The 576,716-nt window shown below is 40.6% G+C and overlaps 5 protein-coding genes across 15 annotated transcripts; 1 reads left to right on the forward strand and 4 right to left on the reverse strand.

Annotated features, from left to right (window-relative positions):
• Positions 1-190,615: 190,615 nt before the first annotated feature.
• LOC127440127 (ectoderm-neural cortex protein 1) lies at positions 190,616-204,879 on the reverse strand. Of its 2 annotated transcripts, XR_007897074.1 has the most exons (5): positions 204,564-204,879; positions 202,649-202,948; positions 200,903-202,427; positions 195,272-195,304; positions 190,616-195,034 (listed from the first exon to the last, which is right to left on the reverse strand). XR_007897074.1 is itself a non-coding variant. In XM_051696543.1 (4 exons), the coding sequence occupies exons 2-3, from the start codon at positions 202,940-202,942 to the stop codon at positions 200,946-200,948; spliced, it is 1,776 nt and encodes a 591-aa protein (XP_051552503.1). In that variant the 5' UTR covers positions 202,943-202,948; positions 204,564-204,879; the 3' UTR covers positions 190,616-195,034; positions 200,903-200,945. The 2 variants fall into 2 exon arrangements, 1 of the variants encoding a protein (XP_051552503.1); XM_051696543.1 differs by lacking the exon at positions 195,272-195,304.
• Positions 204,880-213,947: 9,068 nt separating this feature from the next.
• LOC127440128 (beta-hexosaminidase subunit beta-like) lies at positions 213,948-231,222 on the forward strand. Of its 4 annotated transcripts, none has more exons than XR_007897075.1 (14): positions 213,948-214,267; positions 214,422-214,570; positions 214,913-214,978; positions 218,094-218,140; positions 218,242-218,352; positions 219,616-219,717; positions 220,277-220,409; positions 220,638-220,818; positions 221,386-221,472; positions 222,261-222,333; positions 228,973-229,150; positions 230,252-230,342; positions 230,530-230,639; positions 230,918-231,222. XR_007897075.1 is itself a non-coding variant. In XM_051696544.1 (14 exons), the coding sequence occupies exons 1-14, from the start codon at positions 214,026-214,028 to the stop codon at positions 230,976-230,978; spliced, it is 1,626 nt and encodes a 541-aa protein (XP_051552504.1). In that variant the 5' UTR covers positions 213,952-214,025; the 3' UTR covers positions 230,979-231,222. The 4 variants fall into 4 exon arrangements, 2 of the variants coding, with proteins under 2 accessions (XP_051552504.1, XP_051552505.1); XR_007897076.1 differs by lacking the exon at positions 228,973-229,150 and adding an exon at positions 225,945-226,119 and having other exon boundaries at positions 213,950-214,267; XM_051696544.1 differs by having other exon boundaries at positions 213,952-214,267; positions 230,535-230,639.
• On the reverse strand, positions 230,752-247,189 carry gfm2 (GTP dependent ribosome recycling factor mitochondrial 2). Of its 2 annotated transcripts, none has more exons than XM_051696539.1 (19): positions 243,062-247,189; positions 242,856-242,937; positions 242,701-242,746; positions 242,503-242,600; positions 242,263-242,388; positions 239,547-239,635; positions 238,980-239,068; positions 238,794-238,854; positions 238,528-238,713; positions 238,264-238,344; positions 237,995-238,143; positions 237,375-237,515; positions 235,557-235,656; positions 235,064-235,330; positions 234,670-234,838; positions 233,628-233,807; positions 233,422-233,537; positions 233,153-233,335; positions 230,752-231,701 (listed from the first exon to the last, which is right to left on the reverse strand). In XM_051696539.1, exons 1-19 carry the CDS (start codon positions 243,095-243,097, stop codon positions 231,573-231,575), a joined length of 2,328 nt encoding a protein of 775 aa, XP_051552499.1. In that variant the 5' UTR covers positions 243,098-247,189; the 3' UTR covers positions 230,752-231,572. The 2 variants fall into 2 exon arrangements, with proteins under 2 accessions (XP_051552499.1, XP_051552500.1); XM_051696540.1 differs by having other exon boundaries at positions 234,700-234,838; positions 243,062-247,184.
• Positions 247,190-256,143: 8,954 nt separating this feature from the next.
• Positions 256,144-297,714, reverse strand: aif1l (allograft inflammatory factor 1-like). 6 transcript variants are annotated; one of them, XR_007897077.1, is made up of 8 exons: positions 297,576-297,714; positions 297,322-297,383; positions 287,021-287,087; positions 265,358-265,406; positions 265,201-265,242; positions 263,608-263,770; positions 256,933-258,211; positions 256,144-256,848 (listed from the first exon to the last, which is right to left on the reverse strand). XR_007897077.1 is itself a non-coding variant. In XM_051696558.1 (8 exons), the coding sequence occupies exons 1-8, from the start codon at positions 297,588-297,590 to the stop codon at positions 258,197-258,199; spliced, it is 453 nt and encodes a 150-aa protein (XP_051552518.1). In that variant the 5' UTR covers positions 297,591-297,714; the 3' UTR covers positions 256,144-258,196. The 6 variants fall into 6 exon arrangements, 5 of the variants coding, with proteins under 5 accessions (XP_051552518.1, XP_051552517.1, XP_051552519.1 ...); XM_051696558.1 differs by adding an exon at positions 264,115-264,154 and having other exon boundaries at positions 256,144-258,211; XM_051696557.1 differs by having other exon boundaries at positions 256,144-258,211.
• Positions 297,715-300,621: 2,907 nt separating this feature from the next.
• On the reverse strand, positions 300,622-466,881 carry LOC127440120 (laminin subunit gamma-3-like). Its single transcript, XM_051696522.1, has 28 exons — positions 466,097-466,881; positions 455,602-455,906; positions 404,714-404,844; positions 403,748-403,914; positions 394,895-395,083; positions 394,110-394,227; positions 375,990-376,088; positions 375,142-375,278; positions 374,779-374,895; positions 357,235-357,433; positions 353,653-353,756; positions 338,190-338,432; positions 320,001-320,189; positions 319,643-319,894; positions 318,333-318,423; positions 318,085-318,226; positions 317,644-317,784; positions 312,900-313,107; positions 312,114-312,355; positions 311,935-312,011; positions 310,421-310,555; positions 310,032-310,284; positions 309,519-309,662; positions 309,024-309,126; positions 304,728-304,930; positions 302,488-302,631; positions 302,131-302,230; positions 300,622-301,712 (listed from the first exon to the last, which is right to left on the reverse strand). The coding sequence occupies exons 1-28, from the start codon at positions 466,473-466,475 to the stop codon at positions 301,465-301,467; spliced, it is 4,860 nt and encodes a 1,619-aa protein (XP_051552482.1). The 5' UTR covers positions 466,476-466,881; the 3' UTR covers positions 300,622-301,464.
• Between the last annotated feature and the right edge of the window lie 109,835 nt (positions 466,882-576,716).

The following is a 576,716-nucleotide window of genomic DNA, read 5'->3' on the forward strand; positions in this document are numbered from 1 at the left end:
TCTTAGAGACTAGCTGACTGATTTAGTTTAGAAAGAATATTATTAAACTTTTTTAAATTAGAGTTTTAGGAGAGAACTTTAATTTTTCAACGCACTGTTATAAAACTATAAAATACTGAAAAAGCTTTGCTGCAGTTACCACTCAGGTTAATTGTCATGGAAAATGATAGGAATATTCCAGGTTCAGTTCAAGTTAAGCTCAATTGACAGCATATGTGACAATGTTGATTACAACAAAAATGTATTTAGACTCTACCCTCCTTTTCTTAAAAAAAAAGCAAAAATCTGGGTTACAGTGAGGCACTTTCAATGGAAGTGAATGGGGGCCATTTTTGGGGGTTGAAGGCAGAAATAAGCTTATAATTTTATAGAAGCAATTACATTAATTCTTCTGTTAAAACTCATGTATTATTTGGGCTGTAAAATTGTTAAAACATTTTAAGGTTCTAGGGTTTGTTGACATTACACTGTCAAGGCAACAAAGTTGTAAAATTGGCTAAAACTTTACACAGAAAAGGTAAGTATATGATTTTATCACTCTAAAATCATGTTTACATGCATATTATGTCTTGTGGCTATACTTCTGAAAAAGTGAGTATTTTAACGTTTAAAAATTGGCCCCATTCACTTCCATTGTAAATGCCTCACTGGAACCCAGATTTGTACTTTTTTTAAAGAAAAGGAGGGGCAAGTCAAAATTAATTTTTGTGGTAATTAATATTATGCCAGAAATGCTGTCGATTAAACTTAACTTGTATTGAACCCAGAATATTCCTTTAAGTTTGATTTTAAACCAAAGTGTCAAAAATGTTACATATTCATAGTGACTATAGTGAAACCAATTTCTTTCTCTCTCACTTGGTCATACAGCTTAGGGACTTCTAAAGGTTTTGTACTAACACAACTAATGACTAATCTGTGGGTGGGGACAGTAGCCGACCATACATAACACCTCCCAGTGGCAACATAATGACTTTAGAGGAGTTCAAGTGTAAACCTGTCATCCTGGCAAATAAATTACAGCTATTAACTAGACTACTGCTACACAAGATACAAATGTGATTATTAAAAATAGCTTCTTGGTAACCCATTGTCTTCAAAAGTTTTTTTTTTTTTTTTTTTTTAAGGTTTTCGTACAGAATCGGAAGGAAATGTTCTGAAACAGGTCAATTTCTGAAGTGAACATTACTATTATTATTATTATTATTATTAAACTTGTTGTTATTTTACTTTTGTTATAGTATACTATATATTGATATATCATCACGATCCTCCACCTGGACGTCTAATGGTTAGACGGAGACCTGGAGAGGCCTTCAAGCCACAGTGTCTCGCACCCACTGTGAAATTTGGTAGAGGATCGGTAATGATCTGGGGGTGCTTCAGCAAGGCTGGAATTGGGCAGATTTGTCAAATATTGATTTCTGAACTCTTCCTAATTTAAAACATTAGTATTGTGTGGTTTAAAAATTAATATGAACTTGTTTTCTTTGCATTATTCGAGGTCTGAAAATGCTGCATCTTTTCTGTTATTTCAACGAGTTGTCATTTTCTGCAAATAAATGCTCTAAATACAGAATAAAACAAAAATGTTAATTTTAATCAAACACATACCTATAAATAGTAAATCCAGAGAAACAGATCCTTTTGCAGTGGCCTCAATTTTTTCCAGAGCTGTGTATATATATATATATTATAAAAATTATTTTAATCCTTTAATTGGCATGGGAAACATGATCATCTTGAGAACTAATTATCAAAATTATTTAACCTCCTTTCCATTTATTTTCACTTTGTTTCCTGAGCGTCTATCTACCACTGGATTTGGTGATGGAAGGAATTTTTTTTGACTTTTTCCACACCCAAATGGAATGGTCCACTCACACAAACAAAGTCTGTAAGGTGCCTGCACTGGAGGTTAACCTTGTTGAGATATATAATGTGGCAGAAGAACAACACTGGCACAAGGGATCAGAGACACTCCTTGAGATTATTTTTAATACTTGTAAATCTTTTGCGTTTTACTAAAGATTTGCACAGATGTGAACATTTGCATATTTTACTCCTCTGGATTACACTCCAAGCCTGGTTAGGGTTAGTTAAGGTTAACCCTTTCCCACTCTACATATCGTTGTTGGATCTAACCCTAACCTTCAAGTTCAGAAAGAAGGGTTTGGAGAAATATTCAATATTGTCTTGTCAACCAATAACCGAAGCTCCTACCCCCTTACTTGATAACCTGCATAGACAACAGTGAATAAGAGACACTGAGTCATTTTAGACATCCTTCTTCTTTTTAGGTCTCGTCTCACACACATGCACACACCCCTATCTTTTGTTACAAAGGAAAGACACATCCCTGTTTACTAAACACATAATAATTACATGCACACATTACTGAGCTTTGATGCAGGGCAGAGCCCTTCATTTCTTACTAATCCCTACATTCCTCATTTCTGTCTTCCTCAGGGAAGGCCATCACTTCCTTTCATCATCTGACATAATAAAGCAAGTACATCCCAATTTGCCCTCCTATAAGCCCTCACACACAGAAGCAAGCAAATATGTGATGCCTTATGTCTCATGTTACGGTAATTAAAGGATTTAGATTTAACTGAAGGGCAGTAACTATGTATGTGACTGAAAGCAATGGAACCGTGAAGAGTCTCAATACTTCTGCTGCTGGGGTCAAAAACTGTGATGTGAGATGTTCATCATCTCTTTGTAGTGGCTTCTGAGCTGTGCTATATATAGTAATTCAGTGAAACTGTGAAAAGAGCTTATGGAGCGGGTTGTAACATGGGTCAGCGAAGCACTTATGCTGGCACATACACAGATCTTTATTTGGAGGGTATGCTGAAGTAGGTATCTTAAAGATAGTCACTTGCATTAAATCCTCCAATCCCTAAAGCCCCACAGTCAACAAGACAGTCATTCACTGTATCAATCTAAAGGCCTGTATCCATCCTGTAAATGTGTTACAGTGACAGTCCACAAAAATACACACCTTTCAGTCAGAATGAAGCCTCTATTCTTGAGCTGTCAGCACAAATACACACACACTTACTGAGTTGCATGTTCTTTTCATCAAAATACATTCCATGTATTTATATAATTCTGAGGGAATGCCTGTCAAGAAAATATCACGTCAGTAAGAGAATAGAAATAAAGTGAAAGAGAGAGAAAGAGGGCTGTGTATCTGACAGATTAAAGCTTTTAAATGAGTCTTTAGTATTGAAGGGTGTGTGCAGCATACTTTGAAGTGTCAGCTTAGAATAGGGATTCTCACAAATTGTTACCTTAATAGATCAATAGAAAATGTACCACAAAAATTAAAACAGGCAAAGAAAAAAACCCATAATAAATTAAAATGTAATTTAAAACCTTGATCTGACTTGGTTTATTTGACTCATACAACCATTACAGTTGGAATAGATTACAGTGTGTCAGTGCATATGTGTAATAGACAGACAGATAAATAAATAGATGTCTTTCATTCAGAATAAGTCAGTTTCATTGAGCCAATGTAATTTAGTTGGATTAGGTCAAATTAATGTACTCTCATTTTTAACTTCATTAGGTCCGTCAAACTCAATTTACTAAGGTTTATTTAACTATTTTTCTTATGTTGGTTCAACTTATTTAATCATAAGTATCACTTGAAAGTAAAAGTCCATCCTCAACCTAAGCATAAGCACCATTCTTCACAACAATATTAACACCAAAACAACAGAACATGAAACAATAAAAGATCTCCTATTCTCATCTTGCTCAAAATCTCCCCATCCAGTCCCATGCAAAGCATGCTGGAAAATGGAAATCCCCTTCCCAGATTCATCAGTGCCACATTAAAACCACAGAAAGTATTCATCTCGTCCCAACTTTATTTATTCCCAAATGAAATAAATAAACTTCCATTTTACAAATGTAAATGGATAGAACAAAATGAAATGAAGTTGTGGCAAAATGTTCTAGAATTGCTTTCGTTATTCTCACACACACACATACAAACACACACACACACACTAATTGATACTGTTTGGCCTTTGCGGCTTGAGTGGGTGAATACATTCACACATACTCAACTTTTCAAACATGTTACCAGCTCACCACCATGGACAATAACAAACACACACACTCGCACACCTGTCCTCACTTTGTGTGTATCACACTGATGGCGCTTTCTCAGTGGCTAACTGCAGCCAGACTCAGCTGTTCATGAGAGAGAGAGAGCGCGAGAGATAAAGACAGAGAAGTATTACTCAGAGCTCTTTGTATGTGTGTGTGGGTGGGTGGAGGGTCATTCAAAAAGCGAGTCTGTTTCAGAGGTAAATAGTCTGTGTTTATGTGTGTGTGTAAGAGAGCACCTTGTTGAAGGGTTTTAATAAAATGTGTGTGCATAGTTGGTGGCAAAAGTGTGTGTTGGGTGGCTTATAAGATGGATTTGTGTGTGTGTGTGTGCTCATTTACCAGCAGACCAGCATTATGAAGTCTTTGTGACAGAAGATGAAGGTTCATTCTGCAGTTCAGCTGACTACAGTTATTACAATATGAGTCAACCCACCTGCTTTCTCAGCGGTGAGCTCGTGGAGGTTGCTTTGCTCCCAAAAATTGTGTGTGTGTGCGTGTTTGCATGTTGATATCCAGCCTGCATTACGCCTTTTGTGAACAAGCGTCTCGGTAACGATTCATGCGTGTGAGTTATTCTTTGCATGTCTCACCTCACACTCACATAATGACAGGCTCTTTTTTTATTCAGGCAGTCACAAGGGCAGCAGATAATGGCTGTTCTGATTGGCCTGTCATCAGGACCCATCCCAGCTTATTAGACATCACACACCTCCATCTGTCTTCATTAAGACCAGCACCCCTCTTGGCCCTGTGTCCTCATAAAAATGTCTTCATACATCCTAAAATGGTAACGATACCACATTTGATAGTTTACCACCTTGTCTTTGCAGTGCAATGTATACATGTTCTTGTGGCTCAATCTTAAACTCGTATATCAGAAACTAAATATACATATGTTAGCGAAAAAATAAACAAATTAACTAGCCATATTTAGCTTAAAATTTCAGTCACCCGATATTAAAGCACGTGCTTTGATCAAATTAAAGCACGGCCTGTGGCCTCATCACAGCACACAAGTGTGATGTTGCCTAATTTTATCAAAAGATACTTTTATGTTTACTCTTTTTTGGTAAGCACATGCTCTGTAGCCTAATAATAAATCACATTCGTTTATCCATAGATAAATTAATTTTTAAAGATAACTTATAAACCTACAAAGAAAGACCTATGTGAGCTCCGAAGTTTTAATCAATGGTAGATATTATAATGTGTGTGTATCTGTGATTGTGGAACTGAAAAAAATTATATATATATGTGTGTGTGTGTGTGTGTGTGTGTGTGTGTGTGTGTGTGTGTGTGTGTGTGTGCAGTATATACATGTATATACACACCTCTTGAAAGCATTAAATGTTTTCATACCTTGTAAATCTGTATTGTGGTGGAGTCAGTAATAAAGACATCCGCAGCATCCCAGCAGCTAGTCTTGAACCTTTAGCTCCACATGACTGACCAGAGATGGACCACAGCTGGATAACATGAACAAAAACACCCACAGACCCTTGCCTGCTGGAGAGAGAGAGAGAGAGAGAGAGAGAGAGCGAGAGAGAGAGAGAGAGAGAGAGAGAGCGAGAGAGAGAGAGAGAGAGAGAGAGAGAGAGAGAATTTTAACACTCCTTTATTAAAACATTTTTTAAAAATTAAAACAATCACATTGTGACAACAGAAACAAAAAAACCTAAGCCCCCCCCAAAAAACACATATAATTACAGAATTAAAACTAAATTGTTCTCTTCATCAACTGTACATAAAAAACCACCAATACCCCAAAAATCATTAAAAGCAAACAGATTATTTGTCATTTTGTAAAAAGCAAACTCTGCTTTAATTCTAGCAGCTATAAGGGCTTTAAAAGTCAAATCAGGGTCTACTGAATTTCCCCCCCTTAATTTCCGTTTTCTTGTCAACCATATTGCCAACTTTGCTTCACCCACTATAAAGTTTATCAGAGAAATTTTCTTTCTCTCTGAAGCAACATACTTGGGTCCAAATATAAAATGTATTGGGCTAAAAACTTCCCCAAATTTCCTAAACCATTCCCCCAAAGTCTGAAACAACCCTTTCAGTCTAAAACAGTTTAAAAAAACATGATCTACAGACTCTTCCAATGTACAAAATGGACACCCCTTTTCCACAGTGGAATTGATATGTGCCACATGTCTGTTTGTGACTACCGCCCAGTGAATAACCCTCCATTGGAGATCCGCAGTGCATTTCTCTATGGGAGGCTTATATAGGGACCTCCAGCAGCCCCTAGGGGACGAGTCTGGCCCAAATAGATCTAGCCAGTTTGATTCCTTCAGCTTCTTTAGGAAGGCTTGATGAGACACTTTCACACATGTTACATACATTGCTTTCTTAGAGGTTTCCTCAAACTTTGTTAGTTCTGGAGTTCTGAAATTGAGAATCGAGTCCTCCTTTGGTTGTTCCTCAATAGCAGCAAAAACCTTTATCTCAAGAAAAAAAAGATAGCCTTCCTCCTCCAGCGGAGATATCTTGTTGGCCTCAGAAACTTGTCTAAGGACCGAAGGTAAAAAAGAATAAATTTCATTAAGTACCATCTTCATGAACCTGACAGACTTAATGCCCGTCATGCAACACATCTCCTCAGGACTTTTCCAGGTTTCACCAGCTCTCAGATCTGATATTTTGGTACAACCAGCTTTTGCCATTATAGTCCTTAAACTCTTAAGGTTTAACACCTTAGCTTCTATCAGGGGATTACTGAAAAGTGGTTCAGATTTTATCCAGTCTCCAAGATTTGAAAAATCTCTCTCCAATTTAAAAGTGGATCTCCATGCTTTTAAAACTGATTGACGAAGTGCCACTCAAATCCAAGTCTGTCAGCCTTAATTAAAAACAACTGCTTGTCATATTTAAAAATGTCCTCTTTTTGCAGCAAAGCGCAGGCTGTTTCAATCCAATTTGATCCTCTAGAATATAGCAGTCTCTGTGCAGCTTGAAGTCTGAAGGTCATGAGTCGGCTTTGTACATCTATTAATCCGTGTCCACCTTCATGAACGGGCAAAAAAAGCACAGCCGCCTTCATCCAATGACATCCAGACCAAAAAAATCAATTAGTCTCTTTTGTATCTTGTGAACAATATCCTCTGGTGGATTAAGCACAGTCATTTTATGCCAGAGCATGGAAGCAACTAGATTATTGGCAACCAGAACTCTTCCCCTATATGATAGCTGAGGTAGCACCCAGTTCCATCTAGACAGCTTGGCACATACCTTTTCCACCATACCCTCCCAGTTCTTTCCCTGATACCCCTCCTTTCCTAAATGGACACCAAGAATTTTTAGCCCTTCACTACCCCATTCAACTCCACCTGGAAGTACAGGGAGATTTCTCTTTTGCCAGCTCCTTATAATAAAACCTTCACTTTTTTCCCAGTTGACTTTTGCAGATGAGGCCTTTTCATAGATTTTTAAACTTTCTTTTAACACTCATACATCATTATCATTTTTTATAAAAACAGTTATATCATCAGCATATACAGATACATTAACAGGTCTGTTTTCAAACCCTTTAATTAAAAAACCTTGCAATTTCTTCCTTAACTGACAAAGCAAGGGTTCAATTGCCAGAGAATATAGTTGCCCTGATAAAGGACAACCTTGTATATGTATTAAAACTGGCCGACTAAGCCCACCTCCTACCTTTAACATGGCCGATGCCCCAGCATATAAAAGTTTTATCCCTGATATTAATTTTTTTCCAATTCCAAAAGCTTTAAGAGTACTGAACAAATAAAAATGATCAACTCTATCAAAAGTCTTTTCTTGGTCAATAGAAAGTATACCCAAATCTTGATCATCCATATATGCTAAATCAATTACATCTCTTAATAAAAAAAGATTGTCCATTATAGTTCTGTTAGGTACACAGTAGGTCTGGCTTTTATGTACCACATACCCAAGGTATTGCTTTAGTCTATTTGAAAAACACTTTGCAAGAATCTTATAGTCTGTGCATAATAAAGCAACAGGTCTCCTGTTTTTTAAAAGACCAAGGTCACCCTTCTTGGGCAGTAAAGACAATATAGCTATTTTACAACTTGTTGGTAATTCCTTCTTTTTAAAAGAAACTTTAAAAACCTCTAACATGTCTTCTTTAAATAAGTCCCAGAAATGTTTATAAAATTCTGCAGGAAGTCCATCAATACCAGGGGCCCGACCAACAGAAAGTTGTTGAACTGCTTTTGACAATTCCTGTATTTGTATTTCAGAGTCTAATTTCTTTTGCTGCTCAGCACTCAATTTAGGCAGATCCTTAAGTAAAAAGTCCATACTAGGGCCATCACACTCTTGTGCTCCAAACAGTTCATTATAAAAGTCCATTGCAAGTGTCTGCATCTCTTTTGGATCACACGTCAAAGTTGCATTAGTTCATTTCAGATGTAGCATCTGTTTTCTCTCCGATTCTTTTCTTTCTAGACTAAAAAAGAAAGAACTAGGAGCGTCCATGTCCTGCAACGAGGAAAACTGGGCTCTGATTAAAGCTCCTTTTGCATGTTCATGAAGAAGAGAACCTAAAGCATTCTTTTTTTTCTTCAACATTCCCACATCTGCTAAATTATTGTTACTTACACTCATTGCAAGTTGCTCAATATCTCTTTCAAGTTCTCTAATAGTTTTTTTAAACAAACTATTATTGTGAGCAGTATAATTTTGACAGAACATTCTTATTTGGGTTTTCCCCGCCTCCCACCATTGTACAATATCATCATATTCACTTTTCTTTTCTTTCCATTCATGCCACAATATTTGCCACATTCATAAAACAAACTTTTCACAAAAAACTACATCATGCAATAATTTAACATTAAAATGCCAATAAAAATAAATAAATTCAAATAAACACAAATGATGATCAGAAAAACCATTCGGAGAAATAATAGATTTTAAAACTCTATTATTCCTGTTTCTACTAATATAAAACCTATCTAACCTAGCTGAACTAATATGTGCATTGGACGCTTTAACCCAGGTGTACTGTCTTGCCTTTGGATGCTGTTCTCTCCATACATCAAATAAATCATAATCTCTAATAATATTACTTAAAACATTTACTGAGGGAGGGCAGGGTTCCTCACCATTTCTATCTAAAGTAAAATCTAGGGTACAATTCCAGTCACCACCTAAAATTAAAAAAGCATTCTTATCAAATTGCCTTAAACCATCTTGTACTTTATTAAAAAACCTAGTTCTCTCTGCTCCATTATTTGGAGCATAGATATTAACAAGTACAAACAGTTGGCCCATTATATAAACTTGAACAGCTAAACACCATCCTCTTTCTATCTCACAAGAAACAACAGTCATATTTACATTTTTCCCAAATGAAATAGCAACACCCCACTTACATTAGAGCCATGATTAAAAAAGATATTTCCTTCCCACAACATTTTCCAGTCTATTTCATTTGTCATGTCACTATGAGTTTCTTGTAAAAAAAATAATATTAATGTTCTTAGTCGGAATATATTCTGATAAAACTGCCCTTTTATTTCTATCCCTCCCTCCATTAATATTAATTGTTCCTAATTTTAAGCTCTCCATGAAAAGAGGGAAAAGAAAAAGAACAAGAAGAGAGAAGGAAAACAATCTAAAACAAGACAGAAGATTTACCCCTTGTGACATTAACATGGTTTGGTTAGTCTTTAGGTTGTGGCTTTCCCTCTCCGTACATTTGTGACAATTTTCTTCAATCTAAACTGTTTCCTTCTACTAAGCTCATCAAAACCCACAGACTTCTGTATTTTTCCCACTGAAATCAAAAACTTATTGATGTCTGGGAAAAACTTTCGCACTTTAACTGTTCTGCCAAATGTTTCATCTAAGAAATCATTAATTTATTTTACAGTGTAGAGCAGTTCATCTCCACACTGAGAAGGGATGTCCGACATTTCAGAAATGTTATCATCATCACCTATCTCTTCCATACCATCATTAGTTCCTGTCTCCTCTATCTGTGAAAGAGAAGACTGTTCTGCACTTGGGGTAACAGTTTCTAAAATACACATGACTTCAGAGGCTTCAAATTCAACACAAGCAGCCTTTACCACTTCACTATTATCCTCCACCACTACACCTGCTAAACTATCCTCCACCACTACACCTGCTGAACTATCCTCCATCACTACACCTGCTAAACTATCCTCCACCACTACACCTGCTGAACTATCCTCCACCACTACACCTGCTGAACTTTCCTCCACCACTACACCTGCTGAACTATCCTCCACCACTATACCTGCTGAACTATCCTCCATCACTACACCTGCTAAACTATCCTCCACCACTACACCTGCTGAACTATCCTCCACCACTACACCTGCTAAACTATCCTCCATCACTACACCTGCCGAACTATCCTCCACCACTACACCTGCTGAACTTTCCTTCACCACTACACCTGCTGAACTTTCCTTCACCACTACACCTGTTGAACTTTCCTCCATCACTACACCTAATGAACTATCCTCCACCACTACACCTAATGAACTATCCTCTACCACTACACCTGTTGAACTATCCTCCACCACTACACCTGCTAAACTATCCTCCACCACTACACCTGCTGAACTATCCTCCACCACTACACCTAATGAACTATCCTCCACCACTACACCTGCTGAACTTTCCTCCACCACTACACCTGCTGAACTATCCTCCACCACTACACCTGCTAAACTATCCTCCACCACTACACCTGCTGAACTATCCTCCACCACTACACCTGCTGAACTATCCTCCACCACTACACCTGCTGAACTATCCTCCACCACTATACCTGCTAAACTATCCTCCATCACTACACCTGTTGAACTATCCTCCACCACTACACCTAATGAACTATCCTCTACCACTACACCTGTTGAACTATCCTCCACCACTACACCTGCTGAACTTTCCTCCACCACTACACCTGCTAAACTATCCTCCACCACTACACCTGCTGAACTATCCTCCACCACTATACCTGCTAAACTATCCTCCATCACTACACCTGTTGAACTATCCTCCACCACTACACCTAATGAACTATCCTCTACCACTACACCTGTTGAACTATCCTCCACCACTACACCTGCTGAACTTTCCTCCACCACTACACCTGCTGAACTTTCCTTCACCACTACACCTGTTGAACTTTCCTCCATCACTACACCTGTTGAACTATCCTCCACCACTACACCTAATGAACTATCCTCTACCACTACACCTGTTGAACTATCCTCCACCACTACACCTGCTGAACTTTCCTCCACCACTACACCTGCTGAACTATCCTCCACCACTACACCTGCTAAACTATCCTCCACCACTACACCTGCTGAACTATCCTCCACCACTACACCTGCTGAACTATCCTCCACCACTACACCTGCTAAACTATCCTCCACCACTACACCTGCTGAACTATCCTCCACCACTACACCTGCTGAACTATCCTCCACCACTATACCTGCTAAACTATCCTCCATCACTACACCTGTTGAACTATCCTCCACCACTACACCTAATGAACTATCCTCTACCACTACACCTGTTGAACTATCCTCCACCACTACACCTGCTGAACTTTCCTCCACCACTACACCTGCTGAACTTTCCTTCACCACTACACCTGTTGAACTTTCCTCCATCACTACACCTGTTGAACTATCCTCCACCACTACACCTAATGGACTATCCTCTACCACTACACCTGTTGAATTATCCTCCACCACTACACCTGCTGAACTATCCTCCACCACTACACCTGCTGAACTATCCTCCGTCACTACACTTGCTGAACTATCCTCCGTCACTACACCTGCTGAACTATCCTCCGTCACTACACCTGCTGAACTTTCCTTCACCACTACCCCTGTTGAACTTTCCTGCATCACTACACCTGTTGAACTATCCTCCACCTCTACACCTAATAAACTATCCTCTACCACTACACCCGTTGAACTATCCTCCACCACTACACCTGCTGAACTTTCCACACTTTCCTGCACAACCACACCTTGTACATTCTCATTTTTGGTTACATTTTGATCTTTCCCTGCTTCAACCCTTTGTTCCTCTGCTATTGGCACTACAGTTTTCGTTCCATTTGTATTCACATTATTCTCAGTTTGCGTTTTGTGTGGACAAGCAAATTTCTTGTGTCCAATATCTCCACACTCGAAACATTTCAGACTATCAGTACTTGCATAAATCATGTAGGATTTCCCTTCATGCTGAACGCGGAAAGAGATATCTAGAGATTGTGATTCCAAGAACATAAACACCTGGCGTCTAAATGAAAACACGTGCTTTAACGCTTGATTTTTACAACCGAGTGGAATCATTTTTATTCCACTAGCAAGTTTTCCAAATCTCAGCAATTCACGCTCAATATCACTGTTAGATATGAACGGCGGGATATTGGAAATAGTAACCCTCGTTGAGAGTGAGACAAGCGGTGAAATAACAGAAAAAGCGCCACTTACCCACACGCCGCTTTCAATCAGCCGACTAACCTCCTTCAAAAAGATCACAACGGCCTTGTTCATTCTTGAGGTCGAGATGATATTCTCAAAGCCAATCTGTTCACCCACAGCCACGAGCACATCTTCCACAGACACACCGGCATCAGGCACACACCTGACTCCATGATGGAGTGAAAGAGAAGAATTCCACTCACTCGGGTGAGCTTCCATCGCCACACCCCGCCACGAGGTCAGAAAACAAACAAACAAACAAGCAAGCAAGCAAGAAAACAAACACACACACAAAATAAATAAATAATAAAATAAAAAAATAACAAACCAACCCAAAAAAGAAATAGGAGAAAGAAAGATGCAAAAAAAAGGTCGCTCTTCTCACCCGTAAAACGCTTACACGCTCACACACCCAACAATCCCAACATGCAAAGCAAGAGAGAGAGAGAGAGAGAGAGAGAGAGAGAGAGAGACTTTTTTTGGACTTTTTTTAATAATTCAATAAAAACGTAAAAGATAATTATTAAAATAAATAAAAATAACAACAATTCAAACATACATATATTTACATTTTTCACATACATACATAAATAAAAAAAAAATACCATACACTTAACACTTAAATATAAAATAGCAAGCAAACATCAACATCACAAATACAGCGGTTTACAGCCCATTTACCTTTAAACATCTCCATATCATTGACCAGTTTGTAATACGTAAACTCAATTTTAATGTGAGATTTTAATAACCCTTTTAAAATAGACACAACATCAGTTGACCCAGCATCATTCAAAAAATGTTTTCTTGATAGCCATATAGCCAATTTTGCCTGACCAAAAAGAAAGTTAATCAGAACATGTACTTCCCTCCTTCTTCTACTATACTTTGGTCCATAGATGAAAAGTGCTGGAGTAAAAACTTCCCCTAAAGTATGAACCCACTCTTCTAATATACAAAACAAAGGTTGAAGCCTTTCACACTTTAAAAACAAATGAAAAACAGTTTCCTGCTCTCTACAAAAAGGACAACCTACCCCTACCTCTGGATCAAGGTGTGCTCTGTGTCTGTTTGTAGCTATAATCCCATGTATTATTCTCCACTGAAGGTCTCCAGACCTTTTCTCAATGGGTGGTTTGTACGGGACCTCCAGCAGCCTTTAGGGGAGTCACCTGGCCCCAGAACCTCCAACCATTTTGACTCGCTGACACACTTCAGTGTGTTAAGATGCCACACATAATGTAGATGGCTTTCTTATCAGCATCAGCTTAGGTGTCTTAAATGACAATAAGCAGCCCTCTTTTTTTGCCATGTGCCAGTCAGTGCTGAGAAAAACAACTCTGGAAAATCACAATTGTCTGCCTCTTCATCAAAAGTTTCCATTGCCAGTCTATAGTCCTGAGGCAGAGACTCTAGAATCCGAGTCAACATGTTTTGTGACTGATTTTATTCCCAGTTTTGAAGCTAGATTTTCAGGGCTAATCCAACTTTTTTTGTCTTTTAAGTGTCCAATCTTTGTCATATTTGCAGCCCACATGGCTTTTCTGAAAGTGTCCGATTTAAAAACATTTGAATCCAATGCCGAATTGAAAAACAGTGGTTCCTCCTTCAGCCATAATTTCTGTGTGCTACCTGCACTCCGTGACAAAGTAAAAAGTGACCATGACTTTAAAATTGATCTATAAAAAAGGCTCAAGCCACTTAAATCCAGTCTGTTAATGTCCATCAAGAACAAGTGGTGATCCAGACCCATGTTTCCAGCTCTTCTTAGGAGGGCACAGGCTACTTCAGCCCAGCTCACATCCTCTCCGTAGAGCAGTCTTTGCACCGTCTGCATTCTGAATGTCCTGAGTCTCGCTCTGATGTCAATCAACCCCTGGCCTCAATCTTGTCTAGATAGATACAGCACCGCAGCCTTCAACCAGTGCTGTCCCAACCAGAAAAAGTCCACTAGTCGTTGTTGTATTCCTCGCACTAAATCCTCAGGAGGCTCAAGTATTGTCATTCTGTGCCAAAGTGAAGAAGCATCCAAGTTGTTACATACCAGAACCCTCCCCCTATAGGACAACTGGGGGAGCAACCAATTCCAGTGAGACAACCTAGCACACACTTTCTCCAAGAGGCCTTCCCAGTTTTTCTTCTTAAACTCTTCTGTCCCTAAAAACACTCCTAAATATTTAAAACCTGCTCTTCCCCACTGCAGCCCACCAGGAAGCATTGGACCTTTAAGAACTCTGCCACACCATAAAGCTTCACTTTTTCCCCAGTTAATTACTGCTGATGAGGCGTTTCCATAAAACTCTAAAGCCTGTTTAAGCAGCTGAATGTCACTTTGGTCTCTGATTATAACTGTAATATCATCAGCATAGGCAGAGAGTTTAATAGAACAGTTTATGGTGTTGACCTGTAGGCCCATTAACTCTCTTCTCAGTTTACACAACAAGGGTTCAATTACAATGCTGTACAGTTGACCTGAAAGTGGACAACCTTGTCTGATTCCTCTTTTAACATTAATAGGGATACTTAACCCACTACCCATTTTGATCATGCATGTCACTTCAGTATATAAAAGTTTAATCCTTGAGATTAATTTTTCCCCAAAACCAAAAGCATCGAGGGTGTCAAACAGAAAACTATGATCAACTCTGACAAAAGCCTTTTCCTGATCCAGGGACAACAGGCCCATATTGGCATCTTTACAATAAGCATAATCAAAAACATCCCTGATTAAATGAAGATTATCCATGATTGACCTATTTTTAACACAATATGAATGATCTTTGTGTACAATTTCATGCAGCACATTATTTAATCTATTTGCTAGAACCTTGGACAAAATTTTATATTCTGTGCACAAGATTGCCACAGGTCTCCAGTTCTTTAAAAGAGTTAAATCTCCCTTTTTTAGGAGCAATGACAAAACAGCATGTTGACAGCTAGTTGGAAGAAAACCTTCACTACAGCATTTCTGAAGTACCTTAAAATAGTCCTCTCCTATTATTGTCCAAAAAGATTTGTAAAACTCGGCCGGTAATCCATCCAAGCCAGGCCTCTTGCCTGAAGAGAGACCCTTGACAGCCAGACAGACTTCCTCAAAAGAGATATCAGTCTCTAAAAGCTTTTTATGATCTTCAGATAAAACAGGTAAGTCTTTTAACAGCTCTCTTCTACAATGTTCATCAGAGATTTCAGCAGCGTACAAATTAGAATAGAAATCAACAGCAAGCTTTCTCATCTCCTGTGGGTCTGAGGTAACATGTCCATTGTTGTCCTTCAACAAAATCATAAATTTCTGCTGACCCACTTTACGCTCTAGATTAAAAAAAAAGTAGTAGGAGCATCCATATCCTTCAGAGTTAAATAACGGCTTCTTGTGAGAGCTCCTTTAACCTTTTCATTCAGAATTAAGCTTAAATGTTTTTTTTTTTCAGTCCAAACTTTCTTTTAAATTAGCAGCATCATTTACAGTCATATTCATTTCAATATTAACAATCTCTGTTTCCAGCCACTTTAATGTATTTTTTAAACGTACAGAGGAATAAGCAGAATATTTCTGAGAGAAAACTCTTATGTGCACTTTACCAACTTCCCACCACTGTATAATACTTTCAAAAAGACTCTTTTCTGTTTGCCATGCCTCCCAAAATAACTTAAAAGCTTCACAAAAATCTTTATCGTCTAAAAGTTTGGTATTAAAATGCCAGTAGCAGCTCTTATGTGTACTTTTAGACAGGGTAAAACCAACCCTAATGAGTTTGTGATCAGAAAGTATATTAGGAATAATTTCTGTACTAACAACTCTATTTTTCAGGTTACAAGATATATAAAAACGGTCCAAACGAGCAGCATAAATCCTATCATTACAGACCTTCACCCATGTATATTGTTTTATAGAAGGGTTGTGTTCTCTCCATACATCTGAGAGATTCAGCTTTTTAATAACACCAGCTAAAGAGGAGGCTGACTGTGCATGAGGTTCTTCCCCATTCCTATCAAGATTAAAATCAAGAGTGCAGTTTCAGTCGCCCCCCTACAACAATAAACACTTCTTCATTTTCTTCTTTAACTATATTTTCAAACTTCTTGAAAAGTAAACTCCTTTCTGCTCCAACATTAGGAGCATAAATATTTACAAACAGGAATTTAAAATTACTAATTTCAGCCTTAACAATTAAAAACCTTCCTGGCTCTACTTAATTTTTTGATAAAACTTTAACATTTACAGTAGGAGAAAAAAGAACAGCCACACCAGCACTTAAATTAGTCCCATGACTGAGAACATACTCTCCTTTCCACCACAAACCCCAGTTAACTTCATTACTACAAGTACTATGAGTTTCTTTCAAAAATGTAACACTCAGATCTTTCAAACCAATGATTTCTGATAAAACCTCATTCTTTCTCCCATCCCTCATCCCATTGATATTAAGAGAACCCACCCTTAAGATCTCCATACAGAAGAGAGAGAAAAAGAGAAAACAGATCAGATGGAAAGAGAAATTTTCAGCCATTATTTAGATTTTCCCCTCGCTTTTCCCATCGTTCTTCCTGATCTAGCAACAGTTAAGTGCTTTTTAAGACGGAATCTTTTCTGTTGTGAAAGCACATCATAGCTACTTACTTTCATAAACCACATTACTGAAGCAATAAACTTTTCAACATCAGGGAAGTAATCTCTTATTTCAACACCTGCTTTTCCTTTTGTCTTATCAAGAAAATAATTGATCTGCTCAAGGGGATATAGATCTTTCACAACCTCCTTAGACACATCAGACCACTGCTCATCATCTCTCATTCTATCATTGGTATACTGTGATAAACTCTCAGTCTCATCAGCCATATTTTCCTCAGAGCCAAATTTCGGTACAGTATCATCATCAGCATCACTCTGATCATTTTCATCACCAACACTCACAGCTTTATCAGGTAAATGACAACATCCAAATTGCTCCACACAGCCAGCATTAACAATAGAGTCGCTCACCTTCTGCTGCCCGTTTACCTCCTCTGTAGCTCCTTTATCCTGCTCCTCAGCTCTCTCAGATTCTGTGTTATTTACTTGAGGCTTGGCATCGTTTCCATCACCACGAGATGTAGAAGTGCGCTTTTCATCTCTATGCGGACACATAAAGCGCTTATGGCCCAAGTCGCCACACTCAAAACACTTCAAACTCTCAGTGCTCGCATACACCATGAAAGAATTCTCTCCGTGAGCAACACGGAAAGAAACTTCCAAGGTCCGCTCCGGCAAGTTAAGAAACATATAGACATGTCGTCTAAAAGAAAGAACGTGTTTTAGTGCAGCGTCTTTACATCCGAGGGGGACTGCTTTTATGGGACTTTCTTACCATATCTCACTAACTCTTTCACGATAGCTTCATTAGATATGAAAGGGGGAACATTGGAAACGATTACTTTGGTTGCTGAAGCAGATAGCGGGGTTACCGGAACAAAAGTTTCCTTCACCCATATTCCGCTCACAGTCAACTCATTGACGAGTAATTCAGATTTTAAAAACACAACTACTGATTTGTTCATCCGTGAAGCTGAGACAAGGTTTTCAAAACCAAGTTTCTGACCGATAATCAAGAGCAACTCCTCCACTGTCACCCCGGACTCAGGTACAAACCTGCAGCCGTTTCGTAGTGACAGGGTTAGCGTTCCTTGCACGTGAGCAGTTGCCATCCCGGCGACTACAAACCCCACACACACACACACACACACACACCTTTTCTTCCTACACTGAAAAAGATATATATATATATAAAGAAAAGACACCGAAGATTGTTCACAATCACTCTTAGCAACGCTCTCAACACGCACTCAGCTCCTCCACAGTCTCAAAGAGAGAGGAAGAAAGAGAGGGAAAAAAACCCTATTACTACCTATATTAGTCTCAAGAACAAAATGGGATCCAAGAAAAAGGCATGTTTGGAAGCAGTCAATATACAGTTGTGCTCAAAAGTTTGCATACCCTTAATAATTTTCTTTATTTTTCACACATTATACATTTGCACATATACAGTGAAATTTTTCTTTTTCACATATCCCAGCTAGGCTGGGGTCAAAGTGCAGGGTCAGCCATGATACAGCACCCCTGGAGCAGATAGGGTCAAGGGCCCAACAGTGGCATCTTGGTGGTGCTGGGGCTTGAACCCCTGACCTTCTGATCAGTAACCCTGAGCCTTAACCGCTGAGCTACCACTGCCCCTAAATGAGCTGGTAAAAAGCTACCAATTACCCTGGCAGAAATTGTGAAAATATGACTGTCTTTTATTTAAGGAAGTGATCATAAGTGATCATATGAAGCCATTTATTATCACATAGTTGTTTGGTTCCTTTTTAAATCATAATGATAACAGAAATCACCTAAATGGCCCTGATCAAAAGTTTACATACCCTTGAATGTTTGGCCTTGTTACAAACACACAAGGTGACACACACAGGTTTAAATGGCAATTAAAGGTTAATTTCCCACACCTGTGGCTTTTTAAATTGCAATTAGTGTCTGTGTATAAATAGTCAATGAGTTTGTTAGCTCTCACGTGGATGCACTGAGCAGGCTAGATACTGAGCCATGGGGAGCAGAAAAGAACTGTCAAAAGACCTGCATTACAAGGTAATGAACAAGGAAGATGGAAAAGGATATAAAAAGATATCCAAAGCCTTGAAAATGCCAGTCAGTTCTGTTCAATCACTTATTAAGAAGTGGAAAATTCAGGGATCTCTTGATACCAAGCCAAGGTCAGGTAGACCAAAAAAGATTTCAGCCACAACTACCAGAAGAATTGTTCGGGATACAAAGTAAAACCCACAGGTAACCTCCGGAGAAAAACAGGCTGCTCTGGAAAAAGACGGTGTGGTTGTTTCAAGGAGCACAATACAACGATACTTGAACAAAAATGAGCTGCATGGTCGAGTTGCCAGAAAGAAGCCTTTACTGCGCCAGTGCCACAACAAAAGACCAGTTACAATATGCCTGACAACACATTGACATGCCTCACAGCTTCTGGCACACTGTAATTTGGAGTGACAAGACCAAAATAGAGCTTTATGGTCACAACCATAAGCGCTATGTTTGGAGAGGGGTCAACAAAGGCCTAAAGTGAAAAGAATACCATCCCCACTGTGAAGCATGATGGTAGCTCACTGATGTTTTGGGGGTGTGTGAGCTCTAAAGGCATGGGGAATCTTGTGAAAATTGATGGCAAGATGAATGCAGCATGTTATCAGAAAATACTGGCAGACGATTTGCATTCTTCTGCACGAAAGCTGCGCATGGGACGCTCTTGGACTTTCCAGCATGACAATGACCCTAAGCACAAGGCCAAGTTGACCCTCCAGTGGTTACAGCAGAAAAAGGTGAAGGTTCTGGAGTGGCCATCACAGTCTCCTGACCTTAATATCATCGAGCCACTCTGGGGAGATCTCAAACATGCGGATCATGCAAGACGACCAAAGACTTTGCATGACCTGGAGGCATTTTGCCAAGACGAATGGGCAACTATACCACCTGCAAGAATTTGGGGCCTCAAAGACAACTATTACAAAAGACTGCACGCTGTCATTGATGCTAAAGGGGGCAATACACAGTATTAGGAACTAAGGGTATGCAGACTTTTGAACAGGGGTCATTTCATTTTTTTTCTTTGTTGCCATGTTTTGTTTTATGATTATGCCATTCTGGTATAACCTACAGTTGAATATGAATCCCATAAGAAATAAAAGAAATGTATTTTGCCTGCTCACTCATGTTTTCTTTAAAAATGGTACATATATTACCAATTCTCCAAGGGTGTGCAAACTTTTGAGCACAACTGTATATCATTATGTACAGATTAGCTAAACCAGCACTTCAATTTAGAACATGCCTATGTGAATACACACTTTCTATCATTATTGTCTTGCTCTGCTAGAAGGACTGGCAGCTTTTAAACTGAGTGTCAGTAATTAACATCCCGCTGTGTGACCTCCAAGCAAATGCTTAATATCTCATGAACCCAGTCATCCACAGAGACTGCAACTGTAATAAAACATTACACCTATACATTATCTCAAACCCCTACCCCCCAACCCCCAATCAGAAGAATGAATCCAGAAACTGGAATGGCTGTTTATCAAGTCTATATGATGATAATTCTATAGGATAAACTGATGATTAAATTAAAGGTGCAGTATGTAAGATTCAGAAACCCTTGTTATTAATGACACCTGTGGCCGTTAAGTGAACTGCAGCAGCTAACTGTTGCTCGTGCTCGTGCACACACTCCATAGGGACGTGAGCGAGCATCGACCAAAACAATGACATAACATACAAAGAGACAATGTGATTCACCGACATCATGCTGACAGATGAGGTAGCATAATAAAAATTACACAGTTATGATTGTTTTACTACAATCTTTGAGACTGCATATTATATTTGACTCTCCAGTGCTGGAACAGGGCTAAAACAAAGTCTGGATATAGGTCTGAATATGCGAGACTGTAGTTTGAAATAATCACTTTTCTTTGCATGATACATTGACTGCATTTATACAAGAGCCTATGTCAGCATTAGCTAGCTAGCCAGCTTTATCAAAAGCTGTTAACAAAATTTGGTGGATGATGACAGTAGCTGTTTATAAAATAGACTGTACATTATAAATATGTTGACACAATTCAGTATTGATGCAATTCCATCACAACTGACATTTTGATATATTGATGCACTATTGTTTTATAATAGTAGATTGTATATATTTTCTGTATAACCAAGTTACGTTACACTAATGAATGGGTCTTTTTGCATTATCTTGAACATTGTTTAGCATTCATTTCATGTGTTATTGTTGTTTAGCTAAAATTACACGGATCAATCCTTATGGCACTATATTTCACGTTTTGCAGTTATGTAAGCTTACCTGTCCAATAAGAAGAATGCCAATTTAGGATCGGTTTTGATCCCCAAAACCGAATGAAGGTCCCTCCAGGAATTAAATGCCCTGCCGATGTTCACTCTAGTTTTCGCTCGACCACGATCACGTTCCCGCTTAGCCAGATGGGATTCAGTAGATAATTTTTTATTTTTTTTTGGATTACTCTGAGTTTGTGTAGAGCCAGACGTTTGCTGGACTCCATCTCTAAGATAACGTTACCTAGTGTTGCAGTTTGTTGTTGCTGTTGAAGAGAAGCACTGAGGCAAGGCTCTCGGGAGCATGCAAAAACGTCACATCCTTTGGATTTTCTCGGCAAAAGCAACCTGCTCCCTTCGCATGAAAATCAATCTTCAGCAGGGGTCGGCAACCTATGGCACGCCGGCTGTAGCGAAGAGCGTGAGATCCGCGAACCACATCTGGGTGGGCCAGTAGGTTGCTACTAGGACGACCTGCTCCTCGTCCTCCCTGACCTTGCACAGGGTCTGTGCGAGTAGGCTCACTGGGGGAAACGCATATTTGCGTAGTGCAGGGGGCCAGCTGTGTGCCAGTGCATCTATACCGAGGGGTGCCTCGGTCAGGGTGTACCGAAGCGGGCAGTGGGAGGATTCCCAGGAAGCAAACAGGTCTACCTGTGCTTGACAGTCTCCACTCTTCCCTGAGGGCAACCTGACGTGACAGCACGTCCGCTGCGGTGTCGAGGTCGCCCGGGATGTGAGTGGCACGTAGTGACTTGAGGCGCTGCTGACTCCAGCGGGCGAGTTGTGACATGCAACGGGAGCATAGACCGCCTTGATGGTTGGTGTACGCTACCATCGCTGTGTTGTCCATCCGGACCAACATGTGCTTGCCCTGGATCAACGGCTGGAACCTCCGCAGGGCGAGCAGTACTGCCAACAACTCTAGGCAGTTGATGTGCCAACGCAGCAGCAGGCCAGTCCAGGAGCCGGCGGCTGTGTGCCCGTTGCATACGGCGCCCCAGCCCATCTTGGAGGTGTCTGTTGTAACCACAATGCGCCTGGAGACCTGCTCTAGGGGAACCCCTGCCCGTAGAAATGCAAGGTCGGTCCAAGGACTGAAGAGGCAGCGACAGATCGGCGTGATGGCCACGCGATGTGTTCCGCGGCACCACGCCCATCTCGGACTCGAGTCTGAAGCCAGTGCTGAAGCAGAACTGGTTGCAACCCACCGCCTTTCCTCGGTACGATGAAGTAAGGATTGTAGAACACTTTCTTCATCACGGCTGGAGGGACAGATTCTATCGCGCCCTTGTGCAGAAGGGTAGCGATCTCCGCATGCAAGGTACCTGGGTGGGTGCCTGGCGAATTGAATCGCGTAGCCGAGTCAGATGGTCCGGGTCAGCCATCGCGACGGGTTGGAAAGCGCCAAGGGAGGACCAAGGGAATGATCACGTTGGACGTACTGGCGGGTGGGGCATTGCAGTGGGGCAGAGCTCGAGGTGCCACATCGAGGGGACTCGAGCCTAGTGGCCATGCTGTGTCCAGGGACATCGAACCACTTACCTGGCTCCTGCCGCCCACCATAAGATTGGCCGAGGAGGGGGAGGAGGAATCTCATCCAATCCCATGTGGGCGTGTTTGTGCCACAGCTGGGTGCACAGGCGTGGGGGGTCTGCCACTGGAGCACCATACCTGCCAAAATGGGATGTGGACGGTGGTCGTGACGACGGCCGTGCACACCAGATATGTGACCCAGGAGACGAGAAAACTATTCTTTTGTCAGGCTTTTGGGTGCCGCAGCCTCCTGGGCATGGGGGGATGGAGTGGTCTGTTGACCAGCTCCAGAGAAGGGGGTCTCCTCGCCCCTGGGTTGCCCGTCTTGGGGGGCTTCGAAGCCTTCCTCGGGTTCTTAGCGGCTGGCCACGAGACGGGTGGCGTCTGCTTCCTGCAGAGGGCACCATGCCGGAGCTGGTGTTGTTGCTGCAGGAGGACGCCCTTGGCGATGAGCAGACAGGGTGCAGGGTCTTAAGCCGGGCAGGATATGTTTTAAGGCCTCAGTCTGCTTCTTCACCACTGAGAAATGCTGGGCAAAGTCCTCGATGGCGTCGCCAAACAGGCCAACCTGGGAAATGGGGGTGTCAAGGAACCGTGCCTTGCCTGCCTCTCCCATCTCGACCAAGTTGAGCCAAAGATGGCGCTCCTGGACCACCAGGGTGGACATCGCCTGCCCAATAGTCCGCGCCATGACTTTCGTCGCCCGGAGAGCGAGGTCAGTTGCCGAGTGCAGTTCCTGCATCAATCCTGGGTCAGAACTACCCTCGTGCAGTTCTTTTAGCGCCTTGACTTGGTGTACTTGCAGGAGAGCCATGGTGTGCAGGGTGGAGGCGGCATGTCCAGCGGCACCGCAGGCCACAGTCATCAGGGACGATGTAAACCTACAGGCCCTGGACGGGAGCTTCAGGTGCCCGCGCCAGGTGGCGGCACTCTGCGGACACAAGTGCACTGCGAGCGCTTTATCCATCTGGAGGATCACCGAATACCCCCTGGCCGTTCCACCATCGAGGTTAGTGAGAGCTGGGGAGCTGAAAGACCAGGACCGGACAGTAAAAGGTGCCTCCCACAATCTTGTCAGCTCCTCATGCACTTCCAGAAAGAAAGGGACTGGGGCGGGGCATGGCCGTGGGTGGCGCCCTGAGCCTAGTAACCAATCATTGAGCCGCGAGGGTTCAGGGGAGAGTGGAGGGTTCCACTCTAGCCCAATGCTCGCGGCTGTCCGGGAAAGCATGTCCGCTTGAATCTTTGTGCCAGGAGTGGCATAAAGTCAGCAATGTGAAAGACTGGTTGAAAGTGTGCAAAGACACATGAAAGCTGGGATTGAAAATCAGGGTTATTCCACTAAATATTGATTTCTGAACTCTTCCTAAGTTAAAACATTAGTATTGTGTTGTTTAAAAATGAATATAAACTTGTTTTCTTTGCATCATTCGAGGTCTGAAAACACTGCATCTTTTTTTTTTTTTTTGACCAGTTGTCATTTTCTGCAAATAAATGCTCTAAATGATAATATTTTTATTTGGAATTTTTGAAAAATGTTGTCAGTAGTTTATAAAATAAAAATAAAAAATGCTCATTTTAATCAAACACATACTTAAAAACAGTAAATCCAAAGAAACTGAATATTTGGAGTGGTCTCTTAATTTTTTTCCAGAGCTGTATATATGGGGCGTTTTCCAAACTGCATTTTTGCGCCCTTGAAGGGCACTTCGGGAAGGGGGCACCATTCGAAGAGTCGTTACAAACAAAAGTACGAAAGTTTATTTTTTCACAAAAGGCCCTTTTACAAAAAAATTTTGTGATGGCTACAATCACATTGTAATGCCATGCTTTCTTTAGAGAGCCCACATCAAGAGCTTTGTCCTTTGTAGTGAGTAGGGCATAGGGACGATCACTAGTGACACTGAATGGGGTGGACGTCGGCACAGCCATTAACTAGGAAAATAAAAAATGGCACTCCATGTCAAAAAGGTTGCCGACCCCTGGTCTACAGGCTTTAATAAGCAACTTAGGAAGTACGGGAAGGGCTAATTTTTTAAGTTGCGTTACAAGCCATTCACACATTGGCCAAAAAAGTGCAAATATTACATGATAATCGCTACATATTGCACCTTTAAAGACAGATATTTTAGATAGATCTTCTATAATACCAACTGATCAAACAATTAAAAAAATAGATGCATTTCAAAATAACTGAATGTTCAAAGCTTTATATAAAGCAGTGCATGAAATGCTGCTTGGACTGTGTCATAGGAAAGCTCTGAACATTCACACGAAGTCTGAGTGAGATCATTCTATTATGTGCACTATATGCTAATGTGCAATATTGTTAGCTACTTTAACTGGAACAGATTGAATTGAGTTATTTTGACATGAACACTTTAATCATGGTTTCTTAATATGATGACTCAATTCTGCCAAACAATGTATTTGATTAAAGTTTACATGTTAATTTAATGATAAGCATACCCATTTCAAACACGTGGAGCTGATTTACACAATTGATTTGAAGTTATTCTGACAAGTTATCACTCTAAGTCTGATTCTGAATTTTTGTCATTCTGCATTCACAGTAAATTTTGTTGCCACCAAAATAATAATAATAATAATTAAAAAAAAGACCAAAAATGATGGATCATGGTAGTATGGTATTTTAGACTTAGTGTGGAGTTCATACAGATTTTTGTTTTAACTTCTTTCATTTAAAATCTTGTCCATTTAAAAAATTACATGTTTGTTTGCTTTTTTGTGCCAAAATTCAGACTTTGTGTCACAAAGCCTTAAAAGAGTATGCCGGGTTCAATACAAGTTAATTTAAATCGACAGCATTTGTGGTATAATGTTGATTACTATACAAAGTTATTTCAACTCATCCCTCCTTTTCATAAAAAATAAAAAATAAAAAATTGAGATTACAGTGAGGCACTTACAATTAAAGTTAATAGGGCAAATTTTGTGAGGGTTTAGAGGCAGAAACGTGAAACTTTTTATAATTCTATAAAAGTAATTCTTCTGTTACAACTTGTGCATTATTTGAGCTGTAAATTTGTTTAAATTGTTGTTTACCAGGATTACAGGGTTTAACACATTATGTCATCATGGCAACAAAGTTGTAAAATTAGTTATAACTTTACACAGAAAAGGTTAGTAAGCAATTTTATCACATTAAAATGATGTTAACATGCATATTATGGTTATACTTTTAAAACTGTGAGCATTTTAGCATTTACTGATCGCCCCATTTACTTCCGTTGTAAATGCCTCACTGTAACCCAGATTTTTGCTTTTTTTAAAGAAAAGGATCAACATGTCAAAATAATTTTTTTTGGATAATCAACATGCCCCAAATGCTGTCAATTGTATTGAACCCATAATGCTTTAACTCCAAATATAGACCATTAAAAAAAAAAAAAATGTATTGTTCTTTGTTCATAGAACATTTCTACTTGTCAAACTTATTCAAAACAACAGTTTGAGGTGCTTCATTCATAGTAATGTTAACTTCATTGTCATAAACTGTTAACATAAAAATATGGACCATGTTGTTTGGTGGCTGGATGCTCACTTGATGCCTGAAACTAACGAAAATTAAAGTATGCAGAATTCTGAAATACAAAACACAAATGGACACCTGGATTGAAGCAGTGAAGCGAGATGGCTGGAAAGGTAACAACTGTAAGAGAACAACAAGTTTGAAAGTTAGAGTCTAGCTGGCTAAGTCAGAGTATTTCTTCATGGGCTCTAAAAGTGACCTTATAGATCGCTCCCATTATAATGAATGAAGCTGCACAAATCATACACTTGAAGTATAAACAGATTTAATGATCATAATGGGAGCATTCAAAATTACCGAACTTCCCGCTATGAAAACAATTGCAAACATCTAAACTTTTAAATGCTTTCATTGCCCTTCTTGTGTCTCAGTGTCAACAAGATAAAGGTACACATCTGGATAAGTCACCTCTGGTAAAAGTTTAAAATATCCTTTGAGAAAATGTCCAGCAATAATACCTTGTTGTTTATTATTATTGTTATTATTTTTAATGATTATTATTTTTTTCCCAGCTAGACTTAAAAAGTATGTTTTCGTAATTTTGTTTTTACAGTTTCAGGTTTTAAAAATTCTGCTTTTTAAGGAAATTTTTCAGGACAAGACATCTGCAATAGCATTGTAATTACACAGTTATTGTTTACATCACTGATAAGGTCTGCATAATGAATAAAAAAATTAGACCCTTGTAGGATTTCAGGGAGCAACATAATCTGTTAATATTGTAATACAAACCAGCAATCTTCCAGTGCTCTGAATTCAAGACCACTGTTGGTCAAGGCTGGTTCAGTCTCGGGCAAACCACTACAATGTGTACTTGAGATAACTAACTCAGCATGATCAGATATGCAGCCCAGGCTTGAATCAAGATCATGTTGAGCACAGCTGGTCTGGAGGCTTCTAAATGGAAAGTGGTAAATGCATTGTAAGACACTGAACACACATACACAAGCACTGTGATCTAAGATTACTTGCATACAAAATAATTTGCATGCTGAAACATCTCAGTGTTGTTAAAGCAGTAACACTCTGCACATATAAATTTCAGTTTCAATAACCCCCTGACAAATGAACACATATAATGTTTGAAAGACATGATCTGTTTTATAAAGATACTAGACTAATACAAATGTAATACATGGAGGGCATTTAACATAATCCACATTAATTCACAACAGAGCTTGACAAATGAACAACCCATGAGGTACCATTAATCAGCTATGCAGATCAATATGATATAATCAATTTCTCTTAGCCTTCTCAGCAATATCTACCGATCTCTCTCTTTCTCTCTTCTATCTTTTACTCCCGCACAGATGGTGGGCGAAGACAGCGGGAGCGAGGGATGTGGAATAGTAATCTCATTGATTTCTTTACAACAACCCAAGGCTCAGTAACATAATTAAAATACCAATGGAAAGCAGTATTTCTACATTATAGCTCAAAAGCAAGCTTTACCCTAGTGCTTTTGCAAACACTGGGTCCAAAAGTTTGAGACGACACTGAAAATATGGGATATTAAAATACATTTTAAACTTTGAAATAAATGGGAAGTTTTAGGAATTTGAAAAATGGAGACAATAAAAATAAAGAAAGATAGAAACATTGTGACATTTAATAAATAAAAATACTTTAGATCTCTGGGTCACAAAGCAAATGACCTTGTTAACTCCTTTATACAAATTTACTTCCATTGAACCCCACAAAATGCTTTTTGGAACATTTTGGAATCATGCTGGGTTAACATGGATCACCAGGTTGTAGACAAACTTGTGGAGTCGATGCTAGCTTGAGTGAACGTTGTCATCAAAGCAAAAAAGAAAGAAAGCAAAAGCAAAATAAATAAAGCAGAATTCATGTACATTTTACAATTCATCTATTTACAAATGTTGTTGAGCTGATAATGTAATTTGTAATTAGACATTTTGCAGTAGATTAGAAAAATGAAAAATAGAAACATTTTCAGTTGTGACTATATTTTGTAAACGTTCTCGCTGTATGATGTTTTTTAAAACAAGACAGACTGAGAGAGAGAGAGAGTGAGGAAAAGAATGGCCTCAGGCTTCCCCACAAGCATTCTGAAGTTGTGCTTGTGGGTAAACTGAGGCAGTGATTAGTGAGTGACTTCAAAATCATCGCTGAGGAATCATAGACAGAGTAATCGCATACGGGCAGAACACAACTTTAGTGGTATAAAATGTAAACAAACGTAGGTGTCTCTGTGTACTTGACTAAAAACCGAATGCATAAATATTTTATGTATATACATATATCTATATATATATATATGAGAGAGAGAGAGAGAGAGAGAGAGAGAGAGAGAGAGAGAGATAAAAACACTTTAATGTCATCCAGCTTACTAAGTGAAGGGTTAAACTGTGTGTAATTTGACTAAAATTCTACAATTAATATCACAACACACTCATAACACTCTCAAATACCTCTGCATAATTTTTTGTCATCGCATCCGAAGAAATTTATTTTACATGTTGTTGTCACATTTTCAACTCAGTCTCAAACGAGGCAAATGTTTATTTCCCTGCCTTGCAATGCAATGCAGTCATCACTTTCACAGAAATCTATACATGTTCCATTGTCTTTGATCGTCACCTCAGGGGAGCATGGAATGGAACTTTTCACACGTGTCGTGGCACTAATTCTGAGACAGGCCTGAAGGTCTGCTGAGGGCAATTTGTAATATGGAAATATTGCAAGGTTTTAAAGAACAAAAAGGAGGGAGGATGGAACAATAGGTTTTGATGTTTTTTTTTTTGATGTGTAGAAAATGGTAAGATTATTAAGTATTAAGTATTAATTAAAGCAAGTGGCCACAAAATAGAAGTCTTTGTCAAGTGCCTGCCATCTGCCATGTATGTGTGTGTGCATTTGAATGCATTTGAGTTTGTGAGTTTTACTGTGCTGAGAGGTGTTAGAAACTCCATAAGGTTTCTTGCACCCAAGAATTTCACACACTATTGCACTTGTGTATATGGTTGTGTGACAATAAAAGTGATTTGATTTGATTTGATTTGATTATGGTTTGCGTCATTTCTTCAAAAACTAAAACAATAGGTACTTTTAAGACGGAAACTTTGAAAAACACACTGGCATTACACTCTTTTATGACTATCTTTGCTCTTGAGGGTTTTCAAACACACACACACTAACGGAGTTTTCCACAAGCATGCTGCTGAATCGTTTGGCAGTGTGTCTAGTGTTACAGATTATTCAAATTCTAGTAGGAAATGCTGACAATGAATTGTGAGTTAATTTTACATTATGATCAATAACTTTGTTTTTGACATGCTGGTCATTGGCATGTTGGACTAAGGGACCAAGCATGAATGCTCTGCTGAAGAGAGAGAGAGAGAGAGAGAGAGAGAGAGAGAGAGAGAGAGAGAGACAGAGAGAGAGAGAGAGAGAGAGATAGAGAATAATAGCTTAGACCAGCATGAATTTCTAATTTTGTTAGTGCTGGTTTGATGCTGGTCTTGCTGGTGGACCAGTATGGCCATGTTGTTCACCAGCAAAAAAAGAGAAAAGAAATGCTGGTCAACCAGCACGGTCTTTCTGGTGAAGCTGTTTTACCTAGGAAGTCTTGCTGGTTAATCTAGTTGGTAACCAGTTAAATTTGTCACATTGTATTGCGAACGCAGCAATGGAGCTGAGGGAGTAATTCAACCAGGCATGTGCACACATAGACATCAAAGGGGGCTTGAGCACCTGCCTTTTTTTTCTCGAGAGAAAGTGCCCTTTTTTCCGGGGTGTTTTTTTATTTTTTATTTTTTAAATGAATATATATATTCCTGTTTGTGCACAGCTTCCCTGTCAAACAAATATATTTATTGAATCAAAAATCTAAATATCAGGTCAGGAGATGAGACTTTATCGAGTTCCGATGCCCGCCCTCCCTCCTTCCCTTTCTCCCTCTCTCCTTTTCTCCCTCTCTCTCTCTCTCTCCCTCTCTCTCTCCGTGTATCTGCGCAGCAGTGCAGCACACATCGGCACATCAGACACACAGACAGGCAGACAGGCAGGCAGCAGCCCCTCCCAGCTCCTATCCCAGTTGTGTTTTTCTTGGCTTGTGTGGAGGTGAGTGGTGATGAATAAAAGACTAAGCTACCAGTGCTTCGACTTTACAGCTAATTAGCCAAAAGCCAAAAGACAGATATAGTTAACTTATGTCTTGCTAACATGCATGACTCATGAGCTACTAGCTAATGTAATAAGGTAACTAAAGTTTAGCTAAGGCGATATATCATGGCCATACAGGATAATGTACTGTACTTAATGGAGACACTACAGGTGAATACAGTAAAATTTGTGTCTAATAACGTCATCACAATCACCACATTGATATGCAAATTAGGCATTAACTCATTAAAATGCGCTAATTTGCATACATTTTACAAGGCATTGCAGGTGAATAGGGTAAACAAAATAACTAAAGCATACACCACAGAACTTCCCCAGTTAATGACTTACATCAAAATTATTTTCCCCTGAAATGTTATGTTTAAATATGCAGATTAGCTTGTTTTGGTTAATTTAGAAGAAATCTACAGATGCAAACAGACGGAGGGTAGTAGGCTTAAAACAAACACCATCTAAATGTGTATTTTGGAAGTTTTCTTTCCATTAGAGTAAAAGAAGACATGGAAGCAAAATAGACCAAAATCTCAAAATTGACCACTACATTAAAAAAGTATCCTGCATTAAACAGTAACTTCATAATTTTGATCGTAGTCTCCTCATCTAATAACTATCCATTCTATTAGTTTGTTGTATGATGATAGATCTTTACATGATACAGTGGTCCAATAACACCAAAAAAAAAAAAAAAAAAAAAAAAAAAAAACATTTAAATGAGATATTGCCTTGTGCAAAATAAACAAATTATTAGTGAAACTATATCCCTGTCCTTGGTGCAGTCATTTATTCTAAATATATACTTGAAACTAGTAGCATAGAAAACATGCACATTGTGGCATAGTTTCCTTTGCTGTTGCCTGCTCTTGTGATAAACCTAGTGAATACTAAAGAAGACCATGGTCTCTGTGTGAACTGATTATTTTGTAGAAATCTGCTGAGTATGAAACAATTGAGAGAGTGTGAGGGTACTAAAATAAATTGGTAAGGAAGTCAGAGTTGTGTTAATATATTTAATGTTTTGTTTAAAATCTTTTATTTTTATTTTTTTTTTAATTTTTTTTACAATAAATAATTATGAGAAGTGCCCTTTTTTTCCATTTGAGCCCCTGCCCCCCAAAATGTCTGTGCATGTCCCTGAATTCAGTGCACTCACCTCCATGAAAAAAATCCACGCTTTTTGGCAGAAACCATGGTGTTGATACAATTAACCATGGATTTACTACAGTAATACATCAGTATCCACATAGGGACCTTGGTTTTGCTAGAGGAACATTGTAGCAACCACGACTGTAGTAACCATGGTAAATTTTCATAATGTCACCCTAAACAATCAGATCATAGTATTTAATTCTGTAATCAGTTCTGATTGCAGAATTCATTAATATCAACTGATTTTTTTCTTTTCTTTTTTTAGTAGCTTGTAGTGTAGCTAACTCCTTTTTTAAAAGAGTAACTTGACTGTAGTTTAACTACTTAAAGTTATGATCGCTTGTAGCTTGGAAAGCAAAAGTTTCAAAGTAGCTTTTCCCAACACTGTTGACGTACTGTGTGATTTACTGGAATGTTTTGGGGTCGGAAGTGCAGAATTTCAACATGAGTATTCCCACCTCCAATATCATTTGCAGCGTGACATAAGCGATGCCAAATGAATTTGTGTTTGTATTTGGGTATTTAGCTTTTAAAAGAGCTACCTAAAGACATGCAGATCTCCACTGAACCATGCAGCACCTCAAAGAGGCATTTGTATAACCTAATTAAACCATCAAAGGTGTAATTCCATGGGCGAGTGTCTGTAAAAACTATTTGACAGAGTAGTGACTACCGAACCCAGCAAAACAGAAGATTATGCAACCTAACTACTCTCTTTTTCTATATCAATTCCTTTGTGATTCATGTGTTTCGACATCATGGTTCATGAGTGAAGAGAGCATGACAGGTTCGCCTGTCTGATCACCGATCCTCCTGTCTTGCTGTAGTAATGTTTCTTTACCCATCAATCACTGCATGGAGCATCACACCCTTTCTTTTTGTCTTCAGTCTATTATAGGCCTTTCATGGGGAGAAAATAGTGTATAGAGAGAGAGAGAAAGAGGGAGAAATGGATGTCTTCTATAATCAGATGGGCCTATTATGGCCTGACAGTCACCTACACCAATACACATATACTACCACCTGTACTAATGAAGAAGTGGTTATGTGTTTTATTACTGAGGTCATTTCGAAATAAGAATTAATTCAGTCTGTGTCATTCGAACAAGGTAAGAATGAGCTATAAAATTCATAAATACAGAGTTGTGTCCTACTGCATATTGATATTTCATGTTCTTCTAATTCTGTTCTACAACTTGTCATTGACTTACCCCGTTTCTCTCTCTCCTCTCCATCTTTCTCCTTAGGTACCGGGGGGCAGAGGGTCCCTTTATGACTTTAAAAATCTCCAGATGCCATGGGCCAGGCAGCCCAGAGCAGTAAATCACCACCAGCCTGTCACACACACTGGGCTTAATGAGTGAATCTCAGCCTGCAGAGAGCACAGGGTGGCAAAGTGCTGTTTAGACAGTGGACTGTCAAATCACACACACACACATACACACAAACAGGAAGGGGACAATTATGAGTCCCAGCACAAAGTGGGAACTCTGAAGGTTGGATTTATAAGGTTTTAGGTGAACACACGCATACTCACACGTACCCTAGTGAGCTGCCTCTGTAGACAGCATTTTAAGGCATCATATATGGGATCAAAATCCCATCAAATGTATTGCAATCACGGATCCAAAAATAATAAGGTGAGAATAATAAGCGTGAATCAAAAAACAATACATGCAGATAAAAAAATAAGCGCAAAAATAAATAAAAAGCCCAGATCCAAATAATTAGCGCAGATCAAAAAATAACATGCATGAATCAAAAATATATAAACATTTAAAATATGCTGCAAAAAAAAAAGAAAAACAAACAAACAAAAAAACATTTAAAATATGCTGCAAAAAAACAAACAAACAAACAAACAAACAAAAAAACAACAGAAAAATTAAAGCAAAGTCATCAGAATTGCAAACAAAATCATGTTTTCCTTAGTTATATTACTGTTTTTTGTGCTCTCCGACAAGTTTGCTCATATTTTAATTTTTTTGTACACTTACGCTGTATATTTCTTTGCTTTTGTTTCCAAGTTCTGTGCTTGGTCTTCCAAAACTTGTGAGTAGAGTTTCATGTAAATCAGGGGGCGTTTCTGTGTCCCCATTGGTCCACTAGTTCCTGATCGACAGCTCCTCCTCTAGCCAATCATTCAAAGAGGGGAGGTGATGTCACTCCAATGCGACTCTGACGGCTGCTTCTCAATATTATATTATTTGTGGTTGATAGATACACTGCTTGTGTCTGTTTTGAGTATTTTCTGCCAGCTCTAGGAAACAATGTGTTGTCCGAGTAGGCCATTATCATAGTCCGTTAACCCATGTATCGAGTCAGCTGAATTTAGTTAGCAGAGTCTTTAGTTTAGGCATTATTTAAGACCTCTGTCCAAGTATGACACAGTTTACCGACAGGGAAACGATTTAGCGGAAGATATCACATGGGGTCACCTACGGGGAACCACCACATGTGGAGCACCTACCTCAGTACAGGGCCTAGTTAGCACACGTACTGGGCTGGCAGCCACAGGGCTAAGGAGGAAAGTCATCCAGGGATCACAACCTGTGAACATGACTGGGAGTCAAAAGCTCATGTTTTCACCTCTTGGGAGGGGAAGGGCACTATGCACAAGAGGTACACCTGGCCAGCTGTCCCGGAACTTACCTGTTCGGACCTGACAACACACGGGACGAAACCGGCTCAACCTGGAGATTATAGAACCTCGCAAAGGTGTTGGGTGTTGCCCAGCCCACTGCTATGCAGATGTCTGCTAAAGAGGCACCACAGGTCATCGACCAGAAGGCCGCTACACTCCTCGTAGAGTGGGCTCATAGTCCCATGGGGGGTGGCACGTCCTGGGTGTGATATGCCATCACAATGGCATCAGCGACCCAGTGGGTGATCCTCTGTTTGGAGACAATGCTTCCTTTCTGCTGTCCACCAAAGTAGACAAAGAGCTGCTCGGAGTTTCTAAAGCTCTGCGTATGATCCAAATAGATGCGTAAAGCACGCACCGGACACAGCAACGCCAAAGCTGGGTCTGCCTCCTCCTGGGGCAGCGCTTGCAGATTCACCACCTGATCCCTAAATGGGGTCATGGGAACCCTGGGCACATAGCCCGGTCGGGGTCTCAGGATCACGTGAGAGTAACCCAGACTGAAATCCAGGCACGATTCGCTGACAGAGAATGCCTGCAGGTCCCCTACCCTCTTGATGGAAGTGAGCGTAGTCAGGAGGGCAGTCTTCAAAGAGAGTGCCTTAAGCTCTACTGACTCCAGGGGCTCAAAGGGAGTACCCCGTATACCCTGAAGGACTACAGAGAGATCCCACGAGGGCATGAGGTGTGGTCTGGAGGGATTCAATCTCCTAGCGCCTCTCAGGAACCTGATGACCAAGTCGTGCTTCTCCAAATACTTACCATCCACTGCCTTGCGATGTGCTGAAATGGCGGCAACATACACCTTCAAGGTGGAGGGAGACAGCCGCCCCTCCAGCCTCTCCTGCAGGAAGGAAAGCACCGATCTGACTGCGCATCTCTGGGGGTCTTCCTGTCAGGAAGAACACCACTTAGCGAACAGACACCACTTCAAGGCATACAGGCGGCTTGTAGAGGGAGCCCTAGCCTGAGTGATCGTGTCTACCACCGCAGGTGGTAGGCCACTTAGGTCTTCCGCGTCCTGTCCAAGGGCAAGACGTGGAAATTCCAGAGGTCTGGCCCTTGTCGTGAGGAGCGTGAGGTCCGCGAACCATGTCTGGGTGGGCCAGTAGGGTGCTACTAGGACGATCTGCACCTCATCCTCCCTGACCTTGGCCAGCTGTGTGCCAGCGCGTCTATACCGAGAGGTGCCTCGGTCAGGGCGTACCAAAGCGGGCAGTGGGAGGATTCCCGGAAAGCAAACAGGTCAACCTGTGCTTGACCGAATCGACTCCAAATTAGCTGGACCACCTGGGGGTGGAGTCTCCACTCTCCCCTGAGCATAACCTGTCATGGTGTTGAGGTCGCCCGGGATGTGCGTGGCTTGTAGCAACTTGAGGTGCTGGTGACTCCAGAGGAGGAGACGGCGTGTGAGTTGTGACATGCAACGGGAGCGTAGACCGCCTTGGCGGTTGATGTATGCTACCGTCACCATGTTATCTGTTCGGACCAACACATGCTTGCCCTGGATCAACGGCCGGAAACCTCTGCAGGGCAAGCAGTACTGCAAAAAACTTGAGGCAGTTGATGTGCCAACACAGCCGCGGGCCAGTCCAGGAGCCGGCGGCTGTGTGCCCATTGCATACAGCACCCCAGCCCATCTTGGAGGTGTCTGTCGTAACCACGATGCACCTGGAGACCTGCTCTAGGGGAATCCCTGCCCGTAGAAATGCAAGGTCAGTCCAAGGGCTGAAGAGGCACCAAAAGATTGGCGTGATGACCATGCGATGTGTCCCACGGCACCATGCCAATCTCGGGACTGAAGCCAGTGCTGAAGTGGTCTCATATGCATCAACCCGAGCGGTGTGGCGACTCTGTGCCTTCATGAAAACATGAGGGGACAAGGACAGGCCGAAGGGGAGGACCTTGTACTGGTATGCCCGGCCCTCGAAAGCAAACTGCAAGAAGGGTCTGTATCGAGGTAAAACTGAGACGTGGAAGTATGCGTCTTTCAGGTCTACCGCCGTGAACCAATCTTGATGCCGGACACTTGTTAGAATGCATTTTTGCATCAGCATCTTGGACGGGAGTCTGCACAAATCCCGGTTCAGTACTCGCAGGTCCAGGATTGGTCGCAACCCACCGCCTTTCTTCGGTACGATGAAGTAAGGGCTGTAGAACCCTTTCTTCATCTCGGCTGGAGGGACAGGCTCTATCGCACCCTTCAGTAGAAGGGTAGCGATCTCCGCACGCAAGGTAGCGGTGTTCTCGCCCTTCACCGAGATGAAGCAGATGCCGCTAAACCTGGGTGGGTGCCTGGTGAACTGAATCACGTAGCCATGTTGGACGGTCTGGGTCAGCCATCGTGATGGTTGGAAAGTGCGAGCCAGGCGTACAAACTCCGGGCGAGGGGGACCAAGGGGATAATCATGTTGGACGTACCGGCGGGTGGGGCCTCGCGGCAGGGCAGAACCTGAGGCGCCACGTTGAGGAGGCTCGAGCCCCGTGGCCGTGCTGAGTCCAGGGACATCGAAGCACTTACCTGGCTCCTTACACCCACCATAAGATTGGCCGGGGAGGGGGGAGGAGGAATATTGTCCCCGCAGTCCATCGGAACCAACCTGGTGTGGGCATGTTTGTGCCACAGCTGGGCGCACAGGGGCGGGGGGTCTGCCACTGGAGCACCAAACCTGCCAAAATGGGATGGTGGACAGGATTGGTCTGTCTACCAGCTCCATGGAAGTGGGTCTCCTCGCCCCTGGGTCGCCTGTCTCAGGGGTGCTTTGAAGCCTTCCTAGGGTTCTTGGTGGCCGGCTGTGAGGGGTGGCGTCTGCTTACTGCGGTGGGCCGGGCCGCGGGGGCAGGCTGCAGCAGAGCCGGTGCTGTTGCTGCAGGAGGACACCCTTGGTGATGAGCAGATGGGGTGTGGGATCTTAAGCCGCACCACGGCAGGATGTGTTGAATGGCCTCCGTCTGCTGCTTCACCGCCGAGAACTGCTGGGCAACTGCTGAGTCGCCAAACAGGCCAACCTGGGAGATGGAGGCGTCAAGGAACCGTGCCTTGTCAGCCTCTCTCATGTCGACCAGGTTGAGCCAAAGGTGGCATTCCTGGACCACCAGGGTGGACATTGCCTGCCCACGAGACCGCGCCATGACCTTCATCGCCCGGAGAGCTCTTTTAGCACCTTGGCTTGGTGTACCTGCAGGAGAGCCATGGCATGCAGGGTGGAGGCGTCTTGTCCAGTAGCACCGTAGGCCTTAGCTGTCAGAGGTGTAAACCTACAGGCCCTGTACGGGAGCTTCGGGAGCCCATGCCAGGTGGTGGCACTCTGTGGGCACAAGTGCACCACGAGCACCTTATCCACCTGGGGGATCACTGAATACCCCTTGGCCGCCCCACCATCGAGGGTAGTGAGAGCGGGGGAGCTGAAAGATCAGGACCAGGTGGTAAAAGGTGCCCCCCACGATCTTGTCAGTTCCTCATGTACTTCCAGAAAGAAAGGAACCGGGGCGGGGCATGGACGTGAGCAGCGCTCTGGGCCCAGGAACCAATCATCAAGCCGCAAGGGTTCAGGGGAGAGTGGAGGGTTCCACTCTAGCCCGATGCTCGTGGCTGCCTGGGAAAGCATGTCCGTCAGATAGTCCCCATGGCCCGGCTCTGGCGTGGAGCCCTCTGCAGGAAGCAGACGCCACCCATCTTGCAGCCGGCCGCTAATAACCTGAGGAAGGCTTCGAAGCGCCCCCGAGATGGGTGACCCAGGGGCGAGGAGACCCACTTCTCTGGGGCTGGTCAACAGACCACTCCATCCCCTGATGGAGGGCCGGGAGGAGAATCTTTTGTTGCCGCATGCCCAGGAGGCTGCGGCACCCAAAAGCCTGACAAAAAAATGGTTCCCTCGTCTCCTGGGTCACATATCCAGTGCGCACGTGCGCATCTCGATGACTGGCTAAACCTAGCTCACTCTCAAGAGTTGCTGTGCGCACACAGAGACCTCATGTTCCGGCACCTCAGCCGACTGGGGCTTCGGGTCAACTAGGAAAAGAGCAAGCTCTCCCCGGTTCAGAGCATCTCTTTTCTCGATTTGGAGTTGGACTCACAAACTCCTGGACTCACTCCTGGAGTTGGACTCACAAAAGAGTGCGCCTCACAAACGAGAGCACGCAGTCGGTGCTGAACTGTCTGAAGGCATTCAGACGGAGGACAGCGTTTCCACTGAAACTTTTTCAGAGGCTTCTGGGGCATATGGCATCCTCAGCGGCGGCCACACTGCTCGGGTTGATGCATATGAGACCACTTCATCACTGGCTTCAGACTTGAGTCCCGAGATGGGCATGGTGCCACGGGACACATAGCGTGACCATCACGCCGATCTGTCACTGCCTCTTCGGCCCTTGGACCAACCCTGCATTTTTACGGGCAGGGGTTCCCCTAGAGCAGGTCTCCAGGTGTGTTTTGGTTACAACAAATGCTTCCAAGACAGGTTGGGGCGCCGGATGCAATAGGAACACAGCCGCTGGCTCCTGGACTGGCCCGTGGCTGCGTTGGCACATCAACTTCCTAGATTTGTTGACTGTACTGCTCGCCCTGCGGAGGTTCCGGCCGTTGATCCAGGGCAAGCACGTGTTGGTCTGGACGGACAACACAGTGACGGTAGCGTACATCAACTGTCAAGGCGGTCTACACTCCCGTTGCATGTCACAACTCGCCCGCTGTCTCCTCCTCTGGAGTCAGCAGCGTGTCAAGTCGCTACGTGCCACTCACATCCCAGGCAACCTCAACACCGCAGCTGACATTCCGTCACATCAGGTTACCCTCAGGGGAGAGTGGAGACTCCACCCCATGTGGTCCAGCTGATTTGGAGTCGATTCGGTCAAGCGCAGATATGCCCTGACCGAGGCCCCCCTCAGTACAGACACGCTGGCACACAGCTGGCCCCCGGGACTACGTAAGTATGCATTTCCCCCAGTGAGCCTACTCGCACAGACCCTGTGCAAGGTCAGGGATGACAGGAGCAGGTCATCCTAGTAGCAACCTACTGGTCCACCCAGACGTGGTTCTCGGTTCGCATGCTCCTCGTGACAGCCCCCCCCCCCCGACAAATTCCCCTGAGGAAGGACCATCTTTCTCAGGGACGGGGCATCATCTGGCATCCATGACCAGACCTCTGGAATCTCCACGTCTGGCCCCTGGACAGGACGTGGAAGACCTAAGTGGCCTACCACCCACGGTGATAGACACGATCACTCTAAGAGGCGCCTGTTTGCCTTGAAGTGCCGTCTGTTCGCTAAGTGGTGTTGTTCCCGATGCAAAGACCCCCAGAGATGTCCAGTCGGATTGGTGCTTTCCTTCCTGCAGGAGAGGCTGGAAGGGCGGCTGTCTCCCTCCACCTTGAAGGTGTATGTTGCCGCCATTTCGGCACATCGCAAGGCAGTGGATGGTAAGTATTTGGAGAAGCACGACTTGGTCATCAGGTTCCTGAGAGGCGCTAGGAGATTGAATCCCTCCAGACCACACCTCATGCCCTCGTGGGATCTCTCTGTAGTCCTTCAGGGTATACGGGGTACTCCCTTTGAGCCCCTGGAGTCAGTAGAGCTTAAGGCACTCTCTTTGAAGACTGCCCTCCTGACTACGCTCACTTCCATCAAGAGGGTAGGGGACCTGCAGGCATTCTCTGTCAGCGAATCGTGCCTGGATTTCAGTCTGGGTTACTCTCACGTGATCCTGAGACCCCGACCGGGCTATATGCCCAAGGTTCCCGTAACCACTTTTAGGGATCAGGTGGTGAACCTGCAAGCGCTGCCCCAGGAGGAGGCAGACCCAGCCTTGGCGTTGCTGTGTCCGGTGCGAGCTTTACACATCTATTTGGATCGCACGAAGAGCCTTAGATGCTCCAAGCAGCTCTTTGTCTTCTTTGGTGGACAGCGGAAAGGAAGCGCTGTCTCCAAACAGAGGATCACCCACTGGGTCATTGACGCCATTGCGATGGTATATCAGGCTCAGGACGTGCTACCCCCTGCGGGGTTATGAGCCCACTCTACCAGGAGTGTGGCGGCCTCCTGGGCCCTGGCCAGTGGCGCCTCTTTGGCAGACATCTGCAGAGCAGCAGGCTGGGCAACAACCAACACCTTTGCAAGGTTCTACAATCTCTGGGTTGAGCTTGTCTCATCCCGTGTATTGGCAGGCATGAGCAGGTAAGTTCCGGGACAGCTGGCCGGGTGTACCACTTGCGCATTGCGCCTTTCCCCTCCCTTGAGGTGAAGACGTGCGCTCTTGACTCCCAGTCGTGTTCACAGACTGTGATCCCTGGATGACTTTCCTCCTTAGCCCTCTGGCAGTTGAGTTTGCAGAGAAACTTGCTGACCGGCCCAGTATGTGCTCAAATGAGCCCCTGTACTGAGGTAGGTGCTCCACATGTGCTGGTTCCCTGAAGGCGACCCCATGTGATATTTTCCGCAAAATCGTTTCCCTGTCGGCAAACTGTGTCTTCCTTGGGCAGAGGCCCCTCTGCCCCCGGTCGCCATGCTCTGTAGAAATTCCTCCTTCGGGTAGGACCTACCATGGGACCTCTCCACATGACATACTTCCGACAAGACTCGGTAAGACCATGTGACATATTCCACTAAAAATACCCCCCCCTCTTTTTGGGTGGGGTGTAGTCTCCGCAGTGTCTTCCCCTTGGGAGGGACACCCCCTGACGCAGACACTTATGGCTCCCTATCAGTTAACAAACTCCACTCTTTTTGGGGAGAAAAGAGAGGGAAAGAGGCCTCGGCTGGGCTAGCCTGTCCCTATAGTTGGGCAGTCGACTTGTTCTTGATGGACCATTCGATGCTCATAAGAGCGTTGGCGGAGGTTATGTGATGGCCTGGTGTGCTGGCTACGAGGCACACAGTGGTCTGCCCATCACACACCACTAGTTCACGTAACACAGTTCAGATAGTTGTGGCGTTTTGTATAGGGACCCCTAGTGTCACTACATCGACACAACATCGAGTGAGTGACAGATAGGGAACATCCTGGTTACTTTCTTAACCTCTGTTCCCAGATGGAGGGAATGAGACGTTGTGTCCCCCTTGCCACAATGCTGAACTACCTGCTAAAATGTCCGGGACCTGGTCTTGGCTCCTCGGCACAAAACCTGAATGAGTGGTTGCATACCAGCTCCTTTTATACCTGTATGTCCGGGGGAGTTGCATGCAAATTCCACTCACCAATTCGAGAACCAGTCTGCAACAGTCAAAATGACTGTATTGCCTTGGGAAGGGGGGAGACCAGTAACAAAATCCATGGCTATGTACGACCAGGATCTCGAAGGGACTGACTTGGTTGGAGGAGCCCAGCCGGGGGGGTTACTGGAGGTCTTATTAGTTGCACAAACAGGACAAGTAGCTATGAACCGGCATATGTCCTGCGCTAGCGATGGCCACCAGAATCACTGTCTAATGAGCGTCTGGGTGCAAGCCACCCCTGGATGACAAGCTACATTGGATGAGTGGCCCCTCTGTAGGATGTGCGTCCGAACTGATCACGGAACAAACAACCAATTCGCTGGACACAAAGCGGGAGACGCAGTGTTTCGTAGTGCAGCATGGACTTTAGCCTCCACATGGGAGGTAGAATGGTATCCAGCGGGATGGCAGAGGTCTCGATTTCAAAACATCGAGACAATGAATCAGGCTTGATGTTCTTAAACCCTGGGTGATACTAAAGGACAAAGTTGAAACGGGTGACAAATAGTGCCCAACGAGCCTGTCTAGAGTTAAGATGTTTAGCACTATGAATGTACTCTAGGTTCTTATAATCAGTCCAGACCATGAAAGGTACACCCAAATCCTCTAACCAGTGATGCCACTCACCCAAAGCCAGTGAGATATTCTCTGTTACCGACATCGTAGTTCCATTCAGCTGGTGTTAAGAGGTGCAAAAAAAGAACATGGATGCATCTTTCTGTCCGAGGAAGAGCGCTGCAACAGGACCGCTCCGACACCAACCTCCGATGCATCCACCTCCACCACAAACTGACATGCAGGGTCAGGAGTTATCAAAATTGGTGCAGTAGAAAACTGCTTCTTTAATTTAGAAAAAGCGCCCTTGGCCCAAGGGGACCAACAAAATCAGTGCGGGTGGAGGTGAGATCCGTCAGAGGTGCAGCAAGTAGGCTGTAATTATGAATAAACCTACGACAGAAATTAGTGAAACCCAGAAACCTCTGCAAAGCCTTGTGAGAATCTGGGGTTGGCCAAATGGAGACAGCTCTGACCTTGGCAGGGTCCATGCACACTCCCTCGGATGAAACGATGAACCCCAGGAATGGAACCAACTGTGCATGAAAAGCGCACTTCTCCACCTTGACAAACAGCCGATTCTCTAGCAGTCACTGAAGCACCTGCCTGACGTGCTGAACATGGTCCTGGATATTCTGGGAGAACATCAGAATATCATCTAAATAGACAAACACATAACGGTCAACCATGTCTCAAAGCACTTCGATCACGAGGCCCTGGAAGATGGCTGGGGCGCTGACCAATCCGAAAGCATAACCAAACATTCTAAGTGCCCCCTATGGGTGTTAAAAGCCGTCTTCTTCTCACCCCCTCCCTAATCTGGACAAGGTGATAAGCATTGCGTAAGTCTAACTTCGTAAAGATGGACACTCCCTGCAAGAGTTCGAAGGCTGAGGACATCAACGGCAAAAGATAACTTCACCGTGATGTCATTCAGCCCCTGATAATCTATGCAAGGTCTAAGTGAGCCGTCCTTCTTCTCCACAAAGAAGAACTCTGCCCCTGCCAGTGAAGAGGGAGGGCGGGTGAGACTGGATGCCAGAGAATCATTGATATACCTGTTCATGGCCTCCCTCTCAGGAGCCAAGAGTGAATACAGACGTCCACGAGGAGGAGAACTGCCAGGGAGCAATTCAATGGCACAGTCGTACGGGAGATGAGGAGGAAGGGTCATGGCATGGGCTGAACACTGCCCTCAAGTCATGGTATGCCAACGGTACTCTGGATAAATCTGCTGGATCATCCTGCAAGGAAACACAAGACTGAACATGGGAGACAGCAGAGATAAGACAGTGCAACAAACAGTAAGAACTCCAAGAAAGAACAGTATTGGTTGACCAGTCTATATGTGGGTTGTGCGTTACCAACCAAGGATGCCCCAATACTATCAGCGCCGATGGATATTGGATCAGGTAAAAGGACAACTGCTCCGTATGATTTCCAGAGACAAAGGAGACTGGCTTGGTGGAATGGGTGATGATGTTCAAGGGCATGCCACTGAGAATGTGGGCTGTGACAGGTTCATCCAACTGGACCATCAGAACTCGCCACATGAAAGCCACATCAAAATCCATAAAGTTCCCTTCAGCTTCGGAATCCACCAATGCGGATACAGTGTGACTGGTTGATCTGTACTGCAGCCAGGCCGGGAGAAGGGTGCGTAATCCAGGGGTTTTGTCCAAGGGTGTTGTGTTCACCAGTAACCCCCTGCCTACTGATGAGTGGTGTGTTTTACTGAACAGGAAACAGAGAAATGACTAGGATGGGCGCAATGAAAACAGAGTCTCAAAATCTGAGCCCTGTTGACCTGTATGGGTTCTGCCTCAGACTGTGATTCCACCTGGCCGAAACTGTGGACTGGGTATGGTGGTCAGCCACCTGGGTGGGTGGAGGCTGGCGGAGTTGTTGAATGATAGAGGTGAGCTAAGCAAGCTGCGATGCCATCATCTCCAAAGCCCGGTTAGAAGTGGAGATCTGATCCTGCTGACATCCCAGTAAGGCTCCCTTAGACAGGGTGGAGCGAAGAGTAGATTCCTCCCCTGGGTCCATTCTGGCTAGACTGTTCTGTCACAAAGGCGAGAAGTAGAGACCCAAGAGCAGAGGAACAGATCAAAGAATTTATTAACAATAAATTACAACTTCAGCAGATCCAGGCCTACAGCAAATTGGAGGGCAACCACACTACCGACACACGGGTAGAGATGGGCAACCAAAACATGAGACAAGACCAACTAGGCAGAGAGAGTGAGGTGAGCCACTCCAACACCAATCTAGCAAAGAACATGACACAATGAAGGGCTTAAATGGGCAGTGAATTAGTGGAGAGACAGGTGCAGCTAGCACGCTAATTAGTGGTGTGATCAGCATTCCCATGGGAACAATCACGCATATCGACAGCACCAGAGACATAGGAGCATCAGAGAAATAACAAAACAAACAGAACAGACCAACAAACTCACTGGAACCATGACAGAAACAGAACAGTAAGTCTGCAGTCATCTTATACTACAAACCAAATTACAGAAATATATGTTCTATTGTCTTTGATGGTGAGCTCTGGGGAGCGAGGAACTGAACTTCTCAAAAGTGTGTCATGTGGTACTGTATCATATCTGCTAATACTAAGACAGGCCTGCAGCTCTGCTGAGGGCCATTTTTAATATGGAAATATATAATTGGGTGAAATAAAATAAAAAACGAGGATGAAATAATGCATTTGGATGTTTTTCATTTATAGAAAAAAAAATTAAACAAAAAACAAAGTTAAAAACAAAATAAAACCTCTTTCAAAAGGACAAAGAAATGTCTAACTTTGTTATTTGATACTTTAGCAATAACCTGATTAACATACTTTTCTTCTTGTCTTCACCTTTGTTATTCCTTTTTTTTCATTCCCACATTTCTCCTCTCCTTTTCTTGTTGCTCATCTAGACTGAACATTAGTTTTTGTGTGGTAGGGCATCTTGTACATACACAGAAATACTTGTTCAGGACTCAAGAGTGTTTGGGCTCGCTCACACACACACACACACACACACACACACACACACACACACACACACACACACACCTTATAGTCTCTTTCTCTCAGGGGAAAAAGCAACCTAGTTTTAAATCTGTACATCTCTTTTCTACATACCTGTATTTTCATAACCATTTCAAATTCACGAGTGTTCATTCTCACAATGTGATTTGTTGTGGCAGGATAATTCCATCAGTCCATACAATATACGCTTTGCCTTTACCTTCATGCTCCAGTGACTGTTCCATTAGTCAGGGAGCGTGTTGTCTCTCTCGGTTCCTCTGAGGGTTTCCTTGCCTCCTTTTGTGTCTGAGCTTATCTGGAACGTCGTTCTCATCCCTTTCATACAAAGCGGCATTTTTGTTTTGTTTCGCCTACAGTAAAATGCGAGGAGAATACAGAAAGCAGTGGGACTGTCCTTTTGTTTTTACCAGTCTGTCAGCAAATCTTGTCTAATTGCTCATATGGTATCATACTGTAATATTCATTAACATACTTTATTGAATACTGTACATGTTTCTGAATTTGATAGTCGGGTTTGGGTCTGACAGGATCGCAGACAGCAGGGAAGCAAATTAATAAAATACATCCAACCATATTAGGCAGATGCCAACATGGACAGGTTGTCCTTAACCTCCAATATCATGAACAATACTATGCAAGGTAAAAGAAAATACAACCCACTACATAAAATTATGGTTTCCGAATAAATCACACTTATGCTATTGCTGAGGCATTCGTAAAATTGTACATTTTCCTATTTAGCATTAATCATTTTGCATATTGTTGGATAAATGCAGTTCATGGTAAGATTAATAAATGTCAATGTTTTTTTTGTTGTTTTTTGCTTTGTTTTTTTGTTTTTTACTTTTGTGCAATAAGCAATTGTGGCGCTGTGTTCAGTTTCCACTTGATGTCCAAAGTAAAATTTGGATTCTAAAGCAAAACCAGTTGAGAATCACAGTTCTATCAGAAAGACTCATATGAATGAAGATATAAAATAATTATATGAATGAAAAGATACTTATTTAATTTGGGGTAAGCCCCGTCCTAATTTTCAGCGCTCCGGTGCTGCGTGAACCATCAGATCCTGCTGGAGGTGATGACGGCAGGGGAGTGGAGCTTACCCCCGCCCAGGACGGGACCTAAACTGGTGGAGATGGGGTGGGATGGGGGGTGAAAACACAGAAGTATGCAAACAATGAGAAGCAGCTGGCAGGCTTATAAAGCGGAGGCTTTATTGTGATTGGATGTAATGCCTAATGAATGAATCCCGAGATCTTCCTGCTAGAACTATGCTCACGCATACATTTCTATCAGAAAGACTCGAGATTATTGGAATAATATGAACGAAAAGATACTTATATCATTTGGAATAATCCCCGTCCTATGGTTCAACGCTCCGATGCTGCTTGAACCATCAGATCATGCCAGAGGCAATGACGGCAGGGGAGCAGAGCTTACCCCAAAAGGAATTAGGACCTAATTTAACCTAAGCCCCCAAAAGAAAACCAAATAACACACAGGATAATAACCAGGTCTTCAGAGGATGAGGGACAAATCTGAAAGAAAAGAAATATAAATGAATGATGCAAACATGCACCAATCAGCCACAACATTAAAACCACCTGCCTAATATTGTGTAGGTCCCCCTCGTGCCGCCAAATCAGCACAAACCTGCATCTCAGAATAGCATTCTAAGATGATATTCTTCTCACCACAATTGTACAGAGCGGTTATCTGAGTTACCATAGACTTTGTCAGTTCAAACCAGTCTGGCTATTCTCTGTTCACCTCTCTCATCAACAAGGCATTTCCGTCCACAGAACTGCCACTCACTGGATGATTTTTTTGTTTTTGGCACCATTCTGAGTAAATTCTAGAGACTGTTGTGCGTGAAAATCCCAGGACATCAGCAGTTACAGAAATACTCAAACCAGCCCATCTGGCACCAAAAATCATGCCACGGTCCAAATCACTGATATCAAATTTTTTCCCCATCCTGATGGTTGATCTGAACATTAACTGAAGCTCCTGACCCGTATCTACATGATTTTATGCATTGCACTGCTGCCACATGATTGGCTGATTAGATAATCGCATTGACGAATGTTGGTGCTAGATGGGCTGGTTTGAGTATATCTGTAACTGCAGATCCGGGTTGGCGCTGTTTTGGCAGCATGAGGGGGACCTACACAATATTAGGCTGGTGGTTTTAATGTTGTGGCTGATTGGTGTAAGCCTGTATAGGCTTTCCGACATGCTACTATTGTGCCATACCCTGCAAAAGGGTAGGCTATCTTATGAGAATTGTAGAGCTCCTGTGAATGGGTGAGCCTTGTTTGTGCAATATCTTTGCAGAAGGGTAAACAAAGCTTGAGAATGAGCCCTTGATTGGACTGGCCCTTGCAAAAAGGTGGGCATGATTGTGCAATGCCCCTGTGAAAGTATGAAACAACGTTTTTCATTTGAGCCCTAAGATGATGGCAATGTCATCTGTGCAATACCCCAGCAAAAGGACAAACAACGTTGTATTTGAGCCCTACGATAAAGGTGATGTCGTTTGTGCAATACCCCTGCAGGAGGATAAAAGACTTTTGCGTTTGAGTCCTAGATAAGGGTGACGATGTTTGTACAATACCTTTGCAAAAGAACAACAACATTTTGTGTTCAACAACTTTTGCGTTTGCAAATGTTTTGCATTTGGGCTGTACGATGAGGGCGAGGATTATTTGTGCAATACCCCTGCAAAGATAAACAATGCTTTGCCATGTGAAGGGAATTTAAATGCTTTTATATAAACCGCATTTGCTGTGTATGGGAAGCTTAAAAGTACACCTGAAGACATGCCACAGTTGTTGCACCTAGATAGCACATTTATGCTGCTTAGAAGACGTACTGAGCCTATAGGAGAAAACACACCACAGTTGCAGTGTTGTGGCACACTTAGTCGCAAGGCAGAAGACAAGCCACATTTTCAGCGCCACCACTGTATTTATCCCAATAAAGCCATTCAAATACCTTACTTCCCTGCTACTACATGTTACTAAGTTCTACACCAGCACTGTAGAGAGCATCCTGACTGGCTGCATCACTGCCTGGTATGGCAACAGCACCGTCCTCAACCGCAAAACCCTGCAAAGGGTGGTGCGAACTGCCAGACACAACATCGGAGGTGAGCTTCCCTCCCTCCAGGACATCTATACCATTTTTAATTGTATACAGTCTTCTTATATTGTGTATACTGTATTGTGTATATTGTATATTGTGTTGTGTAACAAGATGTGTAAACTGTGTAAATCAGATGTTTATTGTAATTGTCATACTGCTATGTTACTTGGAACTGCACCCAAGACTTTCACCCACTTGTGTATATGGTTGAGTGACAATAAAGGGACTTGATTACTGCTATGACCATGAGCACATACAGTATAATAAACAAATATGTTGTTGAACTAACATAGAAAGCATAAATGGGGATCTTATATTTTGACCAGCAGATGCAGAAAATTAACTGTATGCCGAAACTTGAGTAATGAAGCTTAGAATTCAAATGTAGTTAAAAAGCCCCATAGGATAGAAAGGCCCCATTGTTTAGAAAGCTTCATGGTCCTATACTTATAAAGTAATTAATAGTTCCAGTGACCCATAGTGATACAAATCTCTCCACTGTAATGACGAAATTATCATTTTTTAAAATAAAATTTTAATAAAGGGGATTATAAAAATTGCATTTTGTTTTTATTTAGAATTGCCCTGAAGAAGCTATTTGACGTAACAGATCACATTCTGTATATGCCACTACAGCCCTGACCGATATGGAATTTTTGAGACGATACTGATTTTAGAGGGGGAAAATTCACCGATTACCAATATGGTGGCCGATATAGTTCATTTTTGAGCTGAAATGAAAACAGACCATTTCTATGTGGATTGTTCACCGATTTTGCACCGATATAACTATGCAAAGGTACTCAGAAGGCTGCTTTCTTAAACAAATATTTTTATCAAAGAATATTTGACAATATTATTATACATTGTCAACAAATTCTAGAAATGAACACTGAGAAAATAAAGAATAAATAAAAATACAATAAAAAGCTTAAAAAAACATCAGTACTGTATGTTTAGTATCATTCAGTTGCTGACCATTAATATAAAGAATAAATTCAAATAAAATAAATAGCTAAATAAACATCAGTACTGTTTAATATCAGTCAAATGCTGACCATTAAAATAAAGAATAAATAAAAATAAAAATAAATAGCTAAATAAACATCAGTATTACTGTTTAGTATCAGTCAAATGCTGACTATATTAATACTGCCAGTCAATTAGTGGTCAGGTTGTAAAACAAGAAGCATTTACACATGCCGAGACAACAGAAAATCAGCAGCAGCGGTGTTGCACCGTATTCTGCTATACAGGTTCAGGGGAAACTTTCAATGGTGGAAAACGTCATGGTTACTGGTGTAACCTCCGTTCCCTGATGGAGGGAACGAGACGTTGGTGTCGATGTAGTGACACTAGGGGTCACTCTTGGGAGCCCGAGACACCTCTGGTCTTTGATAAAAGGCTAATGAAAATTGGCGAGTGGTATTTGCATGCCACTCCCCCGAACATACGGGTATAAAAAGAGCTGGTATGCAACCACTCATTCAGGCTTTACGCTGAGGAGCCGATATAAGGTCCGGCCATTTCAGCGGGTAGTTCAGCGTTGTGGCAGGAGGGACCAACGTCTCGTTCCCTCCATCAGGGAACGGAGGTTACACCAGTAACCATGACGTTCCCTATCTGTCCCTCACTCGACGTTGGTGACGATGTAGTGACACTAGGGGTCCCTATTCAAAACGCCACAAGGCTGAACTGTGTTACGTGAACTGGCGGTGTGTGGTGGGCAGACTTGCTGTGTGCCTCATAGCCAGCACACCAGGTCGACACGTAACCTCCCCCAACACAGTTATGAGTGTCGAACGGCCCTTTTTGGGGACAAGTCGACTACCCAGAGATAGAGACAGGCTTAACCCAGTCGTGGCCTCTTTCCCCTTCTCTTTTTCCACTCCCTAAAAAAGAAGGGGGATTATCCGACTGGGCCTAGTCAGGTCTAGTCAGGGGGTGTCCCTCCCAAGGGGAGGACACCGCGGAGACCACACCTCGCCCCAAGAGAGAGGAGGGATATTTAAGTGGAAGAATACATCACATGGTCTTTCCAACCATGTGGAGAGCCTTCAAGGTAGATCCTGCCCAATGGGGGAGGAGTTACTACAACATGGAGATTGGGGCAGAGGGGCTCTGCCCAAGAAAGACACAGTTTGCCAGTAGGGAAACGAACTAGTGGAAGATATAGATCACATGGGGTTAGCCTTACAGGGAACCGCCACATGCGGAGCACCTACCCCAGAACCGGGCTCTTAGTTAGCGCGTGTACTGGGCCAGCAGCGAGTCTCTCCGAAAACTCGACTGCCACAGGGCTCGGAGGAAGTCAACCAGGGAACAACTTTTGTGAACACTACTGGGAATTAACAGCGCACATCTTCAGCTAAAAAGGAGGTGGAAGGCGCTATGTGCAAGCGATACACCCGGCCGGCTATCCCGGGCTTATCCGCTTGTGTTGCGTGCCACTACCTGGGACGAAACCGGTTCCACCCGGAGGTTGTAGAACCTTGCAAAGGTGTTGGGTGTTGCCCAGCCCGCTGCTCTGCAAATGTCTGTTAGAGAGGCACCTCTGGCCAGGGCCTAAGAAGCCGCTACACCACGGGTAAAATGGTCCGAACTCCAGGCACGTTTCGCTGACAGAGAGTGCTTGCAGGTCACCTACCCTCTTGATGGAAGTGAGCACAGTCAGGAGGGCAGTTTTCAAGGAGAGTGCCTTAAGCCCAGCTGACTGCAAGCTCAAAGGGGGCTCTCTGTAGACCCTGAAAAACTACAGAGGTCCAATGAGGGAACGAGGCACGGCCTGGAAGGATTCAGCCTCCTGGCACCTCTTTAGGAACCTGATGATCAGATCATGCTTAACTAAGGACTTACCGTCGACTGCGTCGTGGTGTGCTGCTATGGCAGCAATATACACCTTCAAGGTGGAAGGGGACAGCCTCCCTTCCAACCTCTCTTTCAGGAAGGAAAGCACTGATCTGACTGTGTGCCACCTAAAGGCATACAGGCACCTCGTAGAGGGAGCCTTAGCCTGAGTGAACGTGTCTACCACCGCAGGGGGGAGACAGCTTAGGTCTTCCGCGTCCCGTCCAGGGGCCAGACATGGAGATTCCAGAGGTCTGGGCGCGGGTGCCGGATGGTGCCCCTTCCCTGAGAAAGAAGGTCCTTCCTCAGGGGAATTTGCCCGGGGGGAGCTGACATGAGGAGCGTGAGGTCCGAGCACCACGTCTGGGCGGGCCAGTAGGGTGCTTACCAGGACGACCTTCTCCTCGTCCTCCCTGACCTTGCACAGGGTCTGTGCGAGCCGGCTCACTGGGGGAAAACGCATATTTGCGAATGCCAGGGGACCAGCTGTGTGCCAGCGCGTCTATGCCGAGGAAGGCCTCGGTCAGGGCGTACCAGAGCGGGAAGTGGGGAGGATTCTTGGAAGGCGAACAGGTGCACCTGTGCCTGACCGAATCTACTCCAATCAGCTGGACCACCTGAAGGTGGAGTCTCCACTCTCCCTTGAGGGTAACCTGTTGTGACGGCGCATCCGCCGAAGTGTTGAGGTTGCCCGGGATGTGAGTGGCTTGCAGCGACTTGGTGCTGCTGACTCCGTTGGAGGAGACGGCGGGCGAGTTATGACATACAGTGGGAGCGCAGACCACCTTGGCGGTTGACATATGCTACCGCTGCCGTGCTGTCTATCCGAACTAGCACGTGCTTGCCCTGGATCAACGGCCGGAACCTCCGCAGGGCGAGCAGAACTGCCAGTAACTCGAGGCAGTTAATGTGCCAATGCAGCCGCGGACCCGTCCAGAGGCCGGCGGCTGCGTGCCCATTGCCAACAGCGCCCCAGCCCGTTTTGGAGGCATCTGTTGTGGCCATGACGCGCCTGGAGACCAGTTCTAGGGGAACACCTGCTCGTAGAAACGAGAGGTCGGTCCAAGGGCTGAAAAGACGGTGACAGACCAACGTAATGGCCACGCGGTGTGTCCCGTGGTGCCATGCCCGTCTCGGGACTCGAGTCTGGAGCCAGTGCTGAAGCGACCTCATATGCATCAACCCGAGCGGGGTGGCCACCGCCGAGGATGCCATATGCCCCAGGAGCCTCTGAAAAAGTTTCAGTGAAACTGCTGTTTTCTGTTTGAACACCTTCAAACAGGCCAGCACCGACTAGGCGCGCTTGCTCGTAAGGTGCGCCGTCAAGGAGACTGAGTCCAACTCCAAACCGAGAAAAGAGATGCTCTGAACTGGGAGGAGCTTGCTCTTTTCCCAGATGACCCGAAGCCCTAGTCGGCTGAGGTGTGAGAGCACCGGGTCCCCGTGTGCGCATAACACATCTCGAGAGTGAGCCAAGATTAGCCAGTCGTCGAGATAGTTGAGAATGCGAATGCCCACCTCCCTTAACGGGGCAAGGGCAGCCTCTGCGATCTTCGTAAAGATGCGAGGAGACAGGGACAGGCCGAAAGGGAGGACTTTGTACTGATACGCCTGACCCTCGAACGTGAACCGCAGGAAGGGTCAGTGTCGAGGAAGGATCGAGACGTGAAAGTACGTATCCTTCGGGTCTACCGCCGCGAACCAATCTTGATGCCGGACGCTCGCTATAATGCATCTTTGTGTCAGCATCTTGAATGGGAGTCTGTGTAAAGCCAGGTTCAGTACTCGCATGTCCAAGATTGGTCGCAACCCACCGCCTTTTTTCGGTACAATGAAGTAGTGGCTGTAAAACCCTTTCTTCATCTCGGCTGGAGGGACAGGTGCCACACCACATCGTGGCCGTGCTGAGTCCGAGGACATCGAAGCACTTACCTGGCTCCTTGTGACCACCCCCGCAACAGCCTGGGACGGGGGAGGAAGAGGCCTGTCCTCGTGACCCGTGGAGACTGTCACATTGGGGGCGGATTTGTGCCACAGCTGGGCGCTCAGGGCGGGAGACCGCCACTGGAGCACCAACCTGCCAAATGGAGTGGTGGACGGTGGTCGTGATGCCAGCCGTACACACCGGATATGTGACCCAGGGAACAAGGAAACCACTCTTGCTAAGCTCTTGAGTACTGCAGCCACTTATCATTAAATGCAAAAGGTAACAAAAAGATGAAGATCTGCTTACCAGCTCCAGAGCAGCGGGTTTCGTTGTCCCTGGGTCGCCCATCTCAAGGGCGCTTTGAAGCCTTTCACGGGTTCTGGGTGGCCGCGAGACGGGTGGCATCTGCTTCCTGCGGTGGGCTCCACGCTGGGGCCAGGCCGAAGGGGCGGGCTGCGGCGGAGCCGGTGCAGTCACCGCAGGGGGACGCCCTCGGCGATGAGTAGATGGGGTGTGGGATCTTGAGCCGCGCCGGGGCAGGATAAACTGGCTAGCATCCATCTACTGCTCTACCATCGAGAACTGCTGGGCAAAGTCCTCGATGGTGTCGCCGAATAGGCCCGCCTGGGAAATGGGGGCAGCAAGGATTCGTGTCCTGTCGGCCTCACCCATCTCGACCAGGTTGAGCCAAAGGTGGCGCTCCTGGACCACTAGTGTGGCCATTGTCCGCCTGAGAGACCGCGCCATGACCTCCGTCGCTCGGAGAGCGAGGTCGGTCGCCAAGCGCAGTTCCTGCATCAATCCCGGGGCGGAACTACCCTTGTGCAGTTCCTTTAGCGCCCTGGCGGACTTGCAGGAGAGCCATGGCGTGCAGGGCGGAGGCGGCTTGTCCAGCGGCACCGTAGGCCTTGGCCGTCAGAGACGACGTAAACCTACAGGCCTTGGATGGGGGCTTTGGGCACCCGCGCCAGGTGGCGGCGCTCTGCGGGCATAGGTGCACCGCGAGCGCCTTTATCCACCGAGGGATTGCCGAATAACCCTTGGCCGCCCCACCATCGAGGGTAGTGAGAGCGGGTAAGCTGAAAAGATCGGGACCGGGCAGTAAAAAGTGCCTCCCACGACCTCGTCAGCTCTTCATGCACTTCCGGGAAGAAAGGAACGGGGCGGGGCGTGGCTTTGAGCGGCGCCGCGAGCCCAGGAACCGAGGGTTCAGGGAAGAGTGGTGAAATCCACTCTAACCAACGCTCGCGGCTGTCCGGGAAAGCATGTCATCATCTCCGCGTCAGCCTGTGACTGGGCGATCGACCCCGAAGGGAGGAGCCCAGCTGAGGCTTCCGACTGGACGAGCCCGCTCTCCGATGCTGCGCTCGAGAGCTCATCACTTTTGCGGGCTCCGAATAAGAGGTCGAACTCGCCGTGAGACGAGCCGGCGGACTCACCCGGAAGCCCGATCGGGGCAGACGAGCGTGCTGGGGAATGGGAGGTCCGCGGGGGGATAACCGGCGGAGGCGGTCTCATTGGGGTCCCCAAATCGCCCCCAGTGCTAGCCGCGCTGGCCTCAAACCCGTGGGTAAAAGGACCGAGGCGGGAGCCTCTGGGGTGGCTCGCTTTCTTACGAAGGCGAGCCGCGACCACAACGTTGCCATGGACATATTCTCGCAATGAGAACGTGACCATCCACGAACGCTGTCTCCACGTGAGCAGTGCCCAGACACAAAAGACAGTGATCGTGACCGTTAGAAGGCGAGAGATAACGAGCACAACCAGGAATAACACACAATCGGAAAAACATCTTTAAAAAGACGCGTCTTTAAAAAGACGTTCCGTGTGTGCGCTCTTTTAGAGAAATATATACACTTTTAGAGGGGAAAAACGCTCTTTCAGAAAATATACTCTCTAGTTTTTCTGCCAAAGCGCCCAGGGGCATTCTCTGCAGTGCACCAGTGCAGAGGAGGGAGAAGCCGCTGAAATGCGCCATCAGATCCAGCAGGTGAATGAACAGTAGTATTCAGCTCAGCGAGCATGACCGTTCGGCTCCGAAGAGAAAATCTGAATGAGTGGTTGCATACCAGCTCCTTTTATACCCGTATGTTCGGGGGAGTGGCATGGAAATACCACTCGCCAATTTTCATTGGCCTTTTATGAAAGACCAGAGGTGTCTCGGGCTCCCAAGAGTGTCCCCTAGTGTCACTACATCGACACCAACGTCGAGTGAGTGACAGATAGGGAACCAGACTTTAAATATTACATTATATAAATGCAATGACTGGAATTGTTCAGTTGAAGGGGGTACCAAACTGTGAATCCTGAACAAAACAGTTTGTTGAATACATGTTTACACATAGCTTCCACTCAGCTGGCAAGCAATGAAAGTATCTATGTGGTTAGCTAGTTAGCTATAAGCTCGTTGCCACGAAGAGTAAAAGATGGACCAGCATTGCATCTCACCAACTAGGTAACAGCATAATAACAGCGACCGATATATCGGTCGGGCACTATATGCCACAAGACAAAATAGTAAATGAATTTACACAAATTATCCCATTCAAAAGTTTACATTCCCTTGGTTCTTAATATGGTGTGTTGCTTTCTCGATTATTAACGACTGTTTGTGTAATAATTGTTCATGAGTCCCTGCTTTTCCCTGAGAAGTGAAGCTGCCCACTTTTAAGAAAAATCTCCATCCAGCTTCTGATACTTAGGACAATTGATGGACTCATACACAACTGTTACAAAAGGTGCAAACATTCACTGACACTCAAGAAGGCAGCACAAGAACCAAAGAAATGCAAACTTTTGAACAGGATGATTTGTGTAAATAACAGTACATTTTGTGTCATGTAGCTTTTCAAGGGCAGTACTACATAACAAAATGAGCTTTTATATCTCTGATATTTGTATACATTCTAAAAGGGGTGTGGAAACTTATAAAACAAAAAGGGTAGGCTATGCAAACTTCTGCACTTAACTGTATATATAGTTTGTGAAAATTTATATTTTATTTTATATTTAGTTTTTCACGATTTAACCACATTTTCGCTTTTTTTAATGTAGCTTATAAATTCCATGTAGCTTGTTCCATCCATATGATGTCATATTGCATGTGTAATTACGAAATGGCTTTTCATGTCAGGTACACATTTTAACACAAAATTCACAACATTGGAACCTAAAATTCTAAATACAATCCCCTCATCTAAACATTTAAGTGCTTGTATTACGAAAAACGTGCAGTGTAGCTGTCTGAATGTGCCATTGTCTGATTTACCTCCGTGCTTGTGGGGAAAATTAATATTCAAAACACCTCACATTTTCACGTGTTGTGCGAAGAAATGGATTGGCTTCTTTCAGCTCATTGCTGAAAACGCATTTTTATTTGGCCATTTCTATCTTGCGCTGACTGACAGGACGAGAAATAGCCAATTCCACCGAAATTGCGATGGTTCTCGTGCCGAGCCTGTGCTCTGCTGGTTCACGGCCGGGGCAATCTGGAGCCTATCCTAAACCAGATGTGCTTTTCCACTGATCTGAGAGCTGAATGGTGACGTAACGGGTTACTGTCTATGTGGTAGTTTCACGTGACTACCTCAAACATAAACAAACATGGAACATCACAGTGTGTTTGTATACAGATTTTACTCTTGTTTTTGAGGACATATTTAAACATACGGATTAATGCAATCCATTGTTATTACATTGCTCAACAAGATTGTCAGAGACGACATCTACGCTAAAAACGACAGGTAATGTAATTACATTATATTGTATGAACTATGGCTTGACTTGCCCCGGTTAAGCCATATTTCAACTGCCCACTACCTTTTTGAACTGCTGCGTTCTGGCCGATGCTTCAGAGCTCTGACCACCAGAACCGTCAGGCACAGGAACAGTTTTTTCCCCCAGGCTATCCATCTCATGAACAATCAAAACTGCCCCATTGAGCAATAATTAATGTGCAAATCACAGCTTAGTCTTTTTATATTATCCAACACATCCTACCTCTTCTGCCATTACATTCCCTTGCATTGTACATAACCGATTTGTATTTAGATTTGCACTACGTATGTGTATGTGTGTGTGTATGTATGTATGTATGTATATGTATGTATATATATTCATATATGTATGTATATGTGCATGTGTTTGTGTGTGTGTGTGTATGTATGTGTGTGTATGTGTATGTATGTATGTATGTATGTGTGTATGTATGTATGTATATATATATATATATATATATATATATATATATATATATATATATATATATATACACATACACACATACACATACACACACATACATACACACATACACATTCACACATACATACATATGTGTGTGTATATGTATGTGTATGTATGTGTGTATATATATTGTCTATTGTGTATTCTATATATACTTTTTTCTTTTCAATATTTATTTATTTTGTATTCAATTTTAATTATTTTTTAAAAGTCTTGTTGCTGTTTTTGTATTGTTGTGTACTGGAAGCTCCTGTCACCAAGACAAATTCCTTGTATGTGTAAGCATACTTGGCAGTAAAGCTCATCCTGATTCTGATTCTGATTCATTCTGAATAGTGTGTAATATGATGTGTGTTTCACTCACATATACGTGAGTGAAAACATGGAAGTATGCGAACAATGAGAAGCAGCTGGCAGGCTTATAAATTGGAGGCTGTATTGTGATTGGATGTGATGCCTGATGAATGAATCCCGAGATCTTCCTGCTAGAACTATTACATTACTAGCATGATGCACAAAGCATCTATAATTTGTATTAATTCTAACAAAAGCAATGGTTACTGTTTATGTCACTGAAGGATATATTGAGTGTCTCTGTACTGTAGTTTTTCTCTCTCTCCTCTCCTGTCATTGCCAGAATGAGCATTTGAGACCTTTCACAGTTAGATATGGACATATATCAAATCAAATCTAACCAAGACATTGTTAGCCCTGTCTGGTCATAGAGATAAAATCATAAATTCACTTTTTATGAGAGCACATTACCACAGCTGCCAGGTGAGACTACTGCTCTTCACCTCACACTTAAATACAATATATTACTCTAGCTTCTGTAGTCCTTGTGTTACACTTCAGTCTCAATTGCGAGTCCTCTTTTTTAAATATATCTAAATAATATTTCATTTTTAAGTTGAAAAACCACAAGAAGAATACAAAAATGTCAGCAAGATACTTTTCTATTCTGCTTACGTGTACGGTGAGTTTATGATTGTGTGTTTGTATGAGGATAAGAGTGATGCGAGACAGAGAAGCATTTTCTGAGGATGAGTTAGCTTGGATATATGAACATCTGATTTCAAGATAAATCTGTTTTATTTGCTGGGCCTCTGCTTCTCATTGGAACTTTATCGCCCCTTTCCACTCGCTCGCGTTTACACACCTTTCAGAAGAACCATATCAAAAAAGGAGACAAAGCAGCATAAAATCAGATAGCACTCTCTGCTTCTCTGTGCTCAGTCAACCTTGACCTTTAGAAGCTACATGTGTATGTGTGTCTTTATGTGAACCTTATCTCAGTTTTCAGTATTGGCCTATTTTGAGATCTTCATATCCTATCTAGTGAATACTTTTGCCTCTTTGCTTGTATAAATAGATGTGCATATATATGCAAGTGTGTGTGTGTGTGTGTGTGTGTGTGTGTGTGTGTGTGTGTGTGCGTGCAATATGTATGGTCCTGTAGCTTTGTCCAGTCCTTTATCATTAAACTGGTGGTAGTGTAGTGTAACTTTAGCAAAAGGTCAGACGGAAGCAAAGTTTACTTCTTTAATAAACACCTTCTAATAAATGCAGTGAGGGACAAATCTGATAAATGTAGCCCATTTTCCCAGCTTGAAAAACAAAGCAGGGCTTTATGTTTACAGGACAGAAATCACAGGCAGTTCAAACACTTGAAATGCTACTCAATTTCATTTTTTTTTTCACATCAGTAATGACAGCTGTTAAGTTAAGCATGATATATTTGGTATTAAGCTCACAAATTCCCAAATTAATGAATTTTAAGTATTTTACACAATTCTAATCTGTTTATACATTTAAATCTGATACTGTTTAAAGGGATAGTTCACCAAAAAATGAAAATGTTCTCATTATCAGGGGCAGATCTACTGAGGTGGCATGGGGTATCACCACTCCATCTACCACCCCAGCATTTGGAATCCCACTGTATAAAATATAAATGTAAGTATATAGTTGATGTTAACATTATGCATAGGTTTATTTGTGTCGAACTGTCTCACCTCTAACTAAATGTACCACATAAATGACTACAGCCAATCGGTCGCATGATTTATGGCAGTAGTGACCAATCGTGTACTTACTATTGTAGCACGTGCACAGTGTGAATAGGTGAAAATAGGTGTGCCAAGCTTGTAGCATCATACTCAGAAAGACTTGAGTGTCAAATGTGCTTCAACAAAGTATTGAGCAAAGGCTGTGAATACTTATGTACATGTGATTTGTTTTTCTTTTCTTTTCGTTTTTTTTTTTTTTTTTTTATACATTTGCAAAGATTTCAAACAAACTTCTTTCATGTTGTCATTATGGGGTATTGTTTGTAGAATTTTGAGGAAAATACTGAATTTAATCCATTTTGGAATAAGGCTGTAACATAACAATAAGTGAAAAAAGTGAAGCGCTGTGAATACTTTCCAGATGCACTGTATGTGCTCACCACTTTTTGAAATTGCTTTCATCAGGTGTGTGTCTAAACTAGTTTTTTAGAAGTTTCTATTTCATCTGTGTGTGTTTTGAGTGGCAATCTGGCTCTGGAATGTGTTATTTTGAATGTTATGATGAGTTCTCGTCACGGCTATTATTAGTGTCGTTGAGGGACAGCGGGCAGCAATGTTCTTTCGTGCACACAGATGTGTGATCATCTCGCTCCGCTTTTCCGCAGCTAGCGCTCCTTTTCAGTGGAATCGCAAAGCAAAATTCTCCACACTCATGATATACATACACTGACGTACAGATGCAGTCTCTGGTTTATTTAAATAAAAATTTATATTAGGGCGAATTAGAACCCAGAACCTCTAAAAACTAGATGCAAAAAAGTTACCACTAGACCAATCAGTCATGTTCTGAATTAGAGTGGGGATCTATGTATATATTTAATGACTAACAAAATCCCAAGATTAATAGTGGCAGATGTAGTGATTAAGTTACCATATTATGTGAAATATTTATTTGAATGCTTGAATTGATCATCAAGAATGACTATTTATCAGAACAGATAAAGTAAAATAATCTTTTACTGTTCATAACTTATTTAATATTCATGAATTTTGCCATGTCGCACTGCCACCTTACAGTAATATTTTCTGTATGGTTTATTTTCTATTCAGGCCTTAATTTGTGTTAATTTTCACTTTCAAATGGCTTATTGCAGCTGTTACAAAGGTAATATGCCTACAGGACTTTATTATCCCTAGAATAAAATGGTATGTGTCACAGGGGCCATTTACACGACAATATTTTCAACTAAAAACGGAAAACTTTTTATGCGTTTTGGCTGTTCGTTTACACGACAACGGCGTTTTGGGGCATGAAAACACGAACTTTTGAAAACGGGTTTCAAAGTGCAAGTTTTTGAAAACAATGCCGTTATCGTCTCCATGTAAATATTCAAAAATGCAAATTTGAGAAAACGATGACGTCATGTGCACGCGTATTACGTGTTCAGTCTATAGGCATGCGCGCGAGTACTTCAAAACAATGCGCGAGACATTCAAAACTACAATGGCGGACTACAGGACTGAAAATCATTTTTACAATGTTGTCGTCTGTACGCAAAACTTTTCAAAAATGCAAAGGAAAAACTTTTCCGTTTTTAGTACATCGTTGTCGTGTAAACGTACCCACAGTCTGACTGTGACTGTGCCTCCTCCCTCTGTTAGTTTGTCATGTCTGCTTTTTTCCATTTGTTTCTCTTCCTCATGACTGCAGGTGCCACGTGCTGTATGCTAGCCCGTTGCCATGACATTGCAATTACTCCTATCAACTCATCAGCCACATCACCTGTCTTTCGTTACCTCTCCCTATATTAGCTTCCCTTATGTTTTGTCCTGTGCTTGATAGTTTTGTGTGTTAGTCGGTCTAGTCAATCGGTGTTATCGTCCAGTCTTTGGTCAGTTTTATTTTTACCTGTGTTCTAGTTATATTCCTGTTCTGTTTTGGTTTGCCTTTTTCCCTCCACTGTGAGAGGTTTATGTTGCTTTTTGTAGTTTACTTAATAAAGCCTTTTTGTTCCATCTCTGCATTCGGGTCCTTCATATCTGCAACACAACTGTGACCGGTATGTGCATGCATTCTCCATCCATGAATACACTTAAGATAAAACAATTCGGCTTGCATAAGGTAATGTTTAGTCCAATCTGGCCTTCAATTTAAAATGAGTCTCCTACAACCCTGCTTTACATACTATAACCTGTCATTATTAAATGCTGTAGTTTGTTTCTCTTTTCACACCACGATTGTGCCTTTCCCAGTTGCTACCCCAATGACGCCTTAAAAGTGTGATCTATTCATTAACTTTAGATTGCTAGTTCTAAATGTCAAGCTAAGGAACATTTAGAATTTGTTGTGTTTGAAAACAATGTCTTGGTGCTCTGGAGGTTTTTTTTTATTTTTTATTTTTTAATATTCTATTATGTAATGGGGGGAAAAAAAGCCTTTTAATGTAAACAAATGTAATTCCATTAACAAAATGCATTTTTTAATGTTTGCAAATCAGTAGCAAAATGGTTACTAGGGAACTCTCTGTGGAAATGCAGTTGTATCGCAAATCCATGGACAGTTGTAATTTGACAGTGACTTCAATAAATGATCTAGTACTTGTTGCAATAAAGCTTTATCTTATTCCATAAAAACTAGGCATAGGCATTTGCTTTGGTGTTGCCACCCCTCATAGTCTTAATGCCACCCCATAAAAAATATCTACATCCGCCCCTGCTCATCATTTACTCACCCTCATGTCATCCCAGATATGTTTGACTTTCTTTTGCAGAACAGAAATGAAGATTATTAGAAGAATATCCCAGTTTTCTGGTTCAATACCACGAAAGTAAATGGTGGCCAGAACTTTGAAACTCCAAAAATCACATGAAATCAGCATGAAATTATAATAATTTATAATTAATTAATTTAATAATTATATTTATTTATCACACATTATACATTTGCACATATACAGTGAAATTCTTTTTTTCACATATCCCAGCTAAGCTGGGGTCAGAGTGCAGGGTCAGCCATGATACAGCGCCCCTGGAGCAGATAGGGTCAAGGGCCTTGCTCAAGGGCCCAACAGTGGCATCTTGGCGGTGCTGGGGCTTGAACCCCCCAATACTTGAAAGTAATCCAAGACTCCAGTGGTTAAATCCATGTCTTCGGAATTGATACGATATTTGTGGGTGAGAAACAGATCAATATTTAAGTCCTTTTTTTATTTTAAATCGCCACCTTTGTGCAGTCCCAAACAGTAGGTTGCGATATGCACGAAGAATCCAAATCCGATCAGAGGAACGTACATTCTGTCAAGTCTTTCTGCTCTCCTGATCTGGAATTTCTTATGCTTCTGTGTCGACCATTCTGGCTACCGAGGGAATTCACAGCGGTCATTATCACTGCTGTGTACATCCCCCCACAAGCCGACACAGACTGGGCACTCAAGGAACTGTATGGGATTATAAGTGAGCAGGAAACCACGCACCCTGAGACCGCGTTCATTGTGACCGGGGACTTTAATAAAGCCAGTTTAAAATCAGTCGCACCAAAATATCACCAGCACATTAGTTTCAACACACGAGGGGACCGGGTTTTGGACCATTGCTACTCTCCCTTCCGGGATGGCTACAAATCCCTCCCCCGCCCACCATTTGGCAAATCGGACCACTTTTCCATTCTGCTTCTGCCCGCTTACAGGCAGAAACTGAAACAGGAAGCACCCACCCTCAGAATGATCCAGTGCTGGTCGGACCAATCAGACTCTATGCTACAAGACTGTTTTGATCACACGGACTGGGAGATGTTCCGGTCTGCCTCTGATGACGACATCGAGCTTTACGCTGATAGCGTAATGTGTTTCATCAGAACGTGCGTTGAGGACGTCGTTCCGACCAGAACTGTACGAATCTATCCGAATCAGAAACCTTGGATCAATAGCGATGTTCGCACGGCACTTAATGTGCGGACCTCCGCTTTTAATTCCGGGAACGTGGAGGAGCATAAACAAGCCAGTTATGCCCTCCGAAAAACTATCAGAACCGCAAAACGCCAGTACAGGAGTAAGATTGAAGGACAGTTTAACACCACCAACTCTAGAAGCATGTGGCAGGGAATTAACATCATCACGGACTTTAAAGGGAATAAAAACTCCGCCATGAACACCGCTGCCTCTCTACCGGATGAGCTAAATACTTTATATGCTCGTTTCGAGGGAAATAACACCGCCCTCGCGGAGAGAGCTCTCGCGGCTGAAGCTACAGAGGTTAGTTCACTCTCCGTCTCTGTAGCGGATGTAACTCGATCCTTCCGACGGGTGAATATCCGCAAAGCCGCTGGCCCAGACGGCATTCCGGGCCGCGTCATCAGAGCGTGCGCGAACCAGCTGGCTGGTGTTTTTACGGACATTTTCAACCTTTCCCTCTCTTTGTCTGTAGTCCCCACATGCTTTAAAACATCCACCATTGTGCCTGTTCCAAAACAATCAAAAATAACTTGTTTAAATGACTGGCGTCCTGTTGCTCTGACCCCCATCATCAGCAAATGTTTTGAGAGACTAATCAGAGATTACATCTGCTCTGTATTGCCACTCTCTCTTGACCCGCTGCAGTTTGCTTACCACAACAACGGCTCCACTGATGATGCCATTGCATCTACAATACACACTGCTCTCTCCCAAAAAAGGAACACTTATGTGAGAATGCTGTTTGTAGACTACAGCTCAGCATTCAACACCATAGTGCCCTCCAAGCTAGATGAGAAACTCCAGGCTCTGGGCTTAAACAGCTCGCTGTGCAGCTGGATCCTGGACTTCCTGTCAAGCAGACGCCAGGTGGTTAGAATAGGCAGCAACATCTCCTCATCACTGACCCTCAACACTGGAGCCCCACAGGGCTGTGTTCTCAGCCCACTCTTGTATTCTCTGTACACACATTACTGTGTGGCAACACATAGCTCCAGTGCCATCATTAAGTTTGCTGATGACACGACGGTGGAAGGTCTGATCACTGACAATGATGAAACAGCCTACAGAGAGGAGGTGCACACTCTGACACACTGGTGTCAGGAGCACAACCTCTCCCTCAACGTCAGTAAGACAAAGGAGCTTGTGGTGGACTTCATAAGAAAAGACAGAGAACACAGTCTCATTACCATCAATGGAGCACCAGTGGAGAGAGTCAGCAGCTTCAAGTTCCTGGGTGTCCACATCACTGAGGAACTCACATGGTCCATCCACACTGAAGTCGTTGTGAAGAAGGCTCATCAGCGCCTCTTCTTCCTGAGACGGCTGAGGAAGTTTGGAATGAACCGCCACATCCTCACACAGTTCTACACCTGCACTGTAGAGAGCATCCTGACTGGCTGCATCTCCGCCTGGTACGGCAATAGCACCGCCCACAACCGCAAAGCACCGCATAGGGTGGTGCGAACTGCCAGACACATCATCAGAGGTGAGCTTCCCTCCCTCCAGGAAATATATACAAGGCGGTGTGTGAAAAAAGCTTGGAGGATCATCAGAGACTCCAGCCACCCAAGCCATGGGCTGTTTTCACTGCTACCATCAGGTAGGCGGTACCGCAGCATCAGGACCCGCACCAGCCGACTCCATGATAGCTTCTTCCCCCAAGCAATCAGACTTTTGAACTCTTAATCTCCCACGATCAAAATACATCAGCACTGCACTTTATTACCCTTACTCTTATATCTCACACCGGACTGTCATAAATTATATTATTATTATTATATTATGTTCTCTCTTAACAACTGACTATCAACCGACAGCCTGAATGTCAATACAGTACAATACTGTACATTCTATATATATATACTTTTTATATATTTTTATTTTTTATTTTTATTGAATAATGTGTATCTATATAGTGCGTATTGTATACTGTACAGTGTATGTTATTATTTGTATATTGTGTTGTGTGTAATTATGTGTATATTAGACTTTAAATTGTGTTGTGTTAATTTGATGTTTATTGTAAATTGGTATATGTCTCATCACTGTCACGACTGCTATGTTGATCGGAACTGCACCCAAGAATTTCACACACCATTGCACTTGTGTATATGGCTGTGTGACAATAAAGTGATTTGATTTGATTTGTAAAAGAGGGGAAAAAAATAAAATGTGAAAGTGGAGTTTTATAGTAAAAAATAACTAAATTATTTATCTGTTTCTCACCCACACCTATAATATTGTTTCTGATGATATGGATTAACCACTGGAGTGTTATGGATTACTTTTATACTGACTTCATGTGATTTTTGTAGTTTCAAAGTTCTGGTCACCATTCACTTGCATTGTATGGACCTACAGAGCTGCACAGGCCATCCTGTCAGCACACTTTCCAATAATAATAGAACAGTCAGACCCAGCACTACCTTAAACAAATCTGTCAATACTGATATTATTACAGATGTTATAGACACAAATTAAAATGTCTCATGGGACCTCTGTATGTATGTGTGTAGACACCTACAGAACAACAAAAAAAGGGGAATTAATAAATTCAGTTTTTACATAAGAATATTAGTATTTCTGTTTGTTTACAGAAGAAAATGTTATTTAATGACTTACTAATTGAAGTTATTATAAAGTGTTACCATATTGTCTTTTTATTTGCATATTAGGTTTTCATAACAGCTGGATAGATATAAGAAATAAGTGTCAGCTGTAAAGATTTGAGTAGTAATTAAAAGATCAGCCAGCTTAAATCAAGAATAATTAAAGCAATAATATTAATTTTCTTAAATATTGCATATGTTTGTCACCTAAGGGAAAATACTGTTTGATTTGCATACAAAGTTTTGCTAATTTCAAATCGGTTAAGTTAGGTCCTCTCTCTCTCTCTCTCTCTCTCTCTCTCTCTCTCTCTCTCTCTCTCTCTCTCTCTCTCTCTCTCTCTCTCTCGCTCTCTCTCTAGTCTTTTAGTGAGGTAGCTCTAATTCAAACCTTTAGCATGTTTTAATAAAACGCCAAAGAGCAAAACAGAACGAGTGGCATACAGCCATACTGACAACACCACAGTTTACAGAGTAACGTGTTAGTATTTAAGAGAAAGACCTTGGAAACACAAGACCAAGGCTTTAATAAGACCCAGAATTACCCCATAAACACACCCCCCACACACTCACATTCTTATTGCAACAACTTTAATGTCTTGGGCCTTTCTTCTACAGTGCCCTTGGGTTGTACTGAAACAATTCTAGAGTTTCCTAAATGTAACGACCTACTCTGAATCAGGAGGTTTAAACAGATCTTCTGACCAGCTTAGAAGCCAGAGGCGTTAATGTCAGCTGCTACTAGTCACTTCATAGCTCCTAGATTTTTTTATTTTTTTTTTTTTTGCTGTCAGTGAAAATGGAAAGAGACAACAATATAGTTTTGTTTTGTGGAATTGTGGATTAGTTATGTGGCATTACAATGACAGCATTGCAAACTTGTGGAAACCACTCTGCTAATGATCAACATACACCTTATCTTTTCACTAAACTCAAAAGAAAAAAAAAGGTCCCATCATATGTCATTGTATTACCTGCTGGTGCTAGCATGCCTAGGGTTAGCTAATGATTGAAGTATGTGCCCTTTAGGCTATCGGGACCGGAATGCAGCAGAAAGATGTAACTAAATCACTCGAGCCATTCTTGTTTGTGACATGTATGCTATGAAACCGTTAACAGACCCACATTAGATAAAAGGAAACTTGACTTTAAAGAATGATAAGTGCTATGCAGAATTTCAGTTTTGACAGCTCTGACAATGACAATTTATGAAATCATTCACTGACATGACAAGCAGCGAGGTCAACACACTTGAAAGAAAGTGCGCTTATTTTCTTTTTAATCTGAGATAAACACTAACTGACATTAATTGATCTTTGTGGTAATATCTTTCATTTTCATCGTGGGAATAAGCAGCCATGCTGAAATACTGTTGTCAGTTACTCATTCTGTCTAATTGGAAAATTGTATGTTTATCTCTAAGAATTCACTCAGAATTCACTTTCCTCAAGTGAGATTTGACCTTGCAAGCATTCAGCAAAGAAATGCAGGGAACATTAGAAGTCATAACAGAATACAAGACAACAGAGAAATTCTGCAGTTTTGTTAAAAGACATGCACCAACACGAATCGCTGGTTTATACTGTTTGTCCCTAATACCCATGCTGCTGAATGTTAAAAACATAAAAGGTCCTCATTCAATGAGCACAGGCCTTATATCCAAACGCCTGCCCACACACACATTTTGTTTTAAACAAAGTTATAACAATACTGTGCATGTGTGGGAGTTGAGCTCAGGGAAAGGAGAGGCAGAACGTGTGATGCATTATTGTATGAAGCACAAATCCATGGGCCTCCATATGAAATATTAATGAACCCCTGCACAGATTTTTTTTATTTGTACAGGATTTAAATTTTTTTTTTGTTTTATGTAAAAGTTAACAGATCACATGAGTGTATATGCTGATAACAAAGATTTAGAACACTTCTCACATCCGAATACACCTAATTCTCTACTATATAGTATGCCAGAATCAGTATGTCAAACAAGTAGTACTGTATGTCAGAATCCACAGTATTAATTAAAGAGTGGGTGAAAGATACACAGCTGACCTACTATATCTGAGATACTACACACAAAGATTCTGAAATATGCATCAGATTTAAAATTCTGAATTGGAATGGTGTTGAACCGAGAGTCAGGTGGCTCTTTTCAACTGTACATGCTACAAATACGGTACCAAGAAAGTACCTTGTGGTTAAAATATAATTGTTTAACAAAATTAAATTGTTTTTCAGTTGTTGTTTCATCATACATTTAGGTCATGGGACAATTCCCATGTTCCTGGATGAAGTATATTTCCGTAAATGTATTCAGTTCTCACCTGCATTCCTAAAGAACGTACAACATTAACAGCCGAGAAATATATTCTTCATTAGATTCAGTACATACTCTGACAGTACATGAATTCAGACACAGTCACTGTCTCTTTCAGACTAATTATTTGTGTATGATAGGTTATACTTTGTCTTTGAACCAACCCCTGTCTAGTCCATCCTAATGAATGCTCTATTATCCAGTCTGGCAAGTGTGATCTCTGTGTGTGTGTATGTTTTAATACCCTGACTATCATTCTCATATCTGTGCTCAGTTGCTCTCATCTTACATCAAGTGTGTCTTACCTCAGTGTGATTTCTGCCATGTTCTGTCATCTGTTGTTCAATGTCACCTGCTATATGAGCAGAGGCATTTAATGTTGCCAGGTTTCAGGTTGCTATAGCAACGCATGACAGGAATCACAAGATACCTGAAATAGAAATTCTCATCACAAGGATTCAGACATGGAAGGTCTGAAATGACCTGACTGCATGTGTGCATGTGAGTTTATGTATACAGTGGCTATAGTTTGGATAAAAACTGTACCCAAAAAGTAAAATATGTCTGACCAAACCTCCTTTCAGTGACATTTGGGGACATTCATTAATGGAAAATTGATTCATAAAGCAAATAAAGCATTTTTTTTTTTTTTTTTATCCCTAAAGGGTAACCATATTTTACAGTGTCGCTGTTACAGTGTAATTACCTATGTAAGTACAGAGTACTAAATAATTTAGTAACATGAAACAACATGTCCTTAATATGTTATTAAGTTATGGAACAGCATGTACATACACATTGTAATTATGTATGTGTAATAGACAAGAATTATTTCATGAGTGTAACAGGCCAGTCTTGTAACATACCTGATTGTGTAATAGGAAGATATTGTTACATACGTGGAACAGACAAATCTTGTTACAAAACATTGGTGTTTGGGTGGGCTTTGCATGGTTAAATACTAACCAAAAAAAAAAAAAAAGTACAATTATTAACTTTTCTACCAATGATTTCCACATAAATTATTCTAAGCAGCAAGGGTCTATCGTGTGTATGGGCTTAAGTCTGGTTGACAAAATTGGTTTTACTGTTCAACTGTTGCGTTTTGTTCCAAGTAGAAATTGTATCTGAACAGTGCTTGAAGTGGAAGAAAAAAGTTCAGGTACTCTCCTTGTTAGTATTAAACTTGATTTTTTGGGGAAATATACTTTGAGGTGCAGTCGCAGTTTTTGTCTGCAACGTATGTTTATTTAAAAATAACTTGGGGTTTTATAAACTGAACTGGGGCCAAATTACTTTTTCTGTATTTCTTACCTTACACTTTTATTGTAAATAACAAATTAACATGAAAAACAAAACTGTTAATAATATGTTTATTTACATTCAAGTAGTATTTAACTACATTAAAAGAGGTATTTAATAAAAAAAATTAAGTTCTGGACATACTGTATATTCCTGGAATTTATCTGATCTGGCTGAAGAACAAATATGACCTCACACCCTCAACTAACAGATAGGTTAAGATTAATTTTTACTTTGAAAATAAAAACATACAATTTAGGGTTATTGTTTATGAAAACTGAGGAAGAATATTTAGATCTACTTAAGTCTGTAACTTTGACAATATCAGCCCACATATGTGAACAATGGCAATCAAATATTGAACAGTCTTTGTCTGTTTTTACTTTTTTAAATTTTTATTATTCTCCCATTCAATGAGGGCAAAATTAGCCTTTCCTTGTCCTGCACACATGAATTTGCACACAGGAGCTAGTTACTTTTTGCAGATAATAATCATTAGACATGATTATATCAAAGAATATCATATATAGAATTTCAAACTGATATGATGATATTCAGGATTGTGAACGCTGACACTCATCTGTACATCGAACCAAACACTGTCAGGATCTATGCATAGGCAAGTTCAGTGATACTTCACATAATCTCGTTAAGAACACTGCAGAAAAGAATGGAGAATAAAAAGCAAATTTTCCTGTGTATTTTCTTTGAAGGTTCGGTTTTCATCATCGATTTGCCTTTTGTGAAAAAAGGTTGTGCATAAGCTGACATCACTTCTGTTACAGCTTTGACATTTTTTTTAAAGTCTGTAGTTTTGACCGCACCCAGCAGCTAAATTTGCATAATACATTTGAGTGAATAAGATGCGATAAAATGTGCTAACCCAAAAGTTGCTGGAGAAGAGTGTAACTGAACTATGCCCAGACAAGCCCAGTAATGACTCCAGAACTAGACCACGGATAGCTTGACTAGCACTGATGCTGTTGCACGTGTTGAGTGTTGTTAAACTCACCGCTGAGTTTTGCGCAGGGAGAGCTCGGATGTTAACCAGGATTTTATCCAAGTCATTTGGAAGGTCAGATAAAAGTGATTGGCTGGCCTCATCGAATCACTGATTTACATTAAATAAAGACATTACATCATATCAGGAGACTCTGAGAAGTGGTGGTACACAAGAAAAACTGCTGGTACTCTTGATAAATTAGAGAAATGCAGGTACTGCATACTGGTTAGTACCCGCCCCTCTTCAAGCACTGTATCTGAAGAAAAAAATAAAAACTTACTGATAATAGGCAAATAGTCCTGCTCTGAACTTCCACCAGCCTATCAGTCTAGAGACAGAGAATAAAAAACTATAACATGTTATCACACCATTACACAGCATGTGTGCATGTAATGGCCTTATACTCTTTTTAAAAAGTAACAAAGTATTATGCCCCATAAAGTGTGTCAAGGTGCATTTAAGTGTATGTTTTTCAGACTCATCTGGCAGTGTCTGAATACACTGCACAAGTACGCAATAAACATTAAAATATCAATGTAAAGAATTACAAATAATTATACACCAAGTTATGTGATCAAGACTGTACTTAAGTGTGCTTCATGTGTAACTACATACCTTAACAAACTGTGCCTAAGTTTAAATTAACTCACTAGTACAGAGCTGAATACATGTAATAGCTTCATAATTACATTAAAATTTCACAATATTACATAGTATTAATCACTATAAAATAAATTGTATCTAGACTGTACTTTAGTGTACTTCATTTGTTACTACATACATTAACAAGCTGTGCTTAAGTTTAAATCAACTCACTATTACACAGCTCAATAGACGCTAATACAGAACTTAAGTGTACATAATTACAATTACAAAACAAAAGTCAAATAAATTAACTTTTATCCTGCAAACCACACCTCTGATTGATTTCACTAACAGATTCTTTTTTGCAGCCATTTAATAAGCTTAATATTGTCTTTCTTGTGGTGAGGTCTTCCATCTAATATTGTGTCTCATGATTTGTATAATGTCATCTTTAAATTTCCGCTCATGAGATTCTTCCAGTTTTTTACCACTTTATTTTGGTACCGACATCTCATTGAACCGCTTTATCACGTGAACATTATAGTGATGTCGCATGGAATCCTGGACATTACCTGTGAAAAAACGGTATGTGATGGGAGTGTTGCTTGATTTTTGCTGATGAATAAACCTGCAAAGACAGTTGAAATGTGGACAGAAAACAAATAAGGTTTGTTAAATGCAGTGATCTGACTGCAAAAATAGATTGTATTATTGTTTGTGTCTTTCAAACTAACTAAATGCTAGCAGCAGGAGAAGATAACTGAATTCTGTTTTTTAAATCCAGACAAATATGGACAAACTGAGTAAGTTTGATTAAACGTTTTGTAGTAGCACTGTAGTCCTAAATCTAATTTAAGGCAACAAGTGAATCAATTGTCACAAGGTACAATAAAATTCTAGCTTATACAGTATATATAAAAAGTAGTGCATTATTGCCACATGTTTTCTCTATTTCAATACAATATTGTCTACAAAGGAAAGTGTTGTTTAGTTAGCCCTAACTTAAGATCTTCCTTCTTCCTATTACACAAATAGGTATGTAACAAGACTGGCCTGTTACACGCATGTAATAAAACTTGTCTGTTATGCCTAAATAATTACAATGTGTAAGTACATGCTTTTCCATAATTAATTAATTAATTAAGAAGCCTTTATTTTTGTCACACATTATACATTTGCACATACTGTATACAGTGAAATTCTTTTTTTGGGGGGGGGGTCTCAGCTAAGCTGGGGTCAGAGCGCAGGGTCAGCAATGATACGGCAACCCTGGAGCAGATAGGGACAAGGGCCTTGCTCAAGGGCCCAACAGTGGCATCTTGGCAGTGAAACCCTGACCTTCTGGTCAGTAACCTAAAGCCTTAACCGCTGAGCCACCACTGCATATTCAGTACATGTTGTTTCATGTCATTACATTATTTAGTACTCTTTACTTACTAGGGTAGTTACACTGTAACAGGGACACTAAAATAAAGTGTTACCAATACAGACTCACTTTAAACCTTAAAACAGGACGTATATTCGTCCATTGCATGTTCATGAGTGCTATGAGAAGCTTGGTCACAGTGGCTTGTGTGTTCACATGAATTTTTGCATTGACTAGCACTAAAAACTAAAAGTTCTCACATGAACAAATGTGCCACTGTGAACGAGCTTCTCTCATGCACTCATGAACGTGCAATGGTTGTCAAGATTTTGATGTCAGTCAGACAGTGTGTGTGTGTGTGTGTGTGTGTGTGTTTGTGTGTGGGTGGGTTTAGGTGGTTTACAAGGACATTTTTTTAGGTTACAAACTGATAATTACAAGGGTATTATGCTATAAATGTGGTTTATGAGGACACATCTAGTGTCCCCATAATTCAACTTGCTTATTAAACATACTAAATGTTGTTTTTTTGAAAATGTAAAAATGCAGAACGTTTTTTGTGAGGGTTAGGTTTATTGGTAGGGTTAGGGGATAGAATCTATAATTCTTACAGTATAAAAATCATTATGTCTATGGAGAGTCCTCATAATGATAGCTGCACCAATGTGTGTGTGTGTGTGTGTGTGTGTGTGGGCAGGTTTATGTGGTTTACCAGGACATTTTTCTAGGTTACAAACTGGTAATTACAAGGGAGTAGGTATGCTATAAATGTGATTTATGAGGACATTTCTAGTGTCCCCATGATTCAAATCGCTTAAAAAACATACTAAACAATGTTTTATTGAAAATGTAAAAATGCAGAAAGTTTTTTGTGAGGGTTAGGTTTAGGGGTAGGGTTAGGGATAGGGGATAGAATCTATAGTTCATACAGTATAAAAATAATTATGTCTATGGAGAGTCCTCATAATGATAGCTGCACCAACGTGTGTGTGTGTGCGTGTGTGTGTGTGTGTGTGTGAATAAGTGGGTTTACCTTACTATTTAAATTTGTTTTCCCACCAACCGCCATAAAAATAAAAAATTATAATTTGTGACCAGCACAGCACAAGGCATCTAACTGTAATGGGTTTTAGGAAATAGCATTCAATGTAATTTTGTGAATATGTGCCATCAGTGATCAGCCATAATTTTTCATTTTAGTTTCTTATCACTTATTCTAATGCATACTGCAACCCATTTGAGAAAATACAGACAATCTAGCAGCATGCCCATCATTTTGCCCTCTTTATCTTAGTTGCTGTAACATTAACCTCCAGGAGACAGATATAATAATTTGTTGATGGCATTTAGAAATAACATTATGTTTATGCTGAACATGAGCACAGCATAAAGCAGAAGCCACAACAACATTGAGAATAAGATCAATAAATTAATAATAATTTGGTCATAAATAATTCATAAGCCACAGGTAAAGAGGATTCCACTGAGAGCTACACTTTTCTTAGATATACGTAAGCTTTCAGCCATCTTCACTATAAATCTTTTATGTCTCGCTTGCTTTTGAGCATTTTGTTTGGTTCACAGCCAATCAAAGCAAGCTGATGACAGTTTCATCTAATACAAAGCATATTTGCTGAAGTCAGTGTTCTATTATTATAAATATCCTGTCATGGATTTGTTGCAGTCACTGTCAGATTTTTGTTATTGTATAATGTCAGAGAGAGATATACAGAGAGAGATAGAAAGAACTTGAAAGAGAAAGAGAGATAAAACAAAATGCCATGTGTACTCCATATAGACACACACATACACACACATCCATAACAGATTAATTGTCACAATTGCTGTGATGCTGAGCCAAACATGGTCAATAACAATAACTGACCCATGGCTCAACTGATATTTGTTGAACATCAGTACTATGTGACCTGGAAGATGGGCCCCTAAAATTTCCAAGAAATGAATGGAGGAGTTCAAGAAATGTCATTTTGATGCACAGTCTAGCTTCTTCTGAAAACAGTGATTTCAGCCAAGTCACAAAGGTCATCCATGTTTTGGCCTGGTTGCCAAAGAAACATGACATCATGGTCAAGACAGATAGAGTGTCTATTAGTTTGGATTTAGTCAAGGTTTCAACGTGTTTTCTGACTAAATCTTTTAATCCACAATTTTTTTTTTCATTGATAGGTTGATTGATATTGTTTTTAACTTTGAAATGTTTAGTAGGTGTTGCAATTTAGTCTCAACATGTTATGAGACATGATGCAAGGGGCCATACAACATTCTAATTGCTTAAATAAATATTGTGTCAGCATTAATGTTTTAATATTTTATAACACTGTATTTGTTGGTAAATCAATTGTGGCAGTGGCTCCCCATTTTTCTGTTGCTATTCCAAGGTTTCACAGGAGCTTCTCATCATAAAAGCTTTCTTCAATTCTTCTGCTTCTATCAGAATGTCAAAACTGAACTTGTAACAATGGTTGCATGCAGGGTTTGAAATGAACTTTTTGGCTCACATATTACAGATATTAATGATTTAAGTCACCTTTAGGATATCTGAAGGCAAACACAGCAGTTAGAGCAGGAGTAGGATAGTACAGGTCAATAAAAAAACCCTTCATTAAATTTACCATTGTTCACTTGTTTAACAGTGGCATTTGTAATGATAAGGCCATTAACACAGGTAAGACCATGGATGGCTCCACATTACTGTGGTTAGGTTAATGTTAATAGTTTTTCTAAAAAAAGACCATCCATGGTCTTACCTGTGTTAATGGCCTTATCATTACAAATGCCACTGTTAAACAAGTGAACAATGGTAAATTTAATGAAGGGTTTTTTTATTGACCTGTACTATCCTACTCCTGCTCTAACTGCTGTGTTTGCTTTCAGATATCCTAAAGGTGACTTAAATCATTAGGCCTGTGTCCTGCTAAACTAATATCTGTAATATGTGAGCCAAAAAGTTCATTTCAAACCCTGCATGCAACCATTGTTACAAGTTCAGTTATAAAAAATACTAATAGCCTAAACATGTTTAAAAACCTTGAAATACAACTTTCACAGTTGTAATAAAACATAAAGTCTAATAGTTTCACCCTAATAGATTTAATATGAATCTGTATAAGTTACCAGTTAGTGTTACTGCAGTTAAAAAACAAACAAACAAAAAAACAACTTTTTTTGTATTTTAAAAACTGATGATGTGTATTTGCGTCATTATCGTCGGGAGGTTGTTGATCACTTGACCGTCAGGACTCCCTGCTGAGTTAATGGTTTCAGCAATGGGAAAAAAGTATCCAACATGACAGAAGAAATAGTTCTGTCATCGGGACAGGCTCTTGTGTTCTCTTCAAGTGACCAATGAGCTTCTTCTTTTACCGAAGAACTGACAAGATTTTAAGCTGATCTGAAGGGGATAAATACACAATCACACACTTTCACAAGGTTAAGTTACTCCATGAATCACATCCTAAATCACTTTTTTTTCTCCAGATTTTTTATGTTCAAGTGGCACTCCTGTTATTTCGGCGAGCTCCACGTGACAGGGAATCAGAGAGAGAGAGAGAGTTGCGGTGAGTCGTTATGTTTGTCACCCCTCCACCATTCTTAATCAGCAAGTGTGTCATACCTCAGACTGAAGAGAGAGAGATCTTTCCAAAACTAGTCTTCACCCCAATAGCCAAATGGGAAAGTTGTTGTTTTCAAGTGCACACAGCACTCGTTCATTAAAATTCCCCCCAAGATTTCACTCTTTTCCAACCAATCACCTCAAGCAATCACAAACTCCTGCAGATGGCATGTTTATTGAAAATATAATTTCAATTTGGTCCCGTTTTAATCAAGGCCACACAGGGTGAGATAGGGTTACAAGAGCCTTTGTGTGTGTGTGTGTGTGTGTGTGTGTGTGTGTGTGTGCATGTGTGACCATTGCAGCATGAAGGATTACGGCTGGGCGACAGAGCTCAAGGTAATAAGGGAGTGGCTTCTCTCTTTTGCTTCAGTCTTTTTCTCCATGAGAGGCTCTTTGTTTGACTGGAATGGAAATATATATATTTGAAAATATTCAAAAGGTACACCCAAAGACAAACCCATTCTGAATGTGAAAACCTTCCACTCCGAATGGATTAATTTGTCAGTAATAAGGAGGCAAACTAAAATGTACTGTTTTAAAAAGTGCCATTACCATCAAACTGTACTTGATTTTCATGCTCCACAGTCAAATAAAAAAAAAAAAAAAAAAAAAAAAAGAAGCAGTATGTGTGTGCGTGTCTGTGTGCTGCCATAGACCTTATTCACAATAGCGCCATATTATATTTTTGAAAACGAGTCTGTTTGGGATAGACTTACAGTCTCTTCATTGGCATGCACTGTATAAAGGTTTAAGATCACATCTAATTTTCTCCCAGCACATGCTTTTTTTTTTCACAACACATGCTTTTCTTTGCTTTTTTTGTCAACTAAAATGTCTTGGAAAGATATTTTTTCAATGTTTCATCAGAAGAACGATCCAAAACATTTTAAACAACAGTACAACCCACTTAAAGGGGCATTCAGTAGTTCTCTAGCTAGCATTAGCATTGCTCTTCTTCGTGTACTTTAAGTACCGGTGTGACAGTGGTGTTAGATGCTGTACTGCCATCTTTCGACGTTGATAAGCATCTCTCCTGCCTCTGTCAGCTTTGGAATATCATTTGCATCTGGAAAATGTTGGAGTTTAAGTTAGTTTCTAAAGTTGCCTAAAAACAAACATCAGAAATCAAGTGAAGATGCTTCTACAGTTAAGGATAGATTATTATTGTCCCTCATATCAATAATCTTTGGAGACTGTCAACGTTTCACGTTATTTCTAAAGACATTTATTACATTTATTAGAGATCTGCTTAGCGTAAAATAAACCTAAATTATCTAGCGATACAGAATGTTATGGTAAAGGAAAGATTAGAATTGTTTTTGATGATCAAATTTAGTATTTCCATGAATACTGTATTTGAAGAAATCAGTTTACTTCCAAGCAACCAACGTTATGGTTTACAAAAAATCCACAACAATCGCTGTGCCAAGCTACTTTGCACTAAACGAATGAAGACGTAGATGCCTTACCGTTACAGATGTTTTCTCTAGTTTTTTGCCGTTGCCGGTCTTTCTGTCTTCTTGCTTGAAGCAAGTTGCTTCAGACCTTTTTTTTTTTAAAAAAGGTCGCTGCCAAAGCACGATAAATAAGTATGTTCCATTGTGTTCTGTCACCATGACAAATTCCTTGTGTGTTTAAGCATACTTGGCAATAAAGCTCATTCTGATTATTTTCGCTCTTCGCGTCACCAAACAACAATGTTCTAAGCATAACCAAGAGTATCTACACAGGTGGCAGCTAGTGAGTGTGAGGATTCTCTTCTTCAATGTTTAGTTTCAACATGGTGAAACACACTGAAGGGGGTGACCTGCACCATGTACAATAAAACACTTTTTATAGAAAGCTATTATGAGTACAGTCTTCATCTCATGTGAGTGCACACCATTCGGATCAAACTTCACAAAAACACAATTCATTCATTAATGGGTAAAACTTTTTTTTCAAAAATTAAAGATGGTGCTACTGTGTATAAGGTCCATAGGTCTGTGTGTGAAACTCTGGTTTGAAGCTCTTTTTCATCTTGTTAACACACAAGGCAATGCATTTGTGGGTGTGTGGTTCTCACATCAGTCGTGAATGTATGTACTATGTAGTATTAAACATAATAAGCTTCTTTTTTTTATCTGCCTTTTCTCCCAATTTGGAATGCCCAATTCCCACTACTTAGTAAGTCCTCATGGTGGTGCGGTTACTCACCTCAATCTGGGTGGCGGAGGACAAGTCTCAGTTGCCTCCGTTTCTGAGACCGTCAATCCACACATCTTATCACGTGGCTTGTTGTGCATGACACCGCGGACACTCTGCATGTGGAGGCTCATGCTACATTCTGCGATCCACGTACAACTTACCACGCATTGAGAGCAATATGAGTATAGATGTGCAACCAATTTTACACTGTTTAGATTGTTTGAACTTATTAACCCATAAACTCTTATCTTGCAACACTGTAGCTTCAGGGCTTAGATTTTTGGAAGAGGCTCTTTAATATTAAAGGTGCTATATGTAATATTTTCACTGTACTAAATCATAAAATAACCATAATATGTCATTAGAGAATTAGGAGACATGCTAAGTTGAAATACTAGCTTCTCCGATATCAATGCTACAGGCAGTATATTCTACTAGTTTCCATTCCGGGCTGGAATTTCTGTTTATGTTTTAGCCTGTGTGATCCCGCCCACTGCCCACTCACCAATAGTATTTCGACATCGCTGGGTTGCCAGATTTGAACAAGTTTGCAGGCAAACAACACTGCGTGCTGCAGCCATGGAAGCCAGCAAACGAACTGGATCAGAGATAACAGATTCCACCTGACCTTAAAAGCCTCGCCATCCGTCTAAAAACCACCATGACCAGAGGTGTAGTAAAACAACAATAAATACTGGAGATGCCTTTGGAAGATGGAGACAGCTTAAAGCCCAGAAATCCTTTAAAACAGATGCTGAGTTGGTTAATTTGCATGTCAACATTCTGGCAACCCGCATGAGCTTCAAGTCTGGGGCGGGGCAGACAACTCTCCAATATTTTAAATTTGGACTGCAGTACCCATTTCAACCACTTGTTGTCAATTTTACATATAGCACCTTTAACACATAAATGGACACGTACCCACTATATTTTTCAAGCTAAATGTGGCTAGGACAAAATTGAAACTGCACTGAGACTCTGAATTTAACATTTACATTTGAAAGTGTGGCAGGCACTTTATATTTAATAATCAATGTGTTTGTGTGAATGCACTCTTCTACACACATTAAGAATGACATTCACATTTAATTCACCAGATGATAAACTATTTCACTCCATGCACCCTCTGTCATTACACACAAGTCATGCTTGCACACAAACACACATCTTCAAAGAACAGACAGACATATGACATTCACACTTCCCTGTAAAAACTAGAGCGTATCCCTATGACTAAATCTTAACCCTATCATGCTAGTCTGTGGGTCAGTGATGTATTGCTATGGTCAGAGCAGAATGCACAACATTGTTTAATTTGTCACTATGGCTACAGCATGGTTATTTGTGGCAACCCCTCACTTTGAGCATGTGCTGTGTGTTATATTTCCTTCTTTGACCACAGTCGGTGCACAATAACAGGCCAGAACATGGTCACTACCTTTCAAATGACAGCTTTCTTAAAGCTGAGTTGTGCTACCTATCAGCTTTAAGTATATAGTATAGATACTGTACGTTATAACCTCCATAAGGAGATTCTTCAGAAACTCCTCTTCCACTTCATAAAATAGGTTTTGAATACTTAGCAACTGATACACTTATATCAGATGTATCAGATGTTAAAGGAACAGTTCACCCAACAATTTATTTTCTGTCATAATTTACTACCCTCATGTCGTTCTCATCCAAATGAAAATTATTTTGCCTCATCAAGAAAACCCCTGACGCTATAGTGCAGAATGCAAAAATGTTTAAAGCATCTGTGTGTTTGTGTTGCTCGCCATGGAGATTACGTTTTTATGAGCCAATCTACTGCTCGGTAATACGATTCTTCTTTGCCATTTATGGTTTATGGAGGGTAATTTATGGTTTACGGTGCCCTCAGAGGCAAAACATAACATAATAAATAACATTTTGTAGCTTAAATAACATTATGTAGCTTAAAGGCACTTCAGAAAGCTTGTGCAATTAAACAAAAACTTGGCGGATAACACAAAGCTTAAAAGGATCGCTGTGTAGGTGATCTGTTGCCAGTTCAAGCTGCACAAACAGCTAATCTAAACTGTTCTGAAAGTAGTTTTAGCCAAGTCTTTAGCTGAACTGCACGAGCTTTCGGTGCCATATGTCACAATTTATCTAATACATTCTGAAAACTGTTGCAGTAGGAAGTACTGGTAACTGTCTTTATCTTAATAAAAGAAGCATATAATAAAGAGTGCTGGAGCATCAAGCAGGGACCCATTGTTGGAAGAATAGATTTAGATACATAGAGCAGATATGTTGCAACCTTGGTTGCTATAGGCAAACTACTTCATTGAATAAATTGGGTGACAAAACTAATCAAACTGAACCTGTTTACAATAAGTATGGTTTTCACAGGAACAGCCATCATGATCATAGCGCAGACCACAGAGGATCACTAGTGATAAATAAACACTTTGTGAGAAACTAAAATCTTTAAAATACCCATGAATAATTTATCTGCTTTCAAGAAATGCATAAACCCATGTATCGTTCATTCTAACTGCTCCAAAGGAGTTTTTAAGACAGTTCACACAAGCCACTTCAATCACACCAGATATGAAGAGCACACCACAGAACCATCAAGAAGAAGAGCGACCAATCAACCATGTCCAACAACATGGAGACAGCAGCATTTAGTTTACTTGTCCTAAGTAACAAAGAATTTCCATGTGTGTGTGACCTTGTCCTTGTCTTTCACTTTTTGTCTTTCTCATGTTCTCACTCATTGTTATTCCTTGCACTCTTATAGTCATGTCAGCCATCTCATAGCCAGCTTATGGTGGGTGGTCCTGAACATCTGTGTATTGGAACAAAACAAGAGAAAATGTCTGCATGGATGGTTTCCCACAGTTTCTTTTTTTTTTTTTTTTTTTTTGTGAGGTCATCCTGCAGTTCAACCCAATCTCATGAGAAGTTGAAAAAATCGTATGAGATAGCAAAGTTGTAAGAAATCATATGAGTTGGCTTATACAAATCGTACAACTTCTTTTGTGTACCACAGAAGAAAGAAAATCAAGTGGGTGTTTAAAGTAGCATTCTTACGATTTAACCCAAACCCTAAATCTTATTATGATTTTATTGGGAAAATCACTGTTGTGTACCAAGAAAGAAAGAAAACGTGGTGGTTTGGAAGAAGACAAGGTGAGGCATATTAAAGGGTACACACATACATCATTTTTATCAGAGACTATTTAGCAGAGAAAGGCCACTTTTATTAAAATGAATGGGAGAAATTGAAATGCTCAACGGTTAACAGATGTAGAAAAAGAAGTTCTGCCTAACAGGTAAAAGAGCCAATCACCTTTTAGATATAGACATCACTTTTATTTGCCCCTTTAGTTACTAAATCCCCAAATCCCCAATCTTTCATAATGCGGTTCAGCTGGACTAGACACACCCAGGCCTGATTACTGCCAGCCCTGTTCAATCAAATCAAAACCTAAATAGAACTTTTTCAGCATCAGGAAGTTGGCTAAAAGGTCTCATCCAGTAGCACACATGCCAAGGTCGAAAGAAATTCCAGAAATGATGAGGAAAAAGGTGATTGAAATACATAAGTCTGGGAAGGGTTACAAAGCTATTTCAAAGGCTTTGGGACTCCAAAGAACCACAGTGAGAGCCGTTATTTACAAAAATGGAGAAAACTTGGCACAGTAGTGAACCTTCCCAGAAGTGGCCGACATTCCAAAATTCGTCCACGAGCACAGCGATGACTCATCCAGGAAGTCACAAAAAATGACAACATCCAAGGAACTGCAGGCCTCCAAGGAACTGTTAAACCAATGCTAACCCAGAAGAACATTAAGGCTCGTCTGAATTTTGCCAAAACACACCTTGATGATCCTCAAACATTCTGTGGACTAATGAGTCAAAAGTGGAACTGTTTGGAAGACATTGGTGTGTACATCTGGCGTAAATCTAACACAGAATTCCACAAAAAGAACATCATACCTACTGTCAAGCATGGTGGTGGTAGTGTGATGGTGTGGGGGTGCTTTGCTGCTTCAGGGCCAGGGCGACTTGCAATAATTGAGGGAAACATGAATTCTGATCTCAGAAAATCCTAAAGGAGAACATCTGTTCATCAGTCTGTGAGTTGAAGCTCAATCGCTCAATGCAGCAAGACAATGATCCAAAGCATAGGAGTAAGTCCACATCTGAATGGCTCAAATGAATCAAAATTAAAGTTTTGGAGTGGCCTAGTTAAAGTCCTGACTTGAACCCGATTGAGATGCCATGGCAGGAGTTTAAACGGGCAGTTCAGTGATATAGGTGTTGCATAACTTTTTCACTTTATATATATACACACTACCGTTCAAAAGTTTACGGTCACTTACTCATTCATTATTTTTTATTTTTTTCACATTTTAGAATAATAGTAAAGTCATCACAACTATGGAATAATAGAAATGGAAATATGGGAATTATGTTGTGACTAAAAAAATCTAAAATAAATCAAAACTGTGTTATATTTTAGCATCTTCAAAGTGGCCACCCTTTGCCTAGATTTTGCAGAAATGTATCCATGGCATTTTCTCAACCAACTTCTTGAGGTATCACCCTGGGATGCTTTTTAAACAGTATTGAAGGAGTTCCCATCTATATGCTGGGCACTTAGTGGCTGCTTTTCTTAATTATTCGGTCCAAGTCATCCATTTCAAAAACTTTTTTTTTAAATAAAATTTTTGTTTTGTAATTAAATATATTAATATTTTGGCACAATTATATTTTTGTCTACAAAACTAATTTCAAACATTTAAGCATATGCTTTCAGATCAAAAGATTTTTAAGATCATGAGAAACTTTTCAGGCAAGTGACCTCAAACTTTTGAACGGTAGTGTGTATATATATATATATATATATATATATATATATATATATATATATATATATATATATAGAAAGTGTTGGATAGGAGGTTAACAAAAATGTTATGTATTTTATCGATTTGAAATTGTGTTTGTTGATTGATTGGTGTGTATGTGAAGAAATATCCTATGATATCGTACGATTTCATCATGTCACACAAATTATAAAAAATTGTCATAAGACTGTGTTGGATTGTCAGCACCTTTTGATTATCTGGAATAACAAATGCTTAAACATTTGAATGGACATGGTAAGAAAAAATTATAATTTAATGTATAAGACTACTTATTAGATCATTAATTTTGTGACTACAATTAATGGTTCTACAAGGAACACATTAATTACATAAATTATAATGTTAACAATTTTGATTATTGTATTTTGTTTATGTAACATTTAGCAAACCACACATGTGGCAAATGTGCATGCACAGCACAACTATTGTAATACTATCTTATTATTATTGTGTTAGCACATTTTTATTAAGCATGTTGAGTTAGTGAGGAAATTATTGTTGCATGGACACATTTTTATTTCTGTATTTTTAATTATTATTTTCATCATACAATAAAGATACTGTTTATTTTTCTAAAAAAAAAAAAGTATGATCTTGAAAAACCAAAAGACTGACTAAATTTAGAGGGTCTATGTTGTAGCAAACTGATCACAGTTTCTGAAAAAAAAATGCTCTCTAAAAACCAAAAGACTGACATAGATTCAAAATAAGAGGTTCTGTGTTGTAGTAAATTGATCGCAGTTTATATTCAAGAAAAACAGAAATTATTTTGTTTACCAACATTTATTGCCAGAGATTACAGCAGTTATCAGATATGAAACTCAAGGGACATGTGATGTGCATGAATTTATTTAGCAGGGAGAAATGCTAATTCCCTCAAGTGAATGAAACTTCTAACTGCTGATGCAGCAGTGTTTGTGTATGTGACAAAACGTCATGGTTACTTGTGTAACCTCCGTTCCCTGATGGAGGGAACGAGACGTTGTGTCGATGTAGTGACACTAGGGGCTCACTCTTGGGAGCCCGAGACACCTCTGGTCTTTGATAAAAGGTCAATGAAAACTGGCGAGTGGTATTTGCATGCCACTCCCCCGGACATACGGGTATAAAAGGAGCTGGTATGCAACCACTCATTCGGGTTTTATGCTGAGGAGCCGAGACAAGGTCCGGCCATTTCAGCGGGTAGTTCAGTGTTGTGGCAGGAGGGACACAACGTCCCGTTCCCTCCATCAGAGAACGGAGGTTACACAAGTAACCATGACGTTCCCTATCTGTCACTCACTTGACATTGTTTCGATGTAGTGACACTAGGGGTCCCTATACGAAACGCCACAACTGGCTGAACTGTGTTACGTGAACTGGCAGTGTGTGGCGGGCAGACCACTGTGTGCCTCGAAGCCAGCACACCAGGTCGAAACGTAACCTCCCCCGACATATTTATGAGTGTTGAACGGCCCTTTGGGGACAAGTCCACTACCCAAAAATTGAGACAGGCTAACCCAGTCGTGGCCTCTTGTCCCCTTCTTTTTTTCCACTCCCTAAAAAAGAAGGGGAATTATCTGACTGGGCCACCAGGTCTAGTCATGGGGTGTCCCTCCCAAGGGGAAGACACCGCGGAGACCACACCTCACCCAAAGAGAGGAGGGGATGTTTAAGTGGAAAAATATGTCACATGGTCTTTCCGACCATGTGGAGAGTCTTCAAGGTAGATCCTACCCAACAGGGGAGGAGTTACTACAAACATGGAGACTGGGGCAGAGGGGCTCTGCCCAAGGAAGGCGCAGTTTGCCAACAGGGAAACGACTTAGCGGAAGATATACATCGCATAGGGTTAGCCTTACAGGGAACCGCCACATGCAGAGCACCTACCCCAGAACAGGACTCTTAATTAGCATGTGTACTGGGCCAGCAGCGAGTCTCTCCGAAAACTCGACTGCCACAGGGCTCGGAGGAAGTCAACCATGGAACAAAGTTTGTGAACACTACTGGGAATTAATGGCGCACGTCTTCAGCTCAAAAGGAGGTGGAAGGCGCTATGTGCAAGCAATACACCCGGCTGGCTATCCTGGGCTTATCCGCTTGTATTGCGTGCCACTACCTGGGATGAAATCGGTTCCACCCGGAGGTTGTAGAACCTTGCAAAGGTGTTGGGTGTTGCCCAGCCTGCTGCTCGGCAAATGTCTGTTAGAGAGGCACCCGTGGCCAGGGCCCAGGAGGCCACTACACCCCTGGTAGAATGGGCTCGTAACCCTACCGGGGGCGGAATATCCTGGGCATGATATTCCATAGTTATGGCATCAATGAGCCAGTGGGCAATCCTCTGCTTGGAGACAGCGCTTCCTTTCTGCTGTGCACCAAAGCAGACAAAGAGCTGCTCAGAGATCCTAAAGCTCTGCGTGCAATCCAAATAGATGCGTAAAGCACGCACTGGACACAGCAAAGACAGGGCTGGGTCTGCCTCCTCCTGGGGCAGCGCTTGCAGGTTCACCACCTGGTCCCTAAAAGGGGTTGTGGGAACCTTGGGCACATAGCCTGGTCGGGGTCTCAGGATCATGTGAGAGTAGCCTGGACCGAACTCCAGGCACGTTCCGAACTCCAGGCACGTCCCCAAATCGCCCCCAGTGCTAGCCGCGCTGGCCTCATACCCATAGGTAGAAGGACCGAGGCGGGGAGCCGCTGGGGTGGCTTGCTTTCTACCGAAAGCAAGCCGCGACCGCAACGTTGCCATGGTCATGTTCTCGCAGTGAACGCTGCCTCCGTGTGGGTCGCGCTCAGACACGAAAGACAGCGATCATGACCATCTGAAGTTGAGAGATAACGACCGCAACCAGGAATAACACACAATCGGAAAGGCATCTTTAAAAAGGCGCGTCTTTAAAAAGACGTTCCGTGTGTGCCGCTCTTTTAGAGAAATATACTCTTTTAGAGAAGAAAATATACTCTCTTTTTTTAATGCCGAAGCACCCAGGGGCGTTCTCTGCAGTGCACCAGTGCAGAGGAGGGAGAAGCCGCTGAAATGCGCCATCAGATTGAGCAGAGGTGAATGAACAGTAGAAATTCAGCTCAGTGAGCATGACCGTTCGGCTCCGAAGAGAAAATCTGAATGAGTGGTTGCATACCAGCTCCTTTTATACCCGTATGTCCGGGGGAGTGGCATGCAAATACCACTAGTCAATTTTCACTGGCCTTTTATCAAAGATCAGAGGTGTCTCGGGCTCCCAAGAGTGAGCCCCTAGTGTCACTACATCGACACAACGTCGAGTGAGTGACAGATAGGGAACTGAAGATCATATACAGACAAAGACAGGGAGAAACTGGCTCTCTAAATGTCTTTAGAGATATCTAGATATGTATCTAGACATGTCTACTTCAAGACTTTTGAACCCAAACTTATACAAGATCTCTTCTTAATGTCAACATACACAATGAGTTCTCAAGACAAAGGAAAGATGGAAATGAGGCTATGTCTCTTCCATACAGATGCAACCAATATAAAGAAGCCAGTGGAGCCAGAAGAGGTTTCATCAGCAGAGCAGTTAGTTCAGCTTAATGCATGTGTTTGCCTGACAGCCCTTTGAAGTCCTCCCTAATGTGCTTTTGATATGTCAAGCTTTATAGGTAATAACAGTACACTTCCCAGCTCATTGAGAAAGATAATGAGAGAAAAAGAGGGAGGGATGGCAAGAGAGAGAGAGAAAAAAGAGATTTCCCATAGGCATAGTATCCTGCTTTCATCATCTAATTCCTGCAAATTAAAAATCGAAAAGAGCACGCTTTTTTATCTTTTGTTCGAACAAAGAAAACTGAGATAAAGAGAGAGAAAAAGTGAGAGAGAAAGAGAATATTAAAGTTTTATTGAAATGAATAAGGGTTTTAATGCCCCAAAGCTCAAAAGATATTGGAACAGCATTATTATGAATTATTAAACCTGGTATAGCAAGGCAAATGTGGCAAAAGTTTAAGAGTTTAAGACCATTATCTCATGGGCCTCAAAAATTACATTTTTTATTTACAGAAATCTAGTGCACCCATTATATCAGCATTATAAACTATTCAAGATTTGTTTGAAGGGTTACTGAGACTATAGCATAAAACATTTTTCCTCAGACTTCAAAAAACACAATTCAGAATTTTAATCAGAGTGATTTAATTATTTTTAATTATTAACAAAATATAATTATTTAAAAACAATCTGTAACACTTTACAATAAGGTTATATTTGTTAACATTAGTCAACAACATTAGTTAACATGAACTAACAATGAACAATACTTTTACATCACTTATCAATCTTCGTTCATGTTAATTTCCACATATAATAATACATTTTTAAAATCAGAAGTTGTATATTAACCTTAGTTAATGCATGAACTAACATGAACTAACAATTAACAAAACATTAACCAAGAGTAGAAGATGCTGTAATAAAATATTGTTCATTTTAGTTCATGATACCTAATGCATGTTAACAAATAGAAACTTATTGTATAGTGTTAACAAAAATCATATAAAAAATGCTTTGATTGTTTCATTCCATTTACATCCCTGGATGTATTTAAGTGTAGTCTTTTACTTGTTTGTTGTCACTGTTCATTTGTTTGATTACATCTGTGGATGTATGGCCTTGGCCGTATTGTAGTTGGAGATTTTGCCCGCATGTGCTGTGGTTTTCCTGTTTTGCTCTCTCTCTCTCTCTCTCTCTCTACCTCCATCCTCCTTGCAGGCTGATTGGCAGCAGGTGTCTGCAGTGATGAGTGCCAATCACTCATCATTCTGGATTGGTTAGTGAGGAGAGGAAAGCAGGATAAGACTCAAGCAGATCTTCACTGCGAGGCACTGTAAGCTTTTCAAAGCCGGCTGTGTGCACTCATGATTTGCAATGCATGGAGATGAGATCTAAGAGTAAAAATGTGATGGATACGCAATAGAATGCAAGCCACACACACGCAAAAACACAATCATTTCTTCAATTGCATTGTTTTGTTTTCCTTGTAATCATGACCTAGACATGTGCTCATACACTAGTAGATGTCAAACTGCTTCAGTTATAGACAACCACACATTCAAACATTTGAGAAATGCAGTCTGCATAACATCAACAGTCTAGATGTAGATCTCGTCATGTTACTGCCTGCCACAATACAACATCAGGTGCATTCCTCAGTCGTTGCCAGAGTGCATATTTAAACACAATCGAACCACCCAAGATAAGAACACACAAACACAAAAGTGTCCCAACAGGCCAATGATTTAAGTCCCATCCGGATTTTGTGACCCTGCTGACAAACAGGAAGTAAACTGTTCGCAAATAATTCCTCCCCTGCTGGAAAATCCAGCTACGTAGTAGTCAAAGCATGTAATTTTAAGAGATTGATCACCCACACGAGTCATCGTTCTCTCACCCTTGTGTGGGCCAAATCCGTATGACTTTCTTTCTTCCGTGGAACACAAAAGGCAATGTTAGGCATAATGTTAGCCTCAGTCACCATTCACTTTCATTGTATGGATGCCTAAAAGATGTGACAAAATGTGAATGGGTGAGTGACGCAAATAGTCTGCCTAATATCTACTTTTGTATTGCATGGAAGAAAGAAAATCATAAGAGTTTGGAACAACATTAGGTTAAGTGAATGATGACAGAATTTACATGTCTGGGTGATCCCTTAAAATCATTAGCTGGTCCAAGCTGGTTTAGGTGGATAATTAGCTGGACTGCCAGCTCAAGGGGTCTAGGTCAACCTGGCTGGTGGAGGTTCAGCTGAGCTGGATAAAACAATAAATCACCCAAAAATGAAAATTCTTTCATCATTTAGACCTAGTTTACACCTGGTATTAAGATATGTTTTTGGTGATCCGATCACATGTGGTTAGCGCTAAATATAGGTGTAAACGGGGTCTAAAGCGTTTTGTGATCGGATCACAAAAACCACATACGAATGTGGTCAAAAACACATGTGAACGCACCACATTTGAGGTGTAAATGCTAATCCGCCCTGTATGCATCCTGGCAGCAGCAAAGCTTTGTTAGTTACGAGTGATTTAAAAGGAAATAACTGTCCAATCTGAAAAATTATAAAAGCGGCTGTATACTGTACACAAACATGAGAATGTCACAGATCTTCTTTAGTGTGTTTGATACCAACATGCATGGATACTTTTTTGGGGGGGGAGGGATTGGGGGGGATTTATTCCCCTTTTCTCCCCAATTTCGCATACCCAATTCCCAATGCATGCTAAGTCCTCGTGGTGGCATAGTGACTCACCTCAATCCGGGTGGCGGAGGACGAATCTCAGTTGCCTCCGCATCTGAGACGGTCAATCCGCGCATCTTATCACGTGGCTTGTCGAGCGCAGAGACGTAGTGCGTGTGGAGGCTCACGCTATTCTCCGCAGCATCCACACACAACTCACCACGTGCCCCACCTAGAGCAAGAACCACATTATAGTGACCACGAGGAGGTTAACCCAACGTGACCCTACCCACCCTAGCAACCAACCAATTGGTTGCTTAGGAAGCCTGACTGGAATCACTCAGCACGTCCTGGATTTTAACTTGCGACTCCAGGTGTGGTAGTCAGTATCTTTACTTGCTGAGCTACCCAGGCCCCCAACATGCATGGATACTTAAGAGAAGCACGAACATCTGCAGCTCAGGTTAATACAGGTAATCCACAAAAATAACGGACAATTGTGCTCAAAATATTGCTTTTGTACTTATATTAAATTTCAGATGCATCTGGGAGAAATAACTTATTTTGTGTGTGTGTGCTTTCTTTGTCTTTTCTGACTTTGCTGTGACACAGTGATTGATGTATGTCATCATGAAACAGTCCCTCCCCTCCAAATCCGAACACAAGTTTTCACAGGAGATGCATTTAAGCGACCAGGTGTAAACAGTGATGTGTCTCACCTGACCACATGTGATCGGATCACCCGATACGCATTTTAATATCAGGTGTTAACGGGTCTTGCTCATTGCTCATGATGTTCCAAACCTATATGACTTTCTTTTATCCGTGGAGCACAAAATATTATGTTTTTTTCATCTACACAGGGTTTATTTGCCATATTTATTTGCAAGTGAATAGTGACTCTGTCAAGCTTGGAAAAAAAAAAAAACACCATAAAATCACAGTAAAAGTGATTGATATGACTAATGCACTGCATTCCTAATATTAAGTCATCTGAAGTGATATGACAAACAGAATGAAATTTAAGTCATTATTCACTCTAAAAATAAATAAAACAAATAATAAAGATGCAATGGGAACTAATGGATTTAATATTACCGACATCAAAAATTCACCTTTTGTGCTCCATGGACGAAAGTCATACAGGTTTGAAGCGACATTAAGGGTTTCTTTTTGGAGTGAATTATCCCTTTAACCATGTTCTAAAATAAGCTTGAACTGGTTGGCCAACTTGAACACCAAAAGCTGGTATGACCTGGGATGCAAGAATCCCATTTTCCTGAAGACTGTCTCTGTATTAGCATAACATGCTCACCCACACTTAAAAGCAACCACTTATTATAAGTGTTCATACAGTATGTGGCTCACCAAGTACTCAGCTACCTCATCACAGGCACAGCTACACTTTAGCTAAACATGCCACTACTTCAGCTTTTGCCAACAGTTAATTTCCACAGCATGGTTTCACCTCTACTTAAGAAAATGTTAAAACCTTCAAAGCAGCTGACTGAGAAACATTCCATGTGACAGTCATTGCACTGGGAAATATAAAGGCCTCAAGATACAAACACATTAGAAATGGGCAATGGCTCATTCAGTGGATGCAAATGAACATGCAGTCCTCAGCAGACTGATGCATTTCTGCAAGACAGTGTAATTGTTTGTCATAAAAATCCATCACAATCGAATAATGGCAAGACAGCATGCGTTTAGTCGCGTGAAGAGGTGTGTGAGTGCATTTAGACATGATTTATTCTGCACAGTCTATGAAGAAAGAACCTCTGCAGATGTTCATTTAAAGATTGCAAATTAACCGCCTTATCTCTCTGCAGCTTGAGCTGTCTTCAGTGAAACTTTTAACTAGCTTCTATGGCTTGTTACCTTCCCTGAGCTTGCTTGTTAATGTCTGGCAAATGGGTTATACACTGACTCAACCCTGTTATACATCTAATTTGTTCAGAAGCACAGGTCAGAAGCCATATTCACAGACTGACATGTATTTGTCAACATGCATAAAGCCATAATGCAAAAGTAATGTTTTTCTGATTAAAAAGAATCTTTCTGCATCTAAGTGTATGATGGATTGCTTGAACTCTCTGTCTTGGTCAAAGGTGAGGAATGGCCCCGCAGTGCATATTTTCCATTGCATGAGTCATCCAAAGGCTCATAAATATTTAGGTTGCATGGAAAAATTCACTGGGTCACCACAGGAAATAATATATTCAAGGATAAACGCATTCAGGCTCACCTTTGACAAGCACTTGAAATCGCAAAGCTATTGCTATTTACATCTATCAGGACAAAATTTGTTTGTGAACAATATAGGTAACACTACAATAAGTTTCCATTTGATAACATTAGTTAATGCATTAGGTATCATTAACAAACAATGAACAATATACTGTATTTTTACAGCATTTATTAATCTTTGTTAATGTTATTTATTTTTATTTTTATTTTTGTATTGTTTCTCCATATATGCACAAAAAGACACAAACTGACATAACAAGGATTTTCAGATACAAACGAAGGGCAACTGACAGATACAAACTAAAGAAAAGGAAAACAAAGGAATATCTAAAGATGAAAGAAATATATGGAAAGTTATCGAATGAAATTTTGATGTACAAACATGGTTCTATTTCAGGGTTTATGATAGTATTTAGGAATGCAATGGGGAATCAGGTCTGTATATACTGGAAGAAAGGGGACCAAGTTTGATTGAAGGTTTCAGTTTTGGATTTTACAGATGCTATAAGTTTTTCCATATTGCAGTGCATTGTTAGCATATTGAGCCAGAGGATTACTGAAAGTTTTGTTCTGTCTTTCCAGTTGAGTAATTATTTTTTATTTATTTTTTTGCCTATAGTCAGTGCAATGAATAAAAATGGTTCTAGGTGTTTAGATATGACTAGTGTAGATAAGTCTCCAAGCAATGCTACTTCAGGACACACTGGGATGCCGAGGCCAAGGATCTCCGATAGCCTGCTCATGACCTTCGACCAAAAGTGCAGAACTTGTTGGCAGAGCCAAAAAGCATGGAAATAGTCGTCAAGATAGGTTGGACAGTGTGTACATCCCATCTGGTATAGTTTATGAGTTGTGATACTGTATGTGTTCTATGTATAAGTTTATACTGAATCAATTTAATTTTACTATTACAGGACATGGAGTATATATTATTACAGACTGTTTGTCAGTTCATGTTGTGATCTCTGCAAATATTGATGATCCATTTGTTAATGTTAGTTAATAAAAACATTGTTAGTTCATGTTAGTGCATAGTGCATTAACTTATGTTGACATACAACTTTTGATTTAAAAAGTTTTATTAGTATGTTGAAATTAACATTAACTAAGATTAATAAATGCTGCAAAGTATTGTTCATTGTTAGTTCATGTTAACTCATGTTGTTAACTAATGTTAACAAACAGAACCTTATCGTAAAGAGTTACCAGAATATGAGATCAGTATTCGTTTACAGTGATAAAAACAAGTGGGCTTATGGAAGACTAGTTTCAATAACAAGGGCCAAAGTTATATGGATGTGTGCATCTTTGTATGAGTGTTATTTTTTATTCAAAGAGCATCTGTATGTCACTTTGTGATATCTATGTAAGGGACTTGTTGTGTTCACACAGGTGTCTGCATTTGCAGCATGATCACATGCGTGCCCACTTTATTTATGCATGAATATATGTATGTGTGTGTTCATGTATGTGAATCCCATCACTCTTCACTGGGGCCTAAAACACTGCTCTTATGTCTTTGCTCTGAATTGGTCATTTCACCTAGATCCTGACAGCTGCTCTGGAGAGGAGGAGCAGGAACAAAAGGCCCACCCTAAATCACACTGCTTGGGCAGACAGCTGGCCGAGACCCTGGCCCTGGCCTACAACACTAGAGCCTTGTGCGCTGCTGCATTTAACTCTGATTGCAGTCAGTGGCGCTCTCTAATCAGCCTGAGCTAACACTGAGGATTGTTTGAAATGGAATACTAACATACTGCATACTACAAAGCATATATTGTATAAACAGCCAGGGTTTAAAATTTGCTTTTTTACTGACCAGCCATTCAAAACTTTTACTGGCCAAAACAAAAATATCATAAACCAGATTATTAGTTATAGCATAGATCTGCATAGGTCCGCACATATGTTTTTTTTTTTAATCTTTATTTTCCTCCATTTTTCTTTCATCATTCTCTCATAACTCCCTTCTTCTGTTATCTAAAAATGCATTCAAGGAAGACCAGACACTACAGAGAACATCAAACAACCCTTAACCAAATTAATCAGTACCAGTCAGTGCAGGAACTTTTAAGGATACTTAAAACAAGTCAAAATTTCCTTTCCTTCCAATTTTTACAAACTGAATTTACTTATGCAGCACACAAAAAAATTTAAGTGCTGGGTAAGCTACTCAAAAAATAAGCTAGCTAAAGTAACAACTCTAAATAAAAACTAGCTGAAGTTAAGCAGGGAGCTATCCTTGCTAGTTACACAATGAGCTAAATTGCAAAAGTAGCTTACTACAATAAAGCGACTTCATTTTTTGTAAATATAAAATATTTAATAGCTGAAATTGGACTATTTTTCAATAACAGGGTACAACGGGGCCAAAGGCTTCACGAGGTAAAAGGCTCCATTGATTTTATTTTCTCCCAAAACACTAAATAGCAATAAAATCTGCAACCGGACTTTCCTAAACACCTGCTTGTCACTATACACAGGAAAATGTTCCTGTTCCATGAGATCATTGTGTGTGGTGTCTAAAGGTTGATTTTGAGAAAATGTGATCTAATGTTTTTTTTTTTTTTTTTTTTATGTTGCAAATTTATGTAGCTAATAAAAATCCCTGAAAATATCACATTTCTTATAAGATAAAATACTTATTTATAATTTTTAGTTTTGTTTAAGGTCATTAATTCAAACATTTTTCAATAACTGTCCAGTAAGTGAAAGGACAGTGTTTGGGGTAAAAAGCCCCCCTGTTGCAGGGGCTAAATGTCCCTATTAAACAGGGACTAAAACCGGTTAAAGGAAAAAAAACGAACTAAATATTTTGCAGAACATAACTGAAAACTGGAACAAAGTGATTTTCAATTGTTCCGGGGTGAAAACTTTATTTCTAAATGCTGGAAACTGGTTATAACTGGTTAGTTTTGTTCTGATAATTGTTTCATGAAACCAAAGGCCAAAGGGGTTTATCACAGTATATTTTTGGAACTACACCACTTCATATTGCCCAAAAAAATGAAACATGTGCTTTGAACATCAAGGAAACTGCTGAATCACACATTGTATAATTACTACATATACATGCATGGCTAATTCAGATACAATGAAAACATTATGAGATGTAAAAAGTATTTTTCTCAGTTGTTTCCATGTCTTCACTGAATTATTGTTAGATATGATGCATTAAAACAGATTTGATGCTGCCAGGTTTTGACTCAGAAGCAGATCTTTAATTAAAATGTTATTGTTAATTAACTGTATGCTTGTTACAATTTCTATTGTGATAAATTGCAATTTTTTTGTTTATATTGAGGCAAGTGGCTTATTTTGAGCTTGTTTTTCCAGACCAGATTGCTTGCTTTTCTTGTGAGATCTGGCAACGCTGCAATTGGTATTTTACCCACCCCTTAGCGCAGAGTGTGTGTGTGTGTGTGTGTACGTCTGCATATGCATATGTGTGTGTAGCCGGTACACAGGGTGCGTGTGAAGCGTCTAATGCAGTAGTGCATTAGTGTAGCAGTACTGCTTGCCGCATTGTGCTCTATGCTTGCTACTCTCTGCTTACAGCTATTGCCGCTGGCTAGCCTCCTTGATAGAAGGTGAAAAGAGGAGCAGAGTGTGTAAGCCTCTTCCTGCCAGTAGAAAGCCTCTCCACCACCAAGACTCCTGCAGTGCCTCTCCGGGACCACACACAGAAACTGGGTATCTCACGGTCCCAGGCTAAACTACAGGGGATCTCAGAGCAGCAGTGGGCCCCAGAGACGAGGCGTGCAGGCCCACCATTGTGTAGACATGCCCTGGCACCCGTCAATCACTGCCCCAGCTAATGGCAAATAGCCCCACTGCCTTGTGGTAAGTCTATTGAGACTAAGGCTAAGGGAGCACACCCTGACAGAAAAGCAATTCGCTGGCAGTGCACAATAGGTGAGCCTTAACAAACAAAGGACCCGGCAGCCTCCTGCAGCCAAGATGTGGGACCAGTTGTCCCAGGACCCCCCTTGCCACTGGATTTACCCCATCATGGTGAAGATAGTGCTACTGGGGATGGCGCACCCCCTGTGGCACTTCAAAACACTTCCTTACGCAGGTCTACACTTTTGACCATGGTGAACAATATCTGGACCTTACATGGGTTGAAGTCTGACGGCGATGGGGTGTCTGACAATGGGAGCAGGTATGAATGGACTGGGAGCTCCTAGTCAGAGACCTGCATGACAGCGGCACAGGGTATTTTGTCGCTAGCAGCTGGGACTGTGTGGCAGCTGTTTTTGGTAGACCCCTGTGTGACTGAGCAGCCCTATTTAGGGACCACACTGCTCACCCCAATTGGGGAAGGGCCTAGAAAAGGTGGCCTAAAAATTGCCCATTCAATCTCACCTGGATAGGTTACCGTGCCTATCGGGTCATTCCACTACTGCAGTCGACATAAGAAACAATATAACCTAAAACTGGCAACATGGAATGTAAGGACTCTCCTGGACTCGTATAGCATCTCTGACAGGCCTCACCGGAGAACAGCTCTGATCACTACTAAGCTGAGGCACTACAACATTGACATTGCTGCCCTGAGTGAGACCAGGCTCCTGGATGAAGGCTCTCTAACAGAGGAAGGGATGGGTCTTCTGGAAAGGTTTCCCCACAGGTGGACAACATCTCCATGGAGTAAGACTGGCAATCAAGAACACCCTTCTACCAAGTCTCACAGAAACACCTGTTGGCATTAGTGAAAGGCTAATGATCCTCCGTATCCCACTGGCAAAGAAGCGTTATGCCACACTTCTTAGTGCCAACGCACCAACTTTGCCATCTGAGAACGAGGCCAAGGAATGCTTTTATTAGGAACTGGATGAAGCTCTTTGCCGGATCCCTAAGAGTGACATGATCCTCTTGCTTGGGGACTTTAACGCTAGGGTGGGACAGAACAACAGGATATGGGGTGAAGTACTAGGTAGGCATGGTATTGGCAGGGTGAATGCAAATGGCATGAAGCTACTTACTCTTTGATCTGAGCATAACCTTACCATAACCAACACCATCTTCCAGCAGAAGGCCAAGTATAAGACCTCGTGGATGCACCCTCGCTCTAAACATTGGCACATGATTTATTTCATCAATGTGAGGCGTAGTGACATCAAGGATGTTCACATCACCCGTGCCATGAGGGGTGCAGAGTGCTGGACCGACCATCGTATGATTGTGGCCAAGCTCCATATGAAAGTGCGTCCCCCTCTGCGGTTGCAAAAGCCCAACAAAAAGAAGCTAAATTGCAACCGCTTGGGAAGCAAAGAAGCCAGAATTGAGTTCCGACGCCTCTTAGCTGAGAAACTAAGCAAGCTGGAACCTTGTCTGAACCCAGAAAACACCATGGAACAACAGTGGACCTATATCAGCTCTGCGCTCTACGATGCAGCAGCCCAATCCATCGGCCATAAGAGCAGGAACCACCAAGACTTGTTTAATGATAACTCAGACACCATCCATAACTTGCTTAAGGACATGCACAAAGCACATCGGGCAAATTTAGATTACCCTACATCCACCAACACCAGGCAGCATTGGCAGGCAGCTCAGAGAAAAGTGCAAAAAACAACACGGGCCATCCAGAATAAGTGGTGGACTGAAAAGGCACATGAAATCCAGTCCTTTGCTGATAAAAATGACATGCATAATTTTTATAATGCTGTCAAAACCATCTATGGCCCAAGAAATCACTGCGTCACGTCTCTGAAGACAGCAGATGGTCTAAAGCTTCTGAAGGATCAGGATAGTATCCTGTTGAGGTGGGCTGAACACTTTGACACCCTGCTTAATCAGGACTCTGATGCAGACTCCACCATCCTGGATGAACTGCCTGAACATCCTCCCATCCATGACCTCAGTCTAACACCAACCTTCCAGGAGGTTCTGTCAGCTGTCCGTTCCCTTAAGATCCCCTGGTACATGTGTATGCGCACCCTCTACCAGTACATTACCAAGGCCTGGACTGATGAGAACATCCCACAACAATGGAGATATGCAAACATTGTTGTCGTTTATAAGAACAAGGGTGACAAGGCCATCTGTGGCAATAGTAGGGGCATATCACTTCTTTCTGTTGCTGGTAAGGTCCTGGCTAGGGTGTTGCTTCAGAGACTCATCAGTAACATCACTGAGTCAATGTTGCCTGAATTGCAGTGTGGATTTCAGAGGAACAGGAGTACGGTCGATATGAGCTTCAGGAAAAGTGCCGGGAGCAACATCAGGACCTGTTTATGGCCTTTCTCGACCTCTCCAAAGCTTTTGACACTGTGCAAAGAGAGCTCTTATGGGATGTCCTCCTCAGGTTTGGCTGCTCACAATAAATTTGTTAACATCCTCCACCAGTTCCACGATGGGATGACTGCTCGGGTGACCATCAGTGGACAAAACTCGGAGCCCTTCCTTGTACGCACAGGGGTGAGGAAGGGGGGTGTGCTAGCACCAGTGCGCTTTAACATCTTCCTCCTGTGTGTTACCAAGGTTCTCCACAATGAGACTGAGAACAGCAGTGGTGTGGCAGTGGACTTCAGACTAGATGGCTCCACGCAACCACTAAACTTTGTAGAGAGCAAGTCCTGGAGCTGCAGTATGCAGACGACTGTGCTTTTGTGGCCCATACTCCGGAGGATCTCCAGTCCATCCTTGCTGTGGCGGTGAGAGCGTACAGCAGGATGGGGCTGACTGTCAACACCACCAAGACAGAAGTAGTTTGCCAATGGAGTACCAGTGTCCCATCCACTCTACCTCCCTTCAAGGTTGGTGGTGAACAGCTGTCAGTAGTGCCATCCTTCAAATATCTGCAGAGTATTCTCGCAGAGGATAGCGGCATCGACAACGATATCCAGAGCTGGATTAAACAGGCCTCATCTGCCTTTGGGAGACTTCGGCGCAGAGTATTTGAGAACAAGAACCTTCATCTCTCCACAAAGATCGATGTATACCAAGCGGTCTGTGTCACCACCCTCCTCTATAGCTGTGAAGCTTGGGTAACCTACAGCCATCACATTAAGTACTTAAAGCACTTCCACATCAGATGCCTTCAGCGCATTCTGGGAATTACATGGCGTGAGCGTATGCCTCACACAGAAATACTTGTAAAGACCAGCTGCAGAAGTATTGAGGCCATGATCACCCAGCGCCAGCTGCAGTGGTTGGGCCACGTGATAAGGATGCCCCCATGTTGGCTACCCCGCAGAGTGCTATATGGCCAGCTACATCATGGTCGACGCTCAGCTGGAGGACAGAAGAAGCGCTATAAGGATCAAATGAAAATTGCCTTGAGGAAGTGTAAGATCAGACCCGAGGACCTGGAGTACAATATTTTGCTGCTGATCATACCATCTGGCGACAGCTTTGTAGGGATGGGGCTCATATGATGGAGATGGAGAGGACAATCAGAAGACAACAGGAGAGAGCCAGGAGACACACAGCCATGGCTGCCATCACTACCACCACTACTACCACATATATATGCCCCACCTGCAATAGAACATGTGGGTCCAGGATAGGACTGTTCAGCCATCAAAGATCTCACCATTAAATGAGTGGACGTCATCATCAGATTTCGATGGACAACCGAAGAAGAAGAAGAGGAAGAAAGAAGAAGCGCAGAGTATTGTCATTTTAAAAAGAACGTTATTAACCGTTCTTTTATTTTGATCTAACCAGTAACCATTTGGAAAGGAGGCTGCAGAACTTTTGAACTGGAACGGAAAAATACAGTTTCTGCTCAGAACGAACCGAATTGAAAAACATTTCATTTTTAGTCCCTGCTATTAAACACATTGTTTTTCTTAAGTGGGGGGAATAGATTTGTATGAAAAATTTTCAAAGTGGGCTCACATTGACCGATCCAATCACAGTGAAGATTAATTTGTTTATAAAATACTTGAGATGAAATGAAATGACAATTGTGATTGTAATTTACAGGAAACGGTTGACTATTTTGAGTAAGCATCATATTAATTTGTTACTCAAAAAGCATCTTGCTGTCTCAAAATTATTTGCATTAGTTGACAAATTGTGCCCTATAACTACTGCCCCAGTATCAACACTTTAAACCTCCTAGGGGTCTTTTTTTTTACCACAAGTGAGAGAGCCTTTTACCCCAAGTGTGGGGTAAAAGGATCCCTCACCCCCTTTTTTAAAAACTGAATTTTAATTGAAACAACCTTCCGTTATTATTTCTTTTCACACAAATTATGTTGCTCTATCAATATTCTATGAAAAGAAGTATATTTTTTTGACGTTGATTCATTTAGTTACCAGAAAAAAAGCACAATTTCCTTCAGGAGTGCCCCGTTGTACCCTATATGTATTTAGGGCAGCACAGTGGCTCAGTGGGTAGCACTGTCACCTCACTGAAAGAAGGTCCCCGAATCAAATCTGGGCTCACCCAGGGCCTTTGTTCTTGTGAGTTATCATGTTCTCCCCATGTTTGCGTGTGTTTCCTCCAGGTGCTCCAGTTTCCCCCACAGTCCAAAGACTTGCAGGTGAACTGGAGACTCTAAATTGCTCATAGGTATGAGTGAGAGTGTGAATGTGTTTGTTTATTTGCCTTGTGATGCACTGGCCACCTGTGCAGGGTGTTTCCCTGCCATTGGCCCGAGACAGCTGGTATAGGCTCTGGCACTCCAAACAACCCTACATAGGACATAGAATATGGATGGATGAATGGGTATAGAAAAAAAAATGTTATAAAAAAAACGAAACCCAAAAAAGGAATAAAAAAAAAAAAATGTACTGTTCCAAATGCCACTCCAAAATTTTAAAGCATGCCTGAGTGAGTGAGTTGTCCAAATGATTCGGACTGAATCGCAAACCGGTTCAGACAGTTTTGCTAAGCAATTCATTTTTTTAATTGCAAAGTGATTAATTTGTGCATCAAATTAGGTTAGTTCTAATTCTAAACAGCTGGTGGAACAAATAGGCTGCAAGACATACAAGTTGATCTTGAGACAAATGTGAAAATTCTAAATTGATTTTCACCCCCATTTGTAAATGTATAGTGATGTGGTTGTAAACCCTGTATACATTATAACTGGTTACATGAGCGAGAGGCATGCATTTAATATTTTGGAAATAAATATGATAATTTTGCAAGGTTTATTCCAGTTTTGTATAAAAATATATTAACAATTGGCAGTCAAATAATGAGTCACATTGACAAATTTAAAATTGAAATGTATTTTAAATACAAAAAAAGTCAAAAATAGACAAAGGCTGAAGAATGTTAAAAAAATGTATATACTTGAAATAAGAAGGTGTCTATTAAAAACCATTATTGAGCGAAAAAATTAATGACAGGAGACATCAGTTTCATAAAATTAGATTTAATTGCTAATTACCACATAAAAAGGTCAAGTCAAAGAGATAATATTAGTGACAGCAAAACTCATAAATCTGCCTCCTGTTTTAGTCATACACACATTCATTTTTTGCTGTCTGAATAATCTCTGTGCTCTCTTCTGTCATTATTATAAAAGTCTTCTAGAAGGATCGTCTACATTACTGTGCTTAATTACAATAAGTGTGTTTATTGAGAGAGCATCTCAGATCTTAATGAATGCTACTCATTCTGACCTGTTTCAGATACGTAGTAGTATGTGTCAGATCTTAACAGGGTATACTGAAAGCATTAGTATAAAACGCTAAACTGTGCAATTAACATAAGATTCAACATTATCATTATCAACAGTATCAATGTACAATGGGAGATTTTCAGTCATGACCCTTAAATTTCTTTAAAATTGAAGTACAAAGTTTACCAAAAAAAATACAATTAAAATAAATAGTGAACATAATGCTGAAAATATCTACAAAACAAAGTTCGAATTGAGTCTTTATATTAAGTGGGTTGGGCTGAACTGATTGCAGAAGTTTAATACACAGAGTTTATAACAAACCCAAGTTTGAGGAATATCAATGTACTGTATATACAAGAATTTCACAGATCCATTTGAATATTGTTCCAGTTAGAAAAATGTAATTCATTGGGTTGTCCTATGACACTGAAGCAGGTCTGTTGGCACTTATTTTCAGGGATTACAAACAAGTTGACACAGGTGGCACAACTATGCTAGTCATGAGAAGAATGAGGAATTTGCATAAAACAATTCACTGTACTGTGCAATGTCAAACACTTGGCTTTCAATACTGTATTCAAACATAAATCTGAACGTGTTTTCTCACCCCCTAGTGAGCACATTTTATGACAATATGGCTTCATCATAAGAAAGAAGTATGGGATGTTCGGCACAAATATTTTATTTTCCTTCATTTTTTGTGGGGGGGGGGGGTTTGGTTTACGAGGAAATTTTTTAGGTTACAAACTGGTAATTACAAGGTTATTATACGATAAATGTGGTTTATGAGGACATTTCTAGTGTCTCCATAATTCAAATAGCATAAAAAACATACTAAACAATGTTATGTTTTGTTTTTTTAATATAAAATTGCAGAAAGTTTTTTGTGAGGGTTAGTTTTAGGGGTAGGGTTAGGGGATAAAATCTATAGTTCGTTCAGTATAAAAATCATTATGTCTATGGAGAGTCCTCATAAAGATAGCTGCACCAACATATGTGTGTGTGTGTGTGTCTGTGCTAGGAAATACTTTGTATTTCCTGCTCTAGATAACTTAAAAGAACAATATGCCATGCAGATATGCACAAAACACATAATGGATTTAACAAATGACAACTCAGAAATGCATGTTATTGCAGATAACTGCACATACCTCAGCATACTTCTCCAGAAATAGTGCAGAAAACACACACAAACATGACATAAAAACATTCCTCTTCCCTACTCAAACACACAATAAAAAACAATAAAGAAAACTGATGAACCTGCACACATCCAAATATTGCAAAAAACAACACACACACTTTGCGAATCAACCACAAATGCACACACACAAACACACATCTCATATACACACACATTCTTTATTTGCCATCCTGTGTTCCCCATTCCATTCCAGGGTGTACTTCTGCTCCATCCAACAGTGTAGCATGTTTGTGTTACAGCGCATTCATTTCCTTTACAGAGAAAATGCAGATCTATTTTCATTTTCACTTGAAGCGACTGGATGTCACACCTGTTAGTAAGGAATGCAAATTGAAGTTTGTTTGTGTGTGTGTGGGTATATTGGGGCTAAGAGAAAATTTCCCACTCTATCACCCAGCATGCAAATCAAACTACAATAACATGGCCCTAGCTGAGGATTATCTTAATTTATTTGGAAAGGCACATACAGAAACAGAGAGAAAAGAAGAAAGATGAGGGGACATGGGCTTTGCTTGGACTCAAAGAGAATCTTGAAAATGATTTTGAGTTTGAGTCCAAGAAAAAGTACCTGTAAAAGAACTAATAAAAGTTCATTCTATTCTATTCTATTCTATATAGGGTTGAGAAGCAATTCCATTTGTTAAAAAATAGCTGAACCCTATGATTTCCTTGACATTCGATTGTGTTAACATTTCCCGATTGTGTTTCGATGCAGACAGAACACCATAGAGAGTGGATATTCAGGGCTTGGCCCAGACCTTTATGGAGGCCATCCTTTAATGAAATATCAGAATCATTCATTTAGTGAATCTTTAAATATTATTGAAACTAAAAGGTCCCACAAACTTTTGTCTCAGCCTCAAATACACTTAAAGATCAGAAGCTGCGTTCTTTTTACATTATGTACTTGTGATTTTAAACGTATTTAAAAAAAAAAAAAAAACATTAAAAAATTTTTTATATTGCTGTCCTTCCGGCTATTCATAGTTCAACACAAAGTGCAAATACCAATAGATACTATTTTCACCTATAAATAAAATATAACATACAGTATAGGGGCATCAATGCAGTTCCACACCAACCTCTACACCTAAACCTAATCCTAACCTTCCATTACAAAAATTAACCATGGTTTTACTACAGTTACCATAGCATCACCATAGTGTTTTGTAGTTAAATCATAACCACAAAATTAAACTTGGTTACTGTATTAACACCATATTACTGTAGTAACAACATGGTTAATTGTAGGGCTGTGTCGATACAATCAAATATTGATTCATCGCGATACTTTTTCTCTTGATATTGTATCGATACTTAGATCCATGTATTGTGATATATCATGATATTTTCAGTGCAGTCTGAGATGCTTCTATGAGGCATGAAAGAGACTGAAACTGATCCTGCAGGATTCACGGTTTCTCTCACGGACATGTTGGACCTCTCTCACGTGTTTGGATCTAGGGCCAGACAAAAATATTGATTTTCTACACAATCTTCATTTATACGATCCCAGTGTCAATTGTTAAAATGCCAAGATCGCTCATTCTTTCTATCTGCAATCCACAACAATCATATGTGTGTAAATACTTCCCATATGCTAAAAAAAATGTCTGTGATTAGCCACTGACTGGTAATTTTTTAGATTTCACTCACCAGTGTTTGAGTGGTGTAGTGGCATAGAAGTTCAGCACCGAGATCTTTTCACTGCGTGCTGAGAGTAAAAGTTTTGACTCTTTCTGTATAATGTGAGTCCAAAGACTAGATCCAAGCAAACCGTTTGTTGTTTAATAATGTCTCTTTTAATATAGTTTTTGTTCTCTACAGTCAGTAATTTATCAAAAACAACAAAAGAAACATTTAATTCTAATCACACATAGCATAAATGCTGTAAAGAAGTCATTTGACCAAACAAACAATACTGTCAAATTCCCTGCCACAGGTCTTAAAGAGGCAGTACCATTTTAGCACTTGTTCTAAATACACTATATTGCCAAAAGTATTCGCTCACCCATCCAAATAATTGAATTCAGGTGTTCCAATCACTTCCATGGCCACAGGTGTATAAAATGAAGCACCTAGGCATGCAGACTGCTTCTACAAACATTTGTGAAAGAATGGGCCGCTCTCAGGAGCTCAGTGAATTCCAGCGTGGTACTGTGATAGGATGCCACCTGTGCAACAAGTCCAGTCGTGAAATTTCCTCGCTACTAAATATTCCACAGTCAACTGTCAGTGGTATTATAACAAAGTGGAAGCGATTGGGAATGACAGCAACTCAGCCACGAAGTGATAGGCCACGTAAAATGACAGAGCGGGGTCAGCGGATGCTGAGGCGCATAGTGCGCAAATGTCGTCAACTTTCTGCAGAGTCAATCGCTACAGACCTCCAAAGTTCATGTGGCCTTTAGATTAGCTCAAGAACAGTGCGTAGAGAGCTTCATGGAATGGGTTTCCATGGCCGAGCAGCTGCATCCAAGCCATACATCACTAAGTGCAATGCAAAGCATCGGATGCAGTGGTGTAAAGCACGCCACCACTGGACTCTAGAGCAGTGGAGTCGCGTTCTCTGGAGTGATGAATCACACTTCTCCATCTGGCAATCTGATGGACGAGTCTGGGTTTGGCGGTTGCCAGGAGAACGGTACTTGTCTGACTGCATTGTGCCAACTGTAAAGTTTGGTGGAGGGGGGATTATGGTGTGGGGTTGTTTTTCAGGAGCTGGGCTTGGCCCCTTAGTTCCAGTGAAAGGAACTCTGAATGCTTCAGCATACCAAGAGATTTTGGACAATTCCATGCTCCCAACTTTGTGGGAACAGTTTGGGGATGGCCCCTTCCTGTTCCAACATGACTGCGCACCAGTGCACAAAGCAAGGTCCATAAAGACATGGATGAGCGAGTTTGGTGTGGAAGAACTTGACTGGCCTGCACAGAGTCCTGACCTCAACCCGATAGAGCACCTTTGGGATGAATTAGAGCGAAGACTGCGAGCCAGGCCTTCTCGTCCAACATCAGTGTCTGACCTCACAAATGCGCTTCTGGAAGAATGGTGAAAAATTCCCATAAACACACTCCTAAAGAGTTGAAGCTGTTATAGCTGCAAAGGGTGGGCCGACATCATATTAAACCCTATGGATTAAGAATGGGATGTCACTTAAGTGCATACGCGTCTAAAGGCAGATGAGCGAATACTTTTGGCAATATAGTGTATCTAAGTAAATACTTGTAAATAGTACAAATTAGGCATGTAAACAACAAATATGTAACAATATACTGTATATATGCAATATAATATATGCAATTTCAATACTTTTGATTTCAATAATTCATATTTATTGATGTAATACATCGATACCATACCGTCTTTACACACTCATTGCAGCAACACATAGGAGTGCAGTTTGACTTTAATTTCTGTTTCCAACAAAACCATTTGAGTGTAAATAGCCATGTTGTGTGACAAGTGCTATTTACACCTAGTGCAAATAGTCACTCCGAAATAATTTGATATTTGATATGTTTTATCTGCTCTATCAAAATCTGAAATGATCTCATCATTTGCCAACAGACTGCAGAGGGCAGTAATTGCAATTAAAATGTAATTTCTTATTTACAAATAATTCTTCATGAAAAGTACTACAATAATTGTTAATGGAACCATAAAGGAACCAGAATCGTTAAATTCCTTACAATTCCCATCCCTAATTTTTAAATGGACAGGACATGTGGAAAAAGATAGAGGGAATGGGGTTTTGAACCTGCATCCCTGGTGAGTATTACAGCTCTTGTATGTGCACTACCCACTGTGCCATGGCTCCAACCAAGACTATTATTTCTGACACCAATGGGAAGATAAGGAGATACAAGGTTAATATATATTATAAAAACAAAAAAGGGAACATTGCACATACAAATCCACAGAGAAAGGAAGAGCCTCTCTTGCAGGTGAGAAGAGAGGCATCTAGTTTAAACATCAACATTGTGTGCAAATACTCTCATGTGCATGCAAATACAACCTATATGTGTCTGCATGTTTGTTCATTTAAAGCATGTGGATTCAAATGAATTCTTCCAGTTGACCTACTTCCAGGTTTAATCACACAGAAAGAATATTCTAAATTCCATACTGAAACATCTATAAACAAAGACTTCTATGAAATCCTTATTAATACTCAGTCTTTTTTTATTATTATTATTTCCAAAGTAACTGACTAAAACAGGTACATCCTATAACATCCTATATCCTATAATGTATTTAAATAAAACCTATGTATTTCGCCACACAGGCAAAGCACATTGGTTTTATTTTAAAAAATGTTAAAAAAAATTAAAAAAAATTCACGCTTCCTGAAGAATTGCTGGATATATCCTCTTCATTTGTACTTTGTTCTATCCATGCACCTTGTTTGTTGGTGAAGTTGCACCAGACTCATTACCCAAATCTGCATCTTTTAATTCTCCCAGCATCCTGCCAAGGAGCTATCACCTGCAGTGTTTATTCAAGGCTAATAACGATAGAGTACCCCTGTTGCTAAATTAAATATGTTACAGCTGTATTAAAACATTAAATCTGTGAACATGGTGCCTTGTAAAAAGACTGATCCTCACCATACCTGTAGCGGTATGCATTTCACACTGGGCGTTGTAATATGTTGCATGGTGAAATCCTCAAGTTTGAATTTTCCCCTCTTATTGTGAGTCAAGAAAAGAGAGAAGGGGGGGAAAAACAAAACAATAATATGGCATGTCTATTTCCAAAAATGTAGTATCTCTGCACAACACAAATGTTGTGGCTTTGTTTAGCTAGCAAATCTTTCATTTTAAATGACTGATATGCTGCCTGTGTGTGTAATATGATACAGCAATTTAGATGGCTTTAATCTTTTCTAGCCGCTTTATTTGAAGTGCAAAGATAGTTGATTCCACCTTTATCTAATATCAGAGGCCTGACAGGATGCCTTTTTATCCTGTGGGGTACACAGAGAGCACAATAATGAGGGAGAAGAAAAGAGGAGAGAAGGAGGGAGAGATCTGGGGGTGCTGACTGTGTTTTCTCTGTTTCCTGTGGGGCAAAGTGAGGTAATATCACTCACAAGCCCCTTGATACACAACAAGAGGTCTATTGTGTTGAGAGAGAAAGAGAGAGAAGGAGAGAGAGAGAGAAGGAGAGAGAGGGTAAAGGATGGGGTTACTCAGCTGTTAAAGAAGTAAACCCCTCTCTTTAAAACTCAATTATATTAACCTGAGAGTTTTTTTCTCAGTCTCTCGCTCAAGTCACTGATGACAGCACAAATGTACACAAATAAAAACATCATTAAATACCATATAATAACTGTTTGTCAGTGCTGGCAGGCAGGATTTGGCCACTGTCAGAATTAATCTCTGCTATCAAGTGCATTTTAGGTATTCTGTGTCTCCACCAAGGTTAGAAATGAACCAAAATCGGGGCAAAATGCTCCAGATATTAAAAATGTCTGTTTTATTTTTTTTTTAATATGTGATACATGTCCTAAAATTTTATCTAGTTATGTGACCTACAGCCATCACATCTGGACGGTCACACAGGGAAAAAATCTGCCTTAACAAAGGTAAAAAGTGAACATACAGTATAAAGTAAATATTAAAGGAATAGTTTATCCAAAAAGGATCATTCTCTTATTATTTATTCTCCTTAAACTCGTATGACTTTCTGTCTTCTGTGGAACACAAACAAAGATATTTTGATGGAGATATGATGTGAATATATCCATTCAATGCAAGTCAACATCATGTGTACATCAAAATATGGTATCTTTGTTTGTGTTCTGCAGAAGAAACAGGGTTGCTGCAGAGTTTTTTAAAATCAAATTTAAGGCTTTTTAAGACCTTTTTCAAGACCTGAACAAATAAAAGTAATACTGTATCCCCATACCAAAACAAACCCATACAATCTCTAAATAAATCATGTATCACAGACTCTCACATACACAGGCAGGTGCACACATTCAGCATTACCTTAACATTGCTTATCAGTAAAACAGGGTAGGATATATGCAAGTTTAAAATACTTAAGATATGTTTTCCACATATATATCACATTAAAATTGGTTTATGTACCATTATATAAATAAATACAAATTAGAGGTCAACCGATATTGGATTGTGCTGATTCGAGAATGTGTTGAAAGAAAGGCAATTAATCTGCCAATAGTTTTTAAAATTGGAAGCCTTTCAAAATACCAATAACCGAGGGGGAAAAAAGAAAAAAATATTTTATTTATAATGTGGAACTTTTAAGTTTTATAGCTGAAATATGCCAGGGACTACACTACCGGTCAAAAGTTTTGAAATTCTTGACCGAAATGTTTCTCATGATCTTAAAAATCTTTTGATCTGAAGGCATATGCTTAAATGTTTGAAATTAGTTTTGTAGACAAAAATATAATTGTGCCACCATATTAATTTATTTCATTATAAATCTAAAATGTATTTTTAAAAAAAAGTTTTTTAAATTGATGACTTGGACCAAATAATAAAGAAAAGCAGCCAATAAGTGCCCAGCATATAGATGGGAATCCTTCAATACTGTTTAAAAAGCATCCCAGGGTGATACCTCAAGAAGTTGGTTGAGAAAATGTCAAGAGTACATTTCTGAAAATTCTAGGCAAAGGGTGACTACTTTGAAGATAGAAGCTATAACACAGTTTTCATTTATTTTGGATTTTGTTTAGTCACAACATAATTCCCATAGTTACATTTATGTTATTCCATAGTTTTAATGACTTTACTATTATTCTAAAATGTGAAAAAAAAAATTATAATAAAGTGAATATAGTGAAAAAAAATTTAGTTTCTGACATTGTCCTCCAACAAGAGACTCCTGAGACAGTTGAGTTTAGGATTAAATAAAAGAATATATATATATATATATATATATATATATATATATATATATATATATATATATATATATTATTATTATTATTATTATTATTATTATTATTATTCAAAGAACTACGTTTTGTCTGCATTTTTATTTATTTATTTATTTATTTACTTATTTATTTATTGCATGCATGCATGCATGAATTAATGTTTAGGAAATGTTGCTCTGTGCTTGTATCCGAGCCAGCAAAAATTGAGTTGTGTTAAAAGAGATATAGAAAGAGAATATGGGAGTATCTGTATGTATGTGATGGCATGGGCCACAGGGAGGGAGAATCTGACAGGTGGCTGGCTAACTAAAAGCTGTTAACTACTTGTCCAAGATTAATAGTTTTGATAAAGTGGTAAGTATAGCTGAGGAAGAATGAGAAGGGAAAAGAGAGGGATTGGGCAAGAGAGGCAGGGACAAAGTACACAAAAAGGTGAGAGAAGAAGATGGTGAGAGGCAGGTTACTGTACTGATCCACACATGGAGTTTTTAACAGTTTAGAAGAGAAGAGAGAATAAAAAACAAAAGAAGACAGGAAAAATGTGTAAAAAGAAAGAATGCATGAAAGTGAAATGTACTGTACATCTGGGTCAGTCAAAACAAGTTCATTTGGTTAAGCACATAGCATTTTGTTCCAGGGAAAATATTTCCTGCATCCTTATGACTGTGGTCTAATGCAAGGCCAAGGCTGAGTTTTGTAATGAATAAATGTGACTCAAAACAGACACAAACGCTTCGTTTGGTGCTTTAAGTGAATGATTCCAAATGAGACGTGAAACATCCTCCCTAGTAATAAACCTCATGCTGTGATACACACACACACACACGCTCTTTGATCTTCAAAGCTTTGTCTCATCCTGTAGAAAATGAAGACAGGCACATGAGCAGGGTTGCAAGGGTAATTGAATCTATTGCGCTTGAAATACATTGATTCATACAATCCTATTAATGAAATTCACTTCTCTCTTGCTTACTCTATTTTTCCATGCTCAACCATTTCCTGTATGCAACTCTCAGAAGCTTAAAAAAAAAAAAAATTAAGGCCTCTAGTTATGGTAATTTAATATCTATTGGAAAGACTTGAGATTATTGGAATAATATGAACGAAGAGATACTTAAATAATTGGCGTAAGCACCGTGCTACGGTTCAGCACTCCAGTGCTGCTTGAACCATCAGATCCTGCTGGAGGCAATGATGGCAGGGGAGCGGAGCTTACCCCAAAAGGAATTAGGACCTAATTTAACCTAAGCCCCCAAAAGAAAATACAAAACCAAATAATTAGACTCAGGACAACAACCTGGTCTTCAGAAGATGTGGGACAAATCTAAAAGAAAAGAAATATAAATTAATGATGCAAACATAGGTCGAGAAGGCTGTACAACATGCTACTATTGTGCCATATTGTGCTATTGTAGGCCAGTTTATGAGAATTGTAGAGCCCCTGTGAATGGGTGAGCCTTGTTTGTGAAATATTTTTGCAGAAGTGTAAACAATGCTTGTGAATGAGCCCTTGCTTGGATTGGCACATGGTTATGCAATGCCCCTGCAAAAGTATAAAACAACATTTTGCGTTTGAACCCTACGATAAGGGCGACGCCATCTGTGCAATTCCAAAGCAAAAGGACAAACTACGTTTGTGTTTGAGCCCTACCATAAGGGCGACATTGTTTGTGCAGTACCCCTGCTGGAGGATAAAATATGTTTTGCGTTTGAGCCCTAGATAAAGGTGATGTTGTTTGTGCTATACTTTTGCAAAAGAATAGCATCTTTTTGTGTTTGAACACATTTGTGTTTGACGACGTTTTGTGTTTGAGCCCTATGATGAGGGTGAGCATTATTTGTGAAATACCCCTGCAAAGATAAACAATGCTTTGCCATGAGAAATTAATTTAAATGCTTTTATATAAACCACATTTGCGGTTTCATAAGACACTTAAAAGAACACCTAAAACATGCTGCATTTGCGATGCCTAGACAGCACATTTGCGCTGCTTAGATGATGTACTGAACTGACAGCAGAAAACACACCGCAGTTGCAGTGTCGCAGGACGCTTAATCGCACAGCAGAAGACAAGCCGCAGTTGCTGCACCTGGATGGCACATTTGTGCTGCCAGCACTGTTTTTATCCCAATAAAGTCATACAAATACCTTGCTTACCTGCTTCTACATGTTACTGCCCTGACCATGAGAACATGTAGTGAACACATATGCTGATGAACTAATGTAGAGAGCATGAGTAAGGAGTTTATGTTTTGACCAACAGATGCAGAAATGTACTGTACGCAGAAACTTGAGTAATGATACTTGGAATTCAAATGTTAGCGTAAAAATCCCCATAGTGTAGAGAGGTCCCAATGTTTATAAACCTTCAAGGTCCTATACTTATAAAATAATAAATCGTTTCAGTGTCCCATGGTAATACAAATCTCTCCACTGTAATGATGAAAGATGACTCTCATAAAATGAAACATGTGACATAGCTAGATATGGAAATAGTACCTTGATTTGATTTGATAATTTCTGGTATTAGAGCACAATCTCCATTGTGCTTTTAATGAAATACAGAAATGTAATGAGCAATGCCTACCGCTAGGTGTCAGAGGACACGTAGCAATGATGATGCTTTCCCTTTAAGGAAATGCGGATGTGGATATAGGAGAAAAGAAAATGTCTCTGGTTACACATGTAACCTCGGTTCCCTGTGATGAAGGGAACGAGACATTGCTGTAAGCACTATGGGGAGTCCTTTTTAGATGACCTTGTTGAAACCCTTATTCAATCATGCCAATCCTGTGATTGGCAATAGTGTCTGAGCCCCGACCCTTCGGGTGCACAGTTGGCCTATATATGCGGGCGCTCAGTCACCTATTCTTCAGAATTTTCAGACAGGGACAAGAGTGAGTCACTCATATTATGAAACTCTGAAGTAGTAGTGTGGCCAGCTTTCGCAATGTCTCATTCCCTTCATCTCAGGGAACCGAGGTTACATGTGTAACCGGAGATGTTCCGTTTTGATTCAGTTCACTCGACATTGCTGTAAGCACTATGGGGAACGATATTCCATCACGCCACACTACGTGACATTACAGTCCCAGAGTTAACACTAAATAGATATATTCATAAGTAACAGGCCACAGGCCGATGACTTATAAGTCATATTAAATTGTATATGAATAGTCCCACGTGGCGGATGCCAGATGGAAACTAATGTAGTCTGGGATCTATATGAACCATATAGATATATACAGTATGGATTAATAACCCTCTCACAACAAGGTTGGGAAAGTAGGTTTTATTTCTTATGGGAGTACTTATGACTTAAAAAGAAGCAATTCAACAGCATATAATTAGGTATTTGTGTTGATTATAGTCAGTAGCCCACCCGTAATAAGAGCTTGGGCTCACCCGCTTGAAAGAAGAAGAATTCTATACAGAGAGGACTTGTGAGGAGATGGACGCCATGTCCAGGTTATAAAACCGTGTGAACGTTTTTTGTGAGGACCATCCTGCTGCCAAACATATGTCCTGTAAGGACACACCATTTGTTCACACCCATAAAGAGACCATGCCTCTGCTTGAATGTGCTTTGACGCCAATAGGACAATTCACGCACTATGATTCGTAAGCGAGGGCTTTCGCATCAACGATCCAGTGAGAGAGACTTTGTTTGGAGATGGACATTCCTTTTGTGCCTTCTCCATAACAAATAAAGTGCTGATCCGACAGCCTAAACTGACGGGTGCACTCAACATATGTATCAATGCATTGCACTTCATCTGAATTAAATGGTGGGGGAAAGAAGGCTTGTTAACATACCACCTGAGCCCTGAAGGCACATAGCCTTTTCTAGGTTTAATGGTGGCTTTTGACAGATCTGGACCAAACTCCAGGCATGAGCTGTCAGTCGACAGCACCTGCATGTCACCCACCCATATAAATGAGGCCAAAGCCAATCGGAGTGCGGTCTTTAAGGAAAGCACCCACAACTCAACAGATTCCAGTGGCTTGAACAGGGAGTTTGTGAGTGCCTTCAGCACCAGATTCAAGTCGGCACCATAGCAGGGCGAGGGGGTTCAAATGCCTCGCTCCTCTAAGGAACTTTATGACTAGATTATGTTTGCCTATCGAAGAGCCAGCCTCCAGGGCATGGTATGCTGAGATAGCCGCTACATAAACCTTGAGTGTTGAAGGGGTAAGACAAGCGTCCAGCCGTTCTTGAAGGAATATAAAAATCTCAGCTATGGGGAAATGACCGGATCTTTACCACATGAAGAGCACCAATTTGTAAACACGTGCCATTTAAGTGCATAGAGGTGTCTCGTGGACAGTACTCTAGCCTGTCAGTCATCACCGACTGAGCCAATTCTGGCTCATCCGATGTGCTCCGTTCAGGGGCCACACATGTAGGTTCCACAGCTCTGGCTGGGGATGCTAAATTGTGCCTTGTGCTTGAGAGAGAAGGTCTCTCCTCAGTGGTACATCCCATGGAGGGCCATCTAGTATTTCTATCAACTCCGGAAACCAGGACAGATTGGGCCATTTTGGCACAATTAACAGAACTGTTTCCATGTCCTCTCGGACTTTGCTAAAACAGAATGAAGGAGGCACACCGGGGGAAACGCATACTGTCCGAGGATGAAGTTTCCATTCTCCTGGTAATATTCCCTTGTGTGACAACAAATTCGCTCCGAAATTCAGACGGTCCAGGACATGTGTCGCACGCAATGAGAGGAGATGACGCCTGCACCACTGGAGTAGGCATGTGTCATGCTCATTAATTGTGGTGATCGGAGTCCACCCTGGCAATTTATGTATGCCACTACTGTTGTGTTGTCCGAACGAATCATAACGTGGTGATTCACAAAGTCAGAATGAAAAGCTCTCAAAGCTAGAAAGACAGTCAGTAGTTCTAGGCGGTTGATCCCGGTTGATCCAGGCTGTCCAGGTGCCGAAAGTTGTGTGTCTATACCCCAACCTGTGTTGGATGCATCTGTGGTCACCATTTTTCTTCTGAAAATTTGACCTAGCATACCCTGTTGGTAGAAGGCCGGCGCTGTCCATGGTGCAAGAGCAGCCAGACAGTGGTGAGTCACCACGATGCACATGTGCCCGAGGCTCCAGGCATGATATGGCATGTGTCGCTTGAGCCAGTACTGAAGAGGTCTCATGTCTAACAGACCTAACGGTATGATGGCGGATGCTGCCGCCATAAAACCTAGTATTCTCTGAAATGACTTCAGAGGCAATGTTTTCCCCAGTTTGAACTGAGACAGACACCAAAGAATGGTCTGTATGGACTTGTTCGCGAGGTGAGCGTGCATGCTCACGGAGTCAAGATGAACCCCTAAAAAGGAGATTTGCTGGCTGGGGAAAAGTGTGCTTTTCGCCCATTTGACATTCAGACCCAGATTCTTCCGATGGCAAAGCAGCAAGTCTCTGTGTTCGCTCAGTAGTGCTTCTGATTGGGCTAGTAATAACCAATCATCAAGGTAATTCAAAACATGCAATGTTTATTTTCAATGGGGCAAGCGCCACATCAATACATTTTGTGAATGTGCAGGGAGCCAGAGACAGACTGAAAGGAAGGACTTTGAATTGATACACAGTTCCCTCGAACGTGAATATGAAAACTGCCTGTGACACGGTGCAATTGGTACATGAAAGTACACGTTCTTCAGATCTATTGACACAAACCAGTCCAGAGGACGGATGTGTGATAAGATCTGTTTCGGAGTTAAAATTTTGAATGGGTGCTTCGCGAGCACTCACACTCAGGCTTATTGATTTGCTCGCTATATGAGATAAAGCACCGCTCACCATAGGGAAGCAGTTGAGCATAATGTGTGGGGTTTATGATACATGAAGAGGAAATGGCCCTTTTTCTAAGAATGTGTAAGTGTCCCATGTTTGTACAATAGCTGCTTTTTTCTCTTTTGTGAGAACAATCTTTGTTTGAGCAATTCACACAGAAGCAACATTTTGAACAATGTCCCATTCCCGATGAACAGTTTTGGGGAAGAGGGGAGATACACTGTGTGCCTCTAAATGAACCTTCTTCAGCTCTGGGCCATGAATAATGGTGAGCTATGGGCTCCTCTTCACAGGGCTGGGCTTGTCAGGAACGTTTCTGCTGTCCGGCCAGGGTTTTTTCTTCAGCGCGTTTTTCACACTGAGACGGCGGGTGCTTATGCTTGGGCCACGGTTTCCATGGCTTCACTGACGGCTCAGTAATAGCTTTCGGCTGCGCTGGGGCAGTAAGTTATGGATTCTTTGCCAGGCACTGACCGGAATTAGATCTGGGAGCATGCCAGGAAAGGGGAAGTGCTACTTCTCCTTGGCAGAAAGTGTTTCATCACTTGAGACTGGAGGGGTGGGTGGGATTTTCATCTCATGGCAGTATTTTGGCAGAGGTGAGCTGCGAACGCCCGTTCCACAGGAGGAAGCTTTGAGTAGTCTTTTTCATCGGCATGGTCCACTTTAGTGAGGATGGTAGCATCTCCGACCTGAATGCACAAAGAGTAAGGCTGATACCAGGTTTTTGTGAGCGCATGGACCTCAGGGAAGAAATGTGCGCTCCTCCGGACCGCAATTTGTTGACGACGGCCGGTTTGCAAAAACCATTCATGGCTCTTCTCGAGGGGACCACTCAAGCCCGAGCTCTTCAACCGCTCTCGTGAGAATGCGAAGAAGCTCCTTGTCCATGGCGTGTGCACGTTCTTCACCCTCGCTGGGGGAAGAGGTGGCAACATCCTCCGTGAACCACTTGCCTGGAGCTGCGAGTGACACAGCATCATCCCCATCATCAGAGCCGCCAAACGTAATGAGGCTGTGCGCTTCAATAGAGGGCTGGAGCTCATCACGCGCATATAGCACAGGCGAAGACGTTAGATCGGAAGTTCTGGGGACTCGCAGGGCTTGCGCAGGCACAAGATCCTCCTCTAATTCGAAGAAGCGAAGAACCTGTTCACCGAGAGCATCTTCGGCAGTAATGTGGAGAATTCTTCACTGGAACAGACAGGGGAGCGGAAAGCCTCTTGGTGCAGGTGCTGAATACAGGCGATGAGTCAAGATCAGCTCCTGGGTTACATTTTAACATCAGCCATGTAAATTTATAAGACACACAATAATTTAGACACAGTATGGTGAGTAATTTTGTCTTTTATTAATCCATTAACAAAAATAGCTCCAAAAGACATCAAAGAAAAGTCCCCCAATACAGAGACTCACAGCCTGTCTAGAATGCGGCAAACACTGACAAGTGGAGTGATTCAAACAGTGAAGTGTCCCAGTGCTGTTATATTAAGTATCAGCTCTCTTGGAGGGGCATTTGTCCAATCAAATTATAAGACCGGAACTGACTGTGTAAAATATTGTGTGTGTAATGTATTTACAGTTCACATGGTCATTTGCATTTTCAGCATGATTTAGTCTTGAAATCTTGCTTTACAAAAAACAATCATACAAATAGCCTGTCTCGTTGAGAAGGATTAAACTAGCATAAACCTTTTGAGTCAACATCTATGAATTATTGATTCTACACACCTCATCTCTTCTCTGGAAGCAGATACCCATCTCAGTTTCCTTACAGAGCGGAGGGTCAAAGCTCAGTGTCAGACGTAATGCAGTTCATCAAGAGGTTAAACACATTACAGCAAAAGTGGGCTGAGCTGGACGGTATCAGCTGAAATGTGCACCACTGAATATCTAACCACTTATCAGATCAGTACTGGGCAATTTCTCTAACTGCTAGACTAATACTGCATTAGCTTGGAATGAACCTGCCCATCTCTGTAGTACTCTGATCCCATGCTAACGTTTTTTCTTGTCATTACGCTGTCAGGTCATTTGTGCCAATGATGCTAACAAAACCAGGCACTCAGCCATGATCTTATTGTGATCATGATGTACTGTAAAAACACACCATTGGTTTTTGCATGTGGCTGTGGGGTGTGTGCAGATGTGTAGATGCATAGTGTGATTTTGACTGTGGAAGTATTGCAAGTGTTTCATTTGTATTATCCAGTATTGCTGCCGCCCTGTTTGCTCATCCACCTGTTAAAAACTGTTCACACCATGTTGAAATGTTTGGCATGAAATACATGGATGACAAGATTTGAAAATGAAATAACACATCTCAAAGAACTTCTTCCACACAGAGCAAAATGTTGTATTGCGATGATCTGTCATTTTTTATCCAATTTTTGGAGGTTCTTTTATTCTGGTTTCCAAACCTATTTCAGAGAATGATAAATAAATAAATGCATGAATGCTGATGAAAGCAAATAATTGAGATACGAGAGTAATGTATCAGTGCTGATGGAATGTACACTCAGTAGCCACTTTATTAGGAACGCCTGTACACTTGCTTTTTAATCATATAGAATCAGTCAATCATGTGGCAGCAGTATCATGATGGTTAAAGGTATAGTTTACCCAAAAATCACTATTCTCTTATTACTTACCCTCTTGCTGTTCCAAGCCCCTATGACCTTCTTTCTTCTGTGGAACACAAATTAAGAAATTTGTGAGGTGGGAATTAAGAGGTGATTTTCTTTCCTTTGAATGTAAGTCAATGGGGATAAAACTTTCAAGCTTCAAAAAGAGTCCAGAGTCTGAAGTTATATGATAGCTTTGGGTGAGAATCATCAGATCAGAATTTAAGTCCTTATTTACAATAAATCTTGACATCTGGCCCAATTGGAACACAGTGCAGACTTGAAGAAGGTGATGCATGTGGTTCAATCATGGTATCATTGCACATCAGTAATATGTTGCATTTTTATTTTCTATTGTTTACCAACAACCTTTCTGTAACCGCGATGCATTTTAAAAAGCATCCCAAATTCGTGACTCTATTATTTTAACCCCGAACTCTATTTTCAAAATAGTCCAATTGGGCGTGAAAGCTGTGGAAACTGTGTGAACAGCATGAGGGAATATGTGAGCTTCTCTCATGAATGGCTAAGGAGAGTGCGGATGTCAAGATTTCTGTGAGTATGGACATCAATTTTGGTTCTCACCAAAGCTACCATATTGTTTTATAAGACACAGAACATACCACTCAAATCACATGGATTACTTTTATGCTACCTTTATGTGCTATATGGAGCTTGAACATTTTTATTCCCTTGCATTGTAGGGACAAAAACACCTCATACATTCTTCAAAATGTCTTTGTTTGTGTCCCGCAGAAAAAAGAAAGTCATCCAAGTTTGGAAAGTCAGAAGTATGAGTAAATTAGAGAACTATTATTTTGGGGTGAAAAAGTCCTTTTCACTCTTGGGGGCGACGCAATGCAGTAAGACGAATCGCAGACGAATGGTCCATACACATTAAAAGTGAGGCGATACAATAGGTGGTACTGATCAACAGTCAATTTTACTCCAGTTCAGTAAGTGGCGCAACGCACCTTTCAGCAGGTCCATGCAAGCAATGCAGTGATGACGAGTTTGTTGATTTGCTTAACGAGAAAGAAAACTTTCAAGACACTTTTCAAACTATTTCAGTTCACCTGCAGGACAAGTTCACTGACAGTGAGATCATGTATGCACCATAGTCTGAGGGGTGATTAGAAAGAATCGAGTGTTAAAAAAAGAATAGGCTATTAATGGTTAAAACGAATGTTATCAATTGGAACAATACTAATAATATTCCATTGCTATGCACATTTACTTATGTATATGTGATAAAACACTGTGTAATGCACAAAACATAATGACTGTTAAAACAAATGTTGTCAATTGGAAGAATACTGATTACATCTTATTGCCATGTACATCTACTTGTATAATTTGTTTCAAATGACTGCATAATGCACACACATTTTAACTGTTAACATAAATGTTATCACTTGAAACAATACTGATAACGAATGCCATGTACACCTACTTGTGTTAGTTACATTTGTTCAAAACCCTGCATGCTATGAATTAATCTAAATGTTCCAAGAGTCAATTAAACAAATCCCAATGAACAAAAAACATTTTCAGTCTGACCCATTATTTAGGGATTGGACAACATTTTTCTTTTTTTTGAGATTTTAATTTTAATTTTATTTTTTTAGCAAAATGCTAATAATAATTTGTTATTAGAATAAAGTTCCCTAATACACAATTTAAATTCTCAAAGTTTAAATAATAAGAGTAGGGCCCCATGAAATCTGCTTATTTTTTTCCTAAATTCCATATTTTCCATTTGATTTTTTTTCTGAATCCCATATTTTAAAGTTCAATTAAATTTTATCATCAAAAACTTTCTAGTCATATAATTCATAGAACTTAAATCAAATAAAAACAGAACAATTACTTTTTACATACCACTGCATTATTTTTATCAAATAAAGTGCTCGCAGATCCTCACAGCACATTCCAAAACACAACATTAGAGTTACAAGATAGAGTTTGTGCCCTCTGTTATATGGTCTACAACCCCAATTCCAAAAAAGCTGGGACACTGTGTAAAATGTAAATAAAAACAGAATGCAATGATATGCTAATCTCATAAACCCATATTTTATTCACAACAGAACATAGAAAACATATCAAATGTTTAAACTGAGGAAATGTACCATTTTAAGGAAAAAATAAGGTAATTTCGAATTTGATGGCAGCAACACATCTCAAAAAAGTTGGGACAGGGCCATGTTTATGACAGGGCTGTGTAGCATCCCCACTTCTTTTAACAACAGTCCGTATACATATGTCTGGGAACTGAGGAGTTTTGGGAGAGGAATGTTATTCCATTCGTGTCTGATACAGGATTCTAGCTGCTCAACACTCCTGGGTCTTCTTTGTCGTATTTTTCGTTTCATGATGTGCCAAATGTTTTCAACTGGTGAAAGGTCTGGACTGCAGGCAGGCCAGTTCAGCACCTGGACTCTTCTACTACGAAGCCATGCTGTTGTAATAGATGCAGTATGCGGTTTAGCATTGTCTTGCTGAAATATGCAAGGTCAGAAAAAGACGTCATCTGGATGGAAGCATATTTTGCTCTAAAACCTGTATATATACCTTTCAGCATTGATGGTGCCTTTCCAGATGTGCAAGCTGCCCATTCCATAGGCACTAATGCACCCCCATACCATCAGAGATGCAGGCTTTTGAACTGAATGCTGATAACAAGCCGGATGGTCCCTCTCCTCTTTAGTCCGGAGGACGTGGCATCCATGGTTTCCAAAAATAATTTCAAATCTTCGATTCGTCTGACCACAGAACAGTTTTCCATTTTGCCTCAGTCCATTTTAAATTAGCTTTGGCCCAGAGAAGACGGCGGCGTTTCTGGATCATGTTCACATATGGCTTCTTCTTTGCATGATAGAGCGTTAACCTGCATTTGTGGATGGCACAGCGAACTGTGTTCACAGACAATGAGTTCTGGAGGTGTTTCTGAGCCCATGCATTGATTTCCATTACAGAATCATGCCTGTTTTTAATGCAGTGCTGCCTGAGGGCCCGAAGATCACGGGCATCCAATATTGATTTTCGCCCTTGTCCCTTGCGCACAGATATTTATCCAGATTCTTTGAATCTTTTGATGATATTATGTACTGTAGATGATGAGATATTCAAAGTCTTCACAATTTTACGTTGAGGAACATTATTCTGAAATTGTCCCACAATTTGTAGACGCAGTTTTTCGCAGATTGGTGAACCTCTTCCCATCTTTATTTCTGAGAGACTCTGCCTCATGTTACTGACCTGTTGCCAATTAACCTGTTTAGTTGCAAAATGTTCCTCCAGCTGTTTCTTTTTAGTAACACTTACTTTTCCAGCCTTTTGTTGCCCCCGTCCCAACTTGTTTGAGACGTGTTGCGGCCATCAAATTCACAATTACCTTATTTTTTTCTTAAAATGGTACATTTCCTCAGTTTAAACATTTTATATTTTTTCTATGTTCTATTGTGAATAACATATGGGTTTATGAGATTTGCAAATCATTGCATTCTGTTTTTATTTACATTTTACACAGCGTCCCAACTTTTTTGGAATTGGGGTTGTAAATAGTGTAGAATAAAGCAACAGAGAGCTTTTTTTCTCTTCCGTTATTAGATACTTTTAAACTGTCAACGACAGGTGCCAGATGGGTGGTTTGAGTATCTCAGAAACTGCTGATCGCCTAGAATTTTCACTCAGAACAGTCTAGAGTTTACAGAGAATGGTGTGTAAAACAATGAACATACAGTACACTGCAGTTCTGTGGGTGAAAATGGCTTGATAATGAGAAGGGTCAGATGAGAATAATTTGTTCACACAGATAGGAAGGTTATAGTAACAGAAATAACCATGTGATACACCAGTGCTATGCAGAAGGGCATTTCTGAATGCACCACATTATCTTGAAAAAGATGTGCTACAGCGATCAATTAATTGCCAACAAAAGCCTTCATCAGCCAAATAACAAAGGACAATGCATCTATGTGAACTTCTGCAGTTAATCCAGGATGGACAGTAGTCATTAATCTTACAGTTCGTACACAATCTTATTGTTTATATATTGGCCCTTAACACTTACTTAGTTTATTAATTTTAAACCATGACTTGCACAGCACACAAATAACTAATATTAGCATTATATTCATGCAGGTTAGCCAGAGGGGAATTGGCCCCCACAATTAGCCTGGTTTCCCCCAAGGTGATTTTTCTCCATCAACCAACATATTATGGAGTTTTGTGTTCCTTGCCTCATTCGCCTTCGGCTTGCTCACAGGGGTTCTATGGTAAATACAATTATTATTTTCTAAATTGTTTATTATAAGACAATTTACAATCACATTCTTATCAAACTGCACAATGATGACTCTAAGATATTACAGATATTACAGCTTCATTTTCTGTTAAAGCATGATTTTCTGTAAAGCTGCTTTGAAACGATGTGTGTGGTGAAAAGCGCTATACAAATAAAAACGACTTGACAGCAGCACTGGACCACACTAGTTTCCATTTCTGTCAGCTAAGAACCCCTCATAAAAAATCTGGAGTTCTAACACACTTGTTGCAAACCGCAGATTTCTCACTCATCAATTTCACATGCAAATGAGCATGTGATTCGCCGCAAATGTTTGGCAGAAGTTTTCAGCTCTTCACCAGTAATGGTGAACCTGCAGCAAACCTTTGGCAACAATGAAGAGTTTGTCATAAAGCGCATTTTCATGCGAAAATAACGAGTGGTGAATTTGTGGCAAATTTTCCAGAACACTCTATTTCTGTAAGGAAGTACACTGCTCACCCAGGCTCACCTAAACTTCACAGCATAAGATTGAAAATATGTCACCTACTGTGGTCTGACAAACCACAATGTCTGATATGCCATGCAGATGGCAGGAGAATAATTTGGTGATAACAACGTGAATTCACAGATCCATCCGTGTAACTTTCTAGACGAGAACTCTTGTCTGAATGGTGCATGGTAGTGTAATGGTGTGGGAAGTATTTTCTTTCAACAAATAACCCCCACACCCCCTTATACCACTTTTAAATACTACAAGGTTTAAATGCTACAGTCAACCTGATTATGGTTGCTGACCATGTATTTGCCTTAATGGCCACAGTCTACACATCTTCTAATGGCTACTACAACACGGTAATAGGCCCTTTCCCACCAACAGTCTTGTTACTTTTCCCTTAGTAACTTTCTAGATGAGAACTCTTAAGAGGAACGAAACACCCGAGGAGACTTTTCCCCTGTTGCATTAGCACTCACCAAAGTAACCCCCATAGTTACGTCATGTTGTATCGACCATTTTCTTGTGACGTTATTTGCATGTGCGAGTTGATTGCAGCAACAACAACAAAATCAACAACCCTGTTGGAGGACGCTGGGATCGGAGCTACACTTTTGTTAGGGCTGTTTTATAAGAACTTTGGCTGCACCGGAAAATGTAGGCAGCTGCCTAATCAGTTAATTTTTTAAACAACAGCGTTTTTGGATGAATGGAACTCTCTGAACAGTTTTAAAAGCACCTTATTTCATCCTACCTTCATCCATCCTTATACAGCCTCCGAAGGCAGCATTTTCCAGTTTTCGGACATTTGTGACATCAGGTTACAGTTTAAACTGGGCGCGTGAGGCGTGTGTGCGGTGCTCTGTGCTGCAACCGGAGTGAGAGGAGAGACAAGGTGGTGAAAGCACTCTTTAACCACGCAGCACACGCTGAACTCAGCGGACAACATATTGAAAATGCACTATAAACCTAATTATCAACACTATTTTTTATCATAAAGTCTTTTATGATAAATTACTGTACTAAAATACTCACTCATTGACTTAAAAAAGACATCTTGATGTTGCAGCAACAGGTACGCAATACTTCCAACATGTAAACTAGATTTCATGATGTTTAGTGCAGGGGTGTCCAAACTTTTTCTACTGGGGGCCAGATGCAAAAAAAAAAAAAAAAAAATAAGGTGTCACGGGCCACATGGTAAAAAAAAAAAAAAAAAAAATGTCTAGATGCAACTAGATCAGAATCAGAATCATCTTTAATGCCAGGTATGCTTACACATACAAGGAATGTTACCACAAAGATTGCCACTATTGCATCATATTTATATTCTATGCTTAATATTATGCAAGTTTTAATCTCATTTTGTATTAATAAAGGATATTTCTCTCAACAAGAGCACTTGCAATAGAACAGTAATGCAGGGTCAGAAATTAAGTGGGGCTCGGGGCAAAAATACCCCCAAAAGTGACAAAAAATGCCCTAAGTTAAAAAAACAACAACAACAAAAAAAATGCTCTGGGGTGTGCTTTTATTATTATTATTATTATTATTATTATTATTATTATTATTTATACCATCTGATATAGTCCTTAAAATTCTACTTTAAGGGTTGCATTACACATTATGACATAAAAGCTGTTTTTAATAAAAGACACAGTACATTTTTATATGTTTAGAAAAAATGTCCTCATAAACATGCCCTGAAAATTAAATCCAGTGGGCAATTATTGGCCCCTTTATGGAAAAGTTAATTTCTGAAAATGCAGTAAGGTAACATTATTATACTGGGCAAGAGCTTGTTACTTTCAATGCCCTCGGATTATGTGTTTTACATTTTTGAAGTCCATTCAGCGTCACTGCAAAGCACATAGGGCTGCTTCTGAGCAGTTTTGGGCATGACACATCATAATAATCAGAATGTTTTCCTGCTATGATGTGATTCAAGGAATTACTCTTTATATATTAGTAATTCAATCATAGTTTCTGTTCTGTTGTTACTTCTATTACAAATACAATTTGTAATTTTTGATTTTAATTCGATCAAAATGATTGCACTCCCTTCAACTTGGTTGACGTGCAAGAGCAAGCTGAGCGTGTGCAGTACAGGGAGAGATGCTTGAGTTTCTCATGCTCTCTTTGATGTCTAACTCTCAAATGGCGCTGGGAAGTCCGTGAATCATTTTTCATGTTTCAATAAAACATCAGAACAAACCAAATCACTACAATGAATTAAACTTCCCAGCGCTACAGAGGCCATTATAGCAAAGTGTGCTCAGCTTGCGTGTCTATGTGCACACTCATTAAACTCGGTACGGCCGCTCGCACTGCACAACGTCAGCTCTTCTCAGTTGCATAATGCGTGGTGGTATCAGGATATTTTATCGAGAAAGAGTACATGAGCATAGTATCTAAACTGATAGCAATCCTTTTACAAATGCATAATTTATTTTATTTTTTTTCGTGGCGCTTCATCTGTTCATTCCAAACTCCTGAACTCTTCCAATGGATGAAGCTGGTGGCAACTAAAGAGAACGCACTAGTGAAGACGATGCACTGTGAAATGTGGCTGCACTTGATAGCGACACCCAGTGTTCAGAATATTAATTTAATAAAATATCTCAATAGCGGGCCAAAATCTGTTCTATTTCTAAAACCCCTCGCGGGCTGCATCAGAGCAGTCGGTTGGCCGTAGATGTTCCTCGGGCCGTTGTTTGGACACCCCTGGTTTAGTGTTTAATAAAGTTAAATTACCCACTCCAAATAAACATCTGATTATTTATATCCGTCATCTCAGGAAACATTTTATGTAGTATTCCAGAAATCACTTTATTTTTGTATAGTCAGGGGCGGACTGGCGAGTTTTCCAGCCCCCTTCTTCATATTGCGGACCACTTTTTCGCGGCCGGTCCACTGTGAAAAGTTTTAGTTCTCCTGATGGCCAGTCCACCTCTGAATCACACAGTACAAACAGTACTAATGCGATGAAAACTCAAAGCGTGTCTCCCGATGAAGTCACACACACACATGCACACATATGTGGTATGGGTGATCCTCTTTGGATACTTTGTTTTTTATATGTTATTTCTGTTAAGGGAATTGTAAAATTAGCGCAATCATCTGAGTAGCAGGCTAGCAGCTAGTTAGTTCCACAAACATGACAATGAGTTCAGTGTTCTCAAATGTCCTCCACAGTCACCAGGGGCCTCATCATGTATAAAACTTTGTGTAGATTACATCCTAAAAATGTGCATATGCACAAAAGGCAGATTTTGCACATGCACAAAAATATTCAGATTTATAGAACAAAGCCTGAGCAAAGATCACTTTATAAATACCAGTTAGTGGAAGACTTTACATACATACTCACTGTTTCCCCCACCCTGTCTCCCCAAAATAACTCTATTTGGACTTACTACACCTGTTTTTACTATGCATAACCTCATCTGCATGTAATTACCATGTGCATATAGCATCCATGCTGTGTTTAAAGGTATGAGAAACTTAAAAAAAAATAGAAAATAATACAACATGTAAATGTCACATGCACCTAGAAGAGCTGCTGCTAAAATGATTTCTTAAACTTTGTCTTGTTTTAAAGTAAAATATCTACAGTACAGTATATCCTTTAAACAAGATCAATTTACATGAAAAACATTATTTTATAATGTAAAGACGTGTTTTCAGATAATATATCTTGAACATAGGCTAAGTGTTTTATTCTCACCTCTTTGGCAAATTATTTTTGATCGCTATAATCATAAATAGGTAACACTTTACAATAAGGATGCATTTGTTTACTTTAGTTAACAACATGAGTTAACATGAACTAACAATGAACAATACTTTTACAGCATTTATTAATCTTAGTTAATGTTAATTTCAACATTATTGAATATACATTTTTCAAATCAAAAGATGTAATTGTTAACATTAATTTTGCTTCTCAGATCCTTTTTACAATAGTGGATCTATAGATCCCTAAAAGTAAGATATTTTAGCGGAAACAAAACAAAGATAGCCCAATGTTTAAGAAGAATATATTGCAGTACAAAAATACCTCTGACATAAAATGCTTCATTGAGAGAGATTGGACATTCTAGGTTAGACGTTGCTGGAAAAAAAAAACGATCGTAGGAAAAAGTAGTTTGTAACTGGAAATGCTACTCTGCTTTGAAAACAGCTGAACAATTCACGCTTCTGAAAAACATAGTTAATTAAGTTATGTCTCTGCATTTATTTAGTTACTCCTCAATACTGGTGAATGACATGATATTTAAAACTCTGACTTAGCTGCCACACTTTGTAACACAGCATACATTCTTAATTGAGTTGAGAATTTCGTGCTGTGCTTGTGTGTACATACTCACACCTGCTGCAGATGTTGTTCTCTGTAACTTAATTTCAAGACAGTGATTGTTATTTTATCAGATGAGGTAAGCAATCTGACTAACTAATCATTTTGTGTTTGTGTATTTGTACCATGCATTATGTATCTGTGAATGTCTGTCTGTACAGTACACCAGTGCATTCTCTGGCTTTTTTTTTTATTTTTTATTTTTTTTTTTTTTTTTTTTTTGCTTGAACTGCCAACTTGGCCATACAGAGGGCAAGAGAGCTCATTTTCTCTCTCCATTTCTCTTTCCTCATTCTCACTTCTTATCTCTCTGTGTCATAGTGTCATACACCTGTTCTTCTGCTTTAATGAAGGTGTGCTGAGAATCTATTGACATACACTGGCAGTCAGGTGAATCACATATTGTTAGCAGTTGGGCAGGTTTTCCTCATCATGCAAATCACACTCAGGATGTGTTGTGTGAACCACAGAATAGTCATTAAAATGCATTCATTCTTTTGCACTTTCCTCTGAATACATCCTTTTATATTAACAAAAGCAGTATTCCTCAGTATTCCTCTCAGTTCCTCTTAACCACACTCTCACACAGGTGAACAGGTGAGTCATTAACATGCAATCTTTAAAAATATAAAAAGACAATTGTTTTGCTGAAAGTCTCAGGCTATTCTCATACTTTAGCCTAGAGCGAATCTTTTCCTCTGGCTGTTAGAACTGTATGTGAAGGAGAGTCCAGAGAAAAGGTCCGCGTTCCAGACAAAAGTGGTTTTTATTAAGAAGCCATTTGAATGGTAAAGCCTACATACCACACATAGCAGGTTGATGACATGCAGTCACATGCAGGTCAACTCATGTGAACCCTAATAAAAATTAATCCCTTATGAGCAATATCAGCACAAAAGCAGAAATAGCTTTGCTTGAAAGAAATAGGGAAAAGTGACTTATCGCTAAATGAATATGCTACAATAATGCCTCCTTATTTGGCTTTGTTTATACACCTTTTGCTACCTTTCTTTGTAGTTTTATCATTTTTACATTTCATGTGACTCATTTATATTGAATTATACCATGGGTCTGTTGAATGCTTGATTCTGATTGGTTGACGGACGTTCTAAGGTGTGCAATTATTTTTCAAGTAAACACACAGCTATGAAGTAGTTCCAGGTCTTGACCACATAATGGTTCCATATCACTTTGGTAAATTATTTCAGTTATTTCAAAGAGCCCTACAGGCCACCACAACAAAATAACCAATTAAAACGAAGACATTGGTTAAGTGCATCGGATAAGAATGACAATGTCTATAATATCCTAAATTTATTTCAATTTCGATTGAAAAGCGTCCTTGGGCTCCCTGTCTTTCTGTCTCTCTCTCTTTCGCTCTCGTTTCACCCACCCACCCACCCACACACACACACACACACACACACACACACACACACACACACACATACATACACACACACACACTAACACACAAACATACATACGCACACACACACACACACACACACATATTAAGACTCGTATCGCAACAAATAGAGCCGCACCCCCTGCTACTTGTTGTCAATACAACAGTTTCTATTATCCAAAATAACTTCTAATATGTGAAACTTTATGTGTTTCAATGTATTTCACCCTAATCATCCTCACATAGCTATAATGGAAAACACGGTGCGACCCCTCTCTCTCTCTCTCTCTCTCTCTCTCTCTCTCTCGCTCGCTCGCACACACACACACACACACACACACTACCTACTCCAATGGTGAAAAGCAGCGCATCCTCCATTGCTAGTTCTAAAGTGATGTTTTCGAACTAGCAACGAAGGCTTGAGCTGTATCAAAGCTTGATGCACTTGATCAATAAAACTTCTATATTATCTGAAATATCTGTGAGAATCACCCTCAAGCTCCCCCTCTCTTAAGCTCTCACACATGTGGACACACATACATATGTGCATTACGCACGCACTTACTCGCGAGCAAAAAACAGAGCCGTCATGTCAGTCAACTGCATCTCAGTAAGGTTGAAAACAGTTGTTAAGGTTTACAACAGAAATATGGCAACATTTGCTGCTGCTGAGAAGTGCTTAAACTTACATCTTGGCGATTTTGAAGTGATGTCACTTCTGACGAGAGATGCAACAAATAAAGGTAATCCCAGAGGCGATCTCTCTCAGTTTCTGATTTTCTCTCAAAAACATACTCACACACAAACTCTCACACTCACGCAGAAACACACAAACTTGTTACTCCAGTAAGTACTCCAGTAATGCAGCGCAAGCCTCCATTGCTAGTTCTAAAGTGACATTTTCAAACTAGCAACGAAGGCTCGGACTGTATCAGAGCAAGACGCTGAATCCATGGCGGAAGAAAGTAGTTCCATTCACGAGCGTTTTAGGGACAACAACCAGAAAATGTCTTGAGATAAAAACATTGAATGATATATTAAGGTGTAGTAACCGTAATATAAGAGGAATAACTGACTCCGGCCCATTGAATTATTGAAAAATAATGCACACCCGAGGTGTAACGGTCACGACGCGCAGTAGGGCAGGGCCGACCTGTCCTACAGTCAATACAGGCGACCACCCCCACAAACACGTGCAAAGTATATGAACAAAACATAGAATTTCTAACACTGATGACTTTCAGTTTGAAACTCTCTGCAGTCCAATGGTTTCCGGAGCGCTTATATGCTGAATAATGTGCAACACGCATGGACCTGATTATTTAACATACAAATCACGATGATGGTGAAAACTAAAAACATAATATTACATATAAAAATGAGCTCTGAATAATCACAAAAAGACATTAAGTTAAAGTGACAAATAAAACAACAGCAGTGTATCGAAAATCAGCAAGAAGTAAAGCTAAGCAGTACACACTAATCTGCATAATTTATTCAAAAACGCAAATCATTGCTGGGAACTAGAGCACGGCTTCTTTTCACAGTATTATTAGACAGGAAGGAATTCAGACACTGCCGATATAAAGACGCAAAAAACCTCACATAGAGTGAAAATATGAGCAATTAATCAGGAAAATAACCAAACCATACTATTTGCAAAGATGTCAGTTCTCTAAGAGGTATGTGCTTTTTCTTTTGAGGTGTTGTGTTAATAGACCCTATTTAAAATATGTAATTTTATTGATAAATAATTATATATTATACATTGCTGTAGTTACCTTATTTTCCCTGATGTTTTTGTCATGTGCCAGAGTTCCTCGTCATGGCCACCAAGCCAGATATCCCCGTCATGGCCGCCAAGCCAGAGTTCCCCGTCATGGCCGCCAAGCCAGATTTCCCTGTCATGGCCGCCAAGCCAGAGTTCCACGTCATGGCCACCAAGCCAGAGTTTCATGTCATGGCCGACAAGCCAGAGTTCCTCGTATGGTTGCTGAGCTAGCGCCAACTTCCGACCCACGAATTTACCTAGACCCTCCGAGCCCTGGACTCCGCCTTGATTCTCTGAGCCCTCAGTTTCACCTTGGCTCTATGTCCCTTCGGCTCCACTGTGGTCCTTCGGCCAACCGGCTTCACCGGGGTCCCTCATCCCTCTAGCTCTGCCTTGGTCAGTCTGTCACCTGGCTCCGCCTGAGCTCTCCAATTCCACAGCTACGCTTCGTCAATCCGAGCCTGCGGCTCCACCGGGGACCTCCTTCCCTACGGCTCCGCCTTGGTCCTCAGTCCCACCGGCTCCACCTCTGTCCTCCAAACCCCCAGCTCCACCTTGGTCCTCCGAGCCTTGGGCGCTACCTCGGTTCTCCGAACCTCTGGCTCCACCATGGTCCTTCGAGTCATCGGCTACTCTCCGGGCACCAAGTTCCATGGTGTCACCCTTCAAGTCTCTCATGGCTCCGCCTTCAATGGCTCCGCCCCTCAAGTCTCTCAAGGCTCTGCCCCTCGAGTCTCTCATGACTCCACCTTCCACAGACTCTGCCCTGATCCCATGCTCCATGCCATGCCTTGTCTTGCCAAGCCACGCTTCAAGACCCCCCCCCCCAGCTCCCTACAGAACTTTGAGTTTATGCCATGTTTTATGTGTTTGTTCATGTGTTGGGGCGTCGGGAGCTACCCCTAAGTGGGGGGATATGTCATGTGTATTTTGTTGGTTCATGTTTTTCATGTCTCTTATTTTGAAATTCTAGTTCCTGTTTCGTGTCATGTGGTTCCCTTGTCATGTGATTTCATGATTCCCTCCATGTTCATGTGTCTTGTTTTCATTGGTTTATTGTTTGATTATCTTGTTATCAGTTCTGTCTGTTCATTGGTTCCCTCATCTTAGTTTTACCCCTTGTCCATGTATTTAAGCCCTCATGTATACCATTGTCCTTTGTCAGGTATTGTGTTTGTGTAGCGTAGTCAAGTCAAGTCAAGTCTATGTTAAGTTGTTTATGTTTGTTATGGTTTGAATTCACGTTTTGGATATCACTTATGTAAATAAACTGCACTTGGGTTCCTACTTCATTGTCATCATCTTTATCATTGTCAGCACCAGCAACAATGTTACAGTTTTTAACTTTTATTAACTTTTGCACACATTCTGGCCAACTTTTTGTTTTCATTGATTTTGTTGCTCTAAATAAACATTTCAAGCATTTTCAGCAGTGTCCAATACGATTAAAACTATCTAAAATGTTTTTAAACAGCATTTTCTTACTTTGTGTTACTTTAATTGGTAACATTAAAGGTTGTATTTGTTAACATTACATTACATTTAACTACATTAGTTAAAATGAACTAACAATGAAAAATACTTAAATAATCTTGGTTAATGTTCATTTCTACATATACTAGTCCATTTTTAACATTAGTTAATACAGTAGTCGCGTGGCACCATGCAAGGGTCGGACATGTGAACAGCGAGCTCAGCGCACTTTGCTAGTTTTATTACTATTTGTGTCATAAACCAGTGAGATTTGATACACCCTGATTCTTAACTGTTCTAGGAAGACAATATTTGTAAGAATTCAAAATCCTTGGGTTCTGGAGATATGAAAAGACACTTACGAGCTCAAGCTGATACCCCGGACAGGGCCGAAGACCAGGGACTCAATTCGGCCAGTGTGGTGGAAGAGATCCAGCATCAACTGTTGAACATGACTTGGAGGATCTTGCTGTAATATGTCGATTGATCATGGCCATGGAGACGAAATTCACTGACATGGTTACAAGAGTGTCGGATGTCGAGAAATGGATCGATTATCTGGAGTCATCGGAGAGGGAATTAGCTGCTAACCTGTTAGCGACCAAGGCAGATTTGCAGCGCATCTGGGAAAAACTGGAAGATTTGGAGAATCGGAATCGACGAAACAATGAACTAATTGTTGGAATTCCTGAGCATAAGGAAGGCAGAGATATGGTAAAATTCCTAGACAGGCTCTTTCCGAGTCTGCTCGACATAACAGGGCATAAGCTGGAAATCGAGCGAGCTCACAGAGTTCCAGCTCAGAGATCTGCTGAGGGAGACAGACCCCGATCAATTCTGGCCAAATTTCTGAGATCATCCGATAAAGATCTCGTGTTACATCAGGTGAGGAGCAAAGGAAAGCTTTCTTGGAAGAACCGCAGTATTTTCTTGTTCTCAGACTTTGTGAATTCGACAAGAGAGAAACGTGAACAATTCAGGGAATGCAAGAATCTCTTACATCAACAGAGGGTCGCTTTTGCTCTGATGTTTCCGGCCAAACTGAGAATAGATACTAAGGATGGCCGTAGAGAATTTACATGCCCACAGCAAGCATTGTTCTTCATAAAGACAATGGAGTGAGTAAGCCATTTGGTGATTTTCATGTTGCTGCCTAGTGGGCCTGACTCACTGAACATACACTTGACTGTCCGAGGAAGCTGGGCACCTTTTTCGATTCTTTTTGTGTGCTGGTTCCGCCTAGTGGCTGGAGTTTGTTTTGTGTAATATCATTTCTTTGGGACAATTGTGTGTATAGAAGCACCAGACTTGAGTAATCCAACGGCAAATTTGTCGCGGGGGCTCTCGTAGGCGTACATTGACTGTTTGAGTTTAGAGGGATGGACGCTGGTTGGCGCTGTCGTGTGCGGGGTTAATGTGCACGTTTTTCTATTTTCTGTTTGTTTGGTTTGGTGGGAAGTTTGAGGTTGGATTGTTACACTAATGTTGTCTTTATAATTTTACTTTTGACACACAACCTATTTTTTCTAATATGTCAAAATGTCAAATGTTAATATGAGTGGATTGTCTCTCTCTCCATTTCCGGCAGGCATCACGGAGCTGCTGCGCAAAAGCAAACAGGCGGCCATCCTTCCTGAAGCACAAAGAGTGGAAAAGCTGTTGACTCTGCTCTGGGGTCCGACCGACCCATTGCTGGATAGCCTTCCTCAGGTGGCTGTAATCCAGGAGGCTGGCAGCAGGAAGAGCTTGGTTGCAGTGCCAGCCCCCTCCCTGGCAATCAAGCTCCAGAGCACCTGCCGGTCCTCCGCTTGTGCCTGGAGCAGGACTTGAAAGCATTGTTCCTGCTCCCGGCGTACCTCCATGAGGGCCTGATGTTGTGACTGCTGGATGCTGGTGAGGGTCTTGAAGACTTCGCTCAGCGGTGAGGACTCCATAACATTGTACTCCTCCAAAGCCGGGTTCTCGGCACCACTGTAACAAGATCTTAGTTCAGGGCAATGGAGGAGTCAGGAGACAACGAAGCAGGTTCAAGGTCAGTCCTTTTATTGTCCTTTCACACACACGATTGACAGTAACCGTCGATAACCAAGGAATAATACTTTTATAACTGAAAGCACTCTAAAACATAAACAAACACACTCTCTCTCTCTCTCGGTTTGGGCTGTTGTGCTTGACGAACACTCTCTCCCCTTCTGATGCTTCGGTGTGCCTTTTAAGTCTCCCTCCACCATCATTATATTGAGAGACAGGTGTTAGAAATAATTATGAGCCGGGTGATGGGCTTTACCGCTCTCTCTCTCCCGCAGACCGACACATGACCACGCCCCCCATGCCACAGTGTTTCTTCAGGAAACGTATCTTTTCCCGCAGGAAGCTGAAAAAATTGGCAAGATATGGGGTTGACAGGTTTTCTTTAGTGCTGGCTCAAGTAAGAGCAGGGGAGTCATTACATTGATAAGTAAACATCTACTGTTCAAAAGTTTCAAACAGATTAAAGATAAATTAGGAAGATTCATTATTGTTTTAGCAGAAATTAAGGGGCAAAGGTTGAATTTGGCTAATATTTACTCACCTAACGCTGATGATCAGGGCTTTTTTTATAGATCTTGAAGGGATGTTGCAAGCCGCTGGCACCCCTCATTATATAATATTGGGAGGAGACTTTAATCTATTGTTGGACTCAGTCCTTGATCATAGTGAAGCAAAAGTGTGCAAGCCCCCTAGAGCAACATTGACGCTTCACAGGATGTGTAAAAATCTTGGCCTTACAGATATTTGGAGACTTTTGAACCATACGGAGAAAAATAAATCATATAGTTGGCACTTTAATGTATCAATTTAGCAAAATCCTGAATTTCAACAAATGTTAAAGGCTGAAATTTATGTTTATATGGAGACCAACTGGTCCTCGGTAGACTCTGTGGGCATGGCTTGGGAGGCACTTAAGGCAGTTCTTAGGGGCCGGATCATACAGTATGCATCATTCATCAAAACTCCAAAGCACGAGAACTCGTGGAGTTGGAAGGGAATATTAAAAGTGCCGAGGAAGAGCTGAAGCGCTGAATGTCGTCTGATGGCCTTACATAATTGACCCATTTGAAATACAGATGTAATTCTATTTTGTTGCTGAAGGTGGAGTTTTGGCTATTCAGGGCAAGACAGTTATACTTTGAGTCAGGGGACAAAGAAGAGAAGCTTTTAGCTAGATACATAAAGCAGAGAGAGTCTTTTTCTACCATTCCCACAGTGAAATATTTTCCTCGGCCATTGATATTAATAATACTTTTAAAGAATTTTATCTTGTTCTTTATAGTTCCATGTCTTCGTCTACTGGTGAATATATTAGGAACTTTGTGGAACCATTAGAACTCCCTAAACTGACAATTGAGCAAAAAAAAATTATCTTGATTCTGAGATAACCTTGGAGGAGCTTGGCAAGGTAATTAAGGGCCAGATGGCTTTGCTGCTGAATATTTTAGATCTTATGCTACAGAACTGTCTCCACTTTTGTTAGAAGTTTATGCAGAATCATTAAAGAATGGAAAGCTTCTGCCAACCATGATGCAAGCCCGGATCAGTCTGATTCTTAAAAAGGACAAAGATCCAAGCGAGTGTAAGAGTTACCATCCAATTTCCCTGATCCAGCTAGACGTAAAAATATTGTCAAAAATTCTGGCTAACCGATTAATTTATGACATCTTTTATACATATAGATCAGGTGGGGTTTATTCGGGCTGCAGCTCTTCTGATAACATTATGTGTTTCATCAATATCATGTGGTCAGTGGCGAATGATCAGAGCTGCCATCTCACTTGATGCCGAAAAGGCATTTGATATGGTAGAATGGGATTATCTTTTTAAGATTTTGGAATTATACGGGTTCGGGAAAACTTTTATTGGATGGATTAAGTTACTTTATAGACACCCGGTAGCGGCGGTACAAACAAATTGATTAATTTCAGATTATTTGACTCTGGATAGGGGCACCCCACAGGGTTGCCCTCTTTCCCCCTTATTGTTCTGTCTTGCCCAGGAACAATTAGCAGCTGCGATAAGAAAGGAGGAGGATTTTCCAGGGGTGGTGGCGGGAGGTATGGCGCATAAGCTTTTGCTTTACGCAGATTATATTTTATTATTTGTCTCCGACCCTACTAGATCTATGCATTGCCTCCACAGAATTATTAATTCCTTTTCTAAGTTCTCAGGATACAAAGTCAATTGGTCTAAATCTGAAGCTTTGGCTCTGACAGCGTACTGCCCAGTAACGGCTTTCCAGCCAGGTGCCTTCCAGTGGCCCAAACAGGGCATTAAGTATTTGGGCATTTTATTCCCAGCAAATTGTGATCTATGCAAATTGTAAATCTATGATTGGGAAGGTTAATGTTATTAAAATTCAACTACCTGCTAAAGTCTCTCCCTGTAGATGTCCCCCTCTCTTATTTCAAGCAATTTGATAGTATAGCGAGTCCTTCATTTGGAATGGTAAGCGTCTTAGTTTACATTTAAATAAGTTACATAGGCCGATTGACAAAGGTGGGCTAGGCCTACCCAAGATTTTGTTTTATTATTATGCATTCGGTCCCAGACATTTGGCTCATTGGTCGCTTCCACCTGAGAGAGTCCCTCCCTGGTTTTGTATTGAACAGCAAGTTCTTGCCCCTATTTTGCCATTGCAAAGCCTTTCTATTAAACTAACCGGAGAAGATAAGTTACACCCCGTTATCTTGCATTTGCACTCAGTATGGACAAAAGTGTCCAGAGTGTTTAATTCGGACATTTATTTAAATGTTGCCTCGAGCATATGTATGAACCCAAAATTACGTATTAATTAGTCCCCTTTCTGCTGGTCAGAGTGGACTGAGAGGGAGGTTAATACACTCAGTGACCTATACAAGAGTGGAGTGTTGAGATCTTTTGAAAATATGGTTCAACATTTTAGGATTCCCAGATCTCAGTTCTTTAGGTATTTACAGCTGCGCCACCTGCTCTGTACTATTTTTGGGGGTAGCATACACCCCCCTAAAGCGGCAGATACTCTGAAAGTGGTGATTACTGTCTTTGGAAAAGGTCATGAGGCATCAGTGTATTATTCCTTGTTAATTCAGAGTCTGGGGGATGAAGCTTCAACTTCTCTGAAGAGATTATGCGAGAAAGATTTAAATTTGGTATTGGAGGAGGGAGTGTGGGCGAGGATTCTAAAAAATGTCAAGTCTACATCTAGAGATGCAATTTAAGATTTTGCATACATTTTATTGGACCCCCTCTAGATTGTATAGGCTCGGTCTTAAAGACACACTCACCTGCTGGCGATGCCAATCAGAAGACGGGGACACAAACCATGTGTTAAAATTCAAGAATTTTGGTTGAGGGTTCAGAGCTTTATATGTGAAGTAGTGGACACTCAATTTTCATTTTGCCCCAGACTGTGTATTTTAGGTCATGGGGCGGTCCTGAATATAGGGGATAAATATATAAAAAGGTGGGTCCTAACCAGCGTGATGATTGGCAGACAGGGAATCATCAGGGGATGGAAGTCAACTGATGCGCCCTCATTTCGTGAGTGGTGCACCGGGTTGGGCAGGGTAGCGGCATTTGAGGAGATGGCATGTAGAAGGCTAGGCAACCTGGATTTGTACATCAGGAAATGGGGCAGCTATTTAGCCTCGGGGAGGGGCAGCGGAGAGAGACTACTGTTTTTTGCTTTTTTTAATGTTTCTAAAAATTGTCTGCTGTTTTATTGTCTATTTGTGTGTCTTTGGTGCTGGTGCTTGTGCTTGTTTGGGGGGGGGGGGGAGTTGTGATTTCATTTGGTTTGATTTAGCATTTTCTGTTGTGTCTATTTGATTTGCTGCATGGAATCAATAAAAATTGTTAATAAAAAAAACATTAGTCAATACAATATGAACTAACATGAACAAACAAGAAAAAAAAAGTATTTTTATAAATTGACATTAGCCAAGATTTTTTGTTTTGTTATTAACAATTTTATTGATTCCAAAAATAAAACATACAAACACAACATAAAAAAATGGAATCAATTATTCACATTATCCCCCCCCCCCCCCCCACACACACACACACACACACACACAAACAAACATGCACTACTGTGGTCACCAACAATTAGATCATCAAAATAAAATAAATACAAAAAAAACATTAAAAAACAAGATATACATTCAAACAAAATCAATAGAACACATACCCAACTAAACTACAAATCCCTCTCCACAGCCATTCCCTGAGAACCATCCAAAAAAGCCAAATAACCCCCCACTTCCTGACGAACAACTGAAACTGAAAAGCCGTTACTGGGCAGTACGCAGTCAGAGCCAAAGCTTCGGATTTAGACCAATTAACTCTGTAATCTGAAAATTTTGAAAAGGAATTGATAATTCTGTGGAGGCAAGGCATAGATCTAGTAGGGTCGGACACGAATAATAAAATATCATCTGCGTAAAGCAAAAGCTTATGTGCCACACCTCCCGCCATCATCCCTGGAAAATCATCCTCCTTTCTTATCGTGACTGCTAATGGTTCCAGGGCAAGATAGAACAATAATGGGGAAAGAGGGCAACCCTGCCGGTAACTTAGTCCATCCAATAAAAGTATTCCCGAACCCGTATATTTCCAAAATCTTAAAAAGATAATCCCATTCTACCATACCAAACGCCTTTTCGGCGTCAAGTGAGATGGCAGCGACCGGAGTCCGATAATTTACCACTGACCACATGATATTGATTAGATGCCTGATGTTATCAGTAGAGCTGCGGCCCCGAATAAACCCAACCTGATCTATATGTATAAGAGATGTCATAACTTAATCGGTTAGCCAGAATTTGTGCCAAAATTTTTACATCTAGCTGGATCATGGAAATTGGATGCTAACTTTTACACTCACTTGGATCTTTGTCCTTTTTAAAAATCAGACTGATCCGGGCTTGTGTCATGGTTGGGGGAAGCTTTCCATTCTTTAATGATTCCGTATAAACTTCTAACAACAGTGGAGCCAATTCTGTAGCATAAGATCCAAAAAATTCAGCGGCAAAGCCGTCTGGCCCGGGAGCCTTGCCTGTAGGTAGGGACTTAATTACCTAGTCAATCTCCTCCAAGGTTATTTCAGAATCAAGAGAATTTTTGCTCAGTCGTCAATTTAGGGAGTTCTAATGGTTCCACAAAGTTTCTAATATCTTCATTAGTAGACAAAGATGTGGAACTATAAAGATCAATATAGAATTCTTTAAAAGCATTATTAATATCAATGGCTGAGGTAAAAATTTCACCCCCAGCAGATTTCACTGAGGGAATGGTAGAAAAAGACTCTCTCTGCTTTATATATCTAGCCAAAAGCTTCCCTGCTTTGTCCCCCGACTCAAAATATGACTGTCTTGAATAACCAAAACTCCACTTTCCTTGACAAAATAGTATTATATCTGTATTTCAATCAGGGCAATTCTCTGAGGTCATCAGACGACATTCGGTGCTTCAGCTCTGCTTCGGCACTTTTAATATTCCCTTCCAGCTCCACAAGTTCTCGTGCTTTAGATTTTTTGATGAATGAGGCATACTGTATGATCCAACCCCTAAGAACAGCCTTAAGTGCCTCCCAAGCCCACAGAGGATACCGAGGAGCAGTTGGTCTCCATATAGACATTGATTTCAGTCTTTAACATTTGTTGGAAATCAGGATTTTGCAAAAGGGATACATTAAAGTGCCAATTATTTGATTTATTTTCTCTGTGTGTAGCTACATCTCTAAACTCACCAAGGGCAGGGCGTTATCTGAGATTAAGATGTTTCCAATTGAGCAGTCAACAACAGATGAAATGAGGGACTTAGATATAAAATAAATATTATGAACTGATGAAAAAAATTTATAGTCCCTACCAGATGGATTCAAAAGTCGCCAAATATCTACAAGATCAAGATTTTTACACATCCTATGAAGCGTCAATGTTGCTCTAGGGGGCTTACACACTTTTGCTTCACTATGATCAAGGACTGAGTCCCTCAATAAATTAAAGTCTCCTCCCAATATTATATCATGAGGGGTGCCAGCGGCTTGCAACATCCCTTCAAGATCTATAAAAAAGCCCTGATCATCAGCATTAGGTGCCTAAATATTAGCCAAAATCAACCTTTGCCCCCGAATGTCTGCTAAAACAATAATGATTCTTCCTATTTTATCTTTAATCTGTTTGAAACATTTGAATTGTAGATGTTTATTTATCAGTATAATGACTCCCCTACTCTTACTTGAGCCAGCACTAAAGAAAACATGTCCACCCCATATCTTCCCAAATGTTTCAGCTTTCTGCAGGGAAAGATGCATTTCTTGAAGAAAGACTATATCATATTTCTTACGCTTAAGAAAAGAAATAACCTTCTGTAGTGGACAGTCTTTAAGGAGGACACGGGAGGCAGGTTGCTCTATTCACAGGTAAGGTCTTTTTTTTAATAACCACACTGATCTCAGCTTCACAATAATCACTTCTCGACTTCACAATAATAAACTCTCAACTTCACAATAATAAACTCTCGGCTTCACAATATGATCTCTGGGACCCAGGCTCTCTCTCTCGTCTACTTGCGGTGTGGCTCTTTTATACCGCTCTCCCCATGCTCACTGAAATTAGAGACAGGTGTTAGACATAATTTAGCTCAGGTGTAATGCTTGACCATGCCCCCGCTGCCACATATCCCCACCACCCGACTCAAGCCGGGGAGGCATCCGGCCTGCCTACCACTCCCCCCCATTCCTGGAAAGGAAGTCGGCGACAGCCATCTGCGCCCCCAGTCTGTGGACCACCTTGAACTTAAACGGCTGAAGAGCCAGATACCAACGGGTGATCCGCGCATTGGTATCTTTCATGCGGTGGAGCCACTGGAGTGGGGCGTGATCGGAACAGAGGGTGAAGGCCCGCCCCAACAGGTAGTTTTGGAGAGTGAGGACTGCCCACTTGATGGCCAGACACTCCTTTTCCACGGTGCTGTACTTAGTTTCCCGCAACGAGAGCTTACGGCTAATGTACGGCCCCCAGCCCCCTGTGAAGCATCTGTCTGTAAAACAAAAGGGAGAGAGAGGTCAGGTGAATATAAAAGCGGCTAAACTTAACATTGTGAGAGTTAGAAAGTGTTAGTGGGCTGTGTGTGTGTGCGCGTGTGTGTGTGGGTTTGGGTCGTTTACGAGGACGATTTGTTAGGTAACAAACTGGTAATTACAAGGGTATCATGCTATAAATGTGGTTTATGAGGACATTTCTAGTGTCCCCATAATTCAAATCACTTAAAAAACATACTAAACAATGTTTTTATGAAAATGTAAAAATGCAGAAAGTTTTTTGTGAGGGTTAGGTTTAGGGTTAGGGTACAGAATCTATAGTTTGTACAGTATAAAAATCATTATGTCTGTGGAGAGTCCTCATAAGGATAGCCAAACCAACGTGTGTGTGTGTGTGTGTGTGTGTGTGTGTGTGTGTGTGTGTTTGTGTGTTTAAGGGGATGAGTTGCACAACAGCCCAATTTCATCAGGTCAAGAGGAACAAAGTTCCACTGAACTCCACAGTGTCTTGGATTGTTCAAAATCAAGCAGTCAAGCAGATGTCAAGCAGTCTCAGTCTTTTCCATATCAACCAGCTCTTCATTAGTCTTATCTTACATTTTCTCATTTTCTTATATGCACATCCTTTTGTTTGTATGGCAGACAAGGAAATTAAATTAAGCAGTGTCTTCTTCTGGCAGGCTGACTTCAATCTTGTCTTGTTTCTGCCTTTGCTGTATGTATAAGTTTTAAAGACTCACTGGTGTGACAGATACATGAAGCAGTTTTATGTTTTTTTTTTTTTTTTTAGCATCTCAGATATGTTCTTTTTTGTCTTTCATTTCAGTCTCAAACCAGTTCAGACTAGCTTTCAACATTCTACAAGGGCTTTCACTTCAAAGAATATAATTTTCAGCTCACCAGTAGTGTTATAAATGTATTTCTCTATTTATCCATCCATCCATCCATCCATCCCATGTAAGCAATTTGCTTATTTTGTATTCCAAACTATCAAAAATGCATCCAAGTAATAAGACAGGGGTGTTGATAGACAGCTATCATGAAAGTTGGTTCAGGAGGAGTATGTTCATCTATTTCTGTCAGTCACAACACAAGGGTATATCTAAGCAAGCGGCTGCTTACCTAACCTGTGGAAGTTCTTCCGGAATGCCTCCATCTCAAACATTGCTGTTTTCTTTATTGTGTTGAATATTTCCTATTGCACTCCCTGTGGCATTTCCAATTGAAACAGGAAGTTTGGGTGGTACATATTGAATGCCTTGTCCCCTTTTTTTTAAAACAGACTTTACGTTAAAGCCGTGAACCATTTTTGCTACTTGCTATTGCTAGTCAGAGGCAGGTCAGACAAGGATTGGACAATATTATTCCAGAGAGCAATTGATTGGACAAAAATCTCAGTGTGTAAAGAGTGAGTCAACAATATTTTTTATCTATTTTCCCAGAAGAGACTGTAAATTTTTGATTTTTAATCTTAAAGAGATAGTTCATCCAAAAATGAAAACTCTCTCATTGTTTACTCACCCTCATGACATCCCAGATGTGGATGACTTTCTTTCTTCTGGAAAACACAAATTAAGATTTTTTTAAAGAATTTTTCAGCTCTTTTGGTCCTCACAATGCAAGTGAATGGTGACCAGAACTTTGAAGGCCCAAAAGGCAGTATGAAGGTAATCCATAAGACTCCAGTGGTTAAATCTATGTCTTCGATATGATAGGTGTGGGTGAGAACATCAGTATTTAAGTCCTTTTTTAACTGTAAATCTATACTTTCACTTCTACATTCTGGTGTTGAAGTGACTTTCACTTTCACATTCAGCCAACTACTGGTTGGGGCTGGTCAAAGGTGGAGATTGATAGTAAAAAAGGACTTAAATATTGATCTTTTTTCACCCACACGTCATATTGCTTTAGAAGACATGGATTTATCCACTGGAGTCTTATGGATTACTGGACCTTCTGAGTTCTGGTCACCATTCACTCGCATTGTATGGACCTACAAAGCTGAGATATTCTCCTAAAGATCTTAATTTGTGTTCTGCAGAAGAAAGAAAGTCATACACATCTGGGATGGCATGAGGGTGAGTAAATGATGAGAGAATTTTCATTTTTGGGTGAACTATTTAACCTTTAAAGTTAATTTTGTCACAAGAATATAGATGGCCTCAAAGCAAATACACATAGACTACTGTCACAAAACTCTAATTTTGATTTCATATGGTTTATAACTAACTTTCTAACTTTTAAGTAGTCTAGGGGGAAATCAAATGCTCGAGACAAATCAGTTTACCTTTACCACTCTCAAGTATGTTTTTGAACATGTGAACTTGTATTCAATTTAATTGAATTCTGACATCGAAGCTTACGATGTCGTTAAAGGAGAAACATCAGTGATACATGTATAAATTACATGTTGTTATCTCTCCATCATAATCCCATGTCTGCCTAGTGCATTCATTCTCTCTCTCTCTCTCTCTCTCTCTCTCTCTCTCAAATTCAAATTAGCTATATTGGCATGACTGCATACAATGTACAATGTTGCCAAAGCATTCTGTAATAGTAATAATACAAATAAATAAATAATCATAAAAAAATTTAAAAAATGTATTACATACTTAAAACAACATACAGGTAAGTGCACAAATTGTAAAGAGAAGTAACTACATAGAACAATGAGTAACAGTAAATTAAACCGACACTTTTAGTATTTAATGATGGGCCACCCTCTCTCCCTCAGATTATGACAAGAAGACACATACTCTGCTACTAAATCTATACTTTCAACCTTCTCTCCAAGAACATATGAAAGTTTTTCTATATTTATTCATTCTGCTGAATTCAGGCAGTATCTGTTCTATGAGTGTAAAGTGTGTGTTTCTAATGCTCTCATATTTACTGCACTCAATGAGGAAGTGAAGTTCCTCCTCTATGACTCCTTGAGTGCAGTGTGAACACAGTCTGTCCTCTCTGGGTGTCCAGCTCTGTCTCTGTCGACCCGTCTCTACAGCCAGACTGTGCTCACTCACACGATACTTCGTAAGGAGCTTCCTGTGACGGTAGTCTTTAATTTTGGTCAGATATGGTGCCAGTTTATATTCTTAATTTTTTGAAAGTAGTTAAATTTTTTATTTCTTTGAGTTTTCTTTGCCAATAATGGAGGTATTCTTCTTGGGTTGTGTTTTGTGTTTTTATACAAGTTTTGCCTGCCTGAATTGAATTGATGTATTTAACTGGTGTTTGTCCACTAAATACTGTAAAGGGTCGCTCTCTGGGTGTGCTGATCTGTGTATAAAAGCGCAGTGATGGTGATATTCTGGGGAAGAGTCTGATAGGTGGAACCAGAACTTACTGGCTCTCTTTTGAATGTCAGTCAAAAGAGGAAATCTGCCCAGTTCTGCATGACAGCCCAGGTTAGAAGCATTTCTGTGAACTCCCAGGATATTTTTACAGAATTCAAGGTGGAAAATTTAAGTTTAACTTTTGTCCCAGGATAACTGGTAACATGGTTAAGAATTGTTAAGAAAATTATTTCTCTCTCTCTCTCTCTCTCTCTCTCTCTCTCTCTCTCTCTCTCTCTCTCTCTCTCTCTCTCTCGCTCTCTCTATTTCAATTTTAAAGTACTTTATTAGCATGATTGTGTTTACATACAATATTGCCAAAGCATTAATACACAAAACAGATGATGACAAGACAAAAAAATTATAATAAAACTGTAAATATTACAATAAAAATAGAATTAAAATAAGGTGCCAGGTAATGAATAAAATAAAAACTATAATAACAATATACACTATACAATATAAAATAAAATAAACATTTAACAAGACATTATGAACATAAAAAAATAATACTGTGAACGAATTACATTAAAGCAGTAATTGGTTTCTGAGTGTGTGCACTTCAAAAATGAATTTTGCTGCAACTGATGCATGATTGTCCTCTGCCAGTAACATCTGCATTTGATCTGTTTCTGCTGAACTGGAAAACTGTGGCATAAGGTTTGAGAGTTTGTCAAAGTATTTCTCTCTCACCTCTGTAAATTTCTCATAGTGAAGGAGAAAGTGTGTCTCTGTCTCGACCTCACCAGTGTCACAGTGAGCACTCGTTCTTCCTTTGGAAGCCATGTTTGTCTGTGTCTCCCTTTTTCTATGGCCAGACTGTGATCACTGAGCCTGTATTTGTTGAGGATCCATCTCTGTTTTGGATTGTGACAAGGAGGAGGGCAGGGTCGGACCGTGACTACGCCCGCCCGGCCCCCAATCGGGCTAATCAGCCGAGGAGAGGGATAAGTACAGTGGGATGCGGCAATTCGAGAGTGAGAGCCGCACGCAGCTGCTGTGTGTGTATTTGTGTTGTGTGTCTTTTTGTTTCATTAAATATTATTTTGACCGTTCAGCCGGTTCCCACCTCCTCTTTGCCTGTCCTAAACCTTGTTACATTGGTGCCGAAACCCGGGTAGGAGGAGGGATGCACTGTCGTGGAGTCCTCACCACTGCCATCCACCCAAAGGAGCAGTCGCGGCCGTCCGCCGGGGGACAGAGGAGTCGCTGCCGGCTGGCAAAATGCAGAGGGGCGTTCCATCCGCCAGGGGTCTGAGGACTTGCTCCGGCCTGCCCGGGGAGGAGGGGCTGTCATCCGCCAGAGGGTGGAGGAGTGATCGAGGACCAGGCGACGGCGTGTCTGGGAACCGGCGAGCAAGTTCTTTTCTCTCTTTCCTCTCTCTCTCTCACTGTAGCTCTGCCTTGCCCTTTCCCTCTCCTCTTTTTTTTTTTGTTTTTCCTACCCCTTGTCCCCCTCCCCAGCTCTAGAGAGGCGGGGAAAATCCTGCCAGCAAAACCCCTTCGGGTGGGGGGGTTTGTACGTCAAGGGTGGAGGAGTGTGACGAGGAGGGTGGGGCCGGGCCGTGACAACGCACGCCCGGCCCCCAATTGGGGAGAGGGATAAGTGCAGCGGGATGCGGCAGTTCGAGACAGAGAGCCACACGCAGCTGCTGTGTGTGCGTTTGTGTTGTGTGTCTTTTCGTTTTATTAAATATTATTTTGACCGTTCAGCCGGTTCCTGCCTCCTCCTTACCCATCCTAAACCTTGTTACATAGATCTCTTACAGTGTGGAGATATTCTGCCAGATTATACTTTCCTTTAGGGCCCGATAACATTCCTTTCTCACACACACACACACACTCTATGCCACTTTCCCTCCATTTTCCCAGGTCTTCATTTTCCATCTGCTGTCACTGTGCCCATCCACTGCAAATAGGTTATAGAGTAATGATCTGAACATTCACCATACAATGCTCTGTGTCTTTCACTATTACATGTTTGTTGTGGGTTGTGTTGGGGAAATCTAAAAGTTTGAATTTTACAGTTTTGTTTTGTATATTGTTGTTTTTGTTGTTGTTTACACCTATGGCCCAGGAAGATTCAGTGACTGTAATGAATCTCTCATGGGAGTATTTTATAGGCAGCAAACACACTAAATGTAGTAAGGACGAGTTGACAAAGAACCACACGGACTAGCACAGACACACACTGCATATAAGAGTTTTATGCATTGCACTGCCAAGGACTGTTCAAGATTAGGCCCATAAATCAAACGGACTCCTTTTACACACAGAGACACACATACAAATGCACACAGACCTACACACCCTCTGCCACTGCGTCCTTGACATTAAATTGATTTTTTTTTTTTCTCTGCCCTTCCCGGCAGTTTCTTCATTACTGAAGTTATAGAGCTATGATTTATGTAGCTATGGTCATCACCGCTGCTCAATTTCAGCCAAATAATTGCACATCCCATAAAAAAATAGAAGAGGAAGATGTCCCTTTTTTATCTTCCCTCTCGTTAATTCTCTCCATCTCTCACTCGCTCTCCCTCCCTCCAGCACAAACCGCTATGCAGGGGATAATATAAACTGACAATATTATGTGCGAATCTCTATTTGGGGAGATGATTGCACATGCAGTTGTTGAATACAGAACTGTACATTTGAAAAGATGTGTGCTGAAAGCAATCTCTTATGGCAACTTCATAATAATATATTTTACTCTGCTCTCTCCTCTCCACCAACAGCTGATGTATGGTGAGCATACTGGTGCACTATGGCTGCCGTCGCATCATCCAGGTGGATGCTGCACACTGGTGGTGGTTGAGGAGGGTCCCCTGTTCACTATGTAAAGCGTTTTGAGTGTAGTATCAGAAAAGCACTATATAAATGTAACATTCAGTCGTCATTCATTCATAAATAATTCACATCCCAAAAGGACAACAAGCCTTGAGAAAGAAATAATGCTTTGAAAATTATTTGTTTGGCAGACTCAGCTCTAAACGTACAGTGTTCAGAAACCTCTGCATGGAAGGTATAAATGAGCGTGTGATTCCTCCTGTTATTAAACTGATAATTATTTTACCGGCAGCATGCACACACACACACACACACATATCAGCATTTTTTAAATGTATTTATTGTGATTACACATTCTTTCGAAGAACTATACAGATGTTGGACAGTTTTGGTGATGAGTGCTCTAAACGTCAGGTGTGTTTGGATAATGGTAGTACACAAAGACTAAGATTAATAGAAACTGCAGTGAGTCAGACATTACTGGATCTCTAAAATATTAACATTTTGAAAAATATAAGTACACATCTAGAACTTAATGACGAAGAATAATGTTTTTATTATCAACCTTCTTTATGTTTCAATTCCATCATACAATTTTTTGTGTAATATGAAAATAGACCCTTCCATAGAATCTCCACATTATTGGATAGCAAATAAGAATCTTATTAAAGTAGTAATAATTTTGCAAAATGTAAAATTTTCGTACATAGTGTAAAACTATATATATTTATATATATATAGAGAGAGAGAGAGAGAGAGAGAGAGAGATTTTTGTATTATATTGTACTAAGATTGTGTATGCCATTTTCATGACATCATATTAATTGAGATACTACATGTAATATTTGTACTTTTAAAAACGAATTTGCAGGACCACTGAAATGAACTAATAAAAGCAAAAAGAGTTTAAAAGTGGTGAAAGTTTGGTTAAAGTGCTGGACATCATGGTTAACAGTTATAGCATCTAAAACATAAACTTGAAAAAGAATAATATTTACATGTCCATTTGTCAACTACCCATATATCTTTTGCATCATGAAATGGACTCTGATATGAGTGAGTGTGTGTAGGAGGAAATACATAACATTTAGACAGACAATGAATGTGGAAAGCAAGAGCACATCTGCCTTATTTATAATGTGACAAGTGTCCTGTATGTGTGGAGATGAGTCAGTGTGAGCTTGTCTGTAGTGTGCGGTAGAGAGAGAGAGAGTGAGAGAGAGACAGTGAGAGAGAGAGAGAGAGAGAGAGAGAGAGAGAGAGAGAGAGAGAGAGAGAGAGAGCATGCACTAGAGTGAGTCTATATTTGCAAGAATTATTATGTGTGTGTGTGTGTGTGTGTGTGTGTGTGTGTGTGGGCAGGTCTGGGTGGTTTACGAGGACATTTGTTTAGCTTACAAACTGGTAATTACAAGGGTATTATGCTATAAATGTGGTTTATGAGGACATTTCTAGTGTCCCCATAATTCAAATCTTTTAAAAAACATACTAAATGATGTTTTTTGAAAATGTAAAAATACAGAAAGTTTTTTGTGAGGGTTAGGTTTAGGGGTAGGGTTAGGGGATAGTTCGTACAGTATAAAAATCATTATGTTTATGGAGAGTCCTCATAAGGATAGCTGCACCAACATGTGTTTGTGTGTGTGTTCCTCAAGGATCATGGTCTGATGGTTTTACCAGACTGGATTAACTCAAATCTCTCACTTTCTCTTTCTTTGGCTCTTTTTTCCTTTTTTCTTTCTCTGCATACAGAATGTTTGAGCCTCAGTGGGATTTTATTTTTATTTTTTTATTTTTTTCTGTTTAAACAGAACTGTGAGACATTCATCTCTGCAGCTGCTGCTTAACACGAAGCACATTTGCAACAAAGATTAACTCATGAGCTGTATGTGTGATGAGTGTATGTGATGGATTGGGTGTAACTCCATCTGAACCTGGATGTATAATGCAGCCTACACATTTATAGTTGTTCTGTTCATACTATAGTCATTGTTCAGTAACATTTTTCAATATGAGAAAAAGACAAAGAGTGAAATGTTATTTTGAATTATTATTATTTTTTACAAGTTCACATTTTCATTTAATCCTTGAGTGAGATGAAGGTAAACTGATTTAGCTTGCCATCTGTGATGACTCGCTTTACCATAAGATTTAGCTCAGGCTCTAAACTTCATACTGGAAAACTTTAATCAATACTTAAAACTTAAAAGAAATAAACAGAAATAGAGGTTCCAAAAGAATTGTTACAGAAGTGAGGATATATAACCATTTGGGCCTTAATATAATAATAATAATAATAATAATAATAATAATAATAATAATACATTTATTTTATATAGCGCATTTCAACAAAATCAAGGACACTTTACAAATCCATTGCAGAACACAAAAACATCCAGCGGAGCATACAAAAACCAAAAAAAGATACATTACAAATCAGAGTAACATAGTGTAAAGCACTGGTTCCCAACCCTGTTCCTGAAGGCCCCCCAACACTATATTTTGGATATCTCCCTAATCAAACACACCTGATTCAACTTATCAGCTCGTTATTAAAAACTCCAAGACCTGAACTGGGTGTGTCAGATAAGGGAGATATGCAAAATGTGCAGTGTTAGGAGGCCTCCTGGAACAAGTTTTGAGTTTTGAGGTGAGTTTTTAATTCATGTAAGGTGGTAAGGTCATGGTGGGATTGTGGAATGGAGTTCCACAATGTTGGAGCAGTAACACTGAAAGCTCTACCATCCAGTGATGTGATCTTGTAATGTGGAGTAAACCACGTTAACAGTTAACAGTTTACACACGTAAACAGTAAACCAGAGTCAGAAGACCTGTATGAGCAGGCATGAGAGTATGGTTGAAGTAGATCAGTGATCAGTGGCGGGTCATGCATTTTAAGTCTAGGCCTTCAGTGTGATTCATGCCATTAAGAAAACACAGTTTCACAATGAAAAAGACACACTATGTCTTTGGGCATCATACATTATGTCGCAGCTAACTAGTAATACCAAATGACATTTTAAAAACATGTCCACACATGAAAGCCAGAACTTGAAATGACACTGCAATGCTCAAGCAAGCCTAATTTTAACTGCAGCATGACTGTTCTGTGAAATGAACGTCTCCCGAACAGACATTCAAAAAGCATAATTTTTCATATGAATCTACCAAGGAGGTCTATAATACCAGGAAAAATCTACCTAATAATATTTGCGATTTAAATGTTGCTTACAATAAATTTTGTTTCGACAGGGTACACGGTTATGCTGTGTTCCATTCAAGTTGGATGTGGGATATTCTTACTTGATATCTCTGGGCACCATGAGAAGGCCATTATCTACCCTAATGAATGTGTTTTCTGTGCTATGGAGTGGGCAGAAACCAGATTGAAAACACTCAAAGAGGTTTTGTGAGGCCAGATAGGAATGAAGCTGAGATGCAACTACTTTTTCCGATAGTTTAGACAGACAAGGGAGATAAGAAATAGGGCAGTAATATTTCAGGTCAGAAGGATCCAGGCCAGGTTTTTTTTTAAAACAGGAGTGACTGACCCAGTTTTTGGCTCTAGTGGGACAGTCAATCTATTGATAAGGTGAGAGATAGGGACAGAAATTACAGACTGACAGAGTTTAAGCAAGGGGGTGGGGGCTGGGTCAAGTTGACAAGAAGAAGGGTTTGATTTCTTGATTAACTCTGAGATTGCAAGTGGGGTTGTAGGGGCAAATTCAGTAAAGGCGCTGAGCGTGAGGTCAGTGAGGAAATCCTGGGATGTGACAGGAGTTATCGTAGAAGGTAAAAGTCTGTAAATAGAAACCTTTTTTTTTTTTGAAAGAATTGTAAAAAATGACTCACAGTTCAGCAGAATCCTAAATAACAAATACAGGTGGGTTGGTGGGATTGCTGACAGTGGAAAACAGTGTTTTGGGTCTGGAAGAAGCATTATTGATGAGGGAGGAAAAGTATGCTGATCAGGCATCATTTAGTGCAGATCTGTATGTTTGCATGTGTAGATAGGCAGTGGAGTGTATAGTTAAACCAGTTTTCCTGTAGAGGCGTTCAAGGCAATGTCCAGCAGCTTTCAAGACACGAAGTTCAGAAGTACACCAAGGAGACAAGTGAGTTGATGGGACAGGTCTGGTCTTGGGTGTTGCATGTAATCAAGTGCTTCAGAAACTGAAGTGTTGTATCTAGTGAGAATGTCAGTGGGACAGGTAACTGCAGTGATATCAGTAAGAGATTATGATGCCTGTATGGATTCAGGAAAGGACACTGGATCAATACATTTCAGATTACGGAAAATTATCAAGGATTAATGATTTATTCTAGGGAGAGGGATATTGCAGCTGAGTTCAATCAATGAATGATCAGACAATCCAATTTGTGAGCCAAAAACAGAGATATTACTTAGACCAGTGGTACAGACTAAATCAAGAGTGTGGCCATGCCCCTCCTTGGTTTTGTATTGAACAAGAAGTTCTTGCCCCTATTTCGCCATTGCAGGGCCTGTCTATCAAACTAACCGGTGAAGTTAAGTTACACCCTGTCATGTCGCATTTGAACTCGGTATGGACAAAAGTGTCCAGAGTGTTTAATTCGGACATTTATTTGAATGCTGCTTCGAGCATATGGTTGAACCCAAAATTATGTATTGATAAGTCCCCCTTCTGCTGGTCAGAGTGGATTGTCGGGGGGTTGCTGCACTCGGTGATCTATATGAGAACAGAGTGTTGAGATCCTTTGATAATTTGTCTCAACATTTTGGGATTCCCAGATCTCAGATTTTTAGGTATTTACAGTTGTGCCACCTGCTCTGTACTATTTTTGGGAGTAGCGTACACCCCCTAAAGTGGCAGATACTTTGGGATACTTTGATTACCCTCGTTTCGTGAGTGGTACATTGAGCTTAGTAGGGTGGCGCCATTTGAGGAGATGGTGTACAGAAGGCTGGATAACATGGATATTTTCATTAGGAAGTGGGACGGTTATCTGGCCTTTTTGGAAGGTTCTCAGGGAGGGGAAGTGGAGAGGGATTAGAATAATTGCACATCCCATATTTCCTGTTTTATTGTCTATTTGTGTGTCTTTGTCAGTTGACTTCTGATCACTAGAGTGCTTGTTTGTGTCAGATGGGGTGGAGGGATTATTGTTCGGGGAGGAAAAAAAAAGTTTTGATTTCATGTGGTTTGAGGTTGTATTTTCTATTATGTCTGTGTGATTTGCTGCATGAATCAATAAAAATTGGTTAAGTGAAAAAAAGAGTGTGGCCATGAGAATGCGTGGGGAAGTCAACATGCTGTACAAAACTGAAACACTCAAATACAGACATGAGCTCATGGGCAACAGCACAATCAGTATCAACATGTAGGCCTTATCAACATGTACTGTATGTTAAAATCACCAAACATTAGTACAGATGGACACATAGCACAAGCAAGAGTAAATAACTCATTCAGTTCACTGAAGAAATCAGACAGAGATTTTGGTGGAAGATATACAAGAACCACAAGAAGTGGTGATGGACATGTCAATTTAAAAACCAAGTATTCAAAGGTGTGGATCTCATGAAAGTCAGTACAATAGTGCACAAGCTACTGCTATAGACAGCAGCCAAACCACCACCCCTGGATGCCATGTGAGGCTTAGCTAGTTTACTTTACCCAGGGGGAGTTAGCAGATTCAGCTGAAAATACTCATTGTGATTTTGCCATATTTCTGTAAGCAGCAGTATATCTAGGTTTCTATCAGTTATTGTTTCGCAAAGTAGCTTATCCTCGTCAGTGAGGGACCAACAGTTGAACAGAGCAATAGTAGGATGCAAATGACGCGTAAACTGATGCTGAGACAGGTTATAGGGTATTGCTGTTAGGCAGTCATGATTTCTCCCATGATGAGCAAGTGACAGTGTATAGTATTGAGTATCCCAACGATTATTCAAGATAGAGGGGATAGTGGAGGACGTCAACAGTGAGTGGAAAGGTAGCATCAAGGGGAGCAATGAATGTAGCGTGGATGTCAAGTAAATCCAAGAACTTTACAAAGGCAGTATGTACAGGGGCGTGTTTACGATTTCTGAGGCCCCAAGCAACCGACCAACCAGGGGCCCCATTTCAAAAATTGTTGCTTAAAAAAAATGACATAAAATCATAATCTTAAATTCATCCTATCAGCCGTTGTAGCCAAGTACATTCAAAATGTTTAAGGAAATAAAAATCTAGTTAAAGATAATTCATGCATGTTTCCAGTTTTTCCACAATACAGTGATAAAAAAGCAATGTTTACCTACATATATTTTTACAAAACACTTTTTTTCTTTTTTGGTGAACAGGGTGCACAAAACTACTTCACCCAGTAACATTTTGGAAATCCGTTGTTACGGTATATATTAATATTATAACCCAACAATTATTTATTGTTGTCCAGTTTGTCATTATAATATGATATAGTATTATTATTATTAGTTTGATGTTGTATACAATATTAATATATTTCTTATTTACTTTCATCTGGAGCTTATATTCTGGCTTTGCAGTGTATTGTTCACCATGTTGCAAAAGGCTGTATTTTATGTAAGCATTGTAGGCAACATTCGTAACTGTAACAATAAACATACAAGGCACGGCGGCCCCTCAGCACACTAGAGCAGAAGGGGGAAAAAAAAAACATTGCCGTTTATCAAGCGCTGAAACATTGCTTGGTGCAGAACAATCTGGAATAATGTAACAGTCACCCTTTTGCAACCTGAACTTGTTCAGAATGTTAAATATTTGTGACACCTGTGCTAAAAACAGTCTAGACGCAGCGCAACGAATGAAACAGAACGCAGGTGTTTAGTCATGCGTTTTCGAAACCTAAAGTTATTTTTAACTCGACACAGTGTCTAAAAATGTGCCAGTCCTGCATGAGACACTGAAGAAACAGCGAGACAAGGACGTTCGTCCAGCGCGATTCTATAGAAAAACAATGGAGAGCAGACGCACGCAAAAACACTTTCGGTGTGAACGGCCCCTAACTCATCCGTTCTCGCGTATCTGTCTGAGTGAAAGCGAAACAACTCCGGAAGGCCTGTAAATTACAAACCTGAACCCAGAGTCCTACTGACCCGTACCCGGCGGCTTCGTGAACTGCTCTGAGAACGCAGACAACAGCGTATCCACGTGTGTACTCAGAACAACATGTCACCCCTCAAGCTGTTTTTGCAGAGCTCTCCAACCCAGGGCAGGGGCCCCATGCAATTGCGTGGTTTGTGTGGCGGTTAAAACCACTACTGAGTATGTAGCCATATCGAGCCGGGGATGAGAGTTCAAGCTGTGCAGTTGCAGCGGTGAATAGCTGAGATGAGCGACAACGCAGTTTTTAGCCATGATGAGCTGGGTGCAAGAGCCTTTAAAAAATAAACTTCCTTAAAACCCACTTTTCACACTCTCACTAGTTTATTTAATTTGTCTACTAACAATGTCCAGCTGTACAGTATATACATGCATCACAGGATAATTCTGTCATTTTTCTGAACCAACTATTGTCATTTGCACCCCATCTTAAATTATGTATTGTTTTTGATAGCAGTGGAGGAAATGACATATTAAACATTAAATTATTGCGAATATGTAAAAATAACACGTTAAAAAATTCCACAACAAAACTATACATATTTTCCTACAATTTTACCAGTTCAATTTTGAAGTACACGCAACGGTGTTAGTACAAGCCTCGTCAGCAGTGGGCAGTCAGCGTGCCACAACAAACCTCACAAGCAGCAGTCTCAGAATGAGATGCTGTCACACCAGACACGTTCTTGACAGTTGGACGAAGCATAACAAAAGGATCACGAGTCATGATTTTACAGGTTTCACCTTGACACAGCATCCTAAATTTGTGGTGTTTATGATGCTGACAATCACCTCAAAAGCATATATCTTATGCATATGTATATAGACCGACGATTAAAAGTAACGCAAACGGAACGTAAGAACGAGTGCTGTGAGAACAGGACAGATTGATAAGCTCATTTGCAAAAAGGTTCGCAGTGAACTGTAGGCCAGTGATAGGCTTTTTTTTTCCTATGGGAATAATACAACAATATAGGCCTATTGACTTGACTTCTAAAACCACATTGTGTATTGTCTAATCAATGCTTTTCTTCTACATTATGCTAAATGTTTTAATACAAATTTCTGAATTATTGCATCATATATATTATACAGGTATTTATAATTATTTGAACTATCATGTATTATTTATATTGAATTATATTTATTTGGGGGGCTTTATCAGCAAATATTTATATGCAATTAGTTGTGATTAATTTGCTTAATTAATTTGCATGTCATGTAATTCATTCAATTAGAAAAAAAAAATAAAATCAATTGACAGCCCTAGTTTTAATGTGATCTTCAGAATACAAAAAATTTAATAAAATAAAATGTTAGTTTTAATATAAATCAACCCCTGCTACATAAAATGCCTGCAGCTAAGGACACTTAGACACCCTTGCATTGTGATTGGCAGGATTAGATGAACATGCTGCTCCCAACCCAAACATTAAATTAAAACTCCATTAATATACAAAACTGCTCCCTATCTGTCACCTCTGGGAAACATACAAATTCTCTTTCTCTTTCTGTCTGTTTTACTCCATCATTATTAGGCGATACAGCACCACTATGTACATACTACGGTATGTGTGAAAATGTGCATATGAATTTTCTCATAAATTATGCACTGGAATGGAATGGAGTGAATTATACATTTCTAAACTTGCCCTGTTCCACAAATGAAAGGCAGAACCCAAGGCAATGATTTATCAGTGATCTATAAAAGTAATTATAGAAACAGAATTAACAAATTTGATGCTTGTTCCCAAAGCCTCTTTCGCTCCTCCACTTCGCTCATCTCTGATACTCGCTCTTTCATTCTCACCCTCACTTTTCATTTGCTCCTATGGTCAATGTCTCATTACAGAGGCTGACTGGATGAATAGTCAAATAATCCTCAATCAACTTTCATTATTATTACAGAGAAAGTCAGATCTCTCTCTATTACTCTCTCTCTCTCTCTCTCTCTCTCATTTATAGTAGCCCTCTGTAGTGCTTCTTCCTCCTGTGCCATTTCCATGGAGTTACTGTAGATGTAGCTAAAGAATATGAAAATATAAAATAACAAGAATATGGAAATATGGAAAAACGTGAGCCACACAACTGAAGGGATCATATTGAATTCATCCTTACATTACCATGTGTTTGACAAATGTAAATTTGAAGCCATATCATGGTTATGTATTGTTATTGTTTTTTTGTTTCTTTTTCTCTGGTACTGTTTATGAGAGTAAAAACAAACTGAGACAAACTGAGACACACACATCTACATTATGCTAATTGTTTTAATACAAATTTCTGAATTATTGCATCATATATATTATACAGGTATTTATAATTATGTGAACTACACACACACACACACACACACACACACACACACACTTACTTAGAGGTGTGAAATGAATCTTCTCATGTTTTTACTCAATATTACTGTAAAAGAACAGCCTGAAATCACAGCCCGGGTACATGCCAAAAAGTAATCTTGATTTGTCTGCAGATTATTCAATAAATCATTTGTCTTCTGTCATCTGTAATGTCAAAAGAGGAGCTGAGCATTTTGATCTGATACAGGTAACACCCTAAAAGTTTGCACACTTTGCCAAGCCTCAGGGCCAATCATTCAGCTGACACACATAGATATACAAATACCTCAGGATTACACACACACACTGTTCTGCTGCTAGAATTTCAGGTGTTCAGTTTTCATTGCAGTGTCCAGTGTATTACATAAGGTCTGATATTATTCAGTATTCTGCCTTAGCTGGAGTGATATTGTGTAAGTTTTGCAATATCACCTCCTTGTTTCTGTCTAAGATTTACATAGAGAGATGCTGTAGTGTATATACTTTACATTTATTTATACCTAAAATATGTATAGGCCTATGCAAAATGTATATGCAAAATGACATCTGACATCACCTACATTGTGGGGACCTCCCAACGCTCCCAATGAAGAAAAAGGGATAAAGGGATGTTCATTAAAATCTAAAATGCAAAAAGGTTTCTGTAATGTTGGTGTAGGGTAATACAATTGTAATTAACAAATATAATTAGCTTAATATAAAAACAATAGAATTAAATGGGAAATCCCCAATGTGTGTTTTGGTTTCACAAACCACATGTATAAAAGCAGTACTGATCCTATTATGGCCTCTCTCCATGTCAGACTGATGTGAGGACAGTTTACATTTGAGTGGTTGTTACACTGTGCAAGAATCCTCACTGACCCTGAGAAAACCTCGTCTCAGGGACAGGATATGATGTTTTCACAAGTTTCAAGAGGGGGGTTGCACTACTTGCATGATCTATGTAAACTTCCAGACACAGTCTCTGGAAGACACACATCTTTGGTATTAAATGAGGAAGTACGGAGTAACGTGCACAAACACAGATATATCAATGCTGGCATGAATATAAACACACACACACACACACACACACAAAACACCACTATTGTTCAATAAATCAGTAACACTTTATAAATATGGTTGTATAACTTTAGTCAATGCATGAACTAACTATGAGCAGAAACTTACTTTACTACATCATTATTAATCTTGGTTAATGTCAAAATATACTATTGTTCATTGTTAGTTTGTCGGTAATACATTACCAAATGTTAAATGTTAAAAAAATTATTAGTAAATTAACATTAACCAAGATTAATAAATGCTGTAAAGGTATTGTTTATGGTTAGTTCATACTAACTATTGTGTTTACATAATATTTAGGTAAGTATACAACCTTAATGTAAAGTGTTACTAAAATATATTTTTTTGTTGTTTTTATGTTTTGGTGAATGCTATGCAAAGTGTGTTTTCTTCTGTGTTACATAAGTAAGAATATCAACATGAGAAAGTGTGACTTTTCTTTTATTTCAAGTACTTTGTGTGCTCACTAAAATGACACTGACAAAAGAAGATAATCTGTTTTTTACACTGTGGTGTTGAGTACATTAGCGTCTGATAGATGAGACACATTACACTGCTAAACAGTTACCATGAATATACATGCTCATTGCACACATGCACACATACATACACAAACCCATTTACATGCAGACCAAAGAAACTGCCACGTCTTCAATAGAATTTCACGTATACAGTTGGAAGAGGCAGCTGCAAACAGCATCTGAAGAAAATATTCAAAATGCTTTGATGATGTTGGGAAATGCTTGGGAAATATCATTATATCTACCATGGCAAAGGGAGCTTAAGCCAAGCAAACAATAAACAGAGCAGCTAATGCCCAAACTTAAGCCAGTGAGGCAACCAATGCTTACTTATGCTCTTTTTAGTATTTTACACTGACTGTTCTCTGACAAAAGGCTCAAGATTCCCTCCTCTTTATTCTCTCTCTCTCTCTCTCTCTCTCTCTCTCCCTCTCTCTCCCAACTGCTATCATTATTTGTCGTTAAAACCTTTCCATTTGGCAGCCATTTGGCCTGTGCTTTTAAATGGGAGACTGTAGTTTCCAGCTGTCCTGAAGAGCAAACACATGCCTCACAGGAATGCAACCTCCCCTTTCCTTTTCCTTCAGACATGCTATTGTGAATGTTTAGAACCAAATCCCAGCAGCGGGTCATTGTTACATTAAGCAGAAATGAGCAGGTCATCCTTGAACATCAATCTAGGCTGGTCTGCTTCCCACTGTCTGCATACTGTCTTAGATTACTGAAGACCTGCTAACTTCTCCCTTGATTAATTGATTCAAAACAGAGAACAGGATCTTGTGAAAAGGGAAAGTGTTCCCTAGAGTTTCTGCCCTGATAGCATACATACGTCGCCAAGACGTCTATATGGTGTATGTGTTGTCATTTGGAAAATGTAATTTTAGAGTGTTTGCATATGCAATATATCACTAAAGGCCTGTTCTCACTAAGAAAAAGTGAAGTGAGTTGCAAACACAACTATTCACACAGCTCAACAAAACAAATAGCCTATTCGTTAGGCTGAACTACAAGCAAATTTACTCTGGTACTGTAGATGGTGCAATGCAGAGAAGCCAAACGGTTTTTAAAAGTTTTCAAACATCCATATAGAAAAAGTACAGAGGTTAAGCTAATAAAGCGATACATAAAGATTTGCGAACTGACTTAAAAGATAAAGGAAGGAGAAAGTGAAGGCTAAAAAAAAATTGTTGGATGTAGCTCGATTCCAAAGTAATTTGTAACTTGAATCAAAAAATATTTTATTAAAAAACTATTATTGAATTGGAATACACTTCCAACGTGAATTACATTCATACATATTAATGTTTACATTTCTGTGACAGCTGAAGAGTGTGCGCCCCCTAACAAGTAAATAGTAAACTGTATTGGATTACTTTTTTACGTAACTCACCTAACACCGCCGAAAACAAAAGCAGTTCTTTTCAACGCTAGTTCCACATTTTGCTTCCTTTGGTGTTTACTGTTGGTTGGCAAAAAAAAAAGTATTTGGTGCATTAGCACCACCAGACACATGATTGTATTTTTGCTTGACAAAAAATAAATAAAAAATACAAAAAATAAAACAAAATTAAAAAAGATGTACAGAATGGGGAAAGAAAACGTAATTTTTGTCCCAAGCGTAAAAAGGTCCATTATCTGTGGCCTTTCCTGCTGTGTGTTTTTGCTAGGTATATGATTAAAAATGTCCAGGAATCTGCACTTTATTTAAAGATGTTTATCAGGTGTTTGTATACAAATATGACATTTAAAATAAAATCCATAATTTACAAATGATGCAGTTTCTCTGATTTGTGTGTAGTTACTGGGTTATGATTTAATATCCTGAATAAATAAGCTGACATGTGTTTGTGGTGCCAGCAATTTAAGGATACTATCTATTATTACTATAATTAAACGGCTAGTTGCCTTCTCAATGACCAATTATAGTTTGTGCTTTGTCCTTTTCCTTTTCAATGCCCTCTCTCTGTGTTTCTCAATCACTTTGAATTTTCTCAAGCTATCACTCTTTGTTATTGCTGTGTTTATTTTCCCTCTAACTCCTACTTGGCTAACACTGTTCTCACTGAGGCTGGACAAATGTGTTTTTGAAAGACCCAGAGAAACGCAATCTTATCGTCTGTCAAAACAAGACCCCCGGCTTAGCGGGAAACCCAATTCCAGATCAGGACGTTAGCATTAAGCCTGGCTTAGTCTGGACCAGGTCGAATGGGGTGAGGTTTTTTGTTTGCTTTTTGTTTTTTGACACATAACCAAGCACTTATCACTAAGCTTGGTGGACCCTGGTTTATATTGCTGATCCCAATTTCTAGTGACCCCAAGACAAAGAGTAAGAAGGTAAACATGTAAAAAGCCTTACAGTAAAAGAGATTAGAATTATTCTGGCTAATTAGAGTAGCGATTCAACAGGCTTAGAGTGCTTCAGTGAAACATGCTGTGGATAAGAGACTGTAACGACCACCCACCATCGCTTGGTAGGTACTGTATCCCACGACACACTGACCTCAATGTTCATTCATCTCACACATACTCTTATATGTATAAACACTAGTCCTCTTACATGTATATTGCAACTAATACTCATGTAATATCACTGGCAAACACACAGACCAGTCTAAAACAGGCATAAAATTTCACTCTCTTGCTCAACTAAATAGGACATTTCCATCAAACACAAAGCAGGTGAACAAACAAACAGTGGGGGGCGGTGTGGGGGGTACTTTTATCATGTAAAAATCAGCCTGATCTCATGAACATAACGTGACCATGGCAACATTTTTTGCAAAACAAAATTACGTGCTTTATTACACATTTCGCTACAGTTTCCCAGTGAAATGTCCAGAGGGGGGCACCAAAAGCGAGTGAAACGGTGTCGTAATCAGACAAGGGTTTTAGGTGAATATTAGTTGGAGACTTTAATGAGTAAAATGTACCTCCCTAAACCTAACCAATAGTGATTTAAAAGCAAATGAGAGGAAAACAAAACAGATATTCTTACCCTAAACAAATACTTAAACCTAACAGATAGTGTTGTAAATGTGAGGCAAACAAAATACAGACATCCTTACCCTAAACCAACACCTTAACCTAACTGATAGTGTTGTAAAAGCAACGCGACATAAAAAGCGCATTTTCTGAGAAAACCACGTCATTTTGTGTCACTTCTATTACACTTTTGTCTCATGTGTTATCTAGTGTGCTTGGTTTTGAATCACAGACTTACGAATCCAAAGTCCAACACTAAAGTGAGATACCACGCAAGCTAATCACGTTGAAATATGTGTGTAAATGTAGATGGGTCTTTAGTACAAGTGATAAATGTATAGTTTTTCAAATGATGTGTTAAAGTGTTTCCTTTTATCATTACATAGCAGTGTAAGAGAGTGAAAAATAATAATTTATAAAGTCATAATCAGCCATTATACTCTTGATTTGTGTGAAAGTAAGGTGTAGTGCCTCTAGCGTTCACTTCACTAGGAAACTGCAGCAAAATGTAAAACGCGGCACGTAAAAGTCAGTTTGCAAAAATTTTGTTAATAACAAAATATAGTTAATGTAGTTAATATAGTAACGTTCATTCTATGAGACTAGGTTCCTAAAAGTACATACAGTTTTAAATCCAATTTTTAAAATCTGATACACTTATTCGCAAACATCTTGATATTTTTAGTTGGTTCAGAGGAGGTTATAATTACATTCTCTTTCTTCATTAATTCACATAAAGATAGGAAGTTCTACAGTTCTTCCAGTTCTTAAATCTTTGAGTTTCAGAACTATGGGTGGAAACTACTGATTGTTGAGTTGATTGATGTTGGTGGTTTTGGATTGTGCTTCATCCCCTGAACATATGAAATAATAGACATCACTGATTCTTGAGATTGTAACGATGTTGTCAACAGGCAGACGAAGAGATGAAGTAAAGATGAACCCAAGTGCAGTTTATTTACAAACATGGAATCCCAAAAAACTCTTACTATAAACGTGAACTAAACATGAACATAAACGACTTGACTTGAAACTAGACCTGGCTTGACTTGACTTAAACAAAACAACAAATTTACATTCGCAATACCTGACCAGAGACAATGGCAAACATGAGAGCTTAAATACACAGACATGGGTAACAAGACAACCAATGAACAGACAGAACTATAAACAATATAGCAAGACTAATAAACTTAAACCAGTGACAAACTAGAACTGATAACAAAGTAATCAAACAATGAACCAATGAAAACAAGACACATGAACAGGGGAAACACATGACAAGATCACATGAGGGAACAGGAAATCACATGTATGACAGGAACAGGAACTAAACTTGAAAATAAAAGACATGAAAAACATGAACAAATCACATCTAGACGTGACAGAGATAAGGAACAAAACATTTTTTTATTTTTTAATACTAAATGAATTTGAAATGGATATATTTGTAGACAAAGGTCTCAGCTAACGAACGATGTAAGGGAACAGGTTTTTATAAAAATGACATTTATTCACTTCTTAACTTGCATCTTACTGTCATTTGTGTCAACTCCGTCAGACACACCAAAAAGCGTACTATTTTAATTTGATTCATCCAACAAGTGTAAAGTCTTTAAATATCTAATAATATTGTTCAGTAAAGGAGTTAAGTGATAAAATACATTCAATATTTTTTTATTTTTTTTGTTGACAAAATTTTATATTTTTCCAATTTAACCATGTGTTGTTGTAACGAGGCTGGTAACAGGTAGACGAAGAGACGATGACGATGAAGTGCGAAAAACCCAAGTGCAGTTTATTTACATGACGAATATCCCAAACATGAATCCAAACGTGAGAACAAACATAAAAATAAATGACTTGACTAAACTTGGCTTGGCTATAAACTTGACATGGAATGCTGCACACCAACAACAATACATAAATACTTGAACTTGGGAGACCACATAACAATGATAACCAATGAAAACACAGAACTCTAAACAAGATAACGAGACTGCTAACAAGCTAATGAAACAATGAACCAGTGGGGACAAGACACAAGAACATGGGAAACACATGACAAGATCACATGACAATGAAACAGGAACAAACATGGCATGGAACTATTTGACCAAAATAAAAGACATGGACAAAAACACATAAAACCTGGACTTCCGGTTTAGCCATGGAGGAGTGAGGCATGAGGAAGAGGGGCTCCCGACCTACTTTTTAAAACTAAGCCTGTTTTATGCCATATAGTGTCAGTCATTGTAGATATATTTGTCTAGAACATCGCTGACTGAATTATGAGTAATTCTAAGCAGAAACAAATCCATCCTTCAGCTCCACCGACCACGAGAGCTACCGCTAGCATTGCTGGTAAGCTAGCAGCCATGGCCGCTACTTCTAATGTCGAAAAACAGGTCGCGACTGAAACTTTTGAATCTATCTCCATGGACCAATTGATTTCTGAATTAACTAAGCAGCGTATTAGCATTAGGGAAGATATTTCTGCCCTGATTCAGGAAACTACCGGTCCTTTACAAAGCGCTGTGAATGCACTACAAGAAACTGTGGATGGCTTTCAAAGCTGTATGGTCGTGGGTTGCAGGTTGGAGAGAATTTTGAAAAGTTGATAGCGGCCAAAAATGCTATCAAAACTTTGCAAACACAGCATACATCTCTCCTTGACCATATTGAAAATTTGGAAAACAGATCACGAAGGGCTAACTTGAGGATTTTGAAGACCTTGTTATGTTTGTTGCCGAAATGCTGTTAGAAGTGACAGGCACAGAGATCTTCAACAAACCACCAACACTTGAGAGAGCACACCGGTCACCTGGTCAAAAACCAGCGGATGGCCATAAATCACATCCATTTGTGGTGTGCTTTCACCAATTTCAAGAAAAGGAGCGAGTACTACGATGGGCAAGGCAACATGAGATGAAAAATAAGGGGAATCTTATCAGAATCTACCCGGACCTCAGCGCTACCCTGTCAAATAAACATGCTTCTTACAACGGCATCAAACAATCACTCTACTAGAAGGGCATACGATTTCATTTGCTCTACCCGGCTCGCTTGAGAGTGACTTTCAAGGAAGAAACTTTCATATTCAATAAACCGGAGGAAGCTAAATGGTTTTATGATCAACGAGTTAATGTTTGAGATTGCCTGGAACTTTTAACGCTTTAGGACTGCCTTTTGAGTAAAAGATGTCGACCCTTTCTTAAGATGGTTTATTTGAAGAAGGTATAAGTACTTTCCGACTATTTATTTTACTAATTTAATTTCTTGTTATTATTATCACTATTCTTTTGAGACCAAGCACATGGTTTAAACTTAAACAAACTGATGGTCATGGATATGGACTGACACTCCGTTGAGTAAAGATTTTATTCATAATTGCGTTTTGACACACTGAGAACGTTTCATAAGTTTGGGTTGCCCCCCAGAGGTAAAAATGGCTTTAAGTGAGTTGAGGGATTACTGGGGGTTTGTTTATGGGGGCCTGAAATTTGTCTCCGTTCTTGAGACAAATATAGGAAAATTCAGTTCCTTCAGGGTTGGGATGGTAACTGCCAAAAGGTTGTTTTTTTGTTGTTGTTGTTGTTGTTTTACTCACTTATCCTTCAGTGGAGACGTGGTCTTATTTTTCATAACCTAATGATCGAGTAATGGGTGATACAAATAGGATAGAAAAAGGGTCTTCCATTCGGTTCATTAGCTGGAACGTCAAAGGTATGATTGGGCCATCTTAAAAAAATTGAATGCTGATATAGCATTCCTGCAGGAAACGCATTTACAAATAGCGGATCATATGAGGCTCAGAAAACCCTGGATTGGTCAGGTCTTTCATTCTCACTTTAATAGTAAAACAAGAGGAACAGCGATTTTAATTCTAAGAAGATACAATTTCTCCAAATGTGTTTCAGACCCCAAAGGACATATTGTTATTGTGACTGGTTATTTGTTTCACACTCCCGTTTCCTTGGTAAATGTTTATGCCCCTAACTGGGACGATGTTAATTTCATCTATAAAATGATTTCACTCTTACCCAACTTAAACTCCCACCGTTTAATTTTTGGCGGGGCTCTGAATTGTGTTGTCAACCCTGTTCTGGATCATTCAAATCCGAAAACCACACTTCAGTCTAAAATGTCCCAAGCTCTCTCTACTTTTATGACACTGTGGCAGTGGGGGCATAGCCAAGCATCCGTCCGGAGAGAGAGAAAGCAGTAAGGGTGCTTGCACCTGAGCTAGATTATGTGTAACACCTGTCTCTAATTCCAGTGAGCATGGGAAGAGCGGTATATAAGCAGCCACGCCACCAGCAGAGAGGGAGAGAGAGTCTGGCACAAGGAAGGCCACAGTGCTCCTAAGATGCTACATTTAATCTGTTATGTTTGTGAAGCTGATGTGTTTAAGTTACTACATGCCTGTGAAGCTAATGAGTTTAAGTCTTCGTGCCTGTGAAGCTGAAGAGTTTGTGAAGTTGTAAAGCATTGAAGTGGCCGATTAAAAGTCCTACCTGAGCCTGGAAAAACCTGCTTCCCTGTGTTCTCCTTCCCTTCTGTTTGTGAGTGGTTACAGACACAAATGGGCTGTATGGATCTGTGGAGATTTTTATTCCCACAAAAGAAAGAATTCTCCTATTTCTCCCCTGTCCATTCTTCATATTCAAGAATAGATTTTTTTTTTATAGATAAGACACTACTCCCTTTAGTGGAAAAGACTCAGTATTCTGCAATTATAATATCAGATCATGCGCCATTGCTTCTAGACTTACGATTTACTCACCATTGTACCCAGCATCCTACTTGGAGATTGAACTCTACCCTGCTAGCGGATAAAAATTTCACAAACATATATCAATGGCGATAGATAACTTCTTGTTTACAAATGATACAGAATCAGGATCACCACTGATTCTATGGGAGTCATTTCAAGTTGTTATCAGAGGTGAAATTATATCTTATGCTGTATCTAGTAATAAGTTAATAAATGCAAAACTTCAACAACTAATTGACTCCATAGAAAAATTAGACCAACAGCTTTCTTTATCCCCTTCTGAAGAACTACTTAAAAAGAGAGTGGAACTTAAAGCACAATACGACCAATTATCAATAGAAAAAACTCAACAAAATTTGCTTTGGTCTAAAGGGAATGTTTATGAACATGGGGAAAAGGCAGATTGTTTATTATCACATCAGATAAAATTCCACAGATTCATAATGCATCGCAACAACTGACAGTGGACCCTAAAGAAATTAATGACACTTTTAAAAAATATTATTCTGATTTATATACTTCAGAGTTTCCTGAGGACATATCAGGTATGTCAGCCTTTTTGAAAGACCTCAATATTCAGACAATTAATTTGGATCAAAAAGAAGGATTGGAACAGCCAATTGACCTGCAAGAAATTTTAGATTCCATTAAAACAATGCAAAATGGCAAAATTCCTGGCCCTGACGGCTATCCTGTGGAATTTTATAAAGCTTTTGCTCCTAAATTAGCCCCACTTCTCCTGAAAATGTTTGAGAAGTCTTTAAACAATGCAGAACTACCACAGTCTCGCATAGAAGCATTCATTACACTCATTCTGATCCCTGGAAAAGATCCACTTGAGTGTAGTTCCTACAGACCAATTTCTTTGTTAAATGTTGACATTAAAATTCTTGCCAAATTGTTAGCTTCTAAAATTGATTCTATAATACCAGAAATGTTATCTCCAGATCAGACAGGCTTTGTTAGGAGCCGTCATTCATTTACTAACTTAAGGAGGCTTCTTGGTATTTTGTATTCTCCTGCATCCAGGTAGGCCCCAGAGGTGGTGGCATCCCTGGATGCGGAGAAAGCATTTGACAGAGTGGAGTGGAGGTATTTATTTGCAGTATTGAAACAATTTGGTTTTGGCCCAAAATGTATATCCTGGGTCCGGTTGCTGTATTCTAATCCTAAAGTATCTGTTATAACAAATAAAATACATTCACAGTTTTTTACAATATTAAGGGGCACAAGGCAGGGCTGCCCTTTAAGCCCTCTTCTTTTTGCATTAGCAATAGAGCCACTTTCCATTATGCTTAAATCTTTACAGTCTATACAGGACATTGAACGAATGGGGATGGTTTGCTATACATTTCAAATCCAGTTCCAATAATAGTGCAGAAGTTATCCGATTTTGGCAGTTTTTCAGCATATAAACAAAATTTTTCTAAATGTGAATGTTTCCCAATTAATTCTCTTGCTTTACAAATTAACGCAGCATCCCTTCCATTTCGCGTTTCACAAGTTGGTTTTAAATACTTGGGAGTCCATATTACTCGTACTTTCTCAGGTTTCTATACAAATAATTTTCTACCACTTAAAATGGATCTTCAGAGATGGGACACATTACACTTAACTCTAGCAGGCAGAGTAAATTGTATAAAAATTAATATCTTACCTAAATTCTTATACTTATTCCAATCCCTCCCAAAATCATTTTTTCGTTCATTGAATAAACCCTTGATATCATTTTTGTGGGGGAGGAATCCAAGAGTTCGTAAGGAGCTCCTCGAAAGGCAAAGATCCCAGGGAGGCTTAGCCCAGCCTAATTGTATGGTACTACTGGGCAGCAAACCCTCAAAAAATTGCTTGTTGGTATAACAAGCAAATACTTGTATTTCTACATCACTTTCTGCTCTAATAACAATGAAGTTACCCTTTTCTCCCTCTGGATACTCTACAAGCCCAGTTGTACAGTCTACACTCAAGATATGGTCACAATTTAGACAAATGTACAAACTTAACTTTTCTAAGTTAAGCCCCCTCTGAATAACCACTTGTTTCCAGCTGGTAAAATAGATTTCACATATGCACGGTGGCAGAGGGTAGGCTTGGCCAGAAATAGCGATTTTTATATAGATAACACTTTTGCCAGTTTTGGTGACCTCTGAGAGAAATTTCAATTGTCACAGTCCAATCTATTTCGTTATTTTCAAGTCCAACATTTTATTCAAGCTCAGAGCTCAACCTTTCCTGAATTGCCACTTGCTTCACTACAAGATAACATTTTACAGACTCCTATTGACTTTAAAGGTCAAATTACAGCACTAAATAAGATGATCATGTCCTCAAATAATGTTTTAATTGACAGAATTAGGAGAGAATGGGTAAAGGACATGGGAATCGAAATACCTAATGAAATATGGGATGAGGCTCTTAACAGAATAAATGGATCTACCTCTTGTGCACGCCTTGATCTTATACAATTTAAAATCATTCACCATGCATATTACACAAAAATTTAGACTTTCAAAAATGTATCCCAATGTTGAGGATGTTTGTGATCAATGCAAAAGGGACAAAGCAGACTTTTTTCATATGTTTTGGGCTTGTCAAAAACTGAGTGATTATTGGACATTCATATTTAAAACACTAAATGAGGCTTTTAACTTAGATGTTAAACCTAGTGTTGAAATTGCTATTTTTGGTGTACCAGATCAAGGGGTATCATTGACGAATAATGTTAAAAATGTTATTGCTTTTGCCACCTTATTAGCAAGGAGAAGAATATTATTGGAGTGGAAGTCAATAAACCCACCTAAAGCTTCAATGTGGATATGTGACCTGGTATCATATTTAAAACTAGAGAAAATTAAATATTTAATGAAAGGATCTGTCCAAAACTTTTATAAGACTTGGGAACCCATGAAGACTCTCCCCCTTAATTGATCATTATAACTAAGCTTGTGGAAACAGATTGTTTCAAGCATGACTTTCTGTGTTGTGATTGATTTTATATAACCATAGCATTATATGTACAGATCCCTACTTCTTCTAAACAGCAACCTCAACTTACCCCAAACTCCAACAGTCCACTGATACTTTACAGTTAATTTAATTTAGGTGCTCCATCCACCAACCCCCAATCAAAAGTGCACAAACAGCCATTCATAAATGTGCACATGGACTCACAAACACACCAACCTCAGGTACTCCAAAATTAAGACTTCCAAAAAGATCCAATACTGCAGGGATTGAACAGCTCCTAGGCGCTGTTCACACAGGATGCATTGATGCAATTATTATTTTTTTCAATTAATGATCTATGTACACATATGCCAATAAGATTAATCTGAGGACAGGATATGTATATTTACATATGGACAAGCATGTTTATAAGCTTGTTAAGCATGTATTGATTGTTTTTATTAGCAATGGTGTATGGGAATTAATGCATATAAAAGCACTTTCAGTTCAGTTCCACTGCACTCTGTCAAGCTGTTTTTAACAATAGAATGCATTCTGTGTAAACTACCCTTTATTCTATTAATGTTGTAGTGCTCTGACTAGATCATTAGGCAGCCATCCAATGAATTGACAGGCTCTGTTTGTGATGGATTTATGGTTTGTCCACTAATTCACAAAGGACCAGTTTCCTGGAGTTGAATTAAACCCAGTCATGATTGCTCACTGTAAATGTAATGTTCCTGAATTAAGATGGCTTTAAGCACATGAAGTTTCAGCAGAGTCTATGACAGGCAGCATCTGACCAACAGTATGAATCTATAGGATCATGATTCAGAGAGTTCAAACAGTCTGGTCTGAAGGTCTTCTTCAGTATGTAAGGGTTTATGGCACCAGCTGTTGTCACATCACAGGGTGTTGGCTAAAGGTTTCCAGTCTGCGGTCAATGATGACCCTTTGAAGCTGGTTTGTCTGGGTGCCTTTAAATGTCTGGCCTGGGGCCCTTTTCCAAAACACATGTTAGTGATTTAAAGAGGAAAAAGGGGGACAGGAGTGGGTGTGTTTGTGTAAACATGAACACATTGGCTGTGCATTCATTCAAAGAAAGGTGTTTAGAGCTTTAAAAGGTGTTACAGGTTTTATCGTAAAATATGTGGTGTTATGCATCAACATACATTTTGTTTTCTGCTGTTATATTTAATAGTGAAGATCCCACAATTTTACTTCAAGCACTTCATAAGGTAGGAGGAATCCTGACCCACAGTTTCACTACATCACTACATCTTTATACACATTCATCGGCCTCTCAGCCAACTGGACCTGGCAAACATCAGGTTATGACATGTCTTTTGAAAAAAGAAAGAGAGAGAGAAAGAAGATATGAGAGAGAGACATTTGGATAGAATGCAATCCCTTAATACACATCGTTTTTAATAGTTTACAAACTAAATCAATGTTTTTGTTGATTTATTCTCTTTTATTAGCACAAAGAAGGTGGGAGTGTAAACAGTTGAGATAGAGGTGAATAACCCTGCTGTTAGGTGGTTAATTTGTAATTGTCAGAGGAAAAGTAACATATTCCCACAACTGTTTCAGGTTAATAAATAATAATTAACACTGCTTTGTAAATGTGATTCTACTATGCAACATGTTTCGCTTAAAAACAAAGCATCAAACTTTTACACTTTATCTCATAAATATCTGACAGACACTGAGAGAGAGAGTTTTGGAGATTTGCATATTAGACTTGCTTGTCTTGCTTGAGTGCTAACACACATGATTCTCCAGCGGATACAGAAAATGTGAATATAAAGACTTGACCTTTGGATAACCTGCCTGAAACTAGGCCTGAAATCTGAATTCCCATTAGGATGAGACCAGACACAGAGGAAGTGAGAAAGAGAGAGATTTATGTTGTTGTACCATTATGTACATTATTTTTACATCTTTTTGTTTTTGTTTTGTACACAGCTCAGCTGCAAATACCTTGGCAATACAAATGTACAAATATAAAATCAAAACTTCAGTCACAATTTACACCTTCATGTCATTCCAAACCTGTATAATTTTCTTTCTTCTGTGGAACAAAAATGTTTATGAACATTTTATGAATACCATGTTCTACTTTTTCAATACAATGGCAGTTGATAGTAACTCACTCCTTGTGTGCTTACAATAGGATCCAAAAGTCCCAAAGTATCATAAAAGTAGTCCACCTGTCTTGTGCATCATAATCCAAGTCTTCTGAATGCATAGATTTTGGTGAAAAACAACTCAAAATCATTTTTTTGTGAAAATCTTGACCACCAAAACCAAAAATAAATTTTCTTCAAAACCGTTTGCATTCCTCAGAACACTTAGAATGTGACACACAAGCAGCATGGACTAATTTTATTATAGAGAATGATTTCACTATCAGCAGTCTGAGGCATCTGAGTAAGTTGGCTGTATGGATAGGGAGGATGAGATGCTTCTGGCTAAGTGATAAAGTAACTTCCCAGCAGACAGCATCATGAGAGGAGACCGGCCCTGATCAGGAGAAATTCCTTCAAAAAAGAACCTTATCTGATAAAAATGGGCCTCATGTCTGGTAATGGTCTGGGAAATGATAGTGTGTGTGTGTGTGTGTGTGTGTGTGTGTGTGTGTGTGTGTGCATGTGTGCGTGTGTGCATGTGTGCATGTGTACGTGCGTGCTTGCTTGCGTGCGTGTGTGCCTACGTGTGCGTGTGTGTGTGTGTGTGTGTGGAGGTCAGAAACTGCTTCAGCAAGATTGTTGAGGGGACTAGGACAAAATATAAAGATTGCTTTGGTGCTTGTGGTGAGTCTAGGTTTGTGGTCTGCTGTCCCTTTTAAAAGCTTCCATCAGTTCACTCATCCTCTATAAATGAAGCCACAGAGTTTCAAACAAACAACAATATCAGAGACTATGGAAAGACACAGAGACTAAAACAATGTTCATTTAGCTGAAACAAATCTAACCTTACATATAATGAAGAACATTCTTTGTAATGACTCATCCATGGGCTGGAGGTAGGTGCAGGTAAGTACTTTTATTTCTCAACACAAAATGCAGCATAGGCTAATAAACCAAGGATTAGCAACCATTCATAACAATGTTACCCAAAGACTGATTTCAACAAAAGGAGCTAATATACAAAATACGACTCATCGAAAACAGGTGTGCAAAACATAGGAACCAATCAATGAAGAGTAAACCAAGAGGGTGCAGAGTTAAGGCCAACAAGGGAATGAGTCCATGATTAGTAAGCAGATGAGGATGATCTTATTGGAGTGGTGACAGATGAGGTTGTTACAGTAACCCCCCCAGCTGCCACTGAGCACCGACCTGGGGGTCTACCTCTCAGGCATGGAGCAGGCCGATCTGGGCGGCATAGATGGAACTCACAAATCAGATTGGGGTCCAGAATATCAGCAGCAGGATCCCAACAATGCTCCCTCTCAGTCCACCAGATATTGAAGACGACCCCTCCAATGTCTGGAATCCAAGAGGGACTGGACAGCGTATGCTGGGGATCCATCAATGTCCAGTGGAGGTGGAGGGGTCTCCTGAGGGGCCACATCAGCCACTGGACCAGGAACCAGGGGCCTGAGTAAGGAGATATGAAAAGAGGGTGAGACACGATGACGAGGCAGTGCAAGCTTGTATGTGACGTCATTGATTCTGCTCAGAATCTTGAAGGGACCAATGAATTATGGGGAAAGCTTTCAACAGGGCTAACGGAGTTTGAAATTCTTTGTGGAGAGCCAGACTCAATCACCAGGTTGGAACTCCATATTCTCACTTCGGTATTGATCTGCCTGTTCTTTTTGGTGGTGAATGGTCTTCTGAAGCCAGGTATGAGCTATGTTCCACACCCAATTGGATCAACAGAACCAGTCATCAACTGCAGGGAACTCATTTTGGCTGGGATTCCAAGGGAGCAATGGTAGTTGAAAACCAGACACACTGAAAAGGAGTCAGTCCTGTAGATGAGTTGCGAAGAGAATTCTGGGCATATTCTTCCCAGGGAAGGAAATGAGCCCACTCACACTTTTGATGTTGACAGTAGCTGTGGAGGAATCTTCCGAGCTCTTAATTGACATGTTCTACTTGTCCACTGGCCTGTGGGTGACAGCCAGATATGAGGCTCACTGTTACTCCCAACCGCTCCATAAATGCCTTCCATACCCTGGAAGTGAATTGGGGCCCATGGTCAGAAACAATGTCTTCGGGCAGGCCATAGTGTCGAAACACCTGTTCGAACAGAGCTGCGGCATCTTGGAAAGCAATAGGAAGACCCATCAGAGTTATACAACGACAGGATTTTGAGAATCTATCAACAACAACTAAGATGGTGGTGTAGCCATTTGATGGAGGGAGGTCAGTGACAAAATCAATCAACAAATGGGACCAAGGGTGTTGAGGTATTGGCAGTGAGTGAAGCTTTCCCGCTGGAGCACTACGAGGAGTCTTGGAAGTAGCACAGATTGAACAAGAGCTGACGTACCTCGCAACATCTTGGCATAGTGTGGGCCACCAGTACTTCTCTGCAAGCAACTGTTAGGTGTGAGTAATACCAGGATGACCAGTGGCCAGAGATCTATGTGTCCAAGTCATCAACCAATCCCTTATTCTTGTGGGCACATATGTGCGGTCTGGAGGACAAGCAATGGGGATAGCTTTTGACAGATGTCCTCCTCTACATCCCAGATGACTGGAACCATGATACGAGATGTGTCAATGATTGTTCCTTGCTTTACTGGTGACTTACCACAGTCATGGATTCTGGACAGGTATCAGCCTTTATGTTCTTGGACCCTGGATGAAAAAATAAAATGGGAAAAGAATAGGGCCCACTTTGCTTGCCTAGGGTTTAGATACTTTGCTGTCTGGATATACTCCAGATTGCGATGATCTGTCAACACCAAGAATGGCTCTTGGGCTCCCTCCAACCAATGCCTCCACTCCTCCAAGGCAAGTTTAATTGCCAGAAGTTCTTGGTCTCCTACATTGTAATTTCTCTGGGCAGAGGCTATTTTCCTAGAGAAGTAAGCGCATGGAAACTGTTTTGGAGGGTTACCCTGTCTCTGTGACAAGATGGCTCCAACACCTGACTCTGATGCATCTACCTCCACTACAAATGGCTTGGAAGGATCTGGATGCTTGAATACTTGTGCAGATGTGAAACGTTTCCTGAGGTGGTGGAAGGCAGTGGAAGCAGCCTCTCTCCTAGCCAGTTTTTGGGGGTTACCCTTAAGGAGTGAGGTGAGTGGAGCTGCCATTGTACTGAAACTCCGGATAAAGTGTCAATAAAAGTTGGCAAACCCCAGGAACCTTTGTAATTCCTTGACCGTCTTGGGTTCTGGTCAAGATGTGACTGCCTCTACCTGTTCCTCCATTTCAATACCCTCATGACTGATCACATATCCAAGGGAAGAGATGGTGGACTGATGAAAAAGGCACTTCTCAGCTTTGACATATAGGTGATTGGCTAAGAGTCATTTGAGTACTTTATGAACCAGCTTGATTTGTTCCTCCTGGGTGGCAGAATGAATCAGTATGTCATCAATGTACACCACTACCTGCCTCCCCAGTATGTCTCTAAAAATCTCATTGACAAATGATTGGAAGACTGATGGTGCATTTGCCAGGTCATACGGAATCACCTTATACTCATAGTGACCAGTGATGGTACTGAAAGCAGTTTCCCACTTGTCCTCCTCTCGGAGCTCTAATTTGGTGAAGACATTTGAGCCCCGGAGCTGCTCAATGGCTGCGGGAATAAGAGGGAGAGGATACTGATACTTGACGGTGATTGCATGGTCGTCATCTACCATCCTTCTTTTGGACAAAAAAGAATCCAGCCGATGTAGGAAAAGTGGAAGGTCGGATAAATCCTTGATCTAAAGCCTCCTGGATATACTCCTCCATAGCCTGAGTCTCAGCCAAGGTCAGCAGGTAGATACAGTTATGTGGAGGAGAGGCCCCAGCCAGGAGATCAATTGAGCAATCCAGGGACGATGAGGGGGAAGACAGGTGGCCTTAGCCTTAGAGAAGACCTCCATGAGATCATGGTTGACCTCTGGAACCAGGGGCTTTTGTGAGACAGAGGGACTCTCTACTGAGGTGGAGCAACAAGGCAGGCTGATACGTGTCTTCTTGCAGTAAGGTGACTAGGAAATGAAACTCATCTCTGCCCAGGAGATTGAGGGTTGTGCAGTTGCAACCATGGAAGACCAGGGATGATTCTGTGGACAGGGGTTCGGATGACAAAAAAGGGAAGATTCTTCTGATGTCCAGAATATCAGCAGCAGGAACCCAATAACGCTCCTCTGGACCATATCCCTCTTAGTCCACCAGATATTGAAGACAACCCCTCCAATGTCTGGAATCCAAGAGGGACTGGACAGCATATGCCGGGGATCCATCAATGTCCAGTGGAGGTGTCTCCTGAGGGGCCACATCAGCCAGTGGACCAAGGGCCTGAGTAAGGAGATATGAAAAGAGGGTGAGACATGCATTTTGAATATACTAACAAAAAATGGTAAAGATGTTTAACTGCAAAGCAAAATCAGGGTAATGGGGAAAAATCTAGGTTGCCAATAGGTGGTGGTGTGCAGGGCGGAGCCGAGCGGCATCTTGGCTTTCACCTGAGTGCCACACCGGCCTCGTGTTCCAGCGAGGGGAGACGGGAGTATTTAAGGAGAAGAGACAGTGGCAGACGGGGAGAGTTGTACGAAGCTTGTCCACGTCTTTGAATGTCTTTATGATTTGACATAGCTGGCTGAAAAGCAGTGCGTGTTTTTGTTTCTTTATACACTGAAAAGTGTCATAAATGTCTATGTGTTTGTCAAGCCGGTCCCAGCTTCCTCCTTACCTTCTAAGTGTTACAAACCATTTATGGCCTTTCCCTGATAAAAGAGCATGCTTTTATGTGACCTTACATGTTGTCAACTTATTAAGCATTACTGGTATAAGATTGTGCATGTAAACTGACTTATTGAATATAATTTTCTCAAGTTTGTGTGTTCATATAATCTTGTGGCAATTATAAATGGTTAAACTGGTGTGGCTTGCTGTCCGCAACTGAGGGCAAGACTTGACTCGCGCTCCAAGATACCCCTCTGGACTACATGAAGAGATCATGTAAATGGATGTGAATGTACACTAAGTCAATGTAAAATAAAATATAAAAGTTGAGATGGGGTGGAGGAGGGATGCCAGTCAAATTGTCACTGGAGAGAGGTATGCAAGCCTTTATACACTCTATTGGTGACTGTGAGATTAGAAGAATGTGCTCCTCCCAAAATATTGTTTAGAACTCCACTAAAAATTGAAAACACCCTTATAAGTTAGGTTAATTAATATTAATATTGACATTGTCATTATACCGTATATGTATGAACAGCAGATACCTCCAGGTCCAGAGAGGACTTGTTTTTCTAGTCAGAGACAAAAGCTCCATAGTGCTTGTGAAAAGCCTCCCCAGTCACTCCCTAAAAGCTTTCTCTTGAAGGATTCCTCCCAGAAACATTCAATGTGTAGAATCTTAATTATTTAATGCTCAGATTAAACCATATTTTCATTGAATCATAAAAGGCAATGTAAGTTTTCATCATTTGAATGGTATGGCCTCTTATTCGTCCTTAAGAACACATTGATTTATTTATTTTTGCAACTGATTTCAGTTGTCTATTGGTACAGAATAATCAGTGTCAGTTTTAAAGTTCATAATTTTTTTCATAATCCCAGCCATGATAATACTGGTTCTAATAATGGTGAGAGATGCAACGTTAAACATGAACAATACTTTTACAGCATTTAATAATCTTGGTTAATGTTAAGGTCAACATATACTTTTTTAAGTTGTATACATTAACATTAGTCAATGTATTATGAACTAATAACAAACAACAACTACATTTTCATGAATTAACATTAACCAATATTTATAAATGTTGTAAAACAATATTGTTCATTGTTATTTCATGATACCTAATACATTTACTTATGTTAACAAAAAGGACCTTACTGTAAAGTGTTACCATTTTTTGCCTAATACCTCCATCTGACCCCCATCATGACTTCTTCCAAACTTGTTTTGCCCCAACACTCTTCCAAATACACTGACCAAACACACTTCCAACAAGTGCCTCAGAAGGATTAGCCTACATCAGACTGGTTGCTAATCTAAAATCAGAACACAAGCCTAAGATTAGGATAAAACTGTCTGTGGAGTAATTGTTTTCTGCCAATTATAATTATACAAAAATGTACAATTACCCAATTTGACCATGCCGTTTACAGTTCGTACCAATTCATCCATCTAGCCAAGAGTGCAGATATCAATTTTTCCAAAAGCTGTCATATTGTATTGCATGTCAATTTTTGGTGACCAACTGGACCAAATGTGTAAATAGAAATTAACTGAAAATATGTTGGAAAACCTGACAGTGGATATGGCTAACCATGCACTGAGAAAAAGCATTAGCACTGCCTTGTTTCTCTGTAACTAGTTTGTTTCTTTGTGCATAGTGTGGCCCTTCAATGTTTAAACATTTTTCAAGAGTGTGGCCTGTTTACATGGTGTCCTGACAGTCCAGACGTAGTGTCAGATTGGAGTGTGTGTACTTGCTGTTCGTCTCAAATGAAGCTTACCAAGTGACTCACCCACCAGACATTTGTTTGTGTAAACGTACATCATTGTTAACTCTTATTAAATACTGTAAGTCTTGTGTTTACTAAACAAATAAGTCCATCTGAAGCACAGCTACAAATCAGGACCAGGTGCATGACAAGAGAGTCATCCAAAGTTAAGAGAAGTGTGGTTCTTGTGAAGCTGTCCATTTATTTCTTAAGGCATGTTAGTAAACTTCTAACTTTGAGATCTGTAAAGATGATGTGTGTAATTTTTTCAATGTAAAATGATTTCTTGTATATCAGCTTAATATGTGGAGACAGCTACATGTAAGCAATTTGTACATTGATTTCACCTAAAAGTATTACACCATTGCTTTCTGGCACTATCAAAACATCTGTTTGCTTGAGCAATCCGTTCAGCTTGACACAGCAACATTGCTCAACCAGTGGTGTGAATTTGAAGTGGGACTATCTGTTTCCACAACCAGTGGAAGAAGGGGGGAGTTTTCTGGAAACTGTTTGCTTTCTAGAACACTTCAGCTTTAAGTGCTATTCTTTGCCTGATGGAAATATCTTTCAGTAAATCGACATGTGTCTTCCACCACCCAGACATTTACATAGAAATGTAAACATACCCAGATTGACACACATTTTCAGCACACTGGGTTTTTCTGCACAGGTGTCTGGATTTTAAAGGGAAATCAAACCTGACGTTAATGTGGTGTGATATTAGAAAACATATGCTTTCATCTTAACTCTGGCTTCAGTCCATAGGTGTGGAAATCTGCCCAGCATGTGTATGTATTTTTGCATGTGCATACTATACATGCATGCATCTATTGCAGTAGGCACGATTGTATGAGAGTGTGCTAATTATGATTTTATCTTTGCCATACACCTTTGCCCATTTGTATGTGTGTGGTATTGGACAAAAAATCAAGCAAATCTGATATCTGTTCAGTACCGCTATTTACAGACTGTTGATATTTGTGTGTAAATGTGTGTTCCCTGCTTACACATCACCTCTAAATTCCTCTATTTTACAACTAGGCAGGCTTGCTGGAGTTGAAAAAGCATTTTGGACCTTATGTAGCCAGACACAGCCAGACCAGGCAGGCAAAAGGAAATGAGGATGAAAGAGAAAGGGGGAGAAAGAGATATTGAGCCCCTGAAAGAGAAGCAAAATGAAAGAGAGAAGGGAAAAAGAGCGAGACAAGAAAGAGAGATCCACTGGAGAATCTTGGCAGACTGTCTCGGTAGCCTACAGTTAATAAGCCACCATGGGAGATACAGGCAAAGCTCATGCGGTCACACACATACACACAAACTCACATACATACACCGACCAACAGGACTGAACATAAGAAAAGATCCCCAGCTGTACAGAGGTGCTACAAGGTAAAGTGTCATAAAGATATGCAGAATTGTTTATAAAAATGTTACATTTCCAAACAGCTATTGAATTTCCTATGACGCTTTTCTAATTACAAACTCTACGGGCTTCCTCCTCCCACTCCCCAACACTTGCACACACACACTCCATCTGCTCGCATGCTGTCTAATTAGGGAGCAGCTCATTTAACTGATGAAAGGGAAGGCGGCCCCCAAACATCAGACCGCAGTCCCAGTGAAGAATCCAAAGCCTCTGGTGTTCCAGCCTATTAACAACACAAACTGGTGCCTCAGATGCTGCCTTTGGGTATGTGTGTGCTTTTACACTACATTGTTAGTTGTGGCTACTCTACCTTCATTCGTCATGGATAGATTTATATTGATGGGTCCCCTTATGATTAAAGACGCTGTCTCTTATCAGTGATTTTATCTAGGGGTCTTGTAATTGCAGGTATTGCAGTTGCAGACTTGTTGATTTGGTCTTTCACACACACAGAAATACCTATCCAGGCACATGCATACACATTTGCTAACCAGGTGTTTATTGTAACAATTTCTTATGTGCATCTTGTTATAGGAACATAAGAGAAATTTGAACTTTCATAAAAATAAAGATTTAAATGTAAAAATATAGTCTAAATAGCCAATAAATGTTTGTTTATATGTCTCTAAAAAAAAACATTATTTTGACATTTAAATCTTTATTTTTATGAAAGTTCAAATTCCATATATATACAGTACTGTGTATATACAGGTGCATCTCAATAAATTAGAATGTCGTGGAAAAGTTCATTTATTTCAGTAATTCAGCTCAAATTGTGAAACTCGTGTATTAAATAAATTAAATGCACACAGACTGAAGTAGTTTAAGTCTTTGGTTCTTTTAATTGTGACGATTTTGGCTCACATTTAACAAAAACCCACCAATTCACTATCTCAAAAAATTAGAATACATCATAAGACCAATAAAAAAAACATTTTTGTGAATTGTTGGCCTTCTGGAAAGTATGTTCATTTACTGTATATGTACTCAATACTTGGTAGGGGCTCCTTTTGCTTTAATTACTGCCTCAATTCGGCGTGGCATGGAGGTGATCAGTTTGTGGCACTGCTGAGGTGGTATGGAAGCCCAGGTTTCTTTGACAGTGGCCTTCAGCTCGTCTGTATTTTTTGGTTTCTTGTTTCTCATTTTCCTCTTGACAATACCCCATAGATTCTCTATGGGGTTCAGGTCTGGTGAGTTTGCTGGCCAGTCAAGCACACCAACACCATGGTCATTTAACCAACTTTTGGTGCTTTTGGCAGTGTGGGCAGGTGCCAAATCCTGCTGGAAAATGAAATCAGCATCTTTAAAAAGCTGGTCAGCAGAAGGAAGCATGAAGTGCTCCAAAATTTCTTGGTAAACGGGTGCAGTGACTTTGGTTTTCAAAAAACACAATGGACCAACACCAGCAGATGACATTGCACCTCAAATCATCACAGACTGTGGAAACTTAATACTGGACTTCAAGCAACTTGGGCTATGAGCTTCTCCACCCTTCCTCCAGACTCTAGGACCTTGGTTTCCAAATGAAATACAAAACTTGCTCTCATCTGAAAAGAGGACTTTGGACCACTGGGCAACAGTCCAGTTCTTCTTCTCCTTAGCCCAGGTAAGACGCCTCTGACGTTGTCTGTGGTTCAGGAGTGGCTTAACAAGAGGAATACGACAACTGTAGCCAAACTCCTTGACATGTCTGTGTGTGGTGGCTCTTGATGCCTTGACCCCAGCCTCAGTCCATTCCTTGTGGAGTTCACCCAAATTCTTGAATCGATTTTGCTTGACAATCATAAGGCTGCGGTTCTCTCGGTTGGTTGTGCATCTTTTTCTTCCACACTTTTTCCTTCCACTCAACTTTCTGTTAACATGCTTGGATACAGCACTCTGTGAACAGCCAGCTTCTTTGGCAATGAATGTTTGTGGCTTACCCTCCTTGTGAAGGGTGTCAGTGATTGTCTTCTGGACAACTGTCAGATCAGCAGTCTTCCCCATGATTGTGTAGCCTAGTGAACCAAACTGAGAGACCATTTTGAAGGCTCAGGAAACCTTTGCAAGTGTTTTGAGTTGATTAGCTGATTGGCATGTCACCATATTCTAATTTTTTGAGATAGTGAATTAGTGGGTTTTTGTTAAATGTGAGCCAAAATCATCACAATTAAAAGAACCAAAGACTTAAAATACTACAGTCTGTGTGCACTGAATTTATTTAATACACGAGTTTCACAATTTGAGTTGAATTACTGAAATAAATGAACTTTTCCACGACATTCTAATTTATTGAGATGCACCTGTATATATATATATATAATATATATTTGAATGGTATATATATATATATATATATATATATATCCATACTGTGCAAAAGTTTTAGGCACTTGAAAATGTTGCATATTAAGGATGTCTTCAAAAATAATGACATAAATAGCTTTCATTTATCACTTAATGTCATACAAATTCCAGTAAACATAAAAAAGCTAAATCAATATTTGGTGTGGCCACCTTTGCTTTTAAAACATCACCAATTCTCCTAGGTACACCTGGACAAAATTTTCTTGGTTGTTGGCAGATAGGATGTTCCAAGCTTCTTGGAGAATTATCTATTTTGGCTGTCTCAATTGCTTCTGTCTCTTTATGTAACCTCAGACTGACATGATGTTCAGTGGGGGGCTTTGTGGGGGCCATGACATCTGTTGTAGGGCTCCCTGTTTTTCTATTCTAATCTTTTCTATTTGCGAAATTAATGTTTGGGATTTATATTTCCTATTGACACTAAATTAGCAGATATAAATAACCATCTTAAGACACCTGCTTTTGTGAAACATCTTATGTGCCCAAGACTTTTGCACAGTACTGTATATATATATATATATATATATATATATATATATATATATATATATATATATATATATATACATACTATTCAAATATTTGGAATCACTGAGACATTTTTGTTTTAAAAAACAATTGATGCCTCTGTTAAAAAAGGATACCTTAAATTGATTAAAAAAACAAAATAAATAAATAAATAAAAAAATAAAGCCAAAACCATTAGTAATTGCAGATTATCATTACAGTTTGAAATTACTGTTTTACATTTTTATTAAATTTGTACTCCAGATTGCAAAGCCCCATTTTCAGCAGTCATTATTTCAGTATACTAAGAATGTACTGTGCAACCTAAAGCTTAGGAAATTATTCTAATGTGCTAATTTGGTAATCAAGAAACATTTGTTTTTGTTAGAACAGTTGAAAATGGTTGCGCTAATGAATAAAGTTTGGACATTTTAATGTCTCCATTTGCTGAAGTATTGAGCACATATGCATTTTTTGCAAGTCACTTTACACAAACCAAGTCAAATTTTGCATTTCTTTCTAGATACTAAGGCTATTCTATGCAGAAACAGAATCCTCACAGGTCAAAAAACTGGTAACTTCTATGATCAGTACATGCCAAACACCAGTTTCTTCTACAACAGTGAGATGAAGACTCTAGGATGCTGGTTTTTTAGACAGAGTTTCAAAGAAAAAAATCACATTTGACACTGGAAAATAAGGAGAAAAGAGTAGAATGGGCAAAAGAACCTAGATTGGATGGCAAATGAGGAGAAATTAGTATTATGGATGGATGAGTCTACGTCTGAGGTGTTGAGCCTTTGTTATAAAGAGTCTGATCATTAGGTCCATGAAAAGTGTCCTACAAACCAATGCTATCTTTGGGAAGTGTTACAGATAGCATGGAATGAAACTTCACATGTATATCTTAAAAAACTGACGTCTAGAATGCCTAAGGCACAGTAGCGGTTCTAGCTTGTATGGTGCCCTGGACGAAACCGGCCTCGTGCCACCCACAAGATGCCGCCACCGCTATGGCATCATTGCTGCAAGTGGAGGATTTTTTTTTAAATTCTTCATCACTAAATATCGCACTCTAAAAGAGAACTGATGAGAGGGAAAAGGGAAGGTTTTAACTTTAAAAAAGCAGATACATTCAGAGACTTTGGCACATAAAAGTCATAAATTAACAGTTTTAACAGATTACTTTGTGTACTGTACACAGCCCTCTTTCTTAACTAAGCATTAGACAAGTATTTAATGTTAAATTAATCAAAGCAACAGAGCAAACAGTCAATATATGTCTGGGTCAGGGCAGGCTGACATTGACAACATCCCTCCCTCAGTAATTACTTTTCCAGTTCATTAAAGACCAGCGTCTTAACGAAAATGGCAGAGACTGATCAGAGTGAAGCCACTCGCGCCAGATGAAGCATGAGCCTTCTGTCCTTTAATTAGAGGGCAATAAACTTGATACATTTCTAAATTTCTTTATTTCAGTTTCCAGCTGGAGTGGAGATTCACTAGTTCATGCCACTGGATGTCCATCAGATATCCTTTAGATACCTTGATCAGTGAAGCAAATACTTCAAGTCTTTTGTTTTAAATGAGGTTTCCTGTTATGACAGTCTAGAGAAACATTGTGAGTGAGGTTTCCCAACCTCTTCAACAGCTCTTGGATTAATGAGAGAACACAGATTTAGAGAGATTGCACTAACCCCCCTATCCCCCTCGACTAAAAAGATTTAATACTTAATGTCTTCACCCCTGAAAGACAGCATCAAATCTGTATGTTGCTGTGGTTTTGGGCCTGGCTGTGTACTTAGAGTTGATGAATAGCTAACTGTACCTAAGTACAAAATAATGACGTTGATGCAACATTTTACCGTCTTTATCGCAATCAAAGGCTCAGAGAGGACCTTTATCATGCAGGTGCTGTAGTTAATAAACAGGGTGAAAGCATTTTGATATGTAATAAGCTGTTTCCAGTGCGTAGTTGAGGTTGAAAGAAGGCCGTAATAACAAAAGTGTCTAAAAAGGGTGAGGAAAATATTGTTACATCTGAGTATATAGAGATACTGTGGAGAAAGAGAGTGCGTGTTTGTGTGTGTGCACATACAAAGAGAAAAATTCCAGAAAAACTGGGCTAGCTAGGTACAGAAAGCAATGCAGGATTTTGCACAAATTAAGAAATTCTTCAATTCTCTAATCTGATTGTACAAGCAGCATTCCAAGAGTTTATTTTCTATTATTGTCTTGTCTGTTTGTGGCATTCCAGACAGGCTGTCAGCTTGTGGGTTGTTTGGCAATCCTGCTTTGGCTTCTTTTGTAACAGTTTTACTCAGCAGAGTAAAAATAGACAAAATATGTGGCTGTATATAACTAATGTAATAATAGATATAATAGAATACAATGTAATAATATTGAATATATATATATAGATAGATAGATAGATAGATAGATAGATAGATAAATAGATATTTAATAAATATTGTATAATGTAACATTATATCTGAATTTCAATGACACCACTCTATCCTACTTAAAGGTGTACTCAGCAAGTTTTACTCTTCAGTAAGTTTTACTCCTAAAGAAATGAATTGTAATTTTGAAACATATGTATAAAACCATGACCACTCACATGAGATGAGGACTCTAGTCATATCAGTAACCTTATAAAAGTTGTTTTATTATACATGGGGCAGGGGCATCCTCATGGGTGCTGCCATTTTAGAATCACATGACCAGCTGAATACTACTCACTTAATCTCAGTAACCGTCTTGTTATTGGACACTTTCACTCTTGGATTAAATTAATCATGGCTGACTGTGGATAGTGAATTTCTACAATGGCATCTGTAAATGAAAACTATTGATTTTGAATTATGCTGCATCCACACCACTTGGTGTCACTGTAATCCAAGCTGACACAAGCAAAAAGATAACCCTAACCAAATGATCGATTTTTTTTAAAAAAGCTGAGAGGACGTTCAACCCTACCATGCCCAATAATACTGATCCAAAGAGCCCTGAGTGAAAGAGTGCAGCCAGGCTCTGGAGAAGAAGGAGAGAGGGAACAGGCTGGGATGGTTTCAGGCTTTTGTGTGTGGTCTGAATCACAAGCCCCTTGAGACCAACCCCTCTTATGCTGCCTTCTCTCTCCATCCATTGCTCTGTTTACATGGTCACTTTCTCTTCCCTCTCTTCCCCTTCTTTTCTAATGGGTTACAGGTGGTGCTGATCACAAACAGCTAATGGGCCCCTACTAACCTTCCTGGAGGTTGTTAACAGATAGAGGGGGTCATGAGGGACCATTATGTGTGTGTATGTTTTTGTGTGTGGTCTCAGAGTTTATGTTGATCATTTGGAAATACAGTATTTTCTACTTTTAACCCTATGAATTAAACAGCAAACATGCCTTACTAATGCAATATGTCACATAATAGTAACTTTTGATTTTGGTACTGAACTTTAAATGGATAGTTCACCCAAAAATGAAAACTCTGTTAGCATCTACTCATGCCTTTCATTTTCTTCCTCTGTGGAACACATAGAAGAAAGTGAACAGTGGTTGTCAACCTCTTAAAAGGACAAACAATACCATAAAAGTAGTTCATTCCAGGTGTGTGCTGCATTCCAACTCATAGAACATGAGTGAATCTTTCTGTGAGAAACAGACAGAAATGTAAGTTATTATTTTCTGAAAATCACGATAGATACAAGAACTTTGCTTGCAACACCATATAAGAAGGGAGAGGAAAAAACTGCGCACAAACTTATTTGGTTCTTGTGTGAAACTTGCCATATCAGATTTAAATCTAAATGAATAAGATGTGAGAGCTATAGATTTTCAGATGAATGACAAGTTGTGGTCTGTTGCTCACACAAAGCTATCATCTGGCATTAATGTTACTTTTATGGTATTCATTTTCTCCTTTCTGGAGCTTGACGGTTATTGGTTGCTCTCTGCTTTTATTCTATGGAAAAAAGCAGCTTGGACATTCTGCTAAATATATATTTTTGTGAAGAAGAATATATACTTTTGGGTGAACAATCCCTTTAACAATTTTACACTCAAGGGACAAAAGGTATATTTTTTGCATATTAATACATGATATCATGAGTGTTACAGAGCTGTAGAAGAGCAAAAAGGGGTTAATGCAGGATATTTTCAAGCTGCCTTTCAGGGAATAACAATTTATGGAGATAAACTTCAAATTATGAGGGGTTAAGAAGTTACATTACAGCTCAGAAAGTCATGAAAATCTCAGTTGCCATTAAGTAACAAAAGGTTATGACAATACTATTAAGTTATTACAGAATATGTAAATGTCACATGGTTTGTTAAAAATGTCTGAGGGTTCAGTAGGTTTAATGTAAACTGTCAACCCATAAAACGATAGAAAAAGGTGAAATGTGCTTTGAGTGTTTGTTATTAAAGAATGCCATGAGAGACACTTTATGACATTATTAGGCTGTTTTAGTTTCCCTTTAATTTAGCATTGCTTATGATTGGCTGAGTAGCAAGATGCTCTGCACTTGGTTGGTGACTGGATCAGATTTCACGAAGAGTGACCTATTATAGGTCAAAAGACAGTGTGACAGTCCCAGGGAGGCTTACTATGCCAGAAAAAACACAGAGCATGGGGAACTGAAATGTTACCTTGCAACAAGAACAGGAGGGACATCATATCACATTGTGTTTACACCGATCAGCCACAACATTAAAACCACCTGCCTAATATTGTGTGAGTCCCCCTCGTGCCGCCAAAACAGCACCAACCTGCATCTCAGAATAGCATTCTGAGATGATATTCTTCTCACCACAATTGTACAGAGCGGTTATCTGAGTTACCATAGAGTTTGTCAGTTCAAACCAGTCTGGCCATTCTCTGTTGACCTCTCTCATCAACAAGGCATTTCCATCCACAGAACTGCTGCTCACTGGATGTTTTTTGTTTTTGGCAACTTTCTGAGTAAATTGTAGAGATTGTTATGCGTGAAACTCCCAGGAGATCAGTAGATACAGAAATACTCAAACCAGCCCATCTGGCACCAACCAGAGAATGGTCAGACTAGTTAGAACTGTAGTTAGTAACTCAGATAACCACTCTGTACAATTGTGGTGAGAAGAATATCATCTCAGAATGCTATTTTGAGATGTGGGTCGGCGCTGTTTTGGTGGCACGAGAGGGACCTACACAATATTAGGCAGGTGGTTTTAATGTTGTGGCTGATCGGTATATATCGTGTTTGTTCGAATCTATCTGTAGGTCTACTTGTATGTAATAGGCATTTAAACTATGTTAAACGGACTGCACTACCACATCATTACACAGTCCATATAGTATCTCCAATATAAATATTCATATTTATTATCATAAGTTGACATGTTATTATCAGAATCAGAATTATTTTTACTGCCAAGTATGCTTACACATACACAGAATTTGTCTTGGTGACAGAAGCTTCCAGTGCACAAACAATACAGCAACAAGACAGAGATAATAATAATTAAACAAATAGAATAAAAATAGAAAGTGAATAGAAAATATTAGTACATATAGAAATACACAATAAAACTATCTATCTATCTATCTATCTATCTATCTATCTATATATATATATATATATATATATATATATATATATATATATATATGTGTGTGTGTGTGTGTGTGTGTGTGTGTGTGTGTGTGTAAAACATCTGAGGTTGTTACCCCTCCTACCAACCACCAGAGAGAGCCCTCTCCTGAATACTAACTCTGTACAGTTTCTTCTTTGGTGATTTCCTGTTTGAACTATATAAATACCATGCTGTTCCATTTTGACTGTGAAGTATTGCCAGTTTACCCTACCTTACCAAGTGTTTTTCCATGACCATTGCCTGTTTTCCTGGATTTACTGCCTTTGGATACCCCTTTGTTTTGTTTGCCTTGTTGGACTGTCTTTTTGGTTTATTGGATTATACCGCCTGCTTAACAACTACCTCTATTTGCCTGCCGATTTGGATTGTTTGCTTGTGTACTTTAGTAAACTTCCTGCACATGGATCCTAACACCGTCTCCATGGCCAGTTCGTTACAGTGTGTGTGTGTACAATATAAAATACAAATACAAATCTGTTATGTACAGATGCAATGGAATGTATGGCAGAAGAGGTATGGTATGTTGGATAAATATAAATAGATTAAGCTGTGTATTGTTCATAATTATTGCTCAATGGGGCAGTTTTAATTGTTTATTAGATGGACAGCCTGAGGGAAAAAACTGTTCCTGTGCCTGATGGTTCTGGTGTTCAGTGCTCTGTAGTGCCGTCCAGAAGGCAACAGTTCAAAAAGGTAGTGGGCTGGGTGAGCGGGGTCCAGTGTGATTTTTCCAATCTTTTTCCTCACTCACAAAGTGTACAGTTCTTGAAGGGAGGGCAGGGGGCAACCAATAATCCTCTCAGCAGTCTGAACTGTCCTTTGTAGTCTTTTGATGTCCGATTTCATAGCTGTACCAAACCAGACAGTTACTGAAGTGCAGAGGACTGACTAAATGACTGCTGAGTAGAACTGTCTCAGCAGCGCCTGTGGCAGGTTGAACTTCCTCAGCTGACGAAAGAAGTACAACCTCTGCTGGGCCTTTTTCACAAGGGAGTCAAAGTGGGTCTCCCACTTCAGGTCCTGTGAGATGGTAGTGCCCAGGAACCTGAATGACTCCACTGCTGCCTCAGTGCTGTTTAGAATGGTGAGCGGGGTCAATATTGGGGTGTTCCTCCTAAAGTCCACAATCATCTCCACTGTTTTGAGCATGTTCAGCTCCAGCTGGTTTTGACTGCACCAGTGAGCCAGCCGTTCAACCTCCCTTCAGACTCATCATCCTCTTGGATGTGGCTGATGAAAGTAGTGTCATCTGCAAACTTCAGGAGCTTGACAGAGGGGTCCATGGCGGTGCAGTCATTGTTATACAGAGAGAAGAGTAGTGGGTAGAGCACACATCCCTGGGGGGCACTATGCTGATTGTACATGTGCTGGAAGTGAATTTCCTGTCTCACTAGCTGCTGCCTGTCCATCAGAAAGCTGGTAATCCACTGACAGATAGACGTGGGAACAGAGAGTTGGTGTAATTTAGTCCAGAGAATAGCTGGGATGATGGTGTTGAAAGCCGAACTGAAGTCCACAAAAAGGATCCTTGCATATGTCCCTGGTCTGTGCAGATGTTGCAGGATATGATGCAATCCCATGTTGACTGCATCCTCCACAGACCTGTTTGCTTGATTAGCAAATTGAAGGGAATCTAGAGAGGGTCCAGTGATGTCCTTCGGGTGTGCCAACACCAGTCTCTCAAATGATTTCATGACCACAGATGTCTGAGCGACGGGTCTGTAGTCATTAAGTCCTGTGATTTTGGGTTTCTTTGGGACAGGAATGATGATGGAGTGTTTGAAGAAGCATGGAACTTCATAAAGATATATTGTAATTACTTGGGTTTTATAAGCCTGTGCACAGTGTGAATTTCATGACTTCTCAGGGTGTAATTATGCACATCCTTATAATTTTGCCAAAGTGTGCTTGGGTATGTCAGGAGCCTGTAAAACAGGTCTTTCTTTAACTTACTGAAAGGGAGCTGCTTTATCACAGGAATGTAAACACTTCTGTCCTCAGAAAGAGCAGCTTTGCAACTTAGTGTGTTGCTATGTATGTATGTGTGTAATCTTGATGTTGGTTATGGTAGACAGGATACAAACTGTTTAGAGCAGCTAAAAATAGACTAATGGTAATTTGACATCTAAAGAAGAATTAAAGGAAGAGGTCAAGAACACAGGAGGACCATCAAGGAAATTGAAAACACAATAAGAAACAAGAGCTTTGTGGTGAAGGAGGACGTCTTTTTAAATTTTCATGTTTCACATCAGCCACCAGAGTTTGCAGATAATGGTCAGGGTTGTCACGGCAACACTGAAATAAAAGGGAAAGTATCTTATGGGTCACATGTGTGCTGCTTCCTGTGTCTTGCAGAAAGACACACACAGACGCAAGGATGATCTCAGCCTTTTTTGTACATTTATAGGAGCTCTTAATGACATTTAATATTTTCTACAGGCAAGTACTGCCTGCCATATAAAGCTACCCAGATATGTGAGAAATGTTTTAATGAGCTTGTCGTCCAAATAAGCTATGCTGGAATTAAAAGCTATTCATGTGTAAAAGACAGAAAAACATACTTCAGCATTGGATTTTAAAGTATGTAGTAGAAAATGTACTGTTCATAATTAACCCCAAATAAAAAATGAAATAAAATAAAGCCTTGTTTAGGATCATTAAGATTTTTTGCAGTGTGGCATTATTTGCAGGACACTTTTTACCCCCTACTTTTCAATACCATAACATGTTCAAACGTTTCACTTGTAGTATTTGCAACCTACATTTTGAACTATTAAAATTTTTTGCATTATGACATTGAGGACATTTAAGCACATTTTACCCCTAATTTTCATTACTGTAATGTGTCCAAACATTTTCATTTACTATTCACATTTTTGATGACTATTGTCATTGCCGTAGCTGCATTACACTTAAAAAAGATGTTGTATATTGTTTTTTAAATTGATTAAAATCAGTCCTAATGAAAGGCAGTACCAAAGGGAATACTACTATTATATACAAATACTCTCTTCGTCTTTTTTTTTTTTTAAATTGTGGTAGCAAAAATCTAATAATGACCATGTTTTTTGTTTTGTTTTTTCCATTGCGGTAATTAGAATTGAGAGTAAAAAAAAATGCACAACTGACATGGAAATAACATAACAGTGCTAAAAATCTTAAAACTAGGCTAATATTTTTCCCCCTTCTTAATTTTCTATATTCAGATTATAATTCATGTGTTTCTTTTTATTTTAAAGTAAAAGAGGACTAGGTCATTTTCTTGACAGGTTTCATGAGAATCACCCAATGTTTCTTTTTTTAAATTATTATAATAAAAATAAAAAAATAGGAAAACTGAGAAACCTGAATAATGCATATATGTTTTATATCTATCAAGAGGAAAACCTCTTATCTTTATTTAGCCATGAATTTCACATTGTGAAAAAAATCACTTGTACAAAATAATGTTAACCGCTGTGGTTGAGATCAAATAACAATACAATAATATAATACGACAAATATAGAAATGGAAAAAAAAAAAAAATGACAACCACAAAAACGACAGTACAGTCCAACATTGACAGTGTTTTAGCAATGTGTCTGTTTATGAAGGCATACAGCATTTAAGAGTTTTCAATGCACATAAACCTAAGAATCACCACTGAATGAATCTTTCACTTGAGCAGGAGTGAGGGAGACAAGGAAGGAGGGAGGAGGGGCAAAGAAGAGGGAGAGAAAAGAGAAAATAACTAGTTCAAATGGAAGAGGGGAGCACTGATTGTTGACCATTGCTGTGGCAACTGTGCTTTGCAAGGGGCAGAACGGCATCCTCTGGTTAGATGGAGGTCAGCGTGTGCAGTGTTTTGTGAAAAGGTATTTTGGGAGGGCGAGAGGGGTCAAAGATGGAGGGTGTGTGGGGGCCTGGGTAGCTCAGCGAGTAAAGACGCTGACTACCACCCCTGGAGTCACGAGTTCAAATCCAGGGCGTGCTGAGCGACTCCTGCCAGGCCTCCTAAAGCAACCAAATAGGCCCGGTTGCTAAGAAGGCTAGAGTCACATGGGGTAACCTCCTCATGGTCGCCATAATGTGGTTTGCTCTTGGTGGGGCACATGGTGAGTTGTGCGTGGATGCCGCAGAGAATAGTGTGAAGCCTCCACACATGCTATGTCTCTGCGGTAATGCTCGCAACAAGCCACATGATAAGATATGCGGATTGACATCTCAGACGCAGAGGCAACTGAGATTCGTCCTCCACCACCTGGATTGAGGCAAGTCACTACACCACCATGAGGGCTTAGAACACATTGGGCATTCCAAAGTGAGACGAAAAAAAGATGGAGGGTGTGTTAGCCCCTAAAGGCCAAAGGGAACATGGTAAGCATGAATTTCCTGAAACTGCTTTTCTGGGAGGGTTTTGTAGAAGGAATGTGAACCCCTCACTACTGTTCTCTTTCTCAATGTGTGCATACAGAGCTTTCCTTTAGACAGCAAACTTGCTGTATCGCTGTGCAGTGGAACAACATAGAAGAGTATATTGTTAATGTCCATTAATGTAAAGCTATATAGTTTGTTTGCAATCAGCATGAACAAAAGTGTTGTCACAACAGCTATAGCATCACAAATTGCCAGTGGTGTTTATCAACCTAACCAAAACCTTTGTTTTGTCTCCATTTATAACAGTGATGCTCTGAAATGAATATTCAAATAGTTAATTTGGCACTGACATGAAAGCACTATGGTCTTTGCCCTTATGTAGACATCGCTTTTTAGAAGTAGTTGTTTTGAGACCTTTGGGATTTAGCTTAATCATAAACACCATTGTGGTCACTCTTAAATCTACCAATAATATTGAACTCACAGCATTTTCTAACTCTGCATTTCTGTCGTTTCCCAGTAAAAAAAATATCTAAACCTTAAAACAAGATAAATTTACTTGAAGTTAATGTAAGGTATAAAGTCTCGTTTTCAGAGAAAACTAACCAAATGTATTGAGTTTTGTACTTAAAAGCAAGAACAAACAATTTGCCAAAAGGGTAAGAGAAATACAGCCAATTTAAAGCAAAAACAAGGTTATCTTTCTTACCCCAATGGCATTTTTTCCCCCTTGTTTTAAGGATAAACCTCACTAAATTTGGTTACATTTCTCCAAACAAGACTTAATATCTTTGTAATTTTGCTTCAAGTAAACCAATCTTTTTTAAAAGGATGTTTTTTTTAAACTGGAAAATAAGTAAAAAATACTAAGACAATGATTTCATGCAGTGCACCTCATGAAATATAGCATATTTACAGCTAGCATAGTTGCAAGCAGTAACAGGTGGAGGCTGCAACAAAACCAAGCTCTGTAGAAAACTTTCCTCTAGCTGAGAAGAATCTTCCGCTCTACACTGAACTGTAAGGGACAGTCAGAGTTACGACATGCTGGTGACAGTTCCAGCTGATTAGGGAGCAGCTGTGATTGTCACCTTCCTCAGCTCCACAGGTTCCTTACAACCCACAGAGTTCCAGCACTTAGAGAGGGTGCATACTGGACTGAGTCTGGCATGAGGTCAATGAGCACTGGTCAAAACCACTTGTCAGGGACAACAAATTATGCCAACATTGTAGTATGGCTATTAGCAGTTGAAACACAGATAGCTGTAGTCAACCTCACTTGATGCAAGTCAGTAGACCATAAGAACAAGGTGGAAATGATGTGTGATCAAGCGCTCATTGTTAAAGTAGACCAGAAGTTAAGATTAAAGCTAAAGTGTGAAACTTCTGTGTTGAAGTACATTCTCTTTGCCCAACTTAATATGCAGAGATGGCTGTAAGCCATTTGTTGGTTAATTTTCTTGAAAACTGTAAACACTCTGTGGCGCTATAAAACTTTCCTCTGTTTGTTTTGAGCGACCCATCCATACAACACAATAACAGTGACTCAACCAATGGTGTGAGTTGGGGGTGGGACTATCTGTTTGTTCTATTAACAGAAGGTGAGGGCAAATTCAAAAAGTTGTTTGAAAACAAACAGCTATTTTTGCAATTCCATTTGGTAGCACTAGTGGCACAGAAATTACACACAGCTTTAACTACAATTTAGGTGCTGCAAAAACATTATTTGAAGAATCTGGACCAATTGTAAGGTTTTGATATGTCTAGTGAGCAGAAATAGTCCATATTTAAATTTCATACAGTCCAACAAGCTGTCTGAATTCTCAAAACCCCTTCACAACTCCCCTATCCCACACTGGGTAATCTGAAGGAGTGACGTCATTCAGCCCATTCTTATCCCATCAATGACCTATGACCCTCAAACCTCTCTGTTTTTGATCAGATGAGCAAGAGGTTCAAGCGTTCGCTGACCACTACAAATTCCACCCGCTCAGTCAAAATTATCTCCCGTAAATGTGCAAAAGAGCAGCAGGAACAGAGAGCATTTTGGGCCATGCGCAGTACAAAAACTTACAAACATGTACGCAAGCAGAAAAAAAAAAACTACAAATAAAAATCATATAAACAAAATATTGTTAAAACACAGTGGATCAAATAAAACAAAGGCCTTAAAAACATCATAAATTAAGACTATTAATAGACACTGAAATATTTTCTTTTTTTAATTTACAGTTCAGGTTTTTCCTGTTGTCATTGCCATAGAGACTGCTTTCCCTCACAGGGTGATGAAATGACTCTCACCTCATTTCTCTCTTCTCCTGTCATTCACGGTTACTGTGACTGCATGTGCTTATAATAGTACAGGCAAAAACAGCTAAGCAGAAGTGTCTCGCACAACTCAACGAGTCTCTTGCAGGAGTAAATTAGTCCATAGAAGGTATTAATGCAATGATAGTGTTTCTTGTCATCAGAGGGCATGCTCAAACTGTTTGTTAGGTGTTTATATTGGAGGGGGTGAGGGTATGATAGAGTGTTGTGGGAAGGGGGCTGAATGGGGTCATGTTGGGACATGCCTCTCCCGCACTCAGTCACATATACACAGCTGGTGTGTGTGTACCTTGGGACACCCTGTGCCCTTGTCCATTTTCACACCAAGCTGCTACGGTCTGTTCAGCAGAAACAGTCAGCATCTATCGGTCTTCCTCGTACAGAGGTGTGAAGGACAAATATGTAAAAAAGGCGTGCTTATCTTTCCTTCGGTCCTTATATCCTCTAAACCAGCAAAATCATAACTTTATCGTAGTCCATTAAGAGTCTACATTATGCTTCAGCCTCTCATTCTGAGCAGGATCTATTTTTAAGATCACCATGGGAGAAGAGAAAGTAAATGCATAACAGTAAATGAGGTACTTGTCCAAAAGAAAGAGGGAGTTTTTAACCTCCCATCTTAACATCTCCAATCATGCATCGAGTCTCTTGCTGATCTCCAAATCAAAAGCATCCACTCATCCTTCAAGAAGTATATAAATGTAAACAGGCAAAGGAGTCCAAGTTAGCTTGCATGGCATCAGCATTGTAAATTAAAAAAAAAAAAAAAAAGTCAAAATAAACAAATGTGGGGGACAAAGACGATGGTTATGATGGAAATACACTGGAAGAAGACTGGTCTTATAGGACGCATTGCAGTCCTTTTGGTTTTCAAGGTGAAGCCCATGTTCTGATACTCCACAAAATACAGGTATGACATCACAATATACTTGAAACGTTGGAAGTACAAACATTTTGGTGCACTTGCAGCAGGAAAAACTTTGCGACTGGGCATCACACACGTATAGCTCTTCATAAAATTGCACAGATGGGTTTTAGTGTATTTCTTCACAGTTGGAATCCAGTAGACAAAACGACAAAGGGATACAAGAAAATCTGTGGAGAGAGAAGACAATAAAAAAAGTCAAGAAGATCAATTAAAATCACTAAAACAACACCAAAGGTTATTTTCCTAATATGCAATTTTTCAAGCTAAATTACATCTCAACTTAATCCCTAGAACAATAACATTCACAAACTTCTCACATATACTCTGCAAATTCACATCTACACACTTCCTTCCAAATTACAGTTCAGGAAAAATAACGTCTTAAATAAAATCCAGACACTGACCCTGACCATTTGTTCCTGCACTTTTCCTTTTCCCTGGAGGAAAAAGAAAGGAGATTAAAAGGCCAGACCCTCACACCTGTTCAATAGGCAGATATAGGCCAAAGACATTACACATAGGGGTGGGTAAAAATATTGTTTTGATCTTCATTTGAACGATCTCGATATCAGTTCTTAAATCCCAAGATCTTTCACTCAATGTGCATCCCTCTACTTCAATGAGAGGAAATTACTCGCATTTGCAAACAAATTTCGTGCTATGTGACTTCAGTGAATATATTTGGCAACTGGCTGGTAAATGTTTACATTTCACTCACCAGTAATTCTGTAATTTAGATGTGAAGTGTTCAGCAGCAAGATCCTATCACTGTGTGTTGAGAGTAAAATTTGTTCCATGTAATTTGTGTCCAAGATAAGATCCACACAAACCATTTTTCATTGAATACTGTCTCTTAATACCATTTCTGTTCTTTACAGTCAGTTGTTGATCAAAAACAACTCAAAACAACATTTAATTCTAATCATGCATTGCACAGATTAGGTAAAGCCATTCGAGTGCTCTCTAGTTAACATGTGCTCATTTAAATGCGCTGTTTACAGAAATGCCTTTTTTGTTAGAGACAGTAGTTCAACAAATCAATGTAAATACATGTAAATAGTACAAATTATGCAATTTAACAAATAAATATGCAACAAAAATATGAAATATATCTTATTTACTGATTGAATACATTAATTTGTTGATTTTTAAAAAGCCAAAATGTGACCAAAATGAAGAAAAAGTAATAAAATATAAATAGTAAAATTTTCCTAATGTACCTTGTTAAAAGGTACCCTGTATAATTAACAACAATAGTTGGAAGATCATTTCTTTTACATGTAAGCAAAAGGGACATTATAACTGAAAATCCCATATGAATCGATACTGAATCAAAATCGAATTGAATCAGGAAATCTTCATCGATACCCAGCCCTAATTTCATGCATCGAGGTGTGCCTTCCTGTGAACACTGCATTCGGTCAAATCACTGAAGGTCTAACAACAACAGCAATGGCGAAACAATTATCTTAGAAGCCCTTAGGAAACTAGAGCACATGTAATGTACAACTAAATTCAGCAAAGCTTTCTCGGGTTCGTGTTTCTATCAAATGTCATAGAGTTTTTTTTTTTTCTCTTTAGCTTTGACTCTGCAGCCATTTACAGCCTTAAGCTCCAGAAATGCATATTTCTAGGAGCCTCTAGTTTGAATTAAAGGAGGAAAATAAAGTGGAGGTGGTGATTTGAGAACAGAAGTCCCCCTGAGCATCCAAATCAAGTTTATGCCCCCATTCTTTCTCTCTTCCTTACCGAACTCCCACTTCCTTCCAATAAATTGTGAATTCAGTTCATACAAATGAATGTAAAGGGCAACCGAGCCTTGCAGTTATGGAGGAATTGTTTGCAGATTAAAACCCACTCAAACAGAAGCCCAGAAGACTGAAAGGGAGCAAAACTAAATCCATCCCACCATCGATCAAGGAGGTGGTTGGGTATAGATTATTCAGAGCTGCTTTTGAAAACAAAATGTTCGCTGAACCATGGCAGTCTGTCTAAAGCAGCATGGAGCTGACAGCGAATGAACAACTTAGACTAATGACCTCTCTCCACTCCCACACTAGCTAGGCATTAACACACACGTGTATGTGCAGCTCTCTCTCACTCACGTCGATAATGTTTTGTAGGTACAGTATTTCAGTTATAATCTCAAAAAAACAACAAGGAAGAAGTGTACAGTTTGATAAAGGACTCCCACATCTTGGACTGTGCGGTTGCTGTGAGATGCTGTTGGTCATCTTTGAGACCAAACAATGGATGCTTTTCACATTTTCAGGTTGGGAACACAGAAGTAATCTATAGAGGGGCAGACTTCTATAGGAGGTGAGAGACCATAGCAATTATTTTTGCATCCCCATTTGATCCAACAGCAACAGGAAAAAAAAAAAAATATCCCAAAAGATGGATTAAGAAATTAAGATGTTAAATTTAAAACACCAAGGTAGCAGTGGGGTTTTTTTATATTAAATGTCAGGGTAATCACAAAAAGTGATATAAATGCACATTGAATATTTTTAAAAGTTTGCAAAATTTACACTGCTAAATTAGGGTGGAAATGCATAGTCGCTGCGTGTGAAAGGGTCCATTGCACATACAAAAGTGTGCAGATGTTTGTTATTCCAGAACAAGTGTTATTTTAGTGTAATGCAGTACATCTGTGAAGAACATCACTGAACCTTTTCAGAGTTCAAGAGCACCAAAAAGTTTTCATAGAGAGAGGAAAACATAAGATAAAGAGCAGTGTGTCCGACTGTGTACATAGGAAAGGGAGGATTTCTGTATCCAGATGCATTCCCATGGGTGAAGAGATAGCAAGAGTTTGAGTGTGAGAAAGACAGCCGCTAGAGAACGAGCTATGCTGAAAATCTTTGTTTACCCTCCCTCCTCCCCCTATACCCTCATCTCGGTCTTCTCTCTCCTCCCACTCCTCTGGCCAGCAGTGAGACTTCTCATGTGTGCGTGTGTGTGTGTGTGTGTGTGTGTGTGTGGGGGGGGGGGGGTCACTTCATGGTCTTTTAAAAAGCATAGGAATGGCTCTGTGAACAAAGGAAAGACCACCACTTTGAAATTAACTGCCTCATCAAGGTGGGCGGCATTCCACACAGACACACACGTTCAGCAAGATTTTACGCAAAGCTATATGCTCAATGCTAGGGGGTCAGGAATGAAATGTGTATAGGACAGGCTCCATTTTTGCTTTTCAGGGAGGAGGATTCAAGTAGTGTAGGGTGCTGTCCTAGATTTGACTACATCCAGTCAGATTTGGTGCATCCTATCAGTTTTTATTTATCTTGTTCTTTCTCCAGTCAGATAACCTGCCATGAAGGGAGATGAGAAATGGATGTATAAAATATTAATATCATTCTACCAGGCAGTGATAAATCTCTCCATTGTTCGGTTGTACTTTAACTTAGTGCTCCTTCAGAAGAGAATAGGAAAATAACATCAAATCTCCCTCCCATTTCTCCAACTTAAATGGTTACTATAATTCGCATGTTGTGTTCTTTTGCCCCAAGATAAAATGTCTAATTTTTAGTAAAAAAAAAAAATCAATAGAAGACATCGTCTACATGTTGTCCACTGCTCATTTTTTCTTTTCTTTTTTATACACGTAGACACCCTAAACACTCATTGGCACCCAAACTCATATCTAGCTCTGAACTACAAGGATTTCAGACTATGTCCACATTAATCCAGAAAATTTTGGATTTCCATCCACATCGAGACATCATTTTTGTCCAGCAAAAACTGAGCTTTTTGAAAACTCTCCCCCAATTGGATAGATTTGACGACGCCGTATTTGTGTTGTAATGCGGACTGGGAAAATGGTCCATAACACAAAACAATCAAGATGGCGGCCCATGTTGTAGCAGCATTGTTGTGTCTGCTATCAACTTTGATAGCATTGTTCAAGATAAAGGTTTCTTTGTATGACCTTCATATTGCATTCCCTCAAAGGCAACGGGAAGTTTCCTCAGAATTGCTTTCAGGCTGCGGAACGCAAAGACAACTGCGTTTCAGTCCACGTTCCTTCTTTTGCACAATAAGGGGATTTAAGTGTTTACAGACCTTTCAGTGTGGACAAGCAACTTTTGGAAAACATTTGAAAATAGTTGTGTGGACGAAGAGCGTTTAAAAATGAAAAACACTGTTTTCAAAATGTATCCAGATTAATGTGGACATAGTCAAGTTTTACAATGCACAGAGACAGACTGAACAGAAACGGTTAATGGAAACACAACAACTATGACATCTGAGTTCTCTCATCTCATTTACTTATGTTTTTTAACTCTGAAGTTAACCAATACATACTGCGTCCAGCCAAAAGTTTCCAAACATAATCTGAATCAACAGCATGGTTTTCTGCTGTGTTTAAATCATTTCAAACAAGTATATCTTGTTTGTGTTTCTTTGAGCATACCATACCTTACTATTGGTCTCATTTGCACTTTAATCATCAGTAATTGACTGTTCTCCATTCCACCATACCAGATTAGCCTATCACAGTTGGTACTGAAATGTTGATCAGACTTCCTGCTACAATGCTGCAAATTGTCAACACACTGTTCATCCAATTATACTACAACCACCACATTTCTCTCCTTCTCTCCCTTCCTCATTTGCCCTACCCTTCGTCCCTCCTTTCTCCACCCTTAGACAAATTCCCCTCTCAGGAACAATAAAAGTATTCTAATCTGCTTCAGTTACCCTCTATGCAACGCCCCTCCATGGCACCGCCATAACTCATTCAGCCCTACCGCAAGCCACTGCTCAAAACACATACAAACATGCACAAACATCACCATCTTACATGTGAAAATTTGCATATGCCCACGCACATATTGAAATTCAGGAGTAGGCTTTAGCATAGCACTTGATTTTTCTCTTGCGAGTGTGGATCTCTATTCTGACAGCTGAATCTCCAGCTCTAAGACCAAAGCTCTGAATTCTCTGAAGTAAGGATGCCACTCTCTCGGTCTCTTTTTTTTTTTTCTCTCTCTCCAAGTCTGGAGGCTGATCAGATACAGCAGTCTCCCTTTCAGCCAGAACCAGACAGACACACACAAACACACATGCATCACTTGCCATATAACTGTTGAGAGGAAGATACTGGAAAGCCTGATGCCCTTTTCCATTGCAGTTCTGCTGTGACCCAAGTCTGTTCTTGGAAACTGGGCAAGGCTCAATGCTTAATAGCCAGCATTTTTCTGGACTTTGCACAACCATCTTTGTTGAGCTGGCCTCATTAGACATCACATCTGTAGCAACTCATTATGAAACTAGCTTTGAGAGCACAACGTTATTGATTCAAGTGAAATGTTGAGATTAGTGTGAATTTTGAACCCATCTTCACAACATAAGATTCTCCTCAAAGTGCTAAAACAAGGAAAACTAAGAGAAGAGACTTGATAGGAACTGATCGATCTGATTGTGCATAGCTGACCTGGTTGATATTCATAGCTTGCTGCCTTGCTGAGTCAGAGAGGAAAATCTAATTGCTCAATACTTAATTTGCCAGTTATTTTAATAAGGTTCTTTTAAAATGTATTTATCTAAATTCAGTGTGCATACAAGCAAACAAGGATGCATTTAAAATTGCAAGACTTTTTCCAATGTGTCAGTATGCTAAGAGGGCAATGTGAATGCTAACAGCAAAGTTGGAATTCCTCTAATTAGAGTAAAAAAATGAATTCAGGGAAACAGACAATTAGCAAATCATCTAAATGGGTTCACGACCTTAACAAACGGGGGCTTTATGCATCTAATTAAACACTGCTTCTCAAATTCTCTTGCATTCCTAGGAAGAATTCTCTCGAAATGCATTTTCAGTTCCTACAACACAATTGCCTCTAACTGTGCTCATAACCTATAGAACATGAACAATGTGATTTTCTGTATGAATGTACATAATGATGTCCATAAAATAGAACTGAGACTGACCCGTAGACATAGAATGCTCTCTAGTCCATTTTTAATCTATAATTGAATAAAAAAAAAATAAAAAAAACAAGTGTTACACTAGAGAAAGTCTGACCTACCACTTAGGATCAGTGGGGTTTCACAGGGGAGTACAGACACGCATCAGGCTGGGAGGTGTTTCCAGGTGCTGACAAAGGCAGTGGGGATTAAGGAATAAGGTACTGTAGTTATGCTGTTCCAGGCATCCAATGTGGGGTCATAGCAGTCAAGTGTTTTACAGCGCTGTGTACCGAAGTAGCCACCCACCACATACAGTTTATTTCCAGAGGCCACCGCCTGGCAACTCATTTGTTTTGCTGTAACATCTCCTACCTTGGTCCACTGATAAGAGTCGCTGCTGAATTTGTAGGCAGAGCAAGCGGAGAATTCTGTGTCTCCCCCCATTACAAAGATCTGGTTTCCGAGAACAGCAGCTGCAGTATAGCGCCACGGTTGTGGGCAGGAAGCTGGGACTGTCCAACGATTTTCAGCAGAATCATAGCACTGAACTTTGGGTAGCTTGTCATGGGCCACACTCGTTCCTCCAAAGGCAAACAACTTGAGCTTTACACTGACAACAGCTGCGTTGCTTACTCCCTCTCGCAGTGGTGCTACCATGCTCCACTTGTTATCAGCTGGGTCAAACTGCTCTACCTGCTTCAAGGACACAGATGGTGAAGCAGGCAGACAGCCAGTGGCAGCTGTGTGACCCCCAACAACATACAAGCAGTGGCGTAACTCAGCCGATCCATGACCGAAACGTGCTATCAGCATTGGAGCTGCTTTGGACCATTCTTCGTGTAATGTATCATAAACCCAAACGTCCTTAGACACACCGTTCTCTGAGCCCCGTCCCCCTGTCACGTACACTTTGCAGCCAATCGCACATGCGCTGAACTCCTTGCGTGGACTGGGTATGTCTGCCTTTGGAATGATCTCTTTGGCCTTCTGGTCCACCAGGTAGAGCTTGTCACACATAAATGTGGGGCCACCAAGCAAGAACAGGGCATGACTGGTCTTACGAGGCCGGGCACAAGGACTGTTGACGACACCATCATTTTGCAAGATGCGCAATTTACAGCGGATGGCCTCATCCACCAGCTCTTTGCTTTTGGCTTGTGCAATGATGAGCTCCTCTGTGGAGACATTCTCCATGAGAAAGATGGCAGGCAGGAGAGCAAGACGCACAGTACGTAGCAGCTCTGGAAGGTAACATTGTCTTCTCTCAAGATCATAGTTCACCCAGTTGAGCGCTGACTCGTAGACCAGACACTCGTCCTCTGTTTCAAGCTCCTCATGTGCCAGCAGTTGGACCAGCATGTCCTTGGGCAGCTGCAGAAACTCCTCAGTCTTGCAGATAGCAGGAAAATTGCTGAGGCACATGCTCCAGGACAGCTGAAACAGCTGGGTGCACTGGTGGGCATCAGAAAGCAGCAGCATACCCAGGCAGTTGGATGGGTGGAGGTTTTTCTCCAGGAACTCCGCACAGGCATCTCGGATGTCCTGAAACTCCAGCATGTCACCAGCCTCAAGCAGAGACTCTGCATTCTCCTCATTTATTATCACTCTTGATGAGTAGGCATAGTCCAGAAGGAGCTCCAAGACCTTGTGAATGTGAAGTAAACACAAAGATTAGCCTAATTAACAAGGAAAAACAATAATGTTCTTGCATACTATACTTCTGTGGCTTTGTTTTTTTTTATTTATTTTTTTTAAGAAAATAAGCCTGGTTATTTGGCAATAAGCCTACAGAGCTACTTTTTGAGGTTTAATGCAGCTCTCTTCAATCAATCATGTAAATACCTTTATGAACACTGCAACAATACCTCAGGATGAATTGAGTCCCGGAAGTCCACTTCACTGTCCTGACTCTCTCTCAGCCCTCCGCTGAACATGGCCTCAAAGTAGCGGCTGCAGGCGGCCAGTACAGCCCTGTGGCATGGGAAAGAGCGGTTGCCTGCATGGAGCAGAACATCAGTGAAGAGCCTCTGCTGACGAAGAGCATTCAGGTGCATTAGCACGCTGTCAGCATACGAGGACTTGTGAAACAGGAAGATGTTCATAGAGCCCGTGCTGGCACGAGACTTGCGGTTCTCGTGGACGCAGACAGACATTTTCATTGAATCCTGCAAAGAAAGAGAAAAATCTAAATCAAAACAGCAGGCATGCATACACAAATATTTGTTAAAGCTGACAAAACAAGTTCTGTTGACAAATTAAATATCACAAATTATAACTATTCAACAAATGTACGCTTTATCACAGGTAATATGTGACAACCAGATGATTAAAATTCACACTCCAAGTAAAATGTGAAAGATTTTATGAGGACATGTTGAGCCAAGTAGAAACTGGCATGCTGCAGGGCTTTGAACAGCCTCTCAGTTGTTTATTGCAGGAGATGACCAACATTGTTTTGAACAGTGACATGATCAATATCAGCTAAACCCATGAAGAGCGTGCCAAACCTCAATAAAGAAGGCAGAGAAAGATGACGTAATTCTGCAAACACAACATAAAACCCAGTGGAAGCCTCTCTGATGTCTAGCCGACTGGAATGTGAACATTTGCAAGGGAGTCTAATCATTACCAGGTGTTCAAAGGCGGAAGGATAAGGAGGAGTGGGGGGTGGGGAACCGGGAGGAAAAAAGCTTTTGGAAGTAAACACCCCTGCCTGCAATTTACTGTGGAAAAATGAACAAAGAGTTGAACACCAGACACAAAGTCAACACCAAGTGTGTCAATGTCACTGGCTGTCATCTGGTCACCTATATGGTGCATATTCAAATCCAATCTGTCTGAATTTCCATGTAACCGATGCACGTCCACTGGTTCCTGCCGGCTGTCAACATCCCTCGGAAGAATTGAATTGCGTTTCCGCTAATGCTGTTTGGAGGCAAAATGTAGTTCTAAATACATTAAGGACACACAAGCAATGGCGATGTATCACACCTTATTTATTTACATTGGCCACAGCTGTGAAGTACAAGAACCAGGAACCCTGTGCTGACATTGCCTATTAATTACTTTGCAACGCAGCTTTGTAAAATAGCAATGTATTGTGAATAACTGTTTAAATAAAGAACCATAATCATTTGATAATTTACAATGAAACAATGAAGGGTGAAATTACAGCCTGGAATACATTATCAATCACCAAGTAGTAGGCTATAATCAACTGCTTGTCAAATATAATTTGAGTCTGTATCAACAGACATGACTTGATATCAATTTTGATTAATAATCTATAATCTTATTTGAGAATGTCATAGCAAATTCAGACCAAAAAAACAAAACAAAAACATCTCTTTACCAGTGCATTCACAGATGAACACTGTGCTGCATTTTTCTGTTTGCAAAGCAAAATGTGTTTTAGCTATTCTTTTCTTTCATTTTTATTCATTTTAATACATTTTAAAATAAAATAAAAATGTGTTATTATTCTAGTTTGTATTTCTTGTTCTTAAAATTATTTTAAAATTGCCACTAAATTTCCAATTACCATTGTGTATGAAATTGTGCTACATAAACTTATTTCAGCATCCCATTGACAGATCACATGTAAAAAGTCGAAAACATACATGGTCTAATAGACAAGCCTTTGAAGAGTGGCTAATAAATAAGTGGATATAAACAAACCCCCCACCGAAAGACAACTTTTCCATGTAATGGAAGACATGTTTCAGCACATGACTAAAGAATGCACATGTAACTGAATTAAGGGTATATAATAAATGTTACCTGTTCAGTAGCAAAGAGGACTTCAGTTCTGTCTGCTTTTGCCCTCAAACTTGCCACACCGCGACGGGGAAACGAGCCACAAACTTGAGGCACAGGACGCTCTCGCAGCAGCGTCCAATGTCGCGCGGATAAACCACAAAATAAAACAAAGGAAGGGGAATTTTAATCCAGAAGATTTTAACGTAAGCAATGCGCTCACTGATACTGTCTGGTAGATTTCTGCAGAGTCACAGAGGAAGCAATATGGGCTCAGAGAATACGCTGCTTCGTATCGACATGCAGCGATCAGCTCTGTCGCTGTAGCGAGCAGTTGAGGGGTGTAACTGCTTTAAGGGAAGAAAGACAGAGAGGCGGAGCTACTGTTCTTTAGGGAGAAGGTGGGAGGAGATTGATGAACTGGCTTGCAAAGAGATATGGAGATGCGTCGGTGACGCTCATTAAAGAAATAATAATTGGATTTTATCAAATCGCATTAGGCATATCACCATAGGTTTTGTGTGTATTAGAGTAATTAAGAATCATTTTAATGAACTGCTGGCACATCACTTACATACAACGCCCCTTTAGTAGGTAGTACTGCATATATTTGGCAGAATGACAGCTCCAGTCACCATTCACTTATAGTCTTCGAAAAAATAAGTGAATTGTGACTGAGGATAACATTCTGCTTAACATCACGGAATTAGTTGCGGACACTTCTAAATTGCCTAAACGTTAAAGTTATCATGTAATGGAAATTTAGTGGTCCATTTCAAATTTAAAGCATCTAGTCAATTGCATTTAGAGTCCAGCCTAAAGTTTGTTCTACTTAGGAAAGAGGTACCTGCCATTGAATATTAATTTACGGAACAACATCGCCCCCTCCTGAACAAAAGGCGCGGTTTCCTTAAAGGAATAATATATTAATAATTATATTTATTTATCACATGTAATACATTTGCACATATACAGTGAAATTTGTTTTTTTCACATATCCCAGCTAAGCTGGAGTCAGAGTGCAGGATCAGCCATGATACAGCACCCCTGGAGCAGATAGGGTCAAGGGCCTTGCTCAAGGGCCCAACAGTGGCATCTTGGCAGTGCTGGGGCTTGAACCCCCAACCTTCTGATCAGTAACCCAGAGCCTTGACTGCTGAGCCACCATGGTATAAATATTGTTTTGATTATTGGGGGGGTTACCTCCCCCCACCATCCTCCATGGAATCTACACCCCTGCAACAGTGGGGAAGGGCACTTCTGTTCCAGAATGACAATGCCCCTTTGCACAAAGAGAGGTCCATAACATTTTTTTCAAAAAATAACAGTATTGGCCTGCAAAGCCCAGACCTGATCCCCTTGAACACCTATGGGAGTCCCTTCACCCAACATAGTGACGTCACTGATGCTCTTGTGTCTTGTTGAGCATTTAATTTCAAAAGCATTGGAATTAATGGGCTTTATGGCTGAGTAGGCTTTCCTATATGTTGGAACATGCCTGCAGGGATTTGTTCCTGTTCAGATACAAGAGCATCAGTAATGTCAGGCACTGATATAGGGCCTGGCTTGCAATGTTCCAATTCATCCCAAAGGTGTCAAGTGGGGTTCAGCTCTGGGCTTGTTTTCAGACCAGTGAATTTCTTCCACATCAGACTCAGGAAATTTATGGAATGTACAGGGACATTGCCATGCTGAAGCAGAAAAAGGCCCTCCTCAAACTTCTATATTTAAAATAGTATTGGGTATTATTATTTATTAAAATAAAAATATCAGTATTACACTCCAAACATGCAAGCAAAAAGTTAAGCATTAATTTATTTGTATATATATATATATATATATATATATATATGTAGTCTTCATAAACTGTAGTAATCAAAGTGAGGGTCTAAGATGTTCAAAATACTGTATGTCTTATACTGTACATTACAAATGTCAATACTGACAAAACACATTAAGAGCTACAAGTACTGCAAGTAATAAATATGCCCATACTATGTATATTTTACACATAAGTAATAACCAATAAAGAAACATTAAAAGATGATTCTTTAACTACAGGCACTTTTGTCCCAGCCAGGGGTTAATTTTTAGTAACCCTCCTATTGCTTCCGGGTCAGTTAAATTAGAGAGTTAAATAATAATTTATATATATATATATATATATATATATATATATATATATATATATATATATATATATATATATATATATAATATGCAAATTGACCCGTAAACAAATTAGATGTAACAATTTGCTTTAAAATAGTTATATCTCTCAAACAATTGTATTAAATAAGAATATGCTGTTGTGCTTAAAAGTTTGCATACCCTGGCAGAAATTGTGACATTTTGGCATTGATTTTGAAAATGTGACTGATCATGCAAAAAAAACAAACTGTCTTTTATTTAAGGATAGTGATCATATGAAGCCATTTATCATCACATAGTTGTTTGGCTCCTTTTTAAATCATAATGACAACAGAAATCACCCAAATGGCCCTGATCAAAAGTTTACATACCCTTGAATGTTTGGCCTTGTTACAGACACACAAGGTGACACACACAGGTTTAAATGGCAATTAAAGGTTAATTCCCCACACCTGTGGCTTTTTAAATTGCAATTAGTGTCTGTGTAAAAATAGTCAATGAGTTTGATAGCTCTCATGTGGATGCACTGAGCAGGCTAGATACTGAGCCATGAGGAGCAGAAAAGAACTGTCAAAAGACCCGCATAACAAGGTAATGGAACTTTATAAAGATGGAAAAGGATATAAAAGATATCCAAAGCCTTGAAAATGCCAGTCAGTAATGTTCAATCACTTATTAAGAAGTGGAAAATTCGTGGATCTATTGAAACCAAGCCAAGGTCAGGTAGACCAAGAAAGATTTCAGCCACAACTGCCAGAAGAATTGTACAAAGAAAAACCCACAGGTAACTTCAGGAGAAATACAGGCTGCTCTGGAAAAAGACAGTGTGGTTGTTTCAAGGAGCACAATACGATGATACTTGAACAAAAATTAGCTGCATGGTCATGTTGCCAGAAAGAAGCCTTTACTGCACCAATGCCACAAAAAAGCCTGGTAAACAATATGCCTGACAACACCTTGACACGCCTCACAGCTTCTGGCACACTGTAATTTGGAGTGACGAGACCAAAATAGAGCTTTATGGTCACAACCATAAGCGCTATGTTTGGAGAGGGGTCAACAAGGCCTATAGTGAAAAGAATACCATCCCCACTGTGAAGCATGGTGGTGGCTCACTGATGTTTTGGGGGTGTGTGAGCTCTAAAGGCATGAGGAATCTTGTGAAAATTGATGGCAAGATGAATGCAGCATGTTATCAGGAAATACTGGCAGACAATTTGCATTCTTCTGCACGAAAACTGTGGATGGGACGCTCTTGGACTTTCCAGCACGACAATGACCCTAAGCACAAGGCCAAGTTGACCCTCCACTGGTTACAGCAGAAAAAGGTGAAGGTTCTGGAGTGGCCATCACAGTCTCCTGATCTTAATATCATCGAGCCACTCTGGGGAGATCTCAAACGTGCGGTTCATGCAAGATGACCAAAGACTTTGCATGACCTAGAGGCTTTTTGCCAAGACGAATGGGCAGCTATACCACCTGCAAGAATTTGGGGCCTCATAGACAACTATTACAAAAGACTGCACACTGTCATTGATGCTAAAGGGGGCAATACACAGTATTAAGAACTAAAGGTATGCAGACTTTTAAACAGGGGTCATTTCATTTTTTTCTTTGTTGCCATATTTTGTTTTATGATTGTGCCATTCTGTTATAACCTACAGTTGAATATGAATCCCATAAGAAATAAAAGAAATGTGTTTTGCCTGCTCACTCATGTTTTCTTTAAAATGGTACATATATTACCTATTCTCCAAGGGTATGCAAACTTTTGAGCACAACTTTAAACCACCTGCCTAATATTGTGTAGGTCCAAAACAGCACCAACCTGCATCTCAGAATAGCATTCTGAGATGCTGTTCTTCTCACCACAATTGTACAGAGTGGTTATCTGAGTTACCATAGACTTTGTCAGTTCGAACCAGTCTGGCCATTCTCTGTTCACCTCTCTCATCAACAAGGCATTTCCATCAACAGAACTGCTGCACACTGGATGTTTTTTTGTTTTTGGCACCATTCTGAGTAAATTCTAGAGACTGTTGTGCGTGAAAATCCCAGGAGATCAGCAGTTACAGAAATACTCAAACCAACCCGTCAAGCACCAACAATCATCCATGTTGTCCGAGTATCTAATCAGCCAATCGTGTGGCAGCAGTGCATACAATCATGCAGATACAGGTCAGGAGCTTCATTTAATGTTCACATCAACAATCAGAATATGTGATCTCAGTGATTTGGACTGTGGCATGACTGTTGGTGCCAGATGGGCTATATGTATATATATATATATATATATATATATATATATATATTTATTATTTTATTTTATTTTTTTCTTATTTAATAAAATAGTTTAAGAGAGATAACCATTCTGAAGCAAATTGTTACATCTATTTTTTTCGCAGGTCAATTTTGACCCGGGCATCAACTGGGGCTTTACACAGAATACTTTATATTCTTTACAAACATGCGCATACTGTACACATACTGTACAGTCCCACACATACAAAGCAGATATCACAGATGTGACCAACATAACAAATAAAATATATCAAAAGGAAATATTGTCTTACGGGTGTCTGGCAAGATAAAAAGTTCAAGCATGCAGTCAAAATAGGACAAAATAGGATGGAAAGTCCACATTTTAGTCTGCAGCCATCTGCAGACTGATTTGGGGCTGAACCAGCATGCAGCATACTCACATATTAACCTTCGACAGTTCATGCAAGTAAACAGAATAGTTTTTGTTTAAAAAAAATTAAAAGTAGTATTTATGTAGTATATTTCTGATGTACAGCTGATTTGATGTTAAATAGAAAAATAATATGTTGGATTCATAGATTTTGATTACTGAGTTGTTTTGAGCAGTTATTAGTTAAGAGCTAATAGTAAATTTTAATTACTCGTAATTCTCACATAAGATATTGATATAAATTTTACTTAATGTTATACTAAAATACAATTTTATATAAAACTTGATAAAAAATATATCTTCATATATAGGCTATCACACTTGTTTGGCTGTCGTTAATGTAAATTTTGAAATGTCAAAGAATTTCTCAATTTGTAATTTAAAAAGAAATGCAATACATGACATATGTCATATATATATATATATATATATATACACACACACATACATACACACACACACAGTGCATTCAGAAAGTATTCAGACCTCTTCATATTTTCACATTTTGTTATGTTGCAGCCTTATGCTAAAATGCTTTAAATTATAATTTTTTTCCACATCAATCTACACTCCATACCCCATAATGACAGAACAAAAACTGATTTTTGATAACTTTGCAAATTTATTAAAAAGAAAAAAAAATGAAATATCATATTGATATACAGGTGCATCTCAATAAATTAGAATGTCATGGAAAAGTTCATTTATTTCAGTAATTCAACTCAAATTGTGAAACTCGTGTATTAAATAAATTCAATGCACACAGACTGAAGTAGTTTAAGTCTTTGGTTCTTTTAATTGTGATGATTTTGGCTCACATTTAACAAAAACCCACCAATTCACTATCTCAAAAAATTAGAATACATCATAAGACCAATAAAAAAAAAAAACATTTTTAGTGAATTGTTGGCCTTCTGGAAAGTATGTTCATTTACTGTATATGTACTCAATACTTGGTAGGGGCTCCTTTTGCTTTAATTACTGCCTCAATTCGGCGTGGCATGGAGGTGATCAGTTTGGGGCACTGCTGAGGTGGTATGGAAGCCCAGGTTTCTTTGACAGTGGCCTTCAGCTCATCTGCATTTATTGGTCTCTTGTTTCTCATTTTCCTCTTGACAATACCCCATAGATTCTCTATGGGGTTCAGGTCTGGTGAGTTTGCTGGCCAGTCAAGCACACCAACACCATGGTCATTTAACCAACTTTTGGTGCTTTTGGCAGTGTGGGCAGGTGCCAAATCCTGCTGGAAAATGAAATCAGCATCTTTAAAAAGCTGGTCAGCAGAAGGAAGCATGAAGTGCTCCAAAATTTCTTGGTAAACGGGTGCAGTGACTTTGGTTTTCAAAAAACACAATGGACCAACACCGGCAGATGACATTGCACCCCAGATCATCACAGACTGTGGATACTTAACACTGGACTTCAAGCAACTTGGGCTATGAGCTTCTCCACCCTTCCTCCAGACTCTAGGACCTTGGTTTCCAAATGAAATACAAAACTTGCTCTCATCTGAAAAGAGGACTTTGGAACACTGGGCAACAGTCCAGTTCTTCTTCTCCTTAGCCCAGGTAAGACGCCTCTGACGTTGTCTGTGGTTCAGGAGTGGCTTAACAAGAGGAATACGACAACTGTAGCCAAATTCCTTGACATGTCTGTGTGTGGTGGCTCTTGATGCCTTGACCCCAGCCTCAGTCCATTCCTTGTGAAGTTCACCCAAATTCTTGAATCGATTTTGCTTGACAATCATAAGGCTGCGGTTCTCTCAGTTGGTTGTGCATCTTTTTCTTCCACACTTTTTCCTTCCACTCAACTTTCTGTTAACATGCTTGGATACAGCACTCTGTGAACAGCCAGCTTCTTTGGCAATGAATGTTTGTGGCTTACCCTCCTTGTGAAGGGTGTCAATGATTGTCTTCTGGACAACTGTCAGATCAGCAGTCTTCCCCATGATTGTGTAGCCTAGTGAACCAAACTGAGAGACCATTTTGAAGGCTCAGGAAACCTTTGCAGGTGTTTTGAGTTGATTAGCTGATTGGCATGTCACCATATTCTAATTTTTTGAGATAGTGAATTGGTGGGTTTTTGTTAAATGTGAGCCAAAATCATCACAATTAAAAGAACCAAAGACTTAAACTACTTCAGTCTGTGTGCATTGAATTTATTTAATACACGAGTTTCACAATTTGAGTTGAATTACTGAAATAAATGAACTTTTCCACGACATTCTAATTTATTGAGATGCACCTGTATATATATACACACACACACACACACTGGTGGCCAAAAGTTTGGAATAATGTACAGATTTTGCTGTTTCGGAAGGAAATTGGTACTTTAATTCACCAAAGTGGCATTCGACTGATCACAAAGTATAGCCAGGACATTACTGATGTAAAAAACAGCACCATCACTATTTGAAAAAAAATTTCTAGACAGGCCCCATTTCCAGCAGCCATCACTCCAATACCTTATCCTTGAGTAATCATGATAAATTGCTAATTTGGTACTAGAAAATCACTTGCCATTTTATCAAACACAGTTGAAAGCTATTTGGTTCGTTAAATGGAGCTTAACATTGTCTTTGTGTTTGTTTTTGAGTTGCCATAGTATGCAATAGACTGGCATGTCTTAAGGTCAACATCAGGTCAAAAATGGCAAAAAAAGAAACAGCTTTCTCTAGAAACTCATCAGTCAATCACTGACTTGAGGAATGAAGGCTATACAATGCTTGAAATTGCCAAAAAAAAAAAAAAAACTGAAGATTTCATACAAAGGTGTACACTACAGTCTTCAAAGACAATGGACAACTGGCTCTAACAAGCACAGAAAGAGATGTAAAAGGCCAGATGTACAACTAAACAAGAGGATAAGTACATCAGAGTCTCTAGTTTGAGAACTAGATGTCTCACATGTCCTCAGCTGAAAGCTTCATTGAATTCTACCAGCTCAACGCCAGTTTCATGTACAACAGTAAAGAGAAGACTCAAGGGTGCAGGCCTTATGGGAAGAATTGCAAAGAAACACAAACACTTTTGAAACAGAAAAACAAAAAGAAAATGTTAGAGTGGTAAAGAAACACAGACATTGGACAACAGATAATTGGAAAAGAGTGTTATGGATCTTAAACTCATTGAGCTTTTTTGGGATCAGCTAGACTGTAAGGTGTGTGAGAAATGCCTGACAAGACAGTCATATCTATGGAAAGTGCTACAGGAAGTGTGGGGTGAAATGTCACCTGAGTATCTGGACAAACTGACAGCTAGAATGCCAAGGATCTGCAAAGCTGTCATTGCTGCACATGGAGGATTTTTTGGAGGAACTCTTTGAAGCAGTTTAAGAAGTTGTGAAAATTTTCTTCAAATTGTAATAGTAATTTTTCACGTTATTAATGACCTGACTATACATTGCGATCAGCTGAATGCCACTTTGGTGAATAAAAGTACCAATTTCTTTCCATAAGAGCAAAATCTGTACATTATTCCAAACTTTTGGCCACCAGTGTGTGTGTATATACACATATGAACATTTAAGGAGTTAAATATGAGTTACAATATGGTTTTAGATGAAAACCATTGGGTTATGAACAGTGGCGGATTTAGGCATGGGAGACATGGGCAGTTGCCCAGGGCGGCATCTTGAGCGGGGGCGGCACGAGGCACCCACACTCTCAGGGCGCCATACAAGCTAGAACCGCTACTGGTTATGAATGTTTTATAAACTTAAAATCCACCAAATGCAAAAGGTGTTTGCATATTCTGAATGCAATAGAAGGGTTAAAACAAACTTTCTTTTTTTTTTGGACAACTAAAAATTATGTCATCATACACCCTTCCTTTCTTCTATGGTGTTATTTTGCTTCTTTACAATGAAAGTGAATGGACTGAGGTTTAGGGTTAACCGTAATCTCCCCATACATTCTGCCGAACATCTTTTGTGTTCCACAGCAGCAGATTAGTTTGGGATGACATGAGGATGAGTAAATGCCGACTTTTCCATTTTTAGTGAGCTTTTAACTCTTTAAAAGTAGGCCTTTACCTAGGATGGCAAACTGTTCGTGCTTTAAATGGCATGCAATATTTCTACAGTGGGAAATTCCTGGAAACTCAAAGTTTACTTCCTTTTGCTTTATCATAAACCTCCTTTTCTTCCGTATTCATAACTACATTGATAATCTTTTACCTAACACCTTGTACTGAATAGAGAATTTTCCAATTGTTTTGCTACTGGTATTGCTATTTTTGTTTTTAGTCCAATTATGCCGTACAATCCTGTATTTCGTACCCTCTATTCCATTTAAAACGTGTGTTAAAAACTGAAAGAAGTATATATTCGTTTATATTATTGCCTTTGCTGCTTTTGTTAATCTATCATTCACTTTCCTGCTTTGCCAGTTAGCCTGTTCTAAAACTATGAACTGATTCTGAAGATCGTACGGATTTCTCGGTGCAAATCAAGAGATTATTGTTAATAATAATCTGGGCAATTCACTTGGATTTTGACAGGCTATAGACTGTAAAATTGGCTTGTAGGTCCCATGACTTGATTGCAGTTAAGGTAAACACCGCCCCCTAAACGAGCGTATAACATCCCTTCTGCTCTAACACTAGAAACAGAAGTCAGCTGAGCGCACAACAAAGAACATTATGAGCTGTCTGCTCAAATTTGCGCCGCTGTTTTTGGCGGTCGCCGTTTGCCATGGGTGGCTGTTCGGCGACTTTGGTGGACAACCGAATGAGCTGGATGAAATCTCTCTCTGGCCGCTACCGCAGAAATTTCAGTCGTCTGCGGCCTCTTTTAAACTCAGCCCTTTCAGCTTTCAGATCGTCCACGCTAAAGAGTCCACCGCCGGACCGAGCTGCAGTCTACTCCAGAATGCATTTCGCAGGTAGGTAACATAACTACAGTTTATTTGTATTTGGTCGGTATTGTATCGTGCGAGACGCAAATGTTGGAGCAAACAGGAAGTACATTATCACTTTTGTGTAGTTCCAAGATTCTGTTGATTCAATTCATTCATGAATTAACAATTTGTCTTACAGGTATTTTGAGTACATGTTTGGCGACGTAAAGAAGCAAGAGAAAAGCCACAAGAAAGCTTTCATTTCAGATATTGTAGAGCTTCAAGTGCAGATCACATCACCTGATCCAGAGTGCGACGGCTTCCCGAGCATAAAAACCGACGAGTCATGTGAGTTCCCTTCTCTTCCGTCCCTGAAATCTACAGCGCCGTAACATCAATGTATGTAATCTATCTTTAACGATCGCATATAGCATATCCAATAAGAGACATCTGCCGCCTGGGGGCGTAATCTGGTTAGCGCATGAACGTGACTGTAGGTCTTTACAATTTAGTAACATTTGACCCATGAAAAGTAAACAAGTAAACTCTTCATATGTGCCCTTGGGAATGAGACTGTTAAATTCAGTTATCACTGCTTGCTTCTTTGGTCAGAAATATCGAGACCAACCTCAAAATGAGCCAGTCAATGTTTTGGTCTTTAAACTGTACAATTCTGCTCTCTTTGTGTAGATGAACTGACAGTTGGTCAACCTTCTGCTTTACTGAAAGCTCCTAATGTATGGGGAGCTTTGCGAGGTAAGCAAAACTCCACAATGGAGTTGGACAGCAAATAACCAAGTTGTAAACAGGTCACATTTCTATTTTCCTTTGGAAGGAATATGTTTTACCGATTTCCAAGAAATGTGAATGGTATTATAAACATTTATAATGTTTCATCAAACTTGGTGTTTCAATTAGACAACCTGAAGTCAGAACAAGTGTTTGCAGTGTTGGTCTATTAATGCACTCTTTCTACTGAGGGAGATTCCTGGAAACTGCTTATTCACGGCTGTATTGATTAGCTTTTACCTAAAAGGTCAAATAGAGAATTCCCAAATCTTTTGTTTTTAGTCTTATTTCTTTTTTCTGTACACTGCCTCACTTTGTTAAAATTGTTTAAGACTTGTGTTCAAAACTGCAAGAAGTATTTAGTTCATATTGCTGCCACTGCTGGTCCGCTTAGGAGAAAAGAAGGTTAATCATTGAAAGATAATGTGCTTAATATACAGGTGCATCTCAATAAATTAGAATGTCGTGGAAAAGTTCATTTATTTCAGTAATTCAACTCAAATTGTGAAACTCGTGTATTAAATAAATTCAGTGCACACAGACTGATGTAGTTTAAGTCTTTTGTTCTTTTAATTGTGGTGATTATGGCTCACATTTAACAAAAACCCACCAATTCACTATCTCAAAAAATTAGAATATGGTGACATGCCAATCAGCTAAGCAACTCAAAACACCTGCAAAGGTTTCCTGAGCCTTCAAAATGGTCTCTCAGTTTGGTTCACTAGGCTACACAATCATGGTGCTGACTGCTGATCTGACAGTTGACCAGAAGACAATCATTGACACCCTTCACAAGGAGGGTAAGCCACAAACATTCATTGCCAAAGAAGCTGGCTGTTCACAGAGTGCTGTATCCAAGCATGTTAACAGAAAGTTGAGTGGAAGGAAAAAGTGTGGAAGAAAAAGATGCACAACCAACCGAGAGAACAGCAGCCTTATGAGGATTGTCAAGCAAAATTGATTCAAGAATTTGGGTGAACTTCACAAGGAATGGACTGAGGCTGGGGTCAAGGCATCAACAGCCACCACACACAGACATGTCAAGGAATTTGGCTACAGTTGTCGTATTCCTCTTGTCAAGCCACTCCTGAACCACAGACAACGTCAGAGGCGTCTTACCTGGGCTAAGGAGAAGAAGAACTGGACTGTTGCCCAGTGGTCCAAAGTCCTCTTTTCAGATGAGAGCAAGTTTTGTATTTCATTTGGAAACCAAGGTCCTAGAGTTTGGAGGAAGGGTGGAGAAGCTCATAGCCCAAGTTGCTTGAAGTCCAGGGTTAAGTTTCCACAGTCTGTGATGATTTGGGGTGCAATGTCATCTGCTGGTGTTGGTCCACTGTGTTTTTTGAAAACCAAAGTCACTGCACCCGTTTACCAAGAAATTTTGGAGCACTTCATGCTTCCTTCTGCTGACCAGCTTTTTAAAGATGCTGATTTCATTTTCCAGCAGGATTTGGCACCTGCCCACACTGCCAAAAGCACCAAAAGTTGGTTAAATGACCATGGTGTTGGTGTGCTTGACTGGCCAGCAAACTCACCAGACCTGAACCCTGTAGAGAATCTATGGGGTATTGTCAAGAGGAAAATGAGAAACAAGAGACCAAAAAATGCAGATGAGCTGAAGGCCACTGTCAAAGAAACCTGGGCTTCCATACCACCTCAGCAGTGCCCCAAACTGATCACCTCCATGCCACGCCGAATTGAGGCAGTAATTAAAGCAAAAGGAGCCCCTACCAAGTATTGAGTACATATACAGTAAATGAACATACTTTCCAGAAGGCCAACAATTCACTAAAAAAAATTTTTTATTGGTCTTATGATGTATTCTAATTTTTTGAGATAGTGAATTGGTGGGTTTTTGTTAAATGTGAGCCAAAATCATCACAATTAAAAGAACCAAAGACTTAAACTACTTCAGTCTGTGTGCACTGAATTTATTTAATACACAAGTTTCACAATTTGAGTTGAATTACTGAAATAAATGAACTTTTCCACGACATTCTAATTTATTGAGATGCACCTGTAAGTAGGTCACAACAGGTTCATAAAAGATAGTGACTTGAATTCCAGTCAGATGTTATTATCATTTTACTTATCCACTGTGAGTAAGGGACAATGTACAGTCAGCCGGATGTTATTGCAAAATGAACTCCAATAGGGGGATCAGGATACCGATGTGAAGCGAAGGGGATTTGTATCACCTTGAAAGGGTTTATTTTGCAATAACAACCAGCTGACTGTACATTATCCCACTTATTATAGGGCTACTAACCAAATAAATAAATAACTGGACATAAAAGATAGATTTGCATTGAAATTATGTAATCATGTGAAAGTAATAAATCGCTGAACAGCTGAAATCAACCTTCGGTTTACGTCGGAGTTCTGTTTATTTTATAAATAATGACTGTCTGATTGCTCATTATGCATCTTATTATAAGACTTCTTGCCAAATAAAAAATTGGACATGAAACATTGATTTGAGTTGAAATTGTTTTATTAGCATACTTGTAGAGATCGCACAATGATCTGAGAAGCAGGAAAGATGACTTGCAATACCCGGATGACGGGTCTGAAAGGTCTTAATCCCGGATGTGCGGTTGTTATTCAGAGATATCAGACCGCTAGATGGCGCCATTGACCAATCAGAATAGAGTATAATCCAGAGCACCATGTAATAAAAACCTAAAATACTTTTGCGGCATTCTCTTTCCTCAAGCTGATATAGCATTGTTTTAAAACTGAGTGTTCCATTTTTGGTCTAATTCTGTAAATGCTATTTTTTTTTTTTTTTGTGGATTATGATTTCTCAAGTACGCATACTACAAGCCAGAATGAAGTCCAGATAGAAAGCAACAAAACATCAATAGAAGTACTTTAGCCACATAGTCTAATCAGGGCTTTAGGTTTAAAGATTAGTAAGATAATTATCATTGTACATCAGACTTCCAGTGATTTGGACATAAAAGTTTTTAAAACTAGATTGCAGTCACTCTCTTTATCCCATTATGTAATATGTTAGACCATATCTCAATGGATGCTTTCTCTTTTGTCTAACTTCCTCATATTTGTAATTTTTTGTAAGGACTGGAAACATTCAGTCAGCTGCTCTATGAGGATCACTATGGAGTCGTAAGTTCAAATAAACTTATTGCAGTGATGTACTTGATTAAGATTGTATAATCAAACAGTATATGTGGGTATACTTAAGATCATTTTTGTCATCTTGCCAGAGCAACATCAATAAGACCGTCATCTTGGATTTCCCACGGTTTGCCCACCGAGGAGTCCTCCTGGACTCATCTCGCCACTACCTGCCACTCAAAGTCATTTTGGCCAATTTGGTAAGATGAAATTCTGTGATTTTGACTGGCTTGACATAAGTAATTATATTATGTCTATAGGGTCATTTTTATTAGCAAAATAGTCTATGATTCCTTCTATATCAAAAAATATGATTGGTGACTATGCACATTTTTCATTAGTGCTCCATTTCTTCCAATGGAGGACAATATCCTTATGTCCTTTAAATAGCTCAAGGAAGTTATGTTATTTGTGAAAATGGTAAGTCAATTTGTTAACACATGACAGTAATCATAAGACAGGATGATGCTCATCACAATGTTTGTCTAAAAAGCTTTTTGGACTTTAAACAGTGGTGATAGAAAACTTGTAATCCCTTTAGGATTATATGTAGTTCTGTAATTAGGGAAAGATGTCCCTATCAGTGACATCATATCTGTATGTTTAAGTAAGGTAAATTACCTTGCATATAAACCAAATCTAACCCATACTGTAAAAAATGAAATTACTTTTTATCCAGTTTATGGAGGGTTTTGAGTCACATATACTAAGAAATGTGCATTACTTTGCACCTACATAAAACACGTTAGACCAACAATATTCCCCCCATACTGTATGTTGTCCTAACTAGCCTAACAGAGTTATTTTTGTTATTAGTTGAATAGTTTAGATTCGTTATTTTTACAATTTCATATTGAACAATGTTGCTGATTTGCGAGTTACCAGCATGCATTGCAACATGAATAAATTATGCAGTTAGTGTTATAGGCTTATTTTTGTTGTTGTTGGCTGACTTTATTTATGCTGTTACTGTTGTTTTGTTGCAAAACACTGGCACATTTTGTTTATTATTGTGTGGTGAAGAGGCAAAGATTGCAGTTAACTTCATATAAAAGTAATTTAAAACCATATGTAAGATTGAAATGTTTACAAAATGAAAGTTTTCGTATTGCGAATGAATAGTTGGCTGAAAAAGAAATTGGTATTTTCTTTTTTTTTTTTTTTGCATTAACTAATTCAAATTGATTAAACAATGCAATACTACTGAGTGGGGACAACTATTAAGTTGTTGAGAGAACTCAAATTGTAATGCATCATGTTGACTTGACTTTTACTTTGCTCAACAATTCCTGTTTTACAATGTAGGCTGTTTGACTAGTTATTTTCGTGATTTGTATTTAAATGAATCATTAAATCTTGCTAATCTTGTTTGACCATTAAAGTATTTGACCCATTATTTTTTTTAGATGTTTTGTTCCTCATTGTTCCACAATGTTTGGTAATGAAATGTCTAATTTTCACAGGAAGCTATGGCGATGAACAAGTTTAACGTATTCCACTGGCACATTGTGGATGATCCGTCTTTTCCCTATATCAGCCGTACCTTCCCCGAGTTAAGTCAGAAGGTAAGCATGTGATGCACCTGGAAATGAAAGATTTTTGGCTTGACTGTCTTACATTTCATTAATCAGTTTTCAGATGTGACAATCAGGTTGTTGACGGTGGATTCAGCTGTAATACTAGGGGCGGTGGCCAATACCACTTAAATTAACACGAGCTGATGTTTCAAGCCATAATCACACTGCAGTAAATTCCAGGTTTATTGACAGGTTTAAATCAAGATAAGCCATGAGAAATGACTGCTCTCAATAATAGTTTCCTTTCTCATGTACTTTTTTTGGTTGTATTTGCTGCCCTGGAAGCAAGTGGTAAGTGGAACGCTGTGATCAGATGTAAAAACGTACAGCAACATACTTCTGTAGTAAATGCTGCTGTAGGCAACATGTCAATTCCTGTGTCATTTCCTTTAGTGTAGGTGCTATTTTACCCTTAAAAGCATTAGCTTGAATGTTAACGTTCTTTGGCCATAGAGCCCAACTGGCACTGTCATTACCCAAAAACTAGCTGGAAAAATGTTTGTTTGTGTATGTATTACGGTCTCCCTATTTGTTTTGTGAATGACAGGGAGCCTACCACCCATTCACACACGTGTACTCTCCGTCTGATGTGAAGATGGTCATTGAGTTTGCTCGCATGAGGGGGATCCGGGTCATCCCCGAGTTTGACACCCCAGGACACACACAGTCATGGGGCAATGGTCAGTTGGTGGACATTAATGATCGATTAATGGAGATAGATACAGTATAAGTGATCAGTTTATTTTTGTCAGCCATGTTTTGTTGGTGTCAACAGTGAGCTGTTATCTTTATTTTAGCTTTTCAAGTAATACCGATAATAACGTTACAGCCATTTGTTCACATTTTATTCAGCTGTTACTGATTAACATGACAAGTTAATGTTCTCTATCTGTCTCTTTCTCCTCCAGGCCAAAAGGATCTGCTAACTCCCTGTTATTCTGGCTCTACCCCATCTGGAACATTTGGGCCTGTGAACCCCATCTTGAACTCCACTTATGAGTTCATGGCCCAGTTCTTCAAAGAGATCAGCACCATCTTTCCTGATGCCTACATTCATCTGGGGGGAGATGAGGTCGACTTCACTTGCTGGTATGAATGTGAGAAGCTTCTTCCCCAAATCACTTTCATCTGCTTTCAGTAACCTATATTGTTTTCCTGAATATTAACCCAAATGGAAATAACTGTACCTTATATCACACAATAAACTGTGACAAAACAGCTAAGCCAAGTCATCATGGATAGTGATTATGGAGAATGAAAACTAAAAACAACATGGCTTGCTTTTCATGAATGTTTCATGGCCACAAAAACATGCGAAGTGTAAAACGTTTACAGGATTACCCCTTCATCAGTGTTTAAGGGGTAATCCCTAAAATGTTTAGCACTTTGCACTTTTTTTTTTTTTTTTTTTAACTCCGTTGGAGCCTCTTGATAAACAATTTTTGATATATTTTTTTTCCTGCTTGAATTTGAGCTCTACTTTCAATTGTATAATGCATTTGAGTCAACACACCTGAAGGATTGAGATTTTTTTTGTGTTTGGATTGGAACTCCGTGCAGACATTGTTCGTCATATTCGGAATAGAATACTACCATACTACTCTTACTCTTTCTGCCGTTAAGACCATACCTACATTCCCCTTAATGTTCTTGTAGGAAGTCCAATCCTGATATTCAGAAGTTTATGGAGCAGCAGGGCTTTGGGACAGACTACAGCAAACTGGAGTCTTTCTACATTCAGAGGTGAGAGCTCTAATACAGTCAGGAAGTCTGAAGTATGAAGGACCCAGAGGAAGAGATGTAGATGTGGGGGAAGATACCCCCTGGGGTAAATTGCCCCAATTTTAACTTTTACTCTTGACCATAGATGGCACTAAATCTAATCTCAATACCTTTATTGAATGTCTGTACTCCTCTTAATCTTGATATTTCATCTGAATACCAACATCTGTGAGATTTATTCCATCTGAACAATTGAGATTAAATGATCTAATGTTTCGTCATTGGAAAATAGTGATCCGTGACATTCTTTCCTGTTGGATATTAAAAGTTTTTATGTCTGTTTGTTAATGGGGGATATGTGGACACAGTAAAGTATTTAGATTTATGGAGTAAAAAAATATTGTTTTTAGTTTGAAGTGACAAGGTAAAGTAGTGGGGTAAGATGGACCCTTTTCATAATCTTTAATTTTCTGCTATGACGACAAAATTAGCAAATGTTTCTATTTATTTCCCTTGATAATATGTTGGATGATGCATCACCATCCTATACATGCTAAAAGTTTATCTATATACAGTACGTTACAATTTAAAAGGAAATAGACATTGTTCTTAAGGGGGGCATCTTACCCCATCTTACCATACTTAGTTCTTAAATAGATGCAATTGGATAAGAGCTATATTCTATACTCAATATGGTAATAATTATATTGCAAGCTAATTTATTTACCTATTAATTTCCCCTAATAAAATGAAACTGTATTCTGTTTCAAACTTAAGTTATAATTACATTATTTCTTTCTGACAAACAGGTTACTTGACATTGTGACTGCTACCAAGAAAGGCTACATGGTGTGGCAAGAAGTATTTGACAATGGGGTGAAGGTAAGACACATCTCTACTCATCTAGGTGAACAGGCTTGTACTGTGCTGTTGGGAAGTAATATAGTATGATGGCAATTCAATGCCAATAATCCGCGCGCATTATTGACGCTTGCATGCACGATAGATTAGTCACGCGAGGAAACGGGAAGAACCCGCACGCTCGTTTTAAACCCTCGCGCACATGAAATGCCCTGCACATGCGATACAACCTTTCATGCTCGAGGAAATCTGCCATGCGAGCAAGGTCATTCTTCTTCCTTTGCTCGTGCAAACACCTTTTTAATTTTGTCAGTCATGGGGCAGGCTCTTGCTGTTTCGTTGTAACCTCAAATATCATTGGTTATCTTTTCCCGAAAGTAACAGGGAGCCAATCACAACTGACTACAAAGTACCATAAACTTGCCTGTGCTTTGTGAGAGACATGGCTTCATCAAGGGACCCTCTGCATGTTAGTCATTATTACTTTGTTGCTAATATAAGGGCTGATTTAATGTATACAAGTACTGTGTATCTTTGGAAGACACTTAAAAAAAAAAAAAAAAAAAAAAAGGTAGGTTACTAGCTAGCTGTTGCATTCTTGTGATGTTATTATGTACAGTAGAACTTAAAGAACTGCCATTTATTTATATATAATATATAATCTTACTTTTGTCATTGCAGTTGTAAGACACTTCAATTGAAAAGTTGTGAATCCAGGAAAATAAATCATAGCCTTATTAACAGGATGTTGCAAAGTGTCTGCGTCTACATTGGTGACTTTAAACCACTGATTTCAAAGTTGCTATTATGGGACCATCTTTAATTTGCATAATGTAAATTACTTCTACATATAAATAAGCATGCAATATACAAATTTTAGAGAAAGCATTTTTTTTCTTTATCAGCCTAGATATTGCTGTCTTGTCCATTTATGCATGGTTGATTGTGTTTTTTATGCTTTCCATCCCTTGTACAAGGGTTCCTACCTACACGTCACACACAGCTATGCTTTTAGGTCTGAACTGTGCCTAAATTGTAATTAATAGACCTTATTCCAAGGTCTGTGGCCTTCTCACAGTATGCCAAGATTCTAGATAAAGATGGTGAAGTAATACCAGAGCTTTATTCCAAGACACTTGACCTGAGTAATTGCAGATCTTCCAAAAATATTCAAGAGAGATATTTGACCCACTCAGTGTTTTATGGCCGGATCAAGCAGATGACCACACAAAACTAAAAATATTAAAATATAATGTTGAATAACCAGCAGTTTATGTTCTCTGCACACACCTCCCCTGTTGATCAACCATCCTGCTGAATCGACTGTCTTGATTTGCCACTTACTGGAGTACTACAATTTATAAAAGATAAACTGTTCTATGTAAACTCCGCAAAAAAAGAAACGTCCCTTTTTCAGGACACCGTATTTTAAAGAGAATTTTGTAAAAATCCAAATAACTTTACAGATCTTTATTATAAAGTGTTTAAACAATGTTTTCCATGCTTGTTCAATGAACCATAAACAATTAATGCACATGCACCTGTGGAACGGTCGTTAAGACACTAACAGCTTACAGACGGTAGGCAATTAAGGTCACAGTTATAAAAACTTAGGACACTAAAGAGACCTTTCTACTGACTCTGAAAAATACCAAAAGAAAGATGCCCAGGGTCCCTGCTCATCTGCGTGAACGTGCCTTATGCATGCTGCATGGAGGCATGAGGACTGCAGATGTGGCCAGTGCAATAAATTGCCATGTCCGTACTGTGAGACGCCTAAGACAGCACTACAGGCAGACTGGAAGGACAGCTGATCATCCTCGCAGTGGCAGACCACATGTAACAACACCTGCACAGGACTGGTACATCCAAATATTACACCTGCGGGACAGGTACAGGATGGCAACAACAACTGCTCGAGTTACACCAGGAACGCCCAATCTCTCCATCAGTGCTCAGACTGTCCACAATAGGCTGAGAGAGGGTGGACTGAGGGCTTGTAGGCCTGTTGTAAGGCAGGTCCTTACCAGACATCACCAGCAACAACATCGCCTATGGGCACAAACCCACCTTTGCTGGACCAGGCAGGACTGGCAAAAAGTGCTCTTCACTGACGAGTCGCGGTTTTGTCTCACCAGGGGTCGGACTCGCGTTTATCGTAGAAGGAATGAACGTTACACCGAGGCCTGTACTCTGGAGCGGAATCGATTTGGAGCTGGAGGGTCTGTCATGGTCTGGGGCGGTGTGTCACAGCATCATCAGACTGAGCTTGTCATTGCAGGCAATCTCGACGCTGTGCGTTACAGGAAGACATCCTCCTCCCCCATGTGGTACCCTTCCTGCAGGCTTATCCTGACATGACCCTCCAGCATGACAATGCCACCAGCCATACTGCTCGTTCTGTGCATTATTTCCAGCAAGACAGGAATGTCAGTGTTCTGCCATGGCCAGCGAAGAGCCCAGATCTCAATCCCATTGAGCACGACTGGGACCTGTTGGACCGATCCAACAGGGTGAGGGCTAGGGCCATTCCCCCCAGAAATGTCCGGGAACTTGCAAATGCCTTGGTGGAAGAGTGGGGTAACATCTCACAGCAAGAACTGGCAAATCTGGTGCAGTCCATGAGGAGGAGATGCACTGCAGTACTTAATGCAGCTGGCTGAGTTTAGTTCTAACATCACAAGAATGCAATAGCTAGCTAGTAAACTGGTAGTAAACTTACTGTTTTTAAAGTGTCTGGCAAAGATAAACATTATATAGTATGAAATCAGCCCTATTCAAAAAAAAAATTAAAAAACATAAATAGCAACAAACAAAGTAATAATGACTCATGTAGAGGGGTCCTTGATAAAGCCATGTCTCATGAAGAACAGGTGAGTTTTATGGTTCTTCATAGTAAAGGGGAGCCAATCAACTAATTTAGGGGAAAGGGGAATAACCAATGAAATTTGAGGTTATGCACAAAACACTAAGAGCCCAACCCACGACTGACAAAATTAAAAGATGTTCGCAGGAGCAAAAGCAGAAGAATGATCTTGCTCGTGCGGCAGACATTTCCTAGCGCATGAGAGGTTGTATTGCATGCACAGGAGATTTTGTGCATGCAAGGGTGTAAAACGAGCACGCGGGTTCTTCCTGTTTCCTCGTGCAGCAATGAACTACTGTGCATGAGTGTCAATGCGCACAAGGGTTTAAAGCGCGTGAGTGCTACCCGTTTCCTCGCGTGACTTCAATCTATCGTGCGTGCGAGCGTCAAAAATGCTCAGATTATTGCCACCGATTTGCTGCCGTAATATGGAGCCATAAAGATCATATTCTCAACGTCTTAGTCAATGTAATTTATGAATATTTCCAAGCACTGCATGCAGATTAGTAACTATATAAAAACAAATGCTTTGTGACTTAACACAAGCTAGTTTTCTTAACACTGTCACGAATAGCATGACAAATGTGCTCGCTTGCTCACCTTTTCTCAAGGCACTGCTAACACACTACTAAAAAGCAGCTTTGATCGCGCTTGCATGTAGATCTCGCAAGCTTCCCCCTCAACAAGTTAACAGCAAAAGGAGAAAAAAGAATGATTAGTTTCAATTTGCACAGAGGGCACATCATGTGCTTTATGCATGTTCCAGCTTAAGGGTGACACTGTTGTGGAGGTGTGGATGTCAAACAATGTGGAGGAGGAGCTACATAATGTAACTGGGGCAGGATTTACAACCATTCTGTCCTCCCCTTGGTACCTGGACTACATTAGCTATGGACAGGACTGGCAGCGCTACTACAAAGTTGAGCCACTCAATTTCCCTGGTCAGTTTCTTAAGTCAAACTTTCATTGTTTATTTTAGCACCACTAATACCTGTTAAATCTGTTTTATAATCTAGTGGTTTAAAATTAATTCCTTTTAGGATCTCCAGTTATATACTGTTTACATAGATGTAGATGGGTAACTTCTGCATTGTATTGGATTTAGCACTTGTGTGTAATGGTTTTGTTATTTCTTTGTGATAACTTTAAGATGTGGTTTGGGTAGGGATAACCCATTTATCCAGAATGCCACTGCAAAAGGCCTGTTGCACTTGTGGTCTTTAACGACAGTAACATGGGCTCTACATTCTTGTCATGGTACAGTTGTTGACCAAGAACACTCCTCCACCTTGCTCCATCCTACGAAACGTTCCAATTTTCACTCTGCTTGCTGCTTGTCATAGGAAAACCTCAGTAAAACCAACATGGCAACATGATTTAACATGAATACATGGTTGATTCAAAGTCAGCTGAGCTTCTGACTTTCTCGGAAAACGTGACACTATATGGGTGTATTTCTCTGGGCGGCTGGGCTGCATTCAAGATCTAAGGCATTACAATTTCTGACACAGAGCTGACCTTATGATATTTCTAATTTTAAAATGGTGTGATATTTTGTGTATTATCTAGGGCTGCACCAATACTGATAACAGAGTGATTTTTAAATGACAGCTGATAACTGACAAGATGCCAAATATTACATATCTATACTATTTTTTAATTTTTTCAGCTTAAAAACAACTGTGGTCAGTGTTCAGACTTTCTTTGGAAGCATGCATTGTCTCAGCCTGGTAACTTGCACAAATTTGCTTCCCAGCAGACTGATCAAAACATGTGCACCCTTAGAGGTGAAAGTTGTAGCAGCCAGTCAGATAGGAACTGGCAGTTTTTTACTTGGCCCTAGCCATTTTTGTGTGCAGTATGCATCAGACGTTCAGTGAATGGTCTGTGGGTATCCCATCTGAGGCTGAGACTAATATATTGGCCTAATCAGACTGATGCTGATGTTTAAAAATAATCACTAATATTGACTATGCACTAATCATTAATATTTATATCCATTTGGTTACAGATGTATTGTGTATCCCTAGCATTACTTATCGACTAACTGGACAAAATAAATCTGACATGAAGCATGAAAAGCCTTGTAAAAATCTTAAATGGTGTTCGGGGTTTTTGCATGTATGGTTGTTTGTGTTATACAGTTGAAGTCAGAAGTTTACATACACTTAGGTTGAAGTCATTAAAACTCTTAACCAATCAAAATATTTAATATTAGCAAACTATAGTTTTGGCAAGTCGTTTAGGATATCTACTTTGTGCATGACAAGTAATTTTTCCAACAATTGTTTATAGACAGATTGTTACACTTTTAATTTACTATAATCACAATTCCAGTTTACATACACCAAGTTAACTGTGCCTTTAAGCAGCTTGGAAAATTCCAGAAAATGATGTCAAGACTTTAGACAATTAGCTTCTGAGAGGAGGTGTACGGAATTGGAGGTGTAAGTGTGGATGTATTTTAATGTAATTCAAACTCAGTGCCTCTTTGCTTGACATCATGGGAAAAATCAAAAGAAATCAGCCAAGACCTCAGAAAAATATTTGTGGACCTCCACAAGTCTGGTTCATCCTTGGGAGCAATTTCCAAATGCATGAAGGTACCATGTTCATCTGTACAAACAATAGTACGCAAGTATAAACAACATGGAACCACGCAGCCATCATACCACTCAGGAAGGAGACGCATTCTGTCTACTAGAGATTAACGTAGTTTGGTGCAAAAAGTGCAGATCAATCCCAGAACAACAGCAAAGGACCTTGTGAAGATGCTGGAGGAAACAGGTAGACAAGTATCTATATCCACAGTAAAACGAGTCCTATATCGACATAACCTGAAAGGCTGCTCGGCAAGGAAGATGCCACTGCTCTAAAACAGCAATAAAAAAGCCAGATTACAGCTTGCAAGTGTACATGGGGACAAAGATCTTACTTTTTGGAGAAATGTCCTCTGGTTTAATGAAACAAAAATTGAACTGTTTGGTCATAATGATCATCATTATGGTTGGAGGAAAAAGGGTGAGGCTTGTAAGCCGGAGAACACCATCCCAACCGTGAAGCATGGGGGTGGCAGCGCTTTGCTGCAGGAGGGACTGGTGCACTTCACAAAATAGATGGCATCATGTGGAAGGAAAATGATGTGGGTATATTGAAGCAACATCTCAAGACATAAGCCAAGAATTTAAAGCTGTCGCAAATGGGTCCCAAGCATACCTCAAGTTGTGGCAAAATGGCTCAAGGACAACAAAGTCAAGGTATTGGAGTGGCCATCACAAAGCCCTGACCTCAATCCGATAGTAAATTTGTGGGCAGAACTGAAAAAGCGTGTGCGAGCAAGGAGCCCTACAAACCTGACTCTATGCCAGTTCTGTCTGGAAGAATGGGCCAAATTCCAGCAACTTATAGTGAGAAGCTTGTGGAAGGCTACCCAAAATGTTTGTCAAAGTTAAACAATTTAAAGGCAATGCTACCAAATACTAACAAAGTGTATGTAAACTTCTGACCCACTGGGAATGTGATGAAAGAAAGAAAGAAAGAAAATAATATTTTACAGAAATACAGCTTTTAAAAGAAATAAAAGCTGTTATCTACTATTATTCAGAATTTTCACATTCTTAAAATAGTGATCCTAACTGACCAAAGACAGATTTTTTTTTTTCTACGATTAAATGTCAGGAATTGTGAAAAACTGAGTTTAAATGTATTTGGCTTAGGTGTATGTAAACTTCTGACTTCAACTGTGCATGCATGTATGTATGTATGTATGTATGTATGTATATGTACACATGTAGCTGAAAGCCGACACACAGATCCATGTGTGGAAAGCAAGGCCACAGTACCAGGATGAGATGGCACGGGTAACTGCAGCCGGTTTCAGTGTTCTGCTCTCCGCACCCTGGTACCTCAACCGAATCAGCTATGGCCAAGACTGGGTGGACATTTACAAAGCCGACCCCCAGAACTTTACCGGTGTGTGTGTGTGTGTGTGTGTAATTTTCGCAGATAAAGATTGCATGGATTTAATTGGGCAGAGGTTCAACATGTTCCATTTCTTCTTTGTACAAAGCTAGAGGTTTAGATTTAAACACTGAACTTCATAGTTTTTTTTTTTTTAAAAGCACTTATTGCACAATGCTTGATTATGTGTGGAGTTAAGTTGGTATTTTTTTTACGACGTGTTAGTCTTTGAATGGGTGAATAACTTTTTTTCTCATGTTTATTATAACCAAGGTTAATATGGACAGTAGGTTTTGATTTTCTGAGGGTCATCTACTCTGAATCAAAGGCAACATTTTATGTTTAATGAATAGCAAAGGATTCTCATATACTTAAATCACTGAGTATTAGTTATTTTAATCCAAAGTGTGGTCATAGTAATTGTATTGTGAACAACTCTTCTTTCTGAAGTAGATATGCAAACCCACTTATGTGGCAGAAGCACTTTGTACAGACTGACAGCTATGTCTGTAATCAGCCAAGACCCATTTTAAATGGTTTGCTTTGTCTGCATAGGTATTATCTGTTTGGCATACAACTAAAACAGACCTAGAGCATACTGCTTACAACAGCAAAGACTGTTGTTACAATATATTGAATATTTAATCATGAATTAGAGGCCTGGTGACAACTTAAGTGTGAATTGTCTTGCACTAATAATCACACAAAAAAATATTCTCCCATTACAGAATAGTTCACCCAAAAATGAAAATTCTCTTAGAATATGATTCATATTCTTCATGCATACCGCCCCCTACTGGGCAGGGAGAAGAATTTCCAGCAAAAAGGACTTAAATATTAATCTGTTTCACTTCTGTAGATTTGGATTACTTTTATGATGCCTTTGTGCTTTTTGGAGCATCAAAATTTTGGCTCCCATTCACTTGCATTGTATGGCCCTACAGAGCTGAGATATTCTTCTAATAAGAAATCATGTTTGTGTTCTACAGAAGTCAGTCATGCACATAGGGATGGCATGAGGGTGAATAAATGAGAATTTTCATTTTTGGGTGAACTATCCCTTTAATTTTTTTTTTTTTTTTTTTTAACTTGTGATTGACATTTTGACCCCAGGCACAGATTCGCAGAAGCAGCTAGTGATTGGTGGAGAGGCTTGTCTCTGGGGAGAGTATGTGGATGCCACCAATCTCACTCCCAGACTCTGGTATGATTGAAACTTTACCTTAGAAAAATCATATATTATTAATGTGCATTATAATTTTAATAATACCACAAAAAGTTGATTAACTTTGTGCTTGCGAATCTCCTATTGTGTAAAATCTAAGACAAAAAACTGAAACCACAACTAGAAAAGACTTGCATATTTAGTTATAATGTGTATATTGTGCCAGTGCAGGCCCAGAGCCAGTGCTGTTGCTGAGAGGTTATGGAGTGATGCAAGTGTGACAGACCTCGGGAATGCCTACAACCGCCTGGCTCAGCATCGTTGCCGCATGGTCAAGTGAGTCAAACTATGATAGTTTATGGCTAAATCATCAACTGACTTTCACCTTGTTGCCTAATTAATCATGGATACAGCATATTAAAAATTATATTGTGCATTACTTCTGAGAGATGGTTCAGTTCATTTATTTACTAGCTGTTTAAAATAACACACACACACAACAGCTTCAAATCTTTAGAGTCAAACTGATGCTTGCTTAAGCATATTTTTTTTAATACTGTATATTTGACAGTTGAAATATATTTTTTTTTCCCCCCACTTTTTATGTCCATTAGGAGAGGCATCGCTGCAGAGCCTCTATTTACTGGCCACTGTCGTCATGAGTACAAGGGCTGATAAACTTCAGGATTTTCACAATAGAAAATATAAGGCAAAAACAGGAAACATGTTTTAAAAGTGCAGATAAATCTTAACCATATTGGTAATCATGGTTTGCTATTGTTGCACTGAGCCAGTTATCCAGGACTTGAATTTTTATTTTGAAAACAAAGTTAAATTTGGATTTCCAATGTAAGGTTAAGTTTTAATATAAGACAAATGTATCAAATACTCTTAATAAATGTTAAATTTGGAATTTAAAGTCATGTTGTAGTGAGTGATTTCTTTTTAACAATTACTGTATTTCTCATCATGGTTATATACACAAATAAATTATTTATTCCAGTACAATGATTTGTAGATACCATTATGCTCATTACTTTGTGTACTCTTTTTACGGTCCTCTGCATTTCCATCCATGAAAAAGTTTGTCTCTAGCTGAAGGGAACTGAGCAAGGTATGCCTGTGTCAGGTCCACATTCAGGCTAGTTTCCATGATATGGTCCAATCAAAGAGCAGAAGACAAAAGTATTTGTATTCTGCATCCAATCAGAGTTAGTGTGTGTAACAATGGTCAATTTCACTTGCATCTAGCTGGTGACAGCTGTAGGTTCAAGCCAGTCCAGCCATCTTTTTGAGCAGTGTGTTCTGGTCCTGAGCGTTCATGGGCTCATAGCTGGACAGCTCCAGAGAAAAGGTGGCATTCCCAGAGGTCAAAGTGCGTAGAAGTGTAGAGTAGCCCTTGAGATGAATACTAGGATTAAAAATGTGGCTCTAACATAGTTCATACAGTATCTTGCTGTGGAGTATATAGTAATCACGTGGCAAGAGTAATTGTTTTAATTATCAATATGTCAGTATAACTTTAATGCAGTAACATTTTGCTATTATTGACCATACAGACACACAATATGGGCAAAAATATCAGACACCACACCATTGTGTGCTTTTTGACCATTTAATTTCAAAACCATGGCTATTAACAGGGAGTTGATCATCTCATACAGCTTCCAGCTGAAAATGCCCTTACTAAACTGTTGCCACAAAAGTTGGAAGCACACAATTCTCTTTCATTGTCTGCCATAGTATTAAAGGAAGATTACGGGTAAATTGCAAGTTAAGCTCAATCAACAGTACTTGTGCATAATGTTGATTACTACAAAAATAATAATTTCGACTTGACCCTTCTTTAAAAAAAATTAATACAATTGAGGTTACAGTGAGGCACTTACAATGAAAGTAAATACGGCCAATTGTTTAAGAGTTTAAAAGCCTAAATGTGAAGCTTATAATTTTATAAAAATGTAACAGGAGCCAGCTGGTACATGATAGCTGTGCAATATGTGTAAACCTCACTCCCCTGGCCTCAAGAGGTGCACTAGTGACTAACGCTAGAGGCTGTAGCCTTTAGCCCCCTCGTTAGCGCGCCCGCCTCCCATGCCGAGACGCTGGTTCGAATCCCGCACTGAGAGGGTTCAAGCAGGTCTGATTACAAAAGAACTTACATTAATTGTTCTGTTAAACCTTGTGTAGAGCTGTCAAGTTAAATAATAGTTTTTACAGGCGTTTAATCATTTTAGGGTTTACAGCGTTTTGCCGTCATGGCAACAAAGTTGTAAAATTGGAAATAACACAGAAAAGGTTAGTAAGTAAGGGATAATGTACAGTTGCCTGGTTATCGCAAAATAAACCCTGACAGGGTGATCAGTACTTGGTCTTGTATCACCCTAAATGGGTTTATTTTGCACGTGGAGGTACGGTTATTACAGAGAAATATCAGATGGCGCCACTGACCAATCATAATAGAGTATTCCAAAGAGCTGTGTAACAAGCTATTTGATCACACTAAAATCATGTTAACATGCATATTCTTAACATTTTGTTGCTAGTGTGTATATCTTAACGTTTACCGATTGGCCCCATTTACTTCCATTGTAAGTGCCTCACTGTAACCCATATTTTTGTTTTTTTAAAATAGGGCCAAGCTAAATGAATTGTGGTAATCAACATTAAGCTGCAAATGCTGTCGATTGAGCTTAACTTAAATTGAACCCCTAATATTCCTTTTAAGATTTGTCTTCACTATAATTACGGGGCCTACCCAAACATGTTAACTGGAAGGGACTGTCACACATACTTCTGGCCATGGTAGTAATTTTAACAACACAGACAGCACTGTTGTTACCACTCACCATAATCTCTGCCAAAGGTACTGTAGCCAGCAAAACCTTGTTTTCCTGCCGACTTTGGATGTCGCACACAGTGCCGCGTCGCTGGGCGAGGTCTGTGAGCACAGGACTCAGATGCTCCTCCCCCACTGTCACTTCCAGAGCCATCACTGGCTCCAACACCTGCCCTCCTGCCTGCCTCAGAGCCTACACACATAAACAAAGTGAAGTCACATGTGGCATTATTTGAATATGTTTGTAAGATAGTGAAAAATAGAAGTGTTTCTGAGTACCTTAAGCATGCAGCGAGACACACAGGCTGAAACCATGGCTGCAGAAGTGCCTGGTTCTAAACCTACATGCTGGATAACTGTTTGTACTCCCTGTACAGGAAAACCCAACACAGGACCTGCACAGAGAAGAACAAGAAGATGGGTCACCCATTTTATATCTAAATATACAGTATATGAACTATAGTTCTAGCAACTAGTTCTGTTACCTTGGAGGTATGCACTTTGAACTCCGTTTTCCACTGCCTCTCTGACATCAGCAGGGAGCTGGGCTTGTACTTCCTTCTCAAAGGTGATGTCACAGGAAGTGACAGACTCTGTCCAAGCATGGACTGTAAGCTCCACATTAACAACATGCCTCTTATCTCCCAGGGTACGATCTAATGTGTCTAAAAATGATCACAACAAATACAGCACTTGCAAAATACCTTAAACATTATCATTTATGCTGTGTAGAAATATAGGCATTTTTGTTCCTTATACCTAAAACCTATCCTTAGCACAGCAAAAACAAACTACCTAGAAGTGAATGGCAAGACAGACCTTTTTCACACTCGATTGCAGGGTAAACTTCAACAGCAGTGAATGGGAGATCACAGCAAATATTATTTTCACTTGCCCATTTGCTCCAAGAGCAATAGACAAAGTCCACTATGACATTAAAATAACTTTCCAGAAGAGGAAAAAATAGAGAGTGGTGGATTAAGACACCAAATTAAGAGAAGATGCCAAATTCTCAGCAGCTGTAATAAAACCCCACTCGTTACTAATGGTAACTCGTTTTTTAAAACTAATTCCAGGGGAATATAGCACAAATCACAATGTTATAAATTTACACTCAATATTAAAATTTGCTATATTTACATTGCTAAATAAGGCAGAGATGCATCATCACAGTCTGTGGAAAAGGTCTATTGATTAAGCAATGTTGACATGTGATACACATGACTTCTGATGCAGGACACGACTTGTCACATGCGTTCTGTTCTCAGTTTCATATCATATTGTTTTTTTTAATTTTTTTTTATGCCTGGTCCTCACTATGGACAAAGTTCATTATAACCATCTGACATACTGAGCCATAAAACAGTAAAACAGAACATTTACAAAACTGATGACCAGTCATTGTGAAATAACTAACACCCTCTGTAATGTTTGACCATAAACAATCTATTTGATTCTATTAAATGTTACTGTAAACTACCGTAGAAGAGAAAGTTTGCATTATTGGGAAAATATCAAGACACTTACTTTGGTGACACTGATTGGCTGATGCCTCACCTGTGGCAGATGCTGATTGGAGGATGGTCTCTCTGTAGGCTACCTGCAGTGGTCCTAGTTGGGTTTCAATGTTGTACTCTCTCTTGATGCGGTCATGGATAATCTCAATGTGCAGCTCCCCCATGCCGCACAGTATCGTCTATGTGCAAGTTTGAATTTGTGTCCATGTGTGAATAAATGAATGAATTGTGGAGTGAGAGAATTAATGTGTGTGTGTGTGTGTGTGTGTGTGTGTGTGTGTGTGTGTGTGTGTGTGTGAGAGAGAGATTACATTAACAGGTTTTCCTATGCTTTGTTTTTGTTTGATCTAGAACAGGGGATTTCAAACCACTGTGCAAATGAGTGCTAGCAGTTCCTCATTTACCTGTCCAGAGTCGGGGTCTGTTCTGACTTTTAGACTGGGGTCTTCCCTCTGCAGGCAGCTGAGCGCATGCTCCAGATCTGCTTGTTTGGCCATAGAAGGAGGTTCAATAGAACAGAAGAAGACAGGCTCAGGGACTTCCACCCCTGCAAGCACCAGACTGTTGCTCTCCCTGTGCGAGTCCCTCTCGCTCTCCGTTTCCGCATGAGCTCTCTGCACTGCAGCTGCCGCAGAGGCTTTGGAGGAGACTATGGTGTCGCCCGTCACTGTCTAAAAACACACAATTACAGAAAATCCTGTTAGTGAATCCAACCATGTTTCCAAAGAAGTAGGAAATCATATGAGTTAGGAAAACATGAGGGTGAGTAAATGATGACAGAATTTTCATTTTTGGGTGAACTATCCTTCTGGGCCTTTCCAACTTGTGGAACATGTTTGGCAGGGTTTTTTTTTTTGGCCACACATGTTCCAAATTTGTGTGAGAAAGTGGAGTTACCTGTTTGAGTCCCACCGTGAGCGCAATGTTTCCTGCTGACAAGGAAGGGATCTCTAAGTGCTGATCGGCAAAAGGTAAAAGAAGACGACTCATTCTCTCCCTGGAGCAATGAAAACACAGAAGAATGATCTACATTTAAAGCAAACATTTTGACTCTAGAGTTGAAGTCAAGAATACAAAGAATGTCAGGTCAAAATACTTCCTTGTTAACACCATATTATTGTGTCTTCCCTTTAAGTTTAAAAAAAAATAAATTATTTGGTTGTGTGTACTGTCCTGTAACAGATTAAAACAGATATCTATTTTTGTACACAGGTTGACACCACCATGATATTAACATCAAGTCAGAATTTCCATCACAAAAAAATACAGGACATTTTTTAAAAGCAAAGATCTATCTCTGAACTCCTTTATAACAAGTCCACAATATTGTACTTTGATGATTTGCCATTTTTATTTTTAAACACCATACAATTCGTTCAGGTATACTAATCCTAAATATTTTGTACTTATGTCATTTAGCCACATCAGACTTTGTGAAAAGACCGTAAAGGAATATTCCGGATTCAATACAAGTTAGGCTCAGTAGACAGCATTTGTGGCATAATGTTGATTACCACAAAAAATTATTTCAACTCGTTCCTCCTTTTCTTAAAAAAAATGAAAAATAAATAAAATAAAAAAAGAAGCAAAAATCGAGGTTACAATGAGACACTTACAATGGAAGTGAATGTGTCCAATGAAAGTGAATGGGACCAATTTTTTGGAGGGTTTAAATGGCACAAATGTGAAGCTTACAATTTTATAAAAGCACTTGCATTACTTTTTCTGTTAAAATGCAAGTATTATTTGAGCTGTAAAGTTGTTTAAATCATAATTTTTACAGTCATTTTAGGGTTAGGTGGCATAACATTGTCATGGCAACGAAGCTGTAAAATTGGCTGTAACTTCACACAGAAAAGGTAAGTGATTTTATCACACTAAAATCATGTTGACACGCATATTGTTTATGTCTTGTGGCTATACTTTGGAAAACATTTTAACGTTCAAAAATTGGCCCCATTCACTTCCATTGTAAGTGCCTCATGGTAACCCAGATTTTTGCTTTTTTTTTTTTTTTTTTAAACAAAAAGGAGGGACGAGTCAAAATACATTTTTGTAGTAACCAATATTATGCCACAAATGCTGTTGATTTAGCTTAACTTGAACCCAGAATATTCCTTTAAAACACAAAACACTCCAAATGAAAATCCAAAATAGCAACCTATTACACAGCCCAAACAGAGATATTAGCCATGCCCTTCTATCAAGGGGAGCCTACAAGGTTAGCAAAGCAATACAAGACATGGCAGTCCCATAGACATTCTATGGGCATACACTTGCAAGGAGACCAAAGGCCGTTTTTTTTTTAATGGATGTCTATGGAGGAGATTCTTGAGTGTGCTGAATGAACTGGTTGTGTGAGGAAACAGCTCATCACTTAATGAATTGACTGCCTTTTAGCTAATCTTCAGCATGTTTTACACTAAACAATCCTTTTGGGATTAACTAAGTGTGGAGTTACTACGATAAAATTGCTGTTTTATAAGAGAAGACGCTGACAATTTTGTGAAAGGTAGGTGTCAGTTTACGGCTCTCCCCATTCATTTGTATGGTATCCACAAACAGTGACTTACTGTTGTAACATGCTAGTTGACCGCTACGCTCTCTCCTATGGTAAAAACCTGGAGCTTGTTATCTCAGTATAGAAGATCTATTATATTAGGGATCAGTCTGTGGTCACAAAATCACTTCCGGAAATATCTTAACTGAACCTACGTTCCATTCCTGTTGATGTTGTACACAGCTGACTGCGCCTTCATGCTTCCTGAGTAGATTCTAACAAACACCAATGGACCCCTCTGCTTGTCATGGATCACTTTAAATGCCAGTGCACACAGATCATCCTTATACCAGCGCCTGGACAGACACATACATGAACACCGAGAGCAGGGTGATACCAATATCATAATGACTGTGATAATCCCTTTGAATACTAATCTTAAAGGAATAGTTTCCCCCCAAAATTACAATTCTGTCATAATTTACTCACCCTCATGTTGTTTCAAACCCCTATGACTGTCTTTCCTCAGTGGGACACAAAAGTAGATGTCTGGCAAACTGACAGCCTCAATCACCATTCACTTTCATTGTTTGGAAAAAAGATGCAAATAAAGTGAAAAGTGACAAAGGCTTTCAGTCCTTAGCATTCTGCTAAACATCTCCTTTTGTGTTCCACGGAAGAAAGTAAGTCACATGGGTTTGGAATAACATAAGGGTAAGTAAATAACAAATTGTCATTTCAGAACTATCCCTTTAATTAATGCTAAAATAATGTATAATCATGCAAATGATCATGCTTTATTTTCATGCTTTATTGCAGAATAACTGACACTCACACAAGGTCATGGTGCCTCTCATTGGGGGCGGGGAGATACGCAGTGATGGCATCCAGCAGAGGTTGAACCCCTTTATTTTTCAGAGAGCTTCCACATAATACAGGCACTCCCTTACGAGCTAATGTCACTCTCCTCACTGCCTCCTGCAACTGAACACACATACACTCAATCTGAATGCAGTACTCTCATTCAAAGCCAAGTGTATAAGAACCAATAAAGAAACAATGAGAAAACAAGAGCACATGTACACACAGCCAGTGTATTCTTACCTTCCCTGCAGGAACTGCATCAAAGTTTTCACTGTACTCTCCCAACAGCAGCTCAGCAAACTCATCATCAAGATCTGCTACCTGTCAAAACAGTTCCCACTTGTCAATCAATCTGTATACTCAAGTTCCAACTGAATCTCTACCACAGGCAGAGGTGGTAAACATTCTGTAAGGTTTTTTGTGCCATTTGCGAATAACAAAATGACACCAACTGTATCAGTATATATTCTGTTGTTATCAGATACACCATGTTTTGTTCTTCACCTGTTCAATCAGGGTTCCTCTGGCCTCCTTGAAGGCCTGGAGCACTTCCATGTCATCTGAGGACTGGAGGGCTCTGATCTCATAAGCACGACCATCATCTGTTAGTGAAGTCCTCTGCCACATTATTTTCTGCTTAGTGATCAAGTCCACAAATCCTGTGAAGCCCTTCCCTGAGCCAATAGGGATCTGCAAATTTTAACAAATATCAGGGCTGATAACCATTTTCATTGGTAACTAGGGTTGGTTACAATTGTTACAAAGGTTACCTGAAGGAGAAGAGGGTTGGCCTTTAGTTTGGTCTTTATGCTGTCTATAGAGTAACTCAGGCTAGGAGGAAAGAGTGAAATTTGGGACAATAAACTTGACACTGTTGCAACTTCTTAAATAATGTGTTAATGTACTGTATGTGCTAAACTGTGTGAGAGGCTGAGAAATGAGTGTGAAAATGTTACCTAGCTGCAGGTTTGTCCATCTTGTTTAGGAAGCACACACAAGGGATTTTATGTTTTTCTGCCTGCCGCCACACGGTCAGGGTTTGAGCCTGAAAATCAGACCATAAACAAAAGAATACAAATCTGTAATTATTCTATTTATGACAAGAAAAATGTTCATTTTTAATATAAAATTGTATAATAATTAAGGTTGACAATCGATTACATTTTTAATTGAATTAATTACATGATGTGATGATTAATCTAATTACAATTAATTGCTATACCATTATTTACTGCAAAAGGCCCCCTTTATTATTAAGAATAATATTTTTTTTTTTTTAAATGTAATATAAGCCTAACTGATTTTATAATTCAGATAATTCAAATACATCACATCATATTGTGACAACAGACACATTTAGACAACACAAAAAGTGGCTGACTGCCCCCTACTGCATCAAGGTAGTAGGAAAATTCCTTTTCATGGAATTTTGCGTTAATTTTCTGAATGCGTTAATTTTCAGATAATTGCACTAAATGAATGCGTTAAATCGACAGCCCTAATAATAATAATTTCCAGCTGACCTCTACACCAGCAGAGGCATCAAACACAGCAACTGCTCCATCCAACACTCGTAAAGCTCTCTCCACCTCCAGAGTAAAATCAACATGACCTGAGAAAAGAAAGACAATACATCGTGATAGTATAGATGTCTAAACTGTTTAAAGGAATGTTACTGGTTGAATATAATTCAAGCTGAATCAACAGCATTTGTTGCATAATGTTGATTACCCCCGAAAATATTTCAAATCGTCCCTTGTTTATTTAAAAAAAAAGTTGTGGTTACAGTAGGGCACTTACAGTGGATGTGAATGGGACCAGTACATAAACATAAAAACACAGTTTAAAAGCGTAGTCACAAGCCGTAAACATTAAACATGTCTGCATGATTTTAGTATGACAAAATCATTTACAAATCTTATCCGTGTACATTTTTATTCAAAATTACAACTTCGTTGTCATGCTGCCATAATGCCTGCAAACACTGTAATCTGGTAAACGCAATTACACCAATAAATCCCTGATTTTATTACACTAATATCATGTTAACACTTTCAATGTTTATGCCTTGTGGCTGTACTTTTGCATTTTAACATTTATGGACTGGCCCCATTCACTTATATTGTAAGTGTCTTACTGTAACCGCAATTTTTGCTGATTATATATATATATATATATATATATATATATATATATATACATACATACATACACACACACACAGTTGAAGTCAGAAGTTTACATACACCTTAGCCAAATACATTTAAACTCAGTTTTTCATAATTCCTGACATTTAATCGTAGAAAACATTCCCTGTCTTAGGTCAGTTTGGATCACTACTTTATTTCAAGAATGTGAAATGTCAGAATAATAGTAGAGAGAATGATTTATTTCAGCTTTTATTTCTTTCATCACATTCCCAGTGGGTCAGATGTTTACATACACTGTGTTAGCATTTGGCAGCATTGCCTTTAAACTGTGTAACTTGGGTCAAATGTTTTGGGTAGCCTTCCACAAGCTTCTCACTATAAGTTTCTGGAATTTGGCCCATTCCTCCAGACAGAACTGGTGTAACTGAGTCAGGTTTGTAGGCCTCTTTGCTCACACATGCTTTTTCAGTTCTGCCCACAAATTGTCTATCGGATTGAGGTCAGAGTTTTGAGATGGCCACTCCAATACCTTGACTTTGTTGTCCTTAAGCCATTTTGCCACAACTTAAAGGTATGCTTGGGGGTCATTGTCCATTTGGAACACCCATTTGCTATCAATCTTTAACTTACTGGCTGATATCTTGAGATGTTGCTTCAATATTTCCACATAATTTTGTGGAATGCCATCTGTTTTTTTTAGAAGTGCACCAGTCCCTCCTGCAGCAAAGCACCCCCAAAACATGATGCTGCCACCCCCATGCTTCATGGTTGGGATGGTGTTCTTCGGCTTGCAAGCCTCACCCTTTTTCCTCCAAACATAACGATGGTCATTATGGCAAACATTTCAATTTTTGTTTCATTAGACCAGAGGACATTTCTCCAAAAAGTAAGATCTTTGTCCCCGTGTGCACTTTCAAACTGTAGTCTGGCTTTTTAATGGCGGTTTTAGAGCAGTGGCATCTTCCTTGCTGAGCAGCCTTTCAGGTTATGTCGATATAGGACTCGTTTTACTGTGGATATAGATACTTGTCTACCTGTTTCCTCCAGCATCTTCACAAGGTCCTTGGCTGTTGTTCTGGGATTGATTTGCACTTTTTGCACCAAACTATGTTCATCTCTAGTAGACAGAATGCGTCTCCTTCCTGAGCGGTATGATGGCAGCGTGGTCCCATGGTGTTTATATTTGCGTACTATTGTTTGTACAGATGAACGTGGTACCTTCAGGCGATTGGAAATTGCTCCCAAGTATGAACCAGACTTGTGGAGGTCCACAATTCTTTTTTATGAGGTCTTGGCTGATTTCTTTTGATTTTCCCATGATGTCAAGCAAAGAGGCACTGAGTTTGAAGGTAGGCCTTAAAATACATCCATGTTACATCTCCAATTCAGTACACATCAGAAGCTAATTGTCTAAAGGCTTGACATCATTTTCTGGAATTTTCCAAGCTGCTTAAAGGCACAGTTAACTTAGTGTATGTAAACTTCTGACCCACTGGAATTGTGATTATAGTCAATTAAAATTGAAACAATCTGTCTGTAAACAACTGTTGGAAAAAATTGCTTGTGTCATGCACAAAGTAGATGTCCTAAACGACTTGCCAAAACTAATATTAGTTTGCTAATATTAAATATTTGGAGTGGTTAAAAAAAATGAGTTTTAATGACTTCAACCTAAGTGTATGTAAACCATTGACTTCAACTAATATAAATACATATATATATATACATATATATATATATATATATATATATATATATATATATATATATATATATATATATATATACATATATATATTAACAAGGCACAAGTTGAATTTTTTGTTGTTGTAACCAACATTATGCCACAAATGCAGTCAATTAAGCTTAACTTTTGAACCCAGAACATTCCTTTAACAGTACAGAGGTTGTGTTTTTTACACTTTAATTGCACTCTGCTGTGTTTCCATAAAATAATGGGCAAAGATCTCATTTCAGGGGGACAACAACAAATAGGAAATTTTCTTTACAATTTTGCAATGTTTTTTAAAAGTTTGGAAGAAAGTAGGTGTAAATGAGTGTGTAAACATGCTTGATGACCTGTGTGTACCTGGTGTGTCTATGAGGTTAATCCTATGATCCTTCCAGTCAAAGGTTACAGCAGCTGATTGGATAGTGATCCCTCTCTCCCTCTCCTGGGCCATGTAATCAGTTACAGTATCACCATCATCCACATCTCAACACATAAACACAAAAATCATCATGCCACAGGAAAATAATCACAGATTAATCAAAGGTTATGTGGGAACATGTACAAACACATCCACAAGCTAACTTCATAAAGTCTCACCTCCGAGAGCTCGCGTGTATCCAGAATAGTAGAGCATTCTCTCCGTCGTCGTGGTCTTTCCTGCATCTATATGTGCCATGATGCCAATGTTACGAATTCTAAACAGGAACATAATGATAAATATCATTACACATGCATAGAGATGACTGCAGTGGATTTTCTCAACACACAGCACTTATAAACACTCAATTATCTTACTTTGAGATGTCTGGGTTGACCGCCGCTCTAGGCGATTTCACATCATCTGCAAGAAAAAACGTTGTGAACAGTGATAGATTAGTCTGCTATTTGCCATCAACAAGACTTAGACTATATATTTTTTATTGACCACAGCTTGCAAAACTTTCCTTTACCTCGAAAGAAGCTGTAATTTCTTTTCCATGTCACTCTCCATCTGTATGTCAGCGAGGACCCGTTCTTCAGGTGTCTGATGCACTGAAGGGAATGAATGAATGTGTCAATAATGTCAATTCTGTGATTTGGCAGGCAGGTGAGGGTCAATGACAAATGTCTACTCGCATGATACATTCATTTGACAGACATGAGAGCACAGACTTACTCCTCGCAGAATGGGGATCGCTACACTCCAATGCATTTTCAGGATGAATGTTTGATTGAAGAGTTAAAGCTTCAGTTCCTCAGTATGACACATGTGCATGTACAAAGTCACGTTGAGACCGGGCTGGACATTTCATTCATCAATACACTTGATGGATGTGCCGACTTATCTGACGATACGATAAGATAAATCAGTCGTACAATTTTCTCACTGAACATATGCTGAACACGATGAACAGACAGCTGTAAAAAGCATTTAAATCCATTCCAGTCGGTGACATTTTATCAATGCACACATTTTGGTGCATCTGTAAATAAGTCCGTTAAAAACACGAATGAACAGCAAGAAGTTCCGAGCACAGCGCGATGTAATGAAGATTCAGGAGTTTTACAATTTTGACATTGTAACTGTTTAAAATAACAGTTTAATAAGTAAATGTAATAAAAACAGTTTAATATTCTAAACTACCCATCCATCCGTCCGTCTATCTATCTATCATTTCATTTGTGTTAAAAGGAAGACACTGTTTTGAGAAGCATTGAACCCACATTGCCACACACTTCCGCATACCAGTAGGAACACTAGAACATGGCCACTTTGGATCTACATCTCAAAATGTGAATTATTTAAATTAATCAGAACCTTACCTTTTCCAGTTTATGAATTTATGATATATATTCTGAACTCGAGTATATGGGCTGCAGCCAATTCTGGCCTTCAAACCCACATATAGAAAACCAAGCAGCCCTTTGCTTTACCCACCCAGCCACCTCAACTAACCGTAGATTAGGGTAATAAAAACAAATCAACTGCTTTTGCGGAGTTAGATTGGGTTTGAAACCAAATTATTGAACACAACAGGCACCAAAGTTATCAACTCTTTACCCACTCAGCCACCTAATCAGCACTCGAGTACACGAGTGACCAGAAACTGGTGTTACTGTGAGCATGTCACCATTGTGTCCTTGAGTGAAGCATTTAGGGAAGGCAAGGCGAGTTTTTTTTTTTTTTTTAGATTAGCACACTTCATACGCAATGGCAATTCAAAATTAAAAAAAGGATAATTTGATTTAAAAACGTATTACAATAATAATAAAAAGGAAGGAAAAAGAATACAGAAATAAAATGATCTAGTGCCATCGATAAAGTGCAGCACAGTGCTCAGTTGGTTTAAGATACTTGAATAAAATAAGATCAAATGTAACAAGCAACTAAACGAGAGCAGATATTTGCATCTGTAACAAAGCACTGCACAAGGTCAATGTGGAAATGCTTTCTCATTGTGGCAAAACATCACAATCATGCTTTAACCGCAACTGTTATCAAGAGGCCTCATGTTGTCTTTTGTTAGGTCTACAAAGTACAGGACAAAATATTTGAAAATAAAGCAAATCTATCTCTGTATAGCAGTAATTTGACATATGATAGCGCCTTAGGCAAAGGAATGGAGGAAAACTAGCCTGATTGGCAGTATGATTGTGATTGGCATATCAAGTATTGTTTTGATACTAGAGATTAGTATTAGAGAGTGATTCGAGAACAAGGATGTGCTTTACCATTGAATTCCACAAGGAGACGACACAGTTCATCATGACAGAAGTCGAACACAATAAATCTTTGTCTCAACTGACCTAAAGTAGTACAATATGAATACCGTATTATTCATAATGATTTCATATAGATTTATCGGTTATGCTTCTGGTCAATGCAGAGTCATGTTTGATTAGCCTGTGCTCTCTGTATTGGTTAAATCTGTATGAACTTCACACGTAATGTGGAAAGGTCACTTTGGCTTTGCAGTGAGAGATCTATCAAAACTACAGGTCACAAATCACAGTTGTGAGATTCATTAAAATTAAAACAAACAGGGGTGAATCTTCAGTTTTCTTCTCTGTCCCTTAGGTTGTTTACAATCGGCTAATGCTTACAAATCATTATAATTTGAAGGACACGTTATTATACAGCATGAAACTCTTTGAATACTTCCCCTAAATTTTAAAAGTGCTGAAAAGTGAAATTTGCTATAATTTCACTATTTTGGGCTTGTAAAGGTTCCCCGGAGTTTTAAACTTCCCTCTACAATACATTTCTAAACAGCTGAAATCATGGAAATTCTACTTTGCAACTTGACCTAAAGGTCAAGATCTGATCTTTACTCCAGGACAAAATGATAGTTGTTTTATCATAGATAAAACATAGTTTGAATGTTTTGTTTTTCAAGATTACTAGAAGTAAAATGTGCCTCTTAATAAAGAACCACACCAAGTGTTACAAGAGATGTGTGAAAAATTTCTATTTGAATTGTGTTAATGAATGTTGTTCCTCAGACTTGATGGGTCAGTGACAGACACAGAGAGGAACAGACTAATATTGATCGAGAGACAGAAGTGGGCATGCTATGTCAGTGTAAGGAGGCAATAATTACATACTGTACTTCATCTTTAAAATAACGTTAAACATGTTCTGTGTAAAGAACTTGATTGTGTGCTGAGAACAAGGCCACTTCTTTCTAAATCTGTTATGCAGAAGTTTAATAAGGAAGTGCACAGACCACCGAGGGCAACACTTCTTTATCATTCTGGAAAAGCCAAAACTTACTTCTGTATTTCAAAATAATTAACAAAAACAACAGTGAAGTGGTTTAGAAAGTGTCACAGCAGAAATATTTTTACTATTTCAGAAACTTAACATTCCCAGTTTGCAAGCTGTCAAACAAAGTACCTAACTTCACACAGCACAAAGTAGGACACTATAAATAAACTGTGGACCTAATACATCTTCCTTTGATGGTCACCATACCAACTATCAATATACTGTATATTTGAACACATGTGTGAGATCACACTTGCTAGTTGTTTCGGGCTAAAGATTAATAGCATTATTTATGTGAACATGTGTTTGTGTGGGTGTATCTGGGATATCATGTGTTCTCCCTTATGCCTTCAACACATGGGCTGTAGAACAGTTGCAAGAAAATTCCTTAAATGCCCAAAGAGACAACTGAGGGCATATTTTGCTGCTGACTAACATTTGTATTAAAGCACTGAATTCCTTGTACACTTAATATGCATTCACATTTTAACAGAGTAGCCGATCCGTTTCATAGAAGAAAGTTGTTCCCTATCTGTCACTCACTTGACGTTGTGTCGATGTAGTGACACTAGGGGTCACTCTTGGGAGCCCGAGACACCTCTGGTCTTTGATAAAAGGCCAATGAAAGTTGGCGAGTGGTATTTGCATGCCACTCCCCCGGACATACGGGTATAAAAGGAGCTGGTATGCAACCACTCATTCAGATTTTCTCTTCGGAGCCGAACGGTAATGCTCACTGAGCTGAATTCCCACGACTGTTCATTCACCTCTGCTGGATCTGATGGCGCATTTCAGCCGCTTCTCCCCCCCTCTGCACTGGTGCACTGCAGAGAATGCCCCTGGGCGCTTCGGCAGAAATAAGAGTATATTATTTCTCTAAAAGAGCGGCACATACGGAACGTCTTTTTAAAGACGCGTCTTTTTAAAGATGCCTTTCCAACTGTGTGTTATTCCTGGTTGCGCTCGTTATCTCTCGCCTTCTGACGGTCACGATCACTGTCTTTTGTGTCTGGGCACTGCTCACGTGGAGAGAGCGTTCGTGGATGGTCATGTACTCCTTGCGAGGACATGTCCATGGTAACGATGCGCCTTTGTAAGAAAGCAACCCACCCCAGAGGCTCCCTGCCTCGGTCCTTTTACCCACGGGTATGAGGCCAGTGCGGCTAGCACTGGGGGCGATTTGGGGACCCCAATGGGACCGCCTCCGCTGGGTATCCCCCCACGGACCTCCCATTCCCCAGCACGCTCGTCTGCCCCGATCGGGCTTCCGGATGAGTCCGCTGGCTCGTCTCACGACGAGTTCGACCTCTTATTCGGAGCCCGCGAAAGTGATGAGCTCTTGAGCGCAGCATCAGAGAGCGGGCTCGTCCAGTCGGACGCAGAAGCCTCAGCTGGGCTCCTCCCTTCGAGGACGATTGCCCAGTCACAGGCTGACGCGGAGATGATGACATGCTTTCCCGGGCAGCCATGAGCATCGGCTAGAGCGGAACCCTCCTCTCTTCCCTGAACCCTCGCGGCTTGATGATTGGTTCCTGGGCCTTTCTTCCCGGAAGTGCATGAAGAGCTGACAAGGTCGTGGGAGGCACTTTTTAATCTTTTCAGCTTCCCCGCCCTCACTACCCTCGACGCCCGCAGAGCGCCGCCACCTGGTGCCCAAAGCCCCAATCCAAGGCCTGTAGGTTTACACCGTCTCTGACGGCCAAGGCCTACGGTGCCGCTGGACAAGCCGCCTCCGCCCTGCACGCCATAGCCCTCCTGCAAGTCCGCCAAGGCACTAAAGGAACTGCACGAGGGTAGTTCCGCCCCGGGATTGATGCAGAAGCTACGCTCGGCGACCGACCTCGCTCTCGGAGCGACGGAGGTCACGGCGCGGTCTCTCAGGCGGACGATGTCCACATTAGTGGTCCAGGAGTGCCACCTTTGGCTCAACCTGGTCGAGATGGGTGAGGCCAACAGGACACGATTCCTTGCTGCCCCCATCTCCCAGGCTGGCCTATTCGGCGACACCGTCAAGGACTTTGCCCAGCAGTTCTCGATGGTGGAACAGTAGACGGAGACTATCCGGCATATCCTGCCCCGGCGTGGCTCAAGATCCTGCACCCCGTCTGCTCGTTGCCAAGGGCATCCCCCTGCAGTGACTGCACCGGTTCTGCCGCAGCCCGCCCCTTTGCCCCGGCCCCGGCGGAGCCCACCGCAGGACCGCGGCCGCCCAGAACCTGTGAAAGGCTTCAAAGCGCCCTTGAGACGGGCGACCCAGGGACGACGAAACCCGCTGCTCTGGAGCTGGTAAGCAGACCTCTCCATCTTTTTGTTACCTTTGCATTTAATTGCACTGCATGCCCAAGTGGCTGCAGTACTCAAGATTTCAGCAAGAGCGGTTTCCTTTTCCCTGGGTCACGTATCTGGTGTGCACGGCCGTCATCATGACCACCGTCCAACACTCTATTTGGCAGGTTTGGCACTCCAGCGGTGGTCTCCCGCCCCTGAATGCCCAGCTGTGGCACAAATCTGCTTGGGTGGTCACAAGGAGCCAGGTAAGTGCTTCAATGTCCCTAGACTCAGCACGGCCACAACATGGTGTGGCACCTCGAGCTCCGCCCCGCCATGAGGCCCCACCTGCCGGTACGTCCGACGACGTTGTCCCTTTGGTCCCCCTTGCGCAGAACTTGGACGCGTGGCTTGTGCTTTCCAATCCGTCGCGATGGCTGGTCTGGACCGTCTGACTCGGCTACGCAATTCAGTTCGCCAGGTGTCCACTTCACCTTGGTGAAGGACGAAAACGCTGCTACCTTGCGCGGAGATCGCTACCCTCCTACGGAAGGGTGCAATAGAACCTGTCCCTCCGGCCAAGATGAAGAAGGGGTTTTACAGCCCCTACTTCATCATACCGAAAAAGGCCGTGGGTTGCAGCCAATCTTGGACCTGCGAGTACTGAACCGGGCTTTACACAGACTCCCGTTCAAGATACGGAAGCAAAAACGCATTCTGGCGAGCGTCCGGCATCAAGATTGGTTCGCGGCAGTAGACCTGAAGGACGCATACTTCCACGTCTTTAATCCTTCCTCGACACAGACCCTTCCTGCGGTTTGCATTCGAGGGTCAGGCATATCAGTACAAGGTCCTCCCTTTTGTCCTGTCCCTGTCTCCTCACATCTTCACGAAGGTCGCAGAGGCAGCCCTTCCCCGCTAAGGGAGGTGGGCATTCGCATTCTCAACTATCTCGACGACTGGCTAATCCAAGCTCACTCTCGGGACATGTTGTGCGCACACAGGGACTTGGTGCTCTCACACCTCAGCCGACTAGGGCTTCGGGTCAACTGGGAAAAGAGCAAGCTCCTCCGGTTCAGAGCATCTCTTTTCTCGGTTTGGAGTTGGACTCAGTCTCTTTGACAGCGTGCCTCACGAACGAGTGCACCCAGTCGGTGTTGGTCTATTTGAAGGCGTTCAAACAGAAAACAGCGGTTCCACTGAAACTTTTTCAGAGGCTCCTGGGGCATATGGCATCCTCAGCGGTGGCCACCCCACTCGGGTTGATGCATATGAGACAGCTTCAGCACTGGTTTTAGACTCAAGTCCCGAGATGGGCATGGCGCCGCGGCACACATCGCGTGGTCATCACGCCGGTCTGTCACCGTCTTTTCAGCCCTTGGACCGACCTCTCGTTTCTACGGGCAGGTGTTCCTCCAGAACTGGTCTCCAGGTGCGTCATGGTCACGACGGACGCCTCCAAAAATGGGCTGGGGTGCTGTTTGCAATGGGCACACAGCCGCCGGCTTGTAGACGAGCCCGCGACTGCATTGGCACATCAACTGCCTCAAGTTGTTGGCAATTCTGCTTGCCCTGTGGAGGTTTCGGCCATTGATCCAGGGCAAGCACGTGTTAGTTCAGACAGACAACACGGAAACGGTAGCATGTCAACCGCCAAGGCGGTCTGCGCTTTCATTGTATGTCACAACTCGCCCGCCATCTCCTCCTCTGGAGTCAGCAGCACTTCAAGTCGCTGCGAGCCACTCACATCCCGGTCAACCTCAACACTACAGCGGACGCGCTGTCATGACAGATTACCCTCAGGGGAGAGTGGAGACTCCACCCTCAGGTGGTCCAGCTGATTTGGAGTCGATTCGGACAGGCACAGGTGCACCTGTTCGCCTCCCAAGAATCCTCCCCACTGCCCGCTCTGGTATGCCCTGACCGAGGCCCCCTCAGCATAAACACGCTGGCACACAGCTGACCCCCTGGCATGCGCAAATATGCGTTTCCTCCAGTGAGCCTACTTGCACAGACCCTGTGCAAGGTCAGGAAGGATGAGGAGCAGGTCGTCCTGGTAGCACCCTACTGGCCCACCCAGACGTGGTTCTCGGACCTCACGCTCCTCGCGACAGCCCCCCTGAGGAAGGACCTTCTTTCTCAGGGACGGGGCACCATCTGGCACCCACAACCAGATCTCTGGAATCTCCATGTCTGGCCCCTGGACGGGATGTGGAAGACCTAAGCGGTCTACCACCTGCGGTGGTAAACACGATCACTCAGGCTAGGGCTCCCTCTACGAGGTGCCTGTATGCCTTTTAAGTGGCGTCTGTTCTCTAAGTGGTGTTCTTCCCGACGGGAAGACCCCCAGAGATGCGCAGTTGGATCAGTGCTTTCTTTCCTGCAGGAGAGGTTGGGAGGCCTTCCACCTTGAAGGTGTACGTTGCCGCCATAGTAGCACACCATGATGCAGTCGACGGTAAGTCCTTAGAGAAGCACGACCTGATCATCAGGTTCCTAAGAGGTGCCAGGAGGCTGAATCCCTCCAGACCGCGCCTCGTTCCCTCATGGGACCTCTCTGTAGTTCTTCAGGGTCTACAGAGAGCCCCCTTTGAGCCTTTGCAGTCAGCCGAGCTTAAGGCACTCTCCTTGAAGACTGCCCTCCTGACTGCACTCACTTCCATCAAGAGGGTAGGAGACCTGCAAGCGTTCTCTGTCAGTGAAATGTGCCAGGAGTTCGGTCCGGGCTACTCTCCCGTGATCCTGAGACCCTGACCGGGCTATGTGCCCAAGGTTCCCACCACCCCTTTTAGGGACCAGGTGGTGAACCTGCAAGCACCGCCCCAGGAGGCGGCAGACCCAGCCCTGTCATTGCTGTGTCCGGTGCGCGCTTTATACATCTATTTGGAATGCACGCAGAGCTTTAGAATCTCTGAGCAGCTCTGTCTGCTTTGGTGCACAGCAGAAAGGAAGCACTGTCTCCAAGCAGAGGATTGCCCACTGGCTCATTGACGCCATAACTATGGCATATCACGCCCAGGACATGCCGCCCCCGGTAGGGCTACGAGCCCATTCTACCAGGGGTGTAGCGGCTTCCTGGGCCCTGGCCAGGGGTGCCTCTCTAACAGACATTTGCAGAGCAGCGGGCTGGGCAACACCCAACACCTTTGCAAGGTTCTACAACCTCCGGGTGGAACCGGTTTCGTCACAGGTAGTGGCACGCAACAAGCGGATAAGCCCGGGATAGCCAGCCGGGTGTATCGCTTGCACATAGTGCCTTCCACCTCCTTTTGAGCTGAAGACGTGCGCCATTAATTCCCAGTAGTGTTCACAAGTTTGTTCCCTGGTTGACTTCCTCCAAGCCGTGTGGCAGTCGAGTTTTCGGAGAGATTCGCTGCCGGCCCAGTACACGTGCTAACTAAGAGTCGTGTTCTGGGGCAGGTGCTCCGCATGTGGCGGTTCCCTGTAAGGCTAACCCCATGCAATATGTATCTTCCGCTAATTCGTTTCCCTGTTGGCAAACTGCGTCTTCCTTGGGCAAAGCCCCTCTGCTCCAGTCTCCATGTTTGTAGTAACTCCTCCCCCATTGGGCAGGATCTACCTTGAAGACTCTCCACATGGTTGGAAAGACCATGTGACGTATCCTTCCACTTAAATATCCCCCCCTCTCTTTGGGAGAGGTGTGGTCTCTACTGTGTCTTCCCCTTGGGAGGGACACCCCCCGACTAGACCTGGCGGCCCAGTCAGATAATCCCCCTTCTTTTTTAGGGAGTGGAAAAAGAGAAGGTGAAAAGAGGCCACTACTGGGTTAAGCCTGTCTCTAACTCGAGTAGTCGACTTGTCCCCAAAATGGGCCATTCGACACTCATAACTATGTTGGGGAAGGTTACGTGTCGACCTGGTGTGCTGGCTATGAGGCACACAGTAGTCTGCCCACCACACACCGCCAGTTTACATAACACAGTTCAGCCATTTGTGGCGTTTTGTATAGGGACCCCTAGTGTCACTACATAGACACAATGTCTCGTTCCCTCCATCAGGGAACGGAGGTTACACAAGTAACCATGACGTTTTTCCTACGGTTGCTGCGTAGTGCGAAACAAAACAACTTAATTGAACTTAATTGAATAAACGGTTATAAATCAGCAATGAGTATTCACATATGACTATTTAAATGTTTGAGTGTGAAAACCATGACTCCGGGATGTTAAAATCACATGCTAGAGACATCATTGCATGATGACGTAAAAGAACTGTTGAATCCGTTTTTGAACCGGTTCATTGAAACGAACTGTCCAAAAGAACAGGTTCACGGAAATGAATCGGACTTCCCATCACTAGTAGGTACCCAGGGTTGGGAGGGTTACTTTTGAAATGTATTCCACTACAGATTACAGAATACATGCTGAAAAATGTAATTTGTAATGTATTCCGTTAGATTACTCAAGGTCAATAACGTATTCTAAATACTTTGGATTACTTCTTCAGCACTGGTAGATTTTTTCACTTGTTCTGACTATAAAAACTCTGCCAGTACAGTAAGACAAAATACACATGTTAAAAATACATTCTCTGAAAAACCTAAATATGCAGTGTTGTTTCTAAAACAAGATAAATCAAATTGATCTTGTTTTAAGGATTTTTAGATATTTTTTACAGGAAAACAATACAAAAATTATTCTCAAAAATATGATTTTTGCCCTAATATCACAGGTCTTACAAGAAAAAAAGAAATTAGGATCCAACGTGAATTTTCTTGATAAAAAAATATGATCGTGCCTGGTAACGTGCATGTAAAATGGCTAGAAATAGCATTTTAGCTTAGCGTAAAGCTGACAATTTACACAAGGTTTATTTCTATTTCTTCTGCTCCAAACTTGCTTCTCTGTATGCACGTATGACTGTAACGCATCATAAAGTGTTTCACCGCTGTTCAAATGCACTTTGGATCGCATCAGAAGAAAGGATTAAATATTAAATGAAACAAATGACAATAAAATGCAATGTAATCTCTTCAGTAATCAAAATACTTTTGAATGTAACTGTATTCTAAATACCAATGATTTAAATTTTAACTGTAGTGAAATACAGTTACTTATATTTTGTATTTTAAATACGTATTCCCGTTACATGTATTTCGTTACTCCCCAACCATGTAGGTACTATAGCTTCTCACCTGATTGGCTGTGTGAATGAAACCTAGTTCTTTTTTCAGGACTGATTATATCAAAATCCATGCCAAAAGTCACAGACTAAAAAACTAAATCATTTGGAATGTTTTCTCTCTTGGGAAAACAGTTACAGGAAACTTTATAACGGAGTAAAAACAGCAAGCAGGAAAAGTTCATTTTAGGTACGATGTTCATCTATGGTCTCATGGTTCATCTAGTGCACAAGGGACCATTTTAAAGTCCACAAACTGCGCTAAAACTAGAGCCCGACCGATATGGGATTTTTGAGACCGATACTGATTTTAGAGAGGGAAAATTCACCAATTACCGATGGTGGCCGGAATGAAAACAGACATTTTTCTATGTGGATTGTGCACCGATTTTGCACTGATATGACTATGCAAAGGTACTCAGAAGGCTGCTTTCTTAAATATTTTTATCAAAGAATATTAGACATTATTATTATACATTGTCAACAAATTCTAGAAATGAACACTGTATGTTCAGTATCAGTCAAATGCTGACCATTAAAATAAAGAAAAAAAATAAATAAATAGCCAAATATACATCAGTACTGTATGTTTAGTATCAGTCAGTTGCTGACCATTAAAATAAAGAATAAATAAAAATAAAATAAATAGCTAAATAAACATCAGTACTGTTTAATATCAGTAAAATGCTGACCATTTAAATAAAGAATAAAATAAATATCTAAATAAACATCAGTACTGTATGTTTAGTATCAGTCAGTTGCTAACCATTAAAATAAAGAATAAATAAAAATACAATAAATAGCTAAAACATCAGTACTGTATGTTTAGTATCAGTCAAATGCTGACTTAAAGAATATATAAAAATACAATAAATAGCTAAATAAACATCAGTACTGTTTAGTATCTGTAAAATGCTAACCGTTTAAATAAATAAAAATAAAATATCTAAATAAACATCAGTACTGTGTTTAGTATCAGTCAGTTGCTGCCCATTAAAATAAAGAATAAATAAAATAGCTAAATAAACATCAGTACTGTTTAATATCAGTCAAATGCTGACCGTTTAAATAAAGAATACAAATAAAATAAATGGCTAAATAAACATCAGTATTGTATGTTTAGTATCAGTTAGTTGCTGACCATTAAAAGAAAGAATAAATAAAAATAAAATAAATATATTTTATATAAAATATAAAATTTTATTTTACTATTTTAGGCTATTTTATTACTGCCAGTCGATTAGGGGCAGATTGTAAAACAAGAAGCATTTACACCTGCCGAGACAGTGGCAGCGGTGTTACACCGTATTCTGCTATAAAAGTTCGGGGGAAACTTTCAACGGTGGAAAACCGGACTTTTAAATATTATATTTTTATAAATGCAACGACTGGAATTGTTCGGTTGAAGGGGGCACCAAACTGTGAATCCTGAACAAAACAGTTGGGTGAATACGTTTACACATTAGCTTCCACTCAACAGACAAGCAATGAAAGTAGCTACGTGGTTAGCTATAAGCTCGTTGTCACGGAGAACAAAAGATGGACCAGCATTGCGTCTCACCAACTACGTAACAGCATAGCGTGAAATCAACAATCAACAGACACAATCCACCACTGCACCGTTGTCTGCTGAGCTGCAAAAAGGTGCTCTAATGTTTACCTTTCAATCTGCTACATTACTGACTGCACTGACAAACTATAGCTGGCTAACAGCAAACAGACGAGTGACATGGTTGTCAGGGAAAAGGTTAACGTTATATTAGTTATATTGAAAAGGGGAAATGATGGGGTCATTGTTTATGAACTTTTCCAATATGTATTCCACAAACTAGTTAACAACTTACCAAAAAGACACCGCTCAACTCCATACCGCTTAACTCCGCCCTGTCTGCAGAGCCACCATCAGCTCAGAGTCAGCTCTGTAAACAATGGAGTCCTAAAAAACTACGTAATGACACCAATTCTAAAGCATTGTTTTCTGCATTATATGTTCTGATATAAATCCAAGTAAATCTTAATTTAATATTGATTCGGAATTCAATTATTTTAGAAAAAACACTACTAAAATTCATCGACATAATTTTTACGTTACAAAGGTTGTAGCAGGCTGCCAGTGGTGTGAATGACTAACTTACATTTAAAAAAAATAAATATATTATTGTTTACAAAAATAATTGAATAGTGTGTGTGTGTGTGTGTGTGTGTATATATATATATATATATATATATATATAAATAAATTCCACATCCTGGGAAAATCTCATCTAGATTAAATCAGCATAGGCTATCTAATAGCATATGAATTTAATATCTTGGTAAAATATCAGCATTCCCCCCCCCCCTTAAATAATTGAACGCTGTACTCATAATTGGACATGCTGACTTCAAATGTAGAAAGTGAGCTGTCACGCTGTCAAACTGCAACTTTAGAATGAGAAAATGCTGTTTTAATAACAGTGTTATGCAAATGAATTGAATGAACACTTGGACACCGGCATTTTAGAGCAGTTTGTGGAATCTTTAGACGGTCCCTTGCTCGCTGTGTTATAAAGTGTCCCATTACTGTTTTACCGAGTGACATACCACACACAATTTTCAGTAATTGAGCATTTGGAATGAATTTTGAAATAATCGCGCAAGTGGGCAGAGAACCAGACCTGAGGAAAGGACTAGGTATTCTACACACAGCCAATCAGATGGGAAGCTCTGGAACCTACCCTTTCCATTTCGACTGAATTGCTGTTGTGTTTAACTCATTTAGTTTCTGGATTTGGTGTTGTGTTTTCTGAATTGTTATTTTGTCTTTGCCGCCATTTTTAGATTTGTTGTGCACTTCACGGCCACCGTAGTTTCCTCTAAAACATATGCACACACCAACACAAGTTTGTTTTTACCATCCTGGTGGGGATGTTCCATTCACTTCTATTGTTTGTATAACGAGCTAATGAGATTTTCTATCCCTAAAGCCTAACAGAAACCTTTCAGATTTTTAATTTTATTTTCATTAAGACATTTTGTATGGTTAAGCCATTTTCAGTCATAAACTTTAAAGTCAGCGACAAGAAGAGCCCCACTAATAGTTTAGGTGTAACAGTAGGATCTTTACTGCCTTTGGTATTTGCCAAAAAAAAAAAACATTTGATGCACATTTGGGGACATTTATAACTTTAAAAATGCCTCCACTAATTAATAAGCTGACAGAGAAAACTAATAACTCATTAAAAAAAGATTTTCTAATAAATAGCAATACAATGCAGCTATTGATTCATATGCAAATTATTTTAAGAGGAAAATAAAAAGTCAATGAAATACAATTGAACAGAGGCACAACAATAAACCCCATAAAACATCACATGTGACAAATAAACAATCAAACAAATCAAACAAATAAAAGTGGTTTTGTTTGCAGATAGAGTTCAAAACACAACACTTCTGCTGACTGATCTGTCATGACCTTATCTTACTCATAGTCAGAAAGGAGACTCGGTGAAACAAACTAAAAGAAAAAAAAAAAAAAATTCTACTTAACAATAGGGATTGCCTTTCACAAAACATCACATGGAACTGATTTTATAGATAGAAAACTTGAGGCAAGTGGAAAATAAAAGAATAAGAGGACAACAGCACTACATAATCTCAGCAGAGCTGCACAACATTTATGCTTGCTTGAGTTAAAACAAGACAAACAGATTTCCAAGGACTCCACCACACAAAGACATTCCTGGAATGTCTGAAAATGCGACTCAGAATATAAATTCCAAGCACATACATGCATAAACCCAAACCTAAACCCACACACACACACACACACACACACACACACACACACACACACACACACACACACACACACACACACACACACACACACACACACACACACACACACAATCCTTTTCAAAGATGCTTCACTCAATCTTCACTCAAAACATCTGCTACATCAAACTGAGTGAGGCACTTGGAAAGAGTGGTTTCATAGCCATACAGTGACCAAAGATAAGACCCCTAGGGATCTTAAATGCAGCTGGTCCTAAAGACACATCTATCCATGATCAATTCTAAGCAGGAGAATTAAGCACATCCTAAAAGTCTGATTCAAAGCATATCTGTACAATGTATATGCTTAACTGTTAATGTGCTGTTACAGTACAGTAAGATTACAGATTACAGTCATTTAGTTCAGACAAGCCATACAACACACATACAGGTTGACAAGTATCAGGGAGAGTGTGAAGACAGTGTGGGAAAAAAAGTGAAAAATGGTGAAACGGAATGAGCAAACAAATTTGATGAATGAAAACTATTCTAATTCTTGGTTTTCCCTCTGTGGCTCGCTCCCTCCCTCAAATCCCAGCACTCTCCCTTCCCTTGCCTTCCTGTAAAGAAATGTTAAAAACACAAAAGGAAATCCTGCATTTAGGAACACCAGATAAGTTAGAACACCAACCTAAATCAAAAGCTGTTTCATGGCAACTGGCCGAGCACTAACCGAATCTTAAAACAAAACAGCCTCACACACATCTATGATGTCACACTACAGGACACGGTGAGTAGAGTTAGTACAAGCTGAAAAATGCTTCAAGCGTTTTGAATGAATTGCAAATTAGACTGTACTGGCAAACACAAATATAGTGGAAAAGAACAAGCACACTAGGATTTTGAAGAAAAATCTTAATTCTAAAAATTTGTCTTGCAACCTAAAATGGTGTCATCCTGTACACTATACTTCGTACACTTGCAGTGTTACACACTAAACGTTACCATTACTTCACCAGTGACAGGATTTGTGCTTGTAAACACTATTCAGAAACACCCTTTTTATATAAATATATACATTTGTTTACTTATAAAAAGCTACTTTGCGCTTTGACTTTTTCACAGTATATATATAGACATCGTTCTCTTTTTTACCCATTTTGTCCTTCTTTGAACTAAGATTTTCCCAGGGTCTTGGCAACAGATTCTAGGTAAGGCTATTTAAACCTAGCCCCTAATGTTAATTGGGCGGATTTGCAAATGCAGGGAGGTCTTTTCAAATCAATCTCCACTCCTCAGCTGATCTATGGTAGGCTGGTGATGTCACGTTTGGGTGGCGGCCCATCAGGTTTACAGCTGGTCCCGTTAGCTTTATCTTCAAACATCATAACCCTGTGGGAAAGAGTAGAGAAAGTTTTGGCCTTCAGTAAAAACCATACAGATACACAAATAAGAGCAAAAGGTCAAAACAATTTCAACCATGAAGTCTAAAATGCACATCAGGAGTTTGAAACCAAATTATTGAACACATACGGTGCATATTGGATTCAAAACAACCTGCCACTTAAGATTTAGGACCATGATTTAAAGTGGACAAAAGTTGTTTAACATCCATCAAGCAATTGGAAACATTGAAGCTAAAATATTAACGCCATATTAGCTTTGCTAAAGTAATTTTGTGCAAGTTTAATCTCCCCACCACTACTAGAGAAAATGGCTCGTCTATCTAGAGTTCTCTGCAAATAAAATATAGATACAAATTTATATAAGATTAAAAAATATTTAGGCCTATTACAACAGATTAAAAATACTCCGACATACTTTATGCAGATTAGGTCTGGGCGATATATCAATATTCACAATATAGTCGCAATGATATTGCTGATGATATGATATAAAATGAAGCAATATTGTAAAAATTTCAATGCGTTTTTTTTTTGGTCATTAAGTTTCGTAAAGAGCACATTCCATTAGACTAATTTCACGATCTTTTAGGACTGCACAATTAATCAAAATAACCACCAAAATGGCGATATTGTCATATGTGATTATTAAACTGCAAAAGGCTGCGATTAAAGACAGATAAACATGGTACATGTGCACTGCAGAATAATCAGTTGATGCGCTGTTCTGTGCATGCGCGGGGCTTATGGGCTCTTGTTTTTAGAGCAGTTAACATGCTTTGTGAGAGAAAAGTACTACAGGTTCAAGAATTCACGCAATTCCAAACATTAACTGCTACAAGTTATTATAAAAATCTACAAAAGGCGACAAAGAAAAGATGACAGTGTTTCACCAGATACAGAATATTGTAAACTACACTCACTCTGCACTTTCAGTTTCAAAATAAAAGCTCCAGGTGAAGTTAATGGGACAGAAATATATTAATATTGTATAAAACACATCTAATCCTCAAAATAATTGATAATTCAGTATTATATTATAATTATATACTGAGTCCCACAGTAATAATTCAGTATTGTGCAATATTCAACTGGATTCCAAAAAAATACAGTAGTTTTTGCATGCCTTGTATATTCACAAATAAAATGTTTTAGTAAAAATATATCAAGGTAAGTAATGTTTTTTTATTAAGCTACTATGTATCATTGTATATATAAATTATAAATATAAAAGTGTATATCAATGAAAATGATTAAATCTCATTCTCCCTTGTGTTCATTAAGTGAAAAACTGTGGGGTAAAATGCCTTAATTTTTTTTTTAATAGATTTTTGAATACCTGTAAAATAATGAATCTACTTGGCTACAATGGCTGTTTGGATGGAATAATGGTTCTTCTTATAAAAGCTATTTCACTTTTGAGCCTTTTCAGAGTAAATACATAATTATCAAGATACAATATGCATCGAATATTGTCAATAGGCAGAAAAATATTGAGATATAACTTTTGTAGCCATATCGCCCAGCCCTAATGCAGATACAAGTCCTATCTAGACATCTATAAACAACTAGCTGTTTAAGAACAGCACACACAGGGGTCAGGATTTAAAAGGTGTCTTTTCTGGTGTCCACTCAGTGTCCAGCAATGGCTATTTAAGCAGTCTCAGCTTCCCACTGAGCAAAACAAGTAGACAGAGAGAGAGAGAGAGACACTTAAAAGTAGAAAGCTTAAACTTGGGGGATTACAAAAGCTAGATCAGACCAAACCCTGGAGGTTTGAGACATGAGGTGGAGATATAAAAGGGGATGACAGTGAGGGTGAAAATACTGACCCATCATTCAGAGCATGTAACTTTCCATTTCAGGTAAACTTTTACAAATCTCTTATAAGCCCTGACTCAACCAACAGCTTCTCACAAATCACCCATTCACAATGTGAAGTATTCTATGAAATAGACACGCTCGCACAATAAAAACATCTCTTTATGGTCTTATAAATGTCTAATAATAATAATAATAATAATAATAATAATAATCTTCATCATTCTGACACCATCATCAACCTTTGAAGTCATCCAGCCCCATTTTAAATGAAAGAATCAGAGCTGCAAGAAAAAAAAAAAAAAAGAAAAAGAAAAAACCTTAGGAAAATGCACTAATTACAAAAACTGTCACTGTCTAAGGCAAGCATAAGTGAGCAAGTTTACATGCACGATCTTACCAATTATGCTTAATAAGCGGACAATGTGTAACGCCATGTAATCGGTAAGGATGTGCAAGATTAATCGACTAAACGGCTCTGATGTGACTAGTCTACGCTGGAATTACTAGTTGGTCAATATTTTTCCCCATTAAATTTTAACACATTTACGTTTGGCTTTATTTTTTTTTTTTTACAAAGGCTGCACTTAAACTTTACTCATGTTAATGTTACACATTAAATATAATTTGAAAATACAAATATTGGGGGCCTGGGTAGCTCAGTGGTAAAATACGCTGGCTACCACCCCTGGAGTTCGCTAGTTTGAATCCCGGGGCGTGCTGAGTGACTCCAGCCAGGCTTCCACCTCCGAATGTTGTTTCAGTGATCCGATCACGATCTGTTCACAATGCGTTTTGAGTGCATTTACACCTGTCATTTAATGTGGACAAACGGGATCCGATCACAGACAACGCATGAGAGGCTATTTCAAGTGCAGGATAAAGCCTCAGGTGAGTCAGGTCCCGTCTTTCACCGGACCATGTTGACATGTTGATTTTGCTTATCAAAGATTTATGCTTATATACAGTAAGTAGAAAGTAGCTTAGAAAATGACTGTTTTAGGCTAGGTATGCCAACTTTTTAGCACATTTTTTCTTTCTCGTAGATTTGGCTTACCTGTTTTCAACAATGTCCTGACTGTTTTAATATGCAAGTAATTTTTACTTGGTGAATTTAGAACAGGCTATTAGGGTTGCTCTTATTGGTCCTGCAATATTTATTCAAATGTTTTCAATAAAAATACCTGTATTTGCTAACGCTGATTCTGTGAATGCTTCTCATGTTCTATATGTAATGAACAATGATCATACTGCAAGGCAACTGACATTTAAAAGTCAGTAAAATGAGTCATTCCGCATACCCCTAGTAATCGGCACAGGTAGATTTTAGGCCATGACCCCATTTTAGCATTTCTTTCTGGCTTATCAATGTGCGCAACAGTGGAACGCATGCCTGTTTACGTTTTGACGTCATAGCAGAGAATAACCCAATGATATCAACTAGTCTCACATAATACAAATAAGTTGATTTTGGGTAGTTATCAGCGTATTGCTGTGCATGCATACTATTACTCATATTTAAGGATGAACAAAGCCCTACCACTAACCCCAAGTATTCAACTTTGGCACAGAACTTGTCCCACATCAATTGTTGTACTGACATGACTGACGCCTCAAATTGTAAATCCCTTAGAATTACATTAAAGGAGGGACCACATGAAGTCATAACTAGGGACCACAACCCTTCCACTGCAGCCAAATAAGATACATTTCCTTTAGAATGCGTGCTCATGCGACAATGCGCAATGAAAAGATCTGAGTGCTAAACTTTTTCGCCTCTACATTACTCAATCACTGGCAAGAGAAATCTGAACATTTACTAACTAGTGGCTACTAACAGAATTATTTTTTTAGTCGCCTAATGTGAAATTTGGTTGGATATGCGAGTGATTTACTTGCATTGTACAGTGCTAGACCAGAATCTCATATAGACTTGGAGACCAGGGACAGCAAGTAACCACCTAGGCCCCCTTTACACCTGGCATGAACATGCGTTGTCTGTGATCGGATCCCGTTTGACCACATTAAATGACAGGTGTAAATGCACTCAAAACGCATTGTGAACAGATCGTGATCGGATCACTGAAACAACATTCGGAGGTGGTCAGGAACAGATTCTGTCCACATTCAAAGGTGGTGTAAATGCACATGTGTTTTCGTAATCTGGATACAACTATGTAAGTAGTGAATTATGTGATGAGGTTGCTCTACACTCATCCGTTGTTAAAGCGCTGCGTTGTGTGTTCTTGCCTTTTTCTGTTACACATGAAACCAGTCTTGACTCGCACATTTCAGATAAAAGCACATTTAGCCAAGCGCCAAATGAGACAAATATCGTTAAATTTGTTTTTTGGCAACCAGAAATTTAGCTTTGGCGTCCACCAAAAAGTATTCAATGAAGGAAAAACCCTGACTGCTAAAGTGTTAGAAAACATTTGAATTATCCATCAATGTTTTTAAAATTCGCTAAAAGACAGAATTTTCAGTTACCACAGCCTCTGATGTGATATGAAAGTAGTGTTTTTCATTTTGTGCAGGTTATTTTAGATCAGATCTCCATCCGATCACAGTGGAGATGCATTTGACTGCTAGATGTAAAGGCAATGCAGCTAAAGAATATCCAGAAACTATCCGGATATGAAATGCATGTTAATGCAAGGTGTAAATGGGGCCCTAGAAACCACGGAAGGGTTAGTTCAGGTTGGGGTAGGGGCATGTTCAGCATGTTGCAGAGATGGACATGCATCCTCAGTGTTTTTCAAACTGTAACATCTACAGTAAACTATGAAAACCTTCCACATTCACCACTGTTTCTGCCTCCCCCCCCACACCACCATAAGAGGTGCTCTGGGTATTTACAGCATGTACTCAGTATACACTCAGTATAACTACAATGGCTGGCCAACCACTAAGCGGTGAACTGTCATTTTCAAATCTGAGCACTTTGTGCATACTAGAGAATACCTGTCTGCGAGTCCCCTGAAAAAACCCTTATGTGAAAAATTGTGAGAGCCTTGTGCTTAAAACGGTTTCAAAGAATCATTACAATTTGACATGAACTCATTTGTTTGTCATAAACAACCCAAATATTTGGGTTTGTTTATCCTCTCCACAAACACTAGGGAGGAGTTCAGTGGTACCCATGCCAACTTGGAAAAGATAAATGTGTGTCATTGACAGCCATAATTAGGGGATGGAAGCACCCAACATCACTGGAAAATCTTATTACATAATACCATTTGCATATTAATTTTGAAGTTTCTAAGGCCAAAGTGTAAACACAGGTCCGGACATCACCTGTCACAGCAGATCCCTCTCTCACTGAGAGATAATGGCACAGATATCCTGATCCTGCAGTGGATATGCTGACGAAATTAAAGCACACACACACACCCCTCTAAAAATAGCCGGACTGAGCCAAAGCACAAACCAGAAGGAAACAGCCAGAGAAATTTGCATAATTGCATTTGCCAACATTAAAAACAAGTTGGAAAGAGAACTTCCATGCAGTATCATAGAAACATGTTTAAACATGTGCGTGCACACGCACACACACACACTTACAGTTTGAGGACAGCTGATCTCTTGCCAAGCATCATTTTGACAAAGTCCCTGTAGTTGATGGTGTCGCTGCAGCCCCCCGTCACCTCTGAGATCATTTTCTTCATCTCCAAATGAGTCTTTGGAACACCCAGCTTCTCCATCATTCTCTTCAGACCCATCATGTCTAGAAATTAAGTGCACATACAGCCGTAACATTAACATTTTCCTTTAAAGTGACAGTTCACCCAGAAATGTCAATTCAGTCAGTATTTACTCACCTTCATGTTGTTCACATGACAAAAAACAAAACAAAACTGGCGTTCTGCCTTACATCTCCGAAAGAAAAGTTGGACAGGTTTGGAACAATATGAGGGCGAGTATATAAAAACAAAATTTATGTTTTTGGGTGAACTTCAGACCAATATCAGATAATTCCTACACAAAGAATAGATAGATCCCTTATATTCACAAAAAATAATTTACACTTCAGCAATCGAGATTTGTTTTTATGATGATTAAAACACATACTGTATGTGTGATCTGTGTTTTATGTGGGAGGCGGCCAGCACTACAACACAAAACATACAGCTGCACTTTGAGTAGAGCCACATAGAGCTTTCACTGTTTACTGTCCCACATCATTTGCATTATGTAATGTAATGTCGACATATTACATTTCAAAAGACATATTTATGAAACAATTTACCCTCATTGTGTATTTTTCTGTGACATAGTACAAACATATACTACAGCCATCACACACCACCCCACATATTTTTTTTTACAAGTACCCCATCATATCTGTGGCACACAAATCTCAAATGTTTGGATTTACAATCAACAATGAGGGCCTATGCCACTTTCTTCCACCATTTAATATGGACAAGCTTTTAAATTTTGTAAGGAAATATGTGAAATGAGCTTCCCACCGGAGATGAACTGCAGCTAGAATTAAAAAGAAAACATGAAATGGCATTCACAATGCATTAACTTCCATAATGTGATGTTTCACTTTTTAATGTGCTTTTTTTGGCATGACAAATAAATGTACTTAAATAACAGGATATAAATGTAGGGTGAAAATGTCTGAGGATTTGATCAGAATGTGGGTAATTGGCCATGATTTTATTGGTTAACATTATTTTTCTCTACCTGCTGGCCTTGTTTATGTCAACATAAAATAAAAGTTTCATATCAGAGGAAGAGAAAGTTATTACATTTTGTTAAAAGATCCTGAAAAGTTTTTTTCTTTAGAAAAACATGTGCTGGTGAATCATGCAAAATAAGACCAGGAACATTTAATGAGAAAATATAGTAGAGTGGATTTCAAATTCAATTTCTTTAACAATTAAAAGTGTGCAAAAATGCAAATTTGTACTCTTCCCCCATATAAACTGAACAGCGAGAGAAAAAAAAAAAAGGTTCATATGGTGCACCCTGCATATTGTTATTACATTCCTTCCCTTCCTACTTTTTTTACCTCACATAGACAGTAACCTTTAATTTGGTTACAGGTGAGTTCGCCGGTTTCCCATCTGTCATGCATAGTATCACCTACACCTTACCCACAAACACTCGCGTCGCAGTGTTAAGTACACATGCACTCACACTTACCAATATCCCCCTGATCGTTAAGGTCAAATTCTGCATACTTATCTGTGGAGGGAAAAATAAGCAAAATGGTTTTAATAGTCAAACAAGAACAATGATGACAAACATTTAGAAAGACTTCCTCTGATAGCATGCACAAACAGTGTACACACACACACACCATCTGACAGCGGCAGAATGTAGAGGTCAGTTACATGACAGCTGTGATTCTAAGGAAAACAACAAAAGAGATGAAACTTAATGATACACTTCTCTGTTTTAAAGGGATAGTTCACCCACAAACGATCACAATGGTTATTTACTCATCATGTTGTTCCAAACCTGTGTAACAGACTTCCTTTCATGAAACATAAAAGGAAATGGTGACTAAGGTTGTCATTCTGCCTAAAGAATGCCCCGTTCACACATGCAGCAACTTTATCGCTTGAAGTCACTAGTCTCTGTACTGTCAAGTCCCTAGTGGCTCTAACGTTATTGGTGGACTGCACGTCTGGCTAGAAAATCTGATTACAGCCGAGACATATTTCCGGTACAACTAAGATACAGTTCTACAGTAATTTGACAAGGAATCAGGGCCCAAGGCTAAAAGTAGCTCCTAACCTGGAAATTTAGGAGCAACTCCTAAAATTAGGGGTGGTGTCACTCCTAAGTTTAGGACTCGTAAAATTTTCATCTAAGAGTAATTCAGGAAGCATTTTAACACAAAGTAGCACCTAAAACCACAACAACTAAGGACTTCTAAATCCTTAAGAGTGAATCGCAAATGATCCAAAGCATGCCTGCTGTCGTCAATCCACATTAAAAACAAAGTATGAGAATATTATGACCTTAAAAAAATTTTTTTTTTTAATATATATATATATATATAGCTGAATTGCAATCGAATCGATTTTAACAATATAACTTTATAATATTTTAAACATCGTGATATTGACATTGACCTTTAAAAAAAATTATTTCGTATGAATTAGTCTTGTCAAAAGCACTGGTACTTCGGTACCAAGTCGGTACTAAAATGAAAAGATGCAACGATACCAGTGTTTATGCAGTACCAAGCACCGACTTAATTCGGTACCCGTACGCTGTCTGACTGAACACAACGACTGCTTTCAAATGCTCACATGCTTATTTGAGTGCTCCGTTATTCCTTTTACACTGAAATGCACAATTAATCAATTTAAAAACGTAATATGTCCTTGTGTGATTATTAAACTGCGAAAGGCTGCAATCTTAGTCTGCATTCGAGCTACATGCTTTAAATTAATGTGTGAAGCAGACCTCTCATACACTAGAAACTCCACAGACATTGAGAATAATTTGCGTTGTATGACAGATGACAGAACAGGGCACTAATTCACTGTGAAGCATGTAGCTTATGTAGACTATATTTATGCAATGAAATCACAGTATTTGCACATTAATGATCACAATGGGCCATGTAGCGAACTGTTCATCCGTCTGAAGTGAGGCTTCCGTCAAAACTACATCAAAATAAAAGCTCATGTCAAAATAATAGCACGATTAAAAATAAGTTATACGTGCTGGAAACTGAAGAAATTGCAACAAAAACAGTACATTACAACTGTATAATAAAATGTATTATTCACTATAGTAATATTATTAATAAATGATATTTTATAAATACATTTATTTATTAATACTCAACTGTATTAATAAATAAATGACATAAGAACATTAACATATTAGTATATTTTTGCTGTGGTATCGAAATTGGTATCAAGTAGGGCTGGGCAATATGTAAAAAATATTTTATCGATAATCGCCTAAAAAAATGAAATATGATTATTTCAATCAACCCCCCTGCCGAGGGTTGGTTAAGATTTTTGCTTTTAAATATTAAATTCAATTTATTGAAACTCAAAACACAAACAAAAAACAAAAACTAAACGAAAAAAGCAATTAAAACAACGGTGATTAAAAAAAACCCACCTCCACAAATACAAATATTTACCATCTCCCACAGGTCCATTTGCCATCACACAAGTATCAGTCAGCGACAACAGGTGGAATATTAGTGAAAAATGTGAAAAAAAATTAAGAATTAAGAACTGAAGACAACTATAAATGTAAAGATAATAATCATAACAATAAAGCCTAATAAACACCCTTGTGTTGCCAAAATAATGCTGCCAAATGTGTGTTCTTATTGAATGTGTTTCTTTTACATTTTGGTAATACAGTTACTGCTGCCTAAAGTAAATAAAATAGAACTAATTTTATGTTCAAGGTGAACATGTCTTGTATTATTTTATGATTTAATTACTTTCATCTTTGTTTCTTTAATACAAAGATATATATTACTAAACCTGCAGTGTTGCTTTCACAATGCATGTTAACCACAAACTGGTCCATGGAAATATAGCAAACTAAACTCACAGCATCTCCTGAGATGACTGGAGATCATTTGCAGCATTCTCATAGACAACATTATTCTTCCGAAAAAAGTAATAACTCTTTACATGCCCCTGTTCTATGAGACATGCTTGCACTACACGCCTACATGCGCGTCTCTGAACAAACAGCGAATCAGTCACAAGCATTGATGGCTTTTCTTTTTTTCTGTTCTTAAAAATATATAAAATTGTGTTTCTTCTTTGTGTCTAATAGCATTTCTTGTCATGTGTCACTCTGAGACGTCTTACAGGTCACCTGCCTGATGCAAGTAGATGACCAACATTACCTGCGCATGAAACAACTTCATTTGGATGGAGCTAGCGAACTGGATTCAGCCTCATCGCATTTGGCGGGTGGCAGGTGCTGAGCTACTGTTTAAAATATTTGACTTCCCAGATCCACGGTTTTGCCATTACCTGTTATTGTCGCAATCAGCATTGGGATCCTTGTAATATATCGTCAATGTCCGATTACATCGTCCTATCGCCCAGCCCTAGTATCAAGAACCGTGAAATTTCACTGGTATAGGTACAGACTACTGAAATGTTGGTATCGTGACAACACTAGTCTGAATCTTGAGGGTGTTTTCATTATTGCACATTTAGAGATGCAGTTACTTTTCCCACAAACTGAAACAACTCAAACCGGAGATAAATGTTTTGACAACTACGCGCTCTCTGGCCATAGGTAAAATGAAACTGTGTAGTGCAGATGAATTGGGAATTTCTGTCATCTATCAGACTATATATGCCCTCTCCAGACCGCACATTGTTTGTTTTTCTGTGGATGCGCATTCGTTGCAGAGAAAATAAAGCACTGGTCATTAATGACCATCGCGGGGCTCACTTGATACAGTAGACAGGACACACACTTGTTTCATTGCACAAACACAGGATGAAGAAATATTCATCAACCGAAAAAAACAAAAATTATAAAAAAATAAAAAATAAATCCATCCATTCATCCATATATATCCCGCTATCTGTCTATAAGGAATTTGCTGACAAATTGCGCTTCCCCATCTACAAATCACTTTGGGCGATTTAAAAAAAAAGTGTGCATTAAATGTAACATTATCATGGCAATGAGGTCAAGGCCGCCTTACTCTAAGATTTCCTTAGTAAAATTGCTCTTATTATGATTAGCTTAAGCAAAAACTCCTAGCTAGAAACTTGTTGGAGGACTCCTAATGGTAAGATAAAAATCTTTGTGAATACAGGCCCAGTTTTCTTGTGCATAAAAATGTACATTCTGCAGGAGGAGAGTGTTTTATATAATAATAATTTCTAAAGAATATCTTCTCCATGGATACGTTTTTATTATATCCATTTCCATGCATAAGTTATTATTATATCCATGTACTGTATGTGATCACAGACAAATAATGTAGAACAGTGAAATCGCTCACAGAAAATTCTCCTTTGCCGGGAGACGGATGACGTGAGCTCCACTGACACGGTCTTCACTCCTATGTGTTGTCGCTTCCAAAAGTCACTCCTCTTTAGCATAAAGTTTGAATTCTCACATTTCTGAAAGTCGCTGGACATGCCCACATCTAGTCACCAGAAGTCGCTGTCACTCGTTACACCCGAAGTCACCAGCTTTAATAGAAAATGAATAAGATCATGTCACTTTGTGGCTATAAGTCACTGTGTGTGAATGGGTGTGTGACTTCAGGTGCTCCACGGAAAAAAGCCAAATGGGTTTGGAACTAGGGATGTCCGAGACTAGTCGACTAAACGGTACTTATCCAACATTAGTCTACGCTGGAATTACAATTTAATATTTCTCCCCATTAAACTGGTCAACATTTTTACACATTTAATGTTAGCTTTTATACATTTACGTTTGGCTTTATATTTTTACAAAGCTGTGCTTAAATTAGTGTCATGTTAATGTTACATATTTTAAATTAATAATACAAATACTATTAAAAAAAGATATCTGAAGCAGATGTACTCAAAGTTTCATTTGCATACATCTGCTGATAAAGAAGGCTATTTTCAAAGATGTGTCAACTACTTATTTGGTTAAACTATTATTTATTCTGTGTGCACGTCATATTTAGAATACATTAGGTTTGTTGTACATTTCTCACAGGCTTATTTTTTTCTATCCTATAGCTATTTACATTGTAACTGTTCTTGGTTAACGTTCTATACCAAACAGCTGTCATATTAGATCAATGGTTAAAGTTGTGAAATATGCGCATATTTTCAGCACATTTTTTCACTAGATTTGGCTTAGCTGTTAATTATTTTCAACAATGTCCTGACTGTTTTAATATGTTAAGTAACTTTTACTTGGTGAATTCTAATTAGAACAGGCTATAAGGGTTGCTCTATTGGTCCTGCCCTGTGCATACAATTGTTTTCAATAAATATGGCTATATTCGCTAACATTGATTCAGTGAATGCTTGTCATGTTCTATATTTAATGTAAAATTATCATAATGCAGGCATGCACGTCACAGATAAATGCCCCTTTTTCAGCAGAATTTAGTGTAAGATTTGGAATAGATTAAGTATTTTAAATGGGTCACAATTTATTTATTTTTTAACTGTTTTCTGAAGGTTTCTTAGACTAATCGACGCCAACATTTCCGTTTAAATGTCAGTGAAATTAGTCGTTCTGCACATCCCTATTTGGAACAACATGATGTTGAGTAAAATGACTGAATTCTCATTTTTGGGTGAACTATCCCTTTAACCTACTTCACAAAAGATTGCTATCTATATCTGTAAATGAGGACAGCTATTACCCTATTCAAATCCCTGTCCTATTTGATTTGGCTGGATTCTTCTACTTTCAGAGTATTTCCTCTGTTTCTCATTTTGTGTGGTTTCAGGCTCACAATGAGGGTTCTGTTGGAGTGGACGCATTGAGTGTAACAGAGTCACCGTGAGAGGAGGCTGATGGGAAGGAGAGGGTTACAATGGCCCCCTATGAACACAAACACAGCCTGCTCACCACCGAGCTGTGTGTGTGTGTGTGTGTGTGTGTGTGTGTGAGAGAGAGAGAGAGAGAGGGAGAGGAAACTTAGTTAGCGAGAGAGGTCAACAGTCTAAATGCACTGACACAGCCTCTCTGAACAAACTTTCCCTGTTTATTTCTGTAACCTTCAAATGCAAAACAAACAAAGCACTGGATCACTATCTCTACTGCTCCAAAATAAAATCGTTTTCCTTTCTGCTGGTGTTCTGTTTATTCTCAAAGGTTGGATTGGAAGGGCTGAAAAAGTGAGTGGAATGTGACATCAGCCAAAAAGTCATTTCAGAATAGGGCTGGGCGATAGGACGATGCAATCAGATATTGACGATATCACACAAATATCCCAAAGCCGATTGCGACACACATTGACAGACGATGATTGACAATGATCAATCCATGGATCTGGGAAGTCCCCAAATATATTTAAAAGTAGCCGTATGTGTGAAACTATCACCCGCCAAATGCGACGAGGCTGATTGCAGTTCGCAAGCTCCTCGTCCAAATGCAGGTATTTCATGCGCGGTAATTTTGCTCATCTACCCGCAACAGGCGGGCAACCTGTAAGATGTCTCGTAGTGACACATGACAAGAAATGCTATTAGACACAAAGACACACACTTGAAACACACTATTACATTTTTAAGAACAGCCCCAAAAAAAAAAAAAAAAAAAAAAAAAAAAAAAGTCAATGCCCGTGTCTGATTCGCTGTTTGTTCAGAGGCGTGCAGCGCAAGCCTGTCTCGTAGAACAGGCATATGAAAGAATTCACTCTTTTTTCTCAGTTTCATTTGTCTGAAAACTGTTTGCAAGAATAATGCCATCTATGAGAATGCTGCAAATTATCTCTGATCATCTCAGGAGATGTTGTGAGTTTAGTTCGCTATATTTCCATGGAGCAGTTCGTTGTTAACGTGCATTGTAAACAACTCTGCAGGTTCAGTAATATATATATCTTTGTATTAAAGAAATGAAGACAAAAGCGATTAAATCATAAAATAATACAAGACACGTTCACCTTGAACCTAAAATTTAGTTCTATTTTATTTTCTTTAGGCAGAATGAACTGTATAAAAACAAAAAAAAACCAAACAAAAAAACAAAAAAAACCAAACACAAATTCAATAAAAACACTTTTGGCAGCATTATTTTGGGAACAAGGGAATTTATTAGGCTAATTTATTAAGATTATTATTCTTTTCAAATTTTTAGGGTGGCAGCTGCAACCCAGTGCCCCCCTTGTGGCCACACCCCTGCAGGAAAACATATGAATTGACGGACGATGAGAGGTCTGGAAGGGCATTTATGGTTTAATGGAAAATTTCTGCTGGAATGACTGAGAAAATCCAAATTAATCAGCATTACACAGTTGCATTTTGCCTGTGACCAGGGAGTGGAGAGTTGTCTAAACCTTTATTTCTAGTGTAACTGGGTTGTTTCGGTTCCTGGGAGAGGTGATTGCATCCCTCAGACAGATTACAATAATGAAAACACTTTCGCGATTAAGGCGATACCTTTTAAAAAGGTCAATGTCATATTAACATCCTAATACATATTCAATATTTTAAGCCTAATTTTGTGATTTACGCATTTCCAATTCCTAACAAAATCCCATCAAATTGAATTGTCTTTAACAAAATGAAATGAATAAAATGTAAATATATTTAAGTTTTATTAATATAATTAAGTTATTTTGTATCTGCCTTTATTTTTTTGTATATGTATTTGAAATGTACAGTATGTACAGTATACTGTATATGCAAGGAATAATTGACGACGGACCTCTGAATTATTGAAAAATAATGCAGTGCATTCAGAAAGTATTCAGACCCCTTCATTTTTTTCACATTTTGTTATGTTGCAGCCTTATACTAAAATGCTTTACATTATTTTTTCACATCAATTTACACTCCATACCCCATAATGTCAAAGCAAACTTTGAGATGTTTCTACACTTTGATTGGAGTCCACCTGTGGCAAATTCAATTGATTGGACATGATTTGGAAAGGCACACACCTGTCCATATAAGGTCTCACAGCTGAGAATGCATATCGGTGCAAAAACCAAGCCATGAGGTCAAAAGGAACTGCCTGCAGAGCTCGGAGACAGAATTGTGTCGTGGCACAGATCTGGGGAAGGCTACAAAAAAAAAAAATTTTTTTTTAAAAATATCAGCTGCATTGCAAATTCCCAAGAGCACAGTGGCCTCCATTTTTCTTAAATGGAAGAAGTTTGGAACAACCAGGCCTCTTTCTAAAGCTGGCCGACTGGCCAAACTGAGCAATCGGGGAGACGGGCCTTGGTAAGAGAGGTGACCAAGAACCCGATGGTCACTCTGGTTGAGCTCCAGAGATCATGTGTGGAGATGGGAGAAACTTGAAAAAGGACAACCATCACTGCAACACTCCACTAATCTGGGCTTTACGGCAGAGTGGCCAAACGGAAGCCTCTCCTAAGTGCAAGCCACACAAAAGCCTGTGTGGAGCGGGACGTGGTCACCACCCCTGGTGCCACCACATGACCCCTGGTCATGTGTCTGTCACTGGGGAGAGAGGAAGTGGTAAGGGCCATCTCCTGGTGATTTTTCCCCTTTTTCCCCTTTTTCTCCCAATTTGGAATGCCCAATTCCCAATGTGCTTTTAAGCCACGTAGTGATTCGCCTCAGTCCGGGTGGCGGAGGACGAATCCTAGTTGCCTCCGCGTCTGGAGACAGTCAACCCACGCGTCTTATCACATGGCTTGTTGAGCGCGTTGCCACAGAGACATAGCGCGTGTGGAGGCTTCACGGCATCCACTGTGGTAACCACGCTCAACTCACCACGCGCCCCACCGAGAACGAACCACATTATAGCAACCACGAGGAGTTTACCCCATGTAACTCTACCCTCCCTAGCAACCGGGCCAATTTTGGTTGCATAGGAGACCTGGCTGGAGTCACTCAGCACGCCCTAGGATTCAAACTAGCGAGCTAGCGAACTCCAGGGGTGGTAGCCAGCGTATTTTACCACTGAGCTACCCAAGCCCCCGGTGAATGTTAACATTAAACACCTGTGTCTCGTTTCAGTGATGATGGAGATGGGATTTAAAAGGTCGCCAGAGCGACAGACAGACTATGTGTGTGCGTGCGCTGTAAAGGAGTTGTGAAGCTGAAAAGCCAATAATTTGTTGTGAAGCCGAAAAGCAACTGTATTAAAAATTGACTCCCGTGGACTGTGAAACCAGCTCCCGTGTCCTTCCTACTCGAACCCCTCTACAGTCCGCTTGGAATTTGCAAAAAAACACCTAAAGGACTCTCAGACTGTGAGAAACAAGATTCTCTGGTCTGATGAAACAAAGATTTAAATGTTTGGCCTCAATTCCAAGCTTCATGTCATGGTGGAAACCAGGCACCACTCATCACCTGCGCAATACCATCCCAACAGTGAAGCATGGTGGTGGTAGCATCATGCTGTGGGGGTGTTTTTCAGCAGCAAGGACTGGGGGATTGGTCAGGGTTGAAGGAAAGCTGAACACAGCAAAATACAGGAGATATCCTTAATGAAAACCTGGTCCAGTGCCGAAAGTTAACCTTCCAACAGGACAATGACCCTAAGCACACAGCCAAGACAATGCAAGAGTGGCTTAGGAACAACTCTGTGAATGTCCTTGAGTGGCCCTGCCAGAGCCCGGACTTCAACCCAACAGAATCTCTGGAGAGACCTGAAAATGGCTGTCTACCGACAGTCCCCATCCAACCTAACAGAGCATGAGAGGATCTGCAGAGAAGAAAATCCCCAAATCCAGGTGTGCAAAGCTTGTCGCATCATACCCAAAAAGACTCGAGGCTGTAATCGCTGCCAAAGGTGCTTCAAAGTACTGAGTTAAGGGTCTGAATATGTCAATGTGATATTTCATATTTTAAATACATTTGCAAAATTATCAAAAATCTGTTTTTTGCTTTGTCATTATGGGGTATGGAGTGTAGATTGATGTGAAAATAAATAAATAATTTAAAGCAGGGTTCCCCACTTAGTTTTCACCAAGGGCCGAATTCTATCAACAATACAAAGTAAAGGGCCACGGCCGTCGATGTAATGACTTTTTACCGAGCGAGAACCACATTATAACGACCACGAGGAGGTTACCCCATATGACACTTCCCTCCCTAGCAACCGGGCCAATTTGGTTGCTTAGGAGACCTGGCTGGAGTCACTCGGCACACCCTGGAGTGCTGCTGCTATTATTAATATTATTACTACTATTGTTGTTTTTATATGTATACAGATACAAAAAAAAAAAAAAAAAAAAACAACTTTGTCTGCTGGAAAAAAAAAAAATATTTATGATATAATAAAGTATTGCAATAATTTTAAAAAAGAAAAGACAGTGAGCCAGTGTTTTCTTATATATTATTTTTTATGTTAGGCAATGCATCATATTTTTTTCTGTACAATATTATTCTTTATGTGCATTATTCCTCGTGTATTTGTACCACAGTACCTTGTGTTATATTATCCAGGCATTAATCCAGACATTATAAAAGAGTAGTTGACTTTGGGAGTTCTTTTAGAAGTCATAGAAAAATACATGTGCAAATATAAATAGGATGTATATTTATGCAACAGTGCTCTTTACTAGTCTCACTTGCATAAAAACACAGATTATACAGGTATACGCCTCAATGCATCAATACCATTTGAAAGAGCACAATGAAACAGTTATGCCAAATTAGGTAAATGAATGCTTTAACAGTGTTCAATATATTAATCTCTAACAGCTGAAGGTGCGGGCATGAGACTGGTATAAATGTTTGTAGAACAGTAACAGTGCCACCTACTGTACAGGGGTGAAATTGTTTTACATTAGTATTTCTTTTATTTTTTTTATGCCTTGTGTGTTTAGATCTTTTATCTGAAGTTTGCCTCGCAAAATCGTCACGGATTTGGTGTGAACAGGCCTTTAGTGCAGGACAAAGATTTGTCTCTCACGGGCCAGATGTGGCCTGCGGGCCGACTATAGAGGAACCCTGATTTAAAGCATTTTAACATAAGGCTTTAACATAACAAAATATATAAAAAAAAGAAGGGGTCTGAATGCTTTTTGAATGCACTGTACATTGAAACACTTGCACTAGGGATGTGCAAAAGTAATCAAGTACTCTTTCTGCACCAACTACTCGTATTAAAAACACTATTCGAGTATCGCAAATTAATTTGCCTGCCATGAGCAGCACTGAATTACACCATTTACCCTCTGAATCTCTCTTCATATCTTGCAGTTCAAATTTGATTACGCTGGGGGCGCTGTGGATTTGTGTGATGTTGAGGTGTTGGATGACAGAAGATGATATCATGGCGTCTGTGCAGCCAAGTTATTTTACAAGGTAATACTTGTAATATTTTGGTTCTTGAAGTCATGCAAATCAACAGATGAGGATCAGCTTTTATTTGTCTCCACTCAGAAGCTGATCAGACCAGTATGTATGTGTATGTGTGTGAGAAATATTTGAACACCGGCAGAGTGCATTTTAAGCCAACATTCACCACTTGTTTTTTTCGGAATAATAACCTGTGAAATTATAAAAATGTGGTGGCCTTTCTGTAGACTCAGAATTTATACAGTATATGTGCATTACCCTCATGCTGTCAGTATTGGTTTCTATGTAAGCTACGGGTGAGTGCAAATGTTTTTTTTTTTTACTGTTATTTTTAAATCTCTTTTGTTTTCCATTTTTATTAATGCATATTATTCATTTAAATTTTTCCCAAAAGTAAGGCATAGTTTTTTGAAGTCATCTTATTTTGAAAGCGTTCTTGGTAACGTTTGTGGATAAACATGTATATATGATTCACATGTGTCATGCGTGTTATTTTTAACATGCATTTTAAATTTACGAGTAATCTAATACTTGTTTTTTGTGGGTTAAAGTACTCGACTACAAAATTACTCTAAAATTCCCATCCCTAACTTGCACATTTTAAAAGTTACTTCACATAAGGGCTGAAAACAATTAGTCGACATTATCGACAACAACAACAAATGCAGACAAAAATTGTCATTGTCGAATAGTCGTTTGATCTCATTTAAATGTAACATGCGATTATATAAAACTAATCATGGCGCCTGAGAGGAGCACTGCAGCTTGCGCCTGATTGAGGAGAGGAAGAAAACACATCTCACAGTCTAGATGCACTCCAAACATTCCAAACAGCTTCAGTTGATGTAGATCACAAAAGTATGAGGGAATTATAATACAAAAATAGAAAATAAGTAAATAGAGAAGCACTCTTGTTGTGAAAAAGCAGAGCCGGAGCTGCTCCGAAACTGGCATTTCTCTGTGCAGTCAGAGCCACTTCTATGAGTCGTGTGAAGTGACCCGATCTAAGGGGGAGTGATTGAAACTGCATCCCGGCTGATGCACACTCTGGGGACGTGATGGCTTGTGACGTATTGAATCATAATATATGTGTCACTTTGTGTTTCTGGACACACTTTATATTAGGTGTCTTTAACTACTATGTACTAACATTGAAATACATACAGTACAAATGTATTTACGGTACAATTACATGTTTTTCTGCAAAATTCTCACAAGATTAATTTTTGCTGCTACTGAGATTGAGGTACGGGTCGGTTTAGAAGTAGGGTAAGGAGTTAGAGTTAGGTTTTATGGTGAGGGTTGGGTTAAGGTTAACCACAAATGTAATTACATGCAGGTATTTTAAATGTTAGTACAATGCAACAACATGTATGTACATAAGTACATTGTATCAAATGCTAAAGTACATAGTAGTTAAAGATACCTAATATAAAGTGGGACAGTGTCTTTTTATCGTAAAGAAAATTGGCAATACAAAGCTTTATTAAAAGCTTTTGTTTTTTGCCAATCTGTGAACGGCTTGTAACGCAACTTAGAAAATGAGCCCTTCCCGGACTTCCTAAGTTGCCTATTAAAGCTTGTAGACTGATTTTCATGTTAAGGGAGCGGATTGGTTTTGCGGGGAAAATCCAAAGTATGTGACATTTATGCGCGCTCCTGAGAGCCTTCTACTGAATCCCGTCTGGCTAAGCAGTAACGTGATTGTGGTAGAGCGAAAACTAGTGTGAACATTGGCAGGGCATTTGATTGCTGGAGGGACCTACGTTCGGTTTTGGGGATCAAAACCGACCCTGAATTGGCATTCTTCTTATTGGACATGTAAGCTTACATAACTGCAAAGCATGTGAAATATAGTACCATAAGGATTGATCTGTGTAATTTTAGCTAACTTTATCTTGCTTGCTAACGCTGACGAATTGCAAGCTACCTTGCTTCGTAACTTTCAAATAATTTCAACGATCTTCTCTTTATATTAAAAGTCAGGTATACAGGATCAATTTAAGCAAATACGCTGGTTTCTTGATCATAGTACAACATATGACATACAAAACATACAATAGTGCAACAATGCAGTGCAACAGTAAACTGTCTGGTATAGTTCAGTAGTATGTAGCTGTATGTGTGTATCAGTATGCTATGTTAGCCGATAAGTAGTTTTAGTTTAGTCTCAAAGTTTGTAGTAAACAATCATAACTGTGTAATTTTAAATATGCTACCTCATCTGTCAGCATGATGCCGGTGGTTCATGTTCAGTCTCTTTGTACGTTATGTCATTGTTCTGGCAGATGCTCGCTCGCATCCCTATGGAGTGTGTACACGAGCACGAGGTAGCTGGCTGCAGTTCACTTAATGGCCACAGGTGTCATTAATAACAAGGGTTTCTGAATCTTACATACTGCACCTCTAAGAAGAGAGAGTTTGTTTTTTGTGAGTTAAAGATGGATCGAAATGAAAAGGGTAGAGGGTAGTCTTCGCCCCATTATACACTGCAACAAAAAAAATTATTCGTTTTTGTTTTGGCTTGTTTTCCAATAAAATATCTAAAACTCTTAAAACAACGTACATTTACTTTAGGAGCTTTACTGCAGACAAAACATTTGTTATCTGAGAATGTTGAATATAATATTAAAATCAAATATTGTGAAATGCATTAACCTGATAAGCAGCATAAAAGATATTTAGACTTGCTTTCAGAGAACATATCTTGAATATATATATTATAAAGAGAGAATATACTTAAGTAAAAACAAGTACAACAAGTAAAAAAAAAAAAAAAAAAAAACACTTATGTACAAAATACACTTGTATTCAAGATACATTCTCAAAGCAATTCTTAATATCTTATATGTTGCTTATAAAGTAAATGTATCTTGTTTTATGGATTTTAAGACTTTTAAATGGAAAACAAGACAAAAGCACTTGATTTTTTGCAGTACATTTTTTTACTGAATTAAACTTACGTTCCTTAAGTCATCAAGCCTCTTTATTGGTTGCAACTCCAGTCTAGCGACAAGCAAATGCGATCTCCATTATGTAGCACAAGCGCAACAATGCCCGTAACTGCTGCAGCACAATGCAAGAGTGAAAAGAAAAACTCACGCGATTACTGTGAATATTGTATTCCGTTTTGCATGATATAAAATATTAAATAAAAAAATAAAATAGCTTTTATATCTCTATAAAACAGGTTTTAACCATGTACAGTATACAACTCATCCTCAAACAATTTGGTGGGCATTCATTGTTTATTTCCATGGCCTATTTTCCTATATTTGAGTTCTAAACTAAATTGGGTAGATCATGTTGAATTAGTTCAAGAAAAAAGTAGATCTTGCATTTAAAAAATAAATAAATTTGGGCACACCTGTTGAAGCCAATCTCTGTCAGCTGGAATTATATACATTTCTATATTAAACAGTTGAAGTCAGAAGTTTACATACACTTAGGTTGAAGTCATTAAAACTCTTTAATAACTCCACAGATTTCATATTAGCAAACTATAGTTTTGGCAAGTAATTTAGGACATCTACTTTGTGTATGACAAGTAATTTTTCCAACAATTGTTTACAGACAGATTGTTTCACTTTTAATTGACTATAATCACAATTTCAGTGGGTCAAAAGTTCACATACACTAAGTTAACTGTGCCTGTGTGGATGTATTTTAAGGCCTATCTTCAAACTCAGTGCCTCTTTGCTTGACATCATGGCAAAATCAAAAGAAATCAGCCAAGAACCTCCACAAGTCTGGTTCATCCTTAGGAGCAATTTCCAAACGCCTGAAGCTACCACGTTCATCTGTACAACAATAGTACGCAAGTATAAACACCATGGGACCACACAGCCATCATACCGCTCAGGAAGAAGACTCATTCTGTCTCCTAGAGATGAACGTAGTTTGGTGCGAAAAGTGCAAATCAATCATAGAACAACAGCAAAGGACCTTGTGAAGATGCTGGAGGAAACAGATAGACAAGTATCTATATCCACAGTAAAACAAATCCTATATCGACATAACCTGAGAGGCTGCTCAGCAAGGAAGAAGCCACTGCTTCTTTCTACAGTTTGCAAGTGCACATGGGCACAAAGATCTTACTTTTTGGAGAAATGTCCTCCTGGTCTGATGAAACAAAAATTTAACTGTTTGGCCATAATGACCATCGTTATGTTTGGAGGAAAAAGGGTGAGGCTTGCAAGCCGAAGAACACCATCCCAACCGTGAAGCATGGGGGTGGCAGCATCATGTTGTGGGGGGTGCTTTGCTGCAGGAGGAAATGGTGCAATTCGCAAAATAGATGGCATCATGAGGAAGGAAAATTATGTGAATATATTGAAGCAACATCTCAATAAATCAGCCAGGAAGTTAAAGTTTGGTTGCAAATGGGTGTTCCAAATGGACAATGACCCAAATCATACCATAGTTGTGGCAAAATGGCTTAAGGACAACAAAGTCAAGATATTGGAGCGGCCATCAAAAAGCCCTGTCCTCAATCCGACAGAAAATGTGTGGGCACAACTGAAAAAGCATGTTTGAGCAAGGAGGCATACAAATCTGACTCAGTTACACCAGGAGGAATGGGCAAAAATTCCAGCAACTTATTGTGAGAAGCTTGTGGAAGTCCACCCAAAACGTTTGACCCAAGTTAAACAATTTAAGGGCAATGCTACCAAATACTAACAAAGTGTATGTAAACTTCTGACCCACTGGGAATGTGATGAAAGAAATAAAAGCTGAAATAAATCATTCTCTCTACTATTATTCTGACATTTCACATTCTTAAAATAAAGTAGTGATCCTAACTGACCTAAGACAGGGAATGTTTTCTATGATTAAAATGTCAGGAATTGTGAAAAACTGAGTTTAAATGTTTTTGGCTAAGGTGTATGTAAACTTCTGACTTCAACTGTAGATCTTCTCTGGGTGTCTGTTGGCTTTAGATATTGTTTGTACAATTGTTTTGTTGTTGTCATTTAATCGTAAAATTAATCAAAACATGGATGAATATGGTCAATGATGAAAGATTTAGACATAGCAAATCCCCACGGGCTGTTTATTTCACTTCTAGAGGCCACTGTATAGCGGCAAATCAGTGGCAATAATCTGTGTGCATTTTGACGCACGTGCGATAATTGAAGCCACGTGAGGAAACCAGTAGAACTCGCGTGTGCTTTAAACCCTTGCGCACATTGACACGCACAGTAGTTAATTGCTGCATGAGGAAACAGGAAGAACCTGTGCGCTCGTTTTACACCCTTGTGTGCACAAAATCTCCTGTGCATGCACTACAACATCTCGCACGCTAGGAAACCTCTGCTGCATGAGCAAGATCATTCTGCATTTGCTCGTGCGAACATCTTTTAATTTTCGTGGGGCGGTCTCTTAGTGTTTTGTGTGTAACCTCAAATTTCATTGGTTATTCCCCTATCCCCTAAATTAGTTGTGATTGGCTCCCTTTTATTATGAAGAACTAATCACAAACTCACCTGTTCTTCGTGAGAGACATGGCTTCATCAAGGGACCCTCTGCATGCGAGTCATTATTACTTTTTTTGTTGCTATTATTTTTCTCTTTTCTTCATTTAATAGGGCTGATTTCATACTATATAATGTTTATCTTTGCCAGACACTTTAAAAACAGTAAGTTTACTACCAGTTTACTAGCTAGTTGTTGCATTCTTGTGCTGTTAGGTAGAACTACACAGAACACTCTCTCTTTTATAAATTGTAGTACTCCAGTAAATGGCAAATTGAGACAGTCGATTCAGCAGGATGGCTGATCAACAGGGGAGGTGTGTGCAGAGAACATAGACTGCTGGTTATTCAACATTATTTGTTTTGTGTGATCATCTGCTTGATCTGGTCTTAACACACTGAGTGGGCAAAAATATTCAAAAGAGATCTACAATTACTCAGATCAAGTGTCTTGGAATAAAGCTATGGCATTACTTCATCTTTATCTAGCATCATGGCATACTATGAGAAGGCCACAGACCTTGGAATAATATATTTTACATCATGTTATTTTCATGGGAGAAACTGTAAGATTAAAAATAAAAACATGAATTATAGTTTAGGCACAATTCAGGCCTAAAAGCATAGCTGTGTGTGACGTGTAGGTAGGAGCCCTTGTACAAGGGATGGAAAGCATAATCAACCACGCATAATGACAAGATGGCAATATCTAGGCTGATAAAACAAAACAAAAAGGGAAAAAAATGCTTTCTCTAACATTTTTATATTGCATGCTTATTTATATGTAAAAGTAATTTACTTTAAAGTGACATACATTATGCAAATTAAAGATGGTCCCCTAACAACAACTTTGAAATCAGTGGTTTAAAGTCACCAATGTAGACGCATACACTTTGCAACATGTTAATAAGGCTATGATTTATTTTCCTGGGCTCACAACTTTTTCAATTATAAATGGTCTGCACTTATATAGCGCCTTTTTTCTCTCATTCACCCATTCACACACACACAATCACACACCAATGACAGCAAAGTAAGATTATATATTATATTATATATAAATAAATGGCAGTTCTTAAATTTATATATAGTAACATCACAAGAATGCAACAGCTAGCTAATAACCTACCTGATTTTAGTGTCTTCCAAAGATACACAGTACTTGCATACATTATATAACATTAAATCAGCCCTGTTATTATGAAGAATTAACAACAAATAAAGTAATAATGACTAACATGCAGCCATGTCTCTCACGAAGCACAGGCGAGTTTATGGTTCTTTGTAGTAACAGGTAGCCAATCATAACTGACTTCCGAAAAAAATAATAACCAATGATATTTGAGGTTACAAACAAAACAGCAAGAGCCTGCCCCACGACTGAAAATTAAAAGGTGTTTGTGCGAGCAAAGGCAGAAGAATTAGAGGGTTTAAAATGAGCAGGCGGGTTCTTCCCATTTCCTCACGTGGCTTTAATCTAACGCGCATGCGAGCATCAATAATGTGTGCGGATTATTGCCATTGAATTGCTGTCATACCACTGTTATACTATAGAACCAAGCCTTTTAAAATCATATTGCGCTAGTTACAGAGGAACACAGAGGAATATTAATAAAAAAAGATAAACAATAGCTCAAAAAAGCAACTATTGGCACCAATTAATTAGTAAAACTGGTATATCTGTCTGCCTCAAGTATGGAACAACATGAGAGTGAGTAAATGACAGAATTTTCATTTGAATTGCCCCTTTAAGAAAGTAAATAGTTTCAACAATGATTTCATGCTGATTTTAAACTTCAAAGGGTTCGCTTTAGAGAAGGACAGAATGAGAAAGAGAGCTACAGACCAAGACGTTAACATTAGAAAGAGAGGTAGATAGATGACTTGAGGATTCAGGTGACTGAAATTTGCATGAGGGTTTTCAGAGAAAAGCAAAACCACAACACTTAACACTGACCAAAATGCTCAGAGGACTGTTAGTTTACATTCCAGTTATCCATTCCCACACACACAGACTGTTATTTCCCTCTCCCACAAGAAGCAAATGTCCAAAAGCCCTTAGCGCTAAAACAGCAACAAGGGGGCAAGACAAGCACATTCTTGCAAGCCCGTATGGAGAAAAGTCCTGGTTACTAGCGTAACCTCCATTCCCTGATGGAGGGAACGAGACGTTGTGATACTAGGGGTCACTCTTGGGAGCCCGAAACGCCTCTGGTCTTTGATAAAAGGCCAATGAAAATTGGCGAGTGGTATTTGCATACCACTCCCCTGAACATATGGGTATAAAAGGAGCTGGTATGCATCAACTCATTCAGGTTTTGTGCTGAGGAGCCGAGACAAGGTCCCGGCCATTTCAGCGGGTAGTCCAGCATTGCGGCAGGAGGGACACAACTTCTCGTTCCCTCCATCAGGGAACGGAGATTATGCAAGTAACCAGGACGTTCCCTATCTGTCACTCACTCGATGTTGTGTCAATGTAGTGACACTAGGGGTCCCTATACAAAACGCCACAACTGGTTGAACTGCGTTACGTGAACTGGCAGTGTGTGACGGCAGACCACTGTGTGCCTCATAGCCAGCGCACCAAGCCGACACGTAACCTCCCCCAACGCTGTTATGAGTGTCGAACCGCCCTTCAGGGACAAGTCGACTGCCCAAAAGATAGAGACAGGCTAGCCCAGTCATGGTCTCTTATCCTCTTTTTTTTCCTCTCCCCACCCCCCCAAAAAAAGGGAGTTAACCAACTGGGGCCACCAGGTCTACGTCAGGGGGATGTCCCTCCCAACGGGAAGACACCGCGGAGACCACACCCCGCCCAGAGGGGGGGTATTTTGAGTGGAAATACGTCACATGGTCTTGCCGAGCATTGTCGGAAGTATGTCATGTGGAGAAGTCCCATAGTAGGTCCTACCCTATGGGGGAGGAGTTTCTACAAACATGGTGACTGCGGCAGAGGGGCCTCTGCCCAAGGAAGATGCAGTTTACCAACAGGGAAACGAATTAGCGGAAGATATACGTCGCACGGGGTTACCTATGGGGAACCAACACATGCAGAGCACCTACCCCAGTACAGGGCTTACTTAGCATATGTTCTGAGCCGGCAGCGAGTTTCTCCGCAAACTCGTCTGCCAAAGGGCTTGGAGGAAATCATCCAGGGAACACAGTTTGTGAACACTACTGGGAGTCAACAGCGCATGTCTTCAGCTCAGGGGACGCGAAAGGCGCTATGCGCAAGCGATACACCCAGCCAGCTGTCCTGGACTTAACTGCTTGTGACTGCCGCTACACAGGACGAAACCGGTTCCACTCGGAGATTGTAGAACCTCGCAAAGGTGTTGCCCAGCCCACTGCTCTGCAAATGTCTGTTAGAGAGGCGCCACCAGTCAAGGCCCAGGATGCCGGGGGCGGCACATCCTGGCCGTGATGTGCCATTGTTATGCATCAATGACCCAGTGGGTGATCCTCTGCTTGGAGACAGTGCTTTCTTTCCGCTGTCCACCAAAGCAGACACAAAAAAAAAAAAAAAAAAAAACGTAAAACCCCTTCTTTATCTCGGCCAGAGGGACAGGCTCCATCGCACCCTTCTGAAGGAGGGTAGCAATCTCGCGCAAGGTAGCGGCGTTCTCGCCCTTCACCGAGGTGAAGTGGACACCGCTGAACCTGGGCGGGCGCCTGGCGAACTGAATTGCATAGCTGAGTTGGACGGTCCAGACCAGCCATCGCGACGGGTTGGAAAGCGCAAGCCACGCATCCATGCTCTGAGCGAGGGGGACCAAGGGGACAATCTCATCGGACGTACCGGCAGGTGGGGCCTCGCGGCGGGGCGGAGCCTGAGGTGCCGTGTCGTGGCCGTGCTGAGTTCAGGGACATCGAAGCACATACCTGGCTCCTTGTGACCACCCCCAGAACAGCCTGGGACAGGGGAGGAAGAGGCCTGTCCTCGTGACCCGTGGAGACGGTCACATCGGGGGCGGATTTGTGCCACAGCTGGGCGCGTAGGGGTGGGGAGACCGCCGCTGGAGCACCAAACCTGCCAAAATGGAATGGTGGACGGTGGTTGTGATGACGGCCGTGCGCACCGGGTATGTTCCCTGGGTCACAAGGAATCCGCTCTTTTGCTGAACTCTTGGGTACCGCAGCCACTTGGGCATGCGGCGGAATTAAATGAAAAGGTAACAAAAGATTCTCCTCCCGGCCCTCCACCGGGGGATGGAGTGGTCTGCTTACCAGCGGGTTTCATCGAGGGTAGTGAGGGCAGGGGAGCTGAAAGATCGGGTCCGGGCAGTAAAAGGTGCCTCCCACGACCTTGTCAGCTCCTCATGCACTTCCGGGAAGAAAGGAACTGGGGCGGGGCGTGGCTGTGAGCAGCGCTGCGAGCCCAGGAACCAATCATCGAGCCGCGAGGGTTCAGGGGAGAGCGGAGGGTTCCACTCTAGCCCGACGCTCGCAGCTGCCCGGGAAAGCATGTCCGTCATCTCCACGTCAGCCTGTGACTGGGCGACCGCACCCGAGGGAAGGAGCCCAGCTGAGGCTTCCACGTCCGACTGGACGAGCCCGCTCTCCGATGCTGCGCTCAAGAGCTCATCACCTTCGTGGGCTCCGAATAAAAGGTCGAACTCGCCGTGAGACGAGCCGGCGGACTCATCCGGAAGCCCGAACGGGGCAGACGAGCGTACTGGGGAATGGGAGGTCCGTGGGGGGATACCCAGCGGAGGTGGTCCCATTGGGGTCCCCAAATCGTCCCCAGTGCTAGCCGCACTGGCCTCATACCCGTGGGTAGAAGGACCAGGGCGGGGAGCCGCTGGGGTGGCTTGCTTTCTTACAAAGGCAAGCCGCGACCGCATCATTGCCATGGACATGTTCTCGCAGTGATTACATGACCCATCCACGAACGCCGTCTCCGTGTGGGCAGCGCCCAGACACGACAGACAGCGATCGTGACCGTCAGAAGGCGAGAGATAGTGAGCGCAACCAGGAATAACACACAATCAGAAAGGCATCTTTAAAAAGATGTTCTGTGTGTGCCACTCTTTTAGAGAAATATACTCTCTTTTTTTTATATCCTCTTTTATTTCTGCCAAAGCACCCTGGGGCGTTCTCTGCAGTGCACCAGTGCAGAGGGGGGAGAAGCCACTGAAATGCGCCGTCAGATCCAGCAGAGGTGAATGAACAGCCGTGGGAATTCAGCTCAGTGAGCATCGACCGTTCGGCTCCGAAGAGAAAATCTGAATGAGTGGTTGCATACCAGCTCCTTTTATACCCGTATGTTCAGGGGAGTGGTATGCAAATACCACTCGCCAATTTTCATTGGCCTTTTATCAAAGACCAGAGGTGTTTCGGGCTCCCAAGAGTGACCCCTAGTGTCACTACATCGACACAACGTCGAGTGAGTGACAGATAGGGAACTAAATTACACATTTGCAAAACACCCACAAAAGCTCTCTTAGCATTCACATCAGTAGAAGAGTTATTTATTCACAAACATGTGTTTATATAAAGACTGTGCATTGTGTTGGTGTCCAATCACCACTGCAGTTGAAGGAAGCATACTGTATAAAATCACGATTACTTGTAGTTTGTATTTCTTACTTTTAAAAGAATCCAGCTTCTCTGCCAAATCCTCCTCATCCCGATACTTCTGATCTTCCATAAACTCCTGCAAAACAGGGAGAAAAAGAGAGAAATGTTAGCATGATCTCTAAGTGGAACAGACGTAGATGAACTATTATCTCTGGTTGGTTGTTCTTCCTCATGGCAGAAACCCAGTGAGAGGGAGAGCATGTGTAACCAAAATCCTCCTCCCCATGTAGTTTTATTATCTAGAACATGGACAGGATATAGGTTCACAGGCTAACACTTCTGATTTATCTAATTGAGACCCTTCTGAGATATGATATGAGATCAGTTGAGGTCTTAAAGTGTGTGTGGGTGCGTATGCGAGTAGATTTGAATAATGGTTAGGGGGAGGATGCTGACTAAATGAAGAAATGTGCTGTACAGCAAACTGTGTGTGTGCGTTCTGTGTGCCTGAGGAACATCAAGCAACCTTGAACATTTTATTATGACTCATGACGTCAATATAACACAGGTTAGCTGCACTACTTTCTGTTTCTGCCTCTCTCTTTAACACACACCCACACACTGAAAGAGGGTCGTTTAGCAATATACAGCTTAACACAAAAAAATTACTACGCAGAAAGGACTGAATCATCCTAATGAATCATGCTGTATGATGATTACCACAAATGCCTTCATCCACCTCTGTTAAATCATGACCACCACATTCCTTCAGTAGTCAAAACTGCGAGTTTGCTTTATTTGATAAGCACACTATTTGCTTTTCTGTAATCTGTAGTGTCTAACATTTACATCCAGTGCTCTTATTGGTTAATTTATAACTCTAAAACTTATTAAAAAAAATTAAAACTCTAAGCATCAAGAACTTGACACCAAACATGCAAAATTAACTAGTCTGAGAATGTGTTCCAATGCTTTGGGCAAATTTGGGATTTTATCAAAGCTAATTCATGAGAATGTGTTTTAATATACATGTTAATCGTCAAAAACATGTCCAGGGCTGCATTTTCCATAAGCATTACAAGCTTAAGTTGATCGTAGAGACCATTAACGCCATGGTCTCTACAATCTACTGTACTTAGGCTTATGATCCTTATGGCTAAGGCAGTCCAGGTCATATGACCCCCCCAGACCAAAAAATAGAAGAAAAAAAAAAACATGGATTTCAGTGATGTTATGATAACTGAATACATTCTGTGGATTTAGACTGATCACCAACATTATCTAGCTGGTTAACATAGATAATTTTATGTATAAAACCTATAACATAGATAGGTTGTCAAAAATGAAAGAATGATGTGTAGTAGTCTTATTGTTAATTAGAATGGAATGAGAATTATTATAAACCAATCATTTATGTTTTGCTTTGTATGTCATTGTTTTCCAGCAAAACTCTTTTTTTTGTTTTTTGTAGGGATGCATCAATCGATCGGCCTCCGATCTAGATCAGCCGATCCTCATCTTAAAATCTATGCGCTCGGTTCTGTTGAGAGCATATTCATAACAGATTTCAATTCAAATAAATTTTAACATTTCACAATTAACGCAAATTGAATTTTACAGTGTGGGGCATTAACGTATAACTGCGGCATAAAGTATAAATTGCAAAAGTGTGGCAAAGAGCACTTTTAAAATAAATATTGGTGATCAGATCAATATCGGACGACCACAGTGTTAAAATATTGTATTTATAAATATAAATATATACTAGTATTTTTTTTTTTTAAAGAAAATTGAACATTTAATGAAAAATTATACCTTGCACATATACTAGGGATGGGATGATATCAAATTTCGATATATCGAACCAAAAAAGACAAACCATAGAGGCAAAACCTGATATTTCAAAATAAAAAATAAAATTAAAAAAATTGTCCATGTGATCATAAATAAAATGACTCCTCAAACAATCTCGCTATCGCTTGATTTTACCCCTACTGCACTTTTTTTCCTACACTGTTTACGGAGTTCACGCAAGGTCCTTTAAGTGTCTGAATTTAGCTTTTAGAAATTTAAGTACTGAAAAAAAAAAAAAAAAAAAAAAAAAAAAAAGAAGCCTTGTTGTTGAAAAATGCTTGATTAAAACGGACCATTCCTTCCGTGCAATATGTATCCATCAAAGAAGAGATCCTACACTCCACTTTCAATGAAAAATGTGTACTTTAATATCCTTTGTTCTTTACAGTCAGTTAAAAAAAAAAAAAAAAAAAAATTAACAAAAGCACAGATGTGCTAAAAAAAAACATGAGACCTCTCTCGTTAATAAATGAACCGGAATAGCTGTGGGAGTGAGATGCATGTTAAACGTGACAATACCATTATAGCGCTTGTTATACAAATGAATGTAAACTTAATGTTATTACTTGTAAATTGAACAAATTATTTCAAACACTGACAGCTCATATCATTATTATATATTCAATTTCAAGAAATATTGATTGATAGAATGTAGAATTTGTATATTTAAAAAAAGTTAGTGATAATTATCAAGACAAACAAATTATTAAATTTAAAATTTTCACATACATTTTCAGGACAGGTTCTATTCAGTTCTATTGCTTGTTCTGCACCCGATCAGCCTGAATGTAGCCCACTATTTTTGTAGGCTTATTTGTTTGAGATATTTTCTTGTAGTGAAAGGTATATGAGAAACTCTACACTCCTGGGCAAAATAAATAAATGGGCCAAGCCCAAAATGGCAAAACATTAAGCTTTTAATCGACACACACACACACACACACACACACACACACACACAGTACTGTGGCATACAAGTCTTAGGCTTCACAAAAACATTTGTCTTAAGATAGTTATTTATATTTTCAGCTAGGAAATATACATTTTAGACTCCCAAACATTTCTTTTGCAAATAGAATAAAATGGAAGAACAGGGAGCCCTGCAACAGATGCCACGGTCCCCACAAATCTCCCCACTGAATATTGAGTCAGTCTGGGATTACAAGAAGAGACAGAAGCAATTGAGACAGCCGAAATAGATAGAAGAACTGTGGCAAATTCTCCAAGAAGCTTGAACATCCTTTCTGCCAACAACCAAGAAAAACTGTATCCAGGTGTACCTAGGAGAATTGGTGCTGTTTTGAAGGCAAAGGTGGTCACACCAAATATTGATTTAGCTTTTTTACTGGACATTGTTTGACGTTAATTGATAAATGAAAACTATTTATGGCATTATTTTGAAGACATCCTTACTATGCAACATTTTTCCCAAGTGTCTAAAACTTTTGCACAGTACTGTATACAGACAGATAGATAATATAATACTATAATTTAAATTCTAATGTAATTAACGCACCATGGCATATGTTATAGTTCCTATATTTTATGCCGATTTTAAAGAAACAAATGATGATGATGAGATGAGGTTTCATGAGATTCACCTCTACATTGAGTGGAGGACAGTGCTCCAGATATCAATATACAATATATGGGGGAAGTGGTGGCTCAGCGGTTAAAGCTCTGGGTTACTGATCAGAAGATTGGGGGTTCAAGCCCCAGCACTGCCAAGATGCCACTGTTGGGCCCTTGAGCAGGGCCCTTGAGCAAGGCCCCTGCTCCAGGGGCGCCATAGCATGGCTGACCTTGCAGTCTGACCCCAGCTTAGCTGGGATATGTGAAAAAAAAAAAAAAAAAAGAATTTCACTGTATATGTGCAAACATATAATGTGTGAAAATTTTATTTATTACAATTATTATTAAATTATACGCCAGACCTGATGTTCTCATTTCTAGGTGTTCATGTGACCAGAGCAAGCTGTCATTCTAGTGACTCGATCCAAATGAGCGGCATACAGAGAGAGACAGTGGATGATGATGATGGAATGAAAGAGAGAGAGACAGAGAGAGAGAACAGCCACTGTTTTCCACTCCCCCATTATCGTCAACATCGACAATACAAAAATTGTCGACAAATTTTAGTTGTCGAATAGATGTTTTTGTATTTATTTTTTTATTTAATGTAACATGAGATCAGATTAAACACTAATGTTAGTGCATAAGGAGCACCGCAGCTTGTGCCTGACTGAGCAGAAGAAAACAGCTCACAGACGCACTCCAAACTTTCCAAACAGCTTAAGGTGATACTGATCGCAAAGTATAAGGAATTATACAAAAATACAAAATAAAGTGCATACAGAAGCATGCTCGTTGCGAAATAATGCGGAGCCGGAGCTGCTGTTCCGCTTAAGCAAAAGCTGCATGTCAGAACATCTTTAAAGGAAACATATCTTTATATCTTTAATGCATCCTTTGTTGAAGTTCAAATAATAAGGAAGCAGGTCATGTAAACAAGTACAAACTCCGAAACTGGCTTTTCTCTGTGTGGTCAGCACCTCTTCTACGAGTGGCGTGAAGTGACCCGATCTAAGGGGGAGAGATTGAAACTCCACCCGGCTGATGCACACTCTGGCGCGGGGATGCTTGTCCCTCGTGAGCGCGGCTCACGACATATTGAATCAAAATACATACTGTATGTGTTGCGGTGTGTGTCTAATCATGAAGGAAATTGGTCACGACTTATTGAATCATAATATTTGTGTGGCAGTGTGCATTTTAACATGAAGAAAATCGGGGATACGCAGCTCTATTAAGAGAGTTAAAGATGGATCGAACAGGAGAGGGTAGTCTTCGCCCATAATATAGTGCAACAGAATACATTTGATTGAATACATTGATTTGTTGTTTTGGCTTGTTTTCAAATATAAATAAATAAAATTCATTTAAAACATCATACATTTACTTTAGGAGCTATACTGCAGAAGAAAAATGTGTTATCTGAGAATGTTGAATATAATTTTAAATATTTTAAAATATCTAAAAATCCTTGAGAAGCAACAAGATATTTAGACTTGCTTTTAGACTTGCTTTCAGAGAATGCTATTCTCTGAAAGAAAGTCTAAATATCATATCTTGTTTAAAGGATTTTTAGATATTTTTAAATTGAAAAGACAAAACATTTGATAAAAGGATTTTTTGCAGTGATTTGTTTTACTGAATTAAACTTAAAGTATTTTTTTCCCTTTAATTCAGTGAATGTCATTTAGAGGTATTTTTAAAAGATGATTTTGTCCTCTTTATTGTTAATAAGCATGTTTAATACAACATTTTAAGTCAGGGCACAAGCTGAATAGTCAGTTAAGAGCTAATGATTAATCGTTGCAATAATCACCCGAATAGTCGAATAATTGTTAGATTAGTCTATTATCAAAATAATCGTTAGTTGCAGCCCCAGTTTCCATCAACGTTTCTTGTCTGCGCATTTTGTGATATCATATAAAAACTACTGGGTGGAAACACCAAGATGCGAATAAATCTCCAAAATGTGCATAAATGTATACGCTCGCTTGAGGTGGATACATTTTTTATTCGATAAGAAGAAATGTGCATGAATTATTGCTGGGTTTCCATCCAAAATATTTCACATTTAAGCACATTTCTAAAAATTTTTACTTAAAATACAAATTGTTGCGCGTTTCCATCCGCTACGTAATGCACATCATCATGAGGGAGGTGCCTCGTCATGATGGAGCAGCTGAATGACCTCTCCCTGCTTTGGGGACAGTTTTATTTGCAAGATTGGAGCAAGTATCTCATTTTATTAAAAGCATCCATGAGACACCGCAGAATACGTGTAATATCTGATATAATGTGGGCTGAAATACAGTTGCAATCAAAATTATTCAACCCCCCTGACCAGCAATACATTCTGGTGATGTGAATTAAAACACATCAACTAAAACCTCAGTAAACAGTCAAAGTAAGTTTTTAATACACATTTGAGTGATTTTGAGAACAAAGAGTTCAGTTTACCCACATTTTAAAATAAAAAGAAATAGGCAATTCTCTCCACAAATGTCATGTCAAAAATATTCAACCCCCAAAGTCAATCATTTGTGGAGCATCCTTTATCCTTAATAACAGCAAATAAATGTTTCAGGTTAAGTGTTCTCAGGCTTAGGACACCTCTCTATTAGAATTTTTACACATTTCTCATGAGCAAAAGCTTCCAGCTCATTGACATTCTTTGGTTTCTGTGTTGCCACTGCTTCCTTGAAACCCCAACAAAGGTTTGCAATGGGATTTTAATGATGGACTGAAAGGGCCATTTAAAGACATTCCATGACCTATCCCTGAAACAGATTTTGGACAGCTTGGATGTATCTTTGGTGTTATTGTCTTGCTGGAAAGTCCAATGATCACCAAGCTTCAATTTACACACTGAAGGCATCACATTTTTCATGCCAAAATGGCCTGATACCTGAAAGAATCCATGGTGTCTGTCACATAGTCAGGATAGCAGTTTCCTGCTGCCACAAAACACCCCCATAACAGGACTGACCCACCTCTATGCTTGACTCTGGGGATTGTGTCATTCTTGTCATCACCTTGTCATCTTACTCCAGACGTACTGCTGACCCATGGGTCTAAAACTCATTTTCAGTTTAGTGTCATACGTCTATAAAACCTTCCAGGACTCCACAGGATTTTCCTACTTCTTTCCTATTGCTTCTTGAATATTCAAGTCAACATTTCCCTTGGTGAAATGCCCCAAGAAGGCTGCTGTTGTACCATATTTTAAAAAAATTTATGAATGGTGCTGCCAACTTTGTCTATTGAAAATTGAAGTGCCTTGGAAATGTATTTTTAGCCATGACCTTTCTTGTGCTTTTGAGACAGCTTATTTTTAATTGCATTTTTTGCATAGAAATACATTTTTGCTTACAACGCTAAACTTAAATAAGTGCCATTGCAGATTGATGACTTAATTTTGTTTTAAAACAATTACTTTTGTAGCCTTACATATTTAAGAGACAGCTATAAAGGGGTTGAATAATTATGACATGGCTGTATTTTTTTAAAATCCTGCTATTTACAAATATTAGGTTATATATTCACACTATGACTTTGAATGTGTCACTCAACTGATATAGATGTAAACTCAAAATTCTGGGTCATCAGAAAAGCTTACCTTTGTAAATCCTTACTGTCTTGGGGGGGTTGAATAATTTCGATTGCAACTGTATCTGCGATGCCCACACACCGCCAGTCTCTGCATACCTGGGAGCGCCCGCTCTCCAAACTGTTCTGGCGGATTATGAGGACCCACTTTATCGACTAGCTGTGGGTTAAACACTTCCAAATGACAAGCGCTATGTTCAAAGAATTATGTGCCACGGTCGGACCTTTCGGTGGGCTAGTCACATCAAGCTATCGCACACTCATAACACATGCATGAATGGTCAAAACACGTCACCGTTTTGAGAATAAACCGTTTCCATCACCTTAAAGTCGCCATGAAACGTAAGTTATGACCTACTTTTACTGTATTGTGACGTATTTCCGAGTGAAACTGATTTTCGAACGAGAAAAAAAAAAAAAAAAATAGGGCGGGGACTTTGTTTACGTTAGTACAAGGCTGGAGCCGTTGTGCAAATACAGATGAATGTGAAACAAGTGAGTAGAAGCTAATTTGTCCTCGTTTTGAAATCACAATGCACCAAGCATAAAGAATGAAGAACACGTACATGAGCGGTATATCCAAGAAACCTCCGTCTGCAGAAAAATATAAATAAACTCCAGCGAGTTTCATTTCGTCCAGCTTCGGCGTCAGCGTGTCTTATTTAGAGGTCATCATTCCTATGCCCTATTTCATACGAAGACAATTACCCTCAACTTTGAGAGCTTTAGAAGGACGAAAGGTGATAAGGGTAAGTCGAAACAAATTTTTAAGTGATTCTTATCGTAAAATCTGTTCAGAATTGATCCTACAACATGGATTGTGCTCTTTTCGAAGTACCCTGCGAAGGCATGATCCGCCGTCAGTTATAACACAGCCAGACACGCTAGGGGAGGGAGTGTTCTCGTTCTAGAAAGCATTTGATTGGACAAAGTTTCTCACGCCATCCGTGTCATCATGACTGTGCCTCGGTCTGTCAAGCCGGAAGAGAGAGACTGCTGATTTTAAATGCTTATATCTTCTGAAAACTTTATTTTTGATTTCATGGCAACTTTAATGCATATTTTAACTAATGTGAAACTCTAGAAAATCCACCTCCTACTAGCGCATAACATTTTAAGCTAATGTAGAACGTTTTTCCTCATAAAGCGTTTCCATTCAGGATTTCTTATGCACAATTTCAAAATGCGCATAAAGATAGTTGGATGGAAACCCACCTTATGATGGAAACACATTTATCGAATAAACTCCTATTGAATTTATTAGGAATAAAAGATGCTAATCAAAAAGGTCATGTGACTGAATAACCAGCGGGCCAATCATCGCATCTGAAATGTTGCTCTGGTCATTCTAAAATAACGTGTCTAGAAAATCCAAAGCCTACAAAGAGTTTGCAGAGCAAATAAGTCGAAAACAAAATTTAACTGTACAGAAGAGAAGGTTCATTGACACTTTTTAAAAAATATCTTACAGATCCACACAGTCATAAGGATGGATGAACGCACATACAGTACATTAGTGATGGAAAGATCTGATCATTTTACTGACTTGGATCTTTGAGTCTCGTTCAGCAAAATGAACTAATCTTTTTTCAAGTCATTTCGTTCATAATGTGACATAGGCTCTACAGGAAACAGAATTGATTAGTTCACCTTCCGAGACGGTCTCTGGGTACGAGTCTTTCGTTCATTTGGCACGTGACTTCCAGGCTCAGCACTCGTTCACGAGTGACAAATACTGGTCTTTTTTCACTATTATTTTTTTACAGCTCAAGGTCAGAGTGTTGCATTTGTTTGTATCATGATCAGTACATGTCAGTATGGCAATAAATGACTTTTTAAAATCATCTGAATTGTCATGATGAATTATTTTCATGCATTTAATGCAGGATGTGTTGACAATATTTTATCCCAAGTGTAAAATTAGTTAATAAATAATTAATGCTTGATTTGGGTCTATTCCCAACAAGAACATAAAAAATAAATAAATAATACAATGAGGGGATACATCATGGAGGAAAAATAAATTACAGTTTATTTAAAATCAACTCAAACAAGTAAATAATATGGGGTTTCCTTGTAGTCTATATTTTCTGACAAGAAGGTAAGTCATACAAAGTTTAAAACATTACTCTTTATTACCAGATTCAATGGGATGGGAAAAACATATAAATTGCAAGAAATAAAGAAGCTAAAATGATTGACTAGAAACACTTCGTGTGACTGTAAGGGCAAAACTAAAGCATCTCAAACTGCTTGTTGGGAGCATTAAGAAGTATTAAGTAACTTCTGTTTGCATTACAGAGACTTTGCGGCTGTCAGTGACCGACATGTTCCCGAAGACCGACTCGGGAGGTGAAATAATCAGTTCTGTTTCCCGCGTTAAATTAACGAAACACGAGCACAGATTTTGCACATGCGTGGCTGCGACAAAATGAATCACTCTCTGAGACCACTCGTTCTTCCGAGTCATATAAAAGTTAATTCAAAATAAACGAATCGTTCATGAACGACCCATCACAACAGTATACAGCGCTCCCAGAAGTGTGTGACTGGCTGTCGCTCCCAAACATGATACAAAGTTATTTCCAGTGTTTTGTCTGCGTGCTCAAAACCGCCAGTATTTTATTAATAAAACACCCACAGCGGATACAATTTCTCCGGAAGTGACCATTTCATCCTTCTGAACACCCTTCGATGGAAACGCGGCTTTATTCGCACATTGTTTTTGCGATATGGTTTTTCGGATAAATTAAATTCGCAACTTAGATGGAAACATAGCTCTTATCGTTTAAAAGAGAGCCGATGTTAAATAATTGCTTTAAAATAACGCCGATCGTTAAAATAAGCCTCATGGGTTTTTCCTATAAAGTCTGCGTTTGTTTGTAACATTTAAGACACTGAGGGAACAGGTCACCTCCTGTATTTAAGCACAATGCACTTCACCTGCGGGTTGAACTGGGCTATGTCTCAAAAGCTATATGCGTGTCTGCAGCATTATAACTGGGGAATAATGCTTTTAAGTTAGGCAGGTTCCTAGCTTTAGAGACACAGCACTGGTCTGCATTGTGAAATGATCTGCGGCTGAATATGCACGAGCTGTCCAACTAAATTAGGTCATGCTGCTGTAAAATCGAGCTAAACAATCCCGCTGCTGCCTAAGATTACATTTAACAGCTAAGAGGTCATGGTGATGAACTAAGTGAATTAAAATGAACAGAAGCAGTGTTAGGAATTGCCACTGAAGGATTGAGGAGGCTGTTCAAGGCCATTGAAATAATCGCGCCTCGCACATAAAACAGCGTGTCCTGATTGAGACAATAATAATCTGCTATTTTTACCTTATTGATTTCCTCCAGCTTCTCCCTCTGCTGTGCTTTAAGCAACCCGAAGGCTTTCCCGCCTGAAAATAAGACATAACGACCGTTATACACCCGTTTGAATGTTTTATCCAGGCAGGCTGGTGCACTTGCAGGCATGAGATAAGGATTGTCGGACGCTAACAGCACACAGGCACAAAACAAACGGACTTCGCTCATTCGGCGGTAAATAATGCAGATATGAAGAAGAAACAGATTTTCCGATGGTCATTTACCTTGTGTATTGACATTTGAAGGCATGCTGAGAGGTGGTAATGACGGAAGAGAGACCAGCGTTGAATGACCGCTCTTGTCTGTTATGCGGGAGAGAAGGAATCTCGCGCTGCTTTTAGAGGCGCAGGTCTCTCTGTGATGCGTTCATTGCCCGCCTGGAATGCAGCTCGAAACGCCACTGTGTGGTGAAGAGGGGTAATGCGGGCTGCATTTCCTGATCAGAACAGTACAGCAAATTTATTGAGTAGCATGATGGAACATACTATTGAATTTATTAGGTTGTCTTGAAAAAGCCTACCTACTGATCTACTATTTAAACTTATTATTATTATTATTATTATTATTATTCTGAGACTAAATTATCGACACATGCACCAAACTTTACACAGACCTTCAGACTGATCCGGAGAAGTGTGCTATATTTTTTCTAACTGATCGAACTTACAGTTTTCCAACAGCATTCAGAAATGGGCCAAGACTATTCAAACTCCTATTGGCAAAATTCAAATGAGCCACACGAGACCTATTATGCCTTTGTGTATACTGTATATTGTATATTATTAGGTGTATATTGTATATTGTGTTGTGTAACAAAATGTGTAAATCAGATGTTTATTGTAATTGTCATACTGTTATGTTGCTTGGAACTGCACCCAAGACTTTCACCCACTGTTGCACTTGTGTATATGGTTGAGTGACAATAAAGGGATTTTATTTTATTTTGATTTAGCTCTAATTTATATTTCTTTGTCTCTATTAATCTGTATTCCCCTCTCTATCTATCTATCAAACACTTTCAGACGAGGCTTTTTCAAGCCAACCTCAAATTTGTCCACAAAGTTTTTAATCTAGTTTTTCTTGATACAGATCATCACGCGAATGGTCCCTAAGCTATTTATTATAATTATTCCCCCCCTTGTTTATTTATAATTGTGTTTTGTGGGTTTCACCAGGCATACAAGTTTTAATGTCACTGTTCCCTCTGATACCTTATTAGTTTGGTGGTCATTTTGTAATAATTTGAAGTACTATATTTTGTGTTAAAAGCCTAGTCTCTATTCAGAATAATTGGCTTATCTTTAGCTCTGTACTCACTGACCTTTGTCTATGCAAATACTGCATGACAGTTATGTGTTTGATTTGTGAGTAGTGTGAACTAGTAATTCTGATTTTCTATTTCTGACATAGCTCGCTTTGTGTTAAAATACAAAAAAAGATCCCAATTGAAGTGTACAGTGCATCCAGAAAGTATTCACAGCGCTTCACTTTTTCCACATTTTGTTATGTTACAGCCTTATTCCAAAATGGATTAAATTCATTATTTTCCTCAAAATTCTACAAACAATACCCCATAATGACAATGTGAAAGTTTGAAATCTTTGCAAATTTATAAAAAAAAAAAAAAAAAAAAAAAAATCACGTGTACATAAGTATTCACAGCCTTTGCTCAATACTTTGTTGAAGCACCTTTGGCACCAATTACAGCCTCAAGTCTTTCTGAGTATGATGCTACAAGCTTGGCACACCTATTTTTGGGCAGTTTTTCCCATTCTTCTTTGCAGGACCTCTCAAGCTCCATTAGGTTGGATGGGGAGCGTCGGTGCACAGCCATTTTCACATCACTCCAGAGATGTTCAATCGGGTTCAAGTCTGGGGTCTGGCTGGGCCACTCAAGGACATTCGCGGAGTTGTCCCGTGGCCACTCCTTTGTTATCTTGGCTGTGTGCTTAGGGTCGTTGTCCTGTTGGAAGATGAACCTTCACTCCAGTCTGAGGTCCAGAGCGCAATCATCTTTCCCTCGATCCTGACTAGTCTCCCAGTCCCTGCCGTTGAAAAACATCCCCACAGCATGATGCTGCCACCACCATGCTTCACTGTAGGGTTGGTATTGGCCAGGTGATGAGCGGTGCCTGGTTTCCTCCAGGCATGACGCTTGCCATTCAGGCCAAAGAGTTCAATCTTTGTTTCTCATGGTCTGAGAGTCCTTCAGGTGCCTTTTGGCAAACTCCAGGTGGGCTGTCATGTGGCTTTTACTAAGGAGTGGCTTCCGTCTGGCCACTCTACCATACAGGCCTGATTGGTGGAGTGCTGCAGAGATGGTTGTTCTTCTGGAAGTTTCTCCTCTCTCCACAGAGAAATGCTGGAGCTCTGTCAGAGTGACCATCGGGTTCTTGGTCACCTCCCTGACTAAGGCCCTTCTCCCCCGATCGCTCAGTTTGACCAGGCGGCCAGCTCTAGGAAGAGTCCTGGTGGTTCCAAACTTCTTCCATTTTACGGATGATGGAGGCCACTGTGCTCATTGGGACCTTCAATGCTGCAGAAATTTTTCTGTACCCTTCCCCAGATCTGTGCCTTGATACAATCCTGTCTCGGAGGTCTACAGACAATTCCTTGGACTTCATGGCTTGGTTTGTGCTCTGACATGCACTTTTAACTGTGGGACCTTATATAGACAGGTGTGTGCCTTTCCAAATCATGTCCAATCAACTGAATTTACCACAGGTGGACTCCAATCAAGTTGTAGAAACATCTGAAGGATGATCAGTGGAAACAGGATGCACCTGAGCTCAATTTTGTGTGTCATGGCAAAGGCTGTGAATACTTATGTGATTTTTTCGTTTTTTACTTTTAATAAATTTGCAAAGATTTCAAACAAACTTCTTTCATGTTGTCATTATGGGGTATTGTTTGTAGAATTTTGAGGAAAACAATGAATATAATCCATTTTGGAATAAGGCTGTAACATAACAAAATGTGGAAAAAGTGAAGCGCTGTGAATACTTTCCGGATGCACTGTACATTCCTCTGTTCATTAGAGTTTTCTTTGAAGATAATAATAAATATCTTCTAATAAGATAAGAACTTGGTAAATGGCCATGGTAAACAGACCAAAAGCTCAGCCTTCACACAAAGCAGCCAATACAATAAACTATGACACATCATTTACTGAAAACAAGAGCTAGAATGGTTAAACAAGTATCCATGATTATTCCAAATAATGAAAAGTGTAGAGTTAAAAGCCTAATCCTTTTGTGTCTAGAATTTATGAACAGATTGATATTAAGAACAGAAATAAATATTTAATACTTTAAATGTTAGATACTAAATTAGTAGTAAGTTGAATGTCAACATGCACACACATGTAAACACACACTGATGTATGACCAAAGTCTTAAAAAAACAGCTTGCATAGCACACACATATATAACATATCTGTTTATTTGTACTTGATTTACTGAACTTAAAAGCAAATCCTCAGTTTCCAAGCTTATGTGCAAGATATTGTGTACAAAAACCAAGATTCATCTGTGTAAATGGCACTCCCATGTGTCCACAAAAGGGACCACATTTTTCAGGAATTCCCATTAGTTAGCATTAATGTACTGGAAAATTGCATATTATTACAAATGCATGCAACTTCATAATATAATTCCATAGAGTCTACAAATCATCAATATTCATGTATAATGTCAGTGTGATCATCTATGGAAATCCACTGATGATTATGCTTGAATATTGATGATTTCCAATCAAAGTGCTATAGTGGATAATTTTCCATTTTGACTTTAACAATAACGACAAATCCTAAATTGGTAAATAAACCAATTCAGTCTCCTCACATGAATAAAATAAAGTAAATGATTTAAATACAAAATGTGTCATTTATATGTGCAATTTTATGTGTACAGACTGAGTTGACAATGTAATGTAGAGGAGGATTTTAGAGTTTTGTTCCTCCTTTTCACTTCATCTTCCCTTGACTTTGATTTTCTGAAGTAACTAACTCCCTCAAGCTTCTTCAGTGTCTCTCTAAAGACACTGATTAGAATTAGACAGAGCTAACCAGATTGTCTCTCTACTTCCTTTTCCTTTCGGCCTGCTACCGGTTCATTACCCACTTTGCGGGCATGTTTTGGGCAAGTTCTGGACGATGTTGGTCAGACTGTCTCTTTCCTCTCGAATCTCCCGTAGGTTCTGCTCAAGATTTTGCAGCTGTTTCTCTTGATCGTGTGCAGCACTGCGAAGCTTCTGGATCTTTCCAGTGAGTGATGGGCTCTCCACAGCACCTCTGAGAACACGAAGACGGGCTGCAGTTTCATTCAGGATGCGGTCATAGTTCTCTACTACCACGTTTGCTCCTGTTCACATTAATTGGAGGAAAGAAGAGTATAGTTGTGAGATTATTCATTTATTGGAGAAAAAAAATATCTAGGAATGATTTTTGACAAAAACAGAAAGCTACTGGAACATAGAATAGAATAAAATAGAATAGAAAACTCAGCTTAAGCTGGTGATTGTGTTTTGGAACATGGTAGCTGACTTCTTGCAGGTCTATGATGGTAATTAGCTGGTCCAAACTGGTAGACCATCGTGGACCAGCTAAAAACCAGCCGGCCATACCAGCTTAAGTTGGTCAAGCTGGTTTTTGGAACATGGTGGTTGGCCAAACAGCTAATGACCAGCTAGAAACCTGCTACCATGTTCTAAATAACAGCTACCAGTTTAAGATGGATTTTCAAGCAGGAATAGAATAGAATAGAATAGTTGCAAATTTACCCAGTTGTTTAAGGAGCAGGGATAGCATGTTTGAAAATGACTCCAACTGACTCTTGGCTGTCTCCATACTGCCTATCACACTCCCTGAGGAAAGAGTGTCCTGAGGAGACATGGCACATCAGCACTATGGCAATGCAAAATCACCACCCCCTGACACCTAATCTAAACTTTACTGATAATTTTCAGATTTAATACATTTACGTTGCAGGTCTTGTCTGGAACATGGGCTGCAATGTGTCAGAGACTGTCAAGACTGAATGCCCTGTAGAAGTGCACATTCTAAATAATGACAATAAAGTCCTCTTCAGCTGGAAAAACATGGGCAATTCCACTATCAGGTTAATGCCAAATGTTTACCTCTTCATCCTCCATGGCCTCCTGCTTATCTGCAGCTTGGCTTTCCAGCTCAATCAACTGCTCCAGGGTGGCATCTGCTGCTGAGCTCAACTTTGCAGATGCATGTTTTGTCCGCTTCCCCTGTGTGAGGGACGCTTTGGCATCCTGACATAAATGTGCAAGATAACCAAAAAAACAAAAAACAAAAAAGGGCTTTCAGTCCTCATCAGTTCTTGTACAGTCCAGGCACCTTCAGGCAATGCCGTGTTTACACACAATTTAGGGGTTCTGGGACTTTGATTAAATTCCTTTAACCCTCATGTTCTGTTTGTTGACAGACCAAGGCCCTATTACTAAACATACTTTAAAAAAATAAACATCTTAAAGGGATAACTGACCCACAAATGAAAATTCTATAGTGATTTACTCACCCTTATGTTGTTCCAAACCCATAAGACTTTATTTAATCCATGGAACACAAAAGGAGATGTTAGGCAGAATGTTAGCCTCAGTCACCATTTACTTACATTATGTATCTATTTTTTTTCCATACAATGAAAGGTGAGGTTGATATTCTGCCTAGTGCCTAACATCTCATTTTAATTTACATGTCAGAAAGAAAGTAATATGGGTTTTGAACAACATGGCAGTTAGTAAACAATGACATAATTTGCCTTTTTGGGTGAACTATTCCTTTAAAGTTCTGTAAGCCAATTCTTTCATGGAAAAGTATGCAAAAAATGTTCCTACTCCTTTAAAGATATTAATGAAATAAATGTCCTGAGATATCTCACCGATCTCTGTGACAGCTGTAGACTTTGTAAACAGCAAACGTAAATGTGTCTGCTGACCGTGGACATTGACGCTTTTCACCTGTCAGTCATTTTGTCCGTTCTCTTATTGTTGTATTTGAAGCGGATCATTAAGGCTGTGATTAATAATGTTTGTCAGTTGAGGGTGCTATTGTGCCACTGTTGAATTTTACAGCCGCAGGAACAAACAATGCTTCTCTTTTGCTCTGTTTTGGTCTCAAAATTATCTTTGGAGGGCGGGATTTTGGATTGAGGGGCCGTGGCTAATTCAACGGCTCAGTCATGTGATAGCTTCAGAATGCTAAAATCGCTTACAGCACCTTTAACATTAAAGTATCATGTTGATACTTCCTGAACTTTTCTGATCTTATGAGAATCGATGCAAAATTTGATAAAAAAAAAAAAAAACCTTGATAACAATGCTTCAGACGTCCTCCATGAAAAATGTTACACATATTTGGGGTCTCAGAGACCTCAGGCATACACTATGAATAAATGTTATTAATTTTCACATGCTAAGATTTTCCAGTTGGTCTACATACAGTAGCAATGCAAAACATCCATCCATCTTCTATAGCTGCTTGTCCTATGTAGGGTCACGGGTAGTGCTGAAGCCTATCCCAGCTGTCTCGGGCCAAAGGCAGGGACAGGTGGCCCCAGACAGGTGGCCAGTCCATCACAGGGCAACACACACAGACATACACATTCACAATCTCACTCACACCTACAGGCAATTTAGGGTCTTCAATTAACTTAACCCACATGTCTTTTGGACTGTGGGGGAAACCGGTGCACCCGAAGGAAACCCACACGAACACGGGGAGAACATGCAAACTCCACACAGAAAGGCCCAGTTGAGCTGGGACTCATACCCAGGACCTTCTTGCTGTAGGCATGGCAACAGTGAGCCACTGAGCCACTGTGCCACCATAGTAAAAAACATATGTTTAATTGTATTTTTGTATAATGTGTTTTTGTTGGGGTCAGAATAAATTGACCCCAAAAAGAAATGTTACTATAAGGGACAACAATCATCTGAAAAGTGCATGACTACTTTGTGGTAAAACAGAGACATATCACTTGAATAATATCTGTTTACTGGATTTTGATTAGGTCAGAGGTACATATTAAAATAATTTGAAGGCATAGTAATAGATTAATTCTAAATTGTGTCTCTGGGACCCCAAATGTAACAAAAGTAAAGTCAGTCTCTACAAAACATACAGTAAGGGAAAAAAGTTATAGTATACACCATTTCAATAATCACTAAAAGCATTTAAACTGTTTCTGTGTTTTGATAGTATGACTTTTGAAGAAAGTATTTCTTGCTAGTATGTCAACTGAACAGAGAACCTTTAGCTAAACTTAGCTATTACAGACAAATACTGTACATAGCAGTTTATGTGAGAAAGTATTTGTTGAATGCATGTGTGCTTTAGTGTAGCCTACTTTAGCCACTGTGTCTGCAATCTCCTCAGCTTGTTTAGCCGTGTTGCTTGCAAATGTAGAATTCTCCAGTGCAGGTTTGATCATTCTCTCTCCCTGTTTCACTCTTTTCTTCACCTCTACCAGGGTCTTCTCTTTAAGCACCTTCTCTCTCTTCAGAAACCCTTTGCTTAATGTAGGCAGTTTAGGCCAGTCCTGTTCTATGTCTGCAGCAGAGAAGAACATTATTATAATGTTTTTGTAACATTTTCACTTAAACTTTGTTCCATTCTACTCTGTAGTATCCTCACAGTCTCAGATGTTCAGTATATTCTTCATTGTTAAAGGTGGAAATGTACAGTTATTAGCTTAAGGAGCTATTTCAGACTTATTGGAAATTTCCCTTATCTAAAACTTTTTTGGTTGATGTAACCTACTGTAGTCAAGTTGATTTAATCATATTAAATAATATTTTTGACTTGAATAAAATCAGTTAATGTAGATTTTACAACACAAATCACATTTAAGGTTAGCTGTCAAAACACTGTTTTCTCTATATCGCTACACTGAAAAAAAAAAACTGTTAACCTAAAAATGTTCTTCATGTGGTGGTAACATCTAAATTAAAGGGATAGTTCACCCAAAAATGAAAATTCTCTCATGATTTACTCACCCTCCTGGCATCCCAGATGACTTTCTTTCTTCTGCAGAACACAAATTAAGATTTTTAATATTTTAATATTTCAGCTCTGTAGGTCCTCATAATGCAAGTGAATGGGTGCCAAAATTCTGAAACTCCAAAATCCACATAAAGGGAGCATAAAATTAATCCATACGACTCCAGTGATTAAATTAATGTGTTCAGACAGGATATGATAGGTGTGGGTGAGAAACAGATAAATATTTAAGTCATTTTTTTATCATAAATTCTCCTCTCTGCTCAGTAGGGGGTGATATGCATTAAGAATGTGTATCACCAAAAACAGAAGAAGAAGAATGGGAAAGCGAAACTGAAGTGGAGATTGACTGAGCAGGGAGGAGAATTTATAATAATAAAAATATTGATCTGTTTCTCACCCACAACAATCATATTGCTTCTGAAGATATGGATTTAACCACTGGAGTCGTCTGAAGAACTTTTATGTTGCCCATATGTGGATTTTGGAGCTTCAAAATGTTGGCACCTATTCACTTGCATTGGATTGAACAAAAGAGCTGAGATATTCTTCTAAAAATCTTTGTTTGTGTTCAGCAGAAGAAAGAAAGTCATACACATCTGGGATGGCATGAGGGTGAGTAAATGATGAGAGAATTCTCATTTTTGGGTGACCTATCCCTTTAACTAGCTTGATTCAAATAAAAATATTATTTAACATCACTGAATTAACACATTAGGTTACACCAACAAAATTTTTTTAAGGCTTAGATTAGGTAGAAATAGCTTCTTAAGGTAACAATTGAAGGTTGCCACTTTATACATTGTATGCTGTACTTCAGCTTGAAGAGATATGTAGAGAAAACCAATAACAAGATACTTGCTATTTACCTCAGTCCCAGAAATGTCCAGATATTTGTTTAACACAGATTACTTTCTATAATGTTAGAGGTTTAATGGGAGCAACTTTATGTTTAGTGGCCTTAACTACTATGTACTTAACCATTTGATACAATGTACTTATTCAGAATCAGAATCAGAATGAGCTTTACTGCCAAGTATACTTACACACACAAGGAATTTGTCATGGTGACAGAAGCTTCCAGTGTAAAGAGAATGCAACCATATATACATACATACATACAAAAATACTGTATACATTTAAACATATATACATATAGTGACATACAGTAAAAATAAAAAATAAGATATAACAGAGAGAAAAGAGAGAAATATACAATAGAGCAATAATGTTGTCTAATAATGTCTAATATTTTATATACAAATATGCAGTTATGTGCAGGTGATGTAATGTATTGAAGAAGAGGTAGGATATGTTAAAGAATATAAATGAAATATGGATATAAATAGGAATGGATGGATTGAATATTGCACATGGTTGTATTGACAAAAGGAAAGTATTTGGGGGCAGTTTTAACTGTTCATGAGGTGGATGGCCTGAGGGAAAAAACTGTTCCTGTGCCTGGCTGTTCTGGTGCTCAGTGTTCTGTAGCGCCGGCCAGAGGGCAACAGTTTGAAAAGGAAGTGTGCTGGGTGAATTGGGTCAAGAGTGAATTTACCAGCCCTTTTCGTCACTCTGGATGTGTACAGTTCTAACAGGGTGGGTAGGGGAGCCAATAATCCTCTCAGCAGTCCGAACTAGCCTTTGATGTCTGACTTGGTAGCTCAACCAAACCAGACAGTTATAGAAGTGCAGAGGACAGACTCAATGAGTGCGAGTAGAACTGTATCAGCAGCGCCTGTGGCAGGTTAAACTTCCTCACCTGGCAAAGGTCATTAAGTCCAGTGATTTTGGGTTTCTTTGGGACAAGGATGATTGTGGAGCATTTGAAGCAGCAGGGAACTTCACACTGCTCCAGTGATCTGTGTGAAGATGGGGGCCAGCTGGTCAGCACAGGATTTTAGATAAGTGGGTGAAACACCATCTGGGCCCTGTGCTTTTATTGTCTTCAGTTTCCGGAAGCCTGGCACACATCCTCTTCACAGATCTTAAGTGCAGGTTGAGCAGCAGGAGAGGGGAGGAGGGTGGTTGCAGGAGATGTAAATGTTTGTGTGCTGTGAAGGTCGGAGCGGGTGTGGGGTGTATGACTGGGCTTTTCAAATCTACAGTAAAACACATTCAGGTCATCAGCCAGCTGTTGATTCCCTACAGTATGGGGGGATGTTGTCTTGTAGTTAGTAAAGTCTTTCAGGCCTCTCCACACTGATGCAGGGTCGTTAGCTGAAAACTGTTTTTTCAGCTTTTCAGAATAGCTTCTTTTAGCCACACTAATCTCCTTGTCAGTCTGTTTTTGGCCTGATTGTACAAGATTTTATCTCCACTTCTGTAAGCGTCCTCTTTGGCCTGACGAAGTTGCCTGAGTTTTGCTGTAAACTGTTTGTAAGCTTGTTTGTCATTGGTGTATGTTAAATAAATCCTAGTAGGAATGCAGATATCTTCACAGAAACTGATATATGATGTCACAGTATCTGTGAGCTCGTCCAGATGTGTGGCTACAGCCTTAAAAACACTCCAATCAGTGCAGTCAAAGCAGGCTAGTAGTTCCAGCTCGGCTTCATTTGTCCATCGCTTTACAGTCCTTACTACAGGTTTAGCTGATTTTAGTTTCAGCCTGTAGATTGGAAGAAGATGAACCAGACAGTGATCAGAGAGTCCCAAAGCTGCTCGAGTTACATAGCGAAATGCATCCTTTATTGTTGTGTAGCAATGATCCAGTGTATGTCTCTGGTGGAGCATGTAATGTACTGTCTGTATTTGGGCAGTTCACGTGTGAGATTTGCCTTGTTAAAATCTCCAAGAATAATAATAAGTGAGTCTGGGTATTGTTGCTCCATGTCTGTGATGTGAACAGCCAGCTGTTGCAGCACTGCGCTCACACACGTGTGTGGAGGAATATAAACACTCACAAGAATATACGAGGAAAACTCCCACGGTGAGTAGAAAGGCTTACAGTTTATGAAGAGCACTTCTAAATTAGGAGAGCACATCTTCTTCAGCGATGTCACATCTGTACACCAACATTAATTGATATAAAAACACGTTCCACCGCCTCTCCTTTTCTCCGTGAACTCCGCGGTGCGATCCGGTCTGAAAAGCTGGAAGCCCGGTAGATGTAATGCGCTGTCCGGAATGACTTCACTCAGCCAGGTTTCCATGAACCACAATTCTGTATATGCATTTTGTTGCATTGTAATTACATTTGTAGTTACACTGTTAACTTTACCCCTAACCCAACCCTTACCCCAAAACCTAACTCTAACCCCTAATCCTAACCCTAACCTTACTTCTAAACCTACCCGTACCTCAACCTCAGTAGCAGCAAATGTGGGAATTTTGCAGAACAACATGTAGTTACACAGTAAATACATAGTCTTGTATGTATTTAATGTTAGTACATAGTAGTTAAGGCCACCTAATATAAAGTGTGACCTTGTATATAATTTCACAAAATAAAAACATGTTCTTCTGTGTTTTTATGAATGTTTTCCCTTTTAATCACACACAAAATGTATGCGGTTTAAAACACTATACAATCTACAGTATACCACATGAAGGTGTAACTAGCATGGTCACATGAGTGTCACAGTTGGAAAAAGGAGTCCATGTATCAACATAGAAAATATTTAAAAAAAAGGATAGTTACCTTCTAGACCTTTATGCAGAGAAATGATCTCTGCCTCCACATCTTTCCCTGTCACCACGGAGGAGACGGCTGACACCTTAAATCCCTCAACAACAGCCATCAGCTTTAGATAAAAGACAAAAGGTGTGTCTCATTACACTGTCTTTTAGCAGGAAATTGTCACCTTTGAATCTGCTTTCACTATTTTCCTCATGCTTTAACATCACCCACCAGACTGACTGGCAGGAGGTGCTAACATTCACAGGATGAAAGAACTGCTACTCCTCTTATTGTTTCCCTTACAAAAAAATACATTGCCAGTACGATGGTGCAGTAATGGCATCAGATGGTGATACCATGGTACTAATTGATTACCATATTCGTATATCATGGTATTAACATGTTACTCCAATGTACTGTACTTCAAAGAAACATGGTAGTAGCATGGTATCATATAAAAACATGGTAATACAATGGTACCTTTTGGTACTTTTTTGATATTGTGAAAAGGCTCACCTGATTGGCCTCTTGAACTTTTTTCATGTGTTTTTCTGCACTGTCCACATGAGGCTGAATTTCCTGTCTTGTCTTATTTACCAGATGCTCTTTGGACTGGACTGAAATGTCCAACTCTGCTGTTCTGTTCATCAGGTCCTCGCTCTGAAATTGTAAATCTGGTTCAAAATATTTTTCTCGAATGCAATTTTCATATTCAGATTATGACCTTTAAAATTTAGGCCATACAAAGAAAACTCAGCCTAATGCCTTAACATAACTTAAACATACATAATTAGACCATAAATTAAGGTTTATGAATGCTTGATGACTATTGCGGTTAGTTGTGGTATAATACAGTATATGCCTAATGGTGACAACAAACCGCTAGTGTCATCCTATTGTGGTCTAATTTATGTCTAACTGTAAATCAATTCTGTATGTATGAGATTTTAATGATGTAAAAATGAATGCATGTTTAACAATTATTAGTGAATTAATGTAAGAATAGTAATCCAGACTGCATGGACAAACCTGTGAGAGTTTTGGATCCTGGCTTGCTGTGACATTTGTTTGATTAAGCATTTGTGAGGAAGATGTCATATTGGTCTCCTCTGCTGTGTGGGTGAAATTGGCATCCATCCTGTGTAGTTCTGATAGTGAAGTGGTGAGGTTCTGTAAAATGGCAGCTATCTCAGTATTCTGCTCCTGAAGTGACAGGTGTGTCGCTAAAGTCTCATTAACCTCAAGAGTCAGATTCTCCTTCAACTGCTGCATCTCTTCCAGTCTGAGAGGAAGAAAAAAAAGAGATAGATTTAAATAGATAGACAGCGACATTTAAAATGAGCTGTTAAGGTTCAATAAACAAAGTACACACAATTCACTTGATAGTTTGATACAGACACAAACACAATGTCACTCACTTCTCTGTGAGATCCTGTACATGAGACTCTGCTGAGTTGTCTTCTAGTAGAGCATTCAGCTGAGAATAAGCTTTGCCAGCCATTTTTAAGGCATCTTTTGCTATCTGTTCTATACGAACTGCTGTGTCTGTATGACTGTTAAAAGAAAAATCATTTTAATTTAAAAAATAATCTTTACTCCATCAAAAACATTGAATCACAATAAAGTCTTGATAGGCACACAGACCCAGTTCACTTAAATTCATGATGACTTCATTATATCCAGTTCAGCTGCATTACACTGTAAATACATACAATATTATTAAATAGTTTTTATTATACCCATAAGTGAGAATACTTAAAGGTGCACTCAGTAATGTTTTCCTCATTAAAAAAATATTTTTCCTCTAAAGAAATGAAAAGTACTTTCGAAATATCTGTTTAAAATCGTGTACACTTCCATGAGATGAAGACTCATTCATATCAGTGGCGTAATAAAAGCTGTTTTATTTCACATGGAGCGGCATGCCTCATGGGGGCTGACATGTAAAATCATAACACCAGCCGAATACTATTCACCTTATCTCTGAGTGTGAATAGTGTGCACAGACTGAGTGTGAATAGAACATTTCTACAATGGCACTGGTAACCAAAAACAATTGCTTTTGCATGATGCTGCATCCATGCCGCTATATGTCAGAATAAGCCCATGACATCTACCAAATTGGCCAGCACAACATAAACAAAAAATTACTGAGAGCACCTTTAATTTCTCAAAGGCATAATTCACCCACAAATTACTCACTCTCATGCCATCCCAGATGTGTATGACTCTCTTTCTTCAGCAGAACACAAACAAAATTTTAGAAGAATATTTCAGCTCTGTAGGTCCATACAATTCAAGTGAATGGTGATCAAACCTTTGTATCTCCAAAAATCACATAAAAGAAACATAAAAGTAATCCATAAGACTCCAGTGGTTAAATCCATATCTTCAGAAGCAATATAATAGGTGTGGGTGAGAAACAGATCAAAATGTAAGTCTTTTTTTACTCTAAAGCTCCACTTTCACTTTCACATCTGAAAGTCACACGTGGTGCCTGTTTAGTTTCACTTTCACATCTGAAAGTGAAAGTTAAAGTGGAGATTTAGAGTAAAAAAGGACTTAAATATTGTTCTGATTCTCACCCACACATTTTATATTGCTTTTAAAGATATTAATTTAAATGCTGGATTCATATGGATTACTTTTATATTTCCTTTATGTGATTTTTGGAGCTACAAAGGTCTGATCACTAGTCACTTGCATTGTATGGGCCTACCGAGCTGATCTATTTTTCTAAAAATCTTTGTTTGTGTTCTGCTGAAGAAAGAAAGTCATTTACATCTGGAATGGCATGAAGGTGAGTAAATGATAAGAGAATTTTCATTTTTTGATGAACTATCACTTTAATTGGTTTGACTAGCATATTAATGCAAGGAAAGAAGCTGCCCTGGTTGATTCATGTTCAACAACTGTAATTCCTTCTACCAACCTTTTCACAAGCACTTCAGATTCGTTCACGATGGCATTCCATTTGTTTGTTTCTTTTGGGATTACAGAGGGGATAACCTGAGAAAAAGATTTTGATGAAAAGCACATAAAAAGCCTCCATTAAAATGTTCTGTGCCCAGATGGTTTAGAAATTCAATAAACTGATCTGCGCAGACTCACCATGCTGTTAAGTTCAAGAGTCATCATCTGAAGCCGACTCTGCATATTAAGAGCAGCAGATAATGTGTCAACAAGCTCTTGACACTCATTTTCACCCCTCTGAGTTTTTTCTTCCACTGATTCCTCTCCACTCTCCGTGAGGTTGCAGTTCATTGCCACTGCAATGCTACGCAGCTGTAGCTGTAAGGTCTGTGCAGATGTTTCCAGCTGTGAGAACTGCTTAATGAAGGCCTCACGAGCCTCTGCATCAAAAGAAGGAACATCAGTGTTGCATCAGCAGTTTGCTTCCAACAAAATGACCGTTAGTTTTAAGACTGGCAAAAGCAATAACAATTAAATGGAGGCACAATTTGCTGCGGATCCTCCACAAATGCACTTGCATGTAATGTTTGGTGAACCAGGATGTAAATTAGTTTCTGTGGAATTTATATTCAATTATTATTGGTGCTGGCTTGCACAAATGTTCTTGATGCAATGCTATGCATTACACAATAGATGCATGTCCAATTGATGCATTCTGTGAATCACTGTTCATTATATTACATATTCTATAGGTAATTTTTGTAATTTTTGTACACACTGTGCATATTGTGAAGAACCTGTAGAATGTATTGTGTAAGGTATTCTCTAGTCTATGTTCATTCTTATTTTTTTTGTCTATCTATTGTAATGTGTATGCTGTTTATTGTCCAAAATGTCCGTCTGTCCATCTGTCAATTTAATTCAATACTTCAATTCAGGCATTCAATACTTCATTTTAAGGACTTTTGTTTAAGAGCTTTTCACCTTGAATAGCAAGGAGGTCCTCCAAGGCATTGGGCAGATAGTCTTCATCCTGGTCCTTTTGTATGTGATTGTCCAGGCCGTTATGTTGGTGCCTGTGCTGCTGGCGCCAGTAATGCAGGCGTCCACGATACTGGCTACTGAATCTATTGCAGTCATAGCTGGAGAGCAGCATCTCCAACTCCTGTAGTTTGGTTTTCAGTTTAATGGCCTGTACACACGTGAAAACAATAGATAAGAAAAATGAAAGCACTCTTTTTAGTCTTCATTTTAAATATATATATAATATACAGGGTTGGGAGGGTTACTTTTGAAATGTATTCCATTACAGATTACACAATACATGCTGTAAAATGTAATTTGTAATGTATTCCGTTAGATTACTCAAGGTCAGTAACATATTCTAAATACTTTGGATTACTTCTTCAGCACTGGTAGATTTTTTCACTTGTTTTGACTATAAAAACTCTACCAGTACAATAAAACAAAATACACATGTTAAAAATACATTCTCTGAAAAACCTAAATATCTCATGCAGTATTGTTTCTAAAACAAGATAAATAAAATTGATCTTGTTTTAAGGATTTTTAGATATTTTTTACAGGAAAACAATACAAATATTATTATCAAGAATACGATTTGTGCCCTAATATCAAAGGGCTTACTAGAAAAAAAGAAATTATGATCCAATGTGAATTTTCTGATAAAAAAATATGATCGTGCCTGGTAACATGTGCGTGTAAAATGGCTAGAAATAGCATTTTAGCTTAGCGTAAAGCTGACAATTTACACAAGGTTTATTTCTATTTCTTGTGCTCCAAACTTACTTCAAACTTACTTCTCTGTCTGCTCATATGAATGTCACACATCATAAGAAAGTGTTTCACTGCTGTTCAAATGCACTTTGGGTCGCATCATTTATATATATATATATATATATATATATATATATAAATGTTTTCCATCTGAAAGGACTAAATATTAAATGAAACAAATGACAAAAAAATGCAAAATAATCTCTTCAGTAATCTCTTCAAAAATCAAAATACTTTTCGAATGTAACTATACTCTAAATACCAATGATTTAAATTGTAACTGTAGTGGAATACAGTTACTTATATTTTGTATTTTAAATACGTAATCCCGTTACATGTATTTCGTTACTCCCCAACCCTGTATATATATATATATATATATATAAAACGTTTATACAGAATACTAATTTACAATTTAAGTAAACATGCTTAGAAACCCACACAGCACCAGACAAGTGCTGTGATTCATCACACCTTATAACCTTGAAACCCATCGAGCTTTGAACTATGATTTAAAGGGCAGAGGTAAAATCAACCCTCACATTATCACCTATCCATGCATTATCACCTATCCATTATGAACAACCAGTAGTCCTGCCACAGTAAGATGTGAAGGAAACATCTTTGAGTAAAAGAGTTTAGTGAGTGGGTGAGATAACAAGTAATTATCAACCTTTTAATTCACCTGAGCAGCCATTACATAACTAAATAACATTTCTCATTTTTGTGGGAGAGCAACTGGGTAAAAAAAAGTGTTTATTTTAACCTAAACTGTTAGGGTACAGAATGAGTCACCTCTGTATATTGGGAGAAGAGGCAATGTATTCAAAACAATAATAACAAACGCATGTTGTTATTGTAGCATTACAGCATATTCATTAAAACATTATGATTTCTCAGCATGGGAACTCAAAAGTCTCATCCCTGTTCTCAACCTCCATCTCCCTATAAACCAAAGACATAGGTCCATATCATCTGTACTCTCATTCCTTCCAAATCAGCTGGCAATAAGTCAGGTGGTATTGAAATGTTCATAACTCAGGGTTGGAAGAGTGGGTAACTCTTTTTTCAATAGTTTTCTGTTTACATACCACCTGACAAGCAAAAGTTATTGCAGTCTCAATAGGGAAACTAATCCTGCACAGCTTAGTATTCTTATTTTGTTTATATGTGAAAAAAAAAAAAAAAAAAAAAGAAAACATACTTGAATGGGAAGCGCAGATGGTAGCTTGAAAGTTTAGCCTCAGTGCTACACTGTAGGTAAATCAGCATTTTGAGAGTGACACAGAGGTTGAAGAGTGCATTTTAGATGACTAATGAGTATCATTTAACCACAGGAGGGTTTAGGCTTTAGAGAGCGTGTTATGTCACACAAAGTGATTATTGTGTTACTCACACACATACACAATCTTACAATCAAATAGAGTGAACTCCACTGCATCAGCAGCAGTAGAGTGATGGGCTTTGTTTCATATTGCTGCTCATTTTACAGTTGAACTATTGTGTACCCTGCGTGCAGGACCCTTAGAGATGGAATCCACTAGATCCTTCAAAGCAATTAAGTTCAATGTGTGATCTGTACACCATTGGTGTAATTTCATCCTTATAAATGATCTTTATAGATCCAGTGGTTAAATGCTGAGGTAGACCGTTCCATCTTCAGCTGGCCAGCTAGTAGCGAGAATCACTTCTGAGTGCAACACACATAACCACCCCCCCCCCTTCCGAAAACATTCAAAGACTTAAGAGATTGAAAAAGAGAATGATTAGGATGATCAATAAATTATTAACAATTTTTGTAATCTGATTATGTAATTCAGATTACATGTAATCCGTTTCTACATTATTTTTCTAAAACCTTTTTTGGCAGGGAGGTAGATTACGCTCATTATCTCATTAAAATTCATATAATATATCAATACATTACTCATATAATATTTTGTCAATAAACGCCCTGTTTAGACATTCTGAGAACTTTTACCTTTCTGTGTGCTTGCGTCTGCTCAACCTTGCCAAGACAGAACTCCCTGTGATCGCAGTCAACCCATCTTTTGACCACAACCTCAGTACTCATCTTGCTTCAACTACACTTACACCAACTAGGATAGCCCGGAACCTGGGAGTGGTGGTCAATGACTAACTTAACTTCACTGCCCACATCTCATCTCTTCTTGGAGGTCTGCGCTTTACAACATCAAGACCTTTCCTGTCTGAATATGCTACACAGCTCCTGGTCCAAGCTCTGGTCATTTCAAGAATAGACTACTGTAATGCCCAGTTGGCCGGCCTTCCAGCTAGCATGACTAAGACACTTCTGATGGTCCAAAATGCAGCAAGGCATCTGATGTTCAACCAGCCAAAGAGGGCTCACATCATCTTACTCTGAAATTCACTCCACTGGCTACCAGTACCTGCCAGCATCAAACTCAAGGCACTGACTCTGGATTTTAGGACAGCCAATGGAACAGCACCCTCTTACGCTAACTTCTATACTACTCCAGCCACTTTGAGAACTTCGCAGTACGATACTGCAGATATGGTTGACTTTTGTGTGACAAATTGTTTTGTATGTTCCTTATTTGTAAGTCGCTTTGGATAAAAGCATCTGCTAAATGACTAAATGTAAATGTCTGGTGGCATACACATTCCCTCAGCATATGATGGTAACCCGTGCCTTTTTCTCTCTGCTTTCCTTTTTTTGACATGGGAAATGTCTTTCTTGTGCTTTTGCAGAGTAAAAACCAGGGGGAAAAGCAGTCCTAAAAACTGGAATATGTGATAATCCCCCATAGTGCACTCACTCCATTGTTTACCTCTCACGGCATCGCCAACTGTTGCATTTGTTACAGTGTGATGAGGAGGAGGGCGGGGCCATTCTGTGAGGGTGCATGGCCAGCTCTGAATCAGATGATCAGTGGGAGAGCGAGATAAAGAGGAGCCAGAGTTGCCAGTTCGAGAGAGATAGAGAGAGACGCATATGGCCGCGTTGTGTGTGTCTGTTTGTATTATGTTTTATGTTGTTTTAAGTTGAGTTTTACAATTAAAATTTATGTTTTAAAATTTAGTAAAATTTATCAGCAGGTTCCTGCCTCCTCCTTGCCCACCTTTACCTGTTACAGTGGTACCAAAACCCAGGAAGGAGGAGGGATGCATTGTCACGGAATCCTCGCCACTGCCGTCCACCAAAGGAGCAGCCGCGGCCATCTGCCTGGGGACGGAGGGTTCGCTGCTGGCCACCGAGAGCCGGAGGGCTCGCTGCCATCCGCGAGCTGTTGTCCATCAGAAGGGGAGGAGTGGTGGAGGGCTGGGCGACAGAGTGTGGAGGGAGTTAGTCAGACCAGTGGCACCCCGACCTGAATCAGGCGGGGGAGGAGTGTGATGAGGAGGAGGGTGTGGCCGAGCCGTGAGGGTGCACGACTGGTGCTGAATCAGAAGAGCAACAGGAGAACGAGATAAGGGGGGCCGAAGATGCCAGTTCGAGAGAGAAAGACGCATGTGGCTGCGCTGCATACGTACGTTCTTATCCTGATTTTATAGCACCACAGTGGAAAAAGAAACGATAACCATGCTAACTGGCCCGGAATGGAACAGTTTCACAATGAGAACCGTTGAGCCTATTAGTGGAAAAGCGACTATAGTTCCTTTTCAGCAAAGAATTTCCATAACTTTTCCATGACTTTTCCAGTTGCTTGTCACTACTGGATAAGGATTTCTAAAAATTATTTTATAGAAATGTAATCGAACATATAAAGAGCAATGAAATACTTTGAGCTAGGCATAACTAGAAAAATGTATACTTTAGAAATTTCCCTGACTTTCCCCATTACTTTTTCCAGGCTTGGAAATCATTATTTAAATAATTCCCTGATATTTTTAGGTTTCTTATGACAGTGGAAACCCTGTAAAGGTTGATCTCTCTCTCTAGGCTCACCTGGTCTCTGATGAGACTGTAGCACACAGGGCACTCCTCACATTGGTGGGTCAGGTGGTTCTGATAGTAGTTAAGTTCACACTTGTCACACTTATAACCAACAAACCCCTGGCGACAAGAACACGTCCCATTGTCATGGCACTGCATAGAGGTGGAGCCCATGGGGTCACAATTACATGCTAAATGCAGACAATGAGAAATGGACAAACATTTTACATAACTTGATATACTGTAGGTAATAGGACATAATGAGCAAAATTATGTAAAAATAAGTTTTGTAATATTGCATCAAAAATGAAAGTGTGATCATTATAATGTACCTCTATGGACCTCAATTCACAGTAAAACACATTGATTTAAACGCACTGGCAAGCCATTAAGTAAATATGTAATGATGTGTTCACTAAACGACAGGCTCTGAAAAGCCAGGATTTTTGGTACCTCTGCAGCCTCTAGATGAGAAACCAAAGAAGCCCACTCGACAAGTGTCACACGACTTCCCCTCCACACCTGTTCGACACATGCACTGGCCTGTGACTGGATGACATATGGAAGAAGAGGAGCCAATGGGATTGCAGTTACACCTACAGAATTTAAAAGGAACCAGAATGGTATATTTTGTTGATGAAGATAACTCCTTGAAATTATTGAAAAACCTAAATAATCATTTAAAAGATGGAGGGTCCCTTCCTGTCACATGACTCAGGCAAACACAATTTCCTGTATCTGGGTGGCATTCATTCATTGATCCTGATGTCCCAGCCATGTTACATGCACAAGCTGAGAGAAAGAAATACAAAAACACACTTACACAACCTATTTTTGTTTAAGAAAGTTCATAAAAAACAAACAAAAAAACAGAAATGGAACATTCAATACAAAAGAAAATACAGTTTGAAAATAAAAAGGCTAAAAGTATATAGCCAATCTAATTTGCCAGTCTTCAATGAGCTGTCCTAAAAAATCAGGACTGATATCGTACTTTGAGACTGAGCGTGAGTTTAATTTTTTTTAAAGAAGGTATTAATGTAGTTTTGATAAGGAGTATTATGTTGTGTTCATACACATACACCAATCAGCCACAACATTAAAACCACCTGCCTAATGTTGTGTAAGTCACCCTCGTGCTGCCAAAACAGCGCCAACCCGCATCTCAGAATAGCATTCTGAGTTACTTTTCTTCTCACCACAATTGTACAGAGCGGTTATCTGAGTTACCGTAGACTTTGTCAGTTTGAACTAGTCTGGCCATTCACTGTTGACCTTTCTCATCAACAAGGCATTTCAGTCCACAGAACTGCTGCTCACTGGATGTTTTTTGTTTTTGGCACAATTCTGAGTAAATTCTAGAGACTGTTGTGTGTGAAAATCCCAGGAGATCAGCAATTACAGAAATACTCAAACCAGCCCATCTGGCACCAACTATCATCCATGCGATTATCTAATCTGCCAGTCATGTGGCAGCAGTGCAGTGAATAAAATCATGCAGATATGGGACAGGAGCTTCAGTTTTATGCTCACATCAACCATCAGAATGGGGAAAAATTTGATCTCAGTGATTTGAACCGTGGCATGATTGTTGGTGCCAGATGGGCTGCTTTGAGTATTTCTGTAACTGCTGATCTCCTGTGATTTTCACGCACAACAGTCTCTAGAATTTACTCCGAATGGTGCCAAAAACAAAAAACATTCAGTGGGTGGCAGTTCTGTGGACAGAAATGCCTTGTTGATGAGAAAGGTCAACAGAGAATGGCCAGACTGGTTCAGACTGACAAAGTCCACTGTAACTCAGATAATCACTCTGTACAATTGTGGTGAGAAGAATAGCATCTCAGAATGGGGTGGGTTGGCACTGTTTTGGTGGCACGAGGGGACCTACACAATATTAGGCAGGTGGTTTTAATGTTGTGGCTGATTGGTGTATATGCAACGAAAGTCAAAAGGCTATCAGTCAAATGTCTTCATTTTGTGCCACGTTCATGTCATTAATTACACTCACGTTTGCACTTGTGCTCTGGGCTGAGTTCATTGGCCAAAGCGTTTCCATAGTAACCCGGTCTGCATTTTTCACAATGGTCCCCGGTAGTATGACCCCGGCATTTCAGACAGTGTCCAGTCACATGATCGCACACACCCACTGCGTTGGGATCCACGTTCCCATTACACTCACACCTCACACACAGCTGCAGTTCACCACTCCAGCCGAGCGGGTTGCCATAGAAACTATCCTCACACAATTCACACCTTACACCTTGGAATGAATTAAAATCCATTAACAAAATGCAAATAATTTAATGTTGGGCTGAGTGTTTGTGTTTCAGAATTTGTAAATGGTAAATAAATTGACTGTAACTCACCCCTCTGGCCAACTGGGCAGTTGGTACAAACCACATCCTCCGTCTCTGGTACCTGGGCGCAGGTGGTGCGATCCGGACAAGGACAAGGTAAGCAGTCACCTGGGCTGCCAGTCAATGAATTGCCATAGTAACCATTCTGGCAACGTTCACAATAGGGGCCGGTGGTAAAGTCTGTGCATTCACACACACCTGAAATAAAACATAGGCACATAGTCTAAGACAATAATCAGATTCATTAGACCTCTCTTTCAAACCCTAACCATACCCCTACCCCCCTACATCTAACCCTCACAGAAAACTTTCTGCATTCTAACATTTTCATCAGCACATTATTTCATCCCTTTATTAGGCAATTTTCCTTGTGAAGTTCCCCACAATGTAAGCAACACCAGACCCCAAATTCACATCCACACTGAAAGAGAGTACTAAAGCTCCATGAGTACAATACGAGTTTTAAACTGACCCAAACGCATTTCTGAGGTGAGCCAGAAAGCCCATGGTGTGAGCAATCATGTATCAACTCATCAGCGCAGACAAGCAGCTCAGCACTCTGCCAGTTTCAGCACATAAACACCACCTAAAATGTGCCACTGGGCAAATCGCTGGGCTCCATTTGGATTCTGCCCACATGCCCTACCATCCTGACAGCTTTTATTGAGATAAACAATAAGTGGAGATGTTACACATAAATAACTAAACAAAGTAGCACAAACGCATGCACAAGACTTACTTACTAATAAACTATCATTTAATTTTGAATACAGTACAAAATGACATGCAGGTGTGACTGCACACAATCCTACACATGCAGAAATGCTGCACAGACACACGTCTAAACGGTGACAAGACTCAAAAAACACACTACCCACGTATAACGCCAGATGGCAATATACCATTACATCTAAAGAGTGTTTGCATGAGAGAGCGAAAAAGAGAGGGAGATGCGACAACTAAAGACTTAATAAGCAGTTTGACTGTGGTTGCTCTAAAGCCAAATTTTAAGGGAAAAACACTAAAATATAACTTGTTCCTCTGGCAAACAACGAGGACAGTCCAAATGACTCTCTGTCATCAAAGGCTTATTGATTATTTCTGATTCAGTGTTAAGAACTCATTCAAAGGTTATTTATGCATTTGAACTGCTAGACAATAAAGAGAAAATACAACCTCCAGATATATGTCTTTCTGTCTGTCAGAATCATGGGATTAAAATGAGGCAAATATTGATCCTTGCCTCTTACACACAATTCATCAATAAATTCTTGACCTATGCATGTATGGACTGGAGCATACATGAGATGAATAGTAAAATCGCCCCATGAAGGACAAGCATCCAGGCAAATCAAGGGAAATATCACCATAAATAAAACACACACACACACACACACACACACACACACACACACACACACACACACACACACACACACACACACACACACACACACACACACGTTGGTGCAGCTATCATTATGAGGACTCTCCATCCATAGACATAATGATTTTTATACTGTACGAACTACAGATTCTATCCCCTAACCCTACCCCTAAACCTAACCCTCACAAAAACTTGCACAAAACGTTCTGCATTTTTACATTTTCAATAAAACATCGTTTAGTATGATTTTTTAAGCGATTTGAATTATGGGGACACTAGAAATGTCCTCATAAACCACATTTATAGCATAATACCCCTGTTATTACCAGTTTGTAACCTAAAAAAAGTCCCCGTAAACCACTTAAACCTGCCCACACACACACAACAGTTTTACAAAATCTCTAAAATCGCAGAATCTTCTATCAGCCATCGTTGGAGCTATGCTCGAGTTCCCTATTGAGAGATCAGAGACAACTCAACACCATATCACGCAAACTGAAAAAAAGAAATAATAGATCGGCAACAAATGCTGTTCTTTCACCAGCCAATATATTAAAAAGATTCCTCCAGAAACAGGCAAATAAAACCTATTAGATACATTCTAATGATTTGAATAAAAAACACTATATAATACAGTACATCTTGACACTGAAATAACAACTCAAATTTTCAGAATCACATGTGTATTAGTGAGGTGAGAAAGTGTTATTGGAGCTCCATGTGCTAGTTACTTCACGATTAGATTTAATAGAGTTGCACTAAAAGAGAGAGAGAGAGAGAGAGAGAGAGAGAGAGAGAGAGAGTGTTAGGGTGCCTCAGAACAAAATGAGAGGTCCTTTAAAGAAACTATACTGCCCTACAAAAGCAAAATGCAGTAACTATGGCAACACTGAAACTGAGAAAAATGGCCTGAGTTACTAGGTTTCAGTGTGGAATTTATAGATACTGCAGTTTTCTCAATCCAGTTTCTCTGACAGATCATTGTCTAAGAGACATGATTTCAGACATAACTTGATTTTGACAAAATATTACTGCGCTTTGCCTTTAGTATAGTATTGGCAGTATTGGTGCTTATAGAAAAGACAAGAGATGGTGATCACAAGTGCATCTATCTGAGACTCAATATATCAGCCTGATTTCATGAAATTAACGTGAACATGACAACATTTTTGCAATTCAAACTTTATTGAACTGTATATTACGTTTGGCTACAGGTTTCCAGTGAGATGTCCAGCTGGGTGTGCCAAAAGCAAATACAATGGTATAATATTCAGATGCGGTTTTAAGGTGAATTTTGGATGGATGTTTTTTAACTTAAAACTTTTGCCTGAACCTAACCAATAGTGTTTTAAAATATAAATGAGACGTTTAAAAAAGACATCCTTACCAAATCAATGCATGGACCCTAACAATTAGTGTTTTAAATGCTGAAGCAAAATGAAAAATCACACTTTCTGAACCAAACACATCAGTTTGTGCAGCTTCTATGACTCTTTAATGTCATGTTTTAGCTTGAGTTTATGGCTGGATGGAACCACGGTACTCCGACTCTAAGTCCAACACCCTATCAGGTAAGATACCGCACAAGCTAATCACGTTGGAATAAGTATATATATTTAGGTGTGTCTGTAATACAAGCATGAAAATGTATTGTTTTTCAAAAAAGTGTTTGAGTAAAAGTGTGTCGATATCATAAAATAGCAGGGTCTGAGTAATAGAGAGAAAAATAAATATTTATAAAGTCATAATCAGCCATTGAAGTTGTGATTTGTGTGAAAGGGAACAAAACACTCTAGTGCTCATTTCACCTGGAAACTGCAGGGCATTGTACCTGGAGATACGTATAACAAGTTTTGCAAAAATGTTTATAGAGTCACGTTTTCACTATGAGACCAGGTTGCAATATATGATCACAAAATGATTATTGCTCCATTTTATCATTATCACTACTGTCTAGAGTCTGACTGATATGGGATTTTTGAGACTGATACCGATTTTAGAGGGGGAAAATTCACAGATTACCGATATGGTGGCCGATATAGCTAATTTTTGAGCTGGAATGAAAACAGACCTTTTCTATGTGGATTGTTCACCGATTTTGCACCGATATGACTATGCAAAGGTACTCAGAAGGCTGCTTTCTTAAACAAATATTTTTATTAAAGAATATTTGACATTATTATTACACATTTTCAACAAATTCTAGAAATGAACACTGAGAAAATAAAGAATAAATACAAATACAATAAATAGCTTAATAAACATCAGTACTGTATGTTTAGTTTAAGTCAATTGCTGACCATTTAAATAAAGAATAAATAGAATAAAACAAAAATCAGTACTGTATGTTAAGTATCAGTCAATTGCTGACCATTAAAATAAATAATAAATTCAAATAAAATAAATAGCTAAATAAACATCAGTAGTACTGTTTAGTATCAGTAAAATGCTGTCCATTTAAATAAAGAATAAATTAAAAGCTAAATAAATATCGGGGGCCGGTTGCACCAGCTATACATACGTTACAACTTATCCTAGTTGTGGCGTAAATGGGCACTAAGCCAAAATGTATGCACTACTAAATATTTGAGCATTGCGCCGTTACATTTATGTAGCAAATTACATTAAATGACTAATTAGATCTTTGCTCACAATTTCTATTGTAAGGAATTAGCTTTAATAAGGAAATTATGATTAATTCACTTATTGGAGTAATATTATTCTCATGGCTTATTGAAAATAATATTACACATATTTAGGTACAGCTTTGAAGCGAAATCTTTTAAAAACAGGGATGAGATTATTTATCAGAATATACCACAGTCAAATTCTTTAAAATGGAAATATGAATAATTAATCATAACTCGTTATAATTAATTATAAACATTTGGATCAGTTAATAGAATTAACTTGATGTAGCTGAATTAACATTACAATCAATTAATCTGTTCGTCCAGCAAACACTCAGTATTGATCGTCTGTCAACTCTCAGAAAGGATATTTTTCGTGCCACAGAAAAATGACTCTTTCTTAGCATGTAGCTGTGATCAAATCATTAAATTGACGTTGATTTACAACCAGACCAGAATGAACTCGCAAGAATGTACACAAAAGCTTTATTTAACTAAATCACGAACACATAACTAATCTAAACAAACACATACACACAAATCACGCATACATGGGAAATGGAAAAGTGAAAGTGAATGAAACAGGAACAGAACAGAGGAATGAAGCTATGAAAAGAGTCATTTAACCATCTGAAAGAACCATCAGTTTCTTACTTCAAAGCACCTTTGTTAACAAAGAGGTTCACAGCTTATACTAAACCTCTGTTTAGTTAGTTAATTGTACGATACTTGCAATGCCTCGGCGGTTGACAGAGCGCCCGGATGCAGTCTCAGGAGAAAGTCTTGATGGTTCATTGAGTCGATGGTGTTGAAGTTGCTATCAATTTCTTCCGTGTTGAATGAAGAAATTATGATGAACTTGCAGTGTTAGTTTGACTCCGTTATGGTCGAGGAAGTTACACATGGCTTAATGTGTTAAGGCCTGCTGGCCCGCGACCTCATGGTCGGACCGGGTGTTTCCAGTCCCACACGAGCAGCAACCATGAGTAGAAGGGAGAAAGAGGGAAGAGAGAGAGAGGAGAGAGGAAATAAGGGAGGTCACTCCGACAGTGCCCTTTAACTCCTGAGTGAGGTCACTCCTCTCGAGCTTGGCTTGACCAATGAGAAAGGTGCAATTTTCCAGCTAGCAGTTTGTGCCCCTTTATGCTCTGATTAATATAACAAGCATACAATGCATGCTATAAGGGGGTGCTATACTCCAATGGTTAGGGCATCACACAAGGATTAATTTGATAGGAAGCATGATACCTCATACCTCATATGAACATACATATCCTCAGGACAATGTGTGTATGATTATTACTGTCTCGTATAGTGTCTTTTGTACTGTATACCGTTTTGTGCATGCTTTATGACAGAACCACTAGATAATGTAAAATTATTTGGTATCATGCTTCCTATCAAATTAATCCTTATGTGATGCCCTAAACATTGGAGTATAGTACCCCTTTATAGCATGCATTGTATGCTTGTTATATTAATCAGAGCATAAAGGGGCACAAACTGCTAGCTTACTCCAATGATGCAAATGAGTCAGCTTCCAAACAAAGGAACTTTTCCCGCTGGAAAATTGCACCTTTCTCATTGGTCAAGCCAAACTCGAGAGGAGTGACCTCACTCAGGAGTTAAAGGGCACTGTTGGAGTAACCTCCCTCTCTCTCTCTCTTGCTCACGTCTGCTCATGTTTGCTGCTCGTGTGGGACCGGAAACACCCAGTCCGAATGCGAGGTCGCGGGCCGGCATGCTTTAACACATCAAGCCATGTGTAACTTCCTCGACCATAACGAAGTCAAACTAACACCGCAAGTTCATCATCATCCTTCATTCAGCACGGAAGAAATTGATTGCAACTTCAACACCATAGACTCAAGGAACCAACAAGACTTTCTCCTGAGACTGCATCCATAACAATTAACTAACTAAACAGAGGTTTAGTATAAGCTGTGAACCCCTTTGTTAACAAAGATGCTTTGAAGTAAGAAACTGATGGTTCTTTCAGATGGTTAAATGACTCTTGTCATGGCTTCTTTCCCCTGTTCTGTTCTGGTTTCATTCACTTTCACTTTTCCATTTCCCATGTATGCGTGATTTGTGTGTATGTGTTTGTTTAGATTAGTTATGTGTTCGTGATTTAGTTAAATAAAGCTTTTGTGTACATTCTTGCGAGTTCATTCTGGTCTGCTTGTAAATCAACGTCAGTTTAACGATTTGATCACAGCTACATGCTAAGAAAGAGTTATTTTTCTGTGGCCACGAAAAATATCCTTTCTGAGAGTTGATAGACAATCAATACTGAGTGTTCGCTGGATGAACAGATTAATTGACTGTAATGTTAATGCAGCTAGTTAATTCTATTAACTGATCCAAATGTTTATAATTAATTATAACGAGTTATGATTAATTATTCATATTTCCATTTTAAAGATAATTTGACTGTGGTATATTTTGATAAATAATCTCATCCCTGTTTTTAAAAGATTTCTCTTCAAAGCTGTACCTAAATATGTGTAATATTATTTTCAATAAGCCATGAGAATAATATTACTCCAATAAGTTAATTAATCATAATTCCCTTATTAAAGCTAATTCCTTATAATAGCAATTGTGAGCGGATACAACGAGACGTTGTATTACGATTTTAATGGTGGAGAATTTTATTCCGAAAAATAATCCAGTTATTTGTCATTTATCTTGTTTATAATGGTTGTCAAAAGTGACTAATTCCATTATAAATTCCCATACATAATAATGTAGAATAAGGACAGTTTAATTTAATTCCTAGCTCACACATACTGTTTCCCTACATATAATGATGGGAGAATGCATGCAAAGATCTAAATTAGTCATTTAATGTAATTCGCTACAGTAAACATATACGCCGATACTGATACAGCTCAGCATTCAACACCATAGTGCCCTCCAAGCTTCATGAGAAACTCCGGGCTCTGGGCTTATACAGCTGACTGTGCAGCTGGATCCTGGACTTCCTGTCAAGCAGATGCCAGGTGGTTAGAATGGGCAGCAACATCTCCTCATCACTGATCCTCCACACTGGAGCCCTACAGGGCTGTGTTCTCAGCCCACTCCTGTATTCCCTGTACACACATGACTGTGTGGTCATGTCAGTAAGTAGGTGTCCACATCACAGAGGAACTCACATGGTCCATCCATCGGAGGCCATTGTGAAGAAGGCTCACCAGCACCTCTTCTTCCTGAGATGGCTGAGGAAGTTTGAATGAACTACCACATCCACACATGGTTCTACACCAGCACTGTAGAGAACATCCTGACTGGCTGCATCACTGCCTGGTACACCCTCAACCACAAAGGCTACTCACCACGTGTCCCACGGGAATGAACCACATTATAGCAACCACGAGGAGGTTACCCCATGTGGCTCTACCCTCCCTAGCTACCGGGCCAATTTGGTTGCTTAGGAAACCTGGCTGGAGTCACTCAGCATGCCCTGGGATTTGAACTAGCGAGCTAGCGAGCTCCAGGGGTGGTAGCCAGCGTCTTTACCACTGAGAAATGTATTAGTATATGTTGAAATTAAAGAAATAATTCACCCAAAAATGAAAATTTGCTTACAATTTACTCACCCTCAGGCTATTCAAGATATATCTGAATTTCTTCATCAAAAGAGAATTGAAGATTTTTAGGATTTCATTTCAGGCCTCCTCCTTTAAACAATGCAAGTGAATGTACTCCATTTTTTTGACGATCCAAAATGCATATTTAGGGTGCATCAAAATAATCCACATGACTCCAGTCAACAAATAAAGTTCTTCTGAACCCAAATGATTGATTATTTTTAGAAACAAAACAATTTTTATATACTTTTTAACTACAAATGTTCACTTCCGTACATCTCTGTGACACACGCTCATGAGAGGGATGACATAAGCTCATTGGTAAGGTCACGTGCCATGTGGAGGCAGAAAGCCTCACAGAGATGTACGGAGTGAACATTTGTAGTTAAAAAGTATATAAGTATTGTTATTTTGGACTGTCAAAAAAATGGAGTACATTCACTTGCATTGTTTAAAGGAGGAGGCCTGAAATGAAATCCTAATAGTCTTAAATTCTGTTATGATGAAGAAACTCAGATATATCTTGGATGGCCTGAAGGTAAGAACTATTCCTTTAACTAAGATTAATAAAAGCTGTAAAAGTATTGTGCATTGTTAGTTCATGTTAACTAAAGTTGTTAACTGATGTTAACAAATAGAACCTTATTATAAATTGTTACCATCTTTTTTAATGCTTTATTCGTGTGCCACAATGATGTAATGCATTTTAATTATCTATATTATTATTTTTTATAATATATATATTATTTATAATGATTTAAATATAACTATTTATAAGTATTTAATCAATATTTATTGAATTATTATTATTTGAGGGGCTTTCTAACAAATATCTATATATGCAATCAGTTGCGATTAATTCAATTAATTAAACGGCATACCTTTGGACATAATACTTTGCTATTCTTTGCACAATTATTTTATTTGATTAAATATGTTGCAACTTACCTGGACCTCTTAAAGGTTTTTTAAAACTCAGTGTCAAGCTCATTTCCTTAACAAGGCTAAAGATAGTTATTTGTGAACAATTTTCTATTCACTGCTTCAGCCATGTTGCTATCCAAAGGCAACAGGTGACAGGGAAGATTTGGACCAAATGTATTCAAATCAAAACTAACTTAGAGTTGAGTTCTTTAAGATGACAGATGACAACATTTCTGTCAGCCCTGCAACTGGTGACGAGAACGTGTGCAATGCAGCTGAAATAATTAATCACAGGACGTTTTTCAGCGTGAAGAGCCAGTTACTCCAAATCACAAAGGTATCAAGAGAGAAAGCAGGCATGCAGGGTGAAAGGGAAGGGGTGAGAGAAAAGTGAGGAGAGACGGCTATATTTAAGTCCATTTGAGTGAACAAAAAATGCTGGCTACCCACTGTCTGTTGGCCTCGGCGGATGTTAAAGTTGACCTTATGGTAATATGAGACAGATGTGGCACCTACTGACAGGCAGATGCCCTACACATTTGCACACAGAAACACAATCACCACATTTAAACAACCACTTCCCTGTGGGCGGATCAAAATCTGCTGGCTTGTCGGTCATTTGCATTCTGAAACAAAAGCCTCCTTATTCCCTCAAACTGCTTCTCAAGTGACAGTGATATCAGAATATTCTCACATAGTAAGGAGAATGATTTATATTTAATGACTAATCAAGTATAATCAAGTAAATCTTACATGGTGTCCAACTGCTGGACACAAAAAAGGGCCAGTTCATTTTTATATATTCAAATCAGAGTCCTAAATATTCACATATTCCTCTGTGCTATGCAAAACAGGATGATATCCATCGACCAGAGGTCTGTTGGGATTATCATGTCAATGTCTTTATTTGAAATCTCGCATCTCTTCAAGCAAAATTTATTCCCAGAGCCTGACATTTGTACCCCTCCGCTTTCTGAAATATTCACTGCTTTAGGGTGGCTAAATATCACCACCTCCACATGGGCCCTTCCTGAATCTTTGAGAGGGGTGAAAGAATCAGAGTAAAAATAAAGTTGGCCCTCTATTTCCCAAAACAGAGTGATGAAAAGGACTCATCCCTGCAGCTGTCCTTTAATAAAGGGTGATCTTCATTTCAATACTTGTCGACCTGCATCTGTCTCAATGCAGTCTCACTCATTAGAATATTTATTTAAGTTTGGTCCACATTAAAGGGCTAATTAGACTGTGGCAGTTTAATTTATGAGGCTCCAGATGGTAAGCAGAATATTTTTGGTTGCAGTGGCGTCAGCAGAGCAGAGTGTACAACAAACAGATTTATATACAGTAAGACTGTGTATATGTGTTTTTTAGAATGCAAAATTTTTATTTGCTTACTGATACCCTGATAGTCACTTGTATTATCCATGGATATAGTATTTCCATATTATTGAAAACCAAAAGCCAGTGATAATCTTTCCATTCAGTCTTTGACTTTAAGGCTGTGTGCTCATGACTCTGAAAAATAGACTGCTGATCTTGTATGACAAGACTGCCGGTTGTCTTTTCTCACTAAAGAATATCTTTCTCTTTTTTCCTCTCCTTCCGTTATACCTTTTCACCTCCTTTATGTGGCCTGCTGTAGTGAATAAGAACAATGGCGACTGTAGGAACAGAGAGAGAAAAATCTAGAATGGTGCATACAGTACAGAAAAAAAAAAAAAAAAGACACCCTTATAAAACACATTTACAAAACAACTACAACAATTTGAACCTTAGCTAGAATATAACAGGGGGATTTAAGAATATACTTTATTTTGAAGTTTGAGACTACCATTATATTGAGTCAACGTACAATAAAAGTTAGTGCATTTACATGCTATGGCCGCATGCATGTGGTTTTCATGAAAGCTTGTGAGACACTTTTCTATATTTGTTGATTTATATTAAAGCCAAAAATGAACTTTAAGTCATCATTTATTCACCCTCAAGTTGTTCCAAACCTGCAAGATTTTTTTGTGGAACACAGCAGGAGAATGTTTACACTGCTCTATTGCATTCAATGAAAGTGGATGGAGACCAAGGGCTGTCAAGTTAAAAAAATTATCAATAAAAGCACCTAAAAGCATAATTAAAGTAGTCATAATTAAAGTTTGTTGAGAAACAGACTTAAATTTATAACCTGGTCTCATAGTGAAAACGTGACTCTACATACATTTTTGCAAAACATGTTATCCGTGTCTCCAGGTACCCTGCAGTTTTCAGGTAAAATGAACACTAGAGGTGCAACAACAACTGCGTGTTTTATTCACTTTCACTCAAATCATGAATTTAATGGCTGATTATGACTTTATAAATACTTCTTTTTCTCTCTATTACTTAAAATGTGCTATTTTATGATATCTACACACATTTACTCAAACACATCTTTTGAAAAACAATACATTTTAATGCTTGTATTACAGACTCACCTACATATATACACTTATTCCAACATGAATAGCTTGCATGGTAGCTCACCTGAGAGGGTGTTGGACTTAGAGTTGGAGGACCGTGGTTCCAGTCATGAACTCAAGGTGACACATAACATTATGAGGTGTTTGCTTCAGAAAATGTGCTTTTTCATTTCGCTTCTGCATTTTAAAACACTAATGCTTAGACTTAGACACTGATAAGGTAAGGATGCATTTTTAACATCTCTCATTTATATTTTAAAACACTAATGTTTTAGTTTAGGCATTGATTTTTTAGGATGTCTTTTTTAAATGTCTTATTTATATTTTAAAACACTATTTGTTAGGTTCAGGCAAAAGTTTTAGGTTAGTTTTAGGGTGTTTAAAAAAAAAAAAAAAAAAAAAAAAAAAGATCCAAAATTCACCTTAAAACCACATCTGAATACACCATTTTACTTGCTTTTGGCACCCCCAGCTGGATATCTCACTGGAAACCTGAAGCCAAATGTGAAATACAGCACGCAAGTAATGAAATTGCAAACATTTTGTCATGTTCACGTAAATTTTATGAGATCAGGCTGTAAATTTAAGTAGTTATTCACTGAAAATCTTGCCTTGGAATGGTTGACAGCCGTAGTCACCTTTCACTTTCATAGTATTGAAAAGAGTAGCTTGAACATTCTGCTAGAAATAACTGTGTTCCACGGAAGACAGAAGGTCATGTGGGATTTGAAGAACATGAGATTGAGTAAATGATGAAAGAAATTAATTTCTGGGAGAACTATCCCTTAAGTTAATAATCAGACAAACATCCTTTAAAGGGGCGGATCTAGAATTTTTTTTTATGGGGTGGCAAGGGGGCGGCATGCAGACTATGAGGGGTGACAACACCAAAGCAAGCGCCCATGCATAGTGCTTATGGATTAAGGTACAAAGCTTCATTGCAAAAACTACCAGTTCATTAATTGGAGTCACTTTCAAATTACAGATGTCCATGAATTTGCGATACAACTGCATTTCCACAGGAACCACATTGTAACCATTTTGCTACTGATTTGCCAACATGAAAAACAAATATTTTTTTGCATAATAAAAATTAAGTAACAAAGTTTATATCTCCAAAGCACCAAGACATTGTCTATTAAACATGTCAACAAATTTTAAATGTTCCTTAGCTTGACATTTAGAACTGGCAATCTGGTCTAAACTTCACTACCTTTGTTTAGTGTACCCATGGATGGAAAATGCATGCATATCCCATGTTATTCTGCTAATAAAGTTCTGAAGGCCTTTCACCTTTGTAACAGCTGGAATAATCCATTTGAAAGCAAAGATTAACTCAAAGTTAGATCTAAATAAAAATAAACTGTACAGAAAATTGTGCTGTTGGGGAAGTGCTCAGATAAACTTTTTATTTTAATGAAACAAGATTGCATATGTACATCAGTGGATGAGTGTTTATGTGACACCCTAAAGTATGTACACATTTTGGGTATTGTGGTTTTGGAAGAAAAAGTTTATTTTCCATATACTGTTTTTCATTTTACAAATGTTTTATGTTAAATGTATGGGAAGCTGAAAAATGTCAGGTGAAAATCATTGTCTATTGTTGAGTGAGATTGGGACTCTTATTTTGAAAATGAGCTGAGGACTCGTACAGAGGAGCTGTGTTGCACTTGCACCGGCGCCCTCAAAATTGCTGGGGATTATGTGCGACACAGACATGCTTGCTCCTGTCTCCTCAATTTTTCCTGTTATTACAGGTATGACTTTCCCAGTAACGAAACAGTATGCATACGAGTCATTTAATTCCTATGTGTATGTTCATGTTGTAAATATATAGTGGATAAATGATCCGGTTTGTGAAGATATTGAAAATGTGTAGATCGTCCGCCATTTTGTGGACACTGTGAAATGGACGCATGTGCTCATGAAATGCATTTAATTTGATTCATACAGGCTCCAGTTACCAGGTTATTAGGTTCTTTATTTGTTTGTTCATATCATATTTGTGTTTGGTTAATTAGAGTTTATGTGTGACATAAATATCAATGCACATTTCCAGTCAAATGTTTCAAACAGATATTCCAGTGCAAACGAATGTAATGCAGTTATATTTCCTGCTAATGCAGAAGGAAAAATTTATGTTAATGTAACATGATGGCAGATCTGATTATAAAATCAGAATCTCGAATGTTAAATGTGTATGGTTTACATATATTTCTCAGGTTTTTAGGCCTTACATGTTCAGTCATGTGTGATGATTTTATATGCATAAGATAACTTTTGAATTGTCTGAGTAGATTTAAAGAAGCAAAGCGAAAAGTTCAAATGTATGTTTTTTTTTTGTGAAAAAAGGGGAAAACATAAATGTGATATGTGCATTGTGCATTATTTTGACAATAGAGAGAAAAGAATGACATTTGTGCATTAATAAGCAAAAAAAAAAGAAATAGTTTATTGATAAAGCTTTATTGGATTACAATGTGAAAAGAAGACATTGAATAAACAATTGCTGGGGATTATGTGCGACACTGTCATTATGTGCATGCTTGCTCCTGTCTCCTCAATTTTTCCTGTTATTACAGGACTTTTCTGATCTGTCAACGTGGCCCTCTGTACGGGGTCTGTAACATTTAAAAATAAAATGCAATAAAAGATGCGAGAGGGGAGATGAGAGTAGCGGAAACACAGACACATTTACTGACAGTTCTGTATATGAAAGAACAGCGAACTCTGAAATTCAGACAGTGACAACCACAAACTCTTTTCTCCAGCAGCAGGAACCCGGACAAAAAATCAATATGCGCCTGAGCGCCAGTGAATGAGATGACACAGCTCACGAACAACCCTCTGCCATCACACAACCCAGCCATGAAACACTTTATATAATTTATATAGGTTCATATAGGGAGGAAACACACTGTGCACCGGTGTGCCCCATCAACAATCAGCTCACCTGGTTACCGCACACCTGAGAGTGATTAAGAGAGAGGTAGAGAAAGAGATAAAGACAACAGACACACACACACACACACACACAACATACAATATGGCCGAGAAGGCCACCACAATGGAGGACAAGGAAAAGAGCAGGAACTGTGGCAAAACTGCTGACGCTAAACGACGCTGATAACAGCCACAACGAACACTTATCATAACATTCAAAATAACACATTCCAGGCCGGATCGCCAGTCAAAACACACACAGAAGAAATAGAAACTCTTACTCAAGGACTGGAGATGTTTCTTGTGGATTATACACATACCTGACGAAAGCTATTTCAAAAGTGGTGAGGACACGTCTCATCCATCTCAACCCATAATTGACAGCTATGTATCTAATAATCATTCAGTGAATACTTGGAAACAACTGAGAAAGTCATCTTTTACTTCTTTTATTTTTCCCACGTATTTGTCAATGTGGTCATTGTTGTTGAGGAAATAAGCTCATCAACCCTAGAGAGCCCAAACACTGTACATGTGCTGCAATAGTAGGTAGGCAATTGGTCAATGTTGTGATTGGCTGCTGCTGTAAACAATAGTGCCTGACCAATTTATCAATATTAGCCTTTCACAGATATATCGGTATTGGCGTATATGTTTACCGATATGCGCAGATATGACAACTTTTTTTCAGAACATACATTGCAGAAAACAATGCTTTAGAATTGGTGTCATAACGTAGTTTGTCCAGCAGAGCATGCTCCGACTCCACTATTTACAGAGCTGAGCTGACGGTGGTTCAGCAGACAGTGCGGTGCGGTGTTAAGTGGTGCAGAGTTAAGCGGTGTCTTGACTGATACTAAACATACAGTACTGATTTTTATTTAGCTATAATTTTCATTTATTCTTAATTTAAATGGTCAGCAAATGACTGATACTGTACATACAGTACTGATGTTTATTTAGCTATTTATTGTATTTTTATTTATTTTCTCAGTGTTCATTTCTAGAATTTGTTGACAATGTATAAAAATAATGTCAAATATTCTTTAATAAAAATATTTAAGAAAGCAGCCTTCTGAGTGCCTTTGCATAGTCATATCGGTGCAAAATCGGAGCACAATCCACATAGAAAAGGTCTGTTTTCATTCCAGCTCAAAAATGAGCTATATCGGCCACCATATCGGTAATTGGTGAATCCCCCCCCCCCCAAAATCAGTATAGGTCTCAAAAATCCCATATAGGTCGGGCTCTAGTAAACAATCACGGGATTGGTTGCTGCTGTAGTCAAACACACTATGAGTCTGTAGTCATTTGTGTGTTCGGTGAGAGTTTAGGCAGTTTGACATGAATAAACCCCTACACAATGTCAAAATCAGTGATAATATACTTACATTTATATTTGATACATTTGGATACTTATGCTGGGGTGGCAGATGGGGTGGCAATGCTTTTTCTCAGGGTGGCATTTGCCAACCCATGCCACCCCAGTAGATCCGCCCCTGATCCTTTGGTGGGAAAGTAAACAAATGTTATTTTTACAAGATGTTTTTTGTGGTGTTTGCGTATGCAAAGTAATTAATTGTAATTCATTTTTTATGTTAAACTGACTGATACAAGTCTAATTACATCCTACTTTGCAAAAGGTGCAGAGAGAAAGAGAGTGAGAGAAAGAAGGAATGAGAAAGTATTCTTTCTGAAAAAGAAGCTGAAAAAATTAACACTTTCACATTGGTGACTGGTTGCAGTTAATGTTTATATTTATATGATAAACCTTGCTCCCTTCTCAATGGACCACTCATTTTCTGTTTCTCTCCCTCTTTCCCTCTATTACCCCCCAAAGGCAGATATAAGCCCTCTCAGCCTAGGTTATTATGAATGGGATCCCTTAAATTAACATGCTCAGGAAAAGTACCAGATAACACACACAGAGAATATATGTGCATTCGAAGGACATATGCTTGACTTCATTAACCCTCTGGCGTAACACTGTGCAACAGTTCAATTTTTCCGCTGCAAATATTAAATTTTTCCAAGCTGTTGTATTTGCTCGCAGGAAAATAGAAATGACACAAACAGGCACACTTTAAATAAATCACAATTATGAAGCACCACTGGTTCCTGGCTGGAGAAGCAAGCTCCCCTCCTCTCTTATATCTACAGCCAAACAAACAGCACCTGTGCTGAGTGACAAGACTGATAACCAATTAACAGCCAATTACACCCATATTACATTACCTTGAGAAACACCTTCTTGCTTTGAGATAATAAATCAAGGGGTGTAAACCTTACTTGATGAGGAAATGAGATTGAATTAGTGCTCATCAAAGGACTAACAAAACATAATTAGGCTCACACATACTAAATGAGCTTAAAATATATTGTGTTTTTGTTGTAGAGCAAAACGGAGAGTGACGTGTGCATATGGTAATAATAAGAGAGTGAGTTTTCAGTAGGGACTTCGTTCTATTTACTAACTTTGAAAATATTTAAGCAGTTAAATGGCAATGAACAGCGCCTACTGTGACTTAGACGAAATCTGCTTTGAAGTTAAACAGGTTCATAAATAAATAAAAGGAGCGGGCTCCTCCCTTTCTCCTGGGAGGTGGAGATTTAATGCGCATACATTCATTTAATCTTTCGCTACCACCCTCAAGCTCCTTTTGCTTTGATTCCCTCCTTCCTTGCTCCTTGCTTGCTCCTTCCTCCATTCCTCCTTACATTACCCCCCTTTTTCCTATCTTCTCTTGCATGCTTGCAAATCGCTCTCATTCCCCACCCCCCCGCCCCCCCCCCGAGCAGTAGATAAAGTCATGTCTGACATTAATTTGTAATGTTAAAGACTTGTAGGAAACTAATCACACATTATGTTCATAATAAGAATGATGGAGGTTGAATTTGCCGCATATTAAGACAGTGAAATTACTTGCCAGTGTGAAAGTGAGAGAGAAAGATGGGAAAACAAATACACAAATCCACGGCAGGAGCTGAAGTTGTTAGGAGAGATACACACAAATAAACACTCTCTATTGCATAATCAACATTCCAAATAATTAGCTTGGGATTTGCTCACAGGTCTAATAGATGAGAGTGTGGTGAATGTGAACTCTATCTACCCTGTACAGGAAGACAGTGCACCATTCTACTGCTAATGGGGTCACAGAAAGAACAAGAGGAAGAACTAAAAAGTGAGAGAGGAAGACCTAGGGGAACATGGTGGAAGCAGTAAGGAAAAAGAAAAGAATGAGGATTATGAGAGGCGGGATGGAGGTATAACAATAGAATGTAAAATCTATGCAGTTGTGCAAAGGCATAATACAGTAATTACAAATTTTGTCAAAACTGAGTTCAAACTGAGTTGAAACCCAAATCAGGTCTTGTTTCCTAATGTCATCGTTTTGAAAGTATGCAGTACAAGAGAGCATTTTCGAAAGTGGATGAGAGGCGTAAATGTAGCAAAATAAATGTGTTTTCATCTGAACTGCCCCAACAAACCAGCCAACAGGGGGGTGGGGGGTGGAAGGGGGGCAGTTTGACAATGACAGTTATGTTTCCCCACATTCTTATGGTGCGTTCACGTCATGTCGTAATTACCGTAATTACGGGATTGCAACATGTAAAAAGCGTTCATGTCTTGGTTGAACTTGTAGTAACAAGTTGTAAACTCTGAATTCTATGAAAGCTCCAACTTGACAGTCACGTCATGTAAAAAGAACCAATATGGCAGCGGATGTGAACCAGTATTTTAGTTTGATATGCCATTTTATTATGCCATTTCAACAACATACAGAGATGAATTAATGCAGTGACAAACATTTGGCTTTTTTCAGCAACAAATTTTTTTTGCCATTATAAGTGTTGCCATAGAAATAGAAAAAAAATTACTTACGAGGTCTGAGAACATGAGTAGAAACTCCAGTTTGCCATCTCGTAATTACAGTTATTCCGAAATGACATGATTGCAACATTAATCCAAATGCAAACTTTAGAAGGTTGGAGCTTGATGGGGCAGTGTAAATCGGCCTTTAGTGTTGACCTGGCCTTAGACTGATCTGTCTATTATGATAGGTTTGGCTCACGAACTTTCAGATTTATTGAAATGGAGAGTGAAAACTGCAGTAATTATGAGCAACGTTGAAGCCATTTTTCTCAGTTTCAGTGTTTACATAGTTACTGCATTATGCCTTTGAATGGAAGAGAAACAGAATAGAACATACTGTCCTGGGATGACATGCTGCATTGGAGCAAACACACACATGACCCCATACCTGTCTCAGAATGGCAGATTCCATGTTGATTGCAGTTGCAGGGAACACAAGGGGAGAAAGGTCCACCATTAGGGGTCTCTCTGGTAAATCCAGGGGCGCACAGTTCACAGAACTGCCCTGCAAATCCCGTGGGACAAGTGCACAACTCTATCCATGGAGCAAGTGGAACACGCCCTGCCACATCAGGGTGGTAAGTAACCTGGACTGCAGATTCAAGGGCTACCCTGGACAGTTGAGAGGTATCTGTAAACAAGAGAAGAAATAATAATAATAATTTTTTAAAAAAAGAAGTTAGAAAATAGCAGAACTGACTTTAAAATCCTTCTTTTAAGACAAGGCTAAAAGTTGGCTTAAAACATCCTGAAAAGTTAAATTGTAGTTACTCTCACCATTTACCTAACAGAGGTGGGGTTAGGTTAGAATCAAAGAAATTCAAAGATATCTCGGTAACACAGTTAGTTAACTACATACACTACTGGTCAAAAGTTTTGAAACATACTCATTCTTTATTAGGAATAACATAATAATATGGAATAACATAAATGGAACTATGGGAATTATGTTGTGACTAAACAAAATCCAAAATAAATCAAAACTGTGTTATATTTTAGCATCTTCAAAGCAGTCACCCTTTGCCTAGAATTTTCAGAAATGTACTCTTGACATTTTCTCAACCAACTTCTTGAGGTATCACCCTGGGATACTTTTTAAACAGTATTGAAGGAGTTCCCATCTATATGTTGGGCACTTATTGGCTGCTTTTCTTTATTATTTGGTCCAAGTCATCAATTTCAAAAACTCTTTTTTTATTTTTTTTATTACATTTTAGATTTATAAATAAATTAATATAGTGGCACAATTATATTTTTGTCTACAAAGTTTCAAACATTTAAACATATGCCTTCAGATCAAAAGATTTTTAAGATCATGGGAAACATTTCGGTCAAGTGTTTCAAAACTTTTGACCGGTAGTGTATGTTAGCATGAACTAACCATGAACAATACGTTTAAAGCATTTGCTAATTTTGACATCTGAAATTTTAATTTCAGCATTTACTAATATATTTAAAATGTAAAGTTGTATATGTTAACATTAGTTAATGCAATATGAATAAACATGAACTAGCAATGAACAATTGTGTTATCATCATTTAACATTAACCAATGTTAATAATTGGAACCTTATTGTAAAGTGTTACCAATATCTCTATAAAATAAAGACTTTCACATTGGCTTAGTAAAGTTAAGTACTTCAAAATATTCATTGTGAGGTGAATCAACTTCAGTCTGCACCATGAAGAAAGACAGTCAAATGCAGTACAGGTAATTGAAATATTGGCCTCACACATCAGAGTAAGATAACAGCATGCTAGCTAGTGCCAATCACAATGTTGCTAAATCTGGCTGTGCAAAAGAACTCCTCTCAAATTCTCAAAATAAAGGAGAGTTAGCTCACTTAAAGTGGAGAGTATTTACACTTTACTTTCAGTGCATGTGGCTGCTCTGATAAGAGTTCTAAGAAACATTCAGGGTTGACAACTCTCACGCATTTGGCACACACATTCAGGCTCTGTCTCACATTCTCACTCTACCCAAATAAATCTCACGGCAAATAAAAATACAACTTAATTCAATGTTAAATAAATAAAACATAGCAACAAATCTATCCATCTATCTGATCCATCAGCGCAAGACTGATTTTCGGACCACCGCAGCAAATTTACCACCGCAACACACATCAGCGTGCTCAGACCAAAGCTAGGATAACCAGAGCTCTGGGATTGCAAAGAAAGGAACAACTGCGCAACTCAACAAGCCTTCAGTTGATATCAGCAGAGACCACACACCCCATTTTAATTAAAAGAATCATCTACTTCAGAGCACTGTGGAGGAAGTCAAAACTCTCAAACTGTTAGACAGCCCGACATTATAAACAGCACTGACATTGACGAGGTAAAAAGGAGACAATACCATGCACCAACATCAATTACAAGGCTTTTTAAAATACACATCACCACCCTTACTAAAATGTATCATGTTTATTCCGTAACACTGTGACAGAAAAGTTATAGTTTCATATTAAATGTATTAGGGGGAATCTATTTAGATCTTATTTATTTTTATCTTATTATTTTTATCTTATAATATTTTATCTATTTTATGTAAATGTGTTTCATAACAATTATTATAGTTTATTTTTCAGTTAAACAGTGGAAAAACTATGGCAGGCTAAAGATTCATAAGGGCAAGTATAATGTAGAAAGTCTGGACCAATATGGTTTTGGACAATATACACTACCGTTCAAAAGTTTAGGGTCACTTACTCAGTCTTTTTTTTTTTTTTTCTTTTTTTTATTTTTATACATTTTAGAATAATAGTAAAGTCATCACAACTATGGAATAATAGAAATGGAAATATGGGAATTATGTTGTGACTAAAAAAATCCAAAATAAATCAAAACTATGTTATATTTTAGCATCTTCAAAGTGGCAGAAGTGATTTTGCAGAAATGTACTCTTGGCATTTTCTCAACCAACTTCTTGAGGTATCACCCTGGGATGCTTTTTCAACAGTATTGAAGGAGTTCCCATCTATATGCTGGGCACTTAGTGGCTGCTTTTCTTAATTATTCGGTCCAAGTCATCCATTTCAAAAACTTATTCTTTTTTTTTTTTAAATACAATTTTAGTTTTGTAATTAAATAAATTAATATGTTGGCACAATTATATTTTTGTCTACAAAACTAATTTCAAACATTTAAGCATACGCCTTCAGATCAAAAGATTTTTAAGATCATGAGAAACATTTCAGGCAAGTGACCCCAAACATTTGAATGGCAGATTATATACAGAGTTTTCTTCCAATTTTAATTATGTCTGATATTCAGCTGGCCATGTTTGCCTTCAGATATTTCAAGAGATGACATACTGTAAATTATTAAGAACCTGATGATAGGAAAATAATATTTTAGTATAGGAAACATACATTTTTACTAGAAGCACAGTCCCAGCTCAGTAAGCAGTTTGCTCATAGGTACAGTAAGAATATTATAACTAGCCCTATACAAATAGGGTGTTATTTAAATTAAGTTAGTTTAATCTGATTTTCCATAGCATTTTGAAGTAAAAAAAAAAAAAAAATAATAAATAAATCTAATTCAAAAGGTTCTAGATATCCACTGTAAACATGAAATTAAATTTAAGTAATTATGTTTAACTGGTAATTAATTGCAATTATGCAACCAACCAACTTTGAGCTTTTGGGTAATACCTCAGCCACCACAGAATTATTATTATTATTTTTTTTGCAGGAAAAAGTTTTTGTCATAGTATATGGGTGTTTTGAAATAATAAATGCCAGGTAAATTGCCACCTGTGAGTACCAATAAATAAATAAAAATAAAATAAAAAATAAATACATTTTTAATTAGGTCATGTTGTGGTGTTAGAAATTAAAGATAGGACTAGTATCAAATATGCCCACTATGTTAAGGGCCGCATTAAAGTACTGAGGGGCCCCATCGCATGTAAGTTTCATTGTGAATTAATGCGGCCCAGGACATATCATTAAAATTTCACTCCAACCAGGTAACCAAAGTTGGCAACCATGCACACTTTACATTAGTATTCATGAAACTGTGTAATTATATAAGTACTGAAAAATATTAATGTACATTATGGCTGGGCAATATGGCTACAAAAATTATATCTCAACATTTTTCAGCCTATTGCCGAGATTCGATACATATCTCTATAATTATATATTTGCTCTGAAATGGCTCAAAGGATTTGTATTTTTTTTATTTATTTATTTTTTTTTAAATCATAAGACCCATAATTTCATCCAAAGTAGATTCAATATTTTAAAGGCATTTATTATAAATCTACTTTAGGCTAGTTTTCCCACAGTTTTTCACTAAATGAACACAAGGGAGAATGAGGTTTAATTATTTTCAATGATATGCATTTTTATAATTATTTTTATATACAATATACATAGTAGCTTAATAAAAAAACATTATTTACCTTCATATATTTTTAATAAACATTAAAAATGAGTCCTGTGAGCCCATGAGTCCTGTGTGTGCACAGAAGAGTGCACCAACTGATTATTCTAAAGTGCACAAAGACCATGTTTATCTGTCTTTAATCATAGCCTTTTGCAGTTTCATAATCACATTTGACAAAATCGCCATTTTGGTGTTATTTTGATTAATTGCGCAGCCCTGAAGGATTGTGAAATTAGCCAACTGATGCACTCTTTATGAAACGTAATGACAAAAAAATGTGGTCTGTGAATATTTGATATATCATGATGAATTTTCGATATATTGCCCAGCCCTAATGTACATAAAGGTATGGTTTGGGATGCTCAAACAAACAGATCAATGTTTTAGTGCTACAGAGCCAAATTGTTTACATTTTCTGTGGGAATCAGCCAACTAATGACTTACTTCTAGTTGTCTCTGCATATTAAGATGGCATAGAAGAAAAAAATTTAATAGCAAAAAATGACACACATGACCTTAAAAATATATATACTATTTGTAACATGAACCTTACAACATTTACATTTAGTCATTTTGCAGATGCATTTATCCAAAGCGACTTACAAATGAGGAACATAGCAAGCAATTTGTCATACAAAGTTCAACAATATCTGCAGTGTTGTACTGCCAAGGTGGCTGGAATAGTATAGGCAGGGCTGGGAGGGTTGCTTTTTTAATGTAATCAGTTGCAGATTACTTAACAATAAATGTAATCAGTAACATAATCCAATTACAGCAATATGAAAGTAATGTAATCAGATTACTTTACATTACTTTTGGATTACCACAAGGACACATATGTAAATAAAGTTGAGACAAAATCAATAGGATCCCTTAAACTTTAAATTATGCCTTGAATTCAAACAGAACATATTTGAGTAATATTATGTGTACTGTTGTAGCTGTTATTATATCTAAGGAAAAGAACCATGTACACTGCACCCTACCAAGAAAACAGAAAATGAGCTGTTAATGTAGAACAACTCAGTATTTTTAAAGAAATCAGGAGTTCTCTGTCTGCTACAGAAAAAGAACATTTCTCATAAAGCTAATATAATCAGAAAAGATGCACCGAAGTATGTATTGGTTAACATTAAACTAAATCTGACAGGATCTACCTCAGATTCAAAAACGCCGCAAAGTGTAATTCAACCATGTATTGCAGTTAGTGTGTATAGGCAACTGTAATTTGCACTATACATTGTAGGGCTTTACTGGTTGTTTAGATCAGTGTTACTATCAGAAATAATTAATAATTATTTCTGTAGTTATTAATTAATATTTAAATTAATCAATTGAATCTAACTCATTAAAACCTCATATGGGGCTCCAGTAAATGTAGTGTGCTACGTTTAGGAACAAGTTTGGTTATTAGCAATAATTAATAATTATCAGAGACAATTATTAATTATCAAAATCAATAGAACATTGATGAGAATCAATGTTAGCTTTTTTTAATCCTTTAAATCAACAATTATCAAAGATAATCGTTAATTGTTAACATCGATGAAACATTAATTTAAATTAACGCTAGCTTATTGATCATTCAAATTCAACAACAATCAAAGATAATTATCAATTATCAAAAATCAATAGAATATTAATAAGGATTAACATTGACGGGGCACCACCCTGGAATCAGGGACTAATAACCAAATAGTAAAACAGTCTCAATATTAGATTGTTTTCTTAGAAAAATCGACATCCGAAGAACATCGATTTTCGGGAAAAAAAACAATGAATGAAGGTTTGAATCCGAGCACTGACATCCCGTCAGCGTGACACAGGCGTATGCAAAACAAACCAAAACACTTCTCTTTGTAATATAAACAAAGTTTATTTATGCAGTAATATCAATTGATAATTAATACAATGCAGTCAATAAACTTCCGACTTACAACTACAAACTAAACAGTGATATGATTAGATATGGAAATAAAAGTAATCCTATAATACATAAGGTGTGTGTGTGACAGTGTGTGTGTGTGTGTGTGTGTGTGTGTAAGGAGGGACGCGCACAAAATGGTGGACGTGACTCACGTGGAGAGTATGTCACGCGAGACTTCCGGCCAGGGAATATGACCACGAATGGGGCAGAGAGAAACCAGTCAATGGCGACTGGCGTCTACCAGTTACCGCGTGTATCCGCTTGTACGATAGCTTAGGGACAAAGCTGGGCTTTAGCATTTAAGCTATCTACGAGCCAAAATGTGTGCCAGAATGTTTGTGAGGGGTTGCGTGCCTGTGTGTGTCTGTGGTTAGTACGAGAGAGAGAGAGAGACGGCCCTAAAGCCGATTTCACGATCGTGGGAGAGAAAACAGCTGTTAGTTCATCGCTCAGAGACGCGGTGGACGGCTCGTAAACAGTCCCACGTTATTTGACTCTTTAATAGATGAACTCAGTTGCTGTCTCACCCGCGATGGCGAAATTGCACAACAGTCCAATTTGGTTGGACCACAATACAGCAAAACAAATTTGTGATAATTAATACCCTGAGTATTAATAATGAGCGGACATGGCGGTCCGTAAACTGTACAAGCAAAAACCTTGAAACACAAGAATAACACACTATAATATTCTATCTCTGCCCAGACGTAAACCTCTTACTTGAATTGCATGAGGACACAGGTAGAATGTGTCTTCCTCTGTCCTTTAACACTGACCCGGTTCCTTGAGGCTCGGGTGATGACGGGAGGCCGTTTCCTCGTTCTGTCGGCGGGCGGTACGGCTGTTGATTCTCGGCGGGCTGGCGGAGAACTCAGAAATGTCGACTTAATTGAAGATAGAAGAGAAATCTTTAATCTCTTCACTTCTGTAGGCAAACGGATGAAGATGTGAATTGCACTGTGGTCTCCTTCGGATCCGTTAGAGTGTTCGGTTGAACACAGAGTAATCTCAACTCGTCCAGCGAGATGGAGATTGTATGGCTACAGTTTCAAGTCAGACGTTACTTCCTTGTGCCACGAGGTTGCACCGGAGAGCAGCGATAAACTACGTCTATACTCGGTGAACAAAGACGCTGGAAGCAAATCCCGAAAGCATTTCAGAGGTATTTCAACTCCTGATGATGTCATGTTTGAGGGACGTTCTGTTGTGTGCCTCATCCAATAGGAGTTGAGAGTTCGATCCTTTAGTGAGCAAAGCTTCATGGGATTTGCAGTCTGTTTTGGACTCCCTTTGTTTGATTTTGGCGCGATTTTTATCAGTAAGATTTACGACTTGGAATGTGGGGGCCTGAGTTAGGTTTTTACGAGTGTGTTAGGCCTGCCTTTGTCTTCTATCTGAATACATGAGGCCCAACATCATTAACTTTAGACTGTGTTCAATAGGTAGATCACACATTATCATCATCATCATCATCATCATTATTATTGTCTAATTAAATGCTGGAGAGTGTCTTTCCTCTGCTTGCTCATGATCCAAAGTCAAACATCACCAGCTAACAGTTTATAGCTGATTTCTATGTTCCCTATCTGTCACTCACTTGACGTTGTGTCGATGTAGTGACACTAGGGGTCACTCTTGGGAGCCCAAGACACCTCTGGTCTTTGATAAAAGGCCAATGAAAATTGGCGAGTGGTACTTGCATACCACTCCCCCGGGCACACGTTTATAAAAGGAGCTGGTATGCAACCACTCATTCAGATTTTCTCATTGGAGCCGAACAGTCGATGTTTACTGAGGTGACTGTTCATTCACCTCTGCTGGATCCGACAGCACATTTCAGCGGCTTCTCCCTCCTCTGCAATGGTGCACTGCAGAGAACGCCCCTGGGCACTTCAGTAGAAAAAAGAGAGTATATTTTTCTAAAAAGAGTATATTTCTCTAAAAGAGGGGCACACACGGAACGTCTTTTTAAAGACGCATCTTTTTAAAGATGCCTTTCTGATTGTGTGTTATTCCTGGTTGCAGTCGTTACCTCTCAACTTCTGACGGTCACGATCACTGTCTTTCGTGTCTGGGCGCGACCTGCGCGGAGACAGCGTTCGTGGATGGATCATGTTCTCATTACGAGAACATGACCATGGCAACGTTGCGGTCGCGGCTTGCTTTCGTAAGGAAGCAAGCCACCCCAGCAGCTCCCCGCCTCGGTCCTTCTACCTACAGGCATGAGGCCAGCGCGGCTAGCACTGGGGGCGATTTGGGGACCCCAATGGGACCACCTCCGCCGGGTATCCCCCCACGGACCTCCCATTCCCCAGCACGCTCATCTGCCCCAATCGGGCTTCCGGATGAGTCCGCCAGCTCGTCTCACGGCGAGTTCGACCTCTTGTTCGGAGCCCACGAAGCTGATGAGCTCTCGAGCGCAGCATCGGAGAGCGGGCTTGTCCAGTCGGACGCAGAATTCTCAGCTGGGCTCCCCCCCTCGGGTGTGGTTGCCCTGTCACAGGCTGATGTGGAAATGACAGACATGCTTTCCCAGGCAGCCGCGAGCATCGGGCTAGAGTGGAACCCTCCGCTCTCCCCTGAACCCTCGCGGCTCGATGATTGGTTCCTGGGCTCGCGGCACCGCTCAAAGCAGCCACACCCAGCTCCAGTTCCTTTCTTCCCGGAAGTGCATGAGGAGCTGACAAGATCGTGGGAGGCACCTTTTACTGTCTGGTCCCGATCTTTCAGCTCCCCCGCCCTCACTACCCTCGATGGCGGGGCAGCCAGGGGCTATTCGGCTATTCCCCCGGTGGATAAGGTGCTCGCGGTGCACCTATGCCCACAGAGTGCCGCCACCTGGCACGGACGCCCAAACCTCGGAGCTTGGATGCGTGGCTTGCACTTTCCAATCTATCGCGATGGCTGATCCGGACCGTCCGACTCGGCTACGTGATTCAGTTTGCCAGGCATCTGCCCAGGTTCAGCGGCATCCACTTCACCTCAGTGAAGGGCGAGAATGAAGCTACCTTGTGCGCAGAGATCGCTACCCTCCTATGGAAGGATGCGATAGAGTCTGTCCCTCTGGCTGAGATGAAGAAGGGATTTTACAGCCCCTACTTCATTGTACCGAAAAAAGGCAGTGGGTTGCGTCCAATCTTGGACCTGTGAGTACTGAACTGGGCTTTTCACAGACTCCCATTCAAGATGCTGACGCAAAAACGCATTTTGTCGAGCATCCAGCATCAAGATTGGTTCGCGGCGGTAGACCTGAAAGACGCGTACTTCCACATCTCGATTCTACCTCGACAGAGACCCTTCCTGCGGTTTGCATTCGAGGGTCGGGCGTTTCAGTACAAGGTCCTCCCTTTCGGCCTGTCTTTGTCCCCTTGCATCTTCACGAAGGTCGCAGAGGCAGCTCTTGCCCCGATAAGGGAAGTGGGCATTCACATTCTCAACTATCTCGACGATTGGCTAATCCTAGCCTACTCTTGGGATATGCTGTGTGCACACAGGGACCTGGTGCTCTCGCACCTCAGCTGACTAGGTCTTCGGGTCAACTGGGAAAAGAGCAAGCTCCTCCTGGTTCAGAGCATCTCTTTTCTCGGTTTGGAATTGGACTCAGTCTCATTGACGGTGCGCCTTACGAGCGAGCGCGTACAGTCGGTGCTGACCTGTTTGAAGGCATTCAAACAGAAAACACTGAAACTCTTTCAGAGGGTCCTGGGGCATATGGCATCCTCAGCGGTGGCCACTTCGCTCGGGTTGATGCATATGAGACCGCTTTAGCACTGGCTTCAGACTTGAGTCCCAAGATGGGCATGGCACCACGGGACACATCGCGTAGCCATCACGCCGATCTGTCACCGCTTCTTTAGCCCTTTGACCGACCTCACATTCCTACGGGCAGGTGTTCCCCAAGAGCAGGTCAATGGCAATTCTGCTCACCCTGCAGAGGTTCCGGCCGTTGATCCAGGGCAAACACATCTTATTTCGGACAGACAACACGGCAGTGGTAGCATATGTCAACTGTCAAGGTGGTCTGCGCTCCTGTTGTATGTCACAACTCGCCCGCCGTCTCCTCCTCTGGAGTCAGCAGCACCTCAAATCGCTGCGAGCCACTCATATCCCGGGCGACCTCAACACTGCAGTGGACGCGCTGTCATGGAAGGTTACCCTCATGGGAGAGTGGAGACTCCACCCTCAGGTGGTCCAGCTGATTTGGATTCAGTTCGGACAGGCACAGGTAGACCTGTTTGCCTCCCAAGAATCCTCCCACTGCCCGCTCTGGTACACCCTGACTGAGGCACCTCTCAGTATATATAGATGCACTGGCACACAGCTAGCCCCCTGGACTTCGCAAATTTGCATTTCCCCCAGTGAGCCTACTTGCACAGACCCTGTGCAAGGTCAGGGAGGACGAGGAGCAGGTCGTCCTGGTAGCACCCTACTGGCCCACCTAAATGTGGTTCTCGGACCTCACGCTCCTCACGACAGTGGTAGACACGATCATTCAGGCTAGGGCCCCCTCTATGAGGCCCCTGTATGCCTTTAAGTGGCATCTGTTCGCTAAGTGGTGTTCTTCCTGACGAGAAGACCCCCAGAGATGTGCAGTCGGATCGGTGCTTTCCTTCCTGCAGGAGAGGTTGGAAGGGTGGCTGTCCCCTTCCACCTTAAAGGTGTACATAGCCGCTATAGCGGCACACCATGACACAGTGGACGGTAAGTCCTTAGGGAAGCACGACCTGATCATCAGGTTCCTGAGAGGCGCCAGGAGGTTGAATCCCTTCAGACCATGCCTTGTTCCCTCATGGGACCTCTCTGTAGTTATTCAGGGTCAACAGAGAGCCCCCTTTGAGTCTTTGCAGTCAGTTGAGCTTAAGGCACTCTCCTTGAAGACTGCCCTCCTGACTGCGCTCACTTTCATCAAGAGGGTAGGAGACCTGCAAGTGTTCTCTGTCAGCGAAACGTGCCTGGAGTTCGGTCCGGGCTACTCTCACGTGATCCTGAGAACCCCGACTGGGCTATGTGCCCAAGGTTCCCACGACCCCTTTTAGGGACCAGGTGGTGAACCTGCAAGTGCTGCCCCAGGAGGAGGCAGACCCAGCCCTGTGCCCGCTGTGTCTGGTGCACGCTTTACGCATCTATTTGGATTGCACACAGAGCTTTAGAGTCTCTGAGCAGCTCTTTGTCTGCTTTGGTGGACAGTGGAAAGGAAGCGCTGTCTCCAAGCAGAGGAGAGGCCGCTGGTTCACTGATGCCATAACTATGGCATATCATGCCCAGGATGTGCCGCCCCCGGTAGGGCTACAAGCCCATTCTACCAGGGGTGTAGCGGACTCCTGGGCCTTGACCAGGGGCGCCTCTTTTACAGACATTTGCAGAGCAGTGGGCTGGGCAACACCCAACACCTTTGCGAGGTTCTACAACCTCTGGGTGGAACAGGTTTCATCCCGTGTAGTGGCAAGCACAAGCAGGTAAGTCCGGGACAGCCGGCCACGTGTATCGCTTGCACATAGCGCCTTTCACCTCCCCTGAGCTGAAAACGTGCGCCGTTAACTCCCAGTAGTGTTCACAAACTGTGTTCCCTGGCTGATTTCCTCCGAGCCCTGTGGCAGTTGAGTTTTCGGTGAGATTTGCTGCCGGCCCAGTACAGGTGCTAACTAAAGCCCTGTACTGTGGTAGGTGCTCCGCATGTGGCAGTTCCCCGTAGGTAACCCTATGTGACATATATCTTCCGCTAATTTGTTTCCCTGTTGGCAAACGGCGTCTTCCTTGGGCAGAGGCCCCTCTGCCCCAGTCTCCATGCTTGTAGTAACTCCTTCCCCGTAGTGTAGGACCTACCATGGGACTTTTCCACATTGCATACTCCCAACGTAGCTCATGTGATGTATTTCCACTTAAATATCCCCCCCTCTCTCTGGGCGAGGTGTGGTCTCTGCGGTGTCCTCCCCTTGGGAGGACACACCCCCCGACTAGACCTGGTCGGCCCAGTCGGATAATCCCCCTTTTTTTAGGGAGTGGGAAAAAAAGGGGATAAGAGGCCACGACTGGGCTAGCCCGTCTCTTTTGGGTAGTCGACTTGTCCCAAATGGCCATTCGACACTCATAACAGTGTTGGGGGAGGTTACGTGTCGGCCTGGTGCGCTGGCTACAAGGCACACAGTGGTCTGCCCATCACACACCGCCAGTTCACGTAACACAGTTCAGCCAGATGTGCCGTTTTTGTATGGGGACCCCTAGTGTCACTACATCGACACAACGTCGAGTGAGTGATAGATAGGGAATGTCCTGGTTATTTGTGTAACCTCCGTTCCCTGATGGAGGGAACGAGACATTGTGTCCCTCCTGCCACAACGCTGAACTACCCGCTGAAATGGCCGGGACCTTGTCTCGGCTCCTCAGCATAAAACCTGAATGAGTGGTTGCATACCAGCTCCTTTTATACCCGTATGTCCGGGGGAGTGGTATGCAAATACCACTCTGCAATTTTCATTGGCCTTTTATCAAAGACCAGAGGTGTCTCGGGCTCCCAAGAGTGACCCCTAGTGTCACTACATCGACACAATGTCTCGTTCCCTCCATCAGGGAACAGAGGACGTTTCAGTTTCTGTTTAAGGAGGATTTTAAGGGAACTTTCTTTCTTAAGAACTTAATATAACAATGATCAGGGATGCAAAATCATGAAAGGTGAAAAATGAAGAAAAGTCATAGCAGGTTTTCCAGGGGTAATTTTTCAGTTTATTTTTGTATTGTTGTTGCATTCAAAACTTTTTTCTTAAATGATAAAGGTTTAAGTACCATTCACCTGGGGGAGGGGTCATTTTTTCAGCTTCAGTTCGGAACTGAACAACATATAGGACGTCCTGGCTAATATAGTTGCAGCCATTCAAACTAGGGGATTTCTATGCCATACCAGCAATGATGCGTGAATTGTGACAGTACTGGCAGCTATTCCTGCTCCCGTCAAATGATGAGGGCCACGAATTTCTTTGAGCACTAAGTCTAACTCATTTTAACACATCTTTATATTAACTAATTTTAGCTAACATAGCTAATGTTATTTCTGCATGGCTCTTATTACCTTCAAATTCTCAGGTCCTTAGATAATGAGAGCATCTTCACAGTTGGAAGGCATAAATTCCACTGAACTTTAATGTTGCTTCGCTTTTCTCTTTTAAAGAGTGAATAATGTCGACACTTCCAATAAAATAATACATGTTCTTCTGTGGCCATCGCGATGAAACAGTTGTTTGCCTTGAGCAGAGTGCTGATGTGAGACAGGTGTTATCTGTACATGCGACAATAGGAGGCGCTCCTGACTCAAGTGAGTCATGAGAGAGAACCTGAGGAAAACGCGCATCTAAACCATCTCTCATTCTAAACAATCAGCTGTCTGTATCACTTTATGTCAGGAAAATTCACTATTTCTTTTGTCAGAAATTAAAACTCGTAATCCTGACAGTAATCCCAATTTTTGGAAAATGTAACTGTAATCTGATAACGAATATTTGTATGTAACTGTAATGGATTATTAACAAATTTTTGTATCCTGGTTACCTTACATCGTAAGGTTACAAGTAATCCGTTACTCCCCAAGCCTGAGTATAGGTCCTAGCGCAGAAGAAAGTGAGAGAGAAGGATTTATTTAAAAAAAAAAAAAAAGTTAAGTGCAATAGTAAGTGCAATTAGTGTGGATTGGTTAAGTGCTCACGGAACAGATGTGTTTTCAGCTGGTTCTTGAATGTTGAGAGGAAAAAAAAATCTACAAAAGGTCTAGAGTTGCCCCAAACTTGCCGCGAATTTGCCACTAATGCAAATTATCTTTGCGGCAAACTCTTTATTGTAACCAATGGTTTGCTGCAGGGTCACCATTACCAGTGAAGAGCTTCAATCTTCTAGCAAACATTTGCAGGGAATAACAAGCTCATTTGCATGTGAAAATAATGAGTGAAAATAATGAGTGCCAAATTTACGGCAAGTTTGTAGCAATTTTGCCTCAACTCTAGATTTTCTGTAAGGCAAAGGAACAAGACCATTTATTGAGATAGAGATGCATATGTATGGATGTCATAAAAGGCCTTCTGCGCATCTTTTGATTGTGAAATGACAAATGTCTCGACTGGCTGATCTCATCAACTGTGCTCTAAGTTGGCCGCAATGCTGTTACCAACATAAGCTTCTGCTAATGCTGAATTCACTTTGGGAAAAGTAATCATGGTTTTGCACTTGAATTGCCCTCACCATGTAGCTTAGCTAGCCTTCCTGCTAAAGCTCCCCTCTGCCACTCTCTCACTTTTGCTAACACGCGGACAGACATCTGGACCACTGTGTGCAAGCAGATTGAATCTTTGATCAGCGTATGAATAAATGAAGAAGGAATGAATTAATCAGTAAGGGCTGATTTGAGGAGAGGTGGAACATGGCGAAGGTGAGTGGGTCTTTGTTTCTCTTAGTGATCCATGCTGCCTCATTAATAGTGACTGACCAAATCTCTCCCACTCACCCAGTCTCTCTCTCTCCAGGGTCCAAGGGAGTAATCTCTGTCATGTTGCTCTGGGAAATCCAAATATTTTAAGTGAATCAGTTCTTTAAGACAGTTCATGTAAATGATGAACTGGTTAAAATAAACGATTCCTTTATATTTAGCATTGGGAATTCTGATTCATTTTAGTGAGTCAGTTCTTTCAGATGGTTCATGTTAATGAACTAGATCACATGAATTATTAATTGATTCATTTGAGCCCTGCACAGATTTAAAGGGACTTTGCTTTCTTTTTTAAAGCAAAATATTATTTATATATATATATAATTTTGTCACCCTATTTGTTTGACCCTTACAAAAATTAACCATGGTTTTACTGTAGTAATATTGTAGTAACCATGACTGTAGTAACCATGGATTTTTTTGGCAGAAAACATGGTTATTGTATAGCAATATTGCAATGCAATCTTTACAGAGAAGCAGTGTTAAATGCATTGCACTCTTGACATTGCTTTACATTAGCGGCCTGCAGAAATAGTTTCAGAATAAAAAGCAAAACCATCACTGCTGTTTTTAAATGCCACTACTTTCTTCATAAAAACAAAAAACAAAAACAATGTGTAGTGATTAATTTTTAATGAATAAATGCTCATGCCAGGATGAAAAATATTCACACCCTAAAATATAATCTCAGCTATATTGCGTCATACCATGTGATGCTTTACAATCCTGTACATTATTGCATAAATCTGAATGATGCTGTCTTTCACATTGCACTTCAGTCTAGAGTGCAAAATCATACCACAATGAAGTGGAATCACCATCCAATCACAGGCCAAGATAGAATTGGAGGGTTTGACCAAGGTTACAGGTTTGACAGAGAAACTACTAATCAGTCACTAATTATAGTACAGTACATTCCGCCAAGTTTAAGCTGCATGCAGTCTTCACTGTTCACTGTTAAATTGATTTCTTTTGTTCTGTAATGATTGCATGTCATTGTGACACAAATTCTTAATTACACACTTCCAAAAACATTCACGCATATAAAAAATTACTCACAATTCTGGCCCCCTGCATTGCTGATACGTAGAGCAGTCAGATTGTAGAGCATTTGGAGAAACTCATAGGAGGCTATAGATGGCTGTACGTCCTTCTCTGTTAACCTGGGAACCACAAAGCAGAGTGACATACAGTACCAGTTAGAATTATGAGACTATGTGTATGTGGGTGTGGGGTTTGACACATGTAGCTATGTATTTTACCTTCTGTGAATGACAGGAATATGCTGTGATGTTTGGAACCATGTGAAAATTGAAAGCATTTGCTACAATATCTATGATAACATGTCTGTGCTGCCACAGAAAAGCATGTAGAGTTTTTGTAAAATGGTGTTGCTCAGATTTGATGTATTTGCACAATACTGTGGCTCTTCATAAAGTCACACTTAAAGCAATAGTTTGCCCAGAATGGAAAATTTTGTCATCATTAACTCCTCATGTCATTCCAAACCCGTATGACTTTCTTTCTTATGAGGAACAAAAAATGTGTTGTTTTAATGAATACCGTAAACTGTCATTTCAATACAATGGCAGTGCCTCAATTCAAATCTTAAAAAAAAAACAAAAACAAAGCAAGTTCGTGTGTGGCCACACAAGCCACTGTAAACAAGCTTCTCTCATAACACCCATGGATGCGTAACAGGTGTCAAGATTTTTACTGAAAAAATTATAAATGCCCTCAGAAGACTTGGAATATAACACATTAGTTGCATGGACTACTGATACTTTTGGGTCCTTTTTAAACTTTAAAGTGAGGCACTATCCACTGTCATTGTATTATATACAGTATGAACATTTTACAAATAAATTGTATTAAGTAAATGAAAATGTAATGTCCAGATGTATGATTCTGTGCATCAATAATGATTATTTTAAGGCAGATGCTATTTGCAACCTGGTGCAAATAATGGCAGATATTATTTGCACCCCAACCCTGGTGCAAATAATGGTAGATACTAATTTAACCCTTGGTACTAATAGTGTCAGATACTATTTGCACCGATATTTAAATACTAGCATACAGTATGGACATCACTGCAGTGTGTTCATTGTGTTTATTTAGATTCCCACAGACAAACTACATTAACCCCTACACTTAAACCTAACCTTAACCTTCCCTTAGAAAAAAATAACCTTGGTTTTACTACAGTAACCATGGTTTCATGTGGGAATGAGTGTGATCAACAGACCAAGCCTCCAGATCAAACCCTTCTCTGCACTCCCCAACATTCACCGTACCCAAATAACTGCAATGAAATCAACATTTATATTCATTTTTGTCTATTATTTTAAGTAGTATTAAAGGAAATATTAAGAGTGGAAACAGGAAATCGGATGGTACAAAGAGTGGTACAAGACATGGATTCGAACTGCAGTCACTAGGACAACAGTAACATTCACACTCCGTCTTTACACCCCACGCCACTGGTTGGTTAGTTTGTCATATATTCCTGTGGTTCCACCAGACTATAGGGGTGCAAATAGCCACACAGTGTGACAGATGCTATTTACACCGGGGTGCAAATAGACACTCCATTATTTTAATGGGTTTGCAATGTAAGTGTCATAAAGTTTATAAACACATTAATATGGTACTATATGCATATTATTCTGGGCCACTGCTTCACCTTTCTATCCACCATGGGATCCTTGGCCTGAAAACGCTTGAAGACCCCTGCACTAGAGAAAGCACTGACGGACCCTGGCATTTTTCCTCCACATCCTTGCAATTCACCATCCCCATTGAAATCATTGGATTTGCAGTGTTCTCCAATGCTGCTTTAAAGGATGGTTCACTCAAAAATGAAAATACTGTCATCATTTACTCACTCTCATGTTGTTTCAAACCCATACAGCTTTATTCCATGGAACACAAAAGATGTTAGGCAGAATGATAGCCTCAGTCACCATAAACTTTCATTGCAAATTTTCCATAGAATGTAAGTGGATGGTGACTGAGGCTGTTATTCTGCCAAACATTGTGTTCCAAGGAAAAACATACAGTAAGTCATATGGGTCTGGAACAACATGAGGATGAGTAAATGACTATTTCATTTTGTGGTTGAAATATTCCTTTAAACTCTACTGTATAGCGCCGTTAAGACACACAACACGTACTGTATACAGTAACCTCATAGCATTGTGATTCCTGTTTCCCAGTTACCTATCCTTTGCTCCAGTATTATCCCACTCTCCCAGTTCCTGTTTACAAATTGTGATAAACATGTATTTTCTTGTCACTCTGGTAAGAAAGCATCTGTCATAACAATATTGCATTTGTAAACAGCTCTAATCAACAGACAAGCTCAGGTTAACAGTACAGTCTGCCAAGTAAAAATACCACAAGATGCCACATACACACAAAATCTCGCATACACACAGATGTCGTTATTGCAATTGTTTCCTAATGTTTATTTATGTTGTTACAGTATTATAAATATCAGAAAAAGCTTGATAAGAATCCATGTGTTTGAAACACATGTCTGCTCTCCTCACTCTGTTCTTTGGTCCTAATGGGAAAATGTTTCAGTCTACCATGGAAACTGAAACACCTTCCTCAGAAAACACAAAAGATAAGCTTTTTCAAGTCATTTCAAAATGTATGCCTTTTAGCATTAGTAATTGCCAGCTTTTTAGTAATGTTGCAAGAATAACCTGGAAAATTGGGAACAACTACAATATGTATTCTACTTCTATTTCTAAACATTAATCCCTGTTATAAATCTGGTGTTGTTTCACCCATCACAGATTGTAAATTTATACTGAAATGCAATGAACACGCTCATTAGCAACATGAACAACAGCATTTCATTCTGAATTTTGAAGTGCTGTGTACTAATTATTTCTATTTTCAATTACACAAATTATAAATTTGTTGTTGGGATGCTTTAAAAGTTGCAAGGACGAAACTTTAATATGCTTTGTCATATTGTATTTATTTACAAAATGATATATTTTACGTGTCATTATTAAAATTGTTAAAGGAAAATTTATATTCAGAATTATATTTCAGACCCTATTATCGATATACATTCTTACAAATGGGATGAGGGCTCCCAGGGGGCCATTAAAAATATAATAACAGCACCTACTTTAGTGAGAAGATTGTTTGCTTAGTTATTCTCACACAAGCTGAACAAGATTATTACATACAGTAACAGCAAATTGCAAAATTAAGGCATTTAGAACAAGCACCTTTTCGTCAAGATCACTCAAATAAAGGCTGCAATGCATCGCAAAATCAATAATTTTCCCAGCCTTAGTTCAAATGAGGCTGTTTTAGAATGACCAGTGGCATCTAATTTTAGTTCTCTTTATGTAAGCACTGTGAAGTCTAGAGAATTATGAATACTGCTTAGAAATTGTTTTGTCAAGCCATTACACAGTTATACTGTAGTTTGAATCTTTCAAGCCAAAACTAATCTTTGAATCACCTGTGCTGTATCATATTCACATTGCATTCATTGTTTGGTTGCAAATTACCAACAAAAAATACATTTCAGTCTTGCTTGAATGCTAATAATCAGCCTACATTTGAGTGAATATATGGTAAGGAATAACAAACTTGCACTCACACACACACCTGAGAGTGAGGGTGTTGATAGGTGTCTTGTCCAATGAGGGATAAGGTTTTTTTTGAGAGTACAAATTAGCAGTAACAGATATTCCGGATCCTTCCAGCACCACAGTCACACTTCTGGGCAAGAGCTCTTCCAGCTCAGCCGTAAATGAAACACTAAGGATTCGTCCGTAACTTCGTAACATGTTCCCCAGAAACTTATCTGCAAGATAAGATAAAACAGAACACAAAGCTTCAAATCGCTATCATTTAGCATGAATATAATAAATTGTATATTGTCTGTGTGTGATTAGGCAAACATGACTGTAACTTCTATCTGGCAGCAACAGCTGGGCTGTGAATTGAGTTAAGTGGTTTGTTCAAGGGCTGCGCAGAATTTTCTGGAACACAGACTCACAACCTGCAGATTACAAGCACATTACACCAGCCACTGGGTCGAGATGACCTGATTACCAAAGATAAACACCAGCACAATGAGTGTGTGAGTGTGACTGTGTAAGATAACAATTCTAAAAATATTACAAGACTACATTTAATCTACAGAAGGAAGAGATTTGCACAGTTGCCAGTCATGAAAAACCTGCAAAAAAAAAAAAAAAAAAATCATGAAATTTGAAACTGTGGTTTCCAGACCTGCAGAAGTTATTGAAATAAAAATAAAAATATCCTGGAAATTTCGATAGTGAAAATGCGTTTTTCTCATTTTGCTCAGCTTAAAAAAATAGCAGCTAGTAATTGCTCTTTGTTAGTGCAATCTCTATAAAAATGCTTATTCCCTATACAGTAATCACAAACAACTGGAAATTATTTGGTCAAAAGGAGTGGGAACCATGGATTTATAGAAAGTAAGAAGAACAGATGTCTCTGATTTCGCTATTGCAAGTGTTTGTACATCTCACTATGCAAGAGAGTGTAAGAGGATGGCCGAACTTGCCCCCATATCCTCTTGCCTCATTAAAGAGCATTAACAAGACTTCAAAGAACCCCATGCTGTGCTTTCACGCACCCACCAGCATATATCTGCAAGCATGCATAGACACATACACATTCATACACTCACACACACACACACACACGTTGGTGCAGCTATCATTATGAGGACATAAACAATGATTTTTATACTGTACGAACTATAGATTCTATCCCCTAACCCTAACCCTATTCCTAAACCTAACCCTCACAAAAAATTTTCTGCATTTTTACATTTTCAATAAAACATCGTTTAGTATGTTTTTTTTAAGCGATTTAAATTATGGGGACACTAGAAATGTCCTCATAAACCACATTTATAGCATAATACCCTTGTAATTACCAGTTTGTAACCAAAAAAAAGTCCTCGTAAACCACTTAAACCTGCTCACACACACATGCGCACACACACATGCGCACACACACACACACACACACAGTGTCATATCTGGTTTTATTATCATATTGTTAGGTCTGAGTTACAAAAGTTTTAAAGTTTAAATGTTGGAGTTGTATAATTTTGAATGAGTACTGTATGTGCTATAAGAAAATGCAAGAGTGGTTCCCCTTCTGTCATTCACTCAACGTTGTGTCGATGACGTGACACTAGGGGTCACTCCTGGGAGCCCCAGACATCTCTGATCTTTGAGAAAAGGCCATGCTTGCGCGGGCAGCCGCGAGTGTCGGGCTGGAGTGGAACCCTCTGCTTCCCCCCGAACCCCCGTGGCTCGATGATTGGCCCCCGTTCCTTTCTTCCCGGAAGTGCATGAGGAGCTTACATGGTCGTGGCAGGCACCTTTTACGGCCCGCAACCGATTCGCGAACTCCTCCACTCTCACTACCCACGACGGTGGGGCGGTGATGGGGTTCTTTCCGATTCTTCGGGTGGATCAGGCGTCGTCCGAGGCTCCTGTCCAGGGCCTGTAGGCTCACGTCATCACTGACGGCTAAAGCGTATGGCGCTGCTGGACGTGCCACCTCTGCCCTGCATGCCATGGCTCTCCTGCAGGTGCACCAAGCCAAGGCACTTAAAGAACTGCACGAGGGTAGTTCTGACACGGGATTAATGCAGGAGCTGCGCTCGGCGACCGACCTCGCCCTCCAGGCGATGAAAGTCTCAGTGCGGTCTCTAGGGCAGGCGATGTCCACCTTGGTGGTCCAGGAACGCCACCTTTGGCTCAACCTGGTTGAGTCGAGAGAGGCTGACAAGATTCGATTCCTTGACGCCCCCATCTCCCAGGCTGGCCTATTCGGCGATGCCGTCGGAGACTTTGCCCTGCAGTTTTCGACAGTAAGGAAGCAGATGGAGTCGAGGCCCCGCACCCCGTCTGCTCGTCGCCAAGGGCATCCCCCTGCGGAGGTAACACTGGCTCCATTGCAGCCCGCCCCAGTGGGCCGGCTCCGGCGTGGAGCTGCCCGCAGGAAACAGATGCCACCCGTCTCATGGCCGGCCACCAAGAACCCGAGGAAGGCTTCAAAGCGCCCCTGAGACGGGCAGCCCAGGAAGTTGGGAACTCATCCTTCAGGAGCTGGTAAAGAGACCACTTCTTCCCCCGATGGAGGGTCGGGTGGAGAATCCTTATTTTTCTTTTCTTCTGATTTCGCCGCATGCCCAACGGGCTGCGGTACCCACTTTGTCAAGAAAAGAGCAGTTCCCTCACTTCCTGAGCCTCACAGTCGGTGTTCACGGCCGTCGTTATCACGACCGCCGGACACCATTTCTCTCTGGCAGGTTCGGCACCCCGGAGGTGGGACTTCTGCCCCCGCGTGCCCAGCTGTGGCACAAGTCTGCTTCCAGTGTGATGGTCTCTATGAGTCACGAGGACGCACTTCTTCCTCCCCCCTCCCCCGTTCCGGGGGTAGTCACAAGGAGCCAGGTAAGTGCTTTGATATCCTTAGACTCGGCACGGCCACAAGTGGCACCTCAGGCTCCGCCCCGTCACGAGGCCCCGCCTGCCGGTACGTCCGACACGGTTGTTCCCTTGGTCCCCCTCGCACAGAGCTTGGGGGCGTGACTCATACTCCCCAACCCATCACGTTGGCTGATCAGGACTGTCCGACTCGGCTATGCGATTAAGTTCGCCAGGCTTCCGCCCAGATTCAACGCCGTCCGCTTCACTGCGGTGAAAGGCGAGAACACCGCTGCCTTGCACGCGGAGTACGTGTGCTAAATAGGCCCTGTACTGGGACAGGACCAGTATCTAGGTTGTTTATAAATCTTTTTGAGGTTTTGCATTTGGACAGAATGCAAAGAATTAATGATGAACAGCATCTCTAAAATAACAGAAATGAAAAACTTATGAACTGTATAACATCTGTTGTGTAATAAGGCTACATTACACCAGGTTAGATGACATATTTACTTTGATGTGATGGAAAGTGAGTCCATTCAGCGTGTTGTAGTATCTTAACAGGGTAGTTCACCCAAAATTTTTAATTCTGTCATCAGTTGCTCACCTTATGCTGTATCATTCCAAACCTATATGACTTTCTTTCTTTCATGGAACACAAAAAGAAATGTCAGGCAGAATGTTAACTTTCATTGCATCTTTTTTTCCATACAATGGCAGTGAATGGTGACTGTGCATAACATTCTGCATAACATCTCCTTTTGTGTTCCACGGAAGAAGGAAGTCATACAGGTTTAGGACAACATGATGGAAAGTAAATGCTGACAATAGTTTCATTTTTAAGTGAACTATCCATTTAAGGTCCTTGGTCATGTCTAATTGTCACAACCTTATGTCAACTGAAATTGTTTGTCTTTTTTAAGATGTATTTCCAGTGTTTCTTCGGCTGAACGATCAACACCCATGTATACAATATAATACAACATAATGGGCCTAATTAATTAAATACAAACAGAACAGTCTGCACTTCTATTTCTAGCCTCATTTATGTGACACGTGGAAAGCATTACAGATCCAAATAAAGCACACAGCACGCCAAATTGAAAGTGGCGATTTTTTAGTGGAGTCTTACACTGGTAGCCATGGGAGCATGTGGAAGTGGACAAATAAACTAACAAATGGGTTTTCGGCATTGACACATTTGTAATTCTTTTCTTTACCTGCCTTTCCTCAAACACCATTTACATGAAACACAGTAAAGAGACTTGGATTGCTGTACAGAACTGAGGCAGATCAGTGAGAGAGTGTTTGCATCAAATATTCAGTATTAACCTCTGAGCTTCTCATAGCAACCACAGTGGAGTGTGCTTTCACTTTTTGCTGGTGTCATCCCACGACACTCAGATTTACTATAACACCCTGTAGCAGTATTATTGCGGCACTCTGGTATAGCAGACCTTTTAAATGAGATGTCTGTCCACAAATGTAATTGGCCCTATTGCTGCAGTTCTATTGATATTTCTGAATTTTAGAATCTGCACAATGTTACATCCTAGAGTCTTAGTGTTTTTCCTCTTTTGGTTGGGAGGGGTATTATGATTAAAGCTTGGCATAATTTGAGGCACTTGTCTCAGTTGATCACGTCACTCCAGTGAGTCCTGATTGCCTGTGAGATTTATTCCAGGCATATGGTTGGCTGTCAGGGTGCATTGGCAAAGTTGTCCATGGATACAATGCGATGAGGGAACTGGTACCTAACTGCGTGTCCAATCTCTCAGAGGATGGGGGACATTTAGATCACCCTCCAACCTCCACCCCTATGCTTCTTTTACTAATCTCATTCCGACCTCTGTTTCTCTCCATCTGTGTTTCTGACTCTGAGACAGCTTGTGACCAGCTTTTATGGGTGTTGAGAGTTTGTGTGTGCTTGTGTGTATATGTGTGCATGTGTGTGTGACATGTTGTTTTCTCCTCAAAGCTATGATAAATGTTCCGCTCTGTCTTCTCACCACGGAGCAGATGTACCTCTGGGGAGATCACACACACACACACACACACACACACACACACACACACATTCAAACACACTTATACACATGCACACACACATACACAGGCTCAGCCAGCCAGCCAGCCAGTTAAACTCTTGGCTTGGCTGGCTGGCTCCAGTTTGTTACCCCTCTATTGACATGGCAGCATCACTGGTGTCAAAAGCCGTGCCCAAATAGATGAGCTCTTCAAGTCAGGGAACAATTGGAGTTTCCCTCAGTAGAGCATGCACACACACACAAACAAACACACATTTAGCTAAATAGGGACACAGCATAGGTCTTTATACTTTAATCAATTTTCCAATTGAGGACGTCCATGAATGTCCCCAAAGGGAGGCTTAGACGGATTTAGCTCACATTTGGGGACAATTTTGGGTGCGACTGAACTTGCTCCCTAGTTTCCTATGTGGTGAATTAGTATATCATGAACATGAATTTGGCACTAGCAAGGGTGTTGATCCACTAAACATTGGTATACTGATGACTCATTATCTGCTATACAATTAAGAGGCCGCACATTAAAACTGATATTAATCAATAATATTGATGCATAAAAGACATTATCATGCATCTAAATTAACTGGTTTTGTTCAAGTCAAAAATATTATTTAACATCAGTTAATCAAACTGAATACATTAGGTTACACCAACAAAACTCATTTTGAAAGGTTAGATCAAGGTAAAACAACTCTTTAAGGTTACAGCTGCAAGTTACCACTTTTTACAGTGTACTTCTATGAAAGAGAACATGCATAATAAATGAAAAAACTAAAACACATAGTGGTGAATTTCTAATCTTCTATAGGGCTTTACTGGTTGTTTAGGTCAGTGTTACTATCAGAAAAATTTAATTATTATTTCTTTAGTTATTAATTAATATTTAATTTAATTAATTGAATCTAACTCATTAAAACCTCATATGGGGCTCCAGTAAATGTAGTGCACTATGTTTAGGAGCGGGTTTGGTTATTAGCAATAATTAATAATTATCAAAGACAATTATTAATTATTAAAATCAATAAAACATTGATGAGAATCAATGTTAGCTTTTTCTAATCCTATAAATCAACAATTATCAAAGATAATCGTTAATTGTTAACATCGATGAAACATTAATTAAAATTAACACTAGCTTATTGATCATTCAAATTCAACAACAATCAAACATAATTATCAATTATCAAAAACCAATAGAATATTAATAAGAGTTAACATTGATGGGGCACCACCCTGGAGTCAGGGACTAATAACCAGATAGTATAACAGTCTAAATATAAGATCGTTTTCTTAGGAAAATTGACATCCGAAAAATTTCGATTTTCGCGAAAAAACAATGAATGAAGGCTTGAATCTGAGCACTGACATCCCATCAGCATGACACAGGCGTATGCAAAACAAACCAAAACACTTCTCTTTGTAATATAAACAAATTTTATTTATGCAGTAATATCAATTAATAATTAATACAATGCAGTCAATAAACTTCCGACTTACAATTACAAACTAAACAGTGATATGATTAGATATGGAAATCAAAATAATCCTATAACACATGAGGGTGTGTGTGTGTGTGTGTGTGTGTGTGTGAGAGCGAGTGTGTGTGTGTGTGTGTGTGTGTGTGTGTGTGTGTGTGTGTAAGGAGGGACGCGCACAAAATGGTGGACGTGACTCTCGTGGAGAGTATGTCACGTGAGACTTCCGGCCAGGGAATATGACCGCAAATGTGGCCGGAGAGAAACCGGTCAATGGCGTCTACCAGTTACCGCGTGTACCCGCTTGTACGATAGCTTAGGGACAAAGCTGAGCTTTAGCACGAAGCTATCTACGAGCCAAAAATGTGTGCCAGAAAGTTTGTGAGGGGTCGCGCGCATGTGTGTGTGTGTGTGTGTGTGTGTGGTTAGTACGAGAGAGAGAGAGAAAATAAAGTGACGGCCCCAAAGACGATTTCGCGATCGTGGGAGAGAAAGCAGCTGTTAGTTTATCGCTCAGAGAAGCGGTGGACGGCTCATAAAAGTGCCACGTTCTTTGACTCTTTAATGGATAAACTCAGTTTGCCTGTCTCACCCGCGATGGCGAAAATGCACAACAGTCCAATTTGGTTGCACCACAATACAGCAAAACAAATTTGTGATAATTAATACCCTGAGTATTAATAATGAGCGGACATGGCGGTCTGTAAACTGTACAAGCAAAAACCTTGAAACACAAGAATAACACACTATAATATTCTATCTCTGCCCAGACGTAAACCTCTTACTTGAATCACATGAGGATGCAGAATGTGTGTTCATCCGTCCTTTAACTCAGACTCGGTTCCTCGAGGCTCGGGTGATGACGGGATGCCGTTTCCTCGCTCTGACGGCGGGCACGGCTGCTAATTCTCGGCGGAGTTGAGAGTTCGATCCTTTAGTGAGCAAGGCTTCATGGGATTTGTAGTCTGTTTTGGACTCCCTTTGTTTGATTTTGGCGCGATTTTTATCAGTAAGATTTTCGACTTGGTATGTGGGGGCTGAGTTAGGTTTTATGACTGTGTTAGGCCTGCCTTTGTCTTCTATCTGAATACATGAGGCCCAACACTTCTAACAACTTCAGTATGTAAAAGTTTTGTTTCCTTTTCATGCACATTATGGATGAAAAAAAAAGAAAATAAGACTTTGCCTTCATAAATTTACATTTGTAATCATCTGCTAATGACCTGAGAGACTTTAGAAGACATGCCAACGTTTCTGGTAAGTGAACATAGTGAGCAGCAATGCTCACTGCTTTTTACGTGAATTCTGGGAATTTTAGGAAGGAAACTTTTCAGTACACTGGCACTAGTTTGAGCATGGGACAGCCCTGTCTGACTCTTAGGCCAGTGCCCTGACTACTGAACTAAAGAGCTGACTGAGATGCACCCTTTGTTCCCAAACTATAGCAAAGTACATGTACACCAGTGGCGAGCTGAGCATTTTAAGTCTAGGCCTTCAGTGTGATTCATGCCATTAAGTTTCACAATGAATAAGACACCCTATGCCTTTGGGCATCATTCATTATGTCGCAGCTAACTAATAATACCAATTGACATTTTAAAAACACGTCCACGCACGAAAGCCAGAACTTGAAACGACACTTAATGCTCAAGCAAGCCTAATTTTAACTGTAGCATGACTGTTTTGTGAAATGAACGTCTCCCGAACAGACATTCAAAAATCATAATTTTTCATAAAAATCTACCAAGGAGGTCTATAATACCTGGAAAAATCTATTTAATAATATTTGCAATTTAAATGTTTCTTGCAATAAATTTCATTTCGTCAGGGTACATGGTTATGCTGCGTTCCATTCAAGTTGGATGTGGGACATTCCTAATTGATATTTCCGATCTTTGACCATAAATGCATTCCATAAGATGACGTTTAAGGAAACAAAACTGCAATGCTCCTGTTATCTTAGCAGGGGTTTGACTCTCATTAGAGATGTCTCCTAGCAACCCAACTGATAAACAATGCTGCAGCACTAGCATTTGTGCTTCAGGTATACGATTATCAAAAGAGATTATAATTTACCATGTTTTATGCACCTGTTTCTAATATCATGTAATGTGGAAACAAACTCATTTATCGATATTACTTAATAAAGTGAAAACAAATTTTAGGGGGGACTTTCTCCCCTTTTTCTCCCAATTTGAAATGCCCAATTCCCAATGTGCTTTTAAGTCCTCATGGTCATGTAGTGATTTTCCTCTGTCTGGGTGGTGGAGGACAAATCCCAGTTGCCTCTGAGACTGCCAACCTGTACATCTTATCATGTGGCTTGTTGCCACGGAGACATAGCATGTGTGGAGGCTTCATGCCATCCACTGCAGCAACCACGCTCAACTCACCATGCGCACCACTGAGAACGAACCACATTATAGTGACCACAAGGAGGTTACCCCATGTGACTCTACCCACCCTAGCAACCGGGCCAATTTGGTGACCTGGCTGGAGTCACTCAGCATGCCCTGGGATTTGAACTAGTGAGCTAATGAACTCCAGGAGTGGTAGCCAGTGTCTTAACCACTGAGCTACCCAGGGCCCCCTAAAGTGAATGTTTATCACTTTCTTTGTATATCTCCCTGAGTGTTGACATGTTTGTGTGACATCATGCCCCTACATCTCAGCGAAATCAGAGTTGAGAATTTCTGCACGAGCCTACAAGTTGTAATTCTGACTTCAAGATGCATTCCATTGCACTTTTCCTGAAGGAAGTTGTAAAATCCGACTTTCCGAGTTGAATGGAATGCAGCAATACTTCTCAAAACTTGATCAGACACTGAATGCTCAAGCAGGCTAATTTACACTTAGAAAACTCCTGATGTTGCTATAATAATGCAAAAAGCACTTCTGAAAATCAGCCCTCCTTTCCTGTTTAATTAATCAAATGCACAATCATGCAGAACATCTTAGGTTTTTAAATCCATAAGGATCTCTTTCTCAATGGCAATACCAGCAGTGATGACAGCCGACTCGTCAGCAAGATCTCGCGCTCTTCGCTTTCAAATTACGTACATCACTTAAAGCGTGATTGCGTCACTCAAGACTAGCTAGAAGGCCTCGACCAGAACATATCCTAAAGATCACACCCACCAAGAACAAATAAATCAATCTGATTGGCTGATGAATCTGACAATCTGACTTTAGTTGCCCATTCATTTGCACTGTTGAGGGATTCTGAGGAAATTCTGAAGGCCTGACGGTGTGGAGCTCAAACTCGTGCTGCTTTGGGCATGTTATTTGTGAAACAGTTGTCACACTTCGCTTGTAAGCATCAAGGAATAAATTCTGACTGGATAAACTTTTAGTTTTTCTCCATTTGTTTGAAGATTAATTAAGAGTGGAAAGCGATTAAAAATACATAGGCAAAAATGTGATTGAAAATGAATGGATGAAAAATATTTATTTATTTGACATGTTAGGCCAGCACAGAAGGCTTTTCTGGCCCTGAGAATTCGCCACTGATGTACACACACACACACACACACACACACACATACAGAGTGAGAGAGAGAGAGAGAGAAAGCATCTATTAAACTCTTTCCAAAACACTTTTAATCAGAGAAACATTCCTCCATGTAGAAATGTCCCTCTGCAGACACCAGTGACGTGTGGAAAGCACAGTCCAAATAAAGCACACAGCACAAATCAGAGAACAGCGTTTATAACAAGGATAATCTAAAATGTCCTTGGGTGGCAACACTCTAAAGCAAACGCACATGAATGAGGAGACACAAGTGAGCGAGAAAACAGAGAGGGAAGGCGAAAAAATTTGATTGTTAAATGCACTGAGGGAGCAGTAGATCTCTGCGTATTTTAACCAAGTGGCCAGAACAGCACAAACAAGACCTGCTCCACAGCGATAAGCAAAACTGCTTCAAATGCAGCGTCTCTCTGGCTGCTTGGCCACAAATCAACAGAGGGGAAACAAAGATGGATGAGACTAAACACACATTTGCACACACAGACTTGCTCATTAGGACCTTGTTGACACATAAGAAACCCTCTTTATAATTTGCCTTCAATTTATACATCACAGCTTGAGCCAACTGTTCTGTCATGCACTGCCTGCATCACTACTATTTGCATATTGCATGGATTTCTATTATGAATGTTATAAAAGAACGATACATCGTTTATTGATAGTTTATTGATCAGCACTTTTTTTCTCAAAATGTTTTTGAGGTATTAATATATTAACATTAGCCACCATTTAAATTGGAAGCCTAATTTGTGTGCTTTCCAGTTCACTGTCAGTCGACCTTCCATTTAATGTAGTCTGCCTGTAATAGCTTTAAGACCACAAGGGGGTGATGTAACATACTGTATTTTAGTTCACCCAAAAATAAAATTCTCTCATCATTTACTCATCCTCATGATATCCCAGGTGTGTATGATTCTTTCTTCACCAGAACACATTTGAAAAAAAAAAAAAAAACAGAAAAACATCTTAGGTCCTTAACACAGTAGGTCCTTAAAATGCAAGTGGATGGTGATCAGAGCTTTAAAGCTGCAAAAAATCACAGACAGTCAGCATAAACGTCATCCATTCGACTCCAGCGGTTGAATTAATGTCTTCTAAAGTGATACGATCAATATTTAAGTACTTTTTTACTATAAAGCATAGTTTCCGGTCAGCACCAGTATGCGTGAGTAAAAGTCGCATTGGCAGCGCTGTTTACAAGTAGGAGGAACGCTACAAAGAAGCTTAGTTGGTTTTGGTTTAGATCTGTATTTGTATCTGTTAGTTTACTCACAATGGTGTGTTTGTGTGCTTATCCTGGATGTCTCAACTGAGAAAAAAAAAAAAGTGAGATTACGTCCATAACATGCCAACACTAATACGTCACTCGAGAGACTGCGTGAACTCGGCGCTCTCATGAAGGCGCATACTGCTGCTGACTGGAAGCCATGGTTTATAGTTAAAAAGTACTTAAATATTGATCTTTTTCACACCAAAAGTGATCGCATCTCTTTAAAATACATTAATTTAACTGCTAGAGTCCTATGGATGACATTTATGCTGACTGTCTGTGACTTTTTGAGCTTCAAAGGTCTGATCACCAGCCACTTTTTAGGACCAACAAATATTAAATATCTTTCTATTTTTCTTTAGATGTGTTCTGCTGAAGAAAGAAAATCATACAAACCTGGGATGGCATTAGGGTGAGTAAACAATGATGAGAGAATTTAAATTTTTGGGTGAACTAGCACTTTATTACTGAAAGACGTTTTGATGCAGTGCAGGTGGCAGTCCAAAGTTGTACATTTTGTCTTCATACATGCAAAAAGAACAAAGGTTTTTGGCCATCTTCAAAAATGAACAAAGTAACATTGATGAGTTTGAAGGTTAGTGTATGAAACTGGTGTCACTGGGTTAAATGCTCCGGACTGGAACAGACATGACAGGGCAAGACAGGAGCCGAATACGGGAAAACCTAACAGGGTCAACAACCACAATGAACTGGCGCAAGACAAAAAACACAATAGTGGGGGAGTCACGTGACGCCATGCAAGGAGCAGACGTGTAAACGGCAAGCTCTGCGCACTTTGCTAGTTTAAAAAAAAATAATTTCATAAACCGGTGAGATTCGATACACTCTGCTACATATCTGTTCTTTGAAGTCAACATGGCAAAGAATTCAAAATCCTCGAGCTCTGGAGATATTAAAAGACACTTACGTGCTCAAGCTGGTACCTCGGACGGGCCAACAGACCAGGGACTCGGTTTGGATGGTGCGGCGGGAGAAATTCAACGGCAACTGCCGAGCAAGTTGGTGATGCTGACAAAAGTTGTTGCTGATTTAGAGGATCTTGTTGTAATACGTCGATCAATTACTGCGATGGAAACGAAATTCTCTGTGTTGGTTACAAGATTGTCGGATGTCGAGAGATGGATCGATTATCTGGAGTCATCTACAATTCAAATGTCTCAAAAAGATTAAAGATAAATTAGGAAGAGTCATTATTGTTATAGCAGAAATTCAGGGGCAAAGGTTGATTTTGACTAATATTTATGCACCTAACGTTGATGATCAGGGCTTCTTTATAGATCTTGAAGGGATGTTGCAAGCCGCTGGCACCCATCATGATATAATATTGGGAGGAGACTTTAATCCTTTGATGGACTCAGTCCTTGATCATAGCAAAGCAAAAGTGTGCAAGCCCCCTAGAGCAACACTGACACTTCACAGGATGTGTAAATATCTTGGTCTTACAGATATTTGGAGACTTTTGAACCCATTTGGGAGGGACTATACATTTTTTTTCATCAGTCCATAAGATTTATTCCAGAATAGATTTTTTCTTTTATATCTAAGTCCCTCATTTCATCTGTTGTTGATTACTCTATTGGAAACATCTTAGTTTCAGATGATGAGTTTAGAGGTTTTGCCACATATGGAGAAAAAGAAATCATATAGTTGGCACTTTAATGTATCCCTTTTGCAAAATCCTGATTTCCAACAATTGTGAATGGCTGAAATCAATGTTTATATGGAGACCAACTGGTCCTCAGTATCCTCTGTGGGCTTGGCTTGGGAGGCACTTAAGGTGGTTCTTAGGGGTCGGATCATACAGTATGCCTCATTCACCAAAAAAATCCAAAGCACGAGAACTCGTGGAGTTGGAAGAGAATATTAAAAGTACTGAAACAGAACTGAAGTGCTGAATGTCATCTGATGGCCTCAGAGAATTGACCCCATTGAAATACAGATATAATACTATTTTGTCACTGAAGGTGGAGTTTTGGTTATTTAGGGCAAAACAGTCATATTTTGAGTCGGGGGGAAAAGCAGGGAAGCTTTTGGCTAGATATATAAAGCAGAGAGAGTCTTTTTCTACCATTCCCTCAGTCAAATCTGCTGGTGGTGAAATTTTTACCTCGTCCATTGATATTAATAATGCTTTTAAAGAATTCCATCTTCATCTTTATAGTTCCACGTCTTCGTCTACTGATGAAGATATCAGAAACTTTGTGGAACCATTTGACCTCCCTAAACTGACTACTGAGCAAAAAAATTATCTTGATTCTGAGATAACCTTGGAGGAGATTGACGAGGTAATTAAGGCCCTGCCTACAGGCAAGACTCCGGGGCCAGATGGCTTTACCACTGAATTTTTTAGATCTTATGCTAAAGAACTGGCTCCACTTTTGTTAGAAGTGTATACGGAATCATTGAAGAATGGAAAGCTTCCGCCAACCAAGACACAAATACAAAGCTTTGGCTTTGACAGCGTACTGCCCAGTAACGGCTTTTCAGCTGGGCACTTTCAATAGGCCCAAACAGGGCATTTAAGTATTTGGGCATTTCATTCCCAGCAAATTTGTGTGATTTAGTTAGAGTTAAAATGAATTGTATTCCAAAATTTAACTACCTGCTTCAGTCTCTCCCTGTAGATGTCCCCCTCTCTTATTTCAAGCAATCTGATAGCATAGTGAAGTCCTTTATTTGGAATGGTAAATGTCCCAGATTACATTTCAACAAGTTACATAGGCCGATTGACAAAGGTGGGCTAGGCCTACCCAAGATTTTGTTTTATTATTATGCATTCGGTCTCAGACATTTGGCTCATTGGTCGCTTCCACCTGAGAGAGCCCCTCCCTGGTTTCATATTGAACAGGAAGTCCTTGCCCTTATTTCACCATTGCAAATGGAGAATTTAAAGGAATTGTTCACCCACAAATGAAAATTTGCTGATAATTTACTCACCCTCAGGCCATTCAAGATGTATCTGAGTTACTTTCTATATCAAAACAGAATTTAAGACTTTTAGGATTTCATTTCAGGCCTCCTTCTCTAAACAATGCAAATGAATGTACTCCATTTTTTGATGGTCCAAAATGCATATTTAGGGTGCATCAAAATAATCCCTCCAGTCAACAAATAAAGTTCTTCTGAACCCAAACGATTGATTATTTTGAGAAACAAAACAATATTATATAATTTTTAACTACAAATGTTCGCTTCCGTACATCTCTGTGATGTGCTCATGAGAGGGATGACGTAAGCTCGTTGGTAAGGAGTCAGGAAGCGCATCATTGTTTACAAGAGAAACTTGTGCTGTTCACAAACCAAAACAGTCCAAAACAATTTCAAAACAATTTATATATATATATATATAACATATAAACATTTCCAAATAATAATAAAAATTTTTAAAAAACAACGAGCTTACGTCATCCCTCTCATTGGGAGGGGTGTTACTACACTTGGTGACCTATATGAGAGTGGAGTGCTGAGATCTTTTGAAAATTTGGTTCAACATTTTAAGATTCCTAGATCCCAGTTCTTTAGGTATTTACAGCTGCGCCACCTGTTCTGTACTATTTTTGGGAGTAGTATACACCCCCTAAAGCCGCAGATACTCTGGAAGTGTTGATTACTGCTTTGGGAAAAGGTCATGAAGCATCAGTGTATTACTCCCTGTTAATTCAGAGTCTGGGGGACGGAGCTTCGTCTTCTCTTAAGAGATTATGGGAGAAAGATTTAAACTTGGTATTGGAGGAGGGAGTGTGGGCTAGGATTCTAAAAAGCATCAAGTCTACATCTAGAGATGCAAGGGTCTGTCTGATGCAATTTAAGATTTTGCATTGATTCTACTGGACCCCCTCTAGATTGTATAGGTTGGGTCTTAAAGACACACCCACCTGCTGGCAGTGCCAATCAGAAGACGGGGACACAATACATGTATTTTGGGGATGTGTAAAGATCCAAGAATTTTGGTTGGGGGTTAAGAACTTTATGTGTGAGGTATTGAACACTGAACTTTCATTTAGCCCCAGACTCTGTATACTGGGTTAATGTGAATAATAATTTTTTTTTATTTTTATTTTTATTTTTTTATGTTGTGTTTTGTGCTTGGAATCAATAAAATTGTTGAAAAAATAAATAAATAAATAAATAAATAAATAAAAGGAATAGCAGGTGAACCAAATAAACTAATAATAAGGTGACAAGGGGGTGGAGTCAGGACTAGAGACAGGAGAGCCGTCATTGGCCATGTGTTCAAACAAAAAGACAAGACCAGACAAGAGCGTGTGGCAAGAGACCCGAAACTGAACATGAAGCCATGCACTCACAAAGACAAGTCATGGAGCATGAGTGTCCAGATCCCGACTCAGAAACAATACCGAACCAGACCGAAGAATCAGGATCCAGACACCATGCTCTGAGCATAAACACAGACTAGACTGAAGAGCACATGGCAAGGAAAACAACTCACACAGAGCCATAGAACATACGTGTCAGGATCCTGTCACCACAATAAACCTAACTGACAAAGGTGACAGGATCCTGACAATTTCTCTGTATGTAGTCTTGAGTAGGTTTCATTCAAGCTGTCAAACCACAAAAAGACATACTTGAAACTGAAAATACATTGTGTAAGCTAAATGAAAGATACATATACACAGCATATCATCAAGTGATGGCTAGAGTAAATAATCTATGTCCTTTGATAATGATTTGGGTCAAATTTAATGGAAAACTCTGCGAGTTGAGCTCAGTGGCGCTGCAGAATTTTGAGCAGCCATTGGAGTCATAGCTGTGCACCGCCAACAAACGGTGAGTGGTGGAGTTCTGCATTTCTTCATAGAAAATAATTGTTTTGAATTGTAGAATGCACCATGTCGTCTGCCAGACGTGTCCTTTGTGCGACCCCCTTCAAGTTACCCTGCCGCTCACACTTTACCAACATTGTGCTGAAGAGACAAAAACTATTGTGCAACGATTAGCCATATTTATATGTGAAAAAAGCTAATATATTCTGTATATCGATAATCATCAGGAAAATGTTCTGATTATTGATGCGTAAAAAAGGCATTGATCCCAAGCATTATTTCCATTGCATTAGAAGTCAGTATACTCAATATAGCCATATTTATGTGGACAACAAATTAGTCAGTACTATCATTAACACTTGTTATTGTATTACAATTATATTACTTTAAATTAATCCAAATATATGTTTGTAGGCTTTGTATACATTTAAATATGAGAGAGCCCAGAGTTTTGGTTCTTCTCATGGTTTCTTCTTCATCTAATTATACATCTTGGGAAGTTTTATATTGCCACTGTTGCCTTTGGCTTGCTCACGGTGACGTTTGTAAGGCACCGCTCTTTGGAACAACATGTCTTGTGAAAAGTGTTATACAAATACATTGAACTGAATTAAATTAATGTATTTTTAGGGTATACAGCTGTTGTGGTGTATATTTTGTGTATGCTGGCCATCATCTTTCAAAAAAGACATGACCTGAAGACATGATGTTAACAGAATTTCTCCCAGAGTGAGCAGCAGAGATGTTTTGACTAAGTGTCATTCTGTGGCAGTAAATTGCTGTGTAGATTGCTCAAGGGTAAATCCCCTCAGCCTGTCCACTACACTCAGGGGACCTGGACTTAAACCTCGCCTCTGGGCTGCTCTGTCGAACTGGTTTGAAGTCAAATTCTGTGCCTTAAGAGGCTGCTCTTTGACTAACTACTCATGGCCAAATATGCTAATTCTTGCCCACTATTTGTCATTTGATGTTCAAGAAAGTCTGCAATAAATTACACTACCACATTTTGACTAAAAACAAAATGTTTTTTATTTTTTATTTTGGTTCTTTCTAAGCAGAAACAGTATTTTTTTTTGTTCTGGTTCTGGCGTTCCGCTGCCTCCTTTCCAATTGGAAACTGGTTAGAACTAAATTAAAGAACAGTTAATAACGTTCTTTTTGAAAACGTATTCTGTGCTAAGGGTGGGTGATATACCAGTTGCAGTGCTGCCAGATCTCACAAGAGAAACAAGGCAACTGTTTTCATTCCTTGAAAAGTTTTTTGTCTCTGCTACAACACACAGTCAAACTAAGCAACAGTAAGTTCAGACTGGTACATTTCAGGCAATGTTTCAGAAGATATCCTTAACAGACTTGAGATGGCCATCCTGTAATGTGGTAAATCATAATCTAATGACAGCTAATGACACAGCAGAATGTTTTACTGGTCTTAGATAGTAATTGTAGATATTTCCCAGAAATGTCCTTGATTGGGTGTAAATGTCACAACTCAACATTTGTGATGACAGAGACTGGGAAACTGGTCAGTTTAAGGAGCAATTCCTACTAACCAACACATGTTCTAAGATTCTTGTTATACTGTATATGTGCTGTCCTACCAGGTGCTTTGTAGAAGCCATTCTCCTCTCTGTAGGGCAACAGATAGACTTTACCCTCCTTCCAGATAAGGGATTGTTCCTGTCCTCCAGAGAATATACCCCTCCAGCCATCTGGATCTTAAGACAGATCATTAATTAAATAAATACATGATCTCACACAAAGGTATTTGCAATACTTTAATTTGTAAATGTGTCTTGTTTTGACTAGTTTGTCTCGACTATGACCTGGAAACAACAACAGAAAGTGCTAATAATTTTTATGAAGAGAGAAAAAAATTGTCATTACAGTAAGACGCAAAATTTAGTCATTGCAGTGGAAGGCAAAACTCAATCGTGCCAAACCAGTAATGTTTAGTAAATTACCTTCTAGGAAGTCTGATGTAATATTGATAGGCAAGTGCTGATTGGAAGATAAGCAGGCGAGGGAGTGGCCAAAACAAAAGCATTTCTTACAGCCCTCTGGATTATCCAGTTGTAGGTTGAAGGAGCCTGGTTTGCACCTATAATACATGCAAAGGCAAATAAAACAGACTAGGTAAGTGTGGGGGAGTGATGTGGGTCCACTAGAAGGCCTTCTAAGCAACATACACCGATCAGCCACAACATTAAAACCACCTGCCTAATATTGTGTAGGTCCCACTCCTGAGCCTTATCTTAATGATTTTATGCACTGCACTACTGCCACACGATTGGCTGATTAGATAATCGCATGAATGATTGTTGGTGCCAGACATGCTGGTGTGAATATTTCTGTAACTTCTGATATCCTGGGATTTTCACACACAACAGCCTCTAGAATTTACTCTGAATGGTGCAAAAAACAAAAAACATCCAGTTAGGGGCAGTTTTGCAGATGGAAACGCCTTGTTGATGAGAGAGGTCAACAGAGAATGGCTAGACTGGTTCAAACTGACAAATGGTAACTCAGATAACCGCTCTTTACAATTGTGGTGAGAACAGTAGCATCTCAGAATGATATTCAGAGATGCAGGTTGGCACTGTTTTGGTGGCACGAAGGGGACCTACCCAATATTAGGCAGGTGGTTTTAGTGTTGCGGCTGAACGGTGTATAGCAATGCTATGGTTCAGAGGACTTTAGCAGAAATTCCAATAGTTCAAAGTCCAAACACTCTAATGGAGTGTGAAGAACCTAAAAAATTTGGTTATAAGAAATAGAGAGAAAGAGTGAGAAAGAGAGTATAGAAGGTTACCTGTTGCAGGACTGTCCCTCCACATTAGCCTTACAGTGGCAGCGTCCATCTTCAGCTGAACAAACTCCTACACTGCCCTTCTCAACACATTCACACAACCTGTTCACAACACACACATATATGGGAGTTTCATCAACCATGGGCACTTTTGGCCCTATAGACTTTTAGAAAATAAACTTTCTTTAAACACTTTTCACTCTCTTACTCTTAGTGTACTTCATTTTTCTACAAACAATAAAGTGGATATAGAGAACAGTATATGCATATACCTGTACACAAACAACAGTGGATCTACATGCATCACAAGAAAATTCAGTCAATTTTGTCTTTTTTTTTCTGAACCAACAAATTTTATGTCCACCACACCTCAAATAGTTTTAGTCTGGGGTAGATTTTTTTTTTTAAACATTTGTCTTGCTAAGGCTAATTTCATAGCCATGGGCAGAGACTCAGAAACAACCTCTGTGGTCGTGAACATGGGATGAGACTCGGGAATGACCTCCGTGGTCGTGTACAGGGGATGAGACTCGGGAATGATCTCTGTGGTCATGGGCATGGGAGGAGACTCGGAAACAACCTCCGTGGTCATGTACATGGGAAGAGACTTGGGAACGGAAACTTTTCTTCTCTTCCTCCTCCTCTGGATGGCCAAAGTTGGCAATGCTGGCTCTGGGATGGGCGAGGCTGGCAACGCTGGCTCTGGGACGGACGAGGCTGGCAACGCTGGCTCTGGGACGGATGAGGCTGGCAACTCGTTGGCCGTGGCAGGTGTGGGTGTTGGTTTATTGACCATGGCAGGCGTTGGCACTGGCTTGTTGACCATGGCAGGCATGGGCGCAGACAATTTTTGAGGTAGGGTCTTCATGGATCTACGCACCGACATCAGTGGCAGATCATACAACTTGGAGACAGGGGCCATGTAAGGCTTCGAGACAGGGGCCGTGGATGCAGGTTTTGGCCTGGGGTTCCTGCCATAATCCACTGTATAAGGAGAACCGCTAACTTCCAGAGCCTTCTCCACATAATCGCTGAGTGTCCAGTGAGGATCAGCCGGAGGCATCAGTTCCCTCAGTGCACTATTCAGACCGGCCCAGAAGAAAACCACCAGAGAGTTGTCTGGATAGTGCACTACATTTGCCAGCTATAAAAACTCACAGGCATGATCCTCAACTTGACGGTCCCCTTGTTGAAGGAGTAGAATCCTGACGGCCACTAGATCCATTTCTCAGTCAGTCTTTCTGTGATGAGACAGGAGAGGAATGAGGATCTAAATGCAGCCTTTTTTAATAAAACAAATGTAAACCAGGTAACTCAGAACATAATGAAACAAAACACAGGGAACAAAGCACAGCATAATACAGATGAAGACCAGGGGAAAACAAGGGCTTAAATACACAAGGGAAAACAAGGGAAAGAGGAACACCTGGGGAAACAATCAGGGGAAAACCAATCATGAAATGAAACTACAAAGGACTACAAAACTAACAGTAACAGGGAACTAAACCAGAATTTCAACATAAAAGTCAAAACAAACAACAGGGAATATGTGACAACCAGCCTTCTGTCCAGTAAAAGGTGCAGCTCACCAGTAGGCAAGGAGTTACTAGTGAGCGTTACCCCTTTGGATAAATCCGCTGGTAATAGAACCCTCCTACCGACTTGGTCACGTCACTCGGTCTCGGTTCTGGTGGACTCTGGAGCAGAGGGTAACTTCATAGACACCAATCAAGTGGCTAAATGGTCTCTTCTCAAGACTCTTCTGGACGAACCCATCACCGCCAATACTCTCTGTGACACTCCTCTCACTACGGTTACCCACATCACGGCATCTCTCCAGCTCATCATCTCTGGGAACCACATTGAGGAGATCCGATTTTACATCATCCACTCTCCCTCTGCTCCAGTGGTTTTGGGATATCTGTGTGTGGCAGCGGGGGCATGGTCAAGCATCTCTCCGGAGAGAGAGAAAGCGGTAAGGGCGCTTACACCTGAGCGAGTTGTGTCCTGTTCTGTGTCACAGGAGGAGCCGGTGGACCTTGCCGGAGTTGAGGGCAGTGTTCAGCAAGTCTCAGGAAGCTTCTCTTCCTCCGCACCACCCGTATGACTGTGCTATTGATCTCCTTCCTGGTACTTCTCCACCTCGGGGACATATGTATTCGCTCTCAGCTTCCGAGTGGGAGGCCATGGAGAGGTATATTGGTGATTCTCTTGCAGCCGGTATTATTCATCCCTCTTCCTCTCCGGCTGGGGTGAGGTTCTTCTTCGTGGGGAAGAAAGATGGCTCTTTGTGTCCCTGCATAGATTATTGGGGGCTGAATGACATCACAGTAAAGAATCATTATCCTTTGCTGTTGATGTCTTTGGCCTTCGAACTCTTGCAGGGAGCTTCTGTCTACACGAAGTTGGACCTTCGCAATGCTTACCAGGCACTCAACAATGATGTGCTGCGTGACATGGTCAATCAATTCATTTTTGTGTATCTTGATGATATCCTCATTTTTTCTAGTAACGGATGTCCAGATGGAGTTGGTCCGAACTCACGTCCTGGCATCAAGGAGCTACTTGTACCCAGGCATTAGTTAAGCAATGGTTCTGGTGGACCTCTATGGCGTGGGATGTATGGAATTTAGTTTCGGCCTGTCCGGTTTGTGCTAGCAAGTCGACCCCCTGTGGGGCTCCTTCAGCCGCTGCCAGTCCCTTCGGGACCCTGGTCTCACATTGCCATGGATTTCATTACCAGATTACCACCGTCCAATGGCAATACAGTTATTTTAACTGTAGTAGACCGGTTCTTGAAGGTGGCTCATTTTATTCCCCTCCCCAAATTACCTTCAGCGAGGGAGACAGCGGCAGTAGATGTTGATCAAGTCTTCCATATCCATGGCCTCCCGGCGGACGTGGTCTCCGACAGGGGACCTCAATTAGTGTCTAAGTTTTGGGCATAATTCTGCCAACAGCTCAGAGCAATTTCTAACTTGTCATCTGGGTTTCACCCACGGACCAACGGGCAGGCCGTGGGGCTAATCAGGATTTGGAGAGGGTCCTGCACTGCGTGGTGTCTTGGGAACTATCGACTTGGTGTTCCAAACTATCCCGGTATGTGTGTACGGCCGAGTATGTGCATAATTTCCTCCCAGTCTCGTCTACGGATTTGTCGCCCTTCCAGTGCTGTTGAGGCTACCAGCCCCCGTTATTCCCAATCCCAAAAACATGACGCTGTTGTTCCGTCCACGCACGCATTCATCCAGAGATGGCGTTGCACCTGGAGTGTCGCCAGAGAAGCCCTTCTCTGGACTGGTGATCGGAACAAAGAATCAGCTGACTGTCACCATTCTAAGACCCCGGTTTATGTGCATGGACAGAAGGTTTGGTTATCCTCCCAGGACATTCCTCTCCAACTTCCCTTATGTAAGCTGGGACCTAAATTTATTGGACCGTTTACCATCTCTAAGGTGCTTAGTCTGGTGGTGGTTCATCTTAAATTACCCCCCCCCCCCGTTTTATTAAAATTCACCCTGTCTTCCACGTATCTAAAATAAAGCCCGTTGTCTGCTCCCCCCCTTCAGCCCGACTCCTCTGTTCCCTCGCCACCTCATCTAATAGATGGGGCTCCGGCTTACTCTGTTAGATGTCTTCATGACGTGAGGTAGAGGAGCAGAAGATATCAGTATCTGGTAGACTAGGAGGGCTGTTGTCCGGAGGAGAGATGCTGGGTTCTGGCTTGTGACATCCTGGACCGTGCCCTCATCGACGAATTCCATCAGCATCATGGTGGACCTTCAGGGGACGCCAGGAGGCATCCCTAGTGGAGGGGGTACTGTCACGGTTCAGGCTTATCTGCCAGTTCCTTTTGTGTGTTTACGTTCGCCTCATGTGTTTTCCTTTGCCGCGGAAGCGGAGCAATCAGTGTTTCCTTGGAGACGCTCGTTTGCGTCACTCATGAGGTAATCACCTCCACCTGTGTGTCATTACCACTGTGTATTTATTTTCCTCTCGTGCCTCTTCTAGTCGCCAGATTGTTCCCGTTTGTTTTTCGTGTGCAGTCTTGCCTTCCTATTGGTCTGTTTTCATGTTTTCTGTATTTTCCAGTGTAGTTTCGGTGGTTACCGCTCCTGGTTTCACCTGTTGGATTTATCGTATGGACATTTGCTCTGAACCGTTACTGCTCTGTGGATTACTCACCTCGTCACATTGTCATCCTCTCCACCATTCCTCACCCAGGTGTCTCAGCTAATCACATCCAGTGCTACTCTGTGGACAACTTACCTCAACACCGTAATCATCCTCACTGCCTTTCTTCGCCCGGGTGTCTAAGCTCATCACAGCCATCACTGCTCTGTGGATTACTCACCTTATCGCTGTTTTCATCCTCACCACCATTCCTCGTCAGGGTGTCCCAGTTCATCACTGCCATCATTTTCTTTTTCATTCCTTCTGCATTTGGGTTCTTCCTTAAACCACACCTGACAATTATCCATAATTCTCTTACCTGATAAGTGTTCCACCTCTCCCTTCTCTCTTTCTCTGCTCGTCTCTTTTCATTCATGTTTCGCTCCAATGAACCAATTAATTTGCACCCAAAAACACTGACCCACATGGGCCACAGGAGTGTATTGGTGTATATAATTTTTGTTTGATGTTTTGCCTTCCTCCTATGCTTTCTTCTGCATTACGCCATTATTTGCGTCATTGGCTATGCATATGTAAGGGGCAAGTCGCCACGTGTGGATTTAATCTGCATGTTGCACACTGATTACATTTCTGTCTTTCTTTCTTTCGTGCTTATCTCTTCCTTTTTATAAAGATTACACATTCCTCTCTCTCCTTTTAATTAAGGCACAACCAATAACTGTATATTTTTGTATTACCAAAGTGTTAGTAGCTTAGCTATACAGTAGATACACCATAATGTTCGTGTTCATTTAATAGGTATGAAGTTGCCATCACAAAGCCCTGACCTCAATCTGATAGAAAATTTGTGGGCAGAACTGAAAAAGTGTGTGTGAGCAAGGAGGCCTACAAACCTGACTCAGTTACACCAGTTCTGTCTGGAGGAATGGGCCAAAATTCCAGCAACTAATTGTGAGAAGCTTGTGGAAGGCTACCCAAAATGTTTGACCCAAGTTAAACAATTTAAAGGCAATGCTCCCAAATAGTGTATGTAAACTTCTTACCCACTGGGAATGTGATGAAAGAAATTAAATCTGAAAAAAATAATTCTCTCTACTATTATCCTGATATTTCACATTTTTAAAATAAAGTAGTGTTCCTAACTGACCTAAGACAGGCAATGTTATCTATGATTAAATATCAGGACTTGTGGAAAACTGAGTTTAAATGTATTTGGCTAAGGTGTATGTAAACTTCTGACTTCAACTGTATGTGCATTGCGTAAATGTAGCTGCAGCGTAACTGCAACAATAGGCTCGCTTTTAGCTTTCAAAATTACAGCGTTTCTGCTGCTTAACGGAGCTGAAGTCCTAACCAGAAAATAAAATGATTTCCGGGTTACTATGTTGAATATTTCCTTAAAAAACAGCCATAAATTAGTACAAACCTGATTATCGAAAAATCTAATTTGCATGAGATGGGGGATCATATCTAGATCCAAACAGTAATAAATACGGAGCAGAACCCAAATCCCAAAGTGAACACTGATGACTTCCTAAATTGTCTGGATTTAATCAGATGTACTGAATAGAAAGTGCTGTTTGTGCTGCCAGACACATTTTCTTTTTCTCTTTCCTGCAAAATATTCATTTTTAGAAGCAATAGAACTGATTCATTGTCAAATTAGAATGATATCTTAGATTTACCTGCAGTATAATCTGTAATCAGAATTTCCAAAGCTACTACGGTCAGATGTGCTGTCAACCAATAGCATTAAAGCGACAGTACGAACGGCCACCACTAACACAGATTGCAGAGTCTAGCGACACCAAGCAACAATGTTGTTTGCTTTACTCTGATTAGTCTTTAAGTTAAGCATTATTTTGTAAATGCGTTAAAATAACAGTGTTAAAACTTATTTAATCGTTTTAGTTATCATGTAAACTTTGACAGGTCTTTAATTTAATACCTATGATTTTTCATTTAACTCATTGCCCTCCACATTACCTGAGCAGCCCACACTTTGGGTAAACACTGGCCTCTGTATCTGTTTTTGTTTGTCGGACATTGTCTTTTGAGTCAGTGAAGTTTTTTTCTCTCTTTTAGATTACCAATTGATGATCTGCTATCGGTGAAAATGTAAGTTTTGCACTGACACGTAAAAGTATATTAAAAACAGTCCTTACGACTCGTGCATCGTATTTTAAGTATTCTAATGGCATGCAAAAGGATGTGGTGAGAAAAAAGCAATAATTTAAGTGAAAGTTTTTCAGTAAAAATCTTTATGTCTGTTGATCATTTACACTAGAGAACACACTTGTTATTTTTTTCTGCAATGCTATAGAAAGCAAGTTCTCATGTGAATGAGCCTCATGAACACATAACAAACATCAAGATTTTCATTGACAAATTACTTAAATTCCAGGCTGTTTCTTACCAAAACATCATAAAAGTAGTCCATGCAACTTCACATTCCAAGTCTTCTGAAGGGATGCATCCCTTCAGAAGACTTGGAATATGAAGTTGCATGGACCACTTTTCTGATGCTGTTGTCCTTTTTGAAGCTTTAAAGCAGAATCTCTATACAAGCTATTGTATCAAAGGGATAGCTGACCCAGATGTGAATGACTTTCTTTCTTCTGCAGAACACAAATTAAGATTTTTAGAACAATATCTCAGCTCTGTAGGTCCATACAATGTGAATGGTGAACAAAAATTCGAAATTCCAAAAAGCACATAAAGGCAGCAAATAAGTAATCCATATAACTCCAGGGGTTTAATTCATGTCTTCTGAAATGATCCAGTTGGTTTTGGGTGAGAACAGACCAAAATATAACTAATTTTTCATTGTACATCATGACTTCATGCTCGATTACACTTCCTAGCACCATCTAGTGCTCTGTGTATGCGTCAAGCACTAGGAAGTGTAATCTAAACAGTAATGGCCAGTAGCTTCGCTTCAAATAGCAAAGCTATTAGCTTAACTAAATTTCTGAGTAGCGAAGCTATATTTTTGATTAGATAGCGGCGTAGCTTTGACAAAATCATACATCTTACATCACACAGGTGTTACTATCGGCAGTTTTGAATCAGAACAAAAGATGTCAGACTCACAAATGAATTGCTCATCGGAGTCAGTTTTTTACAATGAATTGGTCACACGTAATAGCAAAGTGGTCTGAATCTGTTTGTGATGCTGAATCATTTGGCACATGCTTTCACTTGCCAACATGCTTACTGAGTATTTTAAAATATGGAAAGTAAAGATAACGCTGGTCGAGTGGATCTACAATCAATGGAAATCAAACCTGCAAATGCGTCCAATCATTTGTCAGTGATGAAGAAGGTCTTTTATAAGTGTGCAGCTTGTGAACAACACTGCTGGTAAAGACACGTTACCACCAATAGAGTATCAAAACATTTAGTAGCCTACACAAAAACACATCAAAAAAGTACCATGGCATTGCTATGTTTTTGCACATGTACCATTACTTGGGAAGCACCATGTTAAGACAATGATATATGAATAAGTTAATCATATAGTGAAGTGTCATAGTAATACCATGTTATTCTTTGAATTACCTTGAAGCACCGTGTAAATTCAATTGTATATGAATATGGTAATCATATATCAAATTACCATGGTAGTACCATGGTACTTTGTGAAGTACTTTGAAGCACCATGTAAATACAGAATAGTACATCAATATGGTAATTGTATCTCAAAGAACCATGGTATTACTCTCTGATACTATCAGATATCACATTGCTATTGCCCAGACATGCGCTCTCTCGCTCTCGCTCTCTCTCACTCACACACACACACACACACACACACACACACACACACACGTTGGTGCAGCTATCATTATGAGGACTCTCCACAGACATAATGATTTTTATACTGTACAAACTATAGATTATATCCCCTAACCCTAACCCTACCCCTAAACCTAACGCTCACAAAAAACTTTCTGAATTTTTACATTGTCAATAAAACATTGTTTAGTATGTTTTTTAAGCGATTTAAATTATGGGGACACTAAAAATGTGTTTTACATGCACATACATTTCATATTGCACCATACTGTATATTTGTATACTGTATTGCACTATACTGTAGACCTACTGTACTGTACTGTGCTATGGCTTAGATAAACATCATGTGATTAGTATTTTAGATGCTTTGTTTATGACAGTATACTCTGTGCATATGATTGAAAAAAAAAATGAAGTATCTTAAATGTAGCAAGCTACTTTTGGTGTGTAGTTTGTCGGGTAACTTGCTACTTTCTCTGAAGTGTAGCTTTTAGCTTAGCTTAACTAATTTTTTTGTTGAGTAGTTGGTAGCTTAGCTAGCTAAATTTTTTTAGTAGCTTGCCCAACACTGTATCTAAATTTAGTAAATTGATTTAGTAAATCTAAATTGAATAAACAAAAATAATGCCTTGAAATCATGACTGTGCACAGAGACTGTAATGGTACAGTGATAAAGGAGTTATATTTTGGCCTGTTCTCACCCAAAATCAACTGGATCGCTTCAGAAGACATGGATTTAAGCACCAGAGGCATATGGATTACTTTTATGCTTCTTTAAAGTAACCTTTTGAACTTCAAAGTTCTGGCCATCATTCACTTGCATTAAATGGACATACAGAGCTGAGATGTTCTTTTTACATTTTTATTTGTGTTTTACAGATGAAAGAAAATTTTTCCAGAATTGTATCTGCTGTTTAGTACCTTAAACATTAATGTATAAATCTGTGTGAATAACTTCTATTTCCGTCTGCTCTGCATGAAATATTTGTGTTATTCCGAAGTACTAATGCATTTGTAAGATATTTTCACAAAATGCTGCATGCAAGGTCATGATATGGAGTTCTTAAAGAGACCATATTATGCTAATTTACAGGTTCATAATTTTATTTTGGGGGTCTACTAGAATAGGTTTACATGCTTTAATGTTCAAAAATACATTATTTTTCTCATACTGTACATTCCTTTTCCCCGCTCTTCAAACTCTGGTCAAAACGCTCTGATTTACCTCCTGTCTCTTTAAAGACCCCCTTTCCGAAAAGCCCAGTCTGCTCTGATTGGTCAGCTGGCCTAGTCTGTTGTGATTGGTCAACCGCATAAAGCATGTGTCGAAAATGTAACGGCCCTTACCATAACCGAGTTTCAGCTCCCGTGTCTTCCTGAGCAGCTGTAAACACTACTGTAACTGTTTTTGCCGTACCAGCTCTAGCCCAATAATGAATGAAATAATGGAAGTTTGGAAGAATAAGCTGATAGATCCGAACCACCTTCACAAGCACAACTTGAGCAGGACATTTCACAGTGGTAAGTTCTAATTTAGTACCTTTCTTACAAGTACACTGTTGATTATTGTGAACTGAACAAAGATTCAAGTAAAAGACAGTAGTGCATCTAAGTTAGTCATCTTATGCTTGAATGGGTGTAGCTGTACTTTTTTCACCTGATATATGAATGGAGAACAGAGGCTTACTCCCGGTTGGACATTACCGGGGGGGTATTAGAGAGTTAGTGAGTAAGTTAGCCGTGGACTACCGATAGCGGCCATAACATTACAGCTTGTAATTATTATGATTATATAAGACTCTTGAGATCGACCATTTTCTTACACAGTTTTAGGTAAAAGCTGGCCCACAGCTGAATAATAAACCCTAACCAAAACAATAACATTACATAGGAAGTTAGCCAAAAACTACTGTGGATTGCAGAAGTAAAATGACCGTTTGTAAAAATAAATCCATCTCCACACTTGATCACTATTCATGATAGTAAGAACGACAAACAATCTGCATAATTCTACACAATTATAGGTAAAAGTGGACCCGCAGCTGATTAGCAAAACTATTTAAACACAATAACATTAGCTAGCAGGTTAAGCAGAGGCCTACAGCTGTGCACTGTGTGTACACCGTAGCTACAACACAAAACTCAGCATTTGAACTCTCGGTACCAGATAAATCCACAAATAATCAAACATACTTGCAGGTTGTGATCCTGAAGCACCAGATTGTCCCAACAAAGTGGGAACTGCACCATCTTTCAGGAGTAACCCCACTTGAAAATCCGGCATTGGTTGTGAACAGAGAACAGAGGCTTAATCCTGGTTGGACATTACATGGGGGGTATTAGAGAGTTAGTGAGGAATAGTGGTAAAAATAAATTTTAACCACTGATTCTTCAATTCGTATGCCTTTGGAAGTCCAAACAAAGAGGTTTTGCTTTCACAGTGAGGAAAACAGCGTCTTCTTGACATGGCGACAACACTAACCCAACTCATCCTGGCCTTGACTATAACTACGTTTGTTTGATGGCGGGCCAAAGTAGCGCTTAGGCGGGTATTATGCAAATGTGTTGCATAGTGATGTAGATACTTTACGGAAGAAATGGCTAGACTATAAACAGCCCCTTTCTTGTAGTTCTTGAGCAGTGTTGTCTGTGGGAGAGAATAAATCCCTTTGGTGTGGACTTTGTGCTTTGTAACTTTGCAGACATTTTACATGCACAAAGAGCTATATTACACACTAAAGGAAAGGTAAAATCCCAAAAAAGCATAATAGGGCCTCTTTAAATTAAAGTTCGGGAGGAGCTTGCTCATCTAATCTGCCAATCAACCTGCAGGCAGCAGAGTATATAAACCGCCGCTTACCTCACTCTAGTGACAATCTTTCCACCATCTGGCCCCACCCACTTACCCACAACAGATCTTATGCAGCGAGAGACCTGAATGCAACTCTGCTGCGAAGCACTGCTCAGTGGCGATTTTAGGGGATGGCCTGTGGTGGCCTGGGCCACCCCTGAAATTTCACTGGCCACCCTGTGGCCACCCCAGAACTGATTGGTAGTTCATCAACACAAGAACGAAGAACCAATAGAAACACCTGTCAATCAAAGATGACATCTCAGGTCATTTGTTGATTTAGAGCCACACTGACCCAGGGTCAGTTTTATATTTCTGACCATTATAGTAGTGGTGGGACTGAAGCTGTGTGAGCTGATCTTTGATCGGTGGGGGAGGGGCAGGCCGCAGGTGGCCAGGCAGGTGCCGCAGGTCGCGGGCAGCGGGCGCCAGGTCTGGAGTATAATGGTTGGTCAGAAGCACGAAGCTGACACGAGCTAGCGTCTACCTCCAACTTCCAATGAGTTGACGACGTCGATTTGTGGTCAAAAAGAAAGCTGTTATTTGAGAGGTATGTTCATCTAATCTAACATTTAATTTATCCCGAATTTCCATGTGAATGTGAAAACATTTTTCATTGTTACAGTAGCTAGGTTAAAGAGTAAGCTAGACCCTACACCACATTCAGCATGTTATCTTTATATTGACATAAAATATGAAATGCCATGTTTTCTGATTTAATGACGGAGGTGTGTAAAGCGTTTTACAGATGTATATGTTCAGTAGCTAAAGTTATATATATGGCTAACCTGTGTGTGAAATGGAAGGGTTTGTGCTGTGACTGTACTTTAAATCTTTACATGAGTTATTTATGAGCTCTTTATGTGTATTATTGGTCAGTCAGACCAATAAAATCTTCAACGTTTTTATACCTTAATTGACATTTTAAATATGCAGAGGCAGGGCAAATTGCACTTAAATGCCGCAAATGATTTGACTAACTATTTTATTTGGTAATATTCAAAGTAATTGAAGCTATCAGAACATGTGGAAAATAAACCTGAGTAGACACTGTAAATAGAGTTTTGTTTTTTACTGTATTCAGAGCTCAATCTGCAATTTTAGGGTTTCCAGACAGACACCTATAATCCCTCGTAGCCAATTTTACACACTGTACCCAATTTAACAATATTTCTGCTGGACAGTGCAGTTATAGCTAATAAATGAATGAATAATTGATTGAATGATTGATTGAATTGCGCCTCAATCAGTTATCACCTGTACTTGTATCTTTTTATGATTATACACTATACCTGATGTTATACGCAGATTCATTCTCTACAATGAGAATAGCTCTTAAAAATGTGTAACTGACTTTTCCTAAACAATTACTGATTTAAAAATGCATGTTATGATAATATAACCAGAGATTCCCAGAAACTGTAATAGATTGAAATGGAACAGGAATAGAAAACTGTCAAATGTCAAAACAACAGCCTGGTATTGAATACAAACAATTCAGTGAATGCTAACATGAGTTTAAGAATTCATTTATTCTACATGTGTAGATGTTGAAGCAAAGCAATGTGATATTTACACATTTTGATCATGTGCCATTCATAAAGGTTCTCCCGGTATCGCCACCCCACACTAGGTCTGTGCCCCATCTTGGCCACCCCAGTAAAAATGTCCTGGATACGCCACTGGCATTGCTCTCTTCAGATAAACTCCTCCATCGCAAATAATCACGTTATTCAACAGACGCTGCCGCAGCAGCACACTATTTATATAAGTTGCCGCATTGGCGGCTGCATATTAACTGTTGTGTTCTAACCTGTCTTTCCAATTGCAGCTTCAATTTAAGGAGGCATTTTATTCCCACGTACTCCAGTGCTTCAATCTGGTTCTACCACACAGGTGGTTCCACTCAGCTTAATTACTGTGCTTCAGCTGTCTCACTCTCTCACAGCTCCAGAGAAAACTCCTCATGCAAGTCAATCCATTCAATAGTGATCGCAAATCCATTTGTCCTGCATATCCGTTTATAGCGCAGAGCTGCAGCTCTTTTTATTCTCAGATCATTTTATTCTGTTGGTCACATTATTGTTTTAAACCTGTAATTCCCAGCATGGCTTATACGTTTTCACATAAATTATTTTAATAATGAGGCAAGCATGAAATTGCTGTTTAATATCTTGCCTTCTCTTAATAACGAAACCATGAAACAGTCATTCTAACAGTTATTCTCAAAAAAAAAAATATTAAGGAGCTAAACATCCTTGTAAAGTACATAAAAGCATGTACAGCTGTTAACAAAACTTTAACTCTTAAGCTTACAAAGCATTCACTGTAAATAATCACAATTGCTGTTAACCATTTTAAGCATCTCTCCTACATTCACGCATGTATGTCAGCATGCTTTTCCCACCATTGACCCTTCCCTTTCTTTTCACAGATGCTATTACTATAGAATTTTGAACACAGCTCTATAATATAATTCATGGAACTGCTCTACGTCCAGAAAATTATCTACTGAGCAGAATACGTTCCTTCAGCCTATGACTACACAACCTTTAAAAGCATAAAGGGGCATGTATTGTATATGCATTCATATAATCATTACTTAGATGGTCCAGAGATTCTTCCCAACATCATAATTAAAAATCTCTAGCCCAACTTCTCCATCCCAGCCTTAAGGCGTAAGCAGACAAGAACCATTCTCTACTAATGCAACAAAGATTCTTCCTTCTGTTTTGTCGCTAATATTTGCTTTCTCTTTTCTATAAATTCATGTCCCCAAAACGTCGACTGCATGCTTTTTACCTCAAATAAGCATTAGCAGTCTGCATTGTGGGCTCTCCCGTTTGGATGCAGTGTGAGCCTACGAAATTTGGCCACAGGTTCTCCCATTTGAAACGCAGTGTAGGCCCTCCAGTTCGAATCAGAATCAGAATGAACTTTATTGCCAAATATGCTTACACATACAAGGAATTTGTCTTGGTGACAGGAGCTTCCAATACACAACAATATAAAAACAGCAAAAAGACTTTTAAAAAATAGAAAAATATTGAAAAGAAAAAAGTATATATAGAATACACAATAGACAATATATATATATATATATATATATATATATATATATATATATATATATATATATATATATATATACATACCTCTCTTTGTCTGTAGTCCCCACATGCTTTAAAACATCCACCATTGTGCCTGTACCAAAGCAATCAAAAATAACTTGTTTAAATGACTGGCGTCCTGTTGCTTTGTTGCTCTGACCCCCATCATCAGCAAATGTTTTGAGAGACTAATCAGAGATTACATCTGCTCTGTATTGCCACTCAATCTTGACCCGCTGCAGTTTGCTTACCGCAACAACAGCTCCACTGATGATGCCACTGCATCTACAATACACACTGCTCTCTCCCACCTGGAAAAAAAGAACACTTATGTGAGAATGCTGTTTGTAGACTACAGCTCAGCATTCAACACCATAGTGCCCTCCAAGCTAGATGAGAAACTCCGGGCTCTGGGCTTAAACAGCTCGCTGTGCAGCTGGATCCTGGACTTCCTGTCAAGCAGATGCCAGGTGGTTAGAATAGGCAGCAACATCTCCTCATCACTAACCCTCAACACTGGAGCCCCACAGGGCTGTGTTCTCAGCCCACTACTGTATCCCTTGTACACACATGACTGTGTGGCAACACATAGCTCCAATGCCATCATTAAGTTTGCTGATGACACGACAGTGGTAGGTCTGATCACTGACAATGATGATACAGCCTACAGAGAGGAGGTGCACACTCTGACACACTGGTGTCAGGAGCACAACCTCTCCCTCAACGTCAGTAAGACAAAGGAGCTTGTGGTGGACTTCAGAAGAAAAGACAGAGAACACAGTCCCATCACCATCAATGGAGCACCAGTGGAGAGAGTCAGCAGCTTCAAGTTCCTAGGTGTCCACATCACTGAGGAACTCACATGGTCTGTCCACACTGAAGTCGTTGTGAAGAAGGCTCATCAGCGCCTCTTCTTCCTGAGACGGCTGAGGAAGTTTGGAATGAACCGCCACATCCTCACACGGTTCTACACCTGCACTGTGGAGAGCATCCTGACTGGCTGTATCTCCGCCTGGTACGGGAATAGCACCGCCCACAACCGCAAAGCACTGCAAAGGGTGGTGCGAACTGCCAGACACATCATCGGAGGTGAGCTTCCCTCCCTCCAGGAAATATATACAAGGCGGTGTGTGAAAAAAGCTCGGAGGATCATCAGAGACTCCAGCCACCCGAGCCATGGGCTGTTCTCACTGCTACCATCAGGTAGGCGGTATCGCAGCATCAGGACCCGCACCAGCCGACTCCATGATAGCTTCATCCCCCAAGCAATCAGACTTCTGAACTCTTAATCTCCCACGATCAAAATACATCAGCACTGCACTTTATTACCCTTACTCTTATATCTCACACCGGACTGTCATAAATTATATTATTATTATTATATTATGTTCTCTCTTAACAACTGACTATCAACCGACAGCCTGAATGTCAATACAGTACAATACTGTACATTCTATATATATATATATATATATATATATATATATATATATATATATATATATATATATATATATACTTTTTTATATATTTTTATTTTTAATTTTTATTGAATAATGTGTATCTATATGGTGCGTATTGTATACTGTACAGTGTATGTTATTATTTGTATATTGTTGAGTGTAATTATGTGTATAACAGATGTTTAAATTGTGCTGTGTTTATTTGATGTTATTGTAAATTGGTATATGTCTCATCACTGTCACGACTGCTATGTTGATCGGCGCTGCACCCAAGAATTTCACACACCATTGCACTTGTGTATATGGCTGTGTGACAATAAAGTGATTTGATTTGATATATATATACACACACACACATACATACATATACACATACACACACACACACACACACACATACACATACTAGTGCAAATCTAAATACAAATCGGTTATGTACAGTGTAAGAGAATGAAATGGCAGAAGAGGTAGGATGTGTTGGATAATATAAAAAGACTAAGCTGTGTATTGCACATTAATTATTGCTCAAAGGGGCAGTTTTAACTGTTCATTAGATGGATAGCCTGGGGGAAAAAACTGTTCCTGTGCCTGACGGTTCTGGTGCTCAGAGCTCTGAAACGTCGGCCAGAAGGCAACAGTTCAAAAAGGTAGTAGGTAGGGTGAGTGGGGTCAAGAGTGATTTTTCCAGCCTTTTTCCTCAGTCTGAAAGTGTATAGTCCTTGAAGGGAGGGCAGGGGGCAACCAATAATCCTCTCAGCAGTCCAAACTGTCCTTTGTAGTCTTCTGATGTCTGATTTCATAGCTGAACCAAACCAGACAGTGATTGAAGTGCAGAGGACAGACTCAATGATTGCTGAGTAGAACTGTATCAGCAGTGCCTGTGGCAGGTTGAACTTCCTCAACTGGCGAAGGAAGTACAACCTCTGCTGGACCTTTTTCACAATGGAGTCAATGTGTGTCTCCCACTTCAGGTCCTGTGAGATGGTAGTGCCCAGGAACCTGAATGACTCCACTGCTGCCACAGTGCTGTTTAGAATGTGAGGGGGGACAGTGTTGCGGGGTTCCTCCTAAAGTCCACAACAGAATGCAGTGTGAGCCTCAGCGCATTGGTCGTGGGCTCTCCCGTTCGAATTGTAGTGTGCCCTGCTGTTCTAATGCAATGCAGGCTCTCCTTTTCGAATCACAGTGTGGGCTCTCCTGTTCAAATGCAGTGTGAGATTTCATGTCATTCACTCTGTGGACTCTCCCGTCTGAATCGTAGTATAAGAGTGCAGTGGTGGTGCAGTAATCTTAAGAGCCTTTTTACCACTTTAGCATTTCCTGTTAGCCTTCACATTGGCATTTGTTTAGCTCATGGTTAAAATGAGCCCAATACATAATAAATAGAGCTTGATATAACCTCCAAAAAAACAACAACCTTTGCTTCCCCTACAGGTGTGAACAAATATAATTGCCATGTTTTCCTAACTAACCATTTGCTTCCCTTACAGGTGTGTATAAATGTTACAAAGTCATTTGTTCCTCACTTGATACCACCACAGCAGTGCTCGCCCACGCTTGGTACTGCCACAGCAGTGCCCCGCCCATGCAAAATACTCCCACAGCAGTAACCCTTTCACCTTTAGATACTGCCGTAGCAGTGCCCTGCCCATGTCAAATGTAATAAAGTTATTTATTCTTAACTAAACTTTCGCTTTCCTTACAGGTGTGTATAAATGTAACTGAGATGTTTTCCTTACTAACCTTTTGCTTCCCTTACAGGTGTGTATAAATGTAATAAAGTCATGTGTTCCTAACTAACTTTTTTTTTCCTTTACAGATGCGTAAAATTTTTATAAAATTATGTATTTCTAACTAACCATTTGTTTGCCCTACAGATGTGTACAAACGTAATCGGCATGCTTTCCTAACTAACCATCGCTTCCCTCATAGGTGTGTACACAGAGTTATTTCTATTTCCTCCACAGGCTCTCTTAATTTTCTAAGTTCAATACTTTTTATAGATGTTCATTTACAACAATGTAAACATAGCAGTGCTCCCACTCCTAGCTCCTTCACTATGCTCACAAATACTTAACTCCACTGCCACAGCAGTACTTTAAATCCACTCCCGCTGGAACACCTTTTTTTGCGATTCTAGCTCACCTACACCACTGTCACAGCAGTACCAATATGGCCTCGGTCCCCATCTTCTCCCATTCATTTCAATCACCCATATTTTCCTGTCTCTGTGCAGACCCTTACATGAGGCTGACTCTGCAAGCTGGCTGCATAAACCTTTTGTAACAACCCTATGGCTGCATAAAGGCCCTCCATCTTAACTTTCCACCCGGAGCGGACCCTTGCATGAGGCTGCCTAGGCAAGCTGCCTGCTACGGCATAATTTACCAGATTTAGCACTTCTGTTAGCCTTTGCATTGCCATTTCTTTCACCCATTTGGGGGGTTTTAACATTGTGCTTAAGCAATTCTACTACAGCATAATTTGTCATGTTTGCATACACATCTAAGGATATAATGTTTTATAAATATTATCTAAATCACTTAGGATCTTTCCATGCACTTGCTGTCCTTTATTCTAAGCACCTCTTTTGGGGGGTACATTTAGAGCTTGTGTCGCTCTTCTTCCTCGAGCCCCTCCTTTGCAACAGCAAGCCACATATGTTTACCCTTTATCACTCAAAGTTTATATGGGCAGGCGAACTCGTGAAATTAAGATTTTCGTATTTTACGAGTTTTTGGAAGAGATACTCCCTCTCTCTCATTACCTGCATCCACCAGGGCCAAGAGAATGGAAGCCGGAAATGCAAATGTCACACTTCACACCAGTCACACTTGGCCAGCACACACACACTCCATTTGCGTCACACTGCAAACTCACAGAGCCTAGAGAGAGAGAGAGAGAGAGAGAGAGAGAGAGAGAGAGAGAGAGAGAGAGAGAGAGAGAGAGAGAGAATGGATTTAGCCTTTGGGTTTTTAATGAGTCCATGGGTATTTTCAGTTGCATTAAAGAATCATACTCCCATCTACATATTCAGCCATTATATGATAATTAATGCTAATTTTAACAGATCCTTTACACGAATCTTGCCACCTGAAGCAATAGCAGATATTTAAGATACAAGGTGGACATAATTAGTGTGTAATTAAATAGTGACAAAGCCTTTTAAATGTGCTAATTTTATTTAAATGTATTAATATTATTTCCACATGCAACTTCACATTTAAAGTATTATACCTCAAGGCAGAATATTTCTAAGATAATGAGAAATATTTTTGTTTGTTGATCACCTTCAGTCTTGCACATGGTTACTAGCTAAAAGAGAATGAGAATGCCTGTTTGAATGTAGGTGTGTGTGTGAGGGGGTTGGGGGGACTCTTATTTTCTCAGCTGCAGTTACTTTAGAGATATTTATTTGTATTTATTGGTATCTGGAGTCAGAAGTGCATGAGAAAGAGAGCATTCAAGAGAGATTATATGGTTGTGGATACAGTGGAAGTGTGTGACTGTTGCACAAGTGTTTGACTGGTTGTTTATATGTGCCTGACTCACCCATAGCATTACAGTTGCAGCTTTGGCAGGTCTGCTGCAGTAATGATCTATAGAAGTGCTTTATGCATCGCTCACAGTGAGGCCCAGCTGTGTTTTCTCTGCAGCCTATACAGCGCCCCCCACTTCCTGTGCTGCGGTACTGCTTCACATCAAACACACATTCATCAGCAAGACCACTGCAGTTGCATTCTGAGAAAGAGAGTGGATAGAGGAAGAGATATGGATGAAACAGACAGACAAAGACAGAGTGAGTACATGTACAAATGTGCCAGAATGAGCAGAGAGAAAAAACAGACAAAATTGAACAAACTGAACAACAGATAAAACTTAATTAGAACAATATGATTACACAGGAAGTCAACATTTTGCTACCGTATGTTCCTGTTACTGACTACTTTTACTGACTAACGCCATTTCTAATCAGACATTTTTGCATCAATTTAAATGTGTTTACCTTGTCTGTACCTCAGGGTCAGTAAGCCTGTTCACCTTATCAAAGATGAGTGCAATTCTTAGGTTACATTTTCCCTCTACGATTACATTTTTACTCCACTGACAGTAAGGTTTAGGGTTTGGGTCAGGGGTTAATAAAATATGCAGTCCTGTTGACTGTATTACATAATTTAACTAAAAACAACTTGCTTCTGAAGGCGTATGTGGACATTTCACCCTGAAACTTGAGCTCACACATGCCCATATGTCAAATCAAAATCAAATCACTTTTATCCCAAGTGTTCAACAACACTTCCAGCTCCAGCTACTGGGGGCACTGGTTCGAATTTCAGTAAACACAGACCAATTTTAGCACAGTGAATTCAGTCTGATAAGGAACACTAGTGCAGTGGTTCTCAAGTGATTTTGCTTCGGGACCCAGATTTCACACTGGACATCAAGTGGCGACCCACTATATTAAAGTACAAAACCTGTATTTAATGTATCCTGTATGCGCCACATTTACAACCCTGTTAAATATTGTAATATTACAACATCAATTTTAGCTCTACTAAAATAGTGTTTTTTTTTTTTTTTCTCTAAGACCACATTTACACAACTAATAGGTCCTATTGTTAAGCCTTGCAATGCTATTGGATGGTAGATTTTATAAATAGGCCTGTTCACCTGGCCATGATCTCACACAACCTGCAAACTTGCCTTGAAGCACATCATCTTATTTTACTGGACTGGATAAATCAACATTCAAGTAAGTAAAATGTCTAAAATATTTTTTTCTGTGATTAGTAATATGTCTAGATCATGCAGATATTAAGGTACTGTTGAATGCTTTGATCATATTAGATTTTGAGCTTGTTATATCAATGTTGTAATTTTACAACACTGGGTGAAAGGGGTAGCAACATTTGCCTGTGCACCTTGTACATTACATGGATGAATTGTACTTCTCACCTGTTCCATGTGAAAAAAAAATGCTAATAGAAACAAACTATTTTTGATCATTCACAAGTTTAAATTGTCTTCTTTGTTACCATTTTGAGTTTCAATCAAAATTAAATGAATATTAAATGATAAGTTCAAGTTGAATTAAAGAATAAAATATTTCTTTGAGAATTTGAAAGTATTTGTGTAGCAATATTTGAAACTATCTGTATCTTATCATTTATAAAATATACTTAACTGGTCCTGTTTTCTTTTCTGGGCTTTGCTTGTTTGCCCAAATATCTGCTTGCTTCATGAGGGACAGGTGATAATGTTCTGGAATGTGGGGGGTATAAGTACTATTAGCATGATAAGTAGAGGTCACAATAAGCTAGCCAGACAGTATTGTGTGAATTCTATGGAATGTGTGAATTCTGTGGAATGGGTCAATTCTTTAAAACGTGTAAGTATGATTGGGATTTATTTACATTGAGATTATTTAGCCTGGAAAATAATCAGTGATTTTTTTTTTTACATTTCAGAATGCCACCAGCCAGGAAAGACCGTCTTATCTACAATGTGTATGATGTCATTGATGATGTCCAAAATGGGAACAGTGACTTTGAGAAGGACTCTGATACAAGTGATGAAGAGGAATGTGGAGATGCCTGTGAACTGGAAAAGAAAAATAAAAAAAACCAATGACCGCCCATCAGATGATTATGTGGACATCATGCCAACAAAACCAAGCCATTCAAGAACACAGACCATGCCCCATGGCAGGTATCGTTGGCTGAAAAAGGATTTTATCAGTACCAACACTGATTTTTCAGGTCAGGGCTATGAACAGAGCTAAACATAGTAAATGCCAAAGTTTTCATTCAGTTCATCAGGTTTTGTAAATACAGTCTGAACATATTTTTTATTATAAACAATTTTTCATAAAAATATGACTTGTCTGATTATCATTATTGTGTGATTATTAGTGTATAGATATGTAGGCTACTGTTATGGGGCTACATAAGCAGTACACCCTGCAAATGAACAATTAGATGTTCTCTACATTTGTTCAGATAGTGATGGCGCCATGGATGGCCGCCTCGGTGTGGAGCGCTTCTATTGTTTTGTTATTTTTGTTTATTTGTCCTGTGTTTAGTAATCTTTTTTCAGTCAGTTTTACCAGAGATGAACTGCTGAACATTCGATAGCATACACCAGTCAATATTTTCCTGGATTTGGAATATTCGGACGTTTTGTTTGACATTTTAGTCGGAGGCACGGCTGTGTTGTTTAAACGCGCTATGAGACGCAGGCGAGGGAGATGAGCAGGCGCGCTGGTCAGGCTCCGTCGGCGCGACTTTCGAACAACGCTGCCAAGCATTCATCTAGCAAATCTCCGCTCTCTCCCTAACAAAACAGACTAACTACATCTCCTCACCCGCACAGACAAGGACTTTTCAAACTCTGCCGCCTTGTGCTTCACAGAAACCTGGCTGAGTGAAGCCATTCCGGACAGCTCATTACATCTGCCGGGCTTTCAGCTGTTCAGAGTGGATTGCATCACGGAGTTAACGGGGAAAACGAGAGGCGGTGGAACATGCTTTTACATCAATGAAAGTTGGTGTACAGATGTAACAACGTTAAAGAGGATGTGCTGTCCTAATTTGGAAGCGCTCTTTATTAACTGTAAGCCTTTCTACTCGCCGCGGGAGTTTTCCTCGTTTATTCTGGTGAGTGTTTACATCGCGCCAAACGTGTGTTTGAACACAGTGCTGCAACAACTGGCTGATCAAATCACAGACACAGAACAACAATACCCGGACTCAGTTATTATTATTCTTGTGGATTTTAACAAAGCAAACCTCACACGTGAACTGCCCAAATACAAACAGCACATCACATGCCCAACCAGAGACAGAAATATACTGGATCACTGCTACACAACAATAAAGGATGCATATCGCTCTGTTCCTAGAGCAGCTTTGGGTCTATCTGATCAATGTCTGGTTCATCTTCTTCATACCTACAGACAGAAATTAAAATCTGCTAAGCCTGTATTAAGGACTGTAAAGAGATGGACCAACGAAGCAGAGCTGGAACTACAAGCCTGCTTTGACTGCACTGATTGGAGTGTTTTTGAGGCTGCAGACACCAATCTGGACAAGCTCACAGATACTGTTACATCATATATCAGTTTTTGTGAGGATATGTGCATTCCTACTAGGACTTATTTAACATTTAACAATGACAAACCATGGTTTACAGCGGAACTCAGGCAGCTTCGTCAGGCCAAAGAGGATGCTTACAGATTTGGGGATAAATTCTTGTACAATCAGGCCAGGAACACACTGAATAAGGGAATCAGAGTGGCTAAAAAAAGATACTCTGAGAAGTTGAAAAACAAGTTTTCAGCTAACGACCCTGCATCAGTGTGGAGTGGCATGAAACAACTTACGAATTACAGGACTCCTGCCCCCAACCCTGTGGTGGACCAACAACTGGCTGACGACCTGAATGTGTTCTACTGTAGATTTGAAAGGCCCAATCTCACACCCTGCACCCACTCTGACCTTCACTTCACACAAACACCAACACCTCCTGCAACCCCCCTCCTCCACCCTCCTGCTACTCAACCTGCACTTAAGACCTGTGAAGATGTTGTGAGCCTCGTCTTTCAACTACAAAGGATAAGGAAAGCACAGGGCTCAGATGGCATTTCACCTGCATGTCTTAGATCCTGTGCTAACCAGCTGGCCCCCATCTTCACACAGATCTTCAATAGATCACCGGAGCAGTGTGAAGTCCCATGCTGCTTCAAATGTTCCACTATCATCTCCATCCCAAAGAAACCAAAAATCACAGGACTTAATGACTACAGACCTGTTGCCCTGACGTCTGTGGTCATGAAATCATTTGAGAGACTGGCGTTGGCCCACCTGATAGGGTCCAGTGATGTTCTTCTAGATCCCCTTCAATTTGCTTATCGAGCAAACAGGTCTGTGGATGATGCAGTCAATATGGGACTGCATCATATCCTGCAACATCTGGACAGACCAAGGACATATGCAAGAATCCTTTTTGTGGACTTCAGTTCAGCTTTCAACCCCATCATCCCAGCTATACTCCAGAATAAATTACACCAACTCTCTGTTCCCTTGTCTATCTGTCAGTGGATTACCAGCTTTCTGATGGACAGGCAGCAGCTTGTGAGACAGCGGAAACTCACTTCCAGCACCAGTACAATCAGCACTGGTGCCCCCCAGGGATGTGTGCTCTCCCCACTACTCTTCTCCCTCTACACCAGTGACTGCATTGCCAAGGACCCCTCTGTCAAGCTCCTGAAGTTTGCAGATGACACCACTGTCATCGGCCTCATCCGAGATAACGATGAGTCTACATACAGAAGGGAGGTTGAACAGCTGGCTGTCTGGTGCAGTCAAAACAACCTTGAGCTGAACACGCTCAAAACAGTGGAGATGATTGTGAACACCCCAACATGACCCCCCTCACCATTTTAAACAGCACTGTGGCAGCTGTGGAGTCATTCAGGTTCCTGGGCACTACCATCTCACAGGACCTGAAGTGGGAGACACACATTGACTCCACTGTGAAAAAGGCCCAGCAGAGGTTGTACTTCCTTCACCAGTTGAGGAAATTCAACCTGCCACAGGAGCTGCTGATACAGTTCTACTCAGCAGTCATTGAGTCTGTCCTCTGCACTTCAATAACTGTCTGGTTTGGTTCAGCTACAAAATCAGATATCAGAAGACTACAAAGGACAGTTCGGACTTCTGAGAGGATTATTGGTTGCCCCCTGCCCCCCTTCAAGCACTATACACTTCCAGAGTGAGGAAAAAGTCTGGAAAAATCACTCTGGACCCCACTCACCCTGCCCACTACCTTTTTGAACTGTTGCCTTCTGGCCGACGCTTCAGAGCTCTGAGCACCAGAACCGTCAGGCACAGGAACAGTGTTTTCCCTCAGGCTATCTATCTCATGAACAGTTAAATTGCCCCATTGAGCAATAACTATGTGCAATACACAGTTTAGTCTTTCTTATATTTATCCAACACATCCAACCTCTTCTGCCATTTCATTCCTCTGGAAAAAAACAAACAAAGAAAAAAAATAAATAAAAAAATAAATAAAATAAAAACATTTGCACTGTACATAACAGATTTGTATTAGATTTGCACTACCCATGTGTATGTGTGTATGTATGTATGTATGTGTGTCTGTACGTATGTGTATAATTATATTGTGGATATTTTACCCATTTTATTACAGTTCCATCAGTCTATTGACTCTGCAATACCCATCACATTATTACTCTCTAATAGGTGCTAGTTTCTAGAGCTGCCACTAAGGAAAGGATTACCCACCATTACACTAGAAGTATACTGTGGAGGTGAGAGCATGGTTGAGTGCCCATCTGGGGAGTGAGAAATGGTAAGGACCTCCACCTGAGATGAATTGTGACTAATTGCCATCTCTATGTTCACAGTGAGAGTCGGGGGAGATTAAAGATGGCCAGTCCACAGAAAGAGGGAGAGACAGACCAAAGTCTTCGTGTCTGTTCCCAGAGAGAGAGAGAGTTTTGTTGTGTGAAGCTGAAAAGTGGACCTTTTATTTGAGTGATGCTGAAAAACAGTCTTGTGTTTTGAGTGAAGCTGTAAAACGATTTCTGTCTATTTGTTAATAAAACTGACTCACGTGAACTGTGGAAACCGGCTCCCGCTTCCTCCTTTATCTGCCCAACATTAACCATTATCACAAATAGTATGTAATGTATGTAATGGTTATTAAAGGTGAAGTGCATAATTTTTCGATTTTTAATATACTTTCTCCTTTCCTTGCTTAATCTGTATACACCACTAGAAGTGAGCCATTTCTAGGCTGAGTTCCCTGAAAAAGCACCACTGTGGCTTGGAGGCACTTTCAAAACATTGCTCTGTTTGTCTGAGCAATCCAACCAGCCCAGTAGAGTAACATGTTTGATGGACAAAGGCAGACAGGAGAGTGTTCAGGAAACTTGTTTGAAAACAGTCATTACGGTATGTTTGCAAGTCTGATTGGTGCTGCTAGTGGCACAGAAATTATACGCTTCACCTTTAAACAAAACACATATAAACACTATTGTGCTCTATATATACCATGTAATTACCAGTCAAAAAAACAAAACAAAAACGAAAACAAAAACCTCTAAGATTTATTGGTAGTATTTTCTAGTTAGTAGTAAAAGCTGAAAATGGTGAATGTTTGAATAAATGTTTCTGGCTTTTTTTTTCTTTTCTTTTTTTTTTTCAGTTACACATGATTGCAACATGTACTTATAAATATTTGAAATAAATATGCTTGTTAAAGGAGACATAAACAACCAAGGAATCTAATGGAAACAAAATGCTTTAAGTAGTAAAATACTGCAAACCAGCAGCAACAAAGAGCACAAAACCCACCGCCATACATACACGCTTACTGTCAATACATTGAAAGACAGAAGATGTGTGGACATAATGTGTAAAAATTCTTAGCTTCCCCTGTTTACTCTTGTGATTTTTGAAAAATGGTGAGTGGCTAAACTACACTTAAATTGCAACAAGTTATACAAAGTAGAATATTTAAAGTTTCAACATAAAGCATTTCCATTTCAGACATAAATAAAACTGGTGTTAAAAAACCCTAGATTAAATTGGTGTACATTCTTGAAAAGGAAAAAAAGCATTTTTTGTTGTTTGCCAGCTGAAATTTATTTGAATTTTTCTCCAGCTCTTGCAGTCTCTTTGAGTCTGGAGACTAAAAAAGACGTCCTTTGTCAATTAACATATCTTTTTGAAGCATTACAAGAGAGACATATGGTGGCGGCTCTCGCAGCCTGCCATGCAAATGCTAAAATTGGCACAGACTATGATGAAAATTTTTGCGAAGCGACAATGCATGGAATGCGTCAGTGGTTGATTCCACCTCCTCACCAACAGATAGTGCTGCCGGAAACTTGTAAATTCATTAAATCCCTTTTGATGAGAAGGGACAACAATTAGCAACAGAAACCCATCTGTTGACCACAGAAAAAGACAGTTAATTAAAGGAAATTGGAGCTTAGTGAAATACGGAATGAAAATAATTAACATTGCTTTTTTCGCCTTATGGGTTTGTCAGAATAGCCAATTACAGCCACCGCCTAAAGTATTTACCAGAGATGCATGAGAGCACACACACACACACACACACACACACACACACGTGTTGCTGCATGTTGGTGCGGCTATCCTTATGAGGACTCTCCATGGACATAATGATTTTTATACTGTACGAATTATAGATTCTATCCCCTAACCCTACCCCTAAACCTAACCCTCGCAAAAAACGTTCTGCATTTAAAAAAAAAAAAAAATAGTTTTGTATGTTATTTAAGATATTTGAATTATGGGGTAACTAGAAATGTCCTCGTAAACCACATTTATAGCATAATACCCTTGTAATTACCAGTTTATAACCTAAAAAAAATTCCTCATAAACCACCCAAACCCGCTTACGCACACACACACACACACACACACACACACACACACACACACACACACACACTCATTTGCACACAACACAAATTACACTTTCTTAAAAAGAGTAAATTATTTGCTGTTTGATGATATTACCGACTGGTATGAATATCTAAATTGAATATTGCATTGCAAGTACAGTGCAGCTGAGGTCAGTGTAAGAAATGTGATCATTCCCATCTTGCCATGATTCACAGCCCACTGATCAAATGGCAAAGAAGCAAATTATGATGATACCTTGATGCTGAAGGTGACAGTGTACCACATGCTTTTTCTTGATTATGATCTCAGTGGATTACTGTGTCTTCATTAAATAAATAAACCAGATGATTCAAGGACTAACTCAAGCTTTTAACAAGATTATAAAAAAACAACGTGTAGACTCATTATATGTGTCGTCCTAGTATATGTAATACATTAAAAAAAAAAAAAAATTATATATATTTTCTTTTAAATACTTTGTATCACTTTACAATAAGGTTAATTACATTTATATTAGCTAATGGATTAGGTATAATGAAATTATGAGCAGTATTTTTTTTAAACCATTTATTCATCTTGGTTAATGTTAATTTTTAAATATACTATTATTCATTGTTAGTTAATGTTAGTTCATAATTCATTAGCAAAAATAACATATACAACTTTTAATGTTAAAAATGTAATAATATGTGTAGAAATTAACTTTAACCAAGATATACAAATAACAATTGCATTAATGCTAACATGTACAACATTACAACATTATGTATTCTGTTCATTATTATGTTATATTATTATTGCTGTTATTATTATTACATTTTCATTGACATTGCATTTGCAAGTTTAAAAAGATTGTAGTCTTGATCAGACCTTAGTTTAGGATTTCTGGGTCCGATGTGGACCTCTGCATCAAATACAAGTAGCATCAGCCGGTACTCACTCACACACTGGTTGGCTGAATCAGCGGTGGCCCGGGCCCATGGGCGGTCCTGGTAAAATGGGGCACAGTGCTGACAGTCCACCCCTGCAGTGTGGTGCTTACATGCACACACCAAACTACCCTCCTCATCTGTCAGGCACTCACTGGCATGCCCGTTACACTTGCACCTGTAAGAGAGTTTGGAGCACATAATTAGCAATTACTACTTTCAAGTAGTAAGTTGCTTTTCTTGACATATGAAAACTTCCACACCATAAAATCCATTTGTTCTGAATTTAATCTTTGTGGACCTACCAAGGTTTATCCAGTGTAAGCTTAGGATAAGGCATACTGAGACAAGAGTAACAAATGAGCCAGATGGTTGAATTTGAAACCAAAACACAAAGCAAATAAAAAAATGCTGCAGGGACCTTAAAAAGAGAATATGAAATGGCAACGTATATTATTACTCTCAGAAGCAATAAGTAGAGATGAATTCTTGCCAATTACTCACCCACCGACCGCAGAGTGGACATTGCATTTGTTATTTTATGTATAGGTTTCTCCTTAGCGTTTGTGACTTAGCTCAGCAAGTGTTGTGTGTGCATTCTCGGCTATGTGACCAGATATATACTTTTCAACAGATGACAAAAAATAAGACATGCACACCCTTATACAAGTGCATAGACACACACAAATGGTGACAAACTGTGACAAACATCTGCATACACACAAAAACACACACACCCTCCTTTCTATATTCTGTTTATACTGCAATTACACTAGCAGAAGACAACATTGTTCCATATAATCTGGCCTTTTCTTTTTTTCTGTGTTACTGTTTCTCTCAATATTTAGCACTTTTTCTCTTTCAAATTTTCCTTTTCATCACTCTTTCTGTTGCTATTTCTTTTTTGTCATCCATACAAATACACACAGGTGGCATCTGAAGTATATGCAACATATTTACATAGTTGTGTTTTTTACCTGCCCCCCACAGAGAAGTCAGATATGGCATAAAAATATGAGCGAAGCACTTTGGGATCTTTAAAGAATTCATCCCCAAATGTGTTCAGCCTGTCCAGAGAGATGAGGATATCTGTAGCTGTCACCCAGTCCTAAAGAGATACAAAGAGAGGGAAAGAAAGTGAGTGAGAGAGAGTGCACATGCTATGAAACATTCTGGTTTGTCTCTTATGAATTTATGGAATCTATGTTCATTCAAAATCTGAAAACATAAAAATAGCATTGGAATAATTTCCATCAGTTCTATTTCATATTCAGCAAATGTACCCAAATATGACTTGAAAAGCCAAATGACTGTCCAAAAAACAGGGTCTAAAACTCTTAATAAATTAAGTAAAATGTTTGACCGAATGATCAGCGAAACAGAGGAGATGCTTAACCGTCAATCTCAGGAGGTCAAACTAAAATTATATTAGCTGTTTTATTTTAGATTTATTTGATATGAGGTTTGCATTTTTTGCAGCACTGTTACCAAACATTTATTATATAAAAATCACAATTAAATAAACTAAATTGATCAAATTGGAAAAAAGCCTGAAGGGGTAACAGGGTTGCAGATTTAAATTAAGATCAGCAGAGGCTAGCAAGGGTACCCTATTCTTGGAACCTGCCATGCTATACAATGATACTATAGTTCACACATGTGATGTGGTTGTTCACCTGTACTGTTCCAACTTTTTTTTAAATGATCATGTTTACAAAGATAACGGTTTTACAATCTTTGTGTCTGCTTGCGCTGGTGTTCTGCTGGTAAGATCACAAGGTGCAGCAACAGGCTATGGGTCTAAAACTATAAGCACTATTACTGTTAAAATGGTACAAATTGCAAAGAAGCACAAACATAGGAACAAAAAAACACATATCAGGTCAAACACTGCTTTAAACTCTAATCATTAAAACAGGGAAAATCTGTGAACCCTCAAAAATAAGGTGAAAGGTAAATTCTTCAGGGGTCATGGAAAATAGGCACAGCAGAACCATAATTCTTTTTAAGATTGTGTTGAAGTGAACTACAAGAAAAAAAGCTAGCACCTCTTTTTGTATGTATGCGTGTATGTGAGACAAAGAAAACAGAAAGAATGAGATGAGTGAGCAGAAATGGATCTTTACACATTTTATCATGTGTATCTGTGTAGATTTCCCTACAAAAAAAAAACAAAAAACATTGCATGCATCCTCATAAAAGTCTAGTCAAGTACGGTGTGTGTGTGCGCGTGAGTGTTTTGGTTTGATGTGTTTGTGTGAAAGAAATAGATTTTGGTCATTCTTATCAGTGTCTGGCCTGTTGACCCCTGTTCTGTCCATGTTAATAGGTTTTGAGCACGGTGTAAAAGCCTGGCGTGTGGAGTTGAGCGCACACATCTTTAATTCTGGGAAACGAGGGAACACAATAAAGGAAAGGGTGGACTTGGCCAGTAAAACCTTGGAGGCACATTCAAGCCTCCTCTCGGAGGGATGGTAACTCTATTCAGAACAGTTGAGTAAACACAACAGAGAAACAAATAACCCATGTGTCTTTGTCTCTTTAACGATGCTCCTCTGACTCTGCTTCTGTTTTTATTATATCTGCCCCTCTTTTCTTCTGCTTCCACTTTTCTTTGTGTACAACATTCTTTATATTCTCCATTGCCTCTCTCTCTTCTTTCCCCCATCCAAAGCTCTGCAACTTTCCTCATACATACTTTCAATTGTCAGCTTTCTCTTTCCCTCTATACCCTTTTCCTTCCCTCTTGCATCATGTACAAAATAAAATAAAATAAAAGAGAGAGGAAAACCAGATAGAGAAAGTAAGAGACAGAATGTTTTTTTTTTTTTTTGTCTGTTTTGACCCACTACTAGTGGGCTACAGGTCCTGATCACTATTCTGATTCTCAGTGTCTGAGGATATATTAAAGGCAGAGGCTACTTGCACTAAGTGTAAATAGCAACAAAAAGCATCTTCTTTGTACTAAGTGTAAATAGTGTTAGATGCTATTTGCACTCTGGTGCAAATAGTGGCAGATCCTGTTTTCACTCCTAATTAAATACAAACTTGGGGCACCACTGCAACTTGGTTATTGTGTTTATTTAGAGTCCCACAGACACCTTATACCAACCCCTACCCCTAAACCTACCCCTAACATTCCCTTACAAAAATGAACCACACAGTAACAATAGTTTCACCATGGTATTTTGTAGTAAAATCATAGTAACCACAAAATTAAACATGGTTAGTATTTTAACACCATATAACTATAATAACACCATGGTTAATTGTTTTAAAACTATGGCTTCTGTCAAAAAAAACAAAAAACTACAATTGTTACTACAATATTATGATAGTAAAACCATGGTTAATTTGACCAGAATCAAACCTTTCTCTCAACTCCCAGAACTTTTATATGAACTTTTATTTATTATGAATATTAAGAGTGGAGTCAAGAAACAGGATGGGGAAAAGTGGGACAAAAAGGGGAACCGGGCACAGGTCTGTCTGCACAAAAACACACATCCGCACAATTTTTTCTTTACACACTACACCACTGCAGTAACACTTGAGGGTTCAGTTTGTCATAAATGTCTGTGTTTCCAGCAGATTATTTAAATGCAAACAGCCACACTGTGTGGCAGGTGCTATTTACACCTAGTTCAAATAATCCCTCCTAATTAAAAATAAGATTGCAGAGATTAATTAATGCATGGGTGTCATACAGGTCCTGAAATGGTATTTAGACTCAGGTTTCATTTAGTTATTTCTTTAAGCTGTAGAAGATATAGTTCAGTTTAACACATCACTGACATTAGTTGTTATAACATATAGCTGGTCATTTATTATCCTAACAACATTAAAGAGCATTTTAAAAAGGGTAATGACATAGCATTTTAGATTTACATGGACGCAACTACATCTCTTGCTGTCAGTCCAATGATACTAGATTAAGTAGTACTTAATCTCTACAGTGTGTTTCCCAAAAGCACAGTTTTTGAGAAACGTAAAATATTCATAAATTAACAAGAGCCTCGAACCACTCGTAAGTCCATTACATAAAACTTTTAAAACCACTGTACTTAAAAAAAAAGTGTTTGTAAAACAATCACCTAGACTAGCTCATTTATTTGAGTGGTGACTAATTGAATGAGTATAGAGTTACCAAAGGTGTGCTAGCAAGTACAGAGCTGCATACAGTAGCTTTCTTTACCCTGCTGGTTTCTCTGTCTCAGTCAGAACTGTGTTAGCAACTGTTCTGTCATCTCTCCGGATTTGTAACATGATTAATCATATTGCCACTTCACAGCTCAGCTTATTGGCTCAAACCCTGTGCCATTAAAAGAGGTCCACTTGGTTAGTATTAAAGACACATCTTTGATTTCAAGTGCACTATTAAAATGTTTGCTAGTCCCTTACTGTTCCCATATTTATGTCTTAAAAAAAGACCCTATATAGAACATTCCAAGGACTATTCGTCGGAATAAAGTGATGCCTTTGTTCCTTGAACATTTCGTACTAGTTGTCATACTCAAAACAACAGCGCTTCATTCATAGTAACTTTAACACAATTAACATTACTAACGTTAACACGATTGTAATAAAATGACATTTTCCATCAAAAAATGTGTACCATGGATGCTCTCTAGATGCCTGGAAACAGTGGAAATTAAAGTGTTTAGATCTCCAGAAAAGCAACCGCAAATGGACGCATGAACCACTTCAGTGAAGCGAGATGGCTGGATATGTGTAGTACAAACAACTGTAGCACAAATCTTATCTCTGGTAGGTGAGCAAACTTTTTGCCAACTAATTGTAAGTTTGAGAGGTAGAGCTCTAAAAGTGACTATAGATTGCTCCCATTATAATGAATGAAGCTGTGCAAGTCATTTACTATTTACTAATTTAGCAGAAGCAGAGGCTAGGACCAATCCAATATTCCTGATCTCTCCACTGAGGAAATAAATGTGAGCATCTAAACTACAATACAGTTTCATCGCTTCTCTTGCGTAGACTCTCAGTATCAACAACACGTCTGGATAAGTCACTTCAGGTAAACGTTTGATGTTCTTTGAGAAAATATGTTTACTCAGAGCCTTATTTAAAGGATTCGGTAATGATACCGGAAGTAATCCATGGCCAGTAGCATTCAAATTCCTTTGACATTGTTTACATCCTTGAAATGGTCTATAAAATAAAAAAATCAAAGTTTGTGGCTTATAGTTATACACAGCTTTGAAGCCATCTGCTAGCGTAGCATACTCCTCAATGTTAAAAAAAGCTCCTTTTTAGCAGATCTGCCCATTTAAAATATACAGTCCCTCTCTTGCGGGAATTTAGACCAAAAATATTGATGACTCACACTGCGTTCACTCATTTTGTCCAATCAAATGCTCTCAAAAATGAGTTTCCCACTTCCTAATACTACCTGTCTCTGACTAGCAAAAGCAAATAGCAAATCATGGGGTATTGCTCAATGCTAAGAACGCAGAGAACAGACTTGTATTCTTGTGAAGACCAGTCTTGCCAAGCAACCTTGTAAGAACGTACTTGAAAGGACAGGAGGACAAAGAACGCTTCTGTTGCGTGCTTTGAGATGTGTTGCGATCTTCCTGTTGCACAATTAACCGTCACAGCACATTTAAATCCAAGGAGAACTGCTGGCATTATCACACATCAGTGACAGCATTAATAACATCACACCAGTGAAGGTTTGACTAATGACCCGTTAAAGAATAAAGTCTGTTAACACGTTTCCTCCATGTGTTTATTACTTTTTAAAATAAAGTAACAAAACAACAAATGTGGACGGAGTATGACGACTCGTGAGATTGTCGCAAGCTTAAAGCGGGAAATGTTTGAGGGAAAACAATGATAAATGTCCTTCGTCTGCCACCGTATTGCCGTTATGACTTCAGGTTCTTGCCCACAAGTCACCAACCGTTGCATCCTTGATATTCAGCCTGATCAAGAACACATCCAGGTAATTTGATACATTCTCGGTAATTGCGTGCTTGGAATCAAACTTCGGCAATGGATGATGACATTGAACGAGTCCACGAGAATGTAAGGACACATAAGAACGCACACTGAGAAACAGCCATCATAAAAAAAGTCTGCAAGTCTGCAAACACACCTTTTACAAGAATTGTATTAAAGGGATAGTTCATCCAAAAATGAAAATTCTCTCATTATTTACTTACCCTCATGATATCCCAGGTGTGTATGACTTCCTTTCTTCACCAAAACACATTTGAAGAAAATTAGAAAAATATCTTAGCTCAGTAGGTCCTTAAAATGCAAGTGGATGGTGATCTGATTTTTGAAGCTCCAAAAATCACAGACAGTCAGCATAAATTTCATCCATATGACACCAGCTGTTAAATTAATGTCTTCTAAAGCGACATGATCGTTTTTGGTGTGGAAAAGTTAAATATTTAAGTACAATAAATTAATTAATTTCTTATTTGTTATATCTGCTCAGTAGAAATCTGAAATGATCTCATTATTTAGTAACAGACAGCAGAGGGTAGTAAATACAATAAAAATTGCATCTCTCATTTCCAAATAATTCTTTTAAAGCAAGGTACTAAAAGAATTACTGGAATCAGAATCAGAATAATTAAATTCCTTATGATTCCCAGCCCTAAGGTTAAGTGAGAGAATTAACTTATTTAAAAGGGTCATGACATGAGGAATCAAATTGTCCTTGATCATATAAGAGGTCATTGTATTATAAAAACATACTGTAAGTTTCAGAACATTTATTTTAACCAGGCTGTGGAAACGGGCCGTTTGGAATTTGTGGAACTTCTGACGTCCCATAATGACTGCCTCCAGCAAGACATCAACGCCTATTTTTTGTCATTGTACCCCTGGCCCCGCCCACTGGTGCTCAGTCACACAGTCAGTCACACAGGTGAAGAGGAGAGAGGGCCTGTCATGGGAGATTCATCTACAGCAATGTGAACTTACACAGGACACCTTCTTGTGGATTTATATGTTTTTCTACACTAGATGAACGGCTTTGACCATTATAAAGCATCTTGTGCTGCTTTTAAAAGACGCAATATCAAATTAGAACTCTATATAGGAGACCTCCATTGCGTTTCATTCAGCTGCTTTGTTTCTTGTTGTTTTGAAGGCATCCTGGACCGTTTTTGCACCCACCTGTGCCATATTTAATTGTTGGTCTTTTGATCGTTTCGATGCGTTTCCGGGGATGTGCACCGCGTTTTAAGAGCGGTCCAAGTGCAACTTTTAAAAACATGTCTCATTCAGCTTCCGCTGCTGTCTGGGAGAAACACATGCTGTTCTGTGTGTATACAAACATAGAAGGTGTGAGATGTCGCACCGGTGAAGACCAGCATCTCTGCTTTGGCCTGTTGAAGCTGGCTGATGAACCCAACATAACCATGGACTGTATTGCATTTGCGTATTCAGAACATTTCAGTGTGAATTGTATGTTTTTGGCCCATATCAGAGTGGATTGCTTGTGAACCAGTCACAATATGATTCAAGCTTTGCAAAGGAACTGAAAGATGTGGCAGTTAAACACTACCAGACTCGTGAGCACACAGTTTAATTCACAATGTTTATAAATTATAAAGTTTGTTCATTTTCTTTTGAGTGAGTTTCAAATATGGCGGTATTTGAAGGACTGCACGAAGTTAGCCAATCAGAATAGTGGGTGTTTAAGTCTTAAAGGGCCAGATAGCTTTAAACTGAGCTTTTCAGACAGAGGGCAAGAGACAGGGTGGAAAAAGATCATATATTATTAAATTAGAAATTAAATTATATATTTTTTTTTTGTGCGTGCAAAAAACCTTTACTTACATTATACTCAGGGAAGATAATAAAATTATAAAAAGTAATAATGAAAAAGAGTATGTCATGACCCCTTTAATAAAGCCTGGTGGGTGGCAGTTAACCCATAGTGAACTTTCAAGTAAAGCAAATAACAGTACAATTGGTCTTAAACATTTAAACTGCTTCAGCTGTTTCTTTCTTTGTGAGTAAGAAGGACAGAGGCCTACGTCCTTGCATTGACTACCTAGGTCTCCATGACATCACAGTAAAGTTTTGCTACACACTGCCCCTAGTTCCAGCGGCCTTGGAGCAGTTACGGTCAGCTAAGATCTTCACAAGTTGGATCTGCATAACGGCTATAACTTGATTCGTATTAAAGTTTGGGGCATTATGAATATCAGGTCATGCCTTTGGATTATCCAACTGTCCTTTAGTGTTCCAGTCTTTCATTAATGAGGTCTTCCGGGATATGCTGAATATATTCGTCCAGTCTCTAGGAACACATCCAACAAGTCAGACAGGTTTTTACAAAAACTGATTAAACATCAAATTTACGCTAAGGCTGAAAAGTGTGAGTTTCACAAATCAACTATATCCTTCCTGGGTTATGTAATTGGTTCCGAGGGGGTGGCCATGGATAACGCCAAAGTGAGGGATGTACTCAACTGGCCCAAACCCAACACGTCAAAGATATGCAGCATTTTCTGGGGTTCGCAAACTTCTATCGAAGATTCATACATAACTTCAGTACAGTGGCAGCACTGCTCACGTCCCTTCTCCGGGGGGTGACCAAAAGACTACAGTGGAATGCATCAGCTCACACTGCATTCGAGGATCTGAAGAGATGTTTCACAAGTGCTCCCATCTTACATCACCCCGATTTAATCGGGCAATTGGTAGGGATGGCTACGTACCACCACCCCCGGCTCGGTCTCGATGTGGTGCTGAATGAGGTTCGTACGACCTGGTTGAGGGGAAAACACGTCTGCAAACTCCTTTTGCAACTTGGCAACCTCTGCGAGCTGATACGGTGAGAGGTGGTCTCCGCAAGTGACCGGGGTGAAATGATTGTGTTTTGTATTCACCTCTGGCCCGAGCTCCGCCCTCTCCGGGACTACCATAGCCAATGTCACAAGGACCGCCTCCCTCCACAATTTCAGGAGGTTGAGGTGGTATATTTGACGTGCGCCCCCTCTATTGGTTCGATTTACCTCATAATCGAGATCCCCCACTCGTCGTGTGACCTCAAAGGGTCCTTGCCACTTGGCGAGTAATTTGGAGCTCGATATGGGAAGTAATACAAGTACCTTATCTCCTGGTGCAAATTCCCACAGCCGAGTTCCCCTGTCATGCAGTCGGTGCTGTAGTTCTTGAGCTTGGAGCAAATTCTACTGTGTTAGTTGCCCCAAAGTGTGGAGTTTTTACTCTAAGATCAAGAACGTATTGAATTTCATTCTTACTGTTTGAAGGTCCCTCCTCCCAAGCTTCATGTATAACATCAAGCACACCGCACGGGCGCCGCCCATACAGCAGCTCAAATGGGGGAAACCCAGTGGAGGCTTGCGGGACCTCTCGTACTGTGAATAACTGGGCATTGAGCCATTTGTCCCAATTTCTAGCATCCTCGTGCACGAACTTACGAATCGTGTTTTTAAGGGTTTTATTAAACTGCTCCACCAGGCCATCTGTTTGTGGATGGTAAACACTGGTGCAGATTGATTTAATGGCCAATAATTTGTAAAGCTCACGTAGTGTCCGTGACATAAAAGTTGTGCCCTGATCAGCGAGGATTTCTTTCGGAATCCCCACCCGGGAGATTATTTTGAAGGGTGCCTCCGCAACACTGCGTGCTGAGATGTTGCGCAGAGGCACTGCTTCCAGATATCGCATTGCATAGTCCACTAGGACCAATACAAAGTGATGTCCACATGCTGACCGCTCTAATGGCCCAACGAGGTCCATTCCAATTCTCTCGAAGGGGACCTCGATCAGCGGAAGAGGGCGCAATGGTGCTTTTGGGGTGGCCGGTGGATTCACCAGCTGGCATTCACAGCATGCCGTACACCACCTGCTGACATCGCCGCCAATGCCTGGCCAATAAAGACAGGCTATTAGGCGGTTCAGTGTTTTTCTTTCCCCTAGATGACCCGCCTGGAACACCATTTCCCGATGGCTCCACAGTATTAAGAGCTGGGTTGTATCTTCCTTTGTCTTCCTGCGTCACTCTATACAACCGCTTGTTTATAATTGCGAAAGAAGGATATGAAAGGGCGACATTCGGCTGGAGTTGCTGACCATCGATCACTCTCACTTGGTCAAAGGCGTGCTTGAGGGTTTCGTCTTGCGACTGCTCCAAAGGGAAATTCCCTTCGGGAAATCCCCTGAGGACGGGAGGGGCTGCAGCCTCTCCCCCCCTCACGTCAACCTGACGTGGAGCAGGCGAAGGCGGCCCTGGCTCCGCCTCCCCTGCCAGAGCATCGCACATTTCACATCTCATTGCTTTATTGCAGAACCCATCCCCGCATATTCCCTTTAATACATTTCTAAATTCAGGCAAATTAGTCCCCAAAATCAGCAGTGGGTGAGGCGGGAACTAACTGCGGCCTCCACTCTATGTTTTTTTCCCCGAAATGTGTCACCACAGGGTAGTTGTGAATATCCCCATGCACACACTTCACCCTCACTGTTTTAGCTGTGCCCAAAGCCTCATGTTGAATCAAGCGTTGGTGGATAGTGGTTTGATTACAACCCATATCCACCAATGCTTGGTGAGTACCCCCCTTGACACTAACAGGTATCCGGTACGCTCCAGCCTGATCGGGGGCAGCCTGCGGAGTGTCAGGGATCTGGACCACCGTTCCCAGCTTCATCACAGGGCATTGATCCTGGAAGTGTCCCGGATCCCCACAACTCCAGCAGGCCGGCCCAGGTGGCACTCCCGTACCTGCATCGGTGGGCACTGTCGCAGCTGTGGGCGATGCAACACCCCGGGCGTGGGGAACTGGCTTCAGTGGCGGGTCTCCTCGCCTCCGTGGGGCAGGAACGGTCTCTGGGGAGAGAGCAGAGTGAGAAAGGAGAGAGGAGAGTGAAGAGAATGGGGAAAACACAGGTGGAGGGGAGAGAGAGTGCAGGATGGTCTTCAGGTCCTCTTAAGCCAGGAGGTTTACTGCCGGCAGTTGTTGTGCTGCGAGCTGGGCTTCCCCGGACAGCAACGGGAGGAGCCTGGCCGCCCATTGATCATGCGGCCAGCTCCATATCTCAGCGGTCTGCTTGAACAAGTCAAGGAAGGCTTCCAGGGCTCTCTCCTGGCTGAGAAGGCTCCGGATCACATGCCGGTCCTCTGCTTGAGCCCGAAGGATCTCAAAGAACCGGCGATCTTGATCTTGCCGGAGCTCAAGCAGGGATTGTTGGTGGGACTGGTGTAAGCCAGTGAGGGATCTGAGGATTTCTGCCAACTGGGAGGACTCTAAGGGGCATACTTCAAGATCCCGGGTTTCGGCTCCAGTGTAACAGCTCACAAACAGAAGGGAAGGAGAACAAAGGGAAGCAGGTTTTTCCAGGCTCAGGTAGGACTTTTAATCAGCCACTTCAATGTTTTACAACTTCACAAACTCATCAGCTTCACAGGCACGTAGACTTAAATTCATTAACTTCACAGGCACATAGTAACTTAAACACATCAGCTTCACAAACATAACAGATTAAACGTAGCAGCTTCAGGAGCACCGTGGCCTTCCTTGTGCCAGACTCTCTCTCTCTCTCTCTCTGCTGGTGGCGTGGCTGCTAATATGCCGCTCTCCCCATGCTCACTGGAATTAGAGACAGATGTTACACATAATCTAGCTCAGGTGCAAGCGCCGTTACCGCTTTCTCTCTCTCCAGACGGACGCTTGACCACGCCCCTGCTGCCACACCCATATGTCCATGCAAATTCCACTCGCCAATTCTCATTGGCCTTTTCTATTTTAAGCAAAGGTTATTGGGGCTCTCAAGATCGAACCCCTAGTGTCACTACATCGACACAACGTCGAGTGAGTGACAGACAGGGAACAACGTAGCATGAAATCAACACTCAACAGACACAATCCACCACCACACTCTGCTTACCTTTCAATCTGCTACATTACTGACTGCACTGACAAAATAACATACTAACTCTACACTGCTTAACTCCACCCTGTCTGCAGAGCCACCTGTCCGTTCAGAGTCAGCTCTGTAAAGAGTCGTAGCGCACTCTACTGGACAAACTACACTATGACACCAATTCTAAAGCATTGTTTTCTGCATTATATGTTCTGAAAAAAGTTGCAATATCTGCGCATATTGGTAAATATATACGCTGATACCGATATATCGGTGAAAGGCTAATATCGGACGTATAAAATACTACTGAGAATTACCCCACATGAGAGAAAAAACAATGCTTATTTTGCTTATTTTGGGTTAGGCAAGTCCCTTATTTTGACCTTGTTTCTTTTGCCAGATCTGGCAACACTTCAACTGGTATTTCACCCACCCTTAGCACAAAGTACTGCCATTTTAGAAAGAACATTATTAACCGTTCTTTAATTTCATTCTAACCAGTTACCAATTGGAAAGGAGGCTGCGGAACACTCGAACCGGAACAAAAAAAATTTAATAATTGAGCAATGCGATAACATTAGAACACTCCCATTATAACGACTAAAGCTCACATGTTGACAAGCTGACAAGCTGACACTCACTGTTGTTCACTGAGAGCTCACTGACACTCCACAGAGTTCTGCACTCTCGTGAATGCTCTCAATATAAATTACAAATCATGGCAGCTGTAATTGTAATCACGATTAGTTTAGATTAAAAGTTTAATTGTACTGTTTATTTGCTATAATAAAGACTATATTACATGATGTATGTTCATTTATGAATGGCATAATATGTATGATAAATTATGTTATCTTGAAGCATTAAAAGTCACTCAATAACAGTTGGAGTGCAGAGGTTGGAAAGTTTTTTTTTTTTAAATGTTTCTTAATTTTCCACTTTACATGAATATTCACTTTCTTAGATGTGCACTTTATATTAAGCTTTCATAGCTTACTAATGTCGGCAACTCATTAATAAATGGTTCACAGGTGTTCACTTTACATTAAAGGACACTTTCATAGCTTACTAATGTTGGTAACTCAATAATAAATGGCTCACAGGTGTTTACTTTACATTAAGATACACTTTCATAGGATACTAATGTTAGTAACACCTTAATAAATGTTTCACAGGTGTTCACTTTCATTAAGGTACACTTTCATATGTTTTCAACACCAGAAACTCTTTACAAATTTTTCACAGGTGTTCACTTTACATTAAGATACACTATCATAGGTTACTAATGTTAGTAACTCATTATTAAATGGTTCACAGGTGTTCATTTTAAATAAAGAAACACTATCCTAGGTAACAAATGTTGGTGACTCATTAATAAATGGTTCACATGTATTCACTTTACATTAAGGTACACTTTCATAGGTTAATAATGTTGGTAACTCATTAATAAAAAGTTCACAGGTGTTCACACTTTCATAGGTTATTTATGGTAATGGTTCTTGGGTAACCCATTATTAGTCGTGGTTGTCCATTTAGCATTAAGGTACCCTTTTTGAGGTTGCTTAGGTTTAAAACATCCAAATTAAATTAAAGCATTGGAAGATACAATTAATTATAGTTCAGAAACAGCCCATAAAATGAAGGGTTTGTGAAAAATCAATACATTTCTGATAAATAAGAAAGAATCAGAATGATTATACTTTGCTGTAGAAAAGCATCAAGACCTGAAACGTGTTTTTGCAGAAGACTGTTGATAAGACACCACTTCAAAGTGACAAGGAAAGTAACAAAACACAATGCCTTTTAATATCTCTATAGTAGTCTATTTTTGCTGCATCATGAAATAAATCATAAATTATGACATTTCATGAGTTTGATTAAAATAAGTATTAATATGTACCTTTATTAAGAGATTATAACGTGAGTTTAAATGAGCTATTTGGCAAGTATCACATGAAAGTCATCCTTTTTATTTGTGTTGTTATAACTACATATAATTGATTTAAAATGTATTTGTAGATTACTTATTCGTCATTAATTAACCCATTTATAAAACATTTACAAAGGGAACCTTAATGTAAAATGTTACCCAACTTTCTACAGAACAAGTGTTCTAATGTCCGCTAAAAGAGAGTGCTCAAAGGGTGGTCTGATAGAATTTATCACTTTCACGGTGACATTCAAAGTGATGGCACATCATAAAGAAGAAAATATCACATACAATTTACATTTTTGTCTGCCATTTTTTCCTGATTAATGCCAGCTGAACTATGACTAATTGTCTCAAGCCAGTTACTCTTTGAGGTATTATTTACATGGCAGGATGGAAGTAATCTTTGAAAGGTTAATCATTAGATCATTTATTGGTGGTTCTTTGTGCAAACGGCAGCAAACAGTTAATTAGTCTTCATTTGCTTCTGCTCGTTTGGCTCATATTTTTATTAAAACTGCTGACTAAGGAGAAAAGGTTTTAGTTTTAGTGGACATCAGTCTTATGGTCTGTTTGCATTTTTCTTTTTTTCTTTGAAGAGTTAAGGGCTGCACTTTTTACTTTTTGTATGGTATTTTTAATGAATTGTTATTTTTAAACCACCCCCTAGCTATTCATCTCTCAAATCAACTTCCTGTTTTCTCATCACACACTACACCATTATTTGTACTTTCTCCCTCTCCTGCCCTATCCCTCGACCCCTCCCTCATATGTGGGTCTCAGCCAGGAGGGTCTCTATGAATAGAATGCATCAGGAAGAGGCTTGTCCCTCATTTCAAACTGAATAACTTTTTTAATATGATTGGTTAAGTTCACTGTGTGTTCCTTGCGTTTATGCGCTCCCTCTCTCATTCTCATTCAATGCTGGCATTCCAATTTAACACCCATCTCTTAAGCCTCAACCTGAGAGAGAGAGAGAGAGAGAGAGAGAGAGAGAGAGAGAGAGAGCACACTGATTTAATGGATGACTGAAAAAATTAAATTTGAATTCATATGACAGCTTTCATCTTCAGCATGGATTTTGTTGGTGGAAAAAATATCTAATAATGCCTTACAGACTAAAAAAAACAACACCATACAAATATCCCCCCTTTAAAATAATCCATTACTTGGCAGTAAATAAATCAAGCATTCGGTTACAAGTTGAATGTTTTTATTCCAGCCAATTTGTTTAGTAATGATGGTAACACTTTATATTAGGGATCAGAAATTAGATAGTAATTAATAATTGTATAGTAACTAATAATTGGACTTGTATGGGACTGGTTATGGACTTGTTTAGAATTATAAGGTATTTATTAGGCCTTAGTTCGTTGATTTTACGCTTGCCTCTTACATGTGTTTTTTTCTAACAATTAACATATTAGGTAAAAACAAAATATACCAATAGCTAGTAAGGTGCAAAATACATCCTTTATAGGATCTCATTACACTATGTGAATGTGCAACTTATAAGTATAAAATAAATATAGAAGGCAGTGACTTTTGATACTTAGTGTGAATAGCAAAAAAAGAGCATCTTCTTTGCACTGATTGCAGATATTGTTAGATGCTATTTTCACCCCCAATTACCATACAGTAGGCCCGGTTCTACGGGGGTGCTTGAGGGTGCTAAGCACTCTCAAACGAACCTTAGAGCACCCTCAATTGCAGGCCAGGGCAAACTACTGCCCGTGGGTCGATTTATCATGAACTTTTTTATTAGATCTTTCATTTGTCTGGCTTTGGGACCTATCGCTAATCCACAAGCTTTTAATGTGTTCAGGGTTGCTAGATAATAGATTCAACACCCCAATCAGAGATTTATTCTTGCACAAATTGGAAATATTTCACCTTATGTCATACTTATTTTATGCAATCTGGCAACCATACATGCGAGCGCGCGATTTCTCTCTCCTCTTCGGAAAAAAAAGAAGCTTAGCGCTCAATAGTGCAATATTATGCTCAAAGAAAAGTGTGATGCAGCCACTCCGTGTCCATTCATGAGGCTGCGTGTGCTGTTTATTGCCAAGTCTGTGAGCAAACCTTTTCAGTGATGAACTTTATTAAAATCCCAATAGATCTTTGCATCATTCGCACTCGGAGGGGACACGCGAGCAAAACCAAACGAGAGAGGAATATGTTTGTTCTTTGTGTTATCTGTAAAATGCTGAAGTCCCTCACAACTGTATGTGAATGTTACTGTGGCAGTAATCATTTATCAGTGTCATTCAGCCTGTTTTATTCAGTGGTGTGCTCAATGGGATGCCAAACAAACCATTGCCGAGACTCACATCATGACCCATGAGCGTGTAAACAAGCTGATAATGTTTTGAGAATAAAACAAATGTGTCCACTTTGCGGCAAACATTAAAATAAGCTTTAAGAATCTATAATTTCAGAATATTTTATTTTACTATTAAACCAAATTGATGTAGAGTGTTAAATTGAATACTAAATTACCACTGCATTGAAGTATGGTAAAATAAACAATAATTTTATTTAGCTTTTATTCAGTTTTACTAACACATAAAAGTAGCAGCAAAACTTCAAGCAATCACAGAATGGTCCCATCAGTCTGTATACACTTCAGAAAATTGTGCATCATTCATTGAGTGCATGAGTGCACTACTACTTCTGGGCTTAAAGGATACAACTATGCAGACATTTTTATCTTCTATCTTCCATGTTCTACTTAACGGCTGATGTGGCCCCATACCAAAATAATTGCACACCCCTGCTCAATTGAATATATAAGACTAATACTGTAAATTGGCAAGCAGATTTCCTTGAATCCCAGCAAACACAAAAATACTTGCATTTTGTGAACACACAAAATGCTGCATCAATTTATAAACGTGCATGATTTTGCAAATCAGTATGTCCTAATCTGCAGGCGCAGCATTTTGCTGTCATTTTCAGCGACAGATCAAGTGGAAAAAATGAAGCAATAAATGTTTTGTACATTAAAAAAAAAAAAAAAAAAAAAAAAGAATTTCTTTACATTGTTTTAGTAGCATTTATACATGATTTAATCTATTAAAAAATTGTAATTATGATACATCTCCACTTTATACAGAGCACCCCCACTATTTTCAGAACCACCCTCAGTGATTTTGATCTGGAACTGGGCTTGCCATACAGTATAGGGGCATCACTGCAGCATGTTTATTGTGAGTCCAACAAACACCCCACACCAACCCCTACTCCTAAACCTAACCCTAACCTTCCCTGCTTTGTTGAAATACTGTATGCATTCTACATATATTTCATACTTATAAGCCACACATTCACACAGAATACTGAGGACCTATAAAGGATGTAGTTTGCATCATACTAGCTATTGATATGTTTTGTTTTTAGCTAAGAAATACATTAAGACAAAAGCAAATATAAAGGGGCTATAAAGCAAGAATAAGAAATAAAGGCTTAATGAATACTTTATAATACCAAACAAGTCCACAACTAGTCATTTACAAGTGTAATTATTAGTCATGAATTACTATATAATTTCTGATCCTTAAACTAAAGTGTTACCATAATGATGAAAAGGAAGGGGGCTCCTCCCCCACCCACATAACACTGCAAATCACATTCTTAATTTCATGTTAACATATGTTGTCCATTATTTTAAAATAGTTACACCTGTTTCCAGCACATAGTTATTATATTATTAATAACTTGCCACACTGCAAACTGCAGCTTTGAATTTGTATTCTTTGTATCGAGCCAAGAGGTGAGTATGCAACATTTTAGATCTATTGGTCAATGCTGTCTTAGGAGAACAGGGTTTTGTAAAGAAAGGGTGTGTCTGATTCAGTGGCTAAGTCTGGCAGAAGTTCCAGAACAGCTAACATCACTAACAGCACCTTTAAGGAAAAAGTTTTTTTTTTTTTTTTTTTTTTAAATAGAGAAATATTCTCTTGGTCATCAATCTTAATGTCTTTGTTTAGGTTTATTTATTCTTTGAAGAGTTTAGGGTTACATGTTCTGCTATTTGTACATTGTTTTTGTGAATTATCCATCCCTTGAAGATGCTAGACAATAAGCATCTACTCTTCACTCAGTTTTTCCCTTTTAAAACACACTACTTAAAAAGAATGAACATATTACAGAACATCTGGATTAGATTTAAGACATTTGAGAAAGACACGATAAAGCAGATATTTAACAACATAAAAACGCTTACTAATATATATGAATGAACTGTAGCGTTTACTACAGTTTACTGGTGTGTGCGTGCAGTCAGCTTACTTTTTTGAATGTTTATTCTGAACTCAAGCATCAAACAAAAACCCGGGTTAGAAGGAGTGCCGGAAAACAACAAAACAGGGATCTCTCTCTCTCTCTCTCTCTCTCTCTTTTTCCTCATCCCCCCTCTAAGGCACCACTCCCCCCTACAAAATAGGAATGTGATATTGTGAGTGATGTAGGCATGATGTAATAAAGAGTGAGTGTGTGTGTTTACATGGATGGGTCGCTACACTCCTCCCCCCCTTAGTTCTTTGTTTGTGAGGAAGAACAAAGTCTTTGAAGTGACCCAGGCATCTCCTCACTCTCTGTGGTTGCTGAGCTGAGGTTTGTGGTGTTGTAGCCGGTAACTGGGAAAGGACACCCCCTAGATATTTGGGGCCCAAATATTTGGAACAACAGACAGACTACGGGTATGCTGGAGCCTCGGGACCATCAGGAGCCCTCCCAAATGCCATCTCTGGTGGGGTTTGGAGTTCTCGACCCAACATAAAAAGTGCTGGAGTACATCCTGTTGACTCTTGAACTGCGTTGCGGCATGCCATGGTCACCAGGGGAAGCTGTATGTCCCAGTCCTTTTGATCTTGACTGGTCATAAGGGCCAACTGGGCACTCAGAGTGCGAATAAACCTTTTGGCCAGGCCATCACTCTGAGGATGAAGGGGGTGGTCCTGATTTTCTTTATCCCCAATCTTTCACACATTTCAATGAAGACCCTCGATTCAAAGTTCTGCCATTGTTCGGAATGGAGTACGGATGGCACACTAAAGTGGCTAAAGAACCCTCCAACCAAGGCATTGGCGACAGTCTTGGCCTCTTGGTCAGGGAGGGCATAAGTTTCAGGCCATTTAGTAAAATAGTCAATTGCAACTAAAACAAACCAACTACCCCTTTTGGTCCACAGCAGGGGGCCCAGCACATCCACTGCTCTTCTGTCCATTGGGGATGCTGACTAAGTCTCATGCATAAGGACATGAGACTGACCTGGAGGGCCCTTCCTTGCTGTGCAGGTATCACAACGCCGACAGTGGTCCTCAATGTCTCTCTGCATTTGACCCCAGTAGAATGACTGTTGGAGCCTCTTTAAGGTTTTGGTGACCCCAAAATTGCCTACACCCCTTTCTTCATAATGCTGATCTAGTACCTGGTAGTACCTCTAGAGCCCTGGGGATGTCTAGTTGCCACCGGGCCTCACCTATGGCCGGTTCTACCCAGCGCCTCTACAGAATTCCATTTTTGAGTTCCATTCTCGGTCACTGGGACCACAGACCTCTGACTGTGGCAGAAAAGCACACCGCGGCATCCCAAGTAGGTCTTGCACCTCTCTCCAACCATTCAGTGACTACTCTAAGTCAAGTCCAATTTTATTCATAAAGCACATTTAAAAACAACAGAGGTTGATCCAAATTGCTGTACAATTAGATTGAACAGATCAATAGAAAAACAGGCATAGATAAAACATCAAAACAATCAAGCAATATAAAATTAAACAAAAGAATACATCAATTGGCCAAGTGTACCCTTGACCTTAAATAGTGTCAAAAGATACAGAATAAGATTTAAGAGATAAGATTTAAGAGAAGATTTAAAATGGATAGAGATGGGGTGAACCTCACGCAAGAAGGGAGAGTTTGGGAGCGACAACAGAAATGGTTCAATCACCCTTGAACTTGCAATGAAATTGGGGAACAGTTAACAGAAGCTGATTACTGGATCTAAGCATTCTAGGAAATGAATATGGGTACAGAAGGTCACTAATGTATTGAGTGGTAAGACCAGAAAAGGCCTAATAAACAAAAATATGAATTTTTAAATCAATTCTGTGCTTGACAGGAAGCCAGTGAAGATAAGCTAAAACAGAGATAATAGGATCCCTCATCTTGGTCCCGGTTAAAAATCTGACTGCGGCATTTTGAACTAACTGTAAACGAAACAGACCAGACTGCGGCAAACCAACGTAAAGAGAAGTACAATAATCCAGCCATGAAGTAATAAGAACATGGATCACAGTTTCAAGGTCTTTCCTGGAGAGAAAGAGTTTCAATATAGCAATGGACCTTAAATGAAAGAAGCTTTCCTTTATAACGGCACTAATTTGTTTATAAAATAATAAGGATGTGTCAAAAATGACCCCAAGAATTTTGACATTTATATGACTATTGGAAGAAAGTGGACCAAACTGGGCTTCAATGGCAGAGGACGTCCTGGAAGAACCTAAAATCATCACTTCAGTTTTGTTTTAACTTACCTAATTTAACTGCAAAAAATTATTCGCCACCCAGCTTTTAATGTCTTCAAAACACTTAAAAAGAGATTCAACAGAGCAGCTACTATCTGGGCTGACTGGTAAATAAAATTGGGAATCGTCAGCGTAGCAGTAACAGGAATTATATTTCTGAAAAATGAAGAGCAGGGGAAGCATATAGAGAGAGAACAATAACAGTCCCAAAATAGAACCCTGGGGCACACCACAAGATAGGAGGGCTGATGAAGAGGAGAAATTCCCTATGTTCACAGTGAAAGTCCTCTCACTCAGGTAGGAGGCAAACCATGCAAAGCCAATCCCTGAATATCAACCATACACTCCAATCGATTTAACAGTATTTTGTGATTAATAGTAACAAATGCAACACTCAAATCCAATAAAACCAAAACAACATTTGATCCTGGGTCAAGTGAGAGCAAAATGTCATTAGTGACCTTCAGTAGAGCAGATTCCGTACTATGTAGAGTTCTGAAACCAGACTGGTATTTATCTACAATATTAAAAGAAACCAAATTTGAGTTTAATTGAGAATACACAACTCTTTCAAAAAGCTTTGAAATGAACGGCAACTTGGAAATAAGCCTGTAATTGCTACATACATTATGATCGAGATGCATTTTTTAAGCAGAAGCTGCACAATTGCCTGTTTAAAACTAGCTGGGACTACCCCATTTGCTAGTGAGCTATTGATAATTGCATTCACATAAGGGTTCACCGTTTCAAAGACATCTTTGAAAAGACGAGCAGGCAGAGCATCCAGCTTACAACTTGAAGATTCATCTTAGCAACCAAATTCAAGAAGGTGGGCTGTAGAGACTGGTTGAAAGGAAGTTAGAGAGCTAGATGGTTGGGATACCAACAGTGAGTCAGATTTAGAGGGCAGAATTTTCTCACAGGTCTCAAATGATGCATCAGGACAGGTGACAGAAACTGGGTGTAACAGAGAGTTAATGCTCTTAAACAGTACTTTGGGCCTGTTTGCATCCTCTGAGATTAATTTAGAGAGGAAATTTAATTTGGCAGCTTTCACTACATTTTGATAATTAATTAGACAGGCCCTTAACATGTCACACGAGATCTGGAGTTTATCTTTCTTCCACATATGCTCAGCCTTCCTGTACTCTTGTCTGAGAGAGCAGGTGGAATCATTTAGACAAGGCTGGGAAACACCCTTACTCTTAATTCTCCTGGATTTAACAGGAGCAACAGAATCTAGAGTAGAAGAACATGATTTGTTAAAGACTTCAACCAGCTCCTCGGTATCTAAACCAGTGAACAGAGAGTCTGAGAAATGGGCCTGGTAATAATCCAGCCTGATATCATTAATATACGTAGCTATTTGTACATTAATATTTGTAACATTAAGCGTACATGTTTTTACATTTGAATAGACACTAAAACGTACAATATGGATGTTTGAAAGCATCTAAAACTTAAACGTTTTTAAATATTTAGAGCTTTAGAAATGTAAAATATTGACAAATCCATTACAACTATATTTGAATATGCGAATCGATTACAAATATATTTGTACATTTTTACTGTTTTATAGATATTTTAGATCCCTTAACCCTACCCCAAACTCTAAACATAACCACATTTCAACAATATAAAAATACGTAACAAGTAGATTAATGTACAGAAGCAATAATTTTTGTTAAAATATATTCATTTATATATGAATTTTACAGCCGCTAATCCCACACCTACTCCTAAACCTAACCATAACCATTTATTAAGCTTATAAAACATGTAACAGGCACACAAATTTAATCACAATAATTTATTCAGAAAAATGGCAAAATTCAGTACAAAATTATTCCAAAGGACAATGTGTTGCATCCGATGTGCTCCCTGATGGCATACAGTAGCATTGTGTGAGGTGGAGAGTAGAATTTAAATTATTAATCACTGTAAATCATCTCCTGATATACTCCAGAACGATGCTGTCATTTTTCATTCAAACATATACATAGCAGAATACAGCAGTCGCAAACAGTCATGAGACAATTATTTTTATTTCTTTTTTCATTGTTATTTTTTTTATTATATATATATATATATATATATATATATATCTTTTTTCTCCCATTTTCTCCCCAATTTGAAATGCCCAATTCCCACTGTGCTCTAGCTTCTCAAGGTAGCGGAGGACGAATCTCAGTTGCCTCTGCGTATGAGACCGTCAATCCGCACATTTTATCACGTGGCTTGTTGAGCGCGTTACTGTGGAGACATAGCACGTGTGGAGGCTTCACGCTATTCTCCATGGCATCCATGCACAACTCACCATGCACCCCACCGAGAGTGAGAACCACATTATAGTGACTACGATGAGGTTACCCCATGTGACTCTACCCTCCCTAGCAACCGGGCCAATTTGGTTGCTTAGGAGACCTGGCTGGAGTCACTAAGCACACCCTGGATTCAAACTCGCGACTCTTGAGACGGCATTTTTTGAATTTTGAAAAAGTGATTGTGGATGGAGACGGAGATAATTGAATATAAGTCTTGAATTTCGGTCTGTTCTTCACAGAAAGCAGTTTGAAGATTTAGATTATAGCTAACAAATGTATCGATTAATTGTATTATTGATTTATTGAATTTTGAAAATGAAACCAATGCATGTTGATGGTTACAGCGAGCGCGACGGCGGATGGAGATGGAGATCGTTGAATAAAAGGATTGAATTTGGGTCTGTTCTTCACAGAAAGCAGTCTGAAGATTAGGATTATAGCTAACATCTTGGTTACTGATGTAACCTCTGTTCCCTGATGGAGGGAATGAGACGTTGTGTCGATGTAGTGACACTAGGGGTTCGATCTTGAGAGCCCCAATCACCTTTGCTTAAAATAGAAAAGGCCAACGAAAATTTGCATGCCACTCTCTGCCCCGGACATACGGGTATAAAAGGAGATGGCATGCATCACTCATTCAGATTTATGCTGAGGAGCCGATAGAGAGTCCCGGCCATGTCAGTTGCTGGTTCAGCGCCGCAAGCACACAGGCTCACCTGAAAAGGGGAATACCACGAGTACTGGGCCTGGTGGTATTACTCCTCCGCCGAGTTCGTCACCGGACAGTGCTAAAGAATTAAAGAGGCGTCCTGAGTTCACCGGTACGGGGAACTGTTGTGGACAAAAAGCGCACATTATCACCTTTGAAAAAGGGGAAAGGTGCAATGCAAGCAGTACACCCATCCAGCCGCCCAGTCTACTTGCTGTTACCGTGTAACACTCGGGTCGAAACCGGGTCTATGCGTAGGTAATAAAACCTTGCAAAGGTATTGGGAGTAGCCCAACCCACAGCTTTGCATATGTCTGCTAGAGAGGCCCCCCTTGCCAGTGCCCAGGAGGACACAACGCCTCTAGTGGAGTGCGCCAGGACTCCCAAGGGGCACGGCAAGTCCTGAGACTGGAATGCGAGAGAAATGGCATCCACAATCCAATGGGCCAACCTCTGCTTGGAGACAGCATTCCCCTTCTGCTGTCCTCCAAAACAGACAAAGAGCTGCTCCGAGCGTCTAAAGCACTGCGTGCAGTCCAGATAGATGCGCAGTGGCAAACTGGACACAGCAACAACAAGGCCGGGTCTTCCTCCTCTGAAGGGAGTGCTTGCAGGTTCACCATCTGGTCCCGAAAAGGAGTGGTGGGATCTTTGGGCACGTAACCGGGCCGGGGTCTCAAGATCATGTGAGAGTGTGCCGGCCCAAAATCCAGGCATTTACAGGTAACAGAGAGCACCTGCAGGTCCCCCACCCTCTTGATGGAAGTGAGCGCCACCAGGAGGGCCGTCTTCAGAGACAGAGTGCTAAGCTTGGCCTGTTCCAGGGGCTCAAACGGGGCTCTCTGAAGGGCAGATAGGACCACAGAGAGATCCCAAGAGGGGATCAGGCACGGGCTAGGAGGATTCAATCTCCTCACACCTTTGAAGAACCTATTGATCAGGTCGCGCTGTTGTGAGGGATTGCTGTCCAGTGTATTGTGGTGAGCTGCTATGGCAGCCACGTACACTTTTAGGGTAGAGGGAGACTGCCATCTCTCCAGCCCTTCCTGAAGAAAAGACAGCACAGACCCGACGGCGCATCTCTGTGGGTCTTCCCCACGGGAACAACACCAGTTAGCGAAAAGACGGCACTTCAATGCATACAGCCGCCTTGTAGAGGGGGTCCTGGCCTGAGTGATCGTGTCTACCACCGCTGGCGGAAGACCTGCTAGGTCTTTCGCGTCCCATGCAGGATTCAGACGTGGAGATTCCGGAGGTCCGGCCGTGGGTGCTGGAGCATGCCTTGCCCCTGAGTGAGAAGGTCCTGCCTCAGGGGAATGCGCCAGGGAGGTGCTACTGTCAGGAGCATCAGATCCAAGAACCAAGTCCAGTTGGGGCAGTACAGTGCAACGAACAGGACTGAGGCTCACAAGAGGAAATGCATACTTGCGTAGCTCCCGAGGCCAGCTGTGTGCCAAGGCATCCGTGCTGAGGGGGGCCTTGGACAGGGAGTACCACGGGGGCAGTGAGAGGAGTCTTGGGAGGTGAACAGGTCTACCTGTGCCTCCCTGAATCTCTCCCAAATCAGCTGGACTACGTGGGGGTGGAGTCTCCACTCCCCACGGAGCATTACCTGCCGAGAGCGCATACGCTGCACAGTTGAGGGCGCCCGGAAGGTGAGTGGCTCGCAGAGACTTCAAGGTCTGCTGACTCCAAAGGAGGAGGCGGCAGGCGAGTTGCGACATACAACGCGATCGTATGCCGCCTTTGTGGTTTATGTATGCTACGGTCACTGTGTTGTCGGTTCAGACCAACACATGCTTGCCCTGAATCAATGGCTGGAGCCTCCTCAGGGCCAGCGATACTGCCAGCAACTCTAAGCAGTTGATGTGCCAATGGAGTTGGGGCCCCGTCCAGAGCCCCGACACTGCCAGCTCGTTGCACACGGCACCCCAGCCCGAGTTCGAGGCATCCATCGTGACCAAGACGTGCCTTGAGACCTGCTCTAGGGGAACACCTGCACGTAGAAATGCCAGGTCCGACCAAGGGCTGAAAGTCTGACGTCACTGTGGTGTGATGGTCACCACACTGGGTGCCGTGACGCCATGCCCACCTCGGGACTTCAGTCTGTAGCCAGTGCTGAAGCGGTCTCATATGCATCAACCCGAGGGGGAGAATCGCCGCCGAGGATGCCATATGCCCCAGGAGCCTCTGAAATTGTTTCACTGGTGCCACTGCCCGAAGGTCTTCTTTTTCTCTGAGGCCGGCGTGCGGGCCCCGATGGTACAGGAGCCGGGGCCGGCACTTGCTCTTGCAAGAAGCAGATGGGGTGCGGGACCTCGGTGGCCTGAAGGCAGCTGGGTCGCACCGCGGCAGGATGTGTTTAATTGCCTCGGTCTGCTTTCTGCTTACCGTTGAGGATTTCGCCCATCAATTCTCGGCGGTGTCGCCAAAAAGCCCCCCTTGGGAGATGGGCGCATCAAGAAAGCGGACTTTCTCGGGGTCACGTATCTCCGCAAGGTTGAGCCACAGGTGCCGCTCTTGGACCACAAGCATGGACATCGTCCGCCCCAGGGCATGCACCGTGACCTTCGTCACACGTAATGCGAGGTCAGTCGCAGTGCACAGTTCCTACATCAGTTCCTGGGTCAGTCCTACCCTCGTGCAGGTATTTTAGCACCTTGGCCTGGTGGACCTGAGGATGGCCATGGTGTGCAGGGTGGAAGCGGCCTGACCCGCGGCCTTGTAAGCCTTCGTCATTAAAGAGGAAGAGAACTTACAGGCCTTGGAAGGGAGCCTTGGTCGGTCGCACCAGGTGGCTGCGCCCTGCGGGCATAAATGCACCACCACAGTGCGCTCTACCTGGGGAAGCTTGACATATCCCTTAGCCGCTCCACCATCGAGGGTAGTCAGAATGGACGAGCCCGCAAAGCGGGCTTCGAAAAGCTTCGAAAGCTCCTCGTGCACTTCCGGGAAGAAAGGCACCAGGGCGGGGCGCGGCCGTGAGTCACGTGCCGAGCCCAGATACCAATCATCCAGCTGCGAAACACTTAGGGCAGGGTGGAGGGTTCCACTTCAGCCCGATGTTCGCAGCTGCCCGGGCAAGCACGGCTGCCATCTCAGCGTCCGCCTCATCCTATGCTCTACCACCTGTGGGTGGGAGCTCAGAAGATTCGTCCACTTCCGATAGCAGAAGCCGCGACCGCAACGTTCTCATGGGCATGTTCTCGCAATGAGAAAATAACCCTTCCACGAAAGCCGCCTCGGCGTGCTGTCGCCCCAGACACTCGAGGCAGATTTCATGGGTATCCAGAGGGGAGAGATAACGGCCACATCCAGTAGCGCAAACGCGGAAGGACATCTTTAAAAAGACGCCAAGCGTTTGCGCGAGCTCTTTTAGAAGGAAATATACTCTTTCTAATATACTCTTTTAGCACCTGCAGTCTCCGGCTGCCGAAGCGCCCAGGGGAAACACAGCACTCAACCGTGTGAGGGTGACCGCTGATATGCGCCGTAAGAATCCAGCAGCATAGCAAAGAGTGAGAGGACGAACACACATGCATTCGGCTCCGAAGAAAAAATCTGAATGAGTGATGCACGCCATCTCCTTTAATACCTGTATGTCCGGGGCGGAGAGTGGCATTCAAATTCCACTCGCCAGTTTTCATTGGCCTTTTCTATTTTAAGCAAAGGTGATTGGGGCTCTCAAGATCGAACCCCTAGTGTCACTACATCGACACAAAGTCGAGTGAATGACAGACAGGGAACAAATATATGGATACATTTTATTGTTGTTTTATGGTGCTTTTTGTGGTTTATTTTGTTTTTTGGCATATTCTGAAAACTCCTTTTGTGTCCCATGGCAAACAAAAATAAAATTAAATGTTTAATAAATGATTAAACGATTACATTTTTTATTTTCTATGCCTATGAGGTTTTTATTCATTTTAACATTTTAAAGTGTTGTCTTGGTTAAAGTGATATAATCCTTTAAAATGTTGTATAGGGCAGCAGAACTGAATGAAACCGTTAAAATATCATATTATAATGTCAACTGCATTAAATAAATGTGAAGGCATTTAACTAATCTCATTGATTATAAATTAAATGTATTTAACTGATTAATTCTATGAATTATTCAATATTAATCAATTCAAACAGTACATGTAAACATTTGTACATTTCTATATGTGTTAATATGTAAAATTATGACGTTTACATACTGTCAGTACGTCAATATTATACGTTTTGGTGCCTATGCAAACATAAGAGAATATACGTTTGCTAGAACCAAACTTTACCTAAGAGTACATACGAGTTCTCATGAGATCACGTTGAATAATCTGCAAATTGACTAGCAGTAGAGGAGTGAATGACACAAGAGAATTGTGAAGACTGCAAGATAGTGGGAGGAAGACCTGAGCAAGCAGATTAAAATACAATTGAATAGTGATCAGAAATACCAACATCAGTAATCTCAAGATTGGTTACAGAAAAGCCATTAGACAAAACCAAGTCAAGTATGTGACCCAAATTTTGAGTAGGACCAGATACTGATTGTATAAATTTAAGGGATTCCAAAAGGCATATTTTTTTTTTTTTTTTTTTTTTACCAGAGGTGTGGATGGACAACAAAGGTGAATATTAAAATCACAGAGAATCAGCAGTCTCTCACAACAAGACACTAGATCAGAGAGAAACTCTGTAAATTGATGGATGAAGTCCTTATTAAATTTAGAAGGTCTGTACACCAAAGCACATAAAACAGGGCCCTTGAAGTTGATCTTTAATAATTGAACCTCAAAACTTGAATAATTGTCCGTTGGTAGAGTTTTATATTTAAAATTGTTTTTAAATATAGTGGCAATGCCACCACCGTGTCCAGAGGTCCTTGAAGAACTGAAGAAAGTGCAGTCTGGGGGGGATAGTTCACAGAGAGAAATTAAGTCACCAGGGCTGAGCCAAGTCTCCGTCACAAATAAAAAGTTTAGTGAGTGCGACATAAACAAGTCATTAAGAATAAAGGATTTATTCAATAGCAATCTTGCATTTACTAGGGCCATCTTTATTGTAAGATGCTCTGAGTTTTTGGTAGTGATAGGAGAGGCATGCTTCAACATACAGAGGTTATCAGGATTGACGCACCGTTTGATCTGTGCCCTGATGTTCTCTCCACTGGGTAGTTTCCCCAGGCAACAGGGCTGAACACCTGGCTGAGTCTTGTGGCTGCCCTTCCCTCGACCATGCCTCGATTTATTCACAGTGACTGCACTCTACACCACAAGGCAGAAGGGATAAACTATCAGCTTTAGAGTGACTCTGCCTTTCTCTATGCTGCAGCTGTTCAATCCAATGGACAACCTGTCCTTCTGGTTCCTAAAAGGACAGAAGTCATGTCAGTGCAACATGATCTATACGGATGGTGAAGGGGAGGCTGCACAGATAGTGGTGAAATTGCTTGGTGACCTGCACTACCGCCAGAAGCTCCCGGCGAGTCACACAATAGTTATGCTCTGTCTTTGTGAAGTTCAGGGAACACCTTGGACAACACTGCTCCCAGACCCTCGTCAGTAGTGTCAGTGTCCACGATAAATGGTTTGCTGGGATCAGGCACGGCCAGGACAGGTGCTTTACAAAGGGCTTCTTAAGTCAAAAGCCACCCGCTGGTCTTCATTCCATGTGAACACTTGGCCTTTCTTCATGAGCTGGTGCAGTGGGGTCGCATTGTTGCAAAGTTGGCCACAAATCTTCTGTAATAGGATGCTAATCCTAGAAAAGCTCTGAGCTGCCTCAGGTTTTCAGGTTGTGGCCAGTCACGGACAGCCGCTACCTTATCTGTCTCTGTTTGAATGCCTTGGCTACTGATTCTGTGGCCAAGAAATGAGACCTCCCTCTGCAGCAGCCTACACTTTTCAGGATGGCGCTTAAGCCCTGCAGCAGTGATTCTGAATTTTGTTCTAGTATCAGTCTTTTGAGGGTTTGTTTGTTTGCCATATTTGTTATGTTTTATTTCATCATTCTTGCTCCCCATCCACCTCGGAGCCCAACAAGGGGATGCAAAGAGCCACGGAACTCCAGCAGATATGCACCAGGGATATGAAAAAGGTATACTCTTGCAATGAGAGCTAAAAGCTCAAATTGCTTGATTGACCCTATACCTCTGCCTTCAGGGGAAAATGTCATTGTGGCTGATTTAAATGCCAGTAATTGCCCATGGCACGTCATGACTAGCTGCTTGATTGGATCGGGTCTCTCCAACAGCCTGTCTGTGTGAAATTAGAGCCAAAGCATTGTGTTGGATCTGGAGGAGCCACAACTGCCCGCATTCCTCAAATGCCAGGATCTCTTCTTCCACAGACACGGGTCGCAACTTACGGCCAACAAGTCACCCCATTCGTTGCCTTTTACGAACAGCAAGGGGGTGCTAGGGACCTATTCTACTTAACCCTTTGGATTAAGAGAAAGCAGTTTAACACATCTAGGTTTCTCCTGGAGAATGCTGCTTATGTGACCATGTAAACACACATGCTACGTTCTAACAGGTTTGTGAAGAGTGCGCATGTCCGTGGAACAGACCGAATAACAAACATCATAGGATGGAGCCCAACAACAAGTCAACAAAACATTTCTGGGAGCACATACACAATTAACTATACCCATTTATAAACACCACTGTTAAATATCGACGGTCCCTCACGTTCGCGTATATGTGCTCATACGTAGTGGGAATTTCTGAGTTTTACGTAAAGAGAAACCCCACTATTGGAGCGCAATTCCATAGCAGGTCGCGATAGAAAGGTAAGGAAAGAAATACAGCAACAACTATGGAATATCTGGAAATAAAGTGAAGCAAGAGAGAATAAAATAGTGAAGTCTTCCTTGGATACCATGTTTGTTATTTACATAAGCGTCAAGGGGAAATTTCATTGCTTTGGAGAAAGCTGCTTACTGACCGAGCCGCATGTATACGGGAGTAAAATGTATGGCGTTATACAGTGCATATAAACAAGAATGCTGCTGTCTGTCAATACGCAATCTTCTTGCAATAACCCACTTTCTGGTGTCCATGTAAACGTAGTCAATGTCAGCTGTATGGGGAAGGTGGCCACAAGCACCCTCTGTTGCATCATCAACTTCGGTTCTCACCCATTGATCAGCACCACACTCATATCGGGGTTCTTTGTCCCTCACTTTGATTACACCATCTGACTTCAATGCTTTCTCAAGTGTAATTTGTAATATTGATTCCAGTCGATGCATCACCACATCTTCTACAGTCTTAGCAATTCTGTTCTCTAGCTCTGGTACTGGGTTATTTGTTCACTCACCCATTATCCTCACTTCTGCTCCATGCTCAGCGTCCGCAGCCTGTGCATGGTGTCTATGGGCGCCGCCATCTTGTTTGTTTACATCCAAACTTGCATGGCTCTCCGGCCGTGACGGGGTGTGCAGCTCATTCATTCCAGTTGGCATCTCCTCTTTTCTTCTTACCACTTGGTCTTTTACCGGCATGATTATTGGCATATTAGGAGGAGTATAATCCGAGAATATATCCAGACTTCCAGCGACATTGTCCGCCATTTGACACTCAGCTCGGAGGCCGTCAACTTAAAGCAGCAGTGTGCCGAGATCCCACTTCAGAGCACCAATTGTAGCATTTACTACAGTTTACTGGTGTGTGTATGCAGTCAGGAGGCAGACGAAAGGATTAACTTGCTTCTTTGAACGTTTATTCTGAACTCAAGCATCAAACAAAAAACCGGGTTAGGTGTGCCTGAACACAACAAAACGGTTATCTCTCTCTCTCTCTCTCTCTCTCTCCTTTTTCCTCCTCCCCCCTGCAGCTGATTGGAGCCCCATGATCCCCCCCCCCTCTCTCTTTCTCAAATTATTCTCAGAATGGAAATGCAACCCAGGGGGCCTCTCATCTCAGTCATCCAATTTGGAGTTCAAACATCCTCCCTTTTCACCTTTTTTTCTTCTGATAGGAGAAGGATGTCTGTTAGGATTCTTTCTACAGAGCTCAGGAGGAGAGACACTATCATTAAAATGCTCAAATTAAAGGCGGGAGGCTCTCTTCAGGCTATAAAGTGGATGAAATAGGGATGTTTTCGCAGGGTCTGGTAGAGAAGACAGGAAGGGTAACTATGTGTCAGTGACCTGTATGCCTCTTTTTCTGCTTTGCTCATGTTGAAAATGAGATGAGAACACAAAAATCATTCACCCAAACAGATACACTGTTGCCAGTGAAAGCTGGGGTTTTAATCTCAACTATTAAGAAAAGGACATCCATACTCCATGAAATAAACACATCATTTAGTAATTTTTTATTTTTTTATTTAAATAAAACAGCGGAAACTGCAATAATATTTAAGACACCAATGTTCAATAAACAGATACATTTATTAATGTAAATAATCTAAACAAACAATTCTTCCACCAAGCAATATCTGTAGTTCATTATCCTAACTGTAGGCTATTTGTGGTTGCTAAGCATGGTGCATTAACAGAATGTGTGATTATATGTGCGCGTTTCGGCTTTGAACGCCAATAAAACTTTTTTTTTCTTTTTTTTTCTTTTTTTTATTAAAACTATTTAGGGTGGTTTGTAGTTATTTATTATCCCTATCCAAACATACCAGTAAAAAGTTTATTTGTCCATCTGTGTTCTTGCATTTTGTGTTTTATGTTTGAGACACGATGGTGGATGGTTTCCTTTGGACTAAATGGATGAGCTGAAGGGCTTTTAAAATGATTTTCGTGTAGACTGAAAAAGGCAAGTTTCCATAATAAAGAGCATGCTTCTCCAGTCATTTATGCCATATGTACAAAGGTCAGCTCATCTTTATAACATCCAACAAAGTTCAGCTCATCTCCATGAAAAGTCGGGCTGCTTCAGACTAAGAAAAAACTAAGAGTTGTAAATGGCCAGCCAAATGGATCATTTTTCCTTTTCACATTTTAATTTAACAATATGTCACAGAGAGAAGAATAGAGTGTGTTGTTATGTGTGTTGTTTTGAGCTTTTGGGTTTGAAGGGTTTGACTTCATTGATCTCTTTCATTCAATTAGAAGTGACTGTGCACTCATTTTCTTGTTTAAAAAAGGTGTGAAATACTGAGAAAGACAAAGAATGAGAGAAAGAGAAAAAGGAGGGCCAACAGAAAAGAGGGCTCAGAGTGAATGCAAACACACACACACACACAGACACACACACACACAAAATAAAGAGAAAAGATTCACCACCTCCATGTAAACTGGCTTGCTTATTGATCAGGGTATGCTTTATAATCAGCATGTCAAAGGACGCCTCGCCGAGCAGAAATCTACGGGCAACTGGGCCATTAGGGAAAGCTCAGCTATTAAAAAATCTGACAGAGGTTTTGAAAGCTAAAACGTTCAATCATCAAAGAAGTGACAGAGTGGGGAAATGGGACACATGCTGTGCCATTATTCTTGTTAATGATCACAAAAATGCAGAACTGCAGTACTGCAGAAAACAGCTATGAAAGCTTGGGAGGTAACAGCAAATAAAAGCTGAATCTGAAGTATGAGAGAAGTACAACATAATTACATTTACTTCCTGGTCAGATGCCTTAAAACAAAAGTGAATTGTAGTAAGGCATGGCACTCATTCTTCAACAGTACACAGAACAAAAGATACAGATCCAGCTTTAAGACAAAGCAAAAAAAACTATTTACAGATAGATCGTGCTACATAAATTAAAGGAAGGTTTAGTAGATTTTAATGAATAATAAGGTTTTAAAATGTTTTGCTAAATCCTGGGTTCCCAGTTATTGGTGGTGAGCTGTCAGAACTTCCTCTTATCTACCACGGATTAAAAGAATAGTGCAACCAAAAATCTAAATTCTGTCATAATTTACTCATCCTTGTGTTGATACAAACCTGAATGGCTTTCTTTATTCTGTAAACTCTAAAAGTGATGTTAGAAAGCATGTAAATCTCAGTCACCATCATTTATGTGACTGAGAATGTCATTCTACCTAACATCTCATTTTGTGTTCCAAATGAGTACCAACCTGTAAAACGTCCTGGTTACTTGCGTAACCTCCGTTCCCTGATGGAGGGAACGAGAAGTTGTGTCGATGTAGTGACACTAGGGGTCACTCTTGGGAGCCCGAGACACCTCTGGTTTTTGATAAAAGGCCAATGAAAATTGGCGAGTGGTTTTTGCATGCCACTCACCCGGACATACAGGTATAAAAGGAGCTGGAATGCAAACACTCATTCAGGTTTTATGCTGAGGAGCCGAGACAAGGTCCGGCCATTTCAGCGGGTAGTTCAGCATTGTGGCAGGAGGGACACAACGTCTCGTTCCCTCCATCAGGGAACGGAGGTTACGCAAGTAACCAGGACATTCCCTATCTGTCACTCACTCGACGTTGTGTCGATGTAGTGACACTAGGGGTCCCTATACGAAATGCCACAACTTGCTGAACTGTGTTACGTGAACTGGCGTTGTGTGACGGGCAGACCACTGTGTACCTTGTAGCCAGCACACCAGGCCGACACATAACCTCCCCCAACATAGTTATGAGTGTCAAACGGCCCTTTGGGGACAATTCGACTACCCAAAAGATAGAGACAGGCTAACCCAGTCGTGGCCTCTTTTCCCTTTCTTTTTTCCACTCCCTAAAAAAGAAAGGAGATTATCCGACTGGGCCGCCAGGTATAGTCGGGGGGTGTCCCTCCCAAGGGGAGGACACTGTTGAGACCACACCTCACCCAAAGAGAGGGGGGATATTTAAGTGGAAAAAATACATCACATGGTCTTGACGACCATGTGGAGAGTCTCAAGGTAGATCCTACCCAATGGGGGAGGAGTTACTACAAACATGGAGACTGGGGCAGAGGGCATCTGCCCAAGGAAGACGCAGTTTGCCAACAGGGAAACGAATTAGTGGAAGATATATATCGTATGGGGTTACTTTACAGGGAACCGCCACATGTGGAGCATCTACCCCAGAACAGGGCACTTAGTTAGTACTGGGCCGGCAGTGAGTCTCTCAAAAATCCCGGCTGCCACAGGGCTTGGAGGAAGTCAACCAGGGAATATAGTTTATGAACACTACTGGGAATTAATGGTGCATGTCTTCAGCTCAGAAGAGGTGAAAGGCACTATGTGCAAGCAATACACCCGGCCGGCTATCCCGGGCTTATCCGCTTGTATTGCGTGCCACTACCTGGGACGAAACCGGTTCCACCCGGAGGTTGTAAAACCTTTCAAAGTTGTTGGGTGTTGCCCTGCCTGCTGCTCTGCAAATGTCTGTTAGAGAGGCACCCCTGGCCAGGGCCCAGGAGGCCGCTACACCCCTGGTAGAATGGGCGTGCGTGCACCGGACACAGCAAAAACAGGGCTGCGTCTGCCTCCTCCTGAGGCAGCGCTCACAGGTTCACCACCTGATCCCTAAAAGGGGTCGTGGGAACCTTGCCCGGTCGGGGTCTGAGGATCACGTGAGAGTAGCCCGGACTGAACTCCGGGCACGTTTTGCTAACAGAGAACGCTTGCAGGTCTCCTACCCTCTTGATGGAAGTGAGCGCAGTCAGGAGGGCAGTCTTCAAGGAGAGTGCCTTAAGCTCAGCTGACTGCAAAGGCTCAAAGGGGGCTCTCTGTAGACCCTGAAGAACTACAGAGAGGTCTCATGAGGGAACGAGGCATGGTCTGGAGGGATGCAGCCTCCTGATGCCTCTCAGGAACCTGATGATCAGTTTGTGCTTCCCTAAGGACTTACTGTCAACTGTGTTATGGTGTGCTGCTATGGTGGCAACGTACACCTTCAAGGTGGAAGGGGACAGCCGCCCTTCCAACCTCTCCTGCAGGAAGGAACATAGTCAAAGCCCTAGTTGGCTGAGGTGTGAGAGCACCAAGTCCCTGTGTGCACACAACATGTCCCGAGAGTGAGCTAGGATTAGCCAGTCGTCGAGATAGTTGAGAATGCGAATGCCCACTTCCCTTAACGGGGCAAGGGCTGCCTCAGCGACCTTCATGAAGACACGAGGAGACAAGGACAGGCCAAAAGGGAGGACCTTGTACTGATACGCTTGACCCTTGAATGCAAACCACAGGAAGGGTCTGTGTCGAGGTAGAATCAAGACATGGAAGTATGTGTCCTTCATGTTTACCACCGCGAACCAATCTTGATGCCGGACGCTCGCCAGAATGCGTTTTTGCGTCAGCATCTTGAATGGGAGTCTGTGTAAAGCCTGGTTCAGTACTCGCAGGTCCTAGATTGGCCGCAACCCACCACCTTTTTTCGGTACGATGAAGTAGGGGCTGTAAAACCCCTTCTTCATCTCGGATGGAGGGACAGGTTCTGTTGTGCCCTTCCCTAGGAGGGTAGTGATCTCTGCGTGCAAGGTAGCAGCATTTTCGTCCTTCACCAAGGTGAAGTGGATACTGCTGAACCTGGGCGGGCGCCTGGCAAACTGAATCGCGTAGCCGAGTCGGACGGTCCAGACCAGCCATCGCGACAGATTTTAAAGCGCAAGCCACGCATCCAAGTTCCGCACAAGGGGGACCAAGGGGACAACGTCTTCGGACGTACCGGCAGGTGGGGCCTCGCGGTAGGGCGGAGCTTGAGGTGCCACACCACGTCATGGCCGTGCTGAGTCTAGGGACATCGAAGCACTTACCTTGCTCCTTGTGACCACCCGCAGAATAGCCTGGGATGGGGGAGGAAGAGGCCTGTCCTCATGACCCGTGGAGACTGTCACATCCGGGGCGGATGTGTGCCACAGCTGGTGCTCAGGGGCGGGAAGACCACCGCTGGAGCGCCAATCCTGCAAGGAAAAACCCGTGAGCGCCTTATCCACCGGGGGAATCGCCGTCTAGCCCCTGGCCACCCCGTCATCGAGGGTAGTGAGGGCGGGGGAACTGAGGAATCGGGACTGGGCAGTAAAAGGTGCCCCCCATGATTTCGTCAGCTCCTCGTGCTCTTCCAGGAAGAAAGGCACTGGAGCGGGGTGTGGCTGCTTGGAGCGGCACCGCGAGCCCAGGAACCAATCATTGAGCCGTGAGAGTTCAGGGGAGAGCGGAGGGTTCCACTCTAGCCCGACGCTCGCGGCCGCCTGGGAAAGCATGTCCGTCATCTCTGCATCGGCCTATGACTGGGCAATCGTCCCCGAAGGGGGGAGCCCAGCTGAGGCTTCTGCGTCCGACTGGACAAGCCCACTCTCCGATGCTGCGCTCGAGAGCTCATCATCTTCGCAGGCTCCGAACAAGAGGCCAGACTCGCCGTGAGACAAGCCGGCGGACTCATCCGGAAGCCCGACTGGGGCAGACGAGCGTGCTGGGGAATGGGAGGTCCGTGGGGGATACCCGGCGGAGGCGATCCCATTGGGGTCCCAAAATCACCTCCAGTGCTAGCCGCGCTGGCCTCAAACCCGTAGGTAGAAGGACCGAGGCGGGGAGCCGCTGGGGTGGCTTAAGCCGCGACCGCAACGTTGCCATGGTCATGTTCTCGCAGTGAGAACATGAACCATCCACGAACGCTGCCTCTGTGTGGGTCACGCCCAGACACGAAAGACAGCGATCATGACCATCCAAAGTTGAGAGATAACGTCCGCAACCAGGAATAACAATCGGAAAGGCACACAATTTAAAAAGACGCGTCTTTAAAAAGATGTTCCGTGTGTGCCGCTCTTTTAGAGAAATATACTCTTTTAGGGAAATAAACTCTTTCAGAAAATATACTCTCTTTTTTTTCTGCTGAAGCACCCAGGGGCGTTCTCTGCAGTGCACCAGTGCAGAGGAGGGTGAAGCCGCTGAAATGCGCCGTCAGATCCAGCAGAGGTGAATGAACAGTAGAAATTCAGCTCAATGAGCATGACCGTTCGGCTCCGAAGAGAAAATCTGAATGAGTGATTGCATACCAGCTCCTTTTATACCCGTATGTCCAGGGGAGCGGCATGCAAATACCACTCGCCAATTCTCATTGGCCTTTTATCAAAGACCAGAGGTGTCTCGGGCTCCCAAGAGTGACCCATAGTGTCACTACATTGACACAACGTCGAGTGAGTGACAGATAGGAAACACCATTGTTGTGTAGTGATAATCACCGTGGCACCGACTGAAATGAACTAGGCCTCACACAAGATGCCAAAGTATGTGGTGATTTTTGATCGCATTTCACTTAAGGTGTATATGTGTGTGATTATTAATATCAGATGGCCCCTCCCTCCATCCTAGGGGCACCAGCTAAGGAGTTTCACCTTAACAGTAAAAGAATGATCAATAAATTAAAATGATGTAAATTGGAGGGAGCTGGCCATCTGAATAATCTGAAGCGTTCGAGAGCAGCCTATAGCTCTTCTGTATCATCAACACAAGAAACACACAGTTGTAATAAAATTAGTTTTATTTTCAAAAAGATAAACAAGAATAACTAACAAAAACTACAAAATGGTACTAATATGCTAAAAGATCAAATAAATGAATGAAATGTTATAGAAGTGTATCCTGTTAACAACCCTCTTCACAGGGACTCAGGACAAAGTCTGGCTGTGGTAAGGATGCTTTATACCTTCCTGATGAGGAGATTTCAGTTTGGCGACTTCCTATTTCAGGGCTATGATTGGCTGCTGACATTGGAGGGGGCCCACACAGTGTGGCTTACCCTTCCTCCCCTGTGTGGAACATTTGAATATTTTAAAGTACATAGTTAGAACAGTGTCTTTAATATTTTATCTATGTATTTTTTCCTTTCCAAACCTCTTCAAAAATACTCTTGGCATTTTTCTGAAGATATAGAGACCAAAATGTTATTGAAAGATTACATATTACACATGCATTATTTTATACCACCATAGTTCAGTTTGTGTGAACTATTGTGCTAATTGAACAACTGCAATTTACATAAACAGTTTTGTGAATAAACTTGGAGTGGATGTGTTGCGGTTGGTGTCCATTTTAGGAGTAAAAGTTTGTGTGTAAAGATTTGTCTTTGTTTCAGCTTTTGGCACATGTTAAGTTAATGCTGCTTTGAGAGGTCTTGAAGAATTTTTATGGTCCTTCTCACCTCTGGTCTTAGGTAAAACCTTAAGATGGGGGGTTTAAGAAGTTGCTAAGAAACCACTCATGGACCAATGAGAAGTCTTTTCCAGTATGTTGGAAGGTCTGGGCCTTACTTTCTGGAGTATCTGGTAGTTGTCCGAGCAGCTTATCTGATGGCTGTGCTTGGCATTTGTTTGTGTTGGTCCTGACACGATCCAATCAAAATGGAGCCACTCTTCTTTGCCTTGACAGTTAGGGAGGGGCTCTGTCATAAACTGACTCCTGGAATGTTGTCAGTCCGATTGTTCACCACAGTAGTCTGTTTTGAGCTACAGTATATGCAAACTATATGATAACTTTTTTCAGATTTTATTGGTGCTTTAGCATATTACGTTTGGAAAATAATTTTCAGTTTCAGTTTCCCTATTCAAATTAAAAGGAGCTGTATCTGTATGACTGGAAATAGCTGCTCGATGGGCATTAATAAGAGGGCAGCCAAGGGTGTACCTCCATTTAGAAAATGCAGACATGCAGTGAGTGAACTCAAGAGAGACCGGAAGCAAAGATTTTATAATAGCAGGCAGAGATGCACTCAGCTGAAAACCTTAAACTTTTCCATGTATGGTAGATGTTTGCTTTTTCCTGTTGTGCTCTCATTTCTCCAAAATATCTAGATTATCCATCTTATGAAAGATTAAGTGTAGCCATAACATTCCAATCATACAAAAACTCAAACCAGACTGCTGTTAATTCCATATCATTCTGCCTAACATCTCCTTGTGTTCAGCTGAAGAAAAAAAAGTCTTGTAGGTTTGGAACAACATAAGGATATGTAAAAGATTATAGAATTTTAATTTTTGGGTGGACTAACCCTTTAAGGACCGAAAAACAGATCTTTCCTCAATATGAATAACAGTGTTTGGGAGGTCATTGTAACACAAGGACAAGTTCAGAGATTTAGGTAAGCAGTGCCTTTGATATGAAAAGAAGGGAAGAACTATTAAACTCAAAGAGGCTGACCACAGCAGTCAGACATGGCTGTCATAAATCAAACTGTGCTGTACTGTGAAAGAAACATGGTGGCTGTGTAATGTTCAGGGGTCCAGACATTAGCACAAGATGAAATGGAAGAAAATTAAAGACTCTTGACTTGCCCTCCTTCTCACGGAGTGGCTAAATCACTACTTCCACTCTCTAATTACAGAGTGAAAGAATTAGTGATTAAAGTAATAAGTGCAGAGGGAGATAAATAGAGGGAAGGGTACAAGTGAGTGTGTGCTTGTGCGGGGTAGAGAAGAAAAACTGAAAAAGGAAGTGTTCAAGTATGCAAAACCCCAATTAATTTCTCACATTTCTATGTATTTCATATTTCTATCTTTACATGCCTGTGTTTTGCTACAGCACCATGAATGGTGTGGCATGTTGTCATCATGTCAACAACATGTTGTAATGTTGTAAGGTCCCATATAAGGACATGTTGACAGGTATCGTCTTGATAGACATTTAATCAGTGGTGCATCTGAATTATTTATGCTGTCTGTTTGTAACCAGAAGTTTAACTTAATCATACTTATTGAATCAATTACCATCTTTCTTACTGTCTTCATGCCCTCATGCCAATCACAGAAAATTAAGTAAATTAATTAAAATATCTTGGCTTGCAATAGGTTGACATTTGGATAATTGGAGTGTCTTAGTTGTGATCCCGTCCACAGACGATCTATTTACGCTTGCAGAGAGGCCATTATGAGGAGCAAGTGAAAGGCACGAAGTAGGTGTGATAAATGGATTCTAAGCACAGTCATTATAAACAGGATTGTACAATACAGAATAGAGGGAATGGTAGAGGGAGAACTGGCGCTCTGTGAGTGTGGTGGGTCGAAGAAAGAAGCTTTGCTGCATCTGAATAAAGTGGTTATTGTTAAGCCTTCAGGATCCAGTCCAGGTCCACATTGGAAGAACTACTTATTGGGCACTGCAGCCTCCATGTTAAACGGATAGTTCACCCAAAATTGAAAATTCTGTCATCATTTACTCATTCATCAGATACTCATCCTCATGTTCAACCAAAACATATGACTTTCTTCTGTGGAGCACAAAGTTTTTGTTACCAAATTAGGTAAGTTAGTACAGGAAGTAAGTCTGGAATTACTAACGACTCGTTTCAGGTGTTTAGAATCGGTTCTTTCTTTTGGGAGTCAATAACTCCATTTGTCGTGCACTTTGATTTTTGAAACTTTGCAGACTTTTTTACATTCACAAACAGCTATATAACACACTACATGAAAAGTAATATTTGAAAAACCATAATAGGTGCTCTTTAAGCCTGAACCCGACCCAAAATCGCTTACTATCTCATTTTTCTCCTAGCAAGTACTGTTGCAATAGACTATATTTGATGTAAGCATAAGCTTACAGTACTGAAACAGTAAAAATACACAGTTTTAACAAGGCACAGCAGCCCCTTAGTACACTAGAGCAGAAGGGGAAAAAAACACTGGCTTATAGTTTATTTGCTGAAACTTCACTTGGTTCAGAAAAATCTGGAATAATATGAAACAATGCAACAGTCCCCTTTATGCAGCCATTGAATCTTTGTGACAGCTGTGCTAAAAACAATCTAGACACAGCGCAAAGAATGAAACAGAGTGCAGGTGTCTCAGCATGCGTTTTTTTTTTTTTTTATGTTCTATTTAACTTGACATGGTGTTTAAAATATGCCGGTCTTGCGCGAGACACTGAAGAAAAAGCGAGACATGGTGCAAATGTCAAGACAGAACAGATGCACGCAAAAACACGTTTGGTGTGAATGGTCCCTAACTCATCCATTTGCATGTGTCAGAGCCACCAATGTAATGAGACAGTGGGCCGGAGCTCATCATGTGCATATTGCACAGGTGAAGACGTTAGATTGGAAGTTTGGGGGGCTCATAGGGTGTGTGCCGGCCCGAGATCCTCCTCTAATTCTTCCAGCTCAAACTTACTGCCCCGCCATGCCTTCTCATGTGGTCCCTCGGGACTTAACACAGAAGAGGTGGGTGGAAGGGCACAAGAGGCTGGATCTTCCCTCAGAATGAGGTGATCCTCCATAACATCCGGAGATTCACAGTCTGTCTCCATGAGAGCTGCTTGTTCATGGGCGTGGCCCAGGCAGTGAACACAGCTCTCGTGCTCATCAGACGGCGGGATTTGCTGTTCGCATAGGAAACACTTGCATCTTTAAAAAGATGCATATCACGCAAGCGGCTCTTTAGTTAATATTGTATATATAAAAAGGATACAGTAACTCCAGCCGGAGCACTGTGGGAAGCAGGTAGGTGTTTTGCTGAAGTGCCGCGTTGATCAAAGGCGAGCATCTGAAACAAAGAACCCGTTTACCGAGAGCGTCTTCAATGGCAATGTGGAGAACTCTTTACCAGAACACACAGGGGAGCAAAAAGCCTCTCGGTGCAGGCGTTGAGCACAGGCATTGAGCACAGGTGACGAGTTGTCCTGTTCGCATCTGCTGTACGTATATATTGACAGCGAAGCAGAAGGGTTCCAAGATGAAGACAAAGTTCGTAGTCTTGAAGGAAGAAAATTCTGAAGATATGGTGACCGAACACCCGTTTATATAAGCCAACTGTGTGCCTAAAGGGCAGGGCTCAGACACCATTGCCAATAAGAGGATTGGCGTGATTGAATAAGGGTTTCAACAAGGTCGTCTAGAAGGACTTCCCCCTAGTGCTTACAGCAATGTTAAGTGAACTGAATCGAAAGGGAACTTATCTCTGTACTTAAAATGACATCCCTCCTTTTCTTAGTTAATAAGACACATTTTTACAGGTATTAATCATGGATACAAGTATATACATTCCATACAATCAGTGGACATGTTGAAATTAACATTTTGGCAAAATCTTCTGCCATTTTACTGTGGACTTTTTAAATAATATGATCAAAAGGGCAGATTCAATTCATATCAAGATTTATTGGCAAATAAACTTAAGTGAACATTGCCAATGCATTATTAGAAACTACATACAGATATAAAACATACTGAATGTGAATGAAGTTTCCTTTGCTGAAGTTTCAAATCTCAAAACTATTATTTGCTTTGGCTGCTGTTCAGTCTCTACAAGTATACCTGACTGCAGCTTGCTGAACTTGCTGTAACAAGATGGAGCCAGTGTGTGTTCCAGCAAGCTGTCACCTGATGTCTGGATTACCTATTCTGTGTGTAGTCATTTTGCTCATGTGTTTGTCAGTGCTAAGAGTTACCTCTGCATTTTCCTATGATCGCCAATCTCTCCTCAACATCCGTGCCTCAACATTCATTGCTGAAGTTGCAACATGTTATTTCACCATCGCACCGTCAATCAACGGATTCTGCAATGGATTATTCTGATGTGAAGATGGGTTTAATAAACGTAACATCAATCTCAAGCAAAACTTTCATACTCAATGAGTTATTTTCATCTCATGGATGAAACATCGCATATTCACTCGTTTAACTCAGCCACATCCAGGCTTTTCTCTGATGCATACAGTATCTCTCCACTTGCCTATACTATTGCGTCCCCTCCTACTAGTCTGAGCTCAAATTAGTTGTTTTGTATGTTTAATGCTGTCTGTGGGGATATTATGGAATCTCTTGCACCTGTTAAAATAATAAAACCCAAAACGTCGTGGTTACTGATGTAACCTCTGTTCCCTGATGGAGGGAACGAGACATTGTGTCAATGTAATGACACTAGGGGTTTGCTCTTGAGAGCCCCAAACACCTTTGTTTTATTCAGAAAAGGCCAATGAAAATTGGTGAGTGGAATTTGCATGCCATTCTCTGCCCGGACATACAGGTATAAAAGGAGATGGCATGCACCACTCATTCAGAGTTGTTTAGAACTGAGAGTTCCGGTAGGAGGGAAACAACGTCTCGTTCCCTCCATCAGGGAACAGAGGTTACATCAGTAACCAAGATATTCCCTGTCTGTCACTCACTCGAAGTTGTGTCGATGTAGTGACACTAGGGGTTTCTATACGAAACGCCGCTGGCGCTGAACCGTGTCATGAGGTATGGAGGAGTGGACATGGGCAGGCTGCTGCATGCCTCGCAGTGAGCGCTTGACCACGTCGTGACCTTCCAGCGAGTTAGGTAAGGCATCTCCCTGGTCCCGATAAGGGTGGGAGGAGGCACTTACCCGAGGAGGCTACAGGCGGTGGCCTTTCCTGATTTTTGTATTAAGCAATTTCCCGCTGAGCACCTGCTAGAATAGCGCTGGGGAAGTGCTTTTCCCTCTCCAGGAGGGAGAGCACTACAAAGACCACATCCTACCGGAGGGAGGTTAACACATGGAGAATACCTCACATGGACTTACGGACGGGGAAGTTCACATATGGAATTATGCCACTGGGGAGGACCCTATCTATGGAGAGGGTACACAGCAACAGTGGCTAAGGCAAAGCAGAGCTCTGATGAGGGGAAACACAGGGTTCACCTGAGGGGAAACCGAACGGTGGAAACGCATCATACGGGATCACCGAGGAGGGAATCACCACGTATGGAGCACTGAGCCCAAGTACACGTCATGGTCACGACGGATGCCTCGAATTCAGGATGGGGTGCCTTGTGCAACGGGCAGGCAGTATCGGGGCTCTGGACAGGGCCCTGCCTGCAATGGCACATCAACTGCTGGCGGTATCGCTGGTTCTGAGGAGGCTTTGGCCATTGATTCAGGGCAAGCACGTGTTGGTCCAGACGGACAACACAGCGACTGTGGCATACATAAACCTCCATGTCGCAACTCACCCGCCGCCTCCTCCTATAGAGTCAGCAGACGTTGAAGTCTCTGGTACACACGATCACTCAGGCCAGAGCACCAGTGGTGCCGCCTTTCTGCGGGAGGATCTTCTTCTCAGAGGCCAGCGCATGGTCTCTGATGGTGGGGGAGCTGGGGCCGACACCACAGGAGGACGGCCTTGGTGAGAGGCAGACACGGCGCGGGACTTCGGAGGCCAGTAGGTGGCCAAGCTGTGCCACGGCAGGATGTGTTTAATGGCCTCTGTCTGCTTCTTCATCGTCGAGAACTGATGGGTAAATCCTCGACAGTGTCGCCAAAGAGCCCCCCTTGGGAGACTGATGCATCGAGAAAACGGACCTTCTTGGCGTCACGCATCTCCACAAGGTTGAGTCACAGGTGTCGCTCTTGGACCACCAAAGTGGACATCACCCGTCCCAGAGTGCACGCCGTGACTTTCGGCACTTGTAGAGCGAGGTCGGTCACAGTGCACAATTCCTGCATGAGCCCTGGGTCGGTTCTACCCTCGTGCAGATCTTTAAGCGCCTTGGCCTGGTGAAGCTGCAGGATGGACATGGTGTTCAGGGCGGAGGCGGCCTGACCCACAGCACTGTAAGCCTTCGCCACTAACGACGAAGAAAACTTACACGCCTGGGAAGGGAGCCTTGGTCGGTTCCTCCAGGTGGCTGTGCCCTGCGGGCACAGGTGCACTGCCACAGCGCGCTCGACCTGGTGAAGCTCGACATATCCCTTGGCTGCCCCGCCGTCAAGGGTAGTTAGGGTGGACAAGCTCGCGAAGCATGTACGGGCAGAGAAAGGCACCTTCCACGACTTTGCGAGCTCCTCGTGCACTTCCGGGAAGAAAGGCACCGGGAAGAAGATACTCCCACAGGAAGGCGGCACCATCTGCCCATCAGCTGGCCGCCAGGAACCCCGGATGGTCTTCAAAGTGGCCCTGGGACAGGAGACCCAGCCAATTTAAAATCCTATTGTTTGTCTATAAGAGTCTGTATCATTTGACTCCTCATTTATATTGCGGATCTCCTCTCTCACCATCACACCTCTAGACCTCTTTGGTCATCAAATAGTCTGCAGCTGACTGTTCCCAGGTCACGCCTAAAACTGAAGGGTGACTGTGCCTTCTCTATTGCAGCCCCACGACTCTGGAATAATTTACCTCCCCATATAAGGTCTTCCCCAACTTTTGATGATTTTTAAATCTCTTCTTAAAACTCATTTGTTTTCTGTAGCTTATAGAAATATGCAGGTTTATTGGTACTCTTTTATTGTCATTGTGTCTTTCATGTTGTCCTTGTGTTTTGCTATGAATTTTGTAATTATTGATTTTGTACAGCACTTTGGCCATCTGTCGTTGTTTTTAAATGTGCTATATAAATAAAAGTTACTGACTGACTGACTGACTGAACGCCCAGGTCCTTCAGTCTGTATTGCGCACATGCTGGGTCTCTTGGGCAGTTCCGCTTTTGACACTGGTGCAGATTAAATTTATTGAGTGTTTTCGAGCTATGCGAATAGAGACGGCAGCTTGCCCATATTTCTTGCACGCTTGGTTCATTGCTTGCGGGTGAAGTCTCAATTCTCTGTATAGTAAATCAGCTATCGTGTTTATTATGCCTGGGACATACGTCACGTGTGATGAACACACAATCAGTTTCCTGTTGTGTTAGGATGTGCAGTCAAGTTGAGCGTGCACGTCATGAAAATGTATATGCCAATTATAGCCACAGAAAGTGGAGAAAAACAAGTTTCGGACATTCTACAAGGGTGCTGGGCTTGGAACAACTCAATTATCGTATTGTATGAAGTGAAAATGGACTGCATTAATTCCGTTAATTTTTTCAAACGCGTTTAACAAGCAATATATATATATATATATATATATATATATATATATATATAAAGATATTAAAAATTATATATCTATATATATATATATATATAATTAAAAATAAATAATACATTTAATATGTATATTAATATTATGTACATATACTACATAAAATAAATACATAATACAAATAAAAAAAGATCAGTTGCAACTGAACTTGACAGCCAGTTATTATCATACATTTTCATTGTATGAAAAGATACAATGATTTGCAGATATGGTTTTCTGAAAACTTCTTCTTGTTCCTGTTCAATAGGAAAAGGTCACATGAGTTTGAAGTTACAGCACATGAGGGTGGGCTAATGTGCCTAATGAGTCAGTTTTCAGTGTGACTCAATTGGACTGACCACATTTAGACATGATGTAAATGGCTGATTTATGGCACAGCATTTTAGATAAATACTTGTAAATAATGTTTTTTGAGCCCACTTGGCTCAAAGACCAGAGGGCGAACAGTTTGAATTGGCATGACAATTCTATGGCAGTGACACTGTTAGATCACTGTTCCTGTTACGTTCCATCCACCTTTTGTTTCAAAAATAGATGTGGAGGAGGACATCTCTAATTCTGAGTTTTCCTTGGAAGTAGTGATCATCTAATCCTGCCAACTCTGATTTGATCTATTCTAGACTGTACCTATTTATATATATTTGTGCATATATATTAAATTAATCTTTGTGTGTATATTTTCTGCAATATCAAGCTATGGCTGTTCAACAGTGATTTTCTGAACTTCATTTGATGACTGTGAATGTACCTCTGTGTGGAAGGAGCTCACTAAAATTTTCCGAAAAAAATTGCAGGATTTATTAAGAAGCATGGCATGCTGGGCACACTCATGTTTAGCCGTGAGATTCTGCTGTAAACTTTGGGGAAGCTTGACAGTGATGTATAGCTTTCTGCTGCAACAACAAAGTACACCTATATACATATCTAATGCCTGGGGAGATGAGCTGCTCACTAAAACAGCATGTTCATGTCAACAACAAGTCATCGAGATAAACATTATGCATGTATATTTAAAACACACAGTAAATTTTCTCAGGTTTACATGCCAAATATCTGGAAAATGTTAATGTTAATATTTGGCATGCTAATGAATGTATACAGGCAGGTTTACGTAAGTTTGATTTAGGCATGTTAAAAAAAAACAAACAACAACAACATTTCTAAACTCTCTTAATAGGTAAAGGGTTCACCCAAAAATGAAAATTCTCTCATTATTTACTCACCCTCATGGTATCCCAGGTGTTTATGGCTTTCTTTCTTCACCAGAACACATTTGAAGAAAAATAGAAAAATTCCTTAGCTCAGTAGGTCCTTAAAATGCAAGTGAATGGCAAAAAGACTGTCAGCATAAACTTCATCCATACAACACCAGATGGTAAATTAATGTCTTCTAAAGACATGATCACTTTTGATGCAAAAAGATAAATATTTAAGTACCATTCTTAGTATTTAAGCAAGAGACAAACACAGTGGGTGTGGCGTCAGGCCTTGGAGAGGCATTTATTGAAAATAATAATAAATAAAAAATATTCAATATGAGGAATAAAGTGTCCATAGGCATAAGTGTCCAAAATAAAGGAGGATCTGGCGCCCTTGCAGTGAATGGGGATTTGTGAAGGATGGAGCGTGCCATAGGAGTGGTCCAGGACATGAGCGGGGTCCGGCAGCCATGACACACTCCCCTCCATGGTCTGGGTGGAGGGGCGGTGGTTATTTCTCATTGTGTCATGATCGATCGGACCGTTATCATAGAATTCGATGATGTATTTCCACGTAAACCCCGAAATGGGATAAGAGTCCCATGAAACATGACGGCAACAGCTATGGTATATGTAATCACATTTGGTTGTGCCCTCAGAAGCAGAAACTTTAGGAAGAACACATTCTCAAAGGTTTGTCATATTAATTAACACACAAAGCTAGCTAATATTGTACTGTCGCAAACATTGGGTAGTGTAGCAACATAGCTCATTATAATCGCCAACCAGAGGTTGCGCCAATTTAAACCGAGTGCTTCATTTTATCAATGTATTCGTAGTATTATTCTGCCTCTCTCTCTCTCTCTCTCTCTCTCTCTCTGTGTGTGAGACAGAAAAGTCTCGCCTGGTGTCCGCAGTCCGGAGGAGCACACCATTCTTCCCTGAGGTCCATGCGGAGCTCAAAAAGACCTGGTACGTACCTTACTCTTCACACATTCAGGTTGAAGGTGCTGCCGTCCTCACTTAAGTGGACCACGGCGATGAAAAAAGTTACTCAAAGCTTACCCCGGTGGAACAGGTGGACGCAGCTCACCTCACCATAATACTGCTATGGGATGAAAATCCCGTCCTGCCTACCCCTCCAAACCATGTCGACTGACGTCCGCACTGGCTAGAAGAGCTTATACAGTAGCTGGCCAAGCTGGTTCAGCATTCCACAGTATGTCGGTGCTCCAGGTTTTTCAAGCTAAGCTCCTTAAACAAATGAATAAGCAAGGCTCTGATCCAGAGCTGCTCAAAGAGCTCTGCACCGCAACAGATTTGGCACTGCGAGCCATGAAAGCTACCGCTCAGGCCATCAGCAAAGCAATGAGCAACCTGTTGATTCTGGATGTGCATATTTGGCTAACTCTCACGGAGATGCGTGACGCAGAGAAATCCACCCTCCTCAAGACCCCGGTGTCGCCCAACAGTCTCTTTGGCAACGCCGTGGAAGGCTTTTCAGAGTGCTTCATCACGGCGCAAAGGCAGTCTCAAGCGATGAAACACATTCTGCCAAAGAGAAGTAGCACTTCCCCCGATCTAATTCCAGTAAGTGGCCAGCAAATAATCCATCTCTTGCTGCCCCAGTGCAGCCAAAAGCTACTATTGAGCCATCAGTGAAGCCACGCAAACCCTGGCCCAAGCGTAAACACCTGCCGTCTCAGCACAAAAAATGTGCCGGCGGCAAAACCCCGACCAGGCAGCAGAAATGTTCGTGACCCGTGAAGAGGAGCCCAGAGCTCACCGTTATTCATGGCCCAGAGCTGAAGAAGGCTCGATTCGAGGCACACAGTGTTTATCCCCTCTTCCCCAATACTGTTCATCGGGAACAGGACATTGTTCAGTATGTTGCTTCTGTGTGTATTACACAAACAAAGATTGTTCTCATAAAAGAGAAAAAAAGCGCCCATTGTACAAACATGGGACAGTGACACACTCTTAGAAAAAGGGCCATTTCCTTTTTACGTATCATACACCCCACACATTATTTTCAACTGCTTCCCTATGGTGAGTGACGCATTTTCTCCTATAGCGAGCAAATCAATATGCCCGCTGTCCCGCTGTGCAAACGCGTGGTGAGCCCTCACGGGCGTGTCAGACTGGGTGTTAAAAACGATCAAGCATGGTAATACGATTCAGTTTGTACGCCGGCCAGCTTGCTTTACTGGTGTTCTGCAATTTGTGGTCCGATCACAGGATGCGCTGATGTTGCATGCAGAGATTCACAGTCTGCTCGCAAAAAACGCAATAGAGACTGTCCCAGACTGCGACACACATTTACTGTGGGTTTACAGCCATTATTTTCTCATTCCGAAGAAATATGGCTGGCTCCAGACCATTCTAGTTCTGTGACGCTTGAATCGTGTGCTTGCATAGTGCCCATGTTAACTCAGAAACTTTGATCTTATCGCACATCCATCCTCAGGACTTTTTGAGTCAATAGATCTGAAGAACGCGTACTTTCATGTACAAATTGCACTGCGTCACAGCCGGTTTTTGAGATTTGCTTTCGAGGGAACTGCGTATCAATTCAAAGTCCTTCCTTTCGGTCAGTCTCTGGCTCCCTGCACATTAACTAAATAATAATTTCATTTAAGAGAATACTGGATTTTATGGCGGCAGCATCTGCCATCATACCGTTAGGTCTGTTACACATGAGACCTCTCCACTACTGGCTCATACTGTATGCATGTGCATCACAGTGACTCGCCGCTGTCTGGTTGCTCTAGTACCATCGACAGCGCCGGCCTTCTACCAACAGGGCGTTATGCTGGGTCAAATTTTCAGAAGAAAAAACACATGTTCCGGACCGTATGAATTTCGGAGCGGATCTGTTGTCACACCAGGGAGTATTACCAGTGGAATGGAGACTTCATCCTCAAACAGTGATGAGGATTTGGGAAATATTCGGCAAAGCGGAAGTCGACCTATTCACCTCCGTGGAGAACGGCCATTGTCCCCTCTGGTACTTCATGTCCCAAGCCCCGCTGGGCGTGGACATGCTGGCTCACAAATGGCTGGTGAAACGCAAGTATGTGTTTCCCCCTGTGCACCTCCTTCATTCTGTCATCAGCAAAATCTGAGAGGACATGGAAACAGTTCTGTTAATTGTGCTGAAATGGAGCTGTGGAACATACATGTGTGGCCCCTGAACAGAGCACATCGGACGAGCCAGAATTGACTCAGTGATGAAAACCATTTTACTGGCTAGCTCATCGTCCACGAGTCTGTGCACTTAAATGGCACGTGTTTGCAAATTGGTGCTCTTCACGTGGTAAAGACCTGGTGAATTGCCCCATAGCCGAGATTATGACATTCCTTCAAGAGCAGCTGGACGCTGGTCTTACCCCGTCAACGCTCAAGGTTTATGTAGTGACAGTCTTAGCATACCACGCCCTGGAGGCTTGCTCTTCGATAGGCAAGTATAATCTAGTCATAATGGTCCTCAGGGGGATTGAGGCATTTAAACCCCCCTCACCCTCCTATGGTGCCGACTTGGGATTTGAATCTGGTGCTGAAGGCACTCACAAAATCCCCGTTTGAGCCACTGGAATCTGTTGAGCTACAGGTGCTTTCCTTAAAGACCACACTTCTATTGGCTTTGGCCTCATTTAAATGGGTGGGTGACATGCAGATGCTGTCGACTGACAGCTCATGCCTGGAGTATGTATAATAAATATATATATGTATGTATAAATCAATATATAAAAAATTTAATTTAAATGCATTCTTAAGTAAACATAACATTTATATATGACCATTGTTTTCATATGTGGGTTGATATTGTGAGAGGGCTTTATCAGATCTAAATGTTTCTCCTCAATTTTCATAATTTGTAAACAATAGCCCTAAAATGTTAAAATTATTTTTTTTATTTTTTTCAAAGTGATCAATCAAGAATTATTTGTTAGTTGAGTATAAGTCATGTTTGTTCTTCAGTCAGATTTTATGAAGGAATTTATGGCCAGATCTTAAATAATTATAATTCAATATACAGTATACCCTGTGACTGTTTTAATATGAATAAATGCACAGTATTATAGGTGTTTTTTAAGTAACATGTTATTTGCAATGAAAGTGCTAGCTAAGATGAATGCAGAAAAAAATATGGGCCCCCGCCAAGTTTGAATCTGGATAATCTGGCCTCCGCAAGAAAATAGTTGAAGAGCCCTGTTCTACACGGTCAACCCATTTTGCTGTTCATGACACCCTTTCTTGGCTTGCATATCGCTGGTTTCAATGTTTTTAGACAATGTTTTTAGACATGTTTAGGCACAAAAACTGTGCCAAAAGTGTATGCGTGAAAAAAAAAAAAAAGGAATTCAGAAGAATACAGATCAATTTTACTTTGTGTTAATATGAAGTTATAGATTCAAAATACCTGATTTACACTTATGCAAAGCATTAAAGTATTGCTAATATTTTTTTCTTTTGCAACTTGATCTGCACTTTTACAAAACGTTCTGTGAGCATGCAAATCTTTTTATGCTTGCAATTTGATTCACGCTGTCACAAATCTTACTCTTCACATGCAAATCATTTAGGCACTATTTTATCTTTATAGACAAACCTGTAACACAGGACTCTGGTCGAAATTGTAGGCACTGGGCCGTCCTTCCAATGTGGAGAAGGCCACATTTCCACCAGTTAGCGGGGAGATGTCACTAAACTCGTCTGTGCAGAGTGCTGTCCTCTCCTCCTGTCCTGGCTTTATGAAGCCCTTATTGTCCTTCCCGTAAGTCTTACGACAGGAAGCGCTGTAATATTGATATGGTTGCCATGGTACATTCTCCTCTGTTCGCTTGTAGATGGCAAAGCTCTCTGGCTGGCTGGTGTAGAACTTTAAACGGATGTATGTGATCTCAAAAGCCTTGCCTTGAGAAAAAAAATACAAATAAAATAAAAATCTTTTCATTTATGAAATCTTAACACAAACAATATTTGTAAAAAGGTATTGCCATCCCATTGCCACCCATACTTTACATGTACACAATAACTATTCAATACCTGTTATATGTATATATATATACAGGTGCATCTCAATAAATTAGAATGTCGTGGAAAAGTTCATTTATTTCAGTAATTCAACTCAAATTGTGAAACTCGTGTATTAAATAAATTCAATGCACACAGACTGAAGTAGTTTAAGTCTTTGGTCCTTTTAATTGTGATGATTTTGGCTCACATTTAACAAAAACCCACCAATTCACTATCTCAAAAAATTAGAATACATCATAAGACCAATAAAAAAAAACATTTTTAGTGAATTGTTGGCCTTCTGGAAAGTATGTTCATTTACTGTATATGTACTCAATACTTGGTAGGGGCTCCTTTTACTTTAATTACTGCCTCAATTCGGCGTGGCATGGAGGTGATCAGTTTGTGGCACTGCTGAGGTGGTATGGAAGCCCAGGTTTCTTTGACAGTGGTCTTCAGCTCATCTGCATTTTTTGGTCTCATGTTTCTCATTTTCCTCTTGACAATACCCCATAGATTCTCTATGGGGTTCAGGTCTGGTGAATTTGCTGGCCAGTCAAGCACATCAACACCATGGTCATTTAACCAACTTTTGGTGCTTTTGGCAGTGTGGGCAGGTGCCAAATCTTGCTGGAAAATGAAATCAGCATCTTTAAAAAGCTAGTCAGCAGAAGGAAGCATGAAGTGCTCCAAAATTTCTTGGTAAACGGGTGCAGTGACTTTGGTTTTCAAAAAACACAATGGACCAACACCAGCAGATGACATTGCACCCCAAATCATCACAGACTGTGGAAACTTAACACTGGACTTCAAGCAACTTGGGCTATGAGCTTCTCCAACCTTCCTCCAGACTCTAGGACCTTGGTTTCCAGATGAAATACAAAACTTGCTCTCATCTGAAAAGAGGACTTTGGACCACTGGGCAACAGTCCAGTTCTTCTTCTCCTTAGCCCAGGTAAGACGCCTCTGACGTTGTCTGTGGTTCAGGAGTGGCTTAACAAGAGGAATACTGTAGCCAAATTCCTTGACATGTCTGTGTGTGGTGGCTCTTGATGCCTTGACCCCAGCCTCAGTCCATTCCTTGTGAAGTTCACCCAAATTCTTGAATCGATTTTGCTGGACAATCATAAGGCTGCGGTTCTCTCGGTTGGTTGTGCATCTTTTTCTTCAACACCTTTTCCTTCCACTCAACTTTCTGTTAACATGCTTGGATACAGCACTCTGTGAACAGCCAGCTTCTTTGGCAATGAATGTTTGTGGCTTACCCTCCTTGTGAAGGGTGTCAGTGATTGTCTTCTGGACAACTGTCAGATCAGCAGTCTTCCCCATGATTGTGTAGCCTAGTGAACCAAACTGAGAGACCATTTTGAAGGCTCAGGAAACCTTTGCAGGTGTTTTGAGTTGATTAGCTGATTGGCATGTCAAAATATTCTAATTTTTTGAGATAGTGAATTGGTGGGTTTTTGTTAAATGTGAGCCAAAATCATCACAATTAAAAGAACCAAAGACTTAAACTACTTCAGTCTGTGTGCACTGAATTTATTTAATACACGAGTTTCACAATTTGAGTTGAATTACTGAAATAAATGAACTTTTCCATGACATTCTAATTTATTGAGATGCACCTGTATATATATTAGTATATATGGCCCGTAATCAGGCTAATCAAGCCCTCGAGAGGGATAAAGGTGACCGGAGGTGGCAGTTCAAGGGAGAGAGAGTTACGGGCAGCTGCCCAGCATGTGTTTGTGTTTGTCTTTTTGCTTAAGTTTATTATTAAAATATATTGTTAAGCCGGTTCTCACCTCTTTCCATTGAACTGTGTTACCACAGTATTTACAGTGGCGGATTTAGGCATGGGCGACATGGGCATGTGCCCAGCGCAGCATCTTGCTGGGGGGCGGCACGAGGCACCCACACAGACCATGTGCATGGTAAATGACAAACTACTGAAATAAAACAGCTCAAACACTTGTTGTCTTACATAATCTCATAAATGTTACAACTCTAAGAATCTTTTAAATTACTACAGTATGTAGCAAACAATGTTTACATCATGTCTTGTGTGTTTCTATGCATCATTATTGAGCGGTTTAAACTAGAAAACATATTTTATAGCTGTAACAAATCATTTACAAATCATGTTATTTTGTTTAATCCTCAAATATTGAGCAAACAGAAAGTTTGCTTTTGTCACGCTATAGTTTAAGATTGGCTGTGGTTTACCATTTTTGTATAAAGTAACTCATATTCTCATTACCAGTGTTGCTGCAAGAAAATCAGAAAATCAAATGCCTTTTCACCAACAATAAAGTCTAACAGCTGGCAGCTCTCTCTTATATCTAATGCTTGTCTGCATTTTAGGTACAGTGAAGTAACCAAAAATGTGTTCTTAACTCTTGCATTCTTTGTTAAACAAAGTCAATATCTTGACTTAACACATCTAGAAATTACTTTTTGAATCTCATTTTGAGAGAATTTTAATGACCACAGAGAGTCAGGACATCAGTTTAGAGTCTCATCCTGTAACGTTGCTGCTGGTAATGACGAAGACGATGATGATTGTCATGTGTATTTTGTTGATTCATGTTTTTCATGTCTTTTATTTTGAAAAGTTTAGTTCTTGTTTCATGTCATGTGTTCCTGGTCATGTGATGTCCTGTTTTCCCTCCATGTTCTGTGTCTGATTTTCATTGGTTCATTGTTTGATTATCTTGTTTAGAGTTCATTGGTTTATGTTCTCCCATTTCCATGTATTTAAAACCTTATGCTTTCCATTGTCCTTTGTTAGGTATTGTGTTTGGTAGCGTTGTCATGCTATGTCAAGTCACGTTTATGTCAAGTCAAGTTTATGTCAAGTCAAGTTTAAGTCAAGTCAAGTCAAGTTTAAGTCAAGTCAAGTCAAGTTTATGTTTATGTTGATGTTTCACGTTTATAGTTAGGGTTATTGGATCTCACTTTTGTTAATAAAATTGCACTTTGGTTCTTCACTCCATCATCATCATCTTGGTCATTGCCAGCGGCAGCAGCATCGTTACAACGATGGAGTGCGAACCCAAGTGCAGTTTATTTCCAAATGTGAAATCCACATACCCTAACTCTAAACGCAAACAAAACATGAACTTGATTTAACATAACTTTACATGACTTGGTAGACTATGAAACAAAACATAAACATGACTTGGCTAGATCATAGAAAGGACAGCGATACATAAACATTCAATACTTGACAAAGGACAATGGAAAACATGAGGGTTTAAATACATGGACATAGGAGAACAAATGAACAAACAGAACTCTAAACAAGATAAGACAATCAACCAATGGAAACAAGACACATGAACATGGAGGGAAAACATGAAATCACATGACAAGGGAACCACATAACATGAAACAGGAACTAGATTTTCAAAATAAAAGACATGAAATACAAGAATCAACAAAATACACATGACATATCCTCCCCACTAAGGGGCAGCTCCTGACACCCCAACACATGAACAAAACACATAAAACATGACATGATATTCAAAGTTCAATAGGGAGCTGGGGGTGGTCTTAAGGCATGGCTTGGCAGGACGTGGAGCATGGGATCAGGGTGGAGCCCGTGGGCGGTGGAGCCATGAGAGGCTAGAGGGGCGGAGCCTTGGAAGCAGGCACAGGATCAGGAGCAAAAGATGGCGCTTGCACAGTGACCATGACGTGGAACTCTGGCTTGGCGGCCATGACGTGAAACTCTGGCTCGGCGGCCATGACGTGGAACTCTGGTTCGGCGGCCATGACGTGGAACTCTGGCTCGGCGGCCATGACGTGGAACTCTGGCTCGGCGGCCATGTCGTGGAACTCTGGTTCGGCGGCCATGTCGTGGAACTCTGGCTGGGCGGCCATGTCGTGGAACTCTGGCTCGGCATCCATGTCATGGAACTCTGGCTTGACATCCACCTCCCCCACAGTGAATGTAGAACCAGTGATCTGCAGGGCAAAGTTGATATACTGAGCGAGGCTGAGGGAACTGCGACCGCCAGGCATCAAAGTGGAGATAGGCTCATTTAGTCCAAATCAGAAACAGTCTTTGAGGGCAACCTCATTGAAGTCCACCCGGCAGGCCAGAGCGCAGAAATCCTCCACATATTCCTCCAGGGGATGGTTCCCCTGTCATAGGGGGAAGAGTTGAACTGCTGGGTTCATATTTGTCGGTCAGGTATTCTGTAATGAGTGGCTGCTGGCAATGATGAAGATGATGACGATGGAGTGCGAACCCAAGTGCAGTTTATTTCCAAATGTGAAATCCAAAAACCCTAACTCTAAACGTGAACAAAACATGAACTTGACCTAACATAACTTTACATGACTTGGTAGACTATGAAACAAAACATAAACATCACTTGGCTAAATCATAGAACTATCTAATCTAATATTTATCCTTATACCAGTCCATGTTGTCATTATTGCTGTAAGAGACTTGCACAATTTCCACAGCGGAATATGTTGTCATGGCACTGTTGTGAATGTGAAGACATGCGAGGCATTCGCTGATATGCGCGAATCCGCGAGCGCTGAATGTCATGTGTAATTAAAAGAAATTCTGCCGATGATGCAAGTTACTGTATAACATCCATGGCACACCGCAAATTAAAATGTTTATCTGCCCTGCTGTAGCTAAAAAAGATCATCATACCAATGTAATAGTCTAAATCAACCTGAATGTTTTTAAGCATTTTTTCCCCACAAATCATCCCGCGGGCCAGATTGGAGTCCTTCGAAGGTCACATTTGGCCGCACGTTTGACACCAATGGCTTAGAGCAGTGATTCCCACCCTTTTTTTTTTTAAGCCCCCCCCCACACACACACATAAACTCAGCAAAAAAAGATTCAACAACTAAGACATAAACTGAACAAATTTCACAGACATGTGACTAACAGAAATGGAATAATGTGTCCCTGAACAAAGAGGGGGTCAAAAGTAACAGTCAGTATCTGGTGTGGCCACCATCTGCATTAAGTACTGCAGTGCATCTCCTCCACATGGACTGCACCAGATTTACCCCTCACTTTCACCAAGGCACTTGCAAGTTCCTGGACATTTCTGGGGGGATTGGCCCTAGCTCTCACCCTCCAATCCAACAGGTCCCAGATGTGCTCAGTGGGATTGAGATCCGGGCTCTTCGCTGGCCATGGCAGAACACTGAAATTCCTGCTTGCAGGAAATCATGCACAGAACGAGCAGTATGGCTGGTGGCATTGTCATGCTGGAGGGACATGTCAGGATGAGCCTACAGGAAGGGTACCACATGAGGGAGGATGTCTTCCCTGTAATGCACAGAGATGAGATTGCCTGCAGTGACAACAAGCTCAGTCCGATGATGCTGTGACACACCACCCCAGACCATGACAGACCCTCCACCTCCAAATCGATCCCGCTCCAAAGTACAGGCCTCGGTGTAACGCTCATTCCTTCGATGTTAAACGCGAGCCCGACCATCACCCCTGGCGAGACAAAACCACGACTTGTCAGTGAAGAGCACTTTTTGCCAGTCCTGTCTGGTCCAGCGAAGGTGGGTTTGTGCCCATAGGTGACGTTGTTACCGGTGATGTCTGGTAAGGACATGCCTTACAGACATGCCTTACTCAGTCCAGCCTCTCTCAGCCTATTGTGGACAGTCTGAGCACTGATGGAGGGATTGTGCATTCCTGGTGTAAATCGGGCAGTTGTTGTTTCCATCCTGTATATATTATTTCCATATCCTAAATGACTTGCCAAAACTATAGTTTGCTAATATGAAATCTGTGGAGTGGTTAAAAAATTAGCCTAAGTGGATGTAAACTTCTGACTTCAACTTTATATATTTATATACAGTATACACTATATTTCTAACAGTTTTATTTTTTATATGATTTCTTTTTTATGTAGGTTAACCTATTGTATTCAGGTTGGTTCGTTGATGTTAAATAATATTTTTGTCTTGAATCACACCAGTAAATTTAGATGTTATACCATTTGAAGTACATTTTTATATCATTGTTTTTCAGTGTATTTCCTTTTCTGTCTTTCTATCACTCCCTGTCTTTTTCTCATATTTCTCTGTCATACATAAATGCACTCACTGACACAAACATGCACCATTGTGGTTGCCATGTTGAAATCATTTAAACATCATTTCATCTCAGCATGTGAGAAGATTATATTGACTGGAGAGAAGAAGCGAGGAAACAGAGAGATAACAGGAAGAAAAAGATAGAAAACAAGAGTTGGCCTTATTCTCTAATCATGATGATGAAATTTCACTCTGGAACAAAACTACCTCACTCAGCTGGACTTAAAACCCTGTACATATGTAGTGTATTTTTACACACAGGTTTAATGTGTAGGTCTACCCTTAACAGAAAGCCACCTGGTCATATTGCTGCAGCTGTTATTCATGTTTGTCCTGAAAAGAATGAATAGACTAAATGTATCATTTTGTATATATGGGGGCGTGTTTTATCTGAACTCAACTAAATCTGGCCAGACTCAATATTTACGCATAACCTACAAGAGCTGATTGTAATCATGTCTATGTATGGTAAAACAAGAACGCTTTTTCTTATCAAGCTTTTGCAATATATCATCAACAACTTTACTATACGGTAAACACCATAAATGAAAGTACACCAAAACTCTTTTCACATGTGCATTTTTAGTGCTGTTTAAAAGACTCTAAATTACTTTGAGATTGATTTACTTGAAGATTAGCACAAAAGTCAGATGCACCCCAAGCCAAAGTATTCTATTCTATGAGATGTAGATTTCTAAGTGTTTGCACTTGGTATAATCACTTCTTTCTTTGTTAGAACTGCATATTTGCATACAATGATCTTTAATGTTGAGTTAAAATATTTAGCTGCAACCATCTGTATCTCATATTGGTTCTTTGAAAATCTTTGATTGAAAACCACAATGGAAACCAGATGTGGAAACATTCCTCAAAAGTTTGCATTTGTGTATCTGTTTGTGTATGTTTATGTGTGTGGGTGTTTGTGTGTGTGCAAGTGTGTGTGTGTGGGAAAGACCTGACCTGCCACTGGACCTCTGCTGCTTTTTGAATTTGTCTTATTCTTTGTAGTGTTTTGCTGTACCACCCCCATTGCTCTCTCCACTGTGTGTATGTCTGTATAGGCCTCCCTGGGATGTATTCTGTTTGGTTTGGAAACATGAGAAGGCCTTTCATGGACACCTAACTGCAACCCATGTTTGATTCACATATGAAAATGAAAGAGAGACACACTTCTCTTTCTGCTGTTCAGAGATTAAGCTGTATGCCTTATTAGCCTGTTGAAATACGATTTTAGTGCCTTGCCCCCCTTCCAGGAGAATCACCAAATCTCCCCTTTTGATGTGCACAATTATAAAGTCACTATTAGAAGAATAAACCACAAAGTGATCCATACATAATATTGCAACTTAAGCTAGCAGTTAGTAAAGATTGATGAGGAAATAATCAGTAGCCTCGTTTACACATACAACCTTGTCCAGAAAATTAACTGCAATTTTCAGTTTAGAGGCCATGTGTGCATGCGACCCATTGAAAAATACTGGTAAATTTAACACTGTCTATTCCCTGAATAAGAAGTTGTAACATTACCTGAAAAGTTTTGATACTATGTGTAAACAGAGTTGTAAGATTAACAGTTTGAGCATGTATAGGTCAGGACGTGCTGACGAAAGACAGAGAAAGAATTTAATGTCATTAAAAAAAGTCACAAAATCATTAAAAAAAATCATCAAACTGGACAGTTAGTTTCCGTTTTCCACACAAGACTGCACCCAAATGCTCTCGGTCCGTTTCTTTTCACCATTTTGGTGCTGATGTGTGAATGGTCGCAAGACAGAAAAAAGACTGAAGCCAGTGCATGTGTAAATAGCAGATGTGGTATATTTACCACTGAAGGCAATCCAACAATTTTACTGCAATTTACCAGGTTTCATGTGTGAAAGAGGCTAGAATGACAGAGCACAGAATGATGTTTGCTTGCTCAGAAATTACGTTTTGAAATGAAGTTATGTTATTGGCAGCCCTTGAAGCCATGCTCAACATTGAAATGTAATAGATAGTCTCATGAAGCCTGTCTGGGGCACATTGCAGTTTATTTAAGATTTAAGATATTTTCACAGACATAACTCAGAAAAGTAACTTATACAATTCTGCTCGTGGATATAGTTAACTGAGGCATGATGCTGAGCATCTGTCATTTGGTTATGAATTCTTAACATGAGTTTTACATTTCACTTGCTGACAGTATTAAACATTATTTAAAACGGTATCAACTGGCTTAATTGACTCATTAATTTGATAGTTGTGATTAAAGCAATGGGGCTGATAACAACTGTGTTTGTAACATTTAAAGACAAAGAACCCTCCAAAAAACAGGGGACTCCAGTTGATCCTGAGAACATACATTTCTGGAGTCAACATCCTTGTTGATTCTGGAAAAAACATTCCTATTAACCAATCAGATTTTAGACTTAGGCTTTAGGTTTAGGCTTAGGGCTTGGGGTTCAACAACATTATCAACTATTCTTTTCACTCTGATTTTAAGGGGTAGGTTAAGGATCTGATGGAAATTATGGAAATCTCCACTTTTCTATGTACACAGTTCTGGTCAGGCAATAGAAAGTCTTTCATTCAGAAACTGGTGATCATGTGAACAACGCATCAGTGAAATTGTCAAAGGTGCACTCAGCTATTTTTTTCCTCATTAAAAAAGTTTTAAAAGTTTAACAATCATAAGCACTCACATGAGATGAAGACTCCAGTCATATCTGTAACTTTATAAAAGCAATTTTTTCTACATGCAGAGGGTACCCTCACAGGGGCAGCCATGTTAGGATCACATGACCAGCCTAATACAACTCACTTAATCTCAGTAACTGCCCTGTTATTGGATATAAATCATAGCTCACTTTGAATAGTGAATTTCTACAATGACATCAATAAGTGAAAACTATTGCGTTTGAATGATGCTGCATCCATCCGCCTGGTGTCAGCGTAAATCCAAGACAACATACATTGAAAATTACTTAGTGCACATTTAAGACAAGCTTTATGGCTTTAACTATAGACAGAGTTGTTTCTAGAAGCAGCTGTTTTATATTGAAGACTGTAATGCACTTTTCATAATCGAATTATTAAAAGACAATGTACTTTTCAAAAAGCTTTTTAAAGGAAAGATGTTTTGTCATCCACTTAGTAAAAGACATATCTTTTCCCCAATTTAAACATAGACTCGTTCTCTTGCATCATGAAAAGTTGGCAACACTAGCCGTAGCATATTTTGAAAACTCCAATTTTGTCCAACAGCAAACATAATAGAAATTCAATGATTAAGTAAAGATTATGCTTACAGAGTTTTTTATTCGCATTTTAACATTTTAAAGTTTAAAAATAAAATAAAATAAAATTAGGTAATAAGTTATGCCTCAATATGCCTCAACTGCATTAAATAAATGTGATCATTGATTATAAATACAATTAAATAAACTGATTAATTTCAAGAATTCAATATTCATGGATTGTATATGGATATGGGCCGTAACCACCATAGACATCATAATAGTGGACTACTAACAACTTTTTTAGTTGATTATTAAATTATTACATTTGGTCCCCTCCCATTCCTTAATATGTGGTTACATCCTTGCTCTAAAAGCCATGCAAATGTAAGCAACTGTATGTGTGATAGAATCACACTTTACATAAGAATACCTATTGTAAGAATACTCATAAGATCATGAGATTTGAATGCTACACGGGATGCTGGTCTGCTGGTGTTCTAGCAAGACTTTCTTAGTTAACCAGCATTACGGCTATGCTGGTCCACCAGCTAGACCAGCAATAGACTAGCACCAAATCAGCACTATAAACTAGCCTAGACCAGTATGGGAATTGCATGCTGATTAAGCTGTTTTTTTTTTGTTTTGTTGTTTTAGCAGGTTTGTAATCAACATACAAGCAACCTTTTTTTGTCTGCAAATTCAATGGGGTGTCATTTCCACTAATGTTTCATCAATATTAAAATAACAATTTCAAGCCCAATTTGGGTGTCTTACCAAGATGTAGTGTGAGATTGACTGAATTAGGATACTGAACTCCATAGAACATGGACTGGCTCTGCCACCAGGTTGGCTTTTCGTCTGTGTGGAAGTCTGTCAGGTAAGTGCCGTTGTGGTTCAATTCTAAGTCCAAGGTGTCACAGTAGTGACATGAGCGTGTGGACCCTGTTTGCATGCAATAGTCCTCAGCTGGGATGCCGCATACATTTGAAACTATCACGGACTGGTTGAAGGCCACATTTTCAAATTTAGGCAAACAGCGATTTGGGATGCCCTCCTCGTCATAACAAGTGTCCATTCCAGCAAGAACAGGGGAGAGGGTGGTGAAAAGCAAAAGGATCAATGAGAGTGCAGAATAAAGTGGATAGGACGCCATCCTTCTGCACAATGGCCTTATAACAGAGCCAAACTTCAAACGAACTGAGCATGCAAAGAAAGTCTAGAAAAAAAATCCAAATCAGACCCACATGCCAAAAGAAAAAACATCAAGGAAGTTCAGTGGCTTAAATTCAAAGGCAAGCATAAGAAAGTACATATAGTATAGATTCCTTGACAGAACAAACGCACATGGAGAATAAGACACACACATTTTGTGTAACAGACACAATTCTACACACACTTTAAAAAAGGAGCACACCACTGAGTTTGCAAGCAGCTGAATAAGTTTTATACAATACACAAACTTATGCATGCACACATACATTCAATTAAGCAGGAAAGGTGAAAGAAACTGGAATATTTCTCCATATTTCAATAGTCCTTTATCTCAGTGCATTTTTCTTTCTTTCAACATGTGTTTCCCCTCAAAGAAGCCTGGAACAAACTCTCATCCTCTCTCACATGCATCCACAGGCAGACAGAGTAGAGGGAGGAGAGAGGGGTGGAGGGGAGCAGGGGCCTACCAGTTATTAGAGAAAAAGAGGGAGGGGCTACTGAAGAGAAAGGATGAAAAAGTGTAAAGAGAAGGAAGTTTGGAAGTAAGGCACCCTCGTCTGTAAGGGGACACAGGAACCGCAGTTCCAAAACCATTCTACAAAATTTAGAGTGAAAAACTGTTAGCTGGAATATTGAATGGGAAATATTTCAAAGTGTGAATGTTTTAAACTTTGGCATGATTTCAGCGTTTTTTTTTTTTTTTTCTTTTTTCTTTAAAAGCAAATCACCATACATTTTAATGAAGTCATAAGTGGCATTACAAAAACTAAATAATTACTGTTTTTTTTTTTTTTCATTGTGGCACAATTTCTGCAGATTGCTGAAGAAAAGCTATGTCATGAGTATATTGCTTTTATACTTTTATCTATGTAATTCTCATACTTTTAGGTCTCTAATTTAAACTGTAATTCAAACTGTGATTTAATTGGTTTTGCCTCAGAGTGTTGTGTGCTCAGTGGTGTGTAATGTTTTTGAATGGCTACAGGGTGCAGTCTGGCGGCTTTAAAGCACTGTGCCGCTGGGCAGCTCCTCCAGGCCAGAACTGCTGTAAAAACGGCCCATCATTATTTTTTATCGAGATGAATGAGCACATTTCACACTGAGGACCTACTGAACAATTGAATGGGGGGAGAGATTATAGCAGGGGAGAGAAGTAGGGGACCAGGTATTCATTCATCATTTTTTAAACAAAATCTCTCTTATTACAAAGTGGTTTTACAAGCATACTTTGTAAGTGAACTACAACCATTCTTATTAGTAACACACTTACTTACAAACAAAGCCTGAACTTTTGCAAATTAAAAAAAAAAAAAAAAAAAAAACACAATTCAATTATGGTCAGTATGGACAGTTTACAACCTACTGTACATAACCTATTTACAGTATATTTCCTCTTTGTCATTCTCTTCACTCTCCTCTCTCAATTAGCAGTCATTACTTGTTGTAAAAGCCTTTATTAGAATGTTCCTCTATTCCACTTTCATTACCCCTATTTTGAATAAAACTTTCGCATGAAAATTTTTCACTTAGCTGAACCTCAGTGGCTTTGATTAGTGCAGCTAAAGTGCTTTAGAGAGCTGTGTGTTAAACCTAATGGTTAAAGTTCATCTATTAATGAAGCATGTCTATGTGAGATGTATGCCACAATATATATATATATATATATATATATATATATATATATATATATTTCTTGTCTTAATATGTAATTTTGTACAAAGCCCTTTTAACAATTGGTATCAGGTCAGTGGTCTGGCTAGACAGATCGACATTTACACCAGGTAGTAACATGCATCTCAAATACATCACCTATCTTTTCTAAATTTTTATTTTCTTTGTAACTGTATTTTTTTTTTTTTTTTTTTTTTTATGAAACAGAAATTTTGAAATTCCTTACTTTCAAATGCATTATGCATAATTAACACATTCGCCTAAGAACGTATGCTGTATTTGCACACGTACACAATGCATACAGGTCCACAAACAAAGTTGTCTGTATGAAAAGCTACTGCTAGTAGAGATAGGGTATATAAGACTGAGTATTTTCTTGGTGCTCATTTACTTTAGATGAATGGCCAACCTAAATGTGAGTGTTTTAAAAATTGTATTTATACTATTAAGAGGAAATGAGCAATGAGCACCTCAACATGTCACTCACTCAGCCAGCCACCACCACACATATACTCTCACACACACTGGGAGCAAGTAATGAAGTCTGAGATTTATGGATGGATTCTTTTTCCTGCCAATTTAAGATTTACAGAGGGTGAACAGAAAAAGGAACAATCCAGATAAAAAAAATAAATAAAAAAAAAGAGAGAGAGATAGAGAGCGAGAGTCTGTGTGTGATGGTGCAGTAGAGAGGATTAATTGTACATCAGACTGCCACATGGAATGAGAGGCTTAAACCAGGCCAGAGAAGTTTCTGGCAAATGAGACTGAGAGAAAGAGCACAAATACATTTGAAGGTTTGTAAAGCTCCAGGTGACGTGAGACAAAAAGAGCATTAGAGAAGATGAGAGTAAGAAAGAAGACGACAATTAGGTGGTGGAATAGAGAAAAGTGGCTAAATGCATAGGAGGTGGACTAACTTAAAGATGTTACATAAAGAATGACAATTATAGAGATTGGTACTAGAAAGTGACAAGATATAGAAAAGATAGAGAAAACTGGTCCACTCCATCAAAAACCAAGCTCTGCATCTACAGTAAGAGTGAAGACCAAAACACAGTGAGAACAACTCACTCTCCCACATTGCTATTTTAATTGTAATACACCCCTTGAAGCAACCTGCATCACTCAATTAAATCCATCAATTGGGTTTGTGATGATTATATCAGCAGTTAGTAAAAGATACACGTGGATGGATGGATGGATGGATGGATGGATAAATGGATGGATGGAGCAAAGAATATCAGCCACAAAGAGAAAAATAAAAGAGGAAGAAAAAGGAGAAAGGGATAGAAAGAGAGAAAGAGAAAGAGAGGGTTGAGCAGATTGCGGTCAGTGATAAATATCTGTAAAGTTCAAATTGAGCATGCTATAGGAAATAAATGGCATGGCTGCTTTGCCATTAGAATTAATAGCAGTGGCACCAATGAAGAGAAGCCCTTTTACTTTTCTTTTGGCTTATCTTCAGACTGCCTCAGAGAAAGACTGCATGAAAAACTTTGTACTGTAGCTGTTCTGTTTTAGTGTGTATCTAAAGACCAATTACTTTATTATATCTTAAAATGCTGTTATAATGAATAACAGAAAACATTCAAAAGGAATACATGAGAGTGACTTGCATACTCATACTCATCTGTTAATTCCAGTCTTGCTGGAAAGGATGTACCGGTGGAAAACAAATTCCTGTAAAAACGATGGAAGAATGAGCTATTGTACTTCCTGCAGGTGATCTGCATGTACTTAAAGGGATAGTTCACCCAGAAATTAAATTTCTGTCCTTAGTCACTTACCTACATGTTGTTCCAAACCTGAATTACTTTTTTTCAGTCGACCACAAAAGGAGATGTTATTGGCAATATATAAGTCTCAGTACCAATTCACTGTAATTTCCTTTTGTGTCCCACAGAAAAAAAGAAAGTCATATGGTTCTGGAACATAATGAGGATGAGTAAATAATGATTTCATTTTTATTTTTGGGTGAACAATCCCTTTAGTATTTGGCTGACATAAACTCCATTTGCCCCTCGTCATTTTCCCACACACAGATTCTTTTAACACTGCTGTATCAACAATCCCATCTCATTCCCTACTTTGTCTCCACAATGACCAATATGCTGTCACAAAGATCAAAGAGATTAAATGAGTGTTTTGAAAGTGATAACAGAGGAAGACCTTGAATATAAACATGACCAAAGGATTGCAGGGAGCAGCTGTTTGGCAGGTCTAATAGACCTAGGGGTATGATGGAAATTGATGAGTTCATTGATATAACAAGGTGCAGCTATAATGGCATTTACAGTAACAACACTTACAGTATTCTGAATACTGACAATACTGTATTATTCCTCTTCTTGGTATTAGTCAAGGATCTAGCAGCAGAATTCTAGACTAGCTACAGGTGAGACAGAAATGACTGAACAATAGCCTGGTATAACTTGTTAAAATAGTCGAGAAGAACACTATAAGAAGACATAAAAGCATTGTTTTTATTACTTTCTCCAGATCACTAAATAAGAGGACAGATTTGAGTATTACAGTAGCTTTAAACTTGAAGATGGTAGTCTTCATGTCAGAATCCACTTTTAGAAATAACTCATTAGCAATAGTATTACAGCAAATTAAAGAGTTTATCTGCCCTGCTATATCTAATAATGAATATTATGATTATACTGTATAATAAGTATATAATAAATGAACAAGATGTTTCTTTACCATATTTTACTGCAATTGTTTTCCCCCCACACATCCAGCAAACCAGGCTGGATCTCATTCAACGGGTCATACATTGGTGGTGATGCAAGGTCTGTTTGCAATCAAACTTAGTACATTTTCAAAAACATTTCCCAAGTGTCTGTGGATCGATGAAACAGACTGCGACAGCCGTGTTGAGTATTGTTATTATGGTGTTAAACCGAACTCTATGGCTACGGGAATTTTGTGAGATCGATTAAAGAAATAATTTGCTCTTGCTGCTTTATGATATGCTTTTCAAACTTTGATAAACACTCTCTCAGGACCTTATAGGATACCTGTAGCTAATGTTTCTGTCATTTGCCTTCTTCCACTCCTGTCTAAGAGCATGAGTATTGTGGTTTAACCAGATAGATAAAGCAGAACAAGAACAAATAGCCTTAGTGACGACCAGGGAGTTTGTATGGAAAAGTTGCATAAAAAAAATAAAAAAAAAGGGTTAATATTTAAAAGAAAGCTGTCAGTTATATCAACACTGGATACCTCAAGGCCTTTTGATACACCTTAAGTCTATGGCCATGCTCATGTGTGGGGCCAGTTACAAACTGAGAAATAATTTATGAATCGACAACCTCTAAAAATCCTCTGACCCAGGGCTTAAAAAAAAATAAAAAATAAAAAAAATAAAAAAAACATTTCAGGCACAATATAAGAAAAAAACAAAGAAAAAAAATGAAAATGTACTGGATAAATCTTTATTGTATTAAGGGGGTCTACGTAAGAGGACACAAAGCACTGATCTAGATATATCAAGCATGAGTAATTGCACCTGAAAAATTAGATGTTGATTGTTGAATTAGATGTACCTGCATATATGGACCCTTCAAACAAGCCTGCGATACTGTTTCACTCGTTTTTATCCTCCACAAATCCACACACACCACACTTTGCCCAGATATCTATGTTTGCTGGAATTGCAGTTCTTAGTTTGTATCATCTTCATGAGCTACTTGTCACTTACACAATACATGAACTTTCTCATAAATCCAATAGAAATTTCAAGTAGAAACTAGCATGACAACTAACAAGCATGTTGCATACATCTTCAGAATGTGCTCACATTTAAATTCAATGTGTCAGCATACTGTAAATTATGAATAATCAATTAATTAATGAAACATGAGCAGGATGAATTTCTGTGTAAATTTTTCGTAAAACCATTCTTACATAAATTACAGATACATTTTTACATTAATGTCAAATATACCTGATTTAATATGGTAAATATTCAGCTGAATAAGCTGAATTAATGGCTCGTGGTTTCCCCAGTAACATCACAGTCCTTTCCATCTCTCTGTCCATACAGACCAATTAAAAAGGCTTGAGGCTCCAATTCACATAAATCATCTAAAAGGCATAGAGATTATTAATTTAGTTAATTAATAGATATGTCCCAAAAGTAACCATACACATAATGATTCCTTAAGATAGATGTTCACACATGTACGCACTTGGATGCACACACACATACAGTATTCTCACAAATTTCTGTTCAAAGAATGGGATCTCACAGCTGGCTTCTCGGTTCAGTGTTTGAAAAAAGGCATGCTGACTCAGAGCTCAGCCTCTGATCTCAATGGAAGGAAAACTAATGCAGATGTTGCCATTGCTTTTAAAGACAGATATTTGCATGAATATCAGCATTAGTTTTCTTCCCATTGAGACCAGATACAGAGCTCTGAGTCAGACATTTGCATGAATGTATTGAATGTGTGGGAGTGTGTGTAATGATAATTTAGACTGTCTAGATGTAATATTTAGTCTGACCTGATCTCCCTAACTAAAATTTAGAGAAGTGGAGTGAGAGGTGAATACATCCTCAATCTGTTTATTCCTGTTCTCTTCATCTATTTTGCTCTCTTTTTCAAGCAAATTCAAACATGCAGCAGGATCCCAAAGCATAAACCTTGTACAGCCTGATCTCGTGAACTTTACATGACTGTGGCAACATTTGTGCAAAACTAAATTAAGTGCTTCATTATAGGTTTTGCTGCAGTTTCCCAGTGAAATGTCTAGTGGTCTCGCAAATGTCTCGCAAAAGCGAGTGAAATAGTGTAGCCAAGGTTTTTAGGGTGAATATTAGATTGAGGTTTTAATAAATAAAACATACCTCCTTAACCTAAATCTAACCAATACTGTCTTAAAAGCAAATGAGAGGGTAACAAAACAGACAGCCTTACCCTAAACCAATAGCTAAACACAACTTTTGTGTCACGTGTGAGCATGTGTGTTAGGGATGTAACCATCCATTGATCTGGATAGATGCATGGATCCAATGACCAACGATCCAATGTTATCGATGCAACACTTAAATATCGATATAGACATTTTTTTAAGATGTACCTTTATTTTAATGTCAGTCACGTCCGTACGCATTTCCGTCAGGTGTGAAGCAACCTTATTACATTAATTTGACTTTATGAGTGCTAAATATGCTTTTCGTGTGGGACGCGGATGTGCGCGGAGTCTTTGAAGCCAAATTGTACTCTGCAGTCCGTGCGGCGTGTGAGCGCATCAACCGGGCATACCTTAAAATGTGAGCACTCGTGAAAAACGCAGAGCAGCTCACATGCGTGATTAATTCTGGCTTCCATCGATATCGTAGCACATGAGACCCATTTCTCATGAATTTTACATGAGAATGTGGTATTTTGAAATACAATGGAGAAGTTTAACCATGCAAAACATCTTGACAATGCCGACATTCTGTTTGGCTGGGTTCAAACCGTGGACTCAAGTGTTTTGATATAATAACAGCAGTGTGTGAGCAATATTGTGAAAAATGAGTGTTTATAAAGTAGTTGTATTTGTGAGAAAGTGAATAAAATGCACAGATGTTGGCGCCTTTAGTGTTAATTTCACTAGGACACTTAAGCGTAGAACGCAGCGTGTAAAAGTCAGTTTGCAAAAATGTAGTTATAGTAATGTTCATTCTATGAGACAAGGTTGACACTGTACCTCTCAGAGGTAGGGAAAAAGAGGGAGAAATATAGGTAGAAAACACTGTAAAATACAGAGAGAAAATGACTAACAGATATGGACCAGAAAGACAGGCTTGTAGTTGACTAAGTTTGAGTTTTGTAAACTGCATACATGTACTAACATAAATAGGTGCAGGAACTGAATTTGGAGTGCCATACTTGATTTTAAAATGGACTTTTCACATGCCTCAAGAGACCACTCAGGACCCTGTCCCAGACACATGCATAGAACTACAAGGCTACATTTTTTCTTTCCAGTTTTCTTGACATACAGTTCAGAACTCAGATATGCACAATACATTCTAATGAAAAATCTGACTATTATAAATATTCAAATCACCATGGCAACATGCATTTTTTATGATTCCCCTGATTGCATGTGGATGTTGAGACTGGATTTATTCATTTACATATGGTGATCTCAAAAGACCTTCATAGCACTGCCAAGTAAATTAATGATGTAAAAAAAGACAAATTACATTAGCAATCTACCTACTCTGCCACAGAAAATTACTACACAAACTGTCTAAAAAAAACTCCACCTTAAGATTCACCTGCTGATTCAAATAATATCCTCCTCACTTTTACTACAAATACTGTTATCACAACTCACCAGTTGAGTTCATCTGCAGCAACTATGCTGGCCTACAAAAGATTTCTGTAATGGCAGAATCATGTCTCTTAAACTAGATCTAGCTCAACTATGCAGAGATTAAGAGAAAACAGTTAAAATGTGATGATCCACATTTGACAGGATGCAGTTTTTTGTCAAATCAGTGTTGCTGTTGTTACAGCATTTTGACTTGGTGAGACAGTTTGTACGGCTATGTAGTAGTACAGTAGGAAACTGATGGTGAGTAGTGATCTGGTCTAGAACTGCATAAGTGTACTTACAGTTACTGTGGACTTGACTAGCTTGCATTGTGATGCTTGGCAATTGCCACTTACATGATATTAAGCACTTTATTGTCAGCTTCTTTGGTAAGAAAGTGCCTGCTAAGACCACAAATATAAATGAAGACTTGCAGCACAATAATTACTAATTTTACTAACCTTATACCTTCAACCTTGCTAATACCAATAGCATACAATTAGCAACACCTTCTAAGTGAATAAGACACGCACTGCTGCTTAAAAGAGCTTTTTTCTGGGTCTCTGTCTTGGTCCAGTGTTCTTCCCGATAAATTAATACCAGTGCAGTAAGGACAGTACTATACCCACTGCATTCCATATAAATAGGGATAGCTTGCTGCTACACATTAGCGCATCGTAATTAAATGAAAAATTAATAGTACTGCACTTTATTAACCCCAGAAATAATTTGTGTATGTTCAAGCAGTATAAAATCAATGTTATCAGCATAAAGTGATGAGTTAGAGAGAGCTTCAGTGTCTTTAAAAAGTGGTGTTCTAAGGTGGATTGCTCTTATTTTTAATGCTTTAGTGGAGGGAAAAGTTTTCACACTCTCTCTTTTTTACAGGTGAACTCAGTAATTTTTTTGTTTATAGCTATGTAACTTTTAGCCCTCTAGTGCTTGAAGAATAAAACTTCAAGTTACTTGTGGAGGAACATTTTACTTTATTTGTGATTTGGCACTGCTCTTCTGCATGGATTAATTTCATGGTTTGAGAAACTTACCCACAGAGCCGAAGTCATTACGTGATATTTTCATGTTGATATTATATTATTAATTTAAACATTTATAACCTATATATTACTTAATCTGAGGAGATAAAGAACAGTCTTAATTATATTTTAATATGATTATTCAAGTGTTTTATCCACTAAACATTAATGTTTGTATTGTACTACACATATCAGTTTAAGAGGTGAAACTTGTAAAATGGCTGATATGAGTTCAATTCAAGACACTACATTTTTATATTCAGTGGACAATGCAGTTGAACCATAATACTACAATAATAGGTCTATGCACTGCAAACAATAAGACTACTATAAAAACACAAAACGTGGATTCAATAATGATGGGGATGAAAAATACTTTACTGAACATAAAAATTATAATCAGAAATGTGCAATATAACTATTAAAATAATAAAAGTGTAATCGTTTTCTACTGTAAGTAAAGTTATAATAGAGAGATGATTACACGCTAAACAAATTAATATACAGTACTCTGCTATGAAATCGGTACATTATAAACAACTTGAGATGAGCATACATTCATGAGGATCTACCTTGCACCTATAGTGGCTTATAGATCTGTTTGCACAGGCTATCTGTTAAAATAAAAAGATATGGTAAGTGTCCGCAGACTGATTTATTGCTCCAAAAATACTTTATTCCCTTCCACTTGCTTGCAACGTTTTAGAAGTTTAATTTTTAGTGATCTGAGGTAAGACAAAGTTTCTAGGTGAAGTTAGTAACTGAAGTTTTCAGTTAATGCTGCCATTGAAGAAATGTGTTATTTACATAATAGAGAGGATACTGATATAAAGTATTAGAGAAATACTTGGTTGGTCATGTGATTTTAATATGGTGGCCACTATAAGGCGACCCGCATGTAAAATTTAACAGCTTTCATTAGGCTACTAGCATGACTGTAGTCTTCATCTCACTCAAGTTTATATGATTTTAAACATAATTTTCAAAAGTACTATTCATTTCATTAGGTTTAAACAAAATTTTAAAAGGGTAAAAACTACTGAGTGCTCCTTTAATGTTTTTTTTTTTTCATTCTGATGTACAGCATCTCTCTTCATTCACTGTGTTTTTTAAGTTCCCTCAAGCTGTGTATGATTGCTATGGGACACCATCCAAGTGTCACGTGGTCTGAAGCCCTTATACAATCATGGCAATTTATTGGCTTATGGCGCTTAAGTGACTCCCCCTTGGGAGCTACATCACGGGCTCCATAAAGGCGATCGCTTTCACACCATCGAGTCATATTTTCTGTTCTTCAGTGCACTAATTGCCTAAGCCTGTGTTTGTTTCTAGCAACTCGCATCAAAGCGAGAATTATTTTTCTCCCTTTTGAGTGGCAAACACGTAAGGATGTTGTTGACAGCGTAAATTTCAGAACAATTTCAATGTGTTTTTTTCCAAACATTACAAGGGACCAATGAGGACAATGCTGCTTTGTCGAGGCTTGCAATTTCTCACCACGAGGCGTTATCCCCACTTGTTCTAGTTCTACAGCCTCCAGATTTGAAGCTCTGTGTACTGGAGCCGTTTGGGATTTTGACTTTGTGTCTAAGAAGATAGGAGTGCGAACGGACACCGGAATCCTCCTCGTGTCGCCCTCCCTCTGAGCGAAAGAGTGAGTCTTGTCGGACATGCTCTGAGGCCTAGCTCACCAGCCATTTTCACAATGCATGCGAGAGACCATGCGCGTTGTGAGCCGTTGCCATTAAAAAATGCTGTTTGAGAGAATTCATTGTTGGAAGGTAAGGAAACAAAATGGGTCCCTTTATCCCTATTACTTTTTCTGTGTTGTTCTAGGAGAATGCTCATAAATAAGGCAATGGAGGAGTGGCCTCTCACTCTCCCCTTCCTGTTCGAAGTGCTGCTCGTGGCGGAGGGGATTATTCATGGACCGGTGAGCCCGGCCGTAGAATGAGGAGGCTGGAATAAGACAATATTCCCCAACTGATTGATGGTGAACCAATGCATGAACTGCTTCGTCAGTGCCATTATTCTTGTGGGATTCTATCAGGAGATGCGCGGTATTTTAACTAGTTTTTTCTTTCGCCCGTTTCGTCGATCACACTGGCAAGCTGGCGAGAGAAGAGATGTGCACTGCTATCTCTGCTCAATTTTTCTATGGGAGCATGGATGTTGCTCTTATCAGAAAAAAGTTGGATCTACACACGATGGTTTTGCAATCCAACCAAGCGCATCACGTTAAGGAAACCTTTGAGTTCACCGGCTCCGTTTGGACTTTCCCTCGATTTCCCCCCCACGGCTCGCACTGGGGAATGAATTGGACAATGCTTTTGTTTGTGAGGGTGACAGACAATGGACTTTGTGCCTCCTTCTACGAATTGAGGTGTATCCGGTGTGCAAAAACACTTTGTCTCAAGTACTAAATGTTGTTCCCCCATTATATGCTGGGACCAGTTTAGTGTCTAACCCATTTTTCAGTACACCAATTTAGCTCAGTTTCCCCCGTAATTTGCACTGGAAAACGAGCATTGAATATATTCAGCTTGAGTTTTGCCTCTGTCTCCATGACCAAGGGTCTCGGGGCATGCTTAATATAACTCAATGTACAATAAAAATAGGTCTAAACACGAGTTTGACAGGCTTGCTGTGTAATGAAGGGTGAGCCCCCATTCAGTGAACAAAATTGGACCATATAAATGTATCCGTTTCTCCCCTGTTTATCCTTTGGTCAGTATCGTGATGAGTTCGCCATTGTACACACCTCGAACGCCCAACAACCACAATATGGTTACTGCTTGCTCTGGGGAGCGAACATTAAAAAAATGCTTCCCAAATTCAGCCTCTGTCTCCATGACCAAGGGTCTCGAGACATGTATAACATAATTTAATGTTCATCAAGTACAAGTGTACACAAAACACACAGTGATCGTAAGCACCACAGGTTGTTCCCCCATTAAGAATGCTGGGGCCATTGTGGCGAACCAGTTTTCTCAAATAAACATTTCCCCCAATGTTCACTCACTCTTCCAACTACAAAATACCAGGGAAAAGGTTTATTCTGTCAGCGTCCCTGCTGTAAATGCATTTCAGGGTGCTCATCATCTATGCCTGAATATAATAAAGGCAGAAACATTATTAAATCCCATTCAACCAGCCACAGTAGTAGAGGCGCAAAGGCCCCCCTCCGCTGTGCTGCTGCTTGTGGGGCAGTCATCAAAAGTAAGCCAAGCGTGCCATCTAGTGGTTACATGTCACGCTACAGGTGAGAGCCATGCATTAATTCCTCTAGCGCCCATCTAGCAGCTTGGCAGCAGTAGCAGGGCGTTTTGAACTGGGTATTTGGAATGACAGAGTATGGTTATGTAATTCAATTCAGGCGGGCTCCACCAGTATTCAATGGGGAAAGAAAAATTTATAGTTTTTGATTCGATAAATTGACTCGATAGATTCCCCCATCTCAGAGAGAATGCGGCTTTTACAGACGTTATTTTCTGGTCCCAAATCCATCCAATTCTGGATTTAAGATGTTTGAATTTCACCCTAATAAAATGTCAATTAAGAATGCTGACACAGATACAAATAATGTCACAAGTACAGCCGGGGGACTGGTTTGTGACAATAGATTTGAAGGACGCTTATTTCCATATTCAGATTGCGCCGAAGCACAGGTATTTTCTCAGATTCGCTTTCAGGGGCAAAGCAAACCAATTTTGCACTTTTACAAAATGCATGGATGCAGCTTTGACGCCCTTGAGGTTTCAAGGTATCCACTTTTTGAATTATCTTGGCAATTGGTTGGTGTTAGCTCACTCAGAGACTTTGGCTGGCCAACATCGAGATGTCATTCTCAGCCATTTGAGCAATCTAGGGCTGCGTGTAAACCTAGACAAGAGCATCCTGTTGTTTCTAGGAGTGGAGATGGACTTGCAGGCAATGCAGGCGAACCTGTATTTTGACTCTCTCCTGGAAAGGACGCCTTGGGAGATTCCAGTCAGCGTGAGCATGCTGTCCCAGGCACAGAGCAGCATTTGGCACCCCCGGCTGGACTTGTGGAAGTTATAGGTGTGGCCTCTCAACTAGGTGCTCTTTTGAATGATGGGTTATCCCCTGCTGTGGTTGATACCATTCTAAATGCTAGCACTCCATCAATGAGGAGGCTATATATATTTAAGTGCTGTATTTTTGCTTCTATGGTGTACAGCGCGAAGTGAAAATCCAGTTCACTGCCCTGTCAGAACAGTGCTGGAATTTTTGCAGGAGCGTTTCAGGGCTGGGGTTGCTTAAAGCAAATGTTGTAGCTATAGCGGCTGAACGTGCGATTATCAATGGAGTCTCTGTCGGTAGACATTCTCTTGTCTCTTGCTTTATGCATGGGGCACGCAGGTTTAGACCTTTTTGTCCCATCTGCATTCCATTATGGGATTTATCTGTTGTTTTAGAGGCGCCTTTGGGTGCTCCGTTCGAGCCCTTGACAATAGTTATTGATAAGTTTTTGACTCTCAAAAGTCAAAGTGGCATTGGCATCGTTTAAGAGAGTCGGTGATTTGCATGGCCTGTTGGTCAGTCCTTTGTGTATGGATTTGCGCCAGGGTATTCAAACGTTGTGTTAAGACCTCATTGGGCTATTTGCCCAAGGTTATTTCTACATCGTTTTTCTAGCAGACCATTAATTTTCAGGCTTCCTCTCCTCCCCCATTTGAGTCGGAGGAGCATGAAAGGTTACATATGCTTTGCCCAGTTCCGGCGCTGCGAGTTTATGTTGACCGTACTAGCCAGTGTCGTAAGCCAGAACAGTTGTTTGTGTGCTTTAGTGGCCGCAACAGAGGTGTTTCTGTGTCTAAGCAAAGACTGTCTCATTGGTTTATTGATGCAATTTCGAGTGCTTACGAAGCACGTGGTTTACCTTCACCTTAGGGTATTCGAGCCCATTCTACGAGCAACATGGCATCCTCATGGGCTTTGTCTAGAGGTGCGTCCTTGGAGGACATTTGTATGGCAGCAGGGTAGTCCTCTCCACATACATTTGTTAGATTTTATAATCTGGACGAGGGATTGACTTCTGCTTCCCAGGTTCATAATTCCATATATCCAATTGATAATTCCTTTTTTATTCAGACGCTTTAGCTCACTTGTGCATTGTTATATGCTTGCCACACAGGCTTAGACAGTTCGCAGCTACTGTTCGCATGGCGTGAATGTATTCGTTCCCATAGCGATCATACACAGCTCGAGTTCTCCAAAAAGGAATGTCTCAGTTACGTACGTAACCTTGGTTCCCTGAGGTGAATGAGACACTGCATAGCTGTCCATACTCTCTAGCAGCTGCATAGACTCATGCCTTTTGCAGAAAACCTGTTTTGATGGCACAAAAGCGAGCACCTTTATGGAGCCCGTGACGTAGCTCCCTTGGGGGCGTCACTTAAGCGTCATCAGCCAATAAAAAGGCGTGATTGTATAAGAGCTTCAGACCACGTGACACTCGGATGGTGTCCCATAGCGATCATATGTAGTGTCTCGTTCCCCTCAGGGAACCAAGGTTACATACATAACCAAGACGTTTCAGTCTCTAGTTGTTATTTCATAAATGTCTATCCTATCCCTATTATTTCTTCTCTGTCTCTCTCGTTTTCCAGCTCTGTTTCTTTTTGCTCTCAACTACGTGTGTGCTCTTTCAAAAAATATGGCCTTTCTCAACAAACATAAGCAGTGTCTCGTTCCCCTCAGGGAACCAAGGTTACATACGTAACCAAGACGTTTCAATCTCTAGTTGTTATTTCAGAAATGGCTACCCTATCCCTATTATTTCCTGTCTGTCTCTCGTTTTCCAGCTCTGTTTCTTTTTGCTCTCAACTACGTGTGTGCTCTTTCAAATATACCTCATTTACACCTCCCCCTTGTCTTACCTTAGGACAATCATTGTGTTATTTGTTTGCTCACAGTGTGTGTGCTTGTATTTGTGGTTATCTTTTCTTAGACTTATATAATCCTTGTTATCGTTCTGTGTCTTCCTCTTCAGGAGCTGTCAGAATTCATTGTCTTCACTTCTTTCCATCCATGCTTCTCTTCTCACACTCTCACTTTTTCTACCTCTCTCTCTCTCTCTCTCTCCCCGAGGCTATTTGCCTTGGGCAATTGTGCATTTATTCATGAGCCACAGAGATTAGTCAGTCAATCAGAGAGAGTGTGAGAGAGAGAGAAAGAGAGAGCACGTTCTCACTGATAAGAGACCGACTGAAGGAGCATTCTTCACAGACCACTCCATACTATAAATTTGGACATTTGCATCTTATGAACTCTTACGAAGTAACGCACTCACAAATGCAGACACATAGTCTTCTCTCACCCTCAATAGTGCACACACTCCTAAGGAGTATGGCTCTGTTCCATATGAAAACTTAGTGAGCTGCCTCTCTGCCTACACAGGGGGGCTGCCTTCTAAGGCAGCATCCTAACCATCATGGAACCTCATAAGTGACAGATTTAGAATTCTCCACATACCACAAGTGTTTCGCAAGGGAGACTCAACTCAACAAATGATTTAATTAGAGTTTGATATTAGCATGTAGCTAAGCTAACAACATGATTCTGTAAAAAGCATAAAATACACTGAACTTTTTTATTTATTTATCTATTTTTTATAATTTTTTAGTACTGATGGAATTCTAATGGATGGAATTAAGTTACAAGTATATTTTAAGCAGTGGTGTAATAGAAGTTATAAAAGAGTAATTTGAATGAGAAAGTCATCATTTAAATTTTTATGTACCCATTCAGACAACGTAGAAATACAGTGTAATTCATTTAAATGAACAGTAAAAATACAGAAAATAATTGTTTAACCTGAATGAACAATTTTTTTTTTTTTAACAATTAACTAGACTATAAATTGATTTCCCTATCTGTCACTCACTTGATGTTGTGTCGACGTTGTGTCGATGTCCGGGGGAGTGGCATGCAAATTCCACTCGCCAATTCTCATTGGCCTTTTCTCAAAGATCAGAGGTGTTTGGGGCTCCCAAGGGCGACCCCTAGTGTCACTATGTTGACACAACGTCTCGTTCCCTCCATCAGGGAACGGAGGTTATGAAAGTAACCAGGACGTTAACAATGTACAGACACCTGAGGCGTTAAGATAAGCTGTCAAACATTTTGAACATATTTCAGCCATCTGTCCTGACAAATTTGTAGTATCTTCATTCCATCTTAGTCCAGGATATGTCGTAGTGTTGCGCACATGTTTTACTAGTAGGCTGCCTGCAACGCTGAAAAGAAAATCTGTAACGCAAGGTAAAATAAAAAATTGGTTTTGGTCTGTTGAAAGAGTGGTGGCAGCAACAATGCGTTGTGCTGACTATAGAAACATCTTGCCTAAATCTAGCTATTGCGTGTTTGAGCTATCCAATATTGATAGTCAGAGTGTCTCCTTGGGTATTTACATTTGACAATGACAGTTACAAACTATGTAATTGTCAATCAAGCTGCTGTCATCAAACTTTCACTGTAATAAATGCATAGGCCCACTGATTCGTTCTTATTAGAAGAATCTGTAAAAATAAACAATACCAAAAATATGAGAAAACATACTTAACAGCACCATCTACTGTTGAATATGGGAAACGCATGCCGTCTGACCAGAAGAGGGGATAAAACCACTGATATATAATATAGAACTGGATTGCTTATGAAGTAAAAAAAGTGAAGCCACTGCTCCACCATATTGCTATGCGCAAACATTCCAATGTCCCTATTGACTTAATTGGAAATCATCTCATTTCAGCAAATAAACATTAGTCATTCAGTCACTAATTTTATATCTGCAACCTGCATGTAATAACTTATTTATTTAAAGTCGGGAATTTTTCCTGTTTCATGAAAGCCAGAGCGAGTTATGTATATCTGTATCAAACAGTATCCACCTCTAACAAACTTCATCAACGAACAGATAAGCTGAATGTAAACAAGTTCACTGAAACTGAGGTAAGTAATGACTTATTTATTGTGAGCATCGAAGTGTTTGTTAAGAGTTACTTGTTTTATGTTTTCATCAAAAAGTGCCTTTTTCTCGCGGTCACTTGAATAAGAGTGTGCGCTCTCTCTCCCTCTATCACACGTGCAGCGGGCACGCAGAGAGGGAGACACGCAAAGCAAAGTTGGTTCAAATTAAACTGATACGCTAGGTTTAAATGGCAAATGAACACGTATTTTTGTATTTTTGTATTTTTGTACCTATGTATGACTACAGCGAGCACTTCAATCTGAAAACAAGCAAATCCTGGGCATTTAAGTCGATTTAGATATCCCGGTCTGACTTTTTTTAAATTCCGTTCAGGGGTAAGGACGTATTTACCCTAAACAAACAGATTGTACAGCTTTTCCTACCTTTGGTGATCATTGTGCTGCACTGATAGGCTGAACACCGGAGCAGGTGGATGCTCTGACATCACAATCCGCGTATATGATCTCCCTCGTACTGAATATTATCCATAACGAGCAAATTAAACATTAAACATGATTGTCACTAGAGGGCAAAATGCGACTGTTGTATCTGGAGATCAGAGACGGTGAAACGGGGGCTATTTCGCCTGTCAGTCATTGATGCTCTATGACAGTTTGGGCATACCAAGATGGCCGCTCGAACACTTCCGGTGGCTTAACCTCCTGCTGGCAGTTTACCATTGCGTCAGTGATCCAGTTGTATATATATTCACTACCGGTCAATAGTTTTGAAACACTTGACCGAAATGTTTCTCATGATCTTAAAAATCTCTTGATCTGAAGGCGTATGCTTAAATGTTTGAAATTAGTTTTGTAGACAAAAATATATTTGTGCCATTGTGCCATTTTTCATTATAAAACTAAAATGTAATTAAAATTTTTTCTTTTTTTTAAATTGATGACTTGGACCAAATAATAAAGAAAAGCAGCCAATAAGTGCCCAACATAGATGGGAACTACTTCAATACTGTTTAAAAAGCATCCCAGGGTGATACCTCAAGAAGTTCGTTGAGAAAATGTAAAGAGTACATGTCTGCAAATTCTAGGCAAAGGGTGGCCACTTTGAAGATGCTAAAATACAAAACTGTTTTGATTTATTTTGGATTTTGTTTAGTCACAACATAATTCCCATAGTTCCGTCTATGTTATTCCATAGTTTTGATGACTTTACTATTATTCTAAAATGTGAAAAATAAATAAATAAATAAATAAATAAATAAAATATAATAAAGAATGAAGTGTTTCAAAACTTTTGACCGGTAGTGTATATATGAAAATATATCCCCCCACCTCTGCTTTTGATATCTCCCCTTCTGGTCATTAATTTTTCATAAATCGCATCTTGAGTGTAATTATAAAAAACATTTTGAACTGTTCAACAATTTTACAGCTTTTTTAAAGTCTTTATTTGAACAGGGTCAAATTGACCCTTTAAGTACATCTTAGGTACTTTTTTTTTATAGTTTTGTTTATAAATTTATTAAATAAAAATAAATAAAAAAGATCTTTCATTAAGTTTCAGGCTAAAAAGTTAAAGTTATGTTGATGTAAATCAGGGTTAAATGTTTAAAAGGGTCAAACTGACCCGTAAGTCCATTAAAGCAATATCACACGAGCAAGAGTGCTGTATGGCCCTACATCAGCACGGCTGTGATTTGGCCACAGGCACGAGGCCGCAGGTAATCACTGCCATGCTGATTTATGGCCAAAAAGCACGATTGCGAGTGTGATATTGCTTTTATACAACAGTTCAAAGAACAAGTACATTAAAAAAAATTAGGAAAACCTAAGTGTCACTAAAAAGCATTTGTGCAAGGAACTACTTTCTTATGCCAAGGATCAGGATCTTCCGTTGCTAGCATAAAAGATTGCGATGGGTGAAAGGTGCCATGTGTTTTTCAATTACCTTCAATTACAATTACAATTACCAATTACCTTCGTCTGTCACTACTCACAAGCAGTAGTATAGTTTTAGGGTGCATTCCATTCCGAAGTGCTCATCCCTATGCTCTAATCCCTGGGACACGGAACACACAAGTGCACTATCTAATCAGAAATATGATTTTGCCTTACTATTTTCAGAATTCAAACCAAAAACAAATGCTTTAAAACTTTTAGACTTTATGAAGAAATTTAAGCTTCATAAACTAAAAACATTACCAAAAAATGAACCAAAAAATGAACCAGTAAACAAATGTACAGTATATGTTCAATTATTAAATAAATAAAATGCCACTTTGTATATTTCTTTCATTTCAACTCCTTCATTAGAATAACAGATCAAGTGAATTTACAGGAAAATATTGCAAGCAAAAGCACGTCAAACTATGAATGAATGTTACATTTATATAGCGCTTTTCTGACACTACACTCAAAGAGCTTCACATAGTGAACAGGGGGCACTCCTCAACAAACACCAGTGTGCAGCATCCACCTGGATGATGTGACGGCAGCCATAGTGCGCCAGTACACTCACCACACACTAGCTGTTGGAGTGTAGTGGAACCTAACTATCCAGGAGATGGCGCTCATGAGACATCATATATATGTAATGTGCATTGTGGAAAAGCATTAAAGTTTTGTTCACTGAGAGAGTTGTGTGTATGTGTATTGCTAATCTGTCACGGATATAAAAGTATATTAATCGACTGTTACATGGTGTCAGAAGTGGAGACGAAGCCCTCGGAATAACTCAACACTTGAATGAATGTAAGATGGAAACAATATGGATCAGATTTTCTCTCTGACATCCCCAGGAAATTTTAATTTTGACAAGCCAAGCTCATGGCCACAGTGGATGCGACACTTCGAACAATTCAGAGTGGCATCGGGGCTGGCCGAAAAGGACTTGGCATATCAAATAAACTTGCTCTTGTAAATTATGGGGAAGAAAAGTGATGACATTCTAAACACGCTGCCTTTATCTGAGGACCAGAAAAAGTTATGCTGACATCAGGAACGCCTTAAGTGAACATATTATCAGCAGACACAACATTATTTATGAACGGGCGGAATTCAATAGCTGGATTCAACAGCCTGGTGAATCAGCAGAGAGCTTTATTACGGATGTTTACAAGCACGCAGAGCACAGCAAATGTGGAATTTTTCGAAGAAATGATCAGAGATCGCATTGTAGTAGGCATTAAAGATGCAAAGCTCTCAGAAAAGCTGCAGTTAGACCCAAACCTGACACTGGCCAAAACGATAACTCAGGTCCAACAAAATTAAGAAATTAAGAGACAACAACCAAAACCTGTTTTGATCACGCATACTGGGAGATATTCCGGTCCGCCTCTGATGATGACATTGAGGTTTACGCTGATAGCGTAATGTGTTTCATCAGAAAGTGCATAGAGGACTTTGTTGCGACCAAAACAATACAGATCTACCCTAACTAGAAACCATGGGTTAATAGCGATGTTCGTGCGGCACTTAATGCGCGGACCTCCACTTTTAATTCCGGGAATGTGGAAGAGCATAAACAAGCCAGCAAAACTATCAGAGCAGCCAAATGGCAGTACAGGGACAAGAATGAAGAACAGTTCAACACCATCGACTCTAGAAGCATGTGGCAGGGAATTAATATCATCACGGACTGCAGAGGGAATAAAAACTCCGCCGTGAACACCACTGCCTCTCTCCCAGATGAGCTAAATACTTTTTATGCTCGTTTCAAGGGAAATAACACCGCCCTCGCGGATAGAGCTCTCATGGCCGAAGCTACAGAAGTTAGTTCACTCTCTGTCTCTGTAGCGGATGTAACATGATCCTTCCGATGGGTGAATATCTGTAAAGCCGTGGGTCAAGACGGCATTCCAGGCCGTGTCATCAGAACATGCACGAACCAACTGGCTGGTGTTTTTACGGACATTTTCAACCTTTCCCTCTCCTTGTCTGTAGTCCCCACATGCTTCAAAACGTCCACCATTGTGCCTGAACCAAAGCAATCCAAAATAATTTGCTTAAATGACTGGCGTCCTGTTGCTCTGACCCCCATCATCAGAAAATGCTTTGAAAGGCTAATCAGAGATTACATCTACTCTGTGCTGCCTCCCTCACTGGAACAATTGCAGTTTGCATACCGCAACAACTGCTCCAATGATGATGCCATTGCATCTACACTACACACTGCTCTCTCCGACCTGGAAAAAAGGAACACTTATGTGAGAATGCTGTTTGTAGACTACAGCTCAGCATTCAACACCATAGTGCCCTCCAAGCTTGATGAGAAACTCCGGGCTCTGGGCTTAAACAGCTCGCTGTGCAGCTGGATCCTGGACTTCCTGTCAAGCAGATGCCAGGTGGTTAGAATGGGCAGCAACATCTCCTCATCACTGCCCTCAACACTGGAGCCCCACAGGGCTGTGTTCTTGGCCCACTCCTGTATTCCCTGTACACACATGACTGTGTGGCAACATACTGCCATCATTAAGTTTGCTGATGATACGACTGTGGTAGGTCTGATCACTGACAATGATGAAACAGCCTACAGAGAGGAGGTGCACACTCTGACATGCTGGTGTCAGGGGCACAACCTCTCCCTCAACGTCAGTAAGACCAAGGAGCTTGTGGTGGACTTCAGGAGAAAAGACAGAGAACACAGTCCCATCAACATCAATGGAGCACCGGTGGAGAGAGTCAGCAGCTTCAAGTTCCTCGGTGTCCACATCACAGAGGAACTCACATGGTCCATCCACACTGAGGCCATTGTGAAGAAGGCCTTCCTGAGATGGCTGAGGAAGTTTGGAATGAACCACCACATCCTCACATGGTTCTACACCAGCACTGTAGAGAGCATCCTGACTGGCTGCATCACTGCCTGGTACGGCAATAGCACTGCCCACAACCGCAAAGCCCTGCAAAGCGTGGTGCAAACTGCCAGACACATCATCGGTGGTGAGCTTCCCTCCCTCCAGGACATATATACCAGGCGGTGTGTGAAAAAAGCTCGGAGGATCATCAGAGACTCCAGCCACCCGAGCCATGGGCTGCTCTCACTGCTACCATCAGGCAGGTGGTATCACAGCATCAGGACCCGCACCAGCTGACTTCATGACAGCTTCTTCCCCCAATCAATCAGACTTTTGAACTCTTGATCCCTCACGATCAACATACATCAGCACTGCACTTTATTAATCTTATTATCTCACACAGGACTGTAATAAATTATATTCTCTCTTAACAACACATTGGCAACTGACTATCAACCGACAGCCTGAATGTAAATAAAGTACAATACCACCTACTGTATATTTTATATATACTTTATATACTATTTTAATTGTATGTGTATTCTATATTATGTGTATGTGTGTTCTATATTGTGTGTATTGTATACTGTACATTTTATATTATTATTGTGTTGTGTAATTATGTGTATATTAGATATGTAAATTGTGTTGTGTAAATCTGATGTTTATTGTAAATTGGTATATGTCTTATCACTGTCATGACTGCTATGTTGCTCGGAACTGCACCCAAGACTTTCACCCACTGTTGCACTTGTGCATATGGTTGTGTGACAATAAAGTGATTTGATTCGACATTTGATAAGGCATCGAGAAAATGCTGAAACAAAAGAAGTAAATGTGGATGCGGTTTTGACAAGAAAAATGTCCAAATCAAAAATGTCATTACATAAATCAGAAGGATCAATGCAGTGGAGTCACACAGCTCACAAAATAAAACAGTTGGAGAACTGTAAGAGGTGTAGGAAAAGCCCACAGCACTTATGTAAACAGTGCCAGCCAGAGAGACAGAGTGTCGAAAGTGCAGAAAAAAAGAGCCATTTCGTGGAGGGTGCAAAAAAAAAAAAAATTCTGTGGTCCCAATAACAATCAGCTGGATGTGTTGGGTACATTCAAAGCTCAGCTGCAAAAAGTCAATAAGAAAATAAAACAAGAGATATATGTGGTACCTGATCTGGTTATCCCCCTTTTAGGTCTCCCTGCCATTCAAAGCCTCCGACTCCTCCGCCAAGTTGACACTATTCAAGAAACTGGAGAACAATATAAACAATGTTCCCAAAAGTTTTCTCAGGCTTGGGAAAACTACAAGGAATCTCAAATTGAACTAGCAGAGGGGGCTACTTCATATGTGCTGTGAGCACCACAACATGTTCCATTACCTCTTACAGATAAAGTTAAAGCGGATCTGCAGAGGATGGAAGACATGGGAGTCATCTGACGAATTGAAGAGCCCACTGAATGGTGTGCCAGAATGGTTGTTGAGCCGAAACCTAATGGCAAGATCAGAATTTGTGTCGATCTTACTAAACTCAACAAAAATGTGCGCAAAGAGAGACACACATTACCTGCCATAGATTACACATTAGCACAATTAGGAGGTACAGCAGTCTTCTCCAAATTAGATACCACATCAGAGTTCTGGCAGATACCATTACATGAAGTGTCACAAGCCTTAACAACATTCATCACACCTTTTTGGCAGGTATAGTTTCAAACATCTGCCATTTGGGATTTCTTCGGCTCTCGAGCACTTTCAGCAGAGAATCTCACAGATCATCACAGGCTCAGCAGGAACTCTGTGCCATGCAGATGACATCTTGGTGTTTGGTAAGCACAAGAAAGAGCATGATGAGAGACTATGCAAAGTCATCAAAAAGTTTGAAAAGAGTGGTCTCACTATAAATTAAGTTTCTGGACATGTAATCAGTGCTCAAGGGAATGAAGCAGACCCAGAAATGATTAAGGCCATTGTCAACATGCCAGAACCCCAAAATGTAGAGGGGGTGTGACGGCTCATGGGGATTTCCAACTACATTGGAAAGTTTTCCCCTCATCTGCCCACTCTTACAAAACTTCTAAGAAATCTGTTGAAAAATGACAGCATTTGTACAAGGAACGCACAGCAGAAAACGTCATGGTTACTTGCGTAACCTCCGTTCCCTGATGGAGGGAACAAGATATTGTGTCGATGTAGTGACACTAGGGGTCACTCTTGGGAGCCCGAGACACCTTTGGTCTTTGATAAAAGGCCAATGAAAATTGGCGAGTGGTATTTGCATGCCACTCCCCTGGACATACGGGTATAAAAGGAGCTGGTATGCAACCACTCATTCAGGTTTTATGCTGAGGAGCCGAGACAAGGTCCGGCCATTTCAGCGGGTAGTTCAGCGTTGTGGCAGGAGGGACACAACGTCTCGTTCCCTCCATCAGGGAACGGAGGTTACGCAAGTAACCATGACATTCCCTATCTGTCACTCACTCGACATTGTGTCGATGTAGTGACACTAGGGGTCCCTATGCAAAACGCTGCAACTGAACTGTGTTACGTGAACTGGCGGTGTGTGACAGGCAGAAAACTGTGTGCCTCGTAGCCAGCGCACCAGGCCGACATGTAATCTCCCCCAACATAGTTATGAGTGTCGAATAGCCCTTTGGGGACAAGTTGACTACCCAAAAGATAGAGACAGGCTAGCCCAGTCGTGGCCTCTTTTCCCCTTCTTTTTTTTCACTCCCTAAAAAAAAGGGGGATTATCCGACTGGGCTGACCAGGTCTAGTCAGGGGGTGTCCCTCCCAAGGGGAGGACACCACGGAGACCACACCTCGCCCAGAGAGAGGAGGGGATATTTAAGTGGAAAATACGTCACATGGTCTTGCCGATCATGTGGAGAAGTCTCATGGTAGATCCTACCCAACGGGGTAGGAGTTACTACAAACATGGAGACTGTGGCAAAGGGGGCTCTGCCCAAGGAAGAAGCAGTTTGCCAACAGGGAAACGAATTAGCGGAAGATATACATCGCATGGGGTTACCTTACAGGGAACCGCCACATGCGGAGCACCTACCCCAGAACAGGGCTCTTAGTTAGCATGTGTACTGGGCCGGCAGCGAGTCTCTCTGAAAACTCGACTGACACAGGGCTCGGAGGAAGTCAACCAGGGAACATAGTTTGTGAACACTACTGGGAATTAATGGCGCACGTCTTCAGCTCAGAGGAGGTGAAAGGCACTATGTGCAAGCGATACACCCGGCTGGCTATCCCGGGCTTATCTGCTTGTATTGCGTGCCACTACCCGGGATGAAACCGGTTCCACCCGGAGGTTGTAGAACCTCGCATGGTGTTGGGTGTTGCGCAGCCCGCTACTCTGCAAATGTCTGTTAGAGAGGCACCCCTGGCCAGAGCCCAGGAGGCCACTACACCCCTGGTAGAATGGGCTCATAGCCCTACCGGGGGTGGCACATCCTGGGCGAGATATGCCATAGCTATGGCGTCAATGAGCCAGTGGGCGATCCTCTGCTTGGATACAACACCTCCTTTCTGCTGTGCACCAAAGAAGACAAAGTGCTTCTCAGAGATCCTAAAGCTCTGCGTGCGATCCAAATAGATGTGTAAAGCGCGCACCGGACACAGCAATGACAGGGCTGGGTCTGCCTCCTCCTGGGGCAGCACTCGCAGGTTCACCACCTGGTCCCTAAAAGGGGTCGTGGGAACCTTGAGCACATAGCCTGGTTGGGGTCTCAAGATCACGTGAGAGTAGCCCAGACTGAACTCCAGGCACGTTTCGCTGACAGAGAACGCTTGCAGGTCTCCTGCCATCTTGATGGAAGTGAGCGCAGTCAGGAGGGCAGTCTTCAAGGAGAGTGCCTTAAGCTCAGCTGACTGCAAAGGCTCAAAGGGGGCTCTCTGTAGACCCTGAAGAACTACAGAGAGGTCCCATGAGGGAACGAGGCGCGGTCTGGAGGGGTTCAGCCTCCTGGCACCTCTCAGGAACCTGATAATCAGGTTGTGCTTCTCTAAGGACTTACCGTCCACTGTGTCATGGTGTGCTGCTATAGCAGCAATGTACACCTTCAAGGTGGAAGGGGTCAGCCGCCCTTCCAACCTCTCCTGCAGGAAGGAAAGCACTGATCTGACTGCGCATCTCTGGGGGTCTTCCCGTCGGGAAGAACACCACTTAGTGAACAGACGCCACTTAAAGGCATACAGGCGCCTTGTAGAGGGGGCCCTAGCCTGAGTGATCGTGTCTACCACTGAAGTTGGTAGACCGCTTAGGTCTTCCACTTCCCGTCCAGGAGCCAGACATGGAGATTCCAGAGGTCTGGTAGCGGGTGCCAGGTGGTGCCCCGTCCCTGAGAAAGAAGGTCCTTCTTCAGGGGAATTCGCCAGGGGGGCTGTCGTGAGGAGCGTGAGGTCCAAGAACCATGTCTGGGTGGGCCAGTAGGGTGCTACCAGGATGACCTGTTCCTCGTCCTCCCTGACCTTGCACAGAATCTGTGCAAGTAGGCTCACTGGGGGAAACGCATATTTGCGCAGGCCAGGGGGCCAGCTGTGTGCCAGCGCATCTATGCCGAGAGGTGCCTCGGTAAGGGTGTACCAGAGCAGGCAGTGGGAGGATTCTTGGGAGGCGAACTGGTCTACCTGTGCCTGTCCAAATCGACTCCAGATCAGCTGGACCACCTGAGGGTGGAGTCTCCATTCTCCCCTGAGGGTAACCTGCCATGACAGCACGTCCACTGCAGTGTTTAGGTCGCCTGGGATGTGAGTGGCTCGCAGCAATTTGAGGTGCTGCTGACTCCAGAGGTGGAGACGGTGGGTGAGTTGTGACATACAACGAGAGCACAGACCGCCTTGGTGGTTGACATATGCTACTGTTGCTGTGTTGTCTGTCCAAAATAACACGTGCTTGCCCTGGATCAACGGGTGGAACCTCCGCAGGGCGAGCAGAATTGCCAGCAACTCGAGGAAGTTGATGTGCAAACGCAGCCGCGGGCCCATCCATAAGCCAGGCCATTTTGGAGGTGTCTGTCGTGACCATGACGCGCCTGGAGACCTGCTCTAGGGGAACGCCTGCCCATAGAAACGTGAGGTTGGTCCAAGGGCTGAAGAGGCAGTGACAGACTGGTGTGATGACCACGCGATGTGTCCCACGGCGCCATGCCCATCTCGGGACTCGAGTCTGAAGCCACTAATGAAGCGGTCTCATATGCATCAACCCAAGCAGGGTGGCCACTGCTGAGGATGCCATATGCCCCAGGAGCCTCTGAAAGTGTTTCAGTGGAACCGCTGTTTTCTGTTTGAATGCCTTCAAACAGTTCAGCACTGACTATGCGCACTCGTTTGTGAGGCACGCCATCAACGAGACTGAGTCCAACTCCAAACCGAGAGATGCTCTGAACCGGGAGGAGCTTGCTCTTTTCCCAGTTGACCCGAAGCCCTAGTCGGCTGAGGTGCGTGAGCACCAGGTACCTGTGTGCACACCACACATCCTGAGATCGAGCTAGGATTAGCCAACCATCAGGATAGTTGAGGATGTGAATGCCCACTTCCCTTAGCGGGGCAAGGGCTGCCTCTGTGACCTTCGTGAAGATGCTAGGGGACAAGGACAGGCCGAAAGGGAGGACCTTGTACTGATACGCCTGACCCTTGAATGCAAACTGCAGGAAGTGTCTGTGTCGAGGTAGAATCGAGACGTGAAAGTACACGTCCTTCAGGTCTACCGCCACGAACCAATCTTGATGCCGGACGCTCGTCAGAATGTGTTTTTCCGTCAGCATCTTGAACGGGAGTCTGTGTAAAGCCTGGTTCAGTACTCACAAGTCCAATATTGGCCGCAACCCACCACCTTTTTTTGGTACGATGAAGTAAGGGCTGTAAAACTCCTTCTTCATCTCGGTTGGAAGGACAGGTTCTATCGTACCCTTCCGTAGGAGGGTGGCGATCTCCGCGCGCAAGGTAGCAGCATTTTCATCCTTCACCAAGGTGAAGTGGATACCCCTGAACCTGGGCGGATGCCTGGCAAACTGAATCGCGTAGCCGATCGTGACGGATTGGAAAGTGCAAGCCACGCATCCAAGTTCTGCGTGAGGCAGACCTAAGGGACAATGTCGTCAGACGTACCGGCAGGTGGGGCCTCGTGGTGGGGTGGAGCTCGAGGTGCCACACTATGTCGTGGCTGTGCTGAGTTTAGGGACATCGAAGCACTTACCTGGCTCCTTGTGACCACCCTTGGTACTCCTTGTCTGAGGTCCCCTTCGGCACAGATGCCTTGGCACACAGCTGGCCTCAGGGGCTACGCAAGTATACGTTTCCGCCTGTGAGCCTCATTGCACAGACTCTGTGCAAAGTCTGGGAGGACGAGCAGCAAGTCCAGTTTGTTGCACCGTACTGGCACAACCGGACTTGGTTCTCGGATCTGATGCTCCTGGCAGTAGCAGATCTGATGCTCCTGGCAGTAGCACCTCCCTGGTGCATTCCCCTGAGACAGAACCTTCTCACTCAGGGGCAGGGCACACTCCAGCACCCGTGGCCAGACCTCTGGAATCTCCATGTCTGGCTCCTGGATGGGACGCACAAGACCTAGCAGGTCAAATATGATCACTCAGGCCAGAGCCCCCTCTACAAGGAGACTGTATGCCTTGAAGTGGCGTCTCTTCGCGAACTGGTGTTCTTCCCTTGGGGAAGACCCACAGAGATGCGCCGTTGGGTCTGTGCTGTCTTTTCTTCAGGAATGGCTGGAGAGACGGCTGTCTCTCTCTACCCTGAAAGTGTACGTGGCTGCCATAGCAGCATACCACGATACACTGGACGGGAGACCCTCACGACAGTTCGACCTGATCAACAGGTTCCTCAAGGGCACGAGGAGGTTGAATCCTCCTAGACCGTGCCTGATTCCCTCTTGGGATCTCTCTGTGGTCCTACCTGCCCTAAAGAGAGCCCCTTTGAATCCCTGGAGCAGGCCTAGCTCAGCACTTTTTCTCTGAAGACGGCCCTCCTGGTGGTGCTCACTTCCATCAAGAGGCCCAGTACTCACGGTATGCCCCTTTTCAGGTGAGCCCATGTGCTTGGTCTCAGTGCTCCATAAGTGGTGATTCCCCTTTGTAATCCCGAATTATGAGTTTCCACTGTTCGGTTTCCCCGTAGGTGAACTCTGTGTTTCCCCTCACCAGAGCTTTCTCTGCCTTGGCCACTGTTGCTGCATACCCTCTCTGTAGATTTGGACCTCCGGTGGTATCATTCCATATGTGAACTTCCCCATTGGTAAGTCCATGTGAGGTATTCTTCACATGTTAACCTCCCTCCGGTAGGATGTGATCTCCATAGTGCCCTCCCTCCTGGAGAGGGAAGAGCACTTCCCAGCACTATTTTAGAAAGTGCTCAGCAGAAAATTGCTTAACAGCAAATCAAGAAAGGCTCCGCCTGTAGCCTCCTTGGGTAAGTGCCTCCTCCCCTCTTAAAGGGACTAAGGAGATGCCTTACCTAACTCGCTGGAAGGTCACGACGTGGTTGAGAGCTCGCTGTGAGGCATGCAGCAGCTTGCCTGTGTCCACTGTTCCGTACCTCGTGACACGGTTCAGCACCTGCACCATTTCCTACTGGAACCCCTAGTGTCACTACATCGACACAACATCGAGTGAGTGAAAGACAGGGAATGTCTTTGTTACTGATGTAACCTCTGTTCCCTGATGTAGGGAATGAGATGTTGTGTCCCTCCTGCTGCGGCGCTGAACCAGTCACTGACATGGCCGGGACTCTCTATCGGCTCCTCAGCATAAATCTGAATGAGTGGTGCATGCCATCTCCTTTTATACCTGTATGTCCGGGGTGGAGAGTGGCATGCAAATTCCACTCGCCAATTTTCATTGGCCTTTTCTATTTAAAGCAAAGGTGATTGGAGCTCTCAAGATCAAACCCCTAGTGTCACTACATCGACACATTTCTCGTTCCCTCCATCAGGGAACAGAGGTTACATCAGTAACCAAGAAGTTTTTTTTTATATAATATTTGATCTTTTGGTTACAGAAGCCAAAGGAATAATTATATATGGAGGAGATTTCAACATTGTCCTTAACCGACAGCTAGATTCATCCAACTGTAAAAGGGTTAGGACACCACAATCAAAAAGGTTTAAGAATTAATTAGAGGATTTAGGAATAATAGATGTCTGGAGAGACCTTCACCCCTCGGAGTGAGGATATTCGCATTACTCAGCACCTCATGTTGTCTACAGTAGGATAGACTATTTTTTATGTTCCATAAGGACAGACACAGGGTGAGAGAATGTACAATGGGAACATCAGATATATCAGATCATGAGGCACTATATCTCACGTTAAAGCTAAACGACAGAGCTAAAGACACAATATGGAAGCTCAACACAAGTGTAGAAAAGCTCTTTGTTTGGGGCAATGGAGGAGTCAGGAGACAACGAAGCAGGTTCAAGGTCAGTTCTTTAATTTGCAGTATTGCTTTACACACACACACACGAAGGTAACCATCGTTATGAACATCAAAATATCAGAAGCTCCTTCTGATGAAGCTCTCTGGTCACTCTCTCTCCCCCTCTGATGCTCTGGCGGGCCTTTTTAGTCTCCCTCTGCCATCACTATAATGAGAGACAGGTGTTAGAGATAATTATGAGCCAGGTGACGAGCCTTACCGCTCTCCCTCTCCCGCAGACCGACACATGATCACGCCCCCCATGCCACAACAATTATATTAGATAATCAGAGTGTGGTTACACAGATTAAATCAGAAATTAAAATATACATAGAGAATAATGATAATGGAGAAGTGAGCCCTCCAATATTTTGGGATGCAGCCAAGGCTGTATTACGGGGTAAGATAATTTCCAGTACTACAGCTCTGAAGAAGGCAAAAGTACTCCGTTTTAAGAATCTTGAGGATAAATTACAACATCTAACGGAAAAACATAAAACAAGCCATGATTCACAGATTAGAAGACGTTAAAAATAAGATAGATGAGATTTACAAGGAAGACCTAGAGAAAAAAATGAAATTTCTGAGGCAAACATACTACGAAACAGGTACAACGGTGGCCAAAATGCTAGCATGAAAACTTAGAAAACAACAAGTTAGGAGCACAATTCATAAAGATTAAAGATTAAAGGGGCATTTGAATTATATTATAAATCTCTTTATTCTCAACAGACCAAGGTAAATGAAGCATCAATTGAAAAAATGTTGGACTCCCTTGACCTTCCTTCTATTGGACAGATACAAAATAACCTCTTAACAAAAGAAATGACACAGGAAGAGTTGGATAGAGCAATAAATAATCTGGGGGGGAGTCGCGTGGCGCCATGCAAGGGTCGGATGTGTGAACGATGAGCTCTGCGCACTTTGCTAGTTTTTATTTATTTTTTTATCATAAACCGGTGAGATTCGATACACCCTGCTACATAACTGTTCTATGAAGTCAACATGTCAAAAAATTCAAAATCCTTGGGCTCTGGAGTTATTAAAAGACACTTACGTGCTCAAGCTGATACCTCAGACAGGGCTGCAGACCAGGGACTCGGTTTGGACAAAAGTCGTCGCAGATTTGGAGGATCTTGCTATAATATGTCGATCGATTACGGCAATGGAGGTGAAATTCTCTGGGTTGGTTACAAGAATCGGGGATGTCGAGAAATGGATCAATTATCTGGAGTCATCAGAGAGGGAATTAGCTGCTAATCTGCTAGCGACCAAGACAGACTTGGAACACGTTTGGGAAAAGATGGAAGACCTTGAGAATTGTAATCAGCGAAATAACGTCCAAATTGTTGGAATTCCTGAGCATGAGGAAGGCAGAGATATGGTGAAATTCCTAGACGAGCTGTTCCCAAGTCTGCTCGACATAACAGGCCATAAGCTGGAAATCGAGCGAGCTCACAGAGTCCCGGCTCGGAGATCGGCTGAGGGAAACAGGCCTCGATCAATTCTGGCCAAATTTCTGAGATCATCCAATAAAGATCTCGTGTTGCACGAGGCGAGGAGCAAAGGAAAGCTTTCTTGGAAAAACCACAACATTTTCTTGTTCCTGGACTCTGCGAATTTGACGAGAGAAACTTGATCGATTCGAGGAATGCAAGAAACTCTAACATTAATGGAAGATCACTTTTGCACTGATGTTTCCGGCCAAATTGAGAATAGATACTAAGGATGGCCACAAAATATTTACATGCCCACAGCAAGCATTGTCTTTCATAGAGAAAACGGCGTGAGTAAGCCATTTGGCGATTTTCATGTTGCCCCCAAGTGAGCTTGTCTCCCTGAACATACACTTGACTGACTGAGGAAGCTGGGCACCTTTTTGTTTCTTTTTGTGTTGGTTCCGCCTAGCGGCGGGAGTCTGTAATGTGTAGTAACACACCTTGAAGAAACTCTTGCATCGACAGAGGATCATTTTTCACTGATGTTTCCGGCCAAATTGAGAATAGACACTAAGGATGGCCGCAAAATATTTACATGCCCACAACAAGTGATGTCTTTCATAAAATCAATGGACTGAGGAAGTCATGGTGTGTTTCTCATGTTGCGCCCAAGTGAACTTGTCTCGCTGAACATACAATTGACCATCTGAGGAAATGGGGCGCCTTTCTCGTTTCTTTTTGTGCTGGTTCCGCCTAGCACCTGGAGTTTGTTTTGTGGAATAACACTCCTTCGGGACAATTGTGGATGAATCTGCTCATTCTTTGTGCTTATGCCTCCTATTGGCTGGAATTTGTTTTGTGGAGAATTTTTTGCAGACATTGGAAGGATTAGGTCATCTGCTGCACTCATGAACAGCCGGCTCACTGAACATTCGTTTGACTGTCCGAGGAAACAGAACGTTTTTTTCTTCTTTGTGTGCTGGTCCCACTAGAGGCTGGAGTTTGTTTTGTGGAGGAACACACCTTCTTTACAATTTTGTGAATGAATCTACACGTTCTTTGTGTTTATTCTGCCTATTGGCTGGAGTTTGTTTTATAGATTTTTTTCTGTTATGTAATTCTGTCTCACAAAATCTTTATAGAAACACCAGACTTGAGCAATCCAATGGCAAAGTTGTCGTGGGGGTTCTCGTGGGCGTGCATGGACTGTTTGAGTTTAGAGGGATGGATGCCGGTTGGCGCCGTCGTGCGCAGGGTTAATGCGCATGTTTTTCTTTTTTCTGTTTGTTTGGTTCGGGAGGAAGTTCGGGGTTTGACTGTAGCATTAATGTTGGAATGTGGTCTTTATAATTGTATTTTTGACACACAATCTATTTTTTTTTTTACATGTCAAAATGTCAAATGTTAATATGTGTAGATTATCTCTCTACACGTGGAATGTGAATGGGTTGAGGCACCTCATAAAAAGAAGAAAGGTTATTTATCTTCTTAAGCGTGAGAAATATGATATAGTGTTTCTTCAAGAAACGCATTTTCCCCGCAGGAAGCTGGAAAAATTGGGAAGATATGGGGTGGACATGTGTTCTTTAGTGCTGGCTCAAGTAAAGGCAGGGGAGTCATTACACTGATAAGTAAACATCTACAATTCAAATGTCTCAAACAGAATAAAGATAAATTAGGAAGAGTCATTATTGTTTTAGCAGAAATTCAGGGGCAAATGTTGATTTTGGCTAATATTTACGCACCTAACGCTGATGATCAGAGTTTTTTTATAGATCTTGAAGGGAATTTGCAAGATGCTGGCACCCCTCATGATATAATATTGGGAGGAGACTAATCTTTTGATGGACTCAGTCCTTGATCATAATGAAGCAAAAGTGTGCAAGCCCCCTAGAGCAACATTGATGCTTCACAGGATGTGTAAAAATATTGGTCTTGCAGATATTTGGAGACTTTTAAACCCATCTGGGAGGGACAGTACATTTTTTTCATCAGTCCATAAGATTTATTCTAGAATCAAATTTTTTTATATATATATATATCTAAGTCCCTCATTTCGTCTGTTGTGGATTACTCAATTGGAAACATTTTAGTCTCAGATCATGCCCTGGTGAGTTTAAAGGTGTTGCCACATACAGAGAAAAAGGAATCATATAGTTAGTGCTTTAATGTATCCCTTTTGCAAAATCCTGATTTCCTACAAATGTTAAAGGCTGAAATCAATGTTTATATGGAGACCAACTGGTCCTCAGTATCCTCTGTGGGCATGGCTTGGGAGGCACTTAAGGTGGTTCTTAGGGGCCGGATAATACAGTATGCCTCATTCATCCAAAAATCCAAAGCATGAGAACTCGTGGAGTTGGAAGGGAATATTAAAAGTGCAGAGGCACAGCTGAAGCGCCAAATCTCATCTGATGGCCTCAGAGAATTGACCCGATTGAAATGCAAATATAATACTATTTTGTTGCGGAAGGTGGAGTTTTGGTTATTCAGGGCAAGGCAGTCATACTCTGAGTCGGGGGATAAAGCAGGGAAGCTTTTGGCTAGATTTGTAAAGCAGAGAGAGTCTTTTTCTACCATTCCCTCAGTGAAATCTGCTGGTGGTGAAATATTTAACTCAGCCATTGATATTTAATAACGCTTTTAAAGAATTCTATCTTGATCTCTATAGTTCAATGTCTTCGTCTACCGATGAAGACATTAGAAACTTTGTGGAGTTTAGAACTCCCTAAAAAGACGAAAAAATTATCTTGATTCTGAGATAACCTTGGAGGAGGCTCCAGGGTCAGATGGCTTTGCCGCTGAATTTTTTTGATCTTATGCTACAGAACTGGCCCCACTTTTGTTAGAAGTTTATACGGAAACATTAAAGAATAGAAAGCTTCCACCAACCACGACACAAGCACGGATCAGCCTGATTCTTAAAAAGGACAAAGATCCAAGTGAGTATAAGAGTTACTGTCCAATTTCACTGATCCAGCTGGACGTAAAAATATTGTCAAAACTTCTGGCTAACCGATTAAGTTATGACATCTCTTATACATACAGATCAGGTGAGGTATAGTTGAGGCCGCAGCTCTTCTGATAACATTAGGTGTTTCATCAATATCATGTGGTCAGTGGCGAATGATCAGACTCTGTTCGCGGCCATCTCACTTGACGCCGAAAAGGTGTTTGATATGGTAGAATGGGATTCTCTTTTTAAGATTTTGGAAATGTACGGGTTTGGGAGTACGTTTATTGGATGGATTAAGTTACTTTATAGACACCTGATAGCAGCGGTACAAACAAATGGATTAATTTCAGATTATTTTACTCTGGATAGGGGCACCCGGCGGGGTTGCTCTCTTTCCCCATTATTGTTCTGTCTTGCCCTGGAACCATTAGCAGCCACGATAAGAAAGGAGGATGATTTTCCAGGGGTGATGGCAGGAGGTGTGGCGCATAAGCTTCTGCTTTACACAGATGATATTTTATTATTTGTCTCTGACCCTACTAGATCTATGCCTTGCCTCCACGGAATTATTAATTCCTTTTCTAAGTTCTCGGGATACAGAGTTAATTGGTCTAAATCTGAATATTCGTTTTTGACAGCGTACTGTCCGATGACGGCTTTTCAGCCCGTTACCTTCCAGTGGCCCAAACAGGGCATTAAGAATTTGGGTATTTTATTTCCAGCAAATTTGTGTGATTTAGTTAGAGTTAATTTTGATTTTAAAGATGATTGGGAAGGTTAATGTTATTAAAATGAATTGTATTCCAAAATTCAACTACCTGCTACAGTCACTCCCTATAGATTTCCCCCTCTCTTATTTCAAGCAATTTGATAGCATAGTGAAGTCCTTCATTTGGAATGGGAAACGTTCCAGATTACATTTCAGTAAGTTGCATAGGCCCATTGATAGAGGTGGGCAAGGCCTACCCATGATTTTGTTTTATTATTATGTGTTTGGTCTCAGACATCTGGCTCATTGGTCACTTCCACATGAGAGAGCCCCTCCCTGGTTTTGTATTGAACAGGAAGTTCTTGGCCCTATTTCGCCATTACAAAGCCTTTCTATCAAACTAATCGGAGAAGTTAATTTACACCCCATTATCTCGCACTTACACTCAGTATGGACAAAAGTGTCCAGAGTGTTATTTCGGACATTTATTTAAATGTTGCCTCGAGTTTATGGCTTAACTCCAAATTATGTATTAATAAGTCTCCTTTTTGCTGGTCAGAGTGGATTGTGAGGGGGGTTACTACACGCGGTGACCTATATGAGAGTGGAGTGTTGAGATCCTTTGAAAATCTGGTTCAACATTTTGGGATTCCCAGATCTCAGTTCTTTAGATATTTACAGTTGCAACACCTGCTCTTTACTATTTTTGGGAGTAGCATACACCCCCCTAAAGTGGCAGATACTCTGGGAGTGGTGATTACTGCTTTTGGAAAAGGTCATGAGGCATCAGTGTATTACTCCCTACTAATTCAGAGTCTGGGGAACGGAGATTCAACCTCTCTCAAGAGATTATGGGAGAAAGATTTAAACTTGGTATTGGAGGAGGGAGAGTGGGCTAGGATTCTAAAAAAGTCTGCATCTAAAGATGCAAGGGTGCGCCATATGCAATTCAAAATTTTACATCGATTTTATTGGACCCCCTCTAGATTGTATAGGCTTGGTCTTAGAGACACACCCACCTGCTGGTGATGCCAATCAGTGGATGGAAACATAAACCTGTTTTTTGGGGGTGTGTTAAAATCCAGGAGTTTTGGTTGAAAGTTCAGAGTCTTGTATATATGATGTATTGGGCACTTGGCTTTCATTTAGCCCCAGACTCTGTATTTTGGGTGATGGGGTGGTCATCGACATTGAGAATAGGCACATACAGAGTTGGGTCCTAACTAGCGTCATGATCGCCAGACAGGTTCTTTTAAGGGGTTGGAGGACGGCTGGAGCACCCTCATTTCATGAGTGGTGCTCAGAGATGGGGAGGTTGGCGGCCTTTGAAGAAGGGTTGTTTAGAATGCTAGGAAAATCTAATTTGTTTATAGAGAAATGGGGCGGATACCTGACATTACTGGATGTGTAAATATTATTATTATATTTTTTATTTTATATTATTTTTTATGTATTTGTTTTAATCTTTTTATTTTTATGTGTGTCTATAATCATGTGTATATACTTTTATGTGACCACAGGGATGTTTGTTGGGGGTCAGGGTGGGGTTGGGGATTGGGAGGGGTGGTTGTAGGGTTTAAATGGTTTAACGATTCCATATATATATATATATATATATATATATATATATATATATATATATATATATATATATATAGTTTTGTTTTTGTTTTGCTCTTGTATATATGTTTTGTGGAATCAATAAAACATGTTAATTACAAAAGAATAATAAAACACCTGGCAACGATGGTTTACCCTAAAAGTGGTATAAGATATTTAGAAAAGAAATCTCATCCCTTCTTATTCCATCATTTAATTGGACTCTTAAAGAGGTGGATGTCCCCCCCCTCGTGGAGGGAAGCAATCATTTCAGTTATACCCAAGGAGGGAAGGGACGGAACCCTATGTAGCTCATTTAGACCCATGTCAATTTTGAATATTGACCATAAATTATATGCATCTGTTTTAGCGAAAAACTTGAGACGTTTTTACCCGACATGATAGAGCTAGATCAGACAGGATTTATTAGAGGTCGGCAGACTCACGATAATATTTATTTATGATCTCATCTGTATGAATGTAAGAGCTTCTTTTAACTCCTGAAGTAGGCTTCTGTCGCATCCCACAGCGCAACATATTGAAGGTATATCGAATTTTGGTTACAAACTCGGCGCACAGTCATATAGTGACATCACACGAAAGAGGTCAATAGAAACTGTTCTTTCCTCTGCCATGTTGAATATTTATATCTCCTTCTAACACGGCAACAGTGGCAAAAGGTAAGTGCCTTGAGTATGTTTTTGATTACTCCGTCTGTTGTGTCTCTCAGCTGCGATAAGCCTTAATGTTGAAGCTGTTAGTTTACTCAAAGCACGTCAAACTTTACTGGCTCATAATAACACATAAAAATGGTCTTTATTCACCACTTGCTGGAAAAATGAAAAGACACACATCTAGCTCTTTTACACATCTGCGCTGCTCTTACACTAGTTTAAAACGGCACTAACACAGTGATAAAAACAGTAAAGCATCCAAGTGCTGATGGTGTGAGACATCAGTACTCATGGAATATCTCATCCAATCAGATTAGAGGACCGGAACTAACTTTTGTATAAAAAAAGTATATTTACTATCAGCATTTTGCCAGACTCTGGATAAACCACTTGGGGTAGAGATGAGTCTAGCTGCCCCATCAGCAGCATGTTCGGAGTGACCGGATCAAGGTCGGCAACATCTGAGGAGATGTTGCAGAGAGGCTTAAAGTTGAGAATGCCCTCAATCTCAAGCAGTACAGTCTGCAAGACATCTTCAGTCACAATCTGATCACCAAGAGTAACACAGAGGGCAGTTTTAAGGGAGCGTATTTCCCTCTCCCAGCAGCAGTGTGGTGCACTCGGAGGATTGAATCAGAATATAATCTGTTGGCTGGCTAATTGTTCTTGCAACAAAGGGTGGAAAGCTGTAAAGGTTTCTCGAAGCTCCTGATCGCCACCCTGGAAGTTTGTCCCTTGGTTGGAAATGAGTATCCAGTATTTGCATAGCACATCTACAAATACATGTTCTGTTCCCGGATGGTGTAACCTGGCATAAAAATCCTGAATAATCAACTATGTGAGGTGGTGTCGTGCATCAAGTACTATGGGGTGATGCCATCATACTCTGGAGCGAGGTGCAGGAGATGACTGCTCTTTGTTAAGGACTTTCCTGACTTGAGTGTAAGGTAGGTGATTTCAGTAGGGAAACTTTGACTTTGTGCCTCGTGGAGGAAATTGACTGCTATCAGGCAACTTGGACTGGAGGTAGGAACTGAAAGTCCGCAGAAGATGCTTCGCTTCAGCTCTTCATCCTCATCCTCTAGGTGGGCCAATGATCAGGGGACTGAAGGAGGAATGGTGGACCTTGGTTCCACCGACTCAAAATGGCCAGCACTGCTATTGTCTTACCGCGCATAATATCATCGGTAGGATTACTTTTCGAATCCATGCAGTGCCAAACTACTGGGTTAGTCAGTTCTCCGCCACCCGTATTCTGATGAAAACCTTAAAGCAACATGATTCAGCCCTGATCCATGTTAACAACATGTTGGAATCTGACCACAGGGAAACATGCCCTATTTCTGATTTCTGATTTCAAGAGCTTAGCCAGCTGGGCACCGGTTAATGCACCACACAACTCTAGCCGCAGAATCGACTGCTGCTTCTTGGGGGAAACTCTAGACTTCGTTGCTAAGAATGCTACCTCTATGTAACCCTGAGGACCTTTGGTGGGGAGGTAAGTGGTAGGGACGACTACGTACCACTACCCTGGAGGTTGTCTCGATGTGGTGTTCTATGAGATTAATGCAGCCGGGGAGAGGCGAGAACACATCAGAGAAACTACTTTGCAACCTGGCAACCTCCGTATGTTGTGACAGCGAGAGATGGTCTCTGCAAGGGAGGGGGTGAACTGATTGGCTTTTAGACTCACCACTGGGCCGAGCTCCTCCCTCTCCAGAACTACTGTCGCCAAAGATATGGGGACCGCCTCTCTCCATGGTTTTAGTAGGTTGAGGTTGTAAATTTGATGAGCCCCACCTCTATCCGAATGCACTACCTCATAATCGATTTCCCCAACTCGCCGAGTGACCTCAAACGGCCCTTTCCACTTTGCGAGTGATTAAGAGCTCGATGTGGGCAGTAATACAAGTACTTTATCTCCCGGTGCAAATTCCCATAGCCGAGCTCCCCTGCTATACAGCCAGGACTGGCATTCTTGTGCCTGTAGCAAATTCTCCTGTGATAGTCGCCCCAGTGTGTGGAGTTTTGCTCTCAGGTCAAGAACATACTGAATTTAATTCTAGCTTTGTGAAGGTCCTTCCTCCCAGTTTTCCTTCATGATGTCTAAGACGCCACAGGGCTTACACCCATATAACAATTAGAACAAAGAAAACCCTGTGGAGGCTTGCAGGACCTCTCGCACTGCAAATAACAGGGGCTCGAGCCACTTATCCCAATTCCGAGCATCTTCGTGCATAAACTTACGAATCATATTTTTTAAGGTCTTATTAAATCGTTCGACCAAGCCGTCCGTTTGTAGAAGGTACACGCTTGTCCAAATAGATTTAATACCCAATAATTCGTACAGCTCACTTAGTATATGTGACATGAAAGTAGTGCCCTGGTCAGTGAGGATTTCTTTTGGAATTTCTACTCGAAAGATTATTCTGAAGAGTGCTTCCGCAACACTACGTGCTGAGATGTTGCGCAGGGGCACTGCAGATTCACCAGCTGATATTCGCGGCATGTCACACACCACTGGCTAACATCCCCGCGAATCTCCAGCCAATAGAAACGGGCCATGAGATGGCTTAGTGTTTTCCGTTGTCCCAAGTGACCTGCCATCAGACTATGATGAGCCGCCTGGAACAACATTTCCCAACGGCTCCTTGATACTAACAACTGAGTAGTATATTCTTTTGTCTGAGCATCCTGTGTCACTTGATACAACCAATCATTTATAACTGAGAAATACGGATACATGAGCGCAATACGTGGCTGAAGGAGTTGACCATCAATTACTTTCACTTGGTCAAATGCGTGCTTAAGAGTCTGCTCCAGAGGGAAATCCCCAGTGGCAATTCCCCTAAGGGCTGGGGAAGCCTCAGCTTCCCCCTCCCTTACGTGATCCTGATGCGGGGCTGATGTAGATGGCTCCGCCTCCCTGTCAGCGCATTGCACACCCCAGACCGTACCACTGTATTACAGGACCAATCCACACACAACCCCTTTAACAATTCGAGAAAAGCCGGCCAATTAGTACCCAAAATTAGTGAATGGGTGAGGCGGGAACTAACCACAGCCTTAATGTTATGCTTGTGACCCCAAAATAGAATTGTGACGATCACTGCAGGATAATCGTAAATATCCCCTTGCACACACCTCACTCTTACCCGATTTTTTTGCATCCAATGCCCCATATTGAACCAAGCATTGATGAATGGAAGTTTGGTTACAACCTGATTCCACCAAGGCTTGGTATGTACCCCCCCAACACTCACGGATATTTAGTATGTCCCGGCTCGATCGGGGACGGCCTGTGGAGTGTCACTGGGCACTGTTTGCGGATGTGTCCCGGCTCCCTGCAACTCCAACAGACCGGCCCAAACCTCACGCTAACACCAGTGGCGGCAGATTCCCCCACCTGAGAGGAAGAGTTGGTAAAACCAGGGGAGAGAGAGACAGAAGTGTTACTACATCCCCAAGGCCAGGGCACCGGATTGTTCCACCATTTCCGGGGGAAGGGAACAGGTCGGAAAGAGAGAGAGAGCGGGGTGCGCCGGCCCCCGGGTACACTGCTAAATGGTCCTCCGCCAACTGCATGGCTTCATCCAGCGACACTGTTTGGTGGCACTGGACCCACTCCGCAGTTCCTTTTGGTAGTTTGGAGACAAATTGTTCCAGTACCAAGAGATCGATGACACCCTCGACATCGCTGGGCTCCTCGGCCAGCACCCATCGCCGGCAGGCGTCGCGGAGCTGTTGAGCGAAGGCAAACGGGTGGCCAAATTCACTCAGCATCAGGGATCGGAACCATTGGTGATGCTCTTCTGGACTGTGGCCGACCCACTGCAGGATGGCTTTCTTCAGCTCAGGGTACCTCTGGAGTTTGTCGACCGGGAGTTGTTTGGCCGGGTCTCCCCGGTCAGCAGCGGTAGGAGGTTGACTGCCCATTGTGCCCGCAGCCATTCCATAGCTTGGGCCATGTGCTTAAAGAGCTCCAGAAAGGCCTCTGGGTCATCTTGCACCTCCATCTTCGCCAGCATCACGTGGGGGTTCACTGCTGCCAGGGTCACAGTGTGCGCCCCCCCCAGGGTACCAAGCTCCGCAACACCTGTCTGTCCTCTTGGCCTCGAAGGAGCGTTGTTGCTGCTCTGCTTGCAGATCCATGAGGGCCTTGTGTTAAGCCTGGTGGATGCTGGCATGGGATCGGAACACTTCCTCCAGTGGCAAAGGTGACTCCATAGCAGCGTACCTTCCTCATTATCCTGGGTTTCAGCACCAGTGTAGCAGAAGTTCGTATCTGGGTCAAAAGGAGGAAGCGGGACACTGCGATTCCAACTCAAGAATGTCACTTTTTATTAACAGAGAATAAACACGTTCGCTTAAAGCGCAACGGTGAAGCTTCAATTCAAACACACAAACAGCTTCTCAGCTGGGCCTTCTTTTATCTCCCCTGACTCTCACTGTGAACATGGAAATGGTAATTAGTCACAATTCATATCAGGTGGTTGTCCTTACCGCTCTCCCTCTCCCCAGATGGGCACTTGACCATGCCCTCACCTCCACATTAACATATTCTGTTTTCCTAATACGGAGGCACTGTCCCTGTTTTTTATGTTTTTTCCTTATATATAATAATAGCTGCATTACTCAAACACGTTTTTTTTGCATTCAGAAGGCATAGTTAAAAGTCTTCGAGAACATATTGCTTTTCTCTTGACTTTATTCACATATGCGATCTTGAGGCAATCAAAAAATAACTAAAAGTAAAAGTAAGCCAAAAGTAGATTTCATTATTTTCTTATTGAGGTAACTGGATTAAGTTATTGATTACATTTTTTAATAAGTAATCAGTATTTGTAACATTAAATTTTAAACGTACTCCTCCCAACCCTGGTAATGGCTGTGTGATTTGAGTTTGCTATATTTAGTGCTTTTTTGTTGCAGACTTGAAACATCAAAGGACAACTAGCTTAAGTATTGTGTCCTTGGCTTTTCTGGCATGACAAAACCAAACATTTGTATTGTCAAAGCATTGTGTAGCTGCATGCAATATGAAATTGTGCAAAATAAGTAAAAAATAGTGAAATAACAATTTGTGCAGAGAGTAAAAGAGTAGTATTAACACTTAATACAAATATTAGTAGTCCAAAATAAAATGATAGAGTATTATAAAAAGTAAGAGTAGACTAAGAAAGTAGCTATCAACAAACTTGTCTTTCTCTTCCAAAGAGCTACCAAAACATCTACTAAAGACAAATGAATCCTTTTTGGTCAGAATAAAAGGAATTACAAATTCTGCAAAAAATTCTGCCCTCCATCAAGCAAATTACCCTGTCTTCAACCAATCACTGTTATCAAAGCTAATGTTAATTTGACAGGAGAGGCCCGCAATATGATTTATGTGGTGTGTGCTGTGATTGGACAACTTGTGCAGGAAGCATGGAGCATGTCAATAAGGAATGAAAAAGAGAAGCTGCCACTGTCATCAGCTCTCCCTAAGCAATGAGCAGTGTTTACCATCACTCATGTGGAGTTATGGTTTTTGTGAGGTAATGAGATTTCCGACTATTTCCCCCCCGAGGAGCGTTAATTGTAGAATAATATGTGGAACGTCAATAGCACGCTCATGGGCTTGTGTGGTGTTTGTTAGGCTACATTCTGCTTCTGTTGTTGTTATTCAGCATCCTGTTTGTGTGTGTGTGTGTCTGTTTTTAGTGACTAAATAAGACCCTGAATATTGTGTGTATTTGTGAGTACAGTAATTATGTGCAGGGTTTTTATATTTTTGAATTTGTCATGTTTATGTGTTTTGTTCTTGTTTTCATGTCTTTTATTTTCAAGTTTAGTTCCTGTTCCTGTCATGTCATGTGATTTCCTGTTCCCTCATGTGATCTTGTCAGCTCCAGGCCATGTCACCGCCACACCAGAGTCTGCTCCATGCCATGTCACACCTCAGCCTGCTCCATGCCATGCCTCAGTCTGCTCTCTGCCATGTCACAGCCAAGCCCCAGACTGCTCCATTCCATGTCACAGCCAAACCTCAGTCTGCTCCATGCCATGTCTCAGCCAAGCCTCAGTCCACTCTATGCATGTCACAGCCAAGCCCCAGACTGCTCCATGCCATGTCACAGCCGAACCTCAGTCTGCTCCATGCCATGTCTCAGCCAAGCTGCAGTCTGCTCCATGCCATGTCACAGCCAAGCCCCAGACTGCTCCATGGTCCAGGCCCACCTCTGCTCTATGGTCCAGGCCCGCCTCTGCTCCACGGTTCAGGCCCACCTCTGCTCCACGGTCCAGGCCTGCCTCCGCTCCACGGTCGAGGCCTTCCATCCCAGCAGCTCCGCGTTGGTCCTCATCCCCATTGGCTCTGTCCCTCGAGCCTCTCTGGGCCTCACTTTCCATTGGCTTTGCCCTGTTCCCATGCCCCACGCCCTGTCTCACCAGGCCACGCCCCACACCCTGTCTCACCAGGCCATGCCCCATGCCCTGTCTCGACAGGCCACGTCTCAAGGACCCCACCTCCCCCCAGCTCCCTAATTAACTTTGTTATGTTTTGGGGTGTCGGGAGCTGCCCCTAGAGGGGTGGATATGTCATGTTTATGTGTTTTGTTCTTGTTTTCATGTCTTTTATTTTCAAGTTTAGTTCCTGTCATGTCATCTGATTTCCTGTTCCCTCATGTGATCTTGTCATATGTTTCCCGTTCATGTGTCTTGTTTTCATTGGTTCATTGTTTGATTACTTTGTTATTAGTCTTGTCTTTTCATTGGTTTAAGTTCATTTAGTCTTGTTATCTTGTTTATAGTTTAGTCTTGTGATTGGTTGTCTTGTTTACCTGTTACCCATGTCCTTGTATTTAAGCCCTCATGTTTGCCATTGTCTAGTGTCAAGTATTGTGAATGTAACTTTGTTGTATCTTGAAGCCATGCCAAGTCTAGTTTTATGTCAAGTCAAGTCAAGTCTAGTCTTTTGTTCACGATTGGATTTATGGTTTTCGGATTTCACTCATGTAAATAAACTGCACCTGGGTTCTACACTTCGTCATCGTCATCGTCTCTTCATCTGCCTGTTTCCAGCATCGTTACAGAATTTTTGGTATAATTTATTTTTATTTTCAATTTGCACTTTCAATTGAGTTTAATTTTCATTTGTTTAAACTCTGTGATGGTTAGTTTTATACCATCATGCCAATATGACTGGCTGGTGATGCTTGGCGCTCCACCCATGCTTATATACCGTGTGTTTAGGTGGCAGTGCCAGTGCCAGCATAATATCCCCAGAATTTTCCCATTTCAGGGACGTATGTATAAATCTCATGCCTCTGGAACCCTACAAATGCTTCAGCTGTTCTATCCTGCACTTGGTCAGTAAGACAATCTACTCTTCTTCCTGCGTGCAACAGCAAAAGAGATGAAGCCTTGTAAACACTTCTGTGTTTTCACGGTGGTGTGTTTTTGCCTGTATCTGGCAAGCCAGAAAGTAAAGAGCAAATTCTCTGAAGATTTCACTAGTGTTTTCCACCAGTCAGCAATTTCCCTCTGGCTGATGGGCTTGAGCGCTGTTCCCTAACAGTGCTCATTGAGACTGATTACATCCCCTCTCTTCTCGCTAACGTATACTATATTGCTAAAAGTATTCGCTCATCTGCCTTTAGACGCATATGAATTTAAGTGACATCCCATTCTTAATCCATAGGGTTTAATATGACGTCGGCCCACCCTTTGCAGCTATAACAGCTTCAACTCTTCTGGGAAGGCTTTCCACAAGGTTTAGGAGTGTGTTTATGGGAATTTTTGACCATTCTTCCAGAAGCGCATTTGTGAGGTCAGACACTGATGTTGGACGAGAAGGCCTGGCTCGCAGTCTTCGCTTCATCCCAAAGGTGCTCTATCGGGTTGAGGTCAGGACTCTGTGCAGGCCAGTCAAGTTCTTCCACACCAAACTCGCTCATCCATGTCTTTATGGACCTTGCTTTGTGCACTGGTGCGCAGTCATGTTGGAACAGCAAGGGGCCATCCCCAAACTGTTCCCACAAAGTTGGGAACATGGAATTGTCCAAAATCTCTTGGTATGCTGAAGCATTCAGAGTTCCTTTCACTGGAACTAAGGGGCCAAGCCCAGCTCCTGAAAAACAACCCCACACCATAATCCCCCCTCCACCAAACTTCACAGTTGGCACAATGCAGTCAGACAAGTACCGTTCTCCTGGCAACTGCCAAACCCAGACTCGTCCATCAGATTGCCAGATGGAGAAGCGTGATTCGTAACTCCAGAGAACGCGTCTCCACTGCTCTAGAGTCCAGTGGCGGCGTGCTTTACACCACTGCATCCGACGCTTTGCATTGCACTTGGTGATGTATGGCTTGGATGCAGCTGCTCGGCCATGGAAACCCATTCCATGAAGCTCTCTACACACTGTTCTTGAGCTAATCTGAAGGCCACATGAACTTTGGAGGTCTGTAGCGATTGACTCTGCAGAAAGTTGGCGACCTCTGCGCACTATGCACCTCAGCATCCGCTGACCCCGCTCTGTCATTTTACGTGGCCTACCACTTCGTGGCTGAGTTGCTGTCATTCCCAATCGCTTCCACTTTGTTGTAATACCACTGACAGTTGACTGTGGAATATTTAGTAGCGAGGAAATTTCACGACTGGACTTGTTGCACAGGTGGCATACTATCACATTACCACGCTGGAATTCACTGAGCTCCTGAGAGCGGCCCATTCTTTCACAAATGTTTGTAGAAGCAGTCTGCATGCCTAGGTGCTTCATTTTATATACCTGTGGCCATGGAAGTGATTGGAACACCTGAATTCAATTATTTGGATGGGTGAGCGAATACTTTTGGCAATATAGTGTATGAGTGAGACACGGGGTGAGGGGGTAATGAGTGCTGAGATTTTAGGAGGGCCTCTTTTTGTCCATATTAAGCGGTTTGGACATTCAGTAAGAGCACTGTATATAGCAAGGGCTGGAACCCTCAATGACACAGCACCTGCTGAGATTGACTGTGTTCATGGTGGGCACATGAAACTCAATACACTTCACTCTCAGGCTTGCTTTCATTCTGAAAGCCGAAGCCACTCCCCTCTCCTCCTGGTAACGCTCCTCTGCGGCTCCCGAGGGATTGTATGAGTGAGATGCAAGAGGATAGAACACAGTGCATAGAGATTTTAGGAGGGTTTACACAGGCTTAAGCTTTGCATGCCTTCTTTTTTGTCCATATAAAGTGGCTTTGTCTAAACCTGACCATCTGTATACGATCACGTTCAGCGGGGATGAAAGGGATGCTCACTGGACTTTCATTAGTGAAACATGTATGTGCTCAGGTGAGACACTTGCCATTTTTTCCCCAAAGGTGGGAAATGGGACAAAGTGTTCTTTGAGAATGAGCTGCTTCAGGTTTTTACTGGGCCCTAGAAACAGGGTTAAGAGCATGTTGGTGCCCAGTCAGAAAATGTCCTTCCTATAAATTAAACTCGACCCGTTGTCATGTTGGCTTAAAAAAAGGCGTTCAGTAATTTGCTCATGTTTGACAAGGTTTAAGCTGGGGAAAACCCTGCTAAAAAAAAGGTGAAAGGACTTCACTGTGCCAGCTCCTTCGAGCGGTGCTGCCCTCTCCGGAATTGTACGTTTTGAATTGAAGTTCTCCCTACTTAGTAAGAGTTCAGGTCTCTGGTGCAGCTGCTTTTGCAGTGCTTATGCAACACGTTATTCCATGAATTTGCATTTTGGTCTTCACAATTTCTGCCCAATAAATTGGCAGGTCTATGGGTGGCCTGGTGTCAGTGGAATAAAGCCCCTGGCTAAAATGATCAGGAATTCACTTCTTGCTTGCCCAATACTGTGAACCAGGAATGAAAGGAAAACATCTCCACAGTAACACAGGAAGGTTAGTCCTGTTATTGACACCATGGCAGAAGATGGCTGTGTCACAATACGGATATTGTAGGTGTCATCAAAGCAGCCCTCTCGATTCCCTGCTGTTGCAAGCCAGGACAGAGTTTGTGGCATGACACAGGTAATTTCGTAGCTGTTTACTATTGTTGACGCCATACCAGAAGACTGCCATGTCACAACATGTACTTAAGACCTCGTTGCATATGCACAAGGCATTCATGCTGGATAAACCCCCTTGAAGCGTTTTCCTCCGCATTCCCATGTTGCATTATGCCAAAAGTCTGCCATGCCTCAGTGTGACTGACAGACCTCGTAGAGACTGCACAAGGCACAAACATATTCTAAGAGAACAGATATCCAGCTGAGCCATGTCTGTTGCACTGAACAACCACTCTCCCCTTGATAGGCAGTTGTGTTCAGCTGCTGGCGGCCACACACTGAGCACAGTCGAACACGGCTATGCGATTCGGTTTGCAAGGTGACCACCTCACCTCAGTGGCGTTCTGTCCTCCACCAAATGGTGCATATGGTTACGCTCAGAAGTACAATACCCCCTCACCAGGATGCGATAGAGGAAGCCCCGGTGTACAAGGCACAGATCAGCTGTTAAATTTATTTTCACCAAGTAGGACAGTGGGCTGTAGCTAATGCTGGACTTGAAGCACTTGAATTGGACACTTTTAATAAGTCTCCATTCAAGGTAGTAACTCAGAGTCAGGTTGGTCTCATATCTGTCCACTGGACTGGTTGTGTCAGTTGATTGGCAGATGCATATGTGCAGTTCCCCTTGCTACAGGCCATTCTTTAGATTCACCTTCAAAGGGGACTACATTCCAGTTCAAGGTACATTTGGTGTTATCCTTGGCCTATGCACAACTACGAAGGTGTAGATGTGGGGTTCGCTCCACTGAAGCCGAGTTACTTTCACATTAACTCAACAATTGGTTCTGATAACTCAATCAAAGGTACAAGCATGCAAGCACAGAAGACCTGTTGCTAGTGCATTGTGGTCTCAAAGACAACTGAACAAAAGCATGAGTGTCCAGTCTTAGTGTAATAAGTTTAATAAGGACTAATAATTATAATGAATTCATTGTGAGTAAATCCCATAAAACTAGGCATTCAGTTATATTTACTGTATTTGAGGGCCCTAGTGGCTATTGATGGTACTGCACACAGTGTACTTTGTTCCTTCTTGCTTGCCGTACCCCAGCAGATTTGAGTGTCGCTGCTGTGGGTATGTATGTGTATTCTCTCTCTCTCTTCCTCTCTCTCTCTCATATTAATTGAGTAATTGTGATAATAGTATGTTTTAAGTGAATCCAGTTAATGTAATAATGTGTGTATATGTATTGAAATGAATATATAATGCATTCAACATTTTTACATGAATGTCGCAACTTTTATAAGCATGTATTGCATTGCCTTGTACTTTGCATGAGCGGAGATGAGCTTATTTCCTGCGGTTACAATGTTGGCTAGATAATAAGCCATCATACTGTGAATTTACTTATGTTATGAGTTGAGTGAATGTGTGGTTTCTATTTTTCTAGTCTTTTGTGAATGTCTGTAGTAATTATCAGCAAAGCTGTTTGTGTACTTTTTATAATCACAAGGTATGTTGCTTTTGTGTTGAATTTTTATGTGAATGCCATTCATTAGTACCACATTTTTATGTTATGAGATATGTTTTGTTTTCCAGTCATTTCAAATGTCTTCAGTCATTATCACCTTGTGCTATTGCACTGTGTTGTTATTCTCAGGTATGTTTTCACTGTGTTCATACTGTGAACTATCTTACCATGTGTTTCTAACATAAGTAATGAGTTATGCTATATGAGCAGATTTGAGTGTCACTGCTGCGGTCTTTTGTGAATGTCTGCAGTAATTATCAGCAAAGCTGTTTGTGTACTTTTTATAATCACAAGTCATTTAAAATGTTTTCAGTCGTTATCACCTTGTGCTAATGCACTGTGTTGTTATTCTCAGGAATAAACTGAAGACATATATCTTGTGTATGTGTGTCCTTCCATCCGTTACATTAGGAATGAAACCTAACTCAGAAACCATGTCGGCACCGGTCCGACAAATGTGCTCTGTCCATTCTCCTACACTTGACAGGGTTCAAGTCTGGGAAGAAGCTTTTATTTGCATCAGTGCTAGCGAGTGCTGGGCTTGATGGCCACTGCAGCCACTGTCACCTTGCTTGCTACGGATGAGACCTCTCCAGTGTTGGCTCAGCCCAAGGGTCCCTCATCATGCTTGCTGACACCATCATCTTCACCTCGTGAAATGTCACAATTAAGCTACGCTAGCTACTGAAGAGAACTGAGTTTATCGGAAGGTGTGACACTCGCCAAGACCGGCAGATGCATAATTGTCACTAAAGACACGGCTAACGCAGGCTGGGGAGCACTGTGCAATGGGCGTCTGGTGTTTGGTTCCTAGAAATGTGCACAATCTGTATGGCACATAATCGCCAAGAGGGTATGATCGAGCACCCAAAACTGAACCTGGCAAGCCGAAATCTGCTCTGGAGAGAATCATGTCTCCTATGTGCAGAGCACGTCTGACCACCTGAACAGCAGAGAAGGTTAATTCTAGCATCAGGATGCAACAGGATGGGGAACTGGAGGCTTAACCCTTAATCAGATGGTTGACAGCAAGCTCCTCCAGGCTTGGACACTGGTATAGCTATTAGATGCTCCCCCATGGCCATTCTTAAGCCCAGGGAAGGCTATGCAGCAGTGCTGGCAACCCCCTTTAAAGCTCAGGTTATTACCCTACGAACAGTCTCTCCTCCTCCCTTGAATCAGATGAGGCTAAGAGTTTACACATGCTCTACCCAATAAAGGCTTTGAGTATATAATTTATATATGTTTACCGAACGAGTCAATTCAGGGTGTCTGAACAACTTTTCATCTGCTTTGGAGGCTGCTACATGGTTCAGCCATCTCCAAGCAGAAAGTGTCCCATTGGGTCGTTGAAGCCATTGCCCTTGCTTACGAGTCGCAAGGCATACAATGTCCTATAAGTGTGCGAGCTCATTCTACCAGGAGTATCCTCCTGAGCATGAGCTAAGGGAACGTCCTTCAAGGACATCTGTATGGCTGCAGGTTGGGCTTCCCCTAATACCATTGCCAGGTTCTGTAACCTGCAATATCTTCTCAGATTTTCTTCTGAGAATGATGGTTACTGATTGGTTAATTGTCTGGTGTCAGGTGGGAATATATAGCTCTCTATCTCCAAGGTGTGAAGAGAGCATGTAATCTTCACTATCCTGGGTGCTAGTGTCATTATGTATAGCCCATTGAATGCGGTGTGCCCTGCTCCCCTTTATCCCCAGTAATGTGCAGATATGTTGGGACATTGGTCTACTAACCGGTTGGCTAGTGCCTTGTCTTGACAGTGAACCACTTGTGTCGGGTTCTCCACTCACTTCCTATTATTATTACGAAGCAGTGGTTTGTGCAATGTCGTTTTAACTACCCTGTTGGCTAGTGGACATTGCTGGTCAGTAGCATGACGTTATGGTAAACAATCCCCTAGTGTCAGCTTTCTGATGCAGCATTGAGTTCCCTTCTTGAAAGGGAATGTCTCGGTTACTCATGTAACCTCAGTTCCCTGAAAGATGGAACAAGAAGCTGCAAAGCTTTGCCGTACTACTGATATTTAGTTTTTATAGTAGTTTTAGTATTTTAAGGTTGCCAGCTTTTATATGCTAACTCAGATTTCCATTTTGACATTTTGATGTTTAATGAAGGAGGGTTGTACATTTTTATTAAATTATCTTAAGTAAAACATTTTAACGTTTTTTTTTTTTTTTTATAATATACTGTGTATTAAAAACTAAAATTAAACGTATTTTATATTTCATAAAAAAAATATATTAAAAAAAATATTCTAGTTAGATTTGGAGTAATGAAAAGTATTTCGGTTTAATTCCAGTTTTTTCAATGATGTTATTATTTTTTTTTTTTTTCATTTTATTTTTATTTGATGAATCATTAATTTTGTTTGTTTGCATTTGATGTCATTTCAGTTTCCATTAACGATTTTACCACTAACTGTGTATGGGTGCATGTATTACGTTGGTGTCTAAGTGTGTGTATTTGTATTCTCTGCCTTTAGCTCACTCCTCATGGGATGTAGCCATACATTAATTAAGTGCATTCATGTCTGACTTCTCTTTGCAAAAGCAGTGTCTGCACACTCAGTGAGGGTGACCAGGCAAGAAGATTACAGCCTGAGGGTAGCCAAAACTCATCTCTCCCATCTCTGTCTCTCTTTCCCATACATACAGGTGCATCTCAATAAATTAGAATGTCGTGGAAAAGTTCATTTATTTCAGTAATTCAACTCAAATTGTGAAACTCGTGTATTAAATAAATTCAATGCACACAGACTGAAGTAGTTTAAGTCTTTGGTTCTTTTAATTGTGATGATTTTGGCTCACATTTAACAAAAACCCACCAATTCACTATCTCAAAAAATTAGAATACATCATAAGACCAATTAAAAAAACATTTTTAGTGAATTGTTGGCCTTCTGGAAAGTATGTTAATTTACTGAATATGTACTCAATACTTGGTAGGGGCTGCTTTTGCTTTAATTACTGCCTCAATTCGGCGTGGCATGGAGGTGATCAGTTTGTGGCACTGCTGAGGTGGTATGGAAGCCCAGGTTTCTTTGACAGTGGCCTTCAGCTCATCTGCATTTTTTGGTCTCTTGTTTCTCATTTTCCTCTTGACAATACCCCATAGATTCTCTATGGGGTTCAGGTCTGGTGAGTTTGCTGGCCAGTCAAGCACACCAACACCATGGTCATTTAACCAACTTTTGGTGCTTTTGGCAGTGTGGGCAGGTGCCAAATCCTGCTGGAAAATGAAATCAGCATCTTTAAAAAGCTGGTCAGCAGAAGGAAGCATGAAGTGCTCCAAAATTTCTTGGTAAACGGGTGCAGTGACTTTGGTTTTCAAAAAACACAATGGACCAACACCAGCAGATGACATTGCACCTCAAATCATCACAGACTGTGGAAACTTAACACTGGACTTCAAGCAACTTGGGCTATGAGCTTCTCCACCCTTCCTCCAGACTCTAGGACCTTGGTTTCCAAATGAAATACAAAACTTGCTCTCATCTGAAAAGAGGACTTTGGAACACTGGGCAACAGTCCAGTTCTTCTTCTCCTTAGCCCAGGTAAGACACCTCTGACGTTGTCTGTGGTTCAGGAGTGGCTTAACAAGAGGAATACGACAACTGTAGCCAAATTCCTTGACATGTCTGTGTGTGGTGGCTCTTGATGCCTTGACCCCAGCCTCAGTCCATTCCTTGTGAAGTTCACCCAAATTCTTGAATCGATTTTGCTTGACAATCATAAGGCTGCGGTTCTCTCGGTTGGTTGTGCATCTTTTTCTTCCACACTTTTTCCTTCCACTCAACTTTCTGTTAACATGCTTGGATACAGCACTCTGTGAACAGCCAGCTTCTTTGGCAATGAATGTTTGTGGCTTACCCTCCTTGTGAAGGGTGTCAATGATTGTCTTCTGGACAACTGTCAGATCAGCAGTCTTCCCCATGATTGTGTAGCCTAGTGAACCAAACTGAGAGACCATTTTGAAGGCTCAGGAAACCTTTGCAGGTGTTTTGAGCTGATTAGCTGATTGGCATGTCACCATATTCTAATTTTTTGAGATAGTGAATTGGTGGGTTTTTGTTAAATGTGAGCCAAAATCATCACAATTAAAAGAACCAAAGACTTAAACTACTTCAGTCTGTGTGCATTGAATTTATTTAATACACGAGTTTCACAATTTGAGTTGAATTACTGAAATAAATGAACTTTTCCACGACATTCTAATTTATTGAGATGCACCTGTACATATACACTCACAAAAAACTACAGTACAGGTTCGAGAGGTTGTGTGTGAACTTCTGCGAAGTGTCCTATTTTACCTCTTATTGAGAGTCATGCATATATACTAGACGTTCTGGCTCTCTGCATCCTAAATGAGATGAAGTTAATATAGTCTCCATCTACAAGTCAGCACTGCTGCCTGTGGTGCACCTCCACTTATAGACTCTCTATATACTGCAGCTGTCAATGCATACCTGTGTTCTGATGCATTCAAACGTTTATCATCTGAGAGTCCAATTCAACCTGTGCACTTTTAAGGAAAATTAAATGTTCAGATGAGCAGACATTTTTTTATTTTTTTTTTTTATTTTTATTTTTTAGGTGGACATTTGTAGGCAACTCATTTTAAATTAATTGTATTTATTTATTTAGCTGGGATTCAGAATTTGAACTTCTATGCAAAAGGCTCAAGGTGCACTTAACTGAAATGATGTATTCTAAAGTTTCAAGCAGGGCCGAAGCAACCATTGTAAATGAGGGGGAGATAAAGAGGTTTTGGCCTGTGTGAATACAGAATTTCACACAACCGGATAAAACGGCAGCTTTAAGACCAAGCATAATCCACTTACAAATGGTCACTTTGTCAATTAACTGGAAAGGTAAATGGATACATTTTCCCTTGTTGAAGGCAGGTTCTGTGCGCCCTCTAGAGGAAAATTGCAACGCTTGTCTTCACAGTTAAAGGAATTGTCCATGTTCAATAAATTAAGTTCAATCAACAGCATTTGTGGCATAATGTTGATTACCACTGAAAATGACTTTGACTCGTCTGTCCTTCCTCACTGTAAAATCGAGGTTACAGTGAGTCACTTACAATGAAAGAGAATGGAGTCAATTTTTGGAGATTTTAAAGGCAAAAATGTGAAGCTTACAATTTTATAAAAACACAATAATTAATTAGTTAAAACTTGTGTGTTATCTGAGCTGTAAAGTTGTTTAATTTGTAATTTTTTACGGTCATTTTAGGGTTAAGGACGTATTTGTTTTTACATCGTCATGGCAACAACATTGCAAAATTGGATATGAATTTACACAGAAAAGTTTAGTAAGTGATTTTTTCACACTAAAATGATGTTAACATGCATATTGCTTACGTCTTGTGGCTATACTTATTAAACAATTTGCATTTTAACGTTTAAGGATAGGCTCCATTGACTTCCATTGTAAGTGCCTGTTTTGTTTTGGGAGTTGTGGTTTTGCATTTTAGGACTGCTGTAGAAAATGGATTGGCAGAATATGTTGTTATTGGTGTGCCTACATTGCATGAACTGACAAATGAAATGCTAAATAAACAGGGGACGAATAATGTATTGTAACTAAGCAAAACAAGAATGCTACAGACCAATAGTGTTGTATTGTAAGTCTGCAAAGCCCAAGAGCTGGGTTTTCCCTAATAATCACATTCACATATATTGTTGTATTGCCATGACCATGCACTGTGCCTCCAGTTTATTTTTTAGAGGGTGATGATTTATGCATATATTCATAAACAATTGGTGAGAACTCAATGCAAGCGTTCACATCCATTAAATGTTGAAGCTAAATATTAGCTTACACCACTAATCAAAGATGTGAATCTTCTGATACAGATACACATAGAGTGGGACCTTCAACTACAGTACAAACACAACTATCTCCTCTCCTCAGCCTTTATCCATCTAATCTCCTCACCCTCCATCCCTGTTTGCACTCCCTTATTCATCCTCTCTATACGAATATTGGTGTATGAGTTTAAAATGTAAGCAGAAAAAGAGCAGCATGTCATTGAAGAAGAAGATCAGAAAGGTAGAGTGTGCTTCGGTTATTATGAGTCAACTGAAGGATATCGCTTTTGATATAGCAGATACAGTATGTGTTGCTCATGTCCCTCAAGAGTTTCAAGTGTTGTCTTTGCTGCATTTATCTTAGCATTAGAACCTCACTCATCTCAGTTCGGTTCACAATACTGAGCTCACGAAACGGTTCAGTTTACAATTCTTTTAACTAAGCCTGAATCAAGAAAAGTTCAGATTGAAAGTTCTATTATTATTATTATTATTATTATTACTTTAAAGACATATGCAAAACATTTAAAATTTAGCACTGTTTTTAAAAGTGCTATATGATCCATCAGAGATGTACTGGGATTAAAAATCATCCTAGAACAGGGCAATGGAGACACCAAATGGAAATATTAGCTAATAATTAGCTTTGCAGAAAATATGGAATAATTTTAGATTGTCTCTGTCTCTCTTACACAGTCACTGATTACATTCATTTAAAATATTTTAAATTAAAGCTTTAATAATATTGTCTCTAATTACATCTATCTATTATTTTCAAAAATACATACTGTATTTCATGTAAGTGCATGCTTATCCAGTTACATAATGTCCCTACTTAAAACCCTACTGAAATGTACTGGTGAAATCAAATCAGACACAACATTTGACATCGCATAGCATTATAATACATATTTAACATTATATATGGTGGATTAATATGGCACTATCATGAAACCTCTGTAAACGTAAATTTTCTCTCGCTCAGTCAGAGCAGATCACTCAATCTCGCGCATCATCTCACACACTGGACCAGAAGCGCCATGCCGCGTTGCGTCGCAGCTAGGACACAGCACAGGTAACAAACACAGGGCACGTCAATGGGGTTTGGGTGGAAGACAGTACACACAAAAGTTACCAAGTTTTTTTCCCCTTCTTTAAGAATGAACAATGATAGAGTAAATAATCTATGTCCTTTGATAATGATTTTGGTCGAATTTAATGGCAAATATGCTAGCTGCGGACATTTACAGTGTACATTTTCACATACAGAGCAAGCCAAAATTCTTGCAAAGAAATTAAATGAATCAAAAAACTGTAGGGACAAGACTGTTTATCAATGCAGCCAAATAAATCTGTCAATGGGGGTACGCATGTTTCATCACCCGCATCACCTAAACGCACGCAAGGTGATATATTAGCCATACATATCAAGGACAGTAAAGATAGTTAAAATGAAATTTGAGGAGCTATGGTAAAAATGTTTTTCTTATGTTTTATCTATCAAAATGACGGACATCATTTGGAATTATCAGTCAGTGTTTAAAAAGTGGAGGTGGAAATTAAACCTTTTGAATAAGACAGACATTAACTCAGCAGCTGTTCAGGGACTACTCAACCCATATAAACGAGTAGTCATGCAAGCCCTATGTATAAATGTATTTAGTATACATCTCTACATTAAAATGTGATATATTACAATTTTATTATGTTGCTGCCATAATAATAGACCATTTCAAAAGTTTACATGATCTGGCTCTCGTTTTTCTTTCCCTTCTACTTAAGAGATCCCACTCACTGTGGTGGAGCGGCAACATAATTTTATTATTGTGAATTATTTCAAAGATTTCTGTTACACAAGCCTCCAACTTTCACAACTGTCCATTACCACCAGAGCTGTTACCATGCGCATCGCAAACGTCCACCACTTAGCAGTGGTCAGAAAGGATTTCCAAAACGGCTTTTGTATTGTAAACTCAGAGATGTGGATTTGGATGGTAATTAAATTACCACACCACCAAAATCATTAGGTAATTTGGCTGGGAATATTCTTGCTGGAGGTGGGAGAAAAACACCAACATTTCAGGTTCGAACAGCAATAAAATCACTGACTACACCCTGTAAATGCTGGAATTACCTCACGTCTCCAAGTAAAATATTTGCCGTCTGAATAGGGCTATGGTTACACTTTCAGTTCTCGTAGATTCAGCTAGTAATCGCATTTTAGAGCTCCTTGTGTGCATTGAAGCGATTTCTATGTGTATGCCCAAGTTATGTAGGTGTAGGCCATCGCACGTATTGGATGCAGATAATTGTAAAATAATTAAACAAACATACAAAAACCGTCCAATCCACTATGATGCGTATTGTCATATTTTTGAACCACGATGTATCGTGCCACGATACACCGTTATACCCCTAGTAACTAATGATTGACTGATATGGGTTTTTCAGTGGATGGTGCTGATATTGATAACTAGAGCAGATTGGCTGATATACAGTGTTGTTACTGTTACTCATTGTTCTCTGCAGTTACTATACTTTTCTTTACATTTTGTGCACTTCCCTGTATGATTATTGTTATTATTTTATTATTTGACTTTTTTATGTATGTAATACATGTTTTTTTTGTTTCTGTTTGTTTGTTTTGTTTTTTGATGAATGCTTTGGCAACATTGTACATTGTATCCAGTCATGCCAATAAAGCTAATTTGAATTGAAATGATAGAGAGAGAGTGAGTAAGAGAGCATGTTTATCCACACTATGTATGCATGCAACTGCAATGGGGGTGTGTATACACCAAGTACATCATGTTTTCATGTATACAGCATAAATACTGGCATGGCTCTGACTGCTGCAGTGTTGTCTTGTACTGTATTGTTTTTCTGATTCCAGCTCTGGGTTTGTGGAAATTCATTAATAAATTAATTTGTGTACAAATAAAATAAAATCTGTGTAGCAGCTGAATTAGGGAATTAGACTCCGCTAGAGACTATCTGTCTCCCCTCCAGTGTCAACAACATCCATATACATGCTGACATATACTTAACCATATCTTCATTAAGTAAACATTGGGTCAGTCAATCTCTGCATCCATTGAAGTTTCCAAGATTAAAACTAGTGTTCAGGGCGATAAATCCAGTTCATCCGATCAACCGATTTATCAGTTAGGCCAATAAATTGGCTGATATTTAGCTATTTTATTATTATTAGCATTGACCAATGACTGTGACCACTTGGCCAATTAACAGAAGTGTGAGATCCCTCTTGTGTCTGTTCCAAAGCATTTCAACAACCTTGTCATTGAATAATGCACAATTTCTGTTTTAGTGAGTTTTGCTTAAATATATACTGTTTCAGTGAAAGAGTTTTTTTTTTTTCCGCTCAGGCCTCATTCATGAAATCTTCATAAATATATGAGTATATATAAATTTGGAGTAATTTGCATGTAAAATGGACCTTCCCAAAAACTTTAGGGAACTTTTTTTAGCTCCCAGATGTAACAGTAAAACATGAATGTTAGTGAATTCCAAACATAGGTAAATAAGGGGCGTGTGCACTTTCCTTCACAATTATTATAATCCACTAATCAACACCCATGAAAACACCCTATAAGGAAGGCATCAGACGTGCTTGTACATGCAAATATGCAGAACAGTGATGGAAGGGTTTTAAGATGAAGTGCATTCAAATCACAACATTTTTATCAAACATGCTGGTGTGGTCACAAAGAAAGTGAGGAACTTACTGTCATTGCATGTTCTGGCTGCAGGAGGTTCTTTATAAATCAAACAGTCCAAGAGGTCAACAAAAATAGTTCGACATGGAGCTTGTTCAGTTCACAGCGGCAGGAGGATGTCCACCATCATTAACCTTATCTGGTTCAGTTGAGTGCATCACCAGCATCATTGGTGAAACTTCTCAAGTAAATCATGATGGTAACACTAGTAACATTACTGAGAGCTTCTCTATATTACTCTTTCTGCTGAATTCAGGCAGTATCTGTCCTATAATTTTAAAATATGTGTGTCTGATGGTCTCATATTTACTGCACTCAGCAAGGAAGTGAAGTTCATCCTCTATGACTCCTTGAGTGCAGTGTGAACAGTCTGTTCTCTCTGTGTCTCCAGCTCTGTCTGTGCCAACCCGTCTCTACAACCAGACTGTGCTCAATTACACGATACTTCGTCAGAAGCTTCCTGTGATGTTAGTTTTTAATTTTGGTCAGATATTATGTCAATTTATATTCTGTCTTAATTTTTTGGAAATAGGTTAATTTATTTCTTTGAGTTTTCTTTGCCAATAATGAATATATTCTTCTTGAGTCATGCTTTATATTTGTTTTAATTTTGCCTGCCTGAATTGAATTGATACATTTAGCTGGTGCTCGTCCACTAAGTACTGCAAAGGGTCACTCTCTGGGTGTTCTGCTCTGTGTACAGATGCAAAGTGATGGTGATTTTCTGGGGAAGAGTCTGATAGGTGGAACCAGAATTTACTGGCTCTCTTTTGAATGTCAGTCAAGAGAAATAATCTGCCCAGTTCTGCCCTACAGCCCAGGTTAGAAGCACTTCTGTGAACTCCCAGGATGTTTTTACAAAATTTAAGGTGGAAATTTTCAATGTAACTTTTGTCCTAGGATTCATAATTTAGTTTATATTTCACTGGCATACAGAAGGATGGATTTGATGACACTGTCAAATATTTGCTGCAACAGTTTTATTGTGGTGTTAAAATTTAATAATATATTTCTTACACTGTAAAATGCCCTACAAGCCTTGTCTCTCTCTTTCACTCTCTCACATACACACATGGGCAAATAACACCATATCAGATACTTTCTCATACTTATTTCTTGTTCTCCCTCTCATCTACATAAACACAAACACTTGCTAAATGAGGCTCTTTCCATCTCTTCAAACCTCCCAGAAATCCACTGCTTACCCAACACCAGTCCAGTCCAGCTTAATCCTTTCCTTCTTTTGCAAACAACATTATTGTGTACATAACATTCTTTCTTTCTGCTCTCTCTCTCTCTTTCACTCTATAAAATAATTTTGAAGGTTACATGATACATACTGATGATACATACTGGACTGAAAGTCTTGGAAGAACAAAGGATGCTCGCCATCATCTCTCTTTTACTCACACGCACACACACACATTGGTGCGGCTATCCTTATGAGGACTCTCCATAGACATCATGATTTTTATACTGTACAAACTACAGACTATATCCCCTAACCCTAGCCCTAAACTTAACCCTCACAAAAAACATTCTGCATTTTACATTTTCAAAAAAAACATCGTTTAGTATGTTTTTAAGCAATTTTAATTAAGGGGACACTAGAAATGTCTTCATAAACCACATTTATAGCATAATACCCTTGTAATTACCAGTTTGTAACCTAAAAACATGTCCTCGTAACCCCCCCCCCCCCCCCCCCCCACACACACACACACACACAGAGACTGTAAATGGGAAATTTTGAATCCAAGGCCACACTATTCTTCAAGTAAATGTCTCCAGCAACACTGGAATGTGCAGTTGAAGTAAATACAATGGAGGGTGTCTGTTATGTTGTGTGTGGTACATTTTGTAGGGTGACTATACTAGCAGCACATATAAGAGAAGTCCATGTTAATATGCAGATATATGCAAGCCATATTAAATCATCTGTGAGGGCTAACTGGAAGCTGACAAATTTCTTATTATAGGACTTGAATCGCATTGTGGGAAAAGCTCTCTAAGAACCGTGTACTATTTAATACTGACAACGGTGTGAATGGATGTCATTTGGCCAACAGCGTGGATGTTTCATTCTGTTTTTTGAGTCTGTGTGTGTCTATGAGTGTGACGTAAGTTTAGTACACAGACAAGAGTCATTATTGTAAAAAAAAAAAAAACTAAAAAACAAAACCAGTGGTTGCAAACTAACTGAAATAAGATAAAACAAAAATAAGGTACTGTTTTCATAGTTATTTAGCAATCTTCACATCAAAATCATTTGTGTGCATTCCAGGTTCACTTCATTTTAACATTTGAATGAGAAGCATATATAGAGCCAGATATACATTATAAATAACACACACACACACACACACACACACACACATAACAGTTAGTTCCGGTCCTCGAATCTGATTGGACGAGAGACGTTCCATGAGCACTGATGGTCTGACACCATCAGCACTCAGACGCTTCACTGTGTGTATTACTCCGCTTGTGTTTGTGCTGTTTTAAACTAAAGTGTAAGAGCAGTGCATATGTGTTAAGAGCTACTGTAGGCTATGCATCTCTTTTTATTCGTATCTATTTTTTTTTTAGGCAGCAGGTGGTGGCAAAAGATCATTTTTGTGTGTAATATGAGCCAGGTGTTGACGTGAAGTGAATCCGCGTCAGCCACTGTTTACATACAACAGTGCTCCGTGATCGCTCCTTCTAAAGCTAGGAAATAGCTTTAAACGGCTTTAAACGAACAATTTCAGCATTACGGCTCATCACAGCTGAGAGACACAACAGACTGATTGATTACAGAACTCAAGGCGCTTACCTCTTACCGGAGTTTCCACATTGGAGAGAAAATACTGTTCAAAATGGCGGAGGAGATTTCGGTTTCTATAGTGAATGACTCTTGCGCACCGGCTACCACGAAATAGAGAGGAATACCCCACTTGAACAGCTATTTTACCACTGAGAAAGCTGATCTTCAGAAATCTGACAGCATCTCTGCTTGGGTGTGGCAACAGGTGATCGCACATGCTCCATCTCTCTCTCTCTCTCTCTCTCACACACACACACATCCATCCTTGTTTATCCAATAAATTGTTAGAAACGGCATAAGCCCTGTTACTATTTCTGAAGTGACATTTTTGAATTACTAACTAAGGCTTGGATGCATAATTTGGTTTGAACCAGCAATGGCAGATTCTGATCCACCGCGTAAGAAAGTAGTTCCAAGCACAAATGTGTTTTTATGACCGCACTCAGTTTTTCAATTACTTGTTCATTGAACTGTTGTATATAAGCAACATCACACTCGCAATCGTGCTATATGGCCCTAAATCAGCACTGCTGTGATTACCTAAGGCACTCGGCCTGCGGCCTCCTTTTACATACAGTTGTGCTCAAAAGTTTGCATACCCTGGCAGAAATTGTGAAATTTTGGCATTGATTTTGAAAATGACTGATCATGCAAAAATTTTTTTTTATTCATTTAAGGATAGTGATCATATGAAGCCATTTATCATCACATAGTTGTTTGGCTCCTTTTTAAATCATAATAACCCAAATGGCCCTGATCAAAATTTTTAAATTAAATTAGGTTAAAATATGCCGACAACACCTTGACATGCCTCACAGCAGTGACGAGACCAAAATAGAGCTTTATGGTCACAACCATGAATGTTATGTTTGGAGAGGGGTCAACAAGGCCTATAGTGAAAAGAATACCATCCCCCTGGCTCTAAATATGCTTCTCATTCAAATGTTGAAGCATGGTGGTGGCTCACTGATGTTTTGGGGGTGTGTGAGCTCTAAAGGCAAGGGGAATCTTATGAAAATTGATGGCAAGATGAATGCAGCATGTTATCAGAAAATACTGGCAGACAATTTGCATTCTTCTGCACGAAAGCTGCGCATGGAACGCTCTTGGACTTTCCAGCACGACAATGACCCTAAGCACAAGGACAAGTTGACCCTCCAGTGGTTACAGCAGAAAAAGGTGAAGGTTCTGGAGTGGCCATCACAGTCTCCTGACCTTAATATAATCAAGCCACTCTGGGGAGATCTCAAAAGTGCAGTTCATGCAAGACGACCAAAGACTTTGCACGACCTGGAGGCATTTTGCCAAGACGAATGGGCAGCTATACCACCTGCAAGAATTTGGGGCCTCATAGACAACTATTACAAAAGACTGCACGCTGTCATTGATACTAAAGGGGGCAATACACAGTATTAAGAACTAAGGGTATGCAGACTTTTGAACAGGGGTCATTTCATTTTTTTCTTTGTTGCCATGTTTTGTTTTATGATTGTGCCATTCTGTTATAACCTACAGTTGAATATGAATCCCATAAGAAATAAAAGAAATGAGTTTTGCCTGCTCACTCATGTTTTCTTTAAAAATGGTACATATATTACCAATTCTCCAAGAGTATGCAAACTTTTGAGCACAACTGTATATGTGTGTATATATATATATATATATATATATATATATATATATATATATATATATATATATATATGGATCTTTGTCTGTGGGAAATGGAGAAGTCAGGAGACATCGAAGCAGGTTCAAGGTCAGTTCCTTCTAATAAATAAATAGTCCACAGTTGACGGTTACCGTCCAAACAGAAACAATAACAAAACTCTTTCCCTCTGTGTTTTAACTCGTTGGTCACTCTCTCTCTCTCCTCTGATGCTCTGGCATGCCTTTTAAGTCTCCCTCCACCATCACTATAATGAGAGACAGGTTTCAGAGACAATTATGAGCCAGGTGACGAGCCTTACCACTCTCCCTCTCCCGCAGACCGACACATGACCATGCCCTCCATGCCACTAATATATATATATATATATATATATATATATATATATATATAAACATAGAACTACACAAAGAAACAATACTGCATGAAAGTGCATATACAGTATGGTTGAATATGGTGTTGAATACAGCCACACAGAAAAAAAAAAAAAAACATGGCCTCTTTTTTTTTTTTTTTTTGTCTTGCTCTGTGGTTCCCTTTGGAGTGCAAGAAAATATATGCAATGTTGGAACAATTATCTTATTATAAATTTATTTCAAGTCACAGTGCATGTCAGTGGTCAGTGTTCAATAGACAAATAAAATTTCACATTGCAACAGGCATTACTGATAGCAGCAGCCCAAGCACCAAATTATTGTTCATTATATCTCACGAACACAAACATTTCTGTCTTCAAATAGTGGCACCCAATTTTAGAACTGGCTCGAGCAGACTGAATCATATCAATTGATTTCAGTGAGTACAATCTAATAATAAAACTGTCCTCCCTGTACTCCAATTACTAAGAATTTTATTCAGGAATTCAGGCCCCTCCATATCACAAAAGTAATCTCAAGAGTCTTGAGAGTCTTGGATGATAAGTTAAAAAAGGGGGTATGTGGTCTGACGCTTGGGTTCTACCTAATTCACTGGCCATTACAACATCCTTTTTAAAACACCAGTTCTCTTCATAGCAGTTTAACTGCATTTAACCTTTTCACATATAAGGGATTACATTTTCTGACAGCACAGCTTGGTGGCTATAATAAACCATAGGCTTACCATTTACATGATAAGGCAAAGAAATCTAAGACAATTGATAAACATGTTAATGATGTCATTATAGGCCAGTGAATGACAGTATAAATGATATTAGAGAGATTTTACCAAATTGCAAAGTTGCCATGGATGATCAATCTTTACATTCATTTGAGCAACAATTTTGTTTGCTTATGTTATTTAAAGCAATATGAAACTTGAATAGGTGGGGCCTGACATGCCCATGCAGGTGCCCCATGATTATGCTATTGAATACATAAACATATAAAACAGTAAATACATAATACATAACAACATTATGATAATAACAGTATATGTGTGTGAAGAATATGACAACATAATACTCACTGCATTCCATATAAGGAGCAGCACATCCAAACAACCCGAGTAGTATTGTGATTCTACTTGGTATGGTGATACTTTAGCTGGTATCGTTCAGTAAAATCTGCAATACCAGCTAAAGTACAGACAACCCACGTATGTATATTGTGCAACGGATGCAAAATTCAGTATGCATGGAATGCCTGGAAGACCTACTACATTTGACAAAGCAAAACTACCTGAAAGTAAATATCTAAAAATGAAATTTGAAATTGCAGAACTTCAACTATCGTGATAGACACAGCATGGAAGCAGATCCAGAACCACCATTTGAGGCTGTCAACACAGCTGAGCTTCACTCCCCAGGCATGTGAGTGCCACTCCTCCTCTTTCATATCTTTACTCCTCTGACTCCCCATCTCTCACCAGAAAATGACATGTCAGTTTGATCCTACATGCACACTTGTACATCCTCAGCAGATTGAAGAAACTCTTCTCAGCCGTATACCTGCCTGCCCACCTGTGCCCTTCTGCATCTCCCTCACTCTTTATATCTTTCCTATGACTTTCTCAAACACTCTGATGTATGCAGAGCATGCTGATGAGGTGTTGCTTGCCACAAAACCTATGATATCAGTCTACTAACGTATCTGTATCTGTCTGAGACATAAACAAAACTCAGCCTTCCTTAAACTGAAGTGTCAAGAGTATTCAGCTCATTTCTGTGGCAGAACACCTTCATTTCTCTAGGTACCTGTCTGTCAGCATTCAGCCAAGTGGAAACCACAATACATTTCAGGATTTTTCATTCTTTTCATCTTCTCACTAACTCTCTTGTAATTGCCTCAGAGCTCCAATATTGGGTCTGTCTTTTTTGTGGCACAGCCTTTCTGTGGCTCTGATGTCTCGATTCTGAAAAAGACTTAATATACTTGTCACTTCCAATGAGTAGAAATATAGAGATCTAAAGTAAATTTCAGTAGATAACAATTTAATGTAATCCTGTTTAGAGGATAGTGTAGACGTTTGTGGCTCGCTGTCCTGGGCGAAGGGCTTGAGGCTTGAGGTTTGACCTGAGCACAAATGCCCCCCCCCACCCCCCACCCCTTAATAGGTTAGTTATTAGTAAATGGATAGGAGGTGAAAGGGGAGGTGGAGGGATGCCAGAAAACTCAACACCATGTAGAGGTAAGCGGCTGTTTATATATGCTTACTCTAGCAATGTGATTGGTCGGATTAAATTACCTTGTGTTGGGGCTTCGTTCAGGAGTGGGTTAGGTTATCAGCAATAATTAATAATTTTCAAAGATAATTATTAATTATTAAAATCAACAGAAGATTGATTAGAATCAAGATTAGCTTATTAATCCTTCAAATCAACAATTATCAAAGATAATTATTAATCATTAAAATACAGAACATTGATTAGAATAAAAATTAGCTTATTAATTCTTCAAAAATCAACAATCATCAAAGATAACTATCAATTATCAAAATCAATAGAATATTAATAAGGATTATAATTGCCAGGGCACCACCCTGGAATCAGGGACTAATAACCAGACAGTATAGTATTCTCAATATAGGATTGTTCGCTTAGGAAAGTCGACGTCCGGAGAACATCGACATTCAAAAGGAAAACAATGAAGGCTTGAATCTGAGCACTGACATCCCCTGCCAGCACTTGGCACAGGTGCATGCAGAACAATACCAAAACACTTCTCTTTAAAGTATAACAAATTTTATTGACGCAATAATTTCAATTAATAATCAATACAATGCAGTCGATAAATGTACGACTTCCAACTACAAACCAAACAGTAATATGATTAGATATGGTAACAAGTAAGCCTATAATAAATGAGAGGAGGGTAGAGGTGTGTGCTTGTGTGTGTGTGTGCGCGTGTGTGTGTAAGGAGGGGAGTGCACAAATGGCGGATGTGGCTCTCGTGGAGAGCATGTCACGTGAAGTTTCTGGCCAAAGAATGTGGGCAGAAACACGTGTCTCCGCTGGTACAATAATTTAGGGGCAAAGCTGGGCTCTATCGCCAAGTTTTCAGTTCGCCAAATGTGTGTGCGGGTATGTTTGTGAGGGGTTGTGTGTGTGTATGGTTAGTACGGGAGAAAGAGAACACGATAATGGCACCGAAGCTGGTTTAGCGATCATGGGAGAGATGGCAACCGTTAGTTTTATCACTCAGAGACGCGGTGAACAACTCGTAATCCGTCCACCACGGTCGTTGGTTCTTTAATGGATAAACTCAGTGTGCCGGTCTCACCCGCGATGGCGGAATTGCACAAACAGCCCAACGAGGTTGGACGACAACACAGCAAATCTCATTCGTGGTAACAGTAATTACAGTAATACTTTGAGTATTATTAGCAGCAATGAGCGGACTCAGCGGTCCACAAACTGTACAAGCAATAACCTTGATACACAAGAATAACACACTATAATAATCTATCTCTGCCCAGACATAAACCTCTTATTTAAGTCACATGTGGACATAGGTAGAATGTGTGTTCGTCCGCTGTTTGACTCTGACTCAGTTCCTCGAAGCTCGGATGATGACAGGAGGTCGTTTCCTCGCTCTGACGGCGGGCGGTACGGCGGCTGATTCTCGGCGGGGTGGCGGAGATGTCAGCGAAGTCGACTCGGTTGAAGGAGGAAGAGAAATCTTCTCTTAACTTCTGCAGGTGAGACGCGGATTGCTCAGTGGTCTCCTCCGAATCCATTAGCGTGCACGGAGGAACACGGAGAATCTCGGCTCGTCCAGCGAGATGGAGACTGTATGTCCAAAGTTCAGGTATGTACGTTACTTCCTTGGGCAACAAGGCTACACCTGGGAGCAGCAGGGCTGCAACTAGATGTGGCGCATACTGACGCTGGAAGCAAGCTTAGGAGGAATATCTGGGGTTTTATACTCTCGATGACATCATGGTTGCGGGATGAGTTCTGTTGTGCATTTCATCCAATAGGAGTTGAGAGTTTGATCCTTCAGAATTTCACACCTAGGTGTAAAGTGAGCAAGGCTTGATGGGATCTGTAGTCTGTTTGGACTCCCTTTGTTTGATTTTGGTGGCTGATTCTATGTTATCTGTGCTGATTCTGTGTTCCTACAGGCCTCAGTCATACTTTATGGCGGTGTGTAGGCCTGCTTTTGTCTCCTATCTGAGAACATGAGGCCCAATATTCCCCCCTTTGGTCTGAAGATTTGGTTGTTGTCCAGCATCTTTAGAGCAACTGAAGGGCCGAACAGTTCCTGTAGGTTCACAGTAACCTGTGGATTACGCCGTCCGTGTCTTCCTGATAGAAAAGAAAATGGTTTCACAGTCCACAGAGCTCACAGAGGCTTTATCGTCTGCGCAGAGACTGAGGCACATCTGGGCATAGAACTTCTAGCTAAGTCTAAACTACTTTCATCACACATAAAGACAAACATTTCAAATTATAGGTAGGCACCACATTAACCATAACCATTTTGACTCGAGGGCCATATCAAGTTTTTGAAACCAAGTGAAGGGCCACATACTATATGCGTGATAAATGAAGCCTTTTTTTATTTATTCCATATTGACACTTAATTACTAATGTACTTAGGTATACATGGACATGCAGTTCTACCCTTTTTTTCTTACAATTATACATTTTTATAACACCTCAAACACATGGTTTCCTGCATCTCTACCCTTGTGCATTTCATTGGATATACGTACAAATAATGACAACAGGTGTGTAATATACAGTTCTGGAAAAAAAAAAATAATAGTAATAATATCTGAGTGAAACATTTGGCATATTAAGGAACAATTCTTATTTAATATCCATTGTGAGCCATATTTACAATTATCAGATAATCTTAAGTGCATTGCTAGATAACTATTACTACATATTAACCATCATGAAAATATGTATATTGAAAACAGAGGAAGAACCCATAATCTTTGCCTTTCCCAGCCGTGGTTATGGCAATGTTAATGTGAACAATGAGCCTGGTCCCCTCTCTTTGCAATGGTGTCAAAGTCTGCTGTAATCTTTGATGTAGAGATCCTCAGAATAGCTGAAAAGTGGCTATTTGTTAAATTTGATCTGTTGTGGGATTTGTTGTAGTTCATGACTGAGGTTTGTTCAAACACAAAAGTAGACCCAAATAAAACAAGCATTCTTTGGCCATGCTTTTTAATGTTTGGATAAAGAAAATCATCTAGTGAGGCATAAAACTGGTCAGTTGGTGCTGTTTTGAAATTCTCCTTCAAAGGACTGTCACACTGGATGTCGATGAGTTCCAGTTGTGTGTCTGGTAGTGATTTCTCACTGTCAAAAGACGGGGGCATGATACAAGTTCAAGCTCAGTTTCAGTTTTCGCAAAGTCTGTGAAGCGATGGGAAATCTCGGCATGCAGGTTGATCAAAGTGCTACTGTAAGTCTCAGTGCGACACTGTGTTATTGGTGTGCTTCGTGAGACCAGTGTCGGAAAATGAGTGAGAGATCTGCTGCATATTTGTCTGGAGATATTGTTTGGTCTTGAACACCTTCACGTTAGTATACAATTCATGCACAAAAACATTCTTTCCCTGTAGTTTCACATTTAGATCATTCAGATGCCTCAATATGTCCACACCGAATGCAAAGTCGGCCAGCCAGTCTGTGTCTTGTAACTCGGAGAAGTCGTCAGCTTTACCAACCGTATTAAGGAACGTTACTATCTCACTATCTCAGTTCCCAGACATGGTGAAACACTTTGCCCAGGCTTAGCCAGCGTACATTTGAACGGACAAGTCATGGTGCTCCGCTTCTGTTTCAGTGAGCAACTGAAAGAATTGCCGATGGTTAAGCCCCCTTGCCCATATAAAGTTGTCAAGATTCACAACCACCTTGACAATATTTTCTTGCTTAAACACACTTTTACACAGGGCTTCCTGATGTAAAAATGTTGACTTTGAGTTTGGGATTTCTTCTTTACTTTGTCTTGTAATCTTCTTCCAGTGTTTTTACTGGTTAGATTTGGCGATCCATCCATTGTGCCGCTTGTCATCTTTCTCCAGGGTAGTTCATTTTTTCCAAGCAGGCAGACACCCTGTCATATAAGACCACGCCCCTGGTTGTTCCCATCATTGCTTCCATCGCAAGAAGTTCCTCTGTTATTTCGAAGTTTTCATTTATTCCTCTGACAAAAATCAAAAGTTGAGCGGTGTCTCTGATGTCAGTACTCTCATCTAGTGCTATAGGAAAAATATTGAAGCCATCTGTTTTTTGTTTTTTTTTTCAGTTCAGAGATTAGCTCTTCAGCTATCACTTCCACACGCCTGGTTATGGTTCTGCGTGATAAGCTAATTTTCTCAAATTGGCTTTTAGTACCAGGACAAAGTATATCAGCATTCTCCAACATACAGTCCTTCACAAACTCCCCATCCGCAAAAGGCTTGCAATGCTTTGTGATTTTATGTGCCACTACGTAACTAGCCTTCGTTACAGAGTCTTGAATCGAGCACTGTTTAGTAAATGTATTTTGTTGGGCTTTTTCGTTTGCGGCAAGTTTTAAAGCCTTGTTTGCCTTTTCTGAAGATGACAGGTTGACAGCATAGTTAGCATGCTTGCTTGAAAAATGACGACTGAGTTTGTAGTCATTAAAAACGGCAAGACTTTCTTGGCATATCAGACATACCGCCTTCTGTCCGATACTGGTGAAAAAGTATTTTGCTGTCCATTCTTCGTTAAACAGGCGATATTCAGAGTATGCTTTTCTTTTTTCCATCACACTCATTTTCATTCATTCATGTCAAGGCAGCAATGAATTAGATATTACTGAGCGCATTCTAATTCTAACTGCATACCATACTGTAAGTAACTGTAATATACCGTACTGCAGGCTACAGCACCATCTATTGGATTTTGTTTGTATTGCATCAAATTAGTCATTTTGGACCAAAATCCTAACTCAAATGTAATGGTATTTAATACATTTAAAAACTACCTCGCGGGCCGGATGAAAGTGGGCCATATATGGCCTGTAGGCCTTAGTTTTCCCCCCTCTGCCATAACACAATCCTTTGCTGTTCTTTGGTCATAACACAAAATCATAGTAGAACCTGACAATGGATACTAGGACCAAAACGTTAGAGGAAAGGGGTTAAAGGTTGAAGGGCTTATCCTTGGAAATTATTGGGGTTAACCTGTGGGATGGGCTCAGAATAGTGTGTAAAATGTGGCAGTACATGAAGGAGGGAGTCCAGTCTGGCCTGTAGGTTTTGAATGTACCTGTACATGGTGTGTGCAATAATTGCCTTGATGATCCAACCACTAAGGAGGAGCCCGAGGGCAACCAGACTAATAGGATGTTCTTGTAAGATGACGATCTGCTTATGTGACTAGGAAATATAGTGGTCAAGCCAGTCGGTTTGGGACTGAACTTCACTAATTTCGTTCCTTCAGCCTGAAGCTGCTGTTGAAGGGTATCATCAGTGGTGAGGTTTTGACCTCTAAATGCATCCATGATCTCAATTTCCACATCATGTTTGTCAACGCTGAGATGATGGAGGACAGTATCGTCAATGTGCATGGTGGCTCCTTGGGGAACCGTTAAGAACACCGTCTGGTCTGGTAGCATTAGTTTAGTGGCTGTATCATGGCAGTCGTATGACATTAGAACTTCAGTGGCTGGTGTGTTAAATGAGCCAGCGATTGCCTGCTAGTTCTACCTTTGTCTCTGTTCCTTCATCTTTGACAGACATACTACCTTGACATTTTTGTTCAGGGAATTTGGCTCTTAGGCAGCAGAGGTAGTTAGTCGCCTCTCTAACAAAGGGGTTGCTTGGACAAATCCAATGACTGTCCTTTGTCATGGTACACATGCTTAGGTTAGGGATAAGGTAGAGCAAGGGGTCCTCATTGTGGTAGGTGAATGTTAGTGGTGTTTTGAGATGAATGTGTGTGTTACCTCTCCAAAAACCAACATTCAATACAGACTTTTGTTGGTATATATTCTGCCTTTCTATGATTGGTAGATTGAGGATGAATTCTATTTCGAGCTTCTGAGACTCCGACTGTGTCGTGCGTTTGGGTTCCGCTTAGCCTGCCTTCAGTCAATCATGGGGGTAGGCAGATGTGTTTGCGGTATACATCCCAGGGATCTAAACGTACGAAGATTCTCTGGGTATACAAGTTGCAATGGGTGATCAAGAGGCCAGGTGTCCCTTGTAGGACAATGCTGGTCGATGGGCTGGGCTCGACCACATCACTGGACAGGGCAATTCGTAGGCTGAGGAGAATGCAGAGGATCCACAAGACTTTCATACTGAAACAAACCAGAGTTGATTACTGTATGAAAGTGGAGTGGTGCTAGGAGTTAGTGCACGCCGACGGGATGGACTGAGAAATGCAGCTATCCTTATGGCACTACTGTGGTGCATCTTCTCCCCTTTGGAGTGAAAACAACTTGAAGAGCTTAATCTTATTCGAATGGACCCATTTGTTTGCCGGTGTTTGGCATTGTTTCGAGACCCTGGTATGGTAGGCTGCAGGTGAGAGCTTTCCCACTATCTCAAAGGGGCCTGACCAACTTGGTAGGAACTTTTTAGAGATTCCTGCTGGTTTGGTGAACCTGAAATAGAGTACCTTGTCACCTACTTGGTACTCGTGGTGAGACGCTTTCCTGTCATAGTAAGCTTTGGATCCTTTGACGCTGGCTTCCAAGTTCTTCTGGGCCCATGCGAATGTGGCCTGAAGATGGTCGCACAGGTCCATCACGTATTGGTGACGTCTGTAGCAGAAGGTGTAGCGGAAGGGTCATTCCTCTTCCAGTCATCATTTTGAATGGTGTGACTCCTGTGGAGTGGTGCAGAGTAGACCTAATGTCCATCAGCACCAGGGGGAGTTTCACATCTCAATCTCTGCCATTGCTGTTAACATACTTTTTAAGCATGTTCGACCTGTCCAGATGACTAGGAATGATACGGGATGTGGAAGTTGACTTCCACACCCATGATTTCGTACATGAAATGGGTGCCTCAATCTGAATCAATGAAGAGGGGTAGTCCCCAGGGGCTGAACACATGGTTCAGCAGCAGGACTGCAGTTGTTGCGGCTGTTGTTAGGGGCAAGGAGGCATTCCAGCCACTTACAGGCATTCCAAGCCCAGGTAACCGTAAGGAGGCACTCGTTACCTCGTGAGGATTTGGGGACTGGTCCAATCCAATCCACCTGGAGGTGGGACCACGGGAACGTGATCCCTCGGTTCTGGAGTGGGGCCCGATCCAGCGGTCTGGATGGCTGGAATTAGCTACAGACCAGGCATCCTTTGACATAGGAATGGGTGTCGTGGGCCATCGATGACCAATAAACGTCTTGCTGGAGGGTCTTGAGGGTGGTCTTGTAACACCGGTGGCTTCCGATAGGGGAGTCATGAGCGTGGTCTAGCATCACCCCACTATGATCGGTCCGGACAACACAGCGAGCTGGTCCCTGGTCAGTTTGGGTATTGACCAACAAACCTGTCTCCAGTTTAATGCTCTCCTTCACGACGGCTGGTCGACGTTGCGGTTGAACCAAACAATACCGGCTCCTGCCCAAGTCTGACTTTCATGGCGAAATAAACATCATCCACATAGACCCTTGGGAGGTCTGCACAGGTATTCTCATCATAGTAACGATGATTTGATGGGAGCAGCAGAGTGGTGACAAGTAAGGATTCTGGGCTCGGTTGCCCTTCGCAGTCACAGTGTTGACATTCAGCCAGGCCTTGGCCCAAGGCCATTTTATGGTTCTGGGCATTCTTGACCTCAATGTCATAGCCTTGCAGTGCCATCATCCAAGTGGCAATGCTGCTGTTGGATACCCGCCCCTCCCTCAGCCACTGGCTGTTCAGGAAGGTGACAGGTTGATGACAAGTCTCAATCACTGTCTTCTGACACCCAATGTAGCTACGGAAGTGTTCCACAGCCCATACGGTGGCCAGGAGGGCCTTCTCGCAGTCAGAGAACTTCATCTCTACATTACTAAGACGTTGGCACGTTTGTCTGTGTCTTGTTTCTGTGTCAGGGTGGCATTGGAGACAGTGGGATGAGAAGCTTGCCTTGAGGTGGAACTCTTTATCCTTGTCTGGGTAGGCCAGACAGGGCGCAGAGCTAAACTTGTCTTTCATCTGGCGGAAAGACTGTTCCTGTGGCTCTCCCCACTTGAATGTTTTGTCTTTAGGAGTAGTTCCATGAGGGGTATGGTTATCTCCACATAGTCCTTAATGAACTGTCAGGATAGTTGCAGACACCTAGGAAGCTTCCAAGTTCTGAAAAACCTGTCAGAGCTTTGATGTCGTGGATGGCACGAAACACCCATCTTGGGGTTTGATGCCATCTGCACTCACTGTTAGACCCACATACTCAACCTTGGTGCAGCAACACTGGCCCTTGGCTAGTGCAAGCTTGGTTCCAGTGGTGGAGAGTTGGTTAAGTACATGTCGGATCTCAGTCAAGTGTTCCTCAAAGGTCTGGTTCTGAAGGATGTTGTCCACGTAGATGAGGTTACCATGGGCAGCGGTGTTGCTCATGACCTTATGGAGGAAGATATTGAACTCAGCTGGGGAGTTTGAATATCCGAATGGACAATGGTTCCAGGTGTACTGGCGGATACCAAAAGAGAAAGCCAGCTTGTACTGGTCAGCTGGGTTGACTCTCATTGTCCAGAAGCTGTTGGCCATGTCCACAGTAGAGAAGAAGTGGGCCACTTTCACCTTGGCCAGTTCTTGGTCCAAATGGATCATGGGCCAGCTGGAAAGTGGTACCTGCTTATTCAGAGGGTGATAGTCAATGGTGAGATGCCACTTGCCGGTCGGCTTTAACACTGGCCAGAGTTGTAGGTCGAGTTGCATTTCTGAATGATTTGCTTTTGCAAAACCTTGTGATGAACTCATAGACAGCCAGGGGGATTTTGTACTGGTGTACAAATGTGGGTAGCGTATTTGGATCAGTGGGAATGCGAATGGTGTGGAGGTTGGTGACCCTACAGTCATGGGAATCTCTCAAGAAGATAGGCTGGAAATCAAAAAAGTTTCTGAAGCATGTTTCTCTGATCATCTGTCGTTAAAGCATCTGCTTTGGCAAGCTGCTCACTGACCTCGGCCTCAAAGCCAACGTAGGGTTTCTCTGGAAAAGGTTCCATCATTACCAGGGGTTGTGTCTCCGGTTTGAGTCACAAGAGAGTATACGACCATTGTAAACTCTAGTGCCCAGGCTACTGCTGCAGACTGGTTTGCCTTGTAGCGCTTCGTAGCAGGCCACCATGATCATTTTGGTCAGGAAAGAGGACAGGACACTTTCCAGGTTGTCATCACTGGCTAATGATGGAGGTAAATCTCCTATCTCAGTGTCAGTTCGAAATCACGAAATGAGTTATCAACCAACATCCCTAGCAGTTGCCGTGCCGTCACCTGAATTGGGACATGCATCAGGTTCTGAACTAACAAGTAGGTTGAGCGGTTGCTCAACTCAAGCAGAGGCATGCCGCAGACGGTCAGATTGAGTTCCCAGAAGCGGGGCAAGGGTTGGAAGAACACCTGTGGGCCAGGTATCTTCTGTCCTTTAGAGATCACCAGGCAGATGGGAACACCTGTCATTTGCACGGGGATAGTCATATCTATCTCGCTAGCAAACTGGCATTCCTGGGGAATGGTCTGGCTGGATATCATATGTTCTACCTCAATGATCAGAGAATGCCTTTCGGCCCAGGCTTGGGACAACAGAACCTGGTTGACTGTGTCAAACTGAGCAACTAGTCTGATCAGAAGGTCCACCCCCATGAAGAACAGGGGTTGGAGTTGAGGGACTACACTCACGAAATGCATGACCTGCCTTTTCCCAATCTGTAAGGGGAGGGCACATACCCCAATTGCTTTGAGGAGACTTTGTGGTGACTCTGCTGAAAGGATGTGGCGACTTCACGGTGTGAAGAACAGAGGAGGACTGTGTCGACACAAGTCGTTGTATAGGTCCTGACTCATAGCTGTCTTTTCTGAACAGAGTGCTACTAGCACTTCTGGTGTTGCTATACGTTGATGTGCACTATGTGGGGGCTGTATAGGGTTAAGTTCATGTTCTTCAGTGAACAAAGGAAAGACTTGTGGTCATGAAATTACTTTTGACTATCAACCTGCGGCGGCTGTGGGCTCGCAGGTGGCATAGAAGGATCAGAACCAGGGTCAGGCTCTAAAGGAGGCATGATCATGATCAGCTGATACACCCCCTACCACTACTGATGTGTATATGCGTCGGGCATTTCCCTTACGGTACAGATCACCCAAGAAGGTAAGAAAAAGAGGGTGTGGTATGTTAGGAGTGACTTTTTTGGGGAGCAACTTGGCCTCCCCTGTTCCCTTTTTCCCAATCTACAAAATAAACTTTGGCTTTAACGGGAGGGGGTACATAGTCTAGTCATGCTGACGGGGGGTGAGTGCCGTGTTCCTTTGAGGAGAGCGGCAGCCCTGCTGAATGACGGAGAACATCAAGCTGCGTTAATGCCTCCGTTAGGCATCTCCCGATTATTATTACCTTGTCCTCAATGAATTTCGAGAAGATCTGAGGAAGTCAACAATTTCGTCTGAAAAAATGCCCTTGGAGTTTTTTTGCGTGAAATTTTAGACTTTCACCAATCTTCTTGAAATTCACACCACAGAAAGAGGAGGCTGAGATTAGAACAGAAATACAGGTTTCAGCTTCCAGACATCCCACGTAGCACTCTGCATACTCAATAGAACCCGTTTATCTATTTTACAACTCATAAAAATGTGTAATTTGCATAAAAACTTACTGTCCACCAATCATGTATTTGGCACCTATTACATACATTGTACATGGGCACTAGATGTATGACTTAGAGATTTTGAGTGAAAAGTCAACACTTTTTATTTATTAGTATTTATATGTAATATTATTAATGGAACTATCATAAACGTATATTTTGCTTAAAAAAAATGAAAAGTGTCCAAAAGCAATTTATTCTATGGAGACTCAATACTAGGTTCGTGGACAAATCATTTTAATGACTATATGTATCATTTACAATAAATGTTATTTATAAAATCCCCTTGTCAGCACTCCGAATACACAATACAACATGTTTATGCAACTTACAAATATGCACAATTTGCTTAAAAATGACTGTCCACGAACCATGTATTTGGCGCCCTTTAAATATATTGTACATGGGCACTTCCTGTATGATTCAGAGAAAAAAAACCTTAAATCATATGCCAGCAACTTCAGACGTCGAATACTCCTTAATGGGGCCTTCATGTTCCTCAATGTTAGGCAAATACTGTAAAAAAAAAAAAAAAAAAAAAAAAAATCAAGAAAAATATAATAGAAAAATTAGTCACTTTTCATTCACAAGTCAGCCAATTAAGCACTTAACGAAGTCATTCGGACTTGAAACTTTGCACACTGTCTAAGGAGCCCCTGAGAAGCTATAGATTTCAAATTGTAGTCATTTGGACCTTTCTGAGTCATGTCCATGGACCCGCTATGAAAATGAATTAAATAAATTGTACGTGGGATGTGCTCTAACTTCGCTCCGTGAGCTCCAGCAGACCCCAAATTTCACACAGTGACACATCGAGTGCCCCATATCAACACTAAGGCCTAGGATGCAAAAATGTATTTTTCATTATTTTCAACAGATCTCTCTGCCTGTCATAGGAATCAATAAGATAAGCTGACTTGTAGGCCCGTGTGCAGTAGTATATTCATCAGAGGCTTTAATACTTAGCAAGCACTCAGGGCCTCCAAATTCTAGGACCTGACTCGGGGGCCCCTGATGATCGAGGATCTCAAATATTAAGGTCTTGTGGCCTTCGGAACCCCCTTTTCTAGATGTCCCACTTGCCCATTAAACCAATGCTATTCTATACCAGTTTCATGGATGGGGTTAAATTTGGTGCTAAGACTTGGGGGCTTCGAATACTTTATTGTTGGGACTTCAGAAATGACATATCAAAAAGCTGTGTCCCTCATGGATTGGAAAGTACTGTAAAATAATCAGCAAATCTATTCAATGAAAAACAGACACATACAGTCCAAGGATTGTTCAAATTAACACTTCACCAAGTCACAGAGTCTTGAAACTTTGCACACTCTCTAGGGGACCCCTGATAAGCTATAGATTTCAAATTTGACATTTTAAAATTTTGTGGCCTGTGATGACACAGAGTGTAAATATTGGGGGCATTACCCAGGTGGTCACGGGGTCTCAGGGGTCATTTGGGAGAAATAGTCGGTTAGGGGACAAAGTGTGTCCGTGGGACTCGGGGGCATGGCTCGGGTGGGCAGGGGGTCTCAGGGGTCATTTGGGAGAAATAGTCACTTAGGGGACAAATAGTCGATCCGTGGGACTCGGGGACGTGGCCCAGGTGGTCTCTTAGGAAAGTCAAAGTCCGGAGAACATCGATGTTCAAAAGGAAAACAATGAAGGCTTGAATCTGAGCACTGACATCCCCTGACAGCCCTTGGCACATGTGCATGCAGAACAATACCAAAACACTTCTCTTTAAAGTATAACAAAGTTTATTGATGCAGTAATATCAATGAATAATTAATACAATGCAGTCAATAAACTTCCAACTTCCAACTACAAACTAAACAGTAACATGATTAGATATGGTAACAAATAAGCCTATAATACATGAGAAGAGGGTTGAGGTGTGTGTGTGTGTGTGTGTGTGAAGAGAAATCTTCTTTCTTCACTTCTGCAGGCAAAAGGGTGAGACGCGGATTGCTCAGCAGTCTCGATCGGCTCCGTTAGCATGCTCGGTGGAACACGGCTCGTCCAGCGAGATGGAGATTGTATGGCCAAAGATCAGGTACGTACATTACTTCCTTGGGCAATGAGACTACACCTGGGAGCAGCAGGGCTGCAACTAGACATAGCGCATACTGTAGCTGGAAGCATGCTTAGGAGGAATCTCCGGGGTTTTATACTCTCGATGACATCATGGTTGAGGGTCGTGTTCTGTAGTGGAGGAGTTGAGAGTTCGATCCTTCAGAATTTCACACCTAGGTGTAAAGTGAGCAAGGCTTGATGGGATCTGTAGTCTGTTTGGACTCCCTTTATTTGATTTTGGCAGCTGATTCTGTGTTTTCAGGCTTTGAGTGTTCCTACAGGCCTCAGTCAGGCTTTATGGTGGTGTGTAGGCCTACCTTTGTCTCCTATCTGAGCACATGAGGTCCAACACCTTGCTTCTCCTGAACCTTGTTTATAAAACTCAATTTCAGTAGTTCGCAAGTTAATGTAATCCTGCTTAAAGGATAGTGTTGACGTTTGTGGATCGCTGTCCTGGGCGAAGGGCTTGAGGCTTGACCTGAGCACAAAATCCCTCAAAAGATGCCAGGAAATGGGACAGCAAACTGTTGTCTATGGAGTCTTGTATTTGAGATGAGACAAAGTTTTTATGATACCTCTTGTATCCCCCCAAAAGGAGCGTGGAGCAATGAAATTAGTTTGTGGAAGGGGGAGGTGCTAAAGTATAATAGAATGAGCAGGGGTTGCTAGTGGAGGCAGCCTCAAACTAGGGTCTGCTTGGGAGATAGGAAACTGGGAGGTATTGAATAGGTAGAGGTGGAGAATGGAAATTAGGTGGAAGCACTGAAGTGACAGTGGTAGTTGCAGCCGTATTGAAATGAGCTCTGTGAGAGCTGAAAAGCGCTGGAGGGATCGTTACACCCAAATGCATTAGGGACAGTTTGCCCCAGACTGAGTCAAGAATTCTTGCCACCCGGACCGAACCTTAAGTCTCCCTCCAGGCTTGGTGAGTTCGACGGATGGGCCCGTGCAGTGAGCCGATGAACCCCAAGGGACAGAGCACAGCTCGGCTCAAGCAGGCAAGTCCAACCTGTGATCAAACAAGGGCTCTCGCTGCTTTCAACAGGAAGAGTCATCCTAGCTTCAAACGGGAGAGCCCACGATACAAATAAACATGAATAGCTCACTCAGCATTCGAAACAGGAGAACCCCCGCTGCGGTTTGAATGGGAGAGCCCTTGTGGATTGCACTGGGGGAGCTAGGCCCACCTGAGTGGAGGTGTGAATCCTAGCCACTAGGGCAGGTCACCCCGAGAATAGGAGTGGATCCTAGGTGCTCGGGACGACCTCAGCCTCTCCTCCTGGCAATGAGTGGCCCTCACGGCATTCGAATGGGGGAATCCTCACTGCACTTCGAAAGGGGGAGTCCACAATACAAATAAATGTGTGTTAGCTCGCACAGCATTCGAGCGGGAGAATTCCTTCTGAGAATTCCAAAATGGCTTATGTCATCACCCTCCTGTCGAGTAGAGCTTGTGTGTAGGGAACTACTGTGTGGGACAAGAAACACAGCTGCTGCATCTCGTTCCAGTCCTTCTCCAAGGAACTTTGCAAGGTCTCCGACTGCTCTGCTACTGGAACTGAGGCGGCGAGAATCCTTTCAGATCTTCATCAGGGTGAAAGATCTGTCTCTGACTTTTCTATAGAGTTCCACACACACGCTGCCTCTTGTGGATGGAACGAGAAAGCCCAGTGGGACTGGTTCCTGCATGGACTCTCCGACCGGGTTCAAGAAGAGATTTACACCCTTGATCTCCCCACTAGCTTCGATGATCTGATCGACTTAGCCATCAGGATGGATAATTGTCTCGCCATGCTCCAACATCTTCACAGAGTATTCACTCCCCACAAACGATCTCCTATTGCAGCTAGTTCTTCCACTGCGACTGCTTCACCCGAACCCGTGTCAGAGGACGAACCCATGCAGGTTGGGAGAGCTCGCTTATCGCCCGAGGAGCGATGTCATCACCTTGTCAACGGCTTCTGTCTCTACTGTGGATGACCGGGGCACACTGCCGCCTCGTCCAATAAAAGGGGGAGCTCGCGATTAATGAAGGGTCTAATGGTGAGTGTTACTCCTCTCAAGGAATCCCCTGGACTTCAGACTTTAGTTCTGGCCAGGCTGCAGTTTGATAACACCATTCATAATTTTTGCACTCATTTATTCTGGAACTGAGGGAAATTTCATGGACATTGGTCTCCTCAACCAGTGGGCTATTCCCAACTCCCAAATAAAAGAACCCTTCTCAGCCAGCACTCTCTGTGGTACTCCCCTCACCAAGGTCACTCACATCACTGCCTCCCTGACCCTTACCATCTCGGGTAATCACGTTGAGAGTTCTGTGTTGGCATGGAGTCCTTTTTGTTTGTCACATTGTCTTGAGTCTGCTCTCTCCCCTGTCTTGTTCTGTGTTGCAGGAGGAGCCATTGGATCTCACCGGGGTACCTGAGGTCTGCCACAATGTGAGGACGGTGTTCAGTAAGTCCCGGTCTGCATCTCTTCCTGGATCATTCAGAGCGCAAGTCCTGCAGTGGGGGCATTCTTCCAACCCAGCCTGCCACCCAGGAGCTACCCATACCCAAGTGTTATTTAAGCAATAGTTCTGGTGGCCGTCACTGTCGCGGGACACTTGTCAGTTCGTTTCGGCATGTCTGGTTTGTGCTAGCAATAAGACTTCCAGTCGACCCCCTGCAGGGCTTCTCCAGCCACTGTCAGTCCCTTCGAGGCCCTGGTCCCATATTGCCATGGAGTTTGTCACTGGTTTACCCCCACCCAATGGCAATACAGTTATCTTGACTGTGGTGGACTGGTTCTTGAAGATGGCTCACTTTATTCCCCTCTCCAAATTACCTTCAGTGAGAGAGACAGTGGCAGTTGTCATAGATAACATCTTCCGCATTCATGGCCTCCCGGTGGATGCGGTTTCTGACAGGGGTCCCCAGTTTATGTCAAAGTTTTGGACAGAGTTCTGTCTACAGCTGGGGGCCACTGTAAGCTTATAGTCTGGGTTCCATCCTCAGATGAACGGGCAGGCTGAGCGGGCTAACCAAGATTTGGAGAGGGTTCTGCATTGCATGGCGTTGACTTGGAGTTCCAAATTAACCTGGGTGGAGTACATACATAATTCCCTTCCCATCTCGTCTACGGGTCTGTTGCCTTTCCAGGGCTATTATTCCCCTCCCTACAATCTGATGCTTTTGTCCTGTCCATGCACGCTTTTCCCCAGAGGTGTCGTCACACCTGGAGGGTCGCCAGAGAAGCCCTTCTCCGGACTGGCGACTGGAACAAAACGTTGGCAGACCATCACCGTTCAAAGCCCCCGGTTTACGTATGTGGCCAGAGAGAATGGTTATCCTCTCTGGATATTCCACTTAGACTTCCCACACATGAACTGGGACCCAAATTTACTGAGCCGTTCATCATCTCCAAGGTGCTTAGTCTGGTGGCGGTTCGGCTTAAATTGCCCCCCCCCCAGTTTAAAAGAATTCATCCGGTTTTCCACATTTCTAAACTCAAGCCTGTTTTTCGTTCACCCCTGTTCCCTGATACCCCTGTCCCACCACCTCAGAGGTTGGTGGAGGGGTCTCCAGTTTACTCTGTCAAATGCCTCCTCGATGTGAGGCGGATGAGTAGGGGTTATCAGTACCTGGTAGACTACGGTCCGGAGGAGAGATACTGGGTTCCGGCTCGGGACATTCTGGATCCCGCCCACATTGACAAGTTCCGTCAATGTCATGGTGGACCTTCTGGGGATGCCAAGATGCATCCTTGGGGGGGGGGGGAGTGTACTGTCACGGTCCCGGTGGTTTTTCCTGTGTTTCAGTGTGTTTTCGTTTCCCACGTGTGTTTTTCTTGCCACACGGCTGGCATGATTAGCGTTTCCATGGGAACGCGTGTTCGCACAGCTCACACAGTAATTACCCTCACCCATTTTCAATTCCCTCTCCCTTTTTCTTCTCCCTCATAAGTCACGTTAGTCACCAGATTGTTCAGTGTTTTTCTGTCAATGCAGTCTTGCCTCTCTGTCTGTTTGTTCTCTTGCCCAGTTTTGCTCCTGGTTTGGATTATTACCCATTGGACATTCCCGTTTATGGACTATTACTCACCTTTGTGGATTACAGCTTCTCACTTACCATCTGCCATTCCTCTCATCATTCTCCTCCGCCTGGGTGTCTTCAAGTTGCCATCACTCCTCACAGTCCATGCCAGAGATTCCATTCTGCAGTCTGTGCCAGTTCCATCATTGACTGTCATATTGTCTCTGTATTCTGTGTTTCTTCAATAAATACTGAACTTTGATTCCCTCTGCATTTTAGTCAATGTCACCAAGGGCAAAAGAACTCTGGCTAACTACCTAGAAATGAACTCTGAGAACATTAAGCTGTTTTAGTGTCATAGAGATCCTCAACAATTATAAGAATTTGTAGGAAACATAAGGGACACCCACATACACACACAACCACTGGTGCTTTTAATGCTACATTCCACTCCTACACTCCTTGAAGGATCTGACAACCATGTAAGTGTTCTTGGCAAACATTCAAATGCCACCACCGTCTCACTCTTACCTTCGATCAGTCTTTCTGTCATTCTTTCCCTTAGTCCCCATCTTTCTTCTCTTAGTCACTTGTCATTACTGTCTGTAAATGCCAGCTGATAGAGTGGTCATAAATCCTCTCATGCCCTGTGCACGTCAAATTCATCTTCCTTTGTCTCACACACACAGAAGAGGAGAACTCTTAGAACAATACATGCAGAAGGTCTCTTGTGTTTGGTTAAAACATTCATATAGAATATGGATTTAAATCTAGGGGTACCTTTGATTCCCCCCCCAGCCAACATACATACCTGCTTTAATTAGTCAAGCGCACATTAATTAGTGCAGTGAGCGTATGCTATGTTAGCTGGAGGTTACAACGAAATTGTGTTGTCAGGGGATCCTTTAGATTATTGCCTGCCTGAAAGCACACTCGTGTAATCCCATGTGTTTAAACAAGATTTCCATCCCATCTGTCTTAACTAGAGAGCTCTTACAGCTTAGTTTTTCCTCATCTTCTATATTATTTTTTACCAGGAGTAGAGAATGTTTTTTTTATTTATAGATTTATGTTAACAGTAATTCTTGAATTGTCGTCCAATGTTCAGCTGAGGCTAAATTTATGTGTGGGTCATTGCATAAATATGTCAGCATTAAATATGACAAACATATACTCATAACATATACTAGATTTTCTTGTATACAAAAAATACGCATATTACAAAAGATGGTAGACTAAAAGTGAAAATAGGTAAGCTTCTCTGCATAATAAATTAACTATTCTATCAAATTCTCAGTCTTTCTTGCTCTCTTGAGGGTATATGCAATGTGTTGCCTATGTGATGAAGTTAACAGACTAATTAAGACGAAGGGAAACTTTTTTTCCCAAGGGCAGCCTCTCCAATCCACTGCTAATTAAATCTAGGAAGTGTTAGTGATACACAGCCAGATCGGATGTGATGGCACATTCCAGGATGAGGCTGGGAGTGTAGAAGAAATTAAAATAGAGAAAGAATTGTGTCATATTGCATCTTTACATGACAGACGGACAGGGTTGGGGAGTAACTAAATTATGTATTTAAAATACAAAATATATGTAAATGTTATAACAAACTAATACTTCTATGAGCAAAAGTTAATTATAAATCTGAAATTCTTTTGGGAGGGATTCTCATACCAACTTAATCACTAAATCACTAAACAGGTTGAGTTTCAAAGATGAATAAAAAAAAACAATATAACAGACAATTAATTTTCTTAATGTGAGTACATTATAGAGCTATATAAACCAAAAGTGCAATATCAGAAACACAAACTAAGAATAACATATCCCATAAACCAATCATACAAACAGAACCCCAGATGTATACAAAACAAAATTATAAATGCAAAGAAAATAGTTCTGATCAGAGTCTGGAGAGTTGCATACGGTGAAAGTGATGAAAACGGAATTAGTCTGTAGATGAATGATGAAACTTTGTATTCGATGTTGATGCAATCAGTTCTTTAACACAATTAATGGAAAAATCCTCTCATCCACACGATAACTCCAGAAACAAGCAGTAAATAGTCCCCTCTTCGTGAGTAATATCCATTTTAGATGTCAAAAAGTGAAGAGATATAAAGCAGGCAAAGTCGTTCTTTCAGTCTTTAAAATATGCTAGGCAATAGCAAATGCATCATTAGGTACAAAAAAAGGTAGAAACAGGAAAGCCTATTTGATAGAGTGTGAAACAGTATGTTTCTGAATCAAAACATCAGTCAAGTTGGTTTGTATCCATGTGCATCCACACTTTTCTCTTTCCAAACAACCTCACTTCCTCTACTACATCCCTGTATTTAAACCTAACCCACAGTAAAATTAGCGTCCCCTAATGGTGGGTAGTAAAATAACAACAGAGGTAACACTTAACTGTTACACTGTATTCCACTACAGTTACAATTTAAATCATTGGTATTTAGAATACATTTACATTCAAAAAGTATTTTGATTACTGAAGAGATTACTTTGCATTTTATTGTAATTTGTTTCATTTAATATTTAGTCCTTTCAGATGGAAAACATTTATACATATAAATGATGCGATCCAAAGTGCATTTGAACAGCGGTGAAACACTTTCTTATGATGTGTTACATTCATATAAGCAGACAAATAAGTAAGTTTGAAGTAAGTTTGGAGCACAAGAAATATAAATAAACATTGTGTAAATTGTCAGCTTTATGCTAAGCTAAAATGCTATTTCTAGCCATTTTACATGCACGTTACCAGGCACAATCATAATTTTTTACCAAGAAAATTCACGTTGTATCATAATTTCTAGTAAGACCTTTGATATTAGGGCAAAAATCATATTCTTGATAATATTTTTTTTTATTGTTTTCCTGTAAATATATCTAAAAATACTTAAAACAAGATCAGTTAGATTTATCTTGTTTTAGAAACAACACTGCATAAGATATTTAGGTTTTTCAGAGAATGTATTTTTACCATGTGTATTTTGTCTAACTGTACTGGCAGAGTTTTTATAGTCAAAACAAGTGAAAAGATCTACCACTGCTGAAGAAGTAATCCAAAGTATTTAGAAAATGTTACTGAACTTGAGTAATCTAATGGAATACGTTACAAATTACATTTTACAGCATGTATTCTGTAATCTGTAGTGGAATACATTTCAGAAGTAACCCTCCCAACCCTGCACACGGATAGTCTTGATAGGTTTGCCAAAGTCAAGTCATTACACTTAAGGTTCATGGAAAAAAGAAGAGAAACAGTGGACTTGATTGCTTCAGAAGCTACCTTGACCAAAAATATTGCTTTATTCCAGGGACACTGGAATAAGGCACTTAAGCTCCCTGCTGATTCACCATTGTCTCTATTGTAAATGAAAACCATCTTTTTATATGGTGCTGCAATTTACCACAATAATATTGCAGCAACCTAAAGCTAGATCATTGAGATGTCTCAATTTTGAAGAAAGGGTGTGGATACTGTATTATAAACAGTACACCCTCCGAGTATTGTGGTGGTTTGTTTTTGTACAGATGTAAAAAAAAAAAAAAAAAAGAAAGAAAAGAAAAAAAAAGAAAAGAAAAAAGTTTTAAAATGTACATTTTACAATACATGGTTCAGATAGCTTTTCACGTTAAAATTGCTGTTTTCTATAGTTTTGCTGACAGGCTGCTTTTCCAAATGGAAATATGTGCATTACCTCTGTATATGTACATGTACCAAAACTCAAGAGCTTGCAGATTTGAATTTGAGAATATTTGTACTTGTAAGCTTACAGAAATTGTAAAGAAATGTAGACACAACCCTGATGTGAAAACTTGTAAAACAAATATCTAAAGTTGAATGTTGCATTCTGCACTCACAGACAATCAAAAAACAGTGTTCTGAATTTACATAATACATGATTATTTTAATTAAGATAATTTTTACTAACCTGCAGCATTCTGTACTGGTTTGAAGACACACATATGTGACAGTGCCACTGATACACCTGAGCACACTAGGTATAGCAGCATCCACCTGGGACAATCAAAGCAAAAATTAATGGCTAAATATGTAGACATAAAAGAAAGATTAAATTATGTTGATAAACGAACAGTGCTGGGTAAATTACTCTAAAAAAATTAATTAATTACTAACTACTAATTACATCTTCTAGAGTGTAATTAGATTACTGTACTAGTTACTCTGTCTGAAAAGTAATTGCATTACTTATTACTAATTACTTTCTAAAACCCATATCAACATCAACCAGATGAAAAATACAAGGAAACATGAAATTGTTCTTTTATTTCTTTCAAATAAATCATATAAAATCAAATAAATTATTAATGAACTGACCAAAGAATTTAAGGGAGCTGCATTAAATTAGAAAACATAAATTTTAACATTAGACATTAAATTTTAATTCACTATTGTTTTATTTAGAATTGTTCTATAGTCTATTCAGTATTTAACACAATTACTTCAGAAGTAACTGTAATTAAATTACTAAAAAATTAAGAGTAATCCCTTACTTTACTTTTTTCAATGAAAAAGTAATTTAATTACAGTAATTAATTACTTAGTAATGCATTACACCCAACACCCAACTTTTTTCACTGAAAAAAAAAAAGAGGTGATCAAGGCAGCACTGAATTTACCTATGCTATGGACATAAATAGATGCATCTACTACAATATTATATTTTAATATATCCTTTCTCTAACAAAGTCATATCCCACTTGGGCACACTAATTTCAATACATAGCCTAGTAGAGGAACAATTTCAACAATGTTTAACTCGTCAACAGTGTAATGTTCACTTGGCACACTGGCAAAGCAATACAAACCTGGACATAAATATGGTGTTCTTGTTAAATTCTTGTTAATGAATATTTGTATGAGAGACGTTTGATGATGACCAGTGAGACTAATATTCACTTATCATTGTCATCACCAAACAAATAAAGTTACAAGATGCAGGAACCATTGTAGCAGCAGTGCAGGTTAAGATTCCAGGGGCTGCATAAAGAGAAGTGATAATCATAGGTTAATTACAACCATAACCCTATGAAGAAAATGGAAGACATAATACACTTGATCGCCTGCTCTTCACCAAAGAGACCAGTGTCGTAAATGAGGGAATTGCCATTGCGAACAAAAATGGTCATTCCATTTCCTACACCCATCTCCAATGGAGAACAATTTGATTAGATGAGTGTATAATTGGCTTCAGTCGAGTAAGATTTTGCCTGTAATGATTCTGTATGCCTAACACATGATTCCTTGAGGATATCAAACAATTTGGACAGAGATCATCTTTTGTAGGAGTTGGACAAATAATTAAAACAAACAACAACAACTACTGCATGGCACTGTTATAGTTTTTTGGACTATTTGCAAAACAATTAGCTGAAAGTGCCTTTGTTGTCTGGTAGATAGCTTAGATTCTTTTTTCTTTTTACCTTAGAGGTGATGTTGGCAGAATCTTAAACGATAAGGTATGTGATGTTGTTGGAGTGTTAATGCTTCCATAACTTTCACCGATGTTGTACCTGTTACTTTTCTCAGCGCTGCAGAAAATGGACCAATTACACGTGTTTGCATTTACTGGATGACGATTTTTATAGAGATTGCTATTTTTTGTTTTTTTTTTATGTATTTTTTATCTTCAGGTACAAATCCTCGGAATTCTACTTTTTAAAAGTTACTTTCTAGCCTAAAAATGCCTCTAATGAGAACAAGTTCTAAGATTTGAATAAGGATAAATTGGGGATTTGGTTTTCTGAGACGTCAAGCACCCCTTGTGGTAGAAAACAATTGTCTCATAAGAAACATGAACATGATATGAACTATTATGGACTACTTTTATGGTTTTGGTACTTGAGAGCCCCAGTTTTCACTTTCGTAGCATTTTGTTTATATCACAGATGTTATTCTGTTATATTTGTAACAGGTGGATTCACTAGTTCTAACATCAGAGCAGGGTGCAGCTCTACCTAATTAATTTTCCATCGCTGTCTCTTGTAAAGTATTAATTTCAGATTTTGTACTGAAAAAGCTGTTGCTACAAGGCCTTGTATTTGTTCATGTTTATTTCTGAGGTAGGCTCAATAATCTGATTGTATGATTATAGCCAACTGTCTTGTGTCGGTCTATCTAAGCTGTGTTCTTCAGTAAATTATTCATGAAGTTGCTTGTTATGAGGTCTTGTGTACACCCTACATTATTCTCTGGACTATCTATCCTCCATCCCTGATAGCACACGTACATCACCCAGACATCTATTTGATGTGTGCGTTTACATCTGGAAGACATTATTAGGTTGTTTGTTCATCTGCAATACGTCTATAAGATGCTTCTTTTCGGATGTCAATAAGACATTCAGCAGATGTCTTTGAGACATTTATTATTTAGAATGTTTGTAAATATGATCTTTGTAAGATGTTTAGGAGATTTTTATTAAAATGCAATGCTTTCCAGATGAAAAAATCTAAAACAAACATCTCGGAGACGTACGTATGCTATCTGGGATGTGTCTATTACTGGAGTTATTGAATATAATTTGTGTATATTGTATCTTGCTTGGCTCAAGAAGCTCTCACATGGGTGCATGTCATGTTCATGACCATATGTGTCGCTGTCTGTTCTCTTTAAGTCAAGTCAAGTCATTTTATTTGTATAGCGCCTTTCACAACACACATTGTTTCAAAGCAGCTTTAGAGAAAATCATGCATTAACAGAAAATGAAACCATAGTATCTATAAAGTCTTAGAGTCATCATTGTGTAATTTGATTAAATACGATTATGAAGTGTGTATAAAAATAAGTAATTAAATAATAATTGTATTTAGAAACCCAGTGAGCATGCCAAAGGCGACTGTGGCAAGGAACACAAAACTCCATAAGATGTTGGTTAATGGAGAAAAATAACTTTGGGAGAAACCAGGCTCACTGTGGGTGCCAGTTCCCCTCTGGATAACAATATGAATATAATGCCAATATTACTTATTTATGTGCAGTGCAAGTCATGGTTTAAAATGATTAAACTAAGTGTTAAGGGCTAGTGTTTAAACAAAAATTTTGTAAGAACTGTAAGATTAATGACTAATGTGTTTGAAGTTCATCCTGGATTAACTACAGAAGTTCATATAGATGCATTGTCCTTTGTTAGTTGGCTGATGAAGGCTTTTGTTGGCAATTTATTGATAGTCTATGAATTCCATTTTAAGAGTGTAGTCCATCATTAGACCAAGGTGATGCAGGCCGAGATCAGTGAGGTGCTTCGTGCTTTCCTTAATAGTGTCAGATAAACTGAGTGGCCCATTTTCAGCTGGCAACCCTTCCATGAAGCTGTAGATGGATGTTTTTTTAGCCAGAGCACCAGAAGGGTCAGTGGAAGATCAGCTTGTTGGTAACTTTGGGTGAAAATAATTGGCAGTTACATATAGAGCTTTAGCCTATAGGACTCAACCGTTTACTCCATGTTTGAGACCCTATTCTGGGTTTGCATCGTATAATGGTGTTTTATCAATCATTCTACGTGCATCTTGATTTATTAGACTTATCAGGCCTGCTATCAATGATGTTTACTTTCCACAAAATTTTAGTTTTGAATGGACAGACGTTGAATCACATGGTAGGTTGCAATTTTGAATAATGGCAATAAACAGTGTAAAAAATATACATACATATACACATATATACACATATATGAATATATATACATACATATACATACATACACACATACACACACACATACATAGTGTAAATCTAAATACAAATCAGTTACATACAGTGCAAAGGAATGTAATGGCAGAAGAGGTAGGATGTGTTGGATAATATAAAAAGACTAAGCTGTGTATGCACATTAATTATTGCTCAAAGGGGCAGTTTTAACTGTTCATATGATGGATAGCCTGGGGGAAAAAACTGTTCCTGTGCCTGACGGTTCTGGTGCTCAGAGCTCTGAAGCATCGGCCAGAAGGCAACATTTCAAAAAGGTAGTGGGCAGGATGAGTGGGGTCCAGAGTGATTTTTCCAGCCTTTTTCCTCACTCTGGAAGTGTATAGTTCTTGAAAGGGGGGCAGGGGGCAACCAATAATCCTCTCAGCAGTCCGAACTGTCCTTTGTAGTCTTCTGATGTCTGATTTCGTAGCTGAACCAAACCAGACAGTTATTGAAATGCAGAGGACAAACTCAATGACCGCTGAGTAGAAACTGTATCAGCAGTGCCTGTGGCAGGTTGAACTTCCTCAACTGGTGAAGGAAGTACAACCTCTGATGGGTCTTTTTCACAATGGAGTCAATGTGGGTCTCCCACTTCAGGTCCTGTGAGATGGTAGTGCCCAGGAACCTGAATGACTCCACTGCTGCCACAGTGCTGTTTAGAATGGTGAGGGGGGACAGCGTTGGGGGGTTCCTCCTAAAGTCCACAATCATTTCCATTGTTTTGAGCATGTTCAGCTCAAGGTTGTTTTGACTGCACCAGACAGCCAGCTGTTTAACCTCCCTTCTGTATGCAGACTTATCGTCATCTGGGATGAGGCCGATGACAGCGTCATCTGCAAACTTCAGGAGCTTAACAGAGGGGTCCTTGGCGATGCAGTCATTGGTGTAGAGGGAGAAGAGTAGTGGGGAGAGCACACATCCCTGGGGGGCACCAGTGCTGATTGTACAGGTGCTGGAAGTGAATTTCCCCTGTCTCACAAGCTGCTGCCTGTCTGTCAGAAAGCTGGTAATCCACTGACAGATAGACATAGGAACAGAGTGTTGGTGTAATTTAGTCTGGAGAATAGCTGGGATGATGGTGTTGAAAGCTGAACTGAAGTCCACCAAAATGATCCCTGCATATGTCCCTGGTCTGTCCAGATGTTGCAGGATATGATGCAATCCCATGTTGACTGCATCATCCACAGACCTGTTCGCTCGATAAGAAAATTGAAGGGGATTTAGAAAGGGTCCAGTGATGTACTTCAGGTGGGCCAACACCAGTCTCTCAAATGATTTCATGACCACAGACGTCAGGGTGACAGGTCTGTAGTCATTAAGTCCTGTGATTTTTGGTTTCTTTGGGATGGGGATGATAATGGATTGTTTGAAGCAGCATGGGACTTCACACTGCTCCAGTGATCTATTGAATATCTGTGTGAAGATGGGGGCCAGCTGGTTAGCACAGGATCTAAGACATGCAGGTGAAATGCCATCTGGGCCCTGTGCTTTCCTTATCCTTTGTTTTTGAAAGACGCGGCTCACATCATCTTCACAGATCTTAAGTGCAGGTTGAGTAGCAGGAGGGGGGAGGAGGGGGGTTGCAGGACGTGTTTGTGTGAAGTGAAGGTCAGAGTGGGTGTAGGGTGTGAGATTGGGCCTTTCAAATCTATAATAGAACACATTCAGGTCATCAGCCAGTTGTTGGTCCACCACAGGGTTGGAGGTAGGAGTCCTGTAATTCGTAAGTTGTTTCATGCCACTCCACACTGATGCAGGGTCATTAGCTGAAAACTTGTTTTTCAGCTTCTCAGATTATCTTCTTTTAGCCACTCTGATTCCCTTATTCAGTGTGTTCCTGGTCTGATTGTACAAGACTTTATCCCCAACTCTGTAAGCATCCTCTTTGGCCTGACGAAGCTGCCTGAGTTCCGCAGTAAACCATGGTTTGTCGTTGTTAAATGTTAAATAAGTCCTAGTAGGAATCCACATTTCCTCACATAAACAGATATATTATTTTACAGTATCTGTGAGCTCGTCCAGGTCTGTGGCTGCAGCCCAAAAAACACTCCAATCAGTGCAGTCAAAGCAGGCTTGTAGTTCCAGCTCTGCTTCTTTGGTCCATCTCTTTACAGTCCTTTCTACAGGCTTAGCAGATTTTAATTTCTGTCTGTAGGTTGGAAGAAGATGAACCTGACAGTGATCATATAGTCCCAAAGCTGCTCTAGGAACAGAGTGATATGCATTCTTTATTGTTGTGTAGCAGTGATCCAGTATATTTCTGTCTCTGGTTGGGCATGTAATGTGCTGTTTGTATTTGGGCAGTTCACATGTGAGGATTGCTTTGTTAAAATTCCCAAAAATAATAATAACTGAGTCCGGGTATTGTTGTTCTGTGTCTGTGATTTGATCAGCCATTTTCTATGTCTAGTTTGTCATGGTTAATTCTCTATGTAAGCTGTATTTTGTTTCTCATGTTTTATGGTATTGGTTTGTTTGTTGGTAGCATGCTAATGCTAGCCTGTATGTTTTATTGTAGAGGGACTCTTTATGTACTACCTTTCTTCATTGGCTGGCTTTATATTATGCTGCTGTCTTACCTCGTTTGCCTGGAGTTTGAGAGTTCTAAAGACACAAAGCTTTTCAACCTACCAAAAAACAGCAGACTGAGAACAGTGGAAGCTAGGCCTAAAATTTCAGCACATGGTGTTTGGATTTTATTTGGATTGTTGTTTCATCACACTGCATCATTCCACGGATATTTCTTCAATTTATCCTAATCTCTGCAACTAGCTCAATGAATATTAATCTACAAGACATTCAGATTACTCTTTGGACAATAGGACAATGGTCAGATAAGGGTTTACCTCTTTCCCTCATTTCTAAACAACAGTGACAGAAGTGCATTTGTATGACTTTGAGTTTTGTCAATGCAAATATTTGTGTGTGTCTCTTCATATAAACTTTAAAAACTATATTTTTTGGCTTATATGTGTTGTGAAGATTATATGTTTGAGTTATAGCACTAGGGTTAATTGCAAATCTGGTCGGTGGGTCCCTCCCTTAAATTTATCGTGTAGTTTGCCTCCTTAGAAGTTTTTATTTGGAGACGGTTACAACAGTAGGAAACTAAAGTGTGGAGGATATATTTACAGAAAAACACAGGCTACTTTATATACAGTACATTTATACAGTACTGTGCAAAAGTCTTAGGCACATAAGATGTTTCACAAAAGCATTTGTCTTAAGATGGTTATTTATATCTTCAGCTTTAGTATGTCAATAGGAATGTTAGACTCCCAAACATTAATTTTGCAAATAGAAAAGATTAGAATAGAAGAACAGGGAGCCCTGCAACAGATGTCATGGCCCCCACAAAGCCCCCCACTGAACATCGTGTCAGTCTGAGATTACATAAAGAGACAGAAGCAATTGAGACAGCCTAAATAGATAGAAGAACTGTGGCGAATTCTTCAAGAAGCTTGGAACATCCTATCTGCCAAAAACCAAGAAAAACTGTGTCCAGGTGTACCTAGGAGAATTGGTGCTGTGTTAAAGGCAAAGGTGGTCACACTGAATATTGATTTAGCTTTTTTATGTTCACTGGGCTTTGTATGACATTAAGTGATATTAAGCGGCATACTCGCTCAGCAAATCGACACAACTCTCCCATTCCTGTTAGGGTTTTCAATCGATTCTTCCCACTCAGTGATGCACCCACTGAGAATCATGTTGAAAGAGCCCTTGTTATTGGTGATTCTATTGTAAGGAACGTGGAAATAGAGACTCCAGCCACTATTGTTAAATGCATTTCGGGTGCCAGAGCATCTGACATCAGATCAAATTTACAAGTGCCAGCTAATGCTAAACGTAGATTTTCTAAAATTGTTATTCATGTCGGCACTAATGATGTCTGGCTTCGCCAGTTGGAAATCACTAGAGATAATGTTAAAGAGGTGTGTGAATTTGCAAAAACGATGTCAGACACTATAATATGCTCTGGCCCCCTCCCTGCTCGTCATGGTGACAAGGTTTATAGTAGATTAGTGTCACTGAATAGCTGGATGTCTGAGTGGTGTCTGGAGAATAGAATAGGATTTATAGACAATTGGAAGAGTTTTTGGGGTAGACCTGACCTGCTAAAGAGAGACGGACTTCATCCCTCCAGGGAAGGTGCCGCTCTCCTCTCTAGTAATTTGGCTCATAGTCTTAATAATGATAGTATTTGAATAACTGGGGCCCAGGTCAGGAAGCAGACAAACTGGTTAATCTGAACGTCTGCTAGCTGCCTTGAGACGTCACACAGGTCACATAAACTACAACACATAGAGACTGTATCACCTAGATATCACATAGAGACTGTGTCTGTTCCCCGAACTACCAAACACAAAACACTCACTAAATCATTTAGAAAAATTTTTCTTAAAGTCAAACTTGAATAAAACAAAAACATTTAAATAAACATCATATGAAGGTAGGGCTACTAAACATTAGATCTCTTTCTACCAAAGCACTATTTGTAAATGAAATAATTACTGATCATAGTTTGGATGTGCTCTGTGTGACTGAAACCTGGCTTAAACCGGATTAATATATTAGTTTAAATGAATCTACTGCCCCAGGTTATTGTTATAAACATGAGCCTCGTCTGAAGGGTCGAGGAAGAGGTGTTGCTACAATTTACAGTGAAGTTTTTGGTGTTACTCAGAGGACAGGATATAAATGTAAGTCTTTTGAACTAATAATGCTTAATGTGACACCGTCAGATATAAATAAAAAAAACTCTGTAGTCTTTTACCCTTGCTACAGTATATAGATCACCCGGGCCTTATTCTGATTTCCTTGGTGAATTTGCTAATTTTTTATCAGATCTTGTAGTTACTGTAGATAGAGCTTTAATAGTTGGTGATTTCAACATTCACATAGATAATTAAAATGACACATTGCGATTAGCATTTATTGATATTCTCAACTCTCTTGGAGTCAGAAAAAATGTAACAGGACCAACTCATTGCCATATGAGATAACGTAGCCGTTATCTCTCCCCACCGGATGGCCATGAGATCTGTCTCGAGTGCTTGGGTCGCCAGCACGCCGAGGCAGCTTTCGTGGAGGGGTCATGTTCTCACTGTGAGAACATGTCCATGAGAGCGTTGTGGTCGCATCTCTCTTCCTTCTCGTGAAGCAGAGAGCCACTGCGGCTGCTTCCCGACCCGGTCTGTTCTGGGTTGAAACTCAGACGGCTGCGTCGGCAAGCCCCGCAGGCGATCTGGATGTGGATATGGGAGTGTTTCCGCCAGCTCAATCCCTGCAGACCTCCCAGCCCCCATCATGCTCGTTCTGCCCGAGGAAGGCGGTCCACCTCAGGGCGGATTTAATATCTCGTTCGGGGCTCACGACGAGGATGAGTTATCAGTTGCAGCATCAGTGGGTGGGCTTCTGCTTTTGGAAGTGGACGAATCTTCTGAGCTACCGCTCTTGGGCAGTAGAGCTCAGGATGAGGCGGATGCTGAGTTGGCAGCCGTGCTTGCCTGGGCGGCCGCGAACATTGGGCTTGAGTGGAACCCTCCGCCCTGCCCTGAGCGTTTGTGGCTAGATGATTGGTTTCTGGCCCCAGTGCCCCTCTTCCCAGAAGTGCACGAGGAGCTTGTGAAATCGTGGAAGGCACCTTTCTCTGCCCGTACATGCTTCGCCAGCTCGTCCACCCTAACTACCCTCAGTGGTGGAGCAGCTAAGGGATATGTCGAGCTTCCCCAGGTAGAGCACACTGCTGCAGTGCATTTATGCCTGCAGGGCACAGCCACCTGGAGGAAACGACCAAGGCTCCCTTCCAAGGCGTGCAAGTTTTCTTCGTCACTCGTGGTGAAGGCTTACAATGTCACGGGTCAGGCCGCTTCCACCCTGCACGCCATGGCAATCCCGTAGGTCCACCAGGCCAAGGCGCTCAAAGATCTGCACGAGGTTAGGACCGACCCAGGGCTTATGCAGGAACTGCGTACCATGGCCGACCTCACTCTACGGGCGACGAAAGTCACAGCGTGTGCCATGGGCTGGAGGATGTCCACCTTGGTGATCCAAGAGCGGCACCTGTGGAGAAGGTCCGCTTTCTCGAGGCGCCCATCTCCCAAGGGGGGCTTTTTGTAGAGGATTTCGCCCACCAGTTCTCGACGGTGAAGAAGCATACGAAGGCCATCAAACACATCCTGCCGCAGCGCGGCTTGGCCGCCTATAGGCCTCCGAAGTCCCGCGCCCCGTCTGCCTCTTGCCAGGGCCGTCCTCCTGCGGTGCCGGCCCCGGCTCCCCCACCATCGGAGCCCGTATACTGGTCTTTGAAAAGAAGATCCTCCCGCAGGAAGGCGGCAGTGCCTGCCCACCAGCCAGCCGCCAAGAACCCTGGATGGCACCCAAATTATCAATAAAAGAGCAGTTTCCTCATTCCCTGGGTCATTCTCCAATGCTCAACCCCTCCAGCCCTCACACCCGCGATGGCCAGGTGCTGAAAGTATCTCACGTTCACTTGTTTTCCATCAAAAGAAAGCCAGCAAACAGGTAAGTAATGTGGTTCTTGGGGCCGCTCACCTGCCCCAGCCACTGGTCACCATTGCGGGCTCGTGGAGCAGCACGCCTCCCCTGGACGATCCTCCTGGTGGGGCGTCTGCTCTGCCTTGCTGCAAATCACCCACCCCGTGTGTTAAATCCAATTGTCCCCCTGGTGCCATTAGCACAAAGGCTGGAAGCCTGGTTAGCACTTTCCAGCCCGTCGCGATGGCTCATCAGGACAATCCAGCTCGGCTACGCAATCCAGTTCGCCAGACGGCCACCCGGGTGATGGATGGTGAGCTCCCTCTAGCCAGTGTCTCCAATCCTCGAAAGCCGTTTTCATGGCCAAGAGTTCTCGATTGCTGACATCGTAGTTTCTCTCGGCCGAAGATAACTTGCATGAGTAGAATGCACAGGGATGGAGTTTAGTGGGAGATCCTTGTCGCTGGGAGAGTACCGCACCTACTCCAGAGTCAGAAGCATCTACTTCTAGCATGAAGGGTCGAGAGGGATCAGGATGATGGAGAATAGGGGCAGTAGTGAAGCTATGCTTGAGATCATCAAAGGCTTGATGGGCGGAAGGTGTCCAGTTTAATTTTTGGGCTTTACCACGGAGCAGAGAGGTGAGTGGGGCAGCTACAGAGCTGAAACCTCGAATGAAACGTCGGTAGAAATTGGCAAAGCCGAGGAAGCATTGTAGTTCCTTAATAGACACCGGTAAGGGCCACTGCAGTACCGCTTGTACTTTGAAAGAGTCCATGGCAACCCCCTCAATGGAGATGATATACCCCAGGAAGGAGATGGTGGACTGGTGGAACTCACATTTCTCCATCTTGGCATAAAGCTGATGTTGAATAAGATGGTTGAGTACCACTCTGACATGTTGAACGTGTTCATCGAGGGAAGACGAAAATATAAGGATGACATCGATGTAGACTAGAACCCACTTGCCAATAATGTCATGGAAAATGTCATTCACGAAGGCTTGGAAGACAGAAGGACTATTGGAAAGTCTGAAAGGCATCACCTGATATTCACAGTGGCCAGTGTGTGTAGAGAAGGCCATTTTCCATTCATCCCCCTCCCAGATGCGGATCAAATTGTAGGCATTACGAAGATCCAGCTTAGTGTAGATTTTGGCATTTCTTAACTGCTCTAGCGCAGGTGGTACCAGAGGAAGGGGGTAGCGATACTTGATGGTGACAGAGTTCAGGCCTTGATAGTCAATGCATGGACAAAGACCCCCGTCCTTCTTTCCTACAAAAAAGAAAGCCGCCAAAGCTGGAGAGGTGGAGGGTCGAATGAAACCCCTTTCTAGGGATTCTGCTATGTATTCTTCCACAGCTTTAGTCTCTGGCTCAGATAAGGGGTAAATTCGTCCGTGTGGAGAAGAGGAGCCTGGCAAAAGGTCAATAGCACAGTCACAGGAACGGTGAGAAGGAAGTTGGGTAGCTTTAGCTTTACTGAATGCCTCCCGGAGATCCGAATAACATTGTGGCAGGGTCGACATCTCCTTTTCTGGGAGGATAGTCGTGGTACATACCTGAGGGAGAGAGATGGGTTCAGGGAGGTTGAGGCAAGACTGGAAACAGGAGGTACTCCAACGAGTAATTTGTCCATCTCTCCAGGAAATCTCAGGGTTGTGAAGTCTCAGCCATGGTAAGCCAAGAACAATCGGGTTTTTTGGAGAGTGAGTGACCAGGAACTGAATTTCCTCATGATGAAAGAGTCCAACTTGGAGATGAATGGGTTGAGTTATCTGCTGAATCTTGCCAGAGCCCAGGGGTCGTCCATCTAGCGCTGCGACATGTAATGGAGGGACACAAGGGACAAAAGACAATCTTAGATTCGTGGCGAGGGCCAGGTCAATGGAATTACCAGCAGCCCCAGAATCTAAGATGGCTGACATCTGCTGTTCATTATTCTGAACATGCAATATCACAGACAATTGAAACTGATCAATATGAATCAAATTAGAGAATTCAAAACTCACCGTCGCGCCCCCCTTCCTAGGGGTCAAGTATGGCAGGCAGCCAGTAAATGTCCCGACTGTCCGCAGTAGATACAAAGTCTCTCTCTGAGATGGCGTTGTCGCTCTTCGGTGGTGAAGGAGGAAGACCCACTTGCATGGACTCGTGAAGACTGGTAGCAGCGATGTCAGAAGGAATTGATTGTAGAGAGCTGACTGGACGACTGACTTTGATCAGGCTGTCCAGGCAAATGTCGAGTTTGATGAATTAATCCAGAGATCTTCCCTCATTAGACATGCTAGTTCCGTTTGAAGGTTAGTGTTTAGTCCTTTATGGAACAAAAGTTTTAATGTATCCTCCACCCACATGGTTTGTGCTGCTAGAGTGTGGAATTATAAAGCAAATTCAGCGGCTGACATATTATTCTGCTTTAGACACAACAGAAGTTCTCCAGGGTCCTTACCACCCTCGGAGTGCTCAAAAACTTCCCACAAGTGAGTTAGGAAGTGAGACAAAGAACCCTTTAAGATGTTTTCTTGACTCCAAACTGCCATAAACCAGTCTAGAGCTTTGCCTGACAGCAGTGATATAATGAAGGAAACACAAGCTTCATCATTGGGATACATGTGATGTAGTTGCGACAGAAAAAGTTCACATTGTAACAGAAATCCTCGACACTTACTGGGTGATCCGTAAAACTTTTCTGGAAGAGAGAGTCGAGGATTAACAACAGCTGTAGAGGGCATTGGGCTGCAGGGGGAACTGCTAGTGGAAACCCCCTTCGGAGATACACATGGGTTGGGTTGCACGGATTTGAAGAGTTCTTCTTTGATAGATGTGAGCTTGCACAGCTGCTGATGGTGACTAGTCAGCATGGCTGCTTGCACTGAAACAAGCTCGTGTAACTGTTGAAAAGCTGCTGGATCTAGGTTTGGCGAAGTCTTCTGTAGCGAAGACGCCGGGGCAGTAGTGTTAAGATCCATGTGCAGTTTAATAAGGCAAATAAATAGTAAAAACAAAGTAACAAAACAAAGAGCAAAAACAAAGGCAGGCAAGGGATCAGTACACAGATAGGCAGTCCAGAAAAGCAAACAAAGTAAGTCCGATAGGCAGAGGGGTAATCCAATAAACAGGCAGTAAATCCAAAACACTCACAAGAAGGCTGGGGAATTCAGAGAACAGGCAGGAGTCAAACACAGGGTAATCAATGATAGTAATAAGGCTCAGAATTGTAGACTAGGCAAACAAGAATTCGCGTTGAATGCGTGGAAACTGGGAACTTAAATAGACAGAGTTAAATGTGATACAGGTGGAAGAGTAATCAGTCTGACTGGAGGATTATGGGAAATGTAGTTCGCAAAATGTTAAAACTCAGGTGATGGCGACCTCTGGTGGCATTTGGGGGAAATGGCAGGCGCTGCAGGTGTAATACACTTCTGCGGCACTTGTGACAGCAAACATACAGTTTGAGCAGCTTGACTAGAACGGTTGGCCATCACAACATATTGGCCCAAACAGTGGCATATTGGGAAGTGTTTGAAACTTGTTTGAAAACAGTCACTATTTTTTCAATGTCATTCAGTGCTGCTAGTGGTGTACAAATGACACTTTTCAACTTTAAAATGAAAGCTGAAAACATAGATTTAAGAACAGGGAAAGTGCAGAGTCAGATTTTGTGTTTGCACACCAAGAGTCAATTCTAATGGCTAACAATGACTAATAAATCAGTTTTATTCATACATTGTTAGGGCCCTATGAAATGTTTTATTTTTTCTCAAATTCCATTTTATTTTACACAAATTCCGTGTTTTAAAGTTGAATAAAATTTTAGAATAACAAAAACTGTGTAATAAAATGAATTCATAGAACTTAAATTTTAAACATAACAATTACTTTTCACTGCTATTTCATTTCATTTTTCAATACCTTTTATACCATTGCATCAAATGAAGTGCTTGCAGATCCTCAAAGCACAGTCCAAAACACTACATTGGAGTTATCTTTTGTCAAATACAGTTCTGTATAGCAGAGCATCACATTATTAATGAAAGCATCAATGAACATTTTTAGAAACATTCTTCATAAAAATGAAAGAAGTACTTTTAGTTTGTATGTTTTTGATGCCAGCTTCTCACTTCCGGATAAGCAGTTCGCAATATGGCTTACAGTTTTCCCCAAGGATTTTTTTCAGCAGCGGTGCTATTAATGCGCGAGTCCACAAGCCCACAACGTCGGACCCGTATTAATGCATTTGTTGAAGAATAGATTAAAACGGGTGTCAAACTCAATTTCGGCCTTGGCCACATCAGGTTTTAATTGTACCCTCAAAGGGCTCATTGAAAATGTGGCACCAGCTTTGGTAGCACCCATGTAATTACCAATAATATTACATGTAATGTGCATTGAAATGCACATTTGACAGTACAGCATTGATTTTGAGGTTGGGATGCAGATGAAAATTATAATATTAACAACAGTAAAATCTGTGGAAAAAATGAACACCTAATTTTTATATGGCTAAATTGAAATATTCTGACAGTGTGACTAAGTTGGGTTTTCTTTATAGATTCCTTTCATCAGGCTCCTACTAATTAAACTACAGTCATGTCTTGGAATTTCTGAAGGCAAAAAAAACAACTTACATTTTCCTACAATCAGAGAGCATTACAAGAGTACAGATTTTACACAGATGGAAAACTGATAGATTGGTCCATAATTATGAAAATGCACCATAGTTCTTCTATAGTATCCATAGATTTAACAATTATATTTGTAATAGTAACCGTAAGTAAAACCACACATGGCCTCCTCACTACCATGATTAGTAACTATGGTTTCTATATAAAGAACTATGCCATTTTTTAAATGAAAAAAAAAAACAACAGTCTAAATACATTTAGAAAGTTTTTCTGCCACAACTACCATAGGTAATACAGTACAGTAAGCGTTGTGATCTGTGAATTGAAAAGCCTTCTAATTTATGTTTTCTCATGTTTTCATTATCAGTGCCATTTAGAATGTGGGGGCAGTTTGTTTTAAACTAGTTTCATCACCGAGACATAAGAGTTTTGCAACAGAGAGTTCTGTACTGCATTCAAATTGGTTTTGCAATCCCCGCCACACATCTTACTGGTTCACATCACAAGCGCATTTAAAATAGTCTGTTGTTCGGTTGAGATCAGTCCACGTATAACTGCACCTGCTCTGCCCTCGTGCTGCTATGATTAAGCCGTGTTGATAATTGACCCGTGTAGCGCTGTTTCTTTCCGCTTTTGAAGCGAGCAAAATGCACACCAAAACTTACAGATGACAGGGGAAGGCTCATTTATATTCACGAGGAAAGCGCTAACTGATTGTTCAGTGAAACTTTGCGATCCCCTGCCATCCTATGTTTCAAATATGAGCTTGCAGGCCACTTGAAATGAAGCGAGTTTGACACGTGTTGTTATGCGGTGATGTTACTGTGAGTAAGTGCATTTGTGTGTGTGTATGTGGTGGGGTCTATTACAAACTGCACAGCTGAATGGGGCTGGCAAACATAATGTTGCATCAAGAATATTAAATGAACCATGTGAAATCTCAGCAGCGCTCATTATTCAGAATGCATATAGGGGAAACACTGGCTAAATGTGCTTATTAAACCACTATAGGCTGTGATTTAACTATATTAATATATAGTCTACATGTGCTGCATGCTTTACAGTAAATGAGTGCTCTGCGTTCTGTCTATTATACACAGAGCATGTGTAATGCTTATAATGAGGTGTTATTAGTGTATGAGCAGCCAGCTTCACACATTAATTTTGAAGTGTGCAGCATATTCAGCCTTTATATTTATTTATTTAAATCTCAGCCTGTTGTGGTTTAATCATTATACTGGGGCATATCACAATTTTACTTTGATTAATTGTGCATTCATGCATTACTTTTATCCAAAATATTTCAAATTCTGTGACATAGTTAATTCAGTTTTTATGACTGGATTTTGGGATTCTGTCATTGTTTTCTGCATCAAAGAAATCATAGGGCCCTACACTGTTCCTTTGTCCTTAATGTCATTTCACACATTTGTGATTTCTATGCAGTTCCTCTCTTCATCCAAAAAGCCTTACTAAAGTCCTCAGATGAAGACATTTAATAAAGCATTTTATCATTTCAACCACTTCAAAATTTTTAGGGCTATGTTAAAGGTCAAGGTGGTGGGCATAGATACAAAGTTTAAAGGTTAAAATAGTTTTTATGATTATTTTGTGTTGGAAGCTGTCTGATCATGTCAATCTTGCTAATGGTTATTTGTTACTTTTTTTTTTTTTTTTTTTGAGGGTATAATTATACTTGGACAGGCATTCCCTGGAGTCTGGAGGGCAAGGACAAACTTGCTCCAACTTCTTTTTCTTCTATCCCTTTCCATCTTTAAAGGAGGACATTTTTTATTAAGAACTGCAAATTGACTTGTTAATTTAGTGGTAGCTCAAGAGCATCATAAGGAATAGCAATGAGAAATAGACAGAGAACAAGTCTTTGCTTGTGAATGTATCTGTGTATGTGAATGTATGAGCAAAGACATAGTGAGAGAGTTGAATTAGTGTCCATGAATACCAAATGACCAAGTTAGCCTGTTGATGGAGTGGTCGAGTGGACAAAAAATTGTTTGTTAAGGCCAATGGATGGTATGAGTATCTCACTCTCTCTTTCTGTTTTGCACCTGCGCTAATTAAAACCACCAAAAACAAGTGCAGCGTTTCAGTTAAATATCTTGCATATTCTTAGATTGGTTGCCCCTCCTATCACCAAATCACTGAAAAGTCTTAAAAAGATTAAAACAGGTTAAAAACTTATGGAAATGTTATAAATTATTTAAAAGAGATGCTAACTAATTTTTAACAGTAAAAGACTTGCATATGTGTAGGTGAATTCATGTGTGTTTGAGTAAGCGGGTATGAGAAAGAAATAAAGAGACAGAGAGAGGGAGAGATTGTACGGTCAGCACTCTTGTAATGCACAGGAAGGCACTCTTGGCATACTCAAATATGTTTTAGGAGATCCTTTTAGTGATACCCTCTTTGCTCTTAGACACTATTACCTCTCCTTTCCATGGAACACTCTAGAACTTCTTTCTACACTAAAGGGACAAAGAATGGCCAAGGCCCAAAATATCTATACACATCTATTTGCCCTAAAATCAGAAATAGCAGTTACATTTTTAACCACATTGCACCAACTAACTCACACTTTGATTGTTTTGTAAACTACCTAAAACACCTAATATATGTTTACGCTGTGTCTTGATAGCAAAGAGAGAATGACAATACTACAAATTAATAATAATAATAATAATAAGTATATGTCTTTGAAATTATCTAAATAATCTAATTCTTTTTTGTGTTGTTTGTTTGACTGGTCGTTGAAGTCAAATTAAGCAATGATGTATGAGAATTCCCTTTAATTGATTCTAATTGTCTTCTAATCTACAGTGGAGTTTCAATGTGACTTTGGAATATGCTGTATATGTAATGAGATTTTAAAAATAAAATCTTTCAGATTCTTTGAGGTATAAGGCCATTTTGGCATGAAAAATGTGATGCCTTCAGTGTGTAAATTGAAGCTCGGTGATCACTGGACTTTCCAGCAAGACAATAACACCAAGGATACATTCAAGCTGTCCAAAATCTGGTTCAGGGATAGGTCATGGAATGTCCTTAAATGGCCCTTTCAGTCCATCATTAAAATCCCATTGCAAACCTTTGTTGGGATTTCAAGGAAGCAGTGGCAGCACAGAAACCAAAGAATGTCAATGAGCTGGAAGCTTTTGCTCATGAGAAAAATTCTAAAAATTCTAATAGAGAGGTGTCCAAAGCCTGAGAACACTTACCCGAAACATTTATTTGCTGTTATTAAGGATAAAGGATGCTCCACAAATGACTGACTTTGGGGGTTGAATATTTTTGACATGGCATTTGTGGAGAGACATTTTTTATTTTAAAATTTTGGTAAACTGAACTCTTTGTTCTCAAAATCACTCAAATGTGTATTAAAAACTTACTTTGACTGTTTACTGAGGTTTTAGTTGATGTGTTTTAATTCACATCACCAGAATGTATTGCTGGTAAGGGGGTTGAATAATTTCGATTGCAACTGTATATATATATATATATATATATATATATATATATATATATATATATATATATATATATATATAAAATAAAACATAGCTGGTTAGAATGTAAGAACGTGTATTGTGAAATTGAGCTCCCGGTTTTCTTCATCGTTTGAGAATTATTTGGGTAAATATAAAATTTTACATAAAATCTTGTTAAATTGCATTAAATATGTGTTCAGAAATATGTGTTCAGAACCACACCGTCTTTTTCCAGAGCAGCCTGTATTTCTCCTGAGGTTACCTGTGGGTTTTTCTTTGTATCCCGAACAATTCTTCTGGCAGTTGTGGCTGAAATCTTTCTTGGTCTACCTGACCTTGGCTTGGTATCAAGAGATCCCCGAATTTTCCACTTATTAATAAGTGACTGAACAGTACTGACTGGCATTTTCAAGGCTTTTGATATCTTTTGATATCCTTTTCCATCTTTATAAATTTCCATTACCTTGTTACACAGGTCTTTTGACAGTTCTTTTCTGCTCCCCATTTCAGCGGCCGTGGAGTGCAGTGAACGCCCCTGGGCGCTTCGGCAGAACAACAAAAGAGTATATTCTTAAAAAAGAGTACAGAACGTCTTTTTAAAGATGCTGTAACACATTTCAGTGGAAAGGAGGAGGCGAGAAGCGAGGTTTCCCGGTTCAGGTAGGCGTTTAATTTGTCCACCTTGGTGCTTACAGTTTTACAAACTCAACAGTCTCTCAGGCACGGAGTTATTTAAACACAACAGCTTCACAGGCAAGTATTTACTTAAACACTTTAACTTCATAACACAATCATCACAATAGCTCCTGTAGCACCGTGGCCTTCCTTGTGCCAGTCTCTCTCTCTGTCTGCTGGCAGTGTGGCTCTTTTATGCCGCTCCCCTCGTGCTCACTGTAATTAGAGACAGGTGTTAGACATAATCTAGTTCAGGTGCAAGTGCCCTTACCGCTTTCTCTCTCTCCGGAGAGACGCTTGACCATGCCCCCGCTGCCACATATCCCCACCACCCGACTCAGGCCGGGGAGGCATCCGGCCTGCCTACCACCCCCCCCCCCCCCATTTCTGGAAAGGAAGTCAGCGACAGCCATCTGTGCCCCCGGTCTGTGGACCACCTTCAACTTAAACGGCTGAAGAGCTAGATACCAATGGGTGATTCCCGCGTTGATGTATTTCATGCGGTGGAGCCATTGGAGCGGGGCGTGATCGGAACAGAGGGTGAAGGCCTGCCCCAACAGGTAGTATCGGAGAGTGAGGACTGCCCACTTGATGGCGAGACACTCCTTTTCCACGGTGCTGTACTTAGTTTCCCTCAATGAGAGCTTACGGCTAATGTACAGCACCGGGCGCTCCTCCCCCTCCACCACCTGCGAGAGTACGGCCCCCAGCCCTCTGTCTGAAGCATCTGTCTGTAAAACAAAAGGGAGAGAGAAATCAGGTGAATGTAAAAGCGGCCCCCCGCAAAGTGTGGCTTTATCTTGCGTGAACGCCTGCTGACACTGCTTCGTCCACTGGACCGGGTCTGGAACTCCCTTTTTAGTGAGATCAGTCAGCGAGCTGGTGATGTCCGAATAGTTAGGTACGAACCTTCTATAATAGCCAGCCAGCCCCAGGAACTGTCTCACCCCCTTTTTGGTCTTGGGCCTCGGGCAGGTCGCAATCGCTGCTGTCTTATCAATTTGGGGACGCACCTGCCCATGGCCCAAGTGAAACCCCAGATACCGTACCTCCACCCGCCCAATCGCACACTTCTTTGGGTTTGCTATGAGTCCCGCTCGGTGCAGCGATCTCAGAACCGCCCTCAGATGCTGCATGTGCCGCTGCCAATCATTGCTGTAAATGATAATGTCATCTAAATAGGCAGCGGCATAAGCTGAATGTGGTCTGAGAATCCGGTCCATGAGACGCTGAAACGTAGCCGGGGCCTCAAACAAACTGAACGGAAGTGTCACAAACTGGTGTAATCCAAACGGTGTGGAGAAGGTGTTTTTTTCACGGGAAATTGGTGTAAAGGGGATCTGCCAATAACCCTTCGTCAAATCCAATGTCAAATAAAATCGAGCAGTGCCCAACCGATCGAGCAACTCATCAACGCGAGGCATTGGATACGCATCAAATTTAGACACCGCGTTGACTTTCCTATAATCCACACAGAACCGTACAGACCCGTCGCTCTTAGGCACTAGAACAACTGGGCTGGACCAGTCGCTGTGGGATTCTTCTATTACCCCCATATCGAGCATTGCGTCCAATTCTTCCCGAACGATTTTCTTTTTGTGTTCGGGTAATCGGTAGGGGCGGCTATGTACCACGATCCCCTGCTCGGTCTTGATGTGGTGGTGAATGAGGTTCGTACGACCTGGTAGAGGGGAGAACACATCCGCAAATTCCTGTTGCAACCTGGCAACCTCCACGAGTTGACTCGGTGAGAGGTGGTCTCCACAAGTGACCGGTGTTGGGCCTCATGTATTCAGATAGAAGACAAAGGCAGGCCTAACACAGTCGTAAAAACCTAACTCGAGCCCCCACATACCAGGTCGTAAATCTTACTGATAAAAATCGTGCCAATTCAAACAAAGGGAGTCCAAAACAGACTACAAATCCCATGAAGCCTTGCTCACTAAAGGATCGAACTCTCAACTCCTATTGGATGAGGCACACAACAGAACGTCCCTTAAACCATGACATCATCAGGAGTAGAAATACCTCTGAAATGCTTCCGGGATTTGCTTCCAGCAACTTTGCTTGCCATGTGTAGACGCAGCTCATCACTGCTCTCAGGTGCAGCTTCGTGGCACAAGGAAGTAACATCCGACTTGAAACTGTGGCCATACAATCTCCATCTCGCTGGACGAGTTGAGATTACTCTGTGTTCAACCGAACACTCTAATCCACATCTTCATCCGTTTGCCTGCAGAAGTGAAGAGATTAAAGATTTCTCTTCCATCTTCAATCAAGTTGACATTTCTGAGTTCTCCGCCAGCCCGCCGAGAATCAGCAGCCGTGCCCGCCAACAGAGCGAGGAAACGGCCTTCCGTCATCACCCGAGCCTCAAGGAACCAGGTCGGAGTTAAAGGATGGATGAACACACATTCTACGTCCTCATACGATTCAAGTAAGAGGTTTACGTCTGGGGAGAGATCGAATATTATAGTGTGTTATTCTTGTGTTTCAAGGGTTTTTTTTTTTTTGCTTGTACAGTTTACGGACCGCCATGTCCGCTCATTATTAATACTCAGGGTATTAATTATCACGAATTTGTTTTGCTGTATTGTGGTCCAACCAAATTGGACTGTTGTGCATTTTCGCCATCGTGGGTGAGACCGGCAAATTGAGTTTATCCATTAAAGAGTCAAAGAACGCGGGACTGTTTACGAGCCGTCCACCACGTCTCTGAGCGATAAACTAACGGCTACTTTCTCTCCCACGATCGCGAAATCGGCTTTAGGGCCTTCACTTTATTCTCTCTCTCTCTCTCTCGTACTAACCACACACACACACACACCTTATGTGTTATAGGATTATTTTAGTTTCCATATCTAATCATATCACTGTTTAGTTTGTAGTTGTAAATCGGAAGTTTATTGACGGCATTGTATTAATTATTAATTGATATTACTGCATAAATAAACTTTGTTATATTACAAAGAGTTTTGGTTTGTTTTGCATACACCTGTGTCATGCTGACGGGATGTCAGTGCTTGGATTCAGGCCTTCATTCATTGTTTTTTTTTCCGAAAATCGATATTCTTCGGATGTCGATTTTCCTAGGAAAACAATCTAATATTGAGACTGTTTTACTATCTGGTTGTTAGTCCCTGATTCCAGGGTGGTGCTCCGTCAATGTTAATCCTTATTAATATTCTATTGATTTTTGATAATTGATAATTACCTTATAATTACTAGGCTTGTGGGACCTCTCATACTGCGAATAACAGGGGGTCGAGCCATTTATCCCAATTCCTAGCATTGTCATGCATGAACTTACAAATCATGTTTTTGAGGGTTTTAAACCATTCCACCAGGCCATCCATTTGAGGATGGTACACGCTGGTGCAAATCGATTTAATGCTCAATAATTTGTACAGCTCGTGTAGTGTCCGTGACATAAACGTTGTGCCTTGATCGGTGAGTATTTCTTTCGGAATCCCCACCCGGGAGATTATTTTGAAGAGTGCTTCTGCAACACTGCGTGCTGAGATGTTGCGAAGAGGCACTGCTTCCGGATATCGCGTTGCATAGTCCACTAGGACCAATGCAATGTCCGCATGCCGACCGTTCTAATGGCCCGACGAGGTCCATTCCAATTCTTTCAAAGGGGACCTCGATCAATGGAAGAGGGTGCAATGGTGCTTTTGGGGTGGCCGGTGGGTTAATCAGCTGACATTCGCGGCATGCCGCACACCACCTGTGGACATCGCCACCAATGCTCGGCCAATAGAAGCGGGCTATTAGACGGTTCAGTGTTTTCCTTTCTCCTAAGTGACCCGCCATGGGATTATAATGAGCGGCCTGGAATACCATTTCCCGACGGCTCCGTGGTATCAAAAGTTGGGTTGTATCTTCTTTAGTCTGAGCGTCCTGTGTCACTCTATACAACCGCTCATTTATAATTGCAAAATAGGGGTATGAAAGGGCAATGTCCGGCCGGAGTCGTTGACCATTGATGACTCTCACTTGGTCGAAGGCATGTTTGAGGGTTTCGTCTCGCGACTGCTCCAAAGGGAAATCTCCCTCAGGGAATTCCCTGAGAAGGGGAGGGGCTGTAGCCTCTCCCCCTCTCTCATCATTAGGACGTGGAGCTGTTGAGGACGTCCCCGGTTCCACCTCCCCTGCCAGAGCATCGCACATTGCACATCTCCCTAATTTACTACAGGACCCATCCACACAAATTCCCTTCAATAAATCTCTAAAGTCAGGCCAATCCGTCCCCAAAATCAGCGGATGGGTGAGGCGGGAGCTAACTGCGGCCTGCACTCTATGCTTTTTCCCCAGAATTTAATCGTCAGAGTCACCACAGGATACTTGTGAATATCCCCGTGCACACACTTCACCCTCACCATTTTAGCTGTGCCCAAAGCCTCGGGTTGAACCAAGCGTTGGTGGATAGTGGTTTGATTTCACTCGGTGTCCACCAACGCTTGGTGAGTACCCCCCCTTGACACTTACCGGTACCGGTACGCTCCGGCCCGGTTGGAGAAACGCTTGACAATGCCCCCGCTGCCACAGATGCCTTTCCATTTGTGTGAAATTCCTGGTTGCGGTCGTTATCTCTCCGCTTCTGATGGCCACGATCACTGTCTTACGTGTCTGGGCGCTGCCCATGCGGAGACATCGTTCGTGGATGGGTCTTGTCCTCATTGCGAGAACATGACCATGGCAA

The sequence above is a fragment of the Myxocyprinus asiaticus genome, chromosome 4 (genome assembly GCF_019703515.2).
Source record: "Myxocyprinus asiaticus isolate MX2 ecotype Aquarium Trade chromosome 4, UBuf_Myxa_2, whole genome shotgun sequence".
In the NCBI taxonomy this organism is placed as follows: Eukaryota; Metazoa; Chordata; class Actinopteri; order Cypriniformes; family Catostomidae; genus Myxocyprinus; species Myxocyprinus asiaticus.

Coding starts and splice junctions, on each gene's coding strand:
- LOC127440127 (XM_051696543.1), bottom strand. CDS start 202,942: ATGAAAATGTCTGTCTGCGTCCACGAGAACCGCAAGTCTCGTGCCAGC. Junction 202,428..202,648: donor GGGACTCAATTCATCCTGAG/GTATTGTTGCAG, acceptor CACATTCACAAG/GTCTTGGAGCTCCTTCTGGA.
- LOC127440128 (XM_051696544.1), top strand. CDS start 214,026: ATGAGCTGTCTGCTCAAATTTGCGCCGCTGTTTTTGGCGGTCGCCGTT. Junction 220,410..220,637: donor CACACAGTCATGGGGCAATG/GTCAGTTGGTGG, acceptor TTTCTCCTCCAG/GCCAAAAGGATCTGCTAACT. Junction 229,151..230,251: donor CGACCCCCAGAACTTTACCG/GTGTGTGTGTGT, acceptor TTTTGACCCCAG/GCACAGATTCGCAGAAGCAG.
- gfm2 (XM_051696539.1), bottom strand. CDS start 243,097: ATGCATTGGAGTGTAGCGATCCCCATTCTGCGAGGA. Junction 242,389..242,502: donor ATACACGCGAGCTCTCGGAG/GTGAGACTTTAT, acceptor TTATGTGTTGAG/ATGTGGATGATGGTGATACT. Junction 239,636..242,262: donor TAACCTCATAGACACACCAG/GTACACACAGGT, acceptor TTCTTTTCTCAG/GTCATGTTGATTTTACTCTG.
- aif1l (XM_051696557.1), bottom strand. Junction 265,243..265,357: donor CATTCTGCCGCTGTCAGATG/GTGTGTGTGTGT, acceptor TTCCCTCCACAG/ATAAGTATGCAGAATTTGAC. Junction 263,771..265,200: donor TAACGATCAGGGGGATATTG/GTAAGTGTGAGT, acceptor CTTAATTTCTAG/ACATGATGGGTCTGAAGAGA.
- LOC127440120 (XM_051696522.1), bottom strand. CDS start 466,475: ATGGCGTCCTATCCACTTTATTCTGCACTCTCATTGATCCTTTTGCTT. Junction 309,127..309,518: donor AAGTTCAAGAGGCCAATCAG/GTGAGCCTTTTC, acceptor TTTTATCTAAAG/CTGATGGCTGTTGTTGAGGG. Junction 302,632..304,727: donor TTGCAGACACAGTGGCTAAA/GTAGGCTACACT, acceptor CATTTATGTCAG/GATGCCAAAGCGTCCCTCAC.